This window comes from Dermochelys coriacea, chromosome 2, assembly GCF_009764565.3.
Source record: "Dermochelys coriacea isolate rDerCor1 chromosome 2, rDerCor1.pri.v4, whole genome shotgun sequence".
Taxonomy (NCBI): Eukaryota; Metazoa; Chordata; order Testudines; family Dermochelyidae; genus Dermochelys; species Dermochelys coriacea.
In genome coordinates, this window is record NC_050069.1 from 42,169,919 (window position 1) to 42,665,575 (window position 495,657).

Here is a 495,657-nt window from a genome sequence, read left to right on the forward strand (position 1 = left end):
TTGAATTTCAGTAAAGCATTTGACTTGGTACTACATCCATATGGGATATTATTAATTAAAGAAGATGGGGATTAATAAAGAATTGTAAAGTGGGAAAAGAACAAGCTAAAGGGGAGCAGGCAACAGGTTTTGCTGAAAGGTGAACTTTCAGATAGAGAGAGGGTACTAGTGGAGTTCCTCAAGGATCAGTCTTGGGACCAATCTTATTCAAAAAATAAGTGTGTGCTAATGAAAAGGGGTTATGAAACCACAGTGGGAGGCATTGTCAATACAGAGGAGGATTAGAATATTATTCAGGAAGATCTGAATGACCTTGAAGACAAGCGTGACAGAAATGGGATGAAATTCAATAATGCAAAGTGCAAGGCCATTCACTTGTGGTCTTAGAATACGAATTTCTGCTATAAGCTGAGGGATCATCAGTTGGAAACACCAGAGGAGGAAAGAGACCTGGGTTTCTTAGTCTATCACAGGACAACTATGAGCCACCAGTGTGATGCAGCTGCCCAAAAGGCAAATGCAATCCTAGGATGTATCAGGCAAAGCATTTTCAATAAAGATAGAGAAGTACTAATTCCATTGTACAAGGCCCTGGTAAGACCTCATCTGGAATATTGTGTAGAGTTCTGGTCACCCATGTTCAAGAAAGATTAATTCAAAATGGAATTGGTGTAGAGAAGGGCTATTAGGATGATCAGGGGAATGGAGTCTTATGAGAGGAGACTGGAAGAGCTTGGCTTCTTTAGCCTAGCAAAATGAATGCTGAGAGGGGATATGATTGCTCTTTCTCTATTCATTAGGGGTATAAACACCAGGGCAGGTGAAGAGCTGTTTAAATTAAATGACTATGTTGGCACAAGAACAAATGGATATAAATTGGCCATGAACAAATTTGTGCTTGAAATTAGAAGACTGTTTCTAACCACCTTAGGCATGAGGTTCGCCAACAGCCTCCCAACTGGAACTGTGGGGGCAAACGACTTAATTAGTTTTAAGAGAGAGATGGACAAATTTATGAATAGGATTGTAGGATGGGGTTACTGTTGTGATGATGCAGGGGGCAAGGCTTAGGAGCCCTGGGGATCCTTTCCAGTTTATATCTTATGTTTCTAAAATCTGATGCTTCAAGGCTAAAGCCAGTAACCTGCAGGGGTCAGGAAGGGATTCCCCTCCTTTCCCCATGTATTCTCGTATTTTGTTTATTTGTTTTTGTCTCCTTCCTTTGAAACATCAGGGATGGCCAGAGCTGGAGGGGGGTATATGAAGGCTCTAAGGTGGCACCCAGCTTTCTCTCTGTCAAGTGCTTGGCTGTCTGGTTCCTGCTCACATGATCGGGGTCTAAGTGATCCTCATACATAGGGCTGGGAAGGAATTTTTCCCATGTCAGATTGGCTGTGACCGAAGGGGTTTAGCCTTCCTCTGCAGCTTGTGGTGAGGGTCACTCGCTGGGATCATCTACATATATCTCACTTAATTTCCTGTCATTATGGGGGCCTTGGGCATTGGTGCACATTGGTTCTTCCTATTCTCTGCGTGTGGCACAAAGTAGTTTAGTCTCCTAAAGAATGTAATAATTTGGTCCAATTTTGGTTCTTGGGTTTAGCGTGTGGGGTTTGGGAGTTGCCCTGTGAATGACGAAGTCAGACTACATGATCTGATGGTCCCTTCTGACCTTGAACTCTATGCCTATGACTCTAAGAAGTGGTGTTGGTTATAAACAGAGACTTTAAAAAGCTCTTGACACACACTCAGCATGCATTCATCTTTAAAGATGCATATAGAATGTTTCCAGGAAGTGTGTGTCTCTATTTATTCTGCCTGACACTGCAAAGGCAAGAGCATTGGCCTGCTAAACCCAGGGTTGTGAGTTCAATCCTTGAGGGGGCCATTTAGGGATTTGGGGCAAAAATTGGGGATTGGTCCTGCTTTGAGCTGTGGGTTGGACTAGATGATCTCCTGAGGTCCCTTCCAACCCTGGTATTCTATGATCACCACATCTCTATGATTTTCAAATTGTCATGCACTCCCTTATGCTGTATCTTCAAAAGTCAAAGGCCTTTGCCTACTGAATTTTCTGAATAAATAGGTGTTGGTGAAAATACCAAGGTATAGATTAAATCAATATGAATTTATTAGTCACACCTCAGAATCTGTTAGTGTAATCAGACATATTGGCTTTTGAATAGCGGAAATGTTAGTTGTGAACTAGAGACAATTCTGCTGTTACCATTGGAGAAGTAAACAGCAATATTTTCAAAACAAGTGTGACACTTTTAAAATTAAATGTTTTTTTAAACCACAGGACCTCTGCTTATTAAAGGTTCAGCGTGCTCTTACAGTAAACATTACAGATTCTCTGCTGATAACACCTTCTAATCAGCACATCTTTTTACAGCAGTATTCAAATTAGGGTCAACAATTCTCTTAATTATGTGGGTACTTTTCCTTAAGCCATAAGGTAATGCTTCATTTACCCACTTTTTAGCTCTTAGTTATAAAGCTAATAGTCCCTTTAGATTACTCCACTCACATAAGATCTAAGAACAAATCCAAAACGGTTCAGGAATACTACAGACTTAGCACTGGAGACTTGTTTTATTAGTATCTTATAGTTGAGTTGAATTAGGAATCAAATAGGGTATTATTTCCCAAAAGAAGGGAAAGGCATCTATATTTTAGCATACATTTGTTAGCTGCAACAACAACCACAACTGTACATAGTAAAGATCAGAAATAGGTTAGGGCAGGAGTTGGCAACCTATGGCATGCGTGCCAAACACGGCACGTGAGCTGATTTTTTAATGGCACGCTGCTGCCTGCCGGGTCCCAGCCGCTGGCACCACTCAGCCTACTGCCGAACCCAGGCCAGGACCCCGGCAGGCAGCAGCGAGCCATTAAAAATCCTGCCCGCCCCAGCCCAGTCTTCTCCGCGTCCCCGCCCGCCCCCCGCAGTGGCAGGGTGGAGAAGCTTAGTTCTGCCGGCCACTGCTGCAGGGCAGGCAAGCTCCCCCTCCCCCGCATCTTCCCCCAGCGTGCTGAGTTCCTGCCCCTCCCCCTCTCCCTCCCTGCCGCTGATCAGCTGATGGCCCTTGCGAGGGAGGGGGAGAAGCGGAGCCGCAGCGCGCTCGCTGCTCCAGGGCGGAGGCGGAGAAGAGGTGGGGATGAGGCCTTGGGGAAGGGGTGTTGAATCAGGGCATATCCCCTCCAGCCCCCTGCCATGAGCCGCTCTGGGCAGGGGGCTGGGAGCACCCCATGACCCTAGCCCACATCCAGACCCCCAGCCCTCTGCCCTGACCCCTGCACCCCCCTCACACACTCCCAGCCCTCTGCCCTGACCCCTGCACCCCCCCACAACCCCAGCCCTGACTCCTGCATCCCCCTCACATGCCCCCAGCCCTCTGCTCTGATTCCTGCACCCGCCACACCCCATGCCCAGGCTCTTGCACCCCCCCACATTCCCACCCCAACCCTGAGCACCAAAAGGGAGATCCTGCACACACACCCTCACATTTTCACCTGCACCCCTTGCACCAAATGGGAGCTGCCCGGGTAAGCACTCCACACCCAAACCTCCTGCCCCAACCCTGAGCCCCCTCCCTCATTCTAGCTCTTGGCCAGGCCCTACACCCCAACCCCCAGCCTGCTCCTTCATCCCCAGCCCTGTGCTCCGTGCACTCCCACCCTCAGCTCAGTGCAGAGAGAGAGGAAGGGAATGGGCTAGAACCAGGGAGAAGGTAGGTACCCACTCTATGTGGGCAGGGCCAGGATTCCAGCCTGGCAGCGGGCTGAGTGGCAGCGGGCTGAGCCGCTCAGCCCACTGCCAGTCTGGGGTCCTGGCCGCTGGCCCTGCTCAGCTTACTGCCGGTCTGGGGTTCTGGCTGACAGCCCCTTGCCAGCTGGGGTCCCGTCCGCAGGCCCCGCTCAGCCTGCTGCCAGCCTAGGTGAATGGAACCCCAGGCTGGCAGCAGGCTGAGTGGGCCAGCGATGTAAGATCAGCATTTTAATTTAATTTTAAATGAAACTTCTTAAACATTTTGAAAACCTTGTTTACTTTACATATGACAATAGTTTAGTTATATAATATATAGACTTATAGAGAGAAACCTTCTAAAAAATGTTAAAATGCATTACTGGCATGTGAAAACTTAAATTAAAATGAATAAATGAAGACTCAGCACACCACTTCTGAAAGATTGCCGACCCCTGGGTTAGGGCGTTTACAGTAGAATGGATACTATTATTTTCTCCCCACTTTCCACTCTTCAAGGGTCAAAAACATGCTGTATAGTTTTCTTCTAGTCTGTGCATTGTGATATTTTCTACACATTGCATTGTTGGATTCTATCTTGCTTACTTCATATCTTGTGGTACAACTAACCAAGCAGAAGCTAAAATGGAGAGACATACAAAACCAGTGTTTTCCCCATTCATGGGAGTAGAAACAGGACTTGGCAATGTAAGACATGGATAGTCTGCAAACAAGCTAAAGATACTTGTAACATTTGATCAGCATATATAGATGTGCTACATTTGTTTAGTGATTTACTGACACTATTTTCTTCTGAAAAATTACAAAGTCAAACATATTTCTCATTGTTCCCCTGCCCCAAGAGAGCCATTAGCAATTAGTTTAGTCAGCCTTTTATTCCAATGGGGCAAATAAAGTGTGACAAAACTAGATATTTTTTGGTCATTGATGAAAATCATATTGTCAGAGACTGGGACCTGGGCAGTCATGCCTAGTAGTTGGCGCAGGAGTTGATAGGCAGGAATTGGAATTGAAAGTCAGAACTGGAGTCAAAGGCCAGATGCCAGAGCCACAGGTCAGAACCAAAGTCAGAGGTCAGGAATCAGAGCTGAAAGTCAGAACTGACTTATCTGGAGTGAGGCAACAGAGGAGAAAGGGTGGGTAACAAGCAAGCACAGAAACTATCGCAGAGTGGGCAAATGCTTTGAGCAGCTACCAAATCCTTGCTGGTGGGCATCAGAGCTGGTCTGCTGACTCTTCCAACCAATCAGGCAGCGTAACCAATCAGGCAGCCTACTACAGGCCAGCTGCACTCATTAGGTTCCCTGGAAACTGGCTCTGCCGCAAGCCCTGATTCCTAATACTTACGTTAATTCCTTCTTACACATATAAAGATTCACTATCCCCATTCATTGAATCTGCTGGGGGCTTTGGCACTAACTAATACCCAGGACACTGCTACAAGTAATTGCTGTAAATACAGTGCACAGTTAAAAGAGATTGCTGACTCCGACAAAATGTAGAACTTGGCCAAGTGAGGACATATATATTGCAGACCACACTTTTTCCATTTACCACAACCCAGAGTCTTTGAAGAAAAGATTGTGCTCTTGTTTGTTTGACTTTCTAGCTCTGGGCCCCCTGAAGAATCAGATATCAGAGGCTAAAAACTGCCAAAATATGCGTTTACTTCAGAGGTAAAATATGGCTTGGTTTCTAGAGCACTCTCTTTAGCACAATGAAACTATCCTTGACTCACTAAAGATGATGATTGCCAAGAAAAATGTATTTATATGGGTTGAATCTGTTCAGAATCTTTCAACCAGCAGGTGTTCAGACACCTGTAGGCAAGTCATGCATTTTACCTGCTTTCCCAGCTTCAGGATAAGATTGTAATGCCATTTGTCACAGAGCACAAAATAATCACTTTTAGACACTTCACATCAGGTGGTTGCATCAATTCATGACAAAACTGCATCAGCATATTCTGACCTATCATCATGTATTACCCTAATGCTATGACAAGAATAAGCAATGTCACAGTGGGTTGCTGCACTGGGATAGAGAATCAGAAGGCCAGGTGTTTTTAACTTTACTGCTAAGCTTGCACGGCAGGAGGTGGAACCATGACAACTCAGATTATTCCATGGAGCACGGGCAAAACTAAAACCCAAAGAAACAGAATACAACTGTTAACGAGGGTTCTTCCTCAAGTTTTATCTGTGTGGGTGAGAGGTATTGTTTATAAGAGGAAATTTAAATAGAGAAAGGAAAAAATCCCCAGCTTGAGGTTCAACTGGTTTTATGACCTTCCCCTGGGTAGCTGTGCAAAGGGTGGGGGAAGGTGAACTGGAGTTAAGCCCCTGTTCCCAGAGGGTGCTCCGGCAATCGTCTCTCTAGTGTGTACCACTGCTTATGAGGTGCTGATGTTTAGAGGTATTGCTGCCAGAGTAGGAATTCCAAAAATGAGGTCACACTTGGAGAAAACACTAATTGACTAATGCTGTCATATACAAAGTAGTTGACTTCTCTGACTGTTCCTTTTTGATTCAGTAAGTAGGATGTTTGGATGGTCTCAATATTACTTAGTCCTGCCATGAGTGCAGGGGACTGGGCTAGATGACCTCTCGAGGTCCCTTCCAGTCCTACGATGCTATGAGTCTATGATCTTCCTTGGGACTTGGCTTGGCTGCCTATTTCAGCACTTCTGGGTATGTTTACACTGCAAAGAAAACAGAACAGCGCTGTGTTTCAAAGCCCAGGTCAATTGACTTAGACTTGCGGGGCTAAAAGTAGCAGTGCAGACATTTGGGCTCAGGCAGAAGCCCAGGTTCTGAAACCCAGAGAGTGGGGAGGACCTTGGAGTGCAGATTGCTCTGGGTTGGTTTCATGGAAGGCTTATATTAGGGCAGGAGCATAAAAGTTTTCTTCTGGCTCCCATGTATGGTCCTCAGGGCCATAGCCTTCCCACTCAATCAGGTATAAAAGTTTACCCAACCAGTGTTTAGAAACCAAGATCTCATGCACAATATACTTCCTCATGGCCTTGTATGTGCACTGGTAGAGGAGGCAGTTGGATCCTGTGTAGAAACAAATGCTCAGTGACGGGTTTCAGGAGGGATCTCTTGAGAGATTGTGGTAGATGTAGTTCAACGGTCACTGGGTTAACTTGGCAATGGATTCAATAAGGGCCAAGGAATTGGAAGTCCAATGTATGCAAAGGTCTGTTCAGGCGGAGGGCTGAAGGACACATTTTTTGTCCCAGTGAATAGGCAGGGCCTGGTTGACAATGTTTGTGTGCATGTTGCTTGTAGATGGCTTTCACTTTTTCCAGGTGGCTCCTTACCTAAGTTTCCTGTAAGCTGCATGGCTGGGCGGCCGCCTAGCAGGCTATCAAGTGCTGCACAGTTCAGATATCCCTGCTCTCACTGCCATATGCTGCTCCTGCTCTCTGCCTTGGAGCTGCTCCCAGGAGCCTCTTGCTTGCTGTGCAGTGGGGGTAGAGGGAAGAGAGGTGCTGATATTAGGGTGTCTCCCCCACCCCTGTACCCCATCTCCACAGAGCAGAGGAGGGACACAACAGGGCTCAAGACGGAGGGAGCTTGCTGGCAGTTGCTGCTGTGTCTGAACTTGCCAATCTGCTTAAAAGGACAATGTACTTAAAGTGGGGTCAGCGTACTTAAAGGGGCAACACGTGTCTCCGTCACACACACACACACACACACACACACACACAGTATGTGTCTCTGTCACACACACACACACAAACACACACACTGTCTTTCACACTCACCTGCCAACACACACTTGTGTTGTTGTTGTTATTGTTACTTCTTTTTACTTCTTTCAAAGTGTATTTTAGTTTTTTGATTGGTCTATGCTTTTCATAATTTTTATTCCTCTCTTATGCTTACATTTAATTCTTGAGTAGTGAGTTCTAAAATGCCTAACCTGTCATGGCTGGAGTAATCATCCCTATGGTAAATCTTTAAAAATATATATATATTATATCTAGGTTTTTGGTTTCTATTGGTGGCACACATCCACACAATATCTTGATAATTTGTTGCATATAACAAAATTAATTCCACACGTGGATGGAAAAAATTAGAGGAAACACAGCTTTACTTCTTCCTGGATTTGATAAATCCTTTGCACTAAGTCTGAGTTGGTTAGGAGAGGTCAAAGGTAGCTGTTGGTGGAATCAGGGGTGGGACCCATACTTGGCAAAGAAGTGGCTTTTACTTAAGGATGCGTGATCTGTGTTATTGTACACAAACTCTACACAAGGTAATAGCAAGGACCAATCATTTTGGTGGTGGTGAATATAACATCATAGGCATTGCTGTAAAATATGACTGACTTCCATCTGGCAGTCTGAATGGGGGTGATAAGCGGAGAAGAGATCTGTCTGCGAAGGTGACACATAGGGGAGATATTTGGGGTCAAAAGTTCCCCAAGATTTCTGCTATCAGTGAGCTGCGCTTGCAGGGCTGCTCTTCTAGGCCTGTCAGTGGGAGAGTGAGAGGGGCTCTGTCCTTCTCCTACTGTGCTTCCCTCCTGCACATTTTGGCCCCTGTCCCTGTAAGCTGGGCTCAGGCGGGGAGTGGAAGGGGCAGGATGGAGCTGCTTCTTGTGCCAAGTGAGGGTGGCTGCTTAGGGTCACTGCACTGTACAGTGTGGCCGCTGCCTGCTAGAACCTATCTGGGGAGGTGGGGCCACCCACCCCTTCCACTCCCCACCCAGGCCCAGCTGCCGGGGACAGGGACCAAGCAAGCCAGAGTCCCTCTTCCTCTCCGGCACATTTTGGGCGGGGAATGGAGGGGATGGGCTGCTACAGCTTCCCCAACGGGCTCTATCTCAGGCAGCTACCACACTGCACAAAGGCAGTGTGACCCAAAGCAGGAGAGCATGGTGGCCCTGGGCTGGGTGCAGGGTGAGGGATCGCTGGGGAAGGTGCTGGAAGCAGGTTCCCTGGCCTCTGTTTGACCAGAGGTAGGGGTATTGTCTGCGCCTCATGCCTCCTCTGCTGAGGTGACCACAAGGTTGTGGGAGCTCCCAGGAAACACTGTAGAGCTGGCCTTGGCCTGGCCCAAAGGCACATGCTTCCTGCTCCTGTGGCCCCAGCCCCCCTCACCCCAGTGCCAACGAGATTGGTTGCCCTGGCTCATGATGGTGGGGCTGGAAGTTCCTCCCAGAGGAACACGTGGGACAGTCACTTGTTCCCCCTTTTCATTGTGCCCCCCAATATTAGCAGACATGAATCATCTCGGTCTATCTGGACTCCCTGAAGACATAGTTCCTTGCACCAGAATTGGGCCAACTGTGACCCTCAATCAGAGGTGACACAATCTGGTAGGCCTTGAAGACTAATCCACATGGCTAATCCCCAGATGGGCTGTCTGTTCAGCAAAGCATAAACCATTGCAGTGAATGAAATTGGCCATTTGGATGCCATCAAGATTGTTATAAACCCATTAGACCCTGGAAGCTCTATGATAAAATCAAATGCAATAGAGGCCCAGGGTCAGGACAGGGTGTCTAAAGGCCGAAATAGACTGCAGGGTTTGTGGCATGGTATCTTGCCTCAAGCACACCCATTGCAGGATGTAATGAAGGCTCTGGGCACATTTGGGCCAGACATCAGTTTCTGAGGCTTAGAGCAACACAGATGTCCTGCCAGGAGAGAGTCATGACATGGCTGTAAGGCTGCCATTCTCACCTGACCCAGAGGAACATAAATGTGGTTATTCATGAAAGTGACCTCTTCCCAAGTATTGTGTGGTTTCCTGTCCATGGCAGCTAGTTTGTCAGGTGGAATTCTTAAGGCAGAAGGAGAATAGAACAGTGCAACTGGGTCTTGATTAAAAGCAGCATTCAGGAAGTTGCAGAGCTTCAGAATGTGGGCCAGTTCCTGGCTAGGTCACAGGGTTCAGTATCAAAGCTTCAGGACAAAACGTCAGCTTTGCCGTTTCTGGTTCCAGCATGATATGTGAGAGTGAAGAATAGAGTCTCTTGGAGCTGCCATTGGTTTATTGCCTTCTGCCTGTGCAGATATTCCAGGGTTTTTTAATAAGTGTATACTTGAACCAGATAGTGAGCCCCTTCCAAATAACATTGCCACTCCTCAAAGGCCACCTTCATGGCTAGGAGCTCCTTACCCAGGATCTCATACTTCATTTCAGCATGGGCAAACTTCCATGAATAATAGACACACAGGCGTAATATTTATTTGGATCCATGTCACTGGGAGTATATGGCCCCAATTACTTTACTAGAGGCATGAGCTTCTACAAGAAAGTCTCGTATGGCATCTGAGTGGCCAGTATGGATGTAGTGATAAAGGTGAGTTTCAGCTGATAAAATGTATGCTCGATTTTGGGGGACCACTGGAACTGCACATTCTTCAAGAGCAGAGCAGTGAGGGGTCCAGTTTGCTTTAGGAAATGTGGGATAAACTACCAATAAAAATTGGCAAACCCAAAAAATGGTGCAGGTTGTGGGTCATGCAGGGGGATGATCCAGTCACGGATGGCCTGGATCTTGTGTGAGTCCATCTTGAGTCCCTAGAAGATCAGAATAAAGCCCAGAAATTCTTTGGAAGTGTGGTCAAACACATATTTCTCACGTTTAGCATAGAGTCCATGTTGCGATAAACGCTCAAGGACCACTTGAACATGACCAATGTGCTGCTCAAGATTGTCTGAAAAGACCAGGATGTCATCTGCTATGTAGTGGTCCAATGTGTCCTGAAACACATTATTATGAAGTGTTGGAAGGTAGCCAGGGCATAGGTCAGGCCAAACAGCATTTTAAACAGCATTTAAAATGACCATAGCGCATTCAGAAGGTGGTCTTCCATTCATTACCTTCCCTAATGCAAACAAGGTTATAGGCTCCCCAGAAGTCCAACTTAGTCAATATACAGGCAGCTCCTACGCAATCCAGTAGCTTGGGAATTAGGGGCAGCAGGTACCAGTTCCTTACTGTTATTTGATTTAGGGCATGGTCAATAATACAGCACTGGAGACTGACATCTTTTTCTTAACAAAGAGGACTGGGGCCCCAGCCAGGAATGCTGATTTCCAGCTAGACCCTCAGGCCAGATTCTTCAGAAGGTATTCCTGGAGCACAGCCAGTTCAGGTGCGGACATGGCACCTGAATGGCACTTTGCTCTGTCTGTAATTCTATGGGGCACATGTAGGCTCAGTGTGGAGGAAGGTTTTCCACATTCTTTGGTTCAAACACGTCTGCATAATCCAAGGGCAGGATTAGGAGTTAATTATCATGAATAAGGTTGGATTGGAACTCTAGGAGATCGGAGCTGAGAGACATACCACAAGTCAGGACTCAGAATGCAGTTACTAGGAATCAGGCCAAGTCAGGATAACAGGAGGTCAGGATCTGTTGATGGACCCAGAAAGTTGGAACCAGGAGGCAGTTACCAAGTGTCAGGACTAGACAGAGTACCAGGAAGTCTGGATCAGAAGACAGGAACAGGTAAACACCAGACAAATAGTCTGTGGCAGGGCGGAGTCCAGTTATGCACACAACTTCCTGATTCCTCCTTTGGCTTAAATAGGGCTGAAGCCAATCAGGAGCTTAGATCTCTCCTGATCAGAGTGTCGGGCAGGGCTAGTGCCCCAGTTGGGCTTCCTGGACCCCACTCTGTCTATATGCTGCCAGGTGGATGATTAGAGTGTGCTGCTTTCCAGAACCCCCATGTGGCTGGATTTAAGACCTGCAGGGCCTAACACTAGTGTTGTATACACGGGTTTAACACAGGTGTCATTATGAGGTGAATCGGCACCACTTAAAACCCAACCGACCAATTTGATAGAACGCTTAAATGACAATATTTTCTCCCATAAGCATGTGCAAATTACCCTGTCCAGGAACTACAGGGTTCAACAAGAAAAGTATCATCATATGTGTAAGAGATGCATTTTTTCTATCAGCCACCATGCAGAGTTTAAGCGAGAAACAAAATGGTGGTATGTATATATAAAGAGGCAAAATTTTATTTCCAAGTAAATGCATTTATATCTCTGGGCCTGTGCTGTCTGGGCTATATCAGAAATAAAATGTTGCTTTTTTTCTATCCTGAAAGGAAATACCAACATCATTGCCAAACCTCAAGAATAACATGATCTGTATCCTGTATACAGGAAAAAGTTAGGCGAGCACAGCAGGGAACAAATTAAAGTAATGGACCTCCCAATCCTTTTGAAGTGGGTGCAGTTTGAAATTCTGAATATCTTTATGGGGTGCTGGGGTGGGTACTTTTTTCGGTAAAATTGATAGCATGAGAGATGAAAGCAATTGGTTTAGTTTCCGAAGCCTTAATAGCTAACAAACATGGTAGTGTCTAATGAACTGTCCCCTAGCTATTTTTTTAGGTACCAGGACTGCCCACTATAAAGTTGTATCAGTTTCAGCTATAAGAACTTGTGATTGGGATAAAGCAGCAAATATAGGGCACCCCAGCCTCTTCTGGCTATCACATAGGAGTCGATAAACACTTTGCCAGAGTTTTCGCCTATGGCTAAGTTATATACTATTTCCTGAGGCCATCTCAAGTTGACGTGCTGATTTCTAAGCATTGAGTAAATAGACATGAAGCCCATCCCAGAAGATTTGTCACAGGTTCAGTTCCAGCTACAAATAGACCCGACCCACAATGTTTGGTTCTGGATCAAACTCCCCCATAGCTAAGTAATGTTCAGATTCACCAACAAGTGTTAAGCTTATTTCTTATTTTATCTGTGTCAGTTCACCATTCAATTTCCAGGCTATTTGGATTCAGTCCTGCTCCTACTGAAATTAGTCTGAATTTTGTCATTACTTCAATCGTAGCAAGAGCTGGCATCAACAAGCCATGTTTGCAAAAGAAGCCACTGATTTTTAGATTACTCAGTTTTTGAGACTTGAGACTTCTCAGGCCTTGTTTTCTAGGGATAAGCACCTGAATCTCCCATTGCTTCCAATAAAAGCTGTGCACATTCAGTGCTTCTGAACATCAGACCTGAGGGGTGTCACATTTTTGTCAACACTTTCTATAGTTTTGTACAATATTAGAAGCTAGGCATTAAACAATGGAGGTACCCAAAATCAGAGACCACTTGTGAAAATGTTGGTCTTAGATCATCAGATTTGGAACAAATAGAAAGTTAACTGATTACTTTGTCTTGTACCAGATTTTCAATGAAAATATCCCAATTTTTTTAGATAGTGGAGTTAGTATAAATTCATGGCAGCAGATGGATTGATATGATTTGCCAAAGCAGATTTTACAGACTTGGAGTCCAAATTCAGCTAAATAAGCAAGAGTGTAAAACTAAACAGTAACTACCCTGTTAGGAACTATTATATTCCAGCAGGTTTTTAAAAAAACACCATTTGCTTCTGTACAATTGCCTAATTACAGTACATTTTAAATAGATTTTTGGCAAGCAGCATCTACTTGGTAGCCAAATAAATGCGACAGACTGTGACAACTGCTTCTTTCTGAAATGTGCTGGACCCCACAGTTAGATCAGGACTCTGCAGTTTCTTTTAGGCAGATGATGCAGTTTCAGCACTGACAGAGCAGTTCAAAGAACTAGAAAGTTACTAAGAATCTCAGCAGTTGTTAACAGGAGCAGGTGGATATCTGAGACAGGCTCTTCTGTCTGCTTTTCAGCCCTGCTTTCTGTGGAGCGCTCAATTCTGCAAGGTGCCAAGCCCATTCTGAGAGGGCCTGAGCACTTTCAAAGGGAGTTAAGAGAGCTCAACCCTTTACAAATCTGTCTCAGAGACAGATGTGTGACCCAGTGTGTAAATATGAACTTTTTTAAAGTGACCCCCTTACTCTGCAGGGATAAAGAGAAAAAAACACCACAGCTGATTATTGTATGATGGGAGCACATATTGGCCACACCAAGATCATGGCCCATTGTGTTAGGCATTGTACAAACTTACAAAAAGAGAGAGAGAGAATCTTTGCCCCAAAGAACTGAAATAGAGAAGACAAAAAAAATTGCTTTCCCAATTTTTTTAAAGAGATTGGGAACTGAGGCATAGAGAGGCTAAGTGATTCACCCAATGTCACACTTAAGTCTGTGGCAGAGCCAGGATTTGAACTCAGATCCAGTGTCTTCACCACAACAATTGTCCTCCCTCTTGGTTTTTTTTTAATGCTAGACTATTACAGTAAGTTTATAATTACTTGGGAGGTTTTTTTATGAATATTAATGAGATGGTTATATAAATGCATAATTGCCGATGGGATCAATTCTACAAAGGAATTTAAAGAATAAAGTACATTAGGAAAATAATTGTTGAATAAGGGTGCGATTTCCTCTTCCCTTCCTTTTCAAGTTGCAGTTAATTATCTGGGAGGCTAGAATAGCTGCACTGTGTGATTTTAAGAAGCATGTTCAGTCAGTCACCTGGGTAAAATAAGACTAACCCAGTCTCATATAAGAACATAAGAATAGCCCTACTGGGTCAGACCAAAGGTCCATCTAGCCCAGTATCCTGTCTTCCGACAGTGGCCAGTGCCAGATGCCCCATACAAGTGTATTGTGACTGCTACCAGGATCAGAAAGGCACTATCTGCCCATGTACAGTACTGCAGAACTGGTGATGTGGCTGTGTATGTGTGGATGGGAGTCTGTGGTCCTCTGGAGCAAGGCATATTAGCCGCTGCTGGATGCAGGATATGTTCCTGGACACTGATCCAAGCTGGTGTATCAAATCTGAGAGAACAGTAGTAGAGGAGAACCAAGCATCAAACCCAAGAATTTTTAAAAATTATTTTGCTGATTTTAATATAAAAAACTAAAAGCTTAGAATGGTTAGGAAGTTGTGAAGCTCTTTGAAGCGGTTATGAGCTGGCTTTAAGAGAAGCTTCTAAGATCCCTGAATGAGTAAGAAAGGAAGAAAAAGAAAGGATACATTTTAAAAATCTAGTCTTATTGTCAGATGTACGTGCTAATTATAAATGACTGAAATAAGGGTAGGTTTTCCCATGTGTATAACCTGATATTAAAAGTGAATAAATGACATCATGTTCGAAGAGAAGAAAGAACATGTTACTTATGAAGCCCCTTGTGAAACTATTGTCTTTACTGTTTATTCCATGTGAAGCCTCTAATTTGGATTGAATACTGAATGGTTTTCAGGCAGTGCCAGATACATCAGTGCCAGTTCAGCTTACAAAATGGCTTCTCCTGTCAAGTTTGTCCCAGTACAACGTGTTCTTTCACTTGAGCCCCAAGCTACTTGGCAGGCTTCAGGCATAACTCAACCCGTCAGAGTTTCCTGCCATTAGCCCATTCAGTGTCACACATGGGTCTAACATTTATGTCATGAGATATAAAAGATGGTTTGAAGGATGTGAAATTACAGGTGCTGTTCGGTCTTGCAAATCATAAGCAGAGTTAAACTAATTTTACTAGCTACCTTTTCTAGTCAGTAGGAAAGAGGGGGACAGGCTGTAATCACCATGTCACCGCCTGAAGAAAACTTGCACATTTTTCACTCTGTTTTAAAACATACTGAGACAAGATATAGTGTCTTTGTTTGGGGGGCTTTAGTTAACTAAGGGCGCGAACCTATAAGGTCTTTCTGAACTCCTCTCAGCTCTACATGTTTTATGGATACTATAGTCAGAACAGCATGGAGGATTTTCCCCTCTTTTACTATATATTATTAAATACACAACAACTACATTTAAAGAATATTGAGATTGCAAAAGTCAAGGGAAGTTAGGAAATGCCTGAATTATGGTTGTCCATGCAACCTTAATTCTGCCCTCTTGTGACTATGATACAGTCTTTAATTACAGATACTATTTTTTCCCTACAGGACTCCCCTCTCATTCAGTGCACAGGAAGACAGGCTGAACTCTGAGGATGACTCAGGGTTGTGTAGTAAAGGAAGCTGTTGAGTGTAGGACCTCTGCCTCATTTGTTACAGATATTGGAAAGCATGTTGTGAATGAAGCACCACATAGGGAATTGCAGGAAAGGAGAGGGTGGTCTCCTGGTTATGGCAGCTGAATGCTGCTTTGAGAACCACATTCTATCCCTGCCTCTGCCACAGAGTTTCTATGTTATGCTGGGTAAATTACTTAAACCAAACTTTTCATAGATGGTCAATAGATGTGGGTCCTTCCGTGTATCGATACCTGACATGAGGCCCTGAGGTTCTGATTTGCAGAAGTCCTGAGCTCTCACAACTGTAACTGAAGTCAATGGGAGCTGTGTTTTGAACATATAAAGTGCTATAGGATGCCTCTGAAAAATCAAGTTCTAGGTGTCTCATTATTATTAATTATTTGTACTAGTGTAGCACTTAGGAGCCCCACTCTGGGCCTAGGGCCCCAGTGTGCTAGGCACTGTACAGAACCAGGACCGACTCTAGGCACCAGCAAAGCAAGCACGTGCTTGGGGCGGCATAATTCCAGGGGCAGCATTCCAACCACCCTTTTTTTTTTTGCTTGGGCAGTTGCACTCTCGGAGCTTGGGAAGGCAAATTTTTTGCTTGGGGGTGGCAAAAAACCTAGAGCTGGCCCTGTACAGAACAACACAGAAGAAAAAGACAGTCCCTGCCCTGAAGAACTTACAATCTAAGCATAAGACAAGAGACAACAGATGGATACAGATGGGGAGCACAAAAAACCCAATGAGACAATATCTCAAAATTGGGTATCCAAAATTAGTACTTTTGACCATCTCTCACTCTGTGCCTCAGTTTCCCATGATTTACAGGCTTGATGTGAAGATAAATCAATTAATGTCTGTGGGGCACTCAGGTACTATAGTGCTGAGCACGTTAGAAAAGCCCATAAGGAAATTAATAATTCTGTCTTCAGAGCAGGACTTGAATAGTGTCTAGTAAAAACCAGTATGTGACCATATAATTAAAGACTGTATCATAATGCATATGCACAAGAGGGGCTTAATTAAGGTTGCACAACCAACTTTGAATCTGGCATTTCCTAACTTTTAAGCATTTGACTTTGCAAGCTTAACTTTCTTTTAACATAATTTATTTGTAATAACATGTATGAAATGTAATCTAGTGGGAAATTCTGAGACAAAGTTGATTCTCTTTGTCACAACAAATCCGTATGTTATCAAAATCTGCCTCTGGCCACTCCAGCATAGGCCAAGCAGGAAACTGAAACTATGTGTTGATGTTTTAGGCATTTCTTAACACTGAAGTCTTTTAATACACTAAAATATTTGTAAAAAGAAAAGGAGTACTTGTGGCACCTTAGAGACTAACAAATTTATTAGAGCATAAGCTTTCGTGAGCTACAGCTCACTTCATCGGATGCATTTGGTGGAAAAAACAGAGGAGAGATTTATATACACACACACAGAGAACATGAAACAATGGGTTTATCATACACACTGTAAGGAGAGTGATCACTTAAGATAAGCCATCACCCACAGCAGGGGGGGGAAAGGAGGAAAACCTTCCATGGTGACAAGCAAGGTAGGCTAATTTCAGCAGTTAACAAGAATATCAGAGGAACAGTGGGGGGTGGGGTGGGGGGGAGAAATACCATGGGGAAATAGTTTTACTTTGTGTAATGACTCATCCATTCCCAGTCTCTATTCAAGCCTAAGTTAATTGTATCCAGTTTGCAAATTAATTCCAATTCAGCAGTCTCTCGTTGGAGTCTGTTTTTGAAGCTTTTTTGTTGAAGTATAGCCACTCTTAGGTCTGTGATCGAGTGACCAGAGAGATTGAAGTGTTCTCCAACTGGTTTTTGAGTGTTATAATTCTTGACGTCTGATTTGTGTCCATTCATTCTTTTACGTAGAGACTGTCCAGTTTGGCCAATGTACATGGCAGAGGGGCATTGCTGGCACATGATGGCATATATCACATTGGTAGATGCGCAGGTGAACGAGCCTCTGATAGTGTGACTGATGTGATTAGGCCCTATGATGGTATCCCCTCTCTGGTCACTCGATCACAGACCTAAGAGTGGCTATACTTCAACAAAAAAGCTTCAAAAACAGACTCCAACGAGAGACTGCTGAATTGGAATTAATTTGCAAACTGGATACAATTAACTTAGGCTTGAATAGAGACTGGGAATGGATGAGTCATTACACAAAGTAAAACTATTTCCCCATGGTATTTCTCCCCCCCACCCCACCCCCCACTGTTCCTCTGATATTCTTGTTAACTGCTGAAATTAGCCTACCTTGCTTGTCACCATGGAAGGTTTTCCTCCTTTCCCCCCCCTGCTGTGGGTGATGGCTTATCTTAAGTGATCACTCTCCTTACAGTGTGTATGATAAACCCATTGTTTCATGTTCTCTGTGTGTGTGTATATAAATCTCTCCTCTGTTTTTTCCACCAAATGCATCCGATGAAGTGAGCTGTAGCTCACGAAAGCTTATGCTCTAATAAATTTGTTAGTCTCTAAGGTGCCACAAGTACTCCTTTTCTTTTTGCGAATACAGACTAACACGGCTGCTACTCTGAAACCTAAAATATTTGTGCCATGAGATATTAGGTTCAGTTCACTTTCTATTTTATCACACTGTTTGAACACAGGAAAGGGATTCCCGAATGACTGTCTGGAAGGCCGGCAGGAGTGTGCAAATGTCATCATTTCCTTGCAATGGTTGCATTGCTTTTTATTGGATTTGTGTTAAAGCCTACAAACAAGCCTTCTGCAGGTTGCTTCAGTGTAATTAGACAGTAAAAGACACAGAAATATCCATGCCAGTGCAGCAGCCAACTCAAACACTTCTGAACAGGCATCGTCCCTTTGTTCTTTCTTTATTGCATAGACTCATTGAACAAAGTGGTAAACTAGGGCCGTCTCTACACTATCACTTATGTCAGCAAAATTTATGTTGCTCAGGGATGTAAAAAACCACACACCCCTGAACGACGTAAATTTCGCTGGCATAAGTGGCAGTGTGCACAGCGCTGTGTTGGCAGGAGAGTTTCTCCTACTGACATAGCTACCACTGCTCATTGAGGTGGTTTATTAACTCAATGGGAGAGCTCTCTTCCATTGGCCATAGAGCGGCTACACGAGCGAGCTTACAGCAGAGCTGTGGTGCTGGGAGCTTGCTGGTGTAGACATGGCCTAAGCGTTACATTGCCAATAAACACAGGACTGTTTCAGGTCAGTCATGACAGGATCTGCACAAATCATGTTTGTAAAATATATTTATTCTGTCAGATTTCATGAGTGGTAGCTATTTCTCCAGTCAAGCTGAATGATAGCATTCAGCTCTCATACTTACTCTTCTTGACAGCTAACAAGATAAACATGTCAGCATGCGATTTGCCAAATACTATCCCATGGAATTCAGACAGAAGTTGCCAACAGAGCTAACTTTCAAAAAGAGGATCATGGAATTAAAAAAAAAAAGCTGGTAAACAAGTTTTCAATTATAGTGGCCAACAATAGAACACTCTGCTATTCATATAAGTTCAATAGAAGCTACGGACTGGACAGTGCTTGTCAGGTGCTTGGCGGCAATGAATCGAAAGGGCAGTATTGTGAGGCCTGACATTTTACTTATCTTTTATTGTAGTGCAATTCTTAATGGACAGTGATTTTGTGATCTTTATCACACTGGTCGTTTTTTGCAAATTAGGAGCAATTTGTGTCCTCTAAGATGAAAGGAATCAGAACAGAGGCACAAAAAATGGTGCACAAGCCACAAAACTGACAGAAGAAAGGCTAGAGAACACTCTGTATAGTACTGAGGTGACTTGTTATTTTAAGATACATATTTTATTTACAGCTTTTTGGAACCTTTAACCAGAGTAGGGAGCACAACGGGCTTCAGAGTCTCAGACCTACATCTCATTCAATAATTATTTTCTGCTGACCCTGCGTATGTTGCCTTGTCATTTCAGATGGAGCCAGTATTATTTTTTGCTTTCTGTATGAAACTGTTGGGTAGCATTCATTTCCATAGGACCTTTTAGCATGAAGGATCTCAAAGCACTTTGCAAACTATGGACCTGAGCCATTGACCATTAACATCAATGGAACAAAATCTAGGCCCTATATGTATGTTATATAGGAACTAGTTCATCCACCACTGAAATAAAGCTACCTGTGGAGTGGAATGTGACAGCATAACACAGCCGGAAGGGAAGTTGGAAATACAGAGTCTAACTGAAATTACATGGGGAACTTAGGTATGAAGAATTATCCATGCTGGATTTTGGCCAGGACACTAGGGCTAACACCCGTATTATTGCTAAAAGTGCCAAGGGGTAAAAGTTATCTAGACAGAGTGGGATTGACCAGCACAGGAGGTTAGTAAACCGAAAGAGAGCTCCTTACTTCTAAGCTGCCATAGCTTGCCAGTACAAATGCAGCTCAGGCTGTTAGTCACCAAAAATCACTGCCAACTGATTGCTGTTTGGTGACCTACATGAAATGAGCTGATAGACTCAGTTCAGTTCCTGTTGGATGTGTGTTCACATCAGAGAAGACTGGGATGACATCTGAAAATAAATAGACAAAACTGACACAAATGTATGCTGAGCACAAGTTTCCAGCAGTAGGTAAAGCTTATGCTAATTTAAATTTATGCTTCTAGTCAGCCTGTAATAACAACCATCATTAATACTATTTATATAGCAACATGTGTGCTTGGCATTCTACAGACAACATAATAATATTGTTTGCCTTTCTAGAGAATCACCCTTCCAAGCATCTCAAAACACATTGCAAATATTCATGAATAAAATGTGAAAACCCCCGTGTGAGGCAAGTATTACCATCTTCTTCTAACAGAACGGGAAATCCAGGCACAAAGAGGTTAAGTGACTTGCCTGAGTTCACACAGGAAAAATGCAACAGACGTGGGAACAGAATGCAGTCTTACTCATCTGTGTAAACCACAAAACCCATCCTAACCTCTTATGCCTCCTTCCTTATTGTAATGGCCAGCCCATGGCACTCCATCTATTTCTCATATGAATATCTGATATCTGGGCACCAAGTACAAAATTAACTAAAAGAGTAACTTGTCCATAAAGCTCTCTCAGGCACCTCCATTCCTTGGGTCAGAGTGCCTCACTGACATACAGCCAACATTTTAACAAGGGCCTCCTTCAGAAAATGCCCACCTCTGCAGTGCTCACAACATTCCCTGCAATACTCTCAACACCCTCCTCCCAGACACTCACTCATGCAAAATCCATCAGTTCCACGCTCTCTTCGCCTCTGTCCCTCCCAAATCTGTTCATTTCATACCTTTTCCCTCCTCGACTCATGGACCCTTCCAGCCTCTGACCCAGACAGCACCATGGTTCCCCTCTAGTACCTCACTGAGACTCCTCTTGACGGCTCCCTTCCACATTGCAGCAGCAGCTGGGGCAAGTGTCCTGTAGCCACTGCTGCCAGCAATTGTGGCAATCCTGGCTCTCCAGGAGCACAGGGGTTTGTGAAATGCAAAGAATGGGAAATCTCTTGTGTCCTCCTTCAATTCCATACACTTCCATAGGATCAGACCCAGGCTGACCTTCCACACAACAGCCTGTCTTTTTCTCTGATCCATCCTGTTATTTCCGTAGCCATTTACCAACAATAGAGTGGAAGCTGCTTCTCAACTTTTAACAGCAAATATGTACAAGCTGCAGCCAGGCATTTCCCATCAGTCAACACACTGAAATAAATACCATCGGCAGAAATAGAAGGATGATGTATGTGGTGGGCAGCTATGCTTATCCCATGGAAAAAAATGGAAACTTTCTGGGCCAGCGTGTTGTTTTTGCCTGATGTTGTTTTTGCCTATTTAGCTTCTAAGCAATGTAGAAGATCTGCTAGGGAAATCTTGAATTTTTCCATCCTTGTGCAGATATGGATCTGTGAGTGTTGGGGGGAGGGAAGGGACAGAGGGGTGGGAGCGGGAAGCAATGCGGTGTGTTTGGAGACTGCAAATTTCAAACAGCTACTGGCACTTCTTAATAGTGCAGCACCATTCAGCCTTGGAGAATATTGTCACAGCTCTTAGGAGAAAGGTATGAAGCCTCATTTACTTGAATACGATAAGGATTTCACCCTATGCCCTTTAACTCACATTGTCTTAGGCCTGGTCTACACTAAAAAGTTATGTCAACCCAGCTACGTTGCCCAGGGGTGTGAAAAACACCAAGCCCCCGTGCGATGTAGTTCAGCTGACCTAACCCCAGGTGTAGACAGTGCTTGGTCAATGGAAGAATTCTTTCATCAACCTAGCTACCGCCTCTCAATAAGTTGTCACTAGAGCTGGTTGGGAAGGGTGAACATTTCTGAAGAAATTTAACACTTTTGTAAAACATTTTGAGAAAGTTTGAAATTTCAGTTTTTCGGGTTACCCTTTTCTTTTACTGAATGAAGTAGAATGAATGAGATCCAGGATTGCCATCTCTCTCTCTCTCTCACTCACACCCACTCTTCACTTTTCCTTTTGCTACTCTAATCTTTTGAAAACTTCCTCAGCTTTCGAGAAGTTGCAGACTGGTGGTGGTGGGGAGTGGGGGAGGAAATGAAGAGAAAGAAAGAGAACTTATCAAATAAAAAAAAATCCACTAAACATCACTCAACCTATTGCTTTCAGTGAGAAAAGGGAAAAAGGAGAAGAGGGCGGGAGAAGGGGGGGAGGAATTAAAAAAAACAGGAAACAAAATTTGAAAATATTGAAATTTGGGTTTGATTAAAAAACAGAAACTTGGGGGTGGGGGAGGGGGGTGAGAGGAGAACAGAGACTTTTCCTGAATGTTTCTCTTTGGGGAAGAAAAAGACATGTTTCTTAGAAAAAGTGTTCCTGACAAAAATTTCAGCCAACACTAGCTGTCACACATTACCCATTTAAAAGAAAATTGTGTGTGTGTGTGTGTGTGTGTGTGTGTATAATACAGAGTATGTGGTGCAGAACTCAGATGTTCTCCCACAAGAATATGAGTCGATACAAGTTTCAGTTTATTGTACATCTTCCCTCTCCTCCTTGCAGGAGGATTTCCCTAATGGGAAAACTTTCCTATGAACAAACCTCCTTCTTGAAATAACTTAACAAATAAAACCAAAAACTGGTTATGAAGAACACATGGAAATTTCAAACTGAAAAAGGATCTATTGTTATACCAATAAAATAAAAACCAGCAGGATCTTATTAAAGGGGAAAAGGCAAAATGCCACATTTATTGTGAATACAGAAAGAATCATAGTAAGCAGTTACTTACAGCTATAACATTCCATTCAATTTCATATTTATTCACACATTCATTCATACACACACATACAGGTTCTGCAAGGTTGTTATCATAGTTACCAGCCTTACAGTTGCTCATGCCAAGCCACTGGCCAGGTGACCTGGACATGAGGAGGGAGCAGGGCCTTGTCAGATGCACATCTGATGCTCCTGGAAGTTGGTTTGCAGAATCAGACCCCAAAGTTCTCATTTTCTAGAGTCCAGTTTTATAGGAATTTATTCCTATACCAGTCTATGGGAATGGCTTCATCATGCTGTTGCTGAATCAATCAGCAGATGGCACATTTCTGACGGCTCCATGCTGACAGATGTTATCTTGTTCTTTGGTTCTCCCATTCTTGAGGCTGTTGGGCGGATTCCAGTCTGCCCTCCGGGGGGAGAGGAGGGTCCTCTGGTTGTTTCCACTTGATGCCTTCTTCAGCCGATGGATACTGGATTCTTAGGCTGGCACCTCCCTGATCATTCAGTTATTATCCACACCAAACATCCATCCACATACATCCTCTATCTCTATTTTATTCACAATTGTTAACAAAGCGAGATAAATACAACAAAAGGGTGGGGAGTCTCTGTGTCCTGTTTCTATTGTTACAAAGTATTGCTTTAAGTTTCTCTCTGTGTGAGTAGTTGTTACAAAGTATTGGTTTGAGAACAGACTCTGTTTCAGGATGTACTAACACAATTAGCAGCTTGCAAGTTTTACACAGAGAAGGAGAGAAACAGTAAAAATAAGAGACCAAGAGACCTCTTAATTAGTGATACCCTGGAATTTAAACTATGAGCAATCAAACTTATTTGTGATTTTAATACAGAACTTCTTTAATATGATCCAACACTATGTTGGTTGGAGAGCAATATATACCCATAAGAGGAGATAATGAGTCTGTCTGATGCATGGGAATTCAGATATTTTTTCCTAGAAAAACATTCCATAACCATTTCACATTACAGACATGCACTGCGTAGGTCACATAGTACATCATCTGAGGCTGTTATTGTACACCACAGTATCCCATCTCATCCTGGAAATAGTGTTAAAACCAGCGGTAGATATCCAGTATTTGGTTATACCATCCTCCTATCCAGTTCTCCTTGTGCTAGTTCACACAAAGTTAGTTGATTTTTTTAAAGCTATATAAGGTATTGTGACCCTAAGGACTCCTCCATACCACCTGGTAAAGGATTCACTGTTCTATAACAAAAAGAAAAGGCGTACTTGTGGCACCTTAGAGACTAACAAATTTATTAGAGCATAAGCTTTCGTGAGCTACAGCTCACTTCATCGGATGCATTTATTTATTTATTTTAAAAATGCATCCGATGAAGTGAGCTGTAGCTCACGAAAGCTTATGCTCTAATAAATTTGTTAGTCTCTAAGGTGCCACAAGTACTCCTTTTCTTTTTGCGAATACAAACTAACACGGCTGCTACTCTGAAACCTGTTCTATAACAGCAACTTTTATCAGGCCTGACCAACTCACTACACCTAGCATGCTACTTTCATAGTATTTCTCCATAAAGAATGTCATGGGAGATTTTAAATGAAAGTCAGGGTCATGCTGGCCATTAATATTGTTGTGAAATTATGTACTGACACTATGAAAGGAGTTATGTCTGTATAGTGGAAAATATGTTTTCAAGTCTGAATCAAAGCACGGTTCTCAAACAGCTTTTTGACAAAAGATGTATATTCATCTGTTTGCCTCAGTTCACATGTCAATTAAGCATTGTAGGCCAACACAATGGAAACTTCTTTTGCATACAAAGTCAACACAAGGATGTGAAGACAACATGGAGTCAGCACACCAGGGAATAAACCCGGGTAGGGGGCAGGGTGGGTGTCATCCTGACTCAAGAAAAAAGAATGAATTTGGGGGGATATGAAGAAACGGCAAAAGGACATCCCCTTATCCTTCACCAAGGAAGCAAAAAGGACAGCACTTCATGCATTCATGAATGAAGGATCCCAGCCATGTGGATGGAGATGCTGGGAGATTGCTTTATGTGGAATAAACTACTTGAGACAAGGGTTTAGCATGTTAAAGTTAAGTTTTAGACTCTAGGTTATACTTTTTGTGTTATATGTAACCATTTCTGTTTATATTATTAACCTAACTCAGTATCTCTTGAATCTTAACCTTTGACAATAAACATGACTATTTTCACTATAAATATATCTCAGTGCTGTTATACCAGAGTTGAGCCTGAGTTGAATCAAACAAGATAATGTGTATGCTGACCTCTTGGGGTTCGAACACCTGATAACTTCTGTGAATGTCCGGTGGTTAAGGTCTGAGAGTGCTCTGAGGACTATGGGGTCAGTGTATAACTATCACCAGTCTGCAAAGAGAGGATGAGGCCTTCGGAGGCCTGGAAGCCAGTGCTTGTGTTGTCAGAGGGTGTTGGTTTCAGGGTGCTGAGCTACACACTAGAGACCGCTTCATACTAAGAGCAGGTAGCGGTGAGGTGCCTGATGAGCCTATGCGACCTTGGGTCACATGTTTCATTTTGTTTTTCTTTAAAAATAAAAGGACTTATCCTGAGGCTGTTACTCAGCTAATGTTCCCATAGGCAAAACTTTCACTGAAGTCAAACTAGGGAAATAGGATTGACCCCAAATTCTCATTTCAATGTATAAGCATAGGCTATATCATAACATGGTACATATAAGTATGAATATTATTATAATACATCCCTTTTTGTATGAAAGATTGTATTTTTGACAAATTTATACACATAGAGAAAGTTAAGGTTGATCAGTCAATTGTATCCTTTGTGTGCTTTCTCCTTCATCAACATTACATTCATGTTAAATTTTCTGAGTGGAATTTATACACATGTATATATGTACATACTTAATAATGTTACAGTACCCAAAATTGTGCTAGGTGCCTCACAGACACACAAAATACTTGTGGCTTCTTCCTTGAAGTATTTAAGGAAGTTTAGTTTAGTTTAAGTTTAGTTAAGAGCTAGGATTTAGTGTGTCTGTAAAAATTATAAACTTTACACACAGAGAGAAGAAGGAGAGCACTTGATATCTCTCTACAAACTTCCCCATCTGGTTTATTCAGAAAATTTGCACATGGATAATTGAAGCATGAATAATGTGAGAAAGTTCAACATTAGCTTGTTTTGTAGATCTCAGTAAATGCTACTGAAACAAAACAAACAAAGAAGAGTTTAAAAGAAATCAGCTGGGTACTTCAAAAGTTTTGAATGTTTCAAAGATTTTGAGAACTACTGAATTCTGGAGGCCTCCGTTAGAGAAAGGTTGGGGTTTGGGTGCTGTGGTTTAAGGATTATTATTAGTTATCTTATAAGAGGATCCAACCCAATTGGGGCTTTGTTGTGCTAATTGTGTAAAAATGCATGCTCTGTACAGTTCCTGCCCCAGGAGCTGTATTGGATGCTGGAGGTACTCAGCACTAGAGGGGAGTGAATAACTGATTTTTGATTCAGGGGTCACACCAAAAAAAAAAACTCAAAGAATTTTGGGTTTGGTTTGAACCTAAAGTGAATTTTTTAAGTTTTTCTCACCAAAACGAAAAACTACAAAACATTTTCTGATTCAGGCCAAACCAAACATCTCATTTAACCTAAAATGATTTTTTTTCCAATTTTTCATTTCTTCTGGAGTCATTTTCACTCCCCCCCCCGTTTTTTAAAGTTAACTAATTTCAAAAGGAAATGTCATATCACAACAAAAAGCCAAAATATTTCATTTCAAAATAGCCAAAACAAATCATGCCACATTTTTCAATTTTTTTTCAGCCAAAAGTTTTTGCTAAACTTGACCTAAATTCACAGATAGTTTTTGTGCCCTGAAAAATTATAAATTTTTGGTGAATTTATTGTTGGCCACAAAAATGTCACTTAGCTCTACTCAGCACCTTGCAGGTGCTCACAGTGCCTTTTATGATTAGATGCCATGTGTCTGTTTCTGCCAGGCAGAATCAGGTCCTAAAATATGAAACACTATAATCATTCACTTCAGTTGCTCTCCTGTTTTCGTTTAGGTGTCAGTTATTGCTCAGGCAAGTATTCAGTTTTAAAGCTTATATGTACCTGATGTTAAATATACTTGACTGAGAAACAAAGCCAACATTGCGGTCAAAAGGAAACTCTCATAAAAGGCTGTAGGTGAAGGTATCATCCTACCAGTCTAGATGATGATGTGGATGTTGTCAAACACTGTTTTACAGTGCACAACACCAGCTTGATTTTAAAGTGAAAAGGAGAGATACAGGATAGGAACCTTTCAGAGTAGCAACCGTGTTAGTCTGTATTCGCAAAAAGAAAAGGAGTACCCGTGGCACCTTAGAGACTAACAAATTTATTAGAGCATAAGCTTTCGTGAGCTACAGCTCACTTCATCGGAAATGCATCCGATGAAGTGAGCTGTAGCTCACAAAAGCTTATGCTCTAATAAATTTGTTAGTCTCTAAGGTGCCACGGATACTCCTTTTCTTTTTGAGGATAGGAACCTATTCAACTTAAACAGAATATCAGAGTTTATAGCTTTGGTGAAAAACATCAAATGTACAAATAATCTGTTTTCTCTTCCCTTCGTATCTCCTCTTGTCTCTGCTCACAGCTCCCCTCTCTTGGTCTATGGTGCCAGCCTCAAAGACCCACTTAGTTGCTTCTCCTACAAATGTCTCTGTGTTTGCTGCTACATTCTCTCTACATTGACACTTCCAAGAAACCAGTCCACTGATGGTGGCTCCATTTTGTTGTAGCTGAGAATAGCTAATTATATTTATTAAAAATACAACATTTGGATGTTTTAGAATCATTGAAAGTTGTGCAATTGGTGGTCTTTGTAACTACAACTCTTTTGTCCCATGTCAATGTAAGCCTAGGGTTGCCATCCATTTGGGTTTTATCTGGTCAGTCCAGTTTTTGGCTTCTGTGTACAGCTGCTATTTAGAGTTGCCAGGTGCCCAGTTTTCGACTGGAAAGTTCAGTCAAAAAGGGAAGCTGGCAGTGCCTGGCCAGATGTACTGACCGGACACCAAAAGCCCGGTTACCATGGGGTGGGGGGAGGTGCCACCCCATTAATTCATTGGCCATTAATTCATGCCAGCCCCTGCTCAGCTGGGGCCGCCTTCTACCTGCAGGAAGGCTCCTTGCCAGGCTGCAGCAGCTCCCATCCCAGCTCCGGAGCAGAGGGAGTCCAGCTGGTGGCAGGGGAAGGGAGGTGGAGACGATCCAATAAACAATGAGAGGAGGGGGGAATAGGAGTGAGCAATGGGGGTGGGGCCTGGGGAGAAAAGGCAGAGAAGGGACATGGCCTCAAGGGAAGAGACAGGGCAGGGGCAGGGCCTTGAGGGTCCGGTTACTAGCAGTTACAAAGATGGCAACTATGTAGGCCAGTGTTTGGAAGTCAAGACTACTGTGCCTTTTAATACCTCTTTTCCACATTCAATGTCTATTCTCACAGAATCCAAAGAGTGCTATAACATACATTAACAAGCTCAATCAGTTCTTGCCCAGAATATCTTTGCTATAACCAGAAATGCAGCGTGCTCCCCGCTGCATTAGAACTATGTAATACTTTCCTTGTACTTTGTTATAAACATCATGAACTGTCATATGATAAAACTAAGTAGGTTTCACTGTACTTTGCAACTCTCCTGAGTCTTCTGATTGAAGAGGACTTCTCAGCCCAGTGTGTTTGAGGAGTGTTCATTTGTGCAGGATGGGGTGTTATTTAGGTGGCAGGGAAGAGTTTGTTTAAAAACTTTGTTTGCTGTGTTGTAGCTATGCTGGCCCCAGGATATTAGAACAGAAATTGGTCCAATAAAAAATATTATCTCACCTACCTTGTGTCTTTAAAAAGCATTGCTGTTTCAAAACCACAATGCAAGTATTTTACTGGGTTTAGGCTTTTGTTTAAGCTTGTTTCACAAAATCTAAATTATGGGCCAATCTTGAATGATGGTGTCCAATTGCTAAATTTCCCTGGATGTGAAGTTGGTCATGGGAGAGTGATTCCGTAGTGCCAAAACAGGTGAGCATAGGCGCCGACTTCTGTGGGTGCCATGGGTGTTTGACCCCATCCCGCTCCAACCCGGGCCCGCCCCGACACCGCCCCACCCCCTTCCAACCCCTTCCCCAAAGTTCCTGCCCCAACTCCACCCTCTCCCTGCCCCATTGGACTCCTTCCCCAAATCCCTGCCCCGGCCCCACCTCTTCCCGCCTCCTCCCCTGAGCGTACCACATTCCTGCTCCTCCGCTCCCCTCCGACAGCTTGTTAGGCCACAAAACAGCTGTTTTGTGGTGGCAAGCACTGGGAGGAGAAGCGGGGACATGGCACGCTCAGAGGAGGAGGCGGAGGTGCTCCAGCCCTGGAGCACCCATGGCGTCGGCGCCTATGTTGGTGAGGGAAATTATTCAGATTAATAGGGGGCAACCTCTGTACTGTCTATATTTTTAAAACTGCCCAATTTTAACAGATGATCTGTTATGACAGCGATGACACTGTTTATCTCACAACTAATGGAAGGGCCAATTGCTGTCACTGTGCCCACATGGGGAGTGAAAACAGCACCTCTCCAACTGAAAAAACAAATCCCTTGGCAGGCAGCCAGTAAATTCATAGTTGCCATTGGGAGTTAGAGCGGGTCGCTCTTCATCCAGCAAATACTGGATATATATTCCCCCTGAGCTCTGCAGAGATTTTCCATTTCTTATGTGCATAGACAGTTGTAAGTGCATCCTCTTGGAACCACACAAAGCTGTCAGCTCTTCTCCAGTCCTAACTAATTACACTTTACTGACTCATTTAATGCATCATTTGGGTACCTTTGAAATGCAGGGCCTCTGGACCACACATTTGTTTTTAAAAGCCCTTTTCTGCCCAGATGGGCTGGCCACATTAAAATACTTTTTGGACAGGGTTTAGATGAATAGGGTGGGAAAAGAATCCTTGAAAAAATTCTCCTGCCCCTCTCAGGTCATGTGATCCCTCTCCACTGACTCTTTGCTCAGCACTGCCAGAAACAGTTTGTTTCCTATTTGTGAATAATACATTTGTCTCAGTGGCTATGTCCACACTGCACACGACTAACTGCGGCACGTAGGGTATGTGTAGCTCTGTGCCACAGTGAAAAGCAGGTTACATCCACATTGCGCTGTATACTAGATGCATCAGTGCGGGAAGGCAGCAGGATGCTACACTGCTAAAAATAGTAGTGTAGAAAGGGGAGCCATTTAGAGTCCATACCCACAGGGTTCATGTGTGTCTTTACTATACTCGCCTAAGCAGGGCCTCGCTGGCTATTTACAACTGTGCTCGGGCATATTTAGCATATCTACTCTCCACATCGCCATAAGTAATGTGCAGTGTAGACATACCCAGTATTATCAGACAAACACACGCTTTTCCTTTCTGTATATGGCCAGACAGTTCCATAGGCTGCAAACATCCAACTGGAAGGCAATTTGTCTAAGGTCTTGTCTACACAAGAACATCACACTGGTTTAATTTAAATTGGCTTTACAATGATTAGTTAAACTAAACCACATGAGGACACATTTCAGTTTAAATTTGACTTACTTCAGTTTAGTTAAAGGTGGTAAAGAATCTGGTTATGCTAATCAGATAGTCTCATTTCAGGTTCAGAGTCTACACAGGGTTTTGCACACCAGTTTATCAAATCAATTTAAAACAGTGTTAAACTAGCGCAAGTTTTTGTGGAGACAAGGACTAATAGTTTGGACATCTGAATATGGCAGCCAATATAGCAATTCCAGCTATGCGTATTCAAGATCTAAGTCTTGTTTGAATACACTGCCAACTAGAAATGCAATGTGAAACATTTTTCTCAACAAAACCTGCAGTTATACTGAACCTTTGAGTTTTATCACAAACTTCATACTTGTGCCATGTTCATCATAAGCTTTGCTTACCTTCAGGAGCCTTTAATTGAAACTGAGTCAATTTACAGCTTTGATACAAAATCATGTGGAAAATTCAGATTTCCCCATAACTTCACCTTGAAAGCAGGTGAAATGCGGCAGTTTTAACTGAGTTTTGCTTTGAAAAGTTTGTGGTGCTTCTTTGAGTCCAAAACTGCAAGTAAAACTTGGAAAATATGTTCTGTCCCAGTTTACTGGTTGCTCCTTAAATCAAAGCATGGAGATTCACTAATTACATACATAACACTGATCCTCCTTCAGGACCACACCTGTATCCGCACATCTTCCAGATTTCTGTCCTGGCTGTTTCTGTTGCTGACTAACCTGGGAAGGATTCTCTGGGGACAAGTTTCAGAGTAGCAGCCGTGTTAGTCTGTATTCGCAAAAAGAAAAGGAGTACTTGTGGCACCTTAGAGACTAACAAATTTATTAGAGCATAAGCTTTCGTGAGCTACAGCTCACTTCATCGGATGCATTTGGTGGAAAAAACAGAGGAGAGATTTATATACACACACACAGAGAACATGAAACAATGGGTTTATCATACACACTGTAAGGAGAGTGATCACTTAAGATAAGCCATCACCAACAGCAGGGGGGGGAAGGAGGAAAACCTTTCATGGTGACAAGCAGGTAGGCTAATTCCAGCAGTTAACAAGAATATCAGAGGAACAGTGGGGGGTGGGGTGGGAGGGAGAAATACCATGGGGAAATAGTTTTACTTTGTGTAATGACTCATCCATTCCCAGTCTCTATTCAAGCCTAAGTTAATTGTATCCAGTTTGCAAATTAATTCCAATTCAGCAGTCTCTCGTTGGAGTCTGTTTTTGAAGCTTTTTTGTTGAAGTATAGCCACTCTTAGGTCTGTGATCGAGTGACCAGAGAGATTGAAGTGTTCTCCAACTGGTTTTTGAATGTTATAATTCTTGACGTCTGATTTGTGTCCATTCATTCTTTTACGTAGAGACTGTCCAGTTTGGCCAATGTACATGGCAGAGGGGCATTGCTGGCACATGATGGCATATATCACATTGGTAGATGCGCAGGTGAACGAGCCTCTGATAGTGTGGCTGATGTGATTAGGCCCTATGATGGTATCCCCTGAATAGATATGTGGACAGAGTTGGCAACGGGCTTTGTTGCAAGGATAGGTTCCTGGGTTAGTGGTTCTGTTGTGTGGTGTTTGGTTGCTGGTGAGTATTTGCTTCAGATTGGGGGGCTGTCTGTAAGCAAGGACTGGTCTGTCTCCCAAGATCTGAGAGAGCGATGGCTCGTCCTTCAGGATAGGTTGTAGATCCTTGATGATGCGTTGGAGGGGTTTTAGTTGGGGGCTGAAGGTGATGGCTAGTGGCGTTCTGTTGTTTTCTTTGTTGGGCCTGTCCTATAGTAGGTGACTTCTGGGTACTCTTCTGGCTCTGTCAATCTGTTTCTTCACTTCAACAGGTGGGTACTGTAGTTGTAGGAATGCATGATAGAGATCTTGTAGGTGTTTGTCTCTGTCTGAGGGGTTGGAGCAAATGCGGTTATATCGTAGCGCTTGGCTGTAGACAATGGATCGAGTGGTATGATCTGGATGAAAGCTAGAGGCATGTAGGTAGGAATAGCGGTCAGTAGGTTTCCGATATAGGGTGGTGTTTATGTGACCATCGCTTATTAGCACCGTAGTGTCCAGGAAGTGGATCTCTTGTGTGGACTGGTCCAGGCTGAGGTTGATGGTGGGATGGAAATTGTTGAAATCATGGTGGACATCAGACGTCAAGAATTATAACATTCAAAAACCAGTTGGAGAACACTTCAATCTCTCTGGTCACTCGATCACAGACCTAAGAGTGGCTATACTTCAACAAAAAAGCTTCAAAAACAGACTCCAACGAGAGACTGCTGAATTGGAATTAATTTGCAAACTGGATACAATTAACTTAGGCTTGAATAGAGACTGGGAATGGATGAGTCATTACACAAAGTAAAACTATTTCCCCATGGTATTTCTCCCTCCCACCCCACCCCCCACTGTTCCTCTGATATTCTTGTTAACTGCTGGAATTAGCCTACCTGCTTGTCACCATGAAAGGTTTTCCTCCTTCCCCCCCCTGCTGTTGGTGATGGCTTATCTTAAGTGATCACTCTCCTTACAGTGTGTATGATAAACCCATTGTTTCATGTTCTCTGTGTGTGTGTATATAAATCTCTCCTCTGTTTTTTCCACCAAATGCATCCGATGAAGTGAGCTGTAGCTCACGAAAGCTTATGCTCTAATAAATTTGTTAGTCTCTAAGGTGCCACAAGTACTCCTTTTCTTTCTGGGGACAAGGTCTTCTTTGTTTTTTCCAAGTCCTAGTCAGCAATATTAAAGAGATGATCCAAGGCTATTTAAGTTCAAAGCAAAGGAAATCACAAATGAAGGGAAACCTTTGCACAAGTGAAACCTCACGAATTTTGCTGCTAACTAATGAAAAACATGCTAGCTCAGATCAGAACAAAACAAAACATTGACAATTTCAGAAATATGTTAAAGTTAATATTGAGGTTCCAGATAGTGTTATTGGAAAATGAAGACTGGGGAAGACTTTTGCTCAAAAGAGTTGGAGCTACCATGACTATGCTGGAGGTACTTGAATGGCTCTTTGCAAGGGGAAGCAAATCACACTTTTAAAACTTTTAAATGTAATTAGGTTTTATTGTGGGTTTGGGTTTTTTTTTTAACTTTTGTTTGCTTTGAGATCTTTGGACTTGGTGAGATTCTGCAGCCATATCTGAAACAATAAGAATTTGGAAATAAAATAATACCAAGGTGAATGACTGGATGTTATAAAACACCAATAAAACATCACAGTGAATGACTTTACATTCCCAGGAATCCTATAGTCTATCTCAGTGGTTCTCAACCAGGGGTCTGAGGCCCCCCTGGGGGGCCGCAAGCAGATTTCAGGGGGTCACCAAGCTAGCATTAGATGCGCTGGGGCCCAAGGCGGAAAGCCAAACCCTGCTGCATGGGGTTGAAGCCTGCGCCCTGAGCCCGCCATCTGGGACTGAAGTTGACTCCTGATCAATGTAGCTTTGTGTGGGCCCCAGTGACATAAGGCCCCAGACAATTGCCCTGCTTGTTACTCCTGAATGCTGGCCCTGGCTTTTATATGCAGAAAACCAGTTATTATGGCACGGGTGGGCTGTGGAGTTTTTATAGCATGTTGGGGGGGTAACATTTCACTCCATATTCTTTATGAAAATATGCTCATGATATGAATATGACGTAACTGAGATATACTTTATGCAAGATGGCTCATGTAAGATATCATTGGAAAGGTTATAATTTACTGAATGTGATTATCCAATTTGTATGCCTGTATCGTTTCTGTATCTGAAGTTAGGAATATTGACCACGTATCTGTATTTCATATGTGCTGCTCTGGGTGTCACCTACAGCTAGCCCTGCAGGTGCAACAATGAAAAGCCAGACAGGGCTGATGACCCATTAGCAAAGACAATGGACTGTGAAAGAGCTTAATCTTCCTGTGGATGCTCCAGACAGCCTGAGAGTAATGGCTGCCACAGCCCTGCAGAGACATGGTCAGGGTCACTTGGTACTGGACCCACACCCTTTGGAATGCCCGTGTTTTTCTACTGGAAGACAAAGGGTTCCCACCATACCCAAAATCTATATAAGGCTGGGAAGTGACATCATCGAGGTTCTCCTCTGCCTCCCCACCCAAAGAGACACTGAAAAACACCTGGAAGCAAGAACTGAACTGGGGGAGAAGGGTTGAGCCCAAGCTGGAAGGGCATCTGGCTTGTAATAATGCCTGAGATCTCAAACTGCAGGCTGGAGCAGCTGCCTTTCAAGACTTTCTGTAATCTGACAATATTTAGGGTGAGAAATTACTATTTGTAGCCAATTTCTTTAATGAATCAACCTTAGTTTGTGTGTTTTGTTTTATTTGCTTAGTAATCTGCTTTGTTCTGTTTGCTATCTCTTTAACCACTTAAAATCTGCCTTTTATAGTTAATAAAATTTGTTTTGTTATTAAGCCTAGTTTATGTAATTTCTAACTGGGGGGCTAAAAGTCATGAATATCTCTCTTCACATTGAGGAAGAGGGTGAATGTTTATGAGCTTGGGCTATGCAGATTTTTCTATACAATGCAAGACAACATACTTTTGGGTTTATCTCTCACGTGTGTGCTGCAGGAGCCTTCTCACACAGAACTGATTTCAGTCTGTCTGCAGCTGGGTGTGGCCCAACCTGTGTGTGTGCTGCAAGAGGCAAGAGAGCCTAATTCAGCAAAACAGGGAGAGGGAATCCAGGCTGGTGGAGCAGGAGAGTCTCAATTAAACCCCAGTACATCAGGTGGCATCCCAGATAGGGGGTCTAACCCGTCACAGGGGTCCTCAGAAAGAAAAAGGTTTAGAACCCCTGGTCTGTCTGGCAGATTCTTTTCATTTCATGCATTACACAGGAAGACAGTGGTGGGTACTGTCCACTCTTCCTCAGCCAAGCAGTAACAAAATAAAGCTTTTGGTACAGTCAGTTCAAGAAAGCTCATGTGTAACCTTTGGGTGGGCTAGAGTTCACTTCATTACCCTTCTCCAGTGCCTAGAAAAAACCAAACCCAACTCCCACAGAAGAGTAGTTGGAGACCCAGAGTTCAGGTTCTAAGGATTTTCAGCAAGGATTGCACAGGGTCAACCTCCCCACATTCAAGTCCCAAAAGGAACTAAAGAAATAAATTTAATTAAATAACTTTATAAAATCTTCTGATAAAGAAACAAATAATAATCTAATTTTTACAGCATGAGATGGCTATTTTATAATCCATAGATATTATCTTCAGTTATACATAAACAGAAATAAAGAAAACAAATTAAAATCGGAACAGTTCAGTCCCCAGAAATACACTGAGAAGAACCTGAAAGTTCCCAAAAGCTTAGGATTTGTACACCTACGTCTCAGTTAGAATCTTTGATCACCAAATCTATACAGTCTGCTGAGTCTAAAACAACATCTTCCCTCCACTTGCTTGTAGGGATCTTCAGTAGGAATTCAGGCAGACTCTTCCTCTGCTGAAATCCCTGCTAGCCATTCAGCTAACTCATTAACCAATCACTGCGTTACCTATATAGATTTAAAGAAAACCCGGTTACAAGGAAATACAAAACTGAGAATAGCAAAATAGAAATGACTCTTCCCCCATTACTACATTTAAAGAAAAGTTAGTGACTCAGATTAGTTGAGACAATTTAACTAGAACAGTTTGGCTAAAATAAAAACATTTAAAGCATACAGTTAAAATAGAAGCAATTATTTTTCCCTCCCAATTTCCCCTGGCTATAATTAGCATTGTGCCGCTTCCCTGTTAGAGGGTTAACAATATCACTGATCTGCTGCAAAATGCGTCAGAGTTAGGGACGACAGCCTGCTTCCTAGTCCTGGGTTCAGCTTCTCCCAGCTCACACAGGGCACATGGCCTTCTGCAAAGCAGCTGCCCCGTCTGTTTGCCCTCATGGAGTCTGACCCACCAGGGAATCTACTGGAGCAGACCCCAAACTACCACACCAATTCCAGAAGCTTCTGGATATGGAGTGCTTAATCTGCCTGCGCGAGTGGTTCGTTCGATCCCGGAGCCTCAGGCAATCATGGATGAAGTAATGCAATTTGTTGAGCCCAACCGTCAATTTGTAAAAGATTCCATCAGGCTTGTTAAAAGATGCACTAAGCCAGACAGAAAAGAATTCCAGAAGATTGCCATGGCAACAGCAATAGGTTTTGCGATAATGGGATTTATTGGTTTCTTTGTGAAGTTGATCCATATCCCTATCAACAACATCATTGTTGGTGGCTGAACACTCATCAAGATCTGTTACCTGAAGTTTGGAGTGATGGACAATGGGTGTGGGGGGCTTTTTTGCTTACGAATATTCCATAAGTCTGTATCTTGTTTGTTTACTGCTATAAACCAGGCTAAGATTAAACAAACAAACAAAAATAACAACAATGACCCAGATACAGCTCACTCCTACCTCCCCTCACCATGGGTCTCTTAAAGAGATATCTCCCTATTAGGCACATGGGTTACACAGGCACTTCCCTAGCCTATATAAACACAGGGAGAGACGGTTTTTCCAATAAGGCCATTTGTGGGGCATTGTAAGGGTGAAATTGTGACTCTGGTGGAATGATTCTGAACCTCTTGGGAAGGCTCTTGTTTTGTTGATGTTAAGAGGATTGTAACCTTTTGCTTTACAGGGCATGCGACCGCATCTTTCCCCAGATACAAAGTATCCAGAATGCAATAGCTTGAATTCTTGCAAATATGCCAGCTTTGCAGCATATCACTCCTACTTTTACAACTTCATACTGGTGTCTAGAAGAGTCATGTATTGATTTATAAGTTCTTTTTATTCACTGACATTAAGAGACTTTCAAAGGACTTGCTACATCATGTTTCTCTGATCTCCATTCTATTTATGTTCCAGATCATCCTTTAAGATGCAAATTGGCTGGCTATTTAATTTGCTCTGAATTTAAAACTCAATGATAATGGGAAGTAGAGCTTTCCTGCAGTGACATACTCCTGAGTCAAATTCACTGCTGGAGAAAGTGGGCACAATTCCACTGACAGGAATGGCATTGGTCTTACCATATTCCCCTCGTCTCTGGAACATATTTTGCTTCACCCAGGAGAACTTTTACTTCATGATCTTTACTAAAGAGTAAACTGGAAAAGAATCTTTGCTGCCAATTTTAATTTTCAATCCTGTTATTTGTCTTATAGAATTGTACATCAAGCTTTGGGTTTTATAAAAAGTATAAAACAATTTATTAAGGGCTAGGATGTTTTTAAAGTTTGGTAGCTCTAAAATCTTGTCCAGAAGTAAAAAGGCAGAGGCACACTTTTAGTCCTGTAAGGCTTCTCTAGATATATTTTAGTGAGATGCAGATAGTACAGTCAACTGAAAAGCACTGTCTATATAGTCTTTCTGCAGGAGGGTTTTATTTCATACATTATTCACGGGTTGCTGCAGTGATACCACAAAGTTGGTGCACTTGAAGAGGGAGAAAAGAGAGCAAAACACTTGTGGGTTTTTTTTTAATTTAATTGTGAGAGTTGCTGCACATTGTATAAACAAATCATCATAATTTAGATTCATAGCAACATGATCTCTTTCCTGAAGACAAAAGAAAGGCCAGATTTTTGGTGATTGAAACTTCTGGTTAGGCAGACCGGGCACTAATTTCACACTACTGCTAATTTACAAGCTACACAGCAGTGAGTGACAGCAAGCCCAGCCATGAACCTTATTACAACGAACAGTCTCAGTACAAAGAATAAGTAAATTGGCTCTTACTACTTAAGTTTGGCTAAATTGCACGTATCTAAATTAATGGTGACAATGTTTGAAGCTGTCTCCAAAAGGAAATGTTTGACAAAAATAATTCAAGGTGACAATTTGTTTTAAAAATACAGTTTTAGTTTCACCTTAAAGTGCAAAGACTAGTTTCCTGTAGCCAAGTTCTGATGCAATTCCCCTTCAGCAAAGAGATGCAATTAATATCATATATCAAGTGAAGAGCCATGGATTGGCATGTGAAAAGGCACATAACTGATATATTTGATAGTTTGAAATGTAAGTTATCAGGAAATAGTCTTCCTTCAGTCATTGGCACCACTTCAGAATTTAACATTAACTTCCTATAATGACAAATTCTCGTTGTCATTAATTGTGCCTAGTAAAAAAAAAATGAAATAAAAGCAGGATGAGTTTGTAATAAAAATAGGATATAGTGGAAAATCCTGCGATATATGATGAACCCTTAAGTGCTTTGTGAGGGATGATGCTTCGTTATATGTGCTAAAAGTTCAGTAACCACAGAGAACAGAAGTAGAGAGAAGGTGTGTCCTTGATTTCAGTTGCTGTACAGCACGGTGGACAAGGGTGGAACCTATTTTTATTTGCATAACTGTCTCCCTTTTCACTGTGGCAGAGCTCAGTATTGAGAAAACAGGACGATTACCTTCAGATAAAATCAAAATTGACACTTTAATAAACTTATTGTGCATATTTTTATTACACTAACTCTCACCCCTGAGGAAAACTTCAAGGTTAATATATTTCTCCTCTTTCTAAACCTAGGGGTTTCTATTTCAACATTTCTTTCTCTCTCTCTCTTTTTTTCTTTTTTTTTTTTTTGGTGGCTTTTCCCTAGGAGTTACAGGGAAGAACTGTGGAAATCTCAACAATTTCAGTGTGCAGATGTCCAGTGCAGGCCTATTTTTGAACAAATAGGAAATTCTCCACAGTTCCTACATTTTGTCTGGTTTGCAGTTAAATCCATATCAAACCAACAAGCCGTACACAGTTTTCATCCCAAACTTTGAATCAGCCCAGGCTGGCTGGATAGGAAAGGTGGGCCGAGGTGTTGGAATTCAACTCTTATTCACATTTGGGATAGAGTTCATTGTCAAGGGTGAATCAGATCTAGGGCTGAGGTCAAGATGATGCTGAGAACTCACTAGCTGCACTCTGAAGATCAGCTGTTACCATCAGGTCATGGCCCAAAGGTGGCAGAAATCTCGGGAAAACGGATGATTTACCAAGGTTTTGGCCACATCCAAATGTAAAAAACAGCCCCCTTTCAGTTTTGGATGAATCAAAACCAGAGAGCAGGTATGGGTTTAAGGATTGCCAAGACCACACAGCAAGACAGTGACAGAGCCAGCATTAGAACTTGGGAGTTCTTGGCTTATTGTCCCATGTTCAAACCACTTTAGACCAGGTTTATTTGTAAAAAAGAGATTTCTCAAAAAAGCAAATTTTTATAACACCTTAGTAAATTTAAATTAGGTTAGAATGCTGGTAATTAATGGCAGCATCCATCCTTTTTCAGAACCAATGAGAAGAGGGAGTTTGCTATTTTTTAAAAATTGAAGATCAAGTGATCGCTCTATTCACAGTATATATAATATTAAATGCTGTCTTTCCACATTTGTAAATATTTCTTAAGCAAATCACCTCTGTAAATCTGGCTGATGCTTATCTGGAGTTGACATCTCATTTGTGTATTTCCCAGACTTTTAGGGCAGTGTCATTGAAAAGAATTCCAAGCCTATTTTCAATTTTAGATCTTATCCTACAGTTATTTTAAACTGTGCTAATCATTTTTTCCAGAGAGGAAACAAAAAGGGATTTGAGTTTGGGTGGGGGAGGGAAGGGAAATCTGTCATTTAATTTGCCTGCATAATACACATTTAAGAGAGACCTTTTTAAAGGTTTTAGTTTTACATTAAAAAATTACTCCAGCTGATGCAAAAACCATATGCCTCTATTTTAAAAGATCATCTCCCACAGTGTCAATAAAAATTAGTATATGATAAACAATGCTTGTGTAACTGGGTATTTGCAAAGTCTGCAAAGTTTGCTGAACATTGATGTCTTATTTAATCTTACATATCAAACAGATTTAGAAGCATTATAGTGGCATCTCCCAGACTAAAGGCAGTAGAAGTATATATCATGAATGCCTGCTCTGTCCATTACTGTGCAGCTGTGGAAGAGATGGATAAAACTTTCAAAGATATCTAACAAAGAACATGCAGCAAACGTTTACTTGGTTCTTTCACTTTAAAGATATTGTCAAGAGCTCTATTGACAGCCATTGCCGTTCCTGCTTGTGTGGATGCAGCTCTGAAATGGCTGAGATATAGAACATGAAAATTATTTGACTTTAGTGATTTCACAATGTGGTGACAATTCTATAAATTACAAAACTATTGCATGTTTAAAAGTTAGACAGGTGCTGTAGTTTTTAATATAATTCAGGCTATCAGAAAAACAAACTAGCAAACCAAAACCAAAACCAAAACCAGGGAGTCTTCCACCAGGGCCTGGAACTGCTGTTGCTTGTCCTGTGGGATGTCCTCCAAGAACTCTGCCAGCTTGGCATAATTATTAAAATCATACTTTGCCAGCAGAGCCTGGTAAGTCAATATACAGAATTGCAGGGCTGCGGAGGAGTACAGCTTGTGATCCTTGAGTCCAGGTACTTCACCGTCTTATCTGGATAAGTGAAGGCAGAGGAGTGCTCACATGCCCATTCCATGGCCATGTGCACTTCCGAGGCTGGAGTGGGTTAGGAAAAAAGAAAGTCAACCCCCGTAGATGGCACAAATTATCTACAGCAGAACTGGCGGTACCAGGTCATGCTCTGAGTTCTCTTCCGGGTCCGAGCCAATTGGTTCTGGCAGAGGTGCCCATGTGGAATGGTACAAGACTATCAACAGTGGGTACAGCTGGTAATAAGGGTACCATGTGGGCCATTGCTGCCAGGACGTTGGGCCCTGAGGGAACTGTGGGCCCCCAGGGTATGGGTACCACCCTTGTGGGACTGGAGAGTACCCTGTCTGGTGTGGCAGATGTGCTTGGGAGTCTGAACTATGGGAGACTAGGGAGAAGAACTGCTCTTCTGTCGAGAAGCCCTCAGAGTCCAAAGAAACCTCCAGTAGTGGTGGAGCTGTGGTTGCAGACGGTGCCGCGATCAGCAGAGGTGGGTCCCAGCTGAGGAGGATTGGTGAATATGCTGGTTTAGGAGGCTAGAGAACAGAGAGAAGTGATGAGGGCGGGTACAGTAAGTTGAAGTGTGTCACCAGGAACAACAGTTCCATCCATCCCAGTGTCCAGGGCATGTCCCGCTGGCCATTGAACTGAGGGGGTGTGCAGAGCAGAGCCTGGTGTGTCCTGACAGGGCAGAGGGGCACGTCCCAGTGGGCTGTCTCATCGCTCAATTGGCACAGCGGCCATCAGTGCCAGCACCTCTCTTTTCCATTTGGCCTTGACCCGTGTCTTAGGGACTGAAGTGGTGGGGTTTGCACGCGACATCTCGCCCAAAAGGGTGACGCTCGGTGAGGAAATGCCATGAATCATAGTAATCTGCAACAGGGAGCTGCTGCAGTGTCAGTTAGAGTGCTTGCAGCTCTCCTTTGCCTTGTTGGGGGTGCCATTGGATTTGGGTGGGAGGTGGTGGGTGGCGAGGTGCATCTCTCCCAGGCAGTAGAGACAACGAGCATGTTCATCGCTCTCAGAGAATGAGCGAGGGCACAAGACACAATTTTTAAACCCCGGAATGTGGGGCATAGACACAACTAACCAGGTCGGGGCAAGCCCTGTATGGCGTGACTAGCTAAACTAACTATACTATTTACAGAACTAATAAAGAAAGAAATGGAACGAAATAACTATATACAAACAGGTTTCAGAGTAGCAGCCGTGTTAGTCTGTATTCGTAAAAAGAAAAGGAGTACTTGTGGCACCTTAGAGACTAACAAATTTATTAGAGCATAAGCTTTCGTGAGCTACAGCTCACTTCATCGGATGCATTTGGTGGAAAATACAGAGGGGAGATTGATATACACACACAGAGAACATGAAACAATGGGTTTTATCATACACACTGTAAGGAGAGTGATCACTAAAGATAAGCCATCACCAGCAGCGGGGGGGGAAAGGAGGAAAACCTTTCATGGTGACAAGCAAGGTAGGCTATTTCCAGCAGTTAACAAGAATATCTGAGGAACAGTGGGGGGTGGGGTGGGGAGGGAGAAGTAACATGGGGAAATAGTTTTACTTTGTGTAATGACTCATCCATTCCCAGTCAGTTTTTTTCCACCAAATGCATCCGATGAAGTGAGCTGTAGCTCACGAAAGCTTATGCTCTAATAAATTTGTTAGTCTCTAAGGTGCCACAAGTACTCCTTTTCTTTTTGCGAATACAGACTAACACGGCTGCTACTCTGATTCCCAGTCTCTATTCAAGATTAAGTTAATTGTATCCAGTTTGCAAATTAATTCCAATTCAGCAGTCTCTCATTGGAGTCTGTTTTTGAAGCTTTTTTGTTGAAGGATAGCCACTCTTAGGTCTGTAATCGAGTGACCAGAGAGATTGAAGTGTTCTCCAACTGGTTTTTGAATGTTATAATTCTTGACATCTGATTTGTGTCCATTCATTCTTTTACGTAGAGACTGTCCAGTTTGACCAATGTACATGGCAGAGGGGCATTGCTGGCACATGATGGCATATATCACATTGGTAGATGCGCAGGTGAAGGAGCCTCTGATAGTGTGGCTGATGTGATTAGGCCCTATGATGGTATCCCCTGAATAGATATGTGGACAGAGTTGGCAACGGGCTTTGTTGCAAGGATAGGTTCCTGGGTTAGTGGTTCTGTTGTGTGGTGTGTGGTTGCTGGTGAGTACTTGCTTCAGATTGGGGGGCTGTCTGTAAGCAAGGACTGGCCTGTCTCCCAAGATCTGTGAGAGTGATGGCTCGTCCTTCAGGATAGGTTGTACATCCTTGATGATGCGTTGAAGAGGTTTTTGTTGGGGGCTGACGGTGATGGCTAGTGGCGTTCTGTTATTTTCTTTGTTGGGCCTGTCCTGTAGTAGATGACTTCTGGGTATTCTTCTGGCTCTGTCAATCTGTTTCTTCACTTCAGCAGGTGGGTATTGTAGTTGTAGGAATGCATGATAGAGATCTTGTAGGTGTTTGTCTCTGTCTGAGGGGTTGGAGCAAATGCGGTTATATCGTAGAGCTTGGCTGTAGACAATGGATCGTGTGGTATGATCTGGATGAAAGCTAGAGGCATGTAGATAGGAATAGCGGTCAGTAGGTTTCCAATATAGGGTGGTGTTTATGTGACCATCGCTTATTAGCACCGTAGTGTCCAGGAAGTGGATCTCTTGTGTGGACTGGTCCAGGCTGAGGTTGATGGTGGGATGGAAATTGTTGAAATCATGGTGGAATTCCTCAAGGGCTTCTTTTCCATGGGTCCAGATGATGAAAATGTCATCAATGTAGCGCAAGTAGAGTAGGGGCATTAGGGGACGAGAGCTGAGGAAGCGTTGCTCTAAGTCAGCCATAAAAATGTTGGCATACTGTGGGGCCATGCGGGTACCCATCGCAGTGCCACTGATTTGAAGGTATACATTGTCCCCAAATGTGAAATAGTTATGGGTGAGGACAAAGTCACAAAGTTCAGCCACCAGGTTAGCCGTGACATTATCGGGGATACTGTTCCTGACGGCTTGTAGTCCATCTTTGTGTGGAATGTTGGTGTAGAAGGCTTCTACATCCATAGTGGCTAGGATGGTGTTTTTAGGAAGATCACCAATGGATTGTAGTTTCCTCAGGAAGTCTTTTCCTCCTTTCTCCCCCCGCTGCTGGTGATGGCTTATCTTAAGTGATCACTCTCCTTACAGTGTGTATGATAAAACCCATTGTTTCATGTTCTCTGTGTGTGTATATCAATCTCCCCTCCGTATTTTCCACCAAATGCATTCGATGAAGTGAGCTGTAGCTCACGAAAGCTTATGCTCTAATAAATTTGTTAGTCTCTAAGGTGCCACAAGTACTCCTTTTCTTTTTATATATACAAACAATCATTCTCATAGAGACTACGAGCATGCAAAGAGAAGATTCTGACTACGACCAGGCTGTAAGAGGGAATTGAGGGGGCATCACCCCACACGGCCTCTTATAACCTCACATGCAGCATGAGGTAAGGTAAGATGCGTGTGCGCACCAATGGCCAACTGCTGCTAAAACTTCTCGCTCCGGTGCATTGCGTGCCTGCACACCCCCACGTTTTGAATATGTAAAGGGACCATCACTCGAAGAAGAATTTTACTTTTGGATTTTTTGATTTGAAATGACTGTTTCAAAATTGCCTCCAATTAAAAAAAAATATGTTAACAAGTACTTGAAATTGAAACAAAATGTTTCATTTTGAGTCCAGCAAAATGGTTTATTTGACCCGACCCTGGCTGTTTTTAACTTTTAAACTCTGAAATTTTCACAAAAAATATTTTTGGGTCTACCCCACATGGGTTTTTTCTCCTTTCAGAATTGCCAGCCAACCGAAAAGTCAGTTATTCACACAGCTCTAGTCCTGACTTCTGTTTCTATTAGTGCCACTGGTTGAACTTAACACTATTATGAATTTATATTGCACTTTACAAAGTGTTTTGCTAAGTCTCAAAACACACCTATGAGCTAGGTAAGTATAATTATCACCTTTTTACACAAAGAAACTAAGGATCACATCAGGTGACTTGCCCAATATCACACAGAATCAGTGATAAAAACCAGGATTTGAAACCAAGTTTCCTAATTCTCAGCCTTATCTCTACCTAACCAACTCACAGCAATACTGCCTAGCAGGCAAAAATAGCCTCTAATTTTGTGCACCCAACTTTAGACAGTGCGGGCATGCTTGCATTTATTATGTTTGTGCAGTGCTCTGTACACCTGATCGAGTCCTTTAGTCATTACCATAAGATAAATGTTAAATAATTATAATAAATCTAAGACCCAGTATTGGTCAAACACTATGTAACTGAAATTTGTCTGAACTTCTGGAGAAATGCACATTGAAGACCTTTTTGCCTACACTAAACGGATGCTAAACCAGCCAAGATAAAAAGCATTTCACAAAAATGGCACGAAGACAATTGGCTGGTTCACTTTGTGCACAAAACTTTCTTTCCAGCTCTACCATCAGCTCTGACATCACTTCATTTTTCACAGAAATGTTTCCAATTCTAGCCTGGAGGGGGAAAAAAATTCAAGTGCCTTCTGCTTCAGGAAAGTCTTGAATTTTCCCAGTTCAGCCAAGAGAGTTGAGCTGTACACACGATTAATTTCTATGCAGAAAACAACGTTCACTTCAACCAGCAATTAGTGGCAACATTTCTATCTTGTATAATGATGAGATTTTTATGCTAATCATTAAATAGCAGTAAATTAATCATTTGGGCACACTTAGATGGGATGTATATTTCATGAGACAGATAAAGATATCGAGATCAGTTTGATATTTACTCATGGTAAATATAAGTGTCTCAGATCTTTATGAGGGAAGCATACTAAACATATATGCAGCCAGAAACGTCTGTAGCATAAATGCATAAGAATCACAGCTTCACCTCTAATACTAGGAAATTACTTACATCTTTGTTTAATTACAATAATCTTTGTTTAATTATTATAAGGGAGATAAAAACCCAAGGGATCATACACTTAAATCATTCAAAGATACAGTATAAACTTCAAATATCACCATCACATGAAGGACAAAATCAGTTACCTGATTTCTCATCCTATAACTCCCTCCTTTTATAAATGGAAAAATTACCCACTTTGAATTAGGCATATATCTCAATTTGCATGATAGTCCAGTCAGACAAATGAATGATGGATCTGATTTGACCCTCCCCCACCCGCCCCAAAGAAATGTCTCGAAGTTTTGACTCCTAACAGAAAGGAAGCCAGCCTTCCTCTCAGTTGATGAAGGAGGTTTGTAACACCTCAAGTAAAATGTTTGTTTAAATTTTCTGACACTGTTCCACATATTTTTTTTACATTTAAATACCTTCACTCTTTCTTGGATTCGACACAGGAAATGGCATCCCAGTGCAATTTTGGAGGTATTCTTGTTGACTTGATGGAAACTTACGTCTGGTACATTTATTTTATCATGTCATTATAATATTTACAAGAAGCCCTGACTTCCTATGTGTTGCCTGTACATGAAAAGAAAAAAAAGTTTCCCAACTCTTAATTTCTTGTCTCTGAAGGAAGCATGACAGGTGGTCCTCACTCAGAGATCAAAGGCAGTGTACAAGTTGAAACCAAAGCTGATTTCCCCAGTCCTCTTACAGATATCTCTGAATCACCTGGCTAGGTGATTGCAAATGCTTCCAAATAGAGAACTGAACAACCTATGTATAAATGTAATAGCTAACACCTAAAACATCATCACTACTAAAGAACATAACTCCTACTTTGAGCGGGAATAAAGGCAAAATATTGAAGGGGAGCTACAAAGACCCAATAGAAATGGAAAGAAAAATCTATACATAAATCATTTCATTATTTATTTACCATTGCCTGAAGGACCTTTGAAATAGAGGCATTTGAAGATGCAGGTTTAATCAGTTCTATAGTGTCTACTGGAAAACACAGAAGTTTGTCAAAATAGCTGGCATGCAAATCTCCTCTGAAGAATATCCATTCCTCTCAGTCCATCAGACTGGTGGAAGGAGTGATATTATCTTCAGAAGTAATTTCCTTAGTTTTATAGGCTCTTCCATGCAAGCTATGATCTAACATGCAATCATAAATATAGGAGTTTTGCTCTCTCTGCATCTCCGATGGTATTTCACAAAGACTGTGGTGAATTTTCTCGTTGGTCTAGTTGTGTTCAGGTAAATGTGGACTGCCCTTTTAACATCCAAGTTGTACTACAGATTCTCTTTTGGATGGACTAAGGAAGAAGGTGGGAAGAATAATTTTTATGTGAAATTTGGAATTGCACTTTGGTATGTATCTTGGAGCTATGTGCAGAACAGCTTTGTCTGGAAGCCTAATACAATATGGCTTTCTATGGAGTGCTCCCAACTCAGAAACTGCCAGTTGACATAATGGCAGCTAACGAACATGCGTTAATTGAAAAGAATACCTCTATCAATGGCTCAAATGGGGCAGAGGTTAAGGCTTGTAACACCAAGTTTATCCTTCCTGTTGGAAACCTATGACTCTTTGAGGAACAAAGTCACTTTGACAGACCTTGATAGACAAAGATGTGGTGCCAAAGTTCATGTAAGGTCTCAAAAACAGGACAAAGATTTGAATTTAGAGATTGACGACAGCAAACATCTCCCATTAGTGAGAACCACCACCCATGCACTCATCAAAGAAACATTTCCCCTACTTTTAAACTACACTGCTCTTGAAAGCTGTAGAAATTTTGTGGTAATTTTATTTAAACCATTTCTTTTTAAAAAAGAAGAGAGGATATCTATATACAGTGTCTGTGTAGGATTAGTGAAACACATATATTAGTTAAAAATCAATATAGGAATACTATCAGGGCTCTATTGTGGTAAATCTCAATAGCTGGAAGGAAATGGATAGCTCAGATAATTATCATTCGGACACCAGAATCTTCCCCAGTAGCTCAACAGTTCAAATCCATCACAGGCCAATAACAATTGGAAGTTATTGCAGATTGTATTAGCAGGAGTGTTGTAAGCAAGCCACGAGAAGTAATTCTTATGCTCTACTCCGTGCTGATTAGGCCTCAACTGGAGTATTGTGTTCAGTTCTGGGTGCCACATTTCAAGAAGGATGTGGACAAATTGGAGAGAATCCAGAGAAGAGTGACAAAATGATTAAAGGTCTGGAAAACCTATGAGGGAAGATTGAAAAAATAGGGTTTGTTTAGTCTAGAAAAGAGAAGACTGAGGGGGACATGATAGCAGTTTTCAAGTATGTAAAAGGTTGTTACAAGGAGGAGGGAGAAAATTTTTTTTTCTTAACCTCTGAGGATAGGACAAGAAGCAATGGGCTTAAATTGCAGCAAGGGAGATTTAGGTTGGACATTAAGAAAAACTTCCTAACTGTCAGGGTGGTTAATCACTGGAATAAATTGCCTAGGGAGGTTGTAGAATCTCCATGATTGAAGATTTTTAAAAGTAGGTTAGACAAACAACTGTCAGGGATGGTCTAGATAATACTTAGTCCTGCCATGAGTGCAGGGGACTGGACTAGATGGCTTCTTGAGGTCCCATCCAGTCCCATGATTCTATGATTAGTGGCAAGTTTAGTATCTGATGTGACATTTATTTTGTTTTTTGTAGCTATTTTCCTAGTTGTGTATATCAATAAACTCAGTAGGCATGGTGCAAAATTTAAAAGTTTAAACAATAATTAATATATGCCAAAAGAACATGAGAGGAAAACATGCCCCAGAATCTCTCACAATTCTATCATCTCCTCTTCTACAAAAAGAACCCCATGCCTCAACACGGTGGGTCTGGAAGGCCACCCAGGCTGGGCAAGAGAAAACCAATAGTGGATGAGGGAAGTCAATCCCCAAATTCACTTCTCATTTTCACTTCTCATTCTCAGCTACCAGCCCTCTCCTGTTTAGACTCCAACCACCATGATATTGCATGGGAACAGAGACAGCTCAAGGACTAGAAATGTTTAGAGCTGTACAGGTCAAAACCAACTCCTTAAATTTCACCCAGGTATCAGTTGGCAGGCAGTGAAAATCACAGAACACAGCTTTCCTTTGTCCTCTGCATGAAACAGTGTGTGTGGTGGGAGAGTGTAGCCATATAAAAATGTACTGCAGATACATACAGTGAAACCTGCATTAGAAAGAACAGGATACAGCTTTCTTTCCAAAAGAAAATGACCGAAAGCACACTTGGACATTCAGAGGCAGGTTGTGAAGCTTAATACCAAATGGCCAACAAGCTCCCTCCAACCGGGAGTACTGACAGAATTCCCACTATTCCTTCTGTTTCCCTTCCATGATGTAAGACTTGGATTTTCCTAGATGAAGTGTGAATTGAACAACATTATCTCTCAGCGCGTGTAAGATTTCATTACGTACTGTGTCTGAAGTCTCAGTAAGGGCGACCAGCATGATTTGAATGGATTTGGAAATTTTTAAAGCTATACTGTTTTAGCCATTGCACCTTTAAGACATTAAGCAAATTGTAACATCAAGGGTTAGCCTGGCCTATAACCGCAACACAATGTGAACACTGTATTAGTTTAAAAAGCTATGGAAGCATGAGATCATTTTTAGTGCTAATGTCATACTAATATCTAAACTAAAAAAATCCTTCACACATTACATGTAAACACAGTAAAACTACTATTCTGATGCCACAGATTTATTCAGTGTATTTTCCTGCTATACAGGGTTACTTTTTTATAGACGGCTATTCTGCCATAATTTTAGGAGACAGACATTAGACATTGATTAATGAGTAAAAATACTTAACAGAAGAAACATGAAGTAAAAATCACAAATGGAAGGCATTAAATCAGTAAACAAGACCATGTAAAAGGAATGTGCTTTGAGGTCACAGAACAAAAATAAAAATCAGCAAAAATCAGGATGAAAAAGGAATTTCCAACAGCTGTGGACCACATGCATTAGTGGACTGAAGAATATAAGTCTTCTTTCTTGTTTTTTTATTACCTTGGCAACATCTCTTCTATGTCAGCAATTACATAGGAGACAACAGTCCAAACAGCAGCACAAAGATTCATTTGGCTTGGATCCTGAACTGTCATTGTGTCCCCTTGAGTATGATGAAACCAGAAGTATTTACTGATGTCATCAAGAAAACTGGCACCTACAGAGAAAAATGGGCAATTCCTTATTATGTGAATACATATATTTTAAGATGAACATAAACATGAATTTATTCCTGTGCTGGTCTTCATTAAATCCATATGCAACAGAGTAAGTTTCCATATGATAATTTTACTGAGCCATAGAACATGGGATTTTTCAGCATTTTAGTATAAACAAATTTTACATGTTAGCAGCCTTGTTATGAGTATATGAAACAGCAAACATGTAAATTAATATAGAAGGGAAAGGAAGTATTTCCCTTAATATCTTTGTTGCACCAGCAGTAGTATAAATGCATTTCTATATACAAAACACAGGAATCCAACTTAAGGAAATCCAGATAATTATTCCAAGTGTGATGGTTTTTTAATTTTTTGTTTTTAATGTTGGGGAATTTGAAATAGACTGCTTCTTTTCTTGTGATGCTAACCATCATGTATTTATTAGTAAGGCTGCGAGTCTGTCACAGAGGTCACGGAAGTCATCCACTCAACTGCTTCACTTCAGGTTCTCTCCACCTAACCTTCAGACCTTCCTCCTTTCTCTTCTCCCCTGCTCTCTCCCCATGGCCTCCCATCCCTTCAATGAGCCTGTTCCATCCCCTTGTCTTGTCTTTCCATTTAGCTAATCACTTCCTATCGAAACCTCACACAATTAAAAAAAAAGGCTCTAAAATGATATTTGCCACCATCACATTGATTGCTCTTTTTGTATGTTGCATCCCTTTCCTTTTGTCTGACTCATCTATTTAGATTGTCTGTGCCCTGAAGAGCTTCCAATCTGCTACGCTGTGTTTGTACAGTACCTAGCACAGTGGGGCTTGATCTTGATTAGTCCTTAGGCATTACTGTAATAAACATAATTAGTAATAATAATGCTATAGTGACAGGTAGAAGAGCCCCAATCAGAAATGCAGACAGAGCTTAGAGTTTGCGCTGAGATGCACTATAGGCAAATCTCATATAGAAGGCCATTTGATTGTATAACCTTGTGAATACATTTCTCAGATGTTTATGTCTGAGCTCTGGAAACAGTCTATATCAAATGATGAGGGCTTCAATAAACTTTTTATGAATGTTTCTAAGGCTTTCTATTCTGATTTTGCTTCGTCTCAATGAAAGATCTCATGCCTTTGTAGAGAATGAAAGCAAAATCTCTCTGCACAGTTCTATATTCCCAACTCTTCTTGCTGAAATATATATCTTTTGATCACATCATATAATAATTCAGCACCTAGTCCAGTTCTCACTGAAGTTAATGGGAATCTTTCCATTGACTTTAATGGGAGTTGGATTAGGATGTCACTGAGCCTGATGAAATGAGCTCTGAATTTCTGTTATCACATACATTTCTCATAAATGAGATTGTTTGTTCTCACTGCTATTTTAGAGTGTGAGGTGAGGGGGAGAAAAGGGAATGAATTTAATAATACTGTCAAACAGGAAGATCCTCTTTACAAGGTGATATAAGATACAAAAAGAAAAAATGCTGTAGCATGCTGTTATCTGGGGATGGTATGGGTTTCATTTTAACACGTTCCTTTGGCACTTGTGCCATATACATAGGCAGTATAAGTCAAATTTGCCGCTGACATCCAGTGTGATTCCACTGAAGTCAATGGGGCTCGGTGGGTAATAAGTGCTGAATATGGTCCTATAACTTTGTGCAGATTTATAAAAGTTTTTGATATACTCCAAGTACTTATTAAGGTAAAAATATAAACACATGTTATTGTGGTAAATATATTAGCTGCTGAAAATACTTCACTAAAGATGCACTTCTAGTCAAACAGCTGTGGAAAATCCATTATATCTTTGTAAACAGATCTTTTTCAGGAACCAGGGCACAACTTACTTGCCTGGAATGTATAATAGACATTCCACGAATAATTATTATGGGTTTATAGAATAGTGTTTTATCCTGGGTTTATGTAATAGTGTTTTCCTTAATTCAGAGAAAAATACCTTTCATCTTGTAACGTATAACCCACATACATGCTAAGATATGTTTAATTTTTTGTTTCTTTAAAAAAATCATAAAACGATAATACTCTGTCACCAAAACAATTAGACAAGTGGGCTTGCAGACAGTGTTTGCATTAAAGAGACAATTTCCCTTTTTCTGGACTTGCAGTCTATGAAAGACACAGTCAGTACTGATTATGAGATGATTCATTCTGAAACAGATATGAAGGCACTCTTATTAAACAAGATATTGAACTGGCCTCTTCAAAGACAGTCTAATTAAAAACAGAAGAAGCTCTGAAAAGGAAAGTTACTATACATCACATCTGTAGAAGTTTAATAACACAAAAAATGTTGGTAGAGTGTTCACTTGGCTCTTCTTTCCACTCTCCTCCATTTCTTACATATCAGAGAGCACTAACTTGATAGATCTCACTGCTGCTGAGTTCCCCTCTCTTACCTATTCTCCTTCAGCATCAGTCCATCAGCCCTCTCCCCACTTACTCTGTCACTCAGCTTCTTGTCCATTCTCAGCCTTCTCCTGCCTGGCCTCTCTTTTTCTTGATATGGCTGATGATTCATTCATTCATTCGCCTTTAACTTTTGCCCTTCCCTCACATCTGCCCTGCCAACTTCCAGCCCTGGCTCACCTGCAACATCCACTTCCTCTACTCCAGTTCTTACACTGCAGAGAGTCTCTGGCAGAAACCTCGTGACCAGGCTGGCTTCATTCACTACAAATTAGTTCTCTCCTCATTTGGTTCTACATTCCTAGCTAACAAACCTCTATTTTTCCAACATAATTGAATTCCATGCCTACAATCCCTGCTGCCTTTTTGCCACCTTTGATTTCATCCTCATACCCTCCCCACATCTCCTCCTTCCTTCACGGGATTGCGCCAACTTCTTCCATGAGAATATTGACAAAATACAATGTGCCCTTCTCTCTGCCTTTGACTTTCGTTCTCTTCCCCCTTCTCCTATCACAACTCCCTCCCTCTCCTCTCCTGTCACAGATACAGAAGTTTCTCAGCCACTCTCCTTCTCTAATCCCTCCACTTGCCCCAGTGACTGTCCCAGTCCATCTCTCCTCACCTCCGTCATTAGGCCAATTATCCTATCAAAGAAGGAAATTATGTTGATTTGGCATGATTTGTACTTGACAAATCCATGTTGGCTATTACCTATCACCCTATTGTCCTCTTTGTGCTTACAAACTGATCATTTAATAATTTATTCCAGTATCCTGTATACCATAAGATGCTTGTCTTCACTTCCAAGGCCCTTTATGGTCTACACCCGCCCTGTCTATCATCTTGCAGTCAGTATTGAAATGTCAACTCCTGCCTCCGACTGGCCCACAGTGCCGTCACCTCCATCACCTACTTGTTAAATATCCAAACAAGTGCTTTCATGCTTTCTCCCCTGCTGCCCCTCATGCTTGGGAGGAGCTCCCAGTAAATGCCACACAGTTAGCTCATTATCTTCCTTCAAATCACTCTTGAATAGGAGAGGTTGCTCACTTTGTACAATAACTGGAGTTCACTGCTGAGTTGTGTCCCCCTAGGGGTGCTCCGTGTCCGGATGTGCCCACATCTGTGAACTCTTGATCAAAAATTTTAATCAGCACTGTCCAAGGGTCAGTGCTTGAACCCTAGACACCCCCATTCCGCAAAATGAGGACATATAGGGAGGGGTGGACTTGCTGCCACTCTAGTTCCTTCTCATCCACAAAATCCAATAGGAGACTCTGAGGCAGAGGGGAAGGAGGACAGGTACTGGAGCACGATAAGGACACACATCTCAAAGAATTCCAGTAGCTGTACAAGGTAAGTAACCTCTCTGTCTTCTTTGAGTAGTGTTCATGTGGGTGCTCCAAATCAGGAGGCACCCAAGCAGCACCTCCATCAAAGAGGAGGGTTCTGAGGAGATACATACAGAACATAGAACAGCCTTGGTGAAAGCCATGTCAGCTCTGGAAGCAGTCACAAAAGATAAATGTTGGGAAAATGTGTGTACCAAAGACCAAGTGGCTGCCATGCAGATGTTCGAAATGGGTATGCTTTTCAGCAGGGTTGCTGAGGCAGATTAAGCCCTGGTGGAATAAGCAATGAAGCCTGGAGGAGGGCAACCCCCTAATGTTTCATAACAGGTTAATATGAATCGTGCAACCCATTTGGACAGTCTTTGGGTGGAAATCACCTGACCTTTCATGCATTCTGCAACTGAGATGAAAAGCCTGGGTGAAGCCCTAAAGGGTTTAGTCCTATCTAGGCAGAAGGCAAGGGCTGTTCTTATATCCAGTGTGTTAATGCTTTATTCTTCTCTCAAAGAGTGAGGCTGGGGATAAAACACCTGTACCTGAACCTCCTGGTTGATGTGGAATTCTGAGGAAACCTTGGCAAGAAAGTGAGGGTGCAGACATAGCATCATCTTGTCATGACAGAACACTGTGTACAGTGGATAAGGCTCCAAGTTCCCCTATCCTCGTGGCCAAGCTGATGGCTATGAGGAATATAGTTTTAAGGGAATGGATGAAGGAGGGAACAGTTTGTCATAGGTTCAAATGGGGGTTTCCTCAGTGCATTGAGGTCCCAGAGTGGAGTTGATTCCTTACCAGCAGGGAAGAAGTTGAAGAGATCTTTGATAAATCTTGTCATGGTTGGGTGGTCGAAAACTGAAAACCCCTCAATTTGGGAAGTGAAAAGCTGTCATAGCGACTAGGTGAACTTTGCTGGAACTCAACGATAATCCTGAGGCTTTTATATTGAACAGGTAATCGGGAATGTGTGTTAGATGAGAGACAAGAGGAGGTGTAGATTGGTGACTGCACCAAGTCTTGAAGCATTTCCACTGCTGGAGGTAAGTTTTCCTTGTTTTAGGTATTTTGCTATGAAGCAATACCATTTGTATGTCTCATTCTATATCATAGAGCCATCTAGTAGCCACGCCTTAAAGTGAAGTGCCAAAAGATTTGGATGAGTGATCAATCCCAACTCCTGGGTGAGAAGAATCACCATTGTGGAAGGCAGATAGGCGGTAGGTGGAAGCATGCGAATGCGCTCTAGGAACCACAGTTCTCTCAGCCATGATAATGCTATAGGATGGCTACTAATTTTTCTTGTTTCAATTTGTTCAGAACCCTGAGCAGTAGGGGAGTCAGGGGACATGCGTATAGCAGTATGCAAGGCCAAGGAATGATTAGGGCACCTCCCACCACGCCCTCCCCTCAAGCAAAATGGTCTGCACTTTGGATGCACTTTGGATGGAGTTGCAAAGAGATTTATCAGTGGGTGTCTGAGGTAAGACATATCTCTCGGAATACCTCGTTCATTTCCCACTTGTGATCAATGTTGAAATGTCTGCTGGGGAATCCCCCACTGTATACTTTAGTCCTGGAAGATAAACCATTGAGATCTGTATGCAGTGTGATATACACTAGTTAGATAGTTTTATGGATTGGGTACATAAGGACTGGGATCTTGCTCCTCCGGGATGATTCATATATTGCTACTCTGTTGCTCAGCATTATTCTGATCAGGTGGTCCCTAGTGTGTGGTAGGAAGTGTTCACAAGGATAACCAACTGTTCTGAGCTCTAATATGTTGTTATGGAGGATAGCCTTCTAAGGGGTCCATCTTCCTTGAACTGTGAGGTCCTGGGAATATGTGCCCCAGCTTATTAAGGAGGGGTTTGTAATGCTGATTCTTGGGAGAGGAGGCTGAAGGAACAGAACTCCAAGCACACCATTTATGGTTTTTTCCACCAACTGAGAGAGGTGAATACCCTTCAAGGTACTGACAACTGTTTGCATACACTGTGCTTAATGGGAGTATAAATGGGTCTCTGCTAGGCCTGAAGACTTTGAAAGTACAGTCTTGTTAAGGATGTCACAAACATACAGGCCGCCATATGGCCCAGAATTTGTAGGCAAACCTCTGCTGTAGTTTGTGGGATTTGTTGTATCTTTGAAACAAGTTGGACATGGTGGTAAATCTGTCCTTGGGTGAGTACGCCCTGGCAGTGGAGTCCAGAGTAGCCCTAATAAAGTCTATGTGCTGAGTGGGTACAAGGGTAGATTTTTCCATGTTGAGGTGGAGGCCAGTGAGTGGAAAAAGAGATAGGGTTTTGCTGGTTGCTGTCTGAGCCTCCAGAAATGAGTGCTCATTCAGTAGCCAATTGTCCAGGTAGAGGAAGACAATTATTCCCATTTGGTGAAGATGGGCCACGGTGACCCATAGGACCTTAGCAAAGAATGTTTGTGTGGTTTAAAGGCTGAAGGCTAGGACACAATACTGGTAATGGTTCTTGACTGCCACAAAATGTAGGAATCATCTTTATGAGGGATGCATCGCGATATGGAAATAGGCATCCTGAAGGTCAAAGGAAACAAACCAATCTCCCAGATCCAGAGAGGGAATTTTCATTGCTCAGGTTACCACTCTGAACTGTTGAGCATGGATGAAAGTGTTCAAAGTTTGGGGTCCACAAATGGTTTCCCCCTGTCATTTATCTTTTGGAATAGGAAGTATCAAGAATAGAGCCCTTTTCCAATATAGTCCAGTGGAACAGGTTTGATCACCCTCAGTGATAGGAGGGATTGTACCTCCTCACTCAAGAGATCCCTGTGAGAAGGGTCCCCAAAGAGGGACAAGGAAGGGACAACATAGGCTGGATGGGCCAATTAACCTATTAGGCTGCAAACCAGGGGATATTTAGGCTAAGACGAAAGCTCTAATCAAGGACAGCTCTCTTGTGCAGGAACAGGCGGGGCTTCTTTAAAGGTAGGGAGCTGTAGCAGAAAGGAGGCTGCAGCAGTGAGGGCTGCTGTCACTGGGTCGAGGGAGAGAAAGGGATTTGGACCCAAGAGCAGGGGTTTATCTAGCAGACCCAGGAGATGGGGTTTAGCTAGAAGAGTGGAGAATGTGAGCCTGGGATAGGCAAGGTAGGAAGTAGTCCAGGGGAGTGACAGGAAGGTTCGTAGTAGTACTGATCTTAGCTGCTGGACATATGGACCCTGGGCTTGAACCTAGTTTAGGAGGTGGACCTGGGTTCCCCTACCAGGCACAGAATGAGTGGCACAATCTGTGCAGTGAACTTGGAGACTGTCTGTTCTAGCCACGGAGGGAGTGGCAGAGCCATGGCAGTGGACTTAAGGATTGTCCGGGACGATGTGGAAGACTTTGATAGTACCCTAGAAGGGGAGGACTACTGGAAATTGGCTAGACGGCTAAGCCATGAAGATGAGGAATGATAAGTCCTGAGGAGTAAGAGAGGAGCCACAGAGTGAGAGAGTGAGATGATGGACCGAGGAACTGCGAGAAAAGGGCATCAGGCTGGCAGAGTTAATCCCCGGACCTGGCCAGTGAGTAGAGGTAATAGATGCCTACAAAAGCCTTGACAATAGTTAGACTGATGGTGTGCTGATACCACAGGCTATTACACTGACCAATACTGTATCACTGTTTCTTTGTACGCCCCATCAATCTGTATCCATCTGTTGTCTTTTGTCTTACACTGTGATTTCCTTAGGCAATACGGCAATACAAATAATACCAATGGAAACTATCTTGGGTACTTAAAACTCAGTATGCATTTCCCATTCAACAATATATATGGTCTGCCCACTAATATACTAAGCTCCCACTGTCTCCATCTTGAGGAAAACTCTTGAAACCCAGCTATTCCATTAAACTTTCAAACTGTAATGGATACTCCCCACTCAGTGTATATTCTGTGTTGTTTGTATTGTGTCTTCATGGTTCAATACCTCTAGATTGTAACTAAGACCTGCTAGATGAAGGGTACTGATCTTCTGCGGTACATTGGTGTGTCCATCTAAGTTGCTAAGCAAATGAACAATAAAGATTTATAAGCAGTTAATTATTATTTGTATTATAATAGTTCCCAGAGGAGCTCCATTATGTTAGGCACTGTACATATACATATTAAGAGACAGTCCCTGCATGGAAGCGTTTACAGTCTAAATAGGCATGAGGGAGAAGCGGGGAAAGAGGTATACATAGGAGAAGTGCCATCCTCAGTGTCGGATAGCAGGGGAGTGGTTGAGCCAGGAACAGAAACTAGAACTCCTGATTCCCAGAACAGTGCCCTATTCAGCAGACCATGCTACCTTTCATTGCTTGCTTGCCCAAACAGTAATCAAAAGTCTGAAGGACCTTGACAAAATCCCCAAAAATCTAAAGCTAAAATAAACCCTGTAAAGAACAACTTATGATGAGCTAAAGCTACTCCCCTCACATCTCCCAAACACCTTTATACAGATAGATGGATCTAGAACACATTCACATCCACCCCCATGGCAGCAGAGGGAGCCTTTGGAAAGCTGGTAGTTCAAGCACAAGGATTAAAAAAAAAGCTAATTTTTATTTATGAAGTTGCTTTCCCCACCATGCTGAACACATGCAGTTTGTTATCCGGTAAACAAAAGATTATTTTAAAAAAACAACATGAAAATCTTCTAGATCTGAACATCAACCTCAAGTTCTCCTTGACTTTAATGCCACTACTCAGGGGAGAAGTGCAAACACTACTGAGTCCTAAAAGGAATCCAACTTTTGGGAAGTAAACCATGAGATATGTAGAAACATATGATACTGTACCTCTTTTAAACAGAGTACACAACATAGGAATACATACATAAAGAGGAAACCCCAGCCTTGGCATAACTGTGCTGTGCACTGGGAAGCTCACGAGGTCCTGTGGAAAGGGAAATTTTCCTCCTCAGATCACAGAGCATGAGCACAGCCACTCCACATTGTGCTTGGCATTCCTACATGGACGAATACCTGGTGGATCCACTTAGTTGTAGATTCAATAGCCCCAAATTCCTGTGCGTTGGTGCACAGGAAGTTTTCAGGGATGGACCCTACGTGCGTTCTTGGCATCTGCAATTATGCAGGGAAGGGGAGATGTATGATTTGCCCTCAAAGGAATAAACTTTAAAGCGAAGAGTAAAAGGAAAAACTGACCTGTTAAAAGATCTGTACAGTAATAATGTCTTGGTTTTTTGACAAACAAGAATTTCACAAATATCAGCTTCCCTGAGGCAGCTACCCTTTTAGAAGAATAGGTGTTTTCAGAGCTACTTTGGGTATAAAGTTATCCATTTTAAAATGGTATCTATTGTATTGCAAGTGATGTTTAGCATTTAGATTGCTACTGTAGGTGTTCCACAAATGGTTTTTGACCTGACTTTGGTTAATGCAATCATCAGAACAATTATTGTAGCTGGTCCGTGAAAACATTATGTTGCATCCGATCAGCTGCTTCTTCCCTGGGATAAACCGTAGATCATTACTGATTTTCATCCAATGAATTTAGGGTAAGATTTACAAATAAAGCAAAGGTGATGGAGGAAATTAATATTTGTTTGGAAGGGGGAAACAATGTTATTAGTTCTGTCGTTTAGTCTAAAATGCTGAAATTATAGGGTAAGGTGCTTGAGCATCACTGCTACAGACGATGAAATAGTTTCCTGCACAGAGCTTAGACATAATATCACGTCATGCTGTATTACCTCCTGAGTCATTTCTTTTGAAAGGCTTTAAAATTCATGACTTATACAGAAAGGTAAAAGGAAAGCATTCAGTCAATTGCTTCCTTGGCTAACTAAATGAGACCAAAAAGAAAAGGAGTACTTGTGGCACCTTAGAGACTAACAAATTTATTTGAGCATAAGCTTTCGTGAGCTACAGCTCACTTCATTGGATGCACAATGAGACCACAATGTAAGAGAGACAAAAACTGAAGTATGCATTATTTCTTGTTTTATTTAATGTATTTGAGTGTTAATCCTGTGGATACACTAAACAGACTAAATTACAGTTCAGGATTATTGCAGTTACTTTTGCAGCATATTGACCTTTCACTCACTGCTCCAGAGCCACAGTGGCAGCTGGGGAGACTTGCATTAATTGTATGAAATCAGGTCTCAGGAAAGGAAGTGGTTCTGCTCTGTAGAACACAGGTTAACTGGAATCTAATACAACATATCCTAAACTGCTCCCAATTTACCAAAAGCAGATTAAGCTGCAATATTAAAAGTGCTCTGGAGGCCGTTTCTCCACCCACCCTCTAGTTTTAAATCAGCACAGATTTAAAACCAAGCCAAACCGGGGGGTACTCAATCTGAAACAGCACAACTTGAAATGGGACCTCATGTTTGACCCACCATCTTCAGCCTGTTTCGTTATAAGAATACGGTGCAAAAAATGCTTCAAAATGAAGACTTGGTGTGGAATGTTGTGAGGAGAAAAGGCAGCGACTATGAAATAAAAACTAACAGTTTGTAAAGGTGCTGTGTAATTGCTGATCAGGGTAACAAATCCATCCCATTCCCCCTTCTCAACTAGTTTATCGACTACAGTCACTGTTTTAATGGCAGGAAATGTCAGTGTGACAAACAACTTTTCTCATGTTTCAGAGTAGCAGCCGTGTTAGTCTGTATTCGCAAAAAGAAAAGGAGTACTTGTGGCACCTTAGAGACTAACAAATTTATTAGAGCATAAGCTTTCATGAGCTACAGCTCACTTCTTCGGATGCAGATACTTTTCTCATGTATCTGAGCAAAGTGTTGTTAACAATGCCCCAAGTGAGCAAAGCACTTACAGAACTATGTGATGTAAGTAGTCCCACTGACTTCAATGGTACTGCTCACATGCTTATGGCCCAGATTTTTAACAGTATTTAAGCGCCTAACTCCTATCTGAAATCAATGGGAAATAGGCACCTAAATGCCTTTAAAAATCTGTCCCTATGCTATGTCCTTAAATGCTGTGCTGGATAGGGGCCTGTACAAACCATCTTTCTGACTAACTGCTCTCCCAAAATTTAAATTTCTTTAATTTTTCAAAGTAATGACTGTCCTTACTAACCTGTTACATCCTTATCTAAGACTAAGTTTGTAAACTGTAAGATACAACTTTGCACAATTTCCACCCCAAACTACACACTACTGAAATGGAAATTAAAGTATGTTTTGTTACTCTGACTACATAATACACACCTGAGTTGTAAAACAATGGTGATTACTCTCCTAATAAATATAAATATTTTGGATATTGCTGCCAAAATGCCTCATGCATCTGACCTCCCAAACAATGTGTGTTCAACTTACTAGCACATCACCATCAATTTTAACTGAGATATGCCTGAGCCACAAAGTTCAGATCGGAATCCTATCTTGAGGTTCACGGCTCTTCAGATCTGGGGTTTGCTTCAAGCTATCTTTAAAATAAGGCTGTGGGTCATTCATCCCTTTCTAAGACACAAGCCACAATTCTCTCAGTGGAGTTGAACAGACAGAAGTAGGCAAGTAACAAGTGGTGGGTTCTAACTTCCTAAATATTCCTGAACTATAAAGTGTATATTTTTCTTCAGCTACATTTCAAAAAACCAACATACTTCAATGGAAAAGAAATCTATATGCAATTAAAACTCCTCTTCCATCATTGTCAACAGATTGCATTAGCTTTTTTTGTTTACATTCATTCATGTAGCAACATTGAGCCAAATTAAGAAAGGGGGAAGGAAATGCAATCCCGTGAATTTGGTGAGAGTGAGGGGGGGCTGTTTGCACTTCCTTACACCAGTTCTGAATTTGGCCCATTGGGTGTAGCATGTTGCTGATTGCATATGAATTCCAAGTGATCTACATGAAAGAACAAGACTAACATTAGGAAAATAAACAGTAAATAAAGCATCATTGCTAACTAAACTAATTCTTTCTGGATGCAAATTCAGGTTGATATGTTCGCTATCCTCTCATGACAGATGATACAGATGATACAAAACTACTCAAGCTATTTAAGTCTCAGGCAGACTGTGAAGAACCTCTCCAACCTGGGTGACCGGGCAACAAAATGGCAGATGAAATTTAATGTTGATAAATGCAAAGTAATGCACATTGGAAAACATAATTCCAACTATACATATAAAATGATGGGGGCTAAATTAGCTGTTACCACTCAAGAAAGAGATTTTGGAGTCATTGTGGATGGTTTTCTGAAAATATCTACTCAATGTGCAGCGGCAGTCAAAAAAGTGATCAGAATGTTGGGAATCATTAAGAAAGGGATCGATAATAAGAAAGTAAATATCAAATTGCGTATATCTAAATCCATGGTACGCCCGCATCTTGAATACTGCATGCAGATGTGGTCAGATGTGTATATTAATCTCCCCACTGTATTTTCCACCAAATGCATCCGATAAAGTGAGCTGTAGCTCACGAAAGCTTATGCTCAAATAAATTTGTTGGTCTCTAAGGTGCCACAAGTACTCCTTTTCTTATGGGGCAGTTAGGTGCCCAACTCCAACTGGCTTTCAGTGAGAGCTGGATACCTAACTCCCATCGGTGTGTTTGAAAATCTATCCCTAGATAAAGCATTATCAGCTCCTCTGTGATCATACAATTGTACAATTCAGAAAGCAATGCAAAAATATGTATTTGGCAACCTTTTTGGATAAAAATATCTTTATCCTAATTTTGTATTTCATGTTAACATTGCTCTTACAACCTTTATACAACTTTCATGAGCTGCTACAAAATGGTTATGTCCTAATTATGATGCAACTAAAGCAGATAATTTGAAAATACAGGGCTATCTTGTGCAATACAGGGTAAACTAACCTTGCCTAGTTTAAACATTCGCTACAGTCCCTATGATGTACTGTGACCCTGCCAAAGTCTAGGATGTCATTTTTAACTGTGCAAGTCTAATTGGGATATTTCCTCATTTTTTATTTAAGAAAAAAATCTAATCTAAATAAATGTTGCTGAAAATTTTTAACTTGTTTACATAATATTTTATCTATGGCACAGTGCAAGGAAAAGCCCAGTAGACTAATATTTACAACTGACGATGGGTGAGAATACCAAGTGATTCGATCTTTTATAAAGAAAAGAGAACTCTCCCCGGGGCTCCCGCCGGCTTCTCCGGGATCTTTTATAGAAACTCACCATTGAATAATGATCTGCAGATTTTGATGGGGGATAGTAATTCAACACATTCTTTAAAAAAATCTTAATTTATGCATCACTGGACTTGGCTCCCACTGCAAAAAGTAATAATCCCAATAAGCAAGTCTCCATAATTAAGAGTCCAATTTGATTGGCATCTGGGAAATTCAGCTTGATTGTTTAAGTCTTAAGACAATGTGGGAAACAGGTTTGCATGTAACAGATTGCATTTAACTCTTCATTTCCCTCCATCTACTGTCCTTATCAACTGGCCTTCCCTCTCTTCTATTGTTTTTACTCTTTCCTGCATTATCCTCTTCTCCTGGTCCATTATTTTCAGTCATGCATCTGTTTTTCCCCTTTCTTCTTTCTTGCTGTTTCCTTCATTTCCTAATTTTCTTCCTCTTTTCCACTTCCTTGTAGCCTCTCTCCCCCTCTAGAATTTCCATTCTTGTTCTCTTCCCTCTCACCACCTGTTTTCTCTCCTCCTCATCTTTGCCCTTTCCTGGTTTTTAATTCTTGTCACACTGCATCCTCCTTCGCTTCTATCCTGTTCTTCTCTTCCTTGATCAAAAAGCAAGGTGTTTCTCCCTCACAATAATGGCACATTCTCATGAGATTTTTGTACTCAGAAAAACCTTCAAGTTTATTTAAGAACTTCTGGAGTTATCTAATCCCAAGAGAAAAGTTCTTATTATACCTTGAGCTGTCAAATGAAACCTCACAGTTCACCTTCATTCCAAGGATTATTATGTACAGATCATAGAACTGTCTAACAGAACTATCTTTTCTGTTAAGCTTTATTTGGAAGGTCATAACAAGGCAACCTGTCAAAGTGGGTCTGACAATCACACCACCTGAAATGTTTAGAGTTCCTTCACGTTTTTAAATTGTTTTGAGGACTGGGAAAGGTATAGAGATCATGCTGGTTTTGTTGGTTAATGAACTCCTTTAGTCAATGAATGAAGATCATTGGCTAGCTGGGAAACTAGCAGAAGTCTTTGACAATATTAGCTGTGAAGTATTTTTAACATAAGTGCAAACCTTGGCAAGGATGGCTGAAATTTTGCTTGAGTTGCTCCATTCTTCTCTTTTGGAGAGGACTGAAAGGTAAGTATGAGGCAATTGCTCATCTTCTGCAACGGCTCTCTCATGTGGGCTCTATCGTACCCACTTTTCAGTGTGCATGTGAGACTGGTAGAGAACATAGTGAGAGGGCCTGGGCTCCTGTGGAGTCATCAATATACTGATGAGTCAGCTCTCCGTGGGATCCTCATGATGCATTTGCTCCACTTTCCTAATGCCTGGTCAAGATTGGGGTTTGGAGGAGAACTAGCTGGTTGAAGCTCAGTCTGGATGAAAAAAGAAGTCATGTTGGTGGATTGGGGAGAAAAAAAATCAATCCAAAGAAATGGTGGATGGTATCTACCCATCCATTAAAAGGTATGCTTGCCTTTTGTTATTCAGGTTCACAATCTAGAAACCACATTGGATCCCCTGCTGTTTCTGAATGGTCAGACAGTGGTGTGCTGGATAAGACTTCTCATCATTTTCATTTGAAAAAGAAGTTGCAGCCCATGTCACTTCTAGTTTAGATTCTTGCAGTGTGGAACTACCTTTCAAAGATTGCTCAGACATTCGCTGATACAAAATGTGATGATATTTCACATATGCAGCTTATTCTACCTCAGACTGTATGGCTTCCAGTTTTTATTTTCAGATTGGACTCAATATTTTGACTTTGATATGGAAGGACCTCTATGGTTTGCAGCCTAGGTATCTTTAGAGAGATGAACTCCCTCTTTGTATTTTAACCTGGCTGTTGAGATCAACTGAATATACAAACTGACAGTTCTTAGATTTGTACATCTGGTGACTGATATGTGCCACACGTGGAATTTGCTTCCTTATTTGGCTCCCTAAACTTGAGCTTGACACTAAATTTTGAGAAACAAATATATTTCTCAATCCAGCTGAGACCCTCCCTACTCAGTCCCCATCACTAAGAAGAGCCTGATTAAATAGACAGGCCTTACAAAATAGCCACAAGATCAATAAACTCAGGCTTTGTCAGCCTGAGATGGAAAGCAAACTTCAGATAAGACATTTGCCTCCCCCCAGATGTGCAAATTTACAGAAATTTTGCATGCATTCACACACCGCTACATTTTAAATCCACACAGAAGTTGAAATAAATGAACTACCACAATCTGCCTTAATCAAGTAGAATACCCTGTCATAAAACCACAAGCTGCACTACCTGCAAATTAGCCTTTGAGTGCAATTTAAGGTGTTCATTTTGCCCTACAAAAACAAAACAATTGAGGGACACATTTTTAAGATTATATCCTTTGCCCAAGTAACTTTTCATACTTGTACTCCATCTCTTGAAGCCTTTAAGTTAAGACAGAATGTCTTTCTAAAAGATATGCTATAGCTCAAAACAGAAATTATGGGCTTGAGGCAAAAATTATTGGGTGAGGTTCCTCTGTCGGTGTTTATGCAAGAAGTGATGATCATACTGGTTCCCCTGGCCTTAACATGTATGAATACAGAATAATCTTGTCTGCTTCTCAGTTGAGCTCTGTTACACTATTCTGCATAATGTAAGATCACAGGAACTGACATACATGGAGCAGTCAAAGGTCTGTCTGTCTGGTATTCTTTTTCCAACCATAGCTAATACTGAATGCCTTGAAAGAGAGGTGAAAAACACTAACCTCTCTGCAAATTCAGATGTTAGAGAGTATGTCTGCACTGCAAGCGAAGGTGTGACTGTAGTAGGGGTTGCAATATCCAGGCTAGCTTTAATCTAGCTAGCACGGGTAATACTAGGAGAGAAGTGGTGGCAGGGACTAGCAACCAGAGTCCAAGCCCATTGGGGACCCTAGGTATGTATTCTGGTTGCTAGATCTTTAGTCCTATTGTTACCCGTACAAACTAGATTAAAGTTAGACCAGTCCATGTTACAATCAAGCACATCTTCACTTGCAGTATAGACGTACCTAAGAAGTATTGATGCATTGACTGGAGGACTGATAACATTCTTAAGTCATGTGTCTTCAGGGTCAAAAAATATATAAGGGAGACTTCAAAAAAGTAACAGCATTAGACCTAAGTGCAGTCAAATTGTTCCTGAGGCTGCCCTCACTTCTCACAGTTGTCAACAGAGTCCAGATCTGCAAATGTGGCTTTGGGCTTTCAAAAACTCAGTTCAGCAGATGAGGCAATAACTACTTCAGTAATTAGATTCTGTCATGCACTGTATATCTAGGGCCCAGGGCTAATTTGGAATTAGAAGAGGCACCCAGAGTGCTTTTAGAGCAATCTATTTTCGTGAATGTTGCAGCCAAATATTCTTTTCCTGAAACAGTGAAAGGGCAATCACACTGTTTTCAGTTTCAGTGAATTTCAAAAGCATTGCAAACCCGAAGATAAAGGATTGAACAGAAGGAGAAAGCAACTGACATGGAATAATGCTATCCAGGAAGAAATCCGCTTATTGGATATTGCCCTATTTTTCTGAAGAGGAGACAAGTCACATTCATCAAATTGCACATAAATCAAGCTGCACAGGAAATGTGGGGAGGAGGAAGTTCTTTATACAGCTTGAAGAAGCTGAAAGGAAGCAATGCAGATCTGCAACAAGGAGTTAGATCTAGTAAGCTCTATGCAGGGACACAAGGACTGGTGAGTAAGTGGGTGCAAGGAATCTTTCCCCAGCTCTTCACTCCCAGGCAAGTTTGAAATACAAATGGTGTGGGAAATGCTGACATTTGTGGGCTAGTGACCCAACTGGAGGGGAGGGGCAGCATTCCTTTTTGCCTAATAAACCCAGCAGAGCTGGCCCAGTGTATGGGGGCGGGGGAGACTTGCACTGCACTGTGTTACAAGGTATTTATTAGGTTTACAAGGTTTATTAGGTTTCAGAGTAGCAGCCATGTTAGTCTGTATTCGCAAAAAGAAAAGGAGTACTTGTGGCACCTTAGAGACTAACAAATTTATTTGAGCATAAGCTTTCGTGAGCTACAGCTCACTTCATCGGATGCATATTAGGCAAGGTATTTTTGCCTGATAAACCCACCAGAGCTCCAGAAAGAATGCTGGCTTAATTTCTCTGGGGATTTCAACTGCAGTGTGGCCCCTTCCAAATTCCACTCCCCATATCACTAATAGCTGAAAGCCATGATTTGGTTCAAGTGATACTAAGAAGTAGAAGTTACTAAATAGGGTATTTTGAATAAAGAGTTTCCAAAAACATCAAGAACGCCATTATCAGAAAGACTAAAGTGATGCTTTTAAAGTGTCCACATCTGTTTCACAACTGAGACCTCAGAGAAGCTACTCCCCCACCTTGCAGCCTACACTAAAGAGAGAATTTAAGAAGAAAGCAGAGAAAATAAAAACGATGTTTCTTCACCATACTATGGCTTTTCTCCCTACTCCCAACTATCCTGAAATAAAAGATGTACATGTAGAGTGTTCAGCACAATCAAGCCATATCCAATTTATGTGTTCCAAACTATGATTATCCACAAACAGCTGTGCTATCCCTAGCCAGCAGTTTTTTGGTGGACGAGGGGAAACCCATCCATAATCATTAGGAAAGAGAAAGAGAAGCAGACTAATTAGCTTTCCTCACTGCTTCCTGTTTAGCACTTACTATGAAAATGAGATGCATAATCTGTGATGTTTTCCAGATAAAATGTTTAGAACATGAGGGGCTCAGGATTGGTTGCACAGTGGAATCTGCAGCACAAGTCTTGGACTGTTCAAGTACAAAACAGAAATTTTTGGAGCTGACTTTAGATATTAATATATGAAATCCTCTAGACTTTTTGTCATGGAAAAAAACATGAATCATGTGTTAACTTTGTGGCCTTGTCTGGACTGGGGATTTTCAGCACCAGAGGCCATCTGTCCATGTAGCTGTACCAGTGCAAGACCGAAGCAGAAAGCACTGGAGCAGCTAACCCATGCTTGAAACTCAAATAAACTGCACAAGTACAAATTGCAGCTTATAGCTGTTTTGCCTATGGTAGGGTTTGCATTGCTGCAGCTACACCAGTGTCTAATCATCACTAATGGTTTTAACTGTGGCACATCCCTAGCATAAATAGGGCCTGAGCTATCCTGTCAGATGGACTTGACTTGTTAAAGTCTGAGTGAGAGAAAAAAAAAGATAATGGCTGGATAGACTTCAGCATTTTGCTTCCAATGATATTTCTTCCAGTGACATACTTTGTACATAGAAGGGGTTTTAATTCTGCCCTTGAAATGTAAATGAAGGAATACTGCCAGCACAGACTTTGATTTCAAGCACATTCTGCTTGTATTGGAATCTGTGTATAATTTAGAAGCAAGGTTTCTACTGCTGCAGTGTCTCATTTGCTTGCAAATTCAGTTAGCATTTTTAAGCATGTGGCAGAGATATCAATAAATAACCACATAACAACAGCTAGGCAGGTGGCCAGTAGGGATTACAGATATCACTAATGCTTCTTGTTTATTTATAGCCTAAAACTGAAAACAAACAAAAAGACCCTTTGGCCTGAAAGCAGATAGTTGTGTACATAGTTAGTCCATGTCACCATATAATACTGTCACAGTTACCCTCATCTTTTCCCTTCCATTTCTTCATCTGTGCATCTTGCCTTAAATTAGAGCCAGAACCTACAATGGGGTCTTACATACAGAGCCAGTTGGAGGCACAGCTGCCCAGACTGAGCCAGCTGCAGGATAGGGGCCTTAAATTAGAAACTTCTGGGGGCAGGGTGGCTCTTACTGTGTGTTTATACAGTGCCGAGCACAATGGAGCCCCATTCCTGGAGCACTACCATTCATTTACATTTGAATAATGTGAAAATTATTTCAGAGTGATGCATGTGTTGATGGTTCAGAAGATAATCTTGTGGCAGAGTTTTTCTGATTTTTGAGTACAACATTTTAGTAAGCTTTGGTGTTTCACTGAATGCATGCATGTTAGGTCCTTGGTTTACCCTGAATTAAAATGCCTCTGACATCAGACTGAGATTGGTGAGGCAGGATTTCCCTTTGCAAAAGCCATGTTGACTCTTCCCCAATGAATCATGTCCATGTATGTGTCTGATAATTGTGTTCTTTACTATAATTTCAACCAATTTGCCTGGTACTGAAGTTAAACTTACTGGCCTGTAATTGCCAGGATCGCCTCTGGAGCCTTTTTTAAAAATCAGCATTACATTAGTTATCCTCCAGTCAACTGGTGCAGAGGGTGATCGCTCAGGTTTAATATAATTAAATAGAACTAAACTCATTAATAAAATATAGTCCAGCCAGCTCACAACAGGAACAGTGCCCTCTTGGGTTTCCAAACTCTACACAGCGATTGAGACACCACTGTGTCACAGCACTGCTGCTGGCTCTGGGAGAATGGCTTTTCGAGAAAATCAGTCTGAATCCGGTTTTCTGGCTCTCTTCGGGGAGTATATGCAATATATTGTAGCTTCTTTATATATCTGTCTTTTGCTTTTGGACAGGTTTGTTTTCTCAGTATCCTCTATCACAGACTCTTAAGAGGCTATATTTAGAGTTCCATTTTGTGTCAATCACTAATTTCTTCACCTCCTCTTCACTAGACTTCATTGACTACATTCAGCCCTGGAATAAATGGATGCAATGTTTGCTGACTGCAATGGAAGTTGGGCCAGTTAATGCCAGGGCTGAACTAAGTCCAATAATTTAGTAGTTAAAGCTCTTTCCCTTTTTCAAGCACTTTACAGAAAAAGTAATCTTCACAACACCTCTGTGAGATAGATACTATCCCCCATTTTACAGATCCATCAGGAAAAGTAAAAAGACTTGGTGAAGAAAGGAGTTCATATCAGAGCTGGAATGATAATTCTGTAGTTCCTGGCTAGCAGTCTTGTGCTTAGACCACAAGCTTCTCTTGATGGCTCTCTACTGCAGGTTACAGACTTTATTCTCATTTTCCCTCCATGATTTTCAAGTTCCTGTGTAGCTCTCCATAAAACTGTGCTCTGACTTGAAAAGAAAGACTGAAGCAGCCTGAGAAAACTGACAGCCTGACATAGATTCATGTCTTAATTGGGGAGGGGAGAGGGTGTTCTTAACTCAGGTTATCTAACTCAGGTTATAGTAGTAGTGAAGATACTGCAACTTAATTCCCCCCCCACACTACTATTTTAACCCATGTTAGCAAACTCAGGTTAGCTACCCAGGTTAAGAACCCACTTTGTTTCAATGAAGAGATATCCTTAGATTCACCACCACAAGGACCAAATCCCTGGGGCCCAGGTCAAAAAGGAACCCGCCGCCAGTCCTGTGAAAATGAGCGAGTGAGTGAGGGTGGGGGACAGTGAGCGATGGAGGAAGGGGGGATGGTATGAGTGTTGTGGGGCGGGGCCTCAGAGAAGGGGTGGGGCAAGGGTGTTCGGTTTTGTGTGATAAGAAAGTTGGCAACCCCTAGGCTGCAATGTTCCAGTCTTTGAGAGTTCAAACAGAAGCTTTTAACTGTTTAGGACTTGCTGCAGACTCTCTCTGAAACCATTTTAAACTTGTTTCTCAGGGTCGGAAGCCCACTGCCCTCCCTAGGTTTCAGAGCCTTAGCTCCAGCCCAAGTCACAACTCCAAAGCACTGTTTACACAGTTATTTTTAGAGCACTAGCATGAGCTCTGCTAGCCTGAGTCTCTTGACCCAGGCTGGGAGACTCATTCCAAAAAAGTATGTAGACACACCAATACAGCCCTGTATCAGGCCCTGTTGGGAGGTAGCTAACTAGTCACAGGTGAATTGGATCCATTCCTTCTTAAATGGGCCAGTCACCTGGTTTGACACTGTTAAAAGGCTAATTGTGCCTCTGTTCCCTTTGAGGACTCTCTGAGTGCACCCCCTCAGATCCCAGATTTCAAACCTAAAACTTAGATCGACCTACCCATGTTGCTCATGGCTCTGAAAAATTTCACACTCTGTGCGAGGTCTAACCTCCACTGCAGACACAGCTAGGTTGAGGGAAGAATTCTCCTGTCAACTAGCTACCACCTGTCAAGGGGGTGGATTTACTACAGTGACAGAAAATCCCCTTCTGTTGCTATAGTAAATGTCTTCATTGCAGTGATGCAGCTGGGCTGCTGTAGCACTTGTAATGAAGATATACCCGGAGACTGGAGTCTGGCCTACATCACCCTGTGTGTCAACTCTGCTTTCCAGCAGGTCTCACTGGATTCAGCACCTGTGGATCTTCCCTTCAGGAGTCTGGGACCAATGGTGTATATAGTGACCAGACAGTCTTCTCAAAATGAAAGAACTGTTTATTTTAGCAGCAAGAGCAAAGTGTTAGAGGAAAAAGATTTTAAAACTACCTGCAGTCTATATGCATGTCTATCTTACTTAAAGGCTGTCCATCCCCTGATGGTAATGTGGGCAGGCCTCGCTTCTTCAGACATCCCAGTCTGTGCTTGTGCCTTAGTCTGGTTCCCCCAAGTTCCCTCCTCTTTTGAGAGAGAGAACCCTTTTTATATTGCCATAGTCCTTTTGTTCTTCTGTGTCCCCAGGCTTTGGCACTTCCAGACCAAATTAGTCTTCAAAGCAAACAGTTAAGGCCCTGCCTCTTACCAGCACTCAGGTGTTTGCTGAGAAGTGGCTTATCTTGAGCCTCTCTTTTTCCTTCCTGCTTGCTTTTTCCTTACAGCCCCCATATAAACTAAACCAATATATGCATATAGTAATCACCACAATAACTGGTCCTCATATTACTATATTATTATTACTGAGCAGCTCCACTTAAATCAGAAATAAAATGAAGGGGAAATGAGAGTGTATCATACAGTTGCTATGTATCTATTATTACTAATTCTTTGTACTACAATAGCACCTAGAGGCCCCAACCGAAATCAGGGCTCCATTATGCTAGGCACTGTACACACAGCCCCAATGAGCTTACAGTCTCTAAATAGACAAGACAGACGAAAGATGGAAGACCAGAAGGACTATCACCCACAGTTTGCAGATGGGGTATTGAGACATAGATTGGTTAAGTGACTTGCCCAAGCTCCTACAGGAAGTCTTTGGTAAAACTGGACACAAATCTCTTGAATTCCAGTTCAGTGCCTTAACCACAATACCCTTCTGCCTCTCCAATTTCTATCTAAATTCTTATGTAGTACCCATCTGTGCTGGTTATGTGTATCTCTCTCTACCCTCCAGGTATCAGGATGGTAGTTTTTTGGGGAAAGCTAGGTTGAAGAAATTGGTTTAGCATTTTGTTCTGAAGAAGCCAAGGTTTGTGATCCTCCCAATATCTTCCTGAAGTGAGTTGTAAATTAGAGGCTAATCACTCTTACTGTTGACAGTTCTGCTGCAGTGGAATGTAGCTGCCAAAGGAGGTCACAATTACAGAGGGTGAGGAGACCCATCAAGTAGCTTTGACCAACATAATGGAGGGCTTTGAAGATAAGGACCAACACATTAAAAGTGACCACATATTGAACCTGTGAAGAAAGAGCACTGGGATGATGTACTCTTAGGGTCCTTTGTTGCTCAGATCAGGGGCTGCTGTATAGTTTCAAACTGCAAGATCTTTATGGATTTGTAAGACAGATCTCTGCTCTAAGATGCCCCGCAAACTTTCGAGTGTTTAATAAATAATGACATTGACATGACAGTGGTTTCCAGTTTGATAGTTTTTTAGGAAGTGCTCCCTTTGGTGGGCAAAATTCCAGCAATAAAGGATACAGAAGCAAGCAATGGTCCTTGTAGATTTGGTCAATGTGACAAACTACTAATACCTAAACTGGGTACAGTTTTTAACTCCCTTTTTCATTATATTCATCAATGAACTTTATTTCGGTAGAATATAATGGATCACTGAGGGAAAAAGTAGTACAAATACAGTACTATATATAGCCTAAATAATGAAAGAAAAGATATAGAAAACCTACAGCAAGTTTGTCTTGAGATTGTATCTTGCCATAGTATATAAAGAAATCTCTGCTCACTCAGTCAGAATTTTAGGCCAGAGGGACCATTAAATCATTTAGTTTGGCTTCCTGTATGTCACAGGTTATTAAATTTCTTACAGTTATCTCTGTATTGAGCCCAATAACTTGTGTTTGGTTAAAGTATCTTCCAGAAAGGCATCCAGTCTTGATTTGAAGATCAAAAGATAGTTTGTTCCAATGCTTAGCACCCTCAATTAATATTGTGTCTTATTTTTATTTTAATTTGTCTGGCTTCAGCTTCCAGCTGGAGGTTCTTGTGTCTTTCTCTACTAGATTAAAGAACCTTGGTATTTTCTCCCAATGTAGGTAGCTATACACTAATCAACCTCTCAAATTTCTTTTTCTACAAGAGAAACACACTGACTCTAAGTCTCTCGCCAATAGGCATTTTCTCCAGGCCTTGAGCAATTTTTGTGGCTTTTTTGTGAACCCTGTCCAAATTTTCAACATCCCTTTCAACATGTGGACACCAGAACTGTGATATTAATGTAAAAGCAATTTGTGCTCCAGAAATGAAATACTTCACTAATATGCCTTAACAATAATACCACAAGTATTAATAGGGAGCTGCTCTTAAAAAGTAGCCTTTCTGAATCCACAGACATTTATCTAGAAAAATTCAGCACTCCCAACTATTAATGCACCTAATTTTTGTACAACAATATTCCAAAAGGGAACAATTAGAGAAAAGAAAATTAAAATAGTTACATTTAACTTCCAAAATTTTCCATTTCGAAAATATTACTCACTTTCCTCCCATCCCTAACTTTCTTATGGAGCTTAAACTAAGATAGCTTTGTTTCATTTATTCCATCATTTGTGTTTCAGCTTCAATGAAGATGGAACAGTTCAGGGAATAAGGTTTGGTTAATTAACTTGTTACTTCTAAACAGCACATTGCCGCATATCAACACTCAACGTTGTGTTTTAATGTAGGACACCGCATGTTACTTTTTAAAATCAGCTAGCAGTAAATGATCACATATTAAATGAATAACTATTCCCACATAAAGAGTATAGTTTCCTGTATGCTGAACAGTAGAGCCACAATGTGTCTCAGGCTTGCTCTACACTATGGAGTTAGGTCATAGAATCATAGAAACGTAGAACTGGAAGGAACCTCGAGAGGTCATCTAGTCCAGTCCCCTGTACTCAAGGCAGGTTTAAGTATTAGTCAGGACTAAGTAAGGCCGCTTACGTTGACCTAATTATGTCAGTGTACACACTGTACAGCCTTGCTCCTCCCGATGTAAGTGCCCTACTACACCGAAATAATAACAACTCCACCGCCAAGAGAGGCGTAGGTCTTATGTCAGTGTAGTTAGGGTGACTACTACCTCAGTTGTTGGCTATCATTATTGTCAGTTTCATGGCTCCATGTGAGACCTATGAAATTGACAAGAAAGAGAGGTAAGGATGGGGGCTCCAGCTAGTTCCTAGGTGTCCCCGGGCTCCCCGCCAGGCTGCTGCCCAGGCTCCCCACTCTCAGGCTGCATCTGCAAGGCTCCCCACCAGGCTGCCCCCACGGTCCTAGCTCCCCACTCCCAGCCAGGCTGCTGTCCAGGCTCCCCACTCCCTGCGGGGAGCTCGGCTGCACTGAGGCTCCCAGCTCCACACTCACTGGTGGGAGCTTGGGTGCTGCCCTAAGGCTCCTGGCTTCCCACTCCCCCGAGGCTACCAGCTGTCCACCGGGAACATGGCATCCACCAGGGCTCTTGGCTCCCAGCCAGAAGCACAGCAGCCACCCAGCGGGGAGTCAAGATCTGGGGGTGGGGGCAGCTCTGCTCCTGGCGGGGAGCCATGAGCTTCAGGGCAGCAGAGAGCCTCATGGCAGCATGGCTCCTTGGGGGGGAGTGGGGGGAGAGGAAGCTGTGTTTGGAGCTGAGAGCACAGTCTCTTAGCACCCCCACACTGCCCCTCAAGTCAATGGAAGCACTCCTGGTGAGGACACATACCACTGACAGAAGAAGGGCAGTATGGACATGAACCATCACATTAATTACTGTGGTGGCTGTAAATCGATCTAACATAGGTCGACTTAAGTTTTTAGTGTAGACATACCCTCAAAGAGACACATCTGATCTTCCTTAAAGAGAGGGGTCTTCTGAGTATTAATCAATTGATGCCTTTGAAATGTTTTGAGACCTTCATGTGGTTAAGTGCTTAATGTGTTTAGCATTAAGTGTTTTTATTCTAATCCATGTCATATTTCCACAGCCCAAAACAAGGGAACAAGATGCAACATTTGGACTGGTATTCACAGAAGTAACAGTGACCACATAGCTAAAATAGAGACAAATCCAGTAACAAAAAAGGATACGAGAACCATTGGAAACGACAACAGTCTTTAAATCTGTTAATTCCACTTTTCACTGTTAAACCTAATGTGGCCATTTAATATTTATAAATATTTATATGAGATTCTTTAAGGGCTGCTTCCTCTCTTTAATAAGATAAATGGTATGTTATACCGTTGTTAAATCAGTGTGTTGTAGTTCCTTAGTCTATCACCACCAGAGAAACACTACCAATTAAAATGCGGTGCAAGTGATTATAAAAAAGAGAAAAGCCATTAATAAAGCAGGAAAATCGAAGTAATGCAGCAACAATTTATAATTAAGCTTTCCACGTGTTTAATTTTATATTTTAACTCTTCTAGAAAGGGTGAATTTAACAGCACCGCTTTCTCTGTATTAATTAGGGTTCTCAAAATGTAGTACATTTGCACATAATAAAAGATAAAGCTCCCTTGATACTGAAAACATCAAGTATATTTGAGATGGCTGAGAGTTAAAAGTAAGGAAGCATCTTTTTATATCAAATGTTTATGAGATTTACTTATAGATTTATATATTTTTAAGGCTAGAAGAGACCATTACAATCATCTAGTCTGACCAGCATAACACACCACAGAACTTCCCAGCAACTACTGCATCAAACCCCTTACTTCTGTCTGAGCCATGACCAGCAAACAACTATTCCCATTTTGAAGAAGAGAAAAAGTAGCGATGTTTTGAAATTTGTTTTTATTCTGCATTGGAACAAAGACAAAACCTTTCGACATTATTTGAGAAAAAACATGAGCGAGAGAGACCTAGAATAGACAAGAGCCCAGTGATAGGGCACTCATCTGGGATGTGAAAGACCCGGCAGAACAGGGAACTTGAATCTAGGTCTCCCATCTTGCAAGTGAATGCTCTAACTACCAGGCTATTAGCTATTGGCGGTGGCGAGGGGGGAGGGGGGCAGCTCTCTCCTCTCCCTTTCTGCTCCCCCCTCCACAATCCTGGACCTGAGAAACCTTCCCTACAACATTTTGATCTAAACTGAACTGGGGAGAGGATCCTAGCTGGAAGGCTTTCCAACTAGCACAGACTGCTGTAAGCTTTTTTGTGAGAGAAATCTTTTTGCTTATTAGCCTTGGTAAAGTTTAGGAATTAGCAGGCGTATTTATCCTTTTATTTCTTTTGTAACCAATCCTGACTTATATACAGCTATACTTGTAATTACTTAAAATCTGTCTTCCTTTAGTTAATACATTTGTTTTATTGCTTTGCCTAAACCAGTGTGTTTTGGTTGAAGTGCTTGGGAATCTCTACTTAGGTCAACAAGCCTGGTGCATAGTCATTACCCATTGTTGGAATGACAGACTGACTGTAAGCTTATACTTTCTAGGAGGGTCCTGCACAGTATAAGACACACATTTCTGGGGAGCAAGACTGGGGCATATGCAGCTCTCGCCCTCTATGTAATTCATTGATGCCTGGGCATAGCATTCATGTATTCAGCTGGGAGTGACAGTACATGCTGGTGGCTGTGAGTGAGCAGAATCTGGAAGTGTTTGCTGCTCATCAGGAAAGCAGAGTAAAAAGCATCCCAGGCTGGAGAATTAAGGAGATACAGAAGTCCAGATTGCACCCCAGGGAATGTCACAAAGATACAACAGCCTTTCTTATAGATAGGACAAATTTTGAAAGGTTAATATAGACGTGATATTATGCTAAACAGCGAGCATTTTAATAATGACCTATGAAGTAACCTACATCCACTTTTATAAAAGTTACAGTACATTTAATTCATTTAATTACAGCACAGTAATTCCTAATCCTAAAGCTTATTTTTTATGGAACAATGATAAATGAAAACCATAGATGAATTATTTTACAGGTTAATACTCATGGCTCTAAATTCAATCAAGATTTTAAATGGTTGTAATAGATGTAATAGTTATAGCAGTTCTTTAAGTGCCAAGCAATTAAAATTGTTCTCTTAGCATACTGCTTTAATTTAATATCTCCCAAGTTACACAAAATTTGACTTCTGCTGAGAAACATGCTCATATATTACATTTTCCTCCTGTACCACATTAAAAGACATTAAAAGAGAGACTAGGTGACTCACAGAAATTGATGCATTGATGCCAAGATATGACAAGTATATCCCACTTGTCCAAAATTTAGTTTTACTTGTAAAAATAACTGGTACCTAAAGATAGGTACCTAAATATGGCTACAGAGCCTAAGTCAGTGGCCCAGTGGGGAACTGCTGGGTGCTCAGTACTTTTGAATGTTCAGCTTCTTATTTAGGTGACAGACATGGGCTTATGAATCTAGTTTTTTTTTTAAATCTTGGCCTTGTTGTATGTGATCTATGTACCTGAGAGGAGTTGTTTTTAAATGGTTGGAAGTTGTACATAAACTACTGCGTAACTCCAAACTGCCATGTTAACTCTCTAAGCAAGAGCTGCATCAGGATGTGTCTCAGATTCACTAAGGCCTAATCTACACTACTAAGTTAGGTTGATGTAAGTCACTCTGTATCGACCTAGTTGTACAAGTGTCTACACTCAAATTTGTCTCCTGTCGATATAAGCACCCTGTTATGGCAATGCAGTTAAACACCCCCACTCCCCACTCCTGCCCAACGGCACTGAGCCATGGTCAAAGATCTGTGGTCGATGAAGTGCAAGTGTGAACACCATGTGACCTATGTCAACCCTGACAGTACTCCAGCAGCAGTCCCACAATGCCAGACACTGACTGCTCTTGTCACAATTGTGAACTCCACTGCCCAGGGGTCACAGAGACTGGAAGTCACCACTCCCTACACCCCACCTTTAAAAATTCCATGTACTTTTGAAATACTTGTCCCGATGCCCTGCTTGTAGAGCACAACTCGCAGCTCTCCCTTGTTGTGTGCAACTGCCCTGCTGACCATGCCAGCTACATACTTCAGATGCATTTCTGCCTAGAATAGACAGGAGGCATTGGATCTTCTGGGCCTGTGGGGAGAAGAGACTATGCAGGAACAGTTACGGACTAGCCATAGAAATGTGGACATCTATGACCAGACTGCATGGGGGATTCAGGTGAAGGGGTATGACAGGGTGTGACGTTACTGACATGAACTGAGACCGTACAGATCATTGACGCAATCAAGGTCCTATAGTTGCACCAAATCTTGTACAAAGGAGGTCAAGTAAGGTGTCTATAGAAAGGTTGTAATTTTCTGGTTATGATTATGCTGTCTGTATGTGTGTATCTTTTTTTTATTTGAAGTTATGAATATGGGCTATGTAGTTGTATCTCAATGTGTTTGCTTCTAAGTAGCCTCAGTGAAGCATTTGGTGAGCTTCTTGAGAAAGGACTATTCTCAGTAAGTGACCAATCAAGAAACACTTAACTGGCAATGGACTTTGGGAGACGCCAATCCACATCTGATCTTTTCTGGGAACATTCAAACTAACATGTAAACAGTGGCGTTGGCCTGCAAAAAGCTGAATCATTCATGGACATGTGATTTGCCCAGGTGGCTACAAACTTCATCTTGTTGCTGTGACTTTGCACAGAAGAAGAAAGGGGTTTCTACCCATGAGAGAGAAAATAAAAGGCCTTGGAAGCCTCTCCATTTTGACTTCAGCTGACTCAAGAGATGACCTCTCCACCCCAAAGAGATGCTGAAAGAAACTGGGACAAAGGGCTGTAATTATGTGGGTGTGAGTGATTGCTGGACCCAGGCCATAAACCACAACATTGGTCTGAAAAGGACTGGGCACAGACTAGGAAGGAGTCTAGTCTGTGAAAGAAGCTTATTGGGACATCTCTGAGGGTGAGATTTACCTGTATTTAGTTTCCTACTGTATTAGGCTTAGACTTGCATGTTTTATTTTATTTTACTTGGTAACTTACTTTGTTCTGTCTGTTATCACTTGAAACCACTTAAAATCCTACTTTTTATACTTAATAAAATCACTTTTGTTTATTAATTAACCCAGAGTAAGTAATTAATACCTGGAAGAGCAAACAGCTGTGCATATCTCTCTATCAGTGTTATAGGGGGCAGACAATTTATGAGTTTACCCTGTATAAGCTTTATACAGAGTAAAACGGATTCATTTGGGGTTTGGATCCCATTGGGAGCTGGGTGTCTGGGTGCTAGAGACAGCAGAACTTGCTAAGACATTTTCAGTTAAGTCTGCAGCTCTGGGGGCGTCGGTCAGACCCTGGATCTGTGTTGCAATAGATTAGTGTATCTGGCTAAACAAGACAGGGTTCTGGATGCCCAAACTGGCAGAGAAAACGGGTAGCCTGAGCACATCAGGTGACAGTCCCAAAGGGGTTTCTGTGATTGAACCTGTCACATAGGGATCAGAAGCAGTGCCAACTGAAAGCAAAGAAACTGTGGCAGGCATACCAGAAGGCCAGGGAGGCCAACAGTCTGCAGCTTTTACAACGAGCTGCATGCCATACTTGATGGATACCCCATCAGCAATCTGTCTTCCACAAAATCATCATATCCCCTGTTGCTGTGTTTCTTCCTGCAGCTCTGCAAATACTGGATGATCATTCATCCTGTGTTTGCAATGCTCATGACAACAGCGCAGCACTGTGTGGGCTCCATGCTTCTGCCAGAGATGGTGGGCAGCAAAAGATGTTGCATGGGCTTGTGGAATTTAAAAAAAAAAGGTGAGAAAATTATGGACTATAGATGGCATTATGGGATGGAGAACTTGACCCCTTATTTCCAGTCATCCCTGATTACTTGTTTCTGCCCCACCCATGGATTGCCAAAATTTCCCAAAAGATTAGACAATGGTGAGTGGCAAACTGAGACACCTACTCATAGTGCACCGCACCGTGTATCAGCATAAGCACTCCTGGTGAGTATGGTACAGTGTTGATGCAAGGAGTCAAGTACACACCTCACAAATGATATACTAACTCTGGCATCTTTACCCCAATGTAACTTGTGTTGACCCAAATTTGTAGCATAGACATGACCTAATCCAGAGTATAGAGGCCAACAGACAGAACTGGGATAAACGAACTAGCAAATGGTATAATTGACTCAAATATCTATGTATAGAGCTTATTTCTTGTGACCAGTGATTGACACTTTTGAAATTTAGCACACTTAGCTATGTGCTCCTGTGAAAGAGGGAGTCATTTTACTCCTGCTTAGTTGCTGGAGTTGATGTTCAGAGCAATAGTGTGTGACATCCTACATTGAATTTTTTATTTTGCAATTTATGAAAATACTAAAATTTAAAGGGAGATGCTGTTTTCTACATTTTTAAAGAAAGCTTTTATTTTCTGTTCCCTCTACCCACCTTACAAAAAATCTCCCCTTCAAGTGAAACAATTCTTGCCTATGCCCAATTAAAGCACAGATGCTGCAGGACTGTGCTCAGGGCTCTGACTCATGGAGTCACATGATTATATCAATCTTGGTTTTAATTCAAGTTTTTAGCCCTTGTAGTTGCAAGGAAAAGATTGACAACTAAATCCAAGTGTCGCCAATTCAGTGACAACCGCTTGTGTCTGCAGACAGCCTGAAGCAATAGCTCTGAAGGAGGGACAAACTTATGCATCACATCAAAGCGTTACCTCCAAAAGCCACGGTTATGGGGAGCTCACCAATACCAACCCAGCATGGAACTCTGTATATAGCAGGAAGAGAAGAGAACAATCGGCCTGGCCTGCTCACCCACCCATCCATCCCTGCAAGCATACCCTGAGTTGCCAGGCGTAAGTGTAACCCACACACCTTCTGGATGTGGCGTTCTGTCCCATCTAGTGGCACTGGGACCTGAGAGAGACAGGAAGCACACACTGCCTCTCTCATATATCAGATACCTTGTTTTCTTGACTAAAATATTAGAACATCTGTCTAGTTAGGGTCAGTACATGTCTTTCCACCTGTTCAGAGACCAGACATGCCTGTTATAACACAACATGTGAAACAATATAGTATACTTGCAAGTGTTGACCAAGCCTCTTGGTAGAACACATGTGCTGTATAAAAGGCATTATGTATATATAGAGTTTAGAAATAAAGCTTAATTGAGAGAAAGCAGAAATGTGTAATAAAAATGACCGAACTAAAGGATTTTGGAAGACAACTGAATAATTAACAAACTAGTTCTTTAAGACTAACGGCCATCTCAAATCACTAGATCATCCTAAAATAGACTTCACAGTATTCAACTGCCTTTGCCTACTGCTTTATGAAAAAGCAACACAGTTATAAGACCACAAATGTTAGAAACACAATATTGTCTGATTTTACAAAGATCACATGATTGTAGAGATTTCTCATTCTTGGTTCAAATTATTCTCCAAATTGTTGAATATAAAGACCACTGCAGGAAAGCTGTCTAGCATTCAGAAGCTACATAATGTATTAAATCCCACTGCTGTGTTCTTCCATATAGATTCCACCTCTTGTACCACATAGGTGGTGTATGGACGCTTAATTAATGTTTTTAGATCACTTCACACATCTTTGGCATCTGACAGTAGTTAGCGCTATTATTACTACAAATATGGGTACTCTGTGAAGTTCCACAATTTAAGGGAAAGGATAAATGAGTGATACAATATTCAACCATACTCCCATGTAAAAGAGAATAGCTTAGACTCCGAGAAGCATGAGTGCAGTAGTCTGAACCAGGAGTGGGTGGAAAACAAAAATGTTTTGTGAAAAATTTTGAGGTTTCAGAATTTTGTTTCATTCCAATGCTGAATGAAAATGAGATTTTTTGAAATTTTTGTGAAAAAATATGAAAGACACTCACCTCAAAATAGCCAGTAGTTTGGTGGCTGGGGCACCCACCTGTCATGTGGGAGACCTAAGTTCAAGTCCCTACTCTACCTGATTCAGAACTGCGGCTTGAACCCATGTCTCCTGTATCCCCGGTGAGTGCTCTGGTCTAGAGAGTCAATCTCGCCTGTTGGAGAGATCTTTCTCTCCTATTTATTTGTATAATTAAATATTAATTGGGCCAGAGAGTTGGTCCCTTCTCTGAATTAAGTAAACCAGACAAAAGAGCCAGCATTCTTTGAGGATAAATTCCTGACTAGCTAAACCTAATCTAAACCTTCACCAGAAGTAGTAATGAATGAATGTAAAAAGCACAAGTAGTAATCTTTTCACTGAGGTTTTCTGATTTAAAGGAGGAGGTGGATTTTAATACTGGGAAAAGAAGCTACTCCTGAACTCTAATTAATACAGTAAGAAATTAAATGATAAGAAACTTAATTTTTTGGGTCACAAATTTGTATTGCTGACATATTCCATGTTTTCTGTAATGCGCTGTGGAAACAAAATAGCCAAGTGTATTTTCAGGAAACTATGTAAATGAAATTGATAAAGTATCAATACTTGACTGCTTGTTTAAATTGGATAACATCAGAAAAGCTGTTATAGTATGTTCAGATTGTTACAATATTGTTATATACCATAAGAGTTCATTTGAACAGTGAGAATACTGCAGACAAAGTACGAAGCTTTCAGGATGTTTAAAGCCTTCTCTCTGATACAGTATGATACAGTCTGAAGCAGCAGTTCTTTTAATGGAGTTAATTCTTTCATTCTGTCTCTCAAGGGGAAAGCACCATACTTTGCATTGTGGGGGTACTTAGTGATTCGTTTAGCAGGAAGTTAAATGAAGCAAAGTTTCAGACAGCAAAGAAACAAACCAGCTAATGCTCCTAATGTTTAATGTTAAAGGTTAACTGAATTTCAATAGACGAAAATTGCTACATAACAGCTAAGTATTATTATTGAGTAGGTTAAATAGATTTGAATCTTAAGAACCTCCCCCCCCACCTAGTTTCTCTCATCATGCACCTCACGAACAGGTGAACTCCTCTATATCCCCAATGCTTCCCCTTCAGCCCCTCTGATGCTCCCATCACAAACAACAGCTGGGGTTCCAGATATTTCTACATACCATTCACACCTCTGCAACCAGGGGCATGGCTACTGATGTAGGTGGCAAAGGCTGTGTTAGGTGGCAGTGTTGGCGGTTGGACAGCGTTCCAATCTGTCAGGGACACATGGAAATAGACAATATGGGGTGGAGGGAGGAATTCATCAGCCAGTAACAACCCCATGGCTGAGGGAAAACTCTCCCTTTTCTTTGCAGTGTATTGGTCCCTAGAAAAATCCATCTCTTTATAAAAAGGGATCTTTCTTCCCAAATATGCCAAAGCATATTTTACCATGACAGCATTTCTGCCCCTTTATATTTTTTAAACATGTACCAGATATACTGGGAAATTCTCATATGTCAATGACTACACAGATACACAAATCATCTAGATCTGAAGTCCAGGAGCAGCGGTACATATGCACAGACTTTCAGAAGAAAGGGAGATGAAGTGGCTTGGTTATTGACCATTGGCAGCTGTTACCCATCCCCCAAGTTAGCATATGTTTATGCTGCTGTAAAATACATACAGTTAGAGCCTAGGATCAAGGATGTGTAAATTACAGGGTTACAACAGTTTGACATGCCACTTAGTAATTTGTACATGGAATAGAAACATGAGCAGCTGGTGACTCGGCCGTTGGGGAGGCTACCCCCCAGCTCCTCTCCTTCAGTCTGAGGCCTCTCCCCTTCTGCCCCACCCTTCCCCGCAGGAGCCCAAAGCACGCTGACTACAGGCCCCGGCATCGGACACCCAGGCAGCATGGTCACAGTGCCCCCTACCTGGAGCACCAGGTGGCGCAGATGCAGCGCCCCCAACTCTGAAGCACCAGGTGGCCGAGTCAGAGCGCTGGGCAGGCAGCACGCTGGGCAGTCCCCGCGGCACATTGCCCAGCCCCAGCCAGCTTGGGCCAGGGCAGAGCGCCGGGAATTGCAGGAGTAGGCCTTGGGGCGGAGCATGGGAGGGGCCATGCCAGGCTGTTCGGGGAAGCATAGCCTCCCCTAGGGTGACCAGACATCGCAATACAATCGGGATTATCCTGATATTTAATTCTTTGTCCTGACCAATGTGCGATCTGGATGCCATTTGTCCTGATATTGTAGGGTTGCCAGGCGTCTGGTTGGCATGGGGCTAGCAGGCTCCCTACCCGGCTCGACTCAGCTCTCTGGAAGCAGTGACATCTCCCTCTGGGTCCAAGATGTGGGGATTGCCAAGGGGGCTCTGCGTGCTGCCCCTGTCATGAGCGCCAGCTCCACAGCTTGCATTGGCTGGGAACCACAGCCAATGGGAGCTGCAGGGGCAGTGCTTGCAGGCGAGGCTCTGTACAGAGCCGCCTGGCCGCGCCTCTGCCTAGGACCCAGAGATATTACTACTTCTGGGGAGCCACCTGAGTTAAGTGCCTCCTGGAACCCGTACCTCACACCCCAACCGCTGCCCCAACCCTGAGCCCCCTCCTGCACCCAAATTCCCTCCCAGAGTCAGCACCCCAAACCCCCAGCTCCAGCCCTGAGACCCCCCTGCCTTGCAGTGGGGGCCAGACCTGGAGCTGTGCACCACCTACCTGCGGCTTGCGGAGGGGGCTGGAGCTGGGGTTGTGTGCCTGTGACCTGCAGCTTGTGGTGGGGGCCGGAGCTGTGTGCTGCGGCTTGCTGTGGGGGCTGGAGCTGGGCCCGCGACCTGCAGCTTGCAGCACCGCCGACCCCATGTGCGCCCCCCACCCTCATGGCTCCGGTGGGGGCTGTGAGCTTGTGGCTGTCCCCCCCATGTGTCCTGATATTTTACTCCTGTGCTCTGGTCACCCTAGCCTCCCCCAGCCTATGATATCCGCCACCCGTGAGTAGAAACAGTGCAACTAAGATCTGAGCCCTAAGCAAACAACATTTCCCCAAAGTAAGAGGCATATGCTCCACAGCCCACTGCAGTACCTATCAACCTTCCACAAGGTTAGGAGAAGAGAGAAGCCAGAAAGATTCCAAAAGTATCTGACATATGTCTGCATCATTCCAGTATCACAAATAGATAACAAAGTACTTTAGACATAAACCAGCATAAAGAGAAAGTTTTTGTTTTGTTTTTAAATACCAAAACCAAAAATATCTTCTGCTATTATTCAAGTGTTGAAAACATGGTAAAAGCTCAATTAGTCTCAGATCCTTCAAGCCTATAGCCTGGTTGTTAGGCTGGGAGAGGGGAAATTTGAGCTCAAGACTTTGCTCCAGAGTGGAGATTCAAACCTGGATCTCCCATATCTGGGGCAAATGCCTTAACCACTGGCTAAAGTTATAAAGGGACAGAATGGCACACACATGGATAAAGGCTATAAGGGGACACACACACAGTTTGCTGGCCCTGAAAAACTTTTCCCCAGCTGAAGCTATCACGTCAAATTTGCAAATAGTTTCTGTCAATCCAAAAATGCATTTTTCGGCAAATAAACTATTTGTCCAAAAAGTTTTGTCCTGCTCCAGTTTCAAGTCACAATACTTTTGCAAAAAGATTGCTACTTGTACGAAGCTCAGAAGTGTCACTGAGAGTAAATGTAGAACCTATTTCTCAAATACATTTACAGGGCTTTGTCCTTCACTAGATTTTAGTGTTCATCACCTTTTGGTCTTTGAGTGCTGAATCCCCACAGAATAAATTTATTGAAAACAATTGAATTTTTTAAATTAAATTAAATAAGAACAAGTGAGAAGTGGGCTGAATTTCAAAGGGATATTTTTGTTTTGGGGTCCTGTGTTAGAATAAAGCTGAGGGAATTCTCTACTATTTTTAAACCACTGGTATAGGAAAGATTAATATAAATCGTAAAGCCTAAAAGAAGATTTTAGGCCTGTTGTACCATGCATAATCTAAATCTTTATTAAATTGATGCTTTAACACACATTCTGTCCTAATTCTGTGGTTAGTCTTTAAATATTTACATATTTCCTCTCTAACAAATATTACTCAAGAAAAAGATTTTTTAAAAATGTTGTCAAACATCAAATAGAGCTACAACCGGAATTTAAGAAGTAACAGGATACAGAAACAACCAGGCCAACTCAGCCACTTTGTCTATGACTTCATCCAGCATTTTCACCTGGTACTCCATCTCTCACCCAATAATCAGTGTCTGTTTCACCACCATTTTCATAAATGTTTGTAATATTGATAGGCTGCAGCAGCTGCATAATCTCCTTTAGTATGGCACGAGCTTTATCACTGCCTGTAAAAGCCAGGCCCATTGGCATGAAGGTACCTGAATCAGACTCCATGACAATGTCAAAGTTGGAGATGTTACCCTGAACACATAAGAAAATAACATTTTAATATTTATTTGCAGACTATTTTTGTAAGAATCCAATATTTGCCATTAGCTACATGTTACTAACAGAGCATGCAATACCAAAAAATTAAAGAGAATGCGGACAAGATATATATATATGAACTATATAAAACAGAAAGCCTCATTCCTCATATATGAATTGCTGATAAGGCTCTCCTTTCTGAGGTAACATAAAACAGAAGGCTTTCACAAAATAGCCCATCTGGTGGCATAAACTCATTGCACTACTAACTAGTCCTCTTAGAATCATAGAATATCAGGGTTGGAAGGGACCTCAGGGGGTCATCTAGTCCAACCCCCTGCTCAAAGCAGGACCAATCCCCAGTTTTTGCCCCCGATCCCTAAATGGCCCCTTCAAGGATTGAACTCACAACCCTGGGTTTAGCAGGCTAATGCTCAAACCACTGAGCATTCCCTTCCTCCCCAAAAGCCAGCTTTATAGCACCAGTGCCTGAGCCATCTATTGATTATCATAATCTTGTTTTGCCTTCATTCTTCTCCTTCAGGGACAGGTAGAATCCCACTGAAGATCACCTGAGCCTCCATCTCCTTAAGCATCTTCTCTAGTCTGGCATAGTCTTCCTGGATGTGTTCCAGTGAGAATCTAGCTGTGTCATTTGTTCCCATGTGAAGAACAATCAGTGGATTCTTTCCTGCTCCCATTAGGACCCTCTTCAGTCTCAGGTCCAGACCCTGTATCTTAGAGGGGAGAGCGATCTACCAGGAGCTGTTCTCTGGATCAGCTCTGGTGACAGACCTTTCAGTTTTTCTTAGTAGGGAGTCACCAGTCATATAGACCTGCCTCTTCCTGGTGGTGATGAGATTCTCCAGCCTTCTTCCTGTTCATTCAGGCTGCAAGTCCTCTTGTCTTTTGTTCTCACTTGCAATCTTCTGTGAGTCATCCTCTATCCTCCTGGGGCTCCAAACTCTGGCTATCTCCATTGACTCTTCCCCTCTTCTTGTAGAGCTAGCTGCTCTTCTCTTCCTCCTGGCCCTCCCAGCTTCTGTTAGTGGCTGCTGTGCCCCTTCTTCATTTTCCAACTCAGCAAACCTGCTCCTGAGCTCTGTTTCTCTTTCACTAGCCCGTCTTTTCCTCTGCCTGGTTCTTGTAGTCACGGGCTTCCAGTGGCCCCTTTCCTCACCCAGAAACATATGTACATGTGTAAACATACAGCAAGCACCACATAATTCAGAGGTTAATTAAAAGACACAGTTACATTTCTAAAAGTACACCAAGCAGTACCCAATTCTTAACAGCCCACAAACCTTCAGAGCCAGATTGCAGTCAAGCACAGCACATTACTACGGCTGACGGTTAAAGTGCACTTTCAAAGCCTCCCTCATACTGTGTTCTTGTAATGGCCCTTATGTCTAGCTTTTCAAACACAGCAGACAGCTGATCCACCTCTGCTATGCACCCCAGTAGTAACTTTTTCTCCTTTGCCTCACAGAAATTCTGCAGGACACAACAGGCAGCTATAACGATTGGGATATTTTTCTCATAGAGATCCAGTCTAGTGAATAAGCATCTCCAGCGTCCCTTCAATCGACCAAAAGTACATTCAATTGTCTTTCAACCTGACCCTGATGAGACCGTTTAGAACTAGATATACCTGAACTGTCTTGAAGGCATCTAACAGAACACACTCAATCCTCACAAGTTAGAGGTTTTGCTTCTATGTACATGTCTGGGAAATTCATGACAGCATATGTAAGTGTTATTGGGCAGTGCTTCCCATGAATAATAGACCCATGCGAAATTGACTCACTGGTAACTATGAAAATGATCTCACATAAATATTACCAGTAATGAATGTTCAAAACCTGTCACCCTGGTGCCACAGGTTTTCTGAAGTTCAGCAATAGAATGTGCTGTGCATGCTCAATGTACTATTTTTAATTGCTTTAACTTGGATCTTTCAAGATCAAAGTATTTCAGATGTGGCAAAAATAGGAGTTCCTAATTCAGGAATAGGCAGACTAAAAGTTTTTTAAAAAAAGTCTTTGAGATATCTGAACACAAGGAAGTATGTGAAAAGCAACTTAAATAAAGACTAAGGGCTTGGCTACACTTGCAGATGTAGAGTGCTGGGAGTTAAACCAGCCTTTGGAGACTGCAGCAAGGAAAACGCTGCCGTGTGTTTACACTGGCAGCTGCAAGTGCACTGGCGTGGCCACATTAGCAGCTCTTGCAATGCCACAAAGAGCAGTGCATTGTGGGAGCTATCCCAGTGTGCAAGCAGCTGCAGCGTGCTTTTCAAATGTGGGTGGGTGGGTGGAGTGTGACAGGGAGTGTGTTGTGTGTATGTGGGGGGAGAGACAGTGTGTTTTGGGGGCAGAGAGTGTGTCAGCATGCTGTCTTGTAAGTTCAGACAGCAGCAGACCCCCTTTTCCCCCCGCCTCTCTCTCTCACACACACTCACAGCAGCAGCATTCCACAGTAATGGTTTGCTTTTTCCCAGAGCAGATAAGCAGCCGGCTGTCAGAAACACAGCTTTGAAAGGGGATATCTGTATGCCTGCAGCCGAGTTCAAAACAATGAGACGAGTGGCCACGTGACTTCAGGGATTATGGGATGTTTCCGGAGGCCAATAACAGTGCACTAATGCAACACATTGTCCACACTGACACCGGGGCATTTCAGCTGGTGCGCAGCAAGTTTTATGCTTCTCGTGGAGGTGGATTACCAGGAGCACTCCAGCTGCAGAGTCCAGGGGCTCTACGTGCCTTGCCCAGTGTGGACACCTCAGGAGTTAGGGTGCCCGGGCCTGATTTAATGCATTCTAACTTGGAAGTGTAGCCAAGACCCAAGTCACCTACCCAACTGTTGGACAACAAAATGGCTAAACAAATTAAGATATTTTTGAAAACAATTAACTTCTTGGCTGAGTTGAAAAGCCTGAAAGGTTTCACTCTAGAAAGGTAAAAAAGTTATAGGTAACTGGGAACAGAGAATTAGAATGGAAGTGTCCTCTCAGCCCTATCTCCAGTGCAATGGCATAAGTCATGGGTTCTCACTCTAGGGTCATGACAACCCTCCCTTTCCTTATGGCAAGATGACAAGAAGGACCAGAAAGTGCATTCTGTTGCAACATGCTAACAGCCTTGGAAAGGCTGAAAATCATGGGTATAGTTGATAGAATGTATAAGACACTAAGCTTTAAATTTCAGGCCATGTTAGCTGCCAGTGATAGTATGAGAGAGTGTTCAGGACAGCATTAAAACATTTCAGTCCCCTGGGGCATGAACACAGATGTACAAGGTGTCACAGTTCCAGGGTAATTGCACCTTTATTCGCTCTCTGAAGTCTGCTCCAGGAGTGCCCACTCAGGTCTCAGGCCTTAAGCCATCAGCTGTCTCTGGTCCCACTCCTTTCTGACCAGGGTTTTAAGGCTGCACATCCCGCTGTTGTACACAGTGATATCCTCAGCAGCTCTCAGACGTATCCAGCCCCCTGCTCTTTACTTTCACTGCCAGAACAATGACAGGGTTTTTACCAGTGACCACACAGCTCTTAGAAAGCAAAGAGCATTTATTTTTAATGCAAAAGCATCACAGAAAAAACATAAAAATGATAAAAGGATGTAAATGCTCACTAAATATACCAGGACTCTCCCATCTTCTACATGGGAAGTCTGTTAGGTCAAAGTCTTTCCAATCCTTCTGCAAGGGTTGGAGCCACCCTACAACCAAAGGTCCTGTTTGCTGAACCTAAAGGAAGGCCCTGAGTCTGTTTAAACTCAGCCTTTTATATCAAAAGTCTTTCTTTGTCCCCCAGCCTCCTGAAAACAGTTAAAACCAGTCCCTCCTGCTCTTTCCCAGCAGGAGAAGCTTCAAAAGATGGAGAATCTACATAGCCAGGCTTGGGATTTTGCATTAATCACCTCTTAGTGATCCCAGATCCCGCTGGAACCCCACCCCACCACACCCCCAGTGATCCAAGATAGCACAGGAAACCACCCCTTATTTCCACCCCAAAGTGAGCCAGGAAAACACAAATATATTTATATTGGTACAAAGGACTATTCTACCAGCTCAAACTGTGCAGCCCATCTCAGTATAATGGCTTTTTGAGGCTTTCATGCTTTCTGTGTACTTTTATATGCTTTCAATATGGTCCCCAAAGATACCGCATGTGGCTGCAATATGTCACACCAGAGTTGCCAGTTAAAAGACAATATTTGCTACAGTAACAACATTTTTCTCCTGTATTAGGAGTTGGAGGGGAAAATCTAGGTATCATTCATACCACCAAACTGGCAAATGCCAATGTTTTAATGCTGACCATTGTACCCTATTTGGCCTGTAACAGAAACATTTCAAACATTGGTTCTTGAGCAGCTCCACTGGATGCCTGTAAAGCATTGGCTATGTCTTCAAAACAATAACTCTGCTCAAAACAGTACTCATGTTTAGGGACCTACCAAATTCATGGTCCATTTTGGTCAATTTCACAGCCATAGGATTTTTAAAATCATAAATATAATGATTTTAGCTATTTAAATCAGCAATTTCATGGTATTGAAATTGTAGGGGTCTTGACCCAAAAAGGAATCGGGGAGGTGGAGGGTGCAAGGTTATTGTGTGTATGTGTCTTTGTGGGGGCTGTGGTACAGCTATCTTTACTTCTGCGCTGTGCTGGCGGCGTCTCTGCCTTCAGAGCTGGGCAGCTGGAGAGCAACGGCTATTGGCCAGGAGCTCAGCTCTGAGAGTAGAGCCACCACCAGCATCAGAGCAGAAGTAAGGATGGCATGGTATTGTATTGCCACCCTCACTTCTGTGCTGCTGCGTGCAGACCTGGGCCCTTGATCAGCAGCTGCCACTCACTGGCCACCCAGCTCTGAAGGCAGAGGCGCAGAAGTAAAGGGTGGCATGGTATGGTATTGCCACCCTTACTTCCACACTGCTGCTGGCGGGGCACTGCCTTCAGAGCTGGGCATCTGGCTAACAGCCACCACTCTCTGGCCACTAGATCTGAAGGCAGTGCAGAAGTAAGGATGACAATACCGCAACTCCCCTAAAATTACCTTGTGACACCACCCCCCACAACTCCCTTTTGGGTCAGGATCCCCAATTTGAGAAATGCTGGTCTCCCCCTATGAAATCTGTATCATATAGGGTAAAAGCACACAAAAGAACAGATTTCACGAGTGGAGACCAGATTTCATAGTCTGTGAGGCATTTTTCATGGCTGTGAATTTGGTAGGGCCCGACTCATGTTATAATGGGTTTCTAGTGCAGTAAGAGTGATCGATAGCATGTAAATGAATTGAGACAGACTATCTGTGGTTGGCAGAGAGAAGTGTTGGTGGGAATGGAAGAAAGAATATGGGGAAAAAGATTATCTGAAAGGCAAAATTGGCTACACCAAGCAAACCTCAATATATCAGCAACACGCGTGTGCAGAAAAGACCACTTAACTATTGTAGAATTATTGTATAAGTTGCTGCTAACAATATGGCATTCTTCAATTGTTTTCTATTTATATAAATGTTCACATATGTTTTCAATATTAAACTGACAAAATGAACCACCCACAATACACAACACTGCCTTTTTCCTCCTCATTTATATTGTAACTGTTTAAATGTTAGCACATGCAGGAGGGATATGAAAACAGAATGTCTTTGCACAGTGAAACCAGATCGGGATGGGGGTGGGAAGGAAGAAACAGGCCACAAAGGTTAGAACTGCTCTTTATCCTTTTTAAAGCATTTTGTCCATTAGAATGTAATGAGTAAATACAGATATATGCATAGTGGGTTTAGAAAACAACGGTAATGTAAACTCCCCAAGAGGTGGTCTGGGCTGATTTTACCATACCAACTTTAGCATTTGTAATAAGATACTAAAGTTCCTATGTATGAAGGAAGAAATATGCTTCATGTAAGATTATCCTTTATTTCCTTTAGATGGTGCAAAGACAACAGGCTGAGGATGCATTTTGTTCTCATATGTAAACAGTTGATTATAACTGTAGGATTACAGAATAACTGTGGGCTCAGCTGTTCCCTCCACCTCTCCCTGTGCTGAAAATTTCACTCATATACAAGCTCATTAAAAACTCAGGCCACCGAGATAATCACTTTTGTCAGGGACCAATGTATTCGCTGCAACTCGCAATAATGCAACATACTTAATGGTATAATTCTCACCATGATACACAGCACAGAGAATTAAATAAAACACACTGGCCCTTGTTAATGGGAGTTGCCTGCTTAACTCTCCGCACATCAAGGACATTTATCCTTTACAGTCCTGTGACTTGATCCTGTCCATAAACCATATTTAGTGCAGGATGAATCTGCCACAAAAGAGGTAACTTTTTTCTGGCTTATTATGTCTATTTCTTACATTGAAACTTTGAAATGCATCAACGTAGAGTTTATTGCTTGCATATACAAATAGACTGATCCCTGCCAGTATTTTCCCAACTTTATTTTTAAATATGTATTCCTATCAACCAAAGCTAAAACACATTTTAAGCATATATCCCCTCCTCCCTTTCAACCCATAAGGCAACCAGCTAAAACCATGAAATCACAGCCAAGTCCTTTCAATCTATAAAAGGAACCAAAACATCTGGATCTCATGAGCCTATGAAGGTATTGATTCTGTCAGAAAGGTAACAAGCCCCACTAAGACTAGGAACTGGGAATCTTAGTCAGCCAGGAAGCCAACTGTTTAGTTAAAAAAATCTTAATACTTAACAGGGATAATGATGCTTGGTCAGGCATAAGACTTAAACCATGTTCTCAAAGTCTCATGACTTTGAGTCACTGAATTTCCTCTTTCAGAGCTGCAGCACTAGGAGACCAAAACTCCCAGATTAAACAGGGGGCGGGGGCAGGAGGGGGGACCAAGCTGTTCTAAAAGGCTTTGGCAGCATTTGGGCTATTTAAAATACACTTATCTCCTTTCTATAAATCTGAGAATCTTAAAGATAATTTGGAAGAAAGAAAGAAGAGTCCAATAGCTTAGCTGTTATTGACTTGTTCTACCACCAGTCCTTATTAGAAGACTCAACGCTTTACAAAGAAAGCACTAAAAAAATTTTTTAGGACAAAATATTGCCCTTGATTTGCAGGCTAAATATATGTTCCAGTATATGGGACATGATGTGAGTTTGGCAGTCTCCCTCAAGATTTCTGTTACTGAATTACAGTGAGCTGTAGCTCACGAAAGCTTATGCTCTAATAAATTTGTTAGTCTCTAAGGTGCCACAAGTACTCCTTTTCACTTAGCATTAGGAAACACCTACACTTGTATGTCAGGATTTGATCCTAAGCAATTTGGATCTAAATACAGTATTGCAATAACCTTCTTATACTAGATATAGTCAAATGAAAATCACCTCACTCAAGTAACTATGTACAACACTACAGGTTTATTAGCCTGGTAACTACGAGTATGGAAAATGCGGTATGAAAATAAGCTAAAAGCCTAAATGTGCAACTTGCAGGTAAAAAAGAAAACAAGAAAACCAATTAGATTATTTTTAAAACTCATATATCACTATAATGTCAGTTTGAGTTGCTATTTTTAGCCAAGCTCAGTTAATAAAGCAAAATGGCATACATGGAAACTGAAGAAAAAATTAAGAACAGCTATTAGGAAGTAGGGATGAGCTGGTCTCAGAATACAGTATCTGGCAATCACAAGTACAAAAGCACAATTCATACTCCAAAAAAGTGAGAACAGCAAAAGTCCAGGGAAGTGTGACTTGGAAAATTTCCCACAAGTAACCCTGTTATTAAATGGGAGAACCTTACTGTGAGGCACTGTACCAGGAGGATTCTTTGCCCCTCTCAACAGTCAGGTGAAAGATTTTTCTGTTGCTCTTAGCTGGACCTATGTTTTGTACCTCTAGACCAGTAGTTCTCAACCTATTTATCATTGTGGGCCGCATATTGCCTGGGCCACAGATTGAGAACCATAGTGTGCTCCCCGTCCCCTCCCACAGACCCCTATGTTCAGAGCTTCCCACCCAGAAATCCTTCCACGGAGTGGAGCCCTGGGCAGGGGGCCGGGTGGCAGGAACCCCGGACCCCATTGTGCGGGTCCAGACAGCAGCCCTGACCCTGGATCCGGCTGTGAGGTAGGGCAGCCAGTCGGCAGCCCAGATCCTGACCTCGTGGGGTTGGGAGCCCCAGACCCTGGACCCCACCATGAGAGGATGGCTGACAATCCCGAGCCCCAGACACCCGCTGTGTGGGGCTGCGCAGAAGACCTAACCTCAAATGCTGCGGGGCCAAGTGGCAGTCCCAAACCTGGACCCCTGCTGTGTGGGGCCAGCTAGCAGCCCTGATCCCAGACCCCCGACGTGCTAGGCTGGGCAGCCCACACCCTGCTGCGCCGGGCAGCCAGGAACCCGGACCCTGCCACGCAACCCAGCAGCCTTTAGCACCCAGCTGGTCTGCAGCTATGTGCTAACTGGGCCACATGTGGCCCACGGGCCGTGAGTTGAGAACTACTGCTCTAGATCAAAAGTTCTCAAACTATGGGGCAGGCCTCCAAAGGGAGGCATGGGAATGTGTCAAGGGAGGCGTGAGCTGTGTGCCCTCCGAACCCCACAGTCCCAGCCTGGAGCAGCCTCCTGCACCCCAAATCCCTCACCCCCCGCACCCCAAACCCCTCCCCAGCTCGGAGCCCCCTCCTGCACCCTGAACCCCTCATTTCTGGCCCCACCCCAGAACCCACTCCCTCAGCCCAGAGCCCATACCTCCTCTCAAACCCCAAACCCCTGCCTCATCTTGGAGCCCCCTCCCTTACACCAAACCCCTTGGCTCCAGCCCCCAGCCCAGGGCCCCATCCTGCACTCCAGATCCCTCATCCCTGGCCCCATTCCAGAGCCTGCCCCCCCCAGCTGGCACCCTCACCCCCATTCCCTGAGCCAGTCCAGTGAAAATGAGAGAGTGAGTAAGGGTGGGGAGAGCGAGCGACAGAGGGAGGGGGGATGGAGTGAGCGGGGGCAGGACCTCAGAGAAGGGGTGGGGCAGGGGGAGGCCTCAGAGGAGGGCCAAGGAAGGGAGTGGGGCAAGGGTGTTCAGTTTTTTGTGAGTAAAAAGTTGGCAACCCTAATCTTTCCTCCATAGAATTCAGTGACAAAACTCCCATTGACTTGAATAAGGTCCAGATTTCACCTATAATCTTTTACTTAATTATTACCATTTTGCTTGGTGAAGACAAATTACAAATATGTCTATGTGTTTTGTAAGCGTACTATTGTTTCTCTCAGTTTGGCAACCCTCACAGACAATACAATTTGTTGTTATGTGTTTTGAGTGTCAGTCTCAATTGACATAAACTACAAAAGGAAAAGAAGATAGCATTAAGAACAGCAACATGCTACATACCTGCAGCCGATGAAGTGAGCTGTAGCTCGCGAAAGCTTATGCTCAAAGAAATTTGTCAGTCTCTAAGGTGCCACAAGTACTCCTTTTCTTTATGTTACATACAGTAACCTTGAGATTATCCATGGCCTTATTTGTGGCCATTTTTTCTCTTTTGACCATTTTAGTATAGTAGAGAGTTTTGCCAATCAGAGATTTTTTTTTATTCAGACCTGGATACTTATTATATACAAGCCCCTTTATTGCTCAGGAGTAGAAATAGTCAACATTTTCTGAATGTAATTTTTTCAATCACTGGCCTTTTTACAAACATTTTCTTCCAAAATACTGTCAACATTATTAATGTTTTTCAATTTAAAAAATTGTGGCTTTTTCATGTTATCCCCAAATTTTTATTCAAAATATCAAACTGGTTACCAATTTTTTTAAATTTCCTAAATCATGGGTTTTTACAAATGAAAATTTTTGATAACATTTTAAATAATATTTTTAATAAAATTAATTGATTTTTTGGAACAATTGAAAACAAACAATACTTTAACATTTCCTAATCTTTTGCAAAAATAGACTTTCATTATTCAACCAGTTCTGCTCATGAGCCAATACAGTAAAATGAAACTGAAGTATTGAGGAAAAACAAAGTAGGAGCAAATAGAACATGTGTTCCTTTTCAGCTCTGTCATCTCAGACCCCTTTCTATGGGTGGAGTCTGTCTATCCCTTTCTCTCTTCGTTAGCAAACAGACAAACTTTGGCTCTTTCCACAATCTGTCCCCAACTTCTGGACAAAGGAGCCCTGAAGTAACTGTAAAGCAGCCCATGTCTCCCAATGACAAGATGGTAGGCAAAGCAGTGGAAAAATCAATGGCAGAATGGGTCTTTCAGACATTGTAAATGCTTATCCGACGCACATCCCAGTAGTAGCTTTACATCACCCTGCTTGTAACCTGGGGGCAGAAAGCCATCCATCCTCAAAAGCTGTCTCCGTGTTAACTCCAGTGAGCCTCTGGATGGAAGAGCAGGAGGGGAAGACTTGATGGTTCTTCCAAGGAGCCAGGGTATGTTGGCAGCTGCAGACTGTGGAAGCTGAAGGGGGATCAACAGGTTGCTTGTACACACTTTGAGGCTGTCCTTCTTGCAGCTTAGGTTTATGAACAATAAACAAATTGAGCACATATTCACTATTAAATGTTCATTATATTTATGTTCTACTGGGCAATGCTCTCCAGGAGCCAATAGATACAGTCTACTAGGTATTATTTATATTTTTAAGTGTTTGTCAGAGGTACCCAGGAAAGTGCACTCATATAGTTAGTATAAGTCCCACTAAAGTGGTACAATAAGAAGCCTATGGGACAGATTCTCCAGTCTGCCAAGTTTATCTTGAGGCACTTGTGCGCAAAGTGAATTTAAAGCATACATATGCTTGCACTGGAGAATACCCCAGGTGTAGGTGGATTCTCTACCAGTACAAAGCTAGCTGAGGTGGCTTCTGCTACCTAGAGTAAAGGGAGGGAAAAGGTGTATCGCAGGGTAGAGGGGTGGGGAGGTGGGGGAAGGGCAGGTCAGAGGAAAGGAGGGGAGGAAAGGAGTACACGGTGAAGTGAAGTTCTACTAAACCTGATTCCACACTGGCTTTAAGTACCTGAGGGGCATTTTGCCAGCAATGTAAATTAAAATTGCCCACATGCTGCTTAATTTATGCTGGGACTATGCAGCTGAGAACCATACAGCCACGATTGGCTCCTTGTCAGTCCTCATTTGGGTACAGTGGAGAATCAATCTCTTTTTGTGTTTTATAAAAGCCTGCTTTTCCATTAATGTCGCCTTTGGAAAAAAAATCACAATTTAATATTAAGAAATGTATATTATAACTCACTAAAATCACTGTCATGCAAATATAATTGTTCATGTAATTATATCTACATTCAACTCATTAGCACAATAAGTGATAGTAATACATATTAACTGTGATTGTAGAGAATTAAGTAGAAGTGGCTTTTTCTTTTTTGCATCTTTCTGTGTGAATATTTATTCTTATCCGTTTCTTCCATTCTCATCCTGATAACTCACAAACAAATGCTTAAATAGAGCTATCAAACTGATCTCCCTAACTCAGATCTCCATGTTACAGTTATTTGCCTAAAACATATAGGACAATATAAGTGAGATGGAGGTCAAACCATTGCCAAAATAAGCACTCAAGAAACAATTAGCTGAAGCCTGAGGCATAAAACCTATTTGTCTTTCATTCTTATCTTTTTCCTCTCCTGCATTATTATCTTCTCCTTTACTGCAGCAGCCATGTATTGATAGAAAAAAACTCTTCCTATTCATTTTAAAAAAGGTCACCCTACCTGTTTTTACAGGTACAGAACCACAACAAACAAACACATAGCTATGCAACAAGATATGAAATAACATGCTCATTGCGAATCCATAGCACACACATCCTGCATTCTTAATGAAAGGAAACATCTCCTAAGCAGGGGTTATTAGATTCTTAGAGTTTTCTTCAAGTACCTAAAAGGAGAAATCCTATTATCCTCATCTCAGCAGCAAGAGAGAGCAATGTAGCCTCCTTACTCTCAAGCCATCTGATTCCCTTGTGTGCGTGCATGCAAATAAGGACCAAATTTCAGATATCAAAGTTTTGAAATTTTCTGTTAGCAGGAATTTTCTGTAACCAAGTAGGGCAAAAGATGAAATCATAGTAAGTACAAAAGTAAATCAAAATAAGTTGTTCCTATTAGTATCTTTGATACAGTCTAGTCTAAATCTAAACGTTACAACCACTCATTACAGCCTAAATAGTTTTACATTACTTAACTAGAGATAGCAATACTACTGCATAGATTTATTGTAAGAAAGTTTTCTTTAAGAGGATTTGAGTTAAATTTACACTTGATATAATGCTTCCAATGATTTCAATGAAATTACAAGAGTATGAATTTGGCCCATTGTCTCTTAATTGTAATTTTCTGAATTTTCCAGTTGTAGAGATTGTATTCAGTGTTGTTATAGCCAGGTTGGTCTAAGAGGATATTAGCGAGACAAGGTAGGTGGGAAAAAGAATGATTTGTAAGCCCAAAAGCTTGTCTCTCTCACCAGCACAGGTTAATCCAATAAAAGAAATGACCGCATTAGCCTGGTCTCTCTAATTGCTGAGATACTTAGTTTCCCTTGGAGTTTTCCTCTATTCCTAAATAAATATGATTTGCCACTCATGTTTTCTTAAATTTATCTACAGAAAGAGCCACAATATGGGTGCTAATAACCCTTATTATGACAAGTTCCTTCCTCTTAGCCTATGTAATTGGGAAAGAATAGCAGTATTTGTTTTGTGATGTTTTGTGTTTTTAGAATTTTTTTTTATTATTTCTATAAAACCTAAGAGCTATATAATAATGGCCCCAGTGCATTAGACACTGCACAAACACTAAACACCAGTCCCTGCCCCGAAGACTTAGGGCCTGTGAAGGGGTGCAACTTATCACTCTGGTGTCTCCTGCTGGCTGTCCAGGGAATTAGTGCTGCACCCTCTCCTGGTGGTGTCTCGCCCGCCGTCACCTCCGTTCCTGGACCCACATCACTACCAAGACCATGGCGTCCACGTCAGTGGCCCTGCCTTCCCGCTGTGCCACACTCTATGTTCCCCTCCTTCTGGGGGGACCTGCAGTCTACAGTCTGGCCACTCCCTTCAGTAGCAAACAGCAGTCCACTGTCCAGCCACTTCCTTCAGTGGCTCCAGCACCCCCTTTGCCCTTGCATCAGGACCTCAGTCTGCAGATCCCTGTAGCCTTCCAGGAGCTGCCTTTAGCTCTCTGGGTCTCTGCCTCAGTGCTCTATCCAGGGTGCTTGCTGCCCTTTGCCTGCAAGGAAGGCCAGTCCTCCTTCCTTCTCAAGCTCCAAAATGTGATATATGCCATTATGTGCCAGCAATGTCCCTCTGCCATGTACATTGGTCAAACTGGACAGTCTCTGCATAAAAGAATACATGGACACAAATCAGACGTTAAGAATTATAACATTCAAAAACCAGTTGGAGAACACTTCAATCTCTCTGGTCACTCGATTACAGACCTGAGGGTGGCTATCCTTCAACAAAAAAACTTCAAAAACAGACTCCAACGAGAGACTGCTGAATTGGAATTAATTTGCAAACTGGATACAATTAACTTAGGCTTGAATAGAGACTGGGAGTGGATGAGTCATTACACAAAGTAAAACTATTTCCCCATGTTATTTCTCCCCCCCCCCGCATCCCCCACTGTTCCTCAGAAGTTCTTGTTAACTGCTGGAAATGGCCCACGTTGATTATCACCATAAAAGGTTTTCCTCCTCCTCCCCCCCTTCCTGCTGGTAATAGCTCATCTTAAGTGATCACTCTCCTTACAGTATGTATGATAAAACCCATTGTTTCATGTTCTCTGTGTATATAAATCTCCCCACTGTATTTTCCACCGAATGCATCCGATGAAATGAGCTGTAGCTCACGAAAGCTTATGCTGAAATAAATTTGTTAGTCTCTAAGGTGCCACAAGTCCTCCTTTTCTTTAAGCTCCAGAAATGACTGAAATGCTCTATCCTGCATTCCTTCTTATTTGGGCCAGCCTGGCCCTGATTGGCTGCTCCTATAAGCCCTTCTGTGATTCACAGCCTCTTGCGCAGCCTCCCTAGGACTGCTTTTAACCCCTTTTCTGCCAGTGTGGGACAGATGCCCCTTCACAGGGCTTGATTCTCATTTATACCACAACTGTCAAAGTAAAGGAGCCAGAGTGAAAATGAGAATCTGGCTCTTTTAGATCTAGGAATCAGTCTCAACTTAAATGTAGCAACTAAAAGCAGTGACCATTTCAGCTGGTTATACTTTTATGAGCAATGGTGCTGGTGATTCAGTATGCAGACATCTACCCTTTGAGTTGATACTGAGCAAGCGCCTTAGTATGGTGTTGGTAGGGGACACTGAACTGTTGGAGGTACTGTTTTTCAGAGGCAACACCTGACCAGATATATTCATATATTAAATATGCTGTGGCAGTTAACCCTGGTGTCCTGGCCAAAACCCTAGGGATGATGCGATGGGGCTTACCCCATCACCTATTAAAAAATATTCAAAAGCCCTGAGGTAGGAGGATGCACAGGGAGTAGCTTAGGCTCCTGTGAAGGAGGTCCTGAGGTAGGGTCAGTTAAGAATACTTTAGTGGAGCCCAAGAGGTATGGAAGAGTGGTTAGACCAGCAAAGAAAGGAGAAGCTTGGAGGATCTAGGGAGAAGCCAGAGAATCAAAGGGAGGCTGAGTTAAACACAAGCTGTGGGGAAGCAGCACATCAGGCTTGGAGGCAGGAAGTAGCCAAGGGAACCAGTAGCATGTCTGAAAAAGCAGACCTAGTTCCTTAATACAGGGTTCCTAGGCCACAACTCAGAATAGAGGGTTCCCCTGAGGAAGGGGCATGCCAGCCCAAGAGAAGAAATATTGAACTAGGGTGGGACTGAAGACTGTCCCCAAAGGACGAGTCAAGGAATCACCGGGGGGTGTGGTGGGAGTCGCTTTTGTGAACTTTCAAGTTGGACCTTTCTGTTATTCTGGAAGGGGACTGAACTTTGTGAGACTTGGCCAGCAGTGTGAGTCAGAGACGATCTCGTGAGAGACAGATGGGCTTACAGGAGGTGCCAAAGACAAGGACCTCTAGTATCATCACACCCTGACACAAGAGGGCACAACTGGTGATGAGTACACTACTTTGCAGGAGCCATTAGGTCAGCGTGGAAAGGGAGTGAGAGACCCTCTCTGTAGAACACCAAATAGCCTGTACATCCCGTCATTAATGCATCTAGTGCGCAGATACTGCAATAACGGGTGCCACAGAAATACTTAAGAGTGTTGCAAATAAAACTATACATAGGTCTATGAGTTACTTACTACTAAAACATTATCTCCCTAGTAGCTATATCATCTTTATTCTGTTGCTACATCAACTATGTCAGAACTGTAGGATTCCCACTATAGTAATGTCACCCTTCAAGAGTCTATTTGCCAGAAAATAAATATTCTTGGAACTTAAAACTAAATTGACAAAGCAAAAAAAATAATCTATTCAATTCGATTTTATGCAGCTAAGCTGTATATACTGAATCTTTAAAATCATAAATCTACAGTACTTATACTTGTTCAGCTCTGTTATCTTCATTATTCTACCCTGCCACATGGGAATAGTGCATTTGCACTCACACAAACACATTTCAATTTCAATGAAATCCATCTCCTGTTCTGTGCTGACTTACAGCACCTTTAAAATATTTCTTTTATTTGACTTTTAATCATAATCACCAAGAAGTAGTTCATGCTATCATAATCCTATTGCCCGAAATTAGCACAATAAATCATTAAAAGGTTAAGATATTTTTCATGCTCAAATAGAATGTACAAAATTAATCTGCTTTATTTGGTTACTATGTATAATGAGGATTTCTTGTAGCTAAATTATCAAAAAGGGGAAAAATAAATACAAATGAGGATGTGATTCTTACTTATTTTTTCCAATTAAGTAGTAAATGCATATTAGGTTAAACTGTGCAGTCTTCATAAAACAACATCCAGGTGCTGAACTGCAGTGGCATAACAAAAATTAACATAATTTTTCTGCCAAATTAAAAGTCAGTTAGATATCATTCACCCCCTTTATTTACTAATTTCATTATTAAATGTAATCATTGATAATATTTCTCAATCTACACCTAAAACCAAACAAGACTAGCCACAGCAAACAAGCACAGACCTCTTGGCAAAGCATAGGAACCGAATCACCTGATTCCATATAGTGGTAACATTTCTTTTTTAAGAGACTACTAGGCTAGCCCTGGCAGATCCTCTTCTCTTTATAGAATGAAAATGGGTGATATCTTCACCATCTGTTTTGGCAATGTTCCCTTTACCAGCATCATGCATACAGTACAGTGTGTCTGCTGTGTCTCCATCTCCTGCATACATGGAGTTTTGTAAAGGATTTATATAAAATTCTTGTTATATAGTCTCCCGTTTTGTTACATCTTAGTCCATCTGAACACCATACCATCAGTGATCGATCCAGCATTTAAGAGACACTATCCTCCTCCAATTATACCACAGCAAGCCTGTCCAAGTGTCCTCTTTGACATATCTACCAACTAAGGGCTTGTCTACATGGGGAGTTTAATTCATAGTGAGCTACTGTTTGTCAACAAAACTGTGTAGTTTAGACATGGCCTGACTCATGTTACTGAAGGTTAAACCATCCCCTTCCCATGTACACAAGCCCTGAGAAGTCTAAAATGTCCTAATAACGTTGATATAATAGGTGTGTAGAAATCCACATTATCCAATGCCTATTTTAAAGCAGACTAGTAAACAAGCAAATTGGGACCCACTCCCTCTGTTCCGTATATGGCACCATAGTGATGTTAACTCAAGCCACTATATCATTGCTTTCCACTACATACAATCTGATTTAATTCCATTTATTTTTTCATAGTGAATTTTTAATTCTGTGCCTCCCTCTCAAAATGAAACTTCCAATTATTTGTTCTTTTAAGTTAAATAATGTTATGAGCTAAGTGAAACCTCGTTATGGGCTGAATTAAAACCTCATTCACACAGATGTGTGAATGAATCCCCCATTTAAGACAGTTGTAAGAGACAGTTAAGGGACCACACCTCAAACAAAAATTTATAGGATCTGCCCAGAAAGTAGGTCGGTGGTGATGGGTTCAGGTGTGAAGAGGTGGGTGCGGAGGGTAGAGAACACACAGAAAACTGAAAAAGAGATAGACCTAAGGAGCCGCTGAAATCACAGTGGCTGACTAGAAGAAACCTGGGAAGTGGTTTTTGAGCAAGCTGAAAACAGTGCAAGTTGAAAAGAGTGCTCATAGTGCTGTGAGCAAAAAGAAGCTGTTTCCTGCTATTTGATTCCTTCTGTGTTCAGAGACACAAGACTTTGTGCATTCTTTTTAAATAAACAAGACTTCATCAGAGAAAATACCAGACTCCATCTATTTCTACATCGCCCGAGCCCTGAAATTCAACCAGCTGCTTGGGTCAAAAAGGGGCAGAGAAGTGTTAAGAGAGGGATACAGCTTCCAGGGAGACAGAATGTGAGCTGGTATTCCTGTTGACCGAAAATGGAACAAATAATGGAGATGCTGGCAAAAATCAAATATGCCCAGTGGGATTTAAAACAAAATCTAAAACAAGAGCTGGTGAATTTTCAAAGGAATTCAAACAAGGCTGCAACAAAAGCTAGAGATGTCCCGGAAAAGGCTCAGAGAGGATTTGTAGGCTGAGATGAGATCTATGATGGAGCAGCAACTACAAAGTACCTGGACAGATTGGGAAACCCAGCTGCAAAATACCCAGGCTGGAACAGTAAAATTGATTCATGAGGTGACCAGCAAATTATCTCAGTCATACACCTGAAAAACAGGAGACGAAACAAGTTTCAGCCAACTTGGAACTTGCTAACAGAGATGAGCTGCAGCAAGGACTTATAGAGCTAAAAACTCAGCTACATAAGGAATTCAAAGAGTCGATGATCACAGTGGATGGCAGCTACCTGGATGATTAATTGAACCAATCAGAGGACTAGGGTTAAGACTGGACATTAACAACAGTTTTCTACCTCCTTTGTTACTCATAGGGGCCCAGAGCGGAGAGGTCAGGCTGTCCCTGTCAAATAATGCAAAATCCCACTCACTATCTTTGAGGGAAAAACTCCCTGGAGGTTATTTGGTTCAATTCGGTGTTATACAGTAGCTCAAATGAATGGCTGGGAAGAAGGACAAAAACAGGGGGGTTACTAGCAGCCAACTTTGGTGGCACAGCTCTGATTGTACTGCAGAGCTTACCACCAGAAATGAGACTGAGTTATCCAGATCCAGTGCAACTCCTTGAATGCAATTTGGAGTTAGTCATCGAGCTAAGCTGTCAGGGGCACAGCTAAAAACTAGAAAGAGAGGACAGAAGAAAACCCACCTGAAATGGCTGAGGACTGGCAGAGACTTGTGCTCCTGTCATACCCAGATACCACCAAGGCCTTTCAGGATAAACTAGCGATAGACTGAGGACAGCAACAAAAATGATAAAAGGTTAAGAAAACTGGGCACGTTTTGTCTTGAGAAAAGAAGACTGAGAGAGGATCTGATAGCAGTCTTCGAATATGTTAAGAGCGGTTATAAAAAAGATGGTGATCAATTGTTCTCTATGTGCAATGAAGGTAGGAAAACAAGTACTTGGCTTAATCTGCAGCTCCAGCCCTACATTCTATGATTCTAACAGTTCTGTTAAAAGCTGGTTGTGACAGTCTGTATCTCTAAGTTCATTCCTTTTACAGGCTATGTTAAATTTTTTACAAGTTGCATTTTACCTTTTACTTCCTTGTAATCAATTCTGACTTGTATGCCTCAATTTGTAGTCACTTAAAATCTGTCTTTCTCTAGTTAATAAATTTGTTTTGTTGTTTTATCTAAACCAGTGTGTTTGGATTGAAGTATTTAGGAAACTTCATTTGGGATAACAAGATTTGTGAATATCATTTTCTATTAATAAAATGACAGACTGTATATGAGCTTGTATTGTCCAGGAGGGTGCTGGGCAGTACAAGACGCATATTTCTGGGGGAAGTCTGAGACTGGGAGTTTGCTAGTGTTGCCCTGCAGTGTAATTCATTGGTGGCTGGCTATAGCTCTCATACAGTATAGTTGTGAGTGATTAACATGCTGGATGCTGTGTGTGAGCAGACCAGGAATGGTTGCTTTCACAGCAAAGCAGCATAAAAGGCACTGCAGGCTGGAGAACTGAGGGGACACAACTATCAGTCCATATTGTACCTGAGGTAACATCACACTAGTACCCTCCCACAAGTGTCTAGAGATAGCTTCGCTCCCAATTCAGGAAACAAGCTGAAGGGGCAAAGCTTGGAGGTTCGAGGATCAGCCTCACAGTTTTTGTTTGTGACTGGACAGTTAAACAACAATAATGGGAGTCTGTCTATACAGTGTGTAATAGGATCTGTGATGTGTATAGGGATAGTTGATACAGGTTCAATCATAAAAGAGTTATTAGACCAGACATGATGAGAAGATAAAGGAATAGGGGATCCAGAACTGAACTGCCTAATTGGTCTCACATGGAGATAATGACTGGCACAACAGCACCCATCTAAAAATTGGGTTTAACAATTGGACCTTAAATTTAAGCAAGAAGTCTGGGTGGCTGAAATAGTGGATGAGCTAATAATTGGTTTAGATTCCATTATGGCTGATAACTGTAATCCATGCCAGGAAAAGTGTGTTACAGATTTGGTCTGTGGAAATTCCCTTTAAAGATATGGCCCAGGTGAGACTAATGGTTTGTAGATAACTGGTTTGCAGTGAACGGATTGTCCTGCTCTGGGGGCATAACCCATTATAACACCTACATAATATGGTAGCTTTCCAGCAAGGGAAAGATAGGGAGTGGCTGAAAACTGTTCTGAGAGCCAGAGTTTTGGGGGAATCTTAGCTGCTAAAACTCTTGTGGATACGAAACAAGAATTAATCCCTGTTTGTTTGATGAATGTTTTTGACAAGCAGCAAATAGTAAAAAAAAAAAAAAAAAAAAAGGACTGCAGTTGCAAAATATGAACCAGTGTTAAATCCTACCATAGAAGAAAACTGCAAGGGGGAAGGTGAACTCCCAGAGTTTCTACTGGACTTGTTCCTGAACAGTGATGTACACTTAAATGGGGAACAGCAGAACAGTCTAAGAGTTTGTGGTTAAGAATCAGGAGTTGTTCTCTTGAGCCAATAAAGATATAGGTTGTACTGCACTGATTCAGCACAAGATTGATACTGTGGGAAACCAACCTATTAAACAGCCACCTCACCAGTTGCAAATAACAAAAAAGGGAAGAGATACTCCAGGCCATTGAGGAAATTTATCAGGAAGGCATAACTGAGCTTTCAACCAGCTCCTAGGCCTCACCCATAGTGCTAGGTAAGAAAAAGGATGGCAGCACCCAATTCTGTGTGGACGATAAAAAATTAAATGAAATCACTTCAAAGGTTTCTTATCCATTACCACAATGGATATCCCAGATGATACCCGGGATGCAGTAGCAGTGTCAGTCTGGTTTTTCACAATGGATGTTAAAAGTGGGTATTGGCAAGTAGAGGTAGATCCAAACAACAGGGGGAAAAACTGCTTTCACAGCAGGACAAGGCTTATGGCTTAAAGTGATGGCTTTTGGCTTGTGCAACGCATAAGACACATTTGAGAGGCTAACAGAGATGGTATTATGTTGCATGCCCTTCTCAGCCTGTTTGTTATACCCAGATGATATCCCGGTACATGCTAAAACCTTTGAACAAGAACTAAAACATTTACAAATGGCCTGTGATAAGCTGAAGACGGACAATTTGAAACTGAACTCAAAGAAATGTAAGGTGTTCCAAAAAAAAAGTTAATCTACCCCAGGCACAAAATTAGTGAGGAGGGAATGTCCACTGACAAAAAGAAAACTGAGGATGTACAAAGCCAGACAACTTCCCAGACACTCACAGATGTGCAGAGTTTTATAGGCCTCTGCTCCTGTTACAGAAAGTCCATTTGTGGGTTTGCCAATATTGCAAAATACTGCATAGGTTGCATGAGAAAGGGAAACCATTTCAGTGGTCAGCAGAGCAAGATATAGCATTTTGAGAGTTAAAAAAGGCTCTACTGACTGCTCCTGTTTGGCTTATCTGTGTTTCAAAACCCTTCTCATATTTGATACAGATGCTAGTAACTAAAGTTTGGGGGCAGTAATGGCACAAGACCACAAGGGACTTGAGAGGGTGGTAGCTTATTATAGCAAAAATCTAAGTTCTCCTGAGAGAAATTACTGCATCACCAGAAAGGAACTCCTAACAGTGGTTACATCTATAGAAAATTTTCATCATTACTTGTATGGGACGAAGTTTCTGGACAGGACAGGACAGGCTTCCTTGCAATGGCTCATTAGATTTAGGAATCCTGAGGGACAGCCTTGACTGTTGGTTGGAAAAATGTCAGAGTTAGGATTTCACAATCAGACAGTGGTTAGGTCATAAGCATGGTAATGCTGATGCCTTGTCCAAACAGCCTTGTTGGGAGGCTAATTGCAAACACTGACCCAAGCAGGAGAGCAAGGAATTAGTTGCTCAAGGGAATGGATGTGTCTCTCTTTCTTGATTTTTCAGAAGTACCTATGTTCTTAATTCATCCCTGGAACAATGGGGATGGAGCTGCAAGAATGGACCCCAGAGCAATTAAAACATCCCCAAAGAAAGAATCCTCATACGCCGATACAGTGTGAGTAGAAAATCAACTGGCAAATGCAGCCAGCCTAGAATGTAGTGTCCCCTAACAACACCACAATAAAAGGTTTCTGGTCACACTGGGAAAACTTGGAATTTAAAGTTGAAATACTGTACAGAAGATGGGAGAAACCAGTGGGTGATGGATACAGGCACCAGTGGGTTGTCAGATACATTGAAAAAAGAAGTTCTGAGGTTATGTCATGAGATCAAAACTGATGAACATTTTGAGATTGCAAAAACCTTAGCCAAGCTAAGGGAGATTTTCTATTGGGTAAAGTTCAGGGAGGATGTAGAAAGCTTGTGCAGAAAATGTGATGGTCACTTTGCAAAGAGAGGCACTGAGAGTACCCCTTTGCAGCAGTATCTTGTGGGGACACCAATGGAGTGCATTGCCATTCATGTTCTTGGGCCCTTGCTGAGACAGAGGCAGCCAATCATTATTTGCTGGTAGCTATGGACTACTTCACAAAATGGCCTGAGACTTACTTAATAGGAAATTAAGAGGCTGTGACAGTAGCAGTAGTTCTAGTGAATTAATTCTTCACTAGATTTAGAGTCCGGGGGGAGGTATTCACTTTGAATCCAAAGTGTTTCAACAGGTTTGAGGGATTCGGGGAGCCACAAAACTCTACCATGCCTTTAGATTCTGCATGTCTGGGGTGGTGCAAAAGTTTCAGTAGGACTTTGGGGTTTAGCTGGTAACCTTTGTAGAACAGCACCGAAGGGACTGGAACCAGCATATCCCATTCTTTCTGATGGCTTATAGAACAGCAATGAGATTACAGTGTGCCCCAGTACTCTTCATGTTTGGTCAGGAACCAAGGAACCCAGCAAACCTTTTGTATGGAGTTTCTGAAGAGGAACAAAAGGAATTGAACCATTTGGACTACACAGAAACCCTACAATGCAAAACTGAAAAACTTCACACCTTTGTTACCGAAAATTTTTGGATAGCCTCTGATAAAATTAAGAGACTCTATGATGTAAGATCATATGGGGAAACTTTTAAAAGAGGGAACCTTATCTGGCGAAAGAAGGGTAGGAGCCTTGGGAGGGACCCTATACAGTAGTGACGCAAATAAAGAAAGGATGCAGTTGGGTCCCAGAACTAAACCCAAAGTTATTCATAAAGGCCATCTAAGGCGATATCGGGGGACAGGATTTCAGCATGGCTGCTTCCTGAATCTGACAACTGAGGATGCTGAGGCTGGGAAAGTTGTGACCGTAATGAGTCTCCCCATTCTGACAGAAAAAAGCAGGAACTGTTCTTGGAACTGTCACAGCCACCAAGTTCCACAGAAACAACAGACACACCTCAGGAGCACAATTAAAAGAAGTTCAGGGAGAGAAAAGCCCCAAAGACAGGTTTGGGTGGGAATCCAATCCTTTTCTGTTTGTGATGTGAAACTTTCTTGACAGAAAGACCCTGAACATATGTAATAGTTAAGTGTGTATCATTAGTAATTTGTTAAATTATTTCTTTTCTTTCTGTTTGGGATGGGTTATTGGGGGTCACCATTTTAGGCCTCATCGAGATGATGGGCAAAGCTCAGGTGGGGCGTATTGTTATGAGATGGGTGAAACTTTGTTATAGGTTAAGTTAAAATCTCATTCAAACAGATATGTGAATGAGTCCCCCATTTAAGACAGTTGTAAGAGACAGTTAAGGGGCTACATCTAAAACAAAGCCTAATAAAGTCCACCCAGGAGCTGGCACCAGGTAGGTGGAGAGTTCGATAGGATATCATGGCCAGGTGGAAGGGAGGGAAAACTAAAGGTACGTCTAAACTTAAAATGCTACTTCAGTATAGATACTCACTATGGCAACAGGAGGGGTTCTCCTGTTGTTGTAGTTTATCACCTCTCAAGAAGGTGGATTGCTAGGTCGACAGAATTCTTCCATCAACCTAGCGCTGTCTACATGGGGGATTAGGTCAGCATGGCTATGTCTCTCAGGGGTGTGTATTTTTCACATCACTGAGAGACTTTACTATGCTGATATAAGCTTTCCCGAGTAGACCAGCCCACAGAAAACTGAAAAAAATGACAGAGAGTGAGGAACAGACTGAAGGAGCAACTGAAATCATAATGACTGTCTCTGGAAGAAACCTGGGGAGAGGTTTTTGGGCCCAGGGTGCAGGCTGAAAAGAGTGTTCTCGGTGCTGTAAGCAAAAGAAGCTGTTTCCTGCTATTTAATTCCTGCATTCAGAGACACAGAACTTTGTACTTCTTTGTCAATAAATAAAACTGTATCAAAGAAAATACCAGACTCCATTAATTTCTGCTTCCAAAGAGAACATCAATGGAGTCCTGAAATTTTACTAGCACGCGGGTCAAAAAAGGGGCAACAGTAACATCATAAACGCACTGCCAGGAATTTTTACTGCAAGACACAGATTCTGAAAGAAACCTGCTGTCATGGTAGAACTTTAAACACATTTTTCTTCATCAATTTCTTGGCTTTGCATTGCAGGTTTAAGTATTGTTGAGATTAACTACTACCAAATAAGGGATCACAAAACACAGATAAAAATCAGGAGTTAGTTACATGATTACAGGTTAGCTTCCTACAAAATGTTTATATTTTGAAAATTGTTGGCTCCAGGACAGTTTTATGAAGTTATCCTTCATGTCATGCAATCCTTTGAAGAGACAACTGTGCAAAGCTAATATGGAAATAATATTATGTGATATTTTCAGTCTAATTATCAATCCTAAAAAGGAGTTTTATAATTTTACTTAGCATAATCAAAAATAGCTAGTGATGGCATTTAAAATGTCCTTGATCCCATACAGTAAACAATAACTGGCAGAAAACATTTTAGATCATACTCGCCATTAAAATGTTATATATCTGAGCTTCCAAAGAGAGTTCTCTCTTTAATAGTTTATTCATTACGTTTCAGTGGACTATGCAATATGCAGTGAAACAGAAATGTAAAGGGTAAATTAAATGGATTAATATTGCCAAAGTGTATGGATTGCTCACCCCATTTGAGGGCAGGCAGTTAGATATTTTTTGAAAGACATAGCAGATATCCTTATGAAATATTCGCTTCATAACAGCTTTGTGACATGGCATGGTAGATCAGGTAAAGTACATGCAGAGCTTATCATACCCCTTAACTTTTGACCTTCAAATGAGAAGCCCCTTCCATTTTTCCCTTTTGCAAACCAAATGAATGTCTGAGTCAGAGAGTTACATTAACAAACCAATGGAAGAGAAGCACAAGAGGATGGAACTTCCTTTTTTTCTAAAAGAACTATATTAAAACACAGAGTATTTCACATCTTGCACATAAAGTTGTTCCTATCTATCTGCAGACAGAACTGGACCCTATACGTTTAGTTAGACGAAGAATCTGACATTTTGAAAATCTAGTATTCTCAGTCAAAAAAGCAAATACTATAACATGGATCATTTTATTACATTATTTACCTTGTGTAACTGGTAGTACTGCTCAGCACCCACCGCTCCTGTTTCTTCCGCGGTCCACAGCACCAACCGCAGCGTTCTCTTGGGGCGGAGCCCTAGGACATACAAAATTAAATATGGCTTTTAGTCCCAAATGTTCTATTTGTTTAAACAATTCATGTGTTGGCCTCCATTTCCCCAGGGCAGCTGCATATGAATTTCCATCAAACAGCCACCTCTGCTCTATGATCTCAACAAAAAGCGAGCATTAATACTTTTACTGCTGCAGAGTAGGAGATGTATAGCTGGGGCCACTATTAGTGTGGTAGCAGGGGAAGCTGCTGTGTGTTACAGCCATCTGTACAGGCCTGAACAACAGAGGCTCCATGGTCACTTCCTTATCTAGGTCTCTTACATGGCAACATGTACTACTTCCCCTGCCATGCCTGAAATAAATCAACTAATCGCTTTCAGCGGACTTGCTGGTAAGGATCCTCATTACCGTCACCTTAATTGAAGATATGCTATCAGATTTGTATGAGAAACTCTAAGGGGTTTAAGTACTAAAGGACAGTAGGATATAATTTTGCTATTCTTTACACATTACTAAGAATGAAATAACAGAGAGAGCTGTACTTTAGATCCTTACATACAACCAGCGGTTGAGCATATGCAAAGCTTTTTAAAGCAAGGCAAGTGCAGGACAATTCTGTGAGAGCAATGTCAGCCGAAGGAGAAAAGTAGAGTCTACCCTGCAAAAGAGTGTATTGCTGTAACAGATCCAGGCAGATATAAATTCTGGTCTTTGATTTATGGTTAATTAATTCAGTTAATTAAATCTGATAAATCAGTTAATGAATGATTATATTTATTCTGTGCATCAACATTTAACACTTAAAAAAATGCTTAGAGCTCCCCTACAGTATAATTTTTAAGAATGGTCAAGAAAAGGCATAGGGTAAAGCCAGTTGTGAAAAAGTTATTGGAACGTAATCATGCACATCTCTGTCACTAATTATAATCACCACCATCCATTTTTCCCCACCTGAAAGAAATCAGGAATACAAACAGATCTGACCCCCGCCATTAAAGTTCACTTTCAACATAAACGAAGAGAAGCTAAAGGTTTGCTATTAGAAATAACACATTAGGGACCCTAATAATTGAAAACAGACAACAGAAACAAAATATTCAAAATATGAAAAACTTACACTTTCCATTATTCTGTAATTCAGTAAGTACAAACAATAGAATCCAGTAATTAAAACTACATTTTCTAAATGCAAGTCACCTGACTCTAAACACAGAACTACCCTCATTTTTTAAAAACAACCCCTCCCCCACAAAAAAAAGTAATTACAACACAGGATTAGTCTCCTTCCTATTTCAAATCAGCTAGATGGCCAATGATGTCATATTATGATAATAATATAGATATCACATTGAAGTTAGCAAGACTACGGCCACAAAATAACCAAATGTGGCAGCAGCTTGTATAATAAAAAAGGCCACTCTAAGTCATAAATCATTATCTGGCCCCAAAACCACATCAGAAGAGTGTGTGTCATGTTCCAAAGGGTGCTGAAGGTTAAGACTTAAGTGACAATTAGATACGATATTTGAAAGGTTGTTTTTATTGAACTATCACATCACAAAATACTACATAGGGAGGGCCAAGTCTTCGTCCACTGCATAAAGTGTATGTAAAAGGGCTTTGTGCAAGGGTATCTCTTGATGGATGGAACCAGAATTTTCCCTCTCTCTCTAGGCAGTGGAGCACCAGCACAGCTGCTGCTATACCGCAGAGGCTTGTAGTAGCCCCTGCTGCCCCTAAAGTTGCACTACACAGGGCGAAGGGTTTGGCCAGTAGCTTCATGTGGTCATGGAACTAATGTTCAAAACTGCACCCCTCCAATGGCTCACCCCTCATACTGTTGTGGCATGAGCTACTGAGGTGTTCTGTTCACTGGCATAAAAGGAGTATGAGACCCTAGTGTGTGGCCCCTTCGTAGGCCTGTCACTCCACCTCTTCAGTGCAGTGGAAGAATAGTAGCTACTCTGAATCTGGGTCCTTCCACGCCTGGAAGTGGAGAGAAAGGATCTAGCACTGAAGGCCTAAGAGGTTGCTGGGAGACAAAGATTTGGTTGTGTGTTCTACTGAATTGTAAAGTAGATGTTAAAAATATAAGCTATTCAGGTTTGGGTTTTTTAAAATATAGATGAGGTAATTTAATTCCCTCATTATCAGACTGTAAAAAGTCAGACAGTAAAAAGATAACAAATATTTCTCTGCCTGATATTCAAAAATAACTCTTGTGACCACAGACTATCAAACAAATCCAATATTCACAAGTTAGCAGAATTGCAAAGAAAACTGCTCTGTGCCTGCTGTTATTAAAAAGGAAATTATTTGTTTAAGGCACATTCTTGTTAATCAAGTTTACTATGGCTTAAATAAGGGTTTTGTTTTAAAACATTGCTTCCTAGTAAGATATAATCCACCAGAACAGCAAGAGATTTTTTTTGTTGATTAAGGCATAATATCATCTTGTAAAAGTATTGGTAAAATGTGATTTAGCCTAGAAAACCATGTTCTGTGATGATTAGAGTATACTATATGGAGAACTGTATGGCAAACTTGAAGCCAATCATTGCTTTAGTGCACAGAAGAACAAAAGCATAAATAAAATAATGTGTCTCTGCTTTTCCACCTAGATAAATGATAGAATATACACTTTAAATAATGACAGTAGAAAAATAAGATTTTTTTATTTAGATGTTATATAAACATAAAATAGGTCACTCTTTCAATCTGCAGCTGGTTATAACATTATTTTCTTGATTTATTAATGCAATGATCCTATTGTATCCTTACTGATGCCATGTATATCTAATACCGGTATGGAATTCAAATGAAAGTGGAGGAACTTGACATTTGTTCAAACCATACAAAATCAATATTCCTCATTCTGAGAGATGTAACGCATCCAAATAAGGCTGTCTAGCACTGGGAGAATGTGGGTGGATAAGATGAAGATGATGTCCAAAAGGGGATGGAAGGCACCCAAAGTAATAATTAATCTCTTCTTAATCATGCATAATTAAGAACACATCCAAGGTAACCACAGAGCCTCCTCTAGGAACAGATTCATTCAAAAGTCTGCCAGGTTCCAATATAGCAGAAAATGAACTGCACTGTGTGGAATCTCACCTTTAACTAGGAAAAGAGTTCATTCACTCACATTTTGAACAAGTCCCTTGACTTTATTCAAACACATAGGGCCTGATTCTAATCTCATGTTTCAATGGAGTTGTTCCTGATTTACCCCAATGAGAGTAAGAGAATAGCCACATACTGTACAGAACCTGGTTACCACACTAGCTTGGTAAAATGTCACAAAAAAGCATTTTACCTAGTGTGACCAGATGTCCTGATTTTATAGGACAGTCCCAATATTTGGGGCTTTTTCTTATATAGGTGCCTATTGCCCTCTACCCCCGTCCCGATTTTTCATACTTGCTATCTGGACATCCTATTTCATCACTGGTTTCTATACCCACATTGCCCACTCTGGGCTGGAGAAATAATAGAAGGGCCAGGCCCTCAGGATAAATTTTAAAAGCCATTTCAATCTACCTCATTTTTAGGGTGACTAGAGCTAAGTTCCCTCCAAGCTACACAGCCGTGCAGCAGACTATCAAGGGCCATGCAGGCGGGGAGAGGTGCCTCTCTCCGGCACTGGAGCTGCCCCGGTGGGGAGAGGTGCTCTCCTTTGACCCTGGGCTGCTTAGATGAGAGAGTGCTTGGGGGAGTCCTCTCTCTTCACTGCAGCCCTGGGGCAGCCTCCACCCCAAACCCCTCATCCCTGAGCCCACACCCTGCGCCAGACCCCACACACCCCAATCCTCTGCTCTAGCCCTGAGCCCCCTTCCGCATCCCAAACCCCTCATCCTCAGCCCCACTCCAGAGCCCACACCCCCACAATCTGTCCCAGCCCTGAGCCCCCTCCCACACTCTGAACCACTCGGCTCCATCCCCACCCCACATCACCTCCATTTTGGTGCACATGGTGCAAATTCATTCCACATATGGATGTAAAAAAATTAGAGGAAACATTGGACTGGAGGTAGAGGTGTGTGTGAGTCTCATGCCACCACTTCTGTCCTCTTACATCCTAGATGCCAATGCAGTTAGTCGGCATTCCTCAGCATCCTTTCATTGGACAGTACTTAACTGTAATCACCCCCAAACACTGCAGTACCACTAATGTAAGATGCAATCCTTACTGATGTCATGTTCTCTTATCTCACTTAAGCAATCCTAAAGCATGCACCGACTTCAGTGGGAACAAGATCAGACCTAATATCAAATAACCAAACCAAATGAGTACATGAGAGCCATTAAAAACCTGCCCTGTAATCACATTGAAAGTGTTTGCTGGATATTCACAAAAGTTAGTTTTATAAGATTATCTTTGATCTGAGTGGCCTCCCACACTGCAACCAAATGCATTAATAGCAGGGTTTATGCCATAATTAATTGAAAAGTTGATTGCCAGAAATATGGAGACATGTATATATGCCCCATTTGTTAATCTTGAGTTGCAGTATATATCTTGATGTGCTTATTATTACCCCATATATGTTATTACAACCCTGGATCAGTTCCCCAGGTGAAAATGCACCATGCTGCTGTACTGGACCCAAATCATGGATCCCATGTTCTCCTAGTTTGGTGGAGCTGAGCAGAGTGTAGGTGCTGGGCCTCTAGGCACACATCCCAGGTACAGACACCCTTCTTGGGAGTCCAGTTGCCTAGATCTTGAAACTATTGATTTTGCTCCAAGCCTCCCCAGTAGCTGCTTCACCTTCAAAGAGTTCTAGTCAAGCTGCAGACCCTGTGGTTTACAGTTTTCCTCTTCAGAGGCTACATGACAGTAAAAGCAAGTAATACAACGACTCTGCAGAGGAATGTCTAAACGCACATACTTTACTCTTAGACAGCAAACGAGCCATACAGGTCTATGGAAAAACAACAAAACCTACATACAAATCCCTGCCTCAGTTTCCTCAGTTTCTCCAACAGCCATGTGGGATTTAGTTAGTCTCTCTTCTGGGGGTTCAGGATTTATCTTCTCCTCCTTCCCAGCCACGTCTGCTTCTGATCTTAGTCTTCTCCCCTTCAAAATGGCCAGCGAGAGCACCTCCCTTTTATAAATTTCCAATCCTCCCCGCCCCCTCCCCTGGCCTCTGCCCTTGTCAGATGAATCTCCTCAGTGACTTCAAGTCCCTCATTAAGCAATTGCTTGGCTGGTTACAAGCTTGATTAGGGTATGTCTACACTGGCAAGTTTCTGCGCAACAAGTTATACCTCTTTTATTAAAGGGCTGGAATTAAAGTGCTGTTGCATGCCCCCACTGTGCTCCTTGTGACACTGGAGCACATCCACATTAGCAGCTCTTGCAACGACAAAGAGAGCAGTGCATTGTGGTAGCTATCCCACTGTGCAACTGGCCGCAGGGTGCTTTGGGAAGAGTTTGCAATGCCTCATGGGGCAGTCACAGCATCACGTGATGCAGGTTTCCCAATCCCATAGTTCCATGGGCATCTTACTACATTGCCAGCTGCTTTTCAACTGAAGTGTGTGGGGGAAAGTTTGTGACAGGGAGTGTGTGTGTGTGTGTGTGTAGGGGGGAAGAGAGACAGTGTGTTTCAGGGGACAGAGAGCGTGTCAGCATGCTGTCTTGTAAGTTCAGACAGCGGCAAGAAGCAACACACACACACATGCCTGCCTCTGTGCTCAACAGCACGAGCATTCCACATTAATAGTTTGCTTTGTGTCCAGGAGCACAACATGCAATGGCTGTCAGAAACAAAGCTTTGAAAGAGGAGAGGTGCCTGTCTCCCGGGAAGCTGAGTAGAGCAGAGCAGCCACTTGAGGGATTATGGGACACTTCGGAGGCCAATTGATTGCTTTCTGGGCTGTAATGTGTTTAACACTACCAATACAGCGCTGGAGCCTCTGCGCTTTAAGGCTTACAACTGTTGTCGAGGTGGTTTTTTTGCAACGCTGCAACTGGGGAGTTTCTGCGCAAAAGTGGCTTGGCAGTGTGTACACCTAAGGAGTTACACTGCAGAAAGCTGCTTTACTGTGCAGTCACTTGCCAGTGTAGACAGGCCTTAGTTGAATGGTTGCATGGGAGGCTGCTAGCTTGCCACTTATATGAGTTCATTACATTAGTGGGGAGAGCATACTGATATTTCTCCCTCTCTTGCACAGCAAGCATAAGGGCCAGGCAGAATCACAGGTGGAAGTCAGCTGCACCTAATAAAAAAGCATAGCAGCAGATGTACAGATTGTGCAACAGGGCTCCCTCTGTGGTATTGCAGCTCCACTACCCACACAGGGCTCAGCCTAAAAGGAGCACTTGAGTCCCCACTGAATACCAAACTGGTACAAATTACACTACATGACCACTTACTCCACTGTTTAAGCTACTGCTGTATTTGTTACAGAAATTTCCATGGAGCTGCACTTGCTTACACCAGCTTCAAGTTTGGCCCACTGTCAAATTTAGTATTTTTTTCCATTAGTAGCCTACAGTCTGGGTCTGCTTTTATAAAGTACATTTACGTATCTGAAACAAGATACAAAATGTACAGCAAATGTATCCCATGTTCCATTGTTGTTACTCATTAAATCCTTACTGCATCCTCTATGTTGTTCAGGTTTGTAGGGTGATCTGGTTTCATTAGAATAAAGAGATTCACTGGATGACACTAGCATTTAAAGGCCTGGCAGGAAACTTGAGACATCTTTGAAAAATGCGTGATGCTAATAAAAGAGGAACATTTAAATTCTCTGTGTAGAAAACACAAAAAGAAATGTACGACTACATGCTTGGTTAACAGAAGCCTCAGAATTAGGTGCCAAATGTATTCGTAAGATTTGTGTATGTTCAGGCACCAGCATGGTTTCCATAAATAAAATTAAATAGTACACTAAATATGATTTCCTATAAGAGTTCTAGAGTAGCAGCCGTGTTAGTCTGTATTCGCAAAAAGAAAAGGAGTATTTGTGGCACCTTAGAGACTAACAAATCCATAAATAAAATTAAATAGTACACTAAATATGATTTCCTATAAGAGTTCTAGAGTAGCAGCCGTGTTAGTCTGTATTCGCAAAAAGAACAGGAGTACTTGTGGCACCTTAGAGACTAACAAATTTATTTGAGCATAAGCTTTCATGAGCTACAGCTCACTTCATCGGATGCATTTGGTGGAAAATACAATGGGGAGATTTATATACACACACAGAGAACATGAAACAATGGGTTTTATCATACACACTGTAAGGAGAGTGATCACTTAAGATGAGCCATCACCAGCAGCGGGGGGGGGGGAGGGGGCGGGAGGGGAAAAGGAGGAAAATCTTTCATGGTTACAAGCAAGGTAGGCCATTTCCAGCAGTTAACAAGAACATCTGAGAGGGAGTGGGGGGGGAGAAATAACATGGGGAAATAGTTTTACTTTGTGTAATAACTCATCCATTCCCAGTCTCTATTCAAGCCTAAATTAATTGTATCCAGTTTGCAAATTAATTCCAATTCAGCAATCTCTCGTTGGAGTCTGTTTTTGAAGATTTTTGTTGAAGGATAGCCACCCTCAGGTCTGTAATCCAGTGACCGGAGAGACTGAAGTGTTCTCCGACTGGTTTTTGAATGTTATAATTCTTGACGTCTGATTTGTGCCCATTTATTCTTTTACGTAGAGACTGTCCAGTTTGACCAATGTACATGGCAGAGGGGCATTGCTGGCACATGATGGCATATATCACATTGGTAGATGCGCAGGTGAACGAGCCTCTGATAGTGTGGCTGATGTGATTAGGCCCTATGATGGTGTCTCCTGAATAGATATGTGGACAAAGTTGGCAATGGACTTTGTTGCAAGGATAGGTTCCTGGGTTAGTGGTTCTGTTGTGCGGTGTGTGGTTGCTGGTGAGTATTTGCTTCAGGTTGGGGGGCTTTCTATAAGCAAGGACTGGCCCATCTCCCAAGATCTGTAAGAGTGAGGGTCGTCCTTCAGGATAGGTTGTAGATCCTTGATGATGCGTTGGAGAGGTTTTAGTTGGGGGCTGAAGGTGATGGCTAGTGGCGTTCTGTTATTTTCTTTGTTGGGCCTGTCCTGTAGTAGGTGACTTCTGGGTACTCTTCTGGCTCTGTCAATCTGTTTTACATTTGGGGACAATGTATACCTTCAAATCAGCGGCACTGTGATGGGTACCCGCATGGCCCCACAGTATGCCAACATTTTTATGGTTGACTTAGAACAACGCTTCCTCATCTCTCGTCCCCTAATGCCCCAACTCTACTTGCGCTACATTGATGACATCTTCATCATCTGGACCCATGGAAAAGAAGCCCTTGAGGAATTCCACCATGATTTCAACAATTTCCATCCCACCATCAACCTCAGCCTGGATCAATCCACACAAGAGATCCACTTCCTGGACACTACGGTGCTAATACACGATGGTCACATAACCACCACCCTATCGGAAACCTACTGACCGCTATTCCTACCTACATGCCTATAGCTTTCATCCAGATCATATCACACGATCCATTGTCTACAGCCAAGCTCTACGATATAACCGCATTTGCTCCAACCCCTCAGACAGAGACAACACCTACAGACAGCTGCAGCAGCACAGGAACTAGCAAACAGAGCTGTAAACAGAGGAGTTTGAGTGGGAGTTTGTAAGGGGAGTTTGTATTGTGATGCTTGTTTGGGGTTTGCTTTTGCTGGGGGGGGTGACTTGGTGTGACTTGTGTTTCCCAGATTAACAGGACTTAGGTGGGAAGGCGATGACAGATACGGAGGCAGCTGTGGGAGTGACTCCTGTAGTGAAAGACACATTGAGGATGACTGGATGTGGAAGCTGTGGTATGTTTTACATGATCCTGGAGGGGGGACCTGGTAAGAGTTTTTTCTGCATGAAATGCCATCTGATAGAGCTGATGGAGGAAAAGATCCGAGGTTTGGAGATGCAGGTGGAAAGTTTCGTTGAGTTTAGGAAGGGGTTTGAGCAGATGATGGAGCAAAGATATGAGGTATCTGAAGGGAAAAGCTCAGACTCACAGATGGAAGTAGGGCTGGGGAATTCTGAGGGGAGACTGGGTGAGGAAAGTGGTCAGTGGAAGCATGTGACTAAAAGAACCAGGCAGAGGAAAAGATGGGCTAGTGAAAGAGAAATAGAGCTTAGGAACAGGTTTGCAGAGTTGGAAAATGAAGAAGGGGCTCAGCAGGTACTTGTTGAAGGTGGAAGGGTAAGGAAGAAGAGAAGAGAGGCTAGTCCTATAGGAAAAGCGGAAGAGTCAAGGGAGATTACACCAAATATGAGCCCCAGGAGGATACAGGATGTGGTGAAGAGGATTATAAGGGAAAATAGGAATGGAAAGAACTTGCAGCCAGAGGGAACAGGGGAGAGACTGGAGAATAGCACTGTCACTAGGAAAAGGCAGGTCTATGTGATCGGGGACTCTTTATTGAGAAGAATAGACAGGCCTGTAACTAGAGCTGATCCAGAGAACAGAAGGGTGTGCTGTCTTCCGGGTGCTAAGATACGGGATGTAGACCTGAGGTTGAAAAGGATCCTAAAGGGAGCGGGAAAGAATCCCCTAATTATCCTTCATGTGGGAACAAATGATACGGCTAGATCCTCGCTGGAAAGTATTAAGGGAGACTATGCTAGGCTGGGGAAGACGCTTAAGGAAATTGAGGCTCAGGTGATCTTTAGTGGGATCCTTCCTGTTCCTAGAGAAGGGCAACAAAGGTGTGACAACATTATGACTGTCAATAGATGGCTTAGGCAGTGGTGCTATAAGGAGAGCTTTGGGATGTATGGCCACTGGGAGGCATTCATGGACAGAGGACAGTTCTCTCGGGATGGACTTCATCTGAGTAGGGAAGGAAATAGACTTCTAGGATTGAGGCTGGTACAACTGATAGAGAGAGCTTTAAACTAGGAATTAGGGGGAGATGGTTGGGAGATGTCCAGGTAATCTCCACGCCAGATTTTAGCACTGAGAGGGAAGAAGACAAAGTAAGAAAGGATACAGCTGTGGGTAGGAGAATGTATACAAGGAGCGAGGGTGGTGTGGATACTAGTCTGATAGGTTATACTGGCTGTAGAATGACTGTGCCTAATAGGGTACAAAATGTGAGTGAGGCCAAACAGCAAAAATTAAGATGTTTGTACACCAATGCGAGGAGCCTAGGTAACAAAATGGAGGAACTAGAGCTACTGGTGCAGGAAGTGAAACCAGATATTATAGGGATAACAGAAACATGGTGGAATAGTAGTCATGACTGGACTACAGGTATTGAAGGGTATGTGCTGTTTAGGAAAGACAGAAACAAAGGTAAAGGTGGTGGAGTGGCATTGTATACCACGAAAGCTTATGCTCTAATAAATTTGTTAGTCTCTAAGGTGCCACAAGTACTCCTTTTCTTTTTGCGAAAACAGACTAACACGGCTGCTACTCTGAAACCAATGATGAGGTAGAATGTAAAGAAATAAGAAGTGATGCAATGGATAAGACAGAGTCCGTCTGGGCAAAAATTACATTGGGGAAGATAACTAGTAAAGCTTCTCCTATGATAGTGCTTGGGGTGTGCTATAGACCTCCGGGATCTAATTTGGATATGGATAGAGCCCTTTTTAATGTTTTTAATAAAGTAAATACTAATGGAAACTGCGTGATCATGGGAGACTTTAACTTCCAAGATATAGACTGGAGGACCAGTGCTAGTAATAATAATAGGGCTCAGATTTTCTTAGATGCGATAGCTGATGGATTCCTTCATCAAGTAGTTGCTGAACCGACTAGAGGGGATGCCATTTTAGATTTAATTTTGGTGAGTAGCGAGAACCTCATAGAAGAAATAGTTGTAGGGGACAATCTTGGCTCAAGTGATCATGAGCTAATTCAGTTCAAATTAAATGGAAGGATTAACAAAAATAAATCTGCAACTAGAGTTTTTGATTTCAAAAGGGCTGACTTTCAAAAATTAAGGAAATTAGTTAGGGAAGTGGATTGGACTGAAGAATTTATGGATCTAAAGGTAGAGGAGGCCTGGGATTACTTTAAATCAAAGCTGCAGAAGCTATCGGAAGCCGGTATCCCAAGAAAGGGGAAAAAATTCATAGGAAGGTGTTGTAGACCAAGCTGGATGAGCAAGCATCTTAGAGAGGTGATTAAGAAGAAGCAGAAAGCATACAGGGAGTGGAAGATGGGAGAGATCAGCAAGGAAAGGTACCTAATTGAGGTCAGAACATGTAGGGATAAAGTGAGACAGGCTAAAAGTCGAGTAGAGTTGGACCTTGCAAAGGGAATTAAAACCAATAGTAAAAGGTTCTATAGCCATATAAATAAGAAGAAAACTAAGAAAGAAAAAGTGGGGACACTAAATACTGAGGATGGAGTGGAGGTTAAAGATAATCTAGGCATGGCCCAATATCTAAACAAATACTTTGCCTCAGACTTTAATAAGGCTAAAGAGGATCTTAGGGATAATAGTAGCATGACAAATGGGAATGAGGATATGGAGGGAGATATTACCATATCTGAGGTAGAAGCGAAACTCAAACAGCTTAATGGGACTAAATCGGGGGGCCCAGATAATCTTCATCCAAGAATATTAAAGGAATTGGCACCTGAAATTGCAAGCCCATCAGCAAGAATTTTTAATGAATCTGTAAACTCAGGAGTAGTATCGAATGATTGGAGAATTGCTAATATAGTTCCTATTTTTAAGAAAGGAAAAAAAAGTGATCCGGGTAACTACAGGCCAGTTAGTTTGACATCTGTAGTATGCAAGATCCTGGAAAAAATTTTGAAGGAGAAATTAGTTAAGGACATTGAAGTCAATGGTAAATGGGACAAAATACAACATGGTTTTATAAAAGTTAGATTGTGCCAAACCAACCTAATCTCCTTTTTTGAAAAAGTAACAGATTTTTTAGATAAAGGAAATGCAGTGGATCTAATTTACCTAGATTTCAGTAAGGCATTTGATACCGTGCCACATGGGGAATTATTAGTTAAATTGGAGAAGATGGGGATCAATATGAACATCAAAAGGTGGATAAGGAATTGGTTAAAGGGGAGACTGCAACGGGTCCTACTGAAAGGAGAACTGTCAGGTTGGAAGGAGGTTACTAGTGGAGTTCCTCAGGGATCGGTTTTGGGACCAATCTTATTTAATCTTTTTATTACTGACCTTGGCACAAAAAGTGGGAGTGTGCTAATAAAGTTTGCAGATGATACAAAGCTGGGAGGTATTGCCAATTCGGAGAAGGATCGGGGATATTATACAGGAGGATCTGGATGATCTTGTAAACTGGAGTAATAGTAATAGGATGAAATTTAATAGTGAGAAGTGTAAGGTTATGCATTTAGGGATTAATAACAAGAATTTTAGTTATAAGTTGGGGACGCATCAATTAGAAGTAACAGAAGAGGAGAAGGACCTTGGCGTATTGGTTGATCATAGGATGACTATGAGCTGCCAATGTGATATGGCTGTGAAAAAAGCTAATGTGGTTTTGGGATGCATCAGGAGAGGCATTTCCAGTAGGGATAAGGAGGTTTTAGTACCATTATACAAGGCACTGGTGAGACCTCACCTAGAATACTGTGTGCAGTTCTGATCTCCCATGTTTAAAAAGGATGAATTCAAACTGGAGCAGGTACAGAGAAGGGCTTCTAGGATGATCCAAGGAATGGAAAACTTGTCTTATGAAAGGAGACTTAAGGAGCTTGGCTTGTTTAAGGAGCTTGGCTTGCCTAACTAAAAGAAGGTTGAGGGGAGATAGGATTGTTCTCTATAAATATATCAGAGGGATAAATAGAGGAGAGGGAGAGGAATTATTTCAGATCAGCACCAATGTGGACACAAGAACAAATGGGTATAAACTGGCCACCAAGAAGTTTAGACTTGAAATTAGACGAAGGTTTCTAACCATCAGAGGAGTGAAGTTTTGGAATAGCCTCCCAAGGGAAGCAGTGGGGGCAAAAGATCTATCTGGTTTTAAGATTCTACTCGATAAGTTTATGGAGATGGTGTGATGGGATAATGGGATTTTGGTAAGTAATTGATCTTTAAATATTCAGGGTAAATAGGACTAATCCCCTGAGATGGGATATTAGATGGATGGGATCTGAGTTACTACAGAAAATTCTTTCCTGGGTATCTGGCTGGTGAATCTTGCCCATATGCTCAGGGTTTAGCTGATCACCATATTTGGGGTCGGGAAGGAATTTTCCTCCAGGGCAGATTGGAGAGGCCCTGGAGGTTTTTCGCCTTCCTCTGTAACATGGGGCATGGGTGACTTGAGGGAGGCTTCTCTGCTCCTTGAAGTCTTTAAACCATGATTTGAGGACTTCAATAGCTCAGACATAGGTGAGGTTTTTTGTAGGAGTGGGTGGGTGAGATTCTGTGGCCTGCGCTGTGCAGGAGTTTGGACTAGATGATCTGAATGGTCTCTTCTGACCTTAGTATCTATGAATCTATGAATCTATAAGATCTCTATCATGCATTCTTACAACTAAAATACCCACCTGCTGAAGTGAAGAAACAGATTGACAGAGCCAGAAGAGTACATAGCAAAAAGTCTGTGTCTCTAACACCAGCATACTATTTGTGTCTGTGTCTCATCATCACTCTACTGTTCCCCAGAGCTGACACCTCTGTTCTCCTTGTCTAATGGTTTGTATCTAGTAGTTTGAGGGCCCATTTATTTTCTCCCAAACACATGGTGCTGAGGATTCAATACTATTAATTAATATGCTGTACATCGTGCCATTCCTCTAATTCAAACAGCCTAATACCAACAATTAAAATTAAATGCCTGATGCACATCTGATGGAAGTTCCTACCAATTTATATTTGTCAAATGATAGTGGCCCATTTTAAAAAGGAATCCTTTGATCCTGGGTACGAGTTTAGAATCTGAAGTTGAAAACAACCTCTTGCTTACAACCAGTTAAGAATTCATTGCAGGTGCAGGAAGGCTGGGAAACTATCCCTTTTAAGAGAAAAATCTGTTCACATTAGAATAGCATTCACCTGATTGAATGACAACTTTAGCAGAACAGATAGACAATATTCAACTAAGTTATACAACATATACAATTCTTTTGCAAGGCAAGCCCTTACCCAATAACAAAAACAGAAGCTTTCCATTGACAATCCATAGAACTAAGCACCCTAGGTGTTTTTGGAAATCCCACCTGTTTTGATTTTAAAAAGTCTCTTTGCATAATTGTGCAGAAAATTAGCTAGTGGGAGAAAGAAGGATTTTTTTCTTCAAAATTAAGGAAGAAATTTAAAGGGCTATTTAAAACCATTAAAAAGAAAAAGAACTTGATGGAAAAACACATTTACATATTCCTATCCTTTAAAGCCCAATTTTGGAATACCAATATCCCAGTTAAGTTAAAAAATGGGAAAGGAATATATCTTTTTGGGTTGAAAAATGTAGCATGTGTGTTTTTTTAAAGTAGATCATACAAGTTGCTTTGTTTGTTGCTGCTTTTGCTTTGTTTGTGCGGGTTATTTTCTTATATTTTTTTTGTTATTTTCAGGCCCAAAAGCTGGAGTACACAGTATTGGAGCAGATATTAGCGATAGGAATCTAGCAAAGATACAGTGAATTCTGAAGATGGTTTGAGGGAAGAGACTGAGGATTCTTGGACCTCAGGAACACGGGAGGCTGTTGAAGTTGTATGGATTAACTTGAAAAGAAGCACAGAGTCATGAATGGGAAAACCCCACCAAAGGTGTAGTAGGCAGAACGTAGAGGAGAAGAAGAGGGAAAGGAGGAAGTGAAAACTGAGATATAAGCATTGCTGATGAGAGCTCTGGAAGTGAGGACAAAGTTTAAATATGATTTGGGAAGAGTCCAGTGAAGGGATTATAATGTGTGTGTTCGGTGAGAGAGAGGAAATTACATTGTCAGAGTGACAGGACAGGAAGAATATTTCAGCTGAGCATTTTGGATACACTTCAAAAAGGAGGCTGGAAAGGAGGAGGCAGAGCATGAGATAAGGAAATTACATGGAGTACGGACAGAACAGGAGGGTTGGATTTTAGAAGTCATGTAGAGGAGGAAGGGAAACTGCATTTGGTTACAGTGTGAATGTGGGAAGAGAAGGACAAGGAGAAACGGAGATTACTCCAAAGGCTGTGAGCTCAGTGGCAGACAGTGAGAGAGAGAGGGAACCATGAATTTGTCATTTGTTATAGAGAACAAGGGGAACAGAGATAGGGGATGGTTTAGGAAGGAATCATGGGAAACTTACTTTTGACATGTTTAGTTTAGGAAAGTGATGGGATATCCAGGAGGAAATGTTAGAAAGGCAGCTCCTTATGCAAGACTGGACAGGACAAAGGAGTAGATTTGTGAGTAATCTGTAATCATGGTCAGTGGTGGATTAGCCACTGGGGCCCGTGCCCAAGGGCCCCAGCCAATTGGAGTGCCCCTGTGCCCTGACCTGCTCTATTTGCCCAGCACTCCCCAGCAGGAGCACAGGGTGGGTGGAGCAGAGCAAGCCCCTGCACCCCGACAGCAGTGCTGGTGGGGGGAAAGACTGTAGGCGGAAGGGGTGGGGAGGAGCCCCCACTTGCTCTGGCCCAGGGCCCCACAAAACTGTAATCCACCCCGATCATGGTAGCTAAAGCCATGTGAATGAGGTCACCTAGGGAGGGGGCCTATTGGAAGAGAAGTAGGGAATCAAGAACAGAGCCCTGAGATCCCACCTGAAGAGAAGGATGTTGAATGAAAATGGTGGGAAGAACCAGAACAATGGAGTCACTGAAGCTAATGCTTATTTAAGGTGCTCTTTTTACAGTGACTACAGGGCCAGGTTAAATGAGTGTTACAGAGCAATATACTGAGTAGCTGTGCCTTCCTGTATCTGGGGTTTTAAACAGAGAACCAATCAGTGCAGTGCCTCAACAGCAATACAATTCACACCCTCAAATACTTCCTATTACTCTCTCTTCCTGACTAGTAACCAGTGTAAATTTAAAATAAACCCCCAAAAGTAAAAATATACACATAAAAGATCGAAGTGCTGTTTCAGCCACCTCCCTGCCCCTATGGAAGATCCAGGTTCCTGAGCAAACCGCAACAAGCAGAGATACATTCTCCACCTGTAATGTTCATTTTTTTCTGCTTGAGTAATCTAATTTGGGGACTCCCTTCCTCTCTTCCAGCAGCAGATTATTAGAAATACAGGAAAGCATTGTAAAAGTCTTGTAGAGCAGAAAATACCATGTCCTCTCATTCTCGTTCCAACACTTTACAAAGAGTGGCTTGGATGTTAAAGTAGTCTCAGCTCTGCCTCTTGCCTCTGTTGTACTTTATGTTTTGGAAAAGTAGACTGGAAAAGCAGCTCAGTCCACACTGCCTTTATCTTCACTCAGTCTTGATGACACAGACACCTGTCTAGTGCTAGGCTAGGCTATACTGAAAATATATAAATAAAAAACACCAAACAATGAGAACAAGATGATGCAGTGACCTCATTCTGAATGGTTCTTTGCATTTCAGTAGCTCCATTGGGTTTTGCACTTCGAAAAGGCTGAATTTCCCTCTGGCACCAAGCTTTTAAGACTTTTTTTAAAAATATAAATAAAGAGCCATTCTTTTACTTGAAGCTAGTGAGTACATTTGAGTTTGCAGTGAAGAAGCCAACAGAAGAAAGGACAATAAGCATATAGGGGTCTGTTTGCCTAAATTTACTAAAACAGCAATATACTTTATGGCAGGACCACAAATATAATCATTCCTTTAGTATATTGTATTAACATGGGAACTAAGTACTCTGTTATTTTCTAGATGTGCAGTTCAGCTTGAATGTTAAAATGAAAGCATGAAGTTACTTTCCACACTTAAACTAAGAGCAGCACAGGGAAAGATTTTTCCTATTTAGCAGATTCTCCTTATATAAAAAGCAGTCATATACCAAAAGATGCAACTTTTGGAGGGAGAGTCTATCAGAACAAGGAGGTAATATCGGGGATGCAGATATTTTAATTAAAAAGTAACTATTGTAAAAGGTTTCAGAGTAGCAGCCATGTTAGTCTGTATCCGCAAAAAGAAAAGGAGGACTTGTGGCACCTTAGAGACTAACAAATTTATCTGACCATAAGCTTTCGTGAGCTACAGCTCACTTCATCGGATGCATTCAGTGGAAAATACAGTGGGGAGATTTATATACACAGAGAACAAGAAACAATGGGTGTTACCATATACACTGTAACGAGAGTGATCAGGTAAGGTGAGCTATTACCAGCAGGAGAGCGGGGGAGGGGGGAAGGGAGGGGCGGAGCAGAACAAGCAATCTAAAATTATGTTAGATGAAATAGAATATTGCACTAACAGAAAAGGAATTACGTCAGTAAGAAGCATTTTAAATAGATAGCTTCAGTCCTCATGTATTAAGTCAGCGAATATGGAATAGAGAAATGTGAACTGACACATGGGCTACAGCAAACGGAACAGAAATCTATTCTGTGTAATACTTCCTGACTTATAGTTTTCCAGACACATTAGTCAAGGCCATAATTCAGGAAACAGTTTCAATTACAATTTTAAAAAGTCTTAAAGGGACACTGTCAACTCTCATTCTTGTGAGTTCCAAAAATTTTAATATAGATAGAACCTTGCAGTTCATGCCCATGATGTTTTTAAAACATTCTTTTCAAGTGTAGTTCTCTCTGGGTTTGTCCACACTAGGAAACAGGAGTTTAGTTTTACCAGTGCTGACCACGGTTTGTCCTTGTTAACATTTACAGCTAATCCAATTGCTGAAACTGTGCTATTTCTCATTGTACACATGATCTCTCACATGTGTATATATATTGCACCTGTCAGTGTAGTTTGTGTGGGTCACACAGCCAGTGAGCATGCAAGCTTTATATGCAGGGATCCTAGTTTTCCATAATAAAACCCCCAAAATTCTCTGATTAAACCCCAACCATAAAAATCCATGTTTTCCACGATTAAAATGAAACGCTGAACTTTAGTTCCCTAGCCACAGTATATATAGGTATCAGTTGAACACATTTTATTGATATATTTACAATTTTTAAGCAAGTTTAAAGCTTACCAGTGCCATCAATCATTATAATAAAATAAAATTAACAGAACCGCAATTTGTATTTGTCTACCTTCGAATGTCATTTTCAGCCTTGCTCCATAGAGTACAGAACAGAACATTACCATCAATGTGAAATTTAGTCCTTGCCAAACTCAGTGACACTATCTTTAAGGGTGATTTTTAATGTTTTTAGAACCTTTTCATCACTTTAATTACTCATGTCTGGAGGCTGAAGTGAAATCTGAGATGCATTAAAACACAAACCCCTATAGGTTGTTCAATAACCTCTATACGCCGGAAGCAATTTATTGGAATATGTTTAGCTAGGTAAATTTACAGTGCATTCAAAAATCAACTACAACAGGAGGAGGTTGCAAGCACTGAATAAGTGACACTGGTATTTTCAGTAAAATTTAGTTAATAGTTAATATATGTGTGACACTACACTGCATATTCATGCTAGTAATATTATGATATAATTGTGATGCATTTTGTACAAGATGGGTCTTATAATATGTCATTGGAAAAGTTATGATTCGCTGAATATGATTATCCTATTTGCATGCATGTATCATTTTTGTATCTGAAGTTATTAATATTGACTATGTATCTGTATTTCAGATGTGATAACACCTTGGTGACATCCACTAGGCAAAATGCCTTTCTGGAGATGGTCAGCAGCCAATATAAATTGAAAGTTTGAGTCCCCAGCCCTCACTTGCTCTTCGGTTGCGTATGATGTAACACTGAGCGTATGGCTGCATATATTTGTTGACTAATAACTAGAAGTAAGGGGTAAATACTAGCTAAATTACTATTAGACAGAAGGGATTTGGGGACCCAAACCCATTCTCCATCCATTGTATTGTAGTTTAAATAAATTACCAAAATAATTGAAACCAGTGTGATTATATTGTGTTAATTTGACAAATAAAATATGCAGAATTTTATAATATTGTACGCATAATTTCTAATTTCTTGGTGAAGAATTCCCCCACGAGTAAATATAACTACTACTGTGAGTGATTGTATGAGCACAGGACAGCACATGGAGTAATATGGTTGTATTAAGTTGCATGTAGTTCATTCTGAAATTAGTATTCACCTATGGCTATCTGCCATGGATCCTATTTAGTTTCCTTGTGTAAGCCCATGCTCATATGTAAGACAGTATGCAGTACACCCTTTAAAGTCAATATTTTCTTTCTTAATTGTGTATAGCAGTGGTTCCCAAACTTGTTCCGCCTGACTAGTAACTGCACAAAATAAAGAGATCTGGTTTCCATTCCTACCTCTGCTACACACTTCCTATATGACTTTGAGCAAGTCACTTAGCCTCTCGGTGCCTCAGCTCCCAATCTGTAAAATAGGGATAACAGCACTGCTGTGCTACAGAGGGTGCTATGAGGATAAATACATTAAAGGTTGTGAGGCACTCAGATACTGTGGTGATAGGGGCCATAAAAATACCTGACAGATCTATTTTATTATTTCATGGGCTCTTGATGAGAGGTGCAGAGATACCTGGCTTACTTAGCAAATACTTTCAGAAAGTATATACAGTTAAAAGCTGCTTCAAGGATATGACAAACAGCACTTAACCTCATACTTAGAGCTCACTCAACTATTTTGTTATGAAGCTAGCCTTTTTTTAAATTTAGGAAATTGTTTACAAACCAATATGATTTTCTTTCAATATTTGTGTGAGGCCAGTGGATTCACAATTACTTTACATTGGTCCTTTGGCCATTCTCTAAGCATTTTTTTTAATCTTACCCTCAGGAATTTGATAACTCAACTGTTTCAGTTTTACCAGTCCTTCCACCTTCCCCTTCCCTAAAAAACCCCAAAACACAAAAAATAAAAAGACCAACTGGAGCTAACAAGCAAATCAGCCAAACACATATACACAATGAACAGCTGAGAATTTCTTTATAAATACAGAGCCTTCCCATAGCTAGCACATATAATTAGTGACAACAGCAGATGCAAGACCACAACTGTATCATGGCTAGGTTCTGTTAGATCAGTGGAAAAGTATACATAGTGGTTATTACTCAAACAACTTTGTAATAGAGTCAATGGAAGTGCCTCATTTTAACAGAATCAACAGTGTACAACAGCTCCATTATATAAACAATCAATAAATTATTCTAAAATTCATAACCCAAAATGCTCATCTCCCTTTAAAACAGTCTCACTTTGCCATTGGTATTGGAAAGCAAGTTTTTATACTCATACATATGATAATTTACAAAAAACCAACAAAGTAATGCTGAGATATAGCTTTCTATATCTAGAGAGAGAACCAAGACAGCACATGAGGAGATCTACAGTAAGCAATAGAATTTATGCATGTGCAAAAAGACAAGTCAAATTATGCAGTGATTTTATATCCTCTCTGGACTAGACTGAGATCACAAACTCATTTCATTGGGATCCAAGCTGGATATGAAGGCAGGTCTTCATGGTTCAAAACGTAGAGTTTGAACTCACTGTTCTATAGCTAGCTCCAAAGTTAAATCATATTCTGTGTGTTTCATTCTAAACAAAGCTCAGCTTGGTTCAATAATTTATTTGTCACATAATTTATAATTATAGAATGTTGCTGTCATTTATTGTGGAATATTCTGTTCTGTGCATCTGAATTTGCAAATCTTGCATTAAGAAACCATCATGGGAAGATCAAATGCACACTATGTTGATATAACAAGAACTTATGTAATGGCAAACCAGAATAGAGGTCACCAGCAAAGACTCTAATAATTCCCGACTGAGAAAAATAGGAGTTTGCCACAGGTTTTACAGTAAATAAAAAGGCCACCCAACCTACTACCCGAGGAAATCAACTATTTCAATAAGGAGTGAGCAATGCATTTCATTCTTGCATGAAAGGAAACCTACTGAACCAAAGTTATATGACATCACTGAGAACTTGCCCTTAGCAGATACAAAACAGTACACTCTAAAGGGCAAAGTCAGCAAATAAGAAACTTGATATAATTTGGGGGGGGGACTATACATGATTTTTCAAAAATCAAACAAAAGACGACAAAAAACAATTTGAAAGTATTGAAACCATAGAAAAACTGAAAATGATTTTACCTCTCCTTCTCCCCAAAAAACAAAATCAAAAACAAAAAATCCCCAAAGCCACAAGCTAAATTACTTTTAGTCACAGATTTTACTCTATTTAAATTTTCTCTTTCTGCGGCCAGGAAAACAAGAGAGAATGGTTTCAAACAAGCAAAACGAAAGATGCGCTTATTTATTTATTGAAGTTTCTGGCACTTGTCATCTTTGTAGTATATGAGTGGCTAATAGCATAACGGAACAATTAACATCCTTCTCCCCCATAAAAAGCTCAGCAAGGAGTGATGAGCTTTTCAAGTACACATACCCTTGTAATTAGAACTGTGGAATATTAAAAGCCTCACAGGCTAGGCTGGAGGGTAAACTGAGCCATAGTTGAGGATCACAGGGGCTGGTTTTATTTTTAAACAAACATTTAGATGATTTGGAACTAATACCTACTTTGTGTGTGGTACCACTGAGCATAGAAATAGGACAGTTGTGAAGACAACTGTGGCCAGTTACTCTCACAAATAACTGGTCATTTGTTCACGGCACTCTTTAAAATTACTTAAAGCTGCACTAAACAGAGAGTATACACAATCTGATGGTTAGAGCCCCAGATAAGCAAAGCACTTAAGGACTTAACTTGGGACTTAGACCCCTGAATAAGAACGGTAGAAGATGCTTAAGTGGTCTGCTGAATTGGGGCCAAAATGCAGAAGTATTTTACGCAAGCTAGTTTTCACAGTTGTGATGCTATAGACCTTTTATGGGTTAACTTTGAGCAAATCCTAAAGTACCATCCTTTTGCAAGTGAGGCACATACATAAAACTAAACAACACTTTCCGAATCTGACAACAAACACATTTCCAACAGTTCTGAGACTGAACCTGATTGAAGTAGTGTAAGGGCATTTCAGCAAACGGGGGTTTGTTTTGTTTTGTTTTGTTTTGTTTTCAAGCATCTTGAATGATGGAACTATAGACACCATTTTGGAGTCACTTTTTCAGATGAGTACCCATGGGCACATCTACTTTGATAATTGCCTTTTCTTTGCACTCAGAACTTCTGTTGTAGCGGAATGTCACAGTTTTCAAAGCACAGAAACATCATCTTTTAAAACGACAGCACTATAGGGTTACAAGGTGGGCGAGATAATATCTTTTATTGGACCAATTTCTGCTGCTGATAGAGACAAACTTTCAAGCTACACAGAGCTCTGCCTCAGGTTTGGGAAAAATGCTTAAGAGAGTCAGGCTATGTCTACACTGCGCAGCTTACAGTGGCACAGCTGTGCTGCTAACGCCTTGTCGCTGTGAGATATACAGTGTAGCCGCTCTTTGTTGAGCTCTCTCCTGCTGAAAAAATAAAACCACCTCCAAGAGGACAGCTCTACAGTCCCTGAAATTTAACCACCAGACAGCGATCAAACCAGCAAACAAAGGGGGCACCATTGTAGTCCTCAACCATGATGACTGCATGAATGCGGCCAACCAATAAGTCTCTGACACCACCTACTATAAAGAACTCAAAGAAGACCCCACACCACAAGTTACCAAGGAATTTAAGGATATCACCAAATCCTTCCCCAAACAATTCCAGAAGAAACTCTACTACCTCATCCCCCACAAGCCCACCCCAGTGACCTTCTACATGCTTCCCAAGATACACAGGCAAGGGAATCCAAGCAGACCCATTATATTGGGACACAACACCCTTACTGAAGGAATACTAGGACTCATAGAAACCATTCTGTGATGGGATATACTCCCCACACCAGTCCTGAGAGGGCTAAATTAGGCCAGGTGGGCCCAATCACCCAATTAGGCAGCAAATGAGGAAGATTGAGGCTGAGTAGAGAGCCTTGATTACAAAGAAGCCCACCTGTGAGGGAACAGGTGGGGCTTTGATGAAGTCTGGGAGCTGATAACAGATGGAGGCAGCAGAGAAGTAGGCTCCAGTCACTCCCTGGGGGAAAGGGAGGTGTGTTTGGAAACTACAGAGCGTAAGAACCCAGGAACTACTACCCAGATCTGCAGAGTCTGGGATGTCTGACATTCATGCAGTGCCACTGGAAGGCCATGCAGAAGGACAGCCAGGGACCATGTGGAAAGTAGGCACTGCAGGAAGTACTGCCCACAAGACCCAGAGTGTCAGTACCCTGCGGCCCTCTGACTGGTCAAGTGTCCCTACTTAACCACAGGGGTTACCCCAGGAAGTTGTTTGGGCAACCATACAGACCTTGGCTTGCTGCAACGTCAGACTTAGCCTGGTCTCCAGTCTCTCCCTTCAGCCTGACTTCAATCCAGATTCCTGTCTCCCAATTCTAGCCCCGTACTGTCTTTGATATCCACTCTCTGACTTTAACCTGACTCTGACCCTGACCCTGATTCCTGCCCATCGATTCTAAGATGGTACTGCCTCTAATCTCTGATCCCGTCCTGACTCTGACCCTGACTCTTGTTTATGGGACCTGGCCTTGCAATTCCTCTAACTCCTGCCCAAAAACTCCCATCCCTGGGGGGAAGACCTCAGCCCAGTTGTGACTGCTAGGCCTGACCACCTACACCCCGGTCCCTTACACAGAAGCAGGTAGCTTACAGTTACTCCCTGGGAGGAAGGAGTTGGAAGGCTTGTAAACCCAGAGAGGGGAAGAAACCAGACATGTAGGCAAGGCTCAGGAAAAATGGCAGCAAGGTCTGGGAGGGAAAAGACCTTGGCTGCTGATTAGAGGGTCTCTGAGCTGGAACTCAGAGTAGAGGGTGGGTCTGAGTTCCCACACCTGCCACTGGTGAAGTGGCACCAGCAGGACAGGGAATGGGAAAACTGCCTGAATCGTTCTTAAGAGACTGTTATACCACGGAATGGGAAACCTCTGAGTGACCTCGCCAGAGGGCCAAGTCACAAAAAGGCAGCAGCAGTTCCTGGAGCGAAAGAAGGGCTGCAGACAGAGAGAGAGGCAGAGAGATGGGGTGCAACTGCAGGAAGGGGTGTCGCTAATCCCCAGGACAGCTAAGAGGAGGCTCCATCCTAGCAGTGAGTAAAGCACCCCCATCACACATCCTCAAACCAGTCATCACACAAAGGGCTATCTTCTTCCAAGACACAATCAACTTCCTCCACAAATTCTGCAACATAAACAACCTCCCTCAGAACACCATCCTATCCTTGCCACCATGGATGTCACTTCTCTGTGCATCAACATCCCTCACAATGACAGCATCGCTGCCTGCCTCAAATATTTAAAAGACAATGGACAAGCCTCAGAAATCCACCCCAAACACATCACCAAACTCATCCATTTTATCCTCACTCTCAACAATTTTACATTCAACAACAAACACTTTTGTACTAGGATGGCTCCCCAATATGCCAGCCACTTTGCGGGCCACCTTGTAGAAGGATTTCTGGAAAAATGCACCACAAAACTAATGATATACCTGAGATATGTCGATGATATTTTCATCGTCTGGACAGATGACAAACTCCCTCATAGATTTCCACCAAAATTTTAACCACCACCGCTTGTCCATTAAACTCTCTCTGGAACATACCCATGCTAGCATCAAATCATGGTCTTAATAAAGAGATTGCATTTATGGCTTATTACAACAATCTGTAACCACTCACTCCCCTCTTTGTCCTATGACTACAGAGGTGTTAACACTTCACCCTGAATGGTCCCTTAAAATATGTTCGAACTAGTTATGTTAAACTATCTGTTTGATCTTGCATTTAGCTGATACTAAGGCTTTGCCTACACTTCAGAGTTTTGTCGAGGCAAATTAAGCAGGCAATCAAAAACTGGTATAATTACATCGCTTGTGCATGTTCACACAATGCTCCTTTTGTTGGTGGAGCATGTCCACAGTTGGTACTCTAGCACTGACAGAGCAGTGCACTGTGGGTAGCTCCTTTATGTTTGCAAGGCACTGATGTGTGTCCCATTCCTAGCCCTTATCCAACAAGCAAAAAAGCTGACTGTGGGTATTGAAGTTCCTATGGCTGGAGCAGAGCTGGGATTGCACAACCTCCTCTCTCCACAGTGCCAGCAGATCCAGCAACTCAGGTGTGCTCCAAGCAGGAGAGCATTTGCTGTGTGGAGCCACCATGGTCAGCCAGGTAGATGCGATGTGAGCTGTCCACACTGAGCAAACAGGAAGTGGAATTTCAAAAATTCCTGGGCCTTTAAATGTGGTATGGGGGCAGGGGCACTGATGCCTGCATACCTGAGTGTGGGGCAGGCGAGTTCAAACTGCTGACCAGAGTGGTCAGGATGGGCATTGTGGGACACCTCCTGGAGGCCAATTATAGCAACAGACACACACAAAGCACAGTATCTACACGGACACTTTGTTGATACAACTTTGCCGCAAAAAGCTCTATGCCTCTCATTTTATTTTGTCAGCAAAGCAGGAGAGTTTTGTTGGCAGAAGGAACATTGCAGTGTGTACAACTCCACTGTTTTGTCGATGAAAGATTACTTTTGTCAACAAAACTGTGTAGTGCCTAAGTACCTTTCCCAGACCTGAGGAAGAGCTCCATGTAGCTCAGAAGCTTGTCTCTCTGACCAACGGAAGTTGGTCCAATAAAAGATATTACCTCACCCACCTTGTCTTTCTAATATCCCGGGACTGGCACAGCTACAACAACACTGTAAAGCACTATATGGTTTCTCTCTGGGGTACTGTCAATAGTTCATTCTCCCTTTTTTACTATCTTTCCCAAAGCTTAGTGTCCAGGATAATCACAGCCAGACCCCATGAATGTTGTTCCTTCACTTTACCAGCAGTGGGACTGTAGGTTTTATTGTTCAAATTGGATCCGTCCCTCCACTTAAATGGTGCATACACAGTTAGAAAATTGTATTCTAATTATTTGAGCTGTCAAACCAACAATATACATCCCATAGAGTGTCCTTATTCTAACATACATTTATTTACAAACTTTCATTATATTTTGGTGATGGCTATGAATATTCAAAGCACTCCTTATGCACTCTTTTTTTATTTTGGGAAGGTGACTAATTTGTTCAGTCTTCTGAAGAAGGTGGCATAAGAGGGAAATCTTTAGGAATATTTTTCTGGATAGTGACTATTTGTATTCAGAATGGTAGAACTGATGATTATCTTCAGTTCAAAAAAAAATTACACTGAGAGTCTTAGAAGCCTTACAGATTAGAACATTTCTTTAAATAAATATTTAACAAGATCCTTAATAAGAGATAAATGCTTCCCATGATATAAATGCTCCACCACCGTCATCCATGGCTCCCTGCCCAACATCCCAGCTGTCCAGATGTCCGCTGACCACTACAACCTAAACATGCAATCAGAAAAGGACATTTATATGAAAATATCAAACTAGATAAGTCATACAAGGTGCTTCTACCTATTGTGGTACAAGCAATGGAGTAGATATGCCCCATGTTGTCTAAAGATTTTCAGAGTTCTGCTTTTTAGTTTAAAACAAGCATAAATGGAGGACCATAGTACTTGCCATACTGGCTCAGACCATTGGTTTAATCAAGTCTGGTGTCCTATATCTGCTAGTGACTAATAACTAACTGAGTGAAAGGTTTAGCCCTCACTGCATGCCTAGTAATCTTTAGTGATGAGTTTAAACTCTTAAGCATGAAAACCATGATTAACCTTATTTTAGGATGTATAACTAGTAAATATGTACTTAGATTGTAGGGTTCCCAGGCAGACACAGTCATTTTATAACATGTTTGTGCAATGCTAAGCACAGTGAGGCCATGGTCTATGATTGGAGCCTCTCCCTACATGCTATCACAATGTAAAACACCACCACCCATCTACCCCGACCACCATGCCAACCTCCAACACCATGTAGTTTCATAATTACACTAGTCAGATGGAAATTTTAAAATAAATAATATATGAGTTTAGAGTTTTAGGAAGACACTTAAATTATTATAAGTAAATATTTGTCAATATTATCCAGTTCTTTATGATCCTCATAACTAAAGTATTTAATTCTAATATACTATAGCTGTGAATATCTTAGGTTGGCTACACACTGCAGATGAAATCTACCCTACACAAAGCCTGAGTAACTGCTTTGAGCAGGAGACAATTGCTTTCAAACATTTCAACTGAAAAAGGTATCCACCAACATATTTAGAGATAGGGTATGCAGTACATGTGGTGACAATGACCATCAAAAAAAGTGTCAAGAGGGTCTCTGATATGCAGACTTTATGAACTAATACTGCAGCTAGATTGGCATTAGTTCATTACTGTCCACTGGATCAGTGATCTGCAAACTAAGAAGATTTTAGAGAAGAGATGTAAGGGCTCTGAAGGAGATGTTAACTGTCTAGAATGTCAAAAATTGTCTGTGCCACAACTTTAACATGGCCATAGCATTTTAACCAACAATTGGTTTTGGAAAGACAAATATTCACTCCTGGGAAATATAACTTCTGGCTGAAGTGAACTGAGTTTAAAGTTTAAAAACATATTGAAAACTGAGTTTATAATAGATGTAATGCCTTAACTTCAGCAGTGGAAGAACGCCTCACTAACACAGGATGATGTTCCCTGGCAACAATCTCTACACAACAGTCTGATAGGGAATTACTTCTCATTCCTGTGAAATAACATATATTGCAACAGCAGGAAACTTTGAATGAGACAATGGTGTAATCCCTTTTGGATTACAGAATCGAATCACAAAGCATCTCTCCCAGCTTCAGAACATTACGCCAAAACAGGCTAAGGTTCAAGTGGATTGAGAAAGTCAGAGTATTTTACGGATGAACTTTTACTTATATTAATGCCAAGAATAATTAAGTAAATGCAATCAGTGTACTTCTAAGAAATTTTACAGTATACCAACTGACTTTTAACCAACTACTTCTATAGTAACCACTGTTATAGAGAGTCCCTCTAGGAATTATCTCTGCACTGTTCAATGGTTATACACATGCACACACATTTATTTTGATTTGTAAAATATATTGTAAAAGGTGACCAAAGCTCTAGGCACTTTTGACATAAGTTACAAAAAATGTATAGCAACACAAGCTACCAGCCAACCTCCACTGAGAGCTACTCCAACCAAACAACCCCCAAGACTCTCACAAAAACACTATGCCCATCCTGATATATGCCCATCCAGACATATGGGTAAAGGTTATAGATGGAAACATTGCTGCAGGGAGTTCCCTTTTAAAATAATATGGCAGTCATTTGAAGTGGCTTGGGGTCTGTGGATGCATTTGTGGACTAAGGTAGTTCAGGCTATCAAGGATGTATGATAAATGAATTTGTCACATAGCTTTCCAATTTGTCACATAGCTGTCACCTCCACACATGTGCTACATACTCTGTATATGCACATACATATAAAGATTTTTTAAATTTGCACTAAATTTGCACCAAATTTCCATATATAACTGTCTGCTGGTGCAGATAGAACATAAGCATGATACAATGATATAAGTAATCTATTCAGTTTCACTAATAGAGAAACCACAAACATCAGTGTAAAATAGCACTGGACTACATGTGCCAATTCTATAAAAATATTTTTAGGATTAGATAGATTTTCATGCAACATGACAGTCTGAGCTTTGGCTTTTCTGCAGTTTCACCATGAAGGAACTGTCTTTCTACCACAGAATCCTTATAAAGGGCAGCAGGGAAAGAGAAATGAAACACAGGAAATGTTATTCTATTTTCTTGTAGGCCAACATTGTTGACTGATACCAGATGCCTATCAGTCATATACGGAATTCCTATAAATCAGGCTGCACTTAATATGAAAACTAGGCAGAATTGCTATCTAGGTATACATCCATCAGAGCATGCTCCTTTTCCATGTCTTAGTGCCTTATGACACTACAAAACAATTCTCCATGCCATATTTGCTCAGATCTACTCGAGTCATTATGCAAAAATTGTTTGCAAGCAAAATGTCAACATCTCCAGTAGGAAGATAAGGTAAAAGCTTCCATTACGTGTGCCATTTTCAGACTCTTCTCAAGAAACCCTCTCTTGACACTGATCCTCTTCCCAATTACCATCTTGTCTCAAATCTTTCCTTTTTGAGCAAGGTGTCTCCAATAGTTGTGGTGAAGAGACTCTGGAGTCATTCGTTTAGGCAAAGTGGGTAACTATGCCTAAAGTTAAGGTTGCTCAATCACTTGGCCTGAAATTTTCCATGCCTTGTGTCTGTTTCAGGCTGCTTTTTTTTTTTTTTAATTTCAGCTAAAAGTGCTCAGCAGTTTCTTAGAATGAGTCGAGGGGAAAATATATTGTTTTGCCCATATTGAAATATTCTTACAGTTTCATTAAAAAGCTCTAGAGCCTCCGTGCTTTGGAATACAGGCTTGAAATTAGGCAGGGGAGGGAGAGTGGCTTGATATCAGGGATGTGCCTTTTGCTGCCCCATGAAAACTTCAGCTGACACATGTTCAGTAGAGACTTGTTAGAGTTGGAAAGCTAAATTCTCCAAACATTCTGTCTGCACTGAGCATGCTCCAGTATGCGGCTGCAGGACTTTCCTTGCAATGGCTGGCGTGACACCCTGACTGAAATGCAGTGGGTTGACCAAATAAGGAGAGAGCACGTATGGGTGGCTGGGATGAGAAGCCAAAGGTGGAGGTGGGGCAGGAAGGTCATGGGCAGACAGGTCTGTAACTGAGCCCTGGTCTACACTGGGGGGAGGGTGGCGGAGGGAAATCTATCTAAGTTACGCAACTTCAGTTACGTAAATAACGTAGCTGAAGTAGACGTTCTTAGATCGATTTACCGTGGTGTCTTCACCGCAGTGAATCAACTGCTGCCGTTCCCCCGTCGACTCCGCCTGCGTCTCTCACGGCGGTGGGGTACAGGAGTCGATGGGAGAGCACTCGGAGGTCAATTTATCGCGTCTAGACTAGACGTGATAAATTGACCCCTGCTGGATCGATCGCTGCCTGCCGATCCTGGCCAGCTGCTCCTGGGAGCCTCCTGCTTGCTGTGCAGAGCGGAGTGGGAGGGGAATGCTGATGTCAGAGTGCCCTCCCCCACGCCAACCCTGTGCCCTTGTACCCTATTTCCGCATAGCAGGGGAGGGGGACATGACAGGGCTCAGGAGTGGGATGGAGAGAGCTTGCTGGCGGTTGCTGCTTGTCTGAACAAGCAGGCTTCAGCCTGGTGAGTTCCAAACTACTTAATAGGGCAGCATACTTAAAGGGACAACACATCTCTTTCTCTGCCCCTATCTCTCACACACCACATTGTCTCTCTCCCTCTCACACACAACACACTGTCTCTTTCTCACACTCGCCTCCCAACACATACTTGCATGTTATTGTTGTTGCTACTTCTTGATACTTCCTGCAATGCACCCATATAGTCTCTGTAATTTTATTCTTTCAAAGTGTGTTATTTTAGTTTTTTGACTGGTCTATGCATTTCATAATTGTTATTTCTCTCTTAAGCTTAAATTTAATTCTTTGAGTTTTAAGTTCTAAAATGCCTAACTTGTCCTGGCTGGAGTAATTATCCCTATGACAACTTTTTAAAAATAAATAATATATTATATCTAAGTTTTTTGTTTCTACTGGTGGCACACATCCATACATTAGCTTGATATTGGTGCACGTAATAAAATTCATTCTGCACATGGATGGAAAAAATTAGAGGGAACATTGGTCTGTAACCATTAGAGGTTACTCCTCTCAGAACCTGGAATAGAACTCAGGAGTCCCAAGTCTCTGCATGCCTCTGCTGTCAGCAAATAGACTGTGCTAGCAGGTTTCATAACTATATCTCCCCCCCTTCAGTGGCTGATCAATACACTCACTCAACTATTGCTGTCAGTGACTCTCATATCTTAAGAGGCAGAGGTCTGTGCTGTGAATATAAAAGGTTCTAATCATGCTGATGTATCATCTTGGAGTCAATGGATGAAATCTGTAGTTTTTTCAGTTTGCTTTTTAAAAAAAAACTAAGAAATTAGATACCAAAAGCTACATTAGAAGAATGTTTTAGTTGCTAATTCAATCACTCATAACTTAGGAAGTACCAGAATTAAGGTTGCTTGTGCAACCTTAATTGTTGGTCCCCTTGTTGTATACACATTAAAATAAGGTCTTTAATTATATTACCATATTTTTCCCCACAGGAATCTTCCACAAGAAATCAGAAAATTTGCAAAGTAACTTCCATATTGGCACACCGAATGCAGTTTTCTTGTATGCAAAATATGCAGGTCCAATTTTTGAAGGCAGCTTGAGGTCATCTGAAAATTCAGATCACTAGATTCAATCCAATCCAAAAAGTACTTAAAAATTTCTTTACCCCCATTTCAGAAGTCCTTCCCCCTTCCACAAATACAACCAAACATGATACTACTGTATTCCATAGCTAGGACTTAAATATTGTTAAAACAACTCCTCAGATGGAGGAATCCACTTACAAATTGAGGTCTGTGTGTTTAAGCACATACATGCATAAAGCGTGTGCGTCATTATTTATTTGTGCTGTAGTACCTAGGAGTCCTATTAATGGACCAGAATCCTATTTTGCTAGGTGTTGTACAAACACAGAACAAGAAGAGTGTCTTGTGTCCTGGGTAATTTGTCCACTCTGCCACTATGACCACTGTGAGCAGGCAAATTTCTGCAATTTATAAAACTCCAAGGATTCTCTTTGTTTTAGTAATCTGCAAGTTTATGAGAAATACCAAAAGAGCAGGGACAAAATGTTATATGCATTACCAACAAAAAACTGATACATTTAGGCCCACCAGAGTCAACGAAGTCCTCTAATTAGTACAAAATCTTCATATACATGGAGTACAAATGTGACATTGCTCTCAGACACTCTTTAGAATATATCATTTATAATATTAGTAGCTTTAAATATTGTCTGGGAAACGCTGGAGTGATGTATTGAAAAATAGTATGTAGACATGATCATCTCTCTCTCAAATTATTTCCTAATCTATTGGCTGTAATATAAAATATGGCCTCTACTTATTTTGGGTTAATTTACACTGTCGTCTTTTTATGCACAGACTTTTACCCTGCCCAAAAAACAAAACTAAAGGTGGTCTACCCCATTGCGGCAACCCTCCTCAATCCATACAAAACAACTTCCTTTCACAGTACCCTACCTTCCTCATCTCCAGACCAGTTTTTTAACTCTATTACAATAGTTCCTTATGTGTATAACGCAATGACATTTTGTAAATCAGTCAGTTGTCTGTTCCATCAAAGGTCTTCCTGAAATCCAGATAAATTAGGTCTTTTCTTTCATTCTTCTCCAGCCTGATAATGTGCTTGAAAGACTTGAAGAGAATTTGTCAGGCATGTTCTTCCTTTCATGAATCCAATCTAACTGTTCCAAGAACAGCAGAGACATTGGTGGATGAAAGAAAAAAATCCGCTATTAGCAGACTGTTTCAGGAAATGCTACATAATGATTGTGACCATTCAAACAGACAGCACATTTGCTTTTGAAAGCAAGCAGCATTCTACACCATTACTATCAGTAGTTCTTAGCAAAGTTTGGAGAAGATTAAATTAATTTTAAACATCTTAAGGTGCAAGAGGAATTTTATGACTAGTATTGTTGTCCCTTTTTGACCCAAGTGGCTGGTCAAAATTCAGGGCCTTGGGGATATTCCAGTGAGAACAGAAATTTGTGGTAGACAAGTATTTCTTCGATGCAGTTTTATTTACAAAGAATGTACAGAGTCCAGTGTCCCTGAACACAGAGGGAATCAAGAACCTAAGAGGAGTAGTTTCTTAGCTTATAGTCCCCAAGCCTCTTTTGCCAACCGAAGGCCCAAAAGCTCATTCTCATTTTCTAGCTTTTTCCAGGGTCACACTGTGTTTGCAAGCTGCTGCTTGGCTTTCATAAAATCATAGAAGATTAGGGTTGGAAGAGACCTCAGGAGGTCATCTAGTCCAACCCCCTGCTCAAAGCAGAACCAGCTCCAACTAAATCATCCCAGCCAGGGCTTTGTCACACTGGGCCTTGTAAACCTCTAACCCTTTCTTGCCTCCTCTTCTCTCTGTCCTTTTCTGAGCTTTTTATGTGTTTTTCCACTCCCCCATCCCCATCCTTCCACACACACCTAATAACAATACCCAGTCGAACCCTTCCCTCTCTCAGCATGGTGCTAGTTTCTGGGCAGACTCAATTAGCATTTGTTTAGGTGTGCCCCTTTAACTGTCTCTTACAACTATCTTAAATGGAGGACTTGTTCACACTTCAGTTTGAATGAGTTTTTAATTCAACCCATAGCAAGGTTTCACGCAGCTGATAACAGTATGTTGCTTAGTGGACAGCATTATATATATCACTAGATTACCATAACACAACATATTTGTCAAAACATACATGAACCCATTTCTCCACTGCCTTACCTTGTGCAGAGTAATGTAATAAGCTACTACTAGAGAAAGGCCTTGTCTAGACATGTTTAAAACCTGGTTTATTCATCCACAATGTAATTCCATTGACTTCAGTGGATAAATTCAGCCCATAAAGGGTGTGGGTTTAGTTTTTAGTTTTGTTTTTTAACCTTGAGTTAATCAATTGCCAATTAACTCAAGGTAAATAACTCTTTTATAAAGGTTTCAGAGTAGCAGCTGTATTAGTCTGTATTCGCAAAAAGAAAAGGAGTACTTGTGGCACCTTAGAGACTAACAAATTTATTTGAGCATAAGCTTTCGTGAGCTACAGCTCACTTCATCGGATGCATTCATCCTGGATATTCTCCACTTGTTTGTTACAGGCTTCAAACATTTGTGATTTACCCTGGGGGTCAGCCTAGAGTAAATCACAAATGTTTGTCGCTTGGAAGAAATGTTTGGTGAGTGTCCACACTATGATTTACAAGGTGTTAACTAGCTTGAATTAATTAGCAGTTTACTCAAGTAAAAAAGTCTAATGAAGACATGCCCTAACTGTAAACCGAGAACATTAACATTTTTAATTGGTTTTATTTGTATCTAAAACATATTTCCTTCAAATTCAGTTTTCTGCTTTGGTCTCCAAATAATATGACTTCACTCTATAGCCCCTTTTATTAAATTTCACAAGCATTCAGAATGGCTTTCAAACAATCAGCCTAGCTGTCCTAACCAATTTGCAGTCCTACAGATATGGTAATGTTCAGAAAGAAAAAAATGCTTAAAATAAAAAAAACCCCTGTCTATTCTATTTAATATCCACTGTAATTAATCTCAGCTTCCAGGCTCCTGATTAAATGACATTTCTGTGCATGAAACAGAAATGACACACTCGGTTGCACAAGAATCAAAACCCATTACTGCTAAGAAGCTGACTAACTTTCAAAGCATCTCTGTATCACAACATATATAAAACATTTTATATGTTGAAGTTTACAAAACATGAAGTGATTTGAAGTCCGGCACTACCTGAAAGTATACTTTTCCCATAAAATATTGTAACTAAACCTCTTCTTAACCCCATTAAAATAGGATCTCAGAAACACTGAGCTGATACCATTTGTGACAAATGGGAAGGTCTGGGAGAAAATTAATCTAAATTTGTCTAATTAGAAGCTGTTAGCTGATAAGGGACATGCAGTAAAGATAGGGTTGGCAGAATTTGATTTTTTAAAAATATAATATTGACAGATATTTTGTTTGTTTTTAAGCATTTTAAATTTTTTAATCAATTTAAATTTTCATTGCTGTGGGAAATTATGGAGGGGGTCAGACAATGGGTGGGGATCAGAAAATAATTATTTAGTGACACTAGGTGTTAAGCTTTCACCATCAAAACACAAATGGTCAACATCATGTATTACAATATACAAAGTAAGTATCCTTAGATCAAACTCTAAGTTCTGAAGCAGATTTTTCTTACTTTGCCTAACTGTAAATTTTGATTATCATCGACAGAAATATATTTTTTCTGTTGGTATATGGTGAAATTGATTTTTAATGACACTTACTGATAAAAATCTAATCCTTTCAAGCCTAAGTAAAGATAACAAGACAGAGACTAGATGTAATTTCTACTTAAAATTATTACCATTTTCCCATTAAATGCTGGATTTTAAACGTCACCATTTCCATATGCTTAACATAGTTTAAAGTTTTATAGTTGCCTAACTCAATATTTCCTAGAGCTTTCATGTTGCAGAAAGATTAGGTAGTGTGGGTGACCTGTGATATACAGGAGGTCAGACTAGATGATCTGGTGGTCCCCACTGGGCTTAAACTCTATGACCTCAACACTGTTTTAAAGATAATTTTTCCAAAAGGCATGACGATTACACAGTTAACTTCATTTTAAATACACCTTGTCTGGGAATAGTATGAATAATAACATCTTAGTAGTAAACAACTAATAGAGGAAATATCCCGGAAGTGAGACACTTTCTTTCATTCAGAGATGCCAGTAGCCACATATTACTCATGCTCCCAATTTAAGGATTAGCACAAGCAGAGTGTGATGAGTGTTCTGAGCTGGAGTGTTCTGATGAGTCATTTAATGTAGTTACCCATGAGTCCCAAAGGTTCAACCAATCCACAAACAAGGGTGTAACTATGTGACACCCCCCTCCCCCAGGTACATATACAGGGCTCCAAAAAAAAGCAGCCCCAATCCAGTTTGCTCAATGTTGCTACCTTGTTGGGGATACGCCCAGCTGCCTGGTAGTTGTGATAGACTGCTTCTGCTCCAGCCAGAGTCTGTTCCCTGCCCCTGATCCAGAGATGGACAGTTGTCCAGCTGTCTTGACACAGAGACTCTGCAAATGCCCCTATGTAGAGGCAACAGTTATCCCTGCACTAATTTGCAAAAAAGCGCAACTACCACTTCGGTTTTAACTAAAGGTTACCAGGATTCCTGTTTTGATCAGCTCTAGTTAAGGGTAACACGAGTGTCTGGGTCAATAATTTCTCTGTTAATCCCCAAAATTCTAAAAAAAAATTTCCTCTAGGGATATTTATGTTACCTTTCTCTCCTTCAGTCACACAAGTCACTGATGTGAATTTGCTCCAGGTTTGTGGTGACTACCAGCTGATTATGGATGTTTGGCTACTGTGTGTGGTCGCAAGTCTAATGCCTAGTAGACAGATGTTTATATCACACTCGTCACCCACATAGGCAGCCTAAGAAGAGCGGCAATAGATTTAATGGCCGTGGAGAATAAGCTAATCTTACATTCACAGACATGGTCCCTCCAGACCAGGGAGAAGGCACCGTGACAAGGTAGCATCCCTTGCAATGCCTCTGACCATACTGTTTATGCTTTGTGGATAGCAAGGGGCAAGGGTCAGCAGGGCTCTGGCCAGCTCTGCAAAGTGGGGTCCATGGAGGGAGCGCCACCTCCATCCCTGACTCACCTCAGCAGGCCACCACCTGTCTGCGGCTGTGTGCCGTTGGCTACTCCCCAAGGGCTCTGCTGGGCTCAGAGCTGCCTGGGCAGCTCTGACTGGCTGCGTGAACACTCAAAGTGGGGGCTGGGAGCTGCGGAGCAGCTGCAACCCCGGGCACCAACAGCAGATGGGGGAATGCCATGGCTTCCCATTCCACGGCACCACCAGCTAGAAGAGCAGCATCCTCACACTGCCTGGCTCTGGCTTTCTGCCAAGGACCTGGCCAGAGGGCGGGGCCTGAGGGATGCGGGGGAGAGGAGGAGGTGGGGGTGGAGCTTCCCCCAGGACTGCCCCACTCGGTAAGGCACTGCAGTTTGGGGGGCACTCCCCAACCAACGCTCGAAGTTTCAGCCCCACATCGCTCCTGGCTGCAGCGGGGAGGAGGGGGATTGCGGGGAGAGGGGAGCTTGGCAGGCCCCACTTCCCCCCTTCAGCCCCACTTGGGGGACTGGGTTTCAGCTGCGGGGCTCTGCAGACCCTGTGAAAGGGCTTGCGGATCCCCGATTGAGAACTGCTGTTCTAATCTACACGAAAGACCAAACTAATGGATCAGGGGAGCATGAGCTGGTGGTGGCAATTCCCCAGGTGCAGCTTAGCTGGACCCAGGTATCAGTGACCTGGAGCATTATGAGATACAGTATCTCATTAAACTCTGTTAAATAGTTCTGAGAAGCTGAACCAACAGCTTTATGCTGACAACTCACTAGTCTAACTCATCATTTTTGAGCTCCCTCCCTAAAAACCCTGCATCTATAAAGCTCTTAAATATCTCACAGTCAACTTAAACTTAACACTTCAGAGATGAAGCTCCTTGTGTTTCCTCCCAAGCCCTGCCATTTCCCCCTTCCCTGACACTATTGACAACACTAGCATCCTTCCTAACTGGGAGCCATCTCACTTTGTTCTCTCTTGCTCCACAAATCGCTGCTGTAGCCAAATTCTTACCATGTTTTTCATAGATTAATAGACTCTAAGGCCAGAAAGGACCATTGTGATAATCTTGTCTGTCCTTCCATATACCACAGGTCATAGAACTTCCCCAAAATAATTCTGATGGCAGATCTTTTACATTACATATACATTACAGTGAAGATCTCATTATCTGTGTTGCTAAAGTTCTCATCCAGGCCTCATCATCTCCTCTTTGACTACTACAACCTCTTTTCCTCACCTTGCTTTCTCCCTGTAGGAAGGCGCATGCTGAGCTGCTCTGGTTTTGGACCCTGTTGCCTTCTCCAATCAGTCAGGAACGCCTCAGCTTGACGCAACACCAGTGTTCTTTATTTACAGTTGTTTTCCCACCACCACTTTCCACCTATGTACAGGTTTTGCAGCCAACTGTGCCAAGTGCAGGGCTGGCCAGCAACCGACCAGAAGGCTCCCATCTCCCTCTGTGCCTAGCGTTTCTCTCCCCCCACCCCCCTTTCCCCTAGCTTCCTCCCAGCCTTTATAGCCCTGGATAATGAGGCTGGCACGTGCTGCCCGTTACCAGGCAGACACGAGGCTATCCAACCAGCCCCAATCCATTCCCCTAGATTGGGGTTGGAGTGGCAGGGGCTGATTAAGTGCTTCTCACTCAGCACCCTGTCACAGCCTCACACCACCTACTAAGGTCCTCTCACAGAGCTGCTAGCTAAGATCAGCTTTCTCGGTTACTGCTGGCTATGGGGGATCACTGATATGTATTATTTTTTAAAATTAGTTATATTGACTTCCCCCCACCCTTGTTCCTTTTTATCAGTGGTTCTCAACTCTGGTCCACCGCTTGTTCAGGGAAAGCCCCTGAAGTGCCGGGCCGGTTTGTTTACCTGCCGTGTTTGCAGATTTGGCCGATCGCGGCTCCCACTGGCCAATGGGGGCTGCAGAAAGCGACGTGGGCCAAGGGACAACCTTACACTGTAAGCTCTTCACAGCAGGGACTGTGTCTTCACATCTGTTTTTGCAGGGTGCCTAGCTCATTGTGGGCAGTACTAGAATGAAAATAATAATAATGGAAGCATCCCAATTTCATCTATTTCTAAGTCAGACATGACCAGTAACAGAAAATCACTGGCCATTTCAGAAGCGTAAGAATCAAGCTTACATTTTCTGTTTCCAGTAGAATCAGGACCTACACAGTAATACTAAAGGCATAGCAGTTTGTCAGAAAGCTTAGCAATTACTAAATAACTTAGCCCCTGTGCAGTCTTGTACTAAAGATTTTACAGTTGCCGTTAGTGGTATTCCACTTTAAATAAAAGTCCAGTTATCCTATGATATATGGTTTTGGGTAACTGAATAGAGGCCAATATGTGTCAAAGTTATCTTATATGATAAAATATTTTAAATGGGAGCCCCTTTGTAATGAGGACATTGATTTCAGAATTAATAATCCACAATTTTTTTTTAGTTCCACACTAAATGTTGTTGTCAGTTAAAGAAAGCCATTAAGTAGTACAGAAATTAGGGACCAATTCTGGAAGGTGCCAGGTGCCTCCCTATGAGATCAGGCACTTAAGGTACAATTGCAGCTGTCTCTCTGGAATATTTTTACTGTGTAATCCAATACTGAAGCGAACAGAGGCTCCTTGTTCTATTTAGAGTAGTCTATATTGTGGTGCAGAATTAAGTGTCTTAAAATTCAGTTCAAAACAACAAAGTTTAGGAAGCATTTGGAATTTTTGTTTTATAAATAAATGTGAAAGCCCATTAAATGCTGCCGTTTTCTGTTTAGGGAAAAATACAAGACAGTCTCAATCACATTTTTATCTACTTACTAAACCACACTTTTAGGGTCTCAACATAATGAAATTTTCAGCTAGAAATCCACAAAAGGTGAATATTCTTTCTTCCCCAGTAGTTTTCTTTATATAATATTTCTATAAATGACTACAGTACTTATGAAATGTCTAGTGGATTGAACATGGGCTTGGCAGCCAGGTGTTTCTCATGTGGGGGGCCTTGGGTGAGATTCTTAATTATGCTGCCTCCATTGCCTCTTCTGTAAAAGTGGGATAATAATTTCTTAACATAGAGGGATACTTTGAAGAAAAATTAATGTTTGAAAATGCAGAATGTATATAAAAGTGCTAAAAAAATGTAGATCTAAATTCCCTGCTGTTGTAAATTGCACATAAGGGAGCTGCACCGATTTACACCACCAGAGAACTAGGTACATTATTTTTAGTGACTATCCACAGCCCTGGGAACTAAAGGCCTCTGTCTCGAGAGGCATATTAGGGGCAGCACTAGCAAGTAACACAGACAGGGTTTCCCACACTATTCCATCAACATACTTCAGCAACCCTGACTTGGAAAGATCCCCTTTAAATATGAGATGATGGTTCACTCTCCATGTTTATTCAGTCTTGGGCCTCTCTGCTTAAATACTGTGATAAAGACATCAAGGTAAGGATCTAGACAGACAGACCAACCAAAGGTGTCAGTTAGTACCAAGTGTGAAGGTTTGAGTGATGTGGACAACTTATTTTCCTAGGCCATCAAACAATTATCAAATAGTGATCACTTCTATCTACTGCCATTCTAGGTGGGATTTGAACTGCTGACCTTCAGTTGGAAGGTTCTAAATCCCATGATGAATCCCTGGAGTCACCTCATCTCCCAGCATAATTTTTTTTCTTTTTACTTAATGCTGCTGCAGCAATGAATACCATAAATTAGTTATTACTTAATTTCTTTCCCCGTCCACATCACACAAGGCCTGAAGGGGCAAATTAGACCAATTACCCTATAGACTGCACCTGGAGGAAAGCCAGGCAGGCTAATAAAGTCCAGCTTGGGGGGAAAAGGAGTACTTGTGGCACCTTAGAGACTAACAAATTTATTAGAGCATAAGCTTTCGTGAGCTACCGCTCACTAAAGATTTTACAGTTGCCGTTAGTGGTATTCCACTTTAAATAAAAGTCCAGTTATCCTATGATATATGGTTTTGGGTAACTGAATAGAGGCCAATATGTGTCAAAGTTATCTTATATGATAAAATATTTTAAATGGGAGCCCCTTTGTAATGAGGACATTGATTTCAGAATTAATAATCCACAATTTTTTTTTAGTTCCACACTAAATGTTGTTGTCAGTTAAAGAAAGCCATTAGATGAAGTGAGCTGTAGCTCACGAAAGCTTATGCTCTAATAAATTTGTTAGTCTCTAAGGTGCCACAAGTACTCCTTTTCTTTTTGCGAATACAGACTAACACGGCTGCTACTCTGAAACCTGTGATTATGCAACAGCTTGGGGGGAGGAGCTGGGCCTGGTATATAAAGCCAGGAAGCTGGCAACAGAAGGGGGTTTCAGGGAAGTAGTCTGCAGTCACTGTGTGGGAGAAGGGAGGTGTGTTTGGGATAACAGAGGGTAGTCTACAGTTGCTCCCTGGGAGGAGGAAGTTTAGGCTGGCAAATCCAGACAAGTGGAAAGAAGCAAGGAATAGGATAGTGCAGACCTTGGCTGCTGATGAGACGACCTCTAAGTTGGAACCTGGAAGAGAGGGCAGGCCTGGGTTCCCCTACCAGCCACTGGGAAATTGGCATAGACCAAGCAGTGGAGAGTGGACTGCCTGAGACAACTCATGCTGGAAAATGTTGATACCCTGGAAGGGAGGAACAGGCTGAGTGACCTGGCTGGGGGGGCTGAATTGTGAAGAGGAGGCAGTGGCTCCTGGAGTCACAGAGGAGCCACAGATGGTGAAAGATGGAATGTGGCAGAGGGTAACTGCAGGAAGGGGTGTTGGCCGGCAGAGTTAATCCCCAGAACTGCCAGGAGGCGGCACCCTCCAGCGGTGAGTAGAGTGCCCCATCACAAGATGCAATATTAACTTCAGTCAATTTTTAAATGTTGGCTGTTGATCAGTTTAAACATCCTGATAGCACCTATGTTAGTGATATCGAGTGCCATTACCTCCATCCTCAACAGCCTCCAAAAAACAGTGTTATTTTAATACAGAGATTTATTCTGCCAGGACAGCTGGGTCCAACACAGATTGAGTTTTCTTAAATGAAGATTTTTGTAGAAGACTTAAATTGCCATTCCTCTTCCATTTGTCCTTCATTTCATGTTGTGCTCTGTGGTAAAATGGATTTAATTTCACCCCCAGGCTGTGTTCTCATGGGCTGTTATTGAAGCAATATTAATATTTGTACCTACAGTTTTCACAATTTAACACAGAAATAGGTTATTAGAGAGAGAAGAGCATCTTCAGAGGCAGGCTTGCTCACCTAGTGAGGAGGGCTTTCAACTAGGTTTGCTGGGAGATGGAGACCTAAGCCCTGAGGTAAGTGAGGAAATGGGATACTGGGAGGAAACACTAGGAGGAGGGTGCAACAAGGGAGGCCTCCTGATTCATACTGAGAAAACAGGGCAATCAGCTAGTTATCTTAGGTGCCTGTACATGAACGCAAGAAGCCTGGGAAACAAGCATTGGAAGTTCTGGCACAGTCAAGGAATTATGATGTGATTGGAATAACAGAGACTTGGTGGAGTAACTCACATGACTGGAGCACTGTCATGGATGGGTATAAACTGTTCAGGAAGGACAGGACGGGGAGAAAAGATGGAGATGCACTGTATGTAAGACAGCAGTATGGTTGCTCAGAGCTGCAGTATGAAACTGGAGAAAAGCCTGAGGGTCTTTGGGTTAAGTGTAGAGGCGAGAACAACAAAGGTGATGTCATGATGGGCATGTGCTATAGACTACCAGACCGGGAGGATGAGGTAGACAAGGCTTTCTTCGGACACCTAACAGAAGTTCCAGATCACAGGCCCTGATCTCATGGGGGGACTTCAATCATTCATCTGCTGGAAGAGCAATAAAGCAGTGCACAGACAATCTAGGAACTTTTTGGAGAGCATTGGGGAAAACTTCCTGCTGTAAGTGCTGGAGAAACCAACTAGGGGCCATGCTCCTTTTGATCTACTGCTCACAAACAGGGAAGAATTGATAGAGGAAGTACAAGTGGGTGGCAACCTGGGCAGCAGTGACCATGAGATGGTAGAGTTCAGAATCCTGACAAAAGGAAGAAAGGAGAGCAGCAGAATACGGACCCTGAATTTCAGAAAAGCAGACTTTGACTCCCTCAGGGAACTGATGGGCAGGATCCCCTAGGAGGCTAATATGAGGGGGGAAAGGAGTCCAGGAGAGCTAACTCTATGTTAAAGAAGCCTTATTGAGGGCACAGGAACAAACCATCCCGATGTGCAGAAAGAATAGCAAATATGGCAGGCAACCAGCTTGGCTTAACGGAGAAATCTTCGGTGAGCTTAAACACAAAAAGGAAGCTTACAAGAAGTGGAAACTTGACCAGACGACTAGGGAGGAGTATTAAGATATTGCTCAATCGTGCAGGGGTGTAATCAGAAAGGCCAAAGCACAACTGGAGTTGCAGCTAGCAAAGGATGTGAAGGGTATCTACAGGTATGTTAGCAACAAGAAGGTGGTCAGGGAAAGTGTGGGACCCTTACTGAATGGGTGAGGCAACCTAGTGACAGATGATGTGGAAAAAGCTGAAGTACTCAATGCTTTTTTTTGCCTCGGTCTTCACAGACATAGTCAGCTCCCAGACTGCTGCATTGGGCAGCACAGTATGGGGACGAGGTGAGCAGCCCTCAGTGGTGAAAGAATAGGTTAAAGACTATTTAGAAAAGCTGGACATGTACAAGTCCTTGGGGCCAGATGCAATGCATCCAAGGGTGCTGAGGGAGTTGGCTGATGTGATAGAGCCATTGTCCATTATCTTTAAAATCTCGTGGTGATCAGGGGAGGTCCTGCACAATTGGAAAAAAGCAAATATAGTGCCCATCTTTAAAAAAAGGGAAGAAGGAGAATCTGGGGAACTACAGAGTGGACAGCCTCACCTCAGTTCCCAGAAAAATCATGGAGCAGGTCCTCAAGGAATTCATTTTGAAGCACTTGGAGGAGAAGAAGGTGATCAGGAACAGTCAACATGGATTCACCAAGGGCAAGTCATGCCTGACCAACCTGATTGCCTTCTATGATGAGATAACTGGGTCTGTGGACATGGGGAAAGTGATGTACGTAATATACCTTGACTTTAGCAAAGCTAAAGCAAGTTAAAAAAAGTATGGATTGGATGAATGGACTATAAGATGGATAGAAAGCTGGCTAGATTGTCGGGCTCAAAGGGTAATGATCAACGGCTCAATGTCTAGTTGGCAGCCGGTATCAAGCTGAGTGCCCCAGGGGTCGGTCCTGAGGCCGGTCTTGTTCAACGTCTTCATTAATGATCTGGATGATGGGATGGATTGCACCCTTAGCAAGTTCGTGGATGACACTAAGCTGGGGGAGAGGTAGATATGCTGGAGGGTAGGGATAGGGTCCAGAGTGAACTAGACAAATTGCAGGATTGGGCCAAAAGAAATCTGAGGTTCAACAAGGACAAGTGCAGAGTCCTGCACTTAGGCCGGAAGAATCCCATGCACTGCTACAGGCTGGGGACCGACTGGCTAAGCGGTAGTTCTGCAGAAAAGGACCTGGGGATTACAGTGGACGAGAAGCTGGATATGAGTCAACAGTGTGCCCTTGTTGCCAGGAAGGCTAATGGCATACTGGGCTGCATTTGTAGGAGCATTGCCAGCAGATCAAGGGAAATGATGATTCCCCTCTGTTCAGCGCGCTGAGGCCACCTCTGGAGTATTGCATCCAGTTTTGGGCCCCCCATTACAGAAAGGATGTGGACAAATTTGGAGAGAGTCCAGTGGAGGGCAACAAAAATGATTTGGAGGTTGAGACATATGACTTATGAGGAGAGGCTCAGGGAACTGGGCTTATTTAGTCTGCAGAAGAGAAGAGTGAGGTGGGATTTGATTGCAGCCTTCAACTACCTGAAGGGGGTTACAAAGAAGATGGAGCTAGGCTGTTTTCAGTGGTGGCAGATGACAGAACAAGAAGCAATTGTCTCAAGTTGCAGTTGGGGAGGTCTAGGTTAGATATTTGGAAAAACTATTTCACTAGGAGGTTGGGGAAGCACCGAAATGGGTTACCTAGGGAGGTGGTAGAATCTCCATCCTTAGAGGTTTTTAAAGCCTGGCTTGACAAAGCCCTGGCTGGGATGGTTTAGTTGGGGTTGGTCCTGATTTGAGCAGGGGGTTGGACTGGATGATCTCCTGAGATCTCTTCCAACTCTAATCTTCTATGAGACTAAGGATGCATCCAAGGTTATAAAGTCAGTTTGTGTCACAGAAGGGAACTGAACTCAAGTCTCTCAAATCCCAGGTCAGTGCCTTACACTGGATCATGCTTCCCCCATGAAGGAAGCTTGAAAATATGACAGTGGGACTTACAGATTGCTGCAGGCTTAGGGTATTATTGCCTACTAAAAAAGTTTTAGACAGCACTGGAAATGAATTCTTCTGAGAGGATGAAGCACTATACTGTAAAGCATAAATTATCAAGACCTTAGGGGATAATTGGAATTGAGATAATCAGAAACCAGACAGCAAGTTTTGTAATCTTCACCCAATCTTGGGTTAAGATCCAAGGAGAGAACGGGAACTCTGGGAATCTTGAAGCTCTGCTCCTGGAGAGTTTCTGAGCAACCCAGGAAAGGAGCTTGTCAGCCAAAATACCTCTTAAACAGACCTTCAGTTAATTAGGGTTATATTGCATTTCTTGTAGCACAAACTTACACATTCAAGTCTATACTTATAGATTTCTTGTCTATTTAATCTTTCAGAATCAAATTTCTTATATTCAACCCTAAGGCTTCAAAAATATGAATCAATAATACTCTAACATATAAAGTAAGAAGCACAATTTTTCCAAAGTCTATAAACATAAGGTATGTGTAAACACACACAAAGCACAGTACTATTTCTTGGGTGTTACAAGATTTAGGTTTCCTTATTATGAAATTCATAGCAAATACATTTTTTTAATAAACCCGCAGCGCCTTGAATTATATCTAGTCAAAATATTAAACTTTCTCATACTTGAAGAGGAAATATTGTGCTAGACCTAGACCAGTACTAACAAAGTGTTAAAGAAAAATAAATACCCTATGTTAAATACTCTCTGATTATGCTTAAATAACCAATAATTATTTCTGAGAAGTATTTTCCCAAACTATTATAGTACAATGAAAAATGGGTTATCAGTAAAGCAGCAGCATCAAGTGTTAATATTCATGGCTTTATAGAAGATAACTTCTCCTCCTGTTCTTACATCTAGTAAGTGAGCCGCCTTAGATATTTGTAAAGGAATTTTCCTCCTATCAATACTCTTTCACATTAGAAGCAAAGGTGAAACATGGCAGAAAATAATAATAAAAAAAATCAGTTTTCCCCTGAAGTATTTTCAGTAGAATTAAAACACATCAAAAACAATTATATTATTACCATATTTAAAGAATTTGTTAATGGTGATGTTAAGGTTAATGCCACATTATCAGTGGTCTGAGTCACGATGGGTGCACATTTATGTGAAACGGATAAAAATTATACAATCAGATTTTAGCCCTAAGTATTTTAGACCCAGATACTGGATTATAAAAAACAGAGTACTCGGAAAGGCACCTGTGAGCTAAACATACTTCATTCTAATTGCCCCATTTTCAGTCATTTGTAACTTTTTCAAAAAGGTCTTAGCTGGTCAACTTGATTTTCAGGGTCTGGAACTTGTTTTGCCTTGAAGTCATTTTCAGCACCCCCCCCCCCCGCCAGGTTTAACATCTAATGATGTTAAACATCAGATGACACCTAAGATTTTTCTTCTATTTTATTTAGGTTCCATCACCAAGGTGTCTGAATGCTTTCCAATAGTATGCAACTATCGTGGTGTTCTTCCGTTTCTATCCACAGGGGGGAAATTGTTGAAAAAAAAGTTGAATACTATGCTTTGCACATTTCTATTAGTAAAGGCAAAGTCAAAGGCACTTTGCACTTGGAAGGGATGGCTGTTGTTCTGGAATGATTCAGCGTTTTGGACCAGTCCCCAAGAAAGCTTAATCTCCTGCACAAGTTTTACCCTTGTACTACACATCTCCATTATGCCAGAGGATAGCAGTTGTCAACCACACTACTTGTCCCAGAGCTTTAGGTCATCTTTTAAGTATCGCAGGCCTAGCTCATTGATAACCTTGAAAAAAACTGAGATCTTGAGCCTGATGCAATATTCTATGGGGAGCTGGCACAGTGAGCAGATGACAAATGTGATGTTTTTGTTTCTGAGGGTGGTATATTATTAGATTGGTTTTAATGTTTTTATCATGTTCTTATACATTTACAAAATTAAATTATAGCTCAAAGCCCCAAGAGCCTTGGCAGAGGATGCTTTATAAACTGAATTATTATTAGTTAGGTTTTATACTTGAAAATACCATGAAACATGTTAACCATACATACAAACAGGCCATTGTGCATCTGCATGTTTTGTGGTTTTCTCTGTAGTTTCCCCTCTCACTCCAGACAGATGCACTATTCTAATATGAAGATTAAATCCAACCATACCATGGCCACACACTTAAATTACATGGTAGATGGCAAATCAACTAACGTCGCCTGAACCAAAACTACGATGCGTTCAAAACTTGAACGGAAAAAAAAAAGTTTTACAGATTGCTGCATAATTTGAATCTTCCAGGACATGGAGGGCTCAGAGCTAGAAGTGCATGTCTGCAGTAGACAATTATGGATGGAAGCAACTTGCCTGTTATGAAAGGAGACGCATAAGTGAGAGAGGACTAGAGGAATAATGTGTGGAAAAAATGATGGGAAAAGGTACACTAATGACAACTGAGTGAGAAGAGAAAGAAAGGCACATTTTTTTTTCCTCAGGGCTACAGTGAAAGAAAGCACAAAAAATTCTGTGTCTGATTAAAGCCTTTGAATCTAGATTTAGGCCCCTCTACAATTTACTGAACCTTGATGCATTTCCAAATAACAGTTTAAATATGGTTTTGGCTAGCAAAGATGAACATAGCCAGACTGAATGCTGTTCAGAGTATTTATTATTTATTTCAGTTTCCAAAATGAGTTCTGGTTACATGTACATCAGTATACAAACAGCAGTTAGGATCAGTGTCCAACAATTAGACTCTCCACAAATTCCCAGAATTCTTCTGGCCACCACACAACAAACACCCAACTCCTCCTACTCTCTCCCTCCTTACAACAATTCATTCCTCCTCCACATGAGAGAAGCTTATATCTAAATTAGTTAAATCACACCTGAACCCCCACCCAAGCTAGCTGGACCAACTGTTTAAAACAATTTAGCTGCTTTAGCACAGTTCGGCAAACTGTTTCTGACAACATAGGTGAGGCTTTAATTAGGAGAAGTAGTAGCTACAGAGTATGTTAGCCACAAGGGCTTGGTTTCATCTGCCAAGAAGAAAAAGTCAGAAAAAGACAAAAAATAAGACAATTCCTACAATAAGTCATGACAAACACCAGATATAAGCCTGGTGAAAATAGATTCTCTCAGAAAGTCCTCACCCCCACAAAGCTGCTCAAAGCATTCAGGTGAGTTAAATTCCACCAAAGCACAAGAGACTAAAGAATTTGATGGCTAAGAGCAAAACAGGCTAACTACAAAATATGAATACTTAGAAACAAGAGGCATCAAGGATGTACAGTATTCAAAGTGCAAGGCCAGGATATATTCAGCCAATTCCAGAAACTTGTTAAAGAAGTCTTATTTTTTAAATGCATTTTCTGACTAAAGCTAATATTAATAATAATACCTAGCTTTTATATAGTGCTTTTCATCCACAGATCTTAACACGCTTTACACAGGTTGTCTATCACTATATAACTATTGTCCTACCACATATAATACAATTACATACATTATATGTGGCCAATTACCAGGCCCAGGTTATTCTCTTACAGAAAGTACGTACAGACATTTTGGGAGTCCCTCGGTTTTTCATTAGTGCATTTTCTCCCAGCCTCTTCTAGGTCACGGAAACATCAGGCACTTCACTTTAAAAAGACATCTGCCTTGCTAGAAGGAGCCGCATACTAGATTACACTGTCAGACAAAAAGCAAACCAGACACAAGGAAACAATACAGAACCAGCCTTAAGCACAAACAACTATTCAGGCAGGGGTCCTCACTTTTTGAGGTGCATTAAGTAGATCATGGAGCACAGGTCCATGAGAGACATTATTAAGGGAACAAGAGCAAACTATGACAATGCATAAGAAAGATAGGAAGTATCGTAAGAAGGTACCCTGGCTTAACTTGGACATCTTCAATGACATGAAATTCAAAAAAGAGTCATAAAAGAAGTGGAAATTAGGTCAAATTACACAGGATGAATATTTTAAAAAAACCACCATGACCATGTAGAGACAAAATTGCAAAGATCAAGGCTCAAAATGAGATTAAACTAGCTAGGGACATAAAGAATAACAAGAAAGTATTTTACAAATACATCAGAAGCAAGAGGAAAACCAGGGACAGGGTAGGCCCATTACTATATAAGGAGGAAAAGACTAACAGAAAACACAGCAACAGTAAAACTGATAAATGTCTTTTTTGTTTGTTTTTTCACCAAAAAAGTTAGCAGTTATTTGACAATTAACATCATAAATATCAGTGTAAATGGGGTAGAATTTGAGGCTATAACAGGAAAAAAACAAATTAAGAACTACTTAAACAATCTAGATGTCTTCAAGTCAGCAGGGCCTGATGAAATACATCCTAGAATATTTAAGGAACTGGCAGAAGAGATCTGAGTCATTCGTGATTATCTTTGAGAACTCATGGAAGGTGGGAGAGATCCCAGAGGACTGGAAAAAGCACATCTAGTCCCTTACTATTAAAAGGAGAACAAGGACAACCGGGGAATTACAGACCAGTCAGCTTAACTTTGGTACCAAGAAAGATAGTGGAACAAATAATCAAACAATCAGTTGGCAAGTACTTAGAAGATGATAAGATAAGTAACAGTCAACATGGATTTGTCAAGAAAAAATCATGTCAAACCAACCTAATATCCTTCTTTCACAGGGTAACAAGTCTTATGGATGAACGAAAGCAGTAGATGCCATATCTTGACTTTAGTAAGGCTCTTGATACTATCTCACATGAAACCTCCCATAAACAAATTAGAGAAATATAGATGAGATGAATCTACAATATGGTGGATGCACAACTGCCTGGAATACCATACTCAGAAAGTGTAGTTATCAATGGTTTACAATCGAGCTGGATGGGCATATCAAGTGGGGTCCCACAGGGATCTGTCCTGGGTCTGGTTCTGTGCAATGTCTTCATAAATGATTTGGATAATGACATACAGAGTACATTTATAAGATTTGCAGATGATATCAAGCTGGAAGGGGTTGTAAGCTCTTTGGAGGCCAGGGTTAGAATTCAAAATGATATTGACAAACTGGAGAAATGGTCTGAATTAAATAGGATGAAATTCAATTAGGGATAAATGCAACAGATTACACTTAGGAAGACATAATACTGGGCTAGATGGACCATTGATCTGACCCAGTATGGCCTAATGTTTTTATGTTCTAATAATCAACTGCACAAATACAATATGGGAAGTGACTTCCTCGGAAGGAGTACTGCAGAAAAGGATACGAGGGTTATAGTGGATCACAAACTAAATATGGATCAAAAATGTAAAACTGTTGCAAAAAAAGCAAACATCATTCTGGGATGTATTAGCAGGAATGTTGTCAGCATGGCAAAAGAAGAAATTCTTTCACTCTATTCAGCACTGAAAAGGCCTCAACTGGAGAACTGCATCTAGTTCTAGACACCACACTTTGGGAAAGAAGTGGACAATCTGAAGAAAGTCCAGAGGAGAGCAACAAAATGATTAAAGGCATAGAAAATATGCCCTATGAGGAAAAAATGAAAATATTGGGTTTGTTTAGTCTGGAAAAGTGAAGACTGAGTGGGGACATGATTACAGTCTTCAAGTACATAAAAGGTTGTTATAAAGAAGAGGGTGATAAATTCTCTCTTTAACCACCGAGGTCAGCACAAGAAGCAATGGGCTTAATCATTGGAGGTTTTGAAGACTAGGTTAGACAAACACCTGTCAGGAATGGTCTAGATAATATATAGCCCTGCCTCAGTGGAGGGGACTGGACTAGATGACCTGTCGAGGTCCTTTCCAGTCCTACATTCTTATGATTTCTGCATATCATAAGGCTGCTCCCAAACAAATAGAAGAAAGCTAAGCAAAGCACACTTTATCCAAAATGAACAAAGGAAAGACAGATGTTCTACCCAAGTAACAATGGGTTTAAATGACAAAAATGCCTCTAAGTTAGAGGTGGATAAGACCTATTATATCATTATTATCCATTATATCCAGTGCATCTCCTTGTCAATACAGGATGGTTCCCTATAGTATATGTTGTCGTACTTGGGACATTTGCAACTACTGACCGAACAAACTGCTTGGGCATCACCACTTCCCTTGATCTCACACTCAGAACATTTTTGATGACATTTATCCTAAATTCTCCCTTTCTTAATTTCATTCCATTGCTCCTAGTATTTCCTGGTATCTCAAATAGTTACTTATTCTGCATACTTTTCTTTCCCCACAAAAAACTGTCTCCTAGCCAAGCTATACATAACTAGTTACTTTTAATACTTCCTCATTGGCAGTCCCTCCAGTCCGCTCTTCATTTTTGTTACTTTCCTCCAAACTCCCTTCGTTTGGCCTATAATATCCAAAGTTGAATGCAGTATATTCTGGATGAAGTCACATCAGAACCCCTGTAATGTACAATGATGGCTCAAGGGAATCTTGTACAGCTATTCTACATAAGCTAGGAGAAAACTGACAAACTAAACATCTGGAAGCTCTTAAAAGCACCACGGCATAAAAGAGCACTGTGTATTTAGAATTTTGATCCAGCCATAAATGATGAGAGTCGTGCAAAGAACCAAGGAGAAGTGTGCATCACAGGTTCTGTCTACACTAGCGACTGTACATGAGTCCCTGTATGTGGTTGTGCCATAGCTACCCTACTGTCCACTTCTAAACCCCAGAAGCACATAGAATCATAGAATATCAGGGTTGGAAGGGATCTCAGGAGGTCATCTAGTCCAACCCTCAGCTCAAAGCAGGACCAATCCCCAACTAAATCATCCCAGCCAGGGCTTTGTCAAGCCTGACCTTAAAAACTTCATAGGAAGGAGATTCCACCACCTCCCTAGCGAACGCATTCCAATACTTCACCACCCTCCTAGTGAAAAGGTTTTTCCTAATATCCAACCTAAACCTCCCCCGCTGCAACTTGAGACCATTACTCCTTGTTCTGTCAGCTGCTACCACTGAGAACATGTTTGAAGGCAAGTAGCAGGTGAGTAAGCTAGCACGCCTGAGGGGTGTGGGTAAGTATATTCCTCAGACTATGGCCCTGTACCAGTGCCAGTGTGCAGCATGAATGGGGGCAAGAGTTGCATATCACATCTCAGGTTTCTATAGTCCTCCACCCCCAGTTCCACAATGCACTGAACCCTTTTCTTCCTGACCTTTACCCAAACTATAAAGGTCTCTGCCCCCCCATTTTCACCAGTATTAACGAGCTGTGCTGACCATATCAGAACAGCTTTCTGCTGCACTCTGTAGATCAATACAGGTGAACATGGATCCAGTTCTGAGAGTAGCCACCTGACCTGCCAACCACAGCCCAAACATTTGTCCTGCAATAAGGAACAGTAGCAGAACCATATTACCATCCCATTGCTTCACGTCTTCCACCCAGTTTGGCACAGGGGAGACATGAGTGGCCAGCAGCAAATGTGGAAGGCAGGGAACTGTGACAACAACACACAGTGACAGTGTGGACAAGGGTATACACAGCATAAATGGACACTTGACACAGGTATAAGGAATTTACTCAAGCATGCAGGTAGACAAGTAACCAAATATGCATGCCAGTATAGACAGAGCCACAGAAGTAAGCCAGGGAAGGCTGACTGTCCAGAGACCTTAAGATTCATATTGGCTGCAGGAAATGTTATGGCTCCTAAAAGTAGACCAACTGCTGTTGTGGAGGTTTTGGCCAATTAGTGAGATTGTTAGAATATATCAGCTCCCATTTTCCATCCTGCTCCTCTCCAAATGCTGTGATTTCAAAAACTTGGGGTTTTTTTCCTCTTAAGCTTTTCTAAAATCTGCCTCTTCTTCTTAATTCCCGTTGCTTACATTCTGGTTCATGGCCTTGATGTTCTCTCTTGATTACTATAATAACTTCCTTATCCCTGGCCTCCCCAACACTTCATTTCAACAGGAAGCAGCAAATAACTTTTCTTTTCCATTGTCCCAAGCACATCAGCCCCATTTCTTAAATCTCCCTCGCTGATTATAAACTTTCAACTCTCCCACTTCTATTGACTAGCTTTCCACACCAGATCTGCACATGACAGTGGGCTACTATTTCTCTTCTGCCCTGCTTTATTCTTGTATTTGAAAATCCTGTACTTTCAAACTTTTTACATAGTAGGTTTTGCATCTTCCCCATTTGTGGTGAGCCTCTTCACTCAACTCTCACTTCTCATGCAAACTCTTCAGGCCAGGGAGTGTTTTTTTTAATCTGTTTAAATGTCATCAAAACTTGCAACATTATACCAATGATTATGTTTGCCTGCAAGTAGCCATGATGTTGAAGAGTGATGAGTTATTCACTCGTAGCTGAGACTACCATCCAAACTTTTTTGGTTGGGCCTCATAACCTATCAGATGCTAAGGATTTAAAATAAAGATCAGTGTGTCTGGATTGCAAGACTTTTGACAACTGAGCCTGAAGCCTTCAGGGCTTAAGAAACTCCAACTAGTACAGAACTTTGCAGTGCATCTCCTCAGCAACATGGGCTACTATGAACTCATCAAAACCTGTCTTGTGTCATCTACACTGGCTTCCCACAGAATATCAGATCAAGTTCACTGTCTCAGTCCTTATCTTCAAAGCACTCCCTGGCCAGATCCAGTATGCAAAAGAATACTTGAAGCTCAAGGATGAAGACAGTAGTCAAACATGGTCCTCCAACACAATGGAACTCTCTACTATAAGCCTAAAGCTCATCTGTACAGATGATGGAACTTTCTCAAGTGCCAGTCCAAGACTGTGGAAAGAACTCCCTCAGAAACTAAGGACCATCACAAACCTCACCATCTTCAACTCAAAAAGCAAGACGCACTTCTCTGGCCTTGCTTTCTATAACATAACATACAGCAACATTTACATATATTAAAAATACCCTACTAAAACAAGATACTCTACTGTACCACTTCTCCCCCTGGGAAAGGACAAACAGCACATGATAGATGTGTAGTCAAATTTCTTAGTATGTTCCTGGATGGCACTCAGGTACTGCCATGATGATAGTGGTGTAAGAAATCATACAGAATAGGAACTACCAAGTACACTAATTGCTATGGTGGGTTCAAAATGGTGCTAGTTGAAACATGTTTGTTAACACAGTTTCTATCATAATGCATTTTCCCAGTGCAGACATGGCCTAAAGGCTCTTAGCTGAACAGTGGGAGTGATGTCTGATGAAAAATGCTGGTTTATGACACAGGGCCACTCTCGTGAAGAGAGAGAAGTACCTTTCTCATCAAAGAATATCAAGAGCATTTACCGAGGGAAGTTCTTCTCTCCCACGGCAAAGGCGGCAGAATCTGGCCCATAGAATGCAGAAAAGCTCATCTTTCAAATATAATCTCTCCATGCTTGATTTTAAGTACGGACAGTGGGTAGAAAGTTTTCAGCAGTTACTACTACATGTAACTAGAATACTAAAAACAAAGACATTGTACCAAATATCTAATACTGTAGCTTTCAAAACTGATCAAACAGCACTTTTAAAACCAATATTTTTCCCATTATGCAAATGTCAATTGAAATGTTTAACTATGAAACAGTCATCACAGATATACACCTCCAGAAGGCCCAAATAAAGCTTTGAATATATAAACATGAGATTTTAGATATAGATATGTGATGTCTTGTTTATCCAGACTTAGAGTTGGTATTCATCACAATTTTATCAGAGAACTGATACTAGTATCAGAATTTTTTTTAAAAAAGTTGTGGCTTAGTCCCATCCCTCGTAGTTAACACAAAGTTCGACACATATCTATTTTTCATATCGCTTCTCAAAAAATATCTTATGCCCCCTGATCTTAACTTTGGAAGTTTTTGTTACCCACCCAAATTCGTAGTTTTATTTTGAATTTTACTATGCTCTCAGCTTCAATAATATTTTACAGTTATATATTTCACAGGTTAATTATAAGAATACCTGATTTACCTTCCATATATCATTTATTACAGGGTCACCCCGAACAATCCCTCAGTACTGAGGGATATCATTGGCCATCATGCTGTGTAGTTAGACTAGGTATTTCTGGAGTTCCTCACACAGTCTTCCCTAGTCTTGACTAACTTAAATATTGTGTCATCTCCAAATTTTTCCACTTCACAGTTCAACTGATTTTTAAAGATAGGTACAGTAACTCCTCCTTAATGTTGTAGTTATGTTCCTGAAAATTGCGACGTTAAGTGAAACGATGTTAAGCGAATCCAATTTCCCCATAAGAATGAATGTAAATGTGGGGATAGGTTCCACGGAAATTTTTTTTTGCCATACAGTTCAGTACAGTACTATAGTTGGGAGGTGCCCCTGCCTTACCCCACACAGACACAGCCCACTGGCACTGGAGACAATGAGGCAGGCAAGGAGGCTGAAGGTGCTGTAGGCTAGGAGAAGCACGTGCGCAGCAGCAGCAGCAGCGGCGGCAGCTTCCCCTACTCTGCAAGCACCAGGGGCGGGGGGCTCAATCCTCAGACCGCTCACTCCACCCTTTCCCCCAAGCCCCCACCCTTAAACCACCTGTTCTTCCCCTCTCACCCCCTTTAGTCTGCACGCCGCATACTTGCTCCTCCCCTCTCCCTCCCCTGCCTCCTGCCCGCGGCAATCAGCTGGCTTGCAGTGTTCAGGAGGGAGGGGGAGGAGTGAGGACACGGCGTGCAGGCTCGCCCTCCCTCCCCTGCCTCCTGAACACTGCAAACCAGCTGATTGCCATGGGCAGGAAGCAGGGGAGGGAGGGGGAAGGTGCTCCGCATCCTCGCTCCTCCCCTGTGCCCGCATCAATCAGCTGGCTTGCAGCATTCAAGAGGGAGGGGGGAGGAGCGAGGACTTGGCGCGCAGCCTCCCCCGCCACCTGCCCGCGGCAATCAGCTGGTTTGTGGCAGTGTGGAACTGCAATCAGTGTGGAACCGGCAATCAGTTGGTTTGGGAGGCAGGGGAGGGAGGGGCAGCCTGCGCACTGAGTCCTCACTCCTTCCCCCTCCCTCCTGAACGCTGCAAGCCAGCTTATAGCTGCAGACAGGAGGCAGGGGGAGGAGGAGGAAGGTGCTGATCTGTGGGGTCTGCGGGCGGGAGGGAGGCGCTGTGTGTGGGGGCCGTAGGGGAGCTGATGGGGGGCTGCCACTGTGGACAAAGCAGGCAGCCAAACGACGTTATAGAGAAGCATTGCACAACTTTAAATGGAGCATGTTCTGTAATTGAGCAGATCGAAACAACGTTAAGCGAGAGGATGTTAAGTGTGGAATTACTGTACAACATTTTCTACACTCTAGTCCTCCTGTACAGAAACTTATTTTAATAAGATTGGATTTATTTTCCCAGCTCAGCCACTACATTTAAGAAACTGTAGCCCTTTAATGTCTGTGTCCTTCCCAGTTTTCACAGTTAACTGATCCTCAGAGTTCACTGGAAAGCCATGTGACAAAAATATTCAGTACAACTCAGGAAACAAAGTGCCTGTTTGTAAAACATAGTGAAAACTCATCCAGGTTTTTTAAAATCAAAATCTATTTGAGGTTTTAGAAATGTATTGACAGAACATAATTCTGAAAAAACATCAGAGAAGTCAAGACAAATAATTTTTTCACTTACTCTTGACTACTTTAACTGCTAGCTAGAGAGTGTAATTTGCTCTAAAACATTTCAGTGCTGGATTCCCATATTGTGAGCAGTTTTCAGTCCCATGAACAAAATAAAGTGATCTCTGTTTTTAACTGCAAAACTCAGTAATGTGGAGAACTTTGGCATCGATACAAAGGACAGACAGAATGGATGCAGTCTAAACAGATATGGCTGTTTGGTTTCTGTTCCGGAACTGCTGGACATAGAAATAAACTGTTAGGGACCTTGTTTGTTTGCGCTAAATATCATAAGCAGCACGCTTTGATTAAGAGTCCCACTTTCCTTCTACTGCAGAAACAAGCTCATAAAACAAAGTCTCAGTGTAACAGCTGTTAAATATTCTATACTTGCGAAAGTACATTAACTGCACTTACACACAAAAGCTAAACAGAAATAGGATTTTACACAGTCCTCATCCAAAGCCAGAACTCTACCCACAGATATTCCATGGACTGCTCTCAGCATTGCCTAAAAGACAGAACTCTTTCCAATCTGCTTTTGTACTGGGTTCCCTGAAATTTTTGGTTCATATCGTACTAACTGAGATAGTCAACATCTCTTTTAAGGAGAAAAATCTACCACCCACCGAAAGCACACCATAAATCCAGGCAGTGCTTAAAATACCAACACAATTCGCACCTCTACCACCACCTAGTATTAATCTTCTGTTCCGAGCAAGTTAATAGAGTAGCTCACAAAGGATCATCTTCTACTCCATCATGACCAGGGATCGGCAACCTTCGGGCACGCAGCCTATCAGGGAAATCCGCTGATGTGCCGGGATGGTTTATTTACCTGCAGCGTCTGCAGGTTTGGACGATTCCAGCTCCCACTGGCCACGGTTCGCCATTCCAGGCCAATGGGGGCTGTGGAAGCAGTGGCCAGCACATCCCTCGGCCTGCACCGCTTCCCACAGCCCCCATTGGCCTGGAACATCGAACTGTGGCCAGTGGGAGCTGCGATCGGCCGAACCTGCGAACACTGCAAGTAAACAAACCATCCCGACCCGCCAGCGGATTTCCCTGACAGGCCATGTGCCAAAGGTTGCTGATCCCTGATCTAGACATTGCCAGTATCCTGGACCTCTCCTAATCAAGCTTCAGGCTAGGACACGGAACAGAGATAGTGCTAATGACAATGATAGATCTCCTCTGGGCCCTGTGCTAAGGCCTCATTCACACACCTCTTCACAGTACTTGACAGAGTTGACCATGGAAAACTGATATCCTGCCTCAGGGATGTGGCAGTGGTTAACAAGTGCACATTGAAGTGACTTCAAAACTCATTTCAGACTTCACCGGACAGTGGAAAGGGGCACCTGGTGTCCACCAATCTCCTCACTTGTGGCACTCCTATCCTCCCCCATGTCCAACATCTGTATGAAAAAGAAATCTCACAGTAAGAGGATTTAGCGTTTAACAAACTGACAGATTGCCTTTTAATTAAAGGCAGCAACATTTTAAATAGTTCATTCAATTATAAAATATCTTGAGTAAAGCAGTACTTGACAGAGTTGACCATGGAAAACTGATATCCTGCCTCAGGGATGTGGCAGTGGTTAACAAGTGCACATTGAAGTGACTTCAAAACTCATTTCAGACTTCACCGGACAGTGGAAAGGGGCACCTGGTGTCCACCAATCTCCTCACTTGTGGCACTCCTATCCTCCCCCATGTCCAACATCTGTATGAAAAAGAAATCTCACAGTAAGAGGATTTAGCGTTTAACAAACTGACAGATTACCTTTTAATTAAAGGCAGCAACATTTTAAATAGTTCATTCAATTATAAAATATCTTGAGTAAAGCAAACAGCAACAGGTTTTTAACAGATCAGTTACAGCAAAAGGGATTCTCTCCAAGTCAATAAATCAGTAATTAATCATTCTGTCTCCCTAGTAACCACATTTCAGCCACACAAAATGCATGGAATAAAAATCATACGTTCTTTTCCCTCAATAAATATTCCATGGATATGCTGGTATCCATTTACCCCATAAAAAAATCAGCTAGTGACAGGGCTGGCTTTTAGAAGAGTTACAGTATGTGGATGTAATTGCTTTCACTAAAAAACCATATCACACGTCACAAGTATTCCTTTCAAATGATATCTAATAAATCAAATGAACATGATTAATGTTAGTTACGCATTTACTTTCAGTTGCAATATTTTTAGAGTCCACATATGTGAGATGAAGAAGTTGAAAATAATGCTATAGTCTTCATATCATAGGAAGACTCTTTATTCTAAACAAAAACAAAAAACCAAAAACAAACAAAAAGATACTTTCAACACTGCATTATGTTTTGAACATGCACTATGCTCACCATTGCAAACACTTCAATTTCACTTTCTAGGCTCTCCCCCTACTTTGCAGGGTGGATTAAATGGATAATAGAAACACAGGAACAGTGATTTTCTCCTTCTTAAAAAGTAGGTCTGCTAGAGGGCCCACTGCATAGAATCATAGGCCTAGAAGGGACTTCAAAAGGTCATCTAGTCCTGTCCCCTGTACTCATGGCAGGACTAAGTATTATAGACCATCCCTTACAGGTGTTTGTCTAACCTGCTCTTAAAAATCTCCAACGATGTGGATTCCACAACCCCCTAGGCAATGTATTTCAGAGCTTAACCACCCGGACAATTAGGAAGCTTTTCCTAATGTCCAACCTAAACCACCCTTGCTGAAATTTAAGCTCATTGCTTCTTATCCTAGCCTCAGAGGTTAAGGAGAACAATGTTTCTCCCTCCTCCTTGTAATGACCTTTTATGTATTTGAAAACTATCATCTAGACCTTTAATCATTTTTGTTGCTCTTCTCTGGACTTTCTCCAATTTGTCCACATCTTTCCTGAAATGTGTCCAGAACTGGACACAATACTCCAGCATCTTAAGCTTTGGAGATTCGGTGAGGCTAGAAAACATCCTCAAAGCATCAGATTGAATATAATAACTGGGTTTCAGGAGGCTGTGTTTAAAATCTATTGCTTTACCTGATGGGTCAAAGGGTCTGTGTCATAGGTCTTTATTGGTCTAATACTAATCAATATTATACAATCATAGATCAGTCAAAAGATTTCTATTACTTGACTTAGATAGTTATTTGTTAGACTCTTAGCCACAATGGAGAATTTTTTTTAAATCACAGCAATATTACAGTTTATACCAAGGTTTTGTATTTGAATCCAAGAGAGAAGTCAAAATGAACTCTTTGCTTACATGCTCATTCAGTATCTAAGGCTAAGTGCCTTAAATTCACTGTAAATGTAGTGTCTCAACTACTAAAGATATAGTAAACAGAAAAAGAGTTAGTTGCTAAATCCATGTCTGATTTAGTTACTGCACATTGTCCTCATTACATGCTGTTTAGTAAACAGCTTTACAGACAAATACTAAACGGAGTTTGTAGAAATAATTTTGGTTATAAGTTACAGTTTAAAAACCCTCCAATAATGTCAACTTGTAAAGCATTCTGGAGGTTGGAGCAGCATCAGAAGTTCAATAAGGTTAGAATTTCAAGGAAGAATGGGTTGGCCTGAGTTACTGGTTATAAATGTGCTTTGGATCATTTCCAGCTCTGAACACGCTCACCAAACATACTTATGATCGGAAGGCCAGAAACAATGTAATTGCATACGCTATGCTGTAACACTCAGAAACAACGAAGCACTCCAAGCCACAAAATTTCTTTTACAATTCTCTCATTGCTCTTGGAGTAACCAAATGGGAGAACTGCACAGCTTTTGGTGAATAGAAGCAATTCTATTTCAGTGCTAAACGTGTTTTCATGTGGACCTAAGATTTTATCAGAAGTGAGTTAACAGTGAGGTTGTGCAACAAACGACCTCCAACTAGCAAGAAAAGATGGATTCACCTTTTACGGCATTAATTTTAAACAAAAAACTCTTTAAAGCAGAGTTTAGAATCCATCTTTTTAGGGACTGCTAAAGCCCACATCACTATAGTAACTGAATACCATTCAAGAACTTGAAAATGGAAATCTCTCTTCCCTATTCTTCTTTCTCAGAAGACAGTAGGAGAAATAAGTGATTCGCTTATAGACTTGTCTTGTTGGTGTGTGTGAGAGAGCTTGTGTGTAGAAGTTATCGAGAGAAAGCTAAATCAAAGAAATGAGTTTGCTTGTGTGGTCTGGTCATTTTTCTTGTAGGAATGCACTCCATAGTCTATGTTACCTCCTGTGAAAGTTCTGTCTTCTGCCCTCCACCTATTGACTGTCAGTTTACTTGTCCCAGATGTAGATGTGATGGAGAGTATGGCTGCAGATAAACTACAGATCTCTCAGGCTACAGCCATTTCCTTATAGGACGCTAAATACCAGAACAGAGACCTTGAATGGGATTCCATTCAGTGAGGAGTCAGTGCAGACAGAGCATTGGGATGGTGAGTTCATGGTGACCTGTGCTGCTAGGCAGATGGGCACTATGTCTTGTACCAGATGAAGGTTTGTGAGGGTGTGTGGTTTAATTCCTAGCTGGGAGTTGCAATAATTATGTGGCTGTCACAAATATGTGGTTCATCATTTGACATAGATCGAGCCATTAGATGAGGCCCCATCTTCTGGTCAGCTGCAGATTGAAGAAACGGTTTACCTCTACCATGCATGTTTGGGCATTCAACAGAACTGAAGTCCAAAAGAACCACAAGGCTGTGGAATTACTTGATTTGAGATCAAAGGTGGAAAATCTGAATAGGAGGTTTTGGGCTCAGATATTAGAGGAGTCATTCATGTGGAAGATGAAAACTTTTGTGAACTGTACACTATGTCAGATACCTCCATCTGTTCCTTTGGAATGGACAATGAGTTCACTAAGCCATGCACTGCGATTTTTTAACTGAAGTTTCTGAATAAGCCCCATTACTGCTGGGAGGACATAGAGACACTGCTTCTGGGCCTCTCCGATGGGAGCTGAGAATGCTCTGACTGGCTGCGGCCCTTCCTGGCTGTTGCTGCTCAGTGGCTCCCCCACTGGCCACCAGCTGAATCAAAATGAAGAGCTCTGGCTGCTTTATAGTGAGTCACAGGCGCATAATGGCTCTATATCCACTGCAGACTTCCCCAGAGCAGGGGAAAGCTGTATCAGGAGACTTGCAGATGGTTTCATTGACTATAAGGCCAGAAGAGAGGATCACATCATCTGGCCTGATCTCCTGTGAAACACAGATCATAGAGTTTCATTCACTTACCCTGGTTATTGACACCATAAACTTAAATTTGGCTAAAGCACAACTTCCAGAAAGGTTTCCCTTACTGACCTAAAGACAAAGATGGCAAATCCATGACTTCCCTTGGTAGTTTGTTGAAATAGCTAACCACACTCACAGTCAAAAATTTGTGTTAATTTCTAATTTGAAGCTGTCTGGCTTCAACTTCAAGCCATTGGTTTTTGTTACGGCTTTCTCTGCTAGATTAAAGAGCTCTTTGGTACTGGGTATTTTCTCCCATGAAGGTAATTTGCACACTAATCAAATCACCTCTCAATCGTCTTTTGATCAAACAAACAGACTGAGCTCTAGATCTCTCATTGTAAGGCATGTTTTCCAGCCCCTGAATCATTTTTGTGAGTGTTCTCTGCACCCTCTCCAATTTTCCAACATCCTCCTCAACATGTGGAGATCAGAACGGGACACAGCATTACCATTACTGCACACAGAGGCAAAACCACCTCCTTATGCCCACCCAATAAACTAGACCCCGGCCTATACATCCAAGGACCACAACAACTCTCCCGTCAAATCATCGCACTGATTATCCACCAGGACTCCCAAATCCCTTCCAGATTCAATACTTTTCAGGACAGTCCCCAACTGCAGGCATGGCCCGCACTCCCCATTCTCAGATTTTGCACTTGACTATAGTAAAAAAGCATTTTGTTCTAATGGGCTCAGCCTACCAAGTGATCCAGGTCATACTGTATGGCTGTCCATCCTCACCATCTATGACTCTGCCAATCCTTATACCATCCACAAATTCCACAAGCTGTGACCCCATATTTACTTTCAGATCATTGATGCAAATATTGACTGGATTGGGCCTAGCATCTGATCCCTGCAGAACTCCACCAGAACAACTCTCTCCCATTCACAATCGCTTTCCAAGATTTGCCAACCAGCCAAATCCTAATCCACTTAACGTGTGCTTCTTTGATACTGCATAGCACCAATCCTCTCATCACAATATTGTGCGGTACCAAGTCCAAGGATACCACATCCATGCAGCCACTTGAAATCTCATTCAAGAATGAAATCTGACCTGTCTGATAAGACCTGTCTTCCACAAACCACGTTGATTGGCATCAACTGTATTCCCATCCTCTAATTCTGCATCTCTTGAATCCTGCATCAGCTTCTCCATCATCCTGCCCTGGATCAATGTCAGGCCAACTGGCCCACTGCCACACAGGTCATCCTGCTTGCCCTCTCCAAACATTAGCACTCCTCCAGCCTTCTGGAATCTCCTTGATATGCCAAGATTTATCACAAATCTATATCAGCAGGCTGTCTGGTCTGACACACATTCTAATAACTTCATATAGAGGGAAATCACAATGTCACATAAAAAGTTAACACATGCATTTGACAAAGATATTAATAACCAGTGTGTTATTAATTTTCAAATTGTACCTCACAAGGCATATTTTGTACCAATATCATTGCAGTAGTGTGTAGGGTGTGAATGTAGGTGTGCCTGGGATCACAGGGATAAATACTGTTCCCACCTAAATAAAATGCTCCAGTTTGGGATCTGGAAGGAGAAGGATAGGAGAGAGCCCCCACATTTTTTCTTCCCACTTCCCCACCAGCTTCCTTCAATCCCTACCCAAATATTTGCAAAATGAGGTCCAGATCAGTGTTCAAACTTTTCCACTCCAAAACTATGATCAACCTACATGTAAGAATAACAGGTGGTGGAGCAGTGGTGGGGTTGGGAAATAAAGCTTGCAACCTAAAGCCCCACCTGTTATTTTGGGCATCAACTATTATTGATTCAGGTTGTGTGTGGAACACTAGGTGAGCCTACAGAATATATGCCCTTCTAGATCAAAGAGCTGATCTTAAGAGGAACGGGTAAGTGGCATTTTTAGAAGTTTTATAACATTTTATATTCCTTTAGGAAAAACAAAAAAGCGCCTTTTCAAACACCACCCCATACTAAAAAAGAAACACCTCCTCAGCCCTCTAGGTACGGTACATTCACTGTGTATACTGGGACTCAGCAGTGGCAGGGCAGGGCTTACATTTAGAGCATCATTAAAGGGAACCATTTCTTCCCTACCAAGAAGCATTGCTGCATGACAGGAAGAAGAAGGCAAAGATGAGAAAACTGACATGACACTAAATGGTTTCCAGCAGAAAGTTAGCATGGATATTTCAATACAGCCATTTGAATTAAGTTGAGCTGTGCATATTCATATATATTCATTCCTGGCATACATCATGACAGGTCCTTCAGGGTTGATGAAATGCAGTGGTTATTTAACTCTCCTGTTCAGTACACCACTTGGGAAAAAGAGATCCTCTCTCTTCCCAATGTCCAAATCCCTCTATGGCTTGGCTCTCAAAACATTTAAGACTATGGACCACGAAGGTGGTCTCCAAGGATCATTGGGTCTTCCCAGACCATAGTTTGAGAACCACTGCTGTGTATGCAGACAGTAAGATGTTTGTATTATGAGTCCAGAGAGATGTGAAAAAGAAGTCTGCACTACTTCAAACATGAATGTGATATTCCAGAACTGTGCAGTACATAGAGTAGGGGAGTCAGGCAGTTTCTGATGGTGGGGAGATTGGGGAACAGGGTGCTGGAAGGCTGCCATCCCTACTGGGGAAAAGTTAAAGTTGTGGTCTGTTATCTCTGGTAAGGGGGTTGCTCTAGTGGTGAGATGAGTATCTCTGTGTGGAGGTTGCTCTAGTGGTGAGATGTGTATCTCTGTGTGGAGGACTGAAAACATACGTCATGTTAAGATGTCTTAAGTTTTTATTTCTTTGCCTTTGTGATTTTGTATTTGGTATGTTACATATAGAATCACTTTAGCTCATGGCATAATGTGGTGTTTTGTGTACTATGGTAGGAATAGGAAAAAGTTTCCAATAAAAACAGAACCAATGCACACCTTTGGCCAGAACTTGAAACGAACCTTTTGCCAGTTCAAAGAAAATGTTTGGATAGCTTTTCAGGATTATTTAATTCCCTACAAGACAATCCATGAAAATATACTGGAAGAGAAGCTGTTTGCTTTTGCAACAACTACCACCTATCCCACCCCACCGAAGTTTCCGTTAAGCATCTAACTATGTGGATGCTTACCTGAAATGTAATCTCTGCAACATTGTAGGTTTTCCCATCCGCTAATTTCTCACTCATTTATCTTTATCAATATTTATATACATTCTTCAGCTACACCAATTTCAACCAAAGAACAAAGGCTTTAAAAATCAAACTATATTTGCACTGTACTTTAACCTGCATTATATTTATTTTTAACTGGCAGGCATGATGTTGGAGCTAATCCATGCCTCTGAGATACCATACAGACCTATGGATAAAACGCCAGAAAAAACAGGATTCCTAATGGGTATACTCAAAGTTCCTTAACTAAGTGGAGACAGTAAAAGATATCTAATTCAATAAGCCACAGTTTAATTGTTTAATCAGCTTCAGTTTTTGAATCTGTAAAATGGGGCTAATACTAATTATTTAGGTTAGCCTGAGAGGGACTGTGATTTGGTGGGTTATGTAACAACAGAAGAGCCAGGAGCCTGTGACATTGTGCTGGTATATGACTGTGGGGAAATCCCTTAATGTCTCTGAGGCTATTTCCCCATATGTAAAATGTAAGTAACATTTATGACCTACTTCACAATTAAAAGAGGTTATGTAAAATGCTAGGTAAGTGCCAGTCAGTGCTAGGGGTGGGGTAAAAAACATTTCCCACAGACTCCCAAACCCATAACCCCCAAGAACATAAGAATGGTCCTAATGGGTCAGACCAAAGGTCCATCTAGCCCAGTATCCTGTCTTCCGACAGTGGCCAATGCCAGGTGCCCCAGAGGGAATGAACAGAACAGGTAATCATCAAGTGATCCATCCCCAGTCTCCCATTCCCATCTTCTGGCAAACAGAGGCTAGGGATTCCTGCCCATCTTGGCTAATAGCCATTGATGGACCTATCTTCCATGAATTTATCTAGTTCTTTTTTTAACCCTGTTATGGTCTTGGCCTTCACAACATCTTCTGGCAAGGAGTTCCACAGTTGACTGTGCAGTGTGTGAAGAAATACTTCCTTTTATTTGTTTTAAACCTGCTGCCTATTAATTTCATTTGATGACCCCTTGTTCTTGTGTTAGGAGAAGTAGTAAACACTTCCTTATCTACTTTTTCTAAACCAGTCATGATTTTATAGACCTCAATCATATCTCCTCTTAGCCGTCTCTTTTCCAAGCTGAAAAGTCCCAGTCTTATTAATCTCTCCTCATCAGAAGCCGTTCCATACCCCTAATAATTTTTATTGCCCTTTTCTGAACCTTTTCCAATTCCAATATACGTTTTTTGAGATGGGGCAACCACATCTGCACACAATATTCAACATGTGGGCATACCATGCATTTATATAGAGGCAATATGATATTTTCTGTCCTATTTGCTATCCCCATCTTAATTATTCCCAGCATTCTGTTCGCTTTTTTGACTGCCGCTGCACATGGAGTGGATGTTTTCAGAGAACTATCCACAGTGACTCCAAGATCTCTTTCTTGAGTGTTAACAGCTAATTTAGATTCCATTATTTTATATGTATAGTTGGGATTATGCTTTCCAATGTGCATTACTTTGCATTTATCAACATTAAATTTCATCTGCCATTTTGTTGCCCAGTCACCCAGTTTTGAGAGATCCTTTTGTAGCTCTTCACAGTCTGCTGGGATTTAAATATCTTGAGTAATTTTGTATCATATGCAAATTTTGCCACCTCACTGTTTATCCCTATTCCCAGATCATTTATGAATATGTTGAATAGGTCTGGTCCCAAAACAGACCCCTGGAGGACACCACTATTTACCTCTCTCCATTCTGAAAACTGACCATTTATACCTAACCTTTGTTTCCTATCCTTTAGAGCACCTTCCCTCTTATCCTGTGGCAGCTTACTTTGCTTAAGAGCCTATGGTGAGGGACCTTGTCAAAGGTTTTCTGAAAATCTAAGTACACTATATCTACAGGATCCCCTTGCATTCCTCCACATGCTTGTTGACCCCCTCAAAGAATTCTAATATATTGGTGAGGCATGATTTTTCTTTACTTAAACCATGTTGACTCTTCCTCAACAAATTATGTTCATCTACATGTCTGACAATCTTCTTCTTTATTATAATTTCAACCAGTTTCCCCAGTACTTAAGTCAGGCTTACAGAACTTTAATTGCTGGGATCACCTCTGGAGCCCTTTTTAAAAATTGGCGTCACATTAGCTATCCTCCAGTCATCTGGGACAGAAGCTGATTTAAATGACGGGTTACAAACTATAGTTAGTAGTTCTGCAATTTCATATTTGAGTTCCTTCAGAACTCTTGGGTGAATACCGTCTGTTGCTGGTGACTTTTTGCTGTTTAATTTATCAAGTTGTTCCAAAACCTCCTTTAATTATACCTCAATTTGGGACAATTCCTCAGATCTGTCACCTAAAAAGAATGACTCAGGTTTGGGAATCTCCCTCACATCATCAGCTGTGAAGACTGATGCAAAGGATTCATTTCGTTTCTCCGCAATGGCCTTATCATCCTTGAGTGCTCTTTTAGCACCTCAATTGTCCAGTGGCCCCACTGGCTGTTTAGCAGGCTTCCTGTGTACTTAAAAAAAATTGCTATTAGTTTTTGAGTCTTTGGCTAACTGTTCCTCAAATTCTTTTTTGGCCTTCCTAATTATATTTTTACATTTCATTTGCCAGTGTTTATGCTTCTTTTTATTTTCCTCACTAGGCTTTAACTTCCACTTTTTAAAGGATGCCTTTTTGTCTCTCATTGCTTCTTTTACTTTGTTGTTTAGCCATAGGGGCACTTTTTTGGTTCTCTTACTATGTTTTTAAATTTGAGCTATACATTTAAATTGAGCCTCTATTATGGTGTCTAAAAAGTTTCCACGTAGCTTGCAGAGATTTTACTTTTGGCTTTTACTTTTTACTTTTGTACCCTTTAATTTCTGTTTACATAACCTCCTCATTTTTGTGTAGTTCTCCTTTCTGAAATTAAATGCTACAGTGTTGGGCGGCTGTGGTGTTTTTCCTGCCACAGGGATATTAAATTTAACTATATTATACACACTATTACCAAGGGGTCCAGCTATATTCGCCTCTTGGACCAGATCCTGTGCTCTACTTATGATTAAATCGAGAATTGCCTCTCCTCTAGTGGGTTCCAGGACCAGCTGCTCCAAGCAGTCATTTAGGGTGGCAAGAAACTTTATTTCTGCATCCCGTCCTGAGGTGACATGTATCCAGTCAATATGGGGATAATTGAAATCCCCCATTATTAATATTGAGTTTTTTATTTTAATAGCCTTTCTAATATCCCTGAGCATTTCACAGTCACTATCACCATCCCGGTCAGGTGGTTGATAATATATCCCTACCGCTATATTCTTATTATTAGAGCATGGAATTTCTATCCATAGAGATTCTATGGTACAGTTTGATTCATTTACGATTTTTATTTCATTTGATTCTATGCTTTCTTTCACACCAGCATGACCTGTTTTGTCCTTCCAATATGTTTTGTACCCTGGTATTACTGTATCCCATTGATTATCCTCATTTCACCAAGTTTCTGTGATGTCCATTATATCAATATCCTCGCTTAATATGAGACACTCTAGTTCATCCATTTTATTATTTAGACTTCTAGCATTGGTATATAATCACGTTAAAAACTTGTCTCCTTTTAGCTATCTGATATTGCACGATCTAATTGAATGAGATTGTAGGGAAAGCACCCCTGCATAGATTTGCAAGTGCCAAAATGTATTTAAAATATCATGGTAAGTTTCTCACCAATTTCAACCAGTCCTGCAGAAAAGCTATGGATATTATGACAAATTATACATCTGAATTAAAATAATATTTTTATAAAGAAAGCAAGCCCATTACAAAATAATATACTTGTATTTTAAAAAAAAACAACACTGAAGCCATAAAAATGTTAATGTTAGCCCTTTTTATCCAGTATTGTATAGCTGCACTTTCATAAGCTATTTAGCTGCTAGACGATCATCTCTCAAATAAATGCAATAAGATGCTCTCAGATTCATGGGGGGAAGGTCACTTTTACATCTAGTTTTCCCAAGCTGGATAGGAGTTTCTTCACTAAAAACTCAAATAGAATTTTCTTTGTGCTTTAAGCACACACTTTAATTTATTGGGCAAAATCTCTTCTTCCCAGGATATTACTTTATTCTGAGGGATGCACAAATTATACATTTCCCCCGCTATATTTTATGGGATAAATCTTAAATAAGTGACTTTCATGGACAGTTTGTTATGGCCAAGATGTCTCTGCTCACAGAGCAGAGTAGATTTTTATAATAGTAAAGGTGCTGTTTAGATCATTAGGAAAACAAAGTTCTCTCTTTTCCATGCACACTTCCAAGAACCTTCAGAGTTGCAGCAATTACAGTACACTGGGGGGGTCGTACACTTCATAGCTTCTGTAGGCCAAGCACATTGTGTGAACCATGATCTCTTTGCATCTCTCCATTGCACCCCACTAGTTCCGCGTGTGCAAATCTCACATCACCTTCTATTTCAGGGACTCACTGCAACCCAGGCCAGGGGAACTGTGTTTCTTCCCCCCACCCCACTACCACCACATGCCAAGAACACTGTGTGACCCCCATTCCAGCCAATACCAGGGTCCCCCGGTCTCCTCCCCACCAGGGTGTGATGGGGGTGTTCATTCCACACAAGCCCTGAGCAGGTTAATGTGGGCCAGAAGGGGCCAATTAACCTTGTATGCTGCACACAAAGGGGAGTCAGGGTTTGATAAAGCCTAATTGCAGACAAAGCCCTGGTGAGGGAGGAGCTGGGCTAGGATTACAAAGCCAGGAAGTGAGAGCAGGAGGGGCTGTAGGGAAGGAACCTACAGTCACTCTCTAGAGGGAAAGAGAGTTGATCAGGGACAAGGAATAAGTGAAGTGGGACAGTAAGCTCTGGGGTCCTCCCCTGGAGCGGGGAGTCCAGCAAGAGGCCGAGAATGCTGAGGAACCCATGGGGGCAGAAGAAGCTCTGATACTGAACCCAGAGGTAGATCAGAAATAGAGAGGAGGGGTAAGAAGGAGCCCATGGAAAGAGCGACAGGGAGTGACTCTAAGCAGACCTGGATTGCTAGTCATAGGGTCCCTGGGCTGGAACCTGCAGTTGTGGGTGGGCCTGGGTTCCCCTACCAATCGCTGGGAAGTCGCACAAGACCTAGAGTGGAATGGAAGACATCTGAGGCAGTTAGTCTAGTGGGATTTTGATACCCCAGAACGGGGGACTGTACAGTGACCTGGCCAGAGGGCCAAGCCATAAAAAGGGAACATTACAAGTCACAAAGAGAGAGAGGAGACAGTAATATCAGGGTACAAAATATATCGGAAGGACAGAACAGGTCGTGCTGGTCGGGGAGTGGCACAATATGTGAAAGAAAGCGTTGAATCAAATGAAGTAAAAATCTTAAATGAACCAAACTGTACCATATAATCTCTATGGGTAATAATTCCATGCTCCAATAATAAGAATATAGCAGTAGGGATATATTACTGACCAGGATTGATAGTGACTGTGAAATGCTCAGGAAGATTAGAGAGGCTATAAAAATAGAACACTCAATAATAATGGGGGAATTTCAACTATCCCCATATTGACTGGGTACATGTCACCTCAGGATGGGATGGAGAGATAAAGTTTCTTGCCACCTTAAATGACTGCATCTTGGAGCAGCTAGTCTTGGAACCCACAAGAGGAGAGGAAATTCTTGATTTAGTCCTAAATGCAGTACAGGATCTGGTCCAAGAGGTAAATATAGCTGGACCACTTGGTAATAGTGAGTATAAGATAATTAAATTTAATATCCCTGTGGTGGGGGAAACACCACAGCAGCTCAACACTGTAGCATTTAATTTCAGAAAGGAAGACTACACAAAAATGAGAGAGTTATTTAAACAGAATTTAAAGGGTACAGTGCCAAAAGTGAAATCCCTGCAAGCTGCAAGGAAACTTGTTAAAGACACCATAGTAGAAGCTCAACTTAAATGTATAGCCCAAATTAAAAAACACAGTAAGAGAACCAAAAAAGTGCTGCTATGGCTAAACAACAAAGTAAAAGAAGCAGTGAGAGACAAAAAGGAATCCTTTGAAAAGTGGAAGTTAAATCCCAGTGAGGAAAATAGAAAGGAACATAAACTCTGGCAAATGAAGTGTAAAAATATAATTAGGAAGGTCAAAAAAGAATTTGAAGTAGAATTAGTGAAAGACTCAAAAAGTAATAGCAATTTTTTTTAAAGTGTATCAGAAGCAGGAAGCCTGCTAAACAACCAGTGGGGCCACTGGACGATTGAGATACTAAAGGAGCTCTCAAGGATGATAAGGCCATTGAGGAGAAACTAAATGCATTTTTTACATCAGTTTTCATGGCTGAAGATCTGAGCGAAATTCCCAAACCTGAGTCATTCTTTTTAGGTGACAGATCTGAGGAACTGTCACAGTTTGAGGTATCAGAGGAGATTTTGAAAGAAATTGATAAACTGGACAGTAATAAGTCACCAGCACCAGACAGTATTCACCCAAGAGTTCTGAAGGAACTCAAATATGAAACTGCAAAACTACTAACTGTAGTTTGTAACCTATCATTTAAATCAGCTTCTGTACCAAATGACTGGAGGATACCTAATGTGAAACCAATTTTAAAAAGGGCTCCAAAGGTGATCCTGGCACTTACAGGCCAGTAAGCCTGACTTCAGTACCAGGCAAACTGGTTGAAGCTATAGTAAAGAACAAGACTGTCAGACACATAGATGAACATAATTTGTTGGGGAAGAGTCAACATGGCTTTTGTAAGAGAAATCATGCCTCACTAATCTACCAGAATTCTTTGAGGGGGTCAACCAGCTTATGAACAAGGGGGATCCTGTGGATATAGTGTACTTAGATTTTCAGAAAACCTTTGACAAGGTCCCTCACCAAAGGCTCTTAAGCAAAGTAAACTGTCATGGGATAAGAGGGAAGGGCCTCTCATGGATCAGTAACTGGTTAAAAGATAGGAAACAAAGGGTAGAAATAAATGGTCAGTTTTCAGAATGGAGAGAGATAAATAGTAGTGTCCCCCAGTGGACTGTACTGGGACCAGACCTATTCAACATATTCATAAATGATCTGGAAAAAGGGGTAAACAGTGAGGTGGCACAATCTGCAGATGATACTAAATTACTCAAGATAGTTAAATCCCAGGCAGACTGCGAAGAGCTACAAAAGGATCTCACACAACTTGGTGACTGGGCAACAAAATGGCAGATGAAATTCAACATTCATAAATGCAAAGTAATGCACATTGGAAAGCATAATCCCAACTATAGTTATACAATTACGAGGTCTAAATTAGCTGTTATCACTCAAGAAAGAGATCTTGGAGTCATTGTGGATAGTTCCCTGAAAACATCCACTCGATGTGCAGCAGCAGTAAAAAAAGCAAACAGAATGTTGGGAATAATTAAGAGATAGTAATAAGACAGAAAATATCATATTGCCTCTATATAAATCCATGGTCCGCCCACATCTTGAATACTATGTGTAGATGTGGTTGCCCCATCTCAAAAAAGATATATTGGAATTGGAAAAGGTTCAGAAAGGGGCAACAAAAATTATTAGTGGTATGGAACAGCTGTCATATGATTAATAAGACTGGGACTTTTCAGCTTGGAAAAGAGAAGACTAAGGGGGCGGTATGATAGAGGTCTATAAAATCATGACTGGTGTGGAGAAAGTAAATAAGGAAGTCTTATTTACTCCTTCTCATAACACTAGGACAAGGGGTCACCAAATGAAATTCATAGGCTGCAGGTTTAAAACAAACAAAAGGAAGTATTTTTTCACACAACACACAGTCAACCTGAGGAACCCCTTCTCAGAGGATGTTGTGAATGTGAAGACTATAACAGAGTTCAAAAAAGAACTAGATAAATTCATGGAGGATAGGTCCATCAATGGCTATTAGCTAAGATGGGCAGGGATGGAGTCCCTAGCCTCTGTTTGCCAGAAGATGGGATCGGGAGACTGGGGATGGATCACTTGATGATTGCCTGTTCTGTTCATTCCCTCTGGGGCACCTGGCATTGGCCACTGTCAGAAGACAGGATACTGGGCTAGATGTACCTTTGGTCTGATCCCATATGGTCGTTCTTATGATGACAGGGGGCACAATATGGGGTGAAACATAATTCCCTGATTTAGCCACAAGGAAGTGAACCTGCAGTTAGTGGAGCCCTTTATATAGGGGCTCTGTGTGCCCACCACATGCCAAGGGCTCCTATACTCCCCCTATGCCAGGGGTTCTGTATACACCCGCATTCCCCTCTTGTCCCACCCTCATCCCTCCCTTTTCCAACATGGCAAGAACTCTGTGTGCACCCCCTTTCCCCGTTTTCACCTTCCCCAGGGGGTCTTTGTGCTCCTCCAATACCAAGATCCCTCTTTCTCTCTGTGATCCTTATCCCCCCACATTGTCTCCGTCTCTCTCTCTCCTTCTTCTTCTTTTCTTTTTAATCTATAGACAAATACAGAGGTGAAGCTGGTGGCTCTGCTAGCCAGATGCCACGGACTCCACATGTCTCCCATTTTCCTCTTTTGGATTTTCCAATTTTTGCCAAAATCAATAGGGTTCTGCCATTGATATCTAGAACATTCCTTGAAGTTTTGGAATTTATTACCTGGCGTTGATCTTTGCTCAGCCCCCAAAAAGAAAGATAGTGCCCTCGGTGCTCCAGTACAACTCCAGTGGAGCTTACTCAAAATTTACACTAATGTAAATGAGGAAAGAATTTGGCCAAAAGTACTGGGGATATTTTTTTTTGTTCTCTCCCAGATCAAAACAGAAGTACTAGCTTCTCTTTATGATATTACATTCTCCATTTCAATCCTGTTAAAAACTATACCATCCCCCAACCCTTTCCGCGAGAGGCAGGAAAGGTTTATTTTTATTACTTTGTTTCAGTCACATGACATTATTTTTAGATCAGGTACCTTACATAACTTTCATATAACCCAAAGTACTAGAATCACCAGTCTCTTGTGTAAAAGGAACAAACCAACTGTAGTCGTCTTTTCAAATAAACATTCTTTCCTTAAATCCAGCATCATTCTCACTCATATGTATCTAAAACAGTGCTGACTTAATGAATGAAAAATGTGCTACATTTAGTGGATGGGAGCAGAATTCAATTACTTCTTCTTTTACAGGTCTTATTTTAAAGCTTAAACCCCCCAAAATTAAATGAAAAGAAGTTTTCGGACTTGGGCTTGTTTCCAAAACCTGCTTATAAGCTATAGCCTATTTTTATGTGGTATCACAGCAGCAGACTTCTAAAAATGCATGCAGAGTACAGGCTAAGGAGACAGTCAAGCATCTTCTAAATATTGCGCCAGTTAAAATGAACAGCTCCCAGGAGCACTTTGGCATATAAGCAAAGCTCACTGGACATCAAGCAGAAGATATGAAAAAGGATGGAATGGAGATCCAGAAAGTTAGGATGTCTGTGAATACAGATAAAAAATATGAGGAAGCAAAATTGTACCAGCACAATGAACCAACTGCTGTAAAAAGCCCTCATCAGACAAGACAAAATAAGAATAACTGTCAATAGTTCAAGGTCTCTTGCTTCCTTCTCTCTCTCACACACAATTAACTTGATCTGAATTCCTATTCCCAATTACTTGATAGAAAGGGAAAAACAAGAGTATTTCATGTTCTATGACAGGAAGAACAGCACATTGTGTCACAATTCATCTTCTTCAAGGACATATGAGATTTGTCTGATTTCACAGATCATTTTGTTGCCAAGAAGTCAGATGATAGCTGTTTCCCACATTTCAGACTGTAGCATATGCCCTAATCTACTGAACTGCACACCACAAAAGTAGATCTCTAAACCTATCATTATATCTTACATCAACAAATTCCATTAGAATGCAGAAATGTTATTCCATTAAATACCTTCTCTTGCAAGCAGCCTATTAAACTGCTTTCCACTTGGCACAAGCAGGGATGAGTAAATCTTTGTCCAGTTGACATCACTGAAGCGAAAAATTTAGCACCATGGTAATTAGGCCCAGACATACAATTTAAAAATAAAGCCCAGAATCCTAAATGATACAAAAGTACTAAGGCAACATAAATATTTTCCCTGCTGAGTTCAGATGTTTAACACAAGGAAAATGCTATTTCTTTTTAACATTTTTAAGAGCTCCAGGGGGGAAAAAAGCGAAAAGATCTTTGTAGCTTTGACTCAACTCCACTTTCTAAATCAGTACAGGCTAGAGCACTCTGTTTCATGACATAATACTGTTCCATCTCCACCCCCTGTGTGATAATGTATGCATGGTTAGATGGACTGTGACAGAGGGATTTTCTTTAGGCAATTTACACTTGAGCATTCAACAGTGTTCTTGGTACTTGCCCTTTACAGTGATCATGGTTGAAAGCTCACAGACTGTGACAGATATCAGAGGCAGCATTATGAAGACTGAACGTAGCTATGAATGCTTTTTATATATATAAAATGATGATAGTGGAAGGGGTCTATAAAACATGGGTTGGGAGTTTGTCCAATGCATAGGAGAAGCAATTGAAAAGAACAAAAGAACAAAATCAAACCAATACTGGTATTCCAGTGTCAAAGTCACAGGAGCCCCATATTCTTTTGCAATATCATTTGCAAAAGAATATGGGGACTTGGCTAGCCAGAGCCCCATATTCTTTTGCAAATGATATTGCAAAAGGATATGGGGCTCCTGTGACTTTGACAAGAGGAATACTAGTATTGGTTTGATTTTGTTCTTTTCAATTGCTTCTCCTACGCATCGCACAACCTCCCAACCCATGTTTTATAGACCTCTCCCACTATCATCTTTAAAAAAGATTTGAATAGGGAGAGGCACTTCTTCCATGACTCCCATGTGTGGGGAAAAAAATGAATTAAAAAAAATCTCCTAGATAAAAAGTCTCTGGAACATGGATTCTCTTGATAACTGGTATCTTGCACAGTGAAAGCACACAGTCAGTGCTTACCACATAAGCTTATTATTATAGCCACTTGATTCTTTGTATGTGCATGTGGATATTTTAAGATAATATCTGACATTTGGCACTTATATTTCTGGCACTTATTTATTCAGGATGAAAGGTACTATATAAATATATAGTTACTGTTTTATACATCATAATTTTCTGCTCTTTTCTCTTTGATGCCTCAGGCAAGGGTTACAGCAGCCAAATGCTGAACGACCTCACCTACTCCTGAATATCAGAATGCAAGAGGGACTTAGGATAATTTTATAAAATAAAAAAAATCTTCAACAGTAGAGAAACAAAGCTTCTGTAATTGTTCTGTAGAACGTATGTATGTTTGGAAAATCCCAATGTAATTCTGTCAAATATTGTGTGAGAGTAGAAACAACAAAGGAATGGGTGGGAAGAAAAATATGACAGTGCATCTGCTTATGCTCTTACAATCAATCAGCAGGACTACAAGTCTATGCATTACTCAGATAAATTTGCTGGCCAAGAGAATAAATTCCTTCAAGGTTATATTTCAGATTCTAATGCCACAATTTTTGTATCAGTTTGGTGTAATTTGGGAAAGGTAGGAGCTATACACACTTCTAAACACTGGAGAGTAGAGTAGAGGAGCAAACATATAAAATCACATTAAACTTTTAAACAAACACATTAAATTTTAATTTTAATGACTTCAAAGAAAAAAAAAGAAATTGGGATGGGCAGATAGCTGAAATGTACATGTTATCAACTATGTCTGAAAGGAAGGATAAAATCCAGAAAGCGTTTTGCCTTGTGGCAAACCTCCTGCATTTACAACAAGGTATCAGAGTGAAATGAAGTACAGCAGAATGACTCAATTCGCTGTAACATTTAAGCTCTACTTGGTGTTGAGGACGGTCAAGGACGGATTAACTTGTTGTGCGGTCGGCGTCAAACTTATTTGTAGGTCCCCCATGAGGGCAATGGGGCATGGATCAGTCCAGGGAGCGAGGGGCCACCCAGGGACAATGGGGCCATGGCATGGCAGGGGCAGCCCCGCTCTGCCCAGCCCAGTGCGAGGGCACTATTTACAAACCGGCAGTTGCCAGACGCACAATGGCCCGCTGGGATCTGTGCTGCCAGCATGCTCCTTCCCCTCAGGGGTGGGTCTATGTTATGCCACACCCCCCCTTCCCAACACCAGAACACACCCCCAATTTCCTATAGCCAGAGCCCCCCCCCCCGGACCCGCTATGCCCAGTGCCTTCCCAGACCCTGCCACAAATGCACAACACCCTGCACACCACCACAAGTGCCCAGCACCCCACACAGAACCCCCACTCCTTAGTGCCACAAACACAGAGATCTTCCCCGCCCCCTCACAGCTCAGCGCCTCCCCCCAGGCCCTCCAGAGACCCACTCCCCCACGCCCTGCCTCCTAGCTGCACTCATCGGCCCTGCTGGAACGTGACTGTGTCTGCCGGGCTGAGCTGCCAGTGCAGCCTGGGCTGGTCCCGGGGTGGGGAATTGCTCCAACCCCTTGGGACTGGTGAGATCAGCCTGGCCAGGGCCTGCCCCACCTGGGCTCCCTCAGGACCCACTTGCCTGGACGGGCCAAGCCAAGCACGCCAGCTCTGTCCCTTCCCCACCCCTGCAACTGGCCGAGACTGGCCAGGCTTCTGCACCAGTCCCAGGCGGCTCAGCTCCGGGGAGACAGGTGGTGGGAAGCAGAGATTGCCTGGAGCTGGAAGTGCACTGGAGTCTGGCCCGAAGGCAGCAGGTGGAGAGGAGCCCTCGGTCGGCCGGTGGGCTGGCCGAGAGGAGCAAGTGGTGGGTGGGCGGGCGGGCGGCAGGGGAGCCAGCGGGCTGGTGGGGTGTCAGGGTGCAGTGCAAGCAGAACAGGCCGGGGCCCCTTCTGAGTTTGGGCCTGGCTCTGTGGCACCACTGGCGCCATTGTGAACCGGGCACTGGGGACGATGGCGGTCAGAAAATCAGTTATGGCTCCTGATCCTGCCCCAGCATAGCCCTGGTGTGAAAGTAACTAGAAACTGTTCTTTTGCCACTGTCCCTTAGGGACCTTATGCCAGTACAGCAGGGGTGGGCGAAGTTTTTGGCCTGAGGGCCACATCGGGGTTGTGCAACTGTATGGAGGACCAGATAGGGAAGGCTGTACCTCCCCAAACAGCCTGGCCTCCGCCCCATCCACCCCCTCCCACTTCCTGCCCCCCTCAGAACTCCCAACCCTCCAACTCCCCTCCTGCTCCTTGACCCCTGACTTCTCCCTCCCTAACCGCCCCTCAGGACCCTCCACCCTGCTCCCTGACTGCCATGACCCCTATCCACCCCCCTGACAGGCCCCCTGGGACTCCCATGCCTATCCAATCCGCCCTGTTCCCCGTCCCCTGACCACCCTCCCGAACCTCCAGCCCTAACCACTCCCCCCAGAATCCCTCCCCCTATCCAACTCCCCCTGCTCCCTGTCCCCTGACCGCCCCCCCCAGAACCTCCACTCCATCCAACCGCCCCCTGCTCCCTGCCCCACAGGACTCTCTGCCCCACGGGACTCCCTGCCCCTTATCCAACCCCCCCCCACTGGCCCCTTACCATGCCGGAGCCAACCACCCTGCTGCGCTACCCGACAGGGACAGAGGGCCAGAGCGCTGGCCCCACGGCGGCGTAATTGCAGGGAAGGGGGGCAGAGGGGGAGGGGCCCAGGGCTAGTCTCCCCAGCCTGGAGCTCAAGGGCTGGGCAGAAAGGCCCCGCAGGCTGGATGTGGCTTGCGAGCTGTAGTTTGCCCACCTCTGCAGTAGAGGATCAGCATAGCAAAATTCCACTCTTCCACACACCCCAGCTTACTCCCGAGTAGTTTGTGCCAGTAGAAAATTCTCTTCAGCATGGGAGAATTCTTCACTGACCATTTCCAGCCAGAATTCAGACACTTTGTACCATCTGACCATTACAAAATGGCCACAACCCATTGTTTATTACACCAAACTATTTAGGGACTCAGAAGCCATTCACAATTGCAGACTTTGCACTAGTACTTATCCAGACACATTCTTTTAAATTGTTTCAATTAGCTCTTGAATTTCAAATTGACAGTTTTGGTTTTAGATGTTTTTGCGAAGCTCTAGACCATGAAATTTATCGTACTTTTTAAGTCTGAAATTAACTAGGCCCCTTTGGCAGTTTGGAAAAAAATGTTTTTGAAGCAGCCAAGTTTACAAAATTAACTTCTGTGCATCAACTGCTTGGTGTTTTTATTGTGACAACCCAACCTTCCCTTGAAATGAACTGTAGGCATTACTGTCATCACAAATCATCTTTTCCCCATAAGATCCATCATATTAAGAACACAAGAATGGCCATAGTGGGTCAGAACAATGGTCTATTTAGTGCAGTATCTTATCTTCTGACAGCAGCCACCACCAGACACTTCAGAGGGAATGAACAGAACAGGGCAATTTATCGAGTGATCTATCCCGTCCTCTTGTTCCAGATTCTCCCTGTCAGATGTTTAGAGACACCCTGAGGGGTTTCATCCCTGATCATGTTTGGCTGATAGCCACTGATGGACCAATCCTCATGAACTTAACTAATTCTTTTTTGAACCCATTTATACTTGTGGCCTTCACATCATCTCCTGGCAACAGGTTACACAGATTGACTTTGCATTGTATGAAGAAGTACTTACTTGTGGTTGTTTTAACCCTACTTGCCTATTAATTTATTGGGTGACCCTTGGTTCTTGTATTATGAGAAGGGGTAAATAACACTTCCTGATTTACTTTCTCTACACCAGTCATAATTTTATAGATCTCTATCATATCCTCCCTTAGTTGTCTCCTTTCTAAACTCAAAGCCCAAATACACTATATCAACTGGATCACCCTTATCTATGTTTGTTGACCTCCTCAAAGAATTGTAACAGATTGATGAGGCATGATTTGCCTTACAAAAGCCATGTTGACTCTTCCCTAGCATATTGTGTTCACCTATGTGTCTGATAATTCTGTTCTTTACTATAATTTCAACCAAATTTGGCTGGTATTGAAGTTAGGGTTTTTTTGGCCTGCAATTGCCAAGATTGCCCCTGGAGCCTTTTTTAAAAATTGGCATTACATTAGCTACCCTCCAGTCATCTGGCACAGAGGCTGATTTAAGCAATAGGTTACATATCACAGTTAATAGTTCTGCAATTTCATATTTAAGTTCCTTCAGAACTCTTGGATGAATATCATCTGGTCCTAGTGACATATTACTGTTTAATTTATCAATTTTCTCCAAAACCTCCTCTAATGACACCTCAATCTCAGATAGTTTCTCAGATTTGTCACCTAAGACAACCTCAGGTGTGGAAATCTCCCTTACATCCTCTGCAGTGAAGACCTATACAAAGAATTCATTTAGCTTCTCTGCAATGGCCTTATCTTCCCTGAGTGCTCCGTTAGCACCTCAATCATCCAGTGGCCACACTGATTGTTTGGCAGCCTTCCGGCTTCCAATGTATTAAAAAGAAAAATGTGCTGTTAGTTTGTGTGTCTTTTGCAAGTTGCTCTTCAAATTCTTTTTTTGCCTGCCTAGTTATACTTTTACACTGCCTTGTCAGAGTTTATGTTCCTTTATATCTTCCTCAGTATGATTTGACTTTCAATTTTTAAAATATGTCCTTTTGTCTTTGTGATGAGGTGTTCCCCCCACACTTGCCCTGAAAGGGTTATGGCAGGTCAGAGGGACCAATTAGCCTAGTGGCACACTGGGGGGAATTAAGATTATGAGAGAAGCCTTAATGAGAAGAAGCTCATCTGTGCAGGAACAGGCAGGGCCTGTATAAGCCAGGAAGCTGGCAACAGAAGGGGGCTGCTGGGAAAGGCTACAGTCACGCCGGGGAAGATGGAGGAATATTTGGAGATTGCAGGGACACGTAGTCTGAAGTTGCTCTCTGGGAGGAGGGAGTGGTGAGGCTGGCAGACCCAGAGAAGGGAGGAAGAGCCAGAAGGTTAGGAAAGGGCTTAGGGAAATGCAGCAGGTACAAGTTAGAACAGACCTTGACTGCTGATTGGAGTCCCTGAGCTGGAACCCGGAGTAGAGGACAGGTCTGGGTTCCCCAACCAGCCACTGGGGAAATGGCACCAGCAGAGCAGTGCATAAGAAGACTGCCTGAGCCTGCTTGAGAGAAGAGGCTCTCCCCAATCCCCCGGAAGAAGAGAAGGCATGTGGTGATCTGGCTGGAGGGCTGAGTCATGAAGAGGATGCTGTGGTTCCTGGAGGGGCTACAGACCTGAGAGAGAGATGGAGTGACGGCGTGCAGCCATGGGAAGGGGCATCGACCTCATGAGCTAATCCCCAGAGTGGCCTGGAGGAGGTGCCAGCCTGGCGGTGAGTGAAGTCCCTAATCACAGTATCTAACCACCTCTTTTACTTTGCTGTGTATCCCTGGGGGCATTTTTTGGTTCTATTACTGTTGGGGGGAGGGGCTCTTTGGGGTATATATATAGTTTTAGCATCTATTATAACGTTTTTCAAAAGTTTCCATGCAGCTTGCAGGCATTTAATTCTTGTGACTGTTCCTTTTAATGTCCATTTAACCAGCCTCCTCATTTTTGTATAGTTTTGTATATTTAAATGCAACTGTGGTTGATTTCTTTACATTATGGTCGCTATTACCATGTGATTCAGCTACTTTCACCTCTTAGATCAGAGCCTGTGTGCTATTTAGGACTAAATCAAATCTCCCCTTGTGGGTTCCTGGATTAGCTGCTCCAAGAAACAGTCATTAACAGTGTCTAGATATTTTATCTCTGCATCCCATCCTGAGGTGACATTTTTCCAGTCAATATGAAGATAGCTGAAATTTCTGTTTTTGTAGTCTCTCTAATCAACCTGAGCATTTCACAGTCACCATCCTGATCAGTGGTCAATAGTATATTCCTACTGCTATATTTTTATTATTCAAACATGGAATTTCTATCCATAGAGATTCTATGGTACAATTTGCTTCTTTTAAGATTTTTAGTATATTTGACTCTGTTTTCTTCACAGATAGTGCCACTCCCCTACCAGCACAACCTACTCTCTCTGTCATTCGTATATATTTTGTATCCTGATATGTGTCCCATTGATTATCATTGTTCCACCAAGCTTCTGTGATGCCTATTATATCAATATCCTCATTTAATACTAGGCACTCAAGTTTACCCACCTTAGTATTTAGACTTCTTGCATTTGTATACAAGAACTTATATCATTTGTCAATATTTAGTTGTCTGCCTTCATTATTAAACCTGGTGACATGCCCAAGTCCCACAGAAATGAAAAAATAGGGGTACCATTCATTTCAGTGGGAATTAGCATGAACATAAATCTTAAAGTAAAAATTAAAATGAGCTGATTATATTAGCTCATTTAGTAACATTTTTATCTCTACTTCCTCTTGCTATTAGACTGCTCCTTCTATGAAGAGATGAATTGGCACTTTCAAAAAGCCATACCTCCTTGTGATGACTGAAATTAACTGCCAAAGTCTTGTCAGAGGGAGGTAGGGGCAAAGTCTCAGTGTACTGCTACAGGAAAGAGGCCCAAATGGCAGTGCTTAGAAACAGTGCTTACAAACATTTTGAATATGGTAACTGAATGAGACGAGTGAGAAAGCCACAGTGCAAAAATTTAACAATGGAATCCACAGCTTCATGGCAACAGACTTGTAAAATGTCCTTACTCACATTTCTATCATATGCATAATTTGGTCTGATCAAATGGATTACTGGAAGCCACATCAAAGGGCTAATGGATAAACAAACATATTTAGAATTGATGACAGCCCATAAAACAACACCCTGAAGAGGAGTGTTATATATCTTCAATGAACTACCCTGTTTTTGTCTGCAAATGGTTCCAGTCTTTACATGCATGCATTTATGTATGTGTATCAGATCCAAAACATGGACATTTTTCATGTTCTGTTATTCCCTGGAATTTTTCCCAGTATTGCAAATTGCAGGAGAAGATTTTTTTTTTTTAAGTAGGGAGAAGAGGAGGAATGAGTAAGTACATAAAATGCTATTTCCCTTGTGGAACAGGCTCTGTTATATCAATCATTTATTGGGAAGGAACTTCATGTTCCAGTATCTTAGCATCACTGTAATTCAGGCCATTCCTAGGATTTGTCAGTTAGAAAGTTCTATCCAATCTAAAATTTGGCTAAGTGGAATAAAATATTGATTAATACATTTGGTGCTTGTAATACTCAAAGTAGAGCTACACTTATTCTGTAAAAACAAAGGCGCAAAAAGCAGAGTGAAGCAGTCCTGCAACTGTTATGCATGGTCCTAAATAAGCGAATGATACCCTTCTGTTATGTTGTACAGTTTTTATACTAGATCACAGAATTAGGAGCCATTTAAAATGTATATTCTCTGCACTGTACTTAGACAAGCATTTTTCTCCATTTATTAACTGGAAAATCAAGTAGAGTATGCACAAGTTATCAAAGAATGAGTATGTGGGAAAGTTATGAGTTCTCTGCTTTGAAAACTTTTCAGTAGATTGACTATTTTGCATCTTCATGGTTAGGGAATTAATAACAGGCCTGTAGTTTCTTGGATCACTTTTTTCCCCCTTTCTAAAAATAGGAATTATGTTAGCAATTCTCCATTAATAGATTACGACCCCCCAAGTTTACAGATTCATTAAAAATCTTTGCCACTGGACTTGCAATTTCATGTGCCAGTTCCTTTAATATTCTTAGATGGAGATTATCTGGGGCCCCTGATTTAGTCCCTGTAGTGAGGTGGTGTGGCTCCCCGCCGGCCTGGAGAGGGACGAGCCCATCTGGGTGCCGGAGTGGGTGGAGCCAGGGAGCTCTGAGCCCACCCCTCAGAGGGTCAGGCGGCGACCCGGAAGTATTAAAGCTCATGCTCAGAGTTCACTGGGGGTCCAGCCACCGGGGAGGCCAGACGCCTGCAGCCTGGCCCACGACTGGGAAGCCCCTGCGGCCCAAGGTGCATGCCAGGAGTTGCCGGACCTGCCCTGCGGTTGCTACCCGGAGGAGTTGCCGGGCCTGTCGCTTGCCAGCTACCCTGAGGACCCATGGTGCTGGACACCCCGGAGGACACCGCCTGGACCCAGGTACCCGAAGAGGGGGGATTAGGAAGTAGCCTGGGGACAGATGACTCTAGTCTGGCTGTAACACTGCCAGAGCTCATGTCAGTGTCTGACACAGCAGTGGGTCTTCTGCCGCTGCTAGGGCCCTGGGCTGGGACGCAGTGAAGTGGGAGGGCCTGCGTCCCCCCTGCCACCCAACTCGTCGGTGGCAGTCTCCCCCTCTCCCAGGTCCTTTAGAGGCCTGGGCCTGCTAACATTGAACAATTTGCTCAGCCCGTCTGAGGGCCTGAGCTATTGACTTGGTTGCCCTGCCCTGATCCAGGGCCTGGGCCTGCTAACACTGAACTATTTGCTCAGCCCCTGCCTGAGGGCCGGAGCTACTGATTTACTTGCCCCTCCCTGACCCAGGGCTTGGGCCTATTTCTATATACTGTTTGCTACTGCTCAGCCCCTGCCGGAGGGCCTGAACACCTGACTTATTGTTGCCCCGCCCTGACCTAGGGCCCAGGCTTACGGTGCTTGTTTCAGTTGCCGCAAGGGCCGCCGAGGGGGACTCCCGCAGCCGGACTAATTTCCCCAAACATTATCTGTGTGTAGTGAGCCAGTGTGGCTCCCCGCCGCCCGGGAGAGGGTCGAGCCCCGGCTAGCCGCATTAGAGTCCCATTAAGCTCTTTGAGTTTGACTTCCATCTCAGATGTGAAAAGAAAAGGAGTACTTGTGGCACCTTAGAGACTAACAAATTTATTAGAGCATAAGCTTTCGTGAGCTACAGCTCACTTCATCGGATGTTAATGTTTGTTTTAATTAATGTTTAATGTTAATATTTTAATGATAAGACTCTGTCTTATCTATTCTCACAGCTTCATGTAACAATAGTAAATAAAGTTTTCAAACCAATATGATTTAGGTTTGTGGTGGCCCTTTAAAAAAATGCTACAAATCTTTTGAGAAGATTTAATAAGCTATTACCTGTAACTTCATTATATAATAGCTCAGGAGCACTATTATAGGTAGGGTGGCATCATGTCATCTCCTTAAAAGTGGATTTGTCCAACTCCTCTAAAATCAACAGGCTTCATTGTATTTCTTTGACATTTGGTGTGTCTCAGGAGGGTTCAGTGTAGGGTTGATGTTCCAAATGTGGAGTCATTTGAGACAGGGGTTTTGGAGATAAAAGCTGCCAATTCCCCAGCAATTTTTTAAAAAGTTTCTAGTTTGGTCAGAGCTAGAGATCAAACTATAGTAGTGATGCGGATCAAAAAGCTCTCAATCTATCAAGTTTTACCCAAGGTAGTGCATGGCACCCACTAAATATTTGCAGGACCCAAATTCAGAATGGTATTTAAGAAAATGTACATATATTACAGTGTGTAAGAGCCAATATGGAAAAAAAGCCAAAGGGTTTCCATTCCTGCTATTTTTTGCATTTTAAACTCAACTTTTCAAGTGCTCTAAAACAGTGGTTCTCAAAGCCGGTCTGCCACTTGTTCAGCATTTTCCTTGGCCCGCACTGCTTCCCGCAACCCCCATTGGCCTGGAGTTGCAAACCGCGGGCACTGGGAGCCACGATCGGCCGAACCTGCGGACATGGCAGGTAAACAAACCAGTCCGGCACACGAGGGGCTTTCCCTGAACAAGCGGCGAACCGGCTTTGAGAACCACTGCTCTAAAATCCAAACGGTTATTCAGATTGCCTTGAAAATTGGGGTGCTGATTGGGGCTAGTGATTCAAATTTGAAGTCATTTGACCAAGGGATTCCTAAGTTATTTTGCCCCTCCAAACAAACCAACCCTGTTTTCTTCTGTTGGCTTGTACTGTTAAACTGAGAGGTACTAATGACTGGATGAATCACAAACATCTTGATGGCTGTGAACTCACCCTTCAATTAACATATCTAAGGATAAATTAATCACAATCCCCCAGGTAAGACAAAAGAGTTTTGAACTGAGTAGCTAGAGGTGGCTGCAATTTGTGAATAATGGGTGGCAATTTCATTTTGGGGAATGTAATCAAAGTGTTTGGGGGAAAAAAATAGACATGTAAATGCTTCTTGAGAGGGGAGAATGTTAGGAGTTCAAGTGAAGGAGGTATGGTGCTCTTCAGCTCTGCCAGTGCACCCCCAACCCCACTGCATCCCAACCTTCCTGCACACCAACCACCTGAAGCCCACCCTTCCTGCACCTCCAGGTCTGCCAGTGCACCCTAGCCACCCTGCAGCAGCCCATCCTTCCTGCACTTCCAGGTGTGCCAGTGCACACCAACCCCACTGCATCCCAACCTTCCTGCATGCCAACCACCTGAAGCCCAACCTTCCTGCTCCTCTAGGTCTGCCAATGCACCCTAACCATCCTGCAGCAGCCCACCTTCTTGCAACCTCCAGGTCTGCCAGTGCACCCTAGCCACCCTGCAGACCAACCCTAATTAAATTTTCCTTTTATTGTGCTTTTAATAGATGGAATCCTGTAGGTGACAATGAATGGGTTATAAAAGGAGGAAAAGAGCTTATACTTTTCAGCAGTTGTGGGGTTGGCAGAGTAAAGGTACAAGTGTTAATGGGCATATAGGGGCATTGCTGAGTTAAGATTGCTTGGGCAACCTTAACATCACATCTCCTGGTGTTCATAAATTTCAGTTTTGCTCAACTCAGTGTTCTGCAAAGGGGTATCATATTGCCAAGCAACCTTAACTTTGTTAACATTTTTTCCCATTGCATTGTATTAAACTCTAGCCCAAACCACAGCTCCTGTTACCAAAATCTCTAATGTACTGTGACAAAGCTCTGTCCTTGCCTCTGTGGGTCCCATGTTTCCTGGCGGATTTCGCTAGCCTCAAAGGCTCACTGTGACCTCCACACAACCCTTCTTTCTCTAGAGACAAGGGTCACAGTCTACTGAGCCATTTTCATCATAAGCCAGCGAGGGAGGTGAGGAGAAGTTATCCTTCCTTGCACAGTCTCTGATGTCTCCCAGTCTCAGTGATTAAACAGGGGGCAAAGATGGATGAGGGGGAGCCCAGGCCCACCCTCTACTCTGGGCTCCAGCCCAGGGACCCTAATAGTATCAGCTATGGTAGCTGACCTTTTAGAAACATGACACGTACAATTCCCTGGGCTACTTCCCCCACAGCAGCCCTCACTTCCTCAAACTCCACTTCACCCTTACCTCAGGGCCTCCTTCCGTGTGCCTGATATGGTGTGTATTACTCAGCCTCTCCAACAGCGCAACTTCTTCCCACAGCTCCTGACATGCACCCCCACCTGACTGACTGGGAGGCTTTTAACTAGTTTCAGCCAGCCCCTGATTGGCTTCAGGTGTCCCAATCGACACAGCATTCTCCCTGCCTTCTGGAAAGTTCTTAATTGGCCCCAGGTGTCTTAATTGACCTGGAGCAGCTTCCATTTCACTTAACCTGGTACTAGGGATTTGTTTAGCCTGGAGCTAATATATCTATCTCCCATTACTTTTCTATAGCCATCTGGCCTTGCCCCGTCACATATGCTCCCCCTTCCCCTCCCCCCCCACTCAACACCACAGAGTTGGGCAACTTGGGATGCCAGGCAGTATGCTCGTGATAGACTATCAGCGTTGCCATGGTGGCATCCAGCCCTGGGCCGTATGCGGAACTGGAATGGTTGGAGGGATAAGAACCACCTGGTGACCCTTGCATTCTTTTCCTTATTCCGCTGCATACACTGGAGGGGTGCATGGTCCATCACAAGAGTAAATCGCCAGCCTAAGAGGTGGTAACGCAGCGTCTCCATAGCCCATTTGACAGCAAAGCATTCTCTCCTGACTACTGCGTATTTCTGTTCTCTTGGGAGAAGCTTTCTGCTTAGAGGGTGTTCCTCTTCTCCCACCATTTGCGACAGAACTGCTCCCAACCCCACCTCGGAAGCGTCTGTTTGTAAAATAAATTCCCTGTTAAAGTCTGGGGCTATGAGTATGGGGTCATTACAGAGGGCCGTCCGAAGATCTGTAAATGCCCCCTCTGCTGCGTTGGTCCACTTTACCATGTCTGGACCTCAGGCCTTCACCAGATCTGTTAGGGGACTTGCCCTAGTGGTGAAGTGGGGAATAAACCGTCAGTAGTAGCCTACCACGCCTAGGAACGCACGGACCTGCTTCTTTCGGGTCAGCCGGGGCCAGTTTTGAATTGTCTCTAGCTTATTCATTTGGGGCTTCACTATGCCCCTTCCCACAATGTATCCCAGGTACCTAACCTCTGCTAGCCCTATGGCGCATTTAGCGGGATTAGCAGTGAGGCCAACCCGCCTTAAGGTGCGCAGTACTGCCTCAACTTTCTCCAAGTGGGTGCCCCAGTCTGGCGTATGGATGATGACATCATCTAGGTATGCAGCTGCATAACTAGTATGAGGGCGCAGCAGCTTATCCGTGAGGCGCTGGAATGTGGCTGGGGCCCCATGTAGCCCAAAAGGGAGGACGGTGTACTGGAATAGCCCATCCGGGGTGGAGAATGCTGTCTTTTCTTTAGCTTCTTTGGTCAGAGGAATCAGTCAGTACTCTTTTGTCAGATCCAGTGTAGTCAAGAATCGGGCACTACCCAGTCGGTCAACCAGTTCATCGATGCATGGTATGGGGTATACATCAAACTGGGATATTTCATTCAGTCAGAAAAAGTCATTACAGAATCTCATGGAACCATCAGGTTTAGGCACTAGAACAACTGGACTGGACCACTGACTGAAAGATTCTTCAATAACCCCTAATTCTAACATTTTCTTTACTTCAGCCTTGATTTCCTCTCTTTTGGCTGCTGGGATTCGGTAAGGTCTCAATGTTACCTTGGCTCCAGGGATCGTGCGGATATGGTGACAGGTCTCAGTCATCTGCCCTGGTTTTGTAGAGAACACATCTCTGTTGTGATTAATCATGTCAGCTGCCTTGATCTTTTGGATCGGCATCAAGTCGGATGATATTCTCACTTGCTCGTGTAAGTTATCCGCCTGGGGAAGGGTCTCCTGCATGACTAAGCATGCCTCTCAAAGATTGATGTGGTAAATTTGCTCCGATTTCCAGTGGCCTGAGTGCCGCCCCTTATAGTTCACCTCTCCCATGGCTTTGATTATTTTGTAGGGTCCCTGCCACTAGGCCAACAGTTTACTTTCTGCTGTGGGCACCAGTACCATCACCCAATCCCCTGGTTGGAACAGTCGAAGCTTTGCTTGGTGGTTATAATGGGTTCGTTGGGTCTCCTGTGCTCTCTCCGAGTGTTCCCGTACAATGGGCGTAACTCGGGTTATCCGATCTCTCATCTGCAGTACATGCTCAACTATGTTCCTTCTGGGATTTGGCTCCTCTTCTCAGGCTTCTTTGGCTATATCCAATATGCCCCGAGGGTGGTGCCCATGTAGTAATTTGAATGGAGAGAAACCCGTGGAGGCTTGCGGAACCTCCCGGATGGCGAACATGAGATAAGGCAATAGGGTATCCCAATCTTTCCCATCCTGGCTCACCACTTTCCTGATCATGGCCTTGAGGGTCCTATTGAACCTTTCCACAAGGCCATCTGTTTGCGGGTGGTATACAGAGGTCCGTAGGGTTTGTACATGGAGCAATGAACAGAGATCTTTCATCAACTTGGACACGAAAGGTGTCCCTTGATCAGTCAATATCTCCTTAGGTAGCCCAACCCAGGCAAAGATCTGTACTAGCTCCTTAGCTATTGTCTTGGAAGCTGTGTTGCGCAGGGGAACAGCTTCCAGGTACCCGGGTTGCATAGTCCAGTATTACAAACACATGTTGGTGGCCCCGAGCTGTCTTCTCTAGGGGCCTACCATATCCATGGCTATCCGTTCGAAAGGAACCTCTATTATTGGAAAAGGTATCAAAGGAGCCTGCAAGTGCGGGCGAGGGCTATGTAACTGACACTCTGGACAAGAGGTGCAGTATCGCCGGACATTTTCATGTACTCCTGGCCAGAAGAACCTCCGTAGGATCCGTGCCTGGGTTTTCTCTCCCCCAGGTGTCCTCCAAACAGGTGACTGTGGGTGAGATTCAATATGGCTTTTTGATGTTTTCGTGGCACCAGAAGTTGTTGTATCTCTTGCTCCTGCATTTGCACCACGCGGTACAGGAGATCTTTCTTCACTATAAAATAAGGTCAGGGACCCCAGACCTTTCCATCCACGGGTATCCCATCGATCTCGGCCACCTCTTTCCTGGCGTTATCATATCTGGAGTCCTCCGCCCGGTCCCGCCCAAAAGTCTCTCTCCTGGGACTAACCTGCCCAAGCTCCCGGGGCTGGCTTCTGCTTCTTCTAATGGCTCACCGCCGTCATAGCTAGGGACAGCTTCTGGCTCACCTTCTGTGGTGGAAGTATCTCTGTTGGCTGCTTCCGTTCATCTGCCTACTAGGGAGGTCTTCTGGTCCTGGGTCAGGATCCAGGTTCCCAAGGCCTTTGCGGCTTTTCTCTCTTTTTTTGTCTTCCGGGTCTTTTGGGGGGGCTGAGAACAGATCCTGAGAAATCTCAGTGAACATCGGGGGTTGACATTCCCCCGGTGATGAGTTGCTGTCCTCAGGGTCCCCACCTCCCTCCAGCCTCTCCGGGGGGAGTAAATTATCAAACCCTGGATAGTCCCTCCCAATGACTACAGGGTATGGGAGTTTAGGAACTATACCCATGGTCACCTCAATGGGGTTTCCCTGAACCTCTATCTCCACTGAGATGGTGGGGTAATGGCTCACAGCCCCATGCACGCACGTCACTGCTACATGTTTGGCTTGTAGCAGCTGACTATTTTTTACCAGCTTACCCGAAATGATGGTGATAGCACTCCCAGAGTCCACAAGCGCTGTAGTCTCTGCTCCATTTATCCTCACTGGCCTGGTGTAATTATGCAGGGCTAATGCGACCCCCGCGAGGTGGATAAGGGAGCATGGGACCTCCCAATCCCCCAAGTTACATTGCATAGGCTCCTTGGTGCTGGGACACTGTGCTGCTATGTGTCCCCACTCCCCACATGCATAACATCTATAATTGCTTTTAATCACTCCCCTATCCCGTGGGTTTAGTCCCGGGGTCCCCCCACTCAGGCCAATCCCTTCCTTCTGGGGTCTCCGCTGGTTTTCGGCCCCCCCTTCTTCCACCTAGGACTCCCCAGGGGTTTGGCTGCCCAACCTTCCAGGGTTGGGGTCGGATGCTTGCTTTGAAAGGGGCCTTCCTTGGGTAGTCGGGTCAGTTCCCTGGATGTCATCCGTCTTTCTACCAGTGTGATCATCTCATCGTACGTGGATGGATCATTCTGGCCTACCCATTTGCAGAGATCTGGCGGCAGTCCCTGCATGTAATGGTCTATGACCAGGGTCTCCAAAATCTCCTCCAGCCTTCACACCTCGTGCTGTAACCACTTCCGCGCGAGGTGTATGAGGTCGAATAGCTGGGATCTCGGAGGTTTGTTCTCCTGGTATTTCAACTCATAGAACCTCTGGGCCCTTACCGCTGCCGTTACCCCTGATTGTGCTAGGATCTCTGCCTTCAGACAGGTATAGTCAGTGGCATCCGTGGCAGGCAAGTCAAAGTAGGCCTTCTGGGCCTCTCCACACAAAAAAAGGGCAAGAATGCTGGCCCACTGCTCCTGGGGCCACGCCTCATGCTGAGCAGTCCTTTCGAATGAGAGGAGATATGCCTCTACGTCAGCTCCTGACATCATCTTTGGCAGACAACCAGTGGCCCTCAGGATTCACGTCCCGTCGGACCCCCGGGCCTGGGTGGTGAGGATCTTCAGCTGGTCCACCACTTCTCTCAAGAGGGCACAATCGTGGGTTGCCTGGCTCATCAATAATTGATTGGTTTCCTGCTGTAGCCGCATAGACTCCTGTTGTGCCATTTCCTGAACCCGGGTGGCCTCCTGCTAGGCTGCCGTGGCTTGTACCAGAGCTCTTACCACCTCCTCCATTGTGGTATAAAGCAAACAAACAAAAACCAAAACAAAAAAAATCCAAAACCCCAGTGCATTTTTTAAACCTCTTTCTTCCACCACGCTGTGAACGAAGTCCCACTCCTGACACCAGTTGGGACAAAGCTCTGTCCTTGCCTCCGTGGGTCCCATGTTTCCAGGTGGAGGTCGCTAGCCTCAGAGGCTCACTGTGACCCTCCACATAACCCTTCTCTCTCTAGAGACAAGGGTGTCAGTCTACTGAGCCATTTTCATCATAAGCCAGCGAGGGAGGTGAGGAGAAGTTATCCTTCCTTGCACAGTCTCTGTTGTCTCCCAGTCTCAGCGATTAAACAGGGGGCAAAGGTGGGGGAGGGAGCCCAGGCCCATCCTCTACTCTGGGCTCCAGCCCAGGGACCCTAATAGTATCAGCTATGGTAGCTGACCTTGTATAATTCCCTGGGCTACTTCCCTCACAGCAGCCCTCACTTCCTCAAACTCCACTTCACCCTTACCTCAGGACTTCCTTCCTTGTGCCTGATATGGTGTGTACTACTCAGCCTCTCCAACAGCGCAACTTCTTCCCACAGCTCCTGACATGCACACCCATCTGACTGACTGGGAGGCTTTTAACTAGTTTCAGCCAGCCCCTGATTGGCTTCAGGTGTCCCAATCAACCTAGCCTTCTCCCTGCCTTCTGGAAAGTTCTTAATTGGCCCCAGGTGCCTTAATTGACCTGGAGCAGCTTCCACTTCACTTAAGGGATTTGTTTAGCCTGTATCTAATGTATCTATCTCTTTCTATAGCCATCTGGCCTTGCCCCGGCACAGTACAAACACTGATACACATTACAACGCACATCATCAGAGTGGCTTTGCATCATGCAGTGATCTTCACAGACAAATAGATACCTTAAATTTTCTGCCTTAGGTGCCTAACTAGTTGCACATTTGCTAATGGTGGTGTTTTGAACGTCCCTGCTTACTGTTCAAAACATATGGCTTTAGAAGCTTTTCTAATACTTATGTCACCCACTGTTGATTTCTCAGTCAGGTTCAGAAGGCTAAATTTGCTATTGTTTTAATGCAAAACTTTAATTGAGACTTTGGCTCATAAAAACAGCACCTTTCTATTCCATTGAGTTTTTAATGCATTCCAAGATTCTCTGGCATAAAGTGCTTCCTAAGAGTTTAATTCTACATTGCATTTGATTGCATGAATAGTTAGATGATTCCAGTTTTTACCAGAGTAACAATGTATCATTTGTATGGTAAAACATGCATTACCTTCCTGTGAAAAACAAGTACTGAAAACCCTCCATGTTCACTTGTTTTATTTTCTGTTTCTTGGGTTACATTTTAAAGGTGTATATGCCACCACTCCCATTAACATCAGTGGGGATCTTGTGGCTAAATTTCCACCAAAATCTTTGCTGCTCAGTTCAAGAATATTTCTCTTGTTGGGCTACTGAAAGAGACAGGTGAAGATAGCCACAGAGAATATACACGGGCCTTCTTCTTTAAATCTTTTAGGTTAAAATTTTTGGATATTATAATGCTTGCAGTGAAATACTATAATTTTGATAGACATCAAATATGATTCAGGAAGGATAAATACAATAGCTACTCAGAAGTGTTGCTAAAAATTCACGTGACATAAATTGGGATACAGCTAACAATCTTAAGATTTAAGACTTTGTTCAATAAGGTTGCATTTCATGTAGCTAAATTCATAACTGATGGCATATTAACCACTCAACCACAATGGTCATTGCAGAGTTTTCAGAAGCTTCATCATTTGGCAGGAAAAAAGGATTACACTAACTTCTCTTCAGGGTTCCTAGCTGTCATAATTCAAAGCTGTAGCTAAAACTATAACACTATTAAAGGACAAAACAGTATTAAAGCAAATACAAATATGAAACAAGTATGATTTTTAAAGAACTATGATAAAGATATAGTACTCCTATATTTAATTAAAATTAGAAAACTGAAGTTTAAAAAAGGATTCTGGCTTAGTAGCTTGATTTTAGCAGGGATTTATAGTGCGGCCATAGTTAAGGTTGCATCAGCGTTTCCATTATAAATGTACAACCAAAAAAATGTATTCCATGATGTAACTTGGCATTAAAAGGCCCAATCTCAGGCACAAGTCTTCTACCACTACAAATTTGGTTTGGCTGATTTTAAGCTATAAAAACTGGAAATTAAAAAATAGAGAAAGTGGACAAAATCTTAAGATAGTAACTTTCAATTTCAAAACAGTTAACATTTAAACTGAACTTGCAGCTAGCTAGTTAGGTTCACCAGAACATTACTCGAGTTTTACACTGGAGTAACTCCACTGAAATACAGTGGTGATGGGAACCAATTAGCTCATTAAAGGGCTAATTGATTTTTATATTAAAAACTAAGTTAATTCAACAGCTGGTATTTATCTTTGCTTGGGTTTACAGCCTCTCTTCAAAGTACTTTGTACTTACAGAAGGACTTCATTTATTCACACTGACTAGAAGACCTAATGCAGATTACCAGATCAGTAAATGATCAAGGAAGTTCAAAGGCACTACATGGCCAAATATAATTTGTTTTATTTTGACACCAGCTAACTTGTCATTTAAAATATTGAAACTTATTTCACTAGCATTAGGATTTAACCTCTGTTAACTTTGTTTTGTTTTTTGTTAAAGCAAATATCCACATAAGGAATGCACTCCTTTCATAAAGATGAACTTGTGACATAGCTGAAAATAAAAAGGATCCGTTCAAGTTCCATATTTTACCTGAGCTCTCTCACCTTAGAACCCAATAGTTCTTATGTAGGTGTACCACACTCCCTTACACCAAGGCTGAATTTGGCCTGCTGTTTTGAAAGCAAATAAAGCTAAGATGTACAGAGTGCAGTAGGCTGGCAAATGAAAGTTATTAGTTTTCAAATACGAGTCACTCTTTTTCCAAATTCACACTAGCCTGTTCTGGGTACTTGCTTCCAACTATTTCTGCCACGGTGTTAAAGGAAACAATATCGGTATAGGTCTTGGCTCCCATCTTCAGGGTCACAACAATCCTGGTGCCTCGGGATGACATCCATGCCATCATTTCGGCATCTTCCACTGAAATGAAGCTGTAGGAATCTTCGGCACATCAGATTGGTACTGCTGCCACCCAGCGTGAGGGCTACAACAAAAAAGACTGCATTAATTATCTAATTTTGCAGTTAATTTTAACTAGTCTAGGATTATTAACAGAGCACGCTTTGTGTAATTAATTATTAGCAAATAAAACTATATTCACTGGCAGTTAAGCTTGCAGCAGGTTGAAATAAGAAGTTGAGGGGAAAGATGGATGTATTCCTTTCCACCTTCATATTGCCTACAACACTACTGATGACGCATTCCAACCCTCCTTAAGACTTTCACTTTCCCCTCCAACAGATATCCAAAAGCTCTACATACTCCAACTTGATCAAACTTGTACTCTAACACAAAACTTTAACAATAACCTCGTATACTTTTATAACCATTGTATCAACAGATCAGCACATCTGACTGTCTCACATTTGTTCGCTTGGGAAGTTATTCTGTCTTAACTAGTGTGGCAGAATTCAATTTAAATGATAAGTGTGGGCTAACATTGATTTCAGCTGACACGCTGAAATTGATGAAAAAAATCCATCTGTAAAGGTCAGGTGAGCGCAGCTTTCTCAGAGCATCTTGTGCCTGCAGGGATCAGGTGTTGCTGGCCCTGTGGCAGAGCAGGGAGCCCTCTGCAGGAGTGAGTGAATAGGGCTGTGACAGTAGCGCTGCAGAGGGCTCCTTGCACAACCACAGGGCCAGCAACTCCTGAACCCTGCAAGCACAAGGAAGGCTATGGTCCTGGTGGAACAGAGCAGAGACCCCCAGCCAAGATTACAAGGAGGAGGAGCCCTAGACTGTGGGGGAGGTCATTCTACTGCTAAAGGGATCCCTACCCAGGAAGGAACGGGGTGGCCTGCCCCACAGTTGAGGGCTTGTTCTTCTCCTTTCAGCCTGGCTGGGGGTCTCTGCTCTGCCAAGTCAGGACCACAGACTCCCCACACCTTGTGTTCCAGTGTCTGGGGCCCCTCAGCCATGCAGGGAGCCCCTTGCAGCCCCACGGTCAATGCTGGGAACTCTTGGCCGCCACACTATCAGTGCTGCCCTAACCCCAACCCTAGCCCCTCTTAATTTCCCACAGCTGTAAAAGTAAAAAGTTAAACATTTAAAAAAATAAATTTGATATTAAGCATCAGAATTGCAAAGAAATAAAAAAAATAGTATTCTGCCAAGGCTAGTCTTAACACTTCCAAGGTCACTGTGACCCAGGGACCCTTGATGCCAACCAGCAGAGGGCACATAGGGTTTTACAGGGATCCTCTGGGTCAGATATATGCATAATAGTTCACTGGAGGGTGTTGTGTGAGGTCACTACCAAGAGCCAGTAGCCCACTAGTTGTCATAATCGTTCAGGAATGGATGTACGGATAATACTTATGGAGTTATGTACCTATACTAAAATTTGTGCGTTCTTAAGGTCTTGGAGTTAAGGCAGGGCACCAGGAGGTGATCTACCTCGGAAATGTTCCTTTCAGACAGGAGGTAGCAGACACCTATCTCCTGGTCTGGTCATTTGTGTATGGTATGTCTCACGATGCAGGCCTACTTGCATACTGAGCCAGAGAAGAAGAGGTTGAGAAATCTGCAAGATGAAATCAACAACAAGCATGTCCTGTTTGTGAATAAAGACAAAGGATGGAACTTGTACATCTTGTGGAGGCCGCAAAGGAACATTCTGGGTCCTTCACCTAGGAGGCAAGCTGACAACGTGTCTCATGAAAGGAGGATCTTAGCCAACCTGGCTGTAACGCGCTGCAAGAATTTTGGTGAGCATTACTCTCATATCTTGTAGAGTATCTACCCAGTCTAAAATGAGTTATGATTTTTTTTTAATCTGTAACCATTTGTTTCCAATACTTTTACTTGCTATTTCTTGGATCTCTGTATTTTCTTATGTAAACTTGTTTCACAGATCTAATTGCTGTGTGTTAAGTGGCCTGGGTATCTGAGGTAGAACCGGTAAGCTGGGGTGCACGGTTTCTTTGTAAGTAGTGAATCTGTGAATACTGTAAGTGTCCAGTGCACCAGGGGCTGAACACTCCAGGGGGATGCTTGGAGGTCTCGGGAGTTTGAATGTGCCTATTGCTAACCCGTAAGGTAGAGTACAGACACTGCACACCCAGATAACAGGGATATAAATAGCAGTGTAGACAGTGAGGCACTGCTTAGGCGAGTACAGACACACCAGAACACAGCTCTCTATGTGCCCAAGCAGTGCCTCCCAAGTCAGCAATGTAGTGTCCCGTAGCTGGAACTTTTCCATACCACAGTGAAACGCTCCAGATGTAGGCAAAGGCTCCGCAACTCCCCACTGCTGGAATCTTCCCCTGCCACAGTGAAAGACTCTGGCAGCATAGAGCATTCTACATGCCACCACAAATGTAGACAAGGCTGTAGAGATACAGTGAGGCCAGTGAGGGCCTAGAGGGGACTGCTTGTATTGCTCATGGAGCGTGGGAGCTGACCTCCAGCAGGCACAAACAAGGCTTTATCACATTAAGGGCAGGTAATAGCAAGGTGCCTGATAATCCCGAGTACCCACAGGAAGCACAAGTCACTGCTAAAACTTTGCATTTGAGTGGGTTCTTGGAGGATCGCTACTTGCTGACTACTACACCAGGAAGAAAAGTGGAAAGTATTCAGGATCACAAAAATAAGTGTTTCGTTTTCCAATCTTACAGAAAAGTGACAGACACTGAAATTTAAATTCACTACCTTATTTATTTATTTATTTATTTATTTATGTATGTCAACATCAGAGTGAAAAACAATAATGTGTTGTCTTTGAAAAGCAGTCATATGAGTGACTTCAGGGAAAATTAACACACCGAGACCATGAATAAATATGATGTCTGTCTCAGAAAACTTCAGAATCCAATCACAATTTGGAGTCCTGGGAAAATGAGTGTTTTAATAGACTCTAGGGAACTAAATAGCACATCCATGTCTCTCCTGAGCAGGAGAGAAGAAACTTTACAAGTTTCAGCTCTGAGTTTCTACTCATTCTTTTATCAAAAAGAGCACTGAGGGGACATACTTCCCATTATAAGACCTTGTTTCCAGTTGCTTATAAATTTGGCCATACTAACTATTTGGGATGAAATTTTCCATGCCGAGTGTCTGCCTTAGGGAGTGGTGGGTTGTTTTGGTTTTTGTGGAAAATTTCAGCCAAAATGGTTCATTTTCATCAAGACTAGTGAAAAGTACATAATTTTATCCTTGTTACATTCTGGTGACTTTTTCTGTGAAGAGCTCTAGTACCCCCACAAGTTGGAGCAGGGTCATGAACCTTGGCAGCCAGATGGCCTATGTGTTACAGATCCCCATTCCCGAGAAAATGCACCCAAATTTGGCCAAATTATAAACTTTTTTAAAAATCACATGCTCAACAGAGTGCTATTACAACTTTACAGCTAAATTCCCCCCAAAATTCCATCTGCAGTGCACAGGCTCCTGCCTGGGGCTGAGGCAGGACTTTCCCTTTAACTGCAGCTCTGGTCTGCTGGGGCCACCTCCAGGCACCCGATTTGACAACAGAAAGACACTCTCTCTCCTGTGCTCTCAGTGCAAGACCTGGTATTACCAAGGCAGCCTGGAGGAAGAAGGTACCTGATTCAAATGCAAAGGAGAGAAGAGCTGGAGGGAGGAACCGATTACAACAAGGAGCTTGGCAGGTATTGGGAGAAAGGGAAACTGGGATTGGCAGGGCAAGGAGATGGGGAAGGACACAAATGGAAGGGGGAAGAGACTGAGATGAGAAGGTTGGGGAGACTTGGTCTGGCTGGGCAAAGAGATTGGGACTAGGAACCAGGGGGCCAGGAGAAGGAGAGACAGATGTGAAAAGGAACCAGAGTGCAGGAGAAAAACTAGGATTATTGATCAAGAAGATTGGGGCTGGGATGAGAAGTCTGAGAAGTAGAGACTGGGCATGGCTAGGGAAGGAAAGTGGGAATGGAACAAAGAGCCACATGTATGGAAGACACATGACAAGGACAGGGTACGAATGGAACCAAAGATTCCTGAGCCTCACCATTCCTCTGCTGTCAGCAAATATCTCTGAAACTCAGTAGCAAAGTGTCATCCTCTTGGGGGGATCATAGAATCATAGAATCATAGAATATCAGGGTTGGAAGGGACCCCAGAAGGTCATCTAGTCCAACCCCCTGCTCAAAGCAGGACCAAGTCCCAGTTAAATCATCCCAGCTAGGGCTTTGTCAAGCCTGACCTTAAAAACCTCTAAGGAAGGAGATTCTACCACCTCCCTAGGTAACGCATTCCAGTGTTTCACCACCCTCTTACCCTACTATTGCTAACAATTATTGCATTAGCTCATATGACAGAGCTGGTATGGTGGATGTAAAGGTTCCAAGTCTGCTGACAGTCCAAATGGATGTCAGTATGATGCCACATGTTGGAATTTGTGTTTTCAGTTTGCTTTTTTTAAAACCCTAGGAAATTATAAAAAAGTTAAAAGAATATTAAGGCTGCAGAGTCAGATACTCAAACTTTTGCTTATTGCCTATGACCTGTCCATGACTTTTACTAGAAGTACCCATGACTAAATCATAGCCTTAATTATATATCACAGTATATGTTCAAAGTGCAGCTCCCATTGATTTCAGTTGCAGCTGTGAGTGCTCAGCACTTCTGCAAATCAGAACCTAGGGTCTCATGTTAGGCTCCCAGAAAATGAGGAACATACCATTAGTGACTGCATGTAAAAAGTGTTGGCTAAGTGACTTGCCCAGCATCACAAAGGAACTCTGTAGCAGAGGCAGGGACAGAATCCAGTTACCCAGGGTAGTATTCTACTACTTCCACCAGGAGCTCATCCAAATTCTGCAACAAATGAAGTAGAGGGCCTACGGACAACAGTCTCCTTCAGTACACCACTCTGATTCATTCCCAGAGCACTATCCATCCTGTGCACTGAATGAGGAAGGGGACCTCTACAGGGAAAAAAATAGTATGATCATGGGGAGGGCTCTGTCCTCCTCCCGCTATGGCAGAGACTTCTGAACCTCAGGGCTCTCCAGCACCGCAGCAGCAAAAGGAGCAGTCCTGCCCCAAGCCCTGTCCTCCTGCAGGGCTGCTGTACAGACCCCCAGACAAGACTCAGGAGACACAGCTGCGTGGAAGGGCTGTAGGTGGTACAGTTCCTCCTGTGTCTCTTCCTGTGTCTTTCCAGTACGGAGTACCGGCTATAAATATCTTACTGGTACGGCGTACTGGACTGTACCGCCCTTCTTGCATCACTGCATGAGGCTCAGTACTTTGGAATAATAGAAAGTTGGCAGAATCCAGATTGATGGCCAAAGGAATCTATGTTTAATGTACTATACCATCCTCTCTGGGTTGGATATACTCATTTTGACTCATTAGCCCAGACCTTGCATAATTATTTCTGTTTTGTCCATTAGCATTCTGTAATGTCACAAAAAATAATATATTTTAAAAGTATGAGCAGACACAAAAACACATTTTCAAATTATAACAATTTTCAGCCACACTGCTAGAAATTATGTTTAATATTTTGTGGTGTGTTTGGGGCTTTACGCAGGATGCTGATGATGAGAGTTTCCAAAAAATAACCGAGACAAAAGATAAGTCACAACTCCCCTTATATCTATTCACATTCTGAGAAAGCACGCAGTGCAATGAGTGATACAAAATCAAGAACAATTTCAAAACCCTCACATTTTAATGAATCCATTCACCTAGGTTTCCTGGCAGCATTGTTTCTTAGCACCAATAGGCAGCATACACGGCACTGTGATAATTCAGTTTTATCACCACCTGTATTGATTTTTCTTCTACTGTGATTTCCCAAATGTTCAACTAAAAACTAAAAGCATATTTGTTTCTCCAATATAAATAGTGATTACATTTCCTTCAGATGCTCCATCCTAGAAGTTATTCTTTAAGCGTGACTAAAGTTTCTAGATGACAAATTAAGATGTTTACATCCTAGAGCCTCATGGGTAGTCTAACATTTTCAGGTAAAGTTAAAGCTACATCCCCAAGCTATTTTCTCCACTGTTAAAAATAAATATTAGATGGTACTATTAGCTTTTTCAACTAACTTCTGTGTTGCTGAGAATTATTTTTTTTAAAGCAGCAGAGTACACATAACAAGCTTAATTTGCTGTTGGCAGACAAGAAATCCCCTGGCAAGCAACTAGTTGGTATCAGACTCTGTTACTGTCCAAAAGGTGCAAGTTATGGACTCGAAGCACAATCAACCTGAAAATGAGGCAATGACACAGTGCTGTATACTCCCAATCCTAGATCAAACATATTGTTAGACTGGAAGGTGTTAATGGCAACCATCAAGCAAATCTTTGATTATTAATCAATCACGGAGCTGGTTAAAGTTGATGGGTGTGCAAAGCATGCTTCATTCAGGTTAAATGGAAGGAGCAATTAAGCCCCTTTTACATAATGGTAGCTGAAAAAGTACAAGCCATCACCCAAGGCTCTGGGCTATCTGGCAAGATGTGTGAAGAGATGCATATGTAAAACTAGAAGGGGTCATTGATCATCTCGTCTTGTCTCCTGCATAACACAGGCCATTGGACTTCCCTGTATTAATTCCTGTTTGAACTAGAGCATATCCTCTAGAAAAACTTGATGTAAAAATTGTCAGTGATAGATAATCCACAACAATCCTTGGTATATTGGTATATTCTGGTAAGAGCAAGAACCAACACAGGAAGGGTTTCCCTGTGACTGAGTGAAAATACAGGGGTTATGGGATGGTTTAGCAAGCTGTGCATGTGAGGCAGAAAGCAGAGAAAGTCAGGGGACAGGGAGAGAAGTGAGTTGTGAGAATGGTCCTGAGAAGGAAAACAGAGACTGAGCTTCCTGGAGCACAGAACTCACTGGAGAGGCAAGTTTGGAAGCTGGGAGCAAGAAAATGGTGTGCTGTTTGTTTCTGTTGTGTTCAGGGAAATGAGACTCTGGGTACGTTCTTTGTAAACAAACAAGATTGCACCACAGAAAATACCTGACTATCATTAATTTCTTCTCAAAATGGAAACAACCTAGCAAGGCTATGAATATTGGCTAACTGCTGGAACCAAAGAGGCGACAGTATTAAACAAAACCAGACTAACACCAATTCTTGAAAATTCCTACTTGTAGGTGGGCAACACTCACCTTCAACTGATCAACTACCATATATCTTATCTTGGTTTATTATCTATCAGCAAGTCCAGTCAATGTGACAGTGCTCTGACCCAATGGAAAAATAGGAATTATTTTTGTAAGCGTCTATGGTACATTAACTCCTGCAGCACTTAAATATCACTATGATAGGTGATTTTTGATAGATTACTGTAAGTCCTGAGATGATAGATCTATCCAGTTAATTTTTTTTGTAATTAGAATTAGTAAATGAAGGTAAGTGCATCTATCAAGATTTGTCCTTTACAAACCCAATAAAAGTAATATAAAGTCACACTTTTCACTCAGTATATGCTTGAGAATCCTGAACAGTGGACAAGAATGAGCTAAGAAAAAACAAAAAATGAAAGAATTTTTAAACAAATCCAAACGCATACCAATTATGAGATGCCTGAGGGTTAAGCAAACTAGCAGAGGAAATTCAGGAGGCTCTGACAATAATTTTCACTACATGAGTGTAAGGAAATGCAACTAGAAAAAGACAGAAATGGCACATATCAAAAGAATGGTAGAAAGGAAAAAAAAACCAAAAAGAACAAAACAAAAAAGAAAAAGAAACTGCCACTCAATTAGTCTGCTGTCCATTCTGGGTAAAATAGACCAATATGGAGTCACTGAAGAATGGGGAAAAACATGTGCTGCTGCAGTGCTCCTTGCAGAAGTCAGTTCTGACAATTTGTATTGGAGTATTTGATCTTCCACAGCCCCATTACTTTGTTTCTTGATTGCTACTCCTTATCTCCAAGAGCAACCTAAAATGCCCAAGAAACAAACTTCATAGAAAACGCTGTTTCAACTTCAATCAGATGCTGCCAAAAAAAATGCCTCTCAAGTCAAGGCCTTATAATACCATACCCTAGGTGGAAGGCTAGATGAGTCTTTACAAAAACTCCACTAAGATTGTAGAAGGAAACAAACTGATGACTGGAATGAACACTGGAATGTTTACAAGATTTTATTTCGGCCATTATACACACAACTATGTGAAAAACATTCAGATTGCAAAGTCAAGCACTCAGAAGTTAGGAAATGCCAGAATTAAGGTTGCCTGTACCCCTTCAATTCGGCCCCTTTCTGTATATGCCTTGTAATACAGTCTAATTACATGATCACATACTATTTTTTTTCGCAGGAACCTACCCTCATTCAATACGGCAGTCCCACAGAAATTAGTGATAAAATAGTTGGCCTAGAACTTTACACAAAGGGGCATGACAATTATTATTATTAGTGAGTTAATTTAAAAAAAAATCTTGAGAAGAATAAATGGTAAGTTAGTTGCTTATTTCCATAGCAAGTACATCAGTTCTCATTGATGGGATCATACCCTTTTAGTGCCTGCAGTTCTCCATTACAGATCCTGCATTTTGCGAGGGATGGAAGGTGCAGAAAACAAACACATAGTAATGATAACCCAGAAAAGACCTAACCTAATACTGGGCATGCATAGGGTGCATCTGTCAAAATAACAAAATTTCAACAAATTAAGCAGCAAAATCTGAAGTGTGGAATGCAAGAGAAGCAAAGAAGACCAACTTCTTCTTGCCTGTAGGTTCTCTGCAGACTGCTCCAACCTACAGGCAGCCAATCTCAGTTCCTCCTACAGGCAAGGCTAACTATCCAATCCGAAATCTCCTGGTAAAAGGGAGCCCGTTCACCGGCTATATGCATCCCATGGAGAATGGCCTATGTTCTCCTCAGCCCCAGAAACATGTCCTGGCTAGAATGGCCTAAGTGTCATATTATGCAACAACAGAGATAGCCAATTGTTCACATAAAAGCATTTTTCATTGAGAAATGTCCTTTTTTTTAAAAAAAACCTCAAAGATGTTCAAGAAAAAAAATAGAAAAAAATAATTGATTTCTTTTTTAGAACATTTGACAGAGATTCTGAGAGAAAAAATTAGCTTGCTAGTTGTGTGTGTGTGAGTATGTGTGTGTGTTCAGTGTTCACCATTTCTCATGTGGGCTACAGGGGGAGCTTTTTCATTTATTTGTTAATTTTTCTATATTTACTAATTTGGGGGTTGTTTCTACATTGGTTTTTGTCAGGTTTGATTTGTCAGCTTAGCGACAAAATGGGATTTTTACAAAACCTTCATAAAAATCTTCATAACTGAAAATCTTTACAAAAATCTTCATAACTGAAAAATACAATTTTTTTAAAAAAATTGATAACATTGTAACAGAAAAATTCAAAAACTAACAAAAATACTTTTGTATATTTTTGACTGGTCTCAATCAGTAGGTCTGCTCTGTCTATACATACTGAGTCTTATCTGCTGACTTCAGAGCACAAAAATAAGCTTTTAATATTTTTTATTCCCATTAGCGCTACAGAACAGCTATGGGATTCCTTTCTTACATGTGCAGAGTTGCTAATAAATTCTAGTTGAAGACCCCAATTTTGCCTCCATTTATAAACTTGTGAAGATGTTAATATGTTTATAATTGCTTCTTGGTTCCCAAACATGTGTGATTTCCCCACAATGCACTTTGATCACAGCAGATTACTGGTTGCTAAAGTAAATAATAAGACTCTTGTACTACCATGTGCAAAGATAATCATTCCTGTTATCAGAGACAGATTACTCATGTTGTACTGCATGTTACATAACCCTTTCAAGATTATTTTGAACTAACATTTAATTGATGCAATATCTGTGAAAATATTTGGAAAATCCTAATAAACAGTATGAGATACTCAGGGCTAGATCTCATAGGCCTTAAGCAGGCAAAAGTTTCATTGCAAAAAGACTAGGGTATCAGTTCCTCTACCACACGGATTCCATTATGATTTAGATTTGGGAAGCATACATGTATCCAACACTATATGTTCATTAAAATTAGGCTCTGCCAAACAAATCTAACAGCTTTGACATAATTATTGATTTACTAGACCAAGGGAATGCAATGAATACATATTTGTATTTCTCTAAAGCATTTTCTTTAGTGCCACATACACCAAAGAAATTATAATCAGATAGATTTTTTTTTAAAAGCTACAGCATAGATTAGATATGGTTTGACAAACAAGGAGCAGAGAGCAATTATCAATGGTAAAGCTGCCAAACGGGAACCATATCACATGGAGTCGGTACTGGAACTGTAAGGACTGTTGTACCAGGGAGGAAGAAAAATCTGCACAACCCATTTCAGTCTTCAATATAAAATGGAAGTTCACATCAGCCATACTTCAAATGATGCTTTCTGCATCTTATGGTCATTAGGATGATCTTCCAGCAGTGACTCCTTAAGGGAGTCAGTTAAGTAATACACCTGTTTGGCCTCCTCAGGCTGCTATCATGAAGTACCCAGTCTTCTTCCTCCATTTCTGCCACCTTCTGGGAATGCAGCTTCCTGCTGAAAGTTACCCTCCCTGGGTATACCAGTGGTGGGATACTGAAGGGAATGTTGCTGACAGACTTGACTGTCTAGCAGCTGTGAGGCTTCTGTCTATACTTTTTGGGGAACATGCTCGTTTAAAGTTGTGCAATGCTCCCCTATAACGTCGTTTGGCTGCCTGCTCTGTCCACTGCATGTAAGGTTTTGTGGAAGAGCAGCAACTTTACAAGGGAGCATTGCACAAGTTCCTCTTCTCTGCCTCCTCCCCGTCCCTCCCAGCGCTTTCCCCGCTGCCAAACAGCTGTTTGGCGGCGCTTAGAACTTTCTGGGAGGGAGGGAGTAGGAGCAGGGAAATGCTGTGTCTCCACTCCTCCCCTTCCCTCCCAGAAAGTTCTAAGCACCACCAAACAGCTGTTTGACGGTGGGGGAAGCGCTGGGAGGGAGGGGGAGGAGGGAAGTGCCGCGTCTCCATTCCTGCCCCTCCCTCCCAGAAAGTCCTAGGACTTTCTGTGGAGGGGAAGGAGCGGGGATGCGGCGTGCTCCGGAGAAGAGGTGGAGTGGGGACGGGAAGAGGCGGAAGAGGCCTGGAGTGGAGTGAGGATGGGAAGAGGCAGGCCTGGAGCATCCCCCCGCAAAGTCAGTGCCTGTTCTTCTCCGGGTAAGCTTCCACTGCTGCTGCGAAGGTGCTTCCTAGCATCCTTATCTGCAGCAGGCTGCGCCTGTGTGGGATAAGCCAGGGGCACTTCCCAACCACAGTACAGTACAGTACACTATATAATGCCTTTTGTCTGCCCCAAAAAAATTTCCTTGGAACATAACCCCCCAAATTTACATTAAATCTTATGGGAAAATTGGATTCGTTTAACATCGTTTCACTTAAAGTTGCATTTTTCAGGAACATAACTACAAGGTTAAGTGAGGAATTACTGTACAGAGTATTGAGGGGAGTGTCAGATAAGGTATCCCACCCTCTTGAAAGATGGGAGAATGGGCTGCTTTCAAAGAGCTGAAAGGGAAGCAGATCAGCTTGGCGCCACTGAAGAAACTGATAGGAAAGGGGGTTACACTTCACCAAGAGTCAGACCCCTCCAATCAGAACAATTCAAAAGGTAAATAGAGGGTAAATGAGAGAAAAAGGGCTATGGAGGTCTGGTTGGTGGGGGTTTCTCTCTGAGGTGGAAAATGAATGGGGTTTTTCCTCTCCCCTCCTCCATCCACACTGAATACGATTCAGAACAGCATTCACTGTCAGTGCCCCCTTCATAAGCTCTGCAGTGCAGATGCATAAACCCATGTTATGCAGAAACACACTCAGGAACAGTTTTAGCTAACATGATTGGTACTGGAATGTGAGCAGGCCCAGGGGAAATATAACTATAGTCGAGAAACAGGAGACTCGGGGGCACATGAGTGCAGTCTAAAAATCCTTAAAGGTAACAATATAAATGAAGGAAAGGAATTCTTCAGTCTCACAAGATGGCAGGAGAAAGAACAATATCCTAACACTGAAGGAAAAGGTTTAGGCTAGATAACAGAAAAAGTCCTTAAGAATAAGAACTGTGCAGTGGAACAGGTTACCAAGCATCCAAGGCATCATCACTGCAGATATTTAACAGGGGGAAGTACAGCCATTAGTGGGAATAATAGAGCAAATGTACAAAATATACACAAGACTAGATAATTCAGTGATCTTGTATGCCCTACTATTTATGGGTTTAATCCTGATTCTACTGACATCCAGAGAAAAATATTCATTGACTTCAGTGAAAGCAAAGATCAGATCTTATAAACTCTATGTTTCAATGAGCAGCTAGGAGGAAGAACACGTGTTTGACATTACAGGTTGGAAATTGAAGATCTAGTTCCACTAATAAATGGCCCTTCATGCCTACATTAATATCTAATATCTCACCAAGCAGTAAAGAAAATAAAAACAGCAACCAGAACCTCATCCATGTAGGCTGCTTTGTTTTGTGAAAAGACAATCCAATTACAAATATCTTTGTTTTGTAAATGCATCCCTCATTGATATCTACTTTCATTTCTATGTAATATTAAACTCATTTTTGTTCTATTTAGCAAGAAAAAAATCTCAGCAAAATTCTCTATATTAAGGTAAAGTATACAGTATAAGAGAATGACGTATTCTAATAAAAAAACGTATTATATGAGTTTGTTCCATTAATTGCCCCCCCAAAGAGCAAACTTCAGTTGATCCACATTAAGAGCACTAACTCAATTATTAGGTAGTTCACTTAAGGTAGTGTGAAATAAATGCTTGAATTATCAATATTTGCTTAAAATGAAATAAGTATTTAGCACTGCATGTTACATTTATTTGACAAGCTTGTTCTTCAATAAAGAGATAAGTTATTCCATGGTAATAGGCAGGGAAACTTGTGCAGTATATCTCACTAAAATATATATGTTACCTCTAGATAAAATGATTGAATCTAGAAACTGCTTTTTTCCCTTCTATTGTCACTTTTCAAAGTCCAAACCTTGAAATCTATTGTAAATAAAAAAAGTTCCTTTTAGATACAAAACTTCTGTTTAAAGCCTATTATAGTATTACATTAACTTTGTTTATAATACTAGCATATCCTGAGCAATGTGGAAGGATGGCAGGCAGAACAAAGTGAAAAAAAAATATTCCGTCACCAGTCTGAACGAGCACCACATTCTCCCTTTCACTGAAAGAAGGAACCTAGTTTCATAGAACTATTGAAGTTTCCTTCTTGTTATTCTCTTGGGAGTTGGATGACAGGATTTTGCTCCTAAAATTTTGACATTCTAAACTAGATGAAGCCCAGAGATCTCCCCAGATCAGCATAGTTGCTCCAGTGAGCTTGTCTCCCTGGAGTTAGTACTATATGGGCTTAAGCAAAGACTGGAAAGAGCAGAACGATTTTATAGTAAAAATGACAGAAAGGAGAAAGATTCATCAGGAATCTCCTGTGAATATGGATCAATATTGGATCTACAGAAAATAGGAAATTCCGTGGTAGATGGCAGTTTCCATTGTGAATCAGGTTTGGGGACTTTCTGGAAAATGTGTTCAAAGCCTTCAGAACTAGGACATCATGAGAACTACAGTCTCTTTTGGGAACATTCAAAAGATGTATAGAAAAAACCTGAAAGTTTCTTCTTCTGCGGCAGACACTTTCTTCAATAGGTGGAAGTGGTAGATGTAGTCAGTAACTTCCACAACCTGAGCCACAGATGTCTCCTGAGTACTATGTTTGGGCCAGAGGGTCTAGAAATAAGCCAAAAAGTCAATTATTACCCGAAACAAGAGGTACAACAGCAGATATTTTCTGCAAGATGGATCCGAGCTTTCACTTTCAGTGATAAAGAATATAGTTATGTAGCAGGATCATTTGTCCATGATTAGAAACCCCTGCAAATCCTTTAGATGGTGCAGAAGCTATCAGGGCTAGAGCAAACATCTCAATATTTCATTTTAAGAAACACTCTGCTGTAAGCAGAAGTCTCTAGACTCCCTCTCACTAGAAAGACAACAGCAGTACTGATCTTAGGAAGGAGAAAGAGAGTTCAATTTGCTTTTCTTTATTAAGCAGATCTTTTGGATTTTCCTACTGAGTCTTCTGGCCTTACCCAGTCATTTCATCTCAGTGGCTATGGCTACACAAGGGGATGAAAATAAAGGAATCTAAAAGCTTCCCTTTTGAACCTGAGGGGAAATGCTTTCTAATTTTGCTTTCTGACTTGATTTTCATATTGTCTTTCTTTTCTCTTGATTTCTTTGTCTCAGGCTGAACATCCAGTGTGCTAATAACCCATAACATGGTCTTAGAAGATTCAGAAGAAATCAACTTACCATGTACCTCATGCTACGAGCCCACAAGCTCAAAATCAGAAAGTTTCCCTTCCTCAAAAAGGAAAGAAGCACTGCTGTTGGATAGGGAATCCATTCTCTGATGCTTTTTTTGTCTTTTTATAATTCTTTTAAAAGATTGATTGAAAACTTCACCACAAATCTTTGTTCTTTCTTCCTTTTTAATCTTTGAGACCTTTAGAACCTTCAACATCAGTTGAAGGAGGAGAAGGACTTGTATCAATCCTCCTCTTAAATTTTATTTGATTTATTTTTCTTTGTTAAGAGAGAGCAGGAGAAGACTGTCCAAATCAAATAAATGTTCTTTCCATACACTTGTTCATCCAACTTGCTGAGGAAAATGTTTTCTGAGGATCAGACGTGAGCTAGTGATTTTCACGAGAATGTAAAATAGTGATCATCATCTTTATAAGCAGTATGTTCAAATCTAGTTTGGGCCCTGGAGCAGTGAAGCTGCATCAGCAGGCACTAGCTTCACAAGCAATCACCCAGGGTTATGGGCAGGCTGGTGCAGATTAGATTAAAGATAGCTCTGGTGTGTCTACATGAGTTGCAATCACATCCTGTGATTGCTGTCTAGACATGCCCTTCAGGAGCATAAAAAAGATTCCAAACCACAATAAGATTGTCAGATGTAGGTCAGATAGAGAAAGCCCAACCTGCCTAATAGAGTTCTGACATAACAGAGTTGTGGAGGTGGAAGATGGAAAAACTGTACATTCTCTATACGTGACATGGGGGTCAGAGACTTCTGGTCTTGGGCTACTGCTAGGAAAATTTAAGTGAAGGAAAGAGTGTTCCAATGAGACAGTTACACACAGAGACACACTCAAGACAGCACCAGTTTAACATTAGGAGAACAAAGTGCTGCAGAACACTTCTCCAGCTAAACAACAAAAGCAAAAGGTGGAGCTTTCTTCTCCCCCGCCTATTCACTTCAATGAGGTGCAAGACCTAAAGTCTCATGCAACAGTAAGCAGGGCAATTTTTACCTCTTGAAATTAAATACCAAAACTATGTTAATGGTACATTAAGGTTACAGATATAGACTCATGCATAATATGAATAGGCAATTTATGAGGATATTTGAATGTCTACTTTAGAAGCTGCAACTTACAATTTTAGAAGCACAACTATATTTTACAAATAAATATCCATATGCAGAATTCATGTCGTGCTGTCAATCAAATAAAATCCATCACTGTAAAATATTCTGCACTATATACTTAAAAATACTTCATAGTAGAACTCGCTAAATTATTCACTGAAAATACTATTTGTTTGCAAATTTTCTTCATTTTCCTGTTCATAAACCTATCGTGATTTCTACAAGTCAGTCTTGAATGTATATCATTCACAAGTATTCATTAAATAGTTTATAGGGACAGTTTGCAGCCTGTGTTGTTCATTCAACTGTTTGTTTCATCTGTCCGTATGCATTATTTGTGGTGTGTGATTGGATACAAGTCACATAACTTTGTTTCTACTCCATAATTGGATGACAAAATTTCAAAACTAGAGAACGCAAGTGGATCAAAGCATTTTTTCATCTGAATTTGCTGATTTGTCAAACTTGAAATGTTTTGCAAGGACAGTTCAATTTCAACAAAGTTCTGACAGAACAGAGACAGGTTTAAAAACCTGTCTGGTTTCCTGCCAGCTTACCCGCCTGGCTGCTTGACAGTCTGTCTCAGAGCTAGGGCTCCATTCCCTTTTGCAGGGAATTTCAAAATTTGGGGGGGAAGGGTTGTTCCAAATCTGAACTAAACCAAAATTTTAAATGTCAAAATCCTCCACAAAGGAATTACCTCTCTCCACCCAGCTCTACTTCAATTTTCATTTTGTAAGCAACATTGATTTCCCACTATTCACATCCGTAAGTCACTACAGAAAAATTAAGCTTTTCTTCAGTCAAATCTTTGTACCCTCAAGAAATTAATTCTCCCGACAATAAAAAAATTGAAGTCTCTGAGATATAGTGCTGGCAAAGACTTGCATATCTTCTGGATAGAAAAGAAAATTAATTCTTATGTTAGAAATATTATTGAAGAGAAGCAGTCCCTTCTGTCAAAAATGAACAGGCACAAACTTGACAAACGTGGTCACATCAGGTATAGAGATGGAAATAACTTCAAGAAAGTTATCATGGAAGCAATAGTGGTAGGTCATTGTAGTAGGGGATGGACCAGCGAAGAGACAGATAAACGGTGTGTAGCAGATCATTGGGAGGTCAGCTACTGAGTGCTCGAAGCTACTGATGGATTGAGAAGGCTTTTGAAAATACTGCTCTGATGTATGTCACCAATAGTCAGATATGAATAAAGGGATTTTATTTACTTGCTTACCCAGATCTAGTAGAGAATAACAAATGTATAGCACATGACAAACAGCATACTGTTGGTATGAATTTTTAGTCAAATGAACACTCAAGCCAAAATCCATGAGTCTTTCAGGTTTTATGAACACGCCTCTGCTACCCAGTAGTTGTCTGAAGTGTGTCAAGCTGAACATTATGCTTTTAATCATAGTTCAGGTTTTCTATAATCAGCTAGCTCTACATTATAACAGTCACGCACATTGCACATACTATTCACTATACAACAAAATGTGTCATGCGGATGAGTTAGTATTACTATGAGAGACTTAGCTTTTAGCTTTCTGATTTGTTTATTTAAGTTTATGACCTTTGTTGCATTAACTTTTTTCTTCATTTAATATACACTAGGCGGGAGATTTTCAAAAGTACAAATGGGACTCCCCTTTCTGGCCTCTGAAAACCTTCATACAGAAGAAGCAATGCCTACAGGCTACTATAGGCAATGATTTGCAATGTGGTTTGGTTGATTGCCCCTAAGGGCCAGAGTATGACACTTTTACCTTACCTAAGTGGTTCCACTGACTCAATGGGAAATCAGTGGAGTGAGGTACTACTCAGTGTAAGAAAAGGGTCAAAGGAATCTAGCCCTAAGCAAGTTTTACTGAAGAACAGTTATGCTTCTAACATTAAAAATTGCAGCTGCACTCACTATTCCAAGTAGCTATGCTAGTTTTCTCATGGGTATGTCTAGTCACATAGCGTCTTTGGCAAGTTTGAAACAGAACTCTCTCTGACATTCTGGGCTATACTACTTCTACTCTTCTACTTTCCAGCACTATGAATTCTGAAAAAAAGGAAGGAGCATCATATAGTTAAGGCCCTACAAAATGCACAACCCATTTTGGGCAATTTCACGGTCAGAAGATTTTAAAAATCATAAATTTCATTATTTCAGCTATTTAAATCTGAAATGTCATGATGATGTAACTGTAGGGATTCTGACCCAAAAAGGAGTTGTGGGGGGGCTCACAAGGTTATTGTAGCGGTGGGTTATGCTATTGCTACCCTTACTTCTGCACAGCTGCTGGCGGCGGCACTGCCTTCAGAGCTGGGCAGCTGGAAAGCAGTGGCTGCTGGCTGGGAGCCCAGCTCTGCAGGCAGAGTTGCCATCAGCAGCAGCACAGAAGTAAAGGTGGCATGGTATGGTATTGCCACGCTTACTTCTGCGCTGCTGCCTGCAGACCTGGGCCCTCAGTCAGCAGCCACTACTCTCTGGTCACCTAGTTCGGAAGGCAACACAGAAGTAAGAGTGGCAATAACATAACCACCCTAAAATAACCTTGTGACCCCCCCAAAACTCCCTTTTGGGTCAGGACTCCCAATTTGAGAAAATGCCCCCCCCCCAAAATCTGTTTAGTACAGGGTAAAAGCACACAAAAGACCAGATTTCACATTCCGTGACGCATATTTCATGGCCATGAATTTGGTAGGGCCCGACATATAATGTTGTTACAGCCTTGGATCAGTGACCCTTTGTGGATGCTCACTAGGTTGCTGTAATAGACCCAAAACTTGGATCCCATTTGCTTCTAGGCTAGTGAGGTCTGGACAGATTCATCACTCCTCAAGCTCTAGGCTTCTAGGCAGAGTCTCGGAATCCAGATCCTCTATTTAGCATCCTTTCCTGAGATATGGGAACTATGCATTCCAACTGTCTAGACTCTGAAGGAAATGCTGGCTCTCCCAAGCCTCCCCAGTAGCAATTGCATGCTCCCAAAAGTTCCAATGCCATGAACCCTCTGGATTACCATTTTACCCTTTGGAGACTACATTACAGTTAAAGCAAGGAACACCCAGACCTTGCAAAGGAATTTCTAGACTAAATCACATTTTACTCATGCACAAAACACAAGAGATACACAGATCTCTGAAAAAAAAATCCTGCATGAAAATCCTCTCTAACCACTCTCTGAGCCTTTTGGGGTTTGGTCAGTCCTTTCAGAGTCCCAAGAGCTGCCGTCTCCTCCTGCCCAGTGAGAGAGAGCCCTTGCTAAGAGCAGATCCTCAGTGGTTTCACATCCCTTGTCAGGTGATCTGCTTTTTGGTTACAGCTCACCTGAACAGTAGACTCGGAAAACTGGTTCCCCTGGGCTTATTGTTCTAGGTTGCTTCCATCTGAATGAAAGACCATCCAGGTTAATCATGACTGATTGCGCTCTATTGCTAACCCTCTATAGAAGACATATAGAGTTGCTGATAACACCTGAATTTCCCAGTCCAAGATGCAATAGTGAAAGCACAGTGTAATTTACAATCAAAATGTTGTTTATAAAACAAAATGGAGTATGCAAATGGAGACATATACGGATACATATTAATCTGTCACAAGCACCAATAATAATTATACTCAGCACTTATTATGGTTATTTTTGAAAGGCAATCTATACCAACAGCACCCATGCAGTGATATCTGATTGCATGATTATTTTCTAGTTTAAATACAGAGAAATAATTGCACAATCACAGATACTAACACATAGTAATATTTGGTAAGTGTTGACTTTTTAATAACAACTCCTTTACCTCTTCAAACACTGCACAAACAGAAATTAATCCTTATAACATGTTTAAGTATTTTCCCATTTTACAAACGAATTCCTGGCTTTAATTCTCATGATCCTTCTAGTCTCTCTATACTATGTAGTCATTGCACCCATGCAGATGGATGTAAAGTGCTACCAAACCAGAATGATAGCATTTCTACACCAGCTTTACAGAGCTGCAAATGTCTATATAAAGTGCAATGCAGTGAACAATCAGGCCTATTGCACCTCTATTTATCCCCAAAGAGTCTTTTAACTTGGCCAGGATCTCCTTTGTCATCTCCTTACTTATGGATGTACCACTTCACACCACGCAAACATGACACCCACATTTTGGTGTGACAAAGGTGATGGCACTAGTCACTAAAAGGCACACATACTGTGGCAATGAGCAACACAGCAGTTCCTATACGTAAATAAAAATTAAAACATGAGAGCATCACATAATATAAGCAAGTTTTATTTAAATTTTCAGAGTTGCCAGATGTAGCTGGATTTCTAGAACTCTGGTTAGTATCAGCAATAACAACAACTGCAGTATTAAAATCCCCAGCACTGCAATGACAAAGCAAGGTGAAGGGAAGAATCAAGGTAGATGGGTTAGAAGCATTACACTAAATGAAGGAAGAAAAAAGTATTACTTTATGCCCAAATAAATGTTTAAAGCCACAAATATCCTTTAACTTGTATCTTATTTTGGAAAGTATTAAATACTCTCAACAATTTTTCCTGGCACAATAGGTTTGTTAAAGTGCCATTTAAGTGCTTGTATTTGATTTTTTTTTTTTTAAAAGCCCTACTTAGATAAGTCATTTCTATCTACAAGATTTCAGTAAACATGTTTATGCACACTACAGTAATACAATAAAAGTAAGTAAATTCACTTGCTCATATGCAACAATGATCCATTTAAGTTTCTCTCTCCTTAGCAGGTAGAGAGCTTAAATTTTGGCTGCCTGCCTTCCTATTGGAATTGAAGTCTACATTTTAGCTGTCAAGCTTCACTGAAATCTCTTCACCTGCTAGGAAATGGGCCTGTGAAATTGAGCTTCTATCTGACTGCTGTAGAGGACAAAACACCACAACAGGATTAAAGTACCGTGTTGCACATGGAGGTTTCCTAAAGGGCTCGCAGTTGTTTGCACCGAAAAAATCCAATTGCAGTATTATGTAGAAATGATTTTTATTTTAAATCAGATATTCAAATGGAAAATCATTTACTGGCATAAAGATTTGTGTTTTGGAAACTTGAAAAGTGTAAATATGATTTGGATTGTCTATACAATTAATCTGGTCTTTTTTTACTACAAACCGTACAATTCTTCTCTAACCCCAAGAGAATGAAACTCAAGATTATTTAATTAACCAAGAAACAGTGAAACAAGTTCACAGATGGATTAGAATATATCCAATTTCTCCAGATTTGGGAGTCTAGGGCAAAAGCAAAGAAGAATTGTGAAAAGGAAGAGAGAATAGGATTGTAGGAAATTAACATACATACAAAATCAGTTTAACAAAACAGGAGTAACTCCCAGCCCTTGCATGGCCTCAACATCCCACACCCTCACACATCAGCCAGACCTGCTAAAGTCATTTGGTAGGCTGTCCAGCAGGTGTCCATAACATTGTCAGGTTTCAATAGCCCAACAGACCACCCTTATGCGCTGAATGCGGCCTGTGGAAGGTAGTTCTAAAAAAGAAAAACCCCTAGTAATTCTAGTTACTTGAAATAATAATTTATTAATTAAAGAGACAGACACCTTACAACAACAAAATATCACTCAAGTCTGCAAATTGTTTACCTACTATTTTAACAAGATAGGCCTATTACTATCCTTAAAAGATCAAAGATTTTTAAAAAAAATTAAAAAGTTTGTTTTCTATGTGCATTGTATAACACCATACTTCACTGTAGTCAGATTCCTGTTTGCCATATGGCAGCATGCGAGACACCAATAAAACAAAAAACGTGGTTGTACTACCACAAAAACTGGCAAAAATGTAAGGGCTGGTGTATTGTTTGGAACCATATTTTTTAGCCACTGGCTGAAACGCACTACATTCCAAATTTTCAAATTGAGTGTCCTTTTACATTTCATCAGTCCTGCCCTGCTGTTCAAGTTAATCTTTAGCTACTTACTTCCAGGCTTCTTTACTCAGTGTTTGAGCTTTTCTGTGTGAATAAGATAAATGTTAACTCTCTTGTTATGCATCTAAAAAAGCACTTACATCTGTTCTCTCTCCCTGGTGTCAAGCAAGACAAACATCTAGCTAAAGGATAAATTAGTAATCCCATTTACTTTTACGTGTATAAAAATCTTTCAGTGTTCCTAGACATGTGTCAGATACTCCTTTTCTTTTTAAGATTGTACTGTGTACTTGTGGCACCTTAGAGACTAACAAATTTATTTGAGCATAAGCTTTCGTGAGCTAGAAGTGAACTGTAGCTCACGAAAGCTTATGCTCAAATAAATTTGTTAGTCTCTAAGGTGCCACAAGTACTCCTTTTCTTTTTGCGAATACAGACTAACACGGCTGCTACTCTGAAACCTGTCATAGTACAATCTTAGTTAAAGTCAAATGTCTCGTGAAAACTGTAATTTGTTCAGTTGAACATCAGTTTGCATGATAAGTGCTACACCACAACAGATGGTGTTACTGAAGAAAAAGTGATGACAAACCCAGTTCATGTTCTGTGTGTACTGTATTCTTGTTTATTTACCATGATGTTATTTATTACAGAAAACTAAATTGAGAGTTGCAAGTAAAAATGAAATGACAAGTTGAAGGTTTCATGAGAATGTTTACAATTAAGAGTAGGCTAAGTTTCAGATATTTAGTAACAGTCACAGTCTAGGCCACTGGACCTATTGCTTGTTGATCCAGGCCACTTGCTGGGTTACAGGGCCAGTCTTCTGCTTCAGAGTGGGAGCTTTGATACATGCTCTCTGTTTGGCTCTCAGAAGATACAGGAAATGGAGCCCAGGGTCAGAACTCATACTCATTTACTCTACCTCAGACCTGGAATTTTAGGGAAAGGAGGAAAATCCTCCCACCAACACATGCTCGCCCACAGGCCTGGAATCAGTCAAAATGCTGGAGAGTGGGGGGCATCAAGAGTGTATACAAAAGGGAACTGGTGAATAACACCAGTGTTTGTATGTGACAGCAGGGGCAGGGCACCAGTATGTGCACCGAAAAAAATGGGAATTGTGAGAGAGATTGGGGATATGGAAAGAGAAGGAGGAAGAGAATGAAAATCATTCAGGAAGGAGGAAGAGAACATTACAGGGAAAGCAAGAGAATAAAGGGAGAGGGAAGGAATAATTAGACCAAGTTTTTAACTTTTACATCGTACCACCTATAGAAAAAACAGCAGAAACTAAAAGGGAGTGAAGGGACAGAAAGGGGGAAAAGAAGAGAGAAAGCAACAGAGATAAAATAAAGTTCACTTGCTTTCATCTAATAACATTAAATGCTAAAAACAGAATGTTTGATACACAACTGAATGACCCATAAAACCTTTACCATAAACCTAAAATCTACCAGCACCATTTGCACATTTACACACACTCAGCTTTGGGTATACAGAGTTCCTCCCTTTGCATCCAAGGTACTTCCTAGGCTACTTTTCGTGTTGGGAGGAGGATGGCCAGCTAATCAAAATAGTTTCTGCTTGGGAATAGCAACAGGGTGCCAAATTTGGGCAGAATAAGACTTAGAGGAACCTGGCTGAGAGAAAGTGTGCATATCAACAAGTTGTGGGCTGATGAAAATATAGTACCTGGATTGTTTTATATTTTCTAGTTTGGCCCTGCTATACATGTTAAAAACATAAGAACGACCATACTGGGTCAAACCAAAGGTCCACCTAGCCCAGTATCCTGTCTTCCAACAATGGCCAATACCAGGTGCCCCAGAGGGAATGAACAGAACAGGTAACCATCAAGTGATCCATCGCATTGCCCATTCCCAGCTTCTGGCAAACAGAGGCTAGGGTCACCATGTTACCAGCTTGCTTACTTAACTGCTGCAGCAAAAGACTTTGCATTGCTTTCAGGCTGTAGGGAGCATTTTTAGAAGATTCATTTGGTTCTTAGCATTTAGCTGTTACATAGACTTTTCCATTTTTTGAATGCCTGAATAGCACTCAGCTTTTTCCCCCACTAACTGCTCACAAAGGGGTCATAAGATAAAGTTATGATACCATATAGTGTAAATCTCCTCTTCCTGCAGAAAAGAGGAATTTTTCTTTTAACTTTGTGCTTGATCTTATTTTTAACAACTAGCATAAATATCACTGAAACATTGCAACTGCTGAGAGATGTAGTTTATCTAGATCATATTTTAAAACTTATATTTTCCTCAAGATTTGTAGATTACTATAAGTTACAAATTCTTTCCTAACCCTATTTTTAAGGAGTGTTTTTGCCACAAAATACCCACTGACAGCTGATAAATCCTGCATTAGGTTTCCTGTACAATCACTTTGCTGTACATGTTTATAATTTCTGAACCTTACATTAGCCTCTTAATCATTGCACAGTCAAGCTACTCAAAGGGCAAAACAAGTCAACATTTGGTCTCTCCAAAAAGCCAAATACTGTTTATTAAGTCAATATTTGTTTACATGAAAAGGTTTATTTTTTTCCCAATTTTTTTGTTACTGTTGGCCCAGGGTATCCACCTTTGAAAGTCTTCTGACGTGTTGACAATTTGGTGATGAAAGTTGCTATAGGAAGAAAGGCTGATTGTTGAAGAGAGAGAGAGAGACTCAATGTTTTCATAAACAAAGTTTCCTACACACTGCAGCAACTTTCTACTGAGGTCAAGTCTAAGCCCCATCAAAACCAAGTTACAAAATCCCCTTTCATTTCATGAGATTATGATTTGGCCCTGATGCATTAGTGTGGGAATATGTTTGGATCCCTACTTTAGCGACAGAATTACCATGCAGTGTGGTAGTACACACCAAATAACTAACAGCAAGCTCATCCAAGAGGGGAAGGGGAACCTGGCAGTGGCAAATAGTAACCACCGTTTCCTACCCACCCATTAACTGTCTCCCCAAAAACCCACATGCATCCACTGCTGAAAGTAGAGCAGTGACAAATCCTTCTCCCCCACCCCGCAAAAGCCCACCAGCCCTTGTGAACCCTGCTCAGTGGAACCCTTCAGGGACTATAAATCCTGCTCTGACAACAGCAATCTAGCAATTACTTGCCCTAAATGGACCAAGGATGAGCTGAGGAGCTGCAAAGGAAGAAAAACTGGAAAAATAAAAAGTTGATTTAACTCCACATTGGGATTTTACTGAGTCTCTCTTTATCTTGCTACTCTTTAATAAGGAGCCTTAGTAATCTTAAAGTGTTGCTCTACTACAGAGTACTGATTTTAAACCCATAATTATTATTTTATGTTAATATTGCATTATCGCTTAAAAGCCACAGTGTTCTAGGCACTGTACAAACATATAATAAATGACAGCCCCTAACTCAATGAACTTACAATATGAAAGATACAATTCTGCTTTGTAAATTGCTATTCCTCTATTCATCTGGGACAACTAAAATATTGCCACCACTCATATCACGGAAGAAGCAGGCAAGTGGATTTTGTACATGGGCTAACAGATTTTCAGGATGACTTTGATAGGCTGCTATAATTCAATTTATTAGCCATTAATAAGTATATATATTTTAATATTCTGGGCCAAGATATAAATGTTCCGGCTGACAAAGTTAGTGAGATTAGCATGGCATTGTATGAATTGCATAAGTGCAGGCCCTCCTTTTCAATACTGAGGAGAAATCTGTCACTGACTTTTCTCCTGTAGCCACCAGCCCTCCCAATGTGTTGTTCCCTTCATTGATGTAGCATTTCCCATTAATCAGTAAGGAAAAGCAATGCAACTTGAATGGACAATGGTCCTGAAACTGATTGACAAGAGGTAATGCATCCAGCAGAGCTCATTCAGCACAGCTCATCAGGAGAATGGACAAAGAAAGGTGCAAGAGGAGGGTAAGAGACAAAACAGAAGGAGGAGAAGGAGACAGAAAATGCATCCTGGCTACAACACTAACTCTTTTCAGTCACAGACAAGGAGAGCAGATTCAGGCATGAGGAAATGGTAGGAATGACTGGCTTGGCCCAAACCACCTACCTTCAAACAGGAAAATAGATTTTAAAAAATAGCACTGAATGAGGAAAGAAAGAAGGGACAGCCTCATTCCTTTTCACATTCAAATGCCCAGCTGAAAAGGGACCCTGGTAGCTCTGGGCCATTAAAAGTCTGGTTGGCGGCGCAGGCAGGCTCCCCACCCGGCTCCGTGCAACTCCCAGGAAGCTGCCGGCATCTCCCTCTGGGTCCAAAGCGGAAGGACGGCCACAGGGGTTCTGCATACTGCTCCCACCCCCAGCAGCTTCCATAGGCCAGGAACCACAGCCAAAAGTTTTTTTGTTGAAGGATAGCCACTCTCAGGTCTGTAATCCAGTGACCAGAGAGATTGAAGTGTTCTCCGACTGGTTTTTGAATGTTTTAATTCTTGACGTCTGATTTGTGTCCATTTATTCTTTTATGTATAGACTTTCCAGTTTGACCAATGTACATGGCACAGGGGCATTGCTGGCACATGATGGTATATATCACAGTGGTAGATGCGCAGGTGAACGAGCCTCTGATAGTGTGGCTGATGTGATTAGGCCTTATGATGGTGTCCTCTGAATAGATATGTGGACAGAGTTGGCAACGGGCTTTGTTGCAAGGATAGGTTCCTGGGTTAGTGGTTCTGTTGCGTGGTGTGTGGTTGCTGGTGAGTATTTGCTTCAGGTTGGGGGGCTGTCTGTAAGCAAGGACTGGCCTGTCTCCCAAGATCTGTGAGAGTGATGGGTCGTCCTTCAGGATAGGTTGTACATCCTCGATGATGCGTTGGAGCGGTTTTAGTTGGGGGCTGAAGGTGACGGCTAGTGGCGTTCTGTTATTTTCTTTGTTGGGCCTGTCCTGTAGTAGGTGACTTCTGGGTACTCTTCTGGCTCTGTCAATCTGTTTCTTCACTTCAGCAGGTGGGTATTGTAGTTGTAAGAATGCACGATAGAGATCTTGTAGGTGTTTGTCTCTGTCTGAGGGGTTGGAGCAAATGTGGTTGTATCGTAGAGTTTGGTTGTAGACAATGGATTGTGTGGTGTGATCTGGGTGAAAGCTGGAGGCATGTAGGTAGGAATAGCTGTCAGTAGGTTTCCGATATAGGGTGGTGTTTATGTGACCATCACTTATTAGCACCGTAGTGTCCAGGAAGTGGATCTCTTGTGTGGACTGGTCCAGGCTGAGGTTGATGGTGGGATGGAAATTGTTGAAATCATGGTGGAATTCCTCAAGGGCTTCTTTTCCATGGGTCCAGATGATGAAGATGTCATCAATGTAGCGCAAGTAGAGTAGGGGCATTAGGAGACGAGAGCTGAGGAAGCGTTGTTCTAAGTCAGCCATAAAAATGTTGGCATACTGTGGGGCCATGCGGGTACCCATTGCAGTGCCACTGATTTGAAGGTATACATTGTCCCCAAATGTGAAATAGTTATGGGTGAGGACAAAGTCACAAAGTTCAGCCACCAGGTTAGCCGTGACATTATCGGGGATACTGTTCCTGATGGCTTGTAGTCCATCTTTGTGTGGAATGTTGGTGTAGAGGGCTTCTACATCCATAGTGGCGAGGATGGTGTTTTTAGGAAGATCACCAATGGATTGTAGTTTCCTCAGGAAGTCAGTGGTGTAGAAGATAGCTGGGAGTGCTGGTAACATAGGGCCTGACATGAATTTCCTGTGTGCCCATAGCATCAGGCATATCTCAATACATTAGTCTTTGAAGCTTCCATGTTGCCAAGATCTCACATCTGTCTCACTGTTCTCTCAATTAAGGTGTTAATGAAGCGCGGGACTTGTCTTTCTAAGCACAGATGAGCATTTTAAGTGTGAGCCTGTGATTTTTAGAAAAAAATCTCCAGGTAAAATCTGAAATTCTATTAACAATTAGGAAACTAAAGAAACAAGTACAAAGCATCCACTTAAGCACTTTAAGAAAAAAATCTATATGTTGGTAGAACTTTACTAAGTCATGGGTTTTTTGGTTTTTTTAAAGTTAGTCAGATTGAGTATTATAAGACCTATTTATAGGAAACCAAAATAATTACATTAGTTGTGAACATTTACTTCATCCTCCTGATGTCACTTTAGGGTTATGTGACTGCCCATGAATATTAAAACAACATGCCTTTATTCTCCTTAAACATACAGAATTCTGTAATTCTTAAAATCACCTGACAATTTGCCTTATATTGCCACCAGAGAAGTATTGTATATTGGTTGATTTGGGAAAATTTATGGTAGCATCAGGGATGTGAAAATCTCTTAAAAGCAATCACACAAGATCTGGAGTGGTGATAATGATGAAAACATTTTGAAAGCGCTGGAGGCAGTTTGGAACAAATAGCTTCCAAACCAAACACCCACGTGAAACTGGACAACTTAACACGTTACAACAAAGTGCCTGCCCGCAAAACCATATAAAGTAAAAGGTGAAATGTGAGTCAGTGTCTCTCTCTCTCACACACACACACATGCCCCCCACATCCACTGGTAGACCTCCCTCTGCTGGCTTGACACTCACCAGGCTGCTGTGTTTGGGCCCCCTGTGCTTTAAACCTCCTAAGTCTGAAAAAGAGAGCCCAAGCACTGTCTCTTACCAGGGTCTCCAGGCACACTGTCAGAGAGCAGATCCTCTGTTTTAGGGTAGCCATACATCCCATTTTGGCTGGGACAGTCCCTTTTTTAAGCCCTGTCCCGGGTGTCCTGAAGTTGCCAAATGCCCATTTTTGCCAAAAAAAATTGGGGTTTGGGAAGAATGAGCATAGAGGCGAGTGGTGATGCCAGCCCCACGCAGAGGGAGGAGGGAGGCAGGGCTCAAGCAAGCAATGACGCCACCCTAGCCTCACACAGTGGGCAGGCAGGGCTCGGGCGAGCAGCAATGCCAGCCCCAGCATTTGGGAAATATGGTCACCCTATCTGTCTAGCACCCTTTTCTAAGAGCTGAGGCCCTGTGGTCCAACTGCCTACACCTTCTGAGTAATGCTGGCTCCCCAGACTCCCCAGTGGCTTAAGCACACCATCTCTCAACTGCTGCCCTGTGGGTGCTCCAGGTTCACACTTTAACGCTTCTGGGATACACAACAGCCTAAGCAGATAGATGCACAGACAGACTTTGCATAGGATTCTAAGGCAAATTATCCTTTACTTAAGTAGTACAAGAAATACCTTATACAAAATAATAAACACACCTGTTCACATTTCCCTGCCTCAGCTTTCTTGCCATGCTGTAGAGTTCTTTAGGTTTAGGGTGTTGGACTAGATTACTTCCTGAGGTCCCTTCCAACCCTGATAGTCTATGATTCTAGGGTACAGTCCTCTCAGGAGTCCAGAATCACCCATTCCTGAAGTTCATGGCTTCTCCTCTGAATCATGGAGCCTCTCCCCCCACTCTGACCCCGGCAATCCATGCCCATGCTTCCTCTAAAATGAAGGTGAGAGACCCTTTCTTTTATAACCTTCTGTTCCCTTTGGCAGTAACATAACAATCAGGCTTATTAGGTGAGCAAAGTCCTCTACCAGGTGATCCCTTGTTCTCTGCCCCTCACCCAAGAGTTCAGACTTGAAAAACTGGCTTGCCGTAGGCAGCATCCATCTCTTTGTCCAAGGGTGCGCCATTTGAATGGACTATCACAGTTTAACAACCCTCTATTGTTAGCTCTGTGTCAGGTGCAAGAATTTCTCCTGTTCCCCACTGTGGGTTTTAGCTCAATATGGAGAAACAAAGACAGTTGAGAAGGCAAAGACGAGCCTTACAATCCAAAGAGAGTTTGCACTCTGACACTGACATGTACAGAGTTAATAATCTCAATCAGGATTCATAAGTGGTACCCTGTCAGATTCCCCAAATTGTCACGTACAGAGTAAGTAATAAGTTCCTACCTATTAATAGAGGAAGCAATGGATCTGATAAGGGATGCCACCGCTCCAACTTTACCAGCTTCAACTGCTCCCAGTAATATGTATTTGACAGTTTCTTCATAACTGACGAAAGGCTGGTTGTAAACAACATCTTCCCCTTGGCAACTTGAGATCTTTTGTGCTGTTCATCAAAAGAGGTGACCACTAGGACTTCAGCAGTAATTCCTAGAGGTAAACACCACAGTAGTTTTAGATGTGTTATCCTATCACCATCCCCAAGCCACTTTGGCACATACAAAAATAAACATCCTGTACAAAATGAAAACCTCGTACTGGAAAAGATTGCATGTAAAGTACTTCCTCAGAGATTATTCAACATGTATAACCATGTCCTTAGTATAAATCATGCTATTAGCTGATGTTAAAATTGAAACTGAAGGCAAGAGGAGATGTGAGAAAAGACTTTTTCCAAATAGGCTTTAATGCATGAATGAAATTATTTAAAGTGCAAAAAAACATTTTGAAAGACTTTCTATGGCAATTATAAAACAAATATTTAATCTTCTCTTTTTCTTTTTGCGGATACAGACTAACACGGCTGTTACTCTGAAACTAATCTTCTCTGATAATTGTTCTGATATGTTGCTAAACAAGTTAGGCTGACATCACACCCATGTAAGTACATAGTTTTGGAATGATTCACTTAGAAACTGATGCATTCCATTAATCAAGCTTTTTCACAAATGGTTAATTTGAATATTTACCATTCTTGAAGACAAACTGCTGTAAAACCCTTTGTAGTATATTAAAATTCAAAAACACTTCCCAGGCTTAATTTACAGTACAAATTAATTGCATCACAGAGGAAAATTTACCATATTTTTCAAATGAAATATTTTGTAAATATTTTGAATTTGCTATAATCCTATTGCCTTTTGTCTGAGGAAACAAAAAGGCATTTAAAAGTAGGCAGGTTCTCCCATACCACAGAAAGTTTCCCACATCTCAGAACATTCATTTGGAGATTACCCTTAGGCTTGAAAGGATTAGATTTTATCAGTAAATGTCGATTTCACAGCATACATACAAAGCCACAACAAAATATTTCCATCAGTAAGAATCGATATGTACAGCTAGGCAAAGAAAGAAAAATGCTGCTTGAAAATTTAGCCAAATCCAGTTATTAGACTTTTGGATTAGGTTTGTTACAAATGGACTAATGAACAAATAGTCAGAACGGGTACGATTTCTTGATTTAAGAATATTTACTTTGTATGTTTTGACATGCTATGTTGACAATTTGTGTTCATAACAGTTTTTATAAAGGTTTAATTATTTGAATTTCAACATCTAGTACCATTACATAAATGTCTGGCCCTCCCATAATTTCCCATAACTGTGAAAATTAGGAAAAAAGATCAAAATCTTAAAAAAATGCTTAAAAATAAACAGATATTATCCATCAAAATTATTTTAAAAATTGAATTCTACCAAGCCTAATGGATGTCATGGCTTTTGAGAAATCATTCACAAAATGACCACAATGCTTAAGATCCAATCCTGTGGATTGGTTACAGCGATAAGTGGAAACTGTTTAACAACCAGAACCAGACTTTGCTGCTAAATATAGAAGCTGTATGGATGCCTGGAGTTTTAGTGCTGTACATTTGACCGAGAATCCACAAAACACATCAGTAAAAACTGAAAATAATAACAAATGCTTGGCCAGCTTGGTTTGTTCCGCAAAATTAAAAAAGAAGCTGGGTATCCTTGCAAGTCTTAAATAGCTCACTCTAAAACATTATTAAAATGTTATTTGGAAACACTTTTAAGTTAATTGCATATGCTAAAGAATACTTAATGCTGTTATCTGATGTGCACTGATAAGACTCTCTCAATCTCTCTCTCGCTCTGTCTCTCAGCATCAATTTATCCAAGTTAAATGCTCAATTTATGGTTTTTGGGGTTTGTTTTTTAAGATCAAAACAACATAAATTGCCTTCCACACATGAAAGAAAATGTTTCACATTTAAAAAGTCTGTTTCTTAAAATACACAGTTGTAAGAATGCAGCAGGCAACTATTAAATAGAAAAAAAAACCCCATGGGTTTTAGCTGCAGAACTACTCTTGTGTGAAACGTGAAAATTTTAATTGGATAGCTGTTCAAACTTCCAGCTTTACAAAAATGGCCACAACAGGCCAAACCAAAGTATTATCTTCAAATTTTACTGAAGTTATAGTTGGCTTGAAGGTGAAGTGTGCTGATAGGTTCCAGCGGCTTCTAATGAACAACAGGTTTAACTGTATACTTAAGGAATATCCCAGTGACAGGATCGGTCTGAAGTCTGGAACTGTGCCACTGGAAATAAAGCCAGGTATCTGCAAAATTTCATTTTCCACTGGAAAAATCAAGGTCACAGCAGGCTGGTACTACAATCTGCACTTCGTATTAGCTTTTGTAACAGATAAGAGAAAATGACACCATCTAACTCACCCCAATGCTCTACTTAGATGCCATACCAAGCATTAGAATGACATGCAATATACTACTGATTGCTCATCAAGGGAAGCAAGGAATGGAACTGTTTTTGGCACTGCCTTACTGCATTCATGAGCAAAAACACCATCTCTGGGTGTTGCTGTTTTTTTTGTTTTTTGTTTTAAGGCAAGGTACTTGCTATCTCTAGCAACCTACAACTCCCCAAATAAATTCATGCAGAATTACCTTTATGATCCTCAAAGAAGCTAGATATCGAGGAGCTTTATATGGTGGAGTCTTAATTTTTTATTCCCAAGAAAGAGAATGCAGAACGACAAACTTAATTCTCTAGCCTTATACTTCCACTTTTAATTGTTCCCAAATAGGTTTGCTTTATTTAGCCTTAGACAAAATAAAACAAAGGGTGCCTTTGCATGTTTAACTTAATGGCAGCACGATATACATAAAGTATCCATTACAATACTTTCCACAGTACAACCCAACTTCCCTCCTGTGTAGCTGCCAACTAATTCAGTGTCGCATTAACATATTTAGATCACATTCTAAAGCATATCAGTTGTATCTATTAACGAAGTAATAGGAGCATTTCACTGAACAGAGGCAATAGGGTTTCAGCTGTGAAGATAACAATGAGACCAAAGGCCAAGTAGCTCATCCCAAAGAGGATAAATCAAAGAGGAGCAAGTCTAGACTGCTGCCAGAAAAATGGGGCACTGCCTCATATTATACCTTACTGAAGCTTTGCATTCATTGGTGATAAACTGTCCCCCATTCCTAAAATCTTAGTGTCTCACCACTCCATTTTCTTGGTTAATTTTTAAAGACATTCTTCAATCCATTTCTTATTCCTACCATTGCCCGTCACAGAAGTCAGCTACAAGCTGCACTGTGGATAAGCTCAGACAAGCTATATGAGGAGGGCGCTGGACTGCTCATACTACGGAGGACAAATAAACTAAAAACCACATGGGGGCGAAGAAGAGTGAGTGGCATTTTCAGAGGCTGGCCAAGAAAACGGAATAGATGATATATGGGGCTGAGAAATGAAACACGTTTTCTCTGGATGAGGTTGAAGCCCCCCATGTTAGACACTGTTGGTGGGTATTACACAGCACATGCCTATACAGCAAGTGAAGGTGGGACTGTAACATGGGTAGACATACCCGCACTACAGTTAATCTAAATAGGACGGGTAGCAATAGTGAAGATGTGGCAGCACAGGCTTCAGCATGGGCTAGCCACCCCAGTACAAGCCTGCTGGGGACCCTACATACATATTTGTGTTGCTAGCCCCCAGGGCCACAGAGGTTTCGGGGGACCCAGGGCAAAATCTGAAACAACCACCCTCCAGAAAAACAAACAAACCTACTACTGAAGGGAGACCCTGGGGCATGAGAGGGTTGGAAAGTGAGCCTGCCTGTACCCACCCCCCGCAGCAGCTCCTATGGTGTAGACCCAGCTTCCTGGTTCAGGCGTTGCAACCTGGCCCATGGGATTGCAGCACCACTCAGATTTGGCCTGGCCACTTCACCATCATGATGGAGAGACACTTGGGCCAAATTTGAATGAGTGCTATTGTGACCTGGCCCATGGGGTTGCAGCACCACTCAAGTTTGTACCAGGTCACGATGCTGCTCAGTTTGGGAGAGCCCACGACAAACTGCACTTTTTGCATCCCCCACCTGTGGGCAACACTAGTAACCAGTGCAGAAGCCCATATCATCACATCTTCACTACTACTGTTACCTATTCTAGCTAGATTAAAGCTAGCATGGCTATGCCTACCCATGCTACAGTCGCACCTTCACTTGCAGTGCAGACATACCCTTAGTAAGTTTCCACCAAGTACCAACTGTGAGGCAAATTACATAAATCATAGGGCATACAGCTTTGGGATGAGCCAGTACCCAATCAAATCCATTCAAACCCATGAGGCTCAGGTGAAATAATAATTAGGGCCATGTTATATATGGGGGTGGGGGAAGATGAGGAAAGTGGAAAACAGTGGGAATAAGCAGACTGGAAACAATCTTCTACTGCAGGCCAACTTTTATACAAAAGATTTCATTGCACAAACATAGGTTCATAACTAATGCTAAAAGCCTGGCTAATACAAAAGTTTGCCACAGCACACAAGTAACTATAGTAGACTGTGCATTAACAAAGCCTTAAATCCTTGTTTAGTCAGGAAGGCTGATTAGAACTATTCATTCACAGCCCAGGAAAGGCTAATAAACAAATCCTACCTGTAAATCTGATTTCTGCAAAGTTGTCATAACACCACATGTCTGACACCTGTCATGAAAATTCCATCTGGAGATTCAGCTTCCAGCACCGGCCTGCCAGATGTGACACTAGAAGCAGATCAGTTCAGAACGACATATGTAGAATTCCCCCAAAGACAGTTTTACTCACCCCAAGGTTAAATCCTTTAACCACTTAAATCATTGTAGGAATCAACACCTAGTACCCTGAACTGGACAGCTGTTTGTATCATCAATGAGTTTCAGATTACAGTAATAATGAAAGGTACGTTTATTGCCAATTATAGGAATTCAAGAATTCACAAATCTCTACCAGGCAGCCTGATGGCAACTTCTGTATAGACAGACATTTTCTCACTTCCAACAGATCACTGATTCTAAGAGAAACTCCCTGGCAACACAAGGTTGAGTTCACAGTGTGCTAAGCATCAGAACTGTCAGAGATTTGTTGTTCTAGTTCGCTTCTACTCTCTTCAGAGTATTTATAATAATAAAGAAATAACTATTCTTACATATGTACTGATGTAAAACAGTCCATTACAGCCAATCTAATTATGTATTCAAATAAGAGGTTAGCAGTATTGAAGTGAAATGGAATGTGTGTCTTTTTTACATTGCCGGGACTGGCCAAGAAAATTGCTGGGGCTATTAATTTCCTAGTTACTCAGTTAGGACCCAAAGCCTTTTCAATGAGCATTTTGTCATTGTCTTGAACAGGGACCGACTTTTGGAGATCTACTTACAGAAAACAAATGTAAGCCTCATTGTTATAACAACATTTTGGCTAGAAGCAAGTGAGCTGCTCAAAGCTGAAAACAATCCACAACTTCATCTATTTCAAACTCTGTAATATGGGATTATGATTTCTTTTACAAATCACACCATGGAACAGCTATTCTGCTGATCTAGACACACAAAATCTCATTGCCAAATAAATAAATTGACATACCAGCCAATTTTTGCTCAGAATGGGTGCCAAACTTCTAGGCCTAAGAAAGCAGCAGATTCCATCACCCAAGCCTGCATTAAACTTCCCTGTCCATTACACAGCTTTATTTACACCACATAACAAACAAAGGTAAACTATTGCCTGCAAACATCAATACAAAAGCATTGATGTCATTAATACAGAAATCAATGACATCTAGCTTCAGGACTCAGAACTCCCACCCACTCCAGGACCAGAGCAAGGGCCATCCAGCCTGATGCACACACCACCACCCCAGCTGTGGAGGGCTAAGGGGAGAAAGAGTAAGACCCCCCATTCACCTTGGTCAGAGACAGCCATCAGAAGCTAAAAGACTCTCCCAGCAGGAGGTAGAGGAACAATGACAGATGCAATGAACAATGACAGGAACAATGAACAGCAGCAAAGTAAGGGCTGGAGGCTGTGAGGCCTAGCCAAAATCTTCACCATCAGTGATATCAGATGGTGCTTTCTTTAGTTTGGATTCAGAGTATTTTTTTTCCTTCTCTGCTGCTTGGCTGTTTTCTGTGAGTCTTTCTCAGATTTCTCTCTGGCCCCCTCCCAGCCCCCACGCTCCACACACACATCACACAGAGCTGGCCCAATTCTCTTCACTCCCTCATCTTCCCAGCCTTCCTTCCATTCTACCCCCAGCAGTGTACCCCTTCCTTCTTTCCCAACTCCAGTGTTCCTAGTAACATCCCATCTACCATCCCCCTCCTGCAGAGCTGGAAAACTAAAACCTGCCACTAGGATGATGTTTGCCAGGAATCTGTTAGACATATTTCTGTATGTTGCACTCCTGTCCCTCAACCCATGTCTTATCTGTTCAGATTTTAAGAGCCACCCTAGATTATAAACCCTTCAATGCAGGAATGTCTTCCTATGTGTTTGCACAGTGCCTAGCACAATGGGGCCCTACTCCCAACTGGTGTCTTTGGATGCTGTTGTAATATAAATATAAAAAGTAATAAAAGAGTTCCTTTCCTGTGTAGTTTGCTGCACAGAAGGAACAGGAGAGAAGCTCTGCTTCTGAGTATATCCTAAACTATGCAGGAGGAAAGCTGCTCTGCAATAGTCCTCAAAAGGTCCATGGGGGTTGGGCTCACCCTTGCACACCTTAGACAGGGAGTTTAGAAGGTAAGCCACTCAAATGGGCCTACTCCAAGGAGTTTCCTAAATTGGGTGGGGGAAAGGACCCTGCTTCTACTGAGCTTTGAGCTCTGCTGCCCAGACACCTTCTTTTCTCAGCATTATTCCTATCTCAAATTTTAGACATAAAAGGACAGAGATGTGTGTGATTAAAAGCTGAAATTTGACACTTTTTCACTATGTTGCTTTCCAGCTGAAAGGGAAATCAGCTCAGCTGTGCCAAAGAGCCCCACAGAACTGAGCAAGTCTTTCAGCAAACCTGGCCCAGGTTTCAGTCTTCCAAAAAAATAAGGCACAAACTGCTGGAAGAAGAAAAAAAAAAAGTTTCACATCCTAGATTTTATCCTTCTGAAAACTATTACTATGTATTGCAATATAATTAATTATACTTACAATTAATCCTCAGAAACAGCTCAGCTAGGCCAACACATAGAAATACGTATTGAGGACAAAAAGAAAAGGAGTACTTGTGGCACCTTAGAGACTAACAAATTTATTAGAGCATAAGCTTTCGTGAGCTACAGCTCACTTCATCCGATGAAGTGAGCTGTAGCTCACGAAAGCTTATGCTCTAATAAATTTGTTAGTCTCTAAGGTGCCACAAATACTCCTTTTCTTCTTGCGAATACAGACTAACACGGCTGCTACTCTGAAACCTGTATTGAGGACAGTTATATTACAAAGAGATGAAGGGAGTAAACATTTTAAGGGGGATGGGAAGAAGGAATTGCAGATCAAAGTAGGAAAATGCAGTGAGGCAGAAGGCTTTTATCAGAGATTCTGTAAAATCAGAAGATGCTTTTGGAAACTGTGATTTCACTTACCACCTGGAACAGCAAGAAGAATTACTTCATAAAAATAAAATTACATAGAAAGGGCATCCAAGAGGATATGAGGCTGTTTGGCTATGATGATGCATAGCTCACCAACTAAATGTACTGTACACTTCTTTAAATAAGAAAAAAGAAAAAACGCTATGCATTATAAAAAAAGACTATTGTTTACATCTTCCAAAAAATACTAGATCTTATTGTAGCAGTTTGGTTTAAGCAAATGTAGAGAACTGTGCTACATAATTATGGCCAGCATAGTTTTTAGTGGGTATTGAACCTGTCCCCAAACACAAGGCTCTGCACCAAGTAAGCCAAAGGAATAATGTTGTTAGCTGTAAGTAACAGGCTGTTATTCACACTGGGTCACTACGCCATTGTCTTCAACAAGCTTGCTCTGCATGTCCGATGCTCACACAACCTGAAATCTCATCTTGATGGGATTTGGTAACAGAGTATGGCTATCTATATAAAGATATCATGGACACCTGTGGGGATTGAACTAGAAATTGTCAGCACCCAAACTGCAGGCTTCTACTACTCGAGCTAGAGTATGTGTATCTAGATGGTTACAGGTTTCAGAGTAGCAGCCGTGTTAGTCTGCATTCACAAAAAGAAAAGGAGTACTTTTGGCACCTTAGAGACTAACAAATTTATTAGAGCATAAGCTTTCGTGAGAAGTGAGCTGTAGCTCACGAAAGCTTATGCTCTAATAAATTTGTTAGTCTCTAAGGTGCCACAAGTACTCCTTTTCTTTATATGGTTACAGTTTGTTAGACATAAATGTAAAACTTTCCAAGTAAATTTTAATGTCAGAGAGTTTTCTGACATCATTTGTGGTATCTACTTGTGGATCATGTCAGTAATCATACACTAAAGGAGACCTGCAAACATTATATTTAGAAAAAAACTAGAAAAAATAGAATTACAATTTTTGATAATTGTAGGAAAAATGTGACTTTTTATTGTTAACCACTGCATAAAGTGGTGCATGAAATACCAGTATTACAAGATCAACATGAGTTTATTGGTACCACTCCAGGTTTTTCTTTACAGTTCAGTGTCCACTTGGCCAGACAAAATAAATGTGACATCTGGATATTTGATTTTAAAGATTTAAAGACACCACTTATGTGCTGTGCTCTATTCAATATTTAATTCATGGTTAATCACTCTTTCATTTGAATTCTAAACCTCCAGATGGTTTTGAATACATTACACTTTAACAACATTTTGGAAGCTATATAGAAAAATTCAGTAGAAAACCAGTACAATATTTGACTTTCCCTTGAAGCTTGACCAAAAAACTCCCCAACATTTACATCTTTAAATAACACAAATCTGCTAATTTAATACCCTCGTGTGAACTTACTTGGGTCAAATTAGGACTGTCCCAGTGAGGTGCAATAAGGTTTACGAAGGGTCCTTGCTAGTGTAATCTCTCTTCAAAATTTTACATGTTGTTCACCCATTTGGTTCCTTTGTTTTGAAAAACCAATAATTTTGTTGATTTGCTTATGAAGCTTAATGTTAAACAGCCAATTTGTTTTTGCATAGCCGAATTCGTTTTTGCATTAGTGAGCGCCTGACCTGCACTGTCTCGAATAGTTGAAGTAACTGCACAATTTAGGAGGTGCTTGGAAGGGAAATCCCCACTGCACAGGACTCCTAAGACAAGCCAACAAGGGGATTTAGAAACTGCTGCTTAGAGAGGTGCCCACCCTAACAAGCACCTTAGTTTCAAACTTGAGACTGAAAATATATTGTCAGGTCTGGTCTATACTACAGAGTCAGGTAGATATAAGGCAGCTTACGTTGACCTAACTATGCAAGTTCACTCCCGCCGAAGTAATTCCTCGCTATGCTGACTTAATAACTCCACCTCCACGAGTGGCGTAGATATAGTTAGGTCAACTATAATTTGCTTTCAGGAGCCATCCCACAATGCCCCATGCTGACAGTACAATAGATACAAGCGCTTCTGGTGAGGACATGCACCACTGACACAAGGAGCAAAGAGGAAACATGCACAAACAATGTAATGACTGCGGTGGCTGTATGCCGATGTAATTTTGTAGTGTAGAAATGGTTTCAGACTGTTTTCTAAGATGGTGTTTGTCATTTCTGACTCTTGTGCAATTCATTTCCCAGACCTACTCCCTCTCTCCCAGATAGTGCTGTTTCCTGTGTCCTAATTTCCAGAAAAGAAAGAAGGAAGGAGCTACAGTAAATCACTTGTGAAATATTCTAATTAGTTCCCTCAGAGATTCCTCAGCATTATTGATTTTTCATTTTATCCAAGAAGTTGTGGGAGTGATTCATCCTTTGCTTGAAATACAGTAACTAAAAGTCCATGAAGAAACATCTGAGTCTTCTAGCATTGAATTGCTATTGGCTCATGGAAATGAGCATTTTAAAGATCCATAAATGTCATACTTAGAGTCTCTTTGGAAGAGACATTGCTGTAAACCTACAGATTCAGCTATTAGAACTTCCCAATCAGTGTAATGTTGATTTTCTCCAAACTTTTACAGAATAGCTTGTCTGAAGACTCATTTTTTAGGAAATGCATAGAACAATTCATTTGATGTTGGAGCATGCCCAATGTTTTGCCCTGCTGGGGACTGATAACTTTCACTTAGGATCTGATGCACTTTGTCAAGGAAGCAAAAGGCAGAGCCTTTTTGTCCAAGGAAGATGGTGCAAGGATCAGACCATTTTTGAACTCCAATCTCCATACTTTTTTATACTCTTTCTGTATGAGTAATATAGCTACACTTACTGCTAACCTACTTCAGTGTTGTACTACCTGGGCTAAGTATTATGTCAAGATGTTTCCAAATTCAGCCTCTTTAAATAAATAAATTAATTAAAAAGAGGTAGGGAGGGAAGGCTAGAATGCTTTAATAAAGAACGAATGTATTTTCACTTTGTGTACTCCGAGATTTTAAGGTGTTTTGCTCAAATGAAAGAATTCCCCTTTGAGCAAAAAGTAAAGATGGGAAAATTTCAGCCACAAAGGTAAATGTTTAGGCAATTATTAGGAGGTTAAAATGGAAATTGTTTTACAGTCTTAAATTGTCCTTTCATTTTTAAAATGTTTTATTGTTGTTATTTTTATACCGGTTTTTCTGCTCCAAAGCTGATTTTTATAAGGGACTTCTCAGTTAGTCAGTTTCATCCTTGTCAGAGTAGATAGGGAAAGTAAAATTGACTAGACATGAAAGAGAAAATAAGCAGCCTGGAAACAATACAGAAACATATTATTTTGTAAGCTTCTTCAATTTCAGTAATAGTGGTGTACTTGTAACAAATAGTAGGTCCCAACTTTCAGAGAAAAATGTCGTTTTTTCCCCCCAAGTTGACACAGTTCCTTTTAAGTATAGCAGGTGCTTTAATTCCTTTGAGAAATCTGTGATTTGTCTGCAGGGTTCAGTTTCAAGGAAAGGCTGCGCTCAATAATGGAGGTTCATCAGAGACCTAGTTTTCACTTTTCCTTTGATCTAGCCATAATGCCGAGATTCTTATGTCTGCATTAGTGAGGCCAAAAAATTTCCCTATGAGTCTCCCAAAGAGGTCAGAAGAAGTTGAAAATACTCAGCACTTCATAGGGCTGAGTTCAGAGCTCGTATTTTAAATTGAATGTTACCAAGAGCTAACAAGCTAGAGGATTACCATATTTAGGAATTGTCCTGATCTTATTTCCAGTGCTTCAATATTGGCAAAACATACAGATTCTATATAGAGACTGTGTTGATTTCCAGTAGTACTGATTATACCTCAAAAACTCTGAAGGAAAATAGATATAATTGCTGCTTTGGGGATCCCATAATTGAGTAACAACAGTAGTTTAGCAGATGTTCTACCATGAAGCTATCAAAGAACTCGTATTTGTGTATGTTAAAATGAATTTTATTTTTCCTGATAGGTATCTTACTCTGTCATCTCATTTTAGAGGGATACTGACTAGTAGAATAAGCCCCCAAATACAACCTAACTTAAACAGTTCCTATAGCGAGGAATATTTTCTGATTTCTATTTATTTTTTGTTTCAAAGAACCTGAAATCTAAAGAGAGGAATGTATAATATTTTAGCAGAAACTAGGGGTGTTGATTAATCGCAGTTAACTCACACGATTAACTCAAAAAAATTAACTGCGATAAAAAAATGAATTCTGATTAATCACACTGTTAAACAATAAAATACCAATTGAAATTTATTACATATTTTTGGATGTTTTTCTACATTTTCAAATATATTGATTTCTATTACAACACAGAATACAAAGTGTACAGTGCTCACTTTATATTATTATTTTTATTACAAATATTTACACTGTAAAAACAATTAGCAAAAGGAATAGTATTTTTCAATTCATCTCATACAAGTACTGTAGTGCAATCTCTTTATCATGAAAGTGAAACTAACAAATGTAGATTTGTTTATTTGTTATATAACTGCACTCAAAAACAAAACAATGTAAAACTTTAGAGCATACAAGTCTACTTCTTGTTCAGACAATTGCTAAGACAAACAAGTTTGTTTTACGGGAGATACTGCTGACTGCTTCTTATTTACAATGTCACCTGAAAGTGAGAACAGGCATTCGCATGGCACTTTTGTAGCCGGTGTTGCAAGATATTTACTTGCCAGATATGCTAAACATTCATATGCCCCTTCCTGTTTCGGCCGCCATTCCAGAGGACATGCTTCCATGCTGATGATGCTCATTAAAAAAATAATGCGTTAATTAAATTTGTGACTGAACTCCTTGGGGGAGAATTGTATGTCTCCTGTTCTGTTTTACTCGTATTCTGCCATTTATTTCATGTTATAGCAGTCTTGGTTGATGATCCAGCACATGTTCATTTTAAAAAAACTTTCAAAGCAGATTTGCAAAACGCAAAGAAGGTACCAATGTGAGATTTCTAAGGATAGATACAGCACTCAACCCAAGGTTTAAGAATCTAAAGTGCCCTTCAAAATCTGAGAGTGACGAGATGTGGAGAATGCTTTCAGATGTCTTAAAAGAGCAACACTCCAATGCAGAAACTACAGAACCCAAAACACCAGAAATCAACCTTTGTTGGTGGCATCTGAGTCAGATGATGAAAATGAACATGCATCGTTCTGCTCTGCTTTGGATCGTTATTGAGCAGAACCCATCATCAGCATGGATGCATGTATTCTGGAATGGTGGTTGAAGCATGAAGGGACATATGAATCTTTAGCACATCTGGCACATAAATATCTTGCGATGCCGGCTACAACAGTGCCATGTGAACGCCTGTTCCCACTTTCAGGTGACATTGTAAAGAAGATGTGGGCAGCATTATCTCCTGCAAATTGTAACCAAACTTGTTTGTCTGACCGATTGGCTGAAGTAGGACTGAGTGGACTTTTAGGTTCTAAAGTTTTATGTTGTTTTATTTTGAATGCAATTATTTTTGTATATAAATTCTACATTTGTAAATGAAACTTTCATTATAAAGAGATTTTCACTATAGTGCTTCTCTTAGGTGAATTGAAATATACTATTTCTTTAGTTTTTTACAGTGCAAATATTTGTGATAAAAATAAATATAAAGTGAGCACTGTACACTTTTTATTCTGTGTTGTAATTGAAATCAATATATATAAAAATGTAGAAAACATCCAAAAATATTTAAATAAATGGTATTCTATTATTGTTTAACAGTGCGATTAATTGCAATTAATTTTTTTAATCTCTTGACAGCCCTAGCAGAAACCAATTGTGACTATTTAAAAACACTGTTAACAAACAATTATTGGCTCTGATCAGGATCCTATTGAAGTCAGTGGCAGGTTTGCTACCTACTTTAGTGGGAATAGCCCTATTATTCTTAAAATTGTGTTGACATCTGTAGTGATGCTATTAAGAGTGAGTACATTTGGCTATGCACAGACAGACTGATCTTGGGGTGACATAACATTAGCTAAAGTTGGCTGGATGCCCCCTTCCAGCCACCCCCTGGACTGCTGTGAGGGGAATCCAAGCCTCTGAGTCCCTGGGTGTTTTCAGCTTACAAAGCCTGAACAGAGCCCAGCCACTGCCCCAATCCCAGGGTCCCTAGGCACATTCCTGTAATGCATAAATCACTACCCCTTAACTCCCTCCTGAGAGTTGGAACCGGCAGTCCAGCCACCTAGACCCTCTGGGCAAAATCCGGACTCCTCCAACTCCCCTGTACTTAAACACTCCAGTTCCAGAACTCCACCACTAAGTCCTGGGGACAACTGAGCATAGGAAAGCAGACAGCCCCTTCATGCCCACATCTAATGCAGGCCCCTACATGCAGGGTTGCTTCTCTCTACTTTTCAGCTAGAGAGAAAATGGCCAATAACTCCAGAAAGACCATGTCCTCCGGCTTTATGACTCTCTGTCTTTGTCATCCTTGCCAGCTTCCTCATACATGCACAAATGGTGACTTTGTTGTCAAGCCGACCTCTCCCGACAAAGCAGTTCTCCTGGCTGGGAGCCAGACTATTGTCTACAGCAATTACATTTCAACAGTCAGAGCATTTGAAGTCAAATGAAGGAGAAGAAACTGATTAGAGGAAGAGCCCATTTAAAAAGGTGCAAACTTAGTGTCTCCCTGAAAAAACTAGAGAAGTAAGATAAAACAAGTGTAAATAACTGAGGAAGGCAAATTGTGCATAGACTAGTTTTCTTACTGAGGTGCTCCTCAATGACTCTTGATTGAGAGTGGGAACATGGTTTTCATTTTTGTTTTCTTTCTAAGTAGCTTGGATGGGAAGTGGAATGGATGAAAAAAACCTAAAACACTGAATGAACTAAAACACCTAATGAATCTACACTAAAATTATGTTTTACAAACACTAAGCCTTATAAATATTATGGGCTAGTTGGCTGATTTTACTAATGTTTCTTAATTGTTTTTCGTTTTAGGCACAAGTTTATCCCCATCGTAGGGTTGCCAACTTTCTAATTTCTGAAAACCAGACCCTCCCCCCTGGCTCCACCTCTTCCCCCAGGCCCTGCCCCCAGCTTTCTCCTCTACACCCTCCCACCATCTCTCACTGCTCTCTCCCCACTCCCAGTTGTGCTCCCTCTGCTCAGGAGGCTGGGACAGGACCTGCAGCCTGATGTGGAGCCTGCTCACTGACTGCCCATGAGATGAAGGTAGGAGGTGGCCCCAGCTGAGCAGGGGTGGCGCAGGTTGATGACTCGGCATCTCCCTCCCCCATCTGTAACTTTTGATGTCTGATCAGTACATCTGACCGGACATTGTACAGGTCCCCTTTCAACCAGACTTTCTGGTCAAAAACTGGGCACCTGACAACCCTACCATCATCTCCCCTTCCCCTCCAAAATTGACAAATGTATAGTTACAAGTTGTCCTGACACCAAATCATGACACTGATTCCATTTACGTTTTAAATTTCCAATTTGTCCTGGGTCCCTTACTTGCATGCTGTAATATAAAATTTCCCAAGCAAAAATGAAATTGCTTTTACAATGTGTATTACAGTAGTTCTCATCATGTGCTAGATGCGCCAGGAGCATATACACACCTCTCTCCTGCCAAGATGAGTTTACAGTTTGAGAAATAAAATAAGTCCTTATTAAAATGTACTGATCAGCTTTCATAATTAAGATTATTTTCACAGAGGATAATACTAGCATAAAGTATTATGGAAAGAAGACTATATGAGGAACACACAACAGTTGCATATGGTAGGACTCCCTGAACAATGCTGCCCTATCCCATCTGTCTGGATTAGAAAGCTGAGTTCACAAGGTATTAGCGTTTGAGGCACCATGTTTAGTAAACTGATTTGAGGAAGTCTAAACTTCTCTAAATTACCAGAAGCAGAATAGTCATTGAGGCAGACTACCATTTTGCCTTAATTGGCAATCATGGCAAAACCTCAAGCAGACAGGTACAGACAGAGATGGCTTCTTTTGAGAACAGGCTACAGTTTTAGTGTTCAAAGAATAATAAATTAATAATAATAAAATCAGGCTAAATTTAAGGAGCTTATCAACTCCAGTTAAATACAGTGCAAGTTCCTAAAGTAACACCTCACACAGAAAGTTCCAGCAAAATAGTTCTCTCTGGCTGGCAGCATTTTTGTGGCTTGTCTACTGACATGATTTGGGGGATTCTTTTTGTACCATTATACATTTTGGTTTTTAAAAGCAACAGATAATAAAGTCAAAAGGTAGTAAAGTGTTACCTTCTGGAGGAGTTGCAACACTGCTCAAAGTTCTAATATAGCAATGCTGTGCTTCCTTGGTGCCAACATCATAGCAGACTCTTCTCCCCTCTCCCAGTGAGGCACTTTTACAGGCTCCAAGTGGACATTTTCCAGCCCATCCTCCTGCAGGACACGGAACATGTATTTGATGGCCATCTCTAGATTTTTGGAGCCGCTGAGTCTAGGTCCAATGGTGTCAACAAAATGTGCCAGTCTTTCATAGGATCTGTTCTGGACATTGCCATAAACAGCAAGGTTAATAATAGCCTTGGCAATATCGGAATACCCAGCTGTTTCTCTTTTAATTTCTTCGAATGTGTATTGGTGGCAGTCATCCCTGCTTAAAGGTTTCCCGGCGCATTGTGGTAAGAGATGGATGAAAACTATTAAGGATAGGAATTTCATCTTCCTTCCTTTTCTTTTACTCAGATGCCTTGTTGGAGGGGGGTAAAAACACAATTTTAAATCATTCAGCTATCAACAATACTCTTGTTATTTATCAAGCAGGCTAAGATAAAAACAAATCTGATCAAAGCAAACTCAAGTGGCAGAGAAGTAAACTCAACTTAGAGACAGAATTATTGAAGACAAATGCAAAAAGATACTTAAACAACTGGACACAAACTTTATTGCTGTTTTAAAAGACATTTCACCCACTGGAATGCAATATTTCTTTAAATAATAGTGTTCTGCACTAAATAAAAACTCAATGCTGCTTCGATTTAAGTCAATGGGATGTTTGCCACTGACTCCACTGGAAGCAGGATTGGTCCCCACTGCTAACCCAACACAGGACAAAGTGCATTACTATTGTCAGCACACAATACATTTGGACAAAAAATCTTCTGAATCTCTTGTGAATAAAATTATTTCAGACTGACCAGCTCTATAAATCAATAATATGCACTTTATATAGTACTTTTAATATCAAGATCTCAAAGCAATTTACAAATGTTAAATAAATCCCAATGCCACCATGAGATAAAAATTTATTTCCCCTTTGCACAGATGTGAGGTTAAACTGAGAAGTAGGTTTCCTAGCCAGTCACTTGGGGCTGGAATTTCTGATGTCAATGGCAGCAGGGGGTGCTTAGCACCTCTGAAAATCAGGCCCTATGTAACTAATTCAAGGCTTCTCAGCCCACAAAACTCAAACTTCTACCCTTGACTAATATTTGACAATTCAGTAATCTAGAATGCATACCAGCCAGGTATCTGGTATGCATTATGGAGTACCCACATTCCTGTAATCTCTTATTGTAGTCTGAAGAATGATTATAAAATTACCAAAAGATTAATTCTCTTCTGATTAGAATGTTGAATATTGGCATTCTCTAGGCTGCCTGTCATAAATATAAAGGGAAGGGTAAACACCTTTAAAATCCCTTCTGGCCAGAGGAAAAACCCTTGCACCTGTAAAGGGTTAAGAAGCTAGGATAACCTCGCTGGCACCTGACCAAAATGACCAATGAGGAGACAAGATACTTTCAGAAGCTGGGGGGAGGGAGAAACAAACCAGCTCTTTCTGTCTGTGTGATGCTTTTGCCAGGGACAGAACAGGAATGGAGTCTTAAAACTTAGTAAGTAATCTAGCTAGATATGCGATAGATTCTGATTCCTTTAAATGGCTGAGAAAATAAGCTGCCCTGAATGGAATGTAGATTCCTGTTTTTGTGTCTTTTTGTAACTTAAGGTTTTGCCTAGAGGGATTCTCTATGTTTTGAATCTGATTACCCTGTAAGGTATTTACCATCCTGATTTTACAGAGGTGATTCTTTTTACTTTTTCTTCTATTAAAATTCTTCTTTTAAGAATCTGATTGCTTTTTCATTGTTCTTAAGATCCAAGGGTTTGGGTCTGTGTTCACCTATGCAAATTGGTGAGGATTTTTATCAAGCCTTCCCCAGAGAAGGGGGTGTAAGGGTTGGGAGGATTTTGAGGGGAAAGACTTTTCCAAATGGACTCTTTCCCAGTAATATACTGGTTAGACGTTTGGTGGTGGCAGCAATAAAGTCCAAGGGCAAAAGGTAAAATAGTTTGTACTTTGTGGAAGTTTTAACCTAAGCTGGTAAAAGTAAGCTTAGAAGGTTTTCATGCAGGTCCCCACATCTATACCCTAGAGTTCAGAGTGGGAAAGGAACCTTCACACTGCTAGTCAAATAACACTTAGGACATGGATTCAGAGTGTGACCAGATATTTCACAATATAGCATCTCTATGTCTGAGTCCAGATATTTGCACACGTGTGACATTTGTTTTAGGTACCTATATTTATCTTTGTTAAACCATATGCCATCAGCCACACTATCAGAGACTCGTTCACCTGCACATCTACCAATGTGATAGATGCCATCATGTGCCAGCAATGCCCCTCTGCCATGTACATTGGCCAAACCAGACAGTCTCTATGTAAAAGAATAAATGGACACAAATCAGACGTCAGGAATTATAACATTAAAAAACCAGTTGGAGAACACTTCAATCTCTCTGGTCACTCGATTACAGACCTAAAAGTGGCAATTCTTCAACAAAAAAACTTCTAAAACAGACTCCAATGAGAGACTGCTGAATTGGAATTAATTTGCAAACTGGACACCATTACATGAGGCTTGAATAAAGACTGGGAGTGGATGTGTCATTACACAAAGTAAAACTATTTCCCCATGTTTATTCCCCCCCCACCATTCCTCACACGTTGTTGTCAACTGCTGGAAATGGCCTACCTTGATTATCACTACAAAAGGTTTTTCCCCCCGCTCTCCTGCTGGGAATAGCTCACCTTACCTGATCACTCTCATTACAGTGTGTATGGTAACATCCATTGTTTCATGTTCTCTATGTATATAAAATCTCCCCACTGTATTTTCCACTGCATGCATTCGAAGAAGCGAGCTGTAGCTCATAAAAGCTTATGCTCAAATAAATTTGTTAGTCTCTAAGGTGCCACAAGTAGTCCTTTTCTTTCAACTATCTTCATTATTCCTACTTTAGACGTTCTTAACTGGTTTTATCTCCATCAAGTTGTCAACCTCTTTAAAAAAGATTCATAGATACTAAGGTCAGAAGGGACCATTCTGATCATCTAGTCTGACCTCCTGCACAACACAGGCCACAGAATCTCACCCACCCACTCCTGCGAAAAACCTCACCTATGTCTGAGCTATTGAAGTCCTCAAATCGTGGTTTAAAGACTTCAAGGAGCAGAGAATCCTCCATCAAGTGACCCATGCCCCATGCTACAGAGGAAGGCGAAAAACCTCCAGGGCATCTTCCAATCTGCTCTGGAGGAAAATTCCTTCCCGACCCCAAATATGGCGATCAGCTAAACCCTGAGCATATGGGCAAGATTCACCAGCCAGATACTACAGAAAATTCTTTCCTGGGTAACTCAGATCCCACCCCATCTAACATCCCATTACAGGCCATTAAGGCCTATTTACCATGATTATTTATAGACTAATTAATTACCAAAATCATGTTATCCCATCATACAATCTCCTCCATAAATTTATCGAGTTTAATCTTAAAGCCAGATAGATCTTTTGCCCCCACTGCTTCCCTTGGAAGGCTATTCCAAAACTTCACTCCTCTGATCATTAGAAACCTTTGTCTAATTTCAAGTCTAAACTTCCCAATGACCAGTTTATATCCATTTGTTCTAAAATACAAGTAAGCTGACCCAGAAACTTCTGGAAGCATTTGAAAGGCTTGCAAGTTTCTTAGTTCTGTTTTTTGTTATAAAAGCATTGGAAGGTAGAATATGTAAAACTCTTTATTCTTATACATAAGAATCTAGAATTGTTACACTTTCCTTTGAATTTAACTTGACCTTCTATCTGAATGCTAAATATCATGCTCTTAGATGTTAAACACTTTTAAAAAGTTTAATAATGAAAATTAAAACCCTTTAGATGGTCCTAAATCTACAGATGTTGAGACCTTTTTAAAAATTAGAATACGATGCCAATTAGTCCCTGAAGGGTTTGATATACTCCTTTCACACATTTATGCACTCTTTATAACCAATAGTAAGAAATTTTATTTTTCACAGAGAAAAAAACATGTTTTTTAGAAAAACCTTAATTGTAAACGCAAAATGTAGTTTACGCTACAAAGGATGTTATTCTTGGTAATAATTGTTCTGTGCAGGGGTGAGGGACTAACTGAGTGAATGTTTGTAAAGTGCTTTGAAAATGAAAAAAAGAGCTCTACTGCCGAAGTATTATTTTAAGCTGTCCACATTATATTTTCAGGTATTCTTCTTCACCTCTACGATTTAACAAATATTTCTGGATATGTGTACTATTCATTTTATCATCACTGACTTGAGAAATGTTTATGGACACATACGTACCTACATGGATGTTACCAGTAAAAACAATAGAATACTCAAATATACTGCTGTACAGGTTTTCAAAGCACTGTACAAACATTACTTTATTAATTCTCAATAGCCCTGTGCAGTAGGTAAATTTTCAGCAAGGCTCTATGACTTCATAGATTATAAATCCAGAAGGGATTGCTGTGATCATGTAGTCTGACCTCCAACAAAGGCCATAGGACAACCCTGAATATATTCCTGTTGCTCAAAGTCATATAGCAATTCAGTGGTAGAAGTGATGGCTGTCAGACATACACCAAGCTAATACTCAGTTTTTAAAACCCTTAACAGCAAATGCCCAAACTATAATTAAGAACTCCTCAACCCTTTTTCTGAACATACATTTCTTGCAGTGGACCCTATGTTAATGTACTCACTTCTCCTCGACGTCCATCTTGGTCCATTTCTCAGCACTTTTTTTTTTAAAATCCATCTTAGAACTTCATCATTCCAAAGGTGCTTTTTAATCTGACTACTGCTGACCCCATATCTATTCTTTTTTCTACTCCTCATGTCCTGAACCCTTTCTTCTCCTTCATTAGTTTCACCATCTTTATATGTATATTTATATTTCCACACAAAAATCTTTGTTTAGGTGAAGGTTGCAGGCATTCACTGGCTTGACTGCATATTACCTTTCAAGAACCACAAAGTTAAGAACAACAGCAAGCCCTCTAAATATTAGATACCCAGTACATTCAGGTGTTAAACTTACAAGAAACCTAGACCCCTTTAAAATTTGGAAATGCACAGCAGCCAAGGTATCCAAACTATAAAGATACTTTGATGTTTCTCAGGATCTTACTGCAGAATCATAGCCATCCGGAGCAGTCTCAGTGACCATAAAAACTACAAGACCTTGCTCTTGATCATATAGCAACTGTGAGGGAATATTCTCCTTCCCCATGTAGACCCTCTCTTTTCCACTCTCTCCAGGATGAGCACATTGGTTCTCATATATCCACCACAGAGACAAAGGAAAGGCTTTAGGGCTCAAGGGGTCATCTTTCTCCCATATCGGGTCCTCTGTGGTAAGGAGACCACTAGATTGGGAGGGTCTGGCTTGGTAGCATGTTAGAAGGAGCTGGAGCAATTATTTCAGTAGTAAGCTAGTAAGCATTTAGGACACATCTATCTTGCCTATGTGCTACTTAAAGAAAGCATGTGTATACCTAAACAGATCGAAAAGTAGCATAGCCTGTGGACCTTGGAATCAAAGGGAACAGAAGGGGTCAGCTCACATCATTTTTGGGAGACCCAATTACTAGACTTTTAAATTGAGATCCAGAAGAGGATCCATAATCTCTTCTGGGATGCTGACAGTGCAAAGGCCTTAGAGCCATAGAATGAAAGAGCAGAGGAGTTTGAGGATTACCTCAGGGCATTCAGAGAGGGAACTATAAAGGCAGAGGTATAGATTTAGTTATTGTTTATTATATGGTTACACTACAGCCAGAATACTGGTGTGTTTTTATTGCTAAGCAGTATGTTTTTCCCATGTTCCTTCTCTTTGGACTGATTAATTACACGCTCCTAGCCACCCTCTGGTAGAGACATTAGTAATTTTCACAGGACTACTCTGTTCACTTTCCTCTGATTTTGCCAAGCTTATCATCCCCACAAACAAGTAAATGAGCTAATCTGATTTTTGCTATAAGCGGAAGTTCTGCAATGTGGAATAAGACAAGGATTTAGTAGAGTTAGCATCAAGATTGGAGAGGTTTTGGGAAGGGAGGGTTAGTGTTTGCAAATCCCCTGAACAAAGCTGATGTAGTTAGGAGTTTTTATATGGAAACACAGGTTTAAAAAAGTAATGTTTGCAAATGCATCTAGACACAAATTTTCAACTTACTGTATTTTTTTTAGTTGGAAAACTGAACCCCTTAACTCAGAAACGCAGTCTTCTCTAGGAAATTGCTGCTACAATAACTCCCTGCTTAATGTTGTAGTTATGTTCCTGAAAAATGCTACTTTAAGTGAAATGATGTTAAGTGAATCCAATTTCCCCATAAGAATTAATGTAAATAGGCAGGGGTTAGGTTCCAGGGAAATTTTTTTCGCAAGACAAAAAGTACACACACACACACACACACACACACACAGAGTATAAATTTTAAATAAACAATTTAATACTGTACACAGCAATGATGATTGTGAAGCTTGGTTGAAGTAGTGAAGTGACAGGGTAGAAGAAGGCGGGATATTTTCCAGGGAATGCCTTACTGCTAAATGATGACCTAGCACTCAGCTAAGCCCACGGGTTAACCCATTGTTGTTAATGGAGCCTCACACTCTACAGGGCAGCACGAATGGGAGGGAGGGGAGACAGCACTGCAAACAGAGACAGAGACGCACACTGGGTGTGAGAGAGACAGACACGCATTGCCTTTTTACCTTTTTACGTAGATCAGCAAGTTGAGACAGCAGCTGCTGCCAGCAAGCTCCCTCCATCCTGAGCCCTGTCGTGTCCCCCCCCATCTGTGTAGATGGGGGGCAGGAGCAGGGGCAAAGGGGACACCCTGACATTAGCACCCCTCTTCCCTCCCCCCCTGCACAGCAAGCAGGAGGCTCCAGGGAGCCGCTCCAAGGCAGAGGGCAGGAGCAGCACATGGCAGTGGCGGGAGGGACAGCTGAACTGAGGGCAATTGATAGCCTGCTGGATGGCTGCCACACAGGGAACTCAGGGGAGTGGGGAGCTGATGGGGGGGCTGCTGCTGGTCCACGCTGATTCCAAGCCCCCATCACTAGCTCCAACGGGCTGCTCTTTCTGCAAGCAGTGGACAAAGCAGGAGGCTGCCAAACAAAGCTATAAGGGAGCATTGCACAACTAATTGATCAGCAACGTAACAACCGGGATGACGTTAAGTGAGGAGTTACTGTACTAGTCCCACCCCAAGGGGAGCTCCATGCAGAATTGTATCTAGGTCCCAGAATTCCTCTTGAAGCTTCCCAGTGCACAATGGGAGCACGTGTGCAGCTAAAGGCTTTTGCAGATGCAGCATACTCCCCATCATATGACCCAGCAATTCCACTGACCATGCGTGGCAGAGGTCTAGCTCACGGCCCTGCTTCCTCCCTTTGGAGGAAGCATAAGAATAATGGTTGAAACTTGTTCAAGGGTGCAAGGATCACAGTGAGGCTAATAATGCTCTCCTGGAGCAGCCCAGCAGGATGTAGTCAGTCGTTAGTACATTGTAGGAATCACTCATTACTTGACAAAGTAAATCATACTCTGTTATACTTCAACACACCAAGCACTCTGCTCCTTATGCAGAAGGAGAAGAGAGCATCTGCTGTCTCAGTCCACGGAAAATGAAATTCAGCATTTCAATGAATCGGCTGGGAAAATAACGTGCTGATCCTTACATATTCCACTAGTCAGATATTAATCAGATTTAGCAAACGAAAACAACTGGACCAGAGAGATTATCAGTAATAGGACTTAATGATTACTCAGCATATTTAATCAATCATTTGAAAACAAAAATCAGCACTTTGTTAGAACATAGGCTACAAAATGAGACACTAAAAAGCAAAGCAAGTGTTCAGCAAGTACATGCTTTCAACACGGAGTTCAAATAGGGTGTTAGAACCAAGTTGCAGACTCTTCACTACAGAAAAACAAAGGTAAGATGAGAAACTAGGGAGATTTAAAAAAATAGAAACATGAAGACTTGTCCATATGGTGCATTGATATGCACCAGTTGGGGTGTAAATTCTAGTGTACACCAGCACATCATACACCAACTGTACCTGTGGACCCTGCTGGTGCGTATTAAAAGTTCCCTAGTGCAAAGCCATTTCATCCCTGCTTTCATCCAGACTTCCCTGTGGACTCTCCAGCTCCTGCAGCATACAGCTGGGTTAAACACCTACTGCAGGACACACCCGGCTTTGCGGTGGGGGACAAGGTCTGGGTGTCTACGCGAAATGTAAAATCCAAGCGCCCATCAGCAAAATTGGATAACTAGTATAATGGTCCCTTCCCAATAATTAAATAAATCAACCCACTACCTTTAAGTTATAGCTTCCAGAATCTGAAAATCCACCCCACCTTCCATGGCCCTCTCCTGATGCCACACATAGAAAACCCATTTCCGGACTGCTTCAAGCCGCTGCCTGCACTGGTAACTGTCCAGGCCAGGAAAATTATATAGTCAAGCTGATTCTATACTCCAATGGGTGCATGGCAAGCTATTCTACTCGACAGACTGGCAAGGGTAGAATCCAGATGAACAATCTTGGGAACTTGAGGAGAACATTCAGGGTTGCCAGGTGTCCAGTTTTTGACTGGAACTCCTGGTCAGAAAGGGACCCTGGCGGATCCAGTCAGCACTGCGGTCGGCAGCACAGCAGGGCTATGCATAGGGGCATAGGAGCCGGAGGGGGACATGCCGCTGTTTCCAGAAGCCATGCGGAGCCATGGCAAGCAGGGAGCCTGCCTTAACCCCAAGTGCTGGCTCCACAGCTCCCATTGGCCATGGTTCCTGGCCAATGGGAGTTGTGGTGGCGGTGCCTGCGGACAGGACAGCACATAGAGCCACCTGGCTACGCCTCCACATAGAAGCCAGACAGGGGGACATGCTGCTGCTTCTGGGAGCTATCTGAGGTAAATACCACCCGGAGCCTGCACCCCTGACCTCCTCCCACACCACAACCCCCTGCCTCAACCCTGATCTCCCTCCTGCCTTCCGAATGCCTCGATCCCAGCCCGAAGCACCCTCCTGCACCCCAAAACCTTCATCCACAGCCCCACACCTGAGCCCGCACCCCCAACTAGAGCCCTCACCCCCTTACACCCCAATCCCCTGCCCCAGCCTGGAATCCCCTTTCCCCACTCTGAACCCCCCCAGCCCAAAGCCCTCTCCTGCACCCCAGATCCCTCATCCCCAGCCCCACCCCAGAGCCCGCTCCCCTGGCCGGAGTCCTCTCCCCTTCTGCACCCCAATCCCCTGCCCCAGCCCAGAGCCCTCTCCCACACCCTGAAGCCCTCATTTTGGCCCCACCCCAGAGTCTGCACCCCATTCTGCACCCCAACTCCTGAGCCAGCGTGGTGAAAATGAGTGAGTGAGGGTGAGAAGAGCAAGCGACAGAGGGAGAGGGGATGGAGTGAGCAGGGGGACGGAGTCTCAGAGAAGGAGTGGGGCAAGGGTGTTCAGTTTTGTGCGAGCAGAAAATTGGCAATCCTACCCAGACGGTGGGTTTTCCACCAGGCCCATCCTGACAGGCTGGATACAAGGGCCCCTGGAAGGCACCCCATAAGGAGTGGGGTACTGTCACCCAGATGCAGCTCATTGCCCTCAGCTAATTCAGCAAATTAACCTGGCCCCTGATTGCCCGAAGACTCCTTCAGGCACCTTCTTAAACTCTGCAGCAGCCCTGTGTCCCAGGCTGCCCAATAGCATTCCATGCCTGCAGCTGTGTCTCTGGTCCTGCTTTTTGCTCCTGGCCCTCGCTCAAGACCTCTGCTCCAGCTGATATTCTGGCTCCGACCCTCTGATCTTGATTCCTGGCTCTCAGCTCCAGCTAATCCCCTGTGCATGGTAACACAGCTCCTGATTTGGGCTCTGGTCACCTCTGCTCCAACCACGAGGCCAGCCTCCTGCTATGACCATTAGGCAAGACCACCCACAGCCTGTTGCATAACACAGAGAGAAAACTTAAATGAATAAGTGTCTGAGAAACTCATCTATTCTACTGTGGTAAGGGTTCCCAAAATCCCAGTTGAAAAAAAAATACAGACAGAAAGAACACAGTTCACAAGAGTCATGGTTATGGGAAATGAGGAAAGGAAACAATAGGTTTAGGATAATAACCACTTAATTGCTAAAGGTCTTCTAAATCTGTGAAGTATTGTTTCCCCAACTATATACAGTGTGATTGTCCTCCAAGGAATGCAGGAAATCACATATCTTGAAATACATGCAGTGGTTAGGATAACATCAGATTACACTAAAAAGCCCCAGGCTAAGGAGAAAGAACTTGCATGCTGAACAGAGATGTCTGATACATTTAGTGACACGTAAGAGAAAGTCTGTGGTGACAGCTGTGGAGTAAAATGGCTTGAAGGTTAGATAGATTTGCAATATTAGAAGGAGATTTCCCCTTTAAAAAGTCACAGGGTTCTTCCATCACATGGAAAGAGAAAGCAGCAAAAAAGCTTTAGACACCTGAAATGTGAAGCAGTAAAACAGATATTTCTCCAGGATTGCTCTTCAGTGTTGCCAAGATTTGCAAATGAAACATCATCCTAGATAATGATCAGTTAAGGCTCTTTGCTCTGGGAACCCACCCAGCCAAAGTTAAAATTATGACTTGCACTACAGAGTCCTTCTCATTAACTTTTTTGCGTCTAGAACTTGGGGAAGGAAGGAAACTGGATACAACACGGAAGTCTTACTATATGGGGACCTTGAAGCCTGACACAGAAGATATAGGGCCAGCTCTTGAGCTGATGTGTACCAGCATAGCTCCATTGACTTCAACAGAACCATGCTGATTTACAACAGCTCAGGATCTGGCCTGTAGGTTGTTGTTTATTTTAAGTATTCTTTGTAGGCAATGAAAATGACTACCGTGGACATTATAGGAAATTAAGTTTTTAAAAAGGATTTGGGATCTGAGTTTGGAGACCGCCTAGAAGAGGTGTTACAGGTACTGCTGCTTGCTACCCAGTTGAAGAATGTAACCTTTTTATACCTGTATTTAAAATACCATTGTATAATGTATACTGAAGTGGAAAGGCAAAACTGCGCTAAACTTTTCAAAAGAAAGCCTCAGGCTCTCAGTATGATTCTTTGATATCATCTCACTCATGAGCTGCTACTAAAACAGTTGACAATAAGCCTGGAAAATCACACCATGAAATAACAGCAATGGTCAGTCTGCAATTTGTCCAAGAAATAGTGAAGGCCAAGACAAAAAAATAAAAAAAGAGAGAGAAAACGGACAACAGTTAATCAAAGAGTAATGCTTAAATCAAACAAAAGCTGAGATAAAATAGCAGAAATAACTATCAGTGAAGTATCCAAGATTAAAAATCCTTGCCAAGGAAAAATGTCATTCTTTCGGATTAGAGACACAAGACCAAGACGTGAGTTAAGTGGGAATCTCAAATAAAGAAGTAACTGAGTGAAACACATTCAATGGGAGGAGGAGATTTGTAAAGCAATAATCCTAAAAGAGGCAAAATGATGTGAATGTTATAATGGATATGACTTATAGTAGATACAAGCTGGTGGTGTGAAAAGGCAACTGTAAAATCAGTGGAGTTTTGGATAGCATACACAAATACATCACATTACAGAGTAGGGAGGAAACATTTTCTCTCTCTCACATGTTGGCAGCCACCCCTCAAACTGTGAATTCAGCTTTGGGTGAAATCTCTATACTAGCAAGATATTTACAAACTTAAGGGAAGTCACAGAACAGAAATAAAATTACATTGTGGATTTGAAGGAACTGATTTTTGAGAAAAGACAAAAGGATGCATGTATATTATAGGGCGAGATGACAGAGAGTGACCTTTTATATTTAGCGCATATAACATTTTCCATTATAAAAATTCTTGCAACTTTTTGTCTGAAAATCTCTAGTACCTTTATTGATTAGAGCAGGCCAGGGAATACACGCACACCTTTCATTTCTCCATGACATCCAGTTTGGGTTTGGCTGAGCTATAAACTATTAAGAATTATCATTTTCCTTCTCTTGTTTGAATTTCTCAGGAAACTTTTGGCAGCAGGGAAAAATAATCAACATTTGAAAGAGCTGAACCCACCCCACAACAAAACCAGCAGACAATGCACTGCAAACACAAAGCTGCTGGAGCAGAGGCAATGGGTAGGGACATGGGAAGGGTGTGAGGTGGCCGGATATGTGGGTAGACTTTGCCGCCTTTTCCACAGGAGGACAAAAGCCATCTTGTACAACTGAACAAATAATAGCACCTCACAAAGACCTTCTCCCCCATAACTCCCTCCTGTGTTTTTTACCTCAGGACAGGATGATCTGAATCATGGCAAAGGATGTGATCAATTGAGAGAAAAGAAGAGGTTAAAGGTTGGAGTTTTGGGGACTAAGAATTTACACTTAAGAGGCAAAGGGACCAATACTAAGAAATCAAATTCTGAGCTAGCTACATTGCTTCATCATTCAGCCACACTAAAAACAAGGTCAAACAAAATGTCTTGTATCCTGTACTTGTTAGTTAAGATGTACTTCTCCATCTTTGATGCCAAATGTTTTGATTTCAAGGATTCCTCTCTAAGACTAGCCGAGCAAATCTGGCTGAATAAAGGGAAACCTACATGCCAAGATAAAGCTGAAAACAGGAACAGTTATCTATGGAGCAACTGATCAACAAATATCACCTGGATAATGCAAGTCTCTGAGGTTGAGGGGTGAAAGTTCTATTGGGATTTTACCAAGTTTCCTCAACAGCAGTCAATATGGGGCTGTGACTTTAACAGTCAGACCCCTGCATAAGCTGGTCTGCTAACCCTGTGGAATCAGGGAAGCTGAATACAATCAGTTTGCCAAATCATGCAGCAGTTACAAAGACATTTCTTGGAGCTCCTCCATGGAGCATTCCAGCAGAGAGGCTGTTCAGCTTTGCTGAAGATAGGTATACTCAACATTGCTGCATACTTTTGACAGAAAATGCCAAGACTCTCTTTAATGCAATTTGCCAATAGTTATATTTCAGTGCTAAGGGAGAGTATTTTCTACTAAAGCTTTTCACCAAAAATAAGAACTGGACAAGTGAAGTACTGCAAAGGGAAAGGACCTAAATTACTTTCTTTAAAAAAAAAAAAAAAGTGCTAATACATACTGTTCAGTGGACGAAGTTCTTTTCTGGTGTAACTTCACTGACTTCAATGAAATTACACGGGTGGATAATTTGACTTAATAGTCATAAAGCACTCTTATAATATACTACATCTTTCTAAGGCCACAATCCTACAAAGCATTTCACCAGCTGCTTAATTTTGCTCACTGGAGTATAAATCACTGAAATCAATAGAACAAGAACTAAGCTATTTGTAAATGCTTTGAAAGAACAGGCCCATAAGATTAACGCCAAAATTTTCAAAAGCATCCAGTGATTTTCGCTGCCTCAGTTGAGATACATAGAGACTGACTTTTTAGACTTGTGGAGCATCCACAGTCTCAAATGAAGTCAATGGGTGCTGCAGATAATTCAGCATCTCTGAAAAGCATTAGAGATTTCAACACAATGCGACAACAAACTTTACAGCTCAAAATATTAGTTTATCTGATCTTTTCATTATTTGACTAAGACTGCTACCTTCTTTTTGGTGTTGAAACTTCAGAAAAAATAGATTAATCACATTCCTAGGGTGCTTACATGCAACTGACTATGCAAAGCTGAAAAGTTTGCTGATTCCTAGTTAAAAATATTGCTGGACTTATTGGTGAAATTGGTATCTGGTCTTTTGCTTCTTTGTCATAAGATATGCCTTCAGGGCCTCTCTTTCCACCCCCAACACAAGTGGTGGATTTATAAGCACCAACTGTACGAAAAGAACATAATTTAAATTATTTTGTATTGTGTTAGAGATCTTCTCTCCAGCAACTATATGCAAGCTTCTTAATTAGCATTATGGATAAAAAAGGATATTTATTTCAATTATATATGCTATCAGTTATAAGGTTTATGACAAGGGCAGAATGCTGCTATGTAAACAACATATTCTGATATAGTAATACTAACTATAATATCAATTTATGTGTATCATATTAGTGGGTCCAATATTCCCCTTTGTGTTGTACTGCAACATACCAAACTAAAGAAAGTTTTTAAAAAGCTAAATGGAAGAACTGGAGATCAGGTACTGCATTGACAAGAATCACCCACAATAAAGAAATATATTTAAGATGTTTATAAATAGCCTGAAGATAGTTCTTCAGCCCATTTGAAGAAACAAGCTTTTGAAACAAGGTCTCTTTCTTTTTGGTGCTGAACTTAACTCCAACAGCACTTGTTAGCAAACCCTATTCCCAGAGGATAAGTTTTCACCATGTAGTGGACCTTTCACTACTCTGATCAGTGTCTACCAAGAACAGAGAGGGGGTTTTTGTTTTTGCTTTTTAAAGTGGAGGGCTCTAGATTGTCTATGTATTCAGTCACTGAAGAGAGTTTTAAATTAGTTTCCTTCACTACTGCACAGACCAAAAATTAACCGGACAGAATCATTTGCATTTTTGTAGGAGAAGGGAATTCAGTTAGTACTCAAGATACCTAATATTATTCATTATTATTTGTATTCTATTAGCACCTAGAGGTCCCAGCCGAGATCAGGGCCCATTGTGCTCGGCATGTCATAAACATATAGGCTATGTCAACACTTCAGTTAGAGGTGTGACTGCAGCATGTGTAGACATACACATTATTCTAGCTGTGATCTAGTTAGCCTGAATAACAATAGCAGTAAAGACTCAGCAGCAAGGCAACAGCACCAGCTAGAATACATATCCAGGTCCCAAGTGGGCTTGTACAGCCTGTGCTACTGTGACTGAATTATGACTGCAGCACAGATCCATACGGAGAGACAGTCCCTGCCACAAAGAGCTGACAATCTAATTAGTCAAAAAAAAGGTTGGGAAGAGAGAGGCACAGAAGTGACTTGCCCAAGATCACATAGCAGGTCAGTGGAAGAATAGGTCAGTCATCATGTCCATTCAGTCTTTGGCTTGTCTAATGAGATTGCTAGCATAGTGCCTGTTGTGATGGTGATTTTTTGTGATAGGGCCACTTACAACTGGAGTCTGAACACTAAGAATTAGGGTAACTGCACTTTTATTCCCCCTTTGGGGTCCACCAAGGGCACCCACTTTAGGCTCCCAGCTCTGTCTCCTCTCTTGGACACGTCTCACTCCCTCCTGACTGGCGTTTTAAGCCTGCACTGTTCTCTAGATTATAATGCAACATCTCCAGCAAGCCACACTTCCTCAACAGACCAGCGTCTACATTTTGCTTACTCTCCAAAGGCTAGGACCAGTGTGTTGCCCACAGTTATAAACTACTATCCGGCCTTTTCTGAGCAAGCACATTTATTCTTCAGGTAAAAGCATTACAGAAAAAGCATATAAAAACGTACTTGCTTGCTAAAAAGCTCGCCAGAGGTCACCCATCAATCTGACAGCGCCCTAGTAGGTCGAGTCTTTCCGGCCCTTTCACAAGGATTGGGGCCCCTCCTTGGACAGAAAGTACATTTCCTGCATCAGAAAGAAGGCCCCCGAGTCAGTTAAACTCAGGCTCTTGATCCAAAAACCCTTTCTTTTTCTGTTGGTCTCTAAGAATCCAGTCTGAACCAGTATATGTAAGCCTCCCCAGGGGGCAGTGTCAGGAATCAGGGCCTATAGCAGAGACAGTTCTGGCCAACCTAACGAGCACAACTGGCTTGTAGTAGGCTGCCTGAGTGGTTATGCTGCCTGATTGATTGGAATAGCCATCATTAGTAGACCAGCTCTTGCGCCCAGTAACAGTTCAGTTGCTGCTTAAAGCATTCACCTATGGCTGCGACAGTTCCTGTGCCTTATCGTCCACAGCCCTGCTCCTGTCTTGGACACAGTCGTGCTCCTGCCTTGCCTCACTCTATGTAATCCGGTTCTGACCCTCAGCTCTGATTCCTAACCTTTGACTTCAGCTCTGGCATCTGGCCTCGGACTCCAGTTCTGACCCTAGGCTCTGACTCCCGTCTCCCAATTCTCACTGTGACTCTTGGCTTGGGCACCCAGCCTCTGATTCAGGCTCTGACCTAGGCCCGGATTTCTGTTCTAACCACTAGGCCTGACTCCCACTCTGACCATTAGATATGACTCCTCCAACCACTAGACATGACTACCCATGTCCCAGTCATGTGACAGGCAGTACTTCTCTGAAGGTGTTAGAACCTGAATGAATTTGCCTAATCACCTCCCACTGTTGTTAGTTGTAAAACACAAACCATTCATTTAAATCAATGGATCCCAAAGATAGATATTGTAACCTCACGCAGTGTTGTATTCCCCCCCGCTACAGAGGTTACACACAATCCCTGCCCACAGTAATACATAAACTTATACAATAAGGTATTTCAAAGACATTGCAGGAAATTGCCACATTTGTCACAATGTGGACACTCACAACTGGAAAATGAAGTAACACTACCAAATGTCAACCAGATATTAACAACTTTAGTGACTACTGTCTGTGACAAGAGTCAGAATAGCCATTTACAGGTCACGACTCTAGACCCCATTCCTGAATTCCTAAGTCATGCAATCGCTCTTCATATTCTGAGTTGTAAAATGTAATTATTTTGTTCCACGCTTTAACTCTACTCTTGTATTTTTCTAGTAAGAAAAATCTTCAAGGCAATTATTTTTAAATGTAAACTATAGCCACTCATTATATATCCCAGTAATAAACATCTGTAAATCTTTCTTCTCAAGGAATATTTGCTCACACATGGAAATGAACTAATGTAACATTTAAAATTAAGTTTAAGCATTGCTTGTTTTCAAACATGATGCCTTTGGAGAGTAAGTTTGAAACCACTAAAATATTAGGGGCCAGGAATGAGAAGAGGAACACAAAGAATTATTGACAAATGAATGCATATTATGCAGAGTAGAGTACACATAAAATGTCTATGAATCCCAGATATCAGACTAAAAAAGCAGAATTATAAATGACAGACCCTTATCTAGAGTAACCCTGATGTAACAGTATAATCCTGAGTAGATTTAAACAGAGTTAAGTCTCCAAGACACTTAATAGAGGATTGCTCTTATTTTTACTTAGTGCACAATATCACCAGCCATGAGAAGTAATTGAATTATCATTTTTACAAGTTTAAATCTCATTCATGTGCGAGACATACAAGATATTTAATTAAACAATGTAGCATTATGCTAATCATTTCAAGTATTATATTAGTATCATACACGTCATACATACTATATTGTCTACTGAAAATTTAAACCAATAAGATGCTATTATATTGGATTATCTACAAAGATAAACACAAAATGTACTTACAATACTGTTTTGTCAATTTAATCATACTTCCTGTTGCTCTTAACTGGTGTCCTATTGCACAAGACTTCCAAAACACTTGACAAACAGCAAGATCTATGGATACCTTTTCTTTCAGACTTTCCTCAAAGAAAAAATCTTTTAGAAATATATATAAAAATGGTATAAAAAGTAGTCTCTTATTAAATATTATTAATATAGATCAACTGTTATAGCACAAATACATCTCTTAACAATTTACTTTAACACAAAAACAGGTACCAACAAAAGCTTTTCAATCAATGTAGGAATAGCTAAAATCCCAAAAAAGTTTAACTTTAGTCCACCAAGGAAGAGAGTTTTCAAAAATTCTAAGAATATTCACCAGGGTGTGGCTAATTTTGTAAACTATGAAACAATCGTCTCTCAATAGACTCATTGATTGAACCTCATGGTATTTAAAAAAAAATAACCAAAATCAGTCCTTAAAAATGTTCACAATGTCCTTGTCCCAGCTGCCAAATTATCCATTTGTTTCATGGTCTTAATAGGACAAGGCTGGAACTGTACTCAGGTCATAAACATTATACTGCTCTTGGCAAGTAAAAGCTGACTATAGGATTACATATGCCATCTTGAGCTATACATCTTACAACACTGGTAACAGCACTAAGGATTGTGAAAGTATATATAGAAAGCCCTCTCTCCCTACCCAAATATATGGTAGCCTTTTCCCTCCATCTCTTCAGTAACAGATATGTTCTACCATTAAACATGACCAGTAGTACTCCTCAAGATAAACTAAGTTAAACCAAGTACAACAGGAAAGAAAACAGTGAGGGGAAAAAAATGATCATCCCCAATGCCTAAGGCCATGTCTACAGTATGAAAGTACTCCGATTTTACAGAAGTCAATTTTTGGAAACAGATTGTATAAAGTCGAGTGCATGCGTCCACTCTAAGCACATTAATTCGACAGTGTGCATCCACAGTACCGTGGCAAGCATCGACATTCTGAGTGGTGCACTGTGGATTGCTATCCCACAGTTCTCACAGTCCCCACTGCCCATTGGAATTCTGGGCTGAGCTCCCAATGGCTGATGGGGCCAAAAATTTGTTGCAAGTGGTTATGGGTAAATGTCGTCAGTCAATCCTCCCTCCTCCATGAAAGCAACAGGAGAAAATCATTTTGCGCCCTTTTCCCTGGATTGCCAGAGCAGACACCATAGCACGGCAAGCATGGAGCCTGTTCAGCTCACCGCAGCAGTTATGACCATTGTAAACACCTTGCGCATTATCATGCAGTTTATGCAGAACCAGAACCTGAAAAACCAGGCGAGGAGGCGATGGCAGCGTGGTGATGAGGACATGAACACAAATTTCTCTAAAACCACGGTCCCTGGCAATTTGGAGATTGTGGTGTTACTGGGGCAGGTTAATGCCAAAGAACGCCGATTCTGAGCCCGGGAAACAAGCACAGACTGGTGGGATCGCATAGTGTTGCAGGTTTGGGATGATTCCCAGTGGCTCCGAAACTTTCGCATGCGTAAGGGCACTTTCATGGAACTTTGTGACTTGCCTTCCCCTGCCCTGAAGCACAAGAATCCCAAGATGACAGCAGCCCGCACAGTTCACAAGCAAATGGCAATAGCTTGCAATGCCAGACAGCTCGGTAATCAATTTGGAGTAGGCAAATCTACTGTGGGGGTTGCTGTGATGCAAGTAGCCAACGCAATCATTGAGCTGCTGCTATCAAAGGTAGCGACTCTGGGAAATGTGCAGGTCATACTAAATGGCTTTGCTGCAATGGGATTCCCTAACTGTGGTGGGGCTATAGATGTAACGCATATCCCTATCTTGGCCCCGGACCACAAGCACAGCCAGTATATAAACGCAAGGGGTACCTTTCAATGGTGCTGTAAGCACTGGTAGATCACAAGGGACGTTTCACCACCATCAACGTGAGATGACCGGGAAAGGTTCATGACGCTCGCGTCTTCAAGATCTCTGGTGTGTTTAGATGGCTGCAGGAAGGGATTTACTTCCCAGACCAGATAATAACTGTTGGGGATGTTGAAATGCCTATAGTTATCCTTGGGGACCCAGACTACCCCTTAATGCCATGGTTCATGAAGCCGTACACAGGCACCCTGGATAGTAGTAAGGAGCTGTTCAACTATAGGCTGAGAAAGTGCAGAATGGTGGTAGAGTGTGCATTTGGATGTTTAAAGGGTTGCTGGCGCAGTTTACTGACTCGCTCAGACCTCAGCAAAACCAATATTCCCATTGTTATTGCTGCTCGCTGTGTGCTTCACAATCTCTGTGATAATAAGTGGGAGATGTTTATGGCGGGGTGGGAGGTTGAGGCAAATTGCCTGGCAGCTGAATATGCGCAGCCAGACACCATGGTGGTTAGAAGAGCACAGCTGGAAGCGCTGCGCATCAGAGAAGCTTTGAAAACCAGTTTCATGACTGGCCAGGGTACTGTGTGACACTTCTGTTTGTTTCTCCTTGATGAAAACCCACCCCCTTGGTTGTCTCTAAATTCCCTATAAGCCACCCGCCCTCCCCCGTTCAATCACAGCTTGCTTGCAAAGGAAATAAAGTCACTATTGTTTAAAAAACATGTATTCTTTATTAATTGATTATAAAAATAGGGAGATAACTCACAAGCTAGCCTGGGTGGGGTGTGGGAGGAGGGAAGGAAAAGGCCACTTCAAAACTTGTTGAATGACAGACTTCTGTTACTTGGGCTGTCCACTGGGGTGGAGTGGTTGCGTGCCCGGAGCCTCCCCCCTCCACATTCTTGGGCATCTGGGTGAGGACGCTATGAAACTTGGGGAGGAAGGAGGGTGGTTAAACAGGGGCTGCAGCGGCAGTCTTTGATCCTGCTGCCATTCATGAACCTCCACCAGATGCCGGAGCATGTCCATTTGATCCCGCAGTAGCCTCAGCATTGCTTCATGCCTCCTCTGATCTTCCTGCCACCACCTCTCCTCACATTCATTGGCCACTTTCCTGTACTCTGTTATTGTGTCCCTCCACACATTCTGCTGAGCTCTGTCAGTGCTGGACGACTGCATGAGCTCAGAGAACATTTCATTGCACATGCGTTTTTTTCGCCGCCTTATCTAAGATAGCCTTTGGGATGGAGGAGGGAGGCTTGAAACATTTACAGCTGCTGGAGGAAAAAAAGGGAGTGAAGTATTTACAGAACAATGGCTATACTCTTTCACAGCGAACAACACTATTCACATTACAAAGTGCATGTGGGGGGAGGGATAGCTCAGTGGTTTGAGTATTGGCCTGCTAAACCCAGGGTTGTGAGCTCAATCCTTGAGGGGGCCATTTAGGGATCTGGGGCAAAAATTGGGGATTGGTCCTGCTTTGAACAGGGGGCTGAATTTGATGACCTCATGAGGTCCCTTCCAACCCTGACAATCTATGATTCTATGTAATTTTGGTACAAGGTCGCATTTTGCATCTTGTATTGAGTGCCTGCGGCTTTGGTGTTAGAGATCACACACGCAGTGCCAGGCAACATAATTCGGTTTGCAGGCGGCCATGGTAAGCATACTCTTTTGGCTTCTGCAACCTTCATAACAGCAACGCCCTCCTCTCCCATACCAAGCAAAGCATGTTGAGTTGGCCTTTTAGTGCTGTGGTTTTCCTATCAACGTGCAGCAGCAGAAACCAAACTAACTCCCCCTCCCCCATCCAATTCTGTGGGATGATTGCTTTACCTCTCACCCCACTGCATGGCTGGTATCAGGGAAAATCCCTGCTAGCCAAACGCAAACAGCTCAGCGCCAATGCCCACCCCCCACCATCACGTTGCTAACTGCGGGGAGGATTTCTTTTCAGCCACAGGCAAACAGCCCAGTAGGAACGGGCACCTCTGAATGTCCCCTTAATTAAATTCCCCTATTTCAACCAGATTACCATGAACGATATCACTCTCCGGAGGATAACACAGAGAGATAAAGAACAGATGTTGCTTGAATGTCAGCAAATACCGGGACCATACGCTGCCAGGCTTCATTATGCAATGATACCAGATTACTTTCTACTAGCATGGCGTGATAAAGTATCCTACCATGGAAGACAGAATAAGGCTGCTCTCCCCAGAAACCTTATGCAAAGGCTTTTAGAGTACTTCCAGAAGAGCTTCATGGAGATGTCCCTGGAGGATTTCCGCTCCATCCCCAGACATGTTAACAGACTTTTCCAGTAGCTGTGCATCCCAAGTCCTCAGGGCTACTTAATCATTAAAAAACGCTTGCTTTTAAAACATGTATTATATTTTAAAAGGTACACTCACTAGAGATCCCTTCTCTGGCCTTGTTAGGTTGGGAGGATGCCATAAATATAAAGGGAAGGGTAAACACCTTTAAAATCCCTTCTGGCCAGAGGAAAAACCCTTGCACCTGTAAAGGGTTAAGAAGCTAGGATACCCTCGCTGGCACCTGACCACAATAACCAATGAGGAGACAAGATACTTTCAAAACTGGAGGGGGGAAAAACAAAGGGTCTGTGTCTGTCTGGGTGATGCTTTTGCTGTGGACAGAACAGGAATGGAGTCTTAGAACTTAGTAAGTAATCTAGCTAGATATGCGTTAGATTATGATTTCTTTAAATGGCTGAGAAAATAAGCTGTGCTGAATAGAATGGATATTCCTGTTTTTGTGTCTTTTTGTAACTTAAGGTTTTGCCTAGAGGGATTCTCTATGTTTTGAATCTAAGTACCCTGTAAGGTATTTACCATCCTGATTTTACAGAGGTGATTCTTTCTAATTTTCTTCTATTAAAATTCTTCTTTTAAGAAAACTGAATGCTTTTTCATTGTTCTTAAGATCCAAGGGTTTGGGTCTGTGTTCACCTATGCAAATTGGTGAGGTTTTTTACCAAACCTTCCCCAGGAAGGGAGGTGCAAGGTTTTGGTGAGGATTTTGGGGGGAAAGACGTTTCCAAACGGCTCTTTCCTAATAAAAACCCGGTTAGACGTTTGGTGGTGGCAGTGAAAGTCCAAGGGCAAAAGGTAAAATAGTTTGTACCTTGGGAAGTTTTAACCTAAACTGGTAAAAGTAAGCTTAGGAGGTTTTCAAGCCTAGAGTTCAGAGTGGGGAAGGAACCTTGACAGAGGGTATTGCAGTCAGGGTGATAAAAAGATCCTGGCTGTTGGGGAGAACGGGGGTCCGTGTGCTCTCCTCAAGCTCGTCCTCCTCCTCCTCCTCATCTTCCCCGTCCGCAAAATCCTCAGGCATGGCGGAGAGTACCCCATCATCAGAGTCCATGGATAGGGGTGGGGTAGTGGTGGCAGCCCCCATTACAATTGCATGTAAGCGGCATGTCTGGGGCTCTGTCCCGGAGCGTCCGTTTGATCCTTTGGTTTTCTGGTACACTTGTCTGAGCTCTTTAAGTTTCACATGGCACTGTGTTGCGTCCCCGCTGTAGCCTCTGTCCCTCATGGCCTCGGAGATTTTTTGAAATGTTTTGGCATTTCATCTTTTGGAACATAGTTCTGATAAAATGGATTCCTCTCCCCATACAGCAATCAGATCCAGTACCTCCTGTTCGGTCCACGCTGAAGCTCTTTTTCGATTCTGGGACTGTATGGTCACCTGTGCTGATGAGCTTGCCTGGCCAAATAGGAAATGCGATTCAAAAGTTCCCAGGGCTTTTCCTGTACACCTGGTCACTGCATCCGAGTTCAGAGTGCTGTCCAGAGCGGTCACAATGGTGCACTGTGGGATAGCTCCCGGAGGCCAATACCATTGAATTGCGTCCAAACTAACCCTAATTCGAAATGGCGATGTCGATTTTGCGCTAATCCCCTCGTCTGGGAGGAGTACAGAAATCAGTTTTAAGAGCCCTTTATATCAACAAAAATGGCTTTGTTGTGTGGACGGGTGCAGAGTTAATTCGATTTAACGCTGCTAAATCAGACATAAACTTGTAGTGTAGACCAGGCCTAAGTGCTGCTCTGGAGCTTCAGTTGTCTTTATACCCTCTTAAGTATTTCCAGTTCCTAGAGTTTACGTTACTCAGAGTTCCCAGGCTTGATGGCCCATGACCATTAAGGGAATAAAAGTTTTAGACTCAATTCCCTCTGGACACTTCTCTTCGATTTAGTTACACACTATTGGTGATTTTGGGAAATTGCTCATGTGCTCATTAGACTGGAACCGCATGAACCCCCCATCCCCTCAGTAAGTCGGTGGGTATGAGACATCTACTGCAGAGGAATAGTGAAACTTTTTGGCTATCAACATGGAGGCAAAATGCAACCTCTACCTTGCCAATTGCCATCATCAAGCCCAGATAATGCAGCTTCCATGCTTTTTTCAGTTTCTTGCTGAGATAAGGGTTTAGATGACCAAAAGCTGACTAAAACTCAAACCAAAAAAAGGGGGAGTTGATGCAGGAAGGTTGGGGGAAACATCAGAAGGGTATGTGAACAATCCTTCATTCAAGAGGTTTACAGCCTAAGACTGCTGATAGTTACATGAGAGCCTTACCCACTTTCGATTACTCCTAGATTCACAGGTCGACGAAAGCTCCTTTTCTTTTTCTGATAATGCAGAACATTATGGGGAACATTTATCTCAGGCTGTGGACTTCACCACATTTATCCGTGCTTTTGAGACATCTAAATTAGATTAACTCCACATGGAGCAATCCTTTGAGAAGCCAATGCAGGACATGAATGCAGTTTGGTCAAGTTAACTGTATTTCAGCCTCTCTCTCTGATAACAACACTGACTTCCTGTTTGCCAAACAGTGCAATTCCAGGTGGCAGCATTGATCTATAAAGGCCTATACAGAGCAGGTCCTGGCTACCCAAGATTACCTCACTCCATGTTTACCACTGCAAGTGGAGCTCAAAATCCCTATATGTGAACTTCTGGAGGTTACGCAGCCTCATTGGGGTGCTCTCAACTCTGAAATTGACTTTCCCCATTTGGTGCAGAGCTCAAAGCCTTGTCTACATGGCAGTTACTGTTTGCTTCCAATGGGTACAGCTGAGTTGAACGTGGTTGCTTGTGGAGACACTTGCAGCCAACTGTTTTAGCTGCCCAAACTGCTGATGCCCATTGTCACCAATGAATACTTTTCATACTGTAGAGAAGGATGAAGTGAGCTCACTTTTATACCTTCTCAGGCTTTTGTCAAAGGATATAGAAGAGTATAAGGGGCAATGTTGCTTTTATGATACAATTGAGGCTGGGGGTGGGAAGTTAGACACCATCCACCCTAGTTAATATTAAACAATGTATGGGTTTTTTAAATATGGTATATGTACACATAGTTTTATCTATAAAACAAATAACAGTCTTCCAATACACTTTTACAAAACTCCCATTCAACAATTATCAATTGTGGCGTGAGTTCCGGAACTTCAGAAACCAAAATTCTAGACAATTCAATTTTAGCACCAACACACAGAGAAAGAGCATAAGAGAAGTCCCAGCTTCCCCAGCCTTCCACAAACAAAAGGACAACATTTATTTCAAGGAACACAAAGTGAGGTATAAAACAAAAATTAAAAATGAAATGTAGTCTTCCATTTGGCATTAATTATAGGCTGGGCTAATAGCATGACTTGTTATTAAGGGTGTCTGGCATGTCCATTATAGATCTTACTTTCAGTATTATAACTTTGCCAAACATTTACCATTTGGGATCACATTTCCCATACTGGGGATCTGCTTCAGACACAGTTCTTTGGGAAAAGTTTAGTGAAAGCAGTTCGGCTGTTCTTTGAGAACAAAACAACATTTTTCCAATGTTAAAAATTTCAGGTGACTACCTTTGAAAAGCTGTAGCATGCATGTCATTTTAGAGAAAAGGACTTGAAATTTGGCAGGGGGTGGCCCTTGTGTCAGGGATATGCCTTTTGTTTTCCCCATGAAAATCCACCCACATTTAGCCAAGCTATAAGCCTTTGAAAAATCATAGCTTGAACATATTTTGGAGAGACTTGCTGAAGCTTTGCAGCTTCATTCCCCTGAACTTTTCCTACATTTCAGCTCTTAGCTAGTGTGGGCTATGCTTGGGCTGGGCACCAGAACGGAGAGCAGGGAGCCCGTCTCTTCTATGCCCTCAATGCCTCTCCTCCCCACTCTGGGCCCAGGTAGCATGGAGGAAGAAGCTGCCTGATTTGACTGCAGAGGGAACAAAAGGCAAACCTGGAGGTGAGCCAAAGAGAGAAATAGTATCCTTACCCATGGTAGAGAATCCCATTCTGTAACTGGAAACTTGAACTGGGCTAGGTATCTGTATTGTCTATGGCCTGGCAGATCAGGTAGTGAATGGGTCATGTGGCAGCAGGGACCGAATGATGGACATTAGGCTCTCATCTACCATTCTGTTGGGAAAGCTGGATGGTTGAAGGACTGTCAAAAGAGGATCTGTGTGGGATTCAATGTACTCATCTTTGCGGGCTGAGATCCACCCTTCCATTTCCATCATCCCCAATTTACACATGAAGAACTGAGGCACAGAGAAATTAAGGCATAACTTATCAAGGGTCCACTAATTTTTGGGTCCCTAATGTGAGTCACTCTAAGCCCTGATTTTTCAGAGCACTTGGCATTATATAGACCTTTATATGTTCAAAGCACGGCTGCCATTGATTACTGCAGTTGCAGTTGTCAATCCTCAGCATTTCTGAAAATCAGGTCCCAGGTGTCTCAAGTTGGGCACCCAGAAAATGAGAAACATACAATTAGTGACCATCTGTAAAAAGCCTGGTTTAAGTGACCTGCCCAACATCAGAGAGGAATTCTGCAGCAGAGGCAGAGATAGAAGCCAGTTTTCCAGTGCAGCCTTCAACTGCCTTAACCATGAAATCATTGTCCTCATCACGGGGCTAGTAGCAACTGACCCCCTTCTGGTGTCACTCAACACACCCTCTCTTGTGTCAGGCCTTGTGCCTTTATCTATTCCAGGATAAATTCTGCATTTCTCCCACTCTTAGACCAGGTCTTAGGCTACACTGCATTACCCTGTGTATCAATCACGCTTATCCTGCAAGTTTGACTGGGTTTAGTATCTATGGTTCTTCCCTTCAAGAGTTTGTGATCAGTCATATGCGTAGTGACCAGACAGTCTTCTTACAACCAAAGTATTGTTGATTTTAACAGTAAGTACAAAGCATTTCGAGAAAAAGGATTTTAAAACAACATACATGCATGTCTATTTTACTTAAAGGCTTACCCTCCCTTATTGGTAATCTAAACACGCCAAGCTTCTTCAGACACTCCAGAGGACCCTGTGTCTCCATCTGGTCCCACTCAAATAACATCCCTCCACCACCTGAGAGTGTTCTTTTTTATACTGCCAGTCCTTTTAAACTTCTGGATCCCAGGCCTTGGCCCCACAGGTCAATCAGTTCTGCAAATCGGCTGGAGCCAAGAGGTAGAATCTTCAAAGCTAACAAGTCTTTATCTCTTAATAACTCTTAAGTATTTACCCTGGGGTGGCTTAATTTAAGCCATTGCTTCCTTTCCTGTTCGTTTTTCCTCACAACGCCCTATTAAACCAAACCCTATTAAATTCATACAGAAAACATCCCAATAATCAGGTCAATATACTATATTAAAAAATTATTACAGAACAGCTGTACTTCCATCCCAGTTATCCTGTCTCTTCCTGCAATTTCCTGCCTCATTCACTATACACCTTCTGACTTCAGCAACAAATGACGCAGGAGTCCTACAGACAATAGTCTCCTTCACTACACAACCCTGATTCATCCCCAGAGCACCATCTGTGTACTGGATGAGGAAGGAGTCCTATGGAAAGACAGTCTTTTATTACATGACACACCATATGCTATCATAATAACAAGGGGGGCAAATTAAGGTTGCACAGGCAGCCTGACATAGAGTACAGAACTTATGGACCTATGGAGATATAAGCATGAATCTCTATAGTTTCAGCTAAAGAGCCAGGCTCTCTAGCTGGAAGCTAGAGCACACTCACGTTCTCTACAGATTGGCATACAGGTGGACAGCTAATACACACTGACCAATGGGTTACATACTTTCTCTGGACACAGGAAGCTCATCCCAAGTGTCTGAGATCCACAACAATTCAAACCATAGATGCGCCCCCATCCACTCACCCCCTATGTGATTGGCACCAGAGATTAAAACAGGGACCTGCAGAGCCAGAGCCAAAAGAAAGAACAGATTCGTGGATTGAGGGATATATAACACACTGACACAGCGGTAACTGTAGTAGGGTTGGGCATTTGACCAAATCTAAAATAACTGGTCAACTGACCAGTCAAAATATTAGTCAAATATTTTCAAATGTCAAAAAGGAACAAATAATATTTTAAAGCACTAATTTTTTAGAATGGTAACAGAAGTAACTATAATAAGTAAAACTTTATGGTCTCCAATAGGCTTAGCCTAGATAGATACTTATGCCAAAAAACAAGTTACTTTACTGAGTTACTTAGAAAAATGTGAAAGAAAATCAAATGAAGTTACGAAGCCAAGAAAGAACTGCACAGTGATGCAGTCACAAAGGTGGGCCACCGCCTACATCAGGGCATTCTAGCTGGCATATTCAACAATATTTGACCAGGGTCAAATAATAAGCAGTCAATTGACCAGCCTGCCAAGCCTATACTGTAGGATCATAGACAGGAAAAAAGAGCCACTGATTTTTAAAAACAGGAAAATACAAGTATCAAACTGCTTCATACACATAGTGCCCATTATTGACTAAACAGTTCCTAATTCTTGAATTCATCCACTGGTTTAACCTCAGGGTCAGCAGAAGAGAATTCACTTGGTATGCTTGTTTTTAATCCGCTTTACTTTAAATAAAATTTGCCAAATGATCTGGATAAAAGAACATATGGGGTTTATCATCATAAGTGATATGATACTCCTCAAATACAAAAGCTTAAATCTCACATTAAGTTGCTTAAGCATTGAGGCTGAAAGCATAAAGCTTTCTACAAATCATAAGAGACTCTGAATAATATCAGGAAAAACATGTCAGGGAGTTGCCAGGTGAGAGGAAGTATCTAGGCTTGCTCACTTGAGAGCACAAAATTAACCAATCACATCTATGTACCAATCCTTATCTGATACCACTACATGTGCTGAAACACTCTTGACAAAAACAGATCTACCTGGAGCAACAGGAGGAGGACTGCAGGTAGAAATCAAATAAGATTTCTGCCCTTCAGAGGAAAAAATATTTCCGTTTGTGGCAAGGACTTCCATTAAATGTGTTTTAACTTATCTAAATAAGTGTTGTGATTATTACAGATAGATACAAACAGAGAAAATTAACAAAACTAAGGCCTATAGCTCTGTCTGCATGCCTTTTTTCAAAACCATTCCCTATGCATGAAATGCTCCCCAAACTGGTTCATTAAGCCACCCTTCTTCCTGTTTTATGTCTCCCATAAGGCTTCTTCCATAATGCCCACAAGAAGTGAACCAAACCAAACAAATCATTAAAATCAAAATCTCTTATTTCTTCCTCTAGGCTTTCTAGGGCATTTTATCTTCACCATTTCTTTCTATTAGTATGTAAGCTCTTTGATACATAAATTCTTTTCCTTTTGTGTCCTGTACACCACTGAGCACTTTAGCTGTGATTAAGAACACACTTTTTCTATAGAGATGTCTTAGGATCATAATAAGACTTCACCAAACTATATGATTAATCTTAAAGAAATGAATAGCTTCCAGCTCTTTTTCCTTCCAAACCAATTCAGAATTCTCCACATCTTGAACTCCACAAGACATCTTAGTGCAGTGTAAATGGAATCAAGTGTTAGTTCCATATGAGATAGAAACACATTATAAGGAAACACTGGTAGAAGGGGAGACCTGCAATTCAGGACCATCTGAATTACTTATATCAGGAATGAGTACATTAAATCTTATAGTCAAAACAGAAGGAAAACAACTTCAGAAACCTGCTCTGCACTGTGGTCTTTAAGAGCCAAACCAGTGACGTAAATAAGAGTTCTTATTGATTTAAAAGAGTTAACTTGTGGCTTGAGCCAAAATCTCAAGGGAGCATGATACTTCCTCTGAAATCTATTGTTACATAAATAATACTTCATAAGAGCCTTACCAGGATTCCTTGAATCACTGAAATTTCTGAAAACCCATTTCTCTTGTATCTGTTCATCATCAACAGCCTGCAAATCAAAATGCAAAATATTAAAAATGTGCGGATACCTATATATATTGAGTACAACTGTGAAAAAAGAACAAAAGCAGTTTCTTCCCCTTTTCCTGCTAGTGATCTAGTAGGAAATTCCCCACTATTAATAAACTTGAGAACAGACCTTGCACTATAACAACCAGTAACTGCGACAGAAAATAAACAAAGTAAAACAGTTTTCAAAAATAGAAGAGTATGCCCACATCAGTATCAGGAAGGCAGGCCATCAGGGTTTCAGTGGTTCTTAGTCCCATAGAAAATTAAATATCCTGGTCACATCAGGTCAAAGGCCAGCCTATGGAGCAGATCTTCAGCTAGCATAAATTGTCACATAGCTCTTTTGAAATCAGGACAGCCACCAATTAAGTTTTAAATAAATATCCTGCTATGTATTCTTAATTACTTTCTTATTTGTAGGTTTCAGAGTAGCAGCCGTGTTAGTCTGTATTCGCAAAAAGAAAAGGAGTACTTGTGGCACCTTAGAGACTAACAAATTTATTAGAGCATAAGCTTTCGTGAGCTACAGCTCACTTCATCGGATGAGCTGTAGCTCACGAAAGCTTATGCTCTAATAAATTTGTTAGTCTCTAAGGTGCCACAAGTACTCATTTTCTTTTTTCTTATTTGTATTTACCAGGACATTCTCCCCTGTCTCAAGCTATGTTTTAGTCTCTACAAAATTTAATCATAGAATCATAGAATATCAGAGTTGGAAGGGACCTCAGGAGGTCATCTAGTCCAACCCCCTGCTCAAAGCAGGACCAATCCCCAACTAAATCATCACAGCCAGGGCTTTCTCAAGCCTGACCTTAAAAACTTCTAAGGAAGGAGATTCTACCACCTCCCTAGGTAATGCATTCCAGTGTTTCACCACCCTCCTTGTGAAAAAGTTTTTCCTAATATCCAACCTAAATCTCCCCCACTGCAACTTGAGACCATTACTCCTTGTTCTGTCATCTGCTACAACTGAGAACAGTCTAGATCCATCCTCTTTGGAACCCCCTTTCAGGTAGTTGAAAGCAGCTATCAAAACCCCCCTCATTCTTCTCTTTCGCAGACTAAACAATCCCAGTTCCCTCAGCCTCTCCTCATAAATCATGTGTTCCAGTCCCCAAATCATTTTTGTTGTCCTCCGCCAGACTCTTTCCAATTTTTCCACATCCTTCTTGTAGTGTGGGGCCCAAAACTGGACACAGTACTCCAGATGAGGCCTCACCAATGTTGAATAGAGGGAAACGATCACGTCCCTCTATCTGCTGTAACTGCCCCTACTTATACAGCCCAAAATGCCATTGGCCTTCTCGGCAACAAGGGCACACTGTTGATTCATAATTCCAGTGGGCACTGGAAATTAGTTTAAGTTTTCAAGAGACCAATAATACATAACTTACATGTTATGAAGTGGATGCTTTTTATTCAGATTATAAAGTATTTCTGAAGAACCTGAGACAATAGACCACCCTAGGAATAAATTCCAGTAAGAGCCTTTATTCTAACCGAACACCAGCCAATCAAAATCTGACCAGCCTTTTTCATCCTAGCTTTAAACCTACATGCTGATAAGACTATTAGTTAAGTCCTCCATCCCAACACATGGACTCAGTCTTGCTTATGGTCATACCGAGAGCTGCACATTACACAGGTGCTATACCATATCATGTGTTCCTGAAAGTACATTTGGGAAGACACAAATCTCAGTGTGTTAAAAGAAAGAAATTAAAGTGGGGGGAAAGAGAGTAGGAAAGCATAACACACACACTTTCCCTTTGCTGAGGATCTGTGCATTATTATAACAGGCAGGCACATCAGGCCTGACTTTCAGAGATATTAGAGTCTAATAATTAGACACTCACAACTCCAGGTGAAATCAATGGAAACTGCACACGTTCAGTGCCTTTGAAAAATAGGCCCATAGTAACCAGACAGTGGGAATGTTGTTTTCCATTTTCCAAAAGTGCTACTGATTTTGAGTGCCTCAGTTTTTGGGTGGTCAACTGAAGATACCTTGGGCCTGATTTTCAGGAGTATTATTTACAGCTCCTATTAATTTCAATTGGCATTATGAATGGTACCTAAGCACTTCCAAAAATCTGGAGATCCTTTGGGGCATGTTGAATTAAAAAAATAAATAAATAAAAAAAACCCCCCACAGTGGTTGCATTTCAAAATTTTGTCTTTAATCTTTCTCAAAAGTGTAGGAATGTGCTCTCCTTTGAAAATAGGTTATTTTTTGCTTCACAAAAGACCATTGGTTTTCTAATTATTCTCCTTGAAGTACAAGAAGTATCCAAACTGTATAATGCGTTCTTAGAACATGGGTCACTCTGTATCAGTCACAGGTTTTGAATCATTCTATATTGTGCATTTATATCCAAGAGCTGCACCTTAGCTTTCCACTATCCTGATGGCACTTCTCTCTTCTTTTCCATTCTATACTTGCCTCTCTTTTGTATAGTTCTCAAAAAGGAAATCTTTGAGCATGGTAGCAGGCCCCTTAAATGAAATGGGTTCCAGCACTCCTTTTCCAGTCTGAGGGGGGCACGGCTGCCCTGAGAGGTAGAAATGAGAGACAGCCCAAAGATAAGGGGAGTTCAGAACCCACAGAAGGAGCTGCAACATAAGCTCACTAAGAAAAGCAGAACAAAACTCAGAGCTTCATGAAGAAGACAGAGGTAAGAACTCCCTAGTGAACAGTGGAGCCAGATAAGGCCACTTAAAGCAGAAGACAGGAGAACAGTTAGGGTGGGTCTCTTACAAACTTCCCCAGGCCAGAGAGAGCTGAAGGCTGAGAGCAACAGCAGGAGATGCCTGCTGGCTCTCTGAGCCAGAGAGCTGAATCTGGAGGGCCAGAGAATGCTATAATCTAGTGAATGATAGAAGGATAAGCAGCGGGAGAGCTAGAGCCGGGCCTGGAAAGGAAACAAGGTGGAGAAGCACCCCAGGTACAGTGACTGGGGTGAGGCACAGTGAGAGATGCTGGAGCTGTGATGAGCAATGCTGAAGCTATACTAGGTATGTTGGGGCTTGAAAGATTGAATGTACTTCTGGGGCTGTGCTAGCAATATTTGCACCAAACCACCAACACAACTGAACAGGTGAAAGAGACAACAGAGTGACACAAACTGATAGCAGGCACTGAGTGCCTGGTACCATTTTTACCATATGAGCCATATGGAGCCACATGTGAACAGAAGACTTCTTGGTAGACCCATTTCAGCTGCGGGCTGGTAAGAGCAACCACAGAAGCCATTCAGCCAAATTATCACACAGTGTTCCATGAACAGGAGCCCTTTAAGTGCTTTTTAAAAAAATGGCACCAGGTGGTAACTGAGCAGAGCTCTAAGTGCAGCCTGGCCAACAGCACAGAGATCTGTGGTGAAGCCACAGGAAGGATGGGGTGCAAAGTACCCTCTGCAGCACTAATGTACCTCCAGACAATGCCGGGTTTACAATGGCGCCAGTGGCTCCATGAAGCTGGGCCCATGCTCAGAAGGGGCCCCGGCCTGCTCTGCTTGCACTGTGCCCTGAGAACCCGCCAGCTCCCCCACCCCACCCACCACTTGCTCTTCTTGGCCTGCACACCAGCTGGCCGAGGGCTCCTCTCCACCCCCTGCCCCACCCGCCGGCTTCTTGCTGGCAAGTTAAAGTAGTATGGATTGGATGAATGGACTATAAGGTGGATAGAAAGCTGGCTAGTTCGTCGGGCTCAACGGGTAGTGATCAACGGCTCGATGTCTAGTTGGCAGCCAGTATCAATTGGAGTGCCCCAGGGGTTGGTCCTGGGCAGTGTTCCCGCTAATTTTTCCCACCCATGTGCAGAATTAATTTTGTTATGTGCACCAATATGGAGGTGATACGTGAGGGTTGGGGTGCAGGGGTATGAGGGCTCCGGCTGGGGGTGAAGGCTCTGGGGTGAGGCTGGGGATGTGGGGTTTGGGAGCGAGCTCCGGGGCTATGGCAAGGCGAGAGGACTCCTCCCAGCTCTCTCTCCCCGAAGCAACACATGGGCTGTGAGGGAGAGGCACCTCTCCCCACTGCGGCAGCTCTGGGGTTGGGGCTGAAGGATACGCACCCCTGCCCTGGCCCCAGCAGGTCTGGGCCGGGGTTGGGTTCAGGCCAGGGAAGGGGTGCTCCAACTGCGCCTGGGTCCAGGCCATGCTGCCCTGGCCGCATCTGGGGCCAGGCCAGGCCACGCCACGCCGCCCTGGATGCGCCTAAGTCCAGGCAGGGCCACTCTGGCCGCACCTGGGTCCATGATGCCCCGGCCGCACCTTGGATCTGTGCTTGGATCTGTGCTGGGCCAGGCCACTTCTGGGTTTGCGCCACCCCGAGCCACACCTGGGTCCAGGTCAGGCCGCTCCAGCCACGCCTGACTCTGGGCTGGTCCGGGCCACTCCTGGATCCAGACCGCGGCTGGGGCTGGGCCTCCCCGGCAGGGCCGGGCACCCTGGCCATGGCAGGTTGGGGCCGGGGAAGGGACTCCCTGGCCGCAGCAGGTTGGGGGCCTGGCTAAATTGGGGCTGGGGGGGGTGCCCCTCCCCCGGCCGTATCCTGCCACAGCAGGTCCCCAGGCGGGTTCCCTGAGCACCTGCGCAGCGCTAAATAGGCTGCTACGTGCTGCGCAGCTTACAGGGAACTTAGGTCTTGGGGTCAGTTTTGTTCAACATCTTCATTAATGATCTGCATGATGGGAGGATTGTACTCTCAGCATGTTCACGGATGACACTAAGCTCGGGGGAGAGGTAGATATGCTGGAGGGTAGGGATAGGGTCCAGACGACTAGACAAATTGGAGGACTGGGCCAAAAGAAATTTGATGAGGCTCAACAAGGACAAGTGCAGAGTCCTGCACTTAGTATGGAAGAATCCCATGCACTGCTACAGGCTGGGGACCAACCGGCTAAGCGGCAGTTCTGTAGAAAAGGACCTGGGAATTACAGTGGATGAGAAGCTGGATACGAGTCAACAGCGTGCCCTTGTTGTCAAGAAGACTAATGGCATATTGGGCTGCATTAGTAGGAGCACTGCCAGCAAATGGAGGGAATTGATTATTCCCCTCTATTCCACATTGGTGAGGCCACATCTGGAGTATTGTGTCCAGTTTTGGGATACCCACCACAGAAAGGGTGTGGACAAACTGGAAAGAGTCCATTGGAGCGCAACAAAAACGATTAGGGGGCTGGGGCACATGACTTATGAGGATCGGCTGAGGAAACTGGGATTATTTAATCTGCAGAAGAGAAGAGTGAGGGAGGATTTGATATCAGCCTTCAACTATCTGAAGGGGGATTCCAAAAAGGGTGAAGCTAGTCTGTTCTCAGTGGTGGAAGATAACAGAGTAAGAAGCAATGGTCTCAAGTTGCAGAGGGGGAGGTCTAGGTTGCATATCAGGAAAAACTATTTCACTAGGAGGGAGGGTGGCGAAGCAGTGGAATGGGTTACCTAGGGAGGTGGTGGAATCTCCATCCATAGCGGTTTTTAAGGCCCAGCTTGACAAAGCCCTGGCTAGGATGATTTAGTTGGGGTTGGTCCTGCTTTGAGCAGCGGGTTGGACTAGATGACCTCCTGTGATCTGTTCCAACCCTGATCTTCTATGATTCTCTTTGCCCCCTGGCCAGACCCCAGTGCACTTCTGGCTCTGGGCAGTCTCTGCTTCCCACCACCTGTGCAGCCCCACCTGCCTCCCTGGAGCCAAGCCGCCTGGGAGTGGTGCAGAAGCCTGGCCAGTCTCAGCCAGTTGATGGGGGGCAGTGTGGAAAGCTTGTCTGGGCCCCTCTAGGCAAGTGGGTCCTGAGGGAGGCTGGCAGGGGCAGGCCCTAGCCTGGCTGATCGTGCCACTCCCGGGGGGGGGGGGGGGGCAGAGTGATTCTCCACCCTGGGACCAGCCCTGACTGCACTGGCAGCTCAGCCCGGCAGACACAGTCGCCTCCCAGCAGAGCCAATGTGCGTGGCCGCGAGGCAGGGCGTAGAAGAGTGGGTCTCTTGGGGTGTGGGGGGGTGCTGGGCTGTTAGGGGGCAGGGAAGATCTGTGTGTTGGGGCACTAGGGAATGGGGGTTCAGAGTGGGGTGCTGGACAGTTATGGTGGGGTTGTAGTGGGGCTGTGAGCAATGGGGCACTGGACAGGGGTGTTGGTGTGGAGGGTGCTGTGGATTTGTGGCAGATGGGGGGGGCGCACTGGGCATAGCAAGACCGCGAGGACTCTGGCCATAGGGAATGGGGGGGGGTTTCCGGTGTTGGGGGAGGGGGTTGTGGGGCTCGGCATGGCCCGCCCCGCCAGGGGAAGGAGCATGCTGGCAATACAGGGCTGGACGGGCCACCGTGCATCTGGCAACTACCAGTTAGTAAACAGTGCCCTCGCACTAGGCTGGGCAGAGCGGGGCCACCCCTGCCATGCCATGCCCAGCTCCTTGCTCTGGGGCCTGGCCCCACCGCACCATGCTCCATCGCCCCCATGGGGGCCCACAAATAGGTTGGGCAGCAGGCCCACAAAAGGTTAACGCGGCCCCGCCCCCAGGCGGGCAGACCGTGCCCCCCGCCCCAGCACCGCTAAGGGAGCACAGACAAGGAGCAAGGCAGCCGCTGTGCGCCCACGCAGCCCTGGGGGGGGACGGGGGTCTCCGAGCGCCAACGCAGGCGCCACTGGTGGCTCTGCCCGTCACGGGGCAGCGCTCCCGGCACAGCACTGGGGCCCTGGCCCACAGCGGCCAGCGACGAGCCAGGGGCCCCAGGAGTCGAGCAGACAGGCCGAGCCCGGCCTCCGCCGCAAGCTGCAGCGACGGCAGCAGGAGAGAGACGCGGCTCACGCACCTTCCCCGCGCAGACCCGCCGCTCCCAGAGCCCCGCGGCCGCTCAGCCCGACGCGCTGGCTCGGAGGGGAGCCCGCTGCCGATCAAAGCGCCGCGGGACCGAGCCGCTCGGCGCCCCCTAGCGCGTCCCGCGGCCCCGCCGCGCTCCCTCCTCCCGCCGGGCTCAGAGCCGGGCCTGCCCCGAGCGCAGCCGCTGCGAGTCGAGCCGACGCTAACGGAGGACGAAGAGCGAAGCAGCCGTCTGCCCGCTCCCCGCAGCTCGCTCCAGCTTGGCCGCCTCTCCTTCGGGGCTTGCCCGCACACGGCCCGGCGAGCAGGCTCCTCACGTGCCCCGCTGCTTGCCGCTACTCCGGCTTCTGCCCTTCCACTAGCGGTGAGGGGCTCGGGTGGGCGAGCAGGAAGCTCGTCCCCACTGCTTGGTTTGTGCCGGGGCTGGGCTCCGGCACCGCCAGCTTTGGCAGTTCGCGGCCCCGGCACCTCTGGGCTTGCTGCATTGGTTATGAATGTAAAAAAAAAAAAAAAAAGGCTTGGGCCCTGGCACCACTTCCATTGCAAGCCCTGGTCTAAAGTCGCATTCTCTGCGGGTGCCCTTCCGTTGACTCCTGTGGCGTTCACCAAGAACATGGGCAACGGGTCAGGGCAGCGAAGCCTCCCCTGACCCATGCCGTGGCCCCACCCGCGTTGCACCTTGAGGGTCTACCTGAAGCTGGTGGGGGCTTGGCTCCACTGGTGGCCCTGAGCTCAGGCAGCGGTGCTGGGGTCAGTGGTAGTAGGGGGGTCGAGCTGGCGGCTGGGGCTAGCCCAGCGCTGGGGCCAGTGGCTCGGCCTGGTGTTAGGGCTGGCCTGGCTCTCTGGGGCTCAGGGCTTTGGTGGGCGGGATCTCCCAGAAGTGGGAGTTCACCTGCCCCCTATGCCAGGAGAGAGTTTGGCCTTTGAAATATGATTTTTTTTTTTTTTTGGCCGGGGTTGTTACAGATTCTAAGGCCAGACCATTGTGATCAGCTAGTCCAACCTCCTGCATCACGCAAGCTGCAGCACTTCCTTGATTGTAAACTTGCCACTGCCTGAGAGTCCACCACAACCCATGTTGATTTGTTCCAATGGTTAATTACTCTCACTGTTAAAAATGGCTACCTTATTTATTACTGGATGAAGGGAGTTGCTGGAATGGCCTAGTTCAATAACTGTAGTTTTGAAATGTCAGTGAACACCTATATCAAGGGAGAGATGCTCCTTTTAATGGAATAAGCACGTATGTCGGAAGACGTTACATCAGAATTCCTTATGTAATAAGCTCCTCTCCATTCATATCCTTCTTGCAAAATCTTTCGGTAATAATAATAGAATATAAGTGGTTGGTTGATTGTTAATGTGCTCTGAACAGTTCTCTGACAACTATGATGTACAGCCACAGTTCATTATGCTATGGCTTAGTATATACAAAGTTGCATTGGTTTAACTGTGTGTGTTTTTAAACAGATTTGCTTATACTGAGGCAACTTTTGTGTTTAGAGCAGTGGATCTCAGCCATGGGTTCATGCATCTTTGGGGGTACACAGAGGACTTCCAGGCCGTACATCAACTCATCTAGATATTTGCCTAGTTTTACAACAAGCTGCATAAAAAGCACTAGTGAAGTCAGTACAAACTAAAATTTCATACAGACAATGACTTGTTTATACTGCTCTATATACTATACACTGAAATGTAAGTACAATGTTTATATTCCAGTTGATTTCTTATAATTACATGGTAAAAATGAAAGTAAGCAATTTTTCGGTAATAGTATGCTGTGACATTTTGAATTTGTCTGATTTTATAAACTAGTAATTTTTAAGTGATGTATAACTTGGGGGTATTCAAGACAAATCAGACTATTAAAAGGGGTACAGTAGTCTGGAAAGGTGAAAGCCACTGGTGTAGACAAGATCTTAGAAAACAAACCTAGACCTTGATCCTGCAAATATCTCGGCATGTGTTTAAGCACAAGTAGTTCCAGTGTAATCATTGAGACTACCCCCATGCTTAAAGATAAGCACATGCCCAAGTGTTTGTAGGATCAGAGCCTTAGAAAGCAATTTTATGACAGTCCGATACATAATGGTGAAGAACTTCCCTATACAATCCAACATTGTGCTCTGATTCCCATAAATTGTATCATCTAGTTGGAGTGGAAGTAATGCAGATGAGCCTCACTGAAGTGTGTTTTGAGGAGGGATTTGAAAGAGGGGAAGGATTACTATAAAAAGTCACTCCATCTCTGCCAGACTGGCCCCTCCACCTGGTTATTTTGTTTGTATTTATCATTTTATGATAAGTTGTGTCTTCGTCAATATACGGAACATTGCACATAAACAGCATACATTAATACATCTCCCACATTTAAATTGTCACAGTTTTTGAGACCTCTGTTTAGGCAGAGGAAGTAACTGTTTTAATCAAAATGTTACAAAACTAACTTGTTGTCGTGACTCTTGTCCGTCTTGTTTGTTTCCTGTGGTTTCTGAGTATTCATTGCATATCCTGCCCAAGAAGTTTTGTGTCACACATTGCTGCTGGTCCAGGGTCTCTTAGTGGTGAGTATAGATAGTGATTAGTGAGATCATAAATGTCCTATTACAACTCAAAGAACAAAATATTCTCTGAGAGTGTGACAGTAGCGCGCGCGCACAGCACTTTAAAATTAACTGCCAGTGAATGATTTCCTTCTTTCCTTCCAATTAAAGGTGAGATGTGGGGCAGGTCTGCCTGAGGGATTTTATGCAGTGTGGTAGCCCTGTCGGTCCCAGGATATTAGAGAGACAAGGTGGGTGAGGTTATATCTTTTATTGGACCAACTTATTTTGGTGAGAGAAACAATCTTTTGAACTACACAGCTCTTTTTCAGGTCTGGGAAATGTACTCAGTGTCACAGCTAAATTCAAGGTAGAACAGATTGTTTAGCATAATTAGTTAAAATATATTTCAAAGGACCATTTAAGGTGAAGTGGCCTGTTAACACTCCCCAGTCATGGGTAGGCAAGAGGGAGGAGAGAGAAGAAAGGGAAGGGGTGTGTGGAAGGCAGTTGTGGGGGGATTAATAGTTGGTTATAGATTGTTGTAATAAATCATAAATCCAGTGTCTGTTCAATCCATGATTTTTATTGTCTAGCTAAGAACATTTTATGTAAATTGCCTTCTAATTACATTACAATCCTGTAATTTTCATCACCAGTTTTAGGATTTGGAGAGGCTTCAACACAGTTATTCTTGATGGGGTCTTATCACCTCACTTTCTCCATTCACTCTTCTACTAATTCCCTCAACATTTTTTTCCTTCTAACACTTTCTTTTAGTCCTTTCATAATCAGAGTTAATGGAAAGGAGTGATAGTGGATGTCCTTTTTTTCCCTTGCCACCATGTGATCAGAAGAAAGAAGAAGTTGCGTCCATTCTCATAGAGGGCCAGAGAACATACTGACCTTCCCTGTGCTAGCTTTGAGTAAGTGTTTGCACCACAAGCAGATGTCACCAACCAATAGACTCAACAACAGAACCTACAGTTTTATGAAATTTGAGACTTTTTTTGTTGTTTTCTCTCAACCATGAGTTGAAATCCACACCAACTTCCTTCAATCACCACCACACAAAAATCTATCCCTGGGCTCGAAACACACCAATAACCTACCAGTCCCAAAGAAGTTATTCCCATTCTGCCAATCCCATATATCAGGGGTTCTCAAACTGGGAGTCAGGAGGTTATTACATGGGGAGTCACGAGCTGCCAGCTTCCACCCCAAGCCCTACTTTGCCTCCAGCATTTATAATGGTGTTACATATATAAAAAAGTGTTTTTAATTTATAAGGGGGAGGGGTCGCACCCAGAGGCTTGCTGTGTGAAAGGGGTCACCAGTACAAAAGTTTGAGAACCACTGCCATATATATTTTTCTATATTTTGCACTGTCCCTTGCTAAATATATTATGATACGCTTTTTCTCCATTTGCAGTTATAAGACTTGATTGTCTCCTCTGCACGTCTAAGGATCATAACTTAAAGAAGGGAAGGATGCTGTTACAGTTAAAACACCAGAGTGGGATTCAGGAGACCCACATTTAATTCTTGGCTCTGTCACAGACTTCTTGTATGACATGGGCAACTCTCCTAAGTCCCAGTTCCACAAATACTTGTGCTTAAGGCCTTGTCTACACTGCAGCGCTTTGTCACCAAAAGGCAGGAGAGGCGACCCCTGGTAAGTGGTTTTGCTTTGTGAATTGCAGAGGTGGGTTGAGGGCACAGAAATGTACAAACCTGGCTATGTTTCTGTGTGCTGACATTTCCCTGTGCAGCTAAGCAGCATGGCAGAACAGGGTGTTGATGCACACAGAGATTTCACAGGAATCCTCCAGAGAGATCTCTAGGAAACTCTCCTTGAGGTACTCGGCAATACTTCAGAGGCACCCCCTACACCCTGGTGGAGCGTCTCTGCCAGACAAGAAAGCACCTGAGACGGAGCAACGAAGAAGTGTTCCAGGAGATGCTGCAATACTCGGATGCAGAAAAGAGGGAACACAGGCAGTTTAGGGAAATGGAAAGACAGGACAGAAAAGAAAATGAGGCCTTCCTTAGGAATGCAACTAAGAGGATGATTAAAGTTATGGATGCATCTGCTGCAGTGAGCTGTAGCTCACGAAAGTTTATGCTCAAATAAATTTTAGTCTCTAAGGTGCCCCAAGTACTCCTTTTCTAGTTATGGAACAGCAAGCTGAGATGCTGAAGTCCCTTATAATGCTCCAGACCGAGCAGCTGTGTGCCTGCCCTCCCCTTCAGCACATTCAGAACTCTCCCATGCCCTCCCAAAACTCTACCCATTCATTCCTTTCCACTTTCTGGGCTTCTCACTTCCCTGTTCATCCCAACAGACACCTTTTCAAATGATAGCTGGTCTTATGCACAGCTCTGAAAGTCAGCCCTTCACTGGTGCCTCCACTCCTGCCCATCCAAGCATTTTTGTGTGTGTGTGGTATAGTTTTTTATGCAACAAAAGCAAAGTTTTTTGAATGATAAGCAATCTTTATTTGTTTCTAGCAATTTGTGATAGTAGATGGCAGCAGCAAACAAACAAGAGTAAGCTGGATAGGCTTGGACAGATTTCCCATTTGCCAGCTAGCGCTGCGTAGAAAGATAATCCCTATTTTTTAATAAAATTAACAACCATTTGTTCCACAGTGTCTCCAAAAGTTCTCCTGAGTTCAATGTATTTCAATGGCATTAAAAGATGTTTCCCCGTTTTCCTCTTCAAAGGTCTCTATATATACACACACAAGTATCTGCCAACCGTAGGAAATGCTTTACATAGACAGACCCATAAGTAACTGAGCTTTCCAATTTTATTTCCTTCTGTCAGTCTTTGCAGTGTCAATTCAGTCAGGAGAGAGAAATGTTCTAAAGTTCCCAACAAATGCTGGCATTCAGCTACTACTGGAATTTAAAGAAAGCACTGGAGCTCTGCCCTTCATGCAACACCATGGAGAACACACATCCTAACAGTGCACAAGATTGGTGCAAAGGAGGCGCAGAAGGGGAATATGAAAAAGTATAGTGGAACTAAGGCATCAGCAAGGTGATGATTTTATACACCATGAGTGGTGAACCCTAATAGAAGTGGAGAAAGTTTACACAGAGCTGGAGTGGGGGTGCAGCTCAGAGAATGAGGATCTGGTAGAAGAACTAATTTTGAGCCCCTGCACTATGAGGGGAGAACCCTGACAGAACGGAAGAAGGTTCACATAGATCCAAGAAAGGGTTGCAGACCTGAGTGTGAGAAACTGGATAAAAGACTGCTCTGCTGGAGTTTCATTTTCTTTGCCCAAAAGGCTAACATATATTACTAGCAAAGGGAGACTGAATCGCAGAAGCAATTCCTTCACAGTTGGATTTTTAAAAAACCCAACAAAATATTAAGCTGCCTGTCTTCAGGGCTGATGTTAGTTTCAGAAGAAAGCATGCTTATTTTGTCCACTTTTCTTTCTTTCTAGAATGAACTCTCGTTCTTTAGTTTTGTAGTAATAGAAATCGTAAGGATGAAAGACAAAAAGCAAACTTTAAATTTTTCTTCAAGGGAGGGCTGAGAGTAGAAACAAGTGTGTGTCAAAAAGTTTTCACAGGAACTTTGAACCAAGACTATTGCTGCACTTCCTGTGCTTCAAACATTAAAAAGTATCTTATCTTCCTGGGGGAATATTACAATCATGGAAAAGATAATACCATTTAGTGTACAAGTTGTTAAATCAACTTTGTTCACTTTTTTTAAGAGATAAAGACAAGTTTTAGTACCACTGTTGTGACGCAACAGACAAAACACAAAAAATAATCTGTTCCCATTTCTCCTAAATATCCTCCTAGAGCTCTTAAAAGCTGCTGTGTTTAGAGAGACACTTCCATTCCACCAAGGAATACTAAAAAGAATGCACCAAGGTTTGTTTATATCCCCAGACCACAAGGGGACTCATGGAGTGGGAGGATAGGGAAAAATTCTGTTTCCTAATTAAACAGCAAGATCAGTTTCCCACAAGAGAAGCCCCAAGATGCTATTGGATTACAATTGCTGTCTGGTGGAAATTATTGTTCTATATACTTCCATGTTAGATTCACTTTATTTTTTTTTAATCCAAAAATGTCCTTGGCACGCAAAGTAACAAAAGATCTATCAGAAAAAAAATCACAGAACACCCACATTAGAAATTTTAGAAGATTAAAATCATGCCCTACAGTGAACTTTGTCTATTTATGTAAAACAAACAATTAGATGTAATATTTTTCCTGGATTTTTTTTTTAAACATTCCTACTTCCTCTCATTCAGTGTTGGAAGTGAGTGGTCAGAACTAGGAGCCACGTTGATTTATTCAGCTTGATCTTTGGTCAAGAGAGGTTGTGGACTTCAGCCCTGGCCTACTTACAACAGTTTCCAACCACAACATGCTGTCACTTTACTTCAAAATCTCCAAACTCCATAGGCTACTCTGTAAACAAGTATTATTTCAAAGGGATTAGTGTTTAAGCCAAACATGCCCAACGTAGTGCAAACTCTAGAAAGTAGGAGAATGACAAGCTATGGGATACCTCATAACCATACCTAATGCCCCATAATCCCTCCCATGTGTATGATAAAAGGTACAAGAGATGCAAGTCCACAGCATGTTTGCTCTCAGAGGTTGGGCCTGTTTCTGTGCAAATCTGGGAGAGCAAGTAGCTTAAAGAAGTTAAGGTTGGGATCTGCAGCAGACAACTCCTCCTCTAACCTTCTGCACAGCAACTCCCTGACTTCATGATCCTCTCAGGTACATAGCACTAACATCAGCCCGCTCTCCTGCATAAATATTGTCTTCATTAAGTATCAGGGAAGGAAAGTCACTGCAGTTTGACAGCAACTCAAAATACTGACTGCTTTGTAACTTCCAGTGGAGAATATAGGCTATCAGGACTTCTTCTCCCTTTGTCTTTCCTCCTACTTGCCCAAAATTCAAGTTTTGAGGTCATTCTCACACCACCTTTAAAAGCTAAACTTTGTCATACCAAATACAGAGAGAGTTAGATGCCCATGTTTTCCATAAATCCTTTCTTTATGCTTCCAAACCAGCTGCTGAATCATTTCACTTCTCTGTCCTCCAATCCATATCAGGTAATCTCCACACCCACCCACACCTTCTCTCCGACATGGAAAGGTGGGGGCTGGGGGGATGATTGCCATCTCGGTTGCACACATCTCCAGGAGGGGGCTCAGCAGGTCTGGCTGCACGCTGGAGGAGGGAGTGGAGACTGGGTGAGGCTGGGCAAGAGGACATGTTTCTTCTTCAGCCCCACAGAGTGGATGTAGAAAAGATACTGTTTAGGCCTGCATTATTTCTTCAGCTGAGGAAATCTCACTGAGAATCTGTTCAAGTTGGGTGGCTGGGACAGAGTCTCCCTGCTCACACCTCTCACAACCCATGGAATAGGCCTCATGGTCTTTGCCCCAAACCTGGTGATCCACAGGAATAAATAGGAAACCAGATATCTCAGTATCAGCTCTGGCCCCTTGGGGCCCTTTCCAGCTCTGGGCAATGCATCTCCATTAGAGCCATGGCTGGTCGCGGGACCTGCCCAGTTACGGGGCACTCATCCTATCAGTTTGTTTTTACTGAAAAAATGCTTCGTGGGCCAGAGGAGAATTGGAGCAATACAATGCTACCATTAAACTAATTCTACAGAATCCAGCCATGGTTTCCCAGTAAATCTGTTTTCTATCAGTTGCCTATAATGCATGGGTGAGAGTTAAAATTGTAGCAAAATTAATTTAATGGAAAGTTCATTTAAAAATAGAAGGGACAACCAAGTTGTAAAGCATGAATACATTCAAGTTTTGGAGTCCCTGTATTACTTGTTGTTGAAACCAACAGAAAAAAGTTACTTGCATTTACAGGAAGTTTTAATACCTATGCTTGACCAAACTGAGTTAAGTAATATAACGGATTAAAAATTTAAGAAAAATCATTTTCCTGTTTGCTTAATTCCCTCTGGACACCTCTACATAATATGAATAAGAGTTCCCTGTCACAGAACTGCTAGTTAGTATTTAGAGATGCTTGTTCTTTCCCCAACCCCTACTCTCCTAGGCCCAATCTACACAACAGTTAAGTCAATATAAGGCAGCTTACGCTGACCTAACTCTGTAGCATCTATACTAAAACACAGCTCCCACCAATGTAATTTGCCCAGTACACTGACTTAACTCCGCCTCGGTGAGAGTTGTAGTACTTAGGTCAATGTAGTTAGGTCGATGGAGTGTCAGTGTAGACACTGCACTGCTTACATCAACTGTTGCTGCCTTTCAGAAGCCATCCCACAATGCCTCACACCAACCGTTAAATTGGTGCAAGCGCTCCTGGTGAGGATTTAATTATTGTGGTTGCTGTACGTCAACATAACTTAGGTTGACTTAATTTTGTAGTGTAGACTTGCTCTTCCATACACAATACTGTGCTAGCACAATCCTTCCAATACCAACAGGTTATATTTGACAGGAATATTATTCTAAATTCTTCCTTTTCTTAGACAAATGGTTTCTGCACTCCAAAGAATCAGAGGCTTTGGTTAAAAAATAAAAATTCTGTTTAAGCAGAACTCCCTATTGATTTCAATGCGAGTTCTGTTAAAAACTGATGGTAAGATATGACCCAAAGTCATGAATCAAATATCTACTAGTAGTTAAACGGTAAGTTATTTTTCTGAAACTATAAGAACATTTTACATATTTTTTTTTTGTTTTTTTTTTTACTATGACACTCACCAAAAAGAGAAAAACTTAAAAATATGGAATGTCAAAATGTATGGAGAAGCAGAGGTTCCAAGTTATTACCAGTTCGAAGTATAACTAATATTCTTCCATAAAAGAAATGACATGAGACGGACACTTAAGTTAATTACATAGGATTTCATCTGCAAAACTATAAGAAGGAAGCAAGATTGAGTCACAATAAAACTGCATTGAGACAAGTACTATAATTTATCAGTCACAAGGAAATGCTGTATCAGATTGCTAAGGAGTTTCACAGTTGCTACAAAAGCAATAGTGGAGGCCAGCCAAAAGGCCTTAGAAGAAGCCAACCCATATAGATGCCACTGTTGGAGAGGGTGGTGTGGGGGTGGGGAAACTGTTCCATAGCTTGGCATCCGAGTCTAGCAGCTGCCAAGCAACATTCATTAGTAGCCAGAGTGCTGGCTCCAGTGCTAGAACACATCCAGGAGGAGAACAAAGGGCAGCAAACTGAAGACACTTGGAAATTTCGGTCTAAGAGAAGACTGAAATTGTGCACAGATGCCAATTTCCTTTTTAATACCATTGCTAGAAAACAGATGTTGTTGACAGAAGCCTGATCTCTAGATTTATGAATGAAAACTAAACTGATGTTTGTAATCAAGATGAGAGCTTTGTTAGAATTTTGTTCTAATAGCACAGTGTTGGCATTGGCAGCGGAAAGGAGGAAAGGTCAGATTGTGACTCAAGGCAATAAATAATGTTGTTATTTTCATTCCCACTGCAGATTGCTTTGTTAAACAAATGACATTTCAGGAGGTTTGGGGCTCTATTAAAATACCCACTCAGTTAAAGTTTTCCAAATTCCGCTACGTATTATGGGCTGTGTTTGAAGGGGTGATGTCTAGGGGAAAGAAGAGAACTCAAATAGTCATTGCTGCTGGTTGTAAACAAATCTGAGATACGCATAATAGAGAACTTGTGTAGAACCATTTTAACAGAAATAATGAACATCTATATTGTATATGCTAAAATGCTGTATACAATATTTATAGTAGCTGGAAAGCAAAGGATCTGAAATTCAGAAGCAGTTTAATAATGATCTGCTTAGGAAGAAAAAGTAGACAAGCTGTCATCCATGTAATGTTTATAACTAAACTAAATAGCATTCACTGCACCTTTAAGAAAACTCAATCTACCAAAAGTAATGTGGGTTTGGAGAAGACTGGATGCCAGACTATACAAATGAAATATTAGTTTAGGCATGATAGACTTTATTTTGGCACTTTAACAAATATTTTATTTTACAGCAGTGGCACAGCATTTGCCTGAAATTTCCTTTTCTTGGCACAGTTGTTTCAAGCAGTTATTTTATTAACTGAATTTCACTAAATATTGCACAATGAGATATACCTGTTAAATATTAACCCTGTTTTTAATTGGTGAAGATATATGGCTTCAGAAAATCTGCTAGGAAGTGTAAGTAGTTAAAAAGAAACGATTATAGTGCAAGAATAATTTTAATTTTTCCTAAATGACCACTGAACTTGGGGCAGCAGCAAATAGAAGTTATGAGATTCTTTTCTCTGGAGACCTACTATATTGTATATACAAAGATATATACTTGTGAGAAGTAGTTCAGTTCAATCTTCTGCCCACCTAGTTTTGAAAGTAAGAAAATCAGAAAAGAAAAAATTAACAGACCTGAGGACAGAGCCTAACATAGGCAAGTATGCTGCTGTCATCTCCATATGTCTATCGGTTGCACAGCTATTTGAATCCTAACTAACAAAGCCCTTTCTCTTCTACTTGGAACATTTCTATCTTCTCATATAAAGATATTCCACTTCTCAATTCTCCTTCTGGAGTCTAAGTTGAATCAAGCTGAGGTCCTCCAAAAGTGGAATAAAAGAACGAATAAAGAAATTATATCCATAATAAATGAAACTCTATGTACTCCTTTGAGTTTTACAACCTGAAATTAACATCTGCTGAAAGTCTATGTCTGTGCCAATGCTGCCATTGAATATAATGCAAAGATTGAAATCCTCATAATTAAACAGGCAAGTTCCAAGCATGTACATGAAGAAACATTGAGCATTTTCCCTGCTACTTCTGAATCTGTTCAAAGCATGAGCCTCATCAATAGCTTTTTTTTGGTCTTGGATTCCAGATAACATCCTCCAAGATTTAATAGACATAATTTGTGATATTAAACATAACCAAGTAGGAATAAGATGAAAAAAGTACAAAAGTATATGACTATGACATTTCAGTATTAGGCCACATGATTTATTCAGTAGTGTTTATGTTCCCAAATTACAGTTTATGTCTATCCATGTAAGACTACAAAAGTTACCATTAGAACTGGCTGTGCTTATAAAATACCAACATTTTCTTTTACTGTTATATATTCATTAACACCAGTCTGCGACGAGTTACGTAGAATCATAGGCACTTCAAAAGGCTTTAAAAGACGTTTACAACTTAAATGTATTTTTAAGAACAAAAATTGATTTTTAAACCCCTACTTATAACTTCAGATTGCAAGAAATTAACAAATACAGTGGCCATAGAAATCTGCAGCAACTTCTCAGAATACTGTTAGAGTCTTTGGGTTTGCTTAGGCTTGTCAGTAGCTTACTTCAAATCTTCCTTAAAGATTTGTTTAGTAAGGATATGACTATACAGTTTGTAGTAATAATCCAATTTTACACATTAATTTGCTGTTACAATTTCACTGAAGCTACAGTTACTTTGAGAAACAATGCAAAGTGTAAAATTGATATTCGGACACAAATTTATACAAAGTGGAGATTAAAGTTTACATAGCTGAAAAATTACACTTGCACTAAAAGTTACTGTTATCTGAATTATCCGAAGACAAATTGCACCATGACAACTACAAAAAGGCATTTTTTGGAAACAGATAAATTAATGAAATAAAAACTAACTTGTAAGATCAATCTGAGACATGCTGACAAAAATTAAACAACTTTCATTGAGCCATAGGATAAAACAATCATTTTCATTATTTTATATTTATGCATAAAGTTTTAAAAATGATTCAGTGAACATCAATGGTTTTATAAAATAATGCTTTACCACTGTTATTCACAGAACACAGCAAATGTTAAGTTTTCATTTTACATTTTTTTTAAAGGAATACATGGAAAGTTTTAAATACAATGGGATTTTATCATAAAGGTGCCATAATGGCTCTTTAAAGAAAAAAAGATCTTCATTATTCTATGCAAAAGCTTTATTTAAAAGAGTTCAGTGATCTCATAAATAGAGACACTAAGTAGGAATTTTATGCATAAAACTCCTTAGTAGGTGCCTTTTGATAGGCAGCACTGGATGGTTTACGTTCACCAAGGTCGTAGCTGCCTTCATCCTTCTTCCTCATGCGATATACCAACAGCAAGATAAGGAAAATTGCGAAGAGAAAGCCAATAACTCCACCAGCAATAACAGCTGCAATAAAATGAACAAACATTCACAATATGCCAAAATAAGACCCATAGCTCCAAATTTGTTTTCCAATATAGCAAACAACTAGTAAATATTTTGTAGCCTTTTAAAATTTAAAAAACTGGCTCCAATTAAGTCACAATCTTGATTGGCTTTTTTATGAAATCATTGTAAATAGATTTTTAAACAGAAAAACATTTCAGTAAAGAGTTTTGTTTAAAAGTTAAAGACACAATATGGCCCATAGTTTTAAAGAAATTAAAAAGTACAGCTCAAAGTAGTAATATTTTTAGTTAACAAAAAGTTAATAATGCTCCCAGAGCATAACAACTACATGATCAAATATAACCATAAAATCTTAGCTGCTTCTGAACTTACTTTTAACAAAGGGAAGTAACTTTTCTAACACTGAAATTGCATATAAATTTATTCTTGATTACTACTCTGTTTTACCAAGGAAGAAATTGATTCATGCCACGTCTCCTTCAGTCTGTTACACCATGACCTAAGCCTAAAATACATTTCTTGATGATAAACATTGTATCCCTTTCATGTAGCCCAAAAATGAGGACATTTGTCATGTATTTGCCAGCGTGCACAAGCTACACAATTCAAACTACACTTATCAAATCTGAATATTTCCACTAGATATCCTATGTCAATGCTAGTTTTCTTTTATCCAAACCCCTTGAGCTTCAGGGAAATTCAGATTCAGAATTTTGTGGCTTGAGCTTACTTCTATGGCTCAATCACCATCCCCTTTTTGGTATATGCCACAAAAATAAATGCACTTCCAGAACAGTTTTGATGCCAAATTTCAACCAATAGTAGGATTTCACGGTTATAAATTCCTGGAAATCAATGCCGATTATAAGAAAAACTGTACAGCTATACTAGTGTGACACTATCTGGTACTGCTCTGCTATAAGCTACACAAAATGAGGGGCCAGCTTGTCTCTCCCTGGTCCACACATGGAGATGACCCTCCATACATAGACATCCCTGCTTCTCAGTGGAAAGAGAGGTTGCAACTTCCTCCAGGACATCATCTCCCCTGTCCTCCAAACAGCACTCAAGAAGGATAGAGCCTGCCAGGAGAAGGGACTGAAGGTCAGGCAGGTTGGGCACAGATCTTTGCCCTACAAGTTATCATGGAAACCCAAGTTCAAATTGCAATTCTCCCTTCCTGGGTTGTGAAAGCTAAGAATCCCCAGGAGGAAGCACTGAATTTCTGGGGGATGGAATAATTTGCAAATAATCATCAAAAGGGTAGGCTATAGATTAAATAACTCTGGGTGAAGCCCGTCTAATTTTTCACAAAGGAATACTGGCTGCTTTGCAGAAACATGCAATCCTCAGGGACCCCACAGCAATGTGGAGGGTAATACCTGGGGGCAATATTAATTTTGATGTTTATACTATTCTGCAGGTAGCATCTTTGTATTTTCTACATTTTTTTCATATTACCTTGTAAAAGAGGCCTTAACTAGCTGCTCCTTACCTGCAAGTACTTCTGTTCTCTGAAAGAGGTTTTCTGAGTGCTTCTCAGTAAATACATCAGCGTCATCACCTGGGTCGTTCTTATTTTTGTTAGCATTAGAGTTAGTCTTGTGAATTTTCTCTTTGTCATCAATTTCTTCAGGTGACTATAGTACATTTAAAAAAGCAATGATCACATTACAAAAATGTACATTTCTGCACTTTAGCCTAAATAGTCAGAAAATCGTATCTAAACATGCACATTCCAACACAAAGTAGAGAAGCAGTAGTAAATTTATGTAAAACTGATACAGTCATCATTTTGTTGAAATATGAAACCTATACCTATAAGATCTGTGCAATTATATTTTCCACATCTGTAAAAGTGCATTGAGTTAAGTCACAAGATGAAAAGTCCTAAATGCCCACAGAATTATGAAACATAAAAAACTAAAGTCAATGAAAATGCTACATCTGTTCAGTGGTCACATCATGGCGACATCAGCATTCAGCATCTATATTGCTTTGATTCTCAGACATCATTCTGCTGGATAGGTTATCCTGATGAAACCAATCAGCAAAATAAATGCAGTTTCACTGAAAAGCCAGTTAGGAGGGACAGCTAACTGCAGGGAAGGTAGAGTAAAAATACAGCAGGATTTACAGACAGTACAGAATTTGGCAGAAATCAATACAGTGTGATTTAATAAAGATAGATGAATGTGCTTTACATGGGGAAAGAGAATATTATCCACATGTATGAAACAAGAGATTGAAAGTTAGAAGACATAAAATGATTATATGCTGATAAACAAAGTAATCATGGGTGTATAAATACTAGCCCCCCCCGCAGCATAATAACAGTGATAATGTTGTAATAAAATGTAGCAAAGATATTACATGCAAGAGCAAAGAATTATTAGTCATCTCTGTAGAACACCTGTGAGGTTACATCTGACATACTACAGGCAGTTTGAGGTTTCACCTTAAAGTTAGAATTTAAAAGAGGCAACTAGTGACGAAAGGTGTAGAAAACATGATTTATGAAGAGAGAACAGAGTCTGTACAGACTAGAGAAAAGATTGAGTCTTTATGATAATTCCTCATGTATTACATAGGCTAGCAAGAAAGAAGTAGTAGTCAAAACACATTTTTAAAAAAGCAGGAAAGGTCTAAAATGAGGCAAGAGGACAGAATAATTAGTAATCACTATCATAGTGAGGTCAATGAAACTTCATTAAGAAGACCGTGGAGTCACCATTATTGGAGACTGACACAGCAAACAAGATTATATATTTATTATTTGTATTACCATAGCACCTAAGAGCCCTAGTCATGGACCACTGAGCTAATGTGATTCTGCAGAAAGCTATGAGTAATATTCTCCAAGGATACAGAAAGACAGACTAGATCATTCAAGAGGACCTTGTTTTCAGAGCATTCAAATACCACCAAGCCTCAACTCCTGATAATTAATGTTACTGTGCTCCCTGCTGCTTTCAGGGTGAGCAACCCCCTTTTTCATTGAGTGATAAGGGAGCAAATTTTAATCTTTCCCTCAGATTTAGAAGTCTGTCAGCTAGTTTGTCTTTGGAATGGATCTATAACCTGAAACAACAGCATATAAAGATCAGTCTTCTCTATTGCACATTTATACACCAATAAAGGAAGATCAAGCTTTTGGTCCTCTTCTCTGAGCCCCTTCACAAAGCCATCTTTCCCTTCCCTGCTTTTCTCTATATCATGCAGTCTCCACGTAAATACTTCAATAGTAAGTGCGATTATCTCTTTCCAAGAGTATTTTCCACATTGCTTTCAATATTTTTTAAATTTTATTGTCCATACACAAAACACCCAAGCACAGAAATAAGCTATTAGAACATTAGCAAAATCTTTTCAATGTACAGAAACTAATTGAACTGGTTATTTTACCATTTTCCTAACAGCTGTATATGTGATCAGCTCTTCTTTTTTGAAAGAAACATTTATACTCAAAGCTTCTGCCCCATGGTTTAATAAGCACTGGATTCAGCATGCCCAAGCATACCTATTAAAAATGGTTTTAATAGCCTTATTTTTGCATGCCCTTCTTTTTATTTTATTTTACTTTTTTCTCCCTGTATACAAAGAATAATAGAGTGTCCTTATGTAAACTGACAGGCTGACAGTCCTCACAACCAAAGGGAAAGATGCTCAAAAGTATCTAGACATACCTTGAAAAGGGTCTGATATGCAGAGCACGCCTTCTGTAAATCAGACCCTCTTCAAGATGTCAAGTTAAGCACCCAAAAATCATGAGCCAGTTTGGAAACTACTGAGATTCTCCAGCCACAGAAGATGTATAGGATGGGTAGCAACAGAACAAACTTCCCCATAGTACTCGGCCAACAAGTCTCTGATCTAAAAGACCACCTCTAAGCACAAAGGAGCAGTTCTTGTCATAAGCATTCAGTCCTGGCATCTCTGGTACTTCTGTCAGCATGTGTCTCGTTATAATAGTGGTTCTGTGATGTGAATGCCTGTCAACTATTCTTTTAACCATTGTCATCTACATTGTTGTCCATCTGTGTGCTAATGGAACTGGTGAATGACAAAGTAAGCATTGCAAAATACCATGTTAGAATTTTACGGATGGCATTTTTTTTTGAGAGAAACCTGGAGAAAAGCACAAAAGGTACCACAAAAACAAACAAAATTATCCTTTTTATGGGCGAGTGGGGGGAGGCATAATAAGGTTAAGACTATATTTCATGTTCACATATACCTATGTGTTCATGAGCAGATGTGCTGTCCTGGTCTCGATACTCTTCTTGGAAGTGAAATCCAGAGTTGGAACACTGTCTTTATACTGGGAATTAGAAGCTCTATGACCAGCTCTACATTTGATTTAACAGAGTGTAATAATATTAGGTAAGGTTTTTGTGATTATTATAGGCATAACCATTCACCAAGTATATTTTCAAATAACCTTTTAAGGCATACAGAATTATGTTTGATTAAAACCATGTAAAAAGTATTATTCTGCTGCAGTAAAAAGAAATTGTCCACAAACCTTGGTTTGTGCAGGAATCTTGGTCTGTGTTTTCAGTGTAGTTGTCTCAGCTTTAGGTGCATCACTAGTTGATGGTATCTTTGGAAGTGTTCTAGACGTTGCTATTACTGTGTTACCTTCATCTTCTTCCGCTCCTAAAACAAAACAATGATGTTCAGGAAATCTCTGCACGAAAATCATCCGTACGCATTACATTTTGACTGTAGTAGAGTTCCGATCAAAAAAAATAAATGATATTTTGCCCATGATTATTCATAACAACCTTGCTTTGCCACAAAACATTTGAGATAAACTGCTACAATCCACTGTAGTTACCAAAATGTTTCTGCCATTCTCTATGTCAGTTATCAGGCTTTTAGAGTTTAAAACCCTCTGAATATTTTTTTTTAAAAGAAAAGAAGAGAGCTTTCAGAATACGGATATAGAATACAAGATGTAAAGGTCTGAATGAGAAGAAATGGTCATCCCAGAATGACTTCTTGGCAAATAGATGAACTGACTGACAACCTGAAAGTCATAGGGAAGTTTAGATCCCATGATCAAGAACTATCTGAATTCAGCATTGTAAGGAACCGGGGTTCATACCACACAGTAAGTAAGTACAAGGGTATTGGATTCAAGAAAAGCAAAAGTGAAGGAATTTAAAAAAAAAAAAAATTCTATCCACCACTGTGAAAGAACGTTAAGGGAATTCTACCCTAATTAAGGCATAGACAATTCCTCCGAAAAAGACTGCATGAAATATGTTGTCAATATGGGGCTTCATGAAGGACTGGTCAAATATTTGAAAACAACATCCTGTAAAGAAAAAGAAGAGGAGAAAAGCGTCCAATAAGAAAAGGTATCCACGCTTACCTAAAAATTTCCCTGCTTAAAATAATACGGTCCATAGATACATTACAATAAAGTACTTCAGCCCTCATGCAGCTTAAGGGCAGAATCAGGCCTGTAATGCACGGGCAGCAAGGGACTGTCCGACCTCCGGAAGGTCCCTCCAGTTAAGAAAACTTCCGTAGCTAAATTAATTCCAATTCTACTTACTTAAATTACAGATTGTGATAAATACACTTTGAGAAATACATTCCTACTGAATTCCACCTGACAACAAACCTAAATCCTCAGATATCAATTTCCATCTCTATTCTGGATGATCCATTTGTCTCCAGCATAGGCTGGATTTGTGGACCTTATTACTGAAAAAGAAAGGAATTTTTCAGATAAGCATTGATGTATTTTCATAATCTTCTTTGTGCTAAGGTCCGCAGATCTGTTATGATGGTATTTTCGTAGCGGAGTGCCTCCAGGGTGGGAAGCAGGATTATCCTTTAAATATGGACACCCAAAACAAGGCAAATTATATAAAAATATCTTCTCCAGGCCATAGTACTAGGGAGAAAGGAAGAAGACTTCTGCCAAGAGAAAGGGACATAGACTAAGATTGGATGGTCAATATGCACAATTTGATTACCTAGTTGCTGTTTAGCAGGTCTCAATACAGGAAACACGACTCTTTGGCTTTGAGACTGTCAGTGCTCCTAAGGAGTGAACTTTCATGTTTAACTGGAGGACTATTTCCTGATTTTACTTATGGAATGAATGTTAGGATACTTGTGAGGACTACTTGTCTGAATTAACAGTACAATACTGGGCAGGTACAGAGTTTGTTAAAGTTTTTCCATGAGAATTCTAAGGTGATCTAGGGTTCACCTGGAGGCCTCAGTTTTTAGGGTTTAGACCTTCCCTGATAAAGTTTAAGATGACCTGAGATGAAAAGGATCATGCCAAAAGCTTCCTTTACAGTTGAAGCAAGCTGGGTGCTCACAGGTAACTCCACCACGTGGGCTTTGATGAAAGTGAACCTACAGTTTGATCTCTATTCAATGGGTTCTTTCTCAAACAATACAGTTAACAATAGCCATTCAAACTATTAAGACAGTTCACAAGTAGTTTACTATGGGGAATTACAAGCTTCCAGGAGAGATTAGGACAATAATATTCTGACACCACAAGTTCCATATAAATAATATCCCCTTTTGATCTCCGAGTCAATAGAATACAGTAATGAAGCATTACAAGACAGAAACAGGATTTAGCATCTATAGGCTAATTAGATCACATTATTAGATTTCTAACAGGATGTAGGTAAAAAGACATATTTAGCACTTACTCTTTGATTCTCGAACAATACAGGCAAACATGTTAAAGATTCTAATCTACAAGAAATGGCCCTGTTTACCACTGCAATATCATTTTGATATGTTCTTAAGGGTTTCTTTACAGGTCAGCCAGCTTGCTGACTGTTTAACCTTCATTGGCCCAGCGTTACAAGGGTAAAAAGATTTCTCTGTGTAGATCTTCAGCCCTAACTTGAAGAGTCTGAAAATTTGATGACCAGAACCTCCACTTGCTAAGGTGACTTTCCTCAAATCAGCCAATTGTGAAGATATTGATACACTATTAGCTACCACCATTACTAGGTATTTGATGAAAACTCCTGATGTAGTTGATACTCCAAAGGGTAGTACCTTGTGTGGTGATAATGTGCTTGTCCCACCAGTAACCTCAGGGACTTCCTGTGAACAGCATGGACAGAGACATGGAAGTAAGTATCTTGCAGATTGAGAATTGCAAACCAGTCCTGTATGTTAACGATGGAATTCTGGAGGCAAAGGTTACCATTTTGAACCTGAAGCAACAAAAAAAGGCATCAAGTTTCCACAAGTCTGGGATAGGGCACCATCCCCCTTTTTCTTTGGGATTAGGAAATAGTTGAAATAGAAACTGTATGGGAATCCCTCCCATATTATAGTGGAACTTCCTCTACTGCCCTTAAAGTGAGAAGGAATTCCACTTCTTGAAGCAAAGTCTCTTGTGAGAGAGGGACCTCTGAATACAGACAGGGAAGCAGGAGGGGAGGGTATGAAACTAAAGAGAGTTTCCCACAGAGACTCTCTAGAACCCAGAAGTTCCACACTTCCTGAAAGAAACAGAGGTGGTGCCCAAATGGGGGGAGGGACGGAAGGAGAAGTGAAGGTTCTGTAGACTGGTAGTAGCTCAACCCTCAACCAGCCTGACAAAAGGGGTGCTTGGAAGTGATCACAGCATGAGAGATCACTGATGTAGAGGCCTGAGGTCTTCTCCTTTGAAAGCACCGCCATCTCTTCGGAGGCTCGGTGGACCTCTAGTGGTAGAAAGTACTGGGGGGATGGTCTCTGCCTAGAACATGAAGGTCTTCCCTGCTTCCTTCTAAGAGCTGCTATAAATACTCCTTGTGAATGCAGAATAGCCTGGGAGTCCTTCAATGAGTGAAGAGAGTCATCCATCTTTCAGTTAAAAAAAAGTTCAGAGTCCTCAAAGGGGAGGTCTTCAATCAGATACCTGATGCCAGGATGTTCTCCTCAGGACAATGAAGGTTGCTATGAACCACACAGTGCATCTAAGGAGGCCTGCAGACACATTTTAGCTGTCTACTGCCCCTCAGAAATCAAGGATTTGAACTCCTCAGGCTCTTGAGGCAGCCTGTCGGCAAACTCAGCTTTTCTGCCAGTTGAGATACTCATACCTTGCAAAGAGCGCTTGGTAGCTAGCAATTCTAAATCTGAAACTAGCTGATGGACCACTCTTGCTGCCAGGGCTTTTCAGCTCTTTATCTTTTGGTGTCAACTTTGTTTCCTTCTTGAGCTGCTTCAAGGGAACTTGGCACGGGGTGGGTTTTAGAACTGGTTGGAAAATGCTGGAGTTGCTGTAGTGAAATATGTTGCCAAATCTATTACAGATGCAATGAAAATTTTGCCAAAACACAAGCAGATTATCCACTGGAAGCCTGCCAGCATTTCAGGGTCTGCAGCTCCAGCAGGAAGCCTGCTAGCCCTCTGGACCCCAATGTGCAGGGCTCTATGGGAGCAGGAAGCCTGAGGTCTGTCATTTCTCATCTTGTTCACCACCTTTAGTGTTAGGGGCACTGGGAGAAATGTATATAAAAGTCCTTTCATCCAAAGTAAGAGGAAGGCATCTTCTCGCCTGTGAAGGCCCTTTCACTCCTTGAACAAAACTTCTTGTTGGTGATGGTGGTGAAGAGGTTCACCTCTGGAAACCTCAAGGTCACAAATATATGGCTGAAAGTCCAAGAATCCACCTCCCACTCATAATACTTGGCAAATCACCTGCGGAGAGAGTCAGCACTGATGTTCTGAATGCCTGGAAAATGTCTTGCTGAAATGAGGATATGATCGACTATGCATCAATTCCATAGCTGTATGGCTTCAGCACTAAGAGAATGGAATATTGCTGCCTCTTGTCAATTTATGTAAAACATGCAAGCTATGTCATCTGTCATAATTTTGATAGAGTTGCCCTTGATTAAAGCAAGAAAGTGAAGACATTCCTGCCTGCCCTGAGCTTCATAAGGCTGATGTGCAGACTTGGGCCAAAAGTCTGCTCTGAACAGTCAGAGTCCCTGTATGTGTCCCCCCACCTTCAGCCCAATGAAGATGCATCTGTTATGGTAATGGTCGGGGGTGGATGAATAAAGGGGATGCCTGCACAGATGTTGCAAGAATCCTTTCACCAGTAGAGGGAATCTTTCATATGAAAACTGTCTGTCTAGACTGTTCTGTCTAGACTTGTTCAGTAGATAGACTGTTTTTGGTCACCCATGGAAACAATGAAGGCACAACCTTGCATGACTTGTTACAAAGCTGCAAGTTGTCATGTACTCCAAATGTTGGAGACATTTTCTCACAAAGGTCTGTGGGCTCATTTGAATCCTCAGATGAGAGTCTGATAGTGTCATGAACCTGTCCATGGGAAGGTAGGCCCTGGCTGTTATAGCATCTAGGGATGCCTCTATGGATTCTATTCTCTGCACAGGAGGCAATATAGACTTCTCAATTTTGAGGTTGAGACCTAGCCAGAGGAATTGGGTCACGGCTGTCAGTATAGTTGAAAGTACCTTGTCATAAGACTGTTCCTTCGTCAGCCAATTGTTGAAGTATGTAAAGACTATCACCACTGCACGAAGAGAGGTGGTGACCACTGCCCAGACTTTAGAAAATACTCTCAGAGCAGAGGTAAGCCCAAATGGGAGAACCCAGTATTGGAACTGATCCTGGCCTATCACAAAATGAAGGAATCATATCAGAGATGGGTGAATTACGATATGGAAATACGCGTCCTGCAGATCAAGGGCTGAAAACCAAGCCCCTAGCTCCAATGAAGGGACTACAGCTGCAAAAGTGAGCATCCTGAACTTTTGTGCTCTCATAAAGTTGTTTAGCTCTAAAAACAGGTCTCCACCCTCCATTCATCTTTAGGATCGGGAAATACCTGGAGTAAGATCCCTTTCCCTGTGCTGAGCAGGAACTGATTCTGAAGTTCCTGAGCACAAAAGGGATTTGATTTCCTGTGTCAACAAGTGATTGTAAGAGGGGTCCCTGAAGACGGACAGGGAAATGGATGGGGTGGACGAAGGGAGGTAAAAAGAATGGAGTAGCCTGATTTTATAATCTCCAAGACTCAGTAGTAATTTGTTCAAGAAGGAAGGAAGGTGGAGAACTGTTGCACCTGGAAGCCCAAAAAGTAAAGACAATTCAGACCCTCGACCAGCCTATCAAAACTGGCGTTTTGACAATGATGAAGGCTGTGTGGTTAGGCCAGATATAGGGGTTGGTCTCTTTCTCTGGAATCTAGTTTTTTTCCTTAGGGGCTCTGTACATCTTTGACACACAGGGAACTGGATTGGGGGGGGGCGGAAATCTCTGGGCTGTTTGGGATCTACTATATCTCAGTTTGTTTACAGCTCTGTAGATCCCAAAGGTTTCAAGGTGGCCTTGGAGTCCTTCAATGTATGTAGAGACTTGGCCACAAAGAGTTTCAAGCTATCAAAGGGAAGGTACTCAACTGTACTTTTGGATTGCCCTGGGGAACACAGAGACCTGGACCAAAGATGCCCACTGCATGACAACTGGCATGGAGATGGAACAAGTGGCAGTATCAGCAGCATCCATAGAAGCCAGTAAGAACATTCTAGTGAGCAGCTAGCACTCTGCTATAATGGTCTGAAAATGCTTGTGATGCTCAGTTAGAAGGTGTTCAATAAATGACTGAAACTTAAGAGCAGTTGGTGTGATTATACTATCCCATTAGAGCCCAGTAATTAGCAATCCTAAACTGCAGGGTCACTAAGGAGTAGCTCTTATGTCCAAAAAGGTCAAGGCATTTTTGGTCTGTGTCATACAGCATTGTCTAAGTGTGATGCTGCCTTCCATGTTCATTGGCAACTTCAATGACCAATAAGTTAGGAGAAGGATGGGAAAATAATTCAGAATCCTTGATTGGGATACAGTATTTTTATCAGCCCACTGATAAGTGTGTGGTACCATTGCTGGAATTTGCCAGCTAGTCTTGGCAGGATCCAAAAGTGCCTCATTAAATGGGCAGGGTAATTTGAGCAGACAATGCTGCCTGTAAAATATCCAGCAGCTTGTGCTATGACTCCTTGACCTCTTCAAAGGGTATCTGTAAAGAATCTGACACCTGTTTCACCAAGTCTTGAACTGCTTAAAGTCATTAGCAGGGAGAGTGGGAGAGTCATGACAGCATCTTCAGGGGCAGATGAGATATCAGTCTGCAGCCTGAGCTCCGGCTCCTCGAATGTTTACTCCTACTGTTCAGGTAACTGAGGAGAAAGAGATGGGAAGGGGACTGTCAATCTCTGCAGTTCCAGCAAGCGAGGCTAGAATCTCTAGAGAATTGTTTACAATATGGTCACTAAGAGGAACCACATGGAATAAGGGGTGCCATCTATGGCTGCTCATACACCGAGGAAGGCCTTCATAATGTCTCCTGCAAGCATCACTCTGACATCTACAAAGAAAGAGAAGAACAGGAGAACCCTAATCAGATATTTGAGAGAGGTGCTCCTCATCATCATCCACAGGAGGAGCTTCACCGGAAAATGGTGGTGAATCAGGCAGTAGTAGAGAAAGGTTCAGTTCTGGTAATTGTGCAGATCTCAGTACCAAAAAGGGCTTAGTACCCCTCAATAGGGGAGACTCCAGTTCCTCTGGCACAGATAGGTCCTCAGAGTACCTACGTTCCGGTGGTACCAGATGAACTAATGGTATCAAGGTGAAGGTCTATTTAGGCAGGCAATAAATGGAAGAGGAAGCAGATGATATGCTTTGAGGCAAAAATAGGCTGAGGTGGCCACTTAGCTCTCTGAGGTACCAAGGGCCCCACTATGTTGGGTACTGGAGGCTGGAGTGTGTCTGTCAGTACTGGTTTGCTGAGAGCAGACTGTCTCTCCCTAATGCCTTGATCATGTCCTGACAGTATCAAAGATGTTTTAGCTACCAGAGTGTGGCTGGAACCATGGCTTTTAGAGGCGCCCAGAGACTTGGCTGTGCCATCAGTCCCAGGGAAGCCTGGAGACTCAATGGGTACTGGGCTGAGAACCCAAAGGCTCAGAGATGGTCAACTTATGAGGAGATTTCAGTATGTTTGGTGAGGGTTCTTTATGAGGCGATCCAGAGTTCCTTTTCTTAGAGCCCCTTTCAGAGATCTCTAAAGTTTTTCCTTTAGAAGGTCTAAGGGAATGTTAAGCTGAGGATGTAGGAAGCTGAGGAAGAAACATTTCAATCCCGGTGATCTTGGCATACTTCCCCATGAAGGGGGTGGGGACAGAATTGAAAGGACAAAAAAAAAATCCTCAAAAATAATGCTCTATAAAAACTAACACTAACTATAAAACACTAAACTAATCTAAACTCTAACACTAACATACTAGCCCAGGCAAGCTTGACTGACAAAAGCAGTTATACTGAATATTCCACCTCAGGCCAAGGTGGCTGAAAACGAACAGAGGGCAATTTACCTGCACAGCCTTACATAACTTCAGTGCAGCGCATGAGGATGCGCAGAGTGCATGCATGGGCTGAACAGGCACTGCCACTGAAAATCTCCGATTAAAACTGCACGGCATGCATGCGCAGCCGAAATGGAGTATCCATAGGGCCACTACTCAAAGAACTTTTCAGCACCATGGATAGCAACAGCAACTTCAATTCTGTTGTAATCTGCAGATCCCCTGGTACTGTGTATGAGCTCAGAAAAGAGACAGCGTGCTAAAATAAGTGGTGCAGAGGTTAATAATGCCCAAGTAGTCAACACCAAATGTGATGGTGCTATAGCACATGGTGACAAATGAGATGTCAGTAACGGAGGTAATTATATTCAGACAATATTGGAAGTCCAGTATTGTGCTCCTTCAGGCCTCCAGTGGTACCCATTTCAGTCCCTGAAGTCCACTCTTCTTGGGTTGATCAATTGAAGGGGATCTGTCCTTGTGGTTTTCAGAGGAGCATGCTGCCCTACCAGAATCCATAGTAGGACAGGTTTAGAAGTAGCAATTCAGGAGCTAGCTGATCTGGAGCTCACTAGGTATTTTCTGGACTTGGCCCCCATTGGTCCAGGAAAGGGTCTTGCCCATCCAGCGCTGATGTGGGTTGCATAGATCTGTCTAGTAAGGACAAGGGGTTAGGGGAAGGTGTATATGCATGCTCAGAGGAATCAGAATGACTATGCCCTGGTCTTTCAGCACTGATCTGCTAGGCTGCAATCTGTGAAGCTGAGCATGGGAACCATGCACTGAAATTCTGCCCTGCTGCACGCTGAGGGTGAAGAGAGGAAATAGCAACCTCCTAAGTACTAGCCTCTGCTGAATCAGGGAGCAAGACACATGCCAGTCAGTGCACACAGCCATTTGACTGGTCTTCACTAAAGTCTTTAAAACATTACATACAGATGATACGTTATTAGTTACAGGTATAATAGTGTGTGTGCACACAGCTAAGTGGCTGGTTTTTGATTTACTGAGGATTTCAGTAAAACGTGGACTCTAATAAACTTTCCCCATATAATGAACCAGCACAGGGCAGCTTTCCTTAGTGTTTTCTAGTATTAGTACTTACTTTCTTCTCTGTAATTTTTGGACTACTTATCTTTAATAACATGCTACTTATTAAAATATTTATATTTTATATGATATTTATATTATATTAAAAATGGTTTGCAGTACTGTTGAAGCCATGTTGGTCCCAGGATATTAGAGAGACATGGTGGGTGAGATAGAATCTTTTATTGGACCATCTTCTGTTGGTGAAAGAGACACTCTTTGAGCTTACACAGAGCTCTTCTGGCCACACAGTCTCTCTGTAATGCAAATGTAATTCATACAATATAATTTTCCTTGCCCACATCTGATTACATCTGTCCAAAAGGCCTCAAAACAGACCTGTTAGTCTGTACCTGCAACTTTATAAGGAGAAATCATCACTAGTAGATTTTAGATGTTTGCAGGAGCAATCAAATACTTAGACATCTACATTTTATTTATGCACCCAATTATTTCTACTTGCAAAAATGGGGCAGAAAAGGAGAGGCAGTTTTTAATACTGTCATGAAAATAGTCACATAGGTTGAAGCAAATACTGAACCAAATTAGACTTCCTAAAATATTCTCTTTTTAAAAGTTGCCTGTCCTAGCAACCCGTGAGCATGAACATCAAAGAAAGAAACTGCAGAAATTTCAAGGTCGACTGGCTACTGCAGTAGCAATTGTGATTAAGCAAAGTTCTTTCTTTAGCTGAGTCTGGATCAGGTACAAAGGGTAAACAGCCACTTACTGTATCTATGCTGTTGAGAAGAATGAAAGCGTATAACTAGAGTTGACCGTTCACCCTACAACTCACCAGGACAACAGAAAGATAAAGGAAGAAGATCCGTGTTTAAAAAAAAAAAAAAAAAGGAAATCTGATTTCATTTGTATCTTGAATTAGCAATGGATATTCTCCAGGAAAGTTTACTGCCTACCATGGAATCAGTGTATGTACTACGTACTTCCCTCTCTGCACCACGAATGGCACTATAAGCTGCTCTCACACACCACCAGGTATATTACTGGGCTGGGCCAAGATTTGTGTGAGGGGAAACTTCTCCCCAGCAATGTAAGCAGTAGAGCTCTATCCATGCATACTCTCTGGAAAGAGTTCAAGAGGACCAGGTTTTCCGTTAGTTTGTTTGCCAGCCATGATCAAGCACGGCCATATGCTACCACAGTGCTTCAGGAAGACAGGGAAAGCAGGCATTAAGCGGCTCAACCCCAAAAGCAAGGCAAAAAGTTTAGTTCAGGTCCAACTAAATTAACAGATAAAATGTACCAATGTAACATTTAGGTTTTGTTTTAGTGTGAATCCAATACTTTTTTTTTCCTAAAAATCCTAGAAGCTCTAGATCAGGAAGGCCTGTCTATCTCAACTGTAGCTTTGGAAAGAGAACAAGACCAGCAGGCTCTTCGGCAGGAGAGGCACCATTCTTGGCCAGCGCTCGACAAGTATGAGTTCTGGCGCTAAAATAGCCAATAGGCTGAAGACCCACTGTCAGATTTGTGGACCTTACTGTGCTGAAGAATATGAATGACATGGGTCCCCAAAACTGATCTCCATGGTACCCCACCTGACACATTTCCCACTTGGATAACCACTCTGTTGCTGGCCTTTCAACCAGTCTCCAGTTCATGTGATGTAATTTATATAGTTGTCACTTAAATCAACTTGTAAAGAAATTGGGTAAGTGTCACTATGTAGAACACCTTAATTGATATCCAAATATAAATATATTCATTGCATTTCTTCTATCCACTAAATTGATGAAATTACATCAGAAAAAGCTATCAGATTTGTTTGGCAATATCTAGACTTCTATTAAAAAGACGTAAATAGATTTATTAACAATATTTATCTGAATGTGTGTGTGGGTACAAGAAAAATAAGACTGGATTAAACTAGTATCCTGCTACAAACATTTAATATCAAAAATTAGGATACCCAATTAGGATTCAAATCTGCCCATGGGGGAGAGAACACCTGTCCAGATCTCTACTTTCTAAACTCTAGAAAGCTCAGCATATTATAGACGAGATACAGGGAAATTCAGTAAAATGATATAGCTATTGAACAAACTGAGTAGTAAAAGCATAAGAGCATGAAGTTAAGATATAGGGGATAAATCTGGAGAGATGCTCAGCACAATGTACAGAGCCAACTGCCCTGGACTCCCAACTAAAGCAATAATTTCAAGGTGATGAATAGCTTTCAGGTTTAGACAGACATTCTTGTACTTACTGAAGAAGAAAAACATGTTACAATGAGACGAAAAAAATGTAAAGAGACATGTCTTACCTGAGCCAGACCCAGAAGAATAATCGTCGTCGTCAATTGGATAGACACCTGATGCTTCTTCAACAGAGCTGTTGTCGAGATACAGGTCTTTATCAGAGGTCAACTCTGCTCTCTGGAAAATAGGTAAGAACGAACCATTAAAAAGGTAGCTACTTATATAATGCAATGTTTTCCTCACTTTTATTCTTATTTCCAAAGCTGATGGTACACTATATCTATTCCCAGAATTGTAGAAGTGTAGGATTGGAAGAGACCTCAATAGATCATCTAGTCCAGTCTCCTGTACTCAAGGCAGGACTACGTAATAACTAGACCATTCCTGATAGGTGTCTGTCTAACCTGTTCTTAAAAACTTCCAATGATGGAGATTCCACAACGTCCCTAAGTTAGAAAGGTTTCCAGTTAGAAAGACAGGTTAAAGTCTGCAAGATGAATTGCACCTAGAAATACTGAGTAAGACAGTGTTGTTCATGGAGCATTATGATATTTGTGGTTAGACAAGAACTGTGCCTACAGAATTATGCTCAGACAAGAGGCTCTGATTCCTTAAGTAGCATGTCTTTCTTAAATACTGGCTCTGTCAGAATACCCATTGTCTCAGTTTTCTTGAGGTCTTCCATCAACTTTCATTATCTTTTCCAATCTTAGATGTAACGTCTCCTCACCAAACTGATCAAGTGGTAAAATGGCTTTGATGATGAAACAAAGTACCAGTAACTTTCTTTAGGTTGATTATAAACCCCAGATTGTGAAACATTTCCACCACTTTGTTCACAGCTGTTTGTGCTAGCAAAAGAGCTTTTTTGATCATTTAGAAAAGTTGCTTACTGCTAATACTACTAGCGCTTCTGTGAAGATGCAAAAACAGAAAGGAAGCAAAATGTTGATTGCCAATTACAAACTAAAATTACATCTCACTGTGAATCAGTGGAAAGTATTATGCACAAAGGCGTAATGTAAACCTAAGTCATGTAGTTTAATTCCAGAGTCTATTGCTCCAGTCTGCGCCCTAACATTTTCTTTTGGCGTTTATTTTAGGCCTAACGATAATTATCTAGCCATTTGAGTCCAAAAGTACTTGATTGATCCCTCTTGAACTACTGAGTAACAGAAAGCAAAAAGCAGGCACGCTGCTGTGCTTTTCTATTCTGCTTTGGAAGCCAAAAATCTTTTAATATTCTAGTACAAATTTTTCCAGGCCTGTTTCTGGAAAACTGTGAAGCACACATTTTGGAGTTTTATTATTTAATTTAAGGACACTTTTGGCAACTGATTCTCCTTCCATTCTACCAAACACCCTTTTGGCACGGTTACCTACTTCGTTACAAATTGTTCTTCAGTTTGAGCTAAAATATCAAAATCTGCCTCCAAGAGGAAAGTGCAAAGGCCAGCCTGACATGGCACAAAGATCCTTTTAGAGTAGGAGGAATCGAAAACCTTGGCCTCTGTGCTTACTCTTTCCAGGATGAAAATGCACCTAAAATTTGAGAATGTGAGCCAATCTAGCTCTTCTCAGGATTCTTTTTACTAGATGGGCTTATTAAGGTAAACTCTACATCAGGAAGCATATCCTCTGATGAATGTTCAGAGGCACTAGAGCTACCTGACAATTCTTCTGGAGGATCTAGGCTAGAAGAGTGCTATCTTATTTTTCTTCCAGGAAGGAGGAGAGGAGTCGTACTGGACTCAAACAAGAACCATGGATTGCAACTTTTATCTGTAGAATTTGCAAATTAATTTGTGCTTAAATATGGCTTGTAGAAGACCCATTCTCAGCAGCCACTTTAATTAAATGGCATTTACTTAAAGCTGCACCAGCCAAGTATATAAGTTGGAGGAAACAGTATGTCCTACAACCACAAGGAGTTCCTTTGCTGCAAGATGTCTCTGGGAAAGTCACCAGACTTCCATTATCCTAGATGACAGGGTGGGGGGGGGGGAGGGAGAAGTAAGAATCAGTTGAAGCTGCATTTCATATAAAGGAACGAGTCTCTGTCACAAGACAGACACACAACCTGCTACTGATATGATTGCCGAAGAGGAACAGATCCGTTTTCATATGCCTTTCTTTTTGATTTTTCAGCCATACCATACTATGAAATACAAAAACCATGCAGCACAATGTAACGAATGACAACATTCGATAGTGTGAGTAGCAGAATGGAGAATGATTAGCAGAAAGGAGGATGAGAAACAATGGAAGGTTCAGCTCATCCAAGCTTCAAAGCATCTTGAAAAACCATCAGCGTATCCTGCCTGTTCTGGCTCCTGCTAGGGACAGCTTGAGTGATAATCCAGCTGTCCATAGACAGAAGCCACCGTGCATAAAAGACCATTCTTCGATCTTAGAGAAAAGTGGCAGCATATTTCAAAAGAAAGTGCTGCCAATGACTATGACTAAGACTAAGCAGCAACTAATTCTGCAGCAGAAAATATACGCAATATTATTTAAAAAAAATAAAATAAAAAATCAGAAAGTGCAAAAATCCAACAGCATCAAACTGAGAATACTTAAAGATTTACCTGTAACTTTATTACATGGCAAATGTTGCCATACAAATTGGTTTCTTTTCAAAACAAACTGGTGAGAAACACAAACACAACACTAGAGAGGATGGGAATTGGTTTGTATAAAATAAGAAACAAACAACCCAAACTTGTGCCCAGAACTTTTAATGTTAGAAAAAGCATGGGTAACTTATTTTTCATTTTTTATTCCCCACTTCATTTCCTGGTTCTGGCTGGAATCAGAAGCAAAAGTAGTTTAATTCTGCAAGAAAAGCTGTTCTGCTAATGCTTCTAGCCTCACTGGAAGCAGGAAATACTGTAAGTCAATCACGAAAGCTTATTCTGATGAGATTTCCTGCCCAATTTTGCAGACCCCATCCAATGTTATATAAAACATCCAAACATTTGAGTGCTTTGCCAACCAAATATTCTAATTACCATATGGCTTCCCCCACCTCCTGGAATAATATTTTGGCTGCCAATATTTTGAGGACTAGTACAGCTAGAAGCTAACGCTTTATACCCTCTGAATGCAGAGAAGATCGAAAAAAGCAAGATAGTATTAAGCAGCAATTTTAACTTCATTATATTTTATTCTGCTAGTGCTAGAAATGCCAATCTAAAGCACCTTATAAATACTCAGCATTGTGGCAGGGTATACAAACCCCACCCCAGGCCAGACAGGGTTAAAGGACAGAACTGGGCCCAGGTAGCCCCACCCCTTCAGCCCTGCAGAGCATGCGCCAACTAGGTTGAAAAAGGAGCAGTCATGCTCAGAAGTGGGGCGGCTGGGGAGGAGGACACACCTGCCCTGAAGGCTCCTGACAAGAGCACCGGAGAAGCTTCCCTGAGGAAGTAAGGCAATTTGCTGAGCGCGGCTGTGGCTGACAGTTTGGTTACCTTTTGTTTTTCTTCTTCACATTATCTGGGACTGAAAGCGAGGAGAGAAAAGCAGCGATGGGAAGTGACCCTGGGAGTGTAACTCAGAGGGCACTTTCAGTGGCCAGAGAGGTGGAGTGGGTGGAACTGGGCTCCCCTACCACTGTCCCCGTGACAGGAGGGGCTCACACAGCCTATCCACCACACTTCTGAATAGAGGACCAGGACCCACCAGAAGGAGATACTAAGTACACTAATCACTGGGCCACCTAACTCACCAAGGACTATTATAAGCACCTTGATATTCAAGTGTTTGTGGATGAGCACCAATAACTTAACAAGTAAGCTTTTGTAAGTACTGGTTCTGAACCAGCTCACTCAAAGAAAAAAATGGTTTCCTGTAATAATACTACACACTGTACAAAAAGCTTTAGGTTTCAGGGAGTCCCAACTAGTTTACATCAAATTCTGTGATGAATGGGCCTGCACTTGTTTTGGATGAGGAAAGAGATTCTTGATCCAGCTATTGTTTCCCACTCAAACAATTCTTCTCTAATATAAAACTTTGGCAGGACATTACCCTAGTGTTAACTCTGGGGCCCTAGGATCTCAAGTCAAGGGAACACGGTGCATCAGATTTTCTAAAAGTGGACTGGCTATTTGTAGGAAGAGGAAATACAGAGCGGGATAGGGTCACTCACTAGACCACCATAACATAAATGGTTACCTCTGATCACATAGCTACCTATATAGTTATATGCATCATGCTCAGAATTCAAACACAGAAAACATTTTTAAATTTCAATATCTAGCAAAAAAAGTATAGCAACTAACATCAAGGTTAGACTTAGTGAAAATAGAACTTATCCTTAAAGCTAAAATAATTTTTCCAGGGTCTGATATGCCTTAGATACTTCATGTGACCAAAATGAATGTCAAGTGCAGAAGCAGCAATCATCTCACAGTTTTGTTTCATGCAGTGAAGGCCTCTTATTGCAGAGTTGTACAATCCAAATCTCACTAGTTCTTTAAAAGTTTGGCCTTTGTAGTAACTATTTCCTTGGCTAATATTTGAAACAATTGTTGACCCCGACCTGATCTAGGAGGGTTTGCAATTTTGGGTAAAATATAATCTATCTGCTAATCAGGCTTACAGAAATAATAATGGAAATTATTGACGCTATAAAAGCAAGTAGAAGAATCAAGATGTATGTATGAAAAATAGGTTTGGCTATAGGTCTTAAGCATTAAGTGTTAAGGGCCTAGTAGAAGCTGGCAGTTGCTATAAGATAGCATGGGCATGTTGCTTGACCACAAGTTACAGAATGATGAACTTGACTTAAGGTAATAAAATTTAGCAATACGTATTTTATGTTTGTTTCAAAATGCATCTGGTGATAAACAGGCAAACCACAAACAAGCAGATTTTTTAGGGGCTTTTTTGCAAGAAGAACTCACTGCCTGCTTTGGTGTACTAGTAGAAAAGGGACTGACAAAGGTTTGGTTAATGGTCAGAAACATAATTATGGTCAACCGTAACACTTCCCAGAATACCAGATCTCAATACAGGGCTGTGACTTGACTTGATCGGTTCTGATCCCAGCTGTATGTGGGTGGAATGGGAAGAGGTGTATAAAAAGGTTGTCAAGACCAGCTGTGATACTGGGATGGTGACACAGAACCACCAGGTAGGAACCTGGCCCAGCACCTTCCTCTTGGGGGTGATCTCTTCTTAATTTTACTTCCATCTTTGTTTCTAGTGGTCTCCATAAAGTGGTAAGTACACACAGTAAGTATGAACAATCCAGAAAACCATTTTATTGTACTTATCTTATTCTTATACTTATCTATTTTTTTTTATTATTTCACTTATATTTGTCTATATTAAGTAAAGTTCAAAGCTTGTGTGCATGCACTGCACCAACTCATCTTCTTAATTAACGAAATAGCTGCATGAATAAATAACTTGTTTGTGAAGTGGACATTTTCTGTAATATTTTTTAGGATCCCATGTGCACCGCAGTTTCCCTCTATACATTACATTGCTATTCAATGGAGTGGGGGGGAGAGAAGGACTAAGTTTGCTCTCAGGGTGGACTAAGAGACATATGTGTGCGCGCTTGTGTGTCCGTCCATTCATCTGGGTGGAATGAATAGAGTGGTTAAAGAATTAGTTGAAACTGACCTAGATCAACACAGAGACCCGAGACACAATGCAAGCTCAAATGACTAATGAATGAACTTAACAGTGGGAAGCACCAGCCGGGGGGGTTGTGAACACAGCATGGGCCGGCCTGGGGAATAAAGGACTGAGCTATGACCAGGAGAGGATAGAGCTGCTTGGGCTCTGGCAGAAGTTTGCAACTCTCATCTGGGACTGACTAAAGAAGTCACAGAGAGACAGAGCTTGACATGGAATTCACTACAGCAGAGGTTCTCAAAACTGTGGTCTGTGGACCATCAGTGGTCCACAAGCTCCATTCAGGTGGTCTGGGGATAGTTCCCTCTAAGGTGCACACCATGGCAGCCGCACATGAGAGAATGCACAGACATGGCTCCACTAATTAGGTGCCTGGACCCTGGAGAAGACGCACATGTAAAGCGAGGTAGTGGCCTTGGGGAGGAATAGAGGGTAGCTGGGAGGGAGCTGTGGGGGTGAGAAGTGAGGGTGGGGGGAATTTGGGACATGCAGGGCTGCAGTGGCCAGAGAAAGAGACGACTTTCCCCAGCTCCAGGGCTGCGGCTGAGGGGGAGACAGCCCTCCTTCCCAGCCTCAGCTCTGTGGCTGCTGTGGCAGGGGAGACCACCCAGTCTTTCCCAGCCCCAGGTTGGGGGGTGCTGCGGTGGAGGACAGAGAGGCAGAGGCTCCCCCCCACCTTCCCAGTCCCAGCTTGAGGGCTGCCGCAGCGGGGGCAAGAGAGCACAAAAACCTGAATTATTAAGGATTTTTTTTAATATAGCACTTTTATCCAAAACGCTTTACAATGGTTAGCTAACGGTACAGACAACATTTGGAAAGATCATTAAGTGGTCCGTTGAAACCCTCAGCAATTTTCAAGAGGTCCGCGGAAAAAAAGTTTGAGAACCACTGCCCTACAACTTGGCTGGTGGTTTGCTCTGGCTTAACCAGAATGGGCTATGCTTTAACCTTTCTTTCTCAATGCTAACCTAAGGACTTCCAATGCTGTGTATTCCAGCTGACTAATAAATCCTACTGTTTTGAAAGCACTGTTTGGGTCTCACTCCAAACACTTGCTTGGATGCATTAGTCCTTGAAGAGCCTGCAAGTCTCTGCCAGGAGTCTGTCTCAACTGGGCTTGCTGAGTAGAGCTCAGAGTGAAGCCGGCTGATCCAGAGACTCCAGTCTAAGAAGCAATAAGGCTACAAGTCCTACCCTGAAGGAGAAGTGGGACTCCTTGGAATCCTGCCACACTGAAAGAGCTGTTCCAAGGGACTGTTTAAAAGCTGAGGCATAGCCCAGATCCTGTGGGTCCATGACACTTATTTGTGACAGGTGCACTTTGCACCCTACATTGATCCCAGGCTACACAATAGACATGTCACTTATATGCAACAACATTTCCAGAACTATTAAATATACTTGGCAACTATACTTGGCAAGGATGTTCCTTTTATCAGGTCTTTAATCTAGCCCTGAAGCCACAGAAAATGCTTATTAAACCCCGATTGTGATTTCATCCATCAGTTGTTACCCCCACTTACGTTTATATTCCAAGGATATATGTTACAAAACCCCGTGGCCTAAATAATTAAACATATTACAAGCCAATGATCATTGGAGCCCAGTTTGGTTATTGAATTACCTGGAACACATCTAAAACTAGTGATTAACAATCTATGTACTAGATCAGTGGTGAGCAACCTGCAGCCATGAGACATTTGTTTACATCGACAGTCCAAAGGGACAGCCGCCCGCAGCTCCCAGTGGACGCAGTTCGCTGTTCCCGGCCAATGGGAACTGCGGACCGTGGATGTAAACAAATTAACTATCTCGCAGCCCACGAGTGGATTACCCTGATGGGCTGCATGGGGCCAGCGGGCTACAGGTTGCCCACCACTGTACTAGATACTTCTGTTCCAAATACGTTGAGTTTGTAAATCTGAAAGTTGTTAGTTCATTATAAATCATAAAAATTTTATTGGAATAAATAGAAACATAAAAATAAATTATTTTATTTTATTGGAATCAGATTGTGGCAGATAAGTATTTGATAAAAATCCTCTCCCTGTCTCCTGTACAAAGAAGAGAAAGTAAAAAGAGGGTTTTCTAGTTCATTGTTTCTCTTGTAGAACACTTATTAAAATTAGGGCTGTAAAGTTTGAAAAAAAGCTCTTCAAAGCAATAGAAGGAAGATGAAAGGAAGATAAAGAGTCATTAGAAATGAAAAACGTTTCCTACTTATCCTAATAGACATTCACTTCTACAATACTGGTGTTGCAGACAGTTTTCCCCATGTATTGGAGGTAGGCAACAGCTCTATTTGACTACTAGTGTCTTAGAACATTTAAAGCACGTTGGACTTTGAGTGCTATGGCAATGAACAAGTATGACACATAGTGGGAAAAACTATTTACAGATGCACTCAAATTTCTGTTCTTTTTTGGTATAACTTTGGGATATAGAATTTGAAGTTTGCAGCAACATTAATTAATGATATTGTTGCTCCTCTTTGCAGATTGAAGTGTTTTATATGTAATCCCATATGACCATGGTCAAAACAGCTTGAAGAAGTGATATTATGTCACAGTTTCCAAGTCACACACACTAGAAAGATGCAGGCATGGTAGTCATAGTACAGTTAGAAATATGTCATTGTGTGTGAGAAAAAGAAAAATGACGACAGACTTTAGGCCCTCGGGGTCTGTCCTCTACACGCTTGTATACAATAAGTTATTTTGTGAAACCAATTGAAACTTAGGTAGTGTACATTTTCTGGTATTTGGGAGAGATGCAGGGAACATGCTCATCTGAAAAAGAAGGTCATTACAGAAAAACTGTCCCTGCACTTTAAGGAGCTTCCCTTAATGCCTAAAGTTCCACAATCCATATCCAATGAGTCATTACAAAGCAGCTTTTGATTAGAAAGAAGCATTTTCTTTAGGCAAATGATTATATCTTGCATTTGTATCAAATGCATGATTTTGAACCATTAATGAGGCGCTGTCCGTTAAAAGTAACTTTGTCCTATCCATATAGATGCCTTTATTTCCTTGAAATGTTGACGGCACTGTAGCTGGCTCAGGCATAAGGGAGAGGAATACTACAGAAAATAATCTTCTCCTAAGATCTTTGCCCCAGACACAGTGAAATTTATTGAGCATTCACTCCCCTCCTCATTGTAGAGCAGAGGCAACAAAGGCCCAGGACAACTGTCTGAAAAACGTCTCTTCTAAAGGGGATGAATAGCCCTCAAAAATCTAATTAGAATTCATTTCTTCATCTTCCAAACATTCTGTAGTACCACTTGAACATAAAGTATTGACAGATTAAGTTCCTTAAGACAGGGACATCTTGGAATGTATTGCACTGTGCTTAGCACAATGGGGTTTTGATCCTGACTGGGGGGGGGGGGAGGAGGGAAGCATCTTTGGTTTTTTATTGCAATATTTTACTAATAAGGTAAACAAGGTATTTAAGTACTTCATATGGAGATTCCACTTTTTTCCCCTTGGTCATGCTGTTCGCCCTCCCTACATAACTGGGCAAGCACTGGAATAGTTACAATAAGGCTGCTCTGGGGAACAAACAGTCTGCAGAATTGTGGTCATAGTAAGATATACTTTTCATAGCAGTGAGCCAAAGATTTGACAGGTACAGGTCTTACAGTAACAGACATTTGCCCATATCATATAGAAGCTTGCACCTGCACTTACTGTACCCCTGCTGCAGTTATTATCCACCAGTTTTACCTAATAAATGCGTTATAAATAGCCTAATAAAACTTCTCAATGCCAGATTAATTTTCTGTGCCAGCACTATTACATATCTCTGTGCAAAAAGTTGAAACACTGTCCTGTGATACGAACTAGTACTGAATTTATTAGGCTGCCCCTCAGTTCTTCTGATTAGACAAGAAGTTTTGACTTAGAGTAAAGAGCTTATTTTAAAAGTGCTTTAAAATGGATGCCATTTGCAGCTTTTCCTTATGTAAGCAATGAAACAATAATAACTCAGCATTTGTATGTCCATCAGCCCTAGAACTGTAACTGTGGTATTTGCCCGTGGCAATGAGCACGCAGCCTTGGTGCCGAAAAGTATTTTGGACTAAAGGCTGGTTTGGCTCTCTCGTCCAGAGTTACTATATTGTCTAGAAAATATGCCAGAAAGATTATTCACGCTCATTGTTTCTAATATAGAACTTTCTGATGCTGCATAAAAACTATAGCTTTGAGCCCTGAATCTCTCACTGCAGATAAAGAAACAGTATGACTGTCTCTGGCTGCTGAAAAAAAACCCTGGAGCCCAAAATAAACAGAATTACTGAAAGTCAGTTCCACTCCAGGTGGTAAAAGGAAAAGACTTAAAGATGTAGGAGTCAGATAGGAAATATAAAAACTGGACCAAATCTCTAAATCCAGTCTGAATGATCACACCCGTTTACACACGGTATCTCTGTTTTATTTTTATGAAATATATAGAAAAAACAATAGAACCAGTTGCCAGATTGTTTTTAGTAACTAGAAGTATAGTTGATAAAGGCAGAATTAATACAGAACAAAAACATGACTGCACCAAAGTTTCTTCAATCTGATGGCTCAAATTAAAAAGAGAGCAACAAAAGCATCTTGGGCACTTAAGGTGAAATTTTTCAAAGGCAGAAAGGGCATTAGGGCACCTCACTGTTCTTTGTGCCTTTGAAAATCTCCCCATAATGTATAAGTACTGTATAGTACCTTATATAATGACAGGACTTAAAGAGATAATATTTATCCATGCTTATATGACAATTGCTCCTCATATGAAAGTTCACAGATCCTGAAAGTAGGTTTTTGACCTGTTTGCAGTTTTAGGAGCAGAACTAGATCTGCATCAAAGACAGAAAGGGGCACCTCCTCCAACCACTAACAATCTGCCCAGTATGAGGTAACTTCCATTGTTAAAGCTACTGTGTTCCACCATAGCAAGGAACCAAAACAGCTAGAAGGGAAGCTGTGTGTCACTTAGATTTAAAAGGCATGTCTACACTTGCCATTTAAAGCTGAAAAAGTCCTTTTTTTGCGCAAAAACTGTGGGAGCGTCTACACTTGCTTTTAAGGTAATTCCCTTCTCTTCATGTGCCAATATATATTTATGCCTGTATCTGTAATTTTCACTCCATCTATCTGAAGAAGTGGGTTTTTTACTCATGAAAGCTTATGCCCAAATAAATCTGTTAGTCTTTAAGGTGCCACCGGACTCCTCGTTACACTTGCCAATGACTTTTTGTGGTAAAACTTGGAAGTTTCACCGCAAAAAGAAAACCACCTCCACGAGAGGCTTACAGCTCTTACCGGTAATGGTTTTGCGGTGATGTGCAAGTGAAGACACATTCTTTCTGTTTACAGAGCTTTTAGCCTCCGGAAGATATTCCACTGTGCCTAGGTGACCGCTCTGGCCAGCAGCTCTGCTGCTCTGATGCCAGGTAAACAGACATCCACCCCTCCCCCTGTAAATCCCCCAGAACTTTGAAACTCCCCTTCCTGTTTTCTTGGCAGGTGCTCACTTATCTGACCCCTGCTCCACGGAGCAAACGATCCCCTGTTTGGAGCAATGCTGAGCTACTAGAGCTGATCAGTGTTTGGGGAGAGGAGGCTGGACAGGGACCCAACATGCCCCGCAATCACACACACTCCCCTTCCCACAAGACCTATCGTCAAAATAGAGAGAGCTGCACTGTGGGATAGCTGCCTTCAGTGCGCTGCTCTCATCAGCAATGGAAGTGCTGCAAATGTAAACACGCTCTGATGCCTGTGGAAGTAAGTGAGAACAGAAACCAGTACTTTTCTTTTCCCTATCACCGGTGAAACTGACAGAGCAAAAACTCTGCAAGTGTAGACATAGCCTAAGTTGCTGAAGAGAATGCAAACAGGCTTTACTTCGGTTGAGGAATCTGATCTCTTGTTCTAAAATCAATTTGCCCAGGATGGACGAGATCCTAGGGCCTTCCTATTAGAAGGAAGAAAGCAATCAGGTAAGAATGGACAAGTTTTTCTGTTCTCCTGCACAGATTCTAGCAATGGGATTTGTCATCACTAAGACTTCAAGAACAGACAGTATCCTTCTCGAAGACCATGACTCTATGGGAATACTCAGGAAATTTAGGCAAATCAGCTAAAGATGTGAAATCAATGCACCTAAAGATAAAAGCATGTTAAACCCCCAAGGGATGCTCTCATTCAGGAATAAAGTGAACTTAATTCTCTGTAACAGATTATACATGGGTTGATGGCTGTTCTCATGTTTGTTCTCTTCTGGCAGTTGCTGAAGCTAGGCAAATTTGATCAGCTATTGAATAACCTTTCTGGTCTCTGTGCCCAATTTGGTGTTTGCCTAGCTGACAATCATTGACTGGCTGGCCTGAGACCCTGTATATGGATCTGGCTATGTGTTGCAGAAGATGCTCCGTACACACATTCAATTATGTGGAATTTGCAAGAGAAGCAAACCTTTGCCTTCCCAGTTTTTTCGGTACTTGTCTGCCATTATTACCCATTACAAAATGCTGTTGCACCTCAGGGAAAGAGGCGCATCTTCCAGCTGGGGAACCTCTAGGAAAAAGTCCCACAGCCTACCTACACAACTAGGCAAATAAAAACTGATTGGATTATAGGATTCAGAATTTTTTTTTAAATTTTATTATTATTATTGGAAACAATTACAAGTTTTTCAACGTTCTGTGATGGGAAATCTTGAAAAGCCTGCAACAGCTAAAGAGGCAGAAATTAACTGGTTTGCTTGGGTGGGGGGAGGGGGTGTCACTTTTCCCCTTATTAGCTAGGTATGTAGACCCATAGGTTAAGATCAATTAGCATTCCTACCCAAAATAAAAATTACCTGTGTGTGCTAGAGGGAAACAGCAATGCAATATGTTAACTGAAATAGATCACATTGTTGAGCTGTTGATGTAAAATACATGTTAATACATTTCTTCATACTTCTAGAGATTCTGCACTGACAGGATTTTTTTTAAATCACAAACAGCCTAGAATTGAGTACTATAGCTTAGCTGTCTCCTTTACCTTGCAAACTCTAAGGTTGCTTTTCAGCCAAGCATACAACACAACAATTATAGCATTCCATGTAAAAGCATAACGTTAACATTAAGTTTCCCTGACAATCCTTGAATTAAAATGCTCAGAGCCCCTGCAGTACTTTCATTCAAACCATCATCAATCAGTGTTGAGAAAAGTTTATTCTTCAACTGTGCCTTTGACAAGGCTGGAGTATGAGCAGTCCTCTCTGAAGAAGCTAGAACAGGGAAGCTACTTTACAGAGATTAACTGTAATTCAGTTTCCAAAGTGTTACTCCAGTTTGAAATTTTAAAGGACAAGTTGCTGAACAATATGCGTCAGATTGATTTGCCTCACTTAGCATAGCAATTTTCTGCACGTTTTCCAAAAAGCACTGATGAGTTTCACCCCAAAATAGAATGAAACACACCATGCAAATTGTTGTCACATATCAAAAATGTTAATCAGATTTTAAAATACAGATTAGCCCTTGTGCACACAGGAAAAATCGAAGGTGTAGATGTGACCCAGACACTAATTTAATACCTTTTAAAGTACTGAATGAAGATGCTAACATCTCTTTATAGTACCAAAGTGCCCACCTGAGACCAGTGAGAGGGGCAGGCAATTTTCTATATATAATTCAAATGCACATACCTGCCTTCAGTTAGTGGTTTTGAATGTAATGTGCATCAATTTTGCTACCCTCCTCTGGCTTTGCTGATCCTTTTTATATCATTCAGAATAACACTTATATTTCCTTACTGTTCTAGAGAATATGTCTGAATGATTAAAGCTGCCAGGGTAACCTCTTTGGCATGCATGCCAATAACTCCCCACCTAATAGCCTTTCCTCAGCCTCACCGCCCTGCTCCACTGGCGATTACTACAATCCCTTGGAGTGGTCAAATTACAGGGCAGCCCCCATGGAAACCTATTTGGAACTGCTGAAGCTCATACCAAAGAATGATGTTTTTAATACAGATTGTTCTTTTTAAAGCCTTACAAAAGCAGCTGTAATCAATCGTACCGGGGCACTGCAAAAATCTACCATTTTCAAAGCCCTGTATTGATTCTTTTCCGGTTCATGGTTTTCAAGAAAATAACCCCATGCTAAGAACTACGAATCAATTTTCCAGACTACGCTAACATGAAACAATCCAAATTAAAAGATATTTTTGTAACAAGAGAAATAACAGAAAAACCCACATATCAGCTACAAAAATCCCAGTTACATCCCTTCACGTAAGTGGGGGGGGGGGGAGAATAAAGCCAGAGTAGCCGAACAAATTCACTAATTAAATACTGATTAAATCTCAGTGGTATTGTAAAAACTGTGTATTGTCAAAGGATATGCCAGATTCTGCTTTGAAAGTTTGAATTTCTAATTCTTAATTTGTAGCACAATAGGAAAATTTGTTTAGCTGAAAGTTTCCTTTCTTTGAGAAGTAAGATCCACAGATCCATTACAATGGGTACTTAAATCTGCTTGCAGTTTGTGACCGAATCAGGGCTGGCATGCACGAACAACAGGGGAAAGTCCATTCCCTGAAGTTCCCCTCACTCAAGAAAACTTTCACAGCAAGATTAATTCCACTTTGTTTGCCTACATTAAAGTTAGCTAACACAATTTATAAAGGAAAAAATAAATTTCTCCTACTGCAGAGCATGGGATAATTTCCCCTAACTAACTAAAGTTGAATCTTTGGGTATCAACTGGATAGTTGTATTCTTGATGATCCATTTTTCTCCAGGGTAGACTAGACCCTGTGGACCTTATTACTCAAATAACCATCAAAATACAGAAAGAAAAAGATCGCTGGTCTTCTAAGAAAAGCTGCCACTGTGGATAGACATTCTGTAAAGACTTGATGCATAGCAGTGAGGCCAAAGGGGAGGACCATGTATCAGAAATGGTCCTACCCTATGGTTACACAAAGATACTTCCTGTGTGATGATCTTATCAAAATATGAAAGTAAGTTTCCTTCAGACTGAGATGTGCAAGTCAATTTAGATAGGAAAGGGAGGGTTAATGGATCCTAGGATTTACATTTGAAGCAAAACTTCCAGATGTACAGCTTCCTCATATGTAGGACTGGACAAAGACCTTCATCTTTCTTTGAAATTAGGAAACAGCAGGAGGAGAAACCCCAATTTCTGAGTTTTTCTGGAACCTCCTCTTCTACTGCTCTCTCCTCAAGTAGATAGATAATTGCTTTCCATTCTTAACACAGACACGTGAGAGGGGGACCCTGAATAGGGTGGAACGAGGAGGTCAGTTTGGAGGGAGGGTTTCAAACTCAATCTTTTATAGTGCCAAAAATCCATCTGTACGTGGTGATCTTTTGCCACTCTCTGTAAACAGGGTAAAAACGATCTCCAATAGTTAGAGAAACAGAATTCAAAGTTGGTTTGTTACTCTCAAACGTCACAACAAACCTGAGGCCTAACTGCTGGTAAAGAAGTAGTGGAAGATGAATTCTTTTGTCTTATCTTGGATGTAAAGGGGCATTGTTGCTGAACAGCAGTGGATTGATGTTGACGTTGCTGCCAGTAGTGTTCTCTGCCTTTGTTGAAATCCGAAGCTAAAGAATAAGGTGGACAATATTGCCATTGATAGCTAAAGGCTGGTATAAGAATTCTCCTCTTAAAAGGCTGTAATAGACCTAAAGATCTACCTGTTTCTCGTGTCTCATTTTCTCTAAGACTTCATCCATTTTAGAACTAAGAAGTCCATCCCCTTCAAAACAGAAGGTCTTCAGTCTTTGACCTTGTTTTGGGGGGAAGGGAGAAGGAGCATAACCACGCTTGTCTTCTGAGACTTATCTCTGCAGCTATCTATCTTGAAGATGCATCAGACACATCTAAGGTGCTCTCAGCATGTGCTTAGCAACATTCTGCCCTCTATAATATTGCAAGTCAGAGGTCACTCTGCAGCATCCCTCTTCAGGGCCCTCTAGGAAGTCATGGTTCAAAGGTGGTTCAAACAATTTCCACAAGGGGTCCCATTTAATTAGTCCTCTGATACATACTCTGGCCCTCTAGGCCCAAGTAGTTCAGTCTCTCATTCTTGATTAACCCAAAATTTCACAAAACACAAATTCAGAGTCTAGCTATTCATCCCAGCTAATCTTGACAGTCTCTCCCCTGCTTGGACAAGGTCTCTCCGAGGCCTCTGCACTTGGAGAACTCTCTCCTGATTCTTCAGCCTTCCCTCCCGGTTAATTCAGGATCCTGCAGGAGCTTCTTGCTCCCTTCAGTGTCTACAGACCCTAGCTGCAGTTTACTGCTCTTTTTATACTGGGATCATCTGACTGAACCCAAGTGTAGCTTGTCCTGTAATCAGGGTTAGAATCATAGAACCACAGGGTAAGAAGGGGCCATAAGGGTCATCAGTCTAAACCAGTGGTTCTCAAGCACGGGTATGCGTATCTCCGAGGGTATGCAGAGGTCTTCCAGGGGGTACATCAACTTATATAGATATTTGCCTAGTTTTACAACAGGCTACATAAAAAGCACTAGCAAAGTCAGTATAAACCAAAATGTCATATGACTCATTTATACTACTCTATATACTGTACACTGAAATGTAAATACAATATTTATATTCCAATTGATTTTATAATTATATGGTAAAAATGAGAAAGTGAGCAATCGAGCAACTGTGCTATGGCACTTTTGTATTTTTAGGTCTGATTTTGTTTGCAAGTAGTTTTTAAGTGAGGTGTAATTTGAAGGTATGCAATACAAATCAGATTCTTGAAAGGGGTACATTAGTCTAAAAAGGTTGAGAGCTACTACTCTAAACCATCCAAGACAGGTTGCTATCCGGCCTCTTTTTGAAAACCTCCAGTGAAGGACCTTCCACAACTTCCCAAGGCAGTTTGTTCTATTGTCCTACTGTTCTTACGTTAGGAAGTTTTTTCCTGACATTTAATCTCACACTGCTATGCTGTAGTCTGAACCCACTGCCTCTTGTCCCACCATCTGCGGCAAGACAGAACAACTTTTCTCCATTTTTTAAGGCAGCCTTTCAAGTATCCAAAGACCACTATTATGTCCCCCCTTAATCTCCTCTTTTCCAAACTAAACATACCCAGTTCCTCCCAGCCTTTGCTCATATAGTTTGCATTCCATCCCTTTGATCGTCTTTGTTGCTAGTCTCTGAATCCTTTCCAGATTCTCTACATTCTTTTTATACAGCAATGACCAAAATTGGACAGAGTAATCCAGCTAAGGCATAAACCAGCGCTGAGTAAATAGGTACTATCACCTCTCATGACTTGCACACTATGCCTCTATTAATGCAATCCAAAACTGCATTTGCCTTTTTTTGCAACAGCATCGCATTGCTGACTCATGTTGAGGTTGTAATCCACCACAACTCCCAGATTCTTCTCGGCAGTGCTGCCGACAAGCCAGTTTTCCCCTATTCTGTATTTGTGTATTTGGTTTTCTTCCCTAAGTGCAGCATCTTACATTTGTCTTTATTGAATTTCATTTTGTTGTCTATAGCCCAGTTCTCCAATTTATCAAGATCCCTCTGAATTTTAGTTCTATCCTCTAAATTGTTTGCAATCTCCCTCTATCCCCCAGCTTTGTGTCATCTGCAAATTTGATCTATTTCTTCATCCAGGTCATTAGTAAAGATGTTAACACCTGACTCAGAACAGATCCCTGTGGAACTCCACTTGAGACCTCTCTCCAATTCGACATCATTCTATTAACAGTTACTTTTTGTTTGCGGTTGTTTAACCAGTTATGGTAGTTCTACTGAGCCCGCATTTCTCCAGCTTATTTACGAGAATATCACGTGGGATGTGTCAAAAGCCTTGCTAAAGTCCAAGTATATTATGTCCACTGCATTCCCCCTATCCACCAAACCAGTTGCCTTGTCAAAGAAGGAAATCAAGCTGGTTTGGCATGATTTGTTTTTGGTAAATCCATGCTGGCTGCTAGTGATCACCCCTTCATCCTCCCAATATTTGCTAACTGAATGTTTTATAAACAATGTTTTATTGCCCCTTGGGCTGGAGAGCCATCGTGTTACAATCTCCTTAATAAGGGCATTAATCAGTAAGCCATGTTCATCAGGAGATTCTTGGTAAAAAGTGAAATCTTGTCCCACAGGTGAAATGCCTTGAAGGCTAGGTAATTAGCTATTCTCACATTTAAAGAAGATGAAGAAATTAATTTTCCTCCCAAAAAATCGAATTCCCCCTCGCACCCTTGTCACTGGGAGTGGAACGAATATTCCATTCTTGGTCGATGCATTGTTACAACCACTATTAGAAAATTAGAGGGAGGAAGTATGTGGACGCAAGAAGACTCCTCATATGGAATCTGATAAAGCTTATCAAACTTTTTAGCCATTGGTTGACAGGAAGATGGATTAGTCCCTCAGATTTTTCTGGCTTCCAGAGACCTTCCAGAACTGGCCAAGAAATGTTGAGGTATTTCCAAGGATGCCAGAGATAGAATGAGGAGTTTTCACCAGTGAAACAGAAGGTAGTTTTAAAGTAGAAACTATTCTGATGAGTAACTTGTGTAATTGGATGCAATCCTCAGTATGGCATCCACATTTTAATTGAGAGAGGAGCAACCTATGGATTCCTGGTCCTGATGCAAGATGTCTTGTATCAGCACAAGGGACTCCTCTTTTGGTATCATGTCTGCTGGCATGGGAATCTGAGTGCCCCAGATCCACAGAAACATCCCTGCATCAATGCAGAACACAGGTTGTAGCTTTTGAAGGACTTGATATGGAAACCCTGGAGTTGGCCAGTTTGGCTACTCCTGCCAACTTTCCTAGATAATGTCAGTTAGGAGGATACATGTATTTAGAACAGCCCATCTCAAAAGAAAAGCCCTGAGGAAGTTGAGGCTCTGGATAAATGGGTGGATCCAACTCCTCCTCTGAATGCAGATCTGAGCTGGGATCTGACAAGGAAATAACTGGGGATACCGCTGAGGTATGGATCCACAACAGCAACGAGGAGATAGAGTTCTCCTAAGGGTCCTGAAGAGGTGGAAATAACGTGACCAAGGACTGATGGTGAGAAATCAGCTTCATGTTTCTTTTGCAAGGAAGAGAACATTGTGACGGATCCTTATCCAATCATCTTTTTTCTGGTCTTGGTGAAGTACTGAGAGGATTCGAGGGATGTGGTTCCGCATGTACCTGTGCATAACCACATTACATGGTATCTGTGGCAACAGAATACTCAGATCTGCCTATTTCTCATGAGCCTCCCAGAGTGGATGATCCACTGGTAGTTTCTGGGGAGGGATTTTTTTTATTTGGGTTTTTTTTTTTTTTTTTTTTTTTTTTAAAAAAGATCTCTGATCTTCATGTTCACAAACCAAAGGATCCGATGGGTCACCGGAATGGGAAACGATCCTAAGCACCAAAAGATGTTGTCTTTGCCTTCTTTTTTCTTGGGACTGAAAATCCCAGTTCCACAGAGGCCTCAGGCATAGACTGTGTTGCCCATGCTTGTTTCACTTATCATCAGTACCTTCTGGGAACTGGGCCCAAGGCTTTTGCTACTGAATACTCAGTCTTTTTGGATCCAGAGCTCAGTGCCAAGGCCAACAGTTTGGAACCAGAAGTCTTCCAGGAACCAGAATGTCCCAGAGCCAATTCAGGACTTTATCTCCCTTTTCAGAAGCCTCAGAAACCTTGCATCGGGAGATTTTAAGTGATGAGACTTCTTGCAGGAGGAGGTCTGGAGTCCAGCAGATAGTGCAACAGAAAGGGGAGTGCTTCTCTACTAAGAATTTTAGGTGCTAAGCATGGGCATCTGTGTGAGGTGTATAAAGCCCACACTGGAACTGCAGGGGTTAAAGAGCAACTCTGGGTCCAGGTGACACCATCCATCCCCACCTGCAGAGCATTTTCCAGCTGGAGGTGGAGCTTAAAAGGGAGCCAAACAGCTCAGAAAGGGGCTGATAGGACAAGGAGAGAGACCTAGCCTGAGAGCTCCTGGAGAAGGGTGCTGTAGAAACAGAGGAAGAGAGGAAGAGCTTGCCTGCTGAGCCCAGAGGGGCTGAAGGTTCAATTACTCATTTTCTTTACTACTTTGTGCCGCACTGGAAGACTTTAGCAGGGGAGAGAGTCATAGGAAGTAGCCCAGGGAGGCAGCCTTAAGCGTGCCTAGGTGCTAGACAGTGTTGCCTCTTCCAGGGCCCTGGGCCGGAGCCTGGTGGAGTGGGAGGGCCTGGGCTCCCCTACAAACCACCCATTACAAAAGAACACGACCTCCCCCACCCCATTTCCAGACCCCTTGCACCTGTGGAGAAGCAAGGGGAGGGTAAAGAATTTTTAAACTCCACAACTGGGACTTGAGACCTGCAGGTGTCAATAGACGGATGAAAGTTCGTACTTCCTCCTCCCGTAGCCCCAGTGTGAGGGCAGAAGAGCCAATATCTTCCTTGAGATTCTGTTACCCCCTAGGAATAAAGCTAATTGGTAACCTAATTGGAGGGTTGATTCAACACCCACGAAACAGCAGACCACCCTGGGGCAGGACAGTGTCCAAGAGAGACAGAGGAAAGGGAAGTGCAGACCTAGTGCCCTAACCACTAGACAATCCCACCAGCAAACACCGCCCATCACCGCACCTGATGCTCGGAAAACTGTGACATGACACTGTCTTAAATCAGTGTTTCTTGATCTTCAGATCCGCCATCGCTAATTTACTAATGGTAAAACTCAACACTAACTCTATTAACAATTAACTATTAAAAGAGTAAGGGACTTATCTAACTTGCTGAGGTTCTTGAATCCAAAGGCGGTTCACATCCATTTGTGGTCAGCAGTTTGAAGGAACTGAGGCAGCAACTGCTGCTGGGCCCCCTTTCATAGTCCTGCCCTCAGAATGTGCTTGAATGCTGAAGGAAAGGACGTGGGGTGCGTGTGAGAGCCCTAATAGGCATTACTAGGAGAAGGCTGCACCGTTCAATGGCACCATGCGGAACATATCCCAACAGTGGGAATATGCAGAGGACACTCAAAGAAGAAAGGAAATTTTGAGGTAAGCATAGATAAATTTACCTATTCTTCTTACGCAAGGTTCACTGATCTGCTACAGTAGGATTTTCACGCAGTCTATCTCCAAGGTAGGAAGCGGGATCATCTTTTAGACATATAAAACAAGGCGAAATATAGATCCTCAATCTTTCCATAGTGCTGAGGCATAGAAAAGACTTATACTGAAAAAAAGGCATTGGCTGAAGACTGGATAACTAACGTAGCATTTGGTAAATGTACGTATTGATGGCCATGTGGCCACTTAGCTGACCTCTTTATAAGAGCCATGACTTCTCTGCTCCAACATTGTCAGTTCTCTTGTAGATCGGATTTTTGTGTTTGACAAAAAGAATATTTCTTAAATTTACTTTGGAAACACATGGTATAACAGTTCTGAGGAGTACTTGTCTGAATTAGATGTACAATACCAGGTTTCATCTGAGAAAACTCCCAACTTCATAACTACTATTTCCAAATCAGAAAACTTTACCAGAGTGTACTTCCATGGATAATAAGTATTAAACCGCTGTAGCAGGTGTCATTGGGATTGTGCTGAAGGGGCAAGAATGAGGTTCCAAGCTCTATAACCTTGTGGGGATGGAATCAGGGTAGTTGCCCCATGAAAGCATTCAATGTTGAGATTTGTCCAAGCAAAAAGGTCAAGTCACTGTAGTATAATGTTCTCGGCACGTTCAAGAAAAGCAACTTTTGTACAATCTCATACACTTACATTAGAGCTTTCCTGGAGGAATTAAAGGAATTAAATACTTTATTTGTTTAATGTGTTAGCTGAACCTTGGACCTTGCTTCAGCCAATAGAATTAGTTCTATTTGTTGACTTCTTTTTTGACTCCATTAGAGTGATAATCACTTCATCCAAGTATCTTATTTTGAACCTGTCAGGTGCTGGATGGAAGATTGGTTTTTGGAACAGCAGACCTCCTTTGTGAAGTAGAGACACTGAAAGGTCCAATGCGAGGTGTAACCAGCCCTTGAACTAATACACTGAAGACAAATCCTAGGCCTACGTTTGACTTCCCTGGCATCATATGCACGTATTTACCGTAAGTCCAAGATACTCCAGGAACCCCATCACTATGCATTCCAGCTTGTGTTCTCTATTCAGAATCCTGGTCAGCAGAATTTTCCAGGAGTGAATTTCTATTTTCCTTAAACCCATTATTACTACCACCACAATCCAGGAAGAGACCCAAAGTGATAGCTGGGGACAACAGGCCACTAGATGGGGCATAGCAATCCGCAGTGGTAACTGGGGAAAACAAGCCAATACTGAGCTTTAAGTATGGCAAGAAATCCCCATTCTTCTATTATGGTATCTTCCCAGGAAGCACAAGGAGGGATAAATAGCTATTAGCTTATCTAAGGCAGCTGCAGACCTCCCAAACTTAGTTTCAATCAACCTGAAAGAGCCTATCCTCTTTATTTTTTTGTTTTAGTATTGTGTGAGCGCGCAAATACACACACACACACACACACACGCCTATGCTGTTGCATGAGTGTAATTCATAAAGTCAAAATGGCTGAGAACTTAAAAACTGAATGGTAACAGACCACAAATACCACTGATGACTAAACCCAGTGAAATTCTAAACAAAGATCTCTCAAACATGCTTGTGGCTGTTTCCATCATTTCATGCTAACTCAACAGACAGTATAGGCTTCAGAGTGATGTCTGGTGTTATTGTGTGTGCTAACTGTGTTGCTGGATTGTGCTCATTTGTGGGTAGGAAGGGGTGTACTGAGATAGTTGTGTCAATCTGTGCAGGTGGCAAAGAGGGAGTGTGCTGTGGTAAGGGGCTGTATGTGTTTGGGGTTACTGTGCATGCTGCTTGTGTTGTTGTAGGAGTGGCTGGGTTGATGTGTATATAGTCGGGTTGTGCAAGGAAATTGTGTTGTGCAGGTGGCAGCTGAGCACATGGATGTGGCAGATCGGTCAAGTAATCTACAATCTGTGCAGTCTCCCTCACACAACTAATGACATTGTTGCATGAAAATCAGCTACAGAGGAATGATCATCATTGGCTGAGTTACTTCTAATATAACAATGATCTAGAGAGCATAAACACTTGCCTTACAGAATTATACCTGTGTGATGTACAGTTGCAGTAAGTCAAAATAGCTAAGAACTTAAAAACTGGACAGTAACAGCCCGCGAAATCCAGTGATGATTCAACGCTGTGATATTCTGAACAAAAAGAGCCCTCAACCATGCTTTTGGAGCTGTTCCATCGCTTCACACTTGCACATAATAGGCTTCAGAGTGACTATCCTGGAATCTTATTATATAGATCTCCTACCTCCAGTACAGACAACTGCCTTTCTTCCCCTAAGAAGGAAGAATTCCCTATTTTTTCTTTGTGTGGGCATACATACCCGAAGGAACCAGCACAAAATATTTGCCTTGGGGCTTTCTGCATTAATCTGCTATACTGCGCTCCAAGAAGGTAAGCAGGAAAACCAGAAGCCGAGTATTTTCTCTCTTGCTGCATTCTCTGAAAGTGAGCAGGGGAAAACATGCTGATTTTATTTATTTCTCCTTTGGAAGTTTGTTCCCAAGATCCTGCTTTGGAGTCGGGGGAGCAAAATTGGATTCAGACATTGCTCCAAAAATATTTCAAGTGTTAGTGTTCCTGTGCCTTCAAAGAGGCTGGACATAGTGCCTCCCCTACCGAATTCCCAGGGAAGATACGTTGGTGTAGGATGGGCACCTCATAGACTCTATTCTTTCTATTGTATAGGGTCCACCTGGGCCAGATGGGTCTGTGTTTCTCCTAGAGATTGCCTATCAGTAGGGATCACCTGGGATGGGAGGCACAGGTTATAGAGGTGGCAGCAGGGGAAAAGAGCTGGGCCCAAAGACCCCTTACTGCACTTTCTGATATTATCAGTGTTCATGCTGTATCAAGTGCCCAAGGAGAGGCAGTACAGGAAGAGGTGTCTGAGCTCCACAGTCAGAGGCTGCAGGTGCAGGCTACAGGGACTGAGGTGCGATTTTCCACCTGGCGCCCTGCCCTCTTGGCTTCACAGTCCTCATTGAGATTGGAAGGATAGGCTGCCTGCTCTGGAGCAGACAACTCTAATTCTGCCTGGCTCCTTTCCAGCCAGGCTTCTGCAAACACCTCAGAAGAAGGAGGTGACGGGACAATCTTCCCAAATGGCAAACACAGCCCTGGGACACAGCTAGGAATTGGATGGACACGTCACTGAGCCAAACCATTAAGTCAGAAATTTGAACTAAAGTTTGGGATTTCCCTCTGAAAAGCTTTGCAGCAGAGCAGACCTCTGGCACTGGGGAGGCAAAGAAAATGGAGGGAACTCCAGGGGGCACAGCACTGCCCTGCTACCAGTGACTGACAGATCTGGTTTAAAGTAAAATTTGAAAGCTGAGGTCAATGCAATTCGGCATATTCAATTTAAGATTATTGGGCTAATAGCAAAGTTACTTACCACCTATGATGAGTGGTCCCTTCTAATCAGAGTTAATGAAAATATTGATAAGCATGTTTCTATATTTAAATTTTAGAGAAAATGTATAGCCAAACTAAAGAGTGAGCACTTTTTTCAAGTTTATTCCCTGAATTAATGAAACTCAAGATAGTTATATTGTATTTTGTTTATCTATATTGCATTTGGCTTTAAGAAAGATTAGCCAGATAAAAAACAGTCAACTGACAGCATATTCAACAATTGTAAATTAGGGTGTAGAGTAAACACAACAACTACTACAAATCTTAATTTTATTTAATAACTATTAGAGAACTTTAACTTTTCTGGGGTTCATAACTCAGACTTCTGTTGAAGGGATAAACAATTCAGTAGTATATAGTATATACCCAGCTCCAGATTATCTGAAAACATTTTACACAAGGTGTTTCAGCACTACCAATGCAAGGTCTGTGTATTCTGCACAGCCAATCAATACTAACTGATCAAGGGACTAAATCTTTTTAAAGCCTAGATGTCTACAACCCTCCTGGAGCTATTACACACTGAGGATTTCACAGCATTATTTATCTGGTCAGCCTTTTTATCCTTAGTAAGTTATTTTAGTCAACTTTCTGTGAGCAAGGAAATCTCTTTGTTAGGCTTTGTCTAGATCACTGCACAAGCCCTGCTTACAATACAACACAAAACAGGTAACTATTAAGGGGCAACAAGAAAGAGGTCTGTCAGCGTTCATTTCTTGCCTACAGTTTTCAATCCTTCTCTTCTCTACAGATCATTGCAAAGTTGCGGTTAGAAATATGGCTGAATATCAAAGCTACCTATCCTGTCTAACTTCTGTGTGGATGAAGATTCTGTGTAAACAATACATTACACAGAACATTCAGTTAGACAGAAATTATATGACTAAATCAACATATTGCCTTCTCTATCACTCTGAACATTTTTGTCTTTTAGGCAATTCTTCACACTGTAGAGAAGCAAAGCATTATCTGGTACTTGTATTACACACAAAATAGGCAAATGCACTACCAAAAAGGTAAGGAAAATAATGCACTGTATCTCACACTTAAAACAATTCTTTATTTTGTTTTAAAAATTTATAATATAAGCTCTTTAGTTTGAGGAATGTGCCTGGTATCAAAAAACAAGCTTGCACCCAACATATACTGCCATACATTCCACAGCAACCTTCCTGGATTTGTGCAGCTCAATCATGAAACTAGAGGCAAAGTGCTGGTGTATGATTCCAGCCTCAGGTTACTTACAAACTGAAGCCTGTCTACACTACAAAATTAAGTCAATCTAAGTTAGGTTGACTTACAGCCACCACAGTAATTATTGCAGTGCTTCAGGTCCACACTACCCCCTCTGTCGGTGATGCACATCCCCACTAGGAGCGCTTCCACTTACTTAACTGTGTGAGGCATTGTGGGGCGCTGACAGCTGGAGGACACCCCCCACACTTCCAGAGCCGACAGCCCAAGCTGTCATTTATGCCAGATTTATGAAGCAGAGCTAGGGGAGAAAAAGAGGGCATAGAATAATCAAAACACTTGGAGAGTGAGTGTGTATGTGTCACCCCTGGGGCTGACTGCCAAGCTGTGAGCCAGGCACAGGGCTCAATTTCAGAGCATGAAGCCTATCAACAGTGAAACTGGACAATCTTATCAGTTTCATGGGTGCTATTATTTCACATTTGGTCTCCAGCTCTGGCTCTCAGCCCCAGACAGGGCTCACAAGTGGAGTTTCCCTCCCCCCACCCCCCGGGGTGACAGTTGGAGCTGGAGATCAAATGTGAAATAACTGCAGCTGTAAAACTGACAAAAATGTCAATTTCACAGCTGGTAGGCTCCTTGTGAAATTGAGCCGAGCACTGGGCTCATGGCTGGGGCTATCAGTCCTTGGGGGGGGGGGGGGGGAGTTCCAGCTGTAAGCCCTGAGGCTGTCAGCTCCAGGGTGGGGGACTCCTGCTGTCAGCTCAGGCTGTCAGCACTGGTGACGTGGGAGGGCTCCAGCTATAAGCCTGAGTTGGGCTGTCAGCCGGGTGCCAGGACATCAGTGCCAAGGGAGAGGGTGGCTGACTGCCAAGCAGGGATATAAGTAACGGAGTGTCTACACGGACACTGCATCGCCCTAATTACACCGACCTAAGCGCTACACCTCTGGTGGAAGTGGAGTTATTAAGACAACGTAGTGGGCAACCTAGATCAGTGGGAGCACCATTGTAATATAGACACTGACAGAGTTAGGTCAACATAAGCTGCTTTACCTCAATCTAGCTTTGTAGTGTAGACCAGGCCTGACAATCAATTAGCTTAGGCCCCTGGTTTTGCAGCCTGTAAAAAGCTACATATTTTGTTTTCAAAACAAATACTAAAATTGTACTTTTACTCAGAAAAATGACGATGTTCAAACAATACCCTCTTACCAAAAAGAGCAGGATTACGTTGCCTCTGCAGAGTAAGAAACACACCCAACTTTGGTGACAAAAGTAAGTTTATACTACTTGTTACTTTGTTAATATAGTTAACCTGGATTCTAGTCTAACTTCTGTATCAGACTTGTTAACTAAGCTCTAATTACAAGATCAAATTATGCCTTCAGTTCCACCTGTGCAACTCCCAACTTAATAGGGTTGGGCAAAGGTAACAGAAGGCTGAAGTGTCCCTGCAGAATTACTACTACTGGCAATGACCCACAATTCAGAATCCAATGACCCACAATCTCGCTTTCTCGCTTCTGCAGCACTTTCAGTCTGGGAGAGAGGGGTAGAAGCCATCTCCCTACTCAAACTTATCAAATTTGATAAAATAAGGCACTGAAAGATCAAGAGAACATTTTTGCAGTAATTTTTCAAGGAAAGAACCATGCTTCAACATTGAGCTCTTCAAAACAGAATTGGGACTACTCACTTAAGTGATCCTTTGTGATCACTTTTTAATTGATTTTCATAATGAAACAGACCATAAAACTTATAAAAGGAATACACATAAGTGCTCCTTAGCATATATAAATGTTGCAGAAATAGGTCCTAAACAAACAGTTGCAGGGTTTCCTATCCATATGGTTAAAACAAAATAGCAATACTCTTGCCATGTTTGAGTGTGTACACACACACACACACACTCTCCGAGTGTTTTGATTATCCTATGCCCTCTTTTTCTCCCCTAGCTCTGCTTCATAAATCTGGCAGGAAATTTACATTTGTTAGCTTTCAAACAAAACACAGGATTATTTATTGTACTGCTTTTGTCCAAAGCTATTGCAATGGATATTAAAATGCTATCCTTAAATGAATATCAATCAGGAATTTAGCTCATAACATTCCAGAGGTAAAAACAAATTGTACACTGAAGGCATCAGAAAGCTGTTTTATGTCCTGCCTATATTGCTTGACTAATATGATCATTTACATTTTTCGAAGTGTAACTAGTCGAAATGGAATGAGCAATCACGGTGTCACCAGCCTAAGCGTCAAGGATCTAAACTACTCAATAGACCAACACAAACAGAATAAGACAGCTACCTGTTTCATAACTGATGTTCTTTGAGATGTGTTGCTCATGTCCAAACCATATTAGGTGTGTGTGTTCGCCACATGCACAGTTGCCGGAAGATTTTCCCTCAGTGGTATCCATGGAGACCTGCTCTGGCGCCCCCTGGAGCAGTACGCACATGTTCCCCCCACCCGCAGTTCCTTCTTGCTGGAAACTCCAACAGTGGGGAAGGAGGGCGGGTCATGGAATGGACATGAGCAACACATCTCGAAGAATACCAGTTATGGAAAAGGTAACTTTCTTTTCTTCTTCGCATGCTTGCTCATGTACATTCCATATTAGATGACTCCCAAGAGGTACCAATGGAGGCGGGTAGGAATTCACGGACGTGTAGTTTGCAACACAGCTCTGCCAAACCCAGCATTGTCTCTGGCTTGCTGAGTGGTGGCATAGTGTACTGTGAATGTATGAACTGAAGATCATGTCGCATCTCTGCAAATGTCCTGGATGGGAATCTGGGCCAGGAAGGCCACTGAAGACACCTGAGTTCTGGTTGAGTGGGCCCTCACAATCGGCGGCAGTGGGACCTGTGCCAGCTTGTAAAAGGTCCAGATGCATGAGGTGATCCAGTTGGAAATTCTCTGCAATGACACCGGAAGGCCCTTCATCCTGTCTGCTGTTGCAACAAAGAGCTGGGTCGACCTGCAGAAGAGCTTGGTATGCTCCAGATAAAACGCCAGAGCATGTCTAACATCCAGGGCATGCAGCCTTCTTTCCTCCCCAGTAGTGTGCGGCTTGGGACAAAACACTGGGAGGAAGATGTCCTGGTTAACATGGAAGGAAGACACCACCTTTGGCAGAAAGGCTGGATGGGGTCACAGATGAACTTTATCCTTGTAGAACACCGTATACAGTTGGGGTGTAGGAGATGTCAGTGATCCTGAGAGAGCAGATCTGGTCGGTCAGGAATGGGCCAGGGAACAGCCACTGCCAGGTCCATCGACATGCCGAACCAACGTTGGCGCAGTCTCGGGGTAACCATGATGGGCTGGACTAAGGACGTGTAGCCCTAGAGCTTTCAGGGTAGTGCAGGAGTCTCAGTCCATGCAGCTTACTGTCCATCTGCTCTGTGAACAGGGCCTGGCAGTAGAAGGGGAGGTCCTGCCTCGACTGCTGAGCCTCAGGTCGACAGACCCGGGAGGAGCAGCCAGGATGCCCTCCATATGGAAATGGCCGAAATCATCGTGTGAGCTGCGGAGTCTGCTGCATCTTTGAGAATCTCCTGGATCGCCGCAGTGCCTCAACCTGTTTGATCGAGACAACTCCCTTGCGCTGGCCCTCTGGGATCTTCGGCGATCGACATTGGTAGACCAGTGAGCTACGCCTCGCGCTGCTTGATCGGTGCCAGGACCTAGAGCGGAACTGGGAGCCAGAGCGGGCCGGTCAACAGGAGGATCTCCCCGACCGTGGGGATTTGCATCTCGATGACAGGTGCTGGCAGGCAGGTGACCAGTGGCTCTGTTCAACCGATTGGTCGAGTGATCAGTGCTGAGGCATTGGAGATGGATGCTCACGCTGGGGGAGGTGTGCCCCCACATGTCTACACCAAGTTACCGGCGAGCCTTGCCTCGAATCCCACTGCCGGTCCCCAGGGTCCAGAGACTGAAGGCAGTTTCTCTGAACCTGCCTCCCTACTTCCGAAGCATGATGGCTCCGGGCGGGTGAGCGCTGGCGAAATGTCCCCCGTGATGGAAAATGATGCTGCTGAGGCGGGGACATACGGAACAGTCCCAAGGCTGGTTTACCCATGGACTTGGGTACAGTCGGAGCCAGTGTGGACAGCACCGGTAGCGTAGGATCTTCTACCCTGCCTGCAGGGCCTCAAGCATTGACGGGACTTCTAGCTGACGGAGGCTCTCGTCACTGTCCGGTGTGGCAGGCATAGTACAGGAGGGACTAGACTGCCTGATTTGAGCTGGGGCCTGACTCCCTGACAGAGGTGTTGAACTGCACAGCATGGGTCTTGGCTCTCCTCCAGCCATCTCCTTTCCCTTATGGGAAGTGGGAGATCTTCCCCTTGTGGTCCTCTCGGGCTTCTTGGCTGAGGATTGGTGCCGGCTCATAGGCACCGACGGTGGGGCATTCCGCACCGATGCTGCAGTGCTCGAGGCTGAGTCAGATCTCCGCTCCAGTGCCGAGGTCAGCACCAACTCCATCAGGAGTGCCCCGAGACAGATGCATCTCTCCTTTTTTTGTTTGGGGTTTGAATGATTTACAGATGCAACACTTGTTGCTTATGTGTCTTTCGCCTAGACATCTTAAACAACTAATATGTGGGTTGCTGATAGGCTTAGAATGATCACATGGCTGAAAACCTGGGGACCAGGGCATACCCCGTCCCTAGGCAAAGTCCCATCTAGGAACAATTAACTAGAACTAACATTAAGGGTAACTGCTAACTATATACAACTACTTTACAGGAAAAAATATTTGAGAGACACATTGAACAAAGCAAAAAGCTAGCCAAAGCAGCAGACATTCCAGCACTATCACTAGTGGCAAGAAGGAACTGAGAGTGGGGGGAGCCAGCAGCATCCCTTAGACCATGGCACGTGCACGCCACTTCAGGGGGCGCCAGAGCTAATCCCCTACAGATACCACTCCGGCACCGGTGCATGTGGCGAGCACACACACCTAATATGGAATGGACATGAGCAAGCACTCAAAGAAGAAACAGAAGTTATTAGAAATACACATAAACCTGTTCAGCTGAGAATCTACACAAAGATCAACAAAAAATAAAACAAGGAAAGTTCAAAACCAAACTACAAAGGCTGTAACCTAAGGGATCTGTTAACAGACACTATACAAGAGCTTAGACTTGACATAGTTTCATTGAATATCTTGTATAGAAGACTTTTTTTTTTTTTTTATACACACACACACACACACGCACACACACGCACACGCACACGCACACGCACTTACTTTGTGGTATATACATGCATATGTATATTTAAGAACCTGAAATTATTTTGTTCTTAAAAACATCAAATGGGAGCAAGACAGCATTAACGTGAGTGGAACACAAACCTAAAATGCCAAGTGTGTAAGTGAAATATATTAATAAATACACATATTCCACATACATACACAATACATATAGACCAAATATACATTTATAAAGCTAACCTTCTATGTAGGTTCTAACACTGTGCCATCGCACTATGGTATATCTAACATAGTAAATCCTTTGAGCTGGGCAGGAATAGAGCCCCACCTAGAAGAGCATAGCACAATTTTTTTTCCAGAAGTTAAGATAGACCAACCTCATGATAAAATGAACAAAATCAGATTTTTGCTAAGAGCTCCTCGACAAGTTAGATCAGTTTGTTATGTTTGAGTATTAAACTTGTCATAGCAGGTTAGATCTCCACAAGCCGTGTAGATAAAATGCTCTTACTATTATCGGATTTTTTTAAAAAAATATCCACAGAACTCTACAGTTGGCTACCATGTTCCAAGAGACACTTATTCATCCAACATCTTTGACAGATGTCCATAACAATTCACTACTGACAACTGCCTGCAAAACTGCAGAAACATTTCCATATTCTGCTTTAAAAGAAAATTAACGAATGAAACAGAACAACTCCTACAAGAAGAGGATGGAGAAAATGAAGCACTCTTTGCTGAAAATAAAATTCATTTGAGTAGTTAGGGTCCTTTCATAAAGTCGCACAGAGGTTTTTTTCTGCTTCAATATAATAATCTTAACCTTTTTTTTTTTTTCAAGTGAACAACACTCTGATACGGTGAAGTTATGAAAGCACTTTATTCTTCAAAAAAATAAAGTCTATATCAGACTTATACTGCAAATATTTCTCATCAGGCTTTAATGGTGATAAATAATAGCATTTCATTTACCAAAAAATGGTCTCCATAAACTGAAGTCCAAGTTAATGCTTCCAGCTGAACTTTGTTGAAGTTATCCATTTAACTTAACGGCAGAGCACCATCCCTTTAGAAAGATAAAGATCCTGATTCTAATCCCAGCAGTCATTTTCTTTTTTCCAGTAATTATGTGTATGCACACATATGCTCACATTACAATCCTCTGGGGAAACGTGTGATGATCTCAAAGCACAGATTACTGGTTATGGCTCAAATATAGCAAGTTATGTAACTAAAACCCTTGACCAGCTTCTATTTCATTCTTTTAAAATTAGTTTGAGAAAAAAAGAATCACAAAAAATTACACTAACAATTTATTTGAATCCAAGAATAATGCAACCAAGCTGCAGTACTTACTTTAAAATTTGTCAACAATCCCATCTGCTCAGAATCTACTATAAATATTCAAAGTAAGAACTTGCTCTTTAACTTTTACCCAAATCATTTTTCTTCATTAGTTTATTTATATTTTTAAAAGTGAAAGCAACATTCTTAAGTCTAACATTCTTCCCAGCTTGGAATCCAGTATGAAAGTTGTTTCAACTTCCAAAATACTGTGCAGCAGTAGGGAAAAGGTTAGGTATATTGAATCTCCTATGGAGTTTAATACAGCAGAAGCCACCTGTCACTCTCACAGCAACTGCTGAGAGAGTGGCACAATGTAATGCACAATAGGCCAGCAGAGTCTAGGTCTAAAAATGGAACAGAATGGCAACAGGGTGCTAAATAAGGTATTATGGGCAAATCACTGACTGACTTCCTCTAAAACAAGAATGAACAATTCTCTATCCACTTTATTTATCCACTAAAGCTGGTTAAACAAAAGAAAAAGAAAGAAAAAACATTTACCATGAAAGTCACATTTGTCATAGAAAGTTTTCCAACCAACTACTTGCTGTTTTTTTTTAAAGTTGGAAGAAATGGGAAATCTAATTGTGTGACAATGACTTTTATTTATCAGTTTTCTAATGAAATGCTAGCAAGGAAGTTTCATAGAAGCTCAGGATTGGAAGGGATCTCAGGAGGTCATCTAGTCCAACACCCTGCTCACAGCAGGACCAATCCCCAATTTTTGCCCCAGATCCCTAAATGGCCCCCTCAAGGATTGAACTGACAACCCTGGGTTTAGCAGGCCAATGTTCAAACCACTGAGCTATGCCTCCCGCAACCATCTACTTGCTATTGAGCACATACAAATTGGAAGTTAACTTGTCCTAACTCAGTTTCCAATGGCTCTGCAGTGGAGGGGGAAACCGGTTACTAACCTGTTCCATAACTGTTGTTCAAAATGTGCAGCACATATCCATTCCACTTCAGGTGTGTGCAAGTGCAGTGCAGATGCTGTTGCACTGGTCGCACATACATCTGAAGTGGAATGGGCATGTGTAATCACTCAAAGACGACGACATCCCGCTTGAAAAATTAAGCAGATCCTATTTTGCATACTGCATACGAATACGGAGATAGAGGACAGAACTATTTGATTTTTGCTTCCTATTACACATGTAATTCAGTTGAAATAAAGATGAAATAAATGTCACCTTGCACCCAGCCACAAAATGCTGTCTGTTTCACAATTACTGAAGTGCCACCATATTTCTTCAAATATGTTTTCTACTTATGGATCTTTGTGTTGCTTTACAGTTTGTGTGGCAGCAAGAGGCTAGGGATTATATGGGCTTTGTCAGTATATGCTCTTGGGAAGAAACATAATCCTCCCCCAGCCATAAACAATTCCAGAAGTCCAGATCTAAAAGTGAGGGGCAATGGGATTTCTCCATCCAATTCAAAAGGAAACTCCATTCATATTGCTCGCTGCCATTCTGAGACTTCACAGAGTAAGAGGCATTTGCTACCAAGACTAAACTGCATTTTAAAGTTTTTACTACTAATAATATATGACACTTTACAAGTGATTAATTTGAAGTAGAAAAGTAAGCTGCAGTATTCCAATTTAAATGACAGGGAAACCAAGAGCCAAATTCAAATGAGAGTCCACATGACTAAACTGGCACAACTTATACCTTCTTCCAGTTCCTTTTGTGTTAGACTCAGCTTGCTGGGAATTTGAGTCTCAGTGCATGTATTTTATATGCGGAGGTGCCAAAACTGAGCAATATAGCAAGAAAAGGAACAAAAAAAAGTTTATAATAGTACAAATTAAAAGTCGGCTATCCCCTTGTTTAAAACTTACACCCTTTTCTAGCCCTGTGGTGCTGAAGTTAAATCAACTTGGCTCCCTTACTGATCCAAAACTAGCACCACCTTGTATGGCACCTCTGAACTTGGCCTACAAAGGGAAATGACTTGCCCAACTTCATAAAATGGATCAGTGACAGAGCTAGGAGTAGAACTCAAGTCTCCTGACTCATTCCCACACTTAATCCACTGTGACTATTAGACCAGGCTGCTGGAGGCCATCTTCTTGCTGAAACGTGATGTCATTTGTGCCACTATGCAACAATCCGGGAACCAAATGATCGAAACCATAAAAGCTGCTTTTCCACCTGTCTAGTATAAAAGTATTAACATCAAATAGTGTTTAATACTTAAAATAAAATATCTGCAATTGCTGATTTATAACCAGGAAGTATTCAGTCCTTGTGCTGAATTTTCCATTGCTTCCCTGCCAACACCTGGTGAAGTTTCAACGACATATTTCTCTTCTTCCGTAGGCATTTAGTATTACTTAGAGGAAAGTCAAAATAGATGCAATTTTCTCATTTACACTAAGGCTGACACATATCAACTCTTGGGATCATGTTTTCCAAGCAGGATACAGTAGTATATGCATCACAAAACCCCTCATTTACGCAGGCAATGGGTCATGTAACTACCCATTGTGTGCAAAATGACTCAAATGAATACACCTGGGTTTATGCGAGTGCTACTTGTACACATTTTTATGGTGCACCATTATGCCCTGCTTTGAAAGTGATCATTTAGAAGATAGATGAAAATTTGGGAATTATGTTGTGATCTTGTGCCGCCTGTACAATGGTAGTTTTTAGACTTGAAACAATACCATGAAATGCTATGGCGTTTAGAATTTTCTCCAGACTTCTTATTCAAAGTTGTAAAGACTTGGGGATTAAAACGGTCATCTTCTAGATTTAAGGGCTTACTTATGATTTCTCTTTTATTTTGACACCCTGATCCTTGTGATAGGCTAACATTTCAACAAAAATAGATCTGCAATATAAAATAATTTTACCACAGTTTACTCCTGAATAGCTACTTACTCTGTGGACTTCCATATCACTGGGCCGAGCAAAACAGAGCCAGTTTTTCTTTAAATGGGTTAACGCTAGGAAGCAGATGTCACTGTTCTAGTCAAGTCATGGAACTCACATTGGAATTATGCCACAGCTCAGGACAGCTTGCTTCCAAAGGAGCCATGGCACCACCATATTATGAGAGGTCAGACTCAGCTAAAACTTCTGCCAGCTAAACTATAACACTGGATAAATCATCCTCCCCTTCTATACATGGGGTGGGTTACAGAGCAGATTAAAACAAAAACGTTAATAGGTTGTCAACTGTCTACTAGGTAGCTGAAGGTATAATATAGTGGAGTGGTGTTGGCTATACACTTACAATGTGATAATGGATTTTGTGAGCAACATATGCAAGAGTCCCCATAATCTAGAGCCGTACTGAAAAAAAAAAATCAGTGGCAAACCCACCATTTACTTCAATATAGCCGGTCCTTAGTGCTAATGTGCAACACATAAAAACCCAGCCAAAAGACTCAAGTGAAATCCAGTTTCTATGATCCTAGGGCTGCTTACAGTTCATACAATTTACTCCCTCCTTTCAGCAGAAGTGGAAAACACATCTAAGAATGTGTTAAGTCATATCAAGGCATTACTGAATAAATATACAATCTACTGCTGAGTATCAGTAACTTCCATTTCAATTACACAGTATTGGTTAGAATTAAAACCTGTGGGGAAGGAGGGGGAAATTAGGTGACAGAAACAAAACCCTAGCCGTACTGTTACTATGCTCTTTCACCTGACCCGTTCTCATTCATTATCCTTGAGACTGCTCTGAATATCAGGATCTGCTTAAGGATTTTTGTTGCTTTTAATATTTAGAACCCTCACTTGGTTTATAATTTTAATATAAATCAAACTTACAAATTAATTAATTTTTAAAATTGCAATGAATAACATCCGCCTGACGTATGAGGAAGGCCTGTAAATGAATGGAGTGGTTACCCTATTGTTTGATCAGAATATGGACCATTTATCATGGACAACAACAGCACACTATAGCTGCCACAAAAATGGCACACTTTCCTTGCCACATAACCACACATTCGTGTAAACACTTTATAAATATTTTTTACTTGCCATTCTGAACCTGACATCCAGACACAGGTTATCTCGCTCTGAGCTACTACAGACTCTCACTATCAATCCAAATAAAATACTGTACAGTCCTTGCTTAGCCTCATTATGTCTACAGAAGTAAATAGCTGTAGGGAATGGCAAACATCAAACACATTCCTGGCCCTTTACTACATATGAACCAATGGTTAATGAATTGAATAGTCAAATGTTAAGCGAAATAATCAAGTACACAAATACAGATTAAGATGTTGAGTGAAAAATGTAAAGACAAATTCTGTCAGGTCTCATATGAGGGTTGAAATATAGTGGCATATGTTCACTTCAGACATCCAACTAAGCTTGACATCTGAAGCGGAGCAATTACTGTGGCCACAGAAAAGAAATCTCAGCATCCTAGTGCTGACATAAGCTGTACTTCTTAAAAAAAAAAAAAAAAAAAAAAAGCTTCAGAATACAGCCCCATATTTTTGTAACTGATGGTTACACAGTAACTGACCCCCATTCGTCTGTAATGACATATTATAACCAGACTATAGTTGGATCATCACTGAACTTGGAAAATGACACTCATTTCTCTGGCAGCTTTTTAAATATGAAAAGATGTAATTATGGTATAATTCCTAACTATTACCTTCAAAAACAGAAGGTGGTAATACTTGTGGTTGTGTGATCACATATGCCCATTGCAACTAATTCAGCTATGTAGTGTGCAAGCACTCAGATACCACTGTGATGTCTGCACTGCAAGTACTTAAACATAGATGTCCAATTCAATACGTTAAAAATTAGTGGTAAAGCAATGTCTGGGGGGGGAAGAAAGTTTCCTATCCCTAAAAAACACTTTTTACCTACCACTTTGCTACTTACATACTCTTTGGTGGTTGCTATGAAAGTAACTTCGTGGTAATGTTCTGAGCAAGTATAATGTACCCTCCAATTGCTATATCCAATATAGCTATTCAATGAATAACCAAGAATACTACTCTGAGCACACAAAAGAATGCCCCAAACAAATCATTAGGAAGGTCAAGAAGTGGCGCCTAGAGGAAATAAAATTCTTATGCACCGTTTTAAAAGTAAATAAAGAATGCATCCAGGAAAGCAAGAGGAAGTAGCTGCATTATAAAGGACATACTGCAATTTAATCTACATTAAAATCCACAAAATGAAGACTATTTAGGTTTATACTAAATAGGAAAGGACGTTATGTTATGTAATCCCCGAGGACTGTATAAACAAATTTAGCATTCTAATATGTAAAGAGCTTGAAGTATAATCAAAGGATTAAAATTCAACATCCCATTTCTATTATGCAATGAACCATAAACCAGTCAATCATGCAAAATCTGCATGAAAAAAAATTCTCTTTTCCATGGAAATTTCACCTTATTTCAGAGTCAATAAAGGTAATAAGCTCGACCTCTAAATGTGAGTTAAACAACTTCTTCAACACACGGAACATAGTTTACATCAGAAATCTCCCAGATGTGAAATGAGAAACTGATGGAGTTTGCTGGTGGTCAGAAGAATCAAACCAAGTTGTGCTACAGGAATCATAATTTTATAGTGCTACCTTCTTGTGTTACTACTTACAAAATCCCTGATGGACAATAAATATGTAAAACTTTGCTAAGATGTGACAGACCCATTTCCCCCTTAAGGACAGTACTATCTAATGGTCAGTCACCTTACCACCTGGCATGGCTCTTTCAGAGCTGAAAGATCCAATTATAGACACAAAGACTTGGGAGATACTGGGAGAGAGGAAGTGGTGCCGGGGAACAAACAGGGAGGAAACCCTGGTATGGGGCCAGGAGTCTTGCAGAGAAAGCAGGGCAAGACTCCCCTTTCTCCCAACTCATCCCCAGTTGGTCGGGAGTGCGGGAACCGTATAAATGCCGTTTCCTCCCCCATAGAGGGGCAGATGTTTGCAGACAATGAAAAGGGTAAGAAGGCTCCTGTGGTGCCCTGAGCTAGCAGGGAGCAGACGCAAGCAGGGGCAGGCTGTCAAACCCCAGGCCCTGAGCCTGAGGACTAACTGGGGCCAGCTGAAGGAGACAAACTGCAACCCAGCTTCAAGAAGAGGGCTAGGGACTCCTGCCATAAGTTGAAGATACAGAGACTGAGAGGTAGTCTTAATACAATAAGCATTTGAATTACCCAGCTCCAGGAGACATGCAGGGGCTCTTGCCATAAAGAGAGGCATAAAGGCTGAGAAGATAGCCCTGAGGAGACTGGGAGCAGAGATTAGAGGGTAGAAACGCTGAAAGCCACAACCTTTAAAGTCAAGTGTCAGGAGTGCTTAAAAATGGAGTCACTGGCTTCCTGAGAAGGGAAACTGAGACAGAGAACATGCACAATGCCACACTGACTTAGCAGGGGCGCTACAGGGGAGGCATGCCCTATGACGTAAGAGCATAAAGAATTACATATATATCAATTACAGGAGAACAGAGGGGTTGACCGAATGCCCGCTCTTAAGAGTAAGGTACGTTTGCCCTCTTAGAAATAGGATATCCTCACTTGTCATTAGCTGCGTTTCTTTTATCTCACTCCATGAATGGAAAATGAATAAAACAAGGTTTTGTAATTGGCATTGGCCTGCAAGAATCCCACTAGGCTAAGTTCCCCTCACTTCTTCCAATCACCTAGAAAGCCCTTTATCACTTACAAGCAGCATGATCCCAGCTGTGCTCATGCACCACAGATCTACCTATGCAACACCAGCAGCGACAGGACAATGAGCATACACACTCTTGTCAGCCTCAAAGGGTTGCTGGAAAGAGGGCTCCACTATATACAGCATGCACTCAGGCAGAACTGCATTGTGTGTAAATGTTCGTAGTTAGACCCTGAGGAAAGACTCTATGGAGTTAGAGATGGGGGGAGGGTAGAAAGCAAAAGGGTCTTCTAACTACTGGATCAGCCACTAGCTAGTAAAAGACACCCTGCCTACCAGACCTCAGACAAATATGAAAAAATCCTGAAAATGAGTAAATTCCAAGTCAAGGCTGACATGCCATCATATAAAAAAACCACACATTATGGTGACTTTTTAAAGAACATTCGTAAACACATGAATTAAGGATATTGTGTCAACCTTTGCTCTAATGTTGAGTAATTCAGGAGTGGAAGGGCAAGTTTTTGAGTAAATTATGTGGAGTCACTCAATAAGTCCTCAAGAATACTGTCCAAGATGCTAAAGAAAATACTAAAGACAGCCCCCCGAAGATTTTATATCAAAACTTCCCCCCCTTTTAAGAACAGAGAAAATGCATGTAGACAAATAAAACTTCTACACCAGTAAAGCCTAAAACGATTTGTGCCCTTCACATATATCATGCAAAGCATAATCATATAACTTTTTCCGATGCTCATCATGTTATGACAACCAATTTTGAAGTTTATCCTACATGTTCAATAATTGGTTAAATAATTTAAAACAGCCATGTGTTAATGAACAATTAAAAAGGGACACTGTCAGCATGAAATCTAATCAATTAAAAAATATACATAAAAGCAATTGACAGGAAGTACACTTGTCTGGGAAACCCCTTGCCACTCAAGAAGAGCTGGGGGTAGCTTGAAAGCTTGCCTTCTGACCAACAGAAGTTGGTCCAATAAAAGATATTACCTCACCCACCTTGTCTCTCTAATACCCTGGGACCAACACAGTTACAACAATACTGCATATTTAGATTATAAGTACTTTACAATGAGCTCTTATGTGCGGTGCAAATTAACAGGAATCATTTTCATATTTAATAATTTTATTAAGATAATGTTGAAGTAAAAAGAAAATGGTACAGAGTTTAGGCATAGAAGTTTCTGGTTATCAGGGAATAAGGTACAGATTATCAAGGGGTGCGAAGTTCAGTTTAGGAGCGGGTGGCGTAAGAAATACATAATCTGCAATCTCCCCAATTGGGGGTAAAAGGGTCAAAATACAGACATTGAGATATGAGGATATGTTATCCATATAATGGCTATGTTCAGGTGTGGAGTATAATGAGCGGATACAATGATGAGGATGGATCTACCTTAATTTGGTGGGATTTAATGTTCAGTGAGTTTATGGTTCCAGTTCATATGGTCCAATGGAAAAAAAAAAAAAAAAAAAAAAGTCTCTCAGTCCCTTTCCCATGGTTGATGCACAACGTTGTACCGGCTCACACCTCCTGGTACTGTCGATGGCCGGTGATATGTTCGATGTAGATGTCCCTGGACCATTTGATTGTGTCCGAGACCATGAGGCGCCGCATGAGCCGTGCGTACCGTCGACCAATCCCGCAGGTCCGCAGCACAAGCTCGTTGCAAGGGTCCCAAGCACCCAGGACTCCGACAATCAGGGCACTCATCTGCACCTCACAGCCCTTCACTCTCAGGGTGTCAGCCAGGGGGGCGTATTTTTCCAGCTTACGAGCTCGGGATTCGCGGAAGGCCGGAGTCCTGTTCTCAAAGGAGACTGATGTCGATGAGGATGATCTTTTTCTGGTCCTCGTCGGTGACTACCACATTAGGTCGCAACCGGCTGTCCGTCTCGGGGATGGTGGAGTTCATAGCGACCTCCCCCAGGCACGGTGCGATGGCTTTCACCAGGTGATTCTGGATGGTGTTGTGGCGCAGCTGCCAGGCTCTGGAGTGGGGCTTGCCGCTGCACAGGACGTGGTGCAGGGTCTCGTTGGAGTAGCCGCACTTCCTGCAATGCTTGTCTCAGTTCCCGTGGCAGATGGCTCCATTGAGCAGGAAGCAGTTGAGCCAGGCGCGGTGGATGAACCGCCAGTCAGCGAAACGGGTGAAGCTGCCCCCGGCGAGGAAGTGGTTGCTGGCGTCCACTTGCTGGTAAGTTTGAAGACTTTACCCTGGTCTGGTTTACGCTTTAGGGTTTCCATGTACAACGAGTGGATGGCCACCTTCAGGGTCCTCTCCAGCATACCCCTGGCACTCGGGGTGACAATGGTGTTGTCGTCGGACCTGATCTGAGGCACCAGGACTCCCAGATCCTGGCGCTCCTCGCACCACTCCCAGTGGCAGCCAATGCGCTTCCCCAGGTGACGCGTGGCATAGCGAGCGCGGGACCACAGCGAGGCGATGTTGCCACCGTCCCGTCCAAATTCGCCATCCAGAGAACCGCTCAGGAATCTGGCGGTGTCTTGGTTGGAGGGGGCTCTGCCGATCCGCTTCTTTGTTGCGTCATGGAGGGCGTTTGCTGCGATGTTCCTTACCATGGCGTCGGGACACGTCAGCAGGCGGAAGGAACAGCCACTTCTTCACCAGCTGCCAGACGATCTTGTCTGCCTTGTAGAGGGGTACCTTTGCCACGGTGGATCCCCTTAGGACGAAAGAGATGCGGGGGGATCAGGAAGATGTTCAGGGTGTTTATCTTCTGCCACGGTGCTAGCAGGGAGACATCGATCTTGGTAGCATCCTGTAAGATCTCCTGGATGGTATCCTCGGGTGTCTGTCGGACACGGAAACCCGTCGGTGTGCCAAGGTGCCAGTATGCCTGCCCCTCTGCCAGGGGGATGATGGGCTCGCCCTGGATCTGGAACCCTGTCGCCTGCACCAAGTCCCTTTTGCTGCCATCAACGTGGAGTGATGCGCACTTCTTTGCATTGAAGCGGAGCCCCATCCAATCGGCAGCTCGACTGGTGGCATCTAGCATACGTTGGAGGTTCTCTGGGTTGTCTGCGGTCAGGACCAGGTCATCCGCGTAAGCCAGGACGCTCACCCTCTCGCCATGGAGGTTGAAGCCATCTGTGTCGTTGGAGATCGCTCACAGCAACGGCTCTATGGCGAGGTTAAAGATGATGGGGCTGAGGGGACAGCCCTGCTTAACTCCGCTCCAGATCGGGATCTCGGCAGTCTCCCCTTCGACCGAGCGAATGGTTGTGCTGCATCCCTCGTATACCTCTCGGATCACACGGAGGAAGTTCTCTGGCATCCCAAACTCCTGGAGCGTGGCAAAGATGTGGTGGTGGGGCATGGACCCAAAAGGCATTAGCCAGGTCGAGCCATGCTACCGTGCACTGCCTCCGCGCCCTTCTGGCCGTTTCGATGGCAGTTTGGAGGACAAAGTTGTGTTCATAGCAGCCCTCAGGACATGAAGCCTTTCTGGGTGGAGCTGATGGCTCCCCCACTCACTGACCACTCCGTGATCCTCGACGCCAGGCAGCTGGCACAGAGCTTGTACATCGTGGAGCAGAGGGAGATGGGCCTCCAGTTGCTGGGGTCGTCCCGCTCACCCTTCTTGTACGCCAGTACCACCATGGCCTTCTTCCAGGAGCTGGGAGTCCGGCAGAATCGCTTGCACTGGTTGAAGAGCGTGGCGAGGACCAGGCAGCTGGGATCTCGCTTTTTCAGGAGGCTGCAGGGGATGCCGTCTTTCCCAGGAGCTATGTTCTACACCTCTACAAACAGGTGGCACTAGAAATATCTACACTAGCATAGATTATACTACCCAATAATAGTGCACAGCGCAATACAACCTTCATATGGGTTGGGACCCATACTTGCCACTATAATAGAAATAAGATGATGATAATCTATTGTGTGATTAAAATATACTTTGCGTGTATCTAAGTTTATAGAAAATGAATGACTGATATTTTGTATTTGGGAAAAAAAAACAGTATATGACTGTATAATGAAACCCTAAAGCCTAAGAAACGCACACAAAAGAGGACAGTCAAGGTATAGAATGCCATTTCGTGATATCTGGGTGCTTCACTTTGCAACCTTAACTTTTGCAGCAGTTATAAGAGGTCATGGTCACACAAGATGAGATGGTCCCTCAGATAACAATGAGCCAATTCCACGGAAGACTTTGAATCACAGGACTGAAATCTTGAATTTGAAATCTTGAATTTAATATGTTCCCATATTAAACAGGGAACCAGTGAAGAGAGCTAAGTACTGGGGTGAAGTGCTCTCAGTGACTGTTGTGAACCAACAATACTCCTCCAAGTTTGTGGAATTTCATACCCAAGTACAGAGAATTAAAAATAAAATTCAGCCTGGGTATCTGGCACGCACAGGATGCAGATCATCCAGGACACTGGCAATATATAGATGGAGGTCAGAAGAAATTCTTGGTGAGCTTCTGAAGACACTTGGCTCAGGAATGGAAAGTTTAATATTAGGTGGTACCTGGAGAGGTCGGGTGTGCCGAGCAATGATTTTTAACTACTGGCTAGATTATGTTATGCTTCGATAATGGAGCGGGGTAAGTTTCAGTCTTCTAAACAAGGTGCTGATGATCTCAGCTAGTAAATCACAAAACAAACCCTAGCATGATATTTTAAGTTAGAAATATATTCCAAGGCACTCAGAATTTATAACAATGCTTTTGTTCTCATACTACAGGCCAGACATTTCAGACCATGGCTGCACTAAAACCTTAACAGGAAAGGTACCCAGTTCCTTCCTTCCCTGTTCTTGCAAACACCTAACAGACATTTTTCTTAAACATAAACCATCACCTACTAACCAAGTACACCATGACAATCTATAGATTTGCATAAGCAATGTAAGAATCGCTTGACTGAACTACTACATTTTACATTTATTTCTATTAAAAACAGACATGTTGCTGTATTGTAATGATTATAAAGTGCAAAAAGGGCATAAAGGGTATAAAGGTCAAGAAGGATTTTAAAATAAAGAAGCCTTTTATCCATATCATGAATGAAATAGAAAAATGGGTCCCCAGAATATTAATTCCTATGTAGTCTTCAGATGTTGATTAAGTTAAGACAGATGCAGTTCACTTTTATATCAGTAATGTTCAAGACTCTCAGTATCTTTAACTCAGTAAAGCTATTAAAGCTTGCTACTTAATATGCATTTATAATGCCGACAGACCAGGGTCATCAGTGGGTGGGACTGAACCAAGAACCTCTGAAGCTTAGTGTATGAGCCTCCACTGCAAGAGTGAAAAGCCACATGGCTCCTAGCCAAGGCTGTAGCAGATTCATCAATCTCTAGGTGTCTAGTCAGCATTTCTGAAATACGGCCACCAGGGACTTTTCTTGCAGCCCCAGCCTCCGGAGCTGGGGAGGAGGGGTAAAGTTGCGCCCCTTCCCCCTCCCTGTTGCTCCTGGATGCACCACCTTGGTGCTGGTTACTGTGGCCACCAGCAGGGGTTGGGCCCTGCCCCACTCTGGAGACACCTGGAGCACAACGCTGGAGGAGCAAGCACCCAGTGAGTTCCCCACCTTCCCAGGCTTTGGGATTCAGCCCTGGGATGGCCAGGGGGGCAGGGGGGCTGGCTTGGGCCGTGGGGCTTTGGGCTCCAGTCCCAGGCTCCGACCATGTGGCAGCAGACCTCAGCAGCAGGGCTTCAGGCTCTAGCCCCCCGTCTGGTTCCCCGGCCCACCTCCATCTAGGGCTTAATTTGTCCCCAGGCTTGCCAGGGCTGAGTAAGTCTGCTGTGAAAAGTGATACTTGTATGGTTGTTAATATCACTTTTCACAACAGACTTACTAGCTAGCAATAAATAAATTACAATGATTTGGACATGTGCGTGCACATATTTATTTTTTTCCCCTAAAGCTAAGTATGCATTTTAGGAACAAGTGTGAGAGCGGCCACCAGCAAGAGTTGATGGCCGCATTCTCCACCAAAAAATGTGTCTTGAAAACCCCTACGTGCCACTAAAAGGGGACAAAAGCACCACACCCAGCAGGCATAGGTTACACATTTACACAGAATTCTTTTCTACCTATGCATTTACTATCCTTTGGTTTTCACAAAGATACAAGTGAAAAATTCTCACACTGGTTTAAGGATCAAAATGTTTTTACTAATTAAAAAAGTGAATGAACTCTAAAATTTCCGTGTAATTTCATGTTACAGAAGCTATAAGCAAAAGAGTTAGAAATTAAAGGAGTTTATATAAAGTCACGGGCATAGTGCACCATGGCCTACATTAGTGCTTTGTCCTTTAAAAAAAAAAAAAAAAGGAATCCATATTTTCCAGTTACATCTTGGTCTTTTTGAAAAACAGAGAACTTTAGATCTATAAAATGTATATACCGGGATGGGCAAACTATGGTTCATGGGCCACATCCATCCTGTCAGACCTTTTAATCAGACCCTCGAGCTCCATTGCCCCACTCTGGCACTCCGGCCGGGGAGTGGGGTTGGGAGCTTGCCCCACTCCACCCACCCAGTGGTCCCGCCAGGGAGCGGGGGCTTGCCCCATTCTGGCACTCCCACCAGGGAGCAGGGGTCAGGACCTGCATGACAGGCGTGAGGGCATGCACGTTACTCTGGCTGCACAACCCAAACGTGCCTCACACGCCATCAGAGCCTGGAATGTGCAAGCCCATGTGCCTACTACTTGTTGGCTTAGGTGACACTGATGTTTCCATTGTTAATTTCCTAAGCATTCATGGCCCGCCATACAATTTCTATACCCAGATGTGGCCCTCAGGCCAAAAAGTTTGCCCACCCATGGTACATAGTGTACCTATAAATGCTTTTATCCCTTAACATATAGGCATGAACTCACACAGTAGGAGTTTGTTAGAATACTACTGTTTCAAGGAGTAGTGTCTCTTAAAGGAGGATTCACAGCACTTAAACCAAGACACTTGCTTTAGTAAAAGGTAAATGAGAGTGTACATCCAAATATGCTTCACATCCAAGTTATATACTTTTTGGCCCCATCCTGTAAGGTTCCCAGAATCTGACATGCTTCTTAGCAAGCACACCCATTCATCAACACCCTTGAGTGGAAGCAGGAGGTGCTCTGCACCTCACAAGAGGCACCCGCACCTTGTAGGATCAGCTCCTTTAATTATAGGATCTTTACTACCAAGTAGATTCTAATGAATACAACTATTTCATGCAGGGAAATGGCTTTTTTTTTTTTAATAGCTTTCCTTTATTTGGCTGGCATCTTTTAAAAAGTTTTTGAAACTGAGCTTTAAAAAAATATTATTCTGCTGCATTTTCAGAAAGGTAACAGAGCAAACTAACATTTTGTTGCCTAAATCTGTTACTGATGTAAGCATGAGTACTGTATTTGTGGAAACACTTAACTGAAGATTATTTTTCTAGGTATTTGTAATAAAGCCCTCCTTGTGGGCATCTGACCCATAAGTCACTTAAAACGTGTGTGTGTGTGTGTGTAAACTTCTCCCTTGTTATCAGCCAGTTTGGATTGTGAAAAAATCGTGTATTGATCAGTGTTTGGGAGAGAAAAAGGGGAGACTAAAGTCTCAACAAGTTTTAGGCTTTTTAACATATTCCAGTAAGGTTACATTTTACCTAACCCTGTGTTTTCCTGATGCCACAAAACGCAACTTTTTCCTAATGTGATCAATGTTAACTGTGGAATTGGAAAATAGTGGGATGTCTTAAATTGTTATAGCATACTAAATTTTAACAGAAGACAAAAATTATAAAAGGAATAAGCCTTAGAAAAATATTAACTACGGTACAGTGAAAATCCGTGTTTGTTAAACAATCCAATCAGGACTGTCTAACAATTACCTTATTATGAGGTTTAAAGTAAAGGCTCAAGAGAATCTTTGTTTAAAAATTAAACAAATAAACTGAAGTACAAAGAGCCGTCATGATTTAAAGACAATATAATGAAGTACTGTAATAAAGTAGAATTATGGTTCCTTCTCCTTATCATTTGTGGTTCCTTTAAAAAGATAAACTATTAGAGCGCCTAATCTATTATGAGGGAATGCAGCAATTTCTGCCAAATGCACAAGCTGTTCAGAAGATGACAGAAGTTGATACAACCCAACTTATCTGAACAATTTCCTATTAGCAGTATCACTTCCTAAAAGGAAGACATTAAAGTTACTGAACTCTTAGCTACAGCAAGGATTCATTATGTGGAACAAACATGAGTTTAAGAGAACATTTTTGGTTTTCGAAAGAATAATAAACTCTAGCTGCTTTTTTAAAAAATCAGAATGAATTTATGCTACTCACTAGATATTTCTATAATGACTTTAAAGCATATTATAGATTTTGCAAAACATTTGTTTAAGTAACTAAAATGAAATTGGTTATCAAATTGCTGGGGGTGGGGGGTATTTTAATGTCTCCATTTATTTCTGGTAACACTATCTCTTTCAACTTTTTTTTTTAAAAAACCTCAACATTCACCTTAAAATCTTTTTGTCAAAGACTGTATTTTTACCTTTTCACATCACAGCTGTATAGTTTGTAAAGTTAGAGTATCAAGTTTTAGCAAAGAGCACACAACACTGAGCTCTTAGTATTCACATCTCTTGAAACTCAGATTACCAAGGAAAATGCTCTCCCCTTATAAGCTCTTTATTATGAAATAGCTATTCACAGATTCCTGAAATACTTACAATTCTTTTCATTCAGTACCAAGAAACTCTTGTAAGCTTAATGAATTGAAGAAACATTATACCCTAACAAAGACAAGATGCTTCAAGAAACAGGAGGAATTTTCATTCAATATTTCACACAAGTGAAAAATCACTGAGAGAAGTTAAAAACACATGAAAGAAATACATGTAAAGGGTGGAGAAGGTAGGCGGTCCTTACAAAGTTACAGAAATATAGTTAAGAATGTGTGTCAGTTACTACTATTGAAAGTTATTGCAATTTCCCTGATCACACATAAAAATTTAATGCATGCTCAGTGGTAAGGCAAGAACCCCCCCCTCCCCGGCAAAGCCTTTTATGGGAACCCTTTCTAAAGTAGGATGTAGTTGCCTACAGGTGGAGACTTTGTATTTTCAATGAAAAAAAAATATGTCTTAAATACAGTTCAAAGAAGGTATTGTTTGAACTGCTTTTACATTTCTTAAAACAGGCAGTCCATAGGCTGAAACGTCAACTGAAGTCCCCTTACATATCTTAACCTGCTCTTCCAGAAAAGCTGTAAAATATATTTATCATACACACCTACATACTTAGTGTAGTAACTGTACTAAAATCCACCTGGAAATTACATTTTCAAGACTCATGAAGCACGACCTCCTTGTTCAGGCTGAAACAATTCCGCTGTTGACATTTAAGTCAGATAGAACACAGCAGACCATCAAGCCTCCCATTTCTTTCAACTCCAAGACATCACCACTCTCTTTCCTTCCCAGGGAAGGCACTTTCAGAAGAGGTCTAGACCTACAAAATCAAGTGCAGATGTGCTCAGTAGGAACCATGTAAGGTGCTGGAAACCCTTCCAGAGTGGGCCCAAAATGGGCTATATAACTTGGATCCGAAGCACTTGCTGATTTTTACTAAAGCAAATGCTAGCCAATTGCTAACGGTGATACCTGTGGAAGAGTCTTTCAAAGGGATGTTGGCAGATATCTCACCACTTTAAGATCTTTGAAATTGGGCTGGATGGGGAAGGAAAAAAAAATACACTGGAAAATATATAATAGGGAGCAATCCTCTTTTGCCAAGGAGATGGACTAGATGACCCAATAGGTCTTTCTGATCTCAAAATTTTATGAAATAACTGCTAATTTTAAAAGGACTGGCACCAGACTGTGAGCAACTACAGGAAAAAATCCTGCAACTGCAGAAAGAAGGTCTTTCACAGCTAATATTGGCTGAGAGGATAAATTATGGTGAAAACCTTATTACATGGAAAGTCAGCCACCTGGGGGGTTCAAACTTTTAAAAGCCAGACCTATTTTTAATCACATTCATCTTAAAGCAGAGAGAGAACAGTCCAAAGTTCTTTTGCGGATCCTTTGGAATGAGACATAGTTTGTACCTTAAGCCAATATAAGTTAAGAGTGTGTATCTACAAAACTTTGTCAGTCCTCCATTTCTGGAGTGGAATACAGAGGCTGGTGAAAAGGGAACAAGAAAGATTAGGATTGAGCAGGAGAGACCATTAGCTCCAAGCCCCTCCCGCAACTCAAACTGTAAAGGAGCTGCTGTATTCAAGGCAACCAAACAGATGTACAGACACAGGTCTATCTTAGGGTGCCATTGCCCCAGTTATGACCACAGTATTAAGCACCGAGTAACTCAGTAACAAAGCAACAGTAAATCCAGAAATTTCTGTTATTTACTAATATATTAATTCATATCTGGCTACAGTTTGATATGGAGAACTGCTGGGGGGGGAGCAAGATTCATAAAAATGTTTTGTTGAAATGTTTTCTTTAAAATGTTGTAACAGCCCTCCTATACAGATCAAATAAATTTTGTGCTTATGTTTTAAACATGAAAGTGCAATTTCACCATATATGAGGGGGACATATCCAGTTAGTGTCACTTTTAGTGCTCTAAGCCAGTGGGTCTCACCTTTCCAGACTACTGTACCCCTTTCAGGAGTCTGAAGCCCATGCCCCACCACCCAGGACTGAGGTATGTAACTTAGCTTAGCAAGGTCCTATGTGGCATGGAGAATTACAGGGCAGGCACAGCCTGAGACAATATTCCACAACTTAAAGGTGTTTATTCCATGCCTTGTGATCACAGAAAAGGTTATACTCATTACACTAGCCATATGGCTGTGCCGAAGACAACTGCTATAAACTGGATTATCTTCATTGCTCATGCATCCAAGAGAAAGACCTTGCACCACTTTTTGATGTGCAGATAAACTGAAGAAATCAGAGCAGTAAAACTGTTGATGATATGTTATTAACTATTTATTAGTGCTACTCAGCTACCAGCACTTTTTCTGGGCAAAGGATTAAGCCAGTGCTTCCCAAAATGGTGTGAGAGATTGGCAGGAGGAACAGAATGACCAGCCAAGAGACACTGGCAAGCTTGAAACTTGTTCTCCAGCACCTCACTTTTGTTTTGTTTGCTTGCTTGCTGATTTTGTTTAAATCGAGCCTAACTGTTATGGTTATCAAGAAATCTTTGACAACATGATCAGAGTGTAAACCAGTGCAGCAATGCTGGCTTGAGTTTGCAGAAAGCCTGAAACAATAGCTCTGAGGTCTGAGCTACCAAATTCAATTCAGTGGGCGCTAAACACAAGTGCCTGTGAAAATACAAATCCATGATGGGAACTTCTATCTCAATACCCACAGTTACATGCAACAATGATGAACAGGTACATTAGCTGAAAATTTCTCCTAAAATGGTCTGAATAGTTCACAATGGTCACATTTAAAAGACATCACACTAGGTTTAGGTTTTCTATGATGTACTCCATGTAAAATATTCTACTACATATGCTAAAAGTTCTGTTCCCTTCCTTGCAACACAGCAGAAACTTTAAAAATGCTCTAGTTGCACACTAATTTTTCCTCTCTAAAGCCTGTCACTCATTCATCTCCAACCTACTACAGCAAACACCAGTCTCATCTTTGTTCTTCAGTTATCACTATGGACACTGCATGCCAGATCCCAAACTGGTGAAGTGTAGCTCCACTGAATTCATTGTAGAGGGAACACACATGCAAAAGTCAGTTTATTGCTTCACCTCCTTTTAGGCATATTATTGCCATCTTCAGAAGTGTTAGAGTGGGTGACCATCTTTTCATTGGAAGTCTGAAGGATTCCTTCTCTGCTCACATCATTCTTTTCCTAAGTCTTACTGCTCCTTAATTATTTCAACAGGAACACACTTTGTACAGCACGCTGATTGAAACTGGAGGTGAAGTAGCATTGTAATCTCATTCCCTAATTTATTAATTTTAACACTGACAGTGAAAGCCCATGGCAGAATGGCAGAGTTATTACAGGTAGATAAGATGGGGTGATATATGGCTCCAAGTACCGGGAAGAAGATAAACTGCTTTCTGACCCAAGGTAGTGCTGAACAAAAGGGCCAATAACCAAGACCTTAAGTGGCCGCAGAATCAACCTTTAGCCATGGAATGTACTGTACTCTAGAATTTAAGACTGAGCTTTAAAAAAGTGACATTTCTAGCATTTGCAGCTGCAAAGTCTCAAAAACACTAACAATGTAAATCAAAGAAAGCATGATCTTCCTGAGCCTGAAACAGGCCAACAGCCTGAAACTGACCCTATTTCTCTCACTAGAATGAGGACTTTGAAGTGTATTGGCAACAATTTTTTTTCCACTTGTGCCATCTGTGATGACTTCTTGTTAGATGGGTAAAAACCTCCTGATTCTAAAGAACTGTTAAAAATATAAGTCTGATGAGCATGTCTTCACATTCTCAGCTCGTTACTCATAATATGAATTTTTATGTAGGTACTGGATAACGTTATCATAAAAACACTGTGCACAGTTTTAGGTAGAATACAGAGGATGGTAGGTTGATCATGTGTAAGTTAAGCACGTCTTTGTACAATGTGGAGTCCCAGTGGGACAATTCACCATAAAGTTAAGCATGTACATTAGTCTTTGGAAGTCAAGGCCCCTGTTTTAATTTTTAAAGATTCATGATGTTCAAAAGATACCAGGTTTTCTACATTTAATTTTAATTTAAAAATTAATCTTTGCAATTTAATTCCCTCACACATTTACTCAAGTAGTCATGGTATGTATACATTATCTCCTTTTAACACATGCTTTTCCTATTTACAGCATCTAAACTGAACTAAACTAGATTATAAAGTATCACAGAAAATGAAAATAAAGCCGTTGTAAGTGGAACACAGAATTCATTTAAGTTTAACAGTACTATGTTCCCCCAGCTTCCCAGTAACACACATGCTATATGTTTACACTACACGTTGAACAAGTTGAAAAGCCTTGTGTATGTTTTCAATATACATATACTACACCAAGATTGCACAGAATCTTGACAATCACACACACAAACACCCCCGCCAAAAAAAAGGTTAAAGGGGGTTAACTGCTCCTTGCTGCTGATTTAAGGCAAATACCAGATTGGGTTTCTTTCTAGGCTGCTGGTGTTTACATACTTAACACTAATGCAGAACAGTGAGCATTTCCAGATTGTCTGAAGTGGGTACCCAAAGACAAATTTTAACCACCATTGACTCATTATTCCTTCCTCTTCTTGTGTTGTAAAAAGGTTACCTTTTCTTGCCTACTGAATAACCCTTGCTTCTCTTACTGGTATTGAAAAATGAGGAGACACTCACGCTAACAGTTAATCAGCTGAATGCTTTTCATACCCCAAAAGTGTCCATTCAAATTCTGGACCAGTTTTATGCAGTGACAGTAATTAAAAAGTCAACATTTACCCACATCTACCACAGCATGGAATACAAGATGCTGCACTTATTTAAGAACATAAGGACTGCCATACTGAATCAGACCAGTGGCCTGTCTAGCCCAGTATTCTGTCTCCAGCAGTGGCCAGCACCAGAGCTTCAGAGGAAACATACAGGACAGTTGTGGTGATTCACTGACTCTTCAAACCTGATTTCTGGTAGTCAGAGGTTTAGGGTTGCCCCAAGTATGGGGTTGCATCCCTGACCATCATGGCTAATAGCCATTGATGGACCTATCCTCTATGAATTCTAGTTCTTTTTTGAACCCAGATATATTTTTGGCCACCACAACATCCCATGGCAATGAGTTCCACACGTTGACTGTGTGTTGTGTGAAAAAGTACTTCCTCTTCTTTATATTAAACCTGCTGCCTATTAATTTCATCAGGTGACCCCTGGTATTTGTATTGTGGGAAAGGATAAATAGCACTTCTCACACCATTCATGATTTTATAGACCTATATCACATCTCCCCTTGGTTCTTTTTTGTGAGATGAACAGCCTTAATCTCTTCAGTCTGTCCTCATATGGAAGCCATTTCATACACCAGTCATCATCTTTGTCGCCCTTCTCCTAACCTTTTCCAATTCCACTGTATCCTCTTTGAGATGGGGTGACCAAAATTGGACACAGTATTCAAGGTATGGGCATACCAGGGATTTATACAGTAGCATGATATTTTCCATCTTATTTTCTATCCCTTTCCTAATAGCCTTCTTGACTGCTGCTGCACACTGAGCTGAAGTTTTCAAAGTGATTCCAAGATCCTTCTTGAGTGGTAACAGCTAATTTAGAACCCCTCATTATGTATGTGTAGCTGGGATTATGTTTTCCAATGTGCATTAATTTACACTTCTCAACATCGAATTTCATCTAACTTTTTTTATCTGCAAACTTTGCCACTTCACTGTTTACCTCTTTTTCCAGATCATTTATGAATATGCTGAGCAGCACTGGTCCCAGTACAGATCTTTGGGGGACCCGGCTGTTTACCTTGATGAGGTACCAGATGTTTAGCAGATCATTTGATGACGACCTGGTCGGTTCATTCCCTCTGGGGCACCTGGCACTCACCACTGTTGGAAGACAGGATACTGGGCTAGATGGACCTTTGGTCTGACCCAGAATGGCCATTCTTATGTACCTCTCTCTATTGTGAAAACTGACCATTTATTCCTACCCTTTGTTTCCTATCTTTTAACCAGTTACTGTTCCATGACAGGATGTTCCCTCTTATCCCATGAGTGCTTACTTTGTTTAAGAGTCTTTGGTGAGGAACCCTGTCAAAGCCTTTCTGAAAGCCCAAGTACACTATATCCACTGCATCACTTTTGACCACAGGTTTGTAACCCTCTCAAAGAATTCTAACAGATTGGTGAGGCATGATTTCCCTTTAAAAAAAAGCTACGTGGACTCTTCCCAACATATTGTGTTCAAATATATCTGATAATTCTGTTCGTTAGTAGAATTTCAACCAATTTGCCTGCTACTGGAGTTAGGCTTAATTCCTGTAATTACCAGGATCACTTCTGGAGCCTTCTTCTTAAAATTGGTGTTACATTAGCTATCCCTGAGTCACCTGGTACAGAGGCTGATTTCAATGATAATTTACCTATCACTTTTAGTAATTCTGCAATTTCATCTTTGAGTTCCTTCAGAACTCCCAGGTGAATACCATCTGGTCCTGGTGACTTACAGTTTAATTTATCAAATTAACCTTCTAAAATCTTCTCTCCTGACAACTCTGAGATAGTTCCTCAAGTTTGTCACCTAAGAAGAACAGTTGAGTTGTGACAATTTCCCTCACATCTTCTGCAATGAAGACCGATGCAAAGAATCCATCTGGCGTCTCTGCAATTGCCTGGTCTTTCTTGAGTACTCCTTTAGCACCTTGATTGTCCAGTGGCCCCACCCTTTGTTTAGCACACTTCCTGCTTTTGATGTACTTAAAATCATTTTTGCTGTTAGTTTTTGTATCTTCAGCTAGTTGCTCTTCAATTATACTTTTACCCTTAACTGCCAGAATTTGTGCACCTTCTTATCCTCATAGAATTTGACTTCCAAATGTTAAGGAATGCCTTTTTGCCTCCAACAGCCTCCATTACTCGGCTGTTTAGCCATGCTGGCATTCTTTTGGTCCTCATGATTGTCTTTTCTGATTTGGGGTACACATTTAGTCTCAGCTTCTATTATGGTGTTGTTAAATAGACCCCATGCTGCTTTGCAGGCATTTAACCCTTGTCCTTTTAATCTGTCTAACAAGTGTCCTCATACTGGTGTAGTTCCCTTTTCAAACTTAAATGTTACTCTGGTGGAGTTTTTTGATATTATCCCCCCCCCCAAGGATTTTAAGTTTAATTACACCCTGGTTACGAGTACCAAGTGGTTCAGCTTTGGTCTACTTAGGACTAAATTAAGAATTGTCTTTCCCATTGTAGGTTCTAAGATTAGCTGCTCCAAAAAGCAGCAATTTTTGGAATCTAGAAATTTTGTCTCTACATCACACCCTGAGTTGACATTTACCCAGTCAATATAACAACAGCTGAAGTCACGCATTATTATTGAGCTTTCTGCTTTTGTAGCCTACCTGTCCTCCCTGAGCATTTCACAATCTGCACCATCCTGATCAGGTGGACGGTAGTATAAACAGTAGAACCTCAGAGTTACGAACACGTCGGAAATGGAGGTAGTTAATAACTCTGAACAAAACTTTATGGTGGTTCTTTCAAAAGTTTACCACTGAATATTGACTTAACACAGCTTTGAAACTTTACTATGCAGAAGAAAAATGCTGCTTTCCCTTAATTTTTTTAGTAGTTTACATTTAACACAGTATTGTACAATACTTGCCTTTTTTTAATATATATTTGTCTCTGCTGCTGCCGCGTGATTGTGTACTTCCAGTTCCAAATGAGGTATGTGGTTGACTTGTCAGTTCGTAACTCTGAGGTTCTACTGTATACTCTTTTTTTAATCAAGCATTCTAAATGGAGATGAGACCTGCTATCTCTCTACTCTCAAGGTGCTCAGATACTATAGCCATGGGCACTGCAGAAATGTTCTGAATAAGATTAAATTAATGCATCTCAGATACAAATACCTAGTAACAGCGAGTAAAGCTGACTTTTTTAGAGGACCGCCCTGTCAGTGACACTTTATGAACATCTGTTAAATCATTCTTTCATTGGAGTGAATTTCAAAAGATTTAAGGTCCATAAATCCGCAAATGCACAGGCCATTAAAAAAAGTAAGATAGTATTTGGATTTCGAAGTGTTGCCTTTTTCACCGAGAGGCCACTAAAATATACTCCACCGTTCTTTATATATCATGCTTGAAATCTATTCCCCGCCACCACCATTCATATTCCTCTTCTCTCCCAACAAAAGGCATGAAAATAGATTTTCACGTAGAAAGGCTACAGCTAGGAATCTATCAGCTGCCCTTTGTCACAAATAGATGGAACTATATTAAATTAGAAGCCACAAAAATAAAGTGAAAGGATTCTTCTGTTTTACAGTACGAGTCATCTATTTCTACTGCCTACAGTGCATTCTGTTATCAGTTAAAATGGCATTAAATGTTCCTGCAGTACAGAGTAGAGCAAAATAGTTTATTCTCCAGTCAAATAGGAGACAGGTAAAAATCTAGTCAACTGGCAGCAGCTGTCCTGTTCAAATTGTCCTAGTGGGGGTGGGGAGGAAGAAATAAAAAAAAAAAAGGTATTCACTGAGCTCAAAACTCACTGAGTTGAGGACTCCTTACGGTGTTGTTGTATTTTCTTCATTCATTTAGATTATTCTGGGGCTCAAGAAAGATATCAGGTCAACAACCCTAGAACGAGGTGATCCAGTGCAAATTCCCTCGTACTATTCTGGCTAAAATGGGATCTAAAGGGATCTCTGCTCTTACCTCTGAGGAGTAGGAAACTCTCTTGCTATAATTACTAAATCAAATATTTCTGCCTTCAAGAAAACCAAATGTTTTTGTAATATGAACACACAAAACTGAACAGTGCCCACCAACTCATACAGGTACAGCCCCTGTATGTGGTGACTCTTGGTTATGGAAGATAGTCCAAATTGTTTTTACCTGCCATTAAGAAAGCTCTTGAGCCATCCAAGAGCATCACAAAGTCAAATTAAGCACTGAATAGGAAACAATTCAAGAGGAGTGCAAGGAGGGGGGTTATCTTTGTGATTTTTCCTCCATTGCAACAGCAGAACTTTTCAAACCTGATTTAAAGTTATTTCAAAAGGTTAGGTGGTGCAACCTCTCACAGAGGAACTATTTTCTCAGTTTGCCTAATCATTAAGGCCTGACCCTGCAACTGACAGTACCCAGGCAGACTGCTGTGCCCACGTAGGGCCACACTGACCTCAACGAAATCCTGCCTGGGCACAGCTGTCTGCCCATGCTTTGTACATTGCAGGATTGAGGCCTACTTTGATTTTTGCTGTATTCCTTGCTGTTAGACGTTCAAGAGCTTATTTTAGGAGTGTGTGTTAGCTTCTATCAAAGACATGTACATCACACTAGCTCAGTAAGCTCAAGTAATTCAAATATCAGACCATATCTGTGACCTTAACTATGTTGGTCCTTTTTCTCATTGGCAAACTGACAAAGTTCTAGGACTTAACCAATAAAATCTGACTGATATTTATTCACAGCGAGAAGTATCACACACGTAACAGACATGGACAAATCTGCAAGTACCAAAATTACACTTAGTGATTACTGTAAATAAAAAGGGTGGTAAGTCAAAGAAACTGACTAAACTGAATTATAAAATATCCAGCCAGGAAATGATTGAAATAGAAAGGAAATTACATTACGAAACATGCAATAAAGAAGAGAATTTTTCAGTAGAATTTTATTTGATTTGAGTTTAAAGACTACTGCAAGGATGTACATCTCTTCACCCATTTACTGCACAACATATCCACTACTGTCGAGTTCTTCTATTTCAAGTATTAAATGTTTTTTTTAAATAATTAGTAAAAAGAAAATCCTAATTTCTCTAAACTGAAGTAATTAAGGAAAAGTATATAAATGTAGATTCCACACATATTTCCAAACGTTTGTCAACAAACACAAGAGATCAAATGTTTCTTGTACATTTTCAATAGTGAATTATTCACACAAGTAGAGTATTTCCCAAGTTACAATAATCAAACTCTAGTGATTCATTGCCTGCGTTCTAATTTCCTTAATCACTTCACAGATGTGAACATGAAGTTTGGACAAACGAAGATTTTTTCTGCTCTATGTGAATTTAGTGTTTTTGTAACAGAATTCCATGTCAGGATAATTAGGTCACCACTTTTTAAACCTCAAAGGGTGAAAGTGAAACAAAAAACAAAAATACCCACACAATTAAGCTTGGTAGGCTTTCTGACTTATGCTAAAGGGACACTATTCGACTTGAAATGTAGTCAGCTAAAAAAAAAATTGACAATTTCATCTGTTTCTTAGGCCCCCTGCCACTTTTCGTGGTTTTACAAGCATGTTCCTGTTTTTATGGTGTTCTTTCCTTTCTTGCTACATTATAGATCCAAACAAATCGGAAAGGTCTATAGTGAAACAATGAAACTGATTATGAGAAAACATAGTCAAGTGCTCAAAGCAAACAATGAAAAAATAGAGAAAAATACTTGTCAAATGATTATCCTAGGGGTTACTTGCAGCAATATCAGGTAAGAATTTTTTCAGGCAGAAAAGAGACTTTCAAGATGCTGTTTTTTTAATAGGAACAGACAAGCTTGCTAGCTGATATATTTTATTAAAGGGAATACACATTTTTACCGCAGTGAATTAAATTAGTCTTAATACACCCTAAAATATGTTTACTCACTTTTAATGGCATCTTATTAGGTGGGACACTATCTAGCCAGTCCTCTTTTCTTGATACAGGGAAGCTCTTTAATTTGAGGTTCCAAAACACTAGTGTTAACACGGGGGTTAACTGCGCTGCCTTTACTCACCATTGTAAGCACTCATTCTCTGGAATAGTTTCACTGAAGCAAGCCAATGGGCCTACCTTCATGAGTAAGTGCTCCCCTACACCTGTAAGGGCTCCTCAATCCAACCTACAGTAGCTTTAAAAAAATAAAAATAAAAAAAAAGACATTTACTCAATTTAAAGTGAGAGGCTATTTCCCAATCATCAATTAAAACTTGGGGTTTTGTCAAGGAGATATGAAAGCAACATTTTCAGTTAAAGGATTTAACAGCCTACGATTTGGAGCTTTGGCATGATAATGGTATTTTATCCATCAATTCCTTCCAGACTAGCATATCAGTCACCTGAATTATGTTAAATATTTTAAAAAGACATATTATTGTTCTACAAAAAAGCATGTACTAGATTAGAACATGAAAAGACTTTCTCCTAGCACTATGAAATTTCATCTGCTGAATTCTCTCCCTGTATCGACAGTGCAACTCCACTGAAGTCACTGAGATTTACATGGATGTAACTGAGCAGAGAATATGGCTCACTTCCCTTAGTGGAGTATTCCCATCCCATAGGCAGAATGAAAAGGAAAGATTTTGTTTGGATCCCGGTAGAGAAATATTTTTCACATACGTTATTTGCCTTGTGCTGCTCAATTTGTGTGCCCTGTTGGGCATGGCAACCACAAATTTCTCCTCAGTAGAGCTGCCATTCTTCTAATAAGCCTATTTATTGAATGGCTAATATCCTGAGGACATTTAGCTCAGGGCAATACGGTGAAGTGTGTTTCTGCATGAGAAGGGGGCTATACCTCTGGGTGATTCTTGCTACTTCCTTGCTTGCTGATAAAAATCACACATATGAAGCAAAGTCCGATCAGTACAGGTTTGCAGGAAGTAATTTTTTTTTTTTATTAGAGGACCTATATCTCCAGCTGTTTGGCATGCTCCGTTCTCTCAATTTTCCTTGGGTCATTTTGTTCCTGACTGTTTCCACTGGTGTGAAGGCTCTCTCCAAGTAAAACAACCACCAATATGACACTAATGTCTTCATCCCACTTTCACCTAAGGAGCAGAAGCGTGTGTTGTTCCCCCTCCCCTCCATCCCCCAAAAATGCCACACATTTCAGAACAGCTGTACAGGACAAGAGACTAAACTAATATTTGCACTTGAGGAGAAAGGATTCCATAGTCATATGTAACTGATTAAATAGAACTGAAAAATCAATCCCCTCTCAAACATTTTGATTTCACCCTAGATGAATAAAGCATGAGCCTCCTGCTAGTCGAGATTCAAAATAAGATCTGCAATGAAATTCTGTAATATTCACAAGAGTTTGACAGTGCCCTTATCTCATTCAGCCAAGCAGAAAAGCAACACCCCACCCCACCTGCCACCATCTACACGATTGGCCTACCCAGATCTTGGGTCTAGTTATAGTTCAGAGGTTGCTCTGCTCTGCAAATACTCCCCCCAGTGAGCAAGTGGGCTAAGAGTGGATGGAGTCTCGGGTCAATCCCCAATCATAGAAGATTAGAGTTGGAGGAGACCTCAGGAGGTCATCAAGTCCAACCCCCTGCTCAAAGCAGGACCCACCCCAACTAAATCATCCCAGCCAGGGCTTTGTCAAGCCTGTCCTTAAAAACCCCTAAGGATGGAGATTCCACCACCTCCCTAGGTAACCATTCCAGTGCTTCATCACCCTCCTAGTGAAATAGTGTTTCCTAATATCCAACCTAGACCTCCACCACTGCAACTTGAGACCATTGCTCCTGGTTCTGTCATCTGCCACCAATGAAAACAGCCTAGCTCCATCCTCTTTAGAACCCCTCTTCAGGTAGTTGAATGTCTGGCCAGAGTAGCTACCCAGATGTGAGACAGGGAAGAGGCAAAATGCACTCATTTAAAAGGGCTACAGTAACTCTTCCCAGAAATTCCACTATAAAAAAAATATCCAATATTCAACTACTTTACATCCGAGTTCCAATTCATCTTCACTTTCTGTAGAACTTAAATCAATTATACAGACAAATCCATTTAAGAAAAAAACATTTTCACGGTAGTCTTTTGTTATTTAACAATTTCCCTTTCCTATAATCAAGTTTTATGTTCACTTTGTTGAACACTCTGCTAACGGATACGTTTCATGTACATGGATCCAGTACTGACGCCTTCAAATCTAGAAACATCAATGTGTACCCAATAGGGCTGTCAAGTGTTTTGTATTATCCTCAATATACCATCAAAGCACTTGCAATAAGGAAAGACTTACAGGCTATCATTGTGTATGCTATGAATGTGGGTTAACAATGGCATGCATTCCATTGTGTCTATGGCTCTGAATAACGGTTCACAGCATACTCCAAAGCCACCATTACAATATACTGTATGCTGTGAATGCATGTTAACCACAGTATGAATTATGCATTTTCTATTTTTATTGTGTTCAGATGGTCATGTGCGGCTGAAGACATAAGCCCTGGTGTAATCTCTAAGAGCAAAAAAGACTTAAAATAAATGCAAGCCTCAGGGTGAGAGGAATAAATTGTAATGGGTAGCCAATTTTAAACAGGTGGTTTGGTTTAACTATTAACTTTTGCTGTACATAGTGCCTCATTCTAAGGACAATCAAAGCTACATATTGATGCAGTTTACAAAACAAATAAAATGTGGATGGTGAAAAGTAGTGAGAACTAAGTAAATTATAACTACATTCTTCAAAATTATTTGTAATGATCAAAGTTTAATAAATATACAATAGTCACCATTAAAACAACAGCTACAAATTAATTGTTTAGGAGATAGAAAAGGGGAATAATTGCAATATCTAAAACACGACCGTGTTGCAAGTGCTGACTTTTTGAAAAACAGTGACTATTATATAATAAGCACTTTAGTCATTCTATGTAGTTAATTGACTAGAACAGCAGTGCTCAAACTGTGGGTCAGGACCCCAAAGTGGGTTGTGACCCTGTTTTAATGGGGTCGCCAAGGCTGTCAGACTTGCTGGGGCCGAAGCCCAAGCCTCATTGCCCAGGACTGAAGTTGAAGCCCAAGGGCTTCAGCCCTGGGTGGCAGGGCTCAGGTTACAGGCCCCCTGCCTGGTGCTGAAGCCCTTGGGCTTGGACTCTGGCCTCGCCTCCTTCCCCTTCTCCCTCCTCCCCCCCACTGGGGTGGAGGGGCTCAGGCTTTAATCCCCTCTCCTGGGGCCATGTAGTAATTTTTGTTATCAGAAGGGGGTCACCCTACAAGAAGTTTGAGAACCCCTAGACAAGCAGAATCTTTAAGTAACAGCTATAAAGATCAAACTGCTCTATACTGTATAGTTTAACAGGATTTGTAGAGATGAAGGGAACCCAAATTGAATTTTCAGTAGCTGAACACTACACCTTGTACAATTCTCTAATTTTTCCCCCTTGAATACATAACAGTTGTTTCTTAGCTATTTTAAAGAGTGGGTTGAGGTGAGAGAACGTTGAGAGAAAGATTTCACTAGGACAAGTTATCCGTACTCTTACATACAGGAAGTACAACAGAGGGATTGAGCATCCATAAATCCCAAGGACTTGTTCTAACACTTCAGGAATGCAATGGAAGCTGCAGGTGCTGAGCCTCAGGATCAGGCTCAGGACAGGAAGTCCCTGAATTGCTAAAAGTGTTTAAAAAGGATACTTCTTTGCATTTTAAATGTGAACTCAATAACCTGGTTTTATTTTGAAGGGAAATTTATGTTCAAGAAATCCCGTCTCACGCAACCATCCAAGTTACCAGCAAACAGCTGCCTTAAATAAATGAATAAATAAATTAAATAAAACCACACTCTTTAAAATGCCAGCAAAATTGTACTGGTAACCTTGGGAATATGCTCGCTTAAGACAAGGGATGCCAGTTAGAGACCAACATTTGTACAACTCCTCAAAAAATCTGGCTGGTTTTGACAACAGTACAACAAAAATTCTGACAAATTCTCCCTTCCCCCACAACCCCCACCCCCAAAAAAAGTATTCTAGGGTAAAACACATCCATAAACAAATGCTTTACTAAATGAGACCACGCTTTGGCATAAGGTGGGTTTTTTTTCCCCCTATACATTTGTTTCACTGGAAGCCACAAGAACACAGTAGTTTGGTTTACAGCCACTTGCTTCATTCTGCATCCAGAGAACAATAAAAAAAGCAAGATAAGGTTTTCTGTATGTGGGTCCTTGCATCTTTTAGTCTTGGAGAAAACTTCTCTCTCGGAAACCATATAATATTTAGTAAGCATTAAGACAACTGAAGCCATCAAAAATATCACCACTAGCTTAGATAACACTAATATTAAAATGCTACATATTGCTGGCATATTTTAAGTAGTTCTCACCAATTTCTTTCTTGTGCTTTTACTAGATTAACTGTAAAGAATATCAGTTGATCATAATGTAATTTTGATAGGAAGGATAAGATTGAGCTCACAAAAGTTTATGCTCAAATAAATTTGTTAGTCTCTAAGGTGCCACAAGTCCTCTTTTTCTTTTTGTGGATACAGACTAACACAGCTGCTACTCTGAAACCATTCATATGTGTGTGACTGAAGTAAATGTATATTTTTTAAAAGGTTTGCAGAACTTTATCTACTAATGAAATGATGGCTTACAAAATAAACAGAGAACCCAGGAGAGATCTTTATTAAACCTCAACTAAAGATCTCTCCTCTGGGTTCTCCTTTTATCAGTGACATCACATTAGCAGATAACTCTGGTGCAGTACATGATGTATCGTTGCCCAAGGAGACTATAAACAAAAGTTCAGTTATCTGTTTTACCTACTTTCAGGCATGATGTTTTCCAAATATTATATCTGATTGTCAGAGGTTAAGTCATTGAAACAGTGTCCCAGACACTCTTTTTTTTTTTTTTTTTTTTTTTAAAAAAGATCCCACAGCTACAATTTCTGTTTGCAGCTGTATCACTCCAAAACTACATTATGATCAACTGAACTAATCACCTTTTCAGTTTTGTCAGGTAAAGTAAACATCAGGTTTCCCTCATGAAAAGCAGATAAATGCCCACTGTCTGTACGAGGGCTTGCTCAGCCTTCAGGTCATCCTGGAAAATGCGATCTGTATGATCAATAAATCCATTCCATTGAGATTAGGTTTAACTAACAATACTGAATATCCAGTTTGCATTACTATCAAATTTTCTTTAATTTAAAGGAATCAATTTCTGAATATATTTTTTAAAAAAACCTTAAAAAAACCTATAAAAAATTCATTCTGAATGTTTAGACCTAAAGCAGATTTTTTTTAATGAAATGTTCAGAAATCCAGTTTTAAACCATTTTTTTTGTAGCTTATACATTCACGGATTTGAAATCTGGGGAAGCAATTATTTCATCAGTTCAATGGATGATCCATTTCAATCCTCACTGTGAACCAATTGAATTCACATCTGCTAAGAGGATTTGTCCTTGAAGAGCTACACAGCTTCTGTCTGCCGGGAGAATACTAGGATACCCACATCTCCATCCAAACTCAAAGTGACAAGCAGGGAAAAGGAAAAATTCCAACCTCAGGCAAAAAGCAGCAGGTGGGAAGTATTTTTCATTTATGTAAAACTATGCAGGGAGATTCCTTCCTAACTGATACTGCACCCAGAAGAATCACATTTACTATTATCAAATGTTGATAGCTAATATTTACTATAATAAAGCATTTAGAATGGATAGTCCAAACTGTCCAAGTCCCTGAAATTGTTAATTATCTCACTGAAAAGTGCACACGTGTATAAAAAAAAAATCATAGATTCATAGTAAGCTCAAGTATATACAGAATACTTCCTGAAGCAGTTAATCCCTGTCTGTTTATAATAAGAGATGCACAGTGGATGAGATAATATCTTTTATTGGACCAAGATATCACCTGATCCACCTTGTCTCTCTAATATCCTGGGACCAACACAGCTACATCACCACTCTAATCTCCATCTCTTATTATAGAAGTACATTGTGCAGAAATATATTCATTGTGGAGTCAGATTTGCTAAATGCTAAAACTTTGCTTTCCCCAACTTAATGATCCCTCACAACCCGTTGCCCTGTTCCTCACACTGAAATTAAATAGTTCTCTCCTACCACCACATAACTCAGGAGTGGACAAACTACAGCTCGCAGGCTGCATCTGGCCTGCCAGCCATTTTAAGCGGCCCTCGAGCTCCCCCTGGGGAGCGGGGTCTGGGGCCCTGTTCCGGTGCTCCAGCCAGGGAACAGGGTCAGGGCCGCTCCACGTGGCTCCCAGAAGCCATGGCATGGCCCCCCTCCAGTGCTCCATTGGGAGTTGCAAGGGTGGTGCCTGCAGACAAGGCAGCATGCAGAGTCACCTGGCCGTGCCTCTGTGTAGGAGCCAGAGAAGAGACATGTCGCTGTTTCCAGGAGCCGCTTGTGGTAAGCACCACCCGGAGCCTGCACCCCCGAGCCTCTCCCCACGCCCCAACCACAGCCCTGATCCCTTTCCTTCCTCCCATCTCTGACCCCTCGATCCCAGCCTGGAGCACCCTCCTCCACCCCAAACTCCTCATCCCCAACCCCACCCCAGAGCCCACACCCCCACCTAGAGCCTGCACCCCTTCCCACACCAGCCCCGATCCCCTCCTACCCTCCGAACCCCTTGGTCCCAGCCCAGAACACCCTCCTACACCCCAAACTCCTCATTCCCAGCCCCACCCCAGAGCCCGCACCCTCACATAGAACCCTCACCCTCTCCCACAGTCCAACCCCAATTTTGTGAGCATTTATGGCCCGCCATACAATTTCTATTCCCAGATGTGGTCCTTGGGCCAAAAATCTGCCCACCCCATACATAACTGATGCATGTAGTTTCTGATTTGCATATGTCCTCAACTTGATTGTGTGACTTAAGTGCCATATCTTGTATACTCCTACATAAAATCCAGTATTAACTCTGTACCCATCTTTCACAGTAGTGCTGTTGACCCTATAGTTAAACCTTAGTAACAGCTTCCATTATAAAGCTATTTTTCTAGGATTTGGATGGCTCAGGGGACTGGTAATTTGATATGAAGCAATTCATCTCTAGGTTACTCCGCTGAATTAGCTCAGGTCACCACTTCCACTTGCTTTACAGGGTCTTGTATGAAGTTGAGGTCTTAGTCCAATTCGTAATCATAATCACAAAAAACCCAACATAACTATTAGTTGCACCAGCCTATAAATACTGAAAAAAATGGATCAAAATTTAGAGTTATGACACGATTTCTTACCTTAGGTCAAGCTACTGGCCCTCATCTACTGCTCTAACTACTTCCAAGGCCTGTTTCCTACATGGTAAATCCTCACTTTTGCCTAGTTCTCTTCTTCCCCTCTTGCCCAACACCACCCAAGTTTCTTACTGCACTCTTCTATTCCCATATACTACTCACACTTAACAGTAGCAGCAGCATGATCTTCTAGCACCATATGGCAGAGTTCAACTAGTGTTTTCCTCTGACTGGATTTGGGAGAAGACAGGTTTAAAATGCTTGATCGGTCTGGTGTACATCCCCATGTCACAAGTGTGCAATCCAAGATGAACTCTGCAATTGTTACAGTTGTTGTCAGCCTCAGAAGAGAGGCCAAGGATAGAAAAGACATGGACATTGAACTGCCCTCTCACCCCTAGACGTGGTTCCATTAGAACAATGCTGGGTTCCACTGACAGAGCTGTGCTAACTTGTACTGTTGATGTGTGTTGTGGACAGTGTGTGTTTCAGTTTCCAGGGTGATAGAACAGAGATGTATTTTAATTTTTTATTTTAAGGCTGCCAAACACCCTATAAAAAGCAGCTATAGGGAAATGGGTCAGAATGACATCTGTGATCTATCAGAGACCTATGGGATCATAAACACACTAAGGACAGACCAATAGTTGTTTTCAGCATTAGGCTCCTTACCAAAATACATATTTACTTGTTAAACCATGACGCCACCAAGAGAGACATTCCGTTCTTTCGGGAAATACCACCCATTTTATAACTTCCCCAAAAAGTATTACCTTTTACTTATTGTGGATTTTTTCCAAACTATCAGTAAAACAAGCATGATATGAACATCAAACATAAAAAAGAGTTTCATAGTAAACCACCACAACAGTTTCTCAATCACAGCATTCTTTCCCTAAGCACGCTCGCTCTCTCTCTCTCTCATATTTTATTATTTTTCTAATAGAAGTGGAACTGGAAGGAAAAAAAAAGTGTCCCTTTACTTCTAGAAAAAAAATAAAGAGTTAATTCTGGAGCAAATATTTATCACGGGGCAAGCCACCTGTTCATTTTTAGTTCAGACTCCACAAAAACAGCATCATCTACTAAATATTCAGCATTCAGACTCTTCTGCTACTGCCAATTCCTAAAAACTAACAAAAAATTCCAAAGGAAAGAAAAATATTCCTATTTAACTCCCCTCCCCTTCATTTCTCTTGTGTTTGTTTCTTCCCACCTTGGAAAAAATTAACACCTCCCAAGAAAAGCCAGCCTTGCAACTGGACGATTTAATCACACTGTAAGTAAACTAAAAGTTTCCAAAGGCAGCGATGTACTGTACTCACACTGACAGGTTTCAGAGTAGCAGCCGTGTTAGTCTGTATTCGCAAAAAGAAAAGCAGTACTTGTGGCACCTTAGAGAGACTAACAAATGAAGTGATGAAGTGAGCTGTAGCTCATGAAAGCTTGTGCTCTAATAAATTTGTTAGTCTCTAAGGTGCCACAAGTACTGCTTTTCTTTTTGTACTCACACTGTATTCATAGGGATTAAAACACCTTACCATCCATTCCTAGAAAAAGCTTGAGATAAATATTTCCTGCTATAAAAGTATTGGTGCTGCTTTTACTGTCTTTAAACTGGCTTCCTAATAATCTTCAGAGAATGTTTGTTGCTGGCTAACCTGCCTTTAGCAGAGAAGAACTCCTTAGATACAAAAGCTCCGTTTCAGATGTTGCAACTGCTGCACTACTATAGCTCTAGAAATAGCATCCTCGCTTTCATGGTAGCATACCTTCTAATCTAGTTCTAAACCGTTCTGTGCTACTGCAAAAGGCTAAATTGGATGTTTATAACAACTACATGTTTGAAAGCCAGGGAACTTGGAGTTCATAGTCTATTAAGACCTTGACTCTGATCTGGTACCCCGGCACTCTCTGTGCCTAATAGGAATAACATTTCTCAATTGTGAAGTAGCTCTTTGGGAAACATTTCACATTCTTGATCAGAAATGAGATGTCATGTGGTCTTCCACAAATTGACTGGAGAAGGGTCTGTAGCCAATATGAGGCAAGGATCTGAAGTCACTATTGGAAATATAGATGGGAGTATGGTAGTCATGAATGAGGAGGATGACAGGGTCAGAGTTAAGGCTCTGCAGAAAAATATGAACCTCAGATTTTTCCTAGTTTTGCAACATGTTTTATTAACTAAACTATTCCATTATTTTAAACTAATGTATTTTAAAACGATAATATATTAACTATAGTTTGTCTAGAATTCCTTCTTTCTGAAAGTATTTTAAACACATTGATACATGATAATAAAATGCCTTGATTTAAACTTATTGCTACAAGCTTCTTGCTCTGGCAAGTTTGACTGGCAAAACTTGTTAGGCTAGGAGGGGGAATGGTGCATGGGATCTGACAGGGAACAAATTACATCGTGTGCAGAGTTAGCCAGGGGTTGAGGAAGAAACAGTGACAACACTGAAAGAGTTAAACTTGCTGAAAAATGAATGGGAAGATTGTGGTGGCTCACCTCCATTCCTTGATACCTCAGTCCTTCACACACACACACACACACACACACACACACACACACACACACACACACACACGTACGTACGTACGTTTTCCAGTTCGGCCTTCCTTCCTCTAATTTTCTCTTCCGCTCTCTGACTGCAATAGACTTTCCAAGGAGAACAGGAGGAAGATCTTCCTTTCTTTGAAGGAAGCTGGAGTTCAACTACCTGTGCTTGCTGTTGCAGTGAGCAGCTGGTGACCAAAAACAGAGTTTACAGCTGCACCTCCCTTTCTACTCAACTGTGGCGTTCCAACTGAAACTTCACAGGGAACAGGTTCTGTTCCCAAGGACTTAAAAAGGCCACAAGAGCAAAGTGTGCACTCATTTAATCATCATCATTGAAGGGGTATTCCCTATTAAGTGATTTGTACAAAAATATAAAGGCATATGGTATGCATTTAAAAATCTACTGCATGTAATGGGCACCGTAGGCTCAGACATGTAATTATAGCTTAAAGACCTATGGACCCTCAAATAGGATTGTTCCTCAAATAAGCGTCCTCTAGAGCAGTGTGTCAATCCTATCTTGGATTGCGCCTCCCAGTTTTTACCCTTGAATTCCAAGAGTGTGTCTTTTTAGGCAGCTAAAGTAGAAACTGTCACTTAAGTGTAAGTGTAAGTGTCTGTGAGGGGTCTGAGGGTTAATAAGTTGCTCATGATGCAGGGTGTGCATAAGCAAGCTCTCAGATAGCAGCTGCTGAGCTGAGGATAATCCTTCAAGAGTTCTGCTACAAAACCCTTCTTCTTTCTACCCTAGTGAAATTACTTGGCAGCAAGCCTGTGGTAATAGGACTGTATGTTCCAGACACATTACCCTAGTGACTGGTGTGGGATTGACTTACAGAAAGTCAGGATCTTTTTCTCTTTAGATTTGTTCTGTAGTGCACATGTATGTTTATATAGGCTGTCATGGTAGAGTAACAGTCATTTTTTCCTTGCAGACTCCATGGAAAAAAGGATAACCAATGAAAAACTAAATGTAATAAACTGCACTATCATGCTGCCAATAGTGAAGCACAATGATTAAAATAATTTGCAGGGGATTCTATATTTGTTTGGGATTTGTATTTTGTCTGTCTTTTTTCCCCCCTATCTTGCAATAGTAATTGTGATTAAAGTGAATTTACAATTAGGTTAGTGTCGAATAGTAGGCATCCTTAACTTGCTCTTTCTTGCTTTAAATCAATTTTTATTTACACTGTGCCTTCTACCTTGAAATCACAGTTATTGTTTTTATCCTTTACACAGTCAAGTTCAGTCAGTTTTGAAGGGCACCCAATGTGTTGTGCATCATTTGAAAAATGTCATCTGTACCAAAACATTGCACCTGGCCCCCAAAAAGTCATTATTCAGTAAATCCTAAGAGTTGAGATAAACCCAGAGCTGGCTCTGCACACTAGTTCTCCAAAAGCTTTTCAGGAGGACGGAGATGGAGGGTTAAGGTGTTCAAATCAGGTTGGGACCCATCTCTGATTAAAAATTTGCTTAACAGGATTTAACCCTATCAAATATCCATGCTTGTCAAGCTGGAAGAGGAGAAAGACTGAAGACATTCTGAAACAGGGTTAAGGTATATGGTAGAGCACTGTAAACTATTAGTCCCATGAATATTGCAGAGCTGGCACGGTAAGGAGCAGCCTTGAATTCTGGTAATGATTAGTTTGGCAGAAGTAGGAAAGCAGCTCACAGCTCCCCACAACCAAACCATAGAGCAATGGCATTTTGTGATTATGGTATCCTAAGTAAGCACATTTTGAAAAATGGGAGAGCACAGAAACTGGATGTGAAGCAGCACCAAAATGTAAACAGTAATTAAGTATTTATATTGCCTTACTAACTATAAATTGTGGGAATACTGGTAATTCCTAAATCAAGGCAATGCACCACAATAAAGCTGAGGCTATGATGGAAAATTTTGTGATAATTTTCCAACAGCCTGGCACCTAGACTGCTACTAGCAACAGTACCAATGCTAGCTTAACTAGGGTTTAGGAGTCTGGGATTTTGGTGTTTATTGTGAAACATCTTGTAACAAACACAGGAGCTACGCCAACTCTGGCACTGATTCAACTGTACCATTGTTGAAAAGTGGGACAAAATTTTCTAGACATGGCCTAACTGAGCAATATTTAGAGACAATCAAATCACATCTGTTAATTATTTAGCAAGAAATCAAAAAAATTAAAGCATTTGCAACAAAACTAAGAAAAGGGGACCCTATTTTGAAAATAATTAACATTTCAGCATTTGGTGCTTTTGCGTCAGTGGAAAATGAAGTAACCATTATTTTAACTACTTACCATTTTTCAGAGAGACTCATTAAAATAAAGAGCAACATGACAACATTAAAAAACCTCCTCCTCATATATGTACCACACTTCAGGTTCAGCTTCCATTCACAAAAGTCTCAAGCAAACAAGTCTCTCATAATAAAGGCTAATTGACAACTGCAGAGTACAAAATAAGAGACTGTCTCTACTTAATTGAAGGTCATTCCTGTTAAGCTGTATGCTATATTTAACACTAGCTTTGTAATGGCTGCTTCTGTTCAAATGCTCTGGGGCGGGAAGGGGTGTAAGAAATGAAGAATCTACTATCAAAAACTTTTGCAACAAATTAGCAGGACAAGGCAGGCTTGCGCACTGCCTCAACAAAACTAGGTCAGGACTGCTTTGAATGGGTCCAGTTGAAGACTATACCCGACTTTAGCGGATTAGAACTAACAGTTTAAGAGGTGAATTTATATACCACTAATTATTACTAGTATTATATATTGCTGCCTGCTTCTCCACCTATGGACAATTAAATGGCCTATTTTCTAAGTTCCCCAGAATAAGTCACTGGATCAAAGAGCAGTATTTATTTCAGATTCCAACAAGGGGGGAAAAACATAATTCAAGAAGCAGCATTTCAGTTAAAAGAGCGAGTGAAACCTACCACAGAAAAATTGGAACATTAGTTAAATGCCCTCTGTATATGTGAGAGAAGAATATGTATGTTACATATACTTATATACTCTAAAAAAAACTACACATCAAGATTGTGGTAAACAGTTCAAAGCCAGGAAATGTCAAAATTAAAAATACACATGTGACCTTATCTCTGCTCCCTGTGCACGTGCACAGTCTTTAATTATATGATCAAATCCTATTATTTCTGCAGGATACCTACCTCACTTACCACATAGTTTGGAAAAGTGAAAAAGACTGGGATTTGGAGAATCCCTTCTTCATTCAGTGTCAAAATTCTGTTCCAAGTCATCTTCAAGGATATCCCCACATAAAGCAAACTTCAGTAGCCCAGTTTAGATCTGTTCCCAGATACCTAAAGCACCAAGTTATACATTACATCTTCCCAACTAAGCCTCATCCTTCATGCCAACCACTAACAAGTATGGACAATAGGCCATATATTCCAATTACCTCGTTCCACTCATGCATTACATACCCCAATACGACATATGCACACATGCTTAACCTCACAAACAAGTCGTCCCACTGACCTATGCACATACACAAGAGTTTTCAAGATCAGGATCACAGCCATTAGTCTTAACCTTCAAGTGACAGACCTTGGTCTTCATTCCTCCCAATATCCATGTATAGAGATGCATGTCTGCATAGAATAGCTATGGACAGCTTTTGTTAATTCTTTGCCCCAAATACACCAACAGTTAATAAATAAATCATACGCTCAGATAGACAAAACAGGTGGGTTTTTAACAGGGATTATGATTGTAGAAAAAAGTGTTTTTAGAGCAAAGTATAATCTATATTAGAATTATTTTATAAAAACAAACAATGATCATTACAAAGTCAAGCTATTCAGAATTAAGATCTAAAATTTCTTAGAATTCTGATTTTTAAAGTATGAAAATTCACAGTTAAATTCACCAAGAGAATCTTAGCTATTTCTACACACAGGAGGTCTACCACTGGTTACCGACCATTCTTTGGGTTTGTTTTTTTGTTTTGTTTTTTGGCACATCCCCTAGCGCTACCGGCTAACAGAGCTGTAGAGGTTTTAAGTTGGGTTCCCAATTCAATTGTGTTAGCTAACTTGATTAAGCTAACTCAGCAGAAATAAAGCTTTTACATGTTTATTTATTTATTTAGGCTGTACAGATCCATAGAGAAATCCTGAGGAAACAAAAACAAGCTACTGAACAACCCTATATCAGAACAGTTTCATCTCAGGGACCACAAAAACTGGAATGTGTTACTCTTAAATCATACAGTAGTTGTGCCAACTCCAGCCTTCTTTACAGCCATAGTCTGCAGAAAGATGTACTTTACAAATTCCTGTCTGAACAAATAGCATTTCCTGAAAGTGGTCATTTCTCACTCTTCTTTGAGATTCCATGCACCAAATGTGACTACATGCACAGCTAGTACATCAATATATAAAATTCTAACACTTACATGAAAGGGCGAAGGTTGGTATGGTAAAGGAATATCATACTGAGCATGGAGTCATTTATGCATTAAATTAGTCCTCTTAGTTTCAATACTCTTTTTGTAAAACTGGAGAAGTACTAAGTTAAGAAGTCTCCAAAGTTAGATGTGCACAGCCATAGACTACAAAGGTCCAAAGTGGTTATGGGGAGCTTAAAAAATAAAACCAGCTGATGATGGGAAGGTGGCAGAGTATGGCCACTGTACCAGCTCAAGATGTTCACAGGCACGAGTGTACTTTAATCTCAGAAAAGATACTTCAACATCTTATAAAGAAGGTATTGAGAGTGACTGCAATCACTAAAGGCCAGGGTCTGACACACTTGTGTTCATTAACTTACTCCACTGAATATGCCCACTGAATTGAATGGGGCTATTCATGAAATAAGGTGCTCCATCAGTAAGCGTACAAGAATCTGATCCTATGCAGTTATTGCAGCTTCCTGATAAAGTTTAAGAAGTGTAATGCAAAATTATAATCCAGTTATCCAACTACAGATATTCATCACCAGAAGAGAAAGATCATGATCTCCTAGCCAGACGGGACGGGTGGGGGCAGAACAGCAGTATTAGTTAAGAGTGGTATCTGGGAATTCAGCAGCAGCCAAGGATACAAGAAGATTTTCGGCATTTGAACCACAGCAACAAAAGATGATCATACCCCCAGAGTATTACTGTGGGGGTAAGTGATATTTTCAGCTTGGCAGTAGTGTAAAACAGAGTGATCTCACATATCGTTTAGGCCCTGATCCTACAGTGGCATTCACACAGGCAGAGCTTCATGTACTTCAGTGGAGACTGGCATAAGTGTGGGGGTTTGCCCATGAACATGTCAGTACAGGACCTGAGCCTTAGTGACGCCATATGTAGAAGCATCTTACATTGTGGAAAACAATATTGTCCTTGAAATATGTATTGTCAATTATCTCAAACAACAACCAATAAGACACACTGTGTGATGTACCCAGCCCTACTTCACTGGTACAGACCCAGGTGCCCACAGTAACCCTAGTACATTACTATTCTCAGGTGATACGGTGCTGTGAATGGAGTACTGTGGTGATCATATTTAGTTTTTAAAATGGTACCCATTGTACGAAGCTCTCATTGCTTCTCCTTTAACCTCAATCCCTGCAGAGTCTTCAACAGTTCCCAGGGAGGATCCAAATATTATAGAGTAGGTTGGAGATTAGGTACAGGATGTACGTAGTTAGATCAGAGCAATCAGACCAGCAGAGTCCAGTTATGCTTTTTCAATCAACCAGGCAGTGTCAGGTACAGCCATAAGAACCTATACTCTAAACGTGATTCTGAGGTATTTTGTTAGCCAGAGGTTCACCTATTTACATACCTAGGCATTGATACCACGTTCACCAGTGTGTAATTGAAACACTTATCCTGTCACTACAGTTCAGAAGGGCAGAGGTGATGTTGAAGAAGGGGGTAACTCTACAGCAGGTATACACTAGAAGCACTACATTGGCGCAGCTACACCGCTGTAGTGCGTCTGGTGAATATGCTCCATCATAGTTACTCCACCTCCTCGAGAGGCTCTTCTGCCGACATAGTGCCAGGGTAGATAGCGCTTAGGTTGCTGTTACTTGCATCGATCAGGAGTTGTCTTTTTCACACCCCTAAGTAATGCAAGTTAGATTGACTTAAAAAGTAGTGGTAGACCTGCCCTAAGAGAAGAAGCAGGAACTAGACAGGATTGAATAACATTTTAAACATACAATTAAATAGGACTTTTTAATATATATTGTAATTTACTCAAAACTTTAAAAGTATGTCACAAAAGATTCTCAAAAGTTACCCTCTGTGTATAGAGTATTTAGCTTGTGGAATTAAGGAAAGATCCTGATGCTGTCTCTAACTTCCAGGAGTGCTAGAGGTAAGAGTTTTGAAGACCAAAAGCAATTTTTTTAAAGCACGTTTTTTCCATGCTTATTTAACTAGCTGTCTTTCCAATGTTCTGTGGGGGATTTCTGTGGTACTTTAAAGATCTACTACATTCCTAAAAACAAAAACAGCTTCCAACTTTGAGCCACAAGTGGGAGTGTAACAAACAGCCAGTTCAACACTCAACAATATAAAACACTCTCTGGAATATATCATTTCTGCAGAAACATGGCAGATTCATTTTAAACCACTCAATGTTACAGTCAAAAAACATAGCTTTATTGCTGAGAAATAACCAAATAACATGCTGAGGAAATTGTAAACAATCCCACTGAAGACCAGAGACTGGAAGCTGCATATGGCATTTTAATACAATAGATAGATATAAAATGTTCACTGAGTTAATAAAGCAGCAGCAACACCCAGCCTCATCCCCAACATTCTATACTAATCTATTTTGGGACAGACAATGTTTTCTTCCTTTCCCTCCCTCCCCTTTTAAATGTATTCTCCATGCACATTATCTGCTGCGACTGCATTTTTGGAGAACTTTTTACCATCAACTTTATGTAAGCAATCTATTCATGTCATTAATTTTTATATGCATACATCCTATTCCTGGATTCTTCCTCTCCTTGCTGCACAAAAATTTACACTGATAACTTTCACCATTGATACAAGAGACCCATATGTATTCCCACTTCAATAAAATCATAAAATATATGTTTGATATCCCTAATCCACAGGAAATTCACGAAGTGTAATGTACACCCAGCAATGTTAGCTTGGCCCATTGAGGCATACACAGTATTTTGCATTACTGTTTATGATGCTAAATGTGTGCCTCAAAATGCATGTGCAGTGTGGCAGATGTAATGTTAGTGTGAGAAGCTTAAATTTTGGATTCCTGACTTATGGTATATTTACATTACACTAAATTAATTTTTTCCTATACCTTCTTTGAAGGATTTTTTGTTTTTTAAATACCAGAAAAACCCATCAAACTGATGTATTTATAACTCCATATTTGACTGTGGGATCACACAATATGGAAATGTACCAAAAATGGTTTGACATTAAATGAAAGGGGACGTTTATGGTTTGGAATCAATTTATGGAACACTCTGAACCAGGGAACTCTCCATCCAAAAGGAGTAGGATTGCTTAACTGAGCAAAAGGAAAATCCACACTTTGAATGACAGTCCACAGGCCTGCAAGCACACTCTTGTAATTTGCCGCTGCAGTCTCCCATCTGAATACCGATCAAGCCCAACCAAGCTCAGCTTTTAAAGTCAGATGAGATAAAGCACATTCAGACCAGCACAAACCTCGATTGAGGTGTTCCATTCAGCCAGAAGTTCACCTATTTATCTAGCTAGGCATTTATACCATGCTCACCACTGTCAAATCTGAACACCTACCCTGTCACTAAAACTCAGGCAGCAGAAGGAGGCAAGCTGACCTACAAAACAGATTCCCCATGGAAGGAGAGGAAGATTGAAAAAGACCTCTGGAAAACTGTTCTTACATTGATGAAGGACCCATTTCGTTGACTCATTTGCGGATGCAGGTTTGGGGAGGGTACCAAAAGTATTCTTCACTTAGGATGCCGACACCCTTAAAGCCAGGCTGGTCAAGCATCTAGATGCTCTCTGAAAAGGGCTACAACTCCCATAATTTATGCATTGGCAGTATTTTTTTAAATTACATTAGCCCATTAGCTTAACATTTCTGAATTGTCTTGCAAGTGAGAAGTTAAGGATTGTTATTAGATACACGAAAAGATCTGAAAGCCTACAAGCAACCTTCAATCATATACATACTCCTCCAGAAAAAAAATTTCACAAACCTATGAAACTAATGAAATAATAGCAACAAGAACATGACACATCACATAATATTTAAAATACAGATGGTACTAGACTTGTGGTTAAATGATTGGAATGCTCATGGATATTTTGGTTCAATTCCTGGCTCCACCACAGAATTTCGGTTTCATCTTGGGCAAATCACTTAATCGTGCTGCGCCTTTATAGAGTACAGAGTGTTTATTTGTTTCCATGCACATAATGCAAAAGATAGATTAACAGTTTTTATCTAAAACTTCCCAAATAAATTCAACTTTGGGTTGAAACAATTTAGCCTAAAAGGGAAATTTGAGTAAGTTGTTGTATAGCAGTAAAATAGGGATTTAGAATGAAATGCCCAACTCATACTTGAGTTAAACATTGCTTATGTGGCATTATAATAGCTTATTTCCTGACAAGGACAAATTCCACAGATTCATCACTGCACTATTAGTCATTATTTCACTCTAAATGAACCCACTGCTCCAGATCCAGACAAAAATAATTCACTCAGTATAAGTATGTCCTCCAGTACAATGGTTTTTCCACTGCTGTTGCAGAGCACACACATTTCAGGTTGCTGCCTGTAATATCTAGCACCCTTTTGATATTATCTCTCAGGACCATGCTATTCAAAAAAATAAATAAATAAAACCACTCCAAATAGAGATGGTTATTGTTACAGGGTCAGTCATTAATGCACTCTCTTTATTGAAACATGATTTGAAGTCTTTTGAATCTGAACAAGAGAAATCATGTTCTCAGATCAGTCAGGCAATGTAATCTATGCATAAATTACCAAATCTGTAAAGATTACCACTTGTTTTGTGAGCATGAACTAAAGACAACTAAACAAAATCTGTTCACAGAACAGCCTAAAGTAATTCTCCCATACTTACTACAAACAGGAAACCATGTCATGCCACTCTAATAATGTGACTTGAACCAAGACCAAATTGCTCACTTATTGCTTGCTGCAGTTAAGACAAGAGGCACAGCATAAAAGACATCTTTATGGCTTAGATACAAGCAATGTCTTACAGGGGTCTAGAATAAGCTTTCCATTCTCAAAAAAATAACATCTCTCTGTTAAAAAAATATAGTCAGTCAAATCTAGTAAGATTACAAAAACAGAACTTTTCCAGAACTAGACAAGCACTCTTTGTTCAAAGTCTGTGCCTCAATAAAGCTAGTAATTCTTTGCCATAAGGAAAATGTTTGAACTAATGAATGAATGGCAAAAGTCAATTTGGTAGGATAATCTGATTAATAAATGCCATCCATATGCCACTGCTGCTGTTTTAAGACAATTGGTGATGAAGAGAGAGGCATACAAAAATCCGTTCAATGTATCAGTTAGTTCCTAAGGTCTCCTGCTTGTCCCTTAAGAGGCTCCTCTGCATACCCAAGATTCCCTGCTTTACAAGTTACACACAACATTTAAGGTAGCAATCCTCTTCTGATGAAGGACTGGATCATGCATGTCTTTTGAATCCCACTGATGTCTCTCCTCTTAATTAGCTGGAGGAGGTCCTTGCTGATCAGTATCAAGAAACGATCTCTAATCAAGAAGGAATTTGTCAGGAGCCAGGTAGGGCATTAAAAGGCAATGCTATTAGATTTATGTTTAATGGACTGTTAAAAAGTGAGAACTATCCAATGTTCAGAGACACTAAAAACCACAGGAAAACAGGATGCAAAACACAAGCTGGGGATTTTTAAAAATCCACACCTCTACTATCCAGTCTGGCCTTGTTTTGGTCATCTTGAATTTTAGTGATATACATGTATAACGGGGAGAAAGGCAGGAAGTGTTATATAAATCCATGGTACACCCACAACTTGAATACTGCATGCAGATATGGTCGCCCGATAGCAAAAAAGATATATTGGAATTGGAAAAGGTTCAGCAAAGGGCAACAAAACGATTAGGGGTATGGAAGAGCTGTCATATGAGGAGAGATTAATAAGACTCAGACTTTTCAGCTTTGAAAAGAGACAACTAACGGGGGGGATACGATAGAGGTCTATACAATCACGACAGGTGTGGAGAAAGTAAATAAGGAAGTCTTATTTCCTCCTTCTCATAACACAAGAACTAGGGGTCACCAATGAAATTAATAGGCAGCAGGTTTAAAACGAACAAAAGGAAGTATTTCTTCACACAACACACAGTTAACCTGTGGTACTCCTTGCCAGAGGATGTTGTGGGGGCCAGGACCGTAGCAGAGTTCAAAAAAGAACTAGATACATTCATGGAGGATAGGTCCATCAATAGCTATTAGCCAGGATGGGCAGGGATGGCGTCCCTAGCCTCTGTTCAGAAGCTGGGAATGGGCGACGGGGATGGATCACTTGATGACTACCTGTTCTGTTCATTCCTCTGAAGCACCTGGCATTGGCCTCGGTCAGAAGACAGGATAATGGGCTAGATGGATCTTTGGTCTGACCTACTATGGCCATCATTATGAGGTCTAGATCCACACAAGGCAGATTTGCTCTTCAGTGGTGTGAGGAAGATCCATGCAAGTCAAAGTCCATCTTCATCACACCATTTGAAGCAGCCTAGCCAGCCCAAACCCACCATAGCAGGCAGCCAAGCCGCACTAACACCTCTGCCTCTATGTCCAAGCATCATCCAACTGTGGGACCAGATCCCAAAACACCAAGGAGTTTATCTTAATCTGTCCCTGAATATTAGGCTTTCATCTACTTTCTAATAATTATCTATTCAGTGACTACAGTTTAGAGAGACATAAAAGACAACGGTTTCAGAGTAGCAGCCGTGTTAGTCTGTATTCGCAAAAAGAAAAGGAGGACTTGTGGCACCTTAGAGACTAACAAATTTATTAGAGCATAAGCTTTCGTGAGCTACAGCTCACTTCATCGGATGCATTTGGTGGAAAAAACAGATGCTCTAATAAATTTGTTAGTCTCTAAGGTGCCACAAGTACTCCTTTTCTTTTTATAAAAGACAACGTCTGAGCCCCTAAGGACTTCCAAGTATTAAATTAGATGCAATGGTGGCTTCATGGCTACCATGTTCAAAATGGAAATTGGTTTATGACCAAAGGCCAAATAGCCAACTGGGTTTCAATATTTTAAGTTTAAAAACCATGTATTGAACTAGGAAAGCCTGGAGGTTTAACTCAGTCCAAACTACTCTCTGACAAATGAAAATATTTCCAAGTACATGACGGTGCTAAAAATATATTAAAAATATATTAAAAATACACACCAGCGTAAGTCTGTCAAAGCACAGCCAGCATCAAAGTGGTTCAATAATTTCAGATATTTAAAATACCTTGTTAAACATACATGGATGAAGGACTTGGATGGGTCTAGTCAGAAATGTAGCTAAAGTAAGAAGGAGCAGCTTTGACACACTACGTTAGCGTGCAACAGATACTTAACAAGACAGTATAAGGAAATTACTCCAAACCAGAGGGTGGGGTAATATGGTCCACCCAATGTGTCTTTACAGTCTATGTATGTACACTGGGAAAAGCAAAATTTAAAAGTAACCTTTGTTTAGAAATGCACTGAGATACTCCGAGTAGCCCAGCAGATTAAACTAAATTTACTGAAAATGGACACTCTCCAGATAAACCTAACACGTGACTAATTACTTCATTTTTTCCCTCTCCCCTCTCACTCAGATATCTGTCTCCAAAGTCCATATCATTCCTTCTCCTCAATTCAATATCAAACAGCCCAAAACTCATGGGCAACCAGGACACAAGAAGTCAATACAGGAAAAGATTTTAGATTCAAGCTCTTAAGAGGTCAAATATTTTTCAAATGATACTGGATACTGCCCTGATATTTGTCCTTTTAATGGCTGAAACACACTGTGTCAAAGTCTGTGCTGTATGTCTACTTCACAGCAATCAGACTAGAAAGAGGGAAAACACACTGCAGAGATTACTAAATTCATGTTGATACATCATTGTACAGTGTTATTCTGTACTAAAAACAAGAAACCAATCATATGCGTCGTTGGGCTTTTTGTAATAAACCACAGGGCATAGATTCAAAACATACTGTTAATTTCTTGTGTAGAGCAAACAGAATCACTCCTTTTTAAATTTATCTCCATAAAAAAGGAATGCTAGAGGTTCTTGTGCATTCTTGTCTTTTTTTTTTCAGAAAGCTACTAGAATAAGACTTACAAACAACAACTTGACAGTGCCCCCTGAGAATTGATAGAGTTTTAAACATCCATATAAATTCCTCTTATCTCCAAGATTCCTTTATTTTATTAAAAACAATGTTTATAAAATCCTCCTCTATCTTTTCCTAAAGATAACTCTAAGAAAACTTAACTAGAGAGGATACTACATACTTACAGCCAGATACTAGAGACACAGTGAAAGAGCAATTAGTCCTCCTTTACTTATACAATAGTTTCACAACTTTCCTCCAGCTGCAAAGTCACTACACTAAAGGCAAGCAGCCAGCATTGCTCCCCTAGATACTTTATGCTGCACTTCCATTAACCCATAAACCAAGTAGCACTGATACATTCCCACAAACTGGCCTCACGGCTCACAGCGGAAGAAGGCAATAGTCCTAAGGCAAAACATAAAACTTAATACTTTACTAATTGCTGTGGCATTTTAATGGTTACCACACCATCACAGAACTTCACAGTTATGGAACTTCTAGAAGCAATTATAGCTGTAAAATTTAAATAGAAAGTATTAAAATATACTGTACCTCATTAAAAACTTGCTATAATGAACTGAGTCGAATTTTTATTTTTCATAATACAAACTAAAATCACTAGTTATGCTGGATTGTATTTTTTAGTTATTTTTAAAAAAGTATTAGCCTTAAATGGCTTTCATGAACAACTGGCTGACCACTAAACAAGAGATTCTTGATTGTGTTCATATTTAAATAATATCTAAAACACTTTCAAAAGATATTGCACGTGAGTAAGATTGTTAGCCACAGTGGAGCAGCAGTTCATTGTAACTCAATTAAATTGTCAGGGTACTTTAATTTCATATTGAGAAATGTTAAAGACCCTAAAAATCCTGAAGCAGCAGCAATGTAGCTTCATGTCACCTTCCCTCAGAGAATTTCAAAGCACTTTAGAAGCATTATTGAAAAAGCCTCAAATGCTAGCAAGGTATTATTATCCCCATTTTATGGGGAGAGAAAGTAAGACACAGAAGGCAAGTGACTCTTTCCCTACAAGGGATTCAAATCCTTGCAGCTGACTTAATTAACTACAGGGCCAAAGTCAGTGAAAATATATTTGTGGTTTTTGAAAGCGTACAAGCAACATTATACTAAGCTTCTCAGAGAAAAACATCTGTAAAAGTGTTATCAGCAGAAGAGTCATCCTTAAATCTCTCCATGTTTTGAGGAGGCTCCACTTGTATGTTTCTCTCACATAGGAGCTCTTGTTTTCCCTGACTGTGATTTTAGATACCAGATTGCCTGGAATGTTTCTCAAGGGTAAATATTCGGTCTGCACTAGGAAGCTCTTTTTTCAAAGTATAAAATAGTCTGACAAGCTCAAATTCTCTCAAATTTATTTAAAAAATCCTTAAATGAAAAGAGGCAAACTGAGATTAACAACATCACTTTATGTGCTAGAGAAAGGAGGGTAAAAGACCTCAACTTTGCTGAGCTATTGATTTTTGTTTCCAGTAGTTGTGATGCAAGTGTTACACAGAAAGCTGCACAGGGAATACAGAATGCAAGCAAATCCCTCCAGGGAGTCATGTTGACTCCAAATTTCACAAACTCGAGAACATTACTTCTAGCCTCAAAGTAAGGGGGGAGGGAGGAGAGAAAACAAACATGCCTCAAGGGAGCATTTTTTGTAGTCTTCTTTTACCTCAGAAGTTATAACTTAATTAGGTCAGATGGTAGATAGTGGAGATGCAAAATGCAACCTTCTTGGGCAAGTGAGTGCTGTAGCCAAATCCGTCAACTCACAAGGGCATTTTCAGGAACAGGGATTTGAGTTATTTTGTAAGGCAACAATTCCCTTCACTGCAGAGGAAAGAATGAGAGGCAGGCCAGCCTACTGAAGAGCAAATCAGAAAACACATATCGCTCTTAAACCAGAGCACAGGAGCCAACTGACTACCAACCTCCTACTACTTGGGTGGGAGAAGGAGGGAGGAAAAGCAGGAGACAGCAGTGCAACCACTTAAAGCCCGGTTTCAGAGTAGCAACCGTGTTAGTCTGTATTCGCAAAAAGAAAAGGAGGACTTGTGGCACCTTAGAGACTAACAAATTTATTTGAGCATAAGCTTTCCTGAGCTACAGCTCACTTTCACTTAAAGACCAAAAGTCTTCCACTGCCCTGAGCACCATTGTTACAGGCCAGAGGAATCCCTGGTGGTTTCTACAGCTGAAAAGCCATTAGTGACTGGAAAACAAGCAGGAAAGAGCACAAGCCAGACACATTTTCTACATTCTAACTGTGCCAACAAATGCCCCTCTCCCCGCCACCAAAATGTATTAACCAGGAGAAGGCAATAGTTTTTGCAAGTCACAAGCCTCCAACAATATAGCTTCTGGCAGAAAGTACAGTCCTATCATTAGACACAGCGAGGTTAATCTAAAGGCAAAACGATTTTCAAACTTATTTTTAGGGCAAGGCTGTGTGAAGGACTTCAATAGCTCAGACATGGGTGAGGTTTTTCGTAGGAGTGGGTGGGTGAGATTCTGTGGCCTGCGCTGTGCGGGAGGTCGGACTCGATGATCAGAATGGTCCCTTCGGACCTTAGGATCTATGAATTCTGAGCCCCATCCTATCACGTTCGCCTCCAGTCCGCCAACAAGGCTGCAGCAGCAGAGCCCGGAAAAACACCAAACTTTATCTTCTAGGGTGCGACGGTCACCCCAAGAAGAGTCAAGGCTCCCACACACCCTCTCCGCCCTGCTCCCCCCCCCCCCCACCCCAGCCACGGGCTGGCCCAGGGTTTGTTTTTGTTGTTAAGAAAAAAAAAAAAAAAGTCTCCAGCTACCAACAGACGCCTGCCGGAATCGTAATGTACAGCCCCGCGCAAAGGGGGAAAACACCTCCTCGGACAGATCATCCAAGTGACTTCAGCCGTCTCCTGCCCAGCAGATGTAGCAGCAGCTCGTCCTGCCGCCCCCTTCCTAGACAGTATGGAAGAAGCGGGTTGCTCCCCAAGGCCGCCTGGAGGCTGGTCGGGCTGCCCACCCCCCACCAAAAGGCTCCCACCAGAATGGGAGGGGGGCGGGGGTATTATTGCACAATCTCCCTCTCCCCCCAGGACTTTGTCGAGTGACCGCAAAGACTCAACGGGGGGGGGGGAATCGCTGCACATCGGCCGCGTAACTCCTGCCCCTCTCGGACCTGCGGTGTGCCCGGCGGGGATACAGGCTTGTTTAGCGGCAGCTTTCCCAAGAAAGCCACGCCGGGCTGCTGCGGCCCCCGCGCAGGGAACCCCCCCCAACTTACCGACTCCCCGGACCCGTAGGCCACCAAGCCACAAGTGAGCAGTATCCACGCGCTCCGCATTATTCCCGGGGCGCAGGCGAGGCAGCTGCCGCTTCAGGCCAAACCCAGCCGCCGAGCGCTCCCCGGCTGCTTCGCCGCCACCAGAGCCCGCAGCACCAGCAGCAGCAGCAGCAGGGACCCCGGGCGCGGCGCGGCGCGGCGCGGCGCTCCGCTCCCTCCCTCCCGCAGCCGCCTCTGGCGCCGCCGCTTCTCACTTGTTGGCTGCCTGCAGGCAGGAATCCCACTAGACACGGGGCGGAGTTGGTTGGTCTCCCTCCTGCCCGGGGCGGGGGAGGTGGGGGGGGGGGGTTATTTTTCCCGACACCGTTTCAGCCGCATCAATAAATGAGGGAGCAAAAGTTTGGGAGCGCGGAGGCAGCGGCTGGGAGAGCAGAGCTTTGCAGGTCCCCGTCTGCTCCCTTCTCCCTCAGTCCAGAGTCTGCCTCCCCCTCCGCGTGTGAGAGGAGGCAGCAGGGCGACTCCTAGTTAAACCCAGGAGAAATTCCTGCAGGATTACAGCACCGATTGGCAGCTCAGGCAGCCAGTGGGAGGAGGGAGGATTTGCAGCAGCAGCTCTCTTTTCTCCTTACACACATCCAAGCAACTTTTGTTTTTGGTGTCTGTCCCCCCCTCCCTTCTATTTTTTTTTTTTTTGCCCCCTTTAATACAAATGGAAACCATTTTCAACGCCACGGGGCAACCGAGGGGGAAATGTTCAGCATGTTTTTGCTTTGAAGCGTGAGAATTGGGCCGATATAAAAGAATAAACTTGGAAAGATTCTTTTCTTATAACTGCAATCTGACTTTTTGTTTATGCTTTCAGATCCTTGTTTGGAGTGGTGATCTCCCTTATCCCATCCCTATTTACATGTTACAATATGTTGACATAATGGCATGCAGTATTGCCAACTCCATTCCAACATCATGAGACTGGCTAAAAAAACCCAAGATTGTTGAAGACTAGCATTTAGAGGTCGTTTTATTTGCTCTTTGGGGTTCAGATTGTCAAGCTTTTCTGTATGACTGAGGGCTAGAAATTTACTTTAACAAAAATGATATCTGAACTTCAGGTGTAATCATACAAAATCCAGGAGCTGGGGCTTTAAAGCTTATGCTTAAATAAATTTGTTAGTCTCTAAGGTGCCACAAGTACTCCTTTTCTTTTTGCAAATACAGACTAACACGGCTGCTACTCTGAAACCCACCATAAATATTGCAACACCTGGCACCCTATGAATACATACTTTGACTAGACAGTATCCATGAACTGTAATGGACCTGGGGTATTTGGATACTAACTGGGAAAGTATCACCCCCTTCTACAAATTGCCCCATGTGACTTAATTCAGGAACTAATGGTTGACATTCTGTGGCCTGTATTACGCAGGAGGTCAGATTATCTGATCATAATGATCCCTTCTGCCTTAAAAATCTCTAAAGACTCAGGATGGTGGAGAAGAAAGCTCAGTGAGGTTCTCCTTGCAGAGTTTTCTATTAATCCTGTGTCTCCTCCCCACACTCTATGGCTTGGACGCTGAGGGTATAATAATTTTATTAAGATGATGTTAAAATAAAAAGAAAACAGTGCAGAGTTTAAGCATAGAAGTTTCTGGTTATCAGGGAATAAGGTACAGATTATCAAGGGATGCGAAGTTCCCAGGAACAGGTGGCGTAAGGAATACATAATCTGCAATATCCCCGATTGGGGGCAAAAGGTTAACGGGTCAAAGTACAGACATTGAGATACGGGGGTATGTTGTTCATATAATGGCTATGTTCAGGTGTGGAGTATAATGAGTGGATATGATGATGAGGATGGATTTACCCTCATTTGGTGAGATTTAATGTTCAGTGAGTTTATGGTTCCAGCTCATATGGTGCAATGGAAAAAGTCTCTCGGTCCCTTTCTCATAGTTGATGCACGATGTCATACCGGCTCACACCTCCTGGTACTGTCGGTGGCCGGTGACCGGCGATGTGTTCGATGTAGATGTCCCTGGATCATCAGATGGTGTCCGAGACCATGAGGCGCCGCATGAGCCATGCGTAGCATCGACCAATCCCACAGGTCTGCAGCACACGTTCGTTGCAGGGGTCCCAAGCGCCCAGGGCTCCGACGATCAGGGCATCCATCTGCACCTCATAGCCCTTCGCTCTCAGGATGTCGGCCAAGGGGGCGTATTTTTCCAGTTTACGAGTTCGGGCTTCGCGGAAGGCCGGGGTCCTGTTCTCAAAGGAGACCATGACGTCGACAAGGATGATCTTTTTCTGGGCCTCATTGGTGACTACTACATCAGGTCGCAACTGTCTGTCAGTACCAGGGATGGCGCAGTTCACAGTGATCTCCCACAGGCGCGGTGCGATGGCTTTCACCAGGCGGTTCTGCGTGGCATTGTGGCGCAGCTGCCAGGCTCTGGAGTGGGGCTTGCAGCTGCACAGGACGTGGGACAGGGTCTTGTTGGAGTAGCCACATTTCCTGCAACGCTTGTCTTGGTTCCCGTGGTGGACAATTCCGTGTCTTCACTGCAACAAAACCCCTGAAGAATCAAGTCTTGGAGCCCAGTTCAACTGAGTCACTACTCCCTGGTCTCATGGCTTTCCTCGAGCATATCCCCTACCAGCGCAAAAGTTCATGCAGTACAAATGTAACCGCTGCCCCTCCCCCACCAAATCCCTATTAACCCTTCCTCACACATAGATCCGCAGAGGGGCCCCATGGCAGGAACTGAGGCAACTGGGCTGTGCGCGACTCCCTTCCATACCAACAGAGCAGAGCAACTGTTTTGAGTGCCCCCCCTCCATGTGTGGATATGATCCTGAGAGAACATAATAGTAATAATACTCATCTAAATACTGATTTTCAGAACATATCTTGTCATCACTTTTCACATAGCACTCCCTTCTGAAATCCACTTTGGCCTTTTTAATTTTTTTTTTTACATCTTCAGAGCTTTGCTCTGTACAATCATTAACCAATCAATGGAGAGTTCTGAATAAAAACTGATTACATAATATATCACTTCATCTTCAAAGCACACGGTAAACATTAAGGCCCTGATCTGGTGATGTAATGTGGGTGGGCAGGCCCCTGCAGCTGCATGAAGCCAATGGGTTCTGTACAGATGGAGGGGTCTATTCAGAGTTCTTGGCTGGACTGGGGTATAACTATTAATAATTTCAACAACCCTGTGAGGTAGGTCAGTATTATGCTTTACAATTGAGGAAAGTGAGGCAGAGGGTTTAAGGCTCCCATCCTGCAAGCTTATCCACACAGCCAGACCCATACACCTACGCAGAGTTCCATTGACTGTGCAGCAAATGTCCATCTGCACAGATCAGTTTGCAGGATAGAGGCCTGAATGATTTGCACAAGATGAAAGAGGAGCTACAATTAAAGCACAAGACTGTTAGGTATTTTCTCTGGTTCCTTAGTAATGGATGTACATTATGTTTAAATGGTAAAAACAGTATACAACATTAAAAACAAAAACAACATAGAGGGAAGAGCAAGAAAGAAAACCCGTGTGCAGGAAGTACCATAAGGAATCTGAGTATTGTTTTAAAAAAAACAAAAAACGTTACTATGGTGGGCTATTTTAGCCTTCATGTGCATATGTTTTAAACATAAAAAAACCTTCATTTGCATTCTTGTTCCAATCCTTCTTGCTCAGGGATTTACCTAATCTGTTCTAAAATCCACTACAGACCAAAACAAAGGCTACTGTTGACTAAGACCTTTATCTTGCAAGGAGCTCCTCATGGCAGATCCCTGCAGTAATGGGGCTCCTCCTTGGCCCCAAGTATCTATCAATAGAGTCTAGTACAGATTTGGGGCCTAAAACTTAGCATTTGTGGCCCCAAATCTGCAAACATTTATGCAGATGCTTAAGTTTACACACACGTGTAATCCCATTGAAGTCAAGCATAAAGTTAAACATGTGCATAAGTGTTTGCAGGATTGAGGCTCAAGGTTGCAGATATAAAATAATTTTGTAAAAAAATGAAAGGGGGGTAAAAGTGACCATAAATAAAAAGAAAAGAAATAGTCCTCTTGAGTCACAGGCATAGCAAAAATATGTCCTGAGAGCCACTTGCTGTCTTCTAGCATTCCTAACACTATCCTGTCCAGAGCACCATCCATATTTCAACAAAAACATTTACATGTGTGGCCCTATTCCACAACAGCTGTGCTACATAATCATAGCCAATTGTGCCTGCACCTGCTCCCGTTGTCGCCCTGATTTTATAGGGACAGAGGGAAGAGGGAGGCCCAGCACGAAGCAGAAACAAAGTGTTTTTCACCCAAAGGAAGTATGTAATAAGAACTACAATGGGAGAGTAACCAGAGACAGGCAACATAGAGCTGCCAAGAAAAAGCTGCAGGCCTGGGACACTTGGGATCCAAACCCTCAGTCATTAATCACTATGTTGCCTTTGTGTTAAAAACAGTTCACCCACTCCTCTTTTAGGCCCCTTAGCATCTGTATTATTGTAGCAAGAGTGTTGGGTAGTGGTCAAACCAGGTTATTATAACACGGTTTGGATGGCTAATAGGGACAAGGGCAAATCATGTTAAAGACATTTTTAAAATGTGCGTTAGCCCAGGTAGACTACAGCAAGGTATTTTCAAATCTGATTGTAGACTAGAGATAAGGCCAAACTGGAACCCAAACATACACCAACCCTTACGAAGATCTAAATCTGAACTTCATTGTTTGGGTGGAGATCTCTCTCTCTCTCTTATATATAGAGGGAACAAACCCCTGAATTTGGGGAAAGTTTGGCCATGAAACCTGGATTCATGGCTTGGAATCATTCACATTGGCCAGTCAAAATATGGTACAACCAAAGCAACTACTAATCTGCCTAAACCAGACTAAAGTGCAATTGTTTGATAGTGTAGACATGGGCTTGAAGGACTTTTCCTTTAGGATGTACAGTGGTTTCTCTTGTATTTCAGTGAATAGTCATGGTTAGAGACAGATGGCATAAAGAGTGGGACTGTGAAAAGACACACAAGGCTTTGGAGGAAGTTGGTGAAAGACTTAGATCAATGGTTCTCAAATTGTAACACTTGCTAGGATTCTGCAGAGAGCTATCTGGTTACCTGGTTCTGGCATAGCTTCAGTTGCTGAATCACATTTAAATGTAGCTTTAAAAAGTCACTAAGTACTTTCCTAATATTAATTTTTCATGTGGTCAACTGCTGCAGTTGCCACAGGTGTGTTATACAATTATCAATGGGAGGGGAGGAGATCCATACAAGTCTGAATGGGAAAGGAACTGCCAGCAGTACAATCTGTCTATTAAGATGTAGCCAACACTATAAAAAAGCTGGAGAATGCCAGGTTGAAAGCATCTGGAGAAGTATAGAGAGCAGATCTGAAAGCCTCACAGCAGCAATAAAAGAGGCGGTACAGAGTAGTTGGTTGTAGCCAACATTTGTTGTATAAATGATTGGTGCCTTCACTTCCGCTGGGAATGGAAAAGAGTTGGCATCACATTAAAAGTAGTAAGAGGTCATAAGTTCTCCTGGATAACTTATACAAAGAGGAATAAAGTATGAGACAAGAAACAAAGTAGATGATTTTTTTTTGAGCCAATGTGGGTAATTAATTATCTGAAGTAAACGGATTAAAAATACCCCTGCTGTTATGTGACCCTCCGTGAGTGGAACTTCTCAATACAATCCAAGAATTGTTATAACAGAATGCAGTACAACCCAGGCATTAGTGTAACATCGTGAAATTTACCCAGTCCCATGCTTTTATTATAAAACCACAAAAATAGCCCTTCTCTGTGAACATATGAATAACGCTAAAAGTGTTCAAGGACTGTAATGTTCTTTTGGCTTCCTTATAAGCATGAAACCTAAGCAGTGGTGAGCTGGAGCCTGTTCGCACTGGTTCGCACGAACTGGTTGTTAAATTTTGAAGCAGTTTTAGAACCGGTTGTTAACCCGCTTCCCTGCAGGGGGCGCTGAGGCTATGATGGGCTCAGGCCGGGAAGTGATGTAATTCCTCCTCCGGCCGCCGGGGGCGCTGCACTGCGGGAACCATGTGGGCTGCTGCCTGGCCCTGGGCAGGAGCCCTGGTGCTGCTGCTGCTCCCCCGACCCCGGCCCTGGGGCTCCCGCTGCTGCCTGGTGGGTCCCCGGCTGCTCTGCTGGGCCTGGGCTGCGTCCTGCTCCTTGGGCTGCTCCGAGCTGCTCTCCCCATGAGCACCCACCGCCCTGCCCGCCGCCAGCCCCTGTCTCCAGCCACCTCTGCACCTCCGTCCCGCAGCCAGCCCCTGACTCTAGCCACCTCTGCACCCCTGCCCACAGCCAGCCCCTGCCGCACCCCCTGCCCTGCCCGCCGCCAGCCCCTGTCTCCAGCCACCTCTGCACCCCTGCCCACAGCCAGCCCCTGCTGCACCCCCTGCCCTGCCCGCAGCCAGCCCCTGTCTCCAGCCACCTCTGCACTCCTGCCCGCAGCCAGCCCCTGCTGCACCCCCTGCCCTGCCCGCAGCCAGCCCCTGTCTCCAGCCACCTCTGCACCCCTGCCCGCAGCCAGCCCCTGTCTCCAGCCACCTCTGCACCCCTGCCTGCAGCCAGCCCCTGCTGCACCCCCTGCCCTGCCCGCAGCCAGCCCCTGTCTCCAGCCACCTCTGCACCCCTGCCCGCAGCCAGCCCCTGTCTCCAGCCACCTCTGCACCCCTGCCTGCAGCCAGCCCCTGCTGCACCCCCTGCCCTGCCCGCAGCCAGCCCCTGTCTCCAGCCACCTCTGCACCCCTGCCTGCAGCCAGCCCCTGCCGCACCCCCTGTCCTGTATCCAGCCAACCCCTGCCACACAAACCCCCTGCTCTGTCTCCAGCCAACCCCTGCCGCACCAACCCCCCTGCCTGAAGCTAGCCAGTCCTACACCCCCCATCTCCAGCCAACCCCTGCCACACCCCCCTGCAGCCCTGCCCGAAGCCAGCCAGCCCCGCACCCTCATGCCCTGCCTGCATCCAGCCCCTACCTCCAGTCAGCCTCTGCCCTGCCTGCCCCACACCCCCTTGCCTCCAGCCAATCCTGCACCCTCCGGTCTTCAGCCAGCTCCGCACCCACTGCCCTGCCTGCAGCCAGCCCCACATCCCCTGCCTCCAGCTAATCCTGCCCCACGCCCCTGTCTGTAGCTGGCCCTACATCCACTGGTGCCCTGCAGTTCCCAGGGTAGTAACCCTGCACACCTGCTTCAATGAGGGGGTCAGGGAGCAGCTGGGACCCACACGTGCATACCCTAGGGTGACCAGACAGCAAGTGTGACAGGGAGTAGAGGGTAATAGAAGCCTATATAAGAAAAAGACCTCAAAATCAGGACATCTGGTCACTCGAGCACACCCGCAGGGAGTGGCAGGGACCCACACATGTGAAACGGAGCTCATTTCTAGTTTAGGCCCATCTTTTTAAAAAAGAACTTTAGTTAGGGTTAACACTCGTCCGTATTTTCCAGACATGCCATACTTTTTGGTTCTTAAATCGCCATCTGGGAGGAATTTTTAAATTTTAAAAATTTCTCCCAGAAAAATACGGACGTATGGTAACCCTAGTGGTACAAAAAATACACACTGTGGCACATCCCTTAAATCAGAACTTTTTATAGGGAGCCAGTTGTTAAGATTTTGGCAGCTCATCACTGAACCTAAGTATCAGGGGGAAAAAAGACAACAGATGGATACAATAAGCAGACTGCGGGGGGTAGGCACAAGGAAACAATCAGACAAAACCTGTCAGCATGAAAAGGAGTGGTCACTTCATACCAGCTGCCTAACTGTCCATTTTTTTAAAGGCATCATGGCAAAGGAGAGTTTCAAGGAAGACTATGAGGTGGTTTTGTGTTTACAGGGAGCTCCTCTCATGCTTAGGGGGCAGCATGGGAGAAAACTCAGAGGTGCTCCTTTGAAATTTAACAAATAAACTATGAAGGCCAGCATCAATGGCAGAGCAGAGGCCAGAGTCAACATCTCAGTAGTATACAAGAGAAAAGTAGGGTGGGTTTAGGCTATGAAGAACCTTAAATGAAGATGAATAGTTTGTGTTTGATGTGGTAGAGAAGCATGATCCAGTTGCAAAATGCAAAGAGAATTAACATACCAGCTAGTAAATACAACAGAATATGCCCATCCATCCCACCCCCACAACCCAAAGACCCATGCCTTCTGTCCTTCTCAGCTAGATGGTTTTGGCAGCATGCCTTGAAGATCAGCAAATTCAGGTCTACTTAAGAACAAAGATGTTGCTTAAATGTTTGTCATCATGTGTTTACTTTTAGGTATGTGAATAGTCCTATTGACTAAAGAAACCACATACTTAAGTGTTTTGTTAGACTGGGGACAAAGTTGGGGAATGGAGTTCATCAAGTGATATAACTGAAATTTTGAAATACTGTCCTATACGAAGCGGAAGGGTCATGAATACATATTCTCAGGGCATTAAGAAGATTAGAAAGTTGTTGGGCCTGTGATGAGGTTGGCATCAAAACTATGCACTAATCCAGATGCAAAGATCGAACTACAACCCCTATTTGCAAACAGTGCTTAATTCCATTCTTATTAGGAAAAACATTTAAACGTATTTCAATTAAGCACATACATAAGTGCTTTGCTAAATCATGGCCTAAGTGTTCCACTGGAGACTCTAGTAAAATAAAACAGAAATAGTGAAAGTAGTATCCCGGTGGCCATATTTACCAAAAATCATGAAGCATAGAAAGTAAACTTTATCTTCCAGACTATGAAACTGGATAGTCAATACCATAGGACTTAAATGCATCAGTTCAGTTTATCTTCCAAACAGGATAAATTTTACCCATTCTGCCTGGGTATAATCAATGCTATTAGGCTTTAATTTTTATAACCACAAAATGTTCCCTTAAAATACAAGGGAATTCTTTGTGTCTGAACATTTAATTTAGAACCACTGCTCAATGTTTGCTAAGAAATTAGCAAACCTCCTCATACACGGCAATCCCTACAAATGAAACATTGTTGGTTCAGCTTATTATTATGGAAGATTGTATCATGGATATTGTTTGCCTGTAGTACATCAAAGAAAATACAGGAGGGCTTGGCTGAAAGACCTTTTCTTTCAGGTGCACAGCTGAAATTAATGAAACTCAATTAGCCACAGCAGTCAAATGTAGGTCTAACTCAATAATGGAAGTAATAACAGAGCTATCTATTCACAATTCCTGATGAACATAAGTAATTCGCATTCACTCTAAGAAGTGTCAGATTCACAAATTATAGGTGGAACCGATAAGGTTGCCTATAGTTAAAGTTGCCAGATAGTTCGCATTAAAAGACCCTATTATCAGTTGCTTTTAACTTTGCCAAACTTTAACCATTCAGGCTAAAATTCATCAGGCTGATTTCTTTTTCTTCAGAGTTTCAGCTAAAATGGATCTGCTGTGACCAAGAATGAGATTAGGGAAAAAAATTTAATATGGGCAAAACAATGTATATTCTTCCAGCTGCTTTCAGAAGTTTTAACACCTTCAGGCTTTGGAGCAGGGATTTGAAATTCAGCAGGGAGGGTGGCCTTGGCATTGGGAATGTGCCTTTTGCCATCCCTGTTAAACTTCATCCTTATTTGGCTAAATTATAATTCTCAAAACAAAACAAAAAAAATGTCACAGCTCACAAATCCCCAGTAGAGACTTATTAAAATTTGGCAACTAAATTGTCCAAAGATTCTAACTTCATTGAGCATGCTTCGGTCGAGAGCTGAAGGGATAGAACAGTACTTTAACCTGAAACAGCTCCTCTTGGCAGCTGAGGGCTGCTGTGGAGCTGGGCACAGGAACTAGAGCAGGAAGATTGTCTCTCCTGTTATCTCAGTGCTTCCACTGATGGTGCCCAGGCAGTGAGAGGAGGAAGAGGTAGTCTGGTTAGAATGCAGGGATAGGTGGCTTTCAGGTGCCAGAAGGTGGACAGCATCCAGTGGAGGGGCATGGATTGGAGCAGAAGGATGGTAGTTTTACTAATAAATACATAAATAATAATATCACCTCACCCAGGGGTGCTGGAGCAATTTGCTTAATGGGGTGCTGAGAGCCATTGAACCAAATTGTAAACCCTGTATATGATGGAAACCATTTCAAGCCAGGGGGTGCTACTGTAACCCTACTTCCTAGTTCCAGCACCTCTGACCTCACCTCAGAGAGGGACTATGAAAATAAATGCATTCATGGTTGTGAAGCACTCAGATACTCTAGTGATAACAGCCTAAAAATTGCTCATGAGGAAATTTATTAATTTGTATTCAATGCAGGGTTTGGCTGGCATACAGTAAATGAAGCTTGAAGTCCACAGATTGAATGAGGAGGATAAAAACATATATTGAATAACTACCCATTCATTAAATCCTGAGAAAAATATAGAATGATCATGTAATTAAAGACTGTATGAAGCAAAAGGAAGGATTTTCACACAACACACAGTCAACCTGTGGAACTCCTTGCCAGAGGATGTTGTAAAGGCCAAGATTATAACAGGGTTCAAAAAAGAGCTAGATAAGTTCCTGGAGGATAGGTCCATCAATAGCTATTAGCCAGTTTGGGCAGGGATGGTGTCCCTCACCTCTTTCTGCCAGAAGCTGGGAATGGATTACAGGTGATGGATCACTTGATGATTACCTGTTCTGTTCATTCCCTCTGCGGCACCTGGCATTAGCCACTGTCAGAAGACAGGATACTGGGCTAGATGGACCTTTGGTCTGACCCAGTATGGCCATTCGTATGTTCTTATGTAAGGATTGGCTGTACCTATCATTTAGCACTATTACAAACTAGTCAGATTAGAGATTTGATGTACTGATTAATGCCAAACCCTATTAAGCATTGGGTAGAGATAAAACAAAGTTATTGACGTATAATCAAATTCCACATGATCCCCTGGATAAAGAAATCTTAGAGGTCATCATTAATATAAATCATCCTTTTATGAAAGTAACAATAGAAATTTGAAATAATTTATTGAGAAAGCTAAGCCAATACCCAGAACTTCTCAGGTCTACAGTAAAGAATATAGAATTTTTAACCCCACAATAAGCCTGAGATGTTTTGTAATTTGGGAACGTACAGGTTTATCAACATTTGGCCAACTGTTTAGAGACCATGCATTTAGATCACTTCATGGAAAACAACAACTTGCAAAAGACATCAAAATTCCAGGATACTAATACCTACAATTGAAACATTTTTCAAGACACCCCGGTGAAAAGGCAAACCTAAGCAGAAAATTGTTGTAATTTGAGAAACTACTGAGTATATCCATAAAACACAAAGGCTTACCTGCCACTATACAAAATAATCTCTAACTGTTATTTAGAGGAAATAATTATGTTCATAAACAGAAAATTGACATAGGCATAGACTTAAGGAATGGGAAAATATATGGAGCAATGGTCCTCATACCTCAATAAAAACCATTAATAAAACTATATTAAGGTTCTTTAACAATGGTTAAAATTACACAAATGTATGGTAGAAGGATGGGCAAATTCTGGAGAGAAGGTAATCAAATGGGAGGATTTCTTCATATATGGTGGACATGCCCCCCCAAATAAGGCATTTTCGAAAGCCATTGGAGAGTCCATAAGGATGATAACCAGGTGTCAGCTGTCAATAACCCCATAGGACTTTTTATTAATATGTCTGAAAACTCTTGTTGTATGAAAGCCATAAAGAACTGATTACTGATCTCCTAGTTGCTCCTAGAATTATCACAGCAAGGTAGAGGAGAGGAGAGAAGAAGAGAAGAGAGGAGAGTCTCCTAAAACTGTTGATGGATGTAAAAAAGTTTGGATAATTCTGGTATTAGAAAAATTAACTCATCAACTCAGAGTTCTATAAGGGAGAAGGGAAAAAAAAGATACTGTATCTACTTAGAGATACGGTAAAACTAGAGTTTGCTGGAAAGGGGTATCCATTGCCTGCAAACCGGATAGTTTGAGAACTTCTTTTTAATACTAAGGAAGAGAGAGAACCCTTCATCAATAGTCAAAGTTAATCTCTTAATTCTGAGTTTAAAGTTAGAGAAAATCTTAATACTTGTAGAGTTTTGATGGGACGACTACTAAACACATCTAAATTTGAGAAACAGAATTGTAGACCTAAACATGAGATAATGAAAGACTTTAACCAACACTATCAGCAACAAGACAGAAGAGGAAGATAAACATTAGAAAAACATCAATGACAACATGATATCAAGACCACAAAGTTGAAGAAAGTGACTGGTAGAAACTTCCACTCTATACAGACTTTTTGAAATGAAAGAATGCTGAAGACATTCCTGAAGACATGACCAATTCTTTACTGATAGTAACATGAGCATTACTTAATTATGTGAAATACTCCAAACAAAGGACAGAGAAAATGAGTTCAAGGTATATAATTAAATAGTGATAGAAGTTACAGTCATAATTCTCCTCTCACTGTGTAAACCAGGAGTAATTTCATTGGAATCAGTACAGTTCCCTGGTGTAAAATGGTGTAAGAAGAAAATCAGGCCGATTGTTCTCAGAAAAGCTCAGTGATAAGACTTTAATTGCTAAAATGAAAATGCCATCAAAAGGATTTTAAGTTCTTTGCAGGATCCAGGAGACAAGCTCATTAAATACCCTATCATACAGGGAATTAGTTCCACATTTGTGAATACAGAGAAGGCAAATACTGAAGTATAGCTAAATGGATGACCATTCTGTAAGCCTATATTTCAGAAGGTCCAATTTCTCTGGGAATGAGCCCCATACACTACATCCAGAGAGGCAGAACTAATCACCTAAAATAAATCACCTGAACCTTAGTCCATCTCATACTGAATCCAAGCCAACCCCATTTTTTATGTTTTGGAAAAGTTTACTTTACTCCTCTTCTTTCCTTTCACATCCCATGTATGACTGGGTCCAAAGAAGAAAAGCCTATTTACCATTAGAACAGCTTCTTGGACAATGTTTCCAACTGGATCAGCAATAGGAAGTACTAGAAATTTTGCAAAAAAAATCCTGGCATGAAAATGAAATGTTGGCTCCACTGAAGTCCCATTGACTTGTAATGGAGCCAGGATTTCACCCATATTCTTACAATATTTCCTGCCCAGTTTTGCAGATCCCAGAAGTTTGGACAGGATTCACCAAGTGTTTAGCATTGGTTTGAATAAGCATCAAAGCTTCAAAGAGCCTCTAGAAATTTTCTTATATTTAACCCATCCCCAGGGCATGGAAAGCTGAGTAATGCACAAGAGAGAATATCAGAGAAATCACTGGGGGGCAAAGGTGACCATGAAAATTACTCAAAGTTCTGAATATAAAATGTTTTTTCCTGGGTCTGGTACTATTCAATACTTACATTAATGACTTTGATAATGGAGCGGAAAGTATGCTTATAAAATTTGCAGATGACACTAAGTGGGGAGGGGTTGATAGCACTTTGGCAGACAAGATTAGAATTCAAAATGATCTTGACAAATTGGAGATGGTCTGAAATCAACATGATGAAATTCAATAAAGATGTGCAAAGTACTACACTATGAACAAAAAAAAGTCAATGCACAGCTACAGAATGGGGAATATCTACCTAGGCAGTAGTACTGCTGAAAAGGATCTCAAGGTTATAGTGGATCACAGATTGAACAGGAGTCAACAATGTGATGCAGTGGCAAAAGAAAGGCTAATATTGTTCTGAGGTGTATTAACAGGAGTGTCATATGTAGGACAGGGGAAGTAATTGTCATGCTCTAGTCAGCACTGGTTTAGGGTGGAGTACTGTGTCCAGATCTGATAAGAAAGATGTGGACAAATTAGAGGGGGCCCAGAAGATAGCAACAAAAATTCTAAAGAGGTTTAGAAAACTTGGCCTAAAGGAAAGGTTAAAACAAAACAAAACAAAACCCTGGTCATGTTTAGTCTTGAGAAAAAAGACTGAGGGAGGACCTCATAACAATTTTCAAATATGTTAAGGGCTGTTATAAAGAGGATGGTGATCAATTGTTCTCCATATCCACTGCTGGTAGGACAAGAAGTTATGGGCTAAATCTGCAGCAATGGAGATTTAGGTTAAATATTAGGGTACTTAAGCACTGGAATAGGTTTCCAAGGGAGATTGTCTAACCTGTTCTTAAACCTCCAATGGCGGAAATTCCACAAACATCCATCAGTGATGGTCTAGGTTTATTTGGGCCTACCCAGAGGTGAAAGTAAGCCGGTACGCTTCGGTACGGCATACCGGCAACAGCTGGTGCACCGTACTGGGGCAGCCCGGCTTCCCCAAGGGGCAATTTAAAGGGCCTGGGGCTCCCAGCTGCTGGAGCCCTGGGATAGTGGCTGAGGGGCTCCGGCGGCTATTTAAAGGGCCCGGGGCTCCCCTGCTTCTACCGCCCTGGCCCTTTAAATAGCTGCCGGAGCCCCGCCGCTTCCCCAGCGCTCCGGGGGCTATTTAAAGGATCGGGGCAGTAGAAGCAGGGGAGCCCCAAGCCCTTTAAATAGCCCCTGGAGCCTTGAGCTGCAGCTGCTGCTACCCCGGTGGAGGGGGGGCACTTACCTTACAGGGTGGGCTGGGGCTGGCTCTGACCCCCTCAGCCCCGCCCCTTCCGTGCTAGGCCCCGCCCCTTCTGGGGTCCAGAGCTGGCCCTAGTGTACTGGTAAGTCATTCGATTTACTTTCACCCCTGGTCCTACCTCAGCGCAGGGAACTGCACTAGCTGATCTCTCGAAGTCCCTTCCAGCTCTATCTTTCTACGATTCCATGCAGCCTCCTTACAGTCTGAGTTGTCTCCTGCTTGTCCACTGAGCACTCATCCTTTCCTTGCTAATTGTACATCAGTTACAACACTGAGAACCAAAAATAAGGAGCTACGCGGTAGTTGGCTACAATTCTGGTACTCCAAGCCCAGGAGGGACTGTCCAGAAACAACCAACTACAATGCTGGCTACCCTGATCTAATTATATAGTCAATCAATTAATTTACATGGATAATGTGTTGCTTGTCCGCCTCCCCTTCACCCCCTTCCCCCCCCCATCTTTTGAATGTTCTGCTTGTGGTAGTCATTGCAGGAAAATTAGTTCAAAGGAAAGAACTCATCATCTGACTCCAGCAGCAGTCTTGATCTTCCACCCAAACCATGTCTTTGCTTCTCCATTGTTTGGATGTGGTTGACTGGTGAGTCACCGCTGTCAAGACCTCATCAAGCTATGTAAGCCCTCTGGGTTAGCTTATGCATGGGGGATAGAGTCACCAGGGTCAGGCACAAAGCACATGGGAAAGTACACTGTAGGTTGCCCAACTGCACAGTTAGGGGAGGGGAAAGGACTTGATCTTTTACAATGACATGGATAGGGGTGCCAGTCCATACTGTAAAATAACTGTGTGCCAGATGAGGCTGGTAGCAGAAGTGGCATAGGACTAAGTCACTGGCTGCAAATTATTAGGTTTGCAGTGTGACAATGACCTGTGCTTTTAGCCAGCTGTACCACTAACCAGTTAGCTGCACAGTAAGAAGTTGCTTTCTGCATGCAGCCTCAGACTACAAGGGATGAATTCTGTCCTTACTTACACCATGCATGATCCCACTGAGGTCAGTGGGAGTGTTTGGGTACAAGTTAGGGCAGAATTTATCTCTAAGCAATTTGGGGACGGGAACATGTCTTGTTATTTGCTTGTAAAGCACCATGTAAATGTATAGGGCATTCTGTGTGATTTTTTAATAATAAATGGAGAGAAATCATCAAAAGTTTATTTTCATTGTGTTATACAAGGGCATCTTTAAATGGACAATAGGGAGATTAACAGTGGAAAAATTAAAACAGCTGCTAACGTCAAAGTCATGGCTGCACTTTTGCAGTGTCCCGTCCCTGGGCATCAGCCAATCAGCATCATGTCAGTTCCAGTGTTTTATTAAACTGCTGAATTGGGAGCATTAATTAAGCATATTCTGATGATGGTTTTAACAGATGCCAGCTGGCCCTCATCCAGTGTCAGAATAGAAATGCTGTGTAAACTCATGGCCAATGATGACTTTGATCTTTGAAAAGCTTTGTAGTAGCTGAAGGAAATGGGAGGATAGTAGTGTGGGAATTAAAAAATAAATAAATAAATAAAAAGAGTGACATGCGATGGAGCGGGAAAGGTCTCCTGCAACTTAAAAGATGAAATGGTGTTCTTTCTTCCTCCCCCTCTTTCTTCAGATTGGGTGATAAGCATTGTCATAAATACCATCACACAAAGCAATGTTTATTGCTAAGGGTCTAATCGTGCAAACACTCACCCATGTGAACAACATTACTCACATGAGGTGTTCCATTGCCATCAATGGGATTGTATCTGCAAGTAATGTTACTTACATGCATAGTTACCTACCAATGTTATATTAAAATGGTGGCATAGAGACTGAACAGAGCTGCAGACTGCTTCACTAGGACACAGAGCAAAGTAAACTGAAAGTTAAAAGCAACATTTTTAAATACCTGAGAAAACCATTAATATTTATATTATTTTATTTATTCATCATAAAATGTGCTAGGTACTTTATGGACCAGTAAAAAGACACTGTCCTGCTCTGTGGAGTTCACAATTAGATAGACATTGTATGAACCTAGGGATGGGAAAGGTAGGCAACAAAAACTAGCATGAATAAGCAGTGAAGAACATTGTGTCTTGTTACTTCCAAACATTTTTAATTCACATAATGTAATAGGTTGATTCTTTCCCATGCTAACAATTAGTCATAGGCAGTTGAGGGATTAATTTGTTTTTCTTGTTTAAAAAAAACTACAAAAACTGACAGACCACTTTTCTGAGTTCAAGGTAGCATCTCTCTTCTTCTGGGTCAGGAATGAACCAACGTCCCAGCATTTTGCTAGGGGATTCTATGATGTGCTATCTTATGTGCACTTAAGACTGAGATCCCAACCATTTGTGGTCATTAGTGATTCCACGGGACTCTTCACAATACTCAAGTTAGCTCTGCAATAGCAGCCTTGGCACCCTGGCAATAGCACGAGAGCTGGAATTTTAACATCCCACCTATATATAAATGGCTTCTGTAGCTGCAATTTAATAAATTCTACACTTCTCATCCTAATTTCTAAACTAATGTGATGATATGACATTTCCCCCCCATTCTTTTCTGTAAAAGGAGACAAAAATTTTAAAGCATTAGTTTCTGCTTCCAGAAGGAGAATTTAGCAGAGCAGAAGTTTCAGCATGACTCATATAGGTCATTGACTTAAGTGCTTTTAATGGTTTTCAGTGACACCTCTAAATATAGTTTGCCCAAGGAGGTAATTCCTACCTAGGTTATAATTGCTCAGCCTCCATTCTATTGAAAAGTGTCTGGGAAAGCTGTGGAAATGGCACTGGTGTGGACAGTGCTACGTTGGTGGGAGAGCTTTGCCCCCTGACATAACTGCTGCTGCTGCTTGTTGTGGGGTGGATGAATTATGTCAATGGGAGAGCTCTCTCCTGTCTGCATAGAGTAGCTACACTAGAGAGCTTACAGCAGCAAAGCTGTATCAATGCAGCTGTGCCATTGTAAGCTCTCGAGTGTAGACATAGCCTTAGTCTGTTTCACCTGCACAGAAATGGAGCCCCTCAGCCCACCCGCCTTAGGCCCCAAGATCTAGTAGCTTAAAGATACGCTCTGCCAGACTCCCACTGGAGGTGTGAGCCTTCTAGGTGACAGGAGGCATGTGTTAGTTGTAAAGCATATAACACACACAGTCGCTTTGCCCAGTTTAATACATTATTTGCTCTTAATTACATGAGATTACACAGATCTACACAACTAATAAAAATCCCTACAAATATTTCTCTTCATGCTGGCTTGCCCTTCCCCTGGGCATGGCATCTGGGTTCAGGTAGGTAGGCAGGGTCCCACATGCTGGGCTGCTTCTCCCTCATCTCCTCTTCAGCTAGAGAAAAATGGCCCCGAGCAGCTCCTGCCCTTCTATAACTTCCAGTTTCCTTTGTCAGGTGACATCCTGATCAGCCTCCCCAGGTTATTATGGACCTTTGCCACCTGACAGTTGCCAAGACAACCTCCCCCCTGAATTCAGACTTGCCAAATTGGTTTGCCCCGGGGCAGCAGCCACTTCTCTAATGACAGCTAATCTTCAACATTTAACAATTCTATTGTTAGTCCTTTGCCACTACCCATGCTAGAGTTTTAGTCCAAAATGGAGGCAGAGAATAGGAGACCACACAAAGAAGACAAACAAGCTGCACATTCAAAATGGAGTTTGTAGCTTGATGATACATACAGAGAATTCATAATCTCACACAGAATTCATAGGTTTCAGAGTAGCAGCCGTGTTAGTCTGTATTCGCAAAAAGAAAAGGAGGACTTGTGACACCTTAGAGACTAACAAATTTATTAGAGCATAAGCTTTCGTGAGCTACAGCTCACTTCATCGGATGCATTTGTAGCTCACGAAAGCTTATGCTCTAATAAATTTGTTAGTCTCTAAGGTGCCACAAGTCCTCCTTTTCTTTTTACAGAATTCATAAACTGTCACGCTAGTGCAAACCTCTGTATGGACACATATAAATCAATTTTTGACTGGCCAATATCAATTTAGTTGAAATCAATCAATATAAGCCATCTGTAAACCAGTTTAAATGTGTACAGATAGTGTTTGCACCATTTAATAAGATGGATTTAAACATTTATTTTAGTGAAACTGGTGCAGCTTTTGTGTTTAGGCAAAACCTCTGCCTCCTCTAACAGTCCACCCACATCTCTGGTAATAAAAATGGCTGCTGAATTCTACCCACACAGATAGTGCCTAGAAATATAAAGGTGTAGTACACACAAAACAAAAGGCATCATCACCGCTTGATAGCTACATACCCCATAGGATGACAGTGATGTGGTCTCCAAAGCACAGGTTCATAGCAGTCATGTAGTCTTACATGCACTTAATATATTTGTTTCATGAGGTAGTTTGAAAATGGTAAATAAGGATTGGTGGCCAGGAGATCAGGGACTGAATAAAGGTCAGAGAAGGTATAGAGGGAGAACAACAGGGAAGCTCTGACTCTCCCTCAGACTCTCCCTCAGACACAATCCAGCGGTGTCTGACTGCTGACTTAACAATGGGCAATAAAACCCAGCAAGATGGGTAAAGCTTTTTCAATCTTGTGAAAAAAAATCTAGCTTAATAATTTCTATGTCAATAATTATTTTAGATAAACAAGGTCAAAATTAATTGTCTGCAAATGACGAGCACAACAGACTATTCAGATTGCACTGGACTTTAGCATATTGAGCAAACAACATTTTTACACCAGCCAATTATCACCTCAGATGAGACTCTTAGGAAGCACCTCCACCTAGTGCCTTTTTGTGTTTGTAAACATGTTCTTAGGATATTGACTCTAGTATTGTGCCAACATTGCCCTGCACGGTGTGTTTGCAATATTTTGACCCTCTGACATTTTTACAGCTGCATATGCTATGAATAGACATGATCTCGGACTCTCTCTCACACGCACGCATACAGTGTACAGTCTAACATCTAGTACCCAATTTACAGGTCACTGATTAGCCAAGCTTTTTTGTAGTGTATGCAGCTTTACCAGCAGCAGAAACAGTGAATAAATGTTATATCCCATCATAATCTCCTGCTCTGGTTATGATAATATGGATGCCGTCATCACCAATTACAATACATTCTGTTAATGAGCCAATAGAAGTTGTCATTAACTTTAATGTATACAAGACTATGAGCTGCTATACTATTTGGTGGAAACACATTCACACATTACCCCAAATAGAACTCTTCTACTGGAGCTAGGGTGACCAGATGACCCAATTTTATAGGGACAGTCCCGATTTTGGGGGCTTTTTCTTATATAGGCACCTATTACCCCCCACCCCCGTCCTGATTTTTTACACTTGCTATCTGGTCACCCTAACTGAGCAAACTTTAGTTTTATTAGGTAAACCAATATTAAACCCAGAGAACGTCATTCAAATCAAGTTCTCATTGACTACAAGAAAAGGGAAAAAAGCTCAACTACAATAATTAATTACAATCATATAGAGACAAATGAATAGAGTATGGGCCAGAGAATCCCTGTCTTTAGCACGGGTATGCAAGAGAATTGGGTGCAAGATGGTGCCTCAAACTGTGCTCCTCAGGCAGCAAGCATGCAGCAAGCATGCAGGGCAAAGTGGGTGTAAAATGCTACCACATCAGAATGGGACAGCAGTTACACCTCCATTTCACTGGTGTAAGTAACTGCACAAACTTCACTGCAAAGGAGAATCAGGCCTGAGATGGTTAAAAGATTTTTTTTAAACTACTTTTTAAAGGTGCCAGAAGGCTTGTAAGGAAGGGCCAGTGATTAGGGCACTCACCTAAGTCTTGCGAGACTGGCATTCAGCTCCCTGCTTTGCCACAAGTGCCCTGGGTAAGTCACGTGGCTCCAAAACCTCAAAGGTATTTAAGCTTCTGACTTCCATTGATTTCAATAGAAGTTTAGCATCTCAATACCTTGGATGATCGGGGCTTTAGTCTGTGCCACAGTTCCCCATGTGTAAAATGGGGATAAATAGCACTTCCCTGCCTCACACATTTCACTGGAGATTGTGTGGTGCTCATATTCTATGGAATGGGGACCACATAAGTGCCTAAGATAGTCATGGGGAGGGTGCTAGCTGCATCAGGTGAGACTGTGCAGTAGGATTGGTGATTTTGCACCAATTGCAAGAAGTAAAATATTATGCCTGGTGGCTCCCCTGTCTACCGTGGTGGAAACTGAGACAGTAGGAGCTTGTCTACACTACCGCATGGGGTCGATCTAAGATATGCAACTTCAGCTACATGAATAGTGTAGCTGAAATCAATGTACTTAGATCTACTTACTGCGGTGTCTTCATTGCAGTAAGTTGACAGTTGTCGCTCTCCCATCGACTCCACTTACGCTTCTCGTTCTGGTGGAGTACCAGAGAGCGCTCAGCGGTCGATTTATCTTGTCTATACTAGATGCGATAAATCGAGCCCCACTGGATCGATTTCTCTCCCCCCCCCCCCATGCAGCAGGTAGTTCAGACAAGCCCTCATTATTTTCTGTATAGTCCATACACAAGGTGATGATTTGCTAGATCAATATCTTAGTCAATCCTTTCCTTGAAAACCCAGACACCTAGATTACTGGAGCCCTGACTCTGCTGGGAATGTTTCTCCATCCATGTAAATGACAAAAGGGAGCTCCTGACAGAGTGTCACATTTTAACAGGTTTCTCTTTTTTAATTAAGAGCTCAATGGCTTTCAAAAGCTGCTTCTCCCTTAATAAGCCTCTCAGGATCCAGCTGTATGTTTTTTCCAGATGCACAATGCATACATGGATCTGCTTGGCACACTCCCAAGTCTTTTCAAAGATAAAGTGTGAGATGAGCATCTGGTTCACAATATTACAATCTTTATTAAGAACTAATTTCTTCTCCATAATAGCACCATCTGCCATAGTTCAATCCCTTATTTGCTCACACAGCCACTTTTCTAAGAACACTCAACCAAATAAATTATGGCAGTTTCCAGAATCTCCCTTCCTGAAGGATTCAAATATTTTTATCTGTTTCAAGAAATCATGCACATTCATTGGACCCTACAAGAGCCCATATTAAGGGTATTATAAATATTACTTCATATTCCAGGGGATTCATTTCAGTGTTTGCTAAGTCCATCATTTGATGTGTTATCTGCTTAAAACAACGAATTTTCTCTTTCTGATGTTAAGCATGGAGGTATGCAGGGACTACCCTTAGCTGTGGGAAGTACGGAGGTTGATCATGATATAAATACACAGCCATTTTAACTACATACTCATTTGGTCCCCAATCTATGGTGGCACTGCCAAAATGGCCAGCAATTATGATTTTTGTGAGATAGATGCATTCTTACTGGGAAATGGACTGATATCACCAGCCCACTTGGGCACCAAAGAACCAGGCAATAGTGACATTTTTCACTAGCCAGGGAGAACATGGAACTCTCTGTAGGAGTAGAAGAAGAGCACTGTTTCCAACATACAATCCCATACTTGCAAAGGTTCAGAATAGCTTCAGCCCTAAGACTGGTTTCTTTTGAGGGATATTTAGGGATTTACCTCCACTCAACTGAGGAACCAGAGAATCTCAGATCATTGCACTTGACTGGATTCTCAAGACTCTTATTTTTCCTCATGTCTAAAACATTACAAAAATCAGAACGAATGTTGACAAGAAATTAAATTTGATTTTCTGCATGTTAGTGTTTTTACCTGGTGACAATATAATTCAGTATGTGTATTAATATTACTACTTTGCACCTGTAGAACAGGCATCAAACAGCCTCAAAACACTTTGCAAAAATGGAGAAACATTAATACCCGCATTTTACAGATAGTGGGAATGGAATAGTAAACAGGAGATCACTTTAATCAGTTGCCCACATCAGCATGGCTCCCCATGGTGCTAGGTCAGTGCATTGCTGGGGTCCCCACTACTAACAATCTGTTGATTGCTGTTTTAATTCTACTGTGATCAGCATCTTCCACATTGTAGCCCTCCAGCCTGGTCACCTTTCAGTGATGTCCCTTTTTACAGTAACAAAAAGTCCAGATGAACACCCAGAGTGACCACATAACAGGCTTTCAGCCCTGTGCTGTGTTCCATAGTTTTTGCCCCTTTCCCTGAGGCTTATACCACCCTGCGGCAAGGGGACTATAGGACAGGGGTTTTCAACTCACAAGAGCGAGAAGGCCACATTTGAGAGCTAATAATAAATATTACATCCCATCAATCTCCTGCTCTGGTTATGATAATATGGATGCCACCATCTCCATTTTTAATGAGCCTTTAGCTAAATAAAGGGTTCTGATCCTGCAACCAGTGAAGATAATAGAAATTGCCATTAACTTTAACGAGTGCAGGACTGTGAGCCGCTATGAGCCCCCAACGGAGGGGTGGCTGGGCCAAATTTAAGTGAGTGGCATTGCAACCTGGGAGATGTTCACCTGATTTTGCTATAATTATTGACTTCTTAGAAGGATCACCACACTGTCCCAGAACTCACCCTCCCTGCCACAGAACCTTTGGGGTAGGGAAACTGAAGCCCACTCTTCCCTCAAAAAAAGAAGCAGCGTGGGGATAAAGAAAGTGCTAATAAAACAGTAAGTACAATGGACCAGTTCCTCAGTGATGTAGGTTGGCTACCCCAGTTTATACCAACTGATTTGCTATAGATGGCCTTTATATGGGTAGGCCAGACTAGTTGTTGAGAGAGGATTCCCTTTTTCTAGAAAACATGGTTGTCTTAAATTTGAATTACCATCGAGAAAAGAGCATTGCTTTAAAATTACAGGGGAAAAAGTTGGTGAACCCCACTGAATTTTGTGACCCCCACACCTGTGACTCACTCACTCCCAAATAAAGTTTAAGGGATTCATAAAACCTCTAACACCATAAGATTTGTCGTTCCCCAAGGAAATCTGTGAACAAACAGGAAAGCTGTCTCTCTTCCTGTAAAGATGGAATGTAACTACATTCCACACACTCACATTCACATACTGGCTAGATATTGTAAAGTGTGTTTGGTTGCCTTTGTTATTGTGCTATTGATATTGTGACAGCCTGTGAATTGCTCTTGCCAGGGTGCATAATAATATGAAAATATGGTCTTTGTGGTTGGGCCTCACGCCATCTGTCTGAACCTGCTATTGTGGAATGAATGCTTTCTATGTACTGTGAATGATGTAACATTGCCTGTAAGCTATCACTGCTTGTATGAATTTACAAGTTTTTACGGTCACAATAAAAAAATTAAATAATAAAAAGTGAAAAATTACAAGTCAAGAATATGACTCCCCTGGTGAAACTGCTCCAAAGCATTTTACATACTATACTTCAAAAGTTATATATTTCAAGTCAAGACCTGCTCTTTGAAGAATTAGTAAGATGTACCAGATGGCAAAAACATACCTGATAGGCAGTAGGTCTTTTTAATGGGGTTCTGAGATTAATCCCAAATGGGCTGCAAACATTCTAAGAGTGCTGGGCAGGAAGTGGGGGGGGGGAAGACGTAGAATGGATTATAGGATTTTCATCAAAGTTATGACCTAGTGGGTTGAAGTTCCAGTCTACAGCAGCCTAGCAATAACTATCCTAATAAAATAAGTAATATTTCAGCATATTCCAAGCCCAGAAGGGAACATTGTGATCATCTAGTCCAACCTCCTGTATAACACAGGCTATTGAACTTCCCCCTAAATAATTCCTAGAGCATCTCTTAGAAAAACATGCACTCTTGATTTAAAGATGGTCAGTTATGAAGAATCCACCACCACCCTTGGTAAATTGTTCCAATGGTTAGTTTCTCTGGCTGTCAAAAATGTACCCCTTATTTGCAGACTGAATTTGTCTAGTTTCAACTTCCAGTCCTTGTATCATGTTACATCTTTCTCTAGTAGATTGAAGAGCCCATGATTAAATATTGGTTCCCTGTGTAGATATTTATAGATTGTAATCAAGTCATCCCTTAGCCTTCTCTTTGATAAGCTAAATAGATTGAGCTCCTTCTCACTATAAGGCACGTTTTTTAAGCCTTTAAACAATCCCATGATTTTTTTGTGAAGCCTGTCCAATTGATCAACATCCTTCTTGAATTTGTGGGCACCAGACCTGGTCACAGTATTCCAGCAGTGATTGCACCCATGCCAGTTACAGAGGTAAGACAACCACTCAAGATTCCTCTGTTTATGCATCCTAGAATTTCATTATCTCTTTTGGCCACAGCATTACATTGGGGAGCTTAATCACACATGAGCTTGGAGAAGTTGCTCAATAAACTAATAGTCAGGACAGTGGTCTGATAGTAATACCGAGAGTCAGGAACTTCTGTGGACTCGGACTAGATGCTCATGGTGCGATCCTGGCCAGATCACTCTCTCCTTGGTAAAGTCTGCTGGAGGGCACTCTCAGGAAGAGATCTCTGTGAGGATCTCCTGCAAGGGATTCCCCATAGCATCCCATTGGAGAAGATGCAGTTTGTCCTCCCATGGAAATGAATGCAGGTCCCCCCCCCAATAAAGGGATTCATAGAAGGCCAGGGCCATTGATGAGTAAACCCTCTGTCTTCATAGCAGCTCCATAACTGGCAGCCTCAGCTCCTTGGTACCAGGCCCCCACTGAAACTGTGGTACCAGTGACTCACCATAGCTTTTTCTGCCCTAGGTCCACATTAACTTTTCCGGGGGGATTGCTGTGGGGTCAAAGTGGAGATGATGAGTACCCAACCCCAGTTCACCCAATGTCCACCCCCACCTTCCAGCACAGACCCCAGACCTGCTGGGGTCAGGGAAAGGGCCATGGAGGTGCCTAACCCCACCCCACTCCCCTCTCAGACAGCAGCGGAGGGGGTCCATGTACAGTTCAGGGATGCATATGCAACCATCATTTTAAGACCACTTTTACATTCTGCTGCCATTCCTGGTGTTGCTACCATGGAGGGCTGGTCCCTCTGCTTAGGGCTGGAGCAATCTAAAGGCTGCTTTTATTTAAACCAGCTATAATGACCCCAAGGGGCCCCAACCGCTGCTGCTACAGTTCAGTGATGTCTGAAGCCAGTCCCCTTTCCTCCAGCCATGCCCCCCCTTTGTCAGCAGCATGGAGGGGGAGTGGCATACGTGGCTTACAATGGCTCTACATCACTGAAGGAGCACTCGGGTAATCATGCTTGAGCCATTTACACTGGCTTTAGGCACAGATTCCATTGGCAGTGGAGCAGAGAACAAGCTTCACATCATTCATAAATCTGGCCCTAAATGATAAAAGGACGGGGGTGGGAAATGCGTTTAAGGATGGAGAAGAGTGGACACACTGTGGGAGCGCTGCTGCCTTGCCAGTCATGGCATGTTACAGTGTTGCCAACTTTCATGAGTCTCATGAGAATTATTGTTGTTTTCCTTAAAGCTCCAGCTCCTGGAGTCATGTGGATATGGGATGATTTCAGCCTTCGTTTCTTAAAGAAAAAGTAAGTTTCTCTAGCTCTTGTGGCTGTCAAGAAAGCTTCAAAATGTGACCCCAGTGCACCCTAATGGCTCAAAAAGCAGAAGGCAAATAAGAGAACACCAAATCTATTACTTTTACATCATCTCATGATTTTAAAGCCAATCCCATGATTTTTGGTGAGTCTGACTCATGATTTTTGAGCATTTGGGGTTGGCAATGCTGCATGTAGAGCAGCTCACTCCTCAGCTAGCCGCTGTCTCTACCCTAGCCATTCGCCAGCCTTTTCTACTCAGGCAAGGATCCCAGCCGCACTCTGCCCCAAGGCTTTTGTCTCACAACTTTTCTAGTCCCAGGCAGTGAGCACAGAATTTCTTCTTCCCCTCCCTGCAGCAACTTTCCACTACAGATTGTCTGCCTTTATAGTAAGCTCCCAGCTCCTTCCCCAGTTAAGTTTAGCTCATCCTCCAGCTACAGCCAAGTAGCATAAAAGGCCTCTCAGGCCCCCATTAGCCCATTCAGGGACTGTGTAGGGTACATACCCAGTCACAGAGGACCTCTGGATTGGTTCAACTACAGGAAATTACTGAAGACTGGCTTAATTGTTAGCTGTCTTGTCAACTAAAAATCAAGTGTCACACCTGGCCTCGAGCTTACACACTGTGCTCACACTACAACATAGTGCTGGTAAGCAGTTGCATTGACAGTTACTTAGGTAGATTCTTTGCATAAAATGAGGTTATAGGCTGAGGTCTCCAGGTCAAAATTCAATCCCATGGCACTACTGAAAGAAATAGTCAATTCCTAACCCCAGTAATATGGTCAAGATTCCTTTTCTGGGTATGTCTTCAGTGAGACAAAAAATAAATGTGTTCTTAACTCAGGTTAACTAACTCAGGATAACATTGCAGTAAAGACACAGCAACTCAGCTTTTAACTGAGATTAGCAGCTTGAGTTCAATGCCAGTTTGAGCAGACATCTTTTTTGGTAGTAAAGACATACCCTCTCAGTAAAACAAGGTGAAACATGTAATAATGGGTGCTATTTACCTGCACTACAGAGTCACTCTGTTACTGGCATCCGATAGGTTTGCAAAGCTGTTTGAGATACCTTTCACATTCAAGGTGCTACATAAAACCGAAGGTCTTTTGCATTTATTTCTTGGTGGTCATAGAACTATACCGACGTTACAGCCATGTCAAGCAAAGCAGGTGAGGGAAAATGACAGAATGAGATGGGAAATGTAGTTTCATAAACAGTACTTTCTTCTAGAAATAAATTTTCCAAAAACTTGGTTTGCCAAACATTTGCACAGACTGACAAAACCAAAAGTGACACACTGTAAATGTGTTCACTGAGTAATTTGTGTGAGCTTTTTCCACATACTGAGTCAGGAGATTACAGGAACTTGCTGCACTGTTAATTCTAAAGGGGTATGTGAAGTTTTTATCCTATTGCCTCAAGGTAGTTTGGTCACTCTATTAAACACCTTATAGTGAAGAGTTTAATTTAGGACTACATACACTATGCTTCATGGGAACATCTGGCCATTTAAAAATTTAAAACAATGAAATATTTAATACCCAAGTACCTCTTTTCCATACAATATGTTTTTTCCCCTCATGGAAGATCCAATTTCCTGAGTCTTTTATACACATTCTTCTTCTTGTACCCAAATTAACATGGTTGCTAGAGACCAGTTTCTCAAGGTCCTAAAATTATGCACTCTATGTAGCTATTTAGTGCATTTATGAGATGTTCTTGATTTCGCAAGCACTTGAAATTAATTGCTGTTAATCTAATCAGAAAAGTAAATAATATTTGTATTTAGCTATTCGATGCATTTGAATCACAAGCCTTTTTCCAAGTGAAAGTATATGGAGGTTTGTAATGCAACTCACAGCAAACACCAAGATTATATAAATCACACTTGTTCACACAGGGTTAGGAAATGTGTTTGAAATCCTTGGAAAGTCTGCTAAAAGAGAAAATAGCACTTTTTTTTCCATTGGGAAAGTGGAAAATATGTGATGTGTGAACACTGATTGTACTTTTTCAGATCCCTAAGGTACTACACAGTCCACATTCATGCTGTTTTTCAAGTCAGACCTGCCATTTACCTTCCACACAATATCCTAGTCTTATACCATTCACTATACTTTGTCTTCAGCAATCACTTAAACTTTATTTTCTTATAAAAAGTGGAAACCAAGAAGGAAAAAAGTCTATTTCTGGCATACAGTGTTTGATGAAAAACATATATTCAGAAGCTCCACATCCCTTCTGTTCAAGCCCTCCTAACTTGTATTTTTAACAGACAGTACAAACATATATTGATGAACAAAGGGCAGGTTTCCATAGTCTGAAGGTTGTCTTGAAGCTCCAACCCTTACTTGTGCAAATAATTTACTCATATGAGTAGTTCCATTGAACCACTTAAGTGGGTTGAATCCCCAGCACCCTCTCCAGCCTAACCCTGAATTCCATCTCTCTTACAAGCCCTCAGTATCCCTCCTGTACCTCTCTCAGGTACCTTCCTGAGGCCACATTCCTGTGTCTTCATAGTTTCCTGTCTAGACCCCTAATCAAAGATCCGGGGAGCTGTCTTCACTGCAGACAACCTGACTTCAGCCACACTGAAAACAATGGTAGTGGCAGTCCTCTTTATTATGGGCAACCTCTGTTCCACATGGAAAGACGCCACCAGAACTGCTCTGGACTGCAGGCATGGGATTTATCACTCTGAGTACAATGGAGGTGTTAGAGCTCTCAGAAAAAGATAGCAAGAGTCTTTTACAAAGAGAGGCAACCAAAATAAAGGGGTCATTACCAATTATTATTTTCTAGGTGAAATAATTTGGCTTGTATATAATACCATATACTACAACTAGCCTTAATATATTAGTTAGTATTTAGCTTTATTTTTGGATCATTCACAAACCACTGCTGATTTTGTTAAAATGTATTTGCTATTCATATGTATTCACTGAATTGCTTGGGCAAATATTTTTCAGATTATAAATTAGCTGTTCACAAGTTGTTTGCTTCATCCACTATTCCTTATTCCTGTTGTGTGGTTTCTGCTCCCTGATTAGATGATTGAAGTGTTTTAAAAAGAGAAAACCCAGCAGAAAATAGCACAGAGCAACCAATGCACTTTTGTTTCAAAGAAACATTAGTGCTAAACTTCAGGAAACTATGGACAACAAGAAGTTGTCCAAATTCAATAACATAAGCCCACAGAGATATAGCAAATCAAACACAGTGCTTTTATTCAAACATCTAGGATTCTTTTACTATTTAGCAACTTTTTGTGAGTGTCTGTAGAAGTTACAAAGACACAGAGAAAATATTAACCTTGTGCAAATATTGTGCTTTTGCTATGAAAATATATTTTGCAACCTTGTGCATAGTCTGAAAACATTTAACATAACCAATGACAGTGTCAATTCTCTGAAGGAGCCCTTAATTTACTGCTGTTAACCAGTAGTTCTAGCCATACCAAGTCAAAGAGTTGCATTTTTATTTCTTGGAGTTTCTTAATGTCTGTGTTCCAGATCAAATAATATTTAGACAGCGTGATAGGATCTAATTACTCCTTCTGCCTTAATTCATGACTCTATGGTGCTCTGAAGATCTTAGATAATAAGAGGGAAAATGTATTATTCCATTTAAAACCAGACTATTACCATCAACAAAAGTGCTGAAAGGAAATAAGGAATATTTATCCACACTATATTTCCAAAAAGAGGCATACTGATACCAGACAATTCAGTTATGGAAGTGCACAGTGAAGTACACATTCTCTGAATTATACCTCTACTTCTGCAAGTCCTGGATTCTTTCCATTTATATGTTTTCCACTGTTTTTTCTAGGGCTGTCAATTAACTCACGCGATTAACTAAAAAAAATGAATCCCGATTAAAAACATGAATCGCAATTTTAATTGCGCCGTTAAACAATAAATTTCAATTGGTAGTCTAGTAAATATTTGTGCATGTTTTGATTTCTATTACAACACAGAATACAAGTGTTCAGTGGTCACTTTATAATATTTTTAATTACAAATATTTGCACTGTAAAAATGATAAACCAAAAAAAAATAGTATTTTTCAATTTACCTCATACAAGTACCGTAGTGCAATCTCTTTATTGTGAAAGTGCAATTTACAAACGTTGATTTTTTTTTGTTACATAACTGCACTCAAAAACAATGCAAAACTTTAAAGCCTACAAATCCACTCAGTCCAACTTCTTGTTCAGCAAGACAAGTTTGTTTACATTTATGGGAGAAAATGCTGCCCACTTCTTATTTACAATGTTTCCAGAAAGTGAGAACAGGTGTTTGCATGGCACTTGTGTAGCTGGCATTTCAAGGTATTTACGTGTCAGATATGCTAAAAATTTGTATGCCCCTTCATGCTTCGGCCACCATTCCAGAGGACATGCTTCCATGTTGATGACGCTCGTTTAAAAAATAATGCATTAATTAAATTTGTGACTGAACTCCTTGTGCGAGAATTGTATGTCCCCTGCTCTTTTTACCCACATTCTGCCACATATTTCATGTTATAGCAGTCTCGGATGATGACTCAGCACATCGTTCATTTTAAGAACATTTTTGCTGCAGATTAGGCAAAATGCAAAGAAGGTACCAATGTGAGATTTCTAAAGATAGCTACAGCACTCGACCCAAGGTTTAAGAATCATAGAATCATAGACTCATAGAATATAAGGGTTGGCAGGGACCTCAGGAGGTCATCTAGTCCAACCCCCTGCTCAAAGCAGGACCAATCCCCAACTAAATCATCCCAGCCAGGGCTTTGTCAAGCCTGACGTTAAAAACTTCTAAGGAAGAAGATTCCACCACCTCCCTAGGTAACGCATTCCAGTGTTTCACTACCCTCCTAGTGAAAAAGTTTTTCCTAATATCCAACCTAAACCTCCCCCACTGCAACTTGAGACCATTACTGAAATGCCTTCCAAAATCTGAGAGGGATGAGGTGTGGAGCATGCTTTCAGAAGTCTTAAAAGACCAAACACTCCACTCCAGAAACTACATAACCTGAACCACCAAAAAAGAAAATCAACCTTCTGCTGGTGGCATCTAACTCAGATGTTGAAAATGAACATGCATCAGTCTGCACAGCTTTGGATCATTATTGTACAGAACCCATCATCAGCATGGATGCATGTCCTCTGGGATAGTGGATGAAGCATGAAGGGACATATGAATCTTTAGCACTTCTGGCATGTAAATATGTTATGACATCAGCTGCAGCAGTGCCATGTGAATGCCTATTCTCACTTTCAGCTGACATTGTGAACAAGAAGCAGGCCGCACTATCTCCTGCAAATGTAAACAAACTTGTTTGTCTGAGCGATTGGCTGAAAAAGAAGTAGGACTGAGTGGACTTGTAGGCTCTAAAATTTTACATTGTTTTCTTTTTGAATGCAATTATTTTTATACATAATTCTACATTTGTAAGTTCAACTTTCATGATAAAGGGATTGCACTACAGTACTTGTATTAGATTAATTGAAAAATACTATTTCTTTTGGTTTTTACAGTGCAAATATTTGTAATCAGAAATAAATATAAAGTGAGCACTCTACACTATGTATTCTATGTTGTAATTGAAATCAATATATTTGAAAATGTAGAAAAACCATGCACAAATACTTAAATAAATGGTATTTTATTATTGTTTAACAGTGTGATTAATCGCACAATTGATTTTTTAATCGCTTGATAACCCTAGTTTTTTCTAGTCTAGCTCAATTGTCTAAAGTGACAATTCATCCACTACTTTCCTTGTAGGATTCTTCTACTTCAGCCTAATAGACCATGATGAATTAAACAGGAGTTTAATGTAGGTTAGAACCAGCTGACTTCCATCACAGTATCAACAAGAGCCTTCTAGTGAGGAGGGAGGGAACGTTTTATAATGTCATGGAGACAAGGTCTGCTCTCACTTGCCATTCAGTAACTCTCCTGAATTCAATTGGTTTGCATGGTATAAGAGAACAGAATTTGTCCCATTCCATTTGTTACAAAGCAGGAAGCACGTTCTAATGGTTAAAGTTAGGAATAAGAGCTGGGGGTTAAATTACCTGCACTGACAATGATGTGCAGTGTGACCTTAAGCAAGTCACTGAATGTCTTTGTGCCACAGTTTCTTATCCATAAAATGGCAATACTACTACTGTGGAACCTCCTAGAGAGAGATCATTAATATGAATTCATTAATGTTCCTGAAGTGCTTTGAGAGCCTTTCATTGAATGTAAGCATTATTATTTAGTGTTATAACAGAAGTGAAAACACACTATGCACGGTTGCTACTCTGAAACCTGTTATTCTTTCTCTGTAATCCCCAAAAATCTAGGTAGTGGCAGTTCATATTTTCTTGAAAAGTAGTACAGCAGCCCCTCTCTTGGACTGATTTATACTACTTGCTCATATTATTTTCAGCAGTTGTTCTATATTTCAACCTCTTTTAGAATTCTTCTCCCAGAGATGCATGTGTATTAACTAAGCATTTTGAACATGCAGCACTTCTATAAGTCTTTGTGTTAGTGAGCCAGATTCTGTTCTCTGTTGCACTGTTGTAAGTCAGGAATAAATCTATTGCAAGCAACTGTAAAATTGGTGTTCATGAGTGGAGAATCAGCCCCAATATCTCTAACATTCATGAAAGTTACATGCAGTCAAAGATGGAATAGCACCACAAATATATTGATGCAGTCCCCCTGACTGATTTCTAGTTTACTTCCCTTTTTAACTTCAGTCTTTGACCTTTCGTTTTTGAATAAGTAAAATGACAATCCACCCATTGTCAGGAATTCATGGTTTCCTTTTGCTTATCTTCTAAACCTCTATGAAATGTATTAGAATTATAGGCCAAGTCTGGCTAATAATCCCAAGTATGTAGTTGCAAATCCTCCATGGTCATTTGCTGCATCTTTTCAATCTATGCAATTTTCTTTTTGAAAATAAAGTGACCAAAGTGTACATATTGTGACAAAGCTCTGTCCTTGTCTCCATGGGTCCTGCATTTCCTGGATGATTTTGCTAGCCTCAGAGGCTCACTGTGACCCTCCACGTAACCCTTGTCTCTTTAGAGACAAGGGTCACAGTCTACTGAGCCATTTGCATCATAAGCCAGCAAGGGAGGTGAGGAGAAGCTATCCTCCCTTGCACAGTCTCTGTTGTCTCCCAGTCTCAGTGATTAATCAGGGGGAGGGCAAAGGGGGGAGCCCAGGCCCGCTCTCTACTTCGGGCTCCAGCGAAGAGACCCTAATAGTATTAGCTATGGTAGCTGACCTTTTAGAAACATGACACGTACAATTCCCTGGGCTACTTCCTCACAGAAGCCCCCGCTTCCTCAAGCTCCACTTCACGCTTATCTCAGGGCCTCCTTCGGTGTGCCTGATATAGTGTGTACTGCTCAGTCTCTCCAACAGCGCAACTTCCTCCCACAGCTCCTGACATCCACCCCCACCTGACTAACTGGGAGGCTTTTAACTAGTTTCAGCCAGTCCCTGATTGGCTTCAGGTGTCCCAATCAACCTAGCATTCTCCCTGCCTTCTGGAAAGTTCTTAATTGGCCCCAGGTGTCTTAATTGATCTGGAGCAGCTTCCATTTAATTTATCCTGGTACCAGGGATTTGTTTAGCCTGGAGCTAATATATCAATCTCCAACTACTTTTCTATAGCCATCTGGCCTTGCACCGTCACAATATGCAGAGCCAGTGCTACAGTTAGTCAATAGAACTATATGACAATTTACTCCAGTGAGGATCTAGCTCACAGTATCGCCTGTAGTGTCAGAAATTCTAGCCAAGCCTATATAGTAGAACCTCTTCCCATACATACCTTAAAAACCCTGTTGTTGTTTTTCGATTGCTTGCAAAACTTGGACCAATGGATCTGGTATTATTCTACCCATAATCACCTTTAGGTTACTTGCCTGATTTCTATTGAGCTTACTTCTAGACTAAATTCAATTATTTTATTCTTAGTCTCCATATGCTGGTCTTTGCTCTATTAAGTTTCATAAATTTTCCTTCTTCTCCGGAGTCTAGCCAAATAATTATAAAAATGCTTGATTAGCTACAATTCTCAGTTCCTGCTTCCCCACAAGTCATGCCAAATATATTTTTTCACTTTAAAAGTTACACTCTCTTTAGGCAATTCCCCTCCCTACAAGCCAGAAATCTTTGAGACTGCATTGTTCTAGTTGTTTACTTAAACATGCCTTGCCACTTGCCCAGAGTTGTTTCACTAATTACATCATGTGAAATGAGTGGTGGGTTTTCAGATGCAATGAAGCCTAATTTGACTGTTCTGTGATTTAGAGAGATTCTGTACATTACACAACAATTTTAGCATTGTACTGTGAAATTAATATTTTTATTACTTGAAATTAACATTGTACCTTTCCAGTTTAGTTTGTTTATTGTTAGTGAGCCTCGTTTTTGGGTTTCATTTTTCCCTTCCTAGAGGGTGAGGCTAATTAAACCTTAACCTAACAGAGCAGGCTTGTTGAATACTTAGGGGTTCTCAAAGCTTTTCATAGAGTGGACTATATCTTGCTAGAGCGATGCCCAATGGATCACGTTCCCTCTAATTGGCAGTCCAGTAAAATTCCACTAGCAGCTACTGCAATTACTTACATCGAAGAGTAATATTAGGAAATATTTATGTATTTTCAGCTCTCTTCTAATGCAATGTAGCAATTGGAAACAAGGAAGGAGAAACAGCACCATGGGATCAGTTCACTAACAAGTTCTCTGCAGACCACAATTGGGAACCCTCTGGTATACCAGTAGCTTCTTCAGAAAACAGACTCTAGTGCTATTCTCTGAATCAGCTGGCAACATAGCATAGTGAATGCCCATCAGCCCTTCTTGACCTCACTTTCTTTTTAGTGATCTGTCTACAGTTGTCATGGGATAAGAGGGAAGGTCCTCTCATGGACTAGTAACTGGTTAAAAGATAGGAAACAAAGGGTAGGATTAAATGGTCAGTTTTCAGAATGGAGAGAGATAAATAGTGCTGTTCCCCAGAGGTCTGTACTGGGACCAGAACTATTCAACATATTCATAAATGATCTGGAAAAGGGGGTAAACAGTGAGGTGGCAAAATTTGCATATGATACAAAATTGTTCAAGATAGTTAAGTCCCAGGCAGATTGCGAAGAGCTACAAAAGGATTTCTCAAAACCGGGTGATTGGACAACAAAACAGTAGATGAAATTCAATGTTGATAAATGCAAAGTATTGCACATTGGAAAACATAATCCCAACTATACATATAAAATGATGGGGTCTAAATTGGTTGTTACCACTCAAGAAAGAGATCTTGGAGTCATTGTGGCTAGTTCTCTGAAAACATCCACTCAATGTGCGGCAGCAGTCAAAAAAGCAAACAGAATGTTGGGAATCATTAAGAAAGGGATAGATAAGACAGAAAATACCATATTTCCTCTATATAAATCCATGGTAAGCCCACATCTTGAATACTGCATGGAGATGTGGTCGCCCCATCTCAAAAAAGATATATTGGAATTGGAAAAGGTTCAGAAAAGGGCAACAAAAATGATTAGGGGTATGGAATGACTTCCATACGAGGAGAGATTAATAAGATTTGGACTTTTCAGCTTTGAAAAGAGATGACTAAGGGGGGATATGATAGAGGTCTATAAAATTATGACTGGCGTGGAGAAAATAAATAAGGAAGTCTTATTCACAAAAAGAAAAGGAGTACTTGTGGCACCTTAGAGACTAACAAATTTATTTGAGCATAAGCCTTTAGTAGTGATAATCAAGGTGGGCCATTTCCAGCAGCTGACAAGAGCGTCTGAGGAACAGTGGGGAGTCGGGGGTGGGGGGGAAATAACATGGGGAAATAGATTCACTTTGTGTAATGACCCATCCACTCCCAGTCTCTATTCAAGCCTAAGTTAATTGTATCCAGTTTGCAAATTAATTCCAATTCAGCAGTCTCTCGTTGGAGTCTGTTTTTGAAGTTTTGTTGTTGAAGATAGCCACTCTTAGGTCTGTAATCAAGTGACCAGAGAGATTGAAGTGTTCCCTGAGACAGACATCATCTTCCTTTCCAAATGCAAGCAGATGGACATCATACCAAAAGGACTGAAGGTAAAAAATCCATTACAATCTACATACCACACAGACTATGCTGACAGTTTGTGCCACACACTCTCAAAGAAACTGCGGAACCACCTGATCAACATCCTCTACAGCAAACAGGGAAAGATTAAGAATGAGCTCTCAAAACTGGATACTCTCATAAAAAAACAACCTTCCACACAAACTTCCTCTTGGCTGGACTTTACAAAAACTAGACAAGCCATTTACAACACACACTTTGCTTCTCTACAAAAGAAAAAGGACACTAAACTATCTAAACTACTACATGCCACACGGGGCCACAACAGTGGTTCCCTTAACCCACCCAGCAATATTGTTAATCTATCCAACTATACTCTTAGCCCAGCAGAAGAATCTGTCCTATCTCGGGGCCTCTCCTTCTGCTCCTCAACCCCCACGAACATGATACAGTTCTGTGGTGACCTAGAATCCTATTTTTGATGTCTCCAAATATTTCCAACACACCTCTGACCAACATACTAACCCACAGAGACCTTCCTACCAACACTACAAAAAGAAGGATTCTGGACTCCTCCTGAAGGTCGAAACAACAGACTGGACTTCTACATAGAGTGCTTCCGCCGACGTACACGGGCTGAAATTGTGGAAAAGCAGCATCACTTGCCCCATAACCTCAGCCATACAGAACACAATGCCATCCACAGCCTCAGAAACAACTCTGACACCATAATCAAAAAGGCTGACAAAGGAGGTGCTGTCATCATCATGAATAGGTCGGAATATGAACAAGAGGCTACTAGGCAGCTCTCCAACACCACTTTCTACAAGCCATTACCCTCTGATCCCACTGAGGGTTACCAAAAGAAACTACAGCATTTGCTCAAGAAACTCCCTGAAAAAGCACAAGAACAAATCCGCACAGACACACCCCTGGAACCACAACCTGGGGTATTCTATCTGCTACCCAAGATCCATAAACCTGGAAACCCTGGATGCCCCATCATCTCAGACATTGACACTCTGACAGCAGGATTGTCTGGCTATGTAGACTCCCTCCTTAGGCCCTATGCTACCAGCACTCCCAGCTATCTTCGATACACCACTGACTTCCTGAGGAAACTACAATCCATCGGTGATCTTCCTGAAAACACCATCCTAGCCACTATAGATGTAGAAGCCCTCTACACCAACATTCCACACAAAGATGGACTACAAGCCGTCAGGAACAGTATCACCGATAATGTCATGGCTAACCTAGTGGCTGAACTTTGTGACTTTGTCCTCACCCATAACTATTTCACATTTGGAGACAATGTATACCTTCAAATCAGCGGCACTGCAATGGGTACCTGCATGGCCCCACAGTATGCCAACATGTTTATGGCTGACTTAGAACAATGCTTCCTCAGCTCTCGTCCCCAATGCCCCTACTCTACTTGCGCTACATTGATGACATCTTCATCATCTGGACCCATGGAAAAGTAGCCCTTGAGGAATTCCACCATGATTTCAACAATTTCCATCCCACCATCAATCTCAGCCTGGACCAGTCCACACAAGAGATCCACTTCCTGGACACTACGGTGCTAATAAACGATGGTCACATAAACACCACCCTATATCGGAAACCTACTGACCGCTATTCCTACCTACATGCCTCCAGCTTTCACCCAGATCACACCACACAATCCATTGTCTACAGCCAATCTCTACGATATAACCACATTTGCTCCAACCCCTCAGACAGAGACAAACACCTACAAGATCTCTATCAAGCATTCTTACAACTACAATACCCACCTGCTGAAGTGAAGAAACAGATTGACAGAGCCAGAAGAGTACCCAGAGGTCACCTACTACAGGACAGGCCCAACGAAGAAAATAACAGAACGCCACTAGCCATCACCTTCAGCCCCCAACTAAAACCTCTCCAACGCATCATCAAGGATGTACAACCTATCCTGAAGGATGACCCATCACTCTCACAGATCTTGGGGGACAGGCCAGTCCTTGTTTACAGACAGCCCCTCAACTTGAAGCAAATACTCACCAGCAACCATACACCATACAACAGAACCACTAACCCAGGAACCTATCCTTGCAACAAAGCCCGTTGCCAATTCTTTCCACATATCTATTCAGGGGACACCATTATAGGGCCTAATCACATCAGTCACACTATCAGAGGCTCGTTCACCTGCGCATCTACCAATGTGATAGATGCCATCATGTGCCAGCAATGCCCCTCTGCCATGTACATTGGTCAAACTGGACAGTCTCTGCGTAAAAGAATAAATGGACACAAATCAGATGTCAAGAATTATACCATTCAAAAACCAGTTGGAGAACGCTTCAATCTCTCTGGGTCACTCGATTACAGACCTAAAAGTTGCAATTCTTCAACAACAAAACTTCAAAAACAGACTCCAACGAGAGACTGCTGAATTGGAATTAATTTGCAAACTGGATACAATTAACTTAGGCTTGAATAGAGACTGGGAGTGGATGGGTCATTACACAAAGTGAATCTATTTCCCCATGTTATTTCCCCCCCCTCGACTCCCCACTGTTCCTCAGACGTTCTTGTCAACTGCTGGAAATGGCCCACCTTGATTATCACTACTAAAGGCTTTCTTCCTCCCCGCTGCTGATAATAGCTCATCTTAAATGATCACTCTCCTTACAGTGTGTATGATAACACCCATTGTTTCATGTTCTCTGTGTATATAAATCTCCCCGCTGTACTTTCCACTGAATGCATCCGATGAAGTAAGCTGTAGCTCATGAAAGCTTATGCTCAAATAAATTTGTTAGTCTCTAAGGTGCCACAGGTACTCCTTTTCTTTTTGTGAATACAGAATAACATGGCTTCTACTCTGAAATGAAGTCTTATTTCTCCTTTCTCAGACCACAAGAACTAGGGACCACTAAATGAAATTAATAGGCAGCAGGTTTAAAACAAACAAAAGGAAATATTTTTTTACAGAATGCACAGTCAACCTGTGGAACTCCTTGCCAGAGGATGTTGTGAAGGCCAGGACTATAACAAGGTTCAAAAAAGAACTAGATAAATTCATGTAGGATAGGTCCATCAATGGCTATTAGCCAGTATGGGAAGGGATGGTGTCCCTAGCTTCTGTTTGCCAGAAGCAGGGAATGAGCGACAGGGATGGATCACTTAATGATTACCTTTTCTGTTCATTCCCTCTGGGGCACCTGATTTTGGCCACTGTCGGAAGACCGGATACTGGGCTAGATGGACCTTTGGTCTGACCAGGTATGGCCGTTCTTATATATAGTGCTGTAGCTCTCAGAGTTGGATTCTCAAGCCTAGTCTACACTACGAGTTTAGGTCGAATTGAGCAGTGTTATATTGATTTAACCCTGCACCCGTCCACACACTGAAGCCCTTTTTTTTGACTAAAAGGACTCTTAAAATCGATTTCTTTACTCCACTCCCGACGAGGGGATTAGTGCTGAAATCAGCCGGGTCGAATTTGGGGTACTGTGGACACAATTCGACGGTATTGATCTTCAGGAGCTATCCCAGAGTGCTCAGTTGTGACCACTCTGGACAGCGCTCTCAACTCAGATGCACTGGCAAGGTATACAGGAAAAGGCCCACAAACTTTTGAATCTCATTTCCTATTTGGCCAGTGTGGCGAGCTCACCTGCACAGGTCACCATGCAGAGCTCATCATCCCAGGAGACCATGCAGTCCCAGAATCACCGAAGAGCTCCAGCATGGACCGAATGGGAGGTAAGGGATCTGATTGCTGTATGGGGAGACGAATCAGTGCTAGCAGAACTCCGTTCAAAAAGATGAAATGACAAAATATTTGAAAAATTCTCCAATGGGACAGAGGCTATAACAGGGACCTGCAGCAGTGCTGCGTGAAAATTAAGGAGCTCAGGCAAGCCTACCAAAAGAGCAGAGAGGCAAATCGCCGCTGTGGTTCAGAGCCCCAGGCATGCCACTTCTATGATGAGCTGCATGCCATTCTAGGGGGTGCAGCCACCATTACCCCAACCCTGTGCTTTGAGTCCAAGGAGTGGGAGGCAACACGGAAGCGGGTTTTGAGGGTGAGAAAGATGATGATGAGGAGGAGGTTGTAGATAGCTCACAGCAAGGAAGTGGAGAAACCATTTCCCCAACAGCCAGGATCTGTTTATCACCCTGGACCTGGACCCAATACCCCCCAAACCTACCCAAGGCAGGCTCCCGGACCCTGAAGGCAGGGAAGGGACCTCTGGTGAGTGTACCTTTGTAAATATTATACATGGTTTAAAAGCAAGCATGTTTAATAATTAATTTGCCCTGGCATTCGCGGCCAGTACAGCTACTGGAAAAGTCTGTTAATGTGTCTGGGAATGGAGGGGAAATCCTCCAGGGACATCTCCATAAAGCTCTCCTGGATGTACTTCCAAAGCCTTTGTGAAAGGTTTTGGGGAGGGCAGCCTTATTCTGTCCTCCATGGTAGGGACACTTTACCACACCAGGCCAGTAGCACATAGTTGGGAATCATTGCAGAACAAAGCATTGCAGCGTATGGTCCTGGTGTTTGCTCGCATTCAAACAACATCTGTTCTTTATCGCTCCGTGTTACCATCAGGAGAGTGATATCATTCATGGTAACCTGGTTGAAATAGGGTAGTTTTAGTAAGCTGATGTTCAGAGGTGCCCGTTCCTGCTGGGCTGTTTGCCTCTGGCTGAACAGAAATCTTCCCTGCTGTTAGCCACGTGGTGGGGGGGAGGGGTGAAGCCATCATCCCAGAGAACTGTGTGTGTGTGTTGGGGGGAGTTAGTTAGGTTTCTGCTGCACGTGAACCCAGAAACCGCAGCCCCTCCTTTTAAATTGCCAACCCATTTTTAATGGCCAACCCAATGGTTACTTCGTATGGGAAATGAGGGCGCTGCTATTTGAAACCATTCCCACATGTTATGAAGGTTAACGAATCCAAAAGACTGTGGCTTACCATGACTTCCTGCAAGCCGAATTCTGCTGCCCGGCCCTGCGTGAGTGATGTCTCACACGAAACCAGCATACCCTCAATAAGAGGCAAAATGCGACCTTGTAATGAAAGCATATGTGCTATTCTATGTAATGTTAACAGCAAGGTTTACCATGAAAGAGTGTACTCATTGTTCTATAAAATGTGTCTTTTTAACTACCACTATCCTTTTTTTTTCCTCCACCAGCTGCATATGTTTCTCCTTCCCAGAGGCTAGCGAAGGTTAGAAGGCGAAAAAAACGCACTCGTGATTAAATGTTCTCTGAGCTCATGCTGTCCTCCCATACTGACAGAGCACAGCAAAATACGTGGAGGCAGATAATCTCAGAGTGCAGGAAAACACAATATGAATGCGAGGAGAGGTGGCGGGCTGAAGATGGTAGGTGGCATCAGCTTGCTGGAAGAAGGCAGGAGTCAATGCTCAGGCTGCTGGAGGACCAAACTCATATGCTCCAGCATATGGATGAGCTGCAGGAAAGGCAGCAGGAGCACAGACTGCCGCTACAGCCTCGGTGTAACCAACTGCTCTCCTCCCCAAGTTCCATAGCCTCCTTACCCAGATGCCCAAGAACAGGGGAGGGGGCCTCCGGCCACCCAGCCACTCCACCCCAGAGGATTGCCCAGCAACAGAAGGCTGGCATTCAATAAGTTTTAAAGTTTTAAAGTGCTGTGTGGCCTTGTCCTTCCCTCCTCCACCACCCCTCTGGGCTGCCTTGGGAGTTAGCCCCCTATTTGTGTGATGAATAAATAAAGAATGCATGAATGTGAAGCAACAATGACTTTATTGCCTCTGCAAGTGGTGATCGAAGCGGGGGAGGGGAGGGTGCTTACCTTACAGGAAAGTAGAGTGAACCTGGGGCGGGGTGGGGGGAGGGTGGTTTCATCAAGGAGAAAGAAACAGAACTTTCACACTGTAGCCTGGCCATTCCTGAAACTGGTTTTCAAAGCTTCTCTGATGTGCACCGCACTCTCCTGTACTCTTCCAACTGCCCTGGTGTCTGGCTCTGCATAATCAGCGGCCAGGCAATTTGCCTCAACCTCCCAGCCCACCATAAATGTCTCCCCCTTACTCTCACAGATATTGTGGAGCGCACAGCAAGCAGTAATAACAATGGGAATATTGGTTTCACTGCGGTCTAACCGAGTCAGTAAACTGCACCAGCACGCTTTTAAACGCCCAAATGCACATTCTACCACCATTCTGCACTTGTTCAGCCTATAGTTGAACAGTTCCTGACTACTGTCCAGGGTGCCTGTGTATGACTTCATGAGCCATGGGATTAAGGGGTAGTCTGGGTCCCCAAGGATAACTATAGGCATTTCAACATCCCCAACGGTTATTTTCTTTTTTATTTTCTATTAAGTCCCTTGCTGCAGTTGTTGAAACAGACCAGAGTTCCTAAAAATGCGAGCGTCATGTACCTTTCCTGGCCATCCCACATTGATGCTGGTGAAATATCCCTTGTGATCCACCAGTGCTTGCAGCCCCATTGAAAAGTACCCCTTTCAGTTTATGTACTCGCTGCCTTGGTGCTCCGGTGCCAAGATAGAGATATGGGTTCTGTCTATCGCCTCACCACAGTTAGGGAACCCCATTGCAGCAAAGCCATCCAGTATGATCTGCACATTTCCCAGGGTCACTACCCTTCGTATCAGCAGCTCAGTGATAGCATTGGCTATTTGTATCACAGCAGCCCCTACAGTAGATTTGCCCACTCCAAATTGATTCCCGACTGACCGGTAGCTGTCTGGCATTGCAAGCTTCCACAGGGCTATCACCACTCACTTCTCAACTGTGAGGGCTGCTCTCATCTTGGTATTCTTGCGCCTCAGGGCAGGGGAAAGCAAGTCACAAAGTTCCATGAAAGTGTCCTTACGCATGCGAAAGTTTTGCAGCCACTGGGAATCGTCCCAGACCTGCAACACTATGCGGTCCCACCAGTCTGTGCTTGTTTCCCGAGCCCAGAATCGGTATTCCACCGCATGAACCTGCCCCATTAGTACCATGATGCCCACATTGGCAGGGCCCGTGCTTTGAGAGAAGTCTGTGTCCATGTCCTCATCACTCTCGTCACCGTGCTGATGTCACCTCCTCCTCGCCTGGTTTTGCTTTTCTTGCAGGTTATGGTTCTGCATATCCTGCCTTGATAATGTGCATGGTGTTTATAGTGCTCATAATTGCCACGGTGATCTTAGCGGGCTCCATGTTCCCAGTGCTATGGCGTCTGCACTGAAAAAAGGCATGAAACGATTGTCTGCCGTTGCTCTGACGGAGGGAGGGGCGACTGACAACATGGCTTATAGGGTTGTCTTACAGGGAATTAAAATCAACAAAGGGGGTGGCTTTGCATCAAGGAGAAACAGAATGGCCCCCTCAAGGATAGAACTTAAAACCCTGGGTTTAGAAGGCTTTTGATTTCACGGAAGGAGGAAGGGAGGGAGGAGAAAATGAAATACAAAACAAATCTGGTCTATTTCTTGTTTTGATCCACTTCATCTCTCTTTATACATCTTGCAGGCAACAGACGGTGCAGTACGACTGCTGGCCATCATCATCTCCTGGGTACTTGGCAGAAGACGGTGCAATATGACTGCTGGCCATCGTTGTCTCCTGGCTGCTCATTAGTAGGACTGCTGACAGGACTGAATCGCCATGAAACGAAACTTAAAAGGGAAATGACCTGGCTGAGTCACTGCCATGTTTGCCCAGGCGCCTCTGGCGATCTCACCGAGGTCGGCTAAAAGACCACCCTGGAGTACAGTGATGATGGCTACCAGTCATATTGCACCATCTGCTGCCAAAAGGCAATGAACTGCTGCTGTGTAGCAATGCAATACCATGTGTGCCAGCATCCAGGAGACATACGGTGACGGTGAGCAGAGCGGGCTCTATCCTTGCTGTGGTATGGTGTCTGCATGGGTAACCCAGGAAAAAAGGCGTGAAACAATTGTCTGCCGTTGCTTTCACGGAGGGAAAGAGGGAAGTGGGGGCCTGATGATATGTACCCATAACCACCCGCAACAATGTTTTTGCCCCATCAGGTATTGGGATTTCTACCCAGAATTCAAATGGGTGGCAGAGACTGTGGGAACTGTGGGATAGCTACCCACAGTGCAACACTCCAGAAGTCGACGGTTGCCTCGGTAGTGTGGACGCACTCCGCCAACTAAATGCCGACTAAATGCACTTAGAGCATTTGTGTGGGGACACACACAATCGACTGTATAAAAATGCTTTCTACAAAACTGACTTCAATAAATTTGACCTAATTCTGTAGTGTAGACATAGCCTCAGATTGCACTTCAACCCAAAGAGATGTATTTATGCCACACCCTTTGTTTGCCCATAAATGTAATTGTATTTCATTTATAAAAAGAGCTCTTTCTTGGTTGGCTGTAGCTATACAGAAACATCTTTCATGGTGGTCTGGATTAGATTGTACAAGTTTCTTTATAAACGCCATGGCCATAAGCATTTACTAAGAAGTGAACTGTGCTAAATCAGTGCTCACAGAGTGAACACTCTAGTTGTTGTTGGAGGTGTATTTAAATCACTTTCCCAAAAGAAAACAAAAAAATAATTTTATAAAGTGACACAAGTCTAAATAAAAGGAACCGTGTAATTGTTTACAAAGCATATTTCAAAATTTGACAAATGAATGCCATATTCTAGTTAGAATTGTGAGTTTTTTAATAGCTAAGCAATTGAAGTTTTAAATGTGTTCACTGGGAAATGGAGAGCTCAGATGATTACAGAGAGGTTGTGGGTACTTAGTGATAATCTATGTATTTATATGGTATTTTATACTAAAAACACAATTGTTAAACATCTGTTACCATGACTTGGTCAACCACCACCTTGACCTCTTTATATATATATGTACATATTGTACCCCCATTTCCCTGCCAATTGCCCATGTGTCTTTTAGATTGTAAGCTTTTTAGGGTACGAATTGTGCCTTCTTTTATGTTTGGAAATCATCTAGTTCAGTGTTTCTCAACCTTTTTCGTACCAGGGACCGGCTTGCTACCTTCCTAAACTGTTTCAGAGTAGCAGCCGTGTTAGTCTGTATTCGCAAAAAGAAAAGGAGTACTTGTGGCACCTTAGAGACTAACAAATTTATTAGAGCATAAGCTTTCATGAGCTACAGCTCACTTCATCGCATCCGATGAAGTGAGCTGTAGCTCACGAAAGCTTATGCTCTAATAAATTTGTTAGTCTCTAAGGTGCCACAAGTACTCCTTTTCTTTTTCCTAAACTGTGTAAGGGAAATCTCAAGGACTGGCACCAGTCCAAAGGCTAGTCATTGAGAAACACTGATTTGGTACATCATGGGTACCCTTGTAAACAAATAAAAATGTTAATAACTATCTCGGATTCTGTAGCTGGTTTTGCAACACCCATGGTGTGTATCAGTGTGTTCTTGTCTCAAACTCTGCAATTCATTGACTTGTGGACTGTGGCAGCTAGTTAGGAACAGCATGTAAGTTTTTAATTCCTGGGTTTTGTTGCTGAATCTCAGAACCTCAACATTATTTAAACAGTATTTATTTGGTAAATGTTAGAAATCGATAAAACACTGTCCACTAGAATTTTATGAGGTAGACTTTTATAATGCAAGTTGGCTAGGATTGTAAACCACTCTGCAGACAATATACAAAGGAGGGAGATGGGTCGAGTGATGTTTGCATTTTTTTATTTAAATTGTTGCAGGTCTTGGGGTTGACTTGCAATTAAAAATGTCCAAGACAATAGTCCTGTGAATGTTGTTGTATCATTCTTGTCTCTCAATGCCACAGTCAAGAATGCTGTAATTTCAGTGAGCGTTATTCACAACCTCTTGTTTATCAGAAGAAACATGCCATTTAAATGTAACTAGAGGATAAAATATGAATACAGATTAAGCTACAAAAGCTAAAGAGGATTATTTAGAGCACTTCCATTAGGTGAAGCCATTAATATTTAGACATTCACGAACACTTATATAACTAATGCTTATTTTAATGGTCTCATATCTTGCTTTGTTAGCAGGCTTACAAAATGCAATTTAGAAGCCTCACGTGGAGAAGTAAGGCAACAATTCACATGGTGCTTTGGCTTCAAGGCTTAGGAGACGATGGTGATTGTGTGGCAGAATGCAGCTTTCTCAGGGGTATCCAGATATATGCCACTCTAACCCTTAAGGCAATGATAAGCACTGCAGCGTGCATCATAAAAAGATCAAAAAGAAAAGGAGGACTTGTGGCACCTTAGAGACTAACAAATTTATTTGAGCATAAGCTTTCATGAGCTACAGCTCACTTAATTGGAATGCTTATGCTCTAATAAATTTGTTAGTCTCTAAGGTGCCACAAGTACTCCTTTTCTTTTTGCGAATACAGACTAACATGGTTTCTACTCTGAAACCTGTCATAAAGAGATCAGTTTAGTTACAGCTAAATCAACATGATGGTAAATTCACAGAGGAAAAGACTATGCGTGAAATCTTTGTTCCCACCACTGAAAAGACAAAATCTGCAGGGACTTCAGTGGGTCCAGGATTTTACCCTATGACCTTGATTTGTCAATGCATTACTCCAGTTTTACACCTGTGTAATTCTACTGATTCCAGTAGGGCTACACTGGTGTTCAGCTGGAGTAAAAAGAAAAGGAGTACTTGTGGCACCTTAGAGACGAACAAATTTATTTGAGCATAAGCTTTTGTGAGCTACAGCTCACTTCATCGGGTGCATTTGGTGGAAAATACAGTGGGGAGATTTATATACACACACAGAGAACATGAAAAATGGGTTTTATCATACACACTGTAAGGAGAGTGATCACTTAAGATGAGCCATCACCAGCAGTGGGGGGGGGGGGGGAAGGAGGAAAACCTTTCATGGTGACAAGCAAGGTAGGCCATTTCCAGCAGTTAACAAGAACATCTGAGGAACAGTGGGGGGGTGAGGTGGGGAGGAGAAATACCATGGGGAAATAGTTTTACTTTGTGTAATGACTCATCCATTCCCAGGCTCTATTCAAGCCGAAGTTAATTGTATCCAGTTTGCAAATTAATTCCAATTCAGCAGTCTCTCGTTGGAGTCTGTTTTTGAAGTTTTGTTGTTGAAGGATAGCCACCCTCAGGTCTGTAATCGAGTGACCAGAGAGATTGAAGTGTTCTCCGACTGGTTTTTGAATGTTATAATTCTTGACATCTGATTTGTGTCCATTTATTCTTTTACGTAGAGACTGTCCAGTTTGACCAATGTACATGGCAGAGGGGCATTGCTGGCACATGATGGCATATATCACATTGGTAGATGCGCAGGTGAACGAGCCTCTGATAGTGTGGCTGATGTGATTAGGTCCTATGATGGTGTCCCCAAATAGATATGTGGACAGAGTTGGTAACGGGCTTTGTTGCAAGGATAGGTTCCTGGGTTAGTGGTTCTGTGGTTGCTGGTGAGTATTTGCTTCAGGTTGGGGGGCTGTCTGTAAGCAAGGACTGGCCTGTCTCCCAAGATCTGTGAGAGTGCTGGGTCATCCTTCAGGATAGGTTGTAGATCCTTGATGATGCGTTGGAGAGGTTTTAGTTGGGGGCTGAAGGTAATGGCTAGTGGCGTTTAGTGGCATTTTCCACCAAATACAACCGATGAAGTGAGCTGTAGCTCACAAAAGCTTATGCTCAAATAAATTTGTTAGTCTCTAAGGTGCCGCAAGTACTCCTTTTCTTTTTGCGAATACAGACTAACATGGCTGCTACTCTGAAACCAGCTGGAGTAAGGCAGTGATGCATCAGACCCAGTATTTCTCAAGCAAATAAAAATGCAATCATGGCAGACATTCAGAAAGGGGATTGAATAATTGATTGTTTATTGGGAAATCAAGGTTATTAGTTAACGTTTGTTTTCTGCTAAGTCAGACTGAAGTTAATAATTATTAAGCCTATTTTTCAAAAAGGCAGGGGGAGGTTTTGACCTATGTTAAGCATTAATGTCAGAAACAATTACCCAGAATAGTGTCTGATATGTCCCCTAGGGGCCTGGTTTGGCTGGTGAGACACAAAGGTGCAGCTGGAACACCTGTGTGACTCACATACCCCTAATTTGCATCAGCACAGCCATTTTATGGTCTAAGGCACTTTTTATCCATTAATCTCATTAGATATTCCCTAAGGTAACCCTTTCCTTTTACTGCAGTCCCACAATCTGGGCATTTTTGCAGTCTAACTAAAGACAGAGTCCAACATTATTTCTCCATTGGTGACCTGTCACAAAATCTTGTTCCAATGCTTAGTAGCAAAGGGCTTGATGGGTGCTCAGATCACCCCCAGCCACAGCGGAGCACCACAGTTGTATTAGTAGCAGCATCCCTCCTTTATGCTGCACCATACGGAGGGCTCTCCAGGGTCCAAAGCTCTATGTGGAGGAAGGGGGCAGATGGGCTGACTGGGGCAGGCCAACGGTGGAGCCTGCAGGGAGGAATATGTTGTCCACCATCCTTCTATCAAATCTGTGGAACCCAGGGAAAAATATGATAGAACCAGATGTGGTGTTACCATCTGTGTGACCTCATGCCCCACCCTAGGCAGTAGGGATACTCCTACAAGGGTGGAGCACTGGAGGGTCCCTCAGCCTCTTGCAGCCTGGCTTCTAGCAGAAATGGAGGCATCTACCAGAGACCCAGTGTCAGTGTGGAGGCACAGGTGCAGATACTCCTGCTTATCCCCTAGGAACCTTAAGGCTCGGAAGCCAACCCTGTAGCCTATTCCATGAGATGACTGGAGAACTCCATGGAGATTTCCCAGAGGAAGCTGTATGGTGAGATGTTCTAGGCTCCTACCTATTGGTTTAGGAGATATTTTTCTGGTTTTCTTCAGTGTCATTCATGGGGTAGCCACACTTTTTTCACTTTTCAAAATATGTTTATATTCCTGGTCTAATCCCGTTCTCTCATCACTTATGGGTTATAGACAAAAGAATCTGAATATAAAAATAAAATGAAAGTGAGAAGATGTGCACGCTCCATGCACCACCAGGGTCACCTATTTGTGACTGGTCTGTGAGTAGTCCTGCAAGGTGGGTGTGCAGCCAAAAAACTCTAAGGGGCTACATCATGCCCGTTTTCTCCAGAGGACTTTATTCCATCCTGTCATGGGCTCTAAAGGTTTCCCCAGCACGCCATATTTCTTCTGTGCAGATCTAGGAGCTGGGAATGAAATGAACAAGGTGAATCTGGGAAAGAATGAGCAGGAAAGGAGGATTCTGTATTGGCCAGCATTTCATATACAAATCCAAGCAATCATAAATAAGAGTGAAGCCAGTCTTTGATATTCACTGCCTCTTGAGGGAAGGCAAAGTGGGAGTATTAATCCAGGACTCTGTTTGTATATTAGGGTTTAGGACATGCCCGCACCTTCCCTTTTGGGGGCTGGATCAGCAATTCCTATCCTGCAGTCTTGTCTTCTCTCTTTAAGGTGACTAATCCTCAGTGTACAACGTGAACCTCCCACAAGTGCAGAATTCGTCCTTTACTCAAAACCTCACCATCATCTTGACACCCAGTATCCAAGTGTAAGTGCAAATCCGCCCAAACTAAACCCACCAAGTTAAAGCCCTGCCCCAGGCTTGCACTAAGGCAAGTAAGCACCTGAATCACCTACCAGGTGGCTCACAAAGATAATCTATTCCATAAAACTATCACACCAGTATTAAAGACAATTCTACAATTAAAAAGAGGCCTGGCTGACTGATACAAGCCAGCACACCCAGTACATTTAACAAGCCAGCCACTAAGTATGAAGGGTTTTCCCTCCTTTGTAATAGAACACAGATGCCTAATACTATATATAGAGAAAACAACCCCAGTCTAATAGCTGAGCCCAACATAAACCTCTCCCCAGTGTCACAAGGGCTTTTCTCTTCCCAGCGTAATTGTCTTGGCTCCATAGCCACCTGGAGAGGGAAAAGTTGCTATTTCATAGGCGGGGCTGTTTCTCCAACTTGCAAGGAAGGACTCAGTCTGCCTCCCCCTCAGTTTCCACTGCCAGTAGGTAGGGTGGAGATCTCAGAGTTGCTTCTCCGTTTGCTCTTACTCTGCTGCCAGAGGCAGAGAAGGGCCCAGAAGGACAGGCAGCCCACAGTCTGAAGTCTGGAATGGCAACATGAGAAAGCCAGTGTGTTACAGAGTCTGTGCGAGCCCCAAGCTGCCATTACTGAAACACAGCCTCGCCTGTGGTAACAAAGCCAATTCAACTCTAACCACTACTAGTTTCCTTTCTAAATCCTTGCTGTGATGAATCAATCCATGCCAACACCCACCAGCCCTTTGCTCCTGACCCCACTAATGCAGACATCTTGCGTGTTTATAACACACGGGACCAGAATGACAACCCATACAAAAGTCACATGTAAAATGGCTGCCTCCCTCCTGAGCACATCAAAACAGAGTGCAGAGAATGGAGAAAAACAGAACAAAAAAGGGGCACTACAGGTGATGCCAAGGACTCTACAAAAATCACAGTGAGACTCTCTGACACTACAAAGGTCTATTTCCGCTAAAGATCCCTCTGGGATATTGCACCTGCATACACTAGCAGGGATATTGACCCTTTAGTTCTAACATTGCAGAAGTAATTTACATCCACATATTAGGTGGAACTCTGTATCTTTCCTTAGCTGTGCATGTGCTCACATGTGTTCTTTTTTTGTAAGGGCACTGGAGAAAGTGACGCTCGGTGCTGTATTGAGGGGGACAAGGCTGTTCAGTGAATACCTGTTGGTACTGTTAGTGAGTAAAAACAGAATTATTTCCCCTGGTGTTAGACATTCTCCAGAAGCAACATGCCCTCACTGGTGTGAGGTTTATTCTCTAACATGGGAATACCTGTCCTAATAGGTCAGCTCAGCTCTGTCATTGCATGATGATGACCCTCAAACAAGAAGGGGAACATTAACTGTTGTAATGGCAGTGAGCACATTTGTTTGCTACCTGTTGTGATGAATTGGGTCTGTATCTGTACAGCTCATGAATTCTGATTGATATTGTGAAGTTGTGTCATGAAAATCTGTTGTCTTGTGAGGATATGTCTGGGGATCAAGCATTGCTGACAAATTCTGTAGCACATACACACCAGACAGAGATACAATTGGGGGATGGTGCTTAGGGCTCAGCATCCCTATTCAGGTGCAAACACCTGAACAATGGGTGAACTGAATCCTTAGAAAACCAATTTTAACTTAAGTCCCCTGAAAAAGGGGAGTGAGGGGGAAAGAGGCAGGATCAGTGAAAAGTTACCAAAAAGACAGAACAAAGGAAGCCCGGGTTTAAATAGCAAATCACACAGGAACAGGTGAGCCACAACAGAAAGGCGTGGGGCAGGAAAGAGCAAGATCACAGAAGCTGGATAGGGAGCTCTGTAAAGGATTGGTGGCTGTCTTATAGCACTCTCCTCCTGCAGGCAGCAAGTTGGCTCTTGCTGAGCCAGCTCCTTCCCTGGGGAAATTCTGTCTGGAGCCCTCTCTCAGAATCCAGGGAAGGCAGTTTCCAGCAGGATTAGTTGTTGTGAGTTCCCCCCCCCCCCTTTATTTCAAGCCATCTTACCAAGACCAAAACTTCACAGACTCTTCCCTCAGTGTCCACACAGGTTAAGCTGTTCTTTCCCCAAGCCTTTCTTTCACACCACCCAGAAGTTCATCAACCCAAAATTTCCTGGTTCTTATCTCAGTGATAACAGGACTTCCCACAGTCTCCCTTCTGCCCATCTGTGTCTTAGAACAGTTGCACCTGCTGCAGTTTATCAGACACACAGAGCCACTAGCCCCCCAGTTTTCTGTCAGATATTGAAGCTCCCTTCTTCTTTTCCTGCTGCCTTCTTTTTTGAGGATCGGCCAGTTAAGTTGCAGGTCTTTGTCCCCAGGTGCAGCAGGCAGAGTTAATAAGCCAGCGAGCTGCCAGCCTCTGACCCCCCGGGGGAATGGTCTCCCTTATACCATCACAGGCTCCATGAGGTGCAGAGACCAGCCAGCATGCAACAGCCCCTATGAGGAGGGGACATCCTGCCTACCTGGACCCCGATGGTTCCCCAAGGACTCCTAAGGAAAGGATGAGCTAGAAAGTGAGGGATGTTTGCAGCATCAGATGTTTATTGTTTTGTATAATCTGTACTCTCCTGTGCTTTACATGATTAAGTGCATGTACAAAGTGATGTGTGTGATATCCTCCACAACTAGTGTGTGCCCCTGAGAGAGATGAATGGAAAACCAGAAGCTTCACACCTTTGGGGTGTGCGTTCTGGGAGAGGGGTGTATTAAGTATAGGACAGTCTGAAGGATCAGCACTGCACCCAGAGGGGCAAGGCAGCTGGACAGTGGTTTCCAACTCTCGGGGGGGGGGGATGCCAGATGGAAAGCCTGCACCCTGTGAGTGTGCCTAGGGACCCTGAGACTGGACTCCAGTCAGGCTATAGAGTTTGAAACACCCTGGGGATTCAGAGCACAGAGGTATGGATTCACTCACAGCTGTTCCGGTGGGTGGTTAGAAAGGGACACTCAGTAGGATCTGTGACACTTGTATAGTAATGATGTGTAAAATTGCTTTCTAAATAAACCAGGAACAGTGGTGGGGGGATAAACATGGGGAAATAGTTTTACTTTGTGTAATGACACATCCACTCCCAGTCTTTATTCAAACCTAAGTTAATTGTATCCAGTGTCATTACACAAAGTAAAACTATTTCCCCATGTTTATTCCCCCCCCCCACTGTTCCTCACATGTTCTTGTCAACGGCTGGAAATGGCCCACCTTGATTATCACTACAAAAGGTTTTTTTTCTCTCCTGCTGGTAATAGCTCACCTTACCTGATCACTCTTATTACAGTGTGTATGGTAACACCCATTGTTTCATGTTCTCTGTGTATATAAAATCTCCCCACTGTATTTTCCACTGCATGCATCTGATGAAGTGAGCTGTAGCTCACAAAAGCTTATGCTCAAATAAATTTGTTAGTCTCCAAGGTGCCACAAGTAATCCTTTTCTTTCTTTCTTTCTTTCTTTCTTTCTTTCTTTCTTTCTTTCTTTCTTTTACAAACTAAAAGGGAAACCTGGTGTTGCTGCTTTGGATTCTCCTACTGTGCTCAATACATCAGGCACTTTTAAAAGTGGCACTTATTGCTTTGGGGGGGCTATAGTAATAGTAAATAAAAATAATAACAATCATGAATGCAGACAGACAGTCTGTTCAATGAAGTTCTGCTGCTGTTTGAGTCTCCCACTAAAATGTCCCCCAAGCTTGTTAATTAAAGGCACTTTTGAAAATGCCCTTCTGTTTTCTACAGCAGTGGCAAGCTTTTCAATAAAGTCCTGTGGTTAAGGCTGGGTCCAAAACTCACTGAAGTCAATGGAAAGATCCCAACTGGTTTTGGAGAAAGCCTTTACTACTTTGGAACCTACTACTGAAATGTTCATAATACTGTCTGGGGCATCAGAACAGGAGCCTTCATTTGGAAGATTAATTCTGTCCCAGTGGCACCTAGAATTGGGATGTCAGTATGAGTATTTTAATCTCACTTTTTTTTCTCATTATTCTGAACAGGGTAGTATTCCTCTGCATATCAGTCAAGATATCATACATCTGTAAATTTATATGTGCAGCACGGCATCTTCTATTCATTCCTTGCCTAGAACATTTGTTAAATCTACAGCAAAAGTTTATTCATAAGTTTTGTTTATCACGAAACTGTAGACTGGAAATTTAGATTTTAAAATGTAATTTAATTCTTCCCAAGCAACATGAAAGCCATCACGCTGTGGTTCTACATAAAACCATCTGTAGTATCCAGATCCTTTTTACGACAACATAAAAGCCAGATCCCAGTAAAAGAAAAAGGAATTTTTCATTTTATTTTCCAAACCCATGTCTTTACATTAGTGGCTTTTTCTCCCCTTCCTCTGACGTATTGGTATAACAATAAAATTTATTTTTTCCACACACTCAGACCTTTTTGGCCCCCGACACAGGCAAATTGTTGTCTCTGAAATCTCAATCTTTCAATCTCTCATACATATTCCATCCAAATGATAACTCTCATATTTGCCAAATATAATCCCACATGAGCAGCAATGAGTTAGGATATTTTAAAGTTCCTTTAGTATATGATGAATAATTATAGTCAAAACCCAAACTATTTAATCATCACCATTTTAACTCGAATCATCTTAGAGAACCAAAGACTTCAGGTACAGTAAAGATGTCATTGTTTATCCTGCTAGGGTAGGACTTTTCCTTATGGTATAATTTCTACTGCTTTATCCAATCTAGTTTCATTTTAAAAATACTTTTATGATCGTGGTTTGAGTATCAAGAAATGGTGCATTACTTAGGAAACTTGTTCCATGGTCTAATGGTCTTCCTTACTAGGAGGATGTTTAAGGTATTCATCTTATTTTCCTTTCCTTATTTTCTTCCCAGTAATGAGCCCAATTCTTCAGGCTCTGTGCAAGCAAAACTCTCATTGACTTCTTCAGGAGTATTCTATGCACAGGGCTGCGGGATCATAGACTTTAAGGCCAGAAGGGACCATCATGATAATTTAATCTGACCTCCCGCACATTGCTGGCCACAGAAGCTCACCCACCCACTCTAAGGTTGTCAGCCCTCCCAGATTGTCCTGGGGTCTCCAGGATTTAAAGATTAATCTTTAATTAAAGATTTTCATGTGATGTAACCTCCAGGAATACGTCCAGCCGAAACTGGCAACCCTAACCCACTCCTGTAATAGACGCATAACCTCCGGCTGAGTTACTGAATCAGCTCCTTAGCTTTCAGGTTTGGTCTCAGGATTTGTGGGGAGGGCCAGTGAAATGAGTCTCTGATGCCCCCAGAAACTACAGTGAAAGAATCCTTTTAAATAACAAAGTGGGAAAGGAATTTTCAGGCTGCCACGAGCTTTGTTTTTATATTTGATAATTTCTGCTCCAAACCTTGACACCAATTTAAAATATATTGGTGATGAAAATGCTCTAGAACTAAATGTGTAGAATTCCATAACATCAGCCGTGAAAATGGATGCAAGGCAATTATTTCCTGTTCCCGAGGAAGAGGACAATCGCAGAGGAGTTTTTCCTGAGTACGAACTGCAGGATAGGCTCCATTTTCATTTCAGAATAAATAAATAAAGCTAGAGTCATGAACAATTTGTTGTCAGTTATTAAATACAAGATACAGAGTCTGATTTTCCTCTTGCTTTATACAATTATTCCCAATTCACACCCATGTAAGTGAATGGTGAATCCACCCCCAGACCACCAGCCTGATCCTGTTCCACTGAAGTCAATAGGAGTTTTCCCATTGTCTTGAATGAGTGTAAGATCACTCTCTACGGTGTGTGTGCGTGCGCACATGCACAGTATACCAGATACACAGATGTGTGGATCCAAAGAGAATTTCATTACTTTCAAAAGATGTATCATAGAATGAAGTACAGTAAATTTATTTATTCCCATGCAAATGTGTACAATCAGTTTTAGGAACTAGACATTTCCTGCATGTCTGTTTTTAAATGGAATCTTCTACATTTTATAAGGGCTACCTTTAGCTGTGTGTCTTCTCAACTATTAACTGTACTGTCCTTATAAGGAAGTCATTAGCATCCTGCTAAACACATTTCTTATAGTGTTTTTACACTGTATTCATAGTGAAATAAAATTCTTTATAAGCTAAATAGCCCTAAGTAATAAACAATCCGTGTCCACATATGTAACTAGAAGAGATGATGAGACCCTCTAAAAATGTATGGCATGTTAAAATGCATCCTTTCTGTTTGTCTGCCTTACAATAGCTTCTAATACAAATGTCACATATTTAAACAATTTATTTGAGATGATTGGATCCTGAGAATAGTGCTCATACATCAAAAGCATGGCATTTACAATGACATTTTCATTGTAATTTTAAGGAGAGAAATGATTTTCATATTCTGATATGTTCAGCATTTACAAATAATGAGTCAGTTTTCAGTATTGGGCTCACTCAGTAGTAGTTCCTGGAGCCAAAATAATATTATCCTGGTGATGTTTTCCATACACAAAGTCCAATCATACAGTTTAAGTCTATTTTAGATTAAGGGAAAACAACAACAAACAAGAAAGATCAAGGGTAAAGTTTCCAGGAAGGGGCCCAGTGTAACTCCCACTCTCCTCAGTAGCATTCTGTGTTTGAACACAAAGTGAAGGTACTGCTGGCGAACAGCAGACACATATAAAGGTGCTGTACAAAGAAAACAAGGTCTTTCATAATCATTATCCCCACCACAGTCCTGATTTATGAAGATCACAGAGAATTTACTTTTGAGCAATAGATCTGTGATGTGTCACTCCATATTCTTTATGAAAATATGTTTATGATATGAATATGACATAACTGAGATATACTTTATGCAAGATGTCTCATGTGAGATATCATTGGAAAGGTTATGGTTTACTGAATGTGATTATGCTATTTGTATGCATGTATCATTTCTGTATCTGAAATTAGGAATATTGACTATGTATCTGTATTTCAACTATGCTACTTTGGGTGATGCCCACTGCCAACACTTCAGATACAACAATGGAAAAGCCAGACAGGGTGGATGGCCCATCAACAAGGACAATGTACTGTAAAAGAGCTTGGACTTCCTGTGAAGAATGGCTACAAGGGCCCTACAGAGTCAGGCAGTCTTGTCACCTGATAATAAAACATTACCTAGGACTTCTTATAACTTTCCACTGTAAGGGAAGGGAGATCAAACTAGGAAACAACGGACTCCCATTTTATACAAATCCTATTTAAGGGTGGGGAGTGAACTAATCCTGGTCGTCAGTTCTCCCCTACTACGCCACCCAAGATGACTGCTGCAAACAACTAAGACTGGACAGGAAGAAAGACCTGGGTCCAGGCTAGAAGGGCATCTGGCCTGTGAAGAAGATTATTAGAACTACCTTTAGGGTGAGAACTCACATGTAACCAGTTTCTTTAGTGTATTAAGTTTAGTTTCCGTGCTCTGTTTTATTTTCTTAGTAATCTGCCTTGTTCTGTCTTCTGCCTCCTTAACTACTTAAAATACACCTGTTTAGTTAAAACATTTATTTCTGGTTTATAATTTAATCCAGTTTATGTGATTTCTAACTGGGGTGGGCCATAAATTGCACATACTCTCTTCCACATTGAGGGAAGAGATGAATATAATACATCTTTGGGTTTGTATTCCAAGGGAGGTGGACATCTGAGTGCTAGAGCAAGTCCCTTAAAATGAGTCTTCCCAGAGTTGATCTACAGCTGGGTGTGGCCCTGCCTGTGTGTGTGTTAGAGGAAGTTTTAAGAGTCTGGTTCAGCAAAAGATGTTAAAGGGGGCCCATGCTGGCAGAACAGGTAGACTCAGTGGTATCACAGCATATCAGGTAGCTTCCTAAGGAGTACAACCCATCACAAGATTTTTTTAAAAGGACACATACAGAAAGAAACAGTCTCTCCTTACCTATTGGTGTTGTATTAAGCTAACTTATTGTTCAGCAAAATAAGTTATTTTTGACATAGCCACTTTTCATGACTCGTGTATTTGAATGGTAAAACCTCTGAAAGACAATGGTCATTCCAATGTCCATTTACTAGATCCATTTCCTCTGCAAGGACTAAAAAATAGTCACTACTGTTTTCCACTATAGACAGCATTGCTTTGCATCACCAGGGAAAACGGCACCGCGGGGTGCACCCCAGCATTGTAACAGCTAGTGGTAGCACTCTGCTCCCTTCCTACCAAGTGACGGTGTTACAGAATTTCCTGTACACTGTGAGACTGACTGGGCTTCTCAGGCCACAGCCTGGTTCAATGCTCCACCTGTTTGCTGGAAAACTATCAGAACTTCCAATTTCTGTCACACACCCTCCTTGGTGTCAGATCTGCATGGGTGTATCACTACTCTGAGCTTGTGGAGGCATTACTGTCCAATGGTGCCTCCAGGAGGGCAGTGATCCATCAGTGCAGATCAGATTGCTTTAGCAGGGCCTACTTGACTTCAATGGGATGATCTGAACGGACAAATGCTGTGAAGTTGCTTCCTGTGAAGTACAGAGCATTCCAAGCTCCCAGTGACAGCAGGGCAAGGTGAGGGCACTCAGCACTTCCTATGATGAAGCTTTAACTTTCATCCCAGTATGTTGTGTAACACCCACATTGTAAACTCCTGAAAATGTCTTACAATGGCATTGCTGGCAGCACCGCAAAGCTGGGGGAGCTAGGAAGATGCTGTCTTGTGTAAAAATGCACTGAAAGAAATACATAGTAAGATGTAGCTTTTAATTACATTCATGCATTTGAGCTACAGAAATAAACATTCCTAGGGATAGAAAGATTCATGCCAGATGGGATGACATTCTTTACACTCACATCAGATCCCATCCCTAGAGAAAGCACAGCTAGAAAGAGCCTTCACATCTGGAAAACAGCTGATGATGACTCAAGGGACTTAATCCAAATATCCTGGAAGAAATTTTTTGGGGGGGTCAAAGCACAAACAATATTATCTCGGCACTGCTGGGAGTTCATCTCTCTTGTGTGAATACAAAATCCGCTCCGTACTGGGAGCTTTCTTTCCCTGCTGTGTGTGTAAAGCAAAAATGGAAGTAGTCTCTCCTCCTTTTTCGGACAATGAAAATAAATGCAAACTAATATGTCCATGTTTAGATAGGTCAGCACATCTCATACTTGGGAGATAGCATCACACACTTGGCAGCAATGACCCTTTTGTTTGTAGAAATAAAAATAGAATGTGAATAACACTTAGAGTCGATGCTTCCATCAGATGGAACTTGGTTGGAATATAAAACGACAGCCTGATCCAAAGCCCACTGAAGTCAATGTTAAAATCATGCCTTGTAAAAAGATTCAGAAATGACTTGTTTTCTGTTGGTAAGAGGCTCAGGTGTCTTTGCACACCTGCCAAAGCCCTCTGAATTCCTCATACTCCCTTGCTTTTCGATCCTGCACCTTGGATGGCCCAGGTTATGGCCAATATTCTTCAGCCCAAGGAGGGCTGGAAGGGAATCTCTTTGGAGCCCTTCAGCATTGCATCTGTTCAGTGAGAGAGGTTGCTGTTGAGTGATATAAGGCTGCACCTCCTTTGCACTCGGGCTGAATGCACTGCCACTGTTGGCTGTAGGATCCAAACTCTCATTTCCTGCCTTGCAGTGCAAAGCAATATCATTGGGCTGTCTGGCAAAAATAAGTGCATCTTCTATTAGTAGCACAGGTGCCTTTAATAGCCCTGTGTTGAGGATGGTAGAAGTGCCTGCCCCTGGGGGAGCACCACCAGGAGCCATTCTGAATGCTTACCAGAGCTCACAGATGTAAAGGAAGAGGGGGGCATCACTACACTCCTTGACAGAGCGCAGCATGCTTCCTTCCTCTCTGCACTGTTCTAGCCCTGCAGGCCACTGTGGAGGGGCAGAGATCATGGTACTGTTTCCCGAGCACTCCTCCCTGTTCTGTTGGGGCATTAGGCATCCACCAGGAAGGACAGAGGTAGCAGCTCTCGCACTGCCCTTAGCTACTGTTCATGGTCCTTGGGTAGGCTGTGCATGGGTGTGGGAGGCACCTGCATAAGGCCCAGTCTATCCTGAATGACTATGGAAGGAGGCTGAGCAAAGGTCTGGGAACTGGGAATCCCAGGGTTCTATTTCCAGCTCTGATCTAGATATTTTCTGTTACCTTTAACATAACATATCTTTCTTAGGAACCTGCATTATCACCAATCGCAGCAGTCTCTAGTAACTTCTGTGCTTCATGTTCCTCCACCAGTATAATCACCTACCTCACAGTAATGTTGGAGAATTAACCAGTTAATGTCAGTAGGCATCAGATACTGAGAAGTTGATGGTCAGGCCTAGTGGATGAAGTGGATGAAGTGATGAGGCTCAGTGGTCAGGCCAGAGACTGGAGCCAGGGATCAGAGCAGGAACTGGGAACCAAAAGTAGGGTTGGAACAAGGGTAGAGCAGGAATAGTCTGTCAGAATCACCAAACAGTACAGGATGGGGGGTGGAGGTGGAGATACTTTTGGTGGGTAGTAGCATTGAGCAGAATGGAGTGGCTGCTCTCATTGGGAGCCTATATCCCTGATCTTGGGTAACCTGGTTAGACTTTCATCTGTGGATTGGCTGAGCCCTGGTTGATTGACATGGAATCTTCAGGTAATCAGGCTCCGGCTGAGATGACTCATCAGGCTCAGCAGCACTCACCAGGCTCAGAGATGACTCATTATTTACCTGCCTACCCCACTTCAAAAGGTGCCTACTAGGTGTCTTCGGACCAGGTTTATTGGGATATAACTGATGGAATTTTCAAAGCAGGTCAGGTACATGTGTATTTTTGGCTGGTTCCTATGAACTATCACCTGGACTACACCTGTCCCAATCAACAAGGTACATGAGCTTTCCTTGGAGAACACTGCAGTCCAAGAGCTAGTCCACCAGATATTCCCCATGCCCCGGACCATGATGGGTGGAGGTGGCAGTTATATTAATCCAAAAAGGAACTGTCAGTATACTTTTTTCAGCAAGGAAATGTGGATTACTGGGTGCATTTTCATTGCCCTAGGCAGTTGGAGTTTGAAGACCATAGGTTGATCCACTGGATGACCCAGAATGGCCCAAGATATCAGTAATCTAACTCCCTTGAAGGCTGGGTAGAGTCAAGGTGCTGTGCTAAGAGCCATATTTTATCTCCAGCTGTGATCTGAGGGGTTGCCAGCTGATAAAGGTCACTGTAATGTTTGTCATCTCTTTCTGGCTGACTCTAGGTGAGTTTTCAATTCTTCCTGGATGTGGGGTTCAAAAGGGAGCTAGATAGATTCATGGAAGATAGGTCCATCAATGGCTATTAGCCAGGATGGACAGGAATGGTGTCCCTGTTTGCCAGAAACTGGGATTGGGTGACGGCATGGATCACTTGACGATAACCTGTCTGTTCATTCCCTTTGGGGAACCTGCCATTGGCCACGGTCAGAGGACAGGATACTGGGCTTGATGGATCTTTGGTCTGACCCAATATGGCTGTTATTACGTTCTTATGGTGGAGATATTTGATTAGGTCAGAGGCTGCAAGTTCATAGGAGGCTTGTGGCATGGATGAGTGAAATCAAGGGTGGAAACCATATGTGGCAGAGCTCCTTCTCCGCCTTGGTGGGTTCTGTGCTTCCTCTTAGCGGCGGGCTGAGGGATTCCTCTCTCCCTGGGAATTTCCCCACACTCCTGGGTTTGCTGCCTCCACATTGTCTGGACAGGGGTTCCTCCCGGCCGCCCTGACAGGGGGCGGGGTCTCTTCTCCCCAAACCTCTGGGGCCTGGAAGGGCTGTATGCCCTCTTGGGCAGGGTTTCCCCTGCTCTTCACCTCTGTACCTGTGAGGTCTGTCTCTGTCAGCTGCCAGACGCAACCCGTTGTTATCATTACATTGACAACAGGATGATATCCAGCCCCTCTCGTGAACTGGTGACGGATGCGTTACACGCAGTTGTTACTGGCTTGGAGGCGTGCGGATGGACTCTGAACCCGCAGAAAATACAGGGCCCCACTCAGACGGCAGTCTACCTAGGTATTATGTGAGCGGGACCAGATCGGCAAATTCCTTGGAAGGTGCAACAAACGGTGCAGGGTTATCCCCTACCCCAGACGAAGAAAGAGTTCCAAGCCTTCCTTGGTCTACTTGGGTTCTGGCGTGCCTTCATTCTCCATTTAGCCTTCCTCATGCAGCCTTTGCAGGCCTTAGTACAAAAGGCAGCACCCTGGCAATGGCAGCAGGGCCATCAGACTGCCTTTGACCTGTGTAAAGAGGCCCTGCTCACTCATGCTTGGCTCCACGCTCCGCAGCCTGGGGTCCCCTTCGAGCTCGAGGTCACCACGGTGGCAGACGTGGCCTCTTGGGGGCTATGGCAGCAGGTAGGGGCCCAGCAAAAGGAACCGATCGGGTTCTGGTCCCATATGTTGAAGGGGGCTGAACCCGGATACACCCCCATGGAAAAGCAGATCCTGGCAGTGGTCTGGGTGTTGCAGGATATTGAGCGCATAACGGGCCCCACCCCGGTCATCGTGTGCACACCCATTCCCCTGGGGCACTGGGTACGTGCAGAATCGGCCCAAACGCAGACAGGGGTTGCACAGATCACAACCAACTTTAAGTGGAAGCATTAATTGCAACAGCACATGCTGCTGGGCTGGCCCTCCCTTTCTACCCCACATGCCCTGTTACTGGGGGCCATCACGTTCGAGCATGTGCCCTCTCTCACGGAGGAGCTGCCCCCAGTGGAAGACCCCGTGGCTGCCTCTCCAACAGAGAAGGCCCCCTCGGTGGACCAATTGTCCACTGAGGAGCAGGAATATGTGTGGTTCATGGATGGGTCAGCCTCCTATACGGCGCAGGGAGCCTGGCAATGGTGGGCCTTAGCCTATGCCCCCTATGCAGATGTCATGGCAATGGCTTGGGGAACGGCCGGCTCCAGCCAGTGGGCTGAATTGTGGGCTGCCACCTTAGCAATCGAGGGCGTCCCACCACAGGTTTACCTATATACGGACAGCTGGGTATTATACAAGGGCCTCCGGACCTGGATAACTGCGTGGGAAGCGAAGGGTTGGGAACTCGCAGGCCGGCCCCTGTGGGGAGCGGCGCTCTGGCAGCAACTCCTGCGCTATGCCCGACGGGCTCCTCTGGCCGTGCGACATGTAGACACCCACACAAAGGCTAAAACCTCCAAGGCCCACTGGAATGTGGCAGCTGATGCCATGGTGCGTGGGGAGGTCTTGCAGCTGGTGGAACAGTACCATGTGGAGGGAGGCCATCGAGGAGCCTGAGCAACGCAAATCACGGCCCTCCACCAAGGTGCCTCTCCACCCTTGGCAGCCTGTTGAACGGTTCATGCCAGTTGTCTGGTTTGCTCCCGTTTGGCGCCCATTGCCCTCCCGGGACCGACTGGCAGAATTTCTCGGGCTGCAGTTTCCCTGTCAGGATTGGCAAGTGGACTATATGGCCCCTTGCCTCAAGAGCAACGCTGGCAGTATGCCTTTACAGCTGTGGATACATATACTGGCCTGTTGTTTATATATCCCAGCACCACTGCGGCCGCAGCCATTACGTTGGCTGCGCTACAGCAACTGTGCTCCCGCTACGGAACTCCACGTACTCTACAGAACAATCAGGGAACACATTTTACAGCCCAGGCCGTACGGACCTGGGCCGCAGTCGTGGCAGTGGACTGGCACTACCATCTTCCGTATACGCCTACAGCGAGCGGCCTTGAACGGGCTCTTGAAGGATCAGATCCATAGCCTCACTCCCACCCATACGCTCCGCGGGTGGTCTGGGTTGCTGGAACAGGCTGTCTGGCTACTCAACAATCGCTCGCTGGGTGGCCAAACACCCTTCCAGCGTCTGGTCTTTCCCCATTGCCGTACCTGCCCACCTACGGGTAAATCTCATAAAGGCACCGGGTGTGATTGACCCCGCGCAAGGCTTAGTTACCTTGTACGCACCACACCCTTATACCCTGCAGCCCGGACAGGAGGTGAACCCCTGGCCTGCCCAGTCACAGCTCCAATGTGAGCCACCATGCTTATTTTTTATCACACTGTTGGCTTCAGGCTTACAATTTTATCCCCCGTATTGGTTAAGTTCGGACCGCTCGTTGGGCGCCCTCTCTTGCACTAATGTTGCAACAGAGCCATTTCAATGGGAGTGAGGGGAGGCCCTGTGTAACCTGTTTCCTTTACCTCCTGTAGGTCTACAAACCAGCGTCCTGAGCGAGACCGAGTGGCACGTATTGGCTAACATGTGGTGGATGGTACCGCAGCGGGAATCGCAAGCCACCGCACCTCACCACCAGAGAAGGATGGGCATAAATACTCCCGGAAGGGGAAGATTATCCCCGCATGGTCTCACTCTCCTGTTTATCGCGGCACTCCTTATGAGGATCACCGCTGAAGGAGCTGCCACCTCCTCCGTGAATGCCTGGTTGGTATTAGCCCAAAGTGCTGTTAATGCGACATCGTTTTGTTTACCGCGTACGTATGCCGTGGGTGCCATGATGGAAACCTGTTTCGTTGGCGTCTGCACAGCCCTGACCCTTGTCCAGCACTATTCCTTACTAAAGACAATTGACAAGACTATTACATATACAGATCTGTATGCCTTGGGTCCCGCCGAATACAGTCTAGACATGTCTATGTATTCGTTTAGTCTTGCCAATGTAACTGTCACCTTCTCTTGTATGTTCTTTGTAAATGCCAGGCACGTTGGGGCAAATCATAACAATGTGGACTTAATCTGTAATGAAAGTACTGATGTTTCATTTGCATACGGGCATATGAAATTTCCCACAGGATGGTTTCTCTTATGTGGCAGGACCACTTACACCTACATCCCAGCCAATAGTTCAGGGGGCACCTGTGCCCTTGGCCGAGTGGCCCCCCTCATCTTTCCACATCCTTCACAAATCCCTGCCCACCACCGGAGAGATACCATCCCTCTTGATTCCACCTGTAGAGCTGATGTAACCTTATTTTCCGAGGCCGAGGCTGTGGCCCTTGCTTTTTCATTGATTGACATTCCTGGATTGGTGGTGCATAATTATCATGCAGTGGAACACCTTGCGTGTACTGTCGTGAAAGCCCTCAACCTGACCTCTACCGTCCTCGCACTTCATTCACACGGGTTGGGCAAGGTATGCCAGGGAATGCTGCAAAATAGGCTAGCTATTGATTATTTGCTGCTCTGACATGGCCACCCGTGCCAGGAGTTTGCTGGCTTGTGTTGCTTTAATGTAACGGACGCCGGGCCCTCCGTTGAAGCTGATTTACAACGACTCCATCAGTTGGCGGAAGGGATCCGCCAACAGCAAGGGGACGCCTGGCTTTGGTCCTGGCTCTCCACGTTACGGGGTTGGGCCGTCCATCTTGTCCAAGGCCTATTTATTGGCCTTATTTGCCTCCTTGGCTTGTATTTTTGCTGCCTTTGCGGCCGTGGCCTAGTCTCCCAGTGCTGTGTGCGGGCTCTCCTCCATAATGTATCCTCATGGTCTTTGACGTCGCTCGAGAAAGTGAGGGGAGGAGTGTAGGGGACTGCGGAAGACTTTGTTATGGCCTAGCTAGGGAACTTCTGCTTTCTCGTGCTGATAGGTTATTGTAGGACATAGAAACCCAGCTAGAACCGGCTGTCGGCCTGTTACAACTGCTTCGCATGGCCCTTTGCCAGCTAGCAGAAAACCCCTTTTGGAAAGTACCTAATTCTACATTCATGAGCTGTTTTTGCGTAGTGCTTATTAATGCTGGCCGTCTGCCCCTCCGTTGGACTCCGTCCCAGGCAGAGCTCCGGTGTGCTGGGTTCCCCGCCTCCATGATTGCAATGCTTGGAGTCCCCGTTGCGGGTGTATCACTAACCTTCAGTAAAGCCAATAACTCACATCTGTGGGTAAGCCTCGTTTTTTTCAGAGTACTCCTGCCAGGCCTGTGATGCTTCGAACGCCTTGGCCCAGAACAATTTTCCAAGACGATGAGGATGTCATCTAGGTAGATCACCACAAAATGGTTTAAAATATCCCTGAAAATGTCATTGACAAAGTGCTGGAATGTGTCATGGGTGTTGGAGAGACCAAAATTCAAAACCACGTATTCAAAATGACTATAACAGGTGCGAAATGCTATTTTCCCTTTATCGCCCCTCCCAAATACAAACTAGGTTGTAAGCAACATGCTTGGCAAATACCTTGGTGGAAACAATTCTTTCCAACAGCACATTGTTCAAGGCAAAAGATACTTGTTCTTGACTGATTTTTTTCAAGGCATGGTAGTGAATGCAAAGGTGCAAGGAACCATCTTTCTTTTTCATGAACAAAACTGAGGCCCCAGCAGGAGACCTGCATGGATGGAAGAAGTTCTTTGCAAGATTCTTATCAAGTTGTTCTCTTAGGGCCTTGAGTTCTGGTTCTGATGAGTAAATCTGCCTGAATGGAATGTTAGATCCTGTCTGGAGATCAATGAGGCATCTTAGGGGCCATTCAATGGTAAAATATCAGCATTCCTTTTATCAAATACATCAGTAAACTCTTGAGATTTTGCAGGGATTAATGAACCATTGGCTCTTTCAATCTGCTGGACACAGAAGGCAGTGGACTTCTCAGTGCTGGTTCTTGTTTCCTTGTCCCCTGATTTATCTAGATGTGATTGTCAGCAGTAGCTCATCTCAAAATGTGTCTCAAGCATCTTCTATGAGATGTTTGGATCATGCACTGAGAACCAGGGAATACCGAACATAATCGGAAAGTGTGGTGACTTAATTAAATTAAACTGCAGTGGCTTTAAAAGATCTTGGATTTCAGCCTGGAGGGGTACAGCTTGATGGGAGAGCTTATTAGCTTCGATCGTTTCCACTAGGGCTGGAGTAGACTTCCTTTGCACCAGAAATTGATTTGCCTTAGCGAATCCAGTGACCCTGAATTGCTAGAGGCACCAGAAAACATTAGCACAAGCTGGGAGCAATTCATCTCAGGTGTTAGAGAGGAAGAGGGTAGTTGGGATCCTGGGAGGAAGCAAGACCTGCAGATGTGGCTGCCAAGATACATGTGGGCAGAAGAGGGGGCCTGATTGGAGGATTTGACTTTGAGGTTATGTCCAGCCACAAATCCTGTAATGGGGCTTGACATGATCGTTTCCCTGGATCTGTCAAAGGTCTGGATTTAAGGGTCCATTCAGTGGAAAAGTATAGCCAGCCAGGTCATGGGTGATCAGGTCTACTGGTTAGAGCTGGGTTCAGGGTGGGCAGAGTCCAGGAAATATGCTGAGGATCAGTACTGGAGAGACAGAAGCCAAATGCCAGAGCTGGAGGATAAACTGGAGCTGTAAGCCAGAGGCAGAGTTGGGGATCGAAGCCAGACATCTGAAGCCAGAGTGGAGCATGGGCTGGAGCAGAGCTGGAGCAGGGATTGGAAGCAGGAACTGAACAAGGGCTGGAAAAAAGCAAGAGCAGGGACTGGAGCAAAGGCAAATGCAGCTGCAGGTGTGGTACATGCTGAGCAGCCACAAATTTGCTGTGGGGGCCAGGCTTATAAGCAGGGCTGTTAAACCAGCAACCAATCAGGACCTGTGGCCACTCTGTCAGTTCCAAGGCAGTGCAGATGGGCTCATTGATTGCCTAGCAGCGAAGTTAGTCAGGGAGCAGATAAGTGGCTGGCCCTAGCTGGTCAGGTCCCTGACACAAAGTGGCCCTGCTTCGCACAGTACAGGCAAAGACCATTCTGCTGCCAATACTCCTTCTGATCCATGAGGAGTCTTCACATCACATTGGTCTATGTAGGCTACAGCTCTGGGGATAGCTTGAGGGGATGGCTGGAATGAAACAGGACCAGGCTGGAGTTGAGGGTACAACCTCTTTTCTTGTTGTCGTTTGAACAAACGACTGCCAATTTGGTGGTACAGTGTATGCACGAGTCCAAACTAGTGGGAGGTTCAACCTGTGCCAATTCATCTTTCATGTTGTTGATCACACCCAGCTGAAATGGTAAACCCGTGCTGCCTCATTCCACACTGTTGGTGACCAGTTGCTGAAAATGGACAGCATGGGCTGAGACAGGCTGATGGCCTTGCTAGAGAAACTGCAGGATGGCTTTGGCGGTACAGGCATCATTTGAATCATCAGATATTACAGAGAAGGCCTGGATGAACTCATCAAAGTTATTGAGACTTGGGTGACCCATTCCAGGAACGGCGAGGCCCAGTTCAGGGCTTCACTGGTCAATATACTGATAATAAGCCCCACTTTGGACTGACCATTGGGATACATTGCAGGATGTAACAGGAGTGAAAGGTGACACTGGTTAAGAAAACCACAGAACTCCAGGTGATGCCTGTCAGATCATTCCAGCAGTGGAACCTTTGGGCCAGGTTCTAAAGGTACCATGGCTGGCTCTACTGGGATTACCACGGCAAAGGGAGGGATTCTCCAGATGCAACTTGATCCCGAAGGCTGTGATCCCAAATCTGTCATCTCAGTGATGGACATTCCAGGGGTCTCCATCTCAACTGCTGGAGCAGGGCACAAAAGAAGGCAGTCTGTTCAAATTGTCAAAAATTGAGAAGTGGATTGTCAGGCCTAATGGTTGAAGGAGCAGTGGTCAGGCCAGGGACCACAGCCAAGGGTCCAAGCAGGAATCAGGAACCAAGAGCAGGGTTGGAACAGAACAGAAGGCAGGCAGAGGCTGGGGCTGGGGCTGGGACTGGAAAGGAGCAGGAGCCATTGGGCAGAACCATCAAGCGGCGGGAGACAGTCCAAGTAAGGTAGCAATGTTGAGCAGACATGAGTGGCTATGGTCATTGGAAGTCTACATCCCTGACCCTGAGGTCACCTGGTTAGACCTTCACTTGTGGATTGGCTGAACCCTGGCTGATTGACATGAAGCTCTCAGGAAATCAGGCTCAGGGATGACTCATCAAGCTCAGGCTGAAGGAATGACTCATTAGACTCAGCAGCACTCATCAGGCTCAAAGAGCATCCTTCAAGCTCATTATAGTCTGTGCTTTAAAGTTTGCTATAGTAGTCAAATGATAATTATTTTTAGATATTAACCTGTGATGCATTTTTCTTAGCTAATCATTGCTCACAGTATAAAAGCAAAGAGGTCATTTTATCCCTGAATTCATGTATATTTCATATATATTTTCTGGGATATTTGCTCACTTATTTTAATTTCAAAAGAGGAAGCCAATGAACCAAACAGCTTCAAAATCAACATTTATCTGTGTGATATTCTCCTAATTCATCTTGGGGGAAACTGCTGCTGTTGCCAGCTTTTGTGCTTATCTCCATAAGATTTCCCCCCCCCCCCCCCCCAGCTTGTATTTAGTTAAACACAATCCTGGAATTAAGTGCAGTTTTCAAGGTGCGTCAGATCATTTCATTTGGTGGCTAGATCTCAGACGTAGGTGTGCTCAGCTCCACCAATTCCTGGAAAATTAAAACCACCATTTTCCAGTTTATTGGGAGTGATTAATTCCACTGGGTGAAGTTAATTTTGGTAGTGAGGGAAACAGGAAAATGAAAAAATGGCAAGAGCAAAAAAAGGGGGAGGTTGCAATTCAGAATTTAGAGCATATAGGATTGGGTGAGGTCATGTGTTCCGATGTAAAAAATCTTGTAGTATGCAGCTCAACAACTAAGCTTTGATCCTGCAGAAGGAGTCCAAGGGGTGAACACTGACACCCACATGAAGTCCCACTGAAGTCAGTAGGATTCGGTGCTGGTGCCTGGGCCCACCAGTTGGGATTTGCAGGATCTCCGCCTGATGTAAGAACAGTTGGAATTAAATGTTTACTAGGATGGAATGGGGAGTGTGATCAAGAAGTGAGAGGCTAGTCTTGGGAGATTTTATCTTTTAATAGCCCAATTTTTTTAGGTTGAGCAATTTCCTGTGGTCTATATTATATTTCCAGACAAGAAACACAAATTCTCTGCTGTACTACCCTCAGTAACTGCCATCAAAAAAGGGGAAAACATCAGCAACTTCTGCTCACTTCAACCTTCCAAAACAATCAAGCTCTGTGCAAATCAAATATGCCTCTTTGTCAAAGCTCTCCGTGTGCCTACTGAGCTATAAAATCACTTTCTGTGGTTAGAATAAATATGTCTTGTATATTGATTTCAGTCCAGGATCTGTGGAGAGGTGCCCACATCAAAACAATATCACCATTTCACACACATTTCATTTAACCCTCTTCTTGATACCTTCCAATCCATTTTCTAGCCAGGAGAAGGAAGACATTCGGAAGGCTCTGATTTTGGTATTCAGTATTACGAAGGGCATAGTGAGAAATGACCAATACCCTCCTCTTAGATCAAGTCTACACTACAAAATGTTGTCAATATGGCTACATCGGTCAGGAGCAAGAAAAGAACCACACCTCTGACGGGCCTGGCTATGTTGGCAAACCCCACTCACCCCTTCCCATATACTTCCCATTTTAAAAGTAAAATGAAAAGAAATTTTGAAACAAAAGTTATTTTGAACTGAAAAATGCTCACCCTGATTAAATCCCTGACTGAAGAAGGCTCAAGGGCCGAGTTAAAACAAAGAAAAAAACCCCACAGAAATAAAGGCATGTAAATCTAGGATAATATGGGTAACGTTATGCACTGTGAGAAATTTGGCTTCACTTTCAGTTTGCATTAACTGTTATTAAATATCAGTGGAGCCATTATGGAAATATGTGAGAGCCACATGAAATGCTTATAATGAAAGCTGGTGCAGCAGGTTCCAAATGGGCTCTTAATGAACGGACACCTGTGTGTTACTGAAAATGCTTCTACTGCTCTCCAGGCTTCATTGGCTTTGTATTCTGTAACATATCAACTGGTTTGGAATGGATCAGATTGGAAAGTCATTTGGAAAACTCTCAGCACACTAGACACACAATTTCCATAGTGATTGCTAAGGCACTTTTTGAGGGCGAGGAATTTTAAAACACAACTCTGTAGTAATGTTTTATGTAAACACTTTTCAGACAACACAGATTGTTCATCAAGAAAGTTGGACTAAATTAAAAGTCCCAGTTTTAACCACATATGAGGCTAGGCAATTGAAGGCATTCATATTGCAGATGGTGCATGCAATAAATATGAAGCAAATATTAAAACTCTACAAGTGGAGGCAGTTTAGCTTTCGCAGAGCCTTTTTCATAGCCTACATGTTACCTTCATGTTATATTACAAACAAGAGGCTCCCCTCACATATGGTAGTGACAGGATTAGGACACCTTACCAGGTATGCACATTTCAGGCTGCTAGCAGACAGGAAAGGTGGCCAAGTGGTTAGAGCATGAGAGTGAGACTCAGGAGAGCTTGGTTCAATTTCTTGTTCCAACACAGACTTTTCATGGGCAAGTCACTTAGGCCTTCTATGCCTCAATTCCCCATCTGTAAAATGGGGATAATATCACTGCCTTGCCTCACGGAAGTGTTGTGAGAATAAACACATTGAAGACAGTGAAAGTCTCAGTTATTATGGCAATGGGGGGTCACAACAGTACAGCAGATAAAGTAATTGTCCCTTTAAGTCATGGACAGGCCAATGAAACTGCAAAAGGGCAGATAGTGGGTTAAAATGTAAAGCTGACTTCAATTAACCTGTGAAATATTAGAAGAGCAAGAATTCAAGTGCATTAATTAATTCTTCCAGCTTCACATTTTGAAGTAGAGGATCTTAAACAAAGTAGCTTATGAGGCCTAAAAGAATAGAACACAATCCCTCCTATTTTGTAACCTCCACTCCTATTTCTTCTCTTTCTAGATAGCAAACACTGTCTATCTGCTCTTCTTTGATGATGTAGGCAAGACCATTATTGCCCAGCTACCATTTGTGATAACGAAGAGTTTGTACTGGCTCTGCCTTCTGACCTGGCGTAGGGCTGGAGATCAGTAAGTACATGAACCTGCTAAAATCCCAAGGGCAATGTTGTGGAGCAGGGAGGGAATATTGATAAGCATGTGGCCTTTATCTGGTGAAGGACAACATAGGCCACCATGTTGAGTGCTGTTGTGTACTGTTCCTTTGTTTCCAGGTAACATGAGGTCAATTCTCTGTAAAGTGCCGTCTCTTGATTGCCCCATTTGTTTATCATGTGTTTAAAAAGAAAAATAGAACCAAGGTTCCTTTGTAACTCTCAGTAATACTGGGCCTAGTGAAAATGTAAAATTTTTCTCAAGGGTAAAATCTGTGTGGGTGGATTCAAAGGGATGAATGGAATTTAGGGATTATGGTACAGAATTTTGCGATCATTCTTTTATTCACATATGGGTATTTCAATATATTAAATATCCTTTTTGTTGTATCCCCCACTGCAAAGGCTTGTATCCATGAATGAAAATAACAGAAGTCCTTCCAAGTAATGACCTTAAGCAGCAATTAGGAGCATTAACCTGTTGGTGTGAGTGATTCCACCTGTAAAGGACCCCAATATATAATAATAATATAATATACATTATTGTACAGCGCTTTATATCAGCAGAGCTCAAAGTGCTTTACAAAGGAAGTCAGTATCATTATGCCCATTTCACAAATGAGAAAACTGAGGCACAGAGGAGGTATGACCTGTCCAAGCAGAGCAGTGGAAGAATTAGGAGTGGAACCCAGCTCTTCTGAGTGCCACATCAGCGCTCACTCCACAAGGCACCACCTCTTCAATGCCTTTGAGATGTAAAATTAATTAGACACATGAAGATGAAAAAATATAAACTAAAAAAACCTTGTGCCAGCTCCTCAGCTGGTATAAATTGGTGTCATGCCATTGCAGTCCATGTATGCAGAGATGGTTCACCATGTGAAATTCAGCTGAGGACTTTCTTAAAGTCCCACGCTGTTTGGATCTGGGGTTTTTGCTTGGGCCTCATTATACCTAGAAGCAAAAATGTTAAAATTAAATATAGTATTCAATATTATAACAATATTTTTCTTTAAAGTAAGAGAGACAGTAAATCGTATTTCTCTGTAGTCAGGTCTGTTTTCACTGCCTGACTGATGGTGCAGTTTTATTTAAGCCCTTGGATTGGGAAGAGGGTGGAATTGTTTCTCTTTCCTGCAGAGCGATGAAGGACAGAATGGGCAAGAAGAATGAACTACCATTTCCCCCTGAAGTTTGGATCAGGTTTGAGGCACGGCGAGGAATCTTGTTCTTACAGTCTACCTTATTTCTGTGGCCAGAAGACTCCAGGGTCCTGACTAAAGCTGACTGTCAACATTTTTAACTGGAAAATGGCATTTTGATTAAATGGAAATTTGTGGAACACAGTTAATCTGTTGTTGTTGAATATGGTCAGGGGTTTGAGGTTTGGTGAAAAACCAAACCATTTCAACAAAAATTTTGAGAAGAAAAAAAAACAAAATAATACCCCAATTATTTTCCAAATCACTCTAATCCTGATTCCTTGCACCTGGTGTAATCATTTACTGCTGTAAAACAAAAACTACCCCCGAGAGTCAGGCCCTGAGGCTTTTAATCTGGTACCTTTCATGAGCACTAGATTTAAGGAATTTTAAAAGAAGAAAAATACATTATCTCCCTGGGTCATAATTTACTGCCCTGGAATTTTATTGGGTGGCCCTTTGTGTCCATCTTATCCAACACAGCTAGGAGTGGATCATCAGTTTTTACAATCAATGGCCAGCTCCACACTTACGCTTCTCTTTTCTAGAGAATGGCATGGAATATATTACTTAAAAGGAGAGTGGATATTACAAAACCTTGCCAGTCAGACGCCATTGTGTATTAGAGAAGCAGCTGCAGAAGAGAAAAGCTGCAACAACTATTAGGTTTTGCCATTGACAACTGAACAGCTAATCACTGAAACGAAAACCAAATGAAATGAATGAAGGTCTGTAGAGGAGTTTCAAATGTTCTTGGTAAGTACACCTAGTGGAATTGCCATCTCTCTTCCCACAAGAAACAAAAACCCTAATCAAATGCCAAGAAGGCTAAACATTCCGTACCCACTCCCCTTTGTCACACCCTGACATTTTCCCTGCATGAGCACAGATCCTCTGGCCAGACTCCTGAAGTATCTGTTTTCCCACTGCCATGTATTTCTCTGCCCACTACAAAGCCAAATGGAGATCTCACTTACACACCCTGCAATCCAACTGACAGCAGTGGGATGAGTGGGGTGTAAGTCATGTAGAATTCGGACATTGATATCCATTCCTTCATTTCTTTTTGATTTTGAAGAAGTTGTAAATTTCCATTGTCTCAAACTTCTTCTCTTCTTGACTTCCCTTGTATTTCAAGCTTTTTTCTTCATCATAGTCTCATTTTCCTGAGAATAAATTTGATACCATCTTCAAGCCCTACTGGACATCTGACCCACAGTCAAAGGCAATCAGAAATAACACTGGCAAACAGTCAAACTAGTGGGTATTGTAACTGCTTTGATAATACTCAACCAAAGTTTGCAAAAGGATTTAACCAAAAGGTCAATGAAAGAATCTGTGCATATTGCAAATCCAGTAATCAGGATAAATTTAGTTTGTTTAAACTTAGGCAAGAGCCAAAGTAAACTCTCTAAAGAAATTGGCTGTATTTCTGAGGCTAGCAGCCTGGCAATAAAGAATAGAAATATGTACATGGTACCTGTTGCGGTAAGAAAACTTAACCTTTGAGTATTGATCTGAGGTGATTCTTGCTTCCGCATGAATATATGCCTGCAAGTGAATTTATTTGTTTTAGAAAAGTTAACTAAATATATATACGAACTGAGATGAAAGAGTCATCTGGACTACATTAGGCCAATCTGTGATTCAAGCAAGGAGAGCATGCACCATTTGATCCAATCATATAGAATTGAAATAAAAGAAAATGAGCAATTCCTACTAAATAATTGGAAAAAGTTTGTAATGTGTGTCACTAAGAATGAGCCCAGAACACTGCGTATTGGGAAAGCTTCTCCAGCATATAAACTAGGCATAAGGTTAACTGAATCCACTTTCTTTTTTGATCAGTCATTGGGAGTTATTGGTGCTCAGCACTTTTTATGATCACAACCAGGCCCGACAGGAGGCAGGGGGCTTTGGGGGCCCCATGCTCTGGTGCGATTGGCCAGCGCAGTGGATCCCGGAAGTGATGTGTTCGTCCCAGAAGTGACGGATTCGTCATTTCCGCCCTGGGTCTTGCTCCCTCCTACGGATGGCCCTGGCCCTGGGGCCTGGAATTGCTGTTGATTGGCCTGATCACAACCTTAAGAAGAGGCATATAAGCAAATCTGTTCCCTTTTACATCATAATAATGAGTTCAAAATACCACCATCTCTAGTATGAAACTTATGCTTCTAAGACAATCCAGAATTTATCTGGGTTGATAATATATCTAGGGCCTTGTCTAGTTTGCAAATCCATTTTTGTAGAATATGTCTCCTACTGCAGAATTGTGCTCCACAATCTATGCTTTTGTTTCAAAGGAATCATGTTTCTAGTCTGCATGGTTGCAAAGTAACCTTAAAAGGGAGAACTGTGGGCTTTTCTACCTGGGAAAATTGACCAGAATAGCTATTCTAGAGTAGCTACACATGTGGACATTCTAGTCCAGAACAACAGTGATTTTTATCCAAAATAATTACTACACTATGGAGGTGTACTAATCATTCTGGATTAAAGTGATTTTATTTCAGAACAGAGTCCACATGGGGAGCAATTGTGCAATAACTTATTTCACAGTAACTGCTCTGGTCATTTCCTCATGTAGACACATCCCAAGGGTAAATGGGTGCAGTGATTGCTGAGTCTGCAGCCACTGATTCAGAGGGGAGAATGCCCCCCTTTCATCCCCATGGAATGTTATCTCTGAAATCTAAAGGGGACAATTTACATACTAATAAACTCCTACACTGCCTTCCCTGCTTCCCCGGGTGCCAAAGGCTCCAGCTTCCCTCAGCTGTGCTAGAAGGCAGTCATGTGTTGCCAATACTGACACATCAGCTACTGAAAATGTGGGGACAAGGTAAAATAAACTGGAGTTAACAATCAAATACCTAACAGAGGGGCTGCTGCACTCACCAGATGGTTCATTTCCATCATTAATTCAGATATCCAGTCTTTGAGATTGAAAAGGAAGTGGCCAGAGAATTTCCAGAGCACTATAGAAAAGGGGGATCACTGTAGAGTATGCAGGGCCTTGATTAAAGCCAATCACAAAGGTGGCTAGACAGTCAGATGAGAGACCATTTTAGCTATTTTTAAGCCTTAAAGGAAAAGGAAGAGTTATAATCTTATCACCCTGAACCATATAACCCAATGGGTTACTAGGTAAGAACTTGTCATGGGATTTCAGTTGGGTGCCTACTCCCTTAGGCACTTTTGAAAATGTCACCCTTGATTCTGATAGGTACTGAGTACCTGCCACAGTCATTGACTCCATGACCCCCACGATTAGGCTCTAAGGCTCTAAAGCAGTAGATGAGAAAAATCCCTGTAATCGCATCGCTCACCCAAGAGATATGGGTATTGTTTGAGCTTGGGGTGTGCAAAGCTGTTTGTGACAATTTAAGAACATACTCCTAGACTCAGGGCTGGTGTACCCTACAAAGTGAGGTCGGTTTAATTACATCACTCAGGGCTGTGAAAAATTTCCCATCCTGTGCAATGTAATTAAGCCGACCTAAGCCCCAGTGTAGATACTGTTAGGTCAATGGACGAATTGTTCCATCGACCCAAATACTGCCTCTCTGAGAGCTGGATTTACTACCGCAACAGAAGAACCCCTGCCATTGCTGTAATACATGTAGTGTAATACACACTACAGTGCTACCAAAGCACAGCTGGAGTGCTTGGGCTGTGCTGCTGTAGCATTTCTAGTGCAGATATACCCTAAGAAAAAATGCATGTGGAGGAAAGCAAGATCTCGGCTGTATCCAAGGAAATAATTTTTTCACATCCCAGTTGGTCACTGTCAACTTCTTGAATAGCGTTTCCATTGGTCTAACTTGTTTCTCAGCTTAGACTCTGTAGAGTCATTGTAGAGAGTTCTCTGAAAACATTTGCTCAGATGGCCCCGGTGGGCAAAAGGCTAACAGAATGGTAGGAACCATTAGGAAAGGGATAGACAATAAGACAGTAAATATCATCATGCAACTATATAAATCTATGGTACATCCACACCTTGAATACCGTATGCAGTTCTGGTCACCCCATCTCCAAAAAAACAAAACAATACATCTCATTAAAAATCGAAAAAGTAGGGTAGGGCTAGGAAAATGATGAAGGGCATGGAAAAGTTTCCATATGTGGAGCGATTAAAAAGTCTGGAACTGTTCAGCTTGGAAAAGGGACGAGGCAGAGGAATATGATAGAAGGCTTTGTCTACACCTACTACTTTTGTTGGTAAAACTTTTGTTGGTCGGGCTGGGAAAAAACACCCCTTGGCCGACGTAAGTTTCACCGGCAAAAGTGCTGGTGTGGACAGGGCTATCTCAGCAGAAGAGGCTCTTCTGCTTACATAACTAATGCCGCTCACTGGGGGTGGTTTAATTATGCCAGCAGGAGAGATCTCTCCGCCTGTTGGCAAAGAGCGGCTAAGTGGGAGACCTTACAGCAGCACAACTGTTTTAAGGTCCACAGTGTAGACATAGCCAAAGTCTTTAAAATCCTGAATTGTGTGTGGAGAAAGTGAGTAAGGAACTGTTAGTTACTCCTTCACATAACACTAGAACCAGGAGTCATCCAATGAAATTAATAGGAGGCAGGATTAAAAGAAAGAAAAGGAAGTACTTCTTCGCACAACATACAATCAACCTATGGAACTCATTGGTAGGGGATGTTGTAAAGGCCACTAATATAACTGGGTTCAAAAAAGAATTAGATAAGTTCATGGAGGCTAGGTCCATCAGTAGCTATTAGCCAAGATGGGCAGGTACACAACTCCATGCTCTGGGTTTCCCTAAGCCTCTGACTACCAGAAGGTGGGACTGGATGACAGGGGATGGATCACTTGATAATTGCCTTGTTCTGATCATTCCCTCTGAAGCATCTGGAACCGATCCCTTTCAGAAGACAGGCTACTGGACTAGATGGGCCATTGATCTGACTGAGTACAGCCATTCTTCTGTTCTTATGATTAAACCCCTGTATTTAACCCGATCAGATGTGGAATCAGTACCTTGTAAAATCAGCTGTTTTTGCATGGGGAAGAGCAGGTTGAATAATGTTCTTTGCAAAAATTATTCAACCTCCGTCACAATATTTTTGAATACAATATTTTCCAGTTTTTTAATATTCATGAGTATCCACACATTTTATGACATTTCACCATAAAATAATCATCTACAATGTTTTTCCATTATTAGCCCAGCTCAGACAAAGAGTCTGAAATCAGACTGTATGACCAGTGTTATTCACGTCACTCGACTGTTCTTACACAATATGGAAGATAATTCCAGAAAAAGGGGATGTAGTGTGGAGTCTCCATATTAAAAATAACTAGACCCCCATGAATTTTTTTAATAATAAACGTTTGGATTTTGTTTTTGTGAATTTCATTTTATTTTGTTTGATTCCCTCTGGTGGGGGTTGGGTTCGGCCCCCACAGGCTGAGAGGCAATGTGCTGCGGGCAGGAGAATGAGCCCACCTCACCCAATGAGGAGGGGAATCCCCAGTGGTGCAGGGCCTGGACAGTAACTCTCCACCCCGCACTCATCCTGCAGCAGGAGCTCCTGTCCCACAGGGGTGAGCCCAGCTCCCAGCTCAGGGTGTTGCAACGTAGTGCCTGGGGTCGCAAATACTACTTAGGTTTGGCCCAGCCACCCTTCAGTCATGAAAAAGAGGGATGTTGCTGGGCCCGACCTCAGCAATGCTGTGGTCCTATGTGCCAGGGTGCAATAGCCACAGAAGGGAGCTGGGCCCAGCCCTGCAGGCAGGTGTTGTGGAGCGAGAACATTTTATTTTGTTTTGATCAATGGTTTTCATTTTATTTTGAGTATTCTGGTATGTGATTTTTCATAGATTCTTGGCAACAACTGCAGCAAATTCTAGGATGTTTATAACAATTCAGCTGTTATATAGGAAACCCAAATGTGTCAGGAACAGCACACAACAGAGCAGAGATGGGGTAACCCTTTGGAGTGGCTGCTGGGTGGATAGAAGTGTTTCGAGCCAGCGATGAATAGCTCTAGACTGACATATTAGTGAGTAACCAAAACCATGTGTAATCAGAATCTGAATGAACTCTCCCCGATATATAGTGATGAGCTGTGGAAGAGGACTTCAGGAGCTGATCTCGTTTGCATGGGCAAACCCACCCTGCCTCGGTGCTCAGCATGATGGGATTGCTTGCCCAATGATCACTTTTGGCTGGTGTTGGATTCCCAGTCTCGTTATTGGTGCAGGAGTAATAAAGCATTGTTATCCTTGTTGTGTGAATCCAGGGCAGCAGAACTGTAGTTGGCAGTTCCCAATTGAGGGACTCACCCTCAACTAAATGGTACTCGCTAGGCAAGGGACATGGATTCCAAAGCCCAGTGAGTTGAGAGAGGGTATGGTCATTCTGGAATGGTTCCAGACACCATTTCTCTCTGTATTGTGTAATAGAGCTAATTTAGATTCAATTGAGCGTTTTGTTACCTGCTGCAGAGGATTAGACCTGCTTTGGGACAGTGTCTCTGATGCAAGAGACTACCCAGTTTGAGAGCAATGAGGCTCTCCCACTAACAGCTGAAATCACTGTGAGCTGTGTTAAGTAGGGGCCCGGAAGACATCTTAGAGCAGGTGGAAAGGCATGGTCAGTAGGATGGCTGGCAGGCAGAGAGCATCACACCAGAACCCTGCAGAGAGAGGTGGTGAGTAAGTGCTTGAGCTGCAGAGCGAGTAAGGTGCCTCCTTACCCCCCCCCACCTAGGGTGGGAAGTGAACTCTGCAGATGCACCTCTGAACTCTGGGTCTGCACTGTTCAAGGACAGCAACTGTGAGTGGGGTGTAGAGAAGGGATGCGTACGTTAAAGGGACTTTTGGGTTGCTGGACTTAAGAACCTGAGGGGAAAAGGACACTGCAAACTTACTTGGGGGTGGGCCTTTTGCTCATGGTTTATGTTTATAAACTCTGTTTGCAGTGTTTTCCCAAATTAACGCCGCATTATTTCCCTCCTTTTATTAAAAGTCTTTTGCTACAGTCAGACTCTGCTTGCGAGAGGGAAAATATTGCCTCTTAGAGTCACCCAGGAGGTGGTGTGTAATTGTCCCAGGTCACTGGGTGGGGGCTCAAGCTGGTTTTGTGTTGTATTATTGAAAAGGAACCCCTAGATACTGAACCCGGCCCTTGTTGCAGCCAACTCTGTCTAGCAGAAGAGTTACACATGTTAGTGCTATTCTAGTATAGCCCTTACATATGGCACCATAGGTGATAATCTACTTTTTCTAGGCCTACAGTATCTCTGATTGTTACATATATAGGAGGATTGTGTATTGAATGGAAGTAGAAAGATGGAGTTACATTCAGAATGAATTATCACTCTACTGCTTTCGTATACTACGTGACAAAGCTAAGGTTATCATTATATATGGTACTATGGGACGGTTCCAGGTTCTTTTGCAACTACCACATGATAACACTGTCAGTGTAAGAAGGGGAAGAGATTTAAGCTACAGTTTTTTTTTTTTTAAATGGCATAGCGAAGCAATTTATGCTAGTCTTTTTTCAGGGATCTAAGTCTTGCCAGTGTGTGCTGCTTGGTCTAGAAAAGGGTTAAATTATCTCACTAGAAAGCAGAGAACTTTATCATAGCTAAGTAGGATTAATTCTGGCATAATCCCTGTACAAAAGCTATTTGTCTTCCAATTCCAGGGCACAAAAATAAAAAAAGGATTGACTCAAAATATTAGTTTCACCTCTAATTCTAGAACAATAACCATATTAACTAATTAAAAGTGTTTAAACAAAGACTGGTGGAAGATGTATGATTAGCTACAGTGAGGTGCCTAGTTGTTTACTTTAGTTAATTTATTTGCACCACGGGTGGGTTCCTCTAGAATTTTTATATTTGAAAATATTTTGTAGCTGTGTCGGTCATTGCAGGGGGCTAGGAGTGGGGCAAAGTGGGCAAGGAAGAAAAAAGGGGAGCCCTTTTTACTGAATGAATGTACAGTATAGTTTATAACAGGATTTCAGGCAAGAAAGGGGCCTTCTGAAAATGCTGGCAGGTTTTTCTTTTATGAGGATTTTAATTTTCTCAACAGGGCAAATGAACTTTGTAAACCCATTCTCTATGAATAGCATTGCTTTTCTTGTGGTGGAGGCTAGAAGCCCATTGTGCTTGTACGGATATGTAACAAAGACAATCCCTGTTCTGGAGTGCTTACACAAGTATAAAAGGAGAGGCAGCAGGTGGATAAAACAGTCGGGGGAGCACTAGGCCACATTGAGGTAACTTGCAATCAATCTATCCCTCCATATGACCCTCTATGGGACATACACAAATCTAAGGTTTAGAGCATGGCAGCTGCAGGTGACTCGACCACCTCAAAAATATATTCTTCATTGCTTTGGCTTTCCTGGTGGAGCAGTGACATCAGGGCCACTGCTGAGTGCATCGCAGTATGGAAAGTATGTGCAGGAACTGATTTTTATTTGCCTTCCCCCTGCTGACTTTTTGCACACCCCAAATTAGGGGCAGGGACAGAGTAAGTACACCCAGGGTAATCCCTTCCGCAGTCCCTACAAAGGGAATGCCACCTTCATTGGAAGACTCCTGTGTGTCATTTAATGAATAGATGTCTTCAGTGCTCTTAGACTTAGACAAGGGTCTAAAGAAATCCAGTTCCACCTGCTCACAAAATAATCAAACTTCTTTTTGACTATTTTAGTTAGAAAAAAAATACACAGTCCTATTCAGTCCTGGTGTTAGGTCACTGAAGTTAATTGAATTACCCCATGGATGATTTGACCCATTAACTTTAAACTGAATTTACTCTAACACCAAGGATTCTTAGGTTAATCATGATTCATTTATATATTTTATTTTGATTTAAATAACTATCTAAAAACTGCATACATGGGCACCTTCTTCAACCCAATCATAATTCATATTAAATAGCACTTAGAGTTAAAGGCCAGAAGGGATCATCACATAATCTAGCCTGACGTCCTATGTGTCACAGGGCATTACATTTCACCCAGATACCCCTGTACCAAGCACAAAGATTTTAGTTAGACCAAAGCATTTCAGTTCTCAGGGCACTAAACTGCGTGCCACAGGTAGAGAACAAGAGAGACCTAAGGTGCCACCAATGCCTGAGGTCCCTGCAATGGCAAGGAGTTGACAGATGAGATACACCTAAATGATCCCAGCAGACAAACCACAGCAGTGTTTCAGAGAACATAAGAATTGTCACACTGGGTCAGACCCCTGGTCCACCTAACCCAGCATCCTGTCTTCTGGCACCAGCCACTATCAGATGCTTCAGAGGGAATGAATGGAACAGGGCAATTTATCAAGTAATACACCCCATTATCCAGTCCCAGCTTCTGACAATGAAAGGGGGAAAAATTGAAGAATTTTTATGAGGTCATGGATGGAAAAAAAACCCCTCACAAACTTTTTGACCTGGTAGAAAGTCATTTGGTTTTTCTTTCCCTCAATTAACCTAGCTGTACCGCTAGGTAAATGGAAGACACCCAGAAAAATCATATGGTGCACATGAGGTCAGATCAGCTGACTGAAAAAAAATACAAAGACAAGAAACATGAAGGATCTTAAATTATTTGTATTTATGGTGGGGGCAGGACTGTGGCCAGACTGCAGACAGATGTATAGTTTCCTGTAAACAGATACTAGAAAATGTGTGTGCCCATGCATACAAAGCCAAACATAATCCTGCAAACAGGATGCACGTCTGCAACTCGATGGAGTTAGTTGTAAAAGGGGAATAATTCATGCTGTTTTAAAAATGCAATGGCCAGAATCAAGCACGTTCTCAGTTTTGAGGTCTCAGGTTACAATGGCTTCTGAGCAGAGTCAAAATCAGTTCCAGTCCTCCACATTATTTGTGGGACTATATTTACCAAGTTAATAATTGTTTGGAAGTGCTGTTGTAACATGGACCAAGGAGTCATGGTACCACAGCAAAAAAACCCAACAAAAACAAACCACAAACTCCAAAAAACATGATGGAAGTGACTGTCTTTTTGTTCCGTTTGCACAGAACCTAGCCCAATGAGGTCCTGGTCTGTGACTAAGGCTCCTAGGTGCTATGGTAATATGAAATGAAAAAAAAATTGGCTGGAAGGAATATCAGGCTCTGCTGAGATTGGGATCCAAGCTGCAGGAAAGAGACATAGGAGGAGTGTATTGGGGTCTTGCTGGCTCACCTAAGCAGGGTATCTTCTCTCAGAAAGGCGCTTGGAAGTTAGGGTGGGGAATGCAGTCAGAGGTCAAGTAGGTAAAAATCACAGAGCTAGTGGAGGTCACCAGGCAGGTCCAAAGCAAGAGCGAGGTCCCTAGCAGGGAAGAAGCTGAAGACAGTCAAGAGACAAATGGGAGCAGGGTGATTGTAGCTCTGCCAAATGGGTGACAAATGGAAGTTCCAGAAGAAAGGAGCCTTGAATTAACTCAGACCCAAGAATTGAGGGTCTGAGCATTTCCGCGGAGACTTTGCCTGAGAGTGGAGTTCTATTATTGTCTCATTGTTCCTTTTGTCCCCTCTCCCGAACTGTCTGTATCCAGCTGTCATATCTTGTCTTATACTCAGAGGGTAAGCTCTTTGGGGCAAGGACAGCTTTTTTTGTTCTGTGTTTGTGCAATGCCTCGCACAATGGGCTCCTGGTCCATGACAAACTCCTAGGCACTACAGTAATACAAATAATAAAATACAAATGAAAAGTTTGCAGGACAGGAAGTCTATTCACGCAGGCATTTAGGTAAGAAGCAAAGATCTCAGGAGACTGAAAAAAAGTGTGTAAAAAAAAAAAAGTTCCAAAGTCCTGTTTTTCACGTATTTGGGATTCATAGTGGATATTACACATAAAAAGAGATAAGATTTCTATATGAAGCAGATTCAGACTCAAAAGCATTGTAAGAATCCTACCACCACACTCCAGATGATGATAAATCTGTAGCACTGATTCACAATCAGTAGCCTTTAGAAAGGTTGAGCTGTGAAAAACTCAAAAATGCTGATACAATCTTCACATCCTTGTAGTCAGATTGCTTAGAATCAAGGGAAGTCCAAGCATCCCAGTTCCATGTTTTCTCTCATTAAAGCATTTAGAACTCCTACACTTATTCAGAGCCACAAAGGTCTGATACGCTTTACAGGAATGAAAAAGTGCAAATCACTCTGAAAAGGCAAGAAGACAGGACTAACCCTGTTCTAGCTAGAAGAAAGGATGCTTAAAATGGAGTCTGGCATTCTCTCTCCTTCCCTCCCCAGATCTAAGCTGACCAGATACATTTAAAAAAGTACTAATCATTTTTAAACAATATCATGTAAGTGCACATGGAAGCTTATTGACAGAATCCTGCAAAATACAGTGAATATAATGAGAATTGAGAATAGAATGTGGTGGGCACCTCTCTCCCTCCTTCGTCGGTACTGTGAGCTGTTTTTTGTTTTAGTATTGAACAGAAGTGGACAGTACTTTTTTGTTTACTTTAAAAGGGATAAAAAACAAATCCTAAAATGGCCCTGTGGTTAAATCCTGGGACACAGGGGCCTTGGATTCTATTCCAGTCTCTGCTTCCAGTTTCCCTTTCTATCTTAGTCCTACTTTCCAATCCAGAACATGAGATTACTCAGCAACATTGCAGGGGTGGCTGTGAGGCCTAATTCATTTGTTTTGGGGCAAAATGCTTCAAGATCCTCATACAGAAGATGGGGATAGAAGTGCACTTTATTGCATTAAAAAGCAATTTCATTATTCACAATGACATTGCCTGGAAAAGCAACAAGATTGTACATTTAATTACATAGGATCACATTTTGGTGTATGTGCTACATGAAGTATGGGGTCTTTTACATGTTTAAAAAGTGGAATACCAAGATTAATGGGGTATTTTGGGGCAATTGAAACTGGCTGCAGAGTATAAAATCTAAGAGACGTACAAAGATGGAGTAAAACCGAGAAAAAGCATTGTGTTGTGGTTGCACACATTCCTCACCCTCCAATCTTCTCCTCACACATCCCCCTAAAAGATCATCTGTGCCAGTGGCTCTCAACCTTTCCAGACAACTGTATCCCTTTCAGCAGTCTGATTGATCTTGCGTATCCCAAAGTTTCACATCCTTAAAAACTACTTGCTTACAAAATCAGACATAAAAATACAAAGAAGTGTCACAGCACATTACTGAAAAATGACTCTTTTGCCATATAAATATAAATCAGTTGGACTATAAATACTGTACTTACATTTCAGTGTATACTATATAGAGCAGAATAAACGTCATTGTCCATATGAAATTTTAGTTTATACTGATTTTGCTAGTGCTTTTAATGTAGCCTGTTGTAACACTAGGCAAATACCTAGATGAGTTGATGTCCCCCCAGAAGACCTCTGTGTACCCCCAGGCGTATGCGTACCTTTGGTTGAGAACAACTTATTTGTACAACTGCAAAGCTACTAGCATCATTTTTTGGTTATAACTGCAGTATTTCTATTGCTCCTCAGCTTTTTTCAATCCATTTCCCTGCTATTCTTTAAACTTATTCTAAATGCGGTCAAATGGAATGCGCTGATCCTAGTAAACTTGTGATCCAAATGTGGCAAAACAAGCTGACATGCAGAACTAAATATATAAATATAAAAACATGTAATGGCAACATTGTGTGCTTTGGGACACCTACTGTTCTTCCAGCACATGTAGAGAAAAGAAACCACATCATCTTGATTAATTTAATAAAGGGTATATCAAGTTTTGGCAGAGTACATTTTTGGTTAACAAAAATATACCTTAGTTAGTTCATTCACTGTACTGTTTCTCCTCCAGGCAGGAGAATAAGTGCTAAAAGTCAGGTTAAAACAAAAAAGCAACACTGTACATTACCTCTGTGATGTAGCAATATAGAACAGAGTTAGGGACTCTGAGGTTTTGTGTTTCCTTTTCTCAGAACCGTGGGCTGTTGATTCTTCAGGCAACTTATGAAGTACCTGACCATCTATCACTCAGAAATGGATTTTCTTAGCAGCTAGAATCATTTAGACATTAATACATGGACGTGTCTCAATACTAACTTCTACAAAGCAGCTGTCATTGATAATGACAACCCACGTTGAGGTCTCTATTAAAAATAGCATTTTCAAAACCTTTAACACTTCCTGGCTTTTACCAGAAAACATAAAGATTATTTAGTAGCGTGAGAAGATCTAAAATTTGCCACAATGTAGTGACTTCTCACCAACCCCAGAGCACACAATAGAGGAAGAAATTATATTTTGCATTTAGTTGTCTCAGGTTCCCCAACAAGACTGGAGATGTGAGAATAAGAGAGTGGGTTTCAAGCAAGCAAGCTTGCTGCCTCATTACCACAACCGGAGACGCTGGCTCCTGTGAAAGAGAACAAGGCATTGTGGGTTGTGGCATGGCACACTACAGAGAGCATGAGAGTTTTCCTCAGCAAAATTGAACAGCCTTTTCAAAGGGCAGTCATCCTCCTAGCTCCACATCCCACCCAATGAGTGTTGGTAATGGGAGGAAAGCCAGAAGGCCCTGCCCACAGATCCCCTCCCAAAGGACTGTTGGAGAGATCTGTACTCTTTCCAACAGGAAAGCTATTTAGACAACAAACTGGTGGTTGTGGCTGTGTGCTGGAAACTCAGTAGAAGTCTCTCTCCAAAGACTATTTTTAAGCCGTCAAGGTGAAAGCTACCATTTAACGTTTTAATTAAAATGCTTCCAAAACCTATTCATATGTGTGTTTTGCTTTGGTTATTTTTTTAGTAAGTATAACGTTCTTTGATAACAGTAATAGTTTGTAGGTTTGTGTGTACAGTACTTGTAATTGAAGTCAATGGGAGCTGTAGATTCCTCTGAAACATCAGGCTGGGATGAATGAAGTTAGCCACCCAAAATTACAAAGCAACTTTTGAAAATTCAGGCCTTATTTTGTATTTGTAATAAGGCATCACCTAGAGGCCCCATCTAAGACTGGTTCCCACTTGTGCCAGGCACCATACATACACACAGAAGGGAGACAGTTAATGCCCTGACGAGACAACAATTCAAATTGATATCAATCATTTTGGGGAAAATATACACTTGGGATATTTAGATGAAATTATGCAGATTTTATCAATGTGCATTTTAAAAGCAAGTCACCAAGCACTTAAAACTTCCCCCATATGATACAATATCTGTTTATCTAAAGCTCATTCTGCAAAGCCCATAAAAGTACTGTGTTTAAAAAACAAACAGAAAACCCACAAAAAATAGGACCTTTCATTTTTATCTGCAACCTTAAAAGTATGAAAAAATACTAAAATTAAATGCATATGTACACTGCAGTATAGTTTGGTGCTTGCATTATTGCTGATTATAGGAATTCAGTGTTTATAATTTGCATTCTTTCCCAGGCTTTTTTTTTTTTTTTTGGGAAGTGAAGAGCTGAGGTTTATGCTCTTGCCAGGTCATAAATCAGACTCTAGAACAGAGTGGGAGCTTTAAAGACTGCCCCATTGTGTGAAGTGTCATGTTCCCAAGCTTGAGGAGACCAGGCCTGTAGATTGACAATGGACACACTAGGATAAGATCTACAGTGGAGACACACCGGGAGCCTATGGGTATGTCTACACTATGAAATTAGGTCGAATTTATAGAAGTCGGTTTTGTAGAAAGCGTTTTTATACAGTCGAGTGTGTGTGTCCCCACACAAATGCTCTAAGTGCATGTAGTCGGCGGACTGTGGCCACAGGATCGAGGCAACAGTCGACTTCCGGAGCTTTGCACTGGGGGTAGCTATCCCACAGTTCCCGCAGTCTCCACTGCTCATTTGAATTCTGGGTAGAAATCCCAGTGCCTGATAGGGCTAAAACATTGTTGCGGGTGGTTCTGGGCACATATCGTCAGGCCCCCGTTCCCTCCCTCCCTCCGTAAAAGCAAGGGCAGACAATTGTTTTGCACCTTTTTTCTTGAGTTACCTGTGCAGACGCCATACCACGGCAAGCATGGAGCCTGCTCAGCTAACCATCACTGTATGTCTCCTGGGTGCTGGCGGACATGGTACTGCATTGCTACACAACAATTTATTGCCTTTTGGCAGCAGACTGCAGCATGACTGGTAGTTGTCGTCGATGTAGTCCTGGGTGCTCTTTTAACCGGGCACCTGGGCAAACATGGGAGTGACTCAGCCAGGTCATTTCCCTTGTTTTGTCTCATGGTGATTGAGTCCTACCGGCAGTGCACTGTCTTTTAATCTGCAGCCAGCAGAAGACAATGGCCAGTAGTCATACTGCACCATCTTCGGCCAAGCACCCAGGAGGTGACGATGGCTAGTGGTCGTACTGCACAGTCTGCTGCCAGCATGATGTATAAAGATAGATGAAGTGGCAGAAAACAAGAAATAGACCAGGTTTGTTTTGTATTCATTTTCTCCTCTCCCTCTGTGAAATCGATGGCCTGCTAAACCCAGTTTTGAGTTCTATCCTTGAGGCGGCCATTCAGTTTCTCGCAAAGCTACCCCCTTTGTTGATTTTAATTCCCTGTAAGCCATGTCGTCAGTTGCCCCTCCCTCCGTCAGGGCAACAGCAGACAATCGTTCCGTGCCTTTTTTCTGTGCACACGCCATACCACGGCAAGCATGGAGCCTGCTCAGATCACTCTGGCAATTAGGAGCACATTAAACACCACGTGCATTATCCAGCAGTATATGCAGCACCAGAAACTGGCAAAGCGAAACCGGGCAAGTAGGCGACATCAGCGCGGTGACGAGAGTGATGAGGACATGGACACAGACTTCTCTCAAAGCACGGGCCCTGCCAATGTGGGCATCATGGTGCTAATGGGGTAGGTTCATGTGGTGGAATGCCGATTCTGGACTTGGGAAACAAGCACAGACTGGTGGGAGCGCATAGTGTTGCGGGTCTGGGACGATTCCCAGTGGCTCTGAAACTTTCGCATGCGTAAGGGCACTTTCATGGAACTTTGACTTGCTTTCCCTTGCCCTGAGGCGCAAGAATACCAAGATGAGAGCAGTCCTCACAGTTGAGAAGCGAGTGGCAATAGCCCTGTGGAAGCTTGCAATGCCAGACAGCTACCTGTCAGTTGGGAATCAATTTGGAGTGGGCAAATCTACTGTGGGGGCTGCTGTGATGCAAGTAGCCAATGCAATCATAGATCTGCTGATATCAAGGGTAGTGACCCTGGGAACTGTGGAGGTCATAGTGGATGGCTTTGCTGCAATGGGATTCCCTAACTGTGGTGGGGCCACAGACGGAACCCATATCCCTATCTTGGCACTTGGCACCAAGCCAGCGAGTACATAAACCGCAAGGAGTACTTTTCAATAGTGCTGCAAGCACTGGTGGATCACAAGGGACTTTTCACCAACATCAACGTGGGATGTCCGGGAAAGGTACATGATGCTCGCATCTTCAGGAACTCTGGTCTGTTTCAAAAGCTGCAGGAAGGGACTTTCTTCCCAGACTAGAAAATAACCGTTGGGGATGTTGAAATGCCTATAGTTATCCTTGGGGACCCAGCCTACCCCTTAATCCCATGGCTCATGAAGCCATACATAGGCAGCCTGGAGAGTAGCCAGGAGCTGTTCAACTACAGGCTGAACAAGTGCAGAATGGTGGTAGAATATGCATTTGGACATTTTAAAGCACGCTGGTGCAGTTTACTGACTCTGTTAGACCTCAGCGAAACCAATATTCCTGCTGTTATTACTGCTTGCTGTGCGCTCCACAATATCTGTGAGAGTAAGGGGGAGACGTTTATGGCGGGGTGGGAGGTTGAGGCAAATTGCCTGGCTGCTGGTTACGCACAGCCAGACACCAGGGCTGTTAGAAGAGCACAGGAGGGTGCGGTGCGCATCAGAGAAGCTTTGAAAACCAGTTTCATGACTGGCCAGGCTACGGTGTGAGAGTTTGTTTCTCCCCCGCCCCTTGGTTCACTCTACTTCCCTGTAAGCTAACCACCTTCCCCACCTCCCTTCGATCACCGCTTGCAGAGGCAATAAAGTCATTGTTGCTTCACATTCATGCATTCTTTATTAACTCATCACACAAATAGGGGGATAATTACCAAGGTAGCCGAATAAGGGTGGTGGAGGAGGGAAGGACAAGGCCACACAGCACTTTAAAACTTTAAAACTTATTGAATGACAGCCTTCTGTTGCTTGGGCAATCTTCTGGGGTGGAGTGGCTGGGTGGCCGGAGGCCCCCCTACTGCGTTCTTGGGCGTCTGGGTGAGGAGGCTATGGAACTTGGGGAGGTGGGCGGTTGGTTACACAGGGGCTGTAGCGGCGGTCTGTGCTCCTGCTGCCTTTCCTGCAGCTCAACCATACGTTGGAGCATATTAGTTTGATCGTCCAGCTGCCTCAGCATTGCATCCTGCCTCCTCTCATCACACTGCTGCCACCTTTCAGCTTCAGCCCTCTCTTCAGCCCACCACCTCTCCTCCCCGTCATTTTGTGCTTTCCTGCACTCTGACATTGTCTGCCTCCATGCATTCGTCTGTGCTCTGTCAGTGTGGGAGGACAGCATGAGCTCAGAACATTTCATTGCGAGCGCGTTTTTTTCGCCTTCTAATCTTTGCTAGCCTCTTGGAAGGAGAAGATCCTATGATCCTTGAAACACATGCAGCTGGTGGAGAAAAAAAAGGGACAGTGGTATTTAAAAAGACACATTTTTATAGAACAGTGGGTACACTCTCTTTCACGGTAAACCTTGCTGTTAACATTACATACATAGCACATGTGCTTTCATTATAAGGTCGCATTTTGCCTCCCCCTGCCCCGCGTGACTAACAGCGGGGAACATTTCTGTTCAGCCATAGGCAAACAGCCCAGCAGGAACGGGCACCTCTGAATGTCCCCTTAAGAAAAGCATCCTATTTCAACCAGGTGACTATGAATGATATCGCTCTCCTGAGGATAACACAGAGAGATAAAGAACGGATGTTGTTTGAATGCCAGCAAACATACACTGCAATGCTTTGTTCTACAATGATTCCCGAATACGTGCTACTGGTCTGGAGCGGTGAAGTGTCCTACCATGGTGGATGGAATAAGGCTGCCCTCCCCAGAACCTTTTGCAACGGCTTTGGGAGTATATCCAGGAGAGCCACGAATGCCAGGGCAAATTAATCGTTAAACTTGCTGGCTTTTAAACCTTTTATAGTATTTTAAAAGGTACACTCACCAGAGGTCCCTTCTCCGCCTGGTGGGTCCGGGAGGCAGCCTTGGGTGGGTTCAGGGGATCCTGGCTCCAGGTCCAGGGTGAGAAACAGTTCTTGGCTATCGGGAAAACCGGTTTCTCCACTTGTTTGCTGTGAGCTATCTACAGCCTCCTCCTCATCGTCTTCCTCATCCCCAAAACCTGTTTCCGTGTTGCCTCCATCTCCACTGAAGGAGTCAAACAACAGGGCTGTGGTAGTGGTGGCTGAACCCCCTAAAATGGCATGAAGCTCATCATAGAAGCGGCATGTTTGGGGCTCTGACCTGGAGCGGCCGTTCGCCTCTCTGGTTTTCTGGTAGGCTTGCCTCAGCTCCTTAAGTTTCACGCGGCACTGCTTCGGGTCCTTGTTATGGCCTCTGTCCTTCATGCCCTGGGAGATTTTCACAAATGTTTTGGCATTTTGAAAACTGGAACGTATTTCTGATAGCACGGATTCCTCTACGCATACAGCGATCAGATCCTGTACCTCCCGTTCGGTCCATGCTGGAGCTCTTTTGCGATTCTGGGACTCCATCATGGTCACCTGTGCTGATGAGCTCTGCATGGTCACCTGCAGCTTGCCACACTGGCCAAATAGGAAACTGAAATTCAAAAGTTCCCGGGCCTTTTCCTGTCTACCTGGTCAGTGCATCTGAGTTGAGAATGCTGTCCAGAGAGGTCACAATGGAGCACTCTGGGATAGCTCCTGGAGGCCAATACCATCTAATTGTGTCCACAGTACCCCAAATTCGACCCAGCAAAATAGATTTCAGCGCTAATCCTCTTGTTGGGGAGTGGAGTAAGGAAATCGATTTTAAGAGCCCTTTAAGTCGAAAAAAAGGGCTTCGTCATGTGGACGGGTGCAGGGTTAAATCAATTTAACGCTGCTAAATTCGACCTCAACGCCTAGTGTAGACCAGGGCTATGACAAAGGGATCCTGAAACGCTTTCTAAGTCCATACCACTAACTCAGAGTTCAAAATAGAACCACATTGTACAATAAACCATAAATTTTTTAAAGGATGAGGAAATTCAGGATTTCTTACATAAATTCTAATGAGGATGAATCCAGTTGTCAGTAATGAACCCACATATGAAGAACAGTGAAAATACCAGTGCAACTATGTAAACAAAACAGAGCTAAGCTCACTACAGTTCACGGCTTTCAAGAAGGGAATGGAAGAATCATTCCTCTCCAGTTTCCAGTGAATGTGCCTGTAAAATATAGAATCAGTCTTCAGTACGAGCTGTGAAAATGGAAAGGATAAGCTAAAATGTCCATTGTTCCAGAGATTATTCAATAAGGGCCAAATCCTCCTCCCTCTGAAATCAATGACATACATTACCCATTTTTCTGGGAATTGAGAGGTTTTATGTTTTGAAATCTTTCAGGGGAGGCGCTTTGAGGCCTTCCTGGCATGTGATTAACTTATCATAGAAGCATAAGAATGGTCCACCTAGCTCAGTGTCTTCCAATAGTGGCCAATGCCAGGTGCTTCAGGGGGAATGAACAGAATAGGTAATCATCAAGTGATCCATCCCGGCACCCATATCCAGCTTCTGGCAAACACAGGCTAGGGACACTATCAATGCCCATCCTGGCTAACAGCCACTGATGGATCTATCCTCCGTAAATTTATCTAGTTCTTTTTGAACCCTGTTATAGTCTTGGCCTTCACAACAACCTCTGGCAAAGAAGATATATATGCTAAAAAGAAGGAAATGTGAAAAGTAGTAGAAAAGCAAAAAGAGTTGTATTGTCATATATAATACAACTCTTTTTGCTTTTCTACTACTTTTCACATTTAAAACCTCTCCTGTTCCTGAGAAAAGATATAAACAAGCAGAGCTGCATAACTGTGTGTATTGTTTGTATTCACTATCCAGACGCAGCAGTACACATAGCTGGTTGTAAATTACAAGTCCTGTACCTCACATGTAAAACAGGCCATGGTTTTGCAGGCAATGAGTATCAGCATTACGAGTATGTCTTTCAGAAAGCTTCTCATGATAGAACATAGGCCTCAATTTGTGCCTGTCGTGTCTAGACACTGTGCTGCCTGGTGCTTTTAGCATATTTCAATAGTAAATAGCTACATTTAACACCCAGTTTTTATACAGTATAAGAATAGTGCTGCTGCAGCAACTACATCAGCTGTGAAAACTAAGCCTAAGTATTCCTGTTATACAAATGTTGCTATTGTACTTTACTGATGGAGGTATGAGCATAAGCCCACCTTCTAATAACCTGTGTCTTCCGGTTCCTCTATGAGAAACTTTCTGTTCACCTTAACAGGTCTGCAATCAAAGCCACTATGTGACAAATCACTTCTTCCATATCTTTGTGGTCTGCAATAAAAAAGTAACATATCCAAAATGCAAAATGAATAGCTAGGTTTACTAGAACAGACGTATTCTGCCTGCTAGAAACCTGAGAAGTAGCATCAGAAACAAGAGAAAGCTCTGATATTACTGATGTATTTTAAAAGTCTGCTCTCCTCCCAAATAGCAGATTGCAGTGAGACCTGAGAGTGCTTTAGCCTCGGTTCTGTGATGGAAGTGGATGAATGTGTCAGCCTGCAACTAGGAGTATAAAAAATAACAGCTTCCAACAAGTGATCACCTGCTGTGTCCTGTTGTATATAGATGACAAACACATAGTGGTGACATGAGTTGTTTTACTGAACTACTGCAAAATACGATACTTCGCAATCAGTACAGAGCAATTCTATTGAAAACAATGTTAAATACATGGTAATTGGTATTGGCACATATTGTTTGTATTCACTATCCAGACGCATCATTTACTACATTATCACACTATCTTGTAATAATGTAGTAAATACCAAGGCTTTAATAGATGAAACAGCAAACTATTTTCTTCACAGCCGAGTAACAAAAGAACAACAGAAATCAAGCTCCTCCGTGTTTGATTTACACAGCTCTCCATCCAGCTTTAATACTGGCAGCTGGTAGTGAGGTTCACTTTTGGTGGCTTCTGTTTCATTTTATACCCTCCCAGCATTCCCCATCCTGAAAACTGTCTACTGCTATTAAATCCACTCAGTGTTGTAAAGTGTTGCCACTATCCTCTGCTTATGCCATGCTGGACTGAATTAGCTCCCCTTCAATTACTGACATTGAGTAACGTCTCTGGAGGGCAAATTCAGACCTTTCAATGGCAGGGAATAGCTTGTTTTAAAACTGGAGGACAGAATAATAGCAGAGAGAAAAGAATAAAAGGAAGGCAAGATGAGAAGACATGGAAGGACAAAGAATGGGTAAAAAAGGGACAGTGCATTTGTAACAGTAACAATGACTATTCAAGCAGCAGAATTCTTGATACAAGGAAATTAGTTAATATAACAGCTCAAGTTATTCATCATTCTCACTGGCCATTGCACATGAACTGTATGTGGAGTACAGCGATAAGGGGGGAAATGATAATTACTTCAGATTTACAGCAGTGATCAAAAGCACCATCCTATTTGTGCCAATGCAAGGCCCATTGCCGTGGAAATAGCACTTGTCAGCCAGCAGATTAATTGTCAGAACACTTGTCAATCTCAGCCAGGATTGCTGGCGGAGTGCAGAAGGTGCCATTTTTCAAACTGCGTAAAAGACTCTACTTAATTCCCCTGCTGCATCCCCAACCCTCCCTTTAATTTTCAAAAAAGTAAAAACAAAAAACACACTAGGGGAAACGTGAAAAATGTTTTTTCTGCACATTCCTTTTCCATAGGCATTATGAGTTGAAGGTCCTGACCTATGTTTTACTGGTCAAACCTGTGCTACTGTAACAGAATTCAGAAGTCAGAACCTTCAACAGATGAACCTTTAACTTTCTTCAGATTTTCTTTTTAAAATTTTTAGGGTCCAATTCACAAACATGAGCACCAATTCTGCACTTGCAAATCATTCGCATATACCCACTGTGTGTGGGAAATGGATAACAGTACACATAAGCCCCAGTTTACACAAGCCATAGTGTGTTTTATATGTACAATGCAGGTATGCACATATTTTGCAAGTACAAAACAGGCTCTTATCTTTGAAAAACTATGTCCTTTAAAATAAAAATTATACATCTGAAATACAAAATGTAAATATTAAACTTCAACTTCAAATGTTAAACTTCAACTTCATGCTTTGGTATTGAATCA

General features: G+C 42.1%; 3 protein-coding genes and 2 long non-coding RNA genes across 7 annotated transcripts; 3 read left to right on the forward strand and 2 right to left on the reverse strand.

Moving 5' to 3' along the window:
- The first annotated feature begins 36,485 nt into the window (after positions 1 to 36,485).
- On the forward strand, positions 36,486 to 36,874 carry LOC119851720 (protein transport protein Sec61 subunit gamma-like). Its single transcript, XM_038391983.2, has one exon. It carries the CDS (start codon positions 36,548 to 36,550, stop codon positions 36,752 to 36,754), a length of 207 nt encoding a protein of 68 aa, XP_038247911.1. The 5' UTR covers positions 36,486 to 36,547; the 3' UTR covers positions 36,755 to 36,874.
- Positions 36,875 to 49,638: 12,764 nt separating this feature from the next.
- On the reverse strand, positions 49,639 to 288,481 carry CPQ (carboxypeptidase Q). The gene is given in 11 exon segments (XM_043507563.1): positions 49,639 to 50,122; positions 86,368 to 86,569; positions 111,755 to 111,871; positions 138,215 to 138,301; positions 206,558 to 206,709; positions 206,712 to 206,764; positions 236,049 to 236,178; positions 236,181 to 236,252; positions 251,966 to 251,992; positions 251,995 to 252,420; positions 288,406 to 288,481. Coding segments are annotated over 10 exon segments (1,398 nt in total). The 5' UTR covers positions 252,392 to 252,420; positions 288,406 to 288,481; the 3' UTR covers positions 49,639 to 49,961.
- Positions 72,281 to 75,365, forward strand: LOC122458626. The gene is made up of 3 exons (XR_006278708.1): positions 72,281 to 72,352; positions 73,900 to 73,932; positions 75,289 to 75,365. It is a non-coding gene; the product is annotated as an uncharacterized LOC122458626 (long non-coding RNA).
- Positions 288,482 to 290,202: 1,721 nt separating the features above from the next.
- On the forward strand, positions 290,203 to 300,505 carry LOC122458627. Its single transcript, XR_006278709.1, has 5 exons — positions 290,203 to 290,980; positions 291,131 to 291,210; positions 291,814 to 291,885; positions 292,392 to 292,634; positions 293,790 to 300,505. It is a non-coding gene; the product is annotated as an uncharacterized LOC122458627 (long non-coding RNA).
- SDC2 (syndecan 2) lies at positions 299,949 to 400,927 on the reverse strand. 3 transcript variants are annotated; one of them, XM_043507564.1, is made up of 6 exons: positions 399,957 to 400,055; positions 321,862 to 321,866; positions 316,921 to 317,032; positions 305,684 to 305,817; positions 302,654 to 302,798; positions 299,949 to 301,155 (listed from the first exon to the last, which is right to left on the reverse strand). In XM_043507564.1, the coding sequence occupies exons 1-6, from the start codon at positions 400,018 to 400,020 to the stop codon at positions 300,992 to 300,994; spliced, it is 624 nt and encodes a 207-aa protein (XP_043363499.1). In that variant the 5' UTR covers positions 400,021 to 400,055; the 3' UTR covers positions 299,949 to 300,991. The 3 variants fall into 3 exon arrangements, with proteins under 3 accessions (XP_043363499.1, XP_038247599.1, XP_043363501.1); XM_038391671.2 differs by lacking the exons at positions 321,862 to 321,866; positions 399,957 to 400,055 and adding an exon at positions 400,410 to 400,927; XM_043507566.1 differs by lacking the exons at positions 321,862 to 321,866; positions 399,957 to 400,055 and adding an exon at positions 387,053 to 387,165.
- Positions 400,928 to 495,657: the final 94,730 nt, after the last annotated feature.

Excerpts from the sequence above, each read along its gene's own strand:
- SDC2 (XM_043507564.1), bottom strand. The coding sequence starts at position 400,020 with ATGATCTGTCCGAGGAGGTGTTTTCCCCCTTTGCGCGGGGCTGTACAT. Across the intron at positions 305,818-316,920 it reads TTCTTCTGGGTCTGGCTCAG|GAGCGGAAGAAGATGAAGGT; the intron begins GTAAGACATGTC and ends GTTTTGTTTTAG. Across the intron at positions 301,156-302,653 it reads GAGAACAGAAGTACTTGCAG|CTGTTATTGCTGGTGGAGTT; the intron begins GTAAGGAGCAGC and ends ATTTTATTGCAG.
- LOC119851720 (XM_038391983.2), top strand. The coding sequence starts at position 36,548 with ATGGATGAAGTAATGCAATTTGTTGAGCCCAACCGTCAATTTGTAAAA.